The sequence below is a fragment of the Anabrus simplex genome, chromosome 3, assembly GCF_040414725.1.
Source record: "Anabrus simplex isolate iqAnaSimp1 chromosome 3, ASM4041472v1, whole genome shotgun sequence".
In the NCBI taxonomy this organism is placed as follows: domain Eukaryota; kingdom Metazoa; phylum Arthropoda; class Insecta; order Orthoptera; family Tettigoniidae; genus Anabrus; species Anabrus simplex.
Genome location: NC_090267.1, coordinates 245598199 through 246095128, shown reverse-complemented (window position 1 = coordinate 246095128; position 496930 = coordinate 245598199). Strand labels below are relative to the sequence as shown.

The 496930-nt window shown below is 40.7% G+C and overlaps 1 protein-coding gene and 1 pseudogene across 2 annotated transcripts; both read right to left on the bottom strand.

The window, feature by feature from the left end:
* Nucleotides 1-10376: 10376 nt before the first annotated feature.
* shd (cytochrome P450 family 24 subfamily A member shade) lies at nucleotides 10377-260596 on the bottom strand. Of its 2 annotated transcripts, none has more exons than XM_067142949.2 (11): nucleotides 260468-260596; nucleotides 115390-115529; nucleotides 69772-69900; nucleotides 51526-51724; nucleotides 43104-43297; nucleotides 40707-40902; nucleotides 35874-36036; nucleotides 35205-35371; nucleotides 32612-32690; nucleotides 27781-27987; nucleotides 10377-17312 (listed from the first exon to the last, which is right to left on the bottom strand). In XM_067142949.2, exons 2-11 carry the CDS (start codon nucleotides 115517-115519, stop codon nucleotides 17205-17207), a joined length of 1572 nt encoding a protein of 523 aa, XP_066999050.1. In that variant the 5' UTR covers nucleotides 115520-115529; nucleotides 260468-260596; the 3' UTR covers nucleotides 10377-17204. The 2 variants fall into 2 exon arrangements, with proteins under 2 accessions (XP_066999050.1, XP_066999051.1); XM_067142950.2 differs by lacking the exon at nucleotides 260468-260596 and adding an exon at nucleotides 124485-124540.
* Nucleotides 260597-388648: 128052 nt separating this feature from the next.
* On the bottom strand, nucleotides 388649-391207 carry LOC137499020 (uncharacterized; annotated as a pseudogene).
* Between the last annotated feature and the right edge of the window lie 105723 nt (nucleotides 391208-496930).

Here is a 496930-nt window from a genome sequence, read left to right as displayed (position 1 = left end):
GATTTCAGGAGAAAGAGTAGTGTATCAGAAATGTTAAAGGAACTTGGTTGGGAAACTTTAAGTAAGAGAAGGGAGAAAACTAGACTTATAGGATTATATAGAGCCTATACAGGAGAAGAAGCATGGAGAGATATCCGTGAGAGGCTTCAGTTGGAAAATAAATATATTGGTAGAACTGACCACAAGTACAAAATTAGAAGGAATTTTAGCAGAAGCGATTGGGGTAAATTTTCATTCCTTGGGAAGGGCGTGAAGGAGTGGAACAGTTTACCAGGGGTAGTGTTTGATCCTTTTCCAAAATCTGTACAGGTATTCAAGAAGAGAATAAACAACAACAGAGAAAATAAATGAAATGTTAGGGGGCATTCGACCAGTGCAGGATATTGTAAATAAAAAATGTGTGTGATTAAATTAATTCCATCCCCTGGTCTATGGAGTTTGGACAGCCCAAGTAGGGGACTGCCTGTAGGGGTGAAGTACAGTGGGGACTACGAGGGCCCTGGGACCGCTACGGTAGCTGTGAAGGCCCTTCAGGAACTCTGAAAAGTGGTGGCAGAAGGGGCTCTGGTTAAGACGCAGCAGGTCGGTATGCTACTTAGGTTCCAAAATGGGTAAAATATAAATATGTAAATAAATTCAATGTTAATTTTAATCTTATACCAGTTGTATATTATTATTAGAAGTAATTTCACATACTGTATATGAGTTGACTATGTTTGTAAGATATTATAAGTGGAATTTTGTAAACAATATAAATTTATTAAGGATGATGTGTGTGTTTAATAGAAGAAATTATTAGCGTAAATTGTATAATATTGTATTCTAGGAAAATTTTCTTCGTCTCTTGTTCATTTAAAATTTAGTGCTTGACAATAATGTATTTTAGTGTACCATTTGCCACCGAGGTAGACACCTCATTTGCAAATAAAGAGATTTTGATTTTGATTTGAACACAGTTTTTGTACATAGCTTTTATCACTTGCACTTCCACTCTGTTAACTTGTTTTTTTCCTTAATGTGTGCCATACCAACTGTCTGGGCACACTGATACAAGCTGTCTCAATATCAATAAATGTCATCACTATGTCTTTTCCAAACTCCGATTCTTTTCTCCATCATAAAATGTCTTAATGTAAAGATCAGGTCAAACATTGATCTGTCTTTCCTAAAACCATACTGTTCTTCTTCCATTTCTCCTTCTAGCTTCCTCCTCAGTCTTCCTTCCAATACTATCTCAAAGATCTTAGCTACATGGGCAATAAGGGTGATCCCTCTGTAGTTATTAGATTTTTTATCACCTTTTTAAAATATTGGGATAATTAAACCCTTTCCCCATGGGGCCTAAGACCATCAGTGGTAATGTGGATATATACAATGATCATTAGACTGTTGATGGCCTATGCTGGAATCATCTGGTGGCAGAAAGTAAGCCAAGGAAAAGTCAGTAGTAGATTGGAAAACCTACAGAGAATGGCATGCATAGCCATAACTGGGGCTATGAGAACTACGCCGACAGAAGCCTTGAATACTTTACTAGACCTTCCATCACTACGCAATTTCATAAAAGGACAGGTTAGAATGAGTTCATATAGAATGGTACAATCAGAGTGCTAGAATGCACAAAGACCCAGTCTAGGACACTGTAAAATGAACAGAGTAATAACAGATGAAGTTCTACATATGCCTTCTGATCATAACCAAAATACAACCTTGAAAAACTGTTTGAGGCCTAGGTAATAAAAAAAGAAGACTGTGATATCAACAAATGGAATACTGAAAAAGAAGACATAGTGTGGTGTACTGATGGCTCAAAGGCTGGGGATAGCACAGGAGGAGGGATCAACTGGGGAAGAACTGAGAGATCAATCCAGATGAGCCTGGGCAGACACACTACAGTCTTTCAAGCGGAAGTGATAGCTATCACAACATGTCTTGAAGAAAATCTGAAAATGAACTATAGGAATAAGAACATTTTCATTTTTACGGACAGCCAAGTGGCCATTAAGGCATGAGAAGCAGCCTGGATAATATCTAGAATTGTCTGGTATTGCTGTTCACTTCTCCTGAAGCTCTCAAAGTACAACATTGTCAAAATAATATGGGTACCAGGGTATCAGGTATAGAAGGAAATGAAAAGGCAGATAAACTGGCCAGGAAAGGGGCAGAAACACATTTTGTAAGCCCAGAAGCTGTATGCAGGATTTCCTATGGACAAGCTAAATACTACATAGGAAAATGGGTACAAAAGAAACAAATGGAGAACTGGAAAAATACTCCAGGATGCAGGCTTGCAAAGGAACTGATAAAAGGACCAAACAAGAAGCATACTAAAGATGGGTAGTAGGACTGTTGACAGGACACTGCCATCTGAAAAAACTCCTACATAGAATTGGAGTAATAAGAGACAACGTATGTAGGAAATGCGATGAAGCAGAAGAATCATCTGAACACATACTTTTTGAATGTGAGGCGCTGGGTAGAATCAGACTCTCCACTCTAGGACTACCAGGTGAAGAGAGAGAAAAAATCTAAGAAGAACCAATAAGAACAACCTGCAGCTTTGTGAAGGGAGTAGGTATATCTAGGTGGGAATAAAAGGAAAAACATGGTAGCAAAAGATCTTAGAGGTCGACGCTAATTAGGTACTAATATTTAGAGGCCCAGTGAAGAAGAAGAAGAAGAAGAAGAATCTCTTTTTCTTGTACTTCTTCTTTCCTCACTGTTTCTACTTGCTCCTTCTCATCTACCAGTTCACTATATTTTGTATTTAGCAATTCTGAGAAGTATTCTTCCCATCTTTTTAGTATGTCCTCTCTTTGCATCAATATCTGCCCTGTTTCAGTTTGTACAAATTTTGTATCTTCCCTATTAAACTCTTCTTCACCAAACCATACAAGACCTTTTTACTTCCCTTTATATCATCCTGTAAAGTTTATGTGAAACATTCCCAGCTCTTCCGTTTCCATTCTTGTACTATTTTCTTACATACCTTTTTGGCTTCTTTATATTTCTGCCAATTCTCTGTACTATTGCTGCCTATCCATTTCCTCCAAGCCATTTGTTTCCCTTTAACTGCTTCCTTTACCCTGCTGCTCCACTAAAGAGTCTCCTTTTCCTTTTTCCTCCCTGGTAGTCTTCCACAGGTGTTTACTGTACACTTTAAAAGAACATTTCTGAAACATATCCATTCCCCTTTCACACTCTTTACATCATCTTTGGGCATTTCTTTCTTCAGAGCCTCTTGAAACTTTCTTTCCCTTTTTTTATCAACTTCGTTATTTTACTAAGTCTTAATTTGGCTACCACCCCTTTATGGTCTCCTTTGAAATCTGCTCTTGGCATTGCTGTCACATCTTCCATTTGTCTATGTTACTCCTTCTCCACCAGAATAAGATCAATCTTTTTTTTTTTTGTCTTTCTATCTCCCCAACTATATCTAGTATTTTTTTCTTTTTTTAACAGTTCTTTTTTCTAAACCACGTATTGCCAACAATTAATCCATTCCTTCTACAAAAATCTATTACCAAATCTCCTTCTTCAACTTGGTTTCCATAACTATAGGGGCCAGTTACCTCTTCCTTTCCCTGTCTATCTGTTCCAACATGTGCATTCATGTCTCCCATTATTATAACCTCTTTGTCATCAATACAACTTTCCGGTTCTTTTAGACACTCTTCTAAAACGTTCATTTGCATCCCCCAATTAGGGTGCATAAACCTGTATAAAATTCTTGACTCCACTCTCCAGTCCAGGTCTAACATTAATTATCCTGTCACTGATCTGGTCAATCTTGTCCACATATTCCGCTAGGTCTTCTCTCATTATAACACCAACACCATTTGTTACCATCTTCCTCCACTCCAATATATTCTATACCTCTTTCTTCAAATTCTGTTTGACCTTTCCCCTTCCATTTTGTCTCACTCATTCCCATCATTGCTATGTCTTTCTTCTCTATATACTCTATCATTTCTTCTACCTTGCCATTCAAAGTCATGACGTTAATGATACCGATTCTGGTGATGTCTTGTAGCCCACTTCTCACAGTACCCCCAGAGCACCGGGAACTGCGCGTCACTTCAGGGGGACACTCTAGCATTTTCCAAGGCCTCGATTCACTGGCACTTATTTTATAGGCTGTGTATAAGATGGGTTCACCGCTCCCAAAGGCATTTTATTACCTTCTGCAGGGTTCAAATTAGGCCGCCCCTAACATGGAGTCAGACGCCTTTTATAGCCACTTCTCTGGAGTACAGACGCTACGGGTTTGCCCCTTCCACCATCTCCACTGTACCGAAGTCCATCTTCTCCACCGTAGATGCCATTGAGGTCTTCACCCATAACCCAGGGCAAGAGCCTTTCATATTTATGAACCCTGGAGAGAGGGTGTCCCAGTTAAAGCCCCCAGGAATTGGGCTACCTGTTGGTCCGCGGGTTGTATTGGGTATTTCAACCAGCCCTACATACTGTAGGGACCCCCTATCCCTCACCTGGGGACATGCTCTGTATGGGCCAGGTTCCCCTAGTTACTTATTGGAAGTTGATGATGCTTGTTGTTTTAAGGGGCCTAACATCGAAGGTCATCGGCCCTTATTGGAAGTTAACCCCATCCACAAAGACTGACGTTCTTCTTGTTTTCCTACTGCTTTTTTCCCACACCTGTGGGGTCGCGGGTGCGAACTGGGTCACACATGTGGATTTGGCCTGTTTTATGGCCGGATGCCGTTCGTGACGCCAACCCTATATGGAGGGATGTAATCACTATTGCATGTTTCTGTGGTGATTGGTAGTGTGGTATGTTGTCTGAATATGAAGAGGATAGTGTTGGGACAGGCACAAATACCCAGTCCCCAAGTCAGAAGAATTAATCAGAAGTGATTAAAATCCCCGACCCTGGCTGGGAATCAAACCCAGGACCCTCTGAACCGAAGGCCAGTATGGTGACCATTCAGCCAACGATTTGGACTCACAAAGGCTAAGGTTATTTGAAGAGATTTCACGTTGAATCTCTCCTATAAATTAGCTGAAATCTGACTGCTGCTCTTGCTCCCATTTGAAATGGATCTCCTTTCATAAAATTTCTTGTATCAGTTGACACTTCTCTGCTAAATTAGGCATTTCGTTAGTGCTTCAACTTGATCAGGATCTGGAAGAACATTATCCTGTTCAGTGATGTTACCCAAAAAACTTGACATGTTTAACTGAAAAGATGCATTTCTGTTCATTCAAAACAAGACCTGCTGACTTCAGTCTGTCTAGTACAGCTATGATGAATCCATCATGTTCACACTGATCACACCCATGGACCAAGATATTCATATGACACACAACTCCCTCAAGTTCCTGCAGCATGGTGTGCGTTCTAAGCTGGAAGTATTCTGGCACTGAAGAAATCCCAAAAGGCAATCTCCAAACAAAGTACCTTCCGAATGGTGTGATGAAGGTTGTTACCTGAACTGATTGGTTGTACAGTTTGATCCACTGGCTGTATTGAGTTTGCTGAAGACTTTTTATGTTCCAATATGACTTAAGGTATTCTCTACATCTAGTAAGATTAGACATGGATGATTAACATTCTTGTTCAGGTGAGAAAGTAAATACAGATTTGTACATCTCTGTTGGGTTTGTTGACTGGAAACATTAAAAAAAAAAAAATCAATCAATCAATACTGATCTGCATTTAGGGCAGTCGCCCAGGTGGCAGATTCCCTATCTGTTGCTTTCCTAGCCTTTTCCGAAATGATTTCAAAGAAATTGGAAATTTATTGAACATCTCCCTTGGTAAGTTATTCCAATCCCTAACTCCCCTTCCTATAAACGAATATTTGCCCCAGTTTGTCCTCTTGAATTCCAACTTTATCTTCATATTGTGATCTTTCCTACTTTTATAAACGCCACTCAAACTTATTCGTCTACTAATGTCATTCCATGCAATCTCTCCGCTGACAGCTCGAAACATACCACTTATGTATGTCATAGAAAGAAAGAGATCCACCTTATCAATACTAATTTTAATAATGTTATTTAAAACAGGACCAGTTTTGACTTATTACAAGTCATCTTCAGCTGTCATTTACATACACATTAGAATACATGTTCAAAACAGTTGTATCTTACAAATAAACATGTCGTGTTTGATAGACATTAGGTAGTATGTCTAGAAGTGAAATTCTGCTTCTTACATCTAAGTTTAAAGGACCAAGAATATTAAAAAGATATCTATCTTTAACACATTAAAAAATTACAACACATGATAAAATTTGTTGTTTACATCTGACCTTGAATATAGCATTATCGTTCAAGTTTTACTAATAATAGTTCTTTAAAAGGACTTTTATATTGCATTGTTTTTAGTCGACTAAATATGCTTAAATGTAGCCGCATGTGCTTATACAGATACTTCTTATTAGGCTTGGATTTTGTCAAAATGAGTAATGTGAATTCAAAGTTGAAATTACAATAACAAAGTGAAGTGCGTTTGAATTAATAGTGATCTAGGTAATTGTAACCTCTGTTGAATAACTCCTGCAATTATATGCTATTTAAAATTCATTTCATGCAAAGAAGACATTAGCACACTTCAATATATAAAAGTTGAAAGGTATAAAACAATCATATACGTTTTGTGAAATTCATATGAAGTATTATTCTTTCCTCATGCGTATGTGTCAATTTCAAATGGGGTAGTATACTTTATATAAACTTTGTCAAATTAAGTAATGTGAATCTGAATTTTGAGATTGCGTTGAGAAATGAAATGCCAGGTAATTAAAACCTGTATTGAATGACCTCTTCAAATATATACTGTGTAAAATACATTAAATTCAACATAAAACAATGGTACATTTCAATATGTAAGTTAAAAGGTAAGAGGCAGTCCTGCAAATTGGTAAAACTTCATATGAAGTACTGTTCTTCACGTGTACATGCCAAGTTCAAATGGGGCACTATTGGCCACTATTTGCTTAAAGTCCAATCACTATAAATTTATATTGTCTTGTTGAATATACAGATTGAAGATGAATGTGCTGCTGGGGTATGAAAGCTGTTGTTGTACGTGGTTCTTTTTCGGTCTATGATACTTGCTAACTATTGTCGTGAGATGGTTGGGAAGTGTATCGCTTGGCATAAAATTTATTAATCAAGACATACCACTTAGTCGAGCAGCTCTCCTTCTTTCTCTCAATTCTTCCCAGCCCAAACTTTGCAACAATTTTGTAACGCTGCTCTTTTGTCGGAAATCACCCAGAACAAATCGAGCTGATTTTTTTTTTTATTTGTTCCAGTTCTTGAATCAGGTAATCCTGGTGAGGGTCCCATACACTGGAACCATACTCTAGTTGGGGTCTTACCAGAGACTTATATGCCCCCTCTTTTACATCCTTACTACAACCCCTAAACACCCTCACAACCTTGTGCAGAGATCTGTATGCTTTATTTACAATCCCATTTATGTGATTACCCCAATGAAGATCTTTCCTTATATTAATACCTAGATACTCACAATGATCCCCAAAAGGAACTTTCACCCCATCAACGCAGTAATTAAACTGAGATGTCTTTTCCTATTTGTGAAACTCACAACCTGACTTTTAACCCCGTTTATCAACATACCATTGCCTGCTGTCCATTTCACAACATTTTCGAGGTCACGTTGCAGTTGCTCACAATCTTGTAACTTATTTATTACTCTATAGCGAATAACATCATCCGCAAAAAGCCTTGCCTCTGATTCCACTCCTTTACTCATATCATTTATATATATAAGAAAACATAAAGGTCCGATAATACTGCTTTGAGAAATTCCCCTCTTAATTATTACAGGGTCAGACAAAGCTTCACCTACTCTAATTCTCTGAGATCTATTTTCTAGAAATATAGCAACCCATTCAGTCACTCTTTTGTCTAGTCCAATTGCACTCGTTTTTGCCAGTAGTCTCCCATGATCCACCCTATCAAATGCTTTAGACAGGTCAATCGCGATACAGTCCATTTGAACTCCAAGAGAGAGCTAAATCAACAAGCTCGTACTTTTTTCCTACTTTGAAGGGAGCAACTTCTTCCAAAAGTTGAGCTTGAGTTTCTTGTTCACTAAAAGGTATGTTTCTCTTCAGCAACCACTGTTCAGTTTCTTTCTTCTTCCAGCTTTTATTGGGTACTTTTTCACATAAAGCTGAACGACATGGAGCATTGTCCATAACTATTATAGATGGTTCCTTAATAGCAGGTCTTTTACAAACCACTTTTTAAAAGATGCCTGGCTCATTTCTGAGTGGTAGTCCATCCATATCCATCGTTAGCCCTCTTGTATTTTTTTTTTTTTGCTAGGGGCTTTACGTCGCGCCGACACAGATAGGTCTTATGGCGACGATGGGATAGGAAAGGCCTAGGAGTTGGAAGGAAGCGGCTGTGGCCTTAATTAAGGTACAGCCCCAGCATTTGCCTGGTGTGAAAATGGGAAACCACGGAAAACCATTTTCAGGGCTGCCGATAGTGGGATTCGAACCTACTATCTCCCGGATGCAAGCTCACAGCCGCGCACCTCTACGCGCACGGCCAACTCGCCCGGTCCCTCTTGTATTCAAAGCCTAAGTTGTGCAGTACTCGTCACACTGAACATACACTTCCACTATATCGAATGTTCTCTCTTAGCTGTTTATGCACTTTTTTGCTGTAGGAAATTCCCCACGGTTGTAAAATTTGAGCACAGTTCGCCTAGCTACATCACAGTAAAAAAAATCACTAAGCACACTAAGCTTATCCTTCCTTATGTTGTTTTTCCTTGGAGATGAAAGTATTTCTCTATCTGTAGATCTTTTTTGCACTGGTGTCTGTGCATTTGCATGTATCTCTGACTGCAAAAGTCTTACAAAGCAAGATCTCTATATCTCTAGTAATGAAGAGAGGAAGTTTGAAAATTTGTTTGAACATGGAGCTGTCTGGCCCCTTGCTGAATGGTCAGCATACTGGGTGTTGTGTGTTCGTCTTAGTACACTTCTCTTCATTTACACACAACACACCACATTACTAATCACCAGAGAAATGTGCAATAGTGAATAGGGAAGGTATCAAGAAGGGCACACAGCAGTAAAACTGGGCCGAATCCACATCGAGTACTGACCCCAATGAATTGGGAAAAAGGCCTAGTAGTAGTAGTAGTAGTTTCTATATAGTGGCTAATCTCTGGAACCACTCAATTTCAGTACCAACCTCCTCCTCCTCCTCCTCCTCCTCCTCCTCCTCCTCCTCCTCCTTCTTCTTCTTCTTCTTCTTCTTCCTTTATGGCCACATAGGATCACTTTAGTCAGTCCATCATTGAGGTCTCTTTGAAGGGATTGTTCGGGCTTTGCAGTCCTCCCAGTACTTCTTCAGACGCTCCGATCTTCATGCCCTTTCCTCGGTTGAAAATATGCGTGTTGTTGGTTCGTTTCATGTAAGGGTAAAGCGAAGGTTTGTATTCTCAAGTTTTGTATTAAATTTTATCTTATTTGTGGTGTCTTCTGTTGTAAAGCCTATTTACTTCAGATCCTCTCTTACTTATCTTTTACCATTAGAAAGTTTCTTTCTTTCAACTAATTATAGGCTCTCTATAATTATACTAACTTACAAGAGAAACAGGTAGACCCTTAAAAGTGAATACGACACCTGAACTGTAAGTCCTATTAAAAATAATAGAACCCATGAAGTATACTAAGAATTCAATATACTACCAAAAGAAAAGGAGAATGTGGAACAAGCCAAAGAAAAGGTTTATCTGGGTCCCTTAATGCCTAATGTTCCGTGGTTAATTGATGTAGAGACTGAATAGAGAGATGAATAATTTTTTGTTATTTGTTGAGAAGAAACATGGCAAGAACATTCTTACAGAGCTAGTTGGCTATGTGGTTCAGTTCATGTAGCCGAGAACTTGCATTCGAGAAAGAGAGTGGGTTTGAAATACACAATAGGCAGCCCTGAAGGAGGTTTCTCATGGTTTTGCCATTTTCACACCAGTCAAATACTGGGGCTGTACCTTAAAGCCAGAGCCTTCCCTTCCCAGCTCTAGGCATCTTCTATCCCATTGTTGCCAAAAGACCTATTTGAGTTGGTACAACATTAAAACACTTGCAAAGAAAAACAGAGTTTGATCCGAGTTATTATTGGACTGTTTACTGTTGTTACTGGTAGTGTTCAAATCAGATTTCAAATTCAGACTTCAGTGCAGATGGAGCTGCATGTAGGCCTACTGCTAGTTTTCAATATTTTGCAAAGAATTTGGCTTTGTATTATATGAACAGACAACTGACTCTTGGTCTCATTTCGTGTGGTATAAACCTAGCGGGTTGTTATGTCAGATTAATCTGGAAATTAAAACATGAATCAAAAGTCCTTGTGAATAAATATAATAGTACTATTTATTAGTTTTACTACCATGCCTAATGAAGTGATATAAATACATATATGATATCTTATATGAAAATAAATTGGAAAACATTTACATATGACCTTTATGAATGGTAATACATGACATGTTCAGAAAACTCAAATGTGAACACATAAATCTGAGTATTTGACTAACAACAAACTACTGTACTTTCAATAGTTTCCCTGATCAACATATATCACCAAATTATAGTAAATCATTGTCAGTACTTACGACTGAAGGTAAACTTACTACTAGTGATAACGAACATTTATAATTCTTTTAAATGATGGGTAATATGCATCAAAGTAATGAATCAGTTGGGTTTATATATTAATTTTCACACCAAAATTGCATAGGGAATTTGATAAAAGATGTATGCAATAATGTTAAGTGAACACAAGTAAGACCTACAATAGTAAGAATGATTCATTATTCCTGAGTCCTACTTTCAGCACTTTGGTTTTGCATAGCAAAACACTAAACAAGTGTGCAATCAGTGATAACAAAGAACTTGCATTTCAATTTAGATGTACAAGAGCAGAACACTAAATTTTGACAATTACCTAAAAAGCATACTGTAATATATTAAACCAGGTCCTCTACTAGAAGAAATAGGTACGGTAATTATTATTTATCTTATATGGATAATTACATATAGAACACTTGTTTAGCTAAGTTGTTGGTGTTGAGAGTAAGACTACAGGAATGAATTGTATGGATAATAATCAGGTACACATTGTAGATTGACTATTTACAACTTTCTGCAACAGTAAAAAGTACAGTTAGAAGAGCCATTTCCATTAATTGAAACCAGTGTCATTTACAAAAAGAAGAAAAATGTTCCAAAAGAGGAACAAACTTCAATAGTTTTGCATCAAACTCAGCACCATAGTATTCATGTTACTTTGTTAAGGAGAAATGGAACATTTCTGGTAGTTTACAAGGATTTCTTTCAGTCTTTGTAAAAGAGTAACTCAGCTAGCTATGCTCTCAACATATGCTGCAGGCTTTATCAAGTCCCCAGAGTTATTTGGTATAACATCAGCATATTCATATTTTAACCTGTCTGGTTATATATCAAACATCAAGACAGGTTTGGGTTTTTACCAGCTTTTAAATAATTGGACTTTAAATGAAATAAAGTTGATAGTAGGAATAGCACTGTAGCATAGTTAACTTCCACATGATTGAGTATGAAACAGAATTACCCTCACATGACACCAAACTTTTAGTTCAGGAATGTGATATGTAAGAGTAATCAATATCATTTTTAAGAGGAATACTTCTTAAGTAACAATTAAGAAATGTAAGAAAAAGAAATAAAAACTAACTTCCACAAATCTTTAAAATCATTTCAAATCACATTAAAATAAAAATACGAAGAAGCAGAAGAAGAAAATCTGAATAAGATTAGCCTACATATTATCTTGGAAATGGCTGAATAATGTTTGGCAGGTCCAAATGCATATAAATAGCACTAATTCATATAAAAGAATCACATTGATTCTTCATCAATGAAGTCTACATACAGTCAATATTGTGAACATTATGATACTTTGTCATAATATAGAAAACTGAACATTTTCCAAGGTACAGTATAAAGTCATTTGTCACATTTTTTAGCATTGTCTACATTTCATCTATAATTCAGTACGTCTTCTAAAAATCCTTTGCTGGATTGACTGTGCAGGTAATATTGTACAAAGTGTGGAACTGTACTTGAGCTCCTGCATAAATTTTTCGAGAACTGGAAGTATTGTACTTCAATCAAGTCATGATCTCAATACTCAAACCAGCAACTAGTTCTGTTGTCACAATTATTCTATTTCCACAAGATAGACTGCAGTCCTTTTAAGCAGGAAAGGTCAATCCAGCCTGTCTTGAGTAATTCTTTTGTATTGTAGGTGAATTTTAGACATTCTTCAAATATGTAACCACAGCCTAACAGCTGAGGAAGTGACATTCTTTTTATTCAATACCAGCAATTAAAATCTACAGTAGTAGTTACTATGCTATTTAGTATTGTTGCCTACTGCAGCTGTATGAAAAGAGTTTACATCAAGCTTATCCCAGACATGTGGGAACAAGAGGACTCTGTAAGATGAGAGGTAGGGGGCAGTTAGTTAAACCAGTGCTATGTCTGACAATTTAACATTTATGCTGTCTTTAATTTGTAGAATTATGGATTTGGCAGGTTGGTAGTTCTTGCCTCCATAGAGGACTGTCAAGCCTCATTTCCATTTTCTGTTTATCTAACACTATTATAATACCCGTACTATGTAAGGTGAGAGAATATTCACTCTGACATTATGAATCTCAGATTCTTCCCTGAAAATATACTTGTAGTGTCACTGGTCACATGATGTTGCTACAAGCATTAGGACTAAGTACTGTTGTCAAAATCAATTCATACAATATTAAATATATTCAAAATATAGGATATATGAATATGCTGTGTAACTTAGACATCTCCTGGGGAGAGATCATATCCCGCAATAATCCTCCAACTTCTAAAGAGTCACATATTGCAAAGGTTAAAGATTTACTTACTAGGTGACAACAAATTTTACATGTACCAGTACAGTTTAAACTAGGTACAGTAAATTCTGGACATTGACAAAATTCTGTCCGAAATCCCTCTAGAGAATATAAGACTATTTCACATGTAGTGTGTAATAATTTTGTTGTGATACTTGAGATTAAAAATAACAGGAATAGAAACATCTTTTAAAATGTACTACAGACATTAATTACCTTGGCGAACTAAAAGTACTGAGGTGATTGGGAATTAAACTTCAGCCTCTTATGTTCTGATGCAGCATATTTACATCCTGAAATTTGTTGATAGGGAGGAGAGTGGGTGAAAGGTGAGACATTCTACATCACATGAGACTGTTAAATTCCATTTTTTGGACAAGATTCTCTCACTAGCTCTTTTAGCTCAGTTTCTGTCTAAAATTTATATGGTGTATACTGTAAGCAAAACTTGCTGGATTACAGTGGATAAGAATTACATGAACACAGCCAGTCAAAGATGCAAACAAGGAATAATATCCCAAAATCTACACACAACATATCAGGAATTATAATAAATTACGAGATTAGGTCTTGGTGTAGTATCATGAATTATTATTATTACTATTATTAACATACAGCATAAGGATTTTAACAAGCTGGTTGGAGGGGAATAGTAGTCCCTATAGTTAAACCGATAACTTGTTAAGTGACTGCTGTCCATGTCCTCTCTAATTCATATTATTATGTGACAATTCAACCCCCATAAAACAATCACTTCTTACCAGAAGAATATTAAGTTATCACATAAATGATCTGGTTTCAACTTAGCAAGATTACAGATGGCTCCTCTAACAGTGCTATACACAGGTACAAAATATATAAATTACTTCATGGCAATGGTCCATAGTTTATAAGTGTAACACACCTAACTCCATCACTTGATAAAGCGTATAAAATTAACATTCACTGACGTCTGAAATTAAGAATATACCATTCTTTCATTGCAGCTTGAATGACCTCTCAAATCAGATAATTTTCTTCAAAAATATTATATAAAATTGAAAACTGACATAGGGGCACCCCATGTCAGTAACTAAATTAATAAATAAATAAATATTACAATTGGACAAGGAAACTTACTTCTTCTGCTGTGGTATTTTAAGTCAAGTTTTATAGAAACAAAAGGACTTGCCTCAGCCAATATCAGATTAAGTTTTTCAAATAAATGGTATAACTTTAATACATGCTTCTAGTATACTACAGTCTTACATTAATAATTTGGTATGAATTCTGCTAACTTGCATTTTTATATTCTCCAAATATAAAAACTGCTTCAAGAGGAAATATTTCAAAGAACCACCATAGAAAGAACATATAGAAGGAAAACTGCTGTCAGGGAACTGCATCAGGGAATGTAGCAGAGATAATGCAGCGAGTTCAAGTCTGTATGGCAAAAGATAAAAATATCCTTGCTCTGTTTTCAGTAGGTTCAGTGTTAAGATTCGTGTTCTGATGCCATTTCCAACTTGTGTACCTCAGGTTAAATCCTGTTGGACTTATAATTCAAGTGCAAGTGCTCTTATCCCAGCAATCAATAGTATGATGACCATGCTTGTGATGAAAAGAACTTCAATCAGAGAATTCATTTACCTGAACTAGTAAAATCTATATATTTTATTGTTTCTTGTTATCACTACAGTAAGTATAATTCAAGAATCTACTTCTTTTTAATAAAATACCATCTTGAACATATTACATTAACTAAATCTCAAAATTTGTTCCTAAGGAATACACTTTCTCTCACTTCCATTTATTCTCTATATGGTGGTTCAAGGTGAAGCTTCCATTACCTATGGAAGGTTGTCACTCATGCTGATGCATTTAGAAGAATATCCATTCATTAACAATAATATTTCTCTTCTATTCTTTACCTAAGTAATTTCTGAATGCTACAATGGGAAAGAATGGCAACAACTTAGCATTTGACCAAACTTTGGTCAATTTTCCAACTTCCACTGCTCCACAGAAAAACAACCCTTCAGCTCTTCATTTAACCTCTAATACTCTCGATTAGACAACACAAGATGTAACAAAATTATAGTATATATGTTGTGATCTTTCAAAAATTCATCCCAGTTAAAATCCACATCGTTGATTTCTTTACAGAGGACAGAGTTTGAGAGGAAAGGTACAGAAGCCATACTTCCAAAAAGCAATAAAGTTATTACACAGTTATTACAGTTTATGTCTGGTCATAAATTAATGATAGAAACATCACAAATACTTTGTTTTCCATTGAACTACCAAATAAATTAAAGAAAGGATATAAAAATGATTTACTAGAGCAACTGTGTACGCTAGGAATAGATTTGCATTCAGATAATTATGAGAGCTGGATAAGCATGTGTGTTTAAATTGAATTTGAATGTCATGTTGTTCAATTCTCTCCAATATCTATACCACTGTTATTTTGTAAGCATAAAATATTTATGTTTCCTACATTATTTTATGTTTTAATTGAATAATACTTATGGCCTATTTAGGAAATGAATGAACAAAGGCAGAATACAGACAACCTAAGCAAGTTGGAAATAGGAAATATAAGACAAAGAATGATTTTACTTTGTAATAAGGATTTGCTGTGGAACTGCATAGTTTGCAATTACATGTGGAGAACAGAATTTGTAGAAGATTTAGGTACGTAAAAACAGCATACAAACAAATAACTATTTTATTGTAATGGTTCTTAGGCTTGCTGTAAGCAGAGGGAAGTTCTAATGAACTTGACTGCTCACCGAATGTATCGCCCACCTCCGTAGTGTATCGGTTAACACCATTAGCTGCTCTCCTCTGAGGCCCGGGTTTGACTCCCAGTACTGCCAGAGATTAAGAATGGCAGGAGGGCTGGTGTATGGTTAAAATGGTTCATGCAGCTCACCTACATTAGCAGTGTGCCTGAAAAGAGCTGCACTACTTCGGTATGAGGACGCAAGTTTACTTTACCGTCCAGGCTGGACTGTCAGGCATTTAGCAGATTTCCTCTGTTGAGTGGAGTATATGGCACACTGTTACTACCCGTATGTTAAAGTTTCAAAATACTTAGTCAACGAATATAAAAATTATTACTTCTTAAAAATATGTAATACTGTATGCAACTAAAGTAGCACACTCATTTAATTTACAATTGGAAATGTTAACATTGTATGCCTAATTGACACCAATTCAAAATTTTAATTTATATGGTATTTTTCAGTTATATAAAACAAAGTTCCATATACTGGAATAACTAAAAGGCAATACCGGTATTAAATGTCATACGCCAAGTATTGGTTTATTTGTTTGAGATGTCCAGGATATGTATGGGTATGCCTGTAAACTGGGTGAGTTTTGTGCTTAATTAATCATGAGTAATTATACATATTATATATAGGATGTTAACATTTCTGTTCAATTTATTTATTTATTTATTTTTCTCTACCTTAATGCTCTATAATATGTGCCATAGCCACAATCCGTAACTCGACAAAGAAAGGAGAGATTGATAAAAATATTGGCGAATACATTAGACACGTGTCTTAATGAAGGAAAAATAAGAAAAGAAAGAAAATAATATTCTTCAACAGCCATTAGATGATTTTTCATCCTCAGGAACAGTTTACTTCAGTTGAAATATGTAAATGAATACAATGAATATTTAGCATGGCAATGTAGCAGATGTTCCATATAATTTGGTATTCTTTTTGCTTTTGGTCCAAATGCTCTCCCCTGCCAACTGTTCAAAGATCACAACATATACCATCCTACCTTATGCAAAGAACTAAACATGTAATTTCCTGGCTTCCCCAATTTATGGGTTTATCGGTACATTTGATAGGAACTTTCATTAAAATATGCAAAATGGTCATTTGTGACAATGACCATTTTAATTTGTAAATTGACAGATGTACAGAAGGCAATTCAGGGCCAAGGTCAATAGATTCAAAACAATCTAATAAATAAAATATAAATTCTTGAATGAATCTTGTTAAAAAAAAAAATCAGTGGTCTCTTCATACAGTGGAACAGCCAAGTAAAGATACATAAAACAAAAGGTGCCTGCTACTCAACAAGGCATTTCTAAGGATTGATGGATGTTCTTCCATCATTTTGTCTTCTGTTAAACGTTTCTTCATAAAAATATGAATAGATATTTAGCACCAAAGTGCCATGAGATGGACTGGTTCATGAGAAGTTCATGACAGAATCGTTGCTTGCTACGTAAAAAAGTCGCATGATGAAGTTCTTATTGCCTGTCTCGAAGAATTAAGTTCACCGGACTGGCTGGAACCATAAGGAACTCAAACTGCATTTCCATCTCACCTTCGTATTCTATGTGGAACTCGCACACCATCTGAAAGAAAGATAAAAATACTTGTCAAATACATGCGCCAGTTCTGTTCATCATCATCATCATCATCATCATTTATAACTTCTTTGTAACATGATGGCAAACATAATTGGCAGTCATATGAATTTTAGGGAGAATTGGAGGGATATGTATAGGTACTTTAAGGCACAAAGAGGCTACAGAAAAGCCCTTCTAGAGATCATTAAGGACAAAGAGAGTGAGGACTTAGAGAAGGCAGCAGTATTCAGTCAGCAGTATGTAATGGTAGCTATATATAAGGAAAATATCCAGGTAGAGGATGTTACAAATACTGAAATTTACGAGGTGTATGACTAAGTCTTCTCCAGTTTCTCTAAGTGAACAGTACACAGTGTATGAATTTGATACATATGTCAGTTTGTTCGTCGTTTCGGCAGCCCTGAAAATGGTTTTCCGTGGTTTTCCATTTTTCACACCAGGCAAATGCTGGGGCTGTACCTTAATTAAGGCCACGGCCGCTTCCTTCCCACTCCTAGCCCTTTCCTGTCCCATTGTCGCCGTAAGACCTATCTGTGTCGGTGCAATGTAAAACAACTGGCAAAGTTTGTTCGTCTGACATTCCTACCAACACACACAAGTTGAGTCCTCCAATCATTAGTGTCTGTATTGTATCGTTCAGTAATCATGTCAACGTTTGTGCCTGCAAAAAGAACATTTGCGGCATGCATTGCTTTTCTTATTTAATCAAAAGAAATAAGCTGCAGAAAGTCGTAATTTGCTGGTCGAAACATATGGTGAACATGCTCCATCGATTAGAACATGTGAGACATGGTTTCAACAGTTTAAACGTGATGATTTCAATGTGAAAGGTAGTGCGCATTCTGGTAGACTACAAAAGTGCAAAGACGAGCAATTGCAGGCGTTACTGGATGATGACCCAACTCAAACTCAACAGCAATTGGCACAAGCATTAAATGTTTTAAATGTTGTCACAAGAAACAATCATCAGATGTTTACAAGCTATGGGAAAGATCAGTAAACTCGGTAAATGGGTCCCACATGATTTGAATGAATGGCAAATGGAAAATTGCATAGTTTCTTGTGAAATGCTGCTTCAATGCCATGAAAGAAAATCATTTCTGTACCGAATTGTGTCGGGTGACGAAAAATGGATTTATTTTGGAAACCCAAAGCGGAGAAAAGTGGCTATCACCAAGGCCAAATCACTTCGGCAAGAAGACCATGCTTTGTGTCTGGTGGGACCAGAGCAGTATTGTGTATTATGAACTCTTGAAGCCCGGAAAAACCATTAATGCACAACGCTATCACTAACAAATGATTAATTTAAATCACGCATTGATCGAAAGACGGCTGGAATGGGCCAGAAGACATGGCAAAGTGATTTTGTTACACAACAATGCACAGTCTCACATGGCAAAACCAGTTCTTGAAATTGCTTGGATGGGACATCCTTCTGTACCCACCGTACTCCCCCAACCTAGCGCCATTTGACTATCACCTCTTCACATCCCTCGAGGAAGTTGGAAAATGGCTTGACTAATGGTTTGCTGCAAAAGATAAGCAGTCTTTCTGGCAGGGTATTCATAACTTCCCTGAAAGATGAGTGAACAATGTGTAAGCCAATGGCCAATATTTTGAATAAACAAAAAATTAATTTCCCTTGAAATTGTGTTTTCTTTACCACAAAAAAAAATGGCAAAAATGTATTTATACACCTGGTACCTATGATGATAAGGTTATTTACAAAGAGGTACAAAATTTGAAAGCTAGAAAAGCAGCTGGGATTGACAAAATTTCTGGGAATATACTAAAGGCAACGGTTTTGGATAGTACCATACCTGAAATATTTATTTGATTACCATTTGTATGAATGATCTATACCAAATGAATTGAGAGTTCCAGCATACAAATCGAAGAGTGATAAACATTAACTAAATAATTATAGGCCAGTCAGCTTGGCAAGTGTTACATGCAAGTCTAAAAAAAAATTATTTCTGATTATATTAGACATGTTTGCAAAATTACTAATTAGCAAGCAAGTTGGCCATGCGGTTAGGGGCGTGCAGCTGTGAGGTTACTTTCAGGAGATAGTGAGCTCAAACCCCATTGTCAGCAGCCTTGAAGATGGTTTTCTGTGGTTTCCCCATTTTCACACCAGACAAAATCTGAGGCTGCACCTTAATTAAGGTCACAGCTGCTTCCTTCACACTCCTAGCCCTTCCCCATCCCATCATTGCCATAAGACCTATCTGTGTCAGTGCGACGTAAAGCAACTTGTAAGAAAAGAAAAAAAATGGTTTGATAGAAGGCAATTTGGGTTTTGGAAAGTTATTCCAGTGATGCTCAACTTGTAAAATCCCAGCAAGATATAGCAGATATGTTATATTCAGGTGGTCAAATGGATTGTATCGCTATTAACCTATCCACGACTTTTGATAGGGTAGATCATGGAAGACTAATGTTGAAAATGAGGGCTACAGGACTAGACAAAAGAGTAGATGAATCTTTGGCTAAATTTCTAGAAAACGGAACTCCGGGAATTAATTGTAGGTGAATCATTATCCAATCCTGTAATGATTAAGAGGGGTGTCCCGCAGGGCAGTATTATTGAACCTTTATGTGTTCTTATGTAAATAAATTATATGAGTAAAGAACTAGAATCAAAGATAGGCTGTTTCCAGATGATGTTATACTGTATAGATAATAAATAAGTTACAGTACAGTATTGTGAACAACTGGAAAAGGACCTCAATAATGTTGCGAGATGTACAGCAGACATTGGTATGATGGTAAACTGGCTGAAAAGTCAGGTGACATGTTTCACCAAGAGGAAAGCCCTCTCACTTTAATTACTATGTTGAAGGGGTGAAAATGTCTCATGGGGATCACTAAGTATTTAGGTGTTAATCGAGGAAAGATCCTCATTGGGGTAATCACAGGGTATGTGAATGAATCATATCCATAAAATTTCATTATAACATTTGCCCTAAATGGAATATAATAATTGCTTTTATGCAAATTAAGAGTAAAATAAGCAGTAAATTAATAAATACAGTTATTACTAGAAAAAGAGAATTAGAGTTGGCGAAGCTTTATCTGACCCTGTAATAATTAAGAGGGGAATTCCTCAAGGCAGTATTATTGGACCTTTATGTTTTCTTATATATATCAATGATCTGTGTAAAGAAGTGGAATCAGAGATAAGGCTCTTTGCAGATGATGTTATTCTGTACAGAGTAATAAATAAGTTACAAGATTGTGAGCGGCTGCAGGGTGACCTCGATAGTGTTGTGAGATGGACGGTGGACAATGGTATGATGATAATAAACGGGGTTAAAAGGTTGTGAGTTTCACAAATAGGAAAAGTCCTCTCAGTTTTAATTACTGCATTGATGGGGTGAAAATTCCTTTTGGGGATCATTGTAAGCACCTAGGCGTTAATATAAGAAAAGATCTTCATTAGGGTAATCACATAAATATGATTGTTAATAAAGGGTACAGATCTCTGCACATGGTTATGAGGGTATTTAGGGGTTGTAGTAAGGATGTAAAGGAGAGGGCATATAAGTCTCTGGTAAGACCCCAACTAGAGTATGGTTCCAGTGTATGGGACCCTCACCAGGATTACTTGATTCAAGAACTGGAAAAAATCCAAAGAAAAGCAGCTCGATTTGTTCTGGGTGATTTCTGACAAAAGAGTAGCGTTACAAAAATGTTGCAAAGTTTGGGCTGGGAAGATTTGGGAGAAAGGAGACGAGCTGCTTGATTAAATGGTATGTATACCAATATAAATGGTCCGTTATTGGACATTATAAATTTTCCAGCTAGTAACTCATTCCTGGTTGCCAGAGTTTCGCCCTTCTGCCACCTGGGCGACTGCCCTAAATGCAGATCAGTAGTGACTGATTGATTGATTGATAGATAATATACATACATACTTTGCTATATTACGAGTATGAATTCTAATACGTCATAGTGCTTGAGTATATCTTTTGTTCACCTAACACTTTGCTCATTTAACTTTTTTGAACTGCTTTGTTTTGCTTTGCTTTAATGTTAGTGGGGCAAGTTGTTGACTTGTACCCATTACTCATTAACCCATTGGCGCAGAGTCGCAGAATGTTCTGTGCTACTATGGATGTAAGGCAGAACCATGGAACTGTTCCATGTTCACGCATTTTGATGCAATTTAACCAATTCCACAATAGATGGAGATAGTTGTGACTCTGTAAATGTGTAAGTGATATCTCTTTTTATATTCTTTGTATACATATATCGATAATCGATGCTGGTTTGGTGCTATTTGATATTTTCAAGTGGTTAGTCTTTGACACAAGTAAACGAACATGGCAGCTCGTCGTCAGCTGAAAGAAAAATAAAATCTTTGCTTGAAATTGATGATAATTATAATTATTTCAATGAAAGTAACAGTGAAGTAAGTAGTACCAGTTCTAGTTCTGATGATGTCGAATTGGATAGTGCCATAAATGAAGAGGAGGAGGAGGAGCAAAGAGAAGATAAATATGACATACATGTGCCATGGGTACAAGACAATAACAAAATAAAACATATTTCATGTTCTGCAGTTTGTGGGTGAATGCTAGTGTGTTACGGAGGCTAGGAAATAATTCTACTGTTATTGACATTGTATCAGAATTTCAAGGTGATGAGAGTTTTTACATGATCACCATAGTAATCAACAACAATGCAAAGCATTTATTGGGTGATCATAACAGAAATAGACTGAAATCAGATACATTATGCCGTGACTGTACTGTTGACAAAATGAACGCCTATATTGCATTGTATATCCTTATGGGACAAGTAAAGAAACCGAATGTCAGGTCATACTGGAGTAAAGTGTAGGTTATTGAAACCCCAATTTTCAGTGCAACAACGTCCGACTCGTTGGCTGAACGGTCAGCATACTGGCCTTTGGTTCAGAGGGTTCCGGGTTTGATTCCCGGCCGGGTTGGGGATTTTAACCTTAATTGGTTAATTCCTATGGCACAGAGGCTGGGTGTATGTGTTGTCTTCATCATCATTTCATACTCATCACAACACGCAGGTCGCCTACGGGGAGTCAAATAAGAAAGACCTGCACCTTGGCGAGCCAAAACCGTCCTGGGATATCCCGGCACTAAAAGCCATACGACATTTCATTTCTTTTATTACATACTATCCACTTCATTCCATATTGATATTGTAATCAAGTTAACTGATGAAGAAGGTTCCACCTGATCGATACTTTCCTTTTTTATTATTTAACTTTTGGCTAAATTTTTGTCATTAAAACTTACAGTACATGTTTCGATTGCTTAGCAATCATCATCAGCTGGTTCACATAATGATTAGGTAAAAATAGCATAAAACAATTCCATAATTAAGATTAAAAATTATATTAGTAAGGAAGAATTTGAGCTTGCATCCAGGAGATAGTAGGTTCGAATCCCACTATCGGCAGCCCTGAAGATGGTTTTCCGTGGTTTCCCATTTTCACACCAGGCAAATGCTGGGGCTGTACCTTAATTAAGGCCATGGCTGCTTCCTTCCAACTCCTAGGCCTTTCCTATCCCATCGTCGCCATAAGACCTATCTGTGTCGGTGTGACGTAAATCCCCTAGCAAAAAAAAAAAAAAAGTAAGGAAGAATTAGGTGGTGGGGGAGGGGGGAATACATGAAGGGGTGGGGGGGGCAGTTGTTAGTTAAAGATTAAAAACTTATGCAAATTAAAAAACTATTTTTTTGAATTAAAAAGTCTTTGGTTTCATTCTATGTCACTGAACTGGTTATTTATTAAATTCGACGGTTTTTAGCATGATGCTCTTGCAAACTTGTCTTGGTTGTATAATGTTCCTTCTTTTGCTAGACCTCTCTTGTTTGTATCTCGTTACTGTCCGGTGGAGAAGATTATGTTTATTTTGGTTGAATTATTCTGGTTTCGTTAAGTTGGATAGTTTGGAGTACGACCCCTATCTAATTATTCGGTTATACAAATTCTATTCGGAAATCATTAAGTTGGGATGTTTGGTGTACAACCTGTAACCCTGTCCAATTTGTTCTAGTGCTAGTACACAAGGTTGAGGACGGCATGAAAACTTTTATTTGGAATCTCCTTTTAAAAATAAAGACCAGAACTGACAAAGAGGGTAAATTTTTAAAATAAAAGTTTCCATGACTGTAACATCTTCAGTTTTTGAGATATATGAATCCTCAAAAAGTTATTGAACCCTTTTCTCACCTTTCTTCACCCGCTTCAGAGGATTTTTCCAAAAGCAAAGATATACGTGTTTCCTTATTTTTAAAGGAGATTCCAAATGTCAATTTTTAAGTTTGTAACATCTTCAATATTTGATGTATAATTATCCACAAAAAGAAATTCAAGTTTACTTCTCTTCACCCAATTTTTGGATTTTTCTAAAACAAAAAAAATGTGTATTTTTAAAGGAGATTCCAAATACCAATTTTCATGTCTGTATCATCTTCAGTTTTTTATATACAAGTATCCATATAAAAATAATTTAACCCCTTTTTCAGTCCTTTTTACACCCCTGCACCCCCCCCCCCCCCACTGAAGTTTTTTCCAAAAACAAATATGTGTTACTTGTATTTTTAAGAGATATTAAAAATATCTATTTTCACATCATTAGCGTGTTAAGTTTTTGTTATATACTGTGTATATGCTCATTTCAGACATTCACTCCCATTTAGTTCAAATAGTGGACAAAAGCCACCACAAAAAGACACACATAAGCGATGGGTAACACAAATTCCTAGAGGTCGTAAAAAGAAAAAATATCCTATACGCAAAATTTATAGCTATAGATCCGTCAACTGAAACAATCTAAGAGTACACAAGATGTTGCAAGGATGTAATTAAAGTGAAAAGATTGCTAAAATGGTCATATTGTAATCATGTAAATTGAAAAGGGGATACTATTAAAGAAATGTGGAAGGCAGTAAACCAGATACTTGGTAGAGCTAATAACAAAAAATTCTTTTGTTTTCAGAAAATCCAATTAAGGGTGGGTAAATGAATTGAAAAATGAGTTTAATTCTTTGTATGATGATACTTATATCACAGAAACAAAGGATGTTATGGATGTGAAAATTTGTATTTGGATTCTCCTTTAAAAATAAACACGCATTTTTTGTTGGGTGGTGGAGGGAATCAACTTAAGGGGGGTCTAAAAGAAGTTGAATTCTTTTTATGAGCATACAAATAAGAAGTGGACTTAAAACAATACACCCCTAAGGGATTTTGACTGGGGGATGAAGAATGACAAAAATATACGTTTGTATGAAACTGTTTGAATTGATGAAATTAAAATGTCAAATGATATCCTAGGCATTAAATAACAGAAGGTTTGAAACAAATTTAACCCCTCAGAGAGTTAAATGGAGGTTAAGATCTGAAAAAACTATATATGTAGGTCGAGTCATAAGTCATGGCAACTATTGAGGACATTAGGAGTAGGCGGATGGAGTGTAGCGTGAATCGGTGACTTGGAAGTGGCTACTATTGCGGTAGGGAAGTTGTTAACGTGTTTATAATTAAATATTTTCATGAAATTTCTGGTATTTATATTAAAGGCAGTTAGAAAATTAGGGATTTGTTCAATTAATGGACTATTTATGTCGAGAACATTGTTTAGATTACTATTAACACGTTGGGTGCCACATGCCACCATATGGCGTCACGTTTGTCTTCAAATTTGAGATGGCACGATGCCATATGGAAGCACACCATTTTTGAAATCAGAGTTGGCGTAACGCCATATGGCGGCACAGTAAAGTTTCAGGCGATGCGCCGTAGATCATCAGCTGTTACATCTATGCATGTAAAATTGGTACTACGTGAAGAGCGAACTTCAGGGTCTATTCCAGCTATGTATTTTTACTGTATGCTACCATGTGGCGCCACAGTATTCTTCCGAAGTCACTGACGGGCCACGGGTCACTGGTGGAAGCGCACCAGGCATTGTTTATTTCTCGTTTACATACGTATTATCACTTAGTTTGTATAGTTGTGTAAAGTATAAAAAATGGAAGATATTGGTAATAATCTTACAAGGGGGCATTCCCTACTCGTCACCACCGATTTCACTCAAATTTATAGAACATGCAGGGCTTGGGGTTTCCCATGATTTTGGCATTTTGATTTTGTTTTCAACAGCCATTTCATAAGCTAACTTTCGACATTCGATTATTGGCAAACCATAAAACATTTTAGAGCATGTTATTAAATAAGATGAAAGACTAGCCTCTTCATTATCAGTGAAAATTTGATTGATTCTGTAATTTGGGGTCATACGAATAATTTCCCCAGGGTTATCTTTCCTTTTCTTGGCATATCTAGTCAGTGTCTGGAATGAAATTGTATTCTTTTGCAACAGATCTCAAACTCCTCCCTGCTGTAACTTGCTCAACAGCTGTGCTTATCGTCTCATTTGAAAATGTTCCTATCTGAGTCTTTCTCTTTGGATTTCACGGCATGTTGTTGAGATCTGCAACAATAGAAGCCGTTCAGAATACCTATTCTTGCCTACAGATTATTTAAGAAGCGACATTCAATAATAGTTGCATTACAATTTAACTCCTCTGTTTATGGGGAACAGTGAGACACCCGCTAATACTTGTCTCACTGTTCCCCATCAGCCATCGTCATATGTATTCCTAATTCCACCATAATCTACCTGCATGAACAGATTTAATGTTTCATGAAACCAAAGCTATAGATGGCCCTTTCTATTTGGAAAATTATTTCCAATATATTCTCGTCAGGAATAGAGATATGTACTACAGAAGACACCACGGAAAATATACTTTGCTCACCCCAAGAACACAGTGGATCACAAAAGCAAACTTGCAAGAAAGGCAGCCATTTGCAAACAGGATTATGGGTATGGGGTGTGTTTCAAAATGCTACCACAAAAACATCACTTCATAATTATTCTCTGGAAGCAGTTAATTTGAAATGTCTCACTGTTCCTCAGCCATATACCCTGGGCTCCACATAAGGGGCAGGTGCCAATTGGAAGGCTTGGTAGACTAGCAAAAAATAACTTTGATGAAATAATTAATCATTTTGCTACAGCAAAATCAAGAAAACTAGCAGCATTAATGAAAACTGAAGTACTGTATTTAAGATGTGTAGTTATGAAAGTTACCTTTGCTGGCTAGATGTAGTGTTTACATTGCACTATGTCTTCTGGTGTGGGCTAGAGCAATTTTCTTACTTTCATTGACCTGTCTCAGTCTCATCCTTGGCTTTGACAACACGAAAGTGACCGAGGTGTGAGCGATGCTAGTAATACCATTCTTTATGCAGCCAGTCCCTGTTATGAATGGTGTGAAAATGTCGCTCATAGGGTGGGTTGGTTGGTGCATACATTTCAGTGGACTTGGCAGACTGATGTGTGATGGCAACTTCTGGCTCAGCGAGGAAAGCAACGGGAAACTACCTCACTCCTCACTTCCCTAGTATGCCTCTTCAGTGATACCTAGGCTAAAGCTGTTGAGGATCAAGCCAGCCTTCGGGCTGAATACCAAATATACATACTTATAAAAGGTGTGTTGTAAAGTTTGAAATTTATAAGAATTTGTATTTTAAAATCAAATGCTATGCATTGTTTATATTACTTTACTACCAAACTCTAGATTTACATTTTTAAGCTACATCCTAATATTTTGAGGGGGTTGCCGAATCACACCTTGCACTGGGCACTATGTTCACTTAGTTATATCTGCTCACTCACCAATTTTCTCAAGACCAGTTAGAATTATGTTGCCTTGTTGAGAGTGAGCAGTACAAAAGAGCTTTCTGTTTCTGCTCCTGAAAATACAACTAAGAATGCTATATCCCTTTCAGACCGAGTACGCACAATTGTGCGGGTTCGTATTTTAGTTATCCCTGACCGTATTTGATGTTTTTTCGGCGCTACACCGGACTGCAGTGATTGTGCAGGACACGTGGCGTGTATTTCAATTGATTTTAGTATGCGCTTGACCGCCAGGGCGAAGGAAGAAGAGTTTAAAAAGCACAGTTGATCGGCGAGATGGCAGGAAGCAGTAGTGCCGAAAGTAAGTATTTATTTACTGCGTTTATATTAATCTAGAAGCTTTACTGAATACCGGAATATATTCAATGAAGTGTGTACTTTGGTTAGTGAACGTAAATTTTGAAGCTACACCATCGTACGTGATACGAGGTTTTGAATTTTGTTACGCACAATTGTGTGGGTCCTGTTTTTCGGATGTTAGTTTTTATTTTGTAAAATAAACTATTAATATGTATATTGAGGAGCATTTTAGTCAGTTCTTGACGTACAAACAAAAATTCACACCTCCAGTTTTCTTTCAGGTCTGAAAGGGATATCGTGAGGCACCTAAATTATTTCAAATACCGAGATGACACTGCTGATCATTTCTGTTTATATAAATCTGAAGTTTAGAAAAGAACTGTGCTCACCTTGGCAAGTATTGTATGCAGCATCTGGTCCACAAACCTCTTGCCTGGACAAACACGGCGTCCAAAGCCAAAGGGTTTCACGAGGGATGGGCTGAAATTTTTATAGCTGATCTCTCCAGGCATCCATCGCTCTGGGCAGAACTTCTTCGCATTGGTGAAGTTAGCTTCGTCCAAGCAAGCTAACCAGTTCTGGCACAACACTGGAGTCTGAAACATACATCACAATAGATTATAATTATGTTAATTAGTTGCTTTACCGAATGCTTTTCTTTTGGATTTGAAAATATAAAGTAATAAACTGGAGATATCAAAACAGTAACAAACCAAGGAGCAGGTTTCATAGTTCCTACCTAATTATTGATGTCCTTTCCAGGATGGAATTGCATGATACCATTATAAACACAAGAGAACAAGAAAATGGATGCAGAGCTCAAGAAATCCATTCCATTCATCAAGAATGCTAGTTTTCATTTTATGTTCCATACAAGGTCCTTCTTTAGAGTAACTAAAATTTTATATCTGAATTAATCAACTTAAAAATTAAATTAGGAAGAAACATTATGGATAGATGGAGGTAAAACAGCTCCGCTTGTTCGTTCATGTTAGAAGAATAAGTGAACACTACCTCGTACAGAGAGCTCTTGCCATCAAAGAGCCAAAGAGAGGAAGAGGGCGACCTAAGGCAACTGGAAACTAACTGCTGAGGCTACCTTAAGGAAAAGTGAAGTGCCATTAGATTTGGTGCAAGATTGTCGGGCATACTCTCTCCAAGTCAGACGAGCCGACCCTGAGTGAGCTCAGGAGTGCTTGTTTTATAGGTACATATATGGCCAGGAAAGAAGTATAAGCATTATGGAATTTTAAAAAATTCAGTTCAAATCCGAATTATGTTCAGTGCAAGATTTTGGTAGGATGAAGTTTTTCTAATTTTGGAATTACTGTACTCTGGGATGACCAAGATGTTATTGTGGTAACTTAGATTATGTCTCCACATCATAACTGCCAAATGGTTGTCTTGGGATCTCTCGTAAGAATGGGCTGACGTGATGTATACATCAAAGATAGGAACTAGTGAATTTGGATGGGAATGTACCCAAAGTATAAACACAATGACAGGTCTGTGTAGGAAGAGTGAACAACAAGACTCCTACCACCCATGTCATGCTTACTTGACTTCCAGCTCCCTGTACTGCGATCACCATTCCCTAGCTCACCCTGTTTCCTTGAATGCATCTCCCTACAACCCTTCTAAACATACCTCTTAATTTATACATACCCTTTGGGTTCGTGAAGGTCATCTGCATGCAGATCCCAGATCCCTATCTCGCTTCCATTCATTAGAATCTACAAATCACACTCCCAGTTTCCCCCACATACCCACTTCACAGTCTCATTTAAATCCCCAATCACCTTCAGTCAGTATCCCTCCTAGACAGTATCCTGCAATCTCCACTCAATCCTACACTGTCATAACCAGATCCCACACGTCCCAATTATGTTGATACCTATTCCCGCTTGTCTTATGTTGGTACCAAACATGAAAAACTACTAACTTCTCCTTCCCTTCTACTTTCCTCAACATCTGCCTTAACCTAATTCCTGGATAACACTACCCCCGTTCCCTTTCTGCACGCTCAGAGAGAGAGAGAGAGATATGGGGGGGAGGTGCGTACACGCTTGGAAGATAGTAGGCTCGAACCCCATTGTCAGCAGCTCTGAAGATGGTTTTCCATGGTTTCCCATTTTCATGCCAGACATTTAACAGAAATGAAAACTGCTGTTAAGTGCTGGAATTTCAAAAGCATTACACAACAAGGAAGCAAGCAACATACTATCTAACAAAATTACTGTACTTTATTCTAAACTATACTTGGATAATCCTAAACAACACTAACAGTAGAATTGTAGTTAAAACTAAATGAAGAGGGGTACTTTTTCTATTACTTGCTAACAGAAATTAAAAGTATGGTACCCTTAAATGCTGAAATATCAAAAGTAAAAGGAAAGATGCCTAAAATAAAGACTCAGTAACTTCTCTCAAAGTATAATACAGTGAAACTCTGTTAAGAAGTTTTTCAAGGGACTGCAAAAAAAAAAAAAACTTCTTAAGCAGGAAACTTCTTAAAAGGGGTAATGCCCAAAAACTTATTCTGTACTTTGAAATACATGTGAAACACACGCCAACAGATTTCCTTGTTTGTGAACAATACCGAAATAGGCTGATATATAAGAGCTGCTAACAGAAAGCCACAATATAAAAATTTGATTATCATGATAATATTTTTAGTGATAAAGTAAAATAATTGAACATACCGTATTGTAAATATATTTGATAAGAGAAGGGAACATATATAAAAACGTTGCAAGGTTTGCTTATTTTAGCAGGCAGAACCATTTCCTTCCACACTTCCCTTTCCTCCGCTCTTAGACTCTCTGCTTCGCCACAAATTGTTTTGTAAACGATGCTGGCTCAATTTTTAAAGCGGTCCAGCCACCCGTTCGACGCAGTAAAAGGTACCCTTAATTTGCATGCGGCTTTCTCCTGCACAGTAGTCCCACTGAAAGGTATGTTTAAACTTTGCTGCTGTTTAAACCATATGAACAGAGCTTATTCTATTTCATTGTACTTTTCAGATTTAACTTACTTGCAATTTGCTGAAGTATTCCCTGCAGAAGCAAAGATCTCTTATTTCTTCGCTCTAATGCCGTTCAAAGTAGACAGTGGCATCCCCAGCTCCTTTGCCAAAGCAACACGGGAAAGTGTAGATGACTCCACTTTCCTTATAATCTCTACTTTGTCTTTTATTGTTAGTGCCTTTCGCTTGATCTCTTTCCTCTGAGTTCCGCTCATTTTCACTTAAAAGGTTTGTATGATATTACAAGTACAACCAACCTCACCGACTCCTATTCATACTAATTACGATGCTACACTATGCTTGGCAATCCATAGATTAGGCTTACAAGACGCAAAGACAAGGTATGTACTACAGTTTGTTAGCATGTGCGTTCTATCTTCCTCACATCCCCAACAACTGCTTCATGGATAACGGCAGCAAATGAGAAATGTGGCAACTTATTCTTAGAGATTGTTAGAACCTAGGTCTAAATTGCCCCTGCATTCCTACTGGTTGTCACGGCAACGGACGTAGTTTCTGGCTGTTTCGTAAGTATCGCATGGCCAAGCCAGTATTCAGTTTATTTTCCCGCTTCAATCCTCTTCATGCTATAAGTAATGAAGGAAAGAAACACAGGTTCGAACTTGCAGAAATGAGTGCATAGAAAAGTATCTGGGGTATTACATGGGAGTGATAAAGGCGCAGTAGCAAACGCCAGCACATCTAAACGTAAACAGTTTCTTTCCCCGCGAGAATTTTATTTCATGTCTCCTCATCCTTGTGCTACATTCTAATAATGCGATGTAATAATTACGAGTGACTCTATAATACAATGTTTAGCTCGTATAAATGTAAAATTAAAAATAACTTTCAATTTTATGCCAACATGTGGTATTGCAAAGCCTCTGTGTGCCTCCCACCAACACCCAGTTGGCTATCAACATTCATTCAACTTCGTAGACGATCGTGATCTTTTGGCCGGCTGTTTGGCGGCATGTGTATCAACTGGCAAGTCGGCTGTTTCCTGGACAGAGTCGGGAAGTTTTTTTTGTTCACTTTACCAATAATGGTCACGGAAAATCTTATCAGTTTAGTTCAAAAATGTAATCTCCTCTACGACAAGACCCATAACTATTATTGCAATGTAAGAGAGAATGCCTGGAAGGAAACAAGCAAGGGAATGAAAAATCAAACAGGTTAGAATATTCAATTTTGTGGTAGATTAACAGTAATGTTGTAAACAAATACACTTTACGGTTTTTAATTAATGTTTAGGCCACCTCGATTAATGATTTCTCCCTGTTGCGGCCCGCAAATTACTGCATTAAAGTTGCATCAAACCATCCATTGCGTGCTTTATGTTTCCCATGTAGAATCCCGTTCGATTCTATTCCGCTAGATGGAACGGTGGAGTGGAAATTTCAACTGATGGGTTCGATTCGATTCCACAAGGTGAGAGTGAGCATTTGGTGTCCGTGTTGTCATAGCGTGACGTCGTACGGCCTTGGCAAGCCCGCACAGGTTGTATGACACCAGAGACACACCACAAGCGCGCAAACGGTCTAACACAGGGTGCAACTTGCGCAGAGACTGGAGGGTTCTAACGATGGGCTGCTTTGAGCGGACGTTTTCTATCTCAAGGGGCTCTAAAATCTGAACTGTTTAACCGAGAAATATAATATTTACAACAGAACACTTTAGACGGGAAAAATATACATATATCTTAATGCAACTGATCAAGGGACCAAGAATCACACTTCTTAGGCGGGAAAACTTCTTATGCGGGAACTTCTTAACAGAGTTTCACTGTAGTTTTGTGTGGCTATTTCTAGCCGAGTGCAGCCCTTGTAAGGCAGACCCTCCGATGAGGGTGGGCGGCATCTGACATGCGTAGATAACTGCGTGTTATTGTGGTGGAGGATAGTGTTATGTGTGGTGTGTGAGTTGCAGGGATGTTGGGGACAGCACAAACACCCAGTCCCCGAGCCATTGGAATTAACCAATGAAGGTTAAAATCCCCGACCCGGACGGAAATCGAACCAGGGACCCTTTGAACTGAAGGCCAATATGCTGACCATTCAGCCAACGAGTCGGACATTCTCTCAAAGTAACAACAATGGGACAATATTTCTCTTTACCAACCACCTCATGTTCATGTAATTGTTTAATTATTTCAAAAGAATTATTCCCTCACTTGACTGAGAAAGATACTTTACCCCTGCTGGTAAGTCGTAACCACTCAGTTCCATGTCCTCCTCCAATATCCTTGCCACGCAGATGGCAGTGGGCCGAATCCTGTAACAGCGATAATAAACATCTCAGTCTAAGGAAGCACTTCAATAAACAGACACCATCTTATCATCATACACAGTTAAGGAAATTAATATACCACTATAAATAATTTCCATCCATGGATTCACCTTGAGCCAACTGGTTTGATAGAAGGCAGTTTGGGTTTAGGAAATGTTATTTCTGTGAGACTCAACTTTTAGGATTCCAGTAAGTTAAAACAGATATTTTAGATTCAGGAGGTCAAATGGACAATATCACTATAGACCTATCCAAGGCCTTTGACAGAGTAGATAACAGAAGATTATTGAAAACAATGAGTGCTATTGGACTAGATAAAATTATGACTGAATGGGTGGGTAAATTTCTAGCAGACAGAACTCAGAATTAGGTGAAGAATGATCTGATCCATTAATGATTAAGAGACAAACTAGAGGAAACTATACTTTGCAATGATCTGTACCAAGAGACTGATTCAGAAAAGGACTTAGTATAGATATATGATGAGGATGAGCATTGGTTGCCTGGTTACCATGGTGTCTGTCTTCTCTGGTGGTGGTGGTGGTGATTATTGTTTTAAGAGGAAGTAACTAGGTAACCATCCTCTATATAACACTAATCAGAGAGGAAAAATGGAAGGGGTCCGACACTTCAAAAAATGAAGGTATCGCCCAAAGAAAGGCAAGGGCCACGAAAGGCGGGAAAATGAAAGACTCCCTAGCCCTCGCAAACCTAACAGCGTCGGGGTCGGAAAAGAACAAGAGTTGACCAAGGGGGTCGGATAGGATAGATGAAAGTGAGGAGCCTGGCACAAGTAAGTGGAAGCAATGTCAGGACTCAATTGAGGGCCCCGTGGTTGCCAGCCCACGCTTCAAAGTTCAGAGCCCCTGGGGCCTCTTTTACTCACCTCTTACGACAGGCAGGGGATACTGTGGGTGTTATTCTACCACCCCCACCCACAGGGGGGCTGTCTTCTCTCCACACAAAACTGTCTACACTAAATTGATGACACTAATTCCAGATAGACCTCCATCCCAAAAACTGCATCCATCAAGATATAGCCACAGCCAGGAAACATTGCCATTCTTATCTAACACAAATTTAATTGTAAATATTCCACAAAGGTATGATCTAAGGCAGAAATCTTGTGTAAATTTAGAAATAGAGTCTACCAATGTAAAAATTTCAAGACTTTGTACACATTTCAATAAATTAGGCAGGGAATTGCACACTAGACAGGGTCTTCATTTAAATAAGTTGAGAAGAGAATTCTCAAGTAATGAAATTTGTAACATTTTAAATTATATATATTTGAAAGTATTAATTCTTAAAAAGAATTTAATGAATAAAGACAGTTCCCCCAAAATGCATAGTGGTATTCATGACCATAACACAAGGGTCTGACGAAACATTCATATCTTACACACAAATACAGGTATATATCAAAAAGGAACATTTCACATAGGGATCAAATTATATAATAAACTACCACAGTACATCAAATCCCCCCCCCCAAATAAAAACATTTGAACCACTGTTTTTATTCTGATAGGTCAAAATTGATTAAATACGGTAATTATAAGATTTAAATATAAAATGTACATGTTTTTTAATATATATTATATAGCTTTAAGGCACATCCAAAATTTTTTTTCTTAAAAAAGAGCTTTCAGTCGCACGGACACAGAGAGGTCTTATGGTGATGATGGGACAGGAAAGGGCTAGGAGTGGGAAGGAAGTGGCCATTGGCTTAAATTAAGGTACAGCCCCAGCATTTGCCTGGTGTGAAAATGGGAAACCACGGAAAACCATCTTCTGTGCTTCCGACAGTGGGGTTCGAATCCATTATCTTCCGAATACTGGGTACTGGCCGCACTTATGCGACTGCAGCTATCGTGCTCGTATATCCACTTTCAAAATGTACTTCATATACATGTTGAACATCCTGCATAAGCAGAAACACATCAGGAAGGAAAAGAAGACTTTGTATACATGTATTTGATTTGATGGCTGAATAAATATGCTGTGCTATACTACATCTGGGAGATTTCTTTGTTCTGTGTAAAGAATTACTGGGCAAGTTGGCCGTGCGGTTAGGGCCGCGCAGCTGTGAGCTTGCATCTGAGAGATAGTGGGTCCGAACCCCACTGTCGGCAGCCCTGAAGATGATTTTCCGTGGCTTCCCATTTTCACACCAGTCAAATGTACCTTACCTTAATTGAGGCCACGGCCGCTTTCCCTTTCCTATGCCATCATCATCGTAAGACCTATCTGTGTCAATGCAACCTAAAGCAAATTGCAAATGTGTAAAGAATTGCTTTGTCATCCCATTTCATTAAAAATATTACTGTATACTTGACTCATGCAGCAAGTATTCAATAAATAGCAACTCATAGATAACAATTAACAATTTATGATAAAGTGAGTAATAATAATAATAATAATAATAATAATAATAATAATAATAATAATAATCCCACATCACAAAAAAAAGTCTTAAGCTGATATTGGTAGCCTCACCTATAGCATTCCTGTACAACAGCATGAAGGTACGGAACATTACGAAGTTCCTGCCCACTCAGCCTCTCCGCAGACTCTGAAGCAGCCGTTAGTTCCTCATACAGACGCTGCTGAACGTTTGGGTGTGTGGCCACCAAATGTAACAGGAACACGAGGGTGTTGCCAAGCTACGAATGAAGAAAACAAAGTATTTCAATAAAGCAATTTAAGAAGCTTGAAAATTATAAGAGCTATCAATCAATCACTACAATTTAAGACTTCAGAACTGTAATACATTAGTAGCACTTTACTTTCTTGTAGCACTAAAGAGTAATACTACCCTATTTAACACAATGGTATCATCTTAGATGGTTGATATTTTTATATTTGCATATTCTATTTTATAAGAGAAACATATAGACTTAGAAGATAAACATTTTCGTGCTGGGAGAGACTGATTGGGAAAGTTTTATAAAACATATTAGTAGGCTTTGTATATTTATGGGGTTAACACATATTTCAATTATATGTTCATATTTTGCATATTTTACTATTTCCTTTTAGTCATTGTTGATATGCCATTTTCAGGTGGAATGTTTTATATAAGTTCTCAAGGGACTAAAACAAAGTAATTTTGTCTTGTATTGAAGCAATAGCTAACAAAGGTTCCCATCTGGTTTCTTAACTTACTGTTACGATTCCAGCAGCAATGAAGTCCACGATGGCTGCCTTCTTTTCTCGAATATCAAGATTATGAGCTCGTAAGATGGACATGAAAATGTGTCGTACAGATTCTGTTGCACATGTTTCGTTCTCTTCTTTGAGGGCTTCTTCTACCAGCTCTGAGATGATACTGGACAACATACACAAAATTAATTTATTATTTTGATGAGATAATTTGAAAAAATTTAAAGTAAATTTTAGCATAATGTGTAAAAGCATCAAGAAACAAAATTCTGTATCCCAGCATCACAGATTCAAACCTAACAGAGGTAGTTGGATTTTGGAGAAAGTCCATTCATGTCATAGAATGTTGGTATGTGAAAGATCTCTGGCGACATATTGGTGTTTTTCCAACAAAATGAATTAAAACTCAGCCTTAGATCGTCCATTAAAAATGTGTTTCTTTGGCATTTGGTGGAGAAAAATGAAACACAGAAACTGACATGCAAGCAGCCTAGATGTCAACAAATCAAAATGCCTGCATACAGTAGCCGAGGCATTATTATTATTATTATTATTATTATTATTATTATTATTATTATTATTATTATTATTATTATTATTATTATTATTATTATTATTATTATTATTAATTTATTGAACAGAATGTACCATATACAAGTTGTGAGATTCCAAGTGAGTGAATGAAAATTTATTTTCCTGTACTAGGTGATGGAGAAACTGGAAATCCAATGGGAGACCTATGGCTAAGTTTTAATTATGTTCTTAGGTTAAACACAGAATGTAACACTCGAGATCTTTTACATGCTGGCAATGTATGACATGGAATGCTGAATGGGCTTTTATTCCTTCCTTCAATCATTCAAGTACCTCTGACGGGTTGGAGTTCATGATCTTGGCATCTGAAAGCCAGCACTCTACCATTGATCCAAAAAAGGCAGGAAAAATATATGAAACAGGCCATAATACCAAGCAGTAAATTCCAGTTGTTTTAATTCATTAAAGGGGCCTGGAATATTTTAGTAACTGGAAACTGTCCTTTATCATGATATGTTTAGAAGTATGCATTATTCTCATTATTTGGTTCTGCTTGGTAATACCTTTAAGTTTTCAGTAAATAATGTAAATGCTATAAACACATATTTGTATAAATGACAGTGTTCATTTATCAAAGCAAGATTTAACAGTAATTTTTAACTTATGAATTGAAACAGTAAAACAGGACTGGTAGGGAAAACATTAAGTTAATCAACTTTGCAAAAATAGGAAACTTTGCTGAAGTATGAATTTCTATTAGAAATCTATCCAAAGTGGAAATGAAAGATTTTTGGTTTAGGACTGTCTAAACCAAAAACATGTCCTCTATAATTATTAGTAATATCTGCCAAAGAGACAGGTTTTCTGTAAATAGTAGCAAGTACCAGACAGAAGCCTCCCTTTAGTGCAGTCGTAATAATTCCACTTTAGACACTTTATGATGTAATTAGTATAGAAAAGTCAAGTATACATCTCTCTAATGCAACCAAATGGATCCTCCATAAAAAAGAATGGAATATTTCTTATGTACAAAGATTCCCCTCAAATTAGTTGTGTTGTGTTTCAACATCTTTATGTGGATAATAAGAAGGAAATGAAACCAGGTTGAATCAAGGTCCAAAAAAGTATATTGTAAGTATATCATAAAAAAAGTGAAAAAATCCAACATTAAAAAGATTCACAAAGTGTGTTTAAGACTGAATGGTTGTCCTGAAAGTGATGAATCATGGAACACATTTTACACATGTTAGCAAGTGTTGAGTGAAAACCTCTCTAAAGCAGAATCTGTCATATCCTGAAATTCTGGTTTAAAAAGGTTTAACTCTGTATGATTACTACTCCCAAATGGAGCTTCCATAAAAAGGAATGGAATCTTTCCTATTTACACAGGTTCCTCTTATGGGTAATAGGGTAGAACCCCAGTAACCTGAAGCTGGCAAATCCAAAATTTTGGATAATCCAAAAAAGAATGCATGATAGAGGAAAAAGTATTAGATCTTACTTTTAATTTAAAGTAAATATTTGATCACAGTACAATACTTAGAAATTATTATAAGGTTGAATTTAATGGAATGGAATTCAAATGGTGTACAGTACACTGTTAATTAAATTTTAGTGTACTGTAGCTCTACTAGAAGTCAAGCTATAAAACAGAAATGACAAATGCCAGGCTGAGTGGCTCAGATGGTTGAGATGCTGGCCATCTGACCCCAACATGGCAGGTTCGATCCTGGCTCAGTCGGGCGGTATTTGAAGGTGCTCAGATACGTCAGCCTCGAGTCGGTAGATTTACTGGCACGTAAAAGAACTCCTGCGGGACTAAATTCCGGCACCTCGGCGTCATCGAAAACCGTAAAAGTAGTTAGTGGGACATAAAGCCAGTAAAATTACTATTATTATTAGAAATGACAAACATTGTGAGTAATTTCATATTGTATTCTGCAGTGGCATAACATCAAGGGAGAGTGAAACTGAGTCTACCAAAATAAAATAAAGAATTAAAAACCAGCATAGACTCTACTACTACTATTACTACTACTACTACTACTACTACTAGTAGTAGTAGTAGTAGTAGTAGTAGTAGTTTAGGCAACCTTGAATTGCAGTGCAGATGAGTTGAGATTGGAAAAGTCACAGTCTCAAATAAGTGAGAATGATATAGCTTTTCCACCAAATTTCTACCCGCTCAGTGAGGAAAGGCAAGTTTATTTATTGTGCATAAGTGGCACAAGGCTCAGCATCTGTACGGGGTTCAAAACTGACTGTAAGAGATGGGGACGGGCATCAGAATGAATCAGTCACTTCTTTGACTTTTATAATGTCGTCGTGATCGCATTTCAGTGGTGGAAGTGTTAACTAAGTGTTTTAATTATTTAGGAAATATGGATGACTCAACTAATTTTCTAGCACATTATCTCAAATTCAAGATTTTATCTATCGGCATTTTCAAAAATAATGATCAGCTTGTTCTGTTAATATTATATTTGAAAATCTAAGTTCAAGCTGTTGTTGAATTATATTTTTATTTTTTACTTTCTTGCTGGTAGTTTCAGCCATCTTTGTTCAGGTCGATAGGTGATGGGACAGATTCAGACTGATAAATGATGCTTGTTTAAAGGGGCCTAACATCTAGGTCATTGGCCTGCCAACAGATGGGACAGGGGAAATATTTTATTGGTTTGGACTTGTATTGGCAACAATTTTACTTGTGTATTTAATATTTTAATTTGTGTGTGTTTAACAGTTTTCTTCCCCCTTCCCCTCCCCTGGATAATAAGAAGGCTAGCAATGTTGTGTGTCAACATCTTTATGTGGATAATAAGAAGGAAATGAAACCAGGTTGAATCAAGGTCCAAAAAAGTATACTGTAAGCATATCATGAAAAAAATGAAAAAATCCAACATTAAAAAGATTCACAAAGTGTGTTTAAGACTGAATGGTTGTCCTGAAAGTGATGAATCATGGAACACATTTTACACACGTTAGCAAAATTAAAAAAGTAAAAAATAAATAAATAAATAAATAAATAAATAAATAAATAAAAATGAAATAATAAGTACCAGTAACAAATAGCACAAGTACAATGAATAGTATAGTAATAGACTAACATGTGTCATTTGCATTTAATAAAGATTGCTAGCAGGGAAGTGCCACTAGGGGTGTACATCTTCCTTCGTCATTCACTGAAGCAAGACATTGAATAAGTCATCAGGAGCAATGTGAGCCAAAGAGCTACATTGAGTGAATATGCAGCTAGCTCCAACAGCTCATTTGGCATGCCTTAGACCAGCTAGACCGAGCTCGATAGCTGCAGTCGCTTAAGTGCGGTCAGTATCCAGTATTCGGGAGATAGTAGGTTCGAACCCCACTGTCGGCAGCCCTGAAAATGGTTTTCCGTGGTTTCCCATTTTCACACCAGGCAAATGCTGGGGCTGTACCTTAATTAAGGCCACGGCCGCTTCCTTCCCACTCCTAGCCCTTTCCTGTCCCATCGTCGCCATAAGACCCATCTGTGTCGGTGCGACGTAAAGCAACTAGCAAAAAAAAAAAAAGACCAGCTAGACAAGTTTGATGAGAGGCCGCATTGTCAGACTAAAATATGCAGGACGAATGTTCCAGCACATTGTTTGCCACTTGAACCATTCTGACTACACTGTGTGGATCCAGTGGAAAAGGGAGAGGGCACACACGTCAATAAGGCTCGGCTCGACCTAAGCGGACTACCAGCTGGGATAATTGTTTCGTCACATGAAAGGCTGTAAGCACTTCAGAGGCAACACTGAGCACCACCAGACATGTCACGGTAGCTGGGGGTAAGCCTTTGTCCCCCAGTATCATATTGAGGCAGCTAGCAGAGCAGAATCTGTTGTTTCAGCATACCTTACAATGTCTACCATTACAACGTAGCACCGCCAAGCAATGGAGCGAGATATCGGCGTATTTTTTCAAATTACTCATGGGTATGAACAACGTTCTAATGCTCATATACCCAGTTCAAGTTGTTTCCGACCACCCTGTATACAATATTAGACGTTTTTTCGGATTATTTGAATATTTCCGAATCCAAACAGATCACAGTCCCGATTAGTTCCTATACCGGGGTTCTACTGTGACAGCCTAGTGTAGACCTCTCTCAAGTGGAACAAAGCTACCGTGGAATTCTATTTTAGACAGCAATTAATCACAACTACCGAATAAAAAACCCTCTAAAGTGGAACTATGCTTTTTTTTCTGGTAATTCCAGTTTAGACAGATTTTACTGTAATATTTAGTTATAACTACTAAATGTGGTAAAATAGTTACTCATAATACTGTTCTTCTGCCGCCTTGTATAGATCGTACGCACTGGAAGGGAAGATCTTCCACAAGGGTAGGCCATAGTAGGTGTCCCTACAAGCTCTGAAGTGGCCAGTCACGGCCTGGGCCAAGCGAACACAGCGTGAGTCGGGTTCGCTGTCCAGGAACCCCATCCGTCGGCCGAGGATGAGTGTGCAGGTACCTGGGGGGAGACAGACAACAATCAGTGGACTCGCAACTCTCAAAGAAAGCAATTTTCAAAACTGATGGAAATACAAATACAAAATAGCCGAATTATCAAAATCTATATAGACCATTAAATGATTATAGTTAGTGGCGAGATGAGAGCTCAAAAACAAGGAACGCTCTGTTGTAAAAGAAGATATTTCTATGACATCATGAATAAAAATGGACGTGGCTATATAGGGTGTAAAACATATGTGCACATTCAGAAAACGTGATATACAGAGTGGTCGTAAACAACGTGAACCGAGTATATGAGCGTTAGAATTTTAGTCATACTGATGGGTAATTTGAAAACAAAATTACGTCGATAACGCGCGCCGTTATTATTTTATCAGCTGCTGAAGTTAGCCAATCACATCGATTCGTGGACGAATTCAAACGGACTGCGAGGCGATGTTCTTAAATATGCACGTAGCTTGGTCGAGCTAGAGAGCCATGCCGAGAAATGACCATCAAACACTTAGACACCGTGAGTTTCAGCCAATGCCAGCGTAGCGTGCTTGCTATGGGCCGAGCCTGTCAGCAGGGAGGTCCTTGTCCAAGTCCCTTTACTGGAGAAGTTTATGTTTTCTATTGGCGCTCTCAAGATTTAGTAACACCGCCTCGCAAAGCCCATCTCAAGTCGATCGCGAAACGATCAGATTGGCAGACTTCATCGGCGCGAGATATCTAATCATTTGTTCCAATTAATTATCAGTATGGCCAACCCTCTTATGCTCATATACCCGGTTCACATTATTTCCGACCATCCTTTATAGAGATAATTACAAACATTTCGAAGATAGAATCCCTCCATCTTGCAGTTTTCATAACAGTCAAATGAAGCACGAATACAATTGATATAACAATTCATAGTTTTTGCAATTTTCAGTGAGAAAACACCACAATCTAGGAATATTTCAATAAATGATATCAGTCCCTTAAAACCTAACTCCATTTGTAAATAGTACTAGACATCAGTTCATTTAATTTTGCTTAGCTGCATCATTGCTCACTTTATATCAAGTGTTGAAGATTCGTTATGTGCATTAATTCGATATCATTAACAATGTGTTGAGCTGGTATCTCCAAAATTGTATTTATCTTGCCATACTTACGAAAGACCTGCTTACAAGTACAGATTAAAATGTCTATCAATAAATAGCGACAAATCTGCATATAGGTGCAAAGAAGTCAATTTCGATGTGTATGAAGAAAGTGCCGCTAGTGTTTTAACGGATCGGAGATGGTTCGTAAAGTTCAAAGTCGTTTCATACAAACTTCTGGCATAAATGTTTGACTGTATGTCACATAGTTTTAAGGGAAGGTGTAAAAGATATAACCGAGAATACATGACTAGATTTTAAAATGCACAGAACCCACAATTTGAGGCTAGAAAATAAACTTCACACAGTTATTAATTTAAGTTTTGCATTTTACACGATAGAGTACAGTGATCTCAGTTAACTAACCAAGGGACAAATATTCAGACGAACTCTGTTTTATGTCCTCGGTTGAGAGGCATTTGGGTTGTTTTCCTGTAATGTTACAGCTCGGGGATAATATACTAACTCCCGACATTGACAAGGTCATTTGCGCTGAATTGTCAGAATAAGGTAATGACACAGACCTTTAGCTTTGTTAAAATTCACGTGGGGGGGGGGGGTCTCTGAAATAGTGGTCGCCTTGTGTGAAAGACTAACGGTGTTCACAACGGTGATCATGCGTTTTGATCAACGAAACGTTCATAGGAGCGATAGGTCTTCTGATCGGCGTTAGAAGTCTATCCATCAGGGGGTCTTCAATAATCCTGCTGTTTCCCCACTTGAGCATCTACGCGGCATGCTCTAAATTTATATTTTGTAATTTTCAGCTGTGTTTTCTCATCAGTGATGGGTAGCTCAGCTAGTTTATATTAACGTTCTTGTTCTTACGTTACATCAAATCAAATATTTCTCTCCTAATCCCCTTAGTGCAGGTAGGCCTATATGAACTCTCCTCCTACCTAAAACTTCAGTTTTGGAGGTGGCATTATTATATTCCTTCCCTAGAATTAAACATCAAATTTCCCTCTACATCTCCCCTGCCTTTTGTGCTTTGTTCGTAGAATCAGAATTTGTTTCTGAACAATCTGACATCAATGACAAGTTTCCAAGCATATTGGTAACATGAACTCACTTTCCAATCCCATATACTTGGCGAAATCCTCGAAGTTAGCCACTCTATTGCTGGAACGATCACGTTGTGAACGGAGCGACACCAAGAAGTCTTCAGCAACACGGTCAAGCTCTGGTTGGAACCGTGATATGACTCTTGAACTCACCAGGTCTGGAGTCAGGCTGTTGCGTAGAGTCTGCCACCGCTCGCCTTGTCTAGAAGAATAAAGATATTACATAAACAAAGACTTTTTACAAAGTGAAATGAATATTCATACCATATGCAGTCAAATCTAATACAAATTATTATTATTATTATTATTATTATTATTATTATTATTATTATTATTATTATTTCTTGCTAAAGATAAGAATATTTCTACGTCTTCAAGCTTAAAAAAATTCCTGACGGAAAGAATGTATGGAAATTTGAATTTAATGAAGAAGGAAATATGGGGAAACTTCGTCCCTCGAAAATAAGCCTGGTTCTCTATGAAATCGAAGTTATCGATTAAGTGTACGGCTTTGGAATGACTTAACTTTTGCAAAAGAATTTACTTTAAAGGATGCCAATGCATGCTAAGAAGAGCTTATCAAACCTAGAAAATGATCTTGGGGGAAATACATAAAATTTTGACCACTCAGGAATAGTACCAGGCGAGCCGAAACCTCTGGAGCGAATAATCCGAACAATTATTTTCTAATTCTTCCTTAAAGGGGGAAGAAAAGCCATTACTCGGAAGAAGCATTATGGTAATGTTAAGGAGGTAGACTGAAATAGCACAAAGAAAGAATTGAGGATGACGTGTAAACTATGCAAGCATTCCTCGCGCCTTACATACACACTCCTCTTTGTGAATGGCACTGAAGTCGCAATGATTGCCTATTCTACAGGCGCTCTTCATACGTCAGACTATGCAGACCGTCAGATGTTAAACATGTGACAGTAAAGTTGTAGATGTACTATGCTACCGAGCCAAAAAAAAGATTGTATCGAAATACTCATACGCTCTCAAGAAAAAAAAGGTCCATGTATCATACTTTGCACCCAATTTTGATCTCATAGTTCCACATCTTTTTGTTATGGGGCTAAATAAAGAGAGATACAGTACTTGTCCCCTTGAATTACTACTCTACTTAATCAATCAAGCACCGAGCTCGATAGCTGCAGTCGCTTAAGTGCGGTGAGTATCCAGTATTCGGGAGATAGCAGGTTCGAACCCCACTGTCGGCAGCCCTGAAAATGGTTTTCCGTGGTTTCCCATTTTCACACCAGGCAAATGCTGGGGCTGTACCTTCATTAAGGCCACGGCCGTTTCCTTCTTACTCCTAGCCCTTTCCTGTCCCATCGTCGCCATAAGACCTATCTGTGTCGGTGCGACGTAAAGCAACTAGCAAAAAAAAAATCAAGCAATATAACTAGTTTCAACAGACAGACAGACAGAGAGAGAGAGAGAGAGAGAGAGAGAGAGAGAGAGAGAGAGAGAGATCTAGAAAATGAGCGTGTGAATGTCATTATTTTTCTTCAGCTTATCCCAGTTTTCCTGGGGTCGCTGGATTTGGCCGGAGGTTTAAGGCCGGATGCCCTTCCTAACGCCACGCGATTCTTGAGATGAAAATCTCAACCCAGGAATCGAACAGGATTCGAACCTCAGCCTTCTGGGTGGAAAACCAGCAGCTAAGTCACTGAGCTAAACAAGCGAATTAATATAAATCTTGGATGAGAGAGGAGATATCTAGAAAGCTGGATTATATCATTTCAAGTTATTATTTAATAATAATAATAATAATAATAATAATAATAATAATAATAATAATAATAATAATAATAATAATATGCGCTTCTGTGGTGTAGTGGTTAGTGTGATTATCTGTCACCCCCGGAAGCCCGGGTTCGATTCCCGGCTCTGTCACGAAATTTGAAAAGTCGTACGAGGGTTGGAACGGAGGCCACTCAGCCTCAGGAGGTCAAATGAGTAGCGGTGGGTTCGACTCCCACCTCAGCCATCCTGGAAGTGTTTTTCCGTAGTTTCCCACTTCTCCTCCAAGCAAATACCGGGATGATACTACCTTAAGGCCACGGCCGCTTCTTTCCCTCTTCCTTGTCTCTCCCTTCAAATCTTCCCATCTCCCCGCCAGGCCCCTGTTCAGCATAGCAGGTGAGGCCGCCTGAGCGAGGTAGTGGTCATCCTCCCCAGTTGTATACCCCGACCCAGAGTCTGAAGCTCCAGGACACTGCCCTTGAGGCGGTAGAGATGGGGTCCCTCGCTGAGTCCGAAGGAAAAACCAACCCTGAAGGCTAAGCAGATTAAGAAAGAAAGAAAGAAAGAAAGAAAGAAAGAAAGAAAGAAAGAAAGATAGAAATAAATAAATAAATAAATAAATAAATAAATAAATAAATAAATAAATAAATAAATAAATAAATAAATAATAATAATAATAATAACATTAATAATAACAAATAATAATAAATGTCCGCCTCTGTGGTGTAGTGGTTAGTGTGATTAGCTGCCTACCTTGGAGGTCCAGGTTCGATTCCCGGCTCTGCCACGAAATTTGTAAAGTGCTACGAGGGCTGGGACTGGGTCCATTCAGCCTCGGGAGGTCAACTGAGTAGAGGTGGGTTCGATTCCCACCTCAGCCATCCTTGAAGTGGTTTTCCGTGGTTTCCCACTTCTCCTCCAGGCAAATGCCGGGATGGTACCTAACTTAAGGCCACGGCCGCTCCTTCCCTCTTCCTTGTCTATCCCTTCTAATCTTCTCATCCCCCTGCGAGGCCCTTGTTCAGCATAGCAGGTGAGGCCGCCTGGGTGAGGTACTGGTCATCCTCCCCAGTTTTGTCCTCCGACCTAGAGTCTGAAGCTCCTGGACACTGCCCTTGAGGCGGTAGAGGTGGGATCCCTCGCTGAGTCCGAGGGAAAAACCGAACCTGGAGGGTAAGCAGATTAAGAAATAATAATAATAATAATGATGATAATAATAATAATAATACCATCATTTCGTTAGCTACCCCCACCCCCAATGGCGCAACAGCACAGAAGGAGGGCCATGGCCAACAAAGTGACCGCTGCTCAGCCAGAAGGCCCGCAGATTACGAGGTGTCGTGTGGTCAGCAGGACGAATCCTCTCGGCCGTTATTTTTTGCTTTCTAGACCTGGACCGCCACTTCACGGTCAGATAACTCCTCAATTGTAATCACGTAGGCTGAGTGGACCTCGAAACCGCCCTCAAATGCAGGTAGAAGTCGCTGACCTGGCAGGGAATCGAACCTGGGCCGCGGGGTAAGAGGCAGTCACGTTACCCCTACACTGGCATTTCGATAGCTTAGCTACAGATTCCTTAAAAACATCAAATCATGCAAGCTTTATGTCTTGTAATTTTTTTCAATTGATCACAAACCGTTGTGGATAGTCTTACATGAAAATCAAACTGATATGCTAGCAGCTTTTTTATTTAGAAAATATTGACAGAGATTTAAACAGTAGCTGGTTAGGTGGCATGATTTCGACGCTATGGCTGAGTTAAAGTCATGTTACAAATTATTATTATTATTATTATTATTATTATTATTATTATTATTATTATTATTATTATTATTATTATGAAAACAGAAACATTGCAACAAGTATCTATGTACGTCAGTGATCAGTAACCTGGTGTTCGCAGGTATTTTGGAAAGGAGGGTACGATCAATGGTGATGAGTAATTTGGATGAAAATCTGTGTGGTTTCAGACCATAGAGGGGCTGTCGGGACCCGATTTGCAGTATGCAAGTAAATGAAAAATGCTACGAAAGGAATAGACAGCTATATTTATGTTTCGTAGATCTAGAGAAGGCATATGATAAAAAGTACCCAGAAGAATGCTGGCCTTACAGGGGCATTATAGGATTAGAGGTATGTTATTACAGACAATCAAAAAGGCATTAATGTCGGCAATAGGACCGTAGCGGAAATTTCTTGTAGAATGAGTTCTTGGTTCAAAGAAATTACATAAGTTAGATAAGGTTGTAATATTTCACATTTGTTGTTCATAGTATAAATGGATCATTGAGTGAACGGTATAAAATTTCAGGGAGGGGCTCAGTTGAATGGAAATGTAATAACCAGTTAGAGCTATGCCGACGACTAGGTGTTAATGGCGGACTGTACTGAAAGCCCACCCGGAGCTTGAAAATAATTGCAGCGATTATGATATGAAAATAGCATTTCCTAGACTAAGGAACTAAAGAAGTAATCTAGGACAATGAAATATCAGGTAGGTAATACGAAACTGGAGCAGGTGGATCATTTCACGTACTCTGCTTGTGTATTCTCCCATCATAATGAGTGAAACTGAATCAATGTGCAAGAAAACTAATGCAGTGAGCACGGAGTTACGATCAAAGGCAATATGTAAGAACGAATTTAGTTCCCGGACGAAACTATACCGGTGAGTCCGCTGCGCCTGACGTTTCTGCCTTTGGACACCTCAACAAACGTCAGTGGGGTGATGGCTGATTTTCCTTTGCCGCAAACCAAGCTACAGTCGCCTTTAAAGCACTTACTGCGTCATCACACTATGATTTTTGCAAAAACATGAATGCGACAGGCATTTACACGATACATCAAACTGTCATACGATTATGAAAAATGAAAATCCACAGCCTGTTTCCAGTCATCCGACCGGATCAGGAATGGAATGAATGAAGCCCCATTCTAGCGGCGAGGATAGGAATTGTGCCGGCTGCCGAAACCTGTCACACTCTTCTGGGCAATGATTAATGAATGATAGATGAAATGATATTGGAGAGTACTGCTGGAATGAAATATGACAGGGAAAACCGGAGTACCCGGATAAAAACCTGTCCCGCCTCCACCTTGTCCAGCACAAATCTCACGTGGAGTGACCGGGATTTGAACCACGGAACCCAGCGGTGAGAGGCCGGCGCGCTGCCGCCTGAATCACGGAAGCTCTCATTATGTAAAACGTACGTGCCAATTATAAGCTTTCGATTGGTTATGAAATTACCGCTAAAAGCGATGGCATACTGATAGAGAACACTACACGTGTGTGCAGTTTTACACCAAGTAAGCTTTCTGATAAACTGGAGGCAACAGTCACAGTGGTGTAAAGGACTAACCACAGACGTGTTGACGCATATCGCGTTGGTAGGTGGGTTCAAATCCCACTAGCGATAAATATTTTGGTTCACATTTTAAAACTTGAGCATCAAATAAGAGGCCATTCATGCCACATTCGACCAATAGCATGCATGTTGAATGTGTAGTGGCCTGACACTCGGTGTAGCCTAGCAGTCCTGGTCATTTCTTCGCTATGTATTCAACAGATGAGTATGTTGACATGCTCCTCATGTACGGTGACGCAAGACAGAACGCACAGGAAACACAGCGCTTGCACCAGGAAAAATTTCCACACAGACAACAACCAAACGCAAATATGTTTAGGAGGGTGGAGCGACGTTTGCGTGTAACTTCGTCACTTTCCCGCATAGGTCCTGTTAGAGAGGCACCAGTTACGTCCGGTGAAACTGCTGAGAGTGTTTCGGACATTTTCCCGGAGAATCCTCACACGAGTACCCGGGCAGTAGCATAACAGGCCAACATCAACCAGTCGTCTGTTGTAAGGATATTGCATTCCAGTTTTCGTCGTCCGTATCACCTGCAACTACATGAGAACTCTACGGACGAGTTTTCGAAACTCGTGTTGATGTCTGCGCGTGGATGCTGACGCAAGTTGCAGATGATACAGCGTTTGTATCTCACATTTTTTTGGACTAGGCACGATTTCATAATAATGGCTCTGTGAATCGTCGCAATATGCACTACTGAAGTATTGAAAATCCCCACTGGGTAAGGCAGGCGGCATTTCAGGCACGATGGGGAGTAAATGTCTTGTGGTATACTGGGTGATCACCTAATTCGACCATATTTCTTTGAGAATCATTTGACAGGAGCACGGTACCTACAGTTTCTTCAAGACCAACTACCATTGCTGCTAGAAGATGTGCCCCTGGGTGATCGTGTAACCATGTGGTATCAACACGACGGAGCTCCCCCCCTCACATGTCAGCAGATGTTCGCAACTACCTGAACGTTACACATCCCGGTCGATGCATAGGAAGGGGAGGACCTGTCACTTGGCCTGCTAGATCGCCCGATTTGAAGCCACTGGACTACTTTTTATGAGGTTATTTGAAGGATGTAGTGTACGCTCAACAGCCGGAAAGTCCTGAAAGCCTTCGAAACCTTATTACGGAAGCCTGTGAATCCGTAACACCTATAATGCTACAATGACCCCGGATGACAGTTCAACGGCGTGCTGAAAAGTTCATTACTGCAGAAGGCCATCTATTCGAACACTTACTGCGCTAACAGTCTATTGCTCAGTCAAGCGGATTCAAACCCCCAACCATTCTATCCTCGTCCAGCCCTGCTTATAAAACATCCACATAAGAAGCCCTAATGTCCTAGAAAAACAAAACAAAACAAAACAAAACAAAAAACAAAAAACACAAAACAAAACAAAACAAAAACAAAATAAAATAAATATAGTCCGCCTCTATGGTGTAGTGGTTAGCGTGATTAGCTGCCACCCCCGGAGGCTCGGGTTCTATTCCCGGCTCTGCCACGAAATTTGAAAAGCGGTACGAGGGCTGGAACATGGTCCGCTCGGCTTCGGAAGGTCAACTGAGTAGAGGTGGGTTCGATTCCCACCTCAGTCATTCTCAAGTGGTTTTCCGTGGTTTCCCCACTTCTCCTCCAGGAAAATGCCGAGATGGTACCTAACGGCCGCTTCCTTCCGTTTTCCTTGTCCATCCCTTCCACTGCTCCCATCACCCCCACGAGGCCCCTGTTCAGCTTAGCAGGTGAAGCCTCCTGGGCGATGTACTGGTCCTCTTCCCCAGTTTCATCCCCGACCCGATGTCTGACCCTCCAGGATATTGCCCTTAAGGCGGTAGAGGTGAGATCCCTCGTTGAGTTCGAGGGAAGAACCAACTCTGGAGGGTAAACAGATTAAGAAAGAGAAATTATTAATTAAATAATTAAATAACCCACGACGTGAGGGCATTCGGATGCATTGACTCTGTGGATGATTCTCGAAGTAAAAAATGAGAATAAAATTTACAGGCTCAAGTGGGATTCGAACCCACCTACCAAACGCAGCTGTGTTAACAGCCCCGCACTGAATCTATGACACCACGGCGACTCCAGCGAGTAGGTTTCCAGTAAGCCTACTAGATGGACTGCTACTTCCGCTTCACAAATGACCACACGTTTTCTGTCAGTATGCCATCGCTTTTAGCGTTCATTACATACCCTACTGAAACCTCATAATTGGCACGTACTTTTTACATAACCGTATGACAGTTTGATGCATTGTGTAAATGCCTGTCGCATACGGTACATGTTTTTGTTTTTGTTTTTTTTTTTTTTTTTTTGCTAGGGGCTTTACGTCGCACCGACACAGATAGGTCTTATGGCGACGATGGGATAGGAAAGGCCTAGGAGTTGGAAGGAAGCGACCGTGGCCTTAATTAAGGTACAGCCCCAGCATTTGCCTGGTGTGAAAATGGGAAACCACGGAAAACCATCTTCAGGGCTGCCGATAGTGGGATTCGAACCTACTATCTCCCGGATGCAAGCTCACAGCCGCGCGCCTCTACGCGCACGGCCAACTCACCCGGTGTACATGTTTTTGCAAAGGTAATGGTGCAGTGAGTGATTAAAGGTGATTGTTGCTTGGCATACGACAAATGAGAATAGACCGTAACAACACCAGTGACGTTCGGTGGGATGCCTAGTAGCATAAAATATCAGGCGCGACTGACTCACCCGGTATTTATATCGGTGTGGTTTCTGACAGGCTTTACTTTGAAGGAGTAAAAGCTTGGTGCACTCATATGTAGGAAGTAATGGACATGAAAATAGCTAGAATAGCTGGTACAACCAGGTGGGAACAATTACAGAAGGATACTCGGAATGAGGAGATAAATACTAAGGTAGAAATAAAATCGATGGATGAAATAGTATGCATAAACTTTCTTCGCATGTGGGGTCATGTGAGGCACATAGGATGATCGGTTTCCTAGGAGAATGGGGAATAAAAGAAATAAGGAAGACCAAGGGGACGACAGTCACACTGTATTCTAACGATTTAATTTTAGGTCTGGAACTAGATGATATCACAGAGCTAGTAGCAAATGGAGATTTGTGGAGGTGCTTAGTTAATCACAAAGGCTCGCAGACTGAACATTGAAAAGCACAACAGACTATTTTCTCAATAATTTCGGATCGGCACTCTAGAATAACAGAGTTGGTGGTGCAACTAGGATGATTTTCGGTACAGGGAAGAGTTTTGTCAAACAAATCCTTAAAAACTTTTAAAATATTGAAGTGATAAAGTGACGGCGGCTCGCCATCGAGGTTGTTCTGTACACTCACTCGTTTACGAGTCCTGCCGAGGCGTAGCGCTCAGGAACGGTGGCCCTGTAGAACACTGTGATTAACGTGGGTGGACGGACCGGCGCTTTAGATGGGTAGTGGGCCACACGCTCGATGGCCTCCTTCTCAAATAGGCTAATCACAGGGATGTTCCACGTAGCTTCTTCTCGCACGATTCGGCCGTATTTGTGTTTCAGCTCTGGAACATTAAAAAAACACTCATTATATTATTAACTTTGCTAAAGGAGCCAGACTAAGAATGGCGCAAACATAGCATTGACAAAATAGAACGTTCACAAGGACCTCATCTCATCAGTGCACTGCAAAAGTGCAGAAATGTACCCTCACTCCACATCCGCGTAGAGAAAGGAAAAGTATTTAAACAGTCATAATGACAATTTTGTTTCCAATTTTCCCTTCAACCATCGTCGGATTTAATCCTAGTAGGCCGCTCATACGTTTATTCCCACTTATTCCTTGTTCATATAAAGGATATTCTGGTTCACGTTTCCTTTTTCTTCTTTTTTATACATTTGTTTACGTTGTGAATTTCTTCCTATTAAATATCTTTGTATTTGGTATCATATTTATTTGATGGTACTCGTGATATAAGCATTTTGCTCATTTTAAAAGAACATTTTTAGTGTGTTAATTATTTACTGTTTCCTTTTCTGAAATTTGTGTTTGACATTGCAAAATTTGAATTCCCATAGAGATATGTCAAGGGGGCCCTTTATAGACTTCCTCGACCCGTGAACATTAAATAAATAAATAAATAAATAAATAAATAAATAAATAAATAAATAAATAAATAAATAAATAAATAAATAAATAAATAAATAAACAGTAGTACATTTGGTCTACATGAACATTGATCCATAGAGAAATAATCATCACTTTTAAATTATACTGACAAAGGAGGTCTTCGAGGTGTTACAGACCGATTCTGTTCAAAGTTTTCATGCAGGCAGTTGAGTTAGAGTACGCCTACATTTCAAAATTAAAAACTGTACGTGTCCAGATTAATATTTAATGCAGTCGCTTATTATCCAGTATTCGGGAGATAGTAGGTCTGAACCCCACTGTCGGCAGCTCTGAAGATGGTTTTCCGTGGTTTCACATGGTTTCCCATTTTCACACCAGGCAAGTGCTGGGACTGTACCTTAATGCCACGGCCGCTTCCTTCCCACACCTAACCCTTTCCGATCCCATCGTCTCCATACGACCTATCTGTGTCGGTGCGACTTAAAGCAACTTGTAAATATATATATATATTAAAAAAATGCTCTTCTTAACCTTAGAAGTGGAGAAAATGCGCACGGACATGCGCCGTGGGATAGCTCGTGACTGACAATGCGTTAAGGGTGAGTTGACTCTCGGCTGACCGCGACGGACTGATATTTTTTAGGAATCGTCTGAAAGACACGACGTAAACAAAAGCATCCACTGGTACGATATGGTGACTGAAAATGAATAATACGAATTGTGCTATATTTGACAACACAGCACACGTGGTATTGTTTACAAACACTACGTTTTCAACTATGAACTAGGTCACGAAACCTGGACATAAGGCAGTATGTTTTCAATCTTCGTTGGGTTAATACATCAGTGTACGATGTTGCTGTCGTCACTCGTAACACTCAACTGTCCATCCGGACGGATGAATAACGTTAGGTAGTCCACAATCGACACAGTCGCGAGTCAAATCGTATCGCAGCAGTGGATGCTTTTGGTTAATATTGTGTCTTCCGTGCTTTTCCTAAACTATCAGTCCATCGTGGTCAGCCAATTGTGTGACTGTGGCTCGACCCTCTCAACCTTACCTCAGTCACGAGCTTCCCCACGGTGCTTCTCCGTGCGTAATTTCACCACTTTCAACGCTGAAAAATAGCGGTAAATATTAAACTGTGCACATAATGTTTCCACTTTTGGAATGTACACAAGCTCAGCTTTCAGAATGCAAACTTTGAACGAAGTCTGAATATCACACCTCGAAGACTTCCCTCGTGAATATCAGGTAGAAAATACCCGGAATAGGTAGATTATTGCTAGTAGTTAGGATGTGTATTAACCCAGGATGATAATATATTAGTATAATCGAATTGATAAGTAACAATGCTAATGCTCCGAGTTCCTAATTGCGATTAACATTGTTCTGTATGAAATGAATGCCTACGTAGAAGAAATTATACACGCCGCTTTTACTGGAATAAAAGCTAGATATTCAGGATGAAAATGAAAATACACAGCCTGTTTCCAGTCATTCAACCGGGTGGAATTAAGCCCCCATCTAGCGGCGAAGATAGGAACCGTACCGGCTGCTGAAGCCTGTTGCACTCCTCTGAGGCAATGGTTAATGCCTGACAGATGAAATGAAATGACATGATATTGGTGTGTATTCCTGGAATGAAAGATGACAGTGTAAACCGAAGTACGCGGAGAAACACCTGTCCGTTTCCACTATTCCCAGCACAAGTCTCACATGAAGTGACCGGAATTTGACATACGGAACCCAGCGGTGAGAGGCCGGGGCGCTGCCGCCTGAGCCACGGAGGCTCTATGGGTGCTCAGAATATTTTAATTAATAAGCTGAAGGTAGCAGAAATTAATGTAACGAGAATGATTGCCGATACAAATAACGGGATAAGGTTAAAATAGGAATGAACTCGAACGATGAACCGGTATGAGTAAACCAGCTTCGGTGGTAGGGTCATGCGAAGGAGGTCAGGTTAACTAGAAGGATTTGCTAGGTGTTTTACGTCGCACAGACACAGCCAGGTCAACAGGGTTAGGATTGGGAAAGTAACCACCGTGGCCTTAAATAAAATAAGCATTTGCCTGCTGTGAGAATGGGAAACCAAGGAAAACCATCCTCAAGACTGACGACAATGGGGTTCGAACTCTATCTCCCGAACGCAAGCTCACAGCTACGTGACCCAAATCGCGAAGCCAACTCGCTCGGTACCAAGAAGAATAATGTCTGAGTTTTAGGGTAAGAGAAGCAGGGGTAGAACTAGGAGACGAAAATAGACAGTTCCCAATTATTTCAAGGTGTAAGGCGAAGGATTAGGAAATGTCACGGTACTTAGCTCCTTCACAGATTAAGTGCTGCACATCATAATGAATATAGACCTACGTGTGTGTGTATGAGCACGCGCGTGCATTTTTTTTTTTTTTTTTGCTAGGTGCTTTACGTCGCACCGACACAGATAGGTCTTATGGCCTAGGAGTTGGAAGGAAGCGGCCGTGGCCTTAATTAAGGTACAGCCCCAGCATTTGCTGGGTGTGAAAATGGGAAACCACGGAAAACCATTTTCAGGGCTGCCGATAGTGGGATTCGAACCTACTATCTCCCGGACGCGTGCATTTTAACAGAGCATGCTCTTCATGGCATTGTCCTTCCCTGGTAAGTGAGCGCCCTGAAGAGGAGGTATGATATGCCAAAGGAGAATAAATTGAATCTAGTAGTCTTCTTTTTCTTATTTTCTTCATGGGGCCTCTAAATATTAGTTCCTTATTAGCGTTGACCTCTAAGATCTTTTGCTACCATCTTTTTCCTTCATTCCCACCTAGATATACCTGCTCCCTTCACAAAGCTGCAGGTTGTTCTTATTGGGTCTTCTTGGATTTTCTCTCTCTCTTCACCTGGTAGTCCTAGAGTGGAGAGTCTGATTCTACCCAGCGTCTCACATTCGAAAAGTATGTGTTCAGCTGATTCCTCTGCTTCATCGTATTTCCTACATATGTTGTCTCTTATTACTCCAATTCTATGTAGGATTTTTTTTTCAGATGGCAGTGTCCTGTCAACAGTCCTACTACCCATCTTGTATTTTCTCTGCTGAGTTTCAACAGTTCTTTAGTATGCTTCTTGTTTGGTCCTTTTATCAGTTACTTTGCAAGCCTGCATCCTGCAGTATTTATCCAGTTTTCCATTTGTTTCTTTTCTTCCCATTTTCCTATGTAGTGTCGGACTTGTCCATAGGAAATTCCACATACAGGTTCTGGACCTAGAAAATGTGTTTCTGCCCCTTTCCTGGCCAGTTTATCTGCCTGAATCTAGTAGTAATAACAGTAGTACAATTGCATGCATATAAAATACTAGGAGTACTATTTTTATTTATCGTGTGGCTTTTAGTGCCGGGTGCATGACTATTTGACAACCATGGGCGACCTGTGCGTCTGGATGTGGAATGATATGATGATGGATGAGGAGGTAGGAAGAAGTTTAAGCCCGCTGTCAGCACATAGCCTACTCCTGTCGTATAACACCACGGGATCTGCTCAAGGCTTAACGTCCCCATGCGACGACTGAATCACAATCAACAGCGTCATACAAACACTGCGGTGAGGTTTTGAACTGAATCCAGGCTTTTGAAACACACTATATTTATTAGAAATTATCTCTCCCATCCTGCTGGCCAACATTCCGATGGTGAACACTTTTTCCATTGAACCGACCAATCACGGTGTCAGACCAAATAGACTTGACGTCTTACGATCATAATACATATACTACTACAGTAACATTTTGAAGATAATTTGTATAACGCTACTGCTGTATGTCTAATGTCTCCTAAACTTTTCTATTGCCGGATTTATGTAACACCGCATTGCGGGGATTTTGCCTTGAAGTTGCATACCAGTCAATCTATGCACAAGGGCCCCTCACATTTAAGCAGTGTTAAATCCAAACTGGCTCCGCTGATATTCAATCCCGCAACTCTGATCATAAAAGGCTAGCAGTCCATGAACATGTTATGCCGTGCAATCGCGCCCCTCTTCTGGAACATAAAATTTCTTGCGCCTTTTTTGTTCCTCCCTTCTTTCCTCCTTCGAACTATTCGTACTGTCCAGCGGTGTAACGAAGGCCGATCTGTTGTGTCTCCTCCACTTGCCCAGCACTTGTCTAGTAGTTGTGCACAATCGCGTCTACTGCCTGCTGCAAAAATGTATACTTGCCGGTTTTAACAGAAATTATAATAAATAATGATATTTGCTTTACGTCCCACTAACTACTTTTACGGTTTGTCGGAGACACCGAGGTGCCGGAATTTTGTCCCGCAGGAGTTCTTTTACGCGCAGGTAAATCTACAGACACGAGGCTGACGTATTTGAGCACCTTAAAATACCACCGGACTGAGCCAGAATCGAACCTGCTAAGTTGGGGTCAGAAAGCCAGCGCCTCAACCGTCTGAGCCACTCAGCCCTGCTTTAGAAGATGAATCTCGCGCTTATTATTATTATTATTATTATTATTATTATTATTATTATTATTATTATTATTATTATTATTATTATTGACAGTTATTTTCATCACTGGTGGCCGCATGGATAATACGACTTTCCAACGCATATTCCTGTAGTCCATCCCAATACTAGTAATTTTCTTCCAACTGCCTAACGTGATTGTAATAACCCCTCCAATCTTCCCACGTGATTTGATTTATGCAATCTAAGAATATTTCATGAAGTTTCATTGGTATATCAGGGGCCTAATAACGCCCGCTTCGTTCCTGAATCGACGAGTTTTTCAATTTACACCTACCTATCCCATGCCAACTCCGTGGCACATGAATGATGGATGTCTTATGCTCATGTGCATTAAACACCTGGTCGATTTTGAACACATTTTTCCTGGCTCTCCAAAGTTCAATGTTGAAAAGGACGGTTTTATGCACGGACGTAGGCTATCAACAGGGAACCCATTTAACTTTAGCCACTCTAGTATTATTTCTTTGTTAGCTCTTCTTCCTGGAACTTTGTTGTGTTCCTTGCAATGATAGGGCACCTTGTCCATTGTGATTACATTGGTTTGGTGATAAATTAGTAACCTATTTAGTAAAGATCTTGTAGTTCATCTGGCCGTGACAATCGCCAATCGCGCTCCCTGCCTTGTAAATGAGCTTGCGGCGGGTGAAAGCCCGCCCGTTGATCCGATGTTAACTACTATTAGGTACTACTATTAATTCCACTTATGGTATCCTTTACACCATGTATGCCAGGGCCTTGCCAACATTTGCGAAACGTGAGGTGGCGTTTCATGGAGGGAAAACACGGGCTTCCCGTTTACCCTGAACGCGCATTTTCATTAAATAGAGACTCCCCAATCTATAACATCGCGTCTCTCTACTGATACTTTCCTCTTCCTCACAGAACGCTTGTAAACGAATGCATGTCAATTCCTGAGAACATTCTTTCGCCAAGGGAAACTGATGTTTTCCTTGATCTCAGAGAATAACTTTCCAGCACCTGGTAAGGCTTTTTGGTTGTTTCAAAAGTCCTCCACAGTCCGGCGAATCACACGTCCACTTTGTCTTAATTGGTTGCTTATTCTTCACATGGGATACTGAAGTACCTTCGGGCTTGTCTGGTAACTGATTTCATATTCGTCCAATTGTTGTGAGACTTGCACCTTTGTAAATAGATATCCTAATATTAGAGCATGTTGTAGGTGCTAACAGCATGCACTCACACACACAACTCTGTATCACATTGTTAATAACTGTTCTTCCTTTACTCGGAATTAAATGACGTGATGATTCGCCTCGTGAATATCCAGCAACTTCTTTCATTGTGACAACGTAAAAATAGAGATGGACACTGGATGACAGCGGGTACACGTATAAAACTAAATAAAATACCACTTCATGTAATTAAAACTTCTACATACGCATGCGTTAGGATAGCTATGCTCACAAACTACACGCTCCTACTGAACACGTGGTTATACTATGTTTGCTGCGTTTAAGTATTAACGCACTTTCTCTCTATCGTTGTCTTTCCTCGCCAAATGAAGAGCTCGGCCTTCGCTACGCCACGCCGTCGGACTGTACTTGCATAAAAACCGGCTCACGAGATCTTCTGTTGAGCCTATCCATCTAGACTGTATTGAGAATCTGAGAATGGCGATATAAGTTCACAAAAGATGGAATTTCTTTCTATGAACTTTCGATCTTAGTCACCTCGCTCCCTCCTCATTGCAGGTCACTGGTCTAGGTTACGCAGTCGATCACAATTATGTACATAAGAAAGCATACGAGAGGTCTTCAGCCTATTAAACAGCAACAGATTCAACATTCCTCACGTACCAAAATGTAGAGCAGATCACGGTACATTTCCCTCAATACTCTTGACTATATTATGCATGAATGGTCCCAAGAGACAGGCCACAAAATAATATTATCAGAGCATGTCGACTTTCTGTCCACTTTCGACTCGAAGTAAAAACTGATGTAAGGAAACAGTAATACGCATTATATTAATCACACGCATGCTACAGTTCTAGTGGCATTTCGTGTGTGTTTATGCTGCTTCCATTTATCTCTTGTCACTCAATGTCTTATACTGTAGGACATTTCAGATGCGCCATCACCACTGCGATATTATTAATTTGTAAAAAATTAGCTTCGGCAACCCTGGAGATGGTTTTCCATGATTTCCCATTTTTACACCAGGCAAATGCCGGGGCTATATCTTAATTAAGGCCAAGGCCGCTTCTTTCCCACTCCTAGGCCTTTCCTATCCCATCGTCGCCATAAGACCTATCTGTGTCGGTGCGACGTAAAGCCAATTCAGACTTCAAAGAATTACTGAGGAACACAAAGAGGAAGTGAAAACGCGCTTGCCTTAAGTACAAAGGAGGGCGTCGTTTTGGACGTCCCAAATCTGGACGTTTGTCAAGCCCGGTACTCCTCCGACCCCTATGGAATTGGATTTGCGAGGTTTGTGGGATCTTCCATTTATTTATTTATTTATTTATTTACTAGGTGTAGTACCCGGCGTTGCTCGGATAGTTTTTGAATGTTTACCGTAAATGTGTATTACCTGTTAGTTATATGTGAAGTGAATTATTGTAGAATTCCTTATTGAGACATTGATATTCTACAATATATTATGTCGTTTTGAAGTTGTTTGTGTGTTTAATTTCAAGTTTTAGATTACATTTCGAGTAAAACTTGTCCATGTGGAAGCCTGAATTGACTGGGAAGTATTTGATCCTTTCCAAATTATGTATATTTACACGTCGCGCTCTTGATATATGGTGTACATAATTCCAACTGCCATTAAGGCTGTCACCAATCAGTCTTGCGAACCCAAAATCTGTGGATTCAACACAAATCTTGGTCATGTTAGACTATTTACTTTCCAACTTGGCAGGTTCGATCCTGACTCAGTTCGGTGTTATTTGAAGGTGCTCAAGTACGTCAGCCTCGTGTCGGTAGATTTACTGGTACGTAAAGGAACTCCTGCGGGACTAAATTCTGGGCGTCTACGAAAACCGTAAAAGTGGTTAGTGGGACGTAAAGCCAGTAACATTATTAAGTACTAACCAGCAGAGGAAAGGAAGAGATGACTCTTTGAAGACTGAAAGTAAAAATAAATAAATAAATAAATAAATAAATAAATAAATAAATAAATAAATAAATAAATAAATAAATAAATAAATACTAATATTATAAAGAGGAAAAATTTGTATATTTGTTTGTAACGGATAAACTCAAAAACTACCGAAATGATTTTAAAAGTTACTTCATCTATAGAAAGCTACACTGGCAGTGAGTAACAAGGGCTGTATTTTATTTTCAAAACAATTCGAGGTGGAGGGCACCGATGGACTGAGCCAAGATCGAACCTGCCAAGTTGGGGTCAGAAGGCCAGCGCCTCAACCGTCTGAGCCAGTCAGCCCGGCGGTTAGTATTTAGAGGGGCTTTCGGGACTCGAGGTCCTGGGTACGATTCCAAGGTGGGTCTTGGGATTTTATTCGTGGGGAGTTAATCCCTTTGCCAGGGAACTGAGTATGTTTTGGAGAGCTGTGCAAAATGAAGTGGAGACTCATTCAAACTCAGTTATAGGAGATGGGTCTGGCTCAGACTAGACTCGTTCAGAGCTTCCTGCTCAAGCATTCTGCTCAATGAGTGTTTGAAAGAACCAGGCTCGAAAAGACGCTCAAGTTTACTGAACTAACTAATCTACCGAACTGTCCATACTGTCTGAACACAGTGAGCAGAAACGAGCCTGGACAGATCGAGCAGCTCGGAAACGTGTTAGTTCAAGTGACTCACTCATTGGTACACTGTTGCAACATTGGCACATCATTATTGTAAAAATACTCTTCTGACCTATAACATTCGCAAAAAACACACACACACACACATCAAGGAGAAAAAAAGGCAACACCTCGCAGTTTGATCACCCACTGAGCAACGGAACAATTGAGTGGACTGATATTCCAAGCCTGTGATCGTATAACTCACTGTCCAAATATCGCCCAGTTTGATCGAGCAGCAGTAAGTCTGGTTCGAGTCTGTCCAGACTGTTTATTGACACTCTTGCATTTGTCATTCCATAACTGAATGCGACAGGATCTTGTTAGGGCTGTGATTGTTTCTTTCAACAAATGGTTACGGCGAAAGTTACTCTGCTCTAAAGTACAGAGCGGATCAGTTTATGGACTGATTAAGTAGCTTACTGGGGAGGTTCAGACTAGGACAGTTCACCCTCTGATAAATTGGGGAATTTCAGATTTTACGGCTGAATTTTAAAAATCATACGGGAAGGTATGTTGTTAGTTAGGGTCAGCCAGGACTGCATGCTCTTCGACACCTCAATTGTTATGTGGTACACCCATCATGAAATTTCGCATGACTCTTCACGATAGGAAGTTTAAAAATGGATCCGGACATATAACCATACTCGATCTTAACTTCCAGCCTAGTCCAATAAGCAGATTTTTAATTCCTTTGCCATTTGTTTCACTTTTTAGTTGTTAATTAAATCCTTAGACACTGAACAAAAGAAATTGTTTATCAAAACAGTAATTTGGAGTGTGCTGCTATATGGCTGTGAAGGAAGGACTCTCTTGAAGGAGGACGTGAAACGACTAAAGGCAGTGGATATGTGGCTATGGAGGAAGATGACAAGAAATAGCTGGATTGAGAAGAAAACTAATGAAGCAGTGCTCAGAGAAATAAACACCCCGAGACATTTGATAACAACAATAAAAAGGAGAAAAGCATCAGTTTTTGGCCATATTATCCGGCATAATGACTTCATAAAGAAATTTTTCGAAGACAAGGTGATGGGAAAGAAAGGCAGAGGGAAACCACGGAAGAAGATCATTGAAGAGGTAGTTGAGAGGTTGGGATGCCAAGGTTATGGAGAGATGAAAAGGATCGCAGAGAGAAGAGATCAATCGTTGCAGCGACAAGGCAAAGCCTTTAGATAATGATGACTTAATTATTTTTTGCATCTTTTCGTGATAAATACGAAGATGTACACTCTACTTACTATTCACGGCGTTGCCTATAGGTCACAGAACCTGTCCATACCGTCAGCCATCTTTATTTGCACGGTCATGAACCTCCTAGCGAGAAACTTACTTTATAAATCATGGCGGCGTATTGCCATTCTCCTATATACAGCATTTCTTACCTATCAAGTTGCAGAGTAAGTTGCTATCGCCTATTCAAAGGACCATCTTCCCGTTAAATAACTGGCCAATGGCACAAATCCACACATACGTATCTCTTTTTGACATACTGTAGATCAATTCCCAAAGTTTGAACGAAATTTGTTACCCCATATCAGTGGCCTCTTCTTGTAGTGGAGGGTAGTGCGTAGGCTAGGCATTCTTGGAAGAAACCTTCATCATGTGATTACTTTTTAAGGGGAAGTACAACGCTAGTCAGATGATTAAAAAGAAGAGATTGGACCTTTCGAAGAAAAAGGGTAACGATACCACTGCTGTTTTAATCCCCACATTTTAGTAACAGTTTTTTTTGAAAACTAATCCTCCTCAGAAACAAATATTCATCCCCATTTCGTCGTCGATGTTGTAATAGATTTCCTTTCCTTTTATAATCCTTTAACGAAGACAAACACCCCCCACCCCTCCGACGCAGAGGTTGACCAACCTATGAATTACCGATATTTCTCCCCTGGGACAAACCCAAGAATGATTTATTGTTGACCGTTCAATGTGCCATTTTTTACTTGATCGTTCCATGTACTGATCGGTGTAAGCACCGTACCGCTAGTGACATTTCAAGTATTCCGTTTGACAGTTTTGATTGCCGATAAAATTCGCGTATTAACTAACGCTCTGATGTTACTAGCTATGTTTCAAGCCCCAAAGTTAAACAAAAATATCATCTTGCTATAACTGTGACCTTGATGGAGGAGGAGTGTTGTCGCCTTGAGCTGATACGTCTGTACTTTCCTAGTGAGTATTTGCTCCGTATTATCAAATGTGTGAGCCTTACGTAACATAAGTTACAAGGCTGAGAGAGTTCGGCGACCTCTGCTTTCTCTGAATGACGCCACTTACAAGACACTAGTGAACGGGACCAGTGGCTTCTCGTGCCAAGTTGGATGACACGGTTCAGTGGGTTGGGAGAGAAATCCAAGAACAACGTTGTGCCGAAAATAACTTCTTACGGAACTGAATATGGAACAAAGATTGATTAAAATTCAAAAATATAATTGTTAAAATATGAAAATATTCATTACCTTTTCGTTGCACCTGAACATGTTTACTACTATCATAGGTTATAGGTTAATTCGTCATCCTCCCCCCCACCCCCCCCCCCCTCCCGGCGCCAACTTCCCGTAAACTTTTTCGGCGACAATGAAAAGGAAAAAGAACCTCGGATTCTGTACTTCACCCGTCTGTTTCCTCTCTCTCTCTCTCTCTCTCTCTCTCTCTCTCTAGATTCTAGATGCAGATATCCATTACAGTGACACCGTTAACAATCTAGGACTAATTTTCGACAGAAACCTATCCTCGTCTGATCATACGTCAAATGTGATCAGAAAAGTTGTGTCATCCATGCATATTTTGAAACGTAACGTGTCATGTACACCACCTTTCATGCGAAAACTACTTTTCATAGTCTCATATTCCCCATAATTGACTATGGATCAGTCGTATACAACGACTTATTTGAAACTTTGAATATACAACTACAGAGGTTACAAAACGCATGTGTTCGTTACGTGACAAACGCCAGGAGTGATGAACAGATAACACCTTATTACATACAGCTGCAATGGTTGAAACTCCATGAACGACGGGAAATCTCAGTAGCCGTTGCTACGCACAAAATTCTCAAACTGAAGACCCCACCCTACCTTTATAATGCATTTAAATGTATGGACTCAGTACATAACAGAGATAATAGGTTTACAAAAACTACTCTTCAAATTCCCCTTCATCGTATTTAACAATTTAACAAATCTTTTGTTTTCACTGCATCCCGTATCTTTAATGTCTTTAATCTTCACCGTTTTGCAAATGACAGTAACTGTACCCAACTAAAGCAGTCCTTAACATCTATCTTCCTGGAGGAGTACGCAATGGGCTGAGAACAGGCATTCCTGTGTCTAACAATCAGAAATATGTATATTTCTACGAAAATTATTTCTGTTTTCTAAATTCGTTAGATTCTTGTAGTCTAAAATATGAAATAAGTTTAATGGTGTACTTTATTACTTCTTATTTAATTTTATCAGAATTGGTATCTGTATTTTATTTTTTTAAGTTTAATGTTTAATATTTTAATGTTATAAAATGTAATTAGTATGTTCATAAACCTGTATTGTGTTATACGGAGAGGCTACATGAAGGGGCTTTGCAGTCTCAGTGGCATGTAAATCATCAAATAATTCAAATATTTTCTCTCTCTCTCTCTCTCTCTCTCTGCTATTTGCGAGTAGCTGCCTTGCGTGAAAACGATCAACATAGTTCTTAACATAACTGCAGCAGTTGTTTAAATAAACAGAAATAACAAGTGGCATGGCGGAAAGATAGTGAACGAGGTTATGATACAGTTTATATTTAATCTACACATTTCCTAGTCCGCCTGAACAAATAAGAAATACAGAAATAAAGGAAAGGAAGTGAGACGCACGTCCAACCCGAGATGCCCGTGTGGAAATTAGGGACGCTGACCACTAGACCAGTAGTGCTATGTCGGCACGCAAATCACCAAGAGGTATGAAATGGCTGTTAGATTTAAAGAGCCATCTTACCGTTAAATAAAGGGCCAATGGCACAAACCCACACTTACTGTACATCATTATTTTTGACGTAGCAGATCAACTCCCAACGTTTGAGCGAAGTCCGTTACCCCCATAGCAGTAGCCTATCCTTGTAGTGGACAGAGTGGTTAGCTGTATGCCTGGCAACCTTTGCCCCCCAGGAATTAACCTGATACTCATTTTATGCGTAGGCTGAGGGAACCTCGGGGTAATGTGCCTCTTTTTTTTTGCTTTACGTCGCACCGACACAGATAGGTTTTATGGCGACGATGGGACGGGGAAGGGCTAGGAAAGGGAAGGAAGCGGCCGTGGCTTTAATTAAGGTACAGCCCCACCAATTGCCTGGTGCGAAAATGGGAAACCACGGAAAACCATTTTCAGGGCAATGTGTCTCTTCAGAAATGGAATCTCGTTACTTAAATGTTTCTACTTCCTGAAGGGGAATCTAACGTAGGCTACTCTGGGTGAACCGAGCACACATTTTCCGCCTAGGCTAGGCATCCTCTGAAGGAACCTTCATCATATGTTTACTTTTTCAGGGGAAGTAAAAAGAAGAGATCGGACCTTTCGAAGAAAAAGGGTACTTGCAGAAGTGTGTAAAAATTAGTCTCCCAAGCTCTCGCACATCTGCAGTAACACACTCCCCCGGTGGTATCTTTACTCGTTTCTCACTAAGGCGAGCCTGCCCCTCACCCGGAGGTCCCGAGTTTGATCCTCGGCCATGTCATATGGATATGAGGGCTAGTTCAAGGTCCACTCAGGTTACGGGAGAACAGATGAAGAGTTGTCTAACAGATAGCGGCTCCGGTCTAGAAAGCCAAGGATTCGTTGCGCTGACCACGCATCACTTCGTGAAACTGCAGACCTTTGGGATGAGCAGCGTTACTTGGTCGCTCAAGGTCCATCAGAGATGTGCCTTGTGAAAACGGAAACCCACTGAAAACCACCTCGAAGATGCCGATGGTGAGGTTCAAACCAGTCACTTCCTGAGTGCAAGCTAACAGCTAAAGCCTAGCAAACTCACTGGAGTGTGTTATTCACTCCCTTGTCAGGAACTGTGCTTATTAATACGCCTATAGTGATTCTTCCTTTTAGTGAATCTGGTGCTCTTGCATCAGCCAGGCAAGGAAATAATAAACATAACGTGAAGTGCTGAAAAGACACTGATTGATTGTTGGATACCACACAGCTGCTACTATAAAAAGACAAGAGTAGAAGCCCAAGAGGTTAGAAGATCTGCAGTATAACTGTGAGGTTCTTCAATATGGCGAAAATAATCAAATAAAATTCGGAAATACCTCGAAGATGAATAACAGATTATACCTGAAAAAGATAACATTTAATTAAAAACAGAATGACACTTTCATTCTTCATAGAACTTCGCCAATCGAGCTCGATAGCTGCAGTCGCTTAAGTGCGGCCAGTATCCAGTATTCGGGAGATAGTAGGTTCGAACTCCACTGTCGGCAGCTCCGAAAATGGTTTTCCGTGGTTTCCCATTTTCACACCTTAATTAAGGCCACGACCGCTTCCTTCCCACTCCTAGCCCTTTCCTGTCCCATCGTCGCCGTAAGACCTATCTGTGTCGGTGCGACGTAAAACAACTAACAAAAAAAAACTTCGTACTATCAGATACTATCAAATCAAACATTTTTAAATTACGAATTTATGAATATTATCAACAAAGTGTAAAAACGATGTATGTTAGAATTCTGTGTACATCTTTCTAATAATTGTTGAAGTGTTTGAAGTACTCCTGTGCTTCCTTCCTCTGTGCTCGCTAGTCCATCTAGGACTGGTACTTGGAAACAAGATTAGCGCCCAGCTCCAGTGTTTTCACCGAGCGATTGGCCGCGTGGTTCGGGTCACGTAGGTATCAGCTTGCATTTGGGAGATAGTAGGTCCGAACCCCATTGACTGTAGCCCTGAAAATGGTTTTCCGTGGTTTCCTATTTTCACACGAGGCAAATGCTGGGGCTGTACCTTAAGGCCACAGCCGCTTCCTTCCCACTCCTAGCCCTTTCCTATCCCACCGTCGCCGTAAAGAAAGTAGTGAAAAAAGTTCACTGTTGCCAGATCCTACTTCTTTTCGGAAGTTAGGTCTCGAAAATTTCCGAAGATTTGTCACAATTTCGGAAAATGTCGATAAACATATAATATTGATGTTGCTTAAAATTAAATTTGTTAAGATGAAGTCATGCTTTCCAGTGTCCATAGCCTGTTTCCAGTCATTCGACGGCGTCAGGAATGGAATGAATGAAACCCCCATCTAGCGGCGAGGATAGGAATTGTACCGGCTGCCGAAGCCTGTCACACTCCTCTGGGACAATGGTTAATGACTGACATATGAAATGAAATGATACTTGAGTGTTTCTGGAATTAAAGATGACATGGAAAACCGCCGCTTTGCCCAGCACAAATCTCACATGGAGTGACCGGAATTTGAACTATGGAACCAAGCGGTCAGAGGCCGGCGCACTGCCGTCTGAGCCATGGAGACTTAGTGTGGACATAACTTAGTTAAAATAATCTTCAAGATTTTTTTTTTGCGTCGCACCGACACACATAGGTCTTATGGCGACGATGGGGCAGTAAAGACCTAGGAATGGGAGGGAAGCGGCCATGGTCTTAATTAAGGTACAGCCCCAGCATTTGCCTGGTGTGAAAATGGGAAACCACGGAAAACCATCTTCAGGGCTGCCGACAGTGGGATTCGAACCCACTATCTCCCGGATGCGAGCTCACACCTGCGCGGCCCTAACCGCACGGCCAACTCGCCCGGTCCTTCAAGATTCTCAGTCTGTCGGACACAAGATACAAATTTATAAAACACTGGTGCATACCTGACTGTCTTACTTCTAGGTACCTTAATTAAGGCATAGTCGCTTCCTTCCCACTCCTAGCCCTTCCCTGCCCCATCGTCGCCATAAGACCTATCTGTGTCGGTGCGACGTAAAGCAATTAGCAAAAAAACTTATATCGATGAAAGGAGGACGGAAGATAATTCGAAAGATTTCCACTTAAATGAGTGTTTTCTAGAATCTTTTTTAAAAAGCGGAAGATCTTCCGAAAATTCGGAGACCCTGGCAACACTGCCGTGCTTCACAGATATTCTCAGCTAACAATGATTTTAATATGCCTCTGCCCGACAGCGCACTGCTGGAAAACGAACTGTATAGCAAAATTCGTCCACCATTTTTAGGTAGTGGTAATTTCATGAGGAGTGTCTGGCTCATTTGCTCACCTGTAGACTGGGACGAGATCCAAATTACGTAACAGGTGGTTGGCTAGGCAGGTCAGTGTCCTACACCGGTACAAGGTCGTCGCGGTTCATAGACCCAGCTGTTCAGCGCGAGGTTAGCAAGAATATTGATCTCATTGTGCGACCTCTTGGGAGATGAGTATTTCGTCCATGACCTCATTCCTGCCACACGCATGTGCGTATGACGTCACTCCAGTCCACACGTGCTCCCGCACTAGCATGCTACACGACCAAGAGGGAAGCTGATACGAAATGTGCATTATTGTAGTTGGGCAATGGACCAGGATTTTGTTTCATTTCGTCATCTGCAACATCCACCAATTCCATCAGACGTTCAGATCTATTTGATTACTTAGTAGAACTTGACATTGTGGGATACAAAAGTTGTTGTTGGTAAGACTGAAGTTTACTCTGCTCAACATTGCGGATTTGGATCTTGGCGCAGACTGTTAGCATTAAATAATGTGTAGATAGGAATATTTCATAGCAGTAGAGCTCAGATATGCAGATCCATTTCTGGTGACAACATAGTGTTTACAGTGCACTATGTCCGCTGATGTGAATTTTCGTTGACCAGCCTCAATCTCATTATTGGCTTTGACAATGTGAAAGTGACTGAGGTATGAGCTAATATTATCATTCCTTATGCAGCCAGTCCCCGTTATGAATGAGTGTGAAAGTGTCACCTCACAGGGTCGGTTGGTGTGTGCATTTCAGTGGGCTTGACGGACTGATATAATAGTAACATCTATCTCAGTGAGAAAAGTTTTTGTTTTTTGCTATTTGCTTTACGTCGCATCGACACAGATAGGTCTTATGGCGACGATGGGATAGGAAAGGCTTAGGAATTGGAAGGAAGCGGCCGTGGCCTTAATTAAGGTACAGCCCCGGCATTTCCTGGTGTGAAAATGGGAAACCACGGAAAACCATCTTCAGGGCTGCCGACAGGTGGGCTCCAACCCACTAACTCCCGATTACTGGATACTGGCCAGTGAGAAAAGTTAATGTTATTTGCTTTACGTCCCACTAACTACTTTTTAAAGTCTTCGGAGACGCCGAGGTGCCGGAATTTAGTCCCGCATGAGTTCTTTTACGTGCCAGTAAATCTACCGACACGGGGCTGTCGTATTTGAGCACCTTCAAATACCACCGGACTGAGAGTGAGAAAAGCAACGGGAAACTACCTCACTCATAATTCCCCCAGAATGCCTCTTCGGTGATGGCTAGAGTTGATTGTCGAGCTGTTGAAGATTCAACCAGCCTTCCGGCCGAAGAAAAACACACACACCTCAAACTTCCGCAGCTAGAGCTTTTAAAAATGCAGCACTGATTTTCGCATCGCTTCTAAATTAACTGTACCGGAATTTAGTGTGTAGTATGTTTCGAGTAACATTTATCATTTCTTTTAAAGCTAGTTTTAAAGGAACAAGAATTATGGAAGTCTCTCGTTCAGACAATGAGAATCATTTTGCTACGATGTCTTTTCGGTGGTTTTCCCTAATTGTTTTAAGAAGTTGCTGAAGATTTAAATAGTGTCCATTCACTAGTTTGACAGATAAGGGTTCATACGAGTATTACATTGAAATTGCAAGCTACGAAGAAGCTACGATCAAAGTAATTCATTCTGTTTACTCATAAAATGAAACACTGAAGTGTTAAGTCATCCTGGTTATCACAATAATATCAACGTTAAGAATTACTACTTCTCTTCAAATTCGTGAAAACCAAAGCCTTCTGTATAAATGTGTTTAGGAAATGGAGAGCTTTCAACAGAATCACGAAAGTATGCAGAGTGGTGAACGTCAGAGACTTTTTAGAATCAGTGTCAACAAACGAGACATCATCACAATTATTTTCTAGGACGAAAATCTAAAACTGTCCAAGTTTTCTATTCTTAAGATTTCACTCTCCTTACGGTAACGGATAGGAATTCAATGACTTACCTTGGTATGCCTCGTGCATTTTACTCAGTTTATACGGCCCGAAGGCTGAGAAGAGCCATTGAGTGCCCAGCAAAGGTAGCGCGGTAGGCCCGGGGACATCTCTCACAGTCTTTCTTCGTACACATGATTCTGGAACAAGAAAACGCACGTTAATCGCTATAGAAACAGAATGATAAAATGTGGGCCTAATAAGTGCAGAGACTTAGGCAAAGGATTTGCATTTCTGCGAAAACAAACAGGCTTGTAGTTTTACATGACAGTGGGTATTGCGACCATAGCCATGGAACCTCCGATTTTACGTACACACCGAACCTCAGGGAGGTGACAAAATATTTAAAAAATTCCACACATATTGGCCAGGGTTCGAAGCGCGACCGCCTTGGAGGATAGTTTACCTAGAATGAACGGGGTCTTGGAGGGTAAGAGGAGGGAGATCAAGACAACGATGGTTAGACTCCATTATTAATGATTGTATCTTAAGAGGTGTTCATGTGTTAAATTCGAGCCTCACCTTCGGCAGCCCACAAACTTGTTGATTGTGGTTTCCCACCAGGCAAATTCATTATATTAAACGTCCGGCTCCATGGCTAAATGGTTAGCGTGCTGGCCTTTGGTCAAAGGGGTCCCAGGTTCGATTCCCCGCAGGGTCGTGAATTTTAACTATGAGTGGTTAATTCCCCTGGCGCGGGGACTGCATGTGTGTATCGTCTTCATCATTATTTCATCGTCATCACGACGCACAGGTCGCCTACGGGCGTCAAAGCCGAAGTCCTCGGACACATCCCGTCACTAAAAACCATACGCCATTTCATTTCATTATACTAAGCTATTCATTCTAATTCAGACTATACCCGATGTTTTTCCGGTTCTATCCCCTTCTTAACTGTGGCTTTTGTTCTCACCTTACGTGGTTTTCATTTACGATTTATCACTCTGTGTTCCTTTTACTGTTCATGTGTTATCATTCTCGTTCGAGGAAAATCTTGTGTTAATGCAACGTTATTCTACTAAGAAATTTTTTTCGTACAATGAACGTTTAATTAACGTCGAAAATGTGTGTAGTTAGCTTCCTCTGCGGACCTGTGGTGGTAGATCCCAAGAACGCGACTTCAAACCCAGCAGACGTCAGATTTTTGAAGGGCGGAAAGAAGTCCATTTGGCACTCTTCTACATGCAGACATCGTACGACGTGGAGTGTCAGTGCCCCCTCCGGCTTGACGAAATTCTGAATACATCACTGCTGTGAAGAAACTAGCACGATGAAAGATACACGGACGCCAGCATAGGCATATATGATAAAATACTCGGGTTAAGCAGACTTAAAACTGTATGTTGACTGTGTCCGCGTCGTGATCAAATCTTTGTTTGACATCGTGGTTAGCTGGTTCGAGTCCCGTTGACCAGTAGGGTACGAGAGGTGGTCGTACACAGTTTCTAATCACTAGATTGCGTGTGAGAAGCCTATATTAATAGGGTGCGAGGGCAAATGATTCTGTTGATGGTGATCCGCCCGTCGGATGGAGACGATAAGCCTTGAGCAGACCCCTTGGTGCTATTCGACAGACACAGGTTTCATCCTCTCCCTTCCTTCTATAGAAACTAAGCTACACAATTAGCCAGCATGTTATTTCCACCCCAGCATCAGTTAACTAAACATATTATGCTTGAAGTGCGTAATATCACACGTGTTTGTCGAGCTGCTGGTAGCATCAGTGAAGAAATTGTTTGTATAAATGGTGACTGGCGATATTACCAAGTTTACGCCTCTTGTCGCCTTGTCAGCGCTCCCGAGTGCACTGCACACCTGCGTGTTTATCGTTTGACAGCTTGGCACACGCAGCACCATTCTCAGGACTGTTTATCAGAGAGAACTAGATTAATGCGAGACGTCAATGAATCATGGATCTTGCAGATAGGAATGGTTTTCAGTACGTCAAACCGACGATGACGACGATGATGATGATAGTTGTTTAAAGGGGCCTAACAGCTAGGCCATCGGCCCCTAATGGTACGAGGTGCAACGAAATGCCACGATAAGTAGAACTTCAAACTCTATCCACTGACTAGGATCTAAAACTAATAATAAGGTTTTAAAAAAAGACCATGAATCCAAAACAATCAGTGGATCCAATTCACAGTTTCTTATGTTTAGAGATTATGATTGTTGTCCACAGAGATCCAAAATACAGGTCACCGGTCCCTCAATAGTAATTACTGGTAAAGTAGAACCATGGTGTACTTGTTATAGTGGTACTAATCACAGGTAACGTAGAATCATGTTTCTCGCATCGTGATACTAATCACAGGCAATGTAGCCCCATGGTATGTCACACCCAATGTCACCACTCACAGGTAACACAAACCTATGGTGTTTCGCACTTAAGGGTACTATTCACAACCAACGCAGACCCATGGTGTTCCTCACACAGTAGAAATAATCACAGAGCACGTATACTCATGGTGTTGCTCATATAGTGGTACTAACCACGGGCGCCGGTATTCCCGTGATGTTCCTTACTTAGTGGAACTAATGACAGGCCATGTAGACTCATCGAGTTGCTCACATAGTGCTACTAATCATAGGCAATGTAGACCCACGGCGTATCACCCATTACTGTAACACCCACAGGCAACGTAGACCTATGGTTATCCTCACATAGTGGTACTAATCACGGGTGACAACCAAACCCGTGGTGTTTCTCACATAATGGTACTAATCACAGGTGACAGCCAAACCCGTGGTGTTTCTCACATAGTGGTACTAATCACAGGCAACGTAGACCCATGGTTATCCTCACATAGTGGTACTAATCACGGGTGACAACCAAACCCGTGGTGTTTCTCACATAATGGTACTAATCACAGGTGACAGCCAAACCCGTGGTGTTTCTCACATAGTGGTACTAATCACAGGCAACGTAGACCCATGGTTATCCTCACATAGTGGTACTAATCACGGGTGACAACCAAACCCGTGGTGTTTCTCGCATAGTGGTACTAATCACAGGCAACGTAGACCCATGGTTATCCTCACATAGTGGTACTAATCACGGGTGACAACCAAACCCGTGGTGTTTCTCACATAATGGTACTAATCACAGGTGACAGCCAAACCCGTGGTGTTTCTCACATAATGGTACTAATCACAGGTGACAGCCAAACCCGTGGTGTTTCTCACATAGTGGTACTAATCACAGGCAACGTAGACCCATGGTGTTTCTCATAAAGTAGCACTACTAATAGATAAAGCAGACCCATTCTGAACACAGTGGAACCGACCGGTGGAATGCACCCGAATCTCGAATTCAAACAGATCCCTTACTTTTCCATTGGTTTATCGAGTTGTAAATGATAGTAGAATATAGTGAAAAAAAATAAAATTGTACGGTACATGGCATTTCACCATTAAAATACTTCAAAAATAAAATAAAAATAAATATACGTAAATAAAAATGCACATCAATCATGTCACTTTTTCTTTTTGCTAGTGGCTTAACGTTGCCGTAACACATCGAAGGTTTGCGGCTACGCAAGGATGGGAAGGTAGCGACCGTGGCCCAGCATTTGTTTGGTGTGAAAATTGAAAACCACGGAAAACCACTCACAGGGCTTCCGACGGTGGGATTTGAACCCACCATCTCTCGAATTCAAACTCACAGCCACCCGACCCTAACCGCAGGGTCTGCTCGCTCGGTAATCGCGTCACTACAAACATTATTAATCCTCCATATCTTGTTCAGAAAGTGCTTTGTTTCTTTGAATTCATTTGCGTGAAAAGTGCAAACTCCTGCAGTTTATTGATTTAAAATAGATAGTCACCTCAATATTTTAATTCCTCCGTAGCAAAGCTTTGACATGAAAATATTAAAATAATCCTTAAGTAGGAACTTTAACTAGGCGTGAATTGGTTTACTGACTGGAAATAAATAAATAAATAAATAAATAAATAAATAGGGCATTAATTTTTTCCATGGATGTTAAGTTAGTCACGTTAAGTACGACGGTAACAACAACATAAGAACTTTCTTCAAGGACTATAATGATTTTCGTACTAAATTTCGCATACTAGTTGCAATATGGGTTAATTCGATTTTTTCTGGGCCTTTCGGATCGAATTAATATTTATCATTATGTTCAAATTAACTAATTCTTACTGTATATATGAGAGACAACTACCATGTTTCTGAGAATCAAGTGTGATTGTTCGCCCTTTCACCGTCTGACTTGGGCAAACATTGGATATTTCTAGTCTTGTTCCCTCATTGTGAAAATGAGAGGTCACCGATATCGTCCCGTTATAAAGAAAGAATGCGGCTATGATGACTCCCTTCCCTTCAGAAGAAGGGTTGACAGGGGTGAGGATAATGAGGTAGGCCCACAGTTCTAATTTCATAGCACGATAGCGATCAGGGAAGACAAGCTGGCGTCCCTTTTATGTAACGAAAACATTGCTCGTGAGACTGACTCCTGAGTAGGACTGCGGAATAATGGGATTGGGAGCAAGTGGCAATTACGTGCTCGTATAGCACACTCAGTCCTGCGCCTTAAGTTCGAAGGATGATGTTTGACCGAAATACTAACCAAAAAGGAAGTCTGGCTCCTTAGCTGAATGGTCAGTGTAGTGGTCTTCGGTTCGAGGGTCTTCGGTTCGATTCCCAGCCAAGCCGGAGATTTTAGCCATTCCCCGTCGCTACATTAGTTTTAATATACAGGGTGGTCGAAAACAACGTAAATCGGGTATATGAGCGCTAGAGGGTTGGTCATACTGATAACTAATTTGAAAAACGGAATTCGATATTCTCGCGCCTTTGTCATTCTATTAGCAGATGAAAATAATCAATCGGATCGTTTCACAGGCGAATTCAAATGGGCTTTGCAAGGCGGTGTTGCTAAATTTGTACGTGGCTAAAGAGCCATACCAAGAAATCAGCATCACCACAAACACACCGTCGCTTTCAGCCGGTGTCATCGCAGCGCCATGTCTGTCAACTCGGAGGTCCCTGTTCAAGTCAATCCCCTGCCGAAGTTCTTTTCCTTCGATGGGTATTCTCAAGCCGGTCTTAAGCCCCGTACAGATTTAATAACACCACCTCACAAAACCCATTTGAATTCGACCGCGAAGCGATCTGATGAGCTAAGTTCAGCAGGTGATAAAATGCCAAAGGCGCGAGATATCGAATTCCTTTTTTTTTTTCCAAATTATTTATGAGAACGCTCTAACACTCATATACCCTGCTCACGTTACTTCAGACCATCCTTTATATTTTCATTTGCACACAACACAACACAACACACTACCACAAAAACACTCAATAGTGGTCGCGTCACTCCACGTAGGTTTGGCGTCAGGAAGGGCATCCGGTCGTAAAACTTGTCTTAATTGCCATTAGTCCTGAGCCAAAATAATTGGGATAAGGCCAAGAAGAAGATGAAGGAGAGATTAACTAAAAGATAAATCAGGGAAATAATTTGGTTTGTGAAGATATTAACTTTTAAGAATAAATCAGGAAATGCATTTATGCAATAAAGATGGGGAAGTGGTAAAATCGATTAAAATACTGTGAAGAAATCAAAGAAAACACACGAAAATATATATATGGGAAAGATAAAATAGAACTGAAAATGAACTTGAACTTGACACTTTTGTAAAGAATATATAGAGGATGGTTGCCCAGTTGTACTTCCTCTTAAAACAATAATCACCACCACCACCATATTGTGAAGAAATTAAGGAAAGAATGGAAAAAACAGGGGGAAGATCAAAACTATGTACAGTAATAAATACAACCTTGAACATACTGAGGTGATTGGATTGATGGCGGGTGCTGATGGAACGATACCAAGCTTTTTTTGAAACGACCAACAACATGCTAGGCATCCCAAATAATGCCATCGAATAAACTGTAATCTCAGCTGTTACGGGATCTGTAGCGATTTTACGAAATCATTTATATGCTATGTATATGCTATCTCTTCTACTATGTTCCTATCTTTTATCCGCTGTTGTCTAACCATATTATTTATATTTGTATCTTTTGTCCTTTTGACAGCCTTGACAATTTTCAGGAAGCTAATGAAATACAGTAAAATAATCAGAGGAATATAGGAAAGGAATCGAAGAGAAACTATAACTGTAGCATGAGACGGAAGCCGAAATGCATCACGACTCATCAAATACCACAATTTCGGTATCCAAAAGCGATCAAGTCGTCGCTTTCAGCTGTGAAAGTACTTAAATAATTTAAGTGAGTACCAGTGGTTTAGGGAAAACTGAAAGCTTCACTAGAGCTTAAGTTACACCACTGACTGATCTATATTTTTGTGAAACTAAATTGTAGGTAACATTTCTGTCGACCAGAATATACCGTTACTCAAGATTTATTGCCCTAAGTAGAGCAGGTAGAAAATGAATGAGAGGTATTCTTTTCTTTAGTATAGTAGATTGCTACGGTTTTTTCCGACTGCGGAAGACAGAGTGGTCAGACCTCTTTTTTGTTCCGGCAACACCTCCATGGCAGATCATGCAAGTGCTGAACATGGCCCTTCTTCCATTCGTAATATAATATATCCTCTCTGGGGTTTCATAATACAGCTGTTTGTTAGGTCACCTAGCGGGATCCGAGCGATTACATTTCGCTATGGAATGTGGCTCAATAAGCTATTCTAAATATTAGCTCTGAAGGATAATAGATAGACGACCGCCTAATTGACTGAATGGTCAGCATACTGGCCTTCGATTCAAAGGCTTCCACGTTCGATTCCTAGTCGTTTCGGGAATTTTAACTGAGTATGGTTAATTCCTCTGACTCGGGGACTGTGTATTTGTGTTCGTCATAATACAAATCTCTTCATGGACATCACATCACACTGTTAACTACGGTGCTGCATAAACACGGTAATACTGAATATATCCCTCCACATAGGGTTGGTTGTATGAAATACATTGAAAATAACAGCGGTCACTTTGAACATCTCTAGTAGAAACTGATTTTTGGGACACTATAAATTATATGCCCACCTCCATTGTACAGCTGGTCTAGTTCTAATGCAGCTTTATCAGTCACATGTGCAAATTTTGGGTTATACCATTTTTATCGAGCACATTTTTAGGCTCTATTGAGTGATCGTAATACCACGTATGAAAAATAAGTATGCTTGTAAATACAGGTTTCTAAAAATACTAGCAGAATCGTTAAATATTATGAGCGAATACCACGCATAGAACTTACAACATATATTAGAATAGTAATGGAACTTTACAAGATGTTACTTCTTGGATCACCGAGTGAGTGGCTGCGTGGTTTGGGTCACGTAGCATTCAGGAGATAATGGGTTCGAACCCCACTGTCGATAGTCCTGAAGATGGTTTTCCGTGGTTTCTCATTTCCCAATTTCTGCGGCTATACCTTAAGGCCACAGTCGCTTCCATCCCATTTCAAGCTCTTCATTATCCCATCATCGCTGTAAGATCTATCTATGTCAGTGCTACGAAAAACAGATTGTTTGTTGTTTTTGGATCATATATGGGGCGTTGTTGAATACTAAGGGCGAACTCAGCAAATGCATGTTTTGAGGAAAAAACTATCTCATTCAGACGAACTGGACAATAGAGGATCTACAAGTGTTATGTACTTTTTTCAGACAAAAACATTAACTCAGAAAACGCACAGCTGAATCATGTTCTAGTTTCGGTATTCTATATTTTTTAATATTTTCAAGGACTGGATATCTCTAGTGAACAAAGTTGGAAGCGGCAACACAGATTTTTCTCCAACCTAACATTCCACTGCTACAAAAAATGAAATTACAGTCCCTATGTTACTCGCACTTTTGCATCTATCTCTTGACACAGGCCAGAGTAAAGTGTAGCTTCCACCGAAGTCCCAGTCTCATCCATGACTGTGACAATATGGAAGTTGCTGGGGTATGGGTAGTGCTGAGTAATGACATTCAGAGCACGACTAGTGCATCTGAGTGTTATGAAAGGTGCTGCTCATAGGGTCAGTCGTGCTGCAATAGTACTTCTGACCCAGTGAGGAAAGCAATGGCAAACTACCTCACTCCTCATCTTGCCTAGTATGCCTCATTTTGGTGCTGCCATTGGTTTTTGGGGTTTCCTTATAACCGCATAACCTTTGGTGGTGCTATTTGAGGATCCAACCAGCCTCTGGGCTGATGACCTAACAGACAGACATGTTACTCGCTGTCAGTCATGTAGGCCTAGTAGTGACAGTTACCATTCTCATGTTCTTATTTCTGTGTTACCAGGGTTTTGGACGTCGACGATGTTGAATAAATACTTGCTCCGCGGTAAAGTATGTAGCTCACATAATATGTCCTTTAGTTTTACGGAAGGTATGACGATTGGATTATTGGATTATTTTCATTTGCAAGGCAATTTTTCAAGGCTGCAATTTTCGGCCAAGGCATGCCCTATCAGCCGTAAAGGACATTCAGTCTTCTTCGCTTGCGAAAAAGGACGCGAAATTGTTCAACATTATTTGCCATGCCCATATTTTAATTGAGAACCGTGCTGCCAAGGATAGTTGCGTCCAGCGTACAAATTTGGATTGCTGGTAGAAGTAAATGGCAGTACTATACAGTATTACTATTGGTGTTATTTCTATAAAACATGCAATGTGTATTAAATAAGTGTATATACTGTACTACTGTGAGGAGGTTCTAACAAGAACAGATTTGTGTTAGTGCTGATAAACTAGTGTAGCCTATATAACTGTGTGATTAGTGTAATTATATTGTATCTACTACCGCCCATACCAAACCAAACCCGATGGCGCAACAGCCCCGAAGGGCCATGGCCTACCAAACAACCGCTGTTCAGCCCGAAGGCCTGAATATTATGAGATGTCGTGTGGTCAACACGACGAATCCCCTCGGCCGTTATTCTTGGCTTTCTAGACTGGGCCCGCCATCTCACCGTCAGATAGCTCCTCAATTGTAATCACGTAGGCTGAGTGGACCTCGAATCAGCCCTCAGATCCAGGTTAAAATCCTTGACCTGACCGGGAATCGAACCCGGGACCTCCGGGTAAGAGGCAGGTACGCTAACCCTGCCGCCCAGAATCATATGAATCTACTGCTGTCTTATCTAACGGAGGTACATAGGCCTACATATGATTTTTATTTTTTTTAACCACTTTTATGAAACGGAGTCCTGCATACAGCGGAAATAATTTCCGGTGTCTTGGGCTTCCGCTGAGTAAAGGTTTTACTGTACCAAATGTTAAACATAAAATATTCATCACGTGGAAAGGGAGCGTTTGAGATGGTTACATCATCGATGCAACGAATATGCAGCGTCATCACGCAAACAAGAAGCGAGTTACTTTATTGTTGTTTGTTCAACGCTTGTGAAATGTTGGCCATGTATCATATGCACGGCAAATCAAGTATCTTATTAAACACACATTTTGCAATATCGTCAATCATTATTATAGGCCTACAGTCCAACATGAGGAACAATTCATTATGCAGGACGAAAACAATGAGGAAAATCTACACGATATAGAGAATATCTGTGCTACATTTAATGTCATTATGTCGGGTTCTGAGTTGATCAAGTAGTAAGTGTAACAACTTGTTTCAGTCAAACTTATATGAAACGTGTAAGAATGCTGGGATACCCTTCATATAGATTCTGTTGTTTTCTTTTCACTAAAGATGAAAATGTGTTCTAATGCACCTCCTACGAACGATAGCAAGAACGACACCTTTATATGGATACGTCGTATCACAAAACTTAATTAATGTGTCATGAAGCTCATTTGTTATTGGTTTAATGCCCACTAATTACTTTTACGGGTTTTGGAGGCGCTGAGGTGCTTCAGGAGTTCTTTCTCGAGCTGGCAAATCTACCGACACGAGGCTGACTTATTTGAGTACCTTCAAATACCACCGGACATAGCCGGGATCGAACCCACCAACTTGAGCTCAGAAGGCCAGCGCTCTACCGTCTGAGCCACTCAGCCCAACCACTTCTAAGAAATATTATTTTGTAAGCTCATCATGTAACTGTGTCCACCTCCGTAGTTAACTGTTAGCACTATAAGCTTCGGAGGCCCAGCTTCGATTCCCGGTACTGTTAGAACTTTAAGACTGTCAGGAAGGCTGGTATGTGGTTTAAAAAGCAGGTGCATACAGCTTACCTCCATTGGGGGTGTATCTCAAACGAACGCGCACGTCGGGACGAAGACACGAACTTTCCTCTTTTTATCCAATAAAGACAATTTTAGAAGAATACTTCCAGCCTATAGCCGACGATCTTCCCTTTCTACCGAGCGAACTAGTTACGCGGTTCGAGTAATGTAGCTCTGAGCTTGCATTCGGGAGAGGGTGGGTTCAAATCCTACCGGCGGCAGCTCTGAATATAGTTTCCCGTGGTTTCCCATTGTCACACTACCTTATTAAGGCCAAGGCAGCTACCTTCTTAATCCTAATCCTTTCCCATCCTTGCATCACCGAAAACCTATGTATTAGTGCGACGTTAACCACTAACTAAATTATCTTCCTTTTCCTGGAAAACATTAACTCTGCCGTGTTCTGCAGTGGCAGATGATCAGTTACGGGAGGTAACAGCTCATCTTTCTTTAGTACGTTCTACCACAAGTCCTAAATATTAGAAAACGTTACATTTCGATTCAATAGTAGATGAAAACTCAAACTTAGTCGATGATCCTAATCGTATGCCAGATAAGAAATAAGAACCACGAACTTCAAAGTCGTAGTAAAAGTGTCGGACATACAGTATTTTGTAATACGACATCTGGCTAGCTTTCTGAAGAGAGTCTGGTCTTTATAGTCAAAGGCGACAAATATACCGTAACCAGTCTTGTGACTGCACTCAGCAAAGAGTTTTATGTTCGACGTGGGTGGGCGTTCGCTCACTTGTTACAGACTGTTGCTGCTGTGCCTACAAAGTTTACCAGCTTCCAAGAGTAAATTTCCGAGGCATCAGATTTTTTTTTCCATGTAGGAACAGACTGTCAAGGAAGAGGAATGGGAGCATCGTACCATCGTCGTACCAATGGCACATGGTATGTCGACTTACAGCTGGTGAATTCCCATGTTTACGGAGTGAGCTCGGTTGATCACTACCTACCAGTTGGGAATTCTATTAATGAAGATAGATTGGTAGTGTGGAAATATTGGATATCAAGCTCAGCTATTCAATAAATAATGCAAACATGATGAGCAACTGGAAGAGACCAAATGCATCAGGGTCGGCGGTTTCAGAGTAGCCTTCGGCCAACAAGTGACCACGGCTGATCCGTGGTCCGACAGTTCTGCACTCCGCCCGACCAACCGAGCAGAGGAGAGGGTGACTGCGGCTCTGCTGTGGCTCTACGCCTCCGCATTCGGGAGACTGAGTGGAGGCTGGTCCCACCGTCGGCTGTCCTGAGAATGGTTTTCCGTGATTTTCCATTCTCCTGCACTAAGGCGAATGCTGGGACAGTTCCTGGTATAGGTCACGGCCGTCAACACACTCACCGTCCCCGTATCACATTTCTCTGGCCTGAGGGCGGCGTTACCGTTTAGGAGGCCCTGAAGAGGACGGAATGAAAACGTTTCAGTAGTAGTAGTAGTAGTAGTAGTAGTAGTAATGCAAATGGTTTTCCATTCACCTCACTAACGCGAATGCCGGAACAATTCCCTTTATTGGCCACGCACCCCTCCCCCCCCCCCCTTCTGCGCACCTCAAATCTCAACACATCCTCTGGCCTGAGAGACGCTGTCATCCTCTAGGAGGCCATGCCTCTTCAGGGTACGGAATTAAAGCTTAAAGAAAAAAGAAAAACCTACAGTGTCCATTTAACGTAAGTTACAGAATACATCTATGTGAGTAAAACATTATTTTGTATTTTGCCTCATTCTTCTCGGATTAGGCACACAGAAGTCAATAACAGGTTCAGTTATATGTTTGTCTCTATTACTAAATAACGGGAAAACGGCTGAACAGAATTCTCGAAACTCTGTATTTAAGATTAGGGACATCCAGGTTGTGGACTAGTTAATGTATTATTTGGTAACCGTAGCAATATTAGGGGGACCAAAACAGGATATGTCAAATTTCTCCGTTCACATGATCACAAAACTCTACTCTAAGCAATATGTCAAATATAGTTTTGAATTTTGTTTCTAAAATGTTCGATCTTTTTGTTTCATGTGCTTTTACCATTCACGGATAATAATGGGCCAGCCCCGCGGTGCCTCTTACCCCGAAGGACCTGGGTTCGATTCCCGGTCAGGTCAGTGACTGTTACCTGGATCCGATGGTTGGTTCGAGGTCCACTCAGGCTATGTGATTACTAGAGAGTGGATTCATATGCACTAAAAACAGCAATATATGCACTATTGTCTACTAGGCAAAAACTTTTTTTCTTCTATGTAGGTCCTGTAAGGTTGGTTCTCCATATATCAACTGCCGGAGCAGAATACTTTTAGCTGATTTTTCTTTCGGCACGATTTCGAGTGCTTACTGATCTTCATACAATATGAACGTGTAGGTTATGGATCCAAGATTGCGGCGGCTCCGGCGAGCTCGCAATGCACTAAACAGGCTTGCCAACGTCGGCACATTATCCACAGATACTAAATAACACGAAAGATGAACGATAACAATAGGTTAGTACGACAAGACAATTCATCTGGAATGGTTAGTTCCTGCTAGTGACAAGATCATAGGAACACATAAAAAGGTGACATTATTTACACTCGTGTCCAAAAGTTAAGCATAATCACTAAACGAGGCCATACCGCCTGACAGGAATGCCAGACGATTGCTAAACAAACGGAAGCTGACTCGCACACCATACGTCGCACAACTTGTCCAAAAAAACAGTGTCAGATAGATTCTGATAGCTAAGGTACACCTTTGCCAACAACTAACAAAAGTTGGCAATGTCTTCCACAACAAAATATGCTGTTAATAGGGTGTATGGTTTCCCCTAACGGCCACACATGCTTCGCAGCGACGTGGCATGCTCTCTATCAGATGGTCCCAGAGCTCTTGTGGCAGTCGATCCCATTCCTCCGAAAGGGCAATGCGAAGGTCTTGGAGGGTCCTTGGTGGAGGCTGACGGGATGCACTTCGCCTCTCCAATTCATCCCAGGCATGTTCTATAGGAATCAGATCCGCAGACCTCGCTGGCCAGTCCATGTGATGAATGTCGTGCCCAGCCAGAAATTCATCCACCAGAGCAGCGCGGCGCGGTCGGGAATTATTGTTCATTAAGAGGAGGTCCGGACCAACCGCACCTCTGAAGAGTCGAACATGTGATCTCAGTACCTCATCCCTGTATATCCAAGCGTTAACAGTGTTCCTCGAATCACCCATGAAGATGTGCAGGTCCGTAAGGCCAATCAACATGATGACACCACCACCACCACCACCACCACCATACTGGTCCCGTTCCACGATGTTCCTGTGGTTCTATCGGATACCCGGTTCTCTCCATATTAATGTGCGACGGGAATCGTTCTGCAAACCGAAGCGGGAATCATCTGTGAAGAGCACATGCCTCCATTCATTCATGGTCCAGTTTCGATGTTGACGACTCCACAGTAAGCGGGTCCGTCTCTGCGCTGGAGTGAGCGGGACGCACACCGCTGGACGTCGGACAAACAACCCTGCTGTTCTGAACCTCCGGACGCACACAGCTGGACGTCGAACAAACAACCTTGCTGTTCTGAACCTCCGGTACACAGTTTTCCGGGAAACGGCAACCCCTGAGACGGATGCAAGCTCCGCCGACAATTGTCTTGCAGGTGCACTCCGATTTTGTCGGTCGGTTAAGGCCAGATATCGGTCCTGCTGTGGGGTGGTTACCCTTGGCCGACCTGGTACTGGCTACGACTAACATCTCCTGTGTCTCAAAATCGTCTCCAAAGCCTGGAAATGACACTTTGTGGCACATTCAAGGATACGGCGACTTCGGTCTGTGTCTGGCCTGCTTCCAGGCGGCCGAGTATTCTACCCTGCAAAATGGGATCCAAATGGCGTCGTTGTGCCATTTTGTTGTCACGTTCACCACAAGGCTACACTGCGCACACTATAGCAGGGCAAACAGGACTGAGGGAATATGGGGCGCAGTCACTGGCTGTGTTTACCTTGCGGTTAGTCAAAGCAGGGAACACTACTTTCCTATACAGAGCGAACATGTAAGGTTGGTAGGTGCATATGTCGTGCGATTTGCGGTCTATTTCCTGTTGCCCTGCTTACTCGTAGTTTATGCGTAACTTTTGGACACTAGAGTAGTTTCAGGCTGGTTATGTTTTAATTATTCTATGTACAGTATGTATGTTCAGTCCTCAGCCCGAAGGCTGGTTGAATCCACAACAGCTCTGCTATCAACTGTCATAGATGGCCTAGGCATAATTGAAGAGGCGTACTAGGGAAATGAGGAGTGATATAGTTTCCCATTGCTTTCCTCGCCGACACAGAAGTTGCTATTACATATCAGTCTGCCAAGCTCACTAAAATGCATGAACCAGCCGACCCTATGAGCAACATTTTCACACCATTCATAGCAGGTACTGGCTGCATAAGGAATGGCACTACTAGTATCGCTCATACCTCAGTCACTTTCATGTTGTCTTTTTTTTTTTTACTAGTGGCTTTACGTCGCACCGGTACAGGTAGGTCTTGTGGCGACGATGGGATAGAAAAGGCCTAGGAGATAGAAGGAAGCGGCCGTGGCCTTAGGTACAGCCCCAGCATTTTCCTGGTGTGAAAAATGGGAAACCACGGAAAACTATGTTCAGGGCTGCCGACAGTAGGATTCGAACCACTATCTCCCGGATGCAAGCTCACAGCCGCGCACCCCCGACCACACGGCCAACTCGCCCGATTTTCATGTTGTCAAAACCAAGGTTAAGAAAGAGACAGATCCATGAAAATAACAAAATTGCTCTAGCCTACCCTATACCAGGAGACATAGTGCACTGTAAACACTAGGTCCCGCCAGCAAAGGCATAAATTCTTCTATATAAGTAAGAATACATTTTGGGGCGGGTAGACTGGTCCCCGTCAAGTATCGAGCAAGGATCTCTTCGCTTTGCTACTTCTGGTCTCGTAAAATATTGTTTTTCTATAATCCAACATCCGAACCGAATACCAAAACACCACCGGAAAAAAGAAACTACTTTTACTTTGTCAAGCTCTTGTTAATACTGACGACTGTCAACAATATCATCAATCAAACAATGAAACACTACTGATCTATATTTAGGGCAGTCGCCCAGGTGGCAGATTCCCAATCTGTTGTTTCCCTACCCTTTTCTTAAATGATTGCAAAGAAATTGGAAATTTATTGAACATCTCCCTTGGTAAGTTATTCTAATCCCTAACTCCCCTTCCTACAAACGAAAATGCATTGTAAATGCTTTCGGCGGCGAACGGAATGTTTACATATTCATTTCTTTGCATTATGCATGTATATGCACGTATGTTTTATTTATTTATTTATTATGGCTTCTTTCATGTGGCGAAGTTAGGGCACACGGCCCTCTCTTACACTTAACCACAATAGAATAAATAATATTAAGGTTGCCTATTACTAATTATACTAATTACACTCCTTATACTATTTCCTAAATTAAACTTAAGTTACATATCCACACAATATGCAGCTTATTAGCTTATTAGCTCGTTACTTCAGTCCTCTTTTCTATCTCACACAGACACTTGCACATACACTTACAATGTACACACTTATCAACTACCCTTACGTTTATATTATATAAAACTAACAGAAACAATTTTTAATTTTACAATTACCAATCACACGCACACAATACACACCAATACACACTTCGATCGGTATCTCTCAACAGGAATTCTCGGCAAGATATTTTAAATTTGGGGAAAGAGTCAATCCCCCTGACACTTGCTGGCAGGGAATTCCAAAGCCTCGAGAATATGCTCTTATTCCGACGATATGCATTTATATACACTACAAAACGTAGCCAATCGATTTCAAATGATATCAGTCGCCTTTATTTCTTATGAGCATACTATGTCTTGAAACAAACAAAACATGCAAATATGCCAAAACGCTCTCTCTAGTGATTACAAATGAGTGGTCTGACTGTGATATAGCGGCCCCCGGTCTAGGAAACCAAAAATATCGGCCTTGAGGATACGTCGTGCCAACCACACGATACCGCACAATCTACGGTCGCTTGATAGGACAAGGCCCTTCTCGGCTGTTACGCCATGGTCTTTTTAATAATAATAATAATTGTACCGGGAGGTACACCTCAACTCCGCGCATTCAAATGAAGCGCCTTAATGAAATCTATCCAACAAAACGTGAAACTGCTTCTGCAGGAAGTTGGGACAGTAATCAGAAGATGTCACTACTGAATAATTGAGAAGTTTGTCATTTCTAAGTTTCCTAAACTGATTGGGTTTATTTTGTTTTGTTTCGGTGTACTTCAAGAAGTTTAAATTTTCCTGCATGGATGTCATTACAAAAACTCTGGATATGCACTCTGGCGCAAGGTGGAAGAACTTACAATTTAAAGAAGTTTTGAGTTTCTAGGTTTTCATAACTGTATCAATGCTCATTTATTTGTGGGTTGGCAACACTTCTTTTTCATTCCGCTAGTTTTGAATCTGGCCAATTAGGAATTTCTGTAATTATTTTTCAGCCTATCACAGGCTTCTTGTCGCTTTTTTGAATTGTCCAATAAAAATTGAGAGGGTGTGTCCGGATTAGTCCGCAGTCCTCTCGAACCTTCCCTTCGGGTATGTAAGGCTGCGGCTTTTCTGGCTACCTTGTCTCTTGATCGCCATATTTCGGAGTGAGTGACTTACTCCTCGCCAGGCAGACTAGCAGCCAAGGTAATGTCCACCAGACTTATTTTTCTGTAGCTACCTCCGCAGACTTACACGAGGGGAGGCCCTAATTTCTAACTATGTAACCTGTTTTCTAAAATGTAAACCTTCTTTCGGCTAATGTGAAATTTCATAAATTCCTAAAATTGTAAATCGGGGATAGAGAGTGCATTACCCTCTCGAGCTCCCCTTCTACTTGGTTTGAAGTGACTAGGATTTGTAACCTTTCCTCTATTCTGTAAAGTGTTAGATTAATCTCCATTCTAGTCACCTCAATAGCTTGGGATTAGCCCCTGCATCATCGGGCCGAGAGCCTAATTAGGGTTTAAAAAGTTCTATGAGTGCAAGTGTACGCCTCCATTCATTTTGTGTTCGGGCCAGTAATCTAACCTGTTCTTTTTCCATGAAGGCCCAGTAGGTTGGGTAATAGATACCCCTGTGTAAAAGAAATTTTAATTGTAAATTGTCCCTAAACAGGCTAGATATCGTAAGATTTTGTGTAATGTTGCCTTGAGCGGGCTGTCAAAAATCTGTTAATGTTAGAGAGCATGTAAGCTCTTTTCTAAGTTTTCCATAATTTTGAGAGGTGCCTTGGGAAGGCCGTAAATTGTTACTGTTGGAGCCTAGTGCTCGTGAACACTGTGTACTGGGAGATATCTCTCCTTATTTGACTAACGCAACATTTGCGGAAATTGTAAATTTGGAGCCTGAAGCTCAAAACATTCTAAATTACCGATTCTTGGAGTTTCCAATTTTTGTTTCAAGATTGCTATTTGTACCTGCCATGTTGTTATGTTCGATCAGTGAAAAAATTTGTTCTTTGAAATTCTGAAAGAAATATAACCTTTAGGCCTATTTAAATTCAATTTCTGATATCGTAGTTAAACCCATTCAATACCCGCACCTTTTCTCACCTCTTTCTGCTCCACGGATATCTCCGTAATAATAATAATAATAATAATAATAATAATAATAATAATAATAATAATAATAATACTGTAACTGAGATATTCGCAAATATGACATTTTTCACAAATTCCAATTATCTCTGAAAGTATTACCTCTATCTAAAAGTTACGAATAACAAAACTGACAGGAAAACCTATTTTCAATCTTTTGTATCCAATTTATTTTTGTCTTACGAGCTAAAATTTTTTTATCAATGTGATTGTACCATTATACAGTACTGTTAGTAAGGTGAGTTCTGTCTCTCTTCAAATTCGGTAGATAATAGTCCTGGTGCAATTACAACGACGTACCCTACACAACAGTTAGTCATCTTAGGTCCGGCTCCATGACTGAACGATCAAAGTCTTTATTAAGTTATATTGAGTTTATCAGATTCACGTTTAAGAATTAATTCGGCAAGAGGTGTTAACTTCCTCCAGCTCGATGATGAATCTATTGGTGAGATTTGGAAGCGTTTCATTTTTCCTACAGACACCCAGCCGGGTCAAGAAATTGAAATCGTAAAGTAATTCCCCTGGCTTGGGGATTGGATGTTTGTGCTCTTCCCAGCTTCCATGAAATTAATACACCACACACAACGCTATCCTCCACCACACTAACACACTATTTTCTATACATCGCAGACGCCGTCCACCATCCCCGGAGGGTCTGCTTTAAGACTCCACCAGGCTATCAAAAGCCGCACGAAACTATTATAATTATAGCCATCTATTTAATAAAATTGTATGAAAATGCGATAGTATTTGTAGTCTACTTTATTTTGTATAATGTGTACAGTTCTTTCGAATGTGTCCGCCATGATAATTATAGCCGGGCTGAGTGGCTCAGACGGTTGAGGCGCGACCTTCTGACCCCAACAGTGCAGGTTCGATCCTTGCTCAGTCCGGTGGTATTTAAAGGTGCTCAAATACGTTAGTTTCGTGTCGGCAGGTTTACTGACAGGTAAAGGAGCTCCTGTGGGGTTAAATTCCGGCACCTCGGCATCTCCGAAAACCGTCAAAGTAGTTAGTGGGACGTAAAAACATTATTATTATTATTATTATTATTATTATTATTATTAAAGTTATATTGAGTTCATCAGATTCACGTTTAAGAATTAATTTGGCAAGACGTGTAATCTTCCTCCAGCTCGATGATGAACCCATTGGTGAGATTTGGAAGAGTTTCATTTAATTCTTACAGAGACAAAATTAGCCTCGCTGGTCCCTCAACTGTTCTGGTTAACATACCTCTGTGAAGACGGACCGCAGAAAAATTAGAAGTCAGCTCACTGGACTGACGCCAGTTCACCCCTACTGGTCTGGAGTAAACGCGGCTCTAACGTAACCGGAGAAGCAGGGCTTGTTACAGGCTGTAGATCTTTCACTGGATTATGATGTATTACAGGATGGCATAAAACATTAAGATCCTTCAACAAAGAGCCCTAGTAAACTGTAAGAGCTGAGATAAGAGGCAATGTAAACGACCTTACTTAAGTCCCAAATAAAGTTCATTCTTACGGAAGGGCTATTTATATCCTGCAAGAAAAGGGTCCGGATATCGGCAAGCAATTACTTTATGAACAAACAGCAAGGTATGAGGATCCAATAACCCATTCAGACATGAGCCGACAAGGAGGTTCATTTTACAAGCGGGTCCATGTAATTCTGTGTAATAAACAGGTAAAGCCTCTCTTTGTCGACTCACTTTACTGCGTGGCCTTGGTTATGCCTCCTAACCTGACCATCTTCCGTCTCTCTACCTGAAACACCATCGTGGTACCTTTTCATTTCGGGTCTTATTGGACAAGAAAATAAAAAGTTCGCATTCTAGTAAAAGGCTTGACTTTTATTAGTCCTACGCGCAGCCGATAAGCCATTTTAGCCATTCTTTGGGGCTAACTTCGGATGTAAAGCCCTTTTTTTTTACATTTATTTATTCTACGTACCCAAAAGAATCAATGCTCAATTTACTTCAATTACTTCCTTCCATAGGATGGAAGATCTCCACACCTCTCGCATTCGTGCACCACCAAGCGTGAACTGAAACCCCTCCTTGTTTGACATTAGCAGTAAAGAGCCTAATTCTATCTCACTGTTTCTTCTACTGCACACTGTCATTCTCCCATCCGACTTGAAAATGCTAAATTCAGTTTAATATGCGAGGGTCATCCTTTTCCAAAAAAAAAAAAAAAAAAACACTAAGTCATTATTTCTGCTGGTTATGCATATGTAAGTCAATTTCTCCAATGCACTTTATTTATATACGGCATTCCACGAACTGTTCATTCATGAAATCTGTGGCATTCCTTACTGTATTCTCTGAATCTATCTCGCCTAATTCATTCATGACCTCCACTTGATTTTCATTGTACGTACAGTAGTTTTAAATATTTCGTAACTAATAAACACTCCCTTTTATTCTCAGCCAAGAACGGTGGACTTTCATTTCTTGAACTATTTTGGACATGTTTGTATCACTGAAGCTGTATGTAATTCTTTACGCCATTGTGAAAAGCCTGCAGATAATTTCACATATTTCTTTATAACATTCACCTGCTGTAAATTGATGTACAGTACTACAATCCACATTTCCTTCTCTCTTATTTCCTTGCTTTTCTGTCCAGTTCTTACTACACTTTGAATTACCAGCAACACTGAGTTTGCATTCGGGAGATAGTGAGTTCGAACCCCACTGTCAGCAGCTCTGAGATGGCTTTCCGTGGTTTAAGGCCGATTCCTTCCCTAGCCCTTTCGTACCCTATCGTCGCCGTAAGACCTAGCTGTGTCGGTGCGACGTAAAGCAACTTGTAAACAGTTACAGTAAGTATACAAGTACTGTATCTGCGCTGGCTGAACTGCTGGTTAGCCAACAGTGTGTTTAACTGCGTGTGGACGAAAGCATATCGGAAGACGGACGTTGCATATTATATCTGCTGTCATTAACTAATTTGAGGACCGGCTCCATGGCTAAATGGTTAGCGTGCTGGCCTTTGGTCACAGGGGTTCCAGGTTCGATTCCCGGCAGTGTCGGTAATTTTAACAAGCATTGGTTAATTTCGCTGGCACGGGGGCAAGGTGTATGTGTCGTCTTCATCATTTCATCCTCATCACGACGCGCAGGTCGCCTACAGGAGTCAAATCAAAAGACCTGCACCTGGCGAGCCGAAATTGTCCTCGGACATTCCCGGCACTAAAAGTCATACGCCATTTCATTTCAACTAATTTGAGGAAAAGTGACATAAAATGGAGTTTTTCGTAAATACCATGACGTTTTTACATCAACTTCTTCTTCTTCTTTACCTTGTAGTATGTGAATTGAGATGTGTAATGAGACTAACACAAACACTCAGCCCTGAGCTAGAAGAATTAACCAAAGTTAAGATACCCGACTCGGAGGGAAATCGAATTCGAAGCCCTCTGAACCGAAGGCCACAACGCTGACCATTCAGCCAAGAAACCGAACTTTTTACATCCACTATAGGATTGAATTTAGGTCGCTGTATATTATTAAATATCATGACGTCTTATTTAAGCTGAAAACTTGGTAGGTCCACTCAGTAGCGTAGCCAGGATCGCCCAATGGGGGGGGGGTTACAGTTACAAAATTAAGATATAACATAATGAAACTGCTTGTGCGTGTCTGGTACGCGCATGTATGACTGTCATAAGGATACGCCCCAAGGGCTCTGAACTTTGGAGCGTGGGTTGGCGACCACGGGGCCCTTAGCTGAGTCCTGGCATTGCTTCCACTTACTTGTGCCAGGCTTCTCACTTTCATCTATCCTATCCGACCTCTCTTGGTCAACTCTTGTTCTTTTCCGACCCCAACGCTGTTAGGTTTGCGAGGGCTAGGGAGTCTTTCATTTTCACGCCCTTCGTGGCCCTTGTGTTCCTTTGGCCGATACCTTCATTACCTTTGGCGCTTTGCTATACGAGGAATGGTAATTTGTGTGTCCAATTGAGAAGCTTTCTTGCTTGCTTGCATAAATATGTTTATGAACTCCTCTTCTGAGTTTCCTCTGATCTTTATAATTCTGTCCTCCACAACATTAGCACATGAAAATGCTTTTGCAATGTCCAACTCTTCACTTTGAAAAAATCTGCTAAGAAGAGCACTTACATTAAATACTTGATTTAGTATATGTAGAGCATTAGTGCAGGCTTCTTTATTATTCCATTGTACTATATTTTCAAGAACTGCAACGACGGCATCAAACAGTTCTAGAAATACTGCAATTGAGTCATGGCGCTCCACCCATCTTGTTAGACACAATGCTTTAAGCCTCGTTTTATCACTTTCAGGAATAGTGGCATCTATCGATTCTTTAAATGCATTTAACCTTTTAGGAAAACTAAGAAATGAACAAATATTTCCCACAATACCCAAACAGTTTGATTCCTTGGATTGAGCATGCATGGGTTATAGCAAGATTGAGAACATGTGAACTGCAGTGCACGTACAAAGCCAACGGGTAGGTCTCCCTTATTATCGCTTGGACGCCATTAAACTGCCTACTCATAGCGTTAGTTCCATCATATCCTTGTCCTCTTATATAATTTAAGTTGACTCCTATCTTCTGAAGCACATCAGTTATTTTGGCAGCCAAACACCTTCCAGTGGCGTCAGTGATCGGTACAAACTGGAGGAAGTCCTCCCTCAGTGCCTGACATACCGAACACAACGTGACATTTGTTCCATTCCAGAAATGTCACTTGTCTCATCGGCCATTATAGTGAAACACTGTGATCTGTTCACTCTGCGCACGATGTTTTCAACAATAAAGTAATTGCATACGTGAATGATCTTGTTTTGAGTTTGTGGGCTAATGTACATAGCATTGCGGCTGCTTGTAAGCAAATGAGTTTTTAAATCCTCATCCCCATTTCTTGCACAAAAATGAAGGAAAGTACTAAAATTTCTATCATTTTCAGTAGGTTCTTCATCATTCAATATAATGGGTCCATCGTCTCTATGTCCTCTAAGGGGTAAACCTTGGCGTCCACACAAAATGATAGTTTCGATAATATGAATAATCTTCTTTCTGTTGTCTTCAATTTCCTTTTTCATGTTCTTCTTACAATTTACTTTTCGTCGCACCGACGTAGATAGGTAGATACGTAGATGGGACAGGGAAACAACCATGGCCTTAATTAAGGTACAGCCTCAGTATTTGCCTGGTGTGAAAATGGGAAACCACGGAAAACCATTTTCAGAGCTGCCGACAGTGGGGTTCAAACCCACTATCTCCCGAATGCAAGATCACAGCTAACTGTACGGTCAACTCGCTCGGTTTTACGTACATGTAACCATGTAGTTACGAAAGCATGGTAAGATAGTTAACTAAGTGAACTAATTTGAATGATTATAAAATGAGTAATTCATCTAAGAAGAGTCGAATATCGGTATTATTTTTATTTTATTTTCAAAATCCACTTGGTGGCTGCGTAAAGACAAAGAATACACTATAACAACTTCGTTAAATATAAGGATTATTTTTTGTAAATGATAAATCCATGATCTTTGTCTGGCGAATATAAGTGGTGTCTGAATGAGTGTCAGAAGAGAATCCCTGAGCGCTTTGAGGTCCTTGGTACTGATGTTGAAACTCGTCTTCTTAGGGATTGTCCCTCTTGCACCGATCATGAGACCCCTCACTTCTACGTCGTCAAGCTCGTATTTATTGTTGTTATATGGCTCTGTAGGCAGGTAGATATACTTCTTTTCTCTGTCTACTTCATCTGGTTGGACGTACAGTAACAGATTTGGCCTAATCCAGCATTAAAATCTAGTTCAATTTGAAGTTTAAAAACATAATTTTCGAAACGTTTGCACTTGACAAATAGGAGCATAGTATGACCCTGCTTTGAGAACAATAATGTCCTTTTTCTATGTACAACAAATACCTTACAATGCGGAGTACATTGTTCTTTTAGTAACTTGACTTGCGGTGCGGAATATGAAGCGTCTATTAACGAGTGTCAGTTCAACTTCAGGACAATGTCAATCGGAGTGTTTCTATTGAGGCGAGAAAATAAACAAACCACCGTCACCGTTGCAAAAATCTTTTGTTTCAAAGCATCGATGTAGCTGACATGTACGGAAGGACTGAGCTTCTGTTCACGCAACACACGGTACACGAAACGTTGTAGTGTCGAGGCATCGAGACAGGTGATTGAGCCGGCGGTGTTTCGAGAAACACACACACACACACACACACACACACACACACACACACACACACACACACACACACACACACACACACACACACACTACGACCAAAGAGCCGGCGCGGCAGTCATACAAACACCTCCATACTGACTTTGCATATTCCAACAGTTAATAGACATTATCTATTATCTATTATCTATCTATTTTAAGCAATGTTTATTTAGTTTATTGTTAACTGTCAGTTTATATTTATTTTCTTTTTGTGAAAGTTCCATGGGGGGGGTTCTAACCCCCAGTAACCCACCCCCCCCCCTGGCTACGCCCCTGGGTCCACTTATTGGAGTCACTGTATGCATTTTCCAATACAGAACTTGCCACTAAACTTCCATAGTTCTATTATGTTAGGTCCGTACCTGCGAGAGAAGAGCATTCATTCATTCATTCATTCATTCACTCATTCATTCATTCATTCATATTATATGAGGAAAGTGACAAACAGCACTTTGGAGAATTTGTAGTAACATGTACAGTACGCCTATGGAACCTTTAAATCACTAATCACTAGAGCCCGTATTTCCATGCAAATGCATGTTTTTAAATAAGCTAGCTACACTTCTCAAACTTGGCAAATATTCGTTTTGCGGCTTAACAATTCCAAATAACCGTTCTTTTTCCGTGCATATTTGCATGTTTTGGCCTTCTTGGGAGAAAATTCATGCATAATGCATATTTGGAAGATCTTGGATTCAATAGCGAATATTTGGACGTTTAATAGTGCATAATATGACTTATTCTGACTTTGACGCATATATATTGTTAACTTGCATGATAGTGCCTTTTCTCCGTGTTAGTTTGCAGAATTTGGAACATTTTTTCCACGTTATAGGCTACAGTATGTCTATTGCTGAGAGACGGAGACAATCCATTCCTGGCATCCTATATGACAACCAAAGTAGCCTACATACGGTACAGGTCCTATAATCCAATTAACCAAACACTTTCTTATCTGTTGCTTGAGTAAACAATGACGTAAGGCGGAAGGCCCCACGTCGATCTCTAATTCTTAGGAATAAGGTGTTAAAGTTTTACAGTTGTATATTGCTATATATTGTGCATTAATCATTGACGGCTCATTTTTCGTCTATGTTAGGCGAACAAAAGAAAACTTGTATCGCACCTCTGTGGCGCGTTACAAAGTCTGGTTTTGCATTGAGCTCTCTTCTGTTGTTATCCTGGAATTTCCTACCCGGAACTCTCACACGTTACACATCATTGTTATCGCAGCAGGCAATCGTTACCAGTTATTGAGGACATTCAAATGTGTCTGCAATCATCGCATGGAGAAGTAGCTACCGCAACTAGAGATAAGTTGAACAAATTAATTCGTTCAAATCCTGATTTTGAATTCGTCAAGCTTATAAAAAACGTATTGCGGTGAAAATGCAAAAGACGTACAATTTGACCTCACTTTGTCCAAATGTCTTCATTGAAGTATGCATCTATTACTTCTTGTGACTTAAAAAGATCATTTTCTGTGCTTAAGAATGTGCTGACATAAACGGATGAGCTTAAATCAAGACAATTTGGAGAAATTAGGGTATTTTTTGTACAATGTTTCAAAAGGAACTGAATTTTGATAGTGCATATTTTCCAGTTTATTGAGCATGTTTTGCCATATGATAGTGCATAAATGTATGCATATTTTGAGATTTGATAGTGCATGGAAATCCGGGCTCTACTAATCACCATCAGACAGAAACAGACAAAAAATTAAATGAAGCTATTTTCGACTAGGTTTGTTTAACGTGAGATGAAGTAGTACCGGTATAGGACAAAAAATCAAAGCTTAACACACACAGGACGCCAGGGGCGTAGCCAAGGGTGTTTACAGGGGTTTATCCCCCCTACCTGCATGGACGTTTTACAAAAGGAAGTAAACAGTTTGGCAATAAACAACAAACTAAATAAACATTCAGAGACATAACTGTAGGATCAACAGATCTGTTGAATATATTTTCGAAGAAGCCTCGAAAGCTGGATTTTACATTGTAAACTGGACATACCATTCGCTGTAAAACTGTTGACCTTGATCGTAGTGTTCTTGTTCTGTATTTTAATGTAAGATTGTGTAGTGTACTGCGGTCTGAATATCAACATATATTTCACTTATATCCGTGTCCTTATGACAAGTCTTGCACGCGCTCATCACTCCTTCACTGTGTTCTAGAATCGGCCGATTTTGGCTACGCTAATGCAGCACGCATATCATAATAGCACTAAAGCAATTGCGCGTGCTTTACAATAGCAGAGTAACATCATGGAGCAAACCTGAGAAACTCTTCCGTGTTTGCTTCGGACACCAGTCGATCTGTTCTACGACCCTGTTAATGAACCATAACTTGCACGCAAACAAAGTGTTTCCACATCTTTTATGTGGCGTCTTACCACAGTTCGTACAATGGACTTTATGGCAGCTTAAGAGTAACAATGCACTGTTTAGATCATAAATTAAGTTGCGTTCAAGGAAGTGGTAACAAGATGTAGCATCAGGTGTAAGAGTTGCAGAGCACAATAAGAACCGCACTCTCCCTGGTGATATATTGCATCCATCAGACGTGGTTACGGTCTCCCATTAGTAGCGGTTCTCAGCGAGACTCAGATGACGTCATAGGCGGAGAATGAGAGAACGCTGAAGATGATCTTTTGCGTTGGTAGAAGTTGATCGAATTAGGTTTCTTTCTATTCTCTATTCTGGTTCGTGGTGCGAGTTCCAACAGTCACGTTCTAGTTCACTTGCCGTTGACAACGGCTGAGTGGTTTGGACAGCTCACAGTTGGGAAAGGCCACTCGCAATTGAAGACTTCAGGCAGCTGGGGCCCAGTAGTTATCCCTTAAGCGTTCCAAGTTGAGAGACCGCAACGATTATGTGCAAACCCAAATAATAATAATAATAATAATAATAATAATAATAATAATAATAATAATAATATTGTGTTTAACCGGGCTTGTGGGCCCCTATACAAATCTGGCACTGGATAAGATAAATTTCTGAAGATGAAATACAGATTGAAATTTAATTGGGCACTGTGTTTTACGGAAAGCCTCGGACCTATGAGAATTGATGAATGCTGTTTTACTTTTCGATACGATAAGGATTCATTGAAAATAGCCTACCATAAACGACGCTGGGATGGTGGATACATTCTGCTGATCAGCTAATGAAATTCGTACACATCTTATTGAAGTCACATCTTCCTGATTTGCCGGGCTGAGTGGCTCAGACGGTTGAGGCACTGACCTTCTGACCCCAACTTGGCAGGTTCCATCGTGGCTCAGTCCGGTGGTATTTGAAGTTGCTCAAATACGCCAGCCTCGTATCGGTAAATTTACTGGCACGTAAAAGAAATCCTGCGGGACTAAATTCCGGCACCTCGGTGTCTCCGGAAACTGAAAAAGTAGTTAGTAGGACGTAAAGCCAATAATATTATTATTCTTCCTGATTTCCGTGGAATATATTTAAAATGGTGATTACATTTCTTCTTTTATTTGTCCGACTCCTTGGCCGAATGAAAATGATATTTTGTGTTGGTTATGTTTATCGAATTACGTTCCATTCTATTCCCTATCTCTGTTCGTGGCGTGAGTTCAAACAGTTGTGTTAGCGGCTTTCGGTTCGGAGAGCCCCGTCGTTCGATTACCGACTGGGCCAGAGATGGTATGGTTATTTCTTATGTCTGGAGATAAGGTGTTTTTCTTCGTCTTAATACACACTCCTTCATTTACGCACAGAAAACCCCACTATCAACTATAACAGAAACATGCAAGAATGAATACATCCCTACCCTTAGGGTTGGCACCAGGAAGGAGACACTAAGACCGTGAATCTGGAATAGATTCACATCTAGAGCCAACCCCAATTAATTAGAAATAAGGCCAAGAAAGAAAATGATTTCCTTCGTCAGTCTTCTTAGATTTCTTTGTGTTTTCTGTCTTCTACTGACCTATGGCTTCTACGTCGCACCGACACGGATGGGTCTTATGGCGACGATGGGATAGGAAAGGGCTAGGAGTTGGCAAGAAGCGGCCGTGGTCTTAATTAAGGTACAGTCCCAGCATTTTCAGGTGTGAAAATGGGAAACCACGGAAAACTATTTTCAAGGCTGCCGACAGTGGGCTTCGAACCCACTATCTTCGGAATGCAAGTTCACACCTGCACGCCCCTAACAGCACGGCCAACTCTCTCGGTTCCTGTCTTCCATATGTGTTTTATAAATGTAGGTTAAATCCATGCTTTATTATTATTATTATTATTATTATTATTATTATTATTATTATTATTATTATTAAGTGAAAATGATGAGCCTCCATAGCTCAAGTGGCAGCGCACCGGCCTCTCACCGCTGGGTTCCGTGGTTCAAATCCCGATCACTCCATGTGAGATTTGTGCTGGACAAAGGGGAGGCGGGACAGGTTTTTCTCCGGGAACTGCTGTTTTCTGTCATCTTTCATTCGAGCAACACTCTCCAATACCATTTCATTTCATCTGTCAGTCATTAATCATTGCCCCAGAGGAAAGCGACAGCCTTCGGCAGCCGATACAGTTCCTATTCTCGCCGCTAGATGGGGCTTCATTCATTCCATTCCTGACCCGGTCGAATGACTGGAAACAGGCTGTGGATTTTCATTTCCATTTTTAAGTGAAAATGAATAAAGGTCCAGCAAAGGCTAGTGCAGTAGCAAAAGCTACTCTAATGCAGTGAGCTCGGAGTTGCGATCAACGGTATTCCATAGAAAAAGAAGTTTTCAGACAGACTTTGCTGTACGGAAGTGAAATCTGGGTGGACTCCGGGTACCTTATTTGAAACAGCAATGATGCCAAACAGAAAATAACAAATGTCCTTGCAAAAAAAATAATAGTCTTAAAAAGCTAAACGAAATTAGTGAAGTCCTTCAAGGTTATGATGGTCATGTGGACCATAACCTAAAATTATCACCCGATTTTAAATTTTGTCTCTTACTTCTTGTGATGTTGAAAGGATATTTTCTGACCTAAGTAAAATTTTATGAACAGAAGGAATAAGATGGAACCAGAAAACGTGGAGAAAATTATAGTATCTCAAAAGTTTTACAAAATTAGTTTTGGTTGAATAATAATCATTTGTGTGTATCTTCATGATTAAAAGATTGAAACCTGTATTTAATGTTATGTCACTGCCTTGCTCCTTCACGTATCCTATACAACAGTAAGCTTGTAGACTCAAAGTATTTATTACATAGTAAGTGCGCACTTGGGCAAATTATAGTGCATATTTGGGTATTTTATAGCGCATATCTGCCTGCATACGTATTTTGGAATGTACAATACATATACTTCTTAACATTAGTGATCGCTTTTAAACCTTTTGATTTGGTAAGTTAACCAGATATCTGCCTACCTGTGCAACAGATAAACAAAAATACCACATGTGATACGTTTCAGGGTCACCAAAGCGCGAGTAATGTGAACTGACCAGGTCCTTACAGTTCCATCAACCCGACAGCAAGCAACGGGAACTCGCACAACGCTAGCATTTTCAGATATTGAGTCAAGGCCATCTGGCTCATCTTTATCTTGTTGAATGTGTGGGATGGTCCTCTTGTCATCACGAATACAAGCGTCTTATATGAGTTCCCACAATGTTAAGCTTCATCACCTAATGAAAATTCACAGCTATATGTACCGAACTATTTAAAGTTTATGTGAATTTCTGGGTGACCGCGCTGTAGTTATGTTACGCTAATTGTAAGGGATTATTTTTTAAGTGATTTCCTTTAAAATTCATGAGAATTGCGATTGCTTGTAATCATTTCGTTACACAACTTGTGAGAAGTGTTTACATTTTTATTTATAGTTTTATTTGTCTTTTCCCGTTATCATATAATTTATTGTTTTCTTCTCATTTTTTGTAAAATATCGTGTGTTGTAATCGGGCTCCTTGTCTCAATGATCATCATGCTAACCGTGTAGCCACATGCAGCCGGACATTGTGAATGATACAGCACTGCCTTAGAATAGTAGTATAGAATAAAAATAACAAAATGAAAAAACGAGGAATACGTTTGAACGAAATCAGATGATGCAAGACGACGACGACGACGATGATGATGATGATGATGATTGTTGTTTAAAGGGAACTAACAGCAAGGCCATGGGCTCCTAATGTTACGAGGTGAACGAAATGAAAATGAAAACCTCAAAATAATAATAATAATAATAATAATAATGTTATTTCCTTTACGTCCCACTAACTACTTTTACGGTCTTCGGAGACGCCGAGGTGCCGGAATTTAGTCCCGCGGGAGTTCTTTTACGTGCCAGTAAATCTACCGACACGAGGCTGACGTCTTTGAGCACCTTCAAATACCACCGGATTGAGCCAGGATCGAACCTGCCAAGTTGGGGTCAGAAGGCCAGCGCCTTAACCGTCTGAGCCACTCAGCCCGGCAACCTCAAAATATACCCACTGACTAGAATCTAAAACCAAGCATGATGAAAAATGATCGTGAAACAAAAACAATCAGTGGATCCAAAACACAATGCCTTAATTACTGGGATGATGCTTATTATCTAAAGGGGTCCACAATCCAGGTTACCGACCCCTCATAGTGGTACTAATCACAGGTAAGGTAGACTCGTGGTGTTTCTCTCGCATGATGGTGCTAATCACAGGTGTTTCTCATAAAGTGGTACTACTCATAGTTAACGCAGACCCATTCTCAACGCAGTGGAACCGACCAGTAGAACACACATAATGACACTTATCACAAACAACGCCCCGACCCGTAGTGTTTCTCGCACAATGGTTCTGCTCCTATGTAATGTAGACCCATGGTTTTCCTCCCAATGTGGTATTGGTCGCAAGTAACGTCGACCCGTGGTGTTCCACACGTAATGGTACTAATCACAAGTAGTCTCATAGTTCTGATGTTATCATCCCTTGGTCTCCCCTTTTAGTCTCCTCTTACGGCAGGGAGAGGATACCGTTGGTGTATTATTCGTCTGCGTCCCCATTCCACAAGGGGTGATAATGTAAGAAATATGAGATTAGGAAAAATTGAAATCTTGATGAAAGTAGATCATCATCTTGTACTTCTGCCCCTTTTTTTTTTCACACCCTGATGAGGTCGCCGATGTGATGTGTATCGCGCATGTGGACTTAGTTCATTCTTACGGCTGAATGTCTTTCCCTGCGTTGTATACTCTGCGTGTTAGACACATACCCAGAACCCGAATCTGAGAAATTCAGATATGGTTATAATCATCCGTCCGGCCGGGCGCAATACGATTAGCAGAACAAGTGATAATGGAAAAGAAGTCATACAGAAACATTGCAGACCAGCGCAAATAAGGAAGTCCTTTCTTAAGAAATAACATTTGGTCGCTTCAGATACACTGTAGCTAAATTTATGCGTATTAGAACAATGCTTCTGAAGACTGGGGTGTGGAACAGAGTGAATCGTGAACAGTAATTAATGCAGTGAGAAAGAGAACAGGAGCCTTATGATGTTATAGAAGAATACTGAAGATGAGATTAGTAGACCGGATCGCACATGAAGAGACACTTAATCAAGTTAGTGAAAAGGAAGATTTAGTGAAATTTGACCAGAATGAGAGAAACTGATAGGTCACATATTGAGATTATCAGAACTTTTTTGATTTGATATGAGTGAGGAAAAGAAGTAGAAAGTCTATGACGTGAATATGATGGACAATTTAGAGTGTAAGAAAGATGAAGTTACATATGTAGAAAAAAATATTTTTATGGACTGATGACTCAAATTTCGTCATTTCCTTTTAAAACAACAATCTTCATCACCAGCAAAATAATGTTCGATGGTTTCATTATGAATACTGAATGCCCTACAAGGACATAGTTTCACACTTCTCCCGAGTTCCGCTCGCGCGTCCGTATTACATCACAGCTGCACCGTCTGACAACTGAGGGAGCATGCGTAACAGGACAGATTGCTCTTGTTTTGCTGCGGGAACGCAAACCTGATGATCACAGAAAGTCGGTCACTGTACCACGAGTGTCATCTGTCCTCATGTTATTGTGATCTCCGCCGGCCCCAGATGTGTGCTGCACTCCAGGTGTGAGGTAAGAGTTGTTATTGCAGCACTACTCCCTCACAGCCGAGCACGTGCGAACCGTCTCCAGGTGGTTCTTCACAATGTGCTCTTTTCTGCCAGCTACATAATATACAGTATCACAACCCATGACGACCTAATGAAACTATAGGTCAGCTTCCTTTCCCCAAGCTTGCATACGGTACTGTACGTTCCGTCAACCACGTCTTACGCAGATTGAAATGTAAACACTTTACATAGGAGTGAGAGTTGCTTCATTGGAGTAGCAAGGGAAATATGTACAATTATATCTTTCCGGAAAGAAGTGAGGCAGCGTTGCTGGCCTTTGGTCCAAGGGGTCCCTGGTTTGATTCCCGGCTGGGTCGGGGATTTTAACTTTCATTACTTAATTCAATTCCTATGGCTCGGTAGCTGAGTGTTTGTGCCATCTTCAGCATTAGAATTCATTTTAGGTATGGCCCCATCCTCACAGACGCCCGGTTAGTGGCATCAACTCTAAAGACCTACACCAGGCCTCTCAGGAGGCCAGATACCATTAAAAATAGAAATAAATCGTGGACTATATACAGGGTGAAGCGAAATTCGCGCACTCGGGCATCGCAGCGCGAATCCTCACATGCCAGCAATAAAAAAATGTATCTCACAAAATTTCGTCCTGCGAGTATATCCGGCAGAAAAAGGATGTTGAGGAGTGGCAATCTGGCAACACTGTAACCACATGTAGTGTAACTATCTCTGTCAGCACATATTAGTCGTGCTGTACAGTTGGTGCAGTGGATAGAGTTTTGGGATAGCATGCAGGAGGTCGAAGGTTTGATCCTGGGTTGAGGCGTATGTTTTTTATTTCGTAAATGTAGTCCAGGTAGATGGTATCTGGCATCTTAATTGTCAAGATCGATTGCTGCGGGTCCTCTAGAACCCATTTGAACTTACATGCTACGATCCTAGAAATGGACGAACAATCGTTTTCATTGGTCAGCTTTGAAAGACGCCCTTTCCACGTTGTGGGCGTGAATTTATTCGCTGTTGACGATTAAGATGCCAGATACCATATCACCTGGAGTACATTTACGAAATAAAAAACATACGCCTCAACCCAGGATCGACCCATCGACCTCTTGCATGCTAACCCAAAACTCTATCCACTGCACCAACAGTACAGCACGACTGGTATGTGCTGACAGAGGTAGTTACTCTATATGTGGTTACAGTGTTGCCAGATTGTCACACCTCAACGTCCTTTTTCTGCCGGATATACTCGCAGGGCGAACTTTTGTGAGAGACATTTTTTTATCGCTGGCATGTGAGAAGCCGCGCTGCGACGCCCGAGTGCGCGAATTTCGCTTCACCCTGTATAATTAAATGCAATATATCACACTACCAACCACCACAGAAACATGCATTGGGTTGGTGTCAGAAAATAAATAAGTAAATATGAAACAAAAATAATGGAATGCAGTTGATGGACGTCATGTAGTCTGTGAATTAATTGATTATGAATGCAGACCTTCTTTGCGAAAAGAAATGTACGCATTGTGGTTCTGAATATATTTATGCTGAGTTTGGCTTTGTATGGAAGTGAAACAATAACTGGAACAGTAAGGAAGAGAACAGAATTCTTTCGAATATGGTGTTACATAAGAATGTTGAGACGAAAAGGGGCATATCGGATCACAGATAAGAGAGTTACTGAATCAAAGTTGATATTTGATTTTCACGATCACATTCCGTTTGAAATTCAGAATAGTTGGTCGTGTCAATTACATATAGTACAGTACATGTCTAAGAGATAAGTTAAATATGTAAGCAGGTATGTACATTTTCGCGTTCAGTATTGCTTTAGGGGGGGAATAATCATGGCCATATTTTAAATAAATCCAGTTTTAAAACCATTTTTTTTTAATTCTGCACATTTATTCTGATAATTGTGTTATCAAAAACAGTGTGGGAACGCGAAGAGCCAGCATGACCTTGCGGAAATGTGAAATCAATTGCAGTCGCTGACCCTGTGTTCTAAAGCTGTCACGAGAATTACCATGTAAAAGTGGCGACAAAATACTTCTCCGTATTTAGTGACGTATAGTGAACCAACAAATTATGAACGAGGGCTAAAGCAATCTTGTAGTTTTACGTGACTATTGAGATTTTAAGTGACTATTGAGATTGTGATCATAACTTTGAGACTTCCAGTTTTCAGTCTGAAAAGCACTTAATTAACTAAATAACTAATTATGTTCATAATTGGATCTATTCACTATCCTCGAAATAGGATGCTGGTTTCTGAAGTGTTAGCCAGCAGTCATCTTGAACACCGAGAGTACCTAATCAGGGATACAAATGGTGATTAGATCACACATACCTTACTCTTTTAATTGTTAAGATGGATATGTTTTAGGCTGTGGGGGGGGGGGGGGTTGCTGTCTCAAATTAGATTCATCAACTTCCCGATCCATTGTAACCATAGCAACCAGTATTCGTCATCTATATAAGTCCCTGTCATGTAATCTTATACAGCACTAAAGGTACAACCTTACTCTTTCTCCCCTATTAATACTGAAGGAACTGAGGTCGATAGCTGCAGTCGCTTAAGTGCGGCCACTATCCAGTATTCGGGAGATGGTGGGTTCGAACTCCAGTGTCGGCAGCTCTGAAGATGGTTTTCCGTGGTTCACCATTTTCACACCAGGCAAATGCTGGGGTCGTACTTTAATTAAGGCCACGGCCGCTTCCTTCCCACTAATAGCCCTTTCTTGTCCCATTGTCGCCATAAGACCTATCTGTGTCGGAGCGACGTAAAGAATTTTGTAAAAAAAAAAAAAAAAAAAAAATACTGAAGGTAGTGATTTATAGCTGTCTTCTAACTGTTGGGTTCGATTCAATGTCGCTATCCATACATTTTCGGGACCCTACTTGTCGATATGATGTCTTGCAGTTACTATTGTTCCTGCAGGTTGACACTATGTAGTCACGATTTTTTCGTGACTTGTGAGATGCAAGAAAGAAGAAATGCTAACTCGTGTCCTCATCCCGAGGTGGTACAGCTCTTTCCGGGCACAACCCCATTGGAGTTGTGCTGCATGTACCATTTCAATCACATACCAGCCCTCCTGCCACTCTTAAATTTCTGGCAGTACCGGGAATCGAACCCGGGCCCATGAGGGCGGCAGCTAATAACACTAATCGTCACGCTACGGAGGCGGACACTGTGAGATTATACGTAGCGATACGTACTGCCACTGCCGTATTGAGAAAATCACTAGGCTTACATTTGCGGGAGTAAGTAAAGAAAATTTTATTTTTTCTGTAGAATTTTAAATCTGTTCGGCTAATACTAGGTAAAGTCGCCTCTGTGGTGTAGTGGTTAGCGTGATTAGCTGCCACCCCCGGAGGTCCGGGTTCGATTCCCGGCTCTGCCACGAAATTTGAAAAGTGGTATGAGGGCTGGAACGGGGTCCACTCAGCCTCGGGAGGTCAACTGAGTAGAGGTGGGTTCGATTCCCACCTCAGCCATCCTGGAAGTGGTTTTCCATGGTTTCCCACTTCTCCTCCAGGCAAATGCCGGCTGCTTCCTTCCCTCCTCCTTGCATGTCCCTTCCAATCTCCCCATCCCTCTACAAGGCCCCTGTTCAGCATAGCAGGTGAGGCCGCCTGGGCGAGGTACTGGTCATTCTCCCCAGTTGTATCCCCCGACCCAAAGTCTGAATCTCCAGGACATTGCCCTTGAGGTGGTAGAGATGGGATCCCCCGCTGAATCCGAGGGAAAAGCCAACCCTGGAGGGTAAACAGATTAAGATAAGATAATACTAGGTAAGCAGAATTGTGACATGTTCGATTAATTCATTTAACAACGTAGTTGGCGTTAAATGACGAACGCAGTATTTTATTAATTCGGTCATATTTCGACCATTTCGTATGTACAGAATTCATCTAAGATGTATAAGAAACAAGAAAAATCTGCAAGAACTCCTCCGAAAAGCAAAACAATATTATCTACTCTATAAAGATCAGTTCACTTGAAATAGAAGGAAATATCGTTATCAACCTAACCTTGTTATGACTTCGGTACGGTTTGCAATCTTATCCTTTGTGTATTCTTATTGACTTACGACATATGTACATGTAATATATTTGCTTGTGTGTATTATTACAGCGCGGTTTGTGGCAGTCCGACAAGCAATAGCAAATATCAATAAGGGAGCTGAATTATTTACAGAAGGCAAACATCAAAGAACACTGTTATCGTAATGCGTATATCAAAATAAAGGCATAACATTAAATTGAGTGAGGGTGAAAGTGTGTTTATTTCCCTAATTCCTCATTGATCTTGAAAATAGACTTAATTATGAATATATTGATTGATCTCGTGATTTCAGTACATAACTAGTGAAGTTGGCATCAGTGATTAGCCATTAAAACAAGAGAATAGGGCGGCGATGTTTGCTTGTTTAGTGTATAGCCCTAAGTGCCGTGTACTGTATACTAGGCTAGTGGCGTCATCTATATGTTGCTGTAAGAACGTAAGCTCTTAGTTACATGTTCTTCTAACTCAAAATCATATCCATGATTCTATGTTTATCCGTACAGCGGAGAAAAATCTACCGAGTGCTTCTTTTCACACAGTCCGAGACTACAGTGAATGTATTCAGACTCCCACTCACAGAGGTATTCTCCAACAATGAAGCAACGAAGACCATTTCCGTTCCTCGAGGCAGACCGATTGCGCTTCACGCTGAAATTTGACATATTTTGTCTCGACAGAAAGCTGACCGTTTGTTGACAAGCATAGCTAGGTAATGACCAAAGGTGATGTTACTGGTTACGGTATAACCACGCCGCACAAGTTTTTGTTAAGAATTGCTCTAAAATTGAGTGGAACCGCCAGGTAGGGTTTATTGACGGGTGAGGTCAGTGATCCAGGCAAGGCCACTAGAACCTCGCCCAGAGCGAGGTAGCCAGCGATACCTTGCGGTAAATGATCGTGGACCGAGCAAGTGGATGCGCGGTTTGAGTCACATAGCTATCAGTTTGCATTCGGGGGATAGCGGGTTCGAACCCCACTGTCTGCAGCCTTGAAGATAGTTTTCCGGGGTTTTCACTTCCTTCTCACTCCTACCATCGTCGCCATAAGACGATCGTCACGTCACCATCGTCACGTAGGTGTGACGTAAAGCGAATTGGAAAAAAAAATCGTGAATTTGGTGACAAACAGTAATGTAATCAATTAGCAATAACAACGAGGCACTTCACTCATCAATTTTAGTCTATTATTATTATTATTATTATTATTATTATTATTTGATATTTATTTTCAACTATTAGTCATTACCAGAGCCTGGATTCTGACGACTTATCTTTTTAACTCGTGCATCATAGATAATGCTATTATTAATCCTGATCATGGTCCTAAGATTACATGTTATTTTTAGATCTTATTGTTCAATTATGCAACATTATGTTGTCATGTTCTGCAATTCAATTATTTTCTTATTATGAAGTTCGTTTTCTTTTTGCTACGTTATTGTGTAGTCATTTTCATAAATTTACATAATCAACATATTTGAACATCATCGCAACTTTGAATACACATCAGAAATTTCGGTATTCACTTCGGAGATTTTTTTTTTTTTTTTTTTTTTTTTTTTTTGCAAGTTGCTTTATATCGCACCGTCACAAATAGGTCTTATGGCGACGATGGGACGGGAAAGGGCTAGGGATGGGAAGGAAGCGGCCGTGGCTTTAATTATGGTACAGCCCCAGCATTTGCCTGGCGTGAAAATGGGAAACCACGAAAAACCATCTTCAGGGCTGCTGACATTGGGGTTCGAACCCACTATCTCCCGAAAACTGGATACTGGCCGCACTTAAGCAACTGCAGCTATCGAGCTCGGTCGGAGCTTTTTAGTGTATGAACAATAACGTTCTGGCGGACAATCGAGCATTCGAGAAGTTACGAATGATCCCTGCAACGCCGAATTGGTTAGTTTTGATATTTTCATAGAGGTAAAATTATCTGTAGTAATAAGGAGAAATACAGAATTAATCTATAGTCAGTCTCGAGCTCGACTTGTATTTATTTTGACTATTTAGTGAATTAAATAAGGAATGATAATAAAAGTGCATAATACATAAACGGTATTCATAGAGAATAAAACCTTGAGCACAGAATTAACTTTATTTTGCTATCAAATTCTTTGGGCAGCAGTCTCCCAATGCGTCGGTGTCGGCTTCGTCAGATTAACACGTTACGTCTTGATTGTGTGCTTTGCGGTCATGTGTGTTATTGAAGATGTTTCAGAGCGCTATTCTGGGGAATTTATATAGAAGCAAGTGCACTTAGGAGCGATCAAATGAAAGTGATAACACAAAAACGATAAAACTGTGGCGATAGATGGCTGCTGATTGGTTGAAATTCCTGATATTCTTATACCGGTTTGGTCGTTGGAGCCATGAGCTAAATCTTTGCAATGTTCTTGTCCAATAACACAATGATTAGCCAATAGCCAAGTTCATTGCATTTCCATATATTCGCCATTAGGGATTGTTCAATATCCTATTAATGAAGGCATATTATATACGCAGTTATTTTTCTCGTAAGAAGAAGTGCATATAAAAAACAGGACTGAAATAATATTCTCAAAGGTTCTTATATTTATTATTATTATTATTATTATTATTATTATTATTATTAATATCTGATACTTATAAAACGCGTTCATTCTGCTATGAATTTAATGTAATGTGAACGGTACTCGAGTGCTTAAACATTTTCCTTCTTATTTTATGTCATTGTGCTAATTTTAAGTCACTTTTGAGGACCTTTTTTCTCAGTGTATAGGTAATTTTGTGGCATTTATTAGGTCATTAGAATTCGGACCCTAGTCATTTCATTATTTATTAGAAGAACGTGACATAACCGAAAAACTGTTCATCGGTGTTTCGTTAACTAAAAAACAGAAATGTCTAAATATAGTCTAGCAAAACTTACATCAGGTCAGTTTATGTCGTATAAAAAGACGCTGTAATTGAGATATGACCTGTCAGTGTTGGTTGGGGAGAAACATTGTACAGAGGAGGGGCTGCTTTGACACAGCGTATCTCACCAGTGGGTCGCGCGGTGGAGTGGTAAGATGACCCAACCCCCTATTCTAGAGGCTTTGGCGGGCGGAAGGTGTCATTCCTGCACCTAGGCTTTTATGGAACGCGAAGGTAAGGGTTATTTACAAGTCATATCTTCCAGTGTTCTCATAACCAAATCTTTAAGACATTTTAACAGCCAGCACATTAATTACGGTGCTAAATACCACGGCAGGTTATTCACAAATATAAAATAACAAAAGCAGTCATAAAAGATTAGTATGTTTTCATTGAAACGATGTGTATCTTTTTTCTACCACTTTTCCTCACATATGTGGGGTAGCAGGTACCAACTGTGTCGCACATGTGGTTTTGGCCCTGTTTTACGACCGGACGCCCTTCCTGACGCCAACCGCATATGTAAGGATGCAATCACTATTGCGAGTTTCTGTGGTGGTTGGTAGTGTAGTGTATTGTCTGAATATGATGAAAGTGTTGGGACAAACACAAACACCCAGTCCCCGGGTCATAAGAATTAATCAGAGGCGATTAAAACCCAAAGACTTTAATATTACTTATCTAGACTCACAGAGCGCGCTGATGCTATGCGGAATATTGAACACTTTCGCGCATCACCATGTTGCGGGCGCTTCAGCTTCTAATGCATGGGTAGCACGTGATAATGCTTACAGTCAAAGAAAGTTGAATAGAAATACACAATAGAGGCAGACTAGCGCCACTGTAATGAATGTCAGGCAGCATTTACCTAAGTCCAAATCACATAGAAAGGACAATTTAACTTCTACTAATCCAATTACGTTATTTCATATCCGAACCAAACCCCGTGGCCTACGAAGCGACCGCTGCTCAGCCTAAAAGCCTGCACGAGGTGTCGTGTGGTGAGCACGATGAATCATCTCGTCCGTTATCTCACCGTCAGAGTTCCGCAATTGTAATAATGTAGGTTGAGTGGAATTCGAACCAGCTCTCAGATCCAGGTAAAAATCTCTGACCTGACCGGAGATTGAACCCCGGGCCACGGGTAAGAGGTAGACACGCTACGCCAACACAGCGAAGCGGGCATTTAATATTCAGAAAATGACAAGAAATTTATCTGATCGTTTTAGAAAGATTTCTGCAGTCATATACTTTTTAAGCAATATGTTCAGAGAATTGAGTAAAATTTGCTGTAATGACTTATAAAAGAGGGATCATAAGCTATGTACCTTTCATAGAAAGATTTTATTTCACAGATTTCCTTTTTGTTGATATTGAAGATTACAGCTATAGGTACAGGAGTTTTTAAATATTTAATGTACCATCTAGTCTGCTAAAAGACAGGCAATTTTTATCTCATGTTATGTAATCGTACTTAAGTTGTAGACTGCTGACATTTGAACATGTCTTCGTATTTTCAATAAATCAAAAGTGTATTTTTTTTTTTTTTTTTTGCTAGGGGCTTTACGTCGCACCGACACAGATGGGTCTTATGGCGACGATGGGATAGGAAAGGCCTAGGAGTTGGAAGGAAGCGGCCGTGGCCTTAATTAAGGTACAGCCCCAGCATGTGCCTGGTGTGAAAATGGGAAACCACGGAAAACCATTTTCAGGGCTGCCGATAGTGGGATTCGAACCTACTATCTCCCGGATGCAAGCTCACAGCCGCGCGCCTCTACACGCACGGCCAACTCGCCCGGTTCAAAAGTGTAGAGCCTAGGTTTCAATTACATGTATCGGTTCCGAATGTTCAAACAAAACAGTAATTACAACATGCCCCTTTTATTAAAATGAGCGACATTATCATATATGAGGTACCCGTAGGCCTGTATGCGGTTTTATCTGTTTTCCGGGACTGAAATTCAAATACGTATTTATTCATATATATTTATTTTTTTAGTAGAGTATTTTTCAGTCTTCTTATTCAGTCTCCTAAAGGTTTTTTTTTTTTTTAATTTTTCATGTGCGCCACCTATGGGCTATCCAAAGGATTTGTGTAGATTGTTCAGTTTTTTTAATACAGAAGTACCTTTTAATAATACCGCAGTCTTGATATTATGTATATTTATTGCGTGTGTACACGGTAGTCGGTATAGGCTGTCATTAATTTACTAGGGCGGGTGTTTTCATATGTGCGAAATGTAAGTTCATGCATGAATTCCATACAATCTCTTCGTCAAGCTGAGGAGCGCCCGCAACATGGCGATACGCGCATGGACATGACTTCCCCCGTCACACGCTTCTGCGCAGCCAGCGGTGTGGGGCCTTGTTAAAACCCCCGACCCAGCCGGGAATCGAACCCGGAACCTTCTGAACCGAAGGCCTCAACGCTGACCATTCAGCCAATGAGTCGGACCATTGAAACGATGTTTATAATATGTTTTAACGTTGAAAATATTTCTCAACAGACAAAGTAGGTGTACCTATAGGTCTACTACGAAAAGCCGAAAGCTTCAGGGCTAAAGGGCCCGATTTGGTTTCAAATTGTGAGTCTTGGATAGCTTTATCAAACTTTAAAAAAGAAATTGCGGAAGTCACTTGCGGTCTAAATGCAGTTCCGGGAAGAAACTAGTTTCTTTACTCGTTTTCTTTTTATTAGTCAAATGCTAGCCAAATTAACTTATTTGCATAATTCTTTCTGTAATATGTTCCTTGGTTCAATACCCTAAAACATTTTTTGATTTTTGATATTTTTGAAAAATGTCCACACCGAATGTAGTTATAAGGGCTGCATTGACTCACATTAGTGCTCGTAGTGGTAAAAAAAAGGGCAACTGCTTATCTAAGCGATCGGATAATGATGATTAAGAAAAGGATTGCAATTGTTAGGAATAAATAAAGAATATATTCTCATATTTTATTACATTTTATTTACCTAAAATTCGTAGTTCATATCACTAGGTTGTTTTCAACATTGAGTTGCTTGCCTGAAGAGATTTTTATATCAATGGAACGACACAACCATGGAAATGAAAAAAAAAAAAATCCAAATGTATTCACACCTTTTTAAAGATGCTTTCACTTACCCAAGTATCTGCCACCAAGCTCAGACTTTTTTTCATGTTCTTTGTTCTGGGCGTCGACCCATGTGGATCTTTTGCCCCTACTGGCACCATATTGTATAAAACTGCGTGTTATTGGAATGGCGGTAGTGTGAAATGTTGTGTGTAAGGATAGGAAGATATTTTTTTGCCAGTTGCTTTACGTCGCACCGACACAGATAGGTCTTATGGCGACGATGGGACAGGGAAGGGCTAGGAGTGGGAAGGAAGCGGCCGTGGCCTTAATTAAGGTACATCCCCAGCATTAGCCTGGTATGAAAATGGAAACCACGGAAAACCATTTTCAGGGCTGCCGACAGTGGATAGGAAGATTAAGGACGTCACAGACACCCAGTCCCCAGGCCAGGGATATTAATCGTTACAATTAAAAAACCCTGACCCGGCCGGGAATCTAACCCGGGGCCGCCGGGTGACAGGCGGACGCGTTGCCCCCTACACCCCGGGACCGGACAAGTTCGGACGTTACTGGTCTTATTAATTTTACATACCTATTTGCAATGTGTTTATAATTATTATTACCACTATTAATATTTTATTCTAATAGAAAAAAATACAATTTTCCATAACAATTAATTCTTAATATGCACAAATAGATAAACGTAGCTTGTAATTATATACTTAGGCGTAAGTTGGTATTTTTTCACCCTCTGAAGTTAGGCAATGGTTTGTTGTAAGTATGACAAAGGCAGAGAACACACATACGGACGGATGTTGATAACGATGTTCCCGAGTCGATTTTTAAGCGGTGATGGTGGTGATTATTTTGTTTTAAGAGAAAGTAAAACTAGGCAACCATCCTCTAATAACGCTAATCAGAGGGAAGAATAGATCCGACATTTCAAAAAATGAAGGTATGAGCCAAAGAAAGACAAGAACCACTAAGGGCGTGAAAACGAAAAGACTCCCTAGGCCTCGAATGCTCTAATATCATCGGGGTCGGAAAAGAGCAAGAGTTGACCAAGGGAGGTTAGATAGGTTAGATGAAAGTGAGGAGCCTGGCACAAGCAATTGGAAGCAATGCCAGGACTCAGCTCAGGGCCGTGCCGCCGCCAACCCACACTCGCACTCCCAAGTTAAGAGCCCTAGGGTCCCTTTCAGTTGCCCTTTACGGCAGGTAGGTGATACCGTGGATGTTTTACCTCTTCCACCCACGGGGGAAAGTCGCTTTTGACCAAGGAAGTCCTAGGAAGAAACTCTACGAAGCGTAAGTTTTATATCTACTAAGGATATCGGACTAACCGTAGCAGTTTTACCCGATGTTACGCAGTCGACGTCTTACGACGTAAACGAAAAGTCTATTTGACAAATACAGTATTTTGAAAGTGATCCGACTCATTAATAGTGGAGAAGTGTTCTTTTTACTATAAACATAATTATTGACTCTCCAGTCTCCTTAAACCACAAATCAATAAGTTCTGTTCTAAATATAGCCCTGTTCTAAGATCGTTGAAAGAGTACCCTTCCATACACAGTAATTTTGCAGATTTTTGTACGGAAAAGTTGGCATCGTCCCTGGCTTTCGTTTTTCGTAACAAAATGTTTATTGTCTGTCTTTTTAATATACAGTTGTCCAATACGTACTTTGTCAATGAACTTGCCTAGTTATATCACAGTAGTATTGTAACAAGCTGTATTTAAGGTCATTTGTAACGATATTAGCACATATGATAGAATTGCATCTTTTTATGGACAAACTGTAGATAAATCTTTGTGTATTAACTAGCCAATAAATGTGCTACTTCCTTTCGGCCGTGCTTGTACTCTGAGTTCAGCAATTTTTAGAGGATTATGTCTTGTGGTGGGAACCGCACAAAAATTGGCCGTCGCAGATGGCTTTCTTACATAATCCTCTTGTTTGAAATAGGATACACATATTGGGCAGGTGGTAGGATTCTAATATCATCTCCTCGGCCACCGGCTATCCACACTTTACGAATACACCCGCGTTTCGATGATGTGTAAAATTAAGTATTATCTTTTTTCCCCGGACAGTATGTGTATGTGTGCATCGCACGAATATGTAGCACAGTAGGCCTATATAATTTCACTCAGCCTTGCTGAATAATTTTCTGTTTTGAGTTCAATAATCACTCTGTGGATTCGTGTTAGCAAATTAGCTCCCAACCCAAATGGTCTTGGTTCGATCTCCATGAGGAACTTCAGTTCTCGTAGGGTCTAGTAGTAGAGCGCATTCAGTTTCTTCAGGCTGCCTGAGAAGGGATTGGATTCAGATATCACTCTGCTGGCCATCTAAGTTATGATCTTAACCTTGCCGAGCTCGCGCTTGGCTACGGGTTCGATTCCAGCTCAGGGTTAGTGAGCTAAAATGTTCACCACAAATAACTTATAAGCCGTTAAATATATCGAAAATGTTTTCACTTTTAGTAATGTTACTGAAGGGCTAATAACAGAATTTGCAGTACATTTCCCAGTATTACTGAGATCCTTATAAACTTGTCCGTTAAAATAACTAGCTGGCTGAGAGAATTTCAACCAGATTGTCAAAATTACGAGATGTACTGTAGATGTTATTGCATAAGTCTGGACCTTGGATGAATAGTCAGCGCACTGGCCTTCTGTTCAGAGGATCCCGCGTTCAATTCCAGGCCAGTTCTGGGATTCTAACTACGTATGGTTAATTTCTAATAGCCTGGGGGTTAGGTGTTTGTGATTGTCGTGATACGCATCTTCGTTTATATGCAACACATAACAATACAAACCCACCATAGAAACACGCAATAGTCAATGCATTCCCCCACCCCCACATGGGTTTGGCGTCAGGAAAGGCATCCAGCCATAAAATTGGGACCGGGCGAGTTAGCGGTGCGGTTAGGGGCGCGCAGCTGTGAGCTTTCATCCGCGAGAGAGTGAGTTCGAACCCCACTGTCGGCAACCCTGAATACGGTTTTCCATGGTTTCCCATTTTCACACCAGGCAAATGCTGGGGCTGTACCTTAATTAAGGTCACGGCCGCTTTCTTCCCACTCCTATCCCATCGTCACCATAAGACCTATCTTTGTCGGTGCGACGTATAACAAATGGAAAAAGAAGGGGGGCGTCTAAATCCATACACGTGTTCCTCCGTGGTTTCCCCTCTTAATTATACGGAAATGCTGGGGTGGAAAAAGCTTCCTTCCAAATTATTTCCCCCTATTACTTGCAAATAAGCCTACGCTGCAATCGGACTTTACATGCACTCGAGGATGTTGACCACAAATTCACAAAACCCCTCAAATGAAGCACTGACTGGCGAGTCATACATAATAAGGTAAAGTAAATTCAGTTCGAATCAGTCAACAAATCAATCAATAGATCAATCAATCAATCAATCAATCATAAAGGATCTATTTCTAAAATTACTGTCGTATCTTACGCACCAGGAGCTGTTACTTTGTGTGGTATCCTCAACCATGAACGGCGAAACTCTGAGAAGACCAGAACCAGCGCAAACAACACGAGCGCGACCAGGTCCAGCGTGCTCAATTGAAACCTTAGAAGGGACAGCATCTTGCTGGTACTGAAACCAAGAAAAATAAAACTTTTAGATAAATTTGGATAATATTTAATAATTTCATTTAGTACACAATACATACACATCCAGACAGAGAATTTCACTCACACCCTCTTGCGGGTGCTGCGTTTGCAATATACATATTCATTCAAGTCAATTTGTAGCGATCTGGAATGGGTGTGTCTGCCACTATTATTAATACTTTACAAATTGATAGTGACTGTTAGTAAGAGGGCGTCTGCTATTGTAATCAACATTAACAACATATATTTTGACTGGTAGTAAGAATGCGGTCCTTCTCCAACTTCTGTGTAAACTGGCATTAGTAAGTTGGGCATATTATTGTAATGAATAATCCTCTTCTAGACTTGACTGGCAGAAGGCAAGGGAGCATGCAATTTTGTTCAAAACTCCCCTACCCGATTGTGTCTGACAGTAGGCAAGGATGCCCGCCACTATAATCGAAATTCATCAATTGGAGTGTGACTGGTAGTAAACTGACTGGCAGTAGGAAAAATGACGTCATTATAATGATAACAGCGAAACTCAATTTTGACTGGCAGTAGCAAAGGTGCCTGCCATTGTAACGAAAACTCCCCAAATCGATGACCGACAGTAGGCAAGGGGTCCTGTCATTATCATGAAACTTCCCAACTCGATTGTGAATGGTAGTAGGCAAGTGAACCTGCCGTTATCATCACAACTCTACAACTCGCACCTTACACGGGAAAGAACGTATGGGGACCTACCCATGGCGTTTCTTCGATAACGCTAAGAGACATGCAATGTAATAAAATCTCACTCACCGCATGTACTGTAATTTTACGTAGAAATCCGGATACAATTTAGAATATCGTACCGAAGCACGGGTACATTTGCTAGCCATTAATACATTTACCACACAGATCACGTTGGCTACGTGGTAAGCGTCGTGCAACTGCAATCTTATATTCGGAATCCTACTGTCGGTACCGCTGAAATAATTCTCCGCGTTTCACGTTTCCTTACCAGGCAAATGCTCAGTTTAATTAAGGCCACGACTACTGTCTAGAATTTTATATTGCAAAATACAATCTGTTATAGAATGTACGGTATAAGATTTACGGGAAAGAAGCGAACCGTTGCCAATTTACTTACAGACGCTCTTAAATGTTGTTAGATAGATATATACATTACGGTGCGAGGAACAAGAACTGCGTTCTTGTACAATTACCTGATATATAAAACATTGAATAGTGTACTACACACGACTACGAGACCTCAATATTATCAACCGTGTTAACACTGCGATTGAGCAGTGATTACGTCATATCTAACGTCATAAGTGTATTAGAGAGAGACAGAGAATTAATATCCAAAAATGGAGTAGGAATTTTTGCATGCGCGATGATATTTATTATAAATAACTCACTACGAGCAAAAAAAAGGTTTTGACGTTATGCTTATGGTGTCACAGGCATTTTATAAATATTTCTAATAAATTCAGCAGTTGGCAATTTATATTTATTTGAGTTATAAACAAGGTCGCCTACATGCACTTTGCTAAAATGACTGTAACCGGTGGTGTGTTGTCGAATACTGTTGGTACAACTGTCGATGCCGTTTTAAGCGTGTCCGTTTGTCACTTCGTCAAATGTTGAAGCTTTGACAGTTCGAACAAGCAGTCAGTATGCGGTGTTACAAGTGAAATGTTGTGGAAATGTCGTGAAAATACGTAACTTTTTGTGGTGTAATTCATTTAGAGTGCATATGAAATAAATGAGTGCTACCGGTGTAATTTTCCACTGGGGACGAAAATAGGGCAATTATATTTTCAACAACAAATATACAAGAACTCTAACGTCCAGTGTATTGTGAGTACTGTAATACAATTTAATTCGTTTTCCCAGGTATTTTATAAGCGCTGTTCTTGATCTCTAGTCGTTTTTGACAGTGGTACGTACGATTGTGAATGGCAGTAGACAAGTGAGCCTGCCGTTATCATCACAACTCCACAATAATGCTCCCAGTATTCAGGCGTTAAAAATTGATGCCAGTAGGTAAGAGATCCAAGAATTGAATGTCTGATTGTGGATACAAAGCTGGAATAGGTAGATAGTTTCAAGTATTTAGCATTGTGTTCTCCCAGGATGGTAGTAAAGTAAGTGACATTGAATTAAGGTGCAGTAAAGCTAATACAGTGAGCTTGCAGTTGCGATCAACAATATTCTGTAAGAAGGAAGTCAGCTCCCGGACGAAACTATCAAAACATTGGCCCGTTTTCAACGAACTTTACGGGAATGAAACCTGGGTGGACTCAGGATATCTTATTCATAAGTTAGAAGTAATAGACGTGAAAGTAGTGAGAATGATTGCTGGTACAACCAGATGGGAACAATGACAGGAGGGTATTCGGAATGTGTACCGTAACCGGCTAAGTTAGGAATGTACTATACGGATAGCCTAAAGCTGTACGCATAAACCGGCTTCGACGGTGGGATTGTATGAGGCGAATAGAAGAGGAGGATAGGTTACCTAGGAGAGTAGTGGACTCTTATGGAGGGTAAGACAAAAAATAGAGAGGGGGGTGGGGGGACGATGCTTAGACTAGTGATAGGATAATCGAATACTGTTAACAATCTAATAACCTCCATCTGATTATTCAAATAATCGAATAAATAACCGAATAAAATAATCGAATGAGTTTCAAATATCATTCAGTCTTAATGATGGCATAATCATTTTTATATTCGAATAACCTCCATCCGATTATCGAATGGGTTTCAAATAGCATTCAACTGTATCGCATAGAATATTAGGATGCGTCATGAATCCATTTTTCGATTTAAGTGTGTCGGATGGATAATCGATTGAAATAAGTGAATAGATGAACTATGGAAAATAAAAATACTCCTCTGTCCAAACTTATCTCCAAATGTTGAACTTAAATGAGTGAATTAACTGTCTTAATAACACCACTTTTCACTCGATTGTTTTGAATGCATTCACTATTCAATTGTTTCATTCATTCATTCATTCGAATACAGTTCCAGATAAATAATAGAAAATCGAATGGAAAAATTCACTATTCAATTGCCTCATTCATTCCAATAAATAATCGAAAAATAATTGAATGGGAAATATAATCTAATAAAATGAAATAATGGAATGCGCGATTATTTTGTATTCGATTTTTTTTTTCTATTTGCTTTACGTCACACCGACACAGATAGGTCTTATGGCGACGATGGGACAGGAAAGGCCTAGGAATGAGAAGGAAGCGGCCGTGGCCTTAAGGTACAGCCCCAGCATTTGCCTGGTGTGAAAAATGGGAAACTACGGGAAACCATCTTCAGGGCTGGTGACAGTGGGATTCGAACCCACTATCTCCCGGATGCGAGATCACAGCTGTGCGCCCCTAACCGCACGGCCAACTCGGCCGGTTTGTATTCGATTATCCAATCACTAGGTTAGACTCAGTTTCTAACGATTTAAAGATAAGAGGTATAGAACTAAACGAGGCCACAGAATTAGTTACAAACAGAGGAATGTATGTTTGTAAAATTGGACTGTTCTGATCAGTATTTCTACAAGACTTTCTATATCCATGAATTTATTTTGTTATTCTTACATTGGCTGCCTTTAAAAATGGTGTTTCTCACGATAATTATTTTCGAAGATTATGTGCCAGATTTAATTATTTTAAAACGCTTTTACCCTGTTTTATATGCAATACTTAGACATTTTGCTTATTTTTGTGTGACATCATACAACATGTCAGTCTTTCTTTCATGAAGGTATGTTAAGCGTGTGATGTGTGACGTCATAAATATAGCTAACATGCCTAACATACCATTCCCTTTGCCACGCTTCGAAAATGTGATAAATTGTTATTCCACAACAATTCATGATGTTCTCATTTAAGTTTAAGTTTGTTCTTTGTACATTGTAAAATTCTCCAATATGTTGAAAAAAATATATAGAACCTGTTCTGGCTATGCGTCCGCTTCTTTACTGAACCCACGGGGAGTGGTCCGCAAGGTGCCTGATTCTCACACTGCCGACATGGGATTTGAGCGGATACTTTATTTCACTGCCTACTGTCATTTCTTGATAGGTACAGTACTTTTGCATTCATCTCTTGGCACAGGCCAGAGTAAAGTAGCTTCCACCGAAGTCCCAGTCAACAATATGGAAGTTGCTGGGATATGGGTAGTGCTGAGTAATGACATTCAGAGCATGAGTAGTGTATCTGAGTGTTATGAAAGGTGCTGCTCATAGGGTCAGTCGTGCTGCAATAGTACTTTCTGACCCACTGAGGAAAGCAATGGCAAACTACCTCACTCCTCACCTTGCCTAGTACGCCTCATTTTGGTGTTGCCATTGGTTTTTGTGGTTTCCTTATAACCGCATAACCTTTGATGGTACTATTTGAGGATCCAACCAGCCTCTGGGCTGATGACCTGACCTAAGAGACAGACTTTATTTCAACTGTAATGATTATAATAATAATAATTGTTGCATATCAACTGTTATTTAAATACGATTATAATATATTATTATTATTATTATTATTATTATTATTATTATTAGTAGTAGTAGTAGTAGTAGTAGTAGTAGTAGTAGTAGTAGTAGTAGTAGTAGTAGTATTGGTTTCTTACAACACACCGACTCCCTCGACAGGCAGAATATACCGTTGATGCAATCAATCCAGGGGCGGTTCACACGAACTGAAGTAAAATTTAAAGTTAAAATTATCGTTATGCAAGTTGATCTTGTCATACTTTTAATCCCCTACTCTTTGAGTAGACCTAAATGAATATGGATAATTACGATTTTATTTAAAGCCTTCGGTGAAGAGCTATTTCGCCTCTTCACACCTCCGGCTGCCTATTATTCTATCCTCAATATCGTATTCTTGGTAACCTACAACTTGTTTTCCAGTCAGCGACCGGGTCAGAGATGGAAAGAACGAAGCCCCCATCTTGCGGCGAGAATAGGAATTGTGCTGGCTGACGAAGCCTGCCGCACTCGTCTGGGGCAATGATTAATGAGAGACAGATGAAATGAAATGATAGTGGAGAGTGTTGCTGAAATGAAAGATGACAGGGAAAACCGGAGTACCCAGATAAAAACCTGTCCCGCCTCCGCTTTGTCCAGCACAAATCTCACATGGAGTGACCAGGATTTGAAGAATGGAAACCATCGGTGACAGGCCAACGCGCTGCCGCCTGATCCACGGAGGCTTCCTCAATTTCTTATTCTTATTCTGCTCTGCTTCAAGTAATCAGTCCAGAGACTGGATTGATGCAGCCCTCCATGCCACCCTATCATGTGCTAATCTTTTCGTTTATACGTAACTACTACATCCTACATCTGCTCTAACCTGCTTGTCATATTTATGCCTTGATCTACCCCTAGTGTTTCTACCACCTACAGTTCCTTCAAAATCCAACTGAACAAGCCCATCCTCAATATATATATGGAAATGCAGTCGATAAACAATGGGCGAATATGAGTTTTTAACCTATTTTTCTCTTCAGTTGTGTTTCCTAGGCTGAGTGAACTTTCCTTCATACATCCAAACCAGTCAAAATAGTGGCAGAACCGGGAAACGAACCCAGTCAAACCGGCCGGAAAGCTATTGTGTTTACCACTACAGCACATTAGGGTTATATAGTGCATTTGAACTCCTTACATTCCTCTCTCATTTTCGAAAACATAAAGAGTCTAGCAACATATAAACATTAAATCCAAATACTAAAATAATAAGTATTTTTCGATTTCCTATTAGGAGCTTTAAATTATTAAATCTATATTTTTCATCCAGTTTGGAAGTGTCTGAGATTTGAATTTTCAGGGCTGCCGACAGTGGGGTTCGAACCCACTATATCCCGGATGCTGGCCGCACTTAAGCGACTGCAGCTATCGAGCTCGGTATTATTATTATTATTATTGTTATTATTATTATTATTATTATTATTATTATTATTAGGCTATGTGTTTAACGTCTATTTACTTGCTACAGATTTTAATACAGACAGGATGTCGGGATTTTAAAACGTTCCTGAAATTGTTTTACTGGGTTTCCCCATTTTCTAACAAGTTGCTTTACGTCGCACCGACACAAATAGGTCTTATGGCGACGATGGGATAGAAAACTCCTAAGAATGGGAAGGAAGCGGCCGTGGCCTTAATTAAGGTACAGCCCCAGCATTTTCCTCGTGTGCAAATGCAAATCCACGAAAAACCATCTTCAGGGCTGCCAACAGTGGGGTTCGAACCCACTTCCCAAAATTAGCATTTAATGGTAACGATGACAAATAAAGAAGTAAAAGTACAAATATTCCCGGTAAAAAAATTACGAAAAACAAAGAGTAATCTTCTTTGGAGTCAGTCGCCTAACCCTGCTATTGTTATGCGACTGTTAATAGTTACGTTAGCGTGTTTGCCAATATGATATATGATGAAAATGAGCGATTTGCGGATGATTGCCGGTAAATAAAACAGTTATACAGCTGGTTTTAAAGTAGCCTATACGTAATTCTGTATTGGGAAGAAACAGCGTAGCGACCTGCAGATAAAGAATTTGGTATTTCAGAAGCACATGTTCTGTATTGGCGAAAACAAAAGGAATTATTAATAGCCGCGAACTGCTTTCGCCGCCAAAATGTGGAAATGTTCCGGACGACGCCCCTTTTTTCTAACGAAGTCACCGCTGCCACTGACGACGCAAGAAACAGAGGAATCCCGAGCCGGAGACCAGCGATGAAATCTAACATAAGCGTTCTTATAATCTACTTAAATTACAACTTTTAAAATGTGAGCAAAATTGTGGTAAAACTAGGGTTAATGGTACGGTATTCGTATTCCTTTCAGGTGAGCGAGTGCCGATGATTCTTTTCAGTTAGAATCATTTTTCAAAGTATACAGCAATGCTAGTAATGCCATTCCTTATGCAGACAGTCCCTGTTAAGAATGGTGTGAACATGTAGCTCATAGAGTCGGTTTTTAGTTGCACTTCAGTAGGATTGGCAAACTTATGTGATAGAAACGCCTGGTTCGATGAGGAAAGCAACGGGAAACTACTCGCTCTTCATTTTCCCCACTAGTATTTATACATTCTCGAAACGCGAGGATATTAGTAAACTGTAGATAGCCGGTGGCCGAAGAGGTAATTGTGCCACCTGCACAATATGTTCATCCTGAGATGATTTTCAAAGAAAGTCATCACCTGCAACGGCCAATTTTCGTGCAGATGAGTGTACAATAAAACAACAACAACAACAACAACAACAACAACAACAACGAGTCTCAACGCGAGTTAAGAGTGGAAGTTTCTTACTAAACACTTGAACATTGCCGGCAGTCCTGAAGATAGTTTTCCGTGTTTTCCAATTTTCACACAAGAAAAATGCTGAGGCTGAATCTTAAATTAAGGAGACCATCACATGAACACACATGGTTGGCGAAGAGATGAATGAAAATCCACAGCGTGTTTCCAGTCATTCGACCGAGTCAGGAATGGAATGGATGAAGCCCCCATCTAGCAGCGAGGATAGGAATTGTGCCGGCTGCCGAAGCCTGTCGCATACTTCTGGGGCAATGATTGACTGACAGATGAAATGAAATGATAGTGGAGTGTGTTGCTGGAATGAAAGATGACAGGGAAAACCGGAGTACCCGGAGAAAAACCTGTCCCGCCTCCGCTTTGTCCAGCACAAATCTCACATGGAGTGACCGGGATTTGAACCACGGAACTCAGAGGTGACAGGCGGGCGCGCTGCCGCCTGAGCCTCGGAAGCTCTGGCAAAGAGATGTTAACTACAAAACAAAACTGGGCCAATGGGTGCAACATATTACGTGCCCATTTCACGTCAAATGCTCTGATTGAACTACGATGGCCCTGATCATACTGTACTTGCTATTCTAGTTAGCTGGGATCAAGAACAATGCAGTCGTAAAAGTTAAATAAATATAAACTTCATTACGAGGGTTGATGAAAGAATATTGGTTATTGAATGCGGCAGCACCGAAAGAAATATGTCTTAACAACAAAAAATGTTGCGTTACACTGAAAGCGTAATCAATTAGCATTAAAAGCTTATACTCACTGTCAGTGCCGGCTAGATTAACTGGCATGGGACACAATTTTGGCACAGCAGTGTAGCTCGAAACAGTCATATTAGACAGGGGATGTAAAACCATGTACATTGTTAATACTATTGTTCACCGTTACTTTGGTAACTCCCGCTGTGGATCTGTGGTAGAGGATCGGCCTTCAAATCCCAAGATCGCAGGTTCAAACCCGGCAGAGGAACGTGGATTTTCAAAGGGCAGATGAATCCACTCGGCACTCCATGTCGTATGACGTAGACATAAGAGATCTCTGGTGACACATTTGGTGTCCAACCGATAACATTAATTTTAAAGAAATCATCCATAGATCGCCCAACAGAAATCTGCTTCTGTGTCACCTGGTGGAGTAAAATGGAACTTCGAAATTGGTACTAGGCAGACTAAAATGACCTAAATGGTGTCAAATCAAACTACATGCACAAGGTAGCCGAAGGATTATTATTATTATTATTATTATTATTATTATTATTATTATTATTATTATTATTATATAATTTGAAGTTTCAATTTCATTGCTGTTAACCGTAAGTCAACACGTATCTCAGGAAGACACTTGTTTCAGTTCCCAAATAATCACAGTTTCACACACTCCAGCTGACATCACTATAACTCGACTTAATTGACACTTTTCTGTATTCGCATGGCTTCGCCTATCAATGATGTCCGAGGCCCGAATGCAATATTCTACAACAACGGATCAACATAACAAATATTCCTAAATAAGGGAAAATGTGTAAAATTTGAACGGTCCCTATGGTCCTTGCGTCACTGGCGAGGGGGTTAGGGTTGGTCTTCATACTATTTTAAATGGGCGTGAAAGTAAGAAATGTATCGCACACTTACGTGGAAGCAGACGGAGAGCGGCCTTGAAGGGAGCTGATGTTGAACGCTCAGTGGAGGTTCACCTACTGTCTGCCCTCTCCCCCTGATCCACCAGAGCTGTGCAGTGTGACGTCATGCCCGCTAATATTTAGCGGAACAGAACTTACTTCTTCCCGCGCTTCTTTCTTTCAATTTTACATTCAGCAAAATCTGACCCTCTCAGATTTTTTTATTTTTTTTTAAGATGCTCCCATTTGACAATTACCCTTATTCCCATTTCTCAACAATGTATATTCTAATTTCAGAAGACACGGCTATCAGCTGGATATCCAGCATTTTTGCTGAATCGTCATCGTCAACGTAGTGGCCCTCAGTTCAGAGGGTCTCAGATTCGATTTACGGCTTGGCAGGAGATTTTAGTCGTGTCTGGATAATCCCTCTAGCTTGAGCCTGAATATTTTTACACACTTCTAGATTTGCATGCAATACATCACCACAACAGAAACACGAAATAGCAGAATACATTCCCCCACAGAGCGTTAGCGTCCTGAAGAACGCGTAGTCGTAAAACTGAGTCAAGTTCTTCTATATACAACACATCGCACCAACGATTCCTTCATAGTGTAGGACAAGTGGAAGAAGACTAGCTACTGGGTTCACATTTTTGTGATATGTGAGTAGTGACCACGGGGCTCCTGACATTGTTCCCTCTTACTTGTGCTAGATTTCTCTATTTCACTATATCCTGAAAATTAAAAAGAAAAATGTTCGTAGGTTTATGTGACTGTTGATACCGTGATCATAGGCATGCGAGTTCTTTTTACGCGGATCAGAATAGATATTGAAAGAGAGATTTCATGAATAATCTCCGAAATCTAGTTTGTTAGAATTTTATCACAGTCGAGCAGTACATTCTTATTTTATGGTAATTAATGTGGAAGCTTATCTGCAGAGAGTAAACGATTACCTTGAAGAAGTGAGAAAAGTAGATAATTTTGAAGTAAGTTTATTTAAGGTCGGCCCAACAAGTTCTTCATTTATTAAGATTTAAACTCTAAATATGTACTCTTGAATGTGAGATCAAGGAATCGTTCAATTTCCATCTTTCTATGATCATTCTCCCTTTTCAGCTTTTACCCTCATTCGTCAAGAATTAGAAAGCTGTCCGCTTCATCTTTCAGTTAATGTTACGAGGGACTGGTGATTTTACTGATATTCACCTAAAAATAATACCTGATAACTCCTACAAAAGGGCCAAACGAAGAAGATGTGGAATATAAGAATAAACGTCTCTCGATAGTATTTTTGTCGGTGTTATTATTATTATTATTATTATTATTTACAATTTACTTTTCGTCGCAACGATACTGATAGGTCTTATGGCGACGATGGGATAGGAAAGGCATAGGAATGGCCTTAAATTACAACCCCAGCATTTGCCCAAAGTGAAAATGAGGAACCACGGTAAACCATCCTCAGGGCTGCCGACAGTGGGGTTCGAACCCACTATCTCCCGAATGAAAGCTGATAGCTACGAGACCCAAACCACTCAGACACTTGCTCGGTATTATTATTCTTCTTATTTTTCTTCTTCTTCTTCTTCTTCTTAATTAATTTATTTACTTATTTATTTATTTATTTTATTTAGTTCGCAACTATGAAGCATACCAATAATTTTCTTCCTTCCCTGCTGATGTACAGTAGCCTACGTAAATACTTATCATTCTGAAATAGCATCATCACAAGGTCAGCAACTTCCTCCCTGCTGAGTTTTCCAATTTACCGCACGGCAGGTTACAACAGTTCATTCATGCAATTGCCTTCCACTGTAATGTTACAGACATGCCTATATCGAAATGATTTTTTTTTAGGAAGAAAGTTGTAGATGGTAGCCTATACAGACTTCAGAAGTTAGTACTGTACATACTGTAATTTAATTTCTCCTTTCACCACAGTGGCCGCCATAAATGTATCTATATCTTATCTTTTTAGCTATCATTTAATTTAATTCATTCTCCGTGACGGTTAGCACTATTAGCTGCCATCGTCGGAGACACGGGTTCGATACCCGGTTAGCCAGAAATTTAAGAATGGCAAGAGGGCTGGTATGGGGTTAAAATGGTACATGCAGCTCACCTTCAATGGGGGATGTTCTTGAAGAGAGCTGCACCCCCTCGGGACGAGGACGCGAGTTTACTTTACTTTAATTCATGTAGATAAAGAACATTCTGAGGTCATACAATGCAGTATGTATAATACTGTTTTAGCATACAGCAAACTTCATAACCTGGCGCACATCATGGAATATAAGTTAATATCAACAAAAATATAGAGGCCTACCGTACGTAAATTTGGCACCTGATGCTGCACACAACATTCCCATACCATATCACAAGATATCAAGATCTACGTCCAACAAAATGGCCGCTGGGCCTCTGATTTAGCACACAATTTTATGGCCATAAATATTCACAAGATACGTATTATGAGAAAAATTCTGCTCTCTTCAATGACGTTCCCGTGTGCAAGGTGCTTTGCTGTGACCTAGAAGAAACGCCAGTCAAAGACAGTGGAAAGTCGTTTAAAAACACGGCGCCGTTTGTACCTACTGTGTCAATCAATCAATCAATCAATCAATCAATCAATCAATCAATCAATCAATCAATCAATCAATCAATCAATCAATCAATCAATCAATCAATCAATCAATCAATCAATCAATCAATCAATCAATCAATCAACCAATCAATCAATCAACCAATCAATCAATCAATCAATCATCTGCATTTAGGGCTGTCGCCCAGCTGGAAGATTTCCAGTCAATCGTTTACCTAGCTTTTTATTACCTAAAGGATTTCAAAGAACTTGCAAATTTATCACTAAATTATAAATTGATAAATTATTCCAATCCCTTATTCATCGACCTATAAATGAATATTTACCCCAATTTGTCTTCTTGATCCCGACTTTATCTTCATATTATGACGTTTCCTGACTTTTAAAACTTCACTCGAGCTTATTCGTCTACTAAAATGTTATTCTACGCTATCTCTCCACTGACAGTTCGGAACATACCACTTAGTCGAGCATCTCGTCTCCTTATTTCCAAGTCTTCCTAGGTCAAAGTTTGCAACATTTTCGTAACACTACTCCTTTGTCCTGCGGGTCTATGAGGATGGGGTCCTATCTGAGATGAAATCCAATGCTGAAAACGTCACAAAAACCCAGTCCTCGAGCCATAGGAATGAACTAGTGACGCACGCTAATAACGTGAAGAAGGAGATTATGACTGGTTACCACTGTGTCGGTTGATTGCGTTTAATCCGGACTAGCTGGTGTGCCCGTGCTTCGTTACGGAATTCTACATAGTATACAGAATTTTTAGATGAAGTCATGTATACGTTCTGAATAAGATGTTATTAAATTGCATAATAACATAGGTATTTAAATATTAAATGTTAGGCGCCTTCCTCTAAACTACCATTTCATCCAGTGTGAACAAAGTTATTTATAGCCGAGACTGTAGTACTTGATTCCTCGACTTTACATACAGATTTTCATTAAATTCTGCTGCCTGGCCGAGGCGGTAAAGGCGTGTTCGGTTCACCCGGAAGGACGTGGGTTCGAATCCCCATCACGAAGTCGTAAAATTTAAGAAACAAGATTTCCACTTCCGGAGGTGCATATGGCCTTGAGGTTCACTCATCCTACACCAAAAATGAGTACCAGGTTAATTCCTGGGGGCAAAGGCAGCCGGGCGTATAGCTAACCACTCTACCCCATCACGTGCCGAGGTTACGAATAGTGGAAGCCTTTACCTTCCACCCCTCCAAGTGCCTTTGTGGCCTGTACGGAGATGCTTTTGTCATAGCCGGGTAACATCGTAACTAGCTTCTCGCCAAGGCGGCCGCAGTAGAATTCCTACTCATTGAATGTAGGATTTTTTAATTGAAAGGTCACGTGCCAGTGGTTCGGATTTCATGTAATACTGGAGGTCCAGTTGCTATGATCACGTAAAACTACACGCTTGCTTGCTTTCGTTTTTCTTAAATGGTCAGTGGCCGGCGAGAATACAAACTGAAGGAGAGAGTTCGAACGAGAAAGATGAAAGTGGGGGAGATTTGGTAGAGGGAGGTTAGAAACTAGGTACGAGATGATGATTACAAAAAGCATGTTTCACTGTGGATGTTTTGCCTTTTAGAGTTTGACTCCAGAAATATTTCTAGTGCTTATAGACCTAATGAATTTTAGCCGGCGTATAAAGAGTTTGTGTGTTTACTGTGCCAACCTCCAAGGCCCAAGAAGTTAAGTTAGTTTCCAGCAAAGATCAGTAGATGCTTGAAGACAAGAAAATCCATGGTATCATATCGTTCATGTCTGCATGTAGAAGAACACCGATGAACAATTTAGATGTTAAAGTCAGTAAAATTCTACCGCTGTTCTAATAATACATCTACCAGAGATGACGGTTTCACTGCCAAGAACGTTGACTGAAATCATTTCTTTGTCAAGGGCGGAAATAAAGGCAATTGTGTACCCTATGCCGTACCATGTCGACATGTAAAATATCACTGGTGACAGACACATTCGGTGTTTCCCCGACAAAATTAACTATAACTCAGAAAAAGGTCACTTATCACAATCGCAGTTCACTCTGCCATTTATTCCTTGGCATTTGGATTTTGCCCAGCTTTATGACCGGATACCCTTGCTGACGCAAGCGGAGTGATATATTGTGTTTCTGTGGTGGTTGGTAGCGTTGTTTGTATGTAGATGAATATGCGTGTTTCAAAACGAACACAAATACTCAGTCTCCGAAAGATGGGAATTACCCGCGCACCGTTTAAATTCTCGACTCGGTCGGGATCGAAACCGGTGCCCCCTGAACCGACGGCTACTACACTGACCATTTAGCCGAGGGGTCAGACTAGTTTCTCTGCCATCTGGTAGAGAAAACTAGAAGAAAGAAATCGACACACAGGCGGTCTAAATGACATAAGATCAAAATGCCTGGTGATGGTTACCGTGACCACACGATTATTATTATTATTATTATTATTATTATTATTATTATTATTATTATTATTATTATTATTATTATTATTATTATTATTATTATTACTTCCCCGATATCTTGCTTTTTGATTAGGCCTACAGATAATATTTTCACAAAAAAAAAATGGCCATACAGATACAGCACACTTCAGTTCTTAAAATAGGAATCAAGGTTTCCCTGACTGGATTACAAGCTGGCCGGCTGGCCAGTTAAGTTCGATGTACCTGGCCGCTTCTCAGCTGTTCGTTCCCACCTCCCTTGTGCAACTCGCCACCTGGGGCGCTCCACTGATCCATCCCACCCCACTTCTTCAAGCAATTCTCTGATTCTCTTCCTGTGTTTTACCTCAGTTCCTGCTCTTTTTACTATTTTTTTACCGAGACCTTTTTAAGGAACGGAAAAAAACCTTGCGCAGAATTCCCAGGCCTAGAACCATTGTTCACTAAAAGAAGAAATAAAAGACAGACGATGAGATTTCCGTTTCGTTTTGTTGCAAGAGTATAGATTATCTTGATTTTACAGAGCAGCCACTTGAATCAATAGGAAATGGATGTTTTCGGTTCTTTATGTAACTAGTGTCTGATCACATTTCCTAAATAACGGAGAACAGTCAACATTATCGTACAGGCAGAATCGGATTTCATACCGCCATCTCATATTCACAATTAGAGCAACCAAGAGGTAAACCAGACTTAATGATAATAATAATAATAATAATAATAATAATAATAATAATAATAATAATAATAATAATAATAATAATAATAATACTAAAACCCCCATGGCACTACAACCCTTGAAGGGCCTTGGCCTACCAAGCGACCACTGCTTAGCCCGAAAGCCTGCAAATTACGAGGTGTCATGTGGTCAGCACGACGAATCCTCTCGGCCGTTATTCTTGGCTTTCTAGACCGGGGCCGCCATCTCGCCTTCAGATAGCTCCTCAGTTCTAACCACGTAGGCTGAGTGGACCTCGAACCAGCCCTCAGGTCCAGGTAAAAATCGCTGACGTGCCCGGAAATCGAATCCGGGGCCTCCGGGTAAGACGCAGGCACGCTACCCCCACACCACGGGGCCGGCAATAATAATAATAATAATAATAATAATAATAATAATAATAATAATAATAATAATAATAATAATAATAATAATAATTTAATTCCACATTTAATTACTTATTTAGGTACAGTTACTCGTGTACAGAAAATAGTTTTGCCCTGCAAAACGTGAAGAAATGTAACTGAAACAATAACGTCACGTCACAAAAGTATTCGTACGCACCACAAAAGTATTCGTACATAGCTCTGAAACATCGGTTTGGTTTGGTCCTGAACGGAAACGAAGTCGAAGATGCACTCAAGATAAATCGCAAAAAGAGATTGCCGTTTGCTATCGAATATGCAATGAAAACAGATGACTTTTGGAAGGACACTATATTTACTGATGCAAGTAAATTTAACATTTTTGGGTCAGATGGTAGGGAAATAGCATGGAGAAAGGCAAATGACGAACTAAATATAAAACATTTTAGTTCCACTGTTAAGTACGGGGGTGGTTCAGTCCTAGTATCGGGTTGTATGTCTTCCAGTGGTGTTGGAAATCTAGCCTTCATTGAAGGCACGATGGACCAATACAAGTGCGTAGACATACTGAAGAATAATTTAAAAGAGAGTGTTATAAAATGGACATAGAGAATAGTTTCAAATTCTACCAAAACAATGACCTGAAGCACAAATTACTTGCACATAATTGGTTGTTATATGATTGCCCTAAAGTACTGAAAACACCTCCCCAATCGCCGCATATTAATCCTGTAGAAAATGTGTGGTCTCACTTTGGAAAACAACTTTGAGAACATGACATTTGAAATGGTACAGATCTTCAAAGAAAAACTTCAAGAAGAATGGCATACTATTTCACCATCAATAACAAGCAACTTGATGAAATCAATGCCTGAACAGCCACAAAGTATAGTACAACAGAAAGGTTATCTTACCATGTACTAATTTGTAGAATATTCGTATTGTATGCATACTTTTGTGATGAGTATGAATACGTTTGTGGCAATGTATTGTTATGATGTGGTGATATTCCTTACCATTGTCCTATCTAAAGATCAGAAATGATGTAAGTTCATATGTACAATCTGTATTCACTTTTATAAATAACACTGCAATTCAAACATTAAATCTCTTTCATTTATAAATACCTCTAGTGTACGAATACTTTTGTGAGTAACTGTATATATTTTTTGCCAGTGGTTCAACGTCGCACTAACACATCGAAGGTTTTCGGCCACGCAAGGATGGGAAAGGACTGGAATTGGGAAGGTAGCGGCCGTGGCCTTAATTAAGGCACAGTCGCAGCATTTGCCTGGTGTGATAATGGGAAACCACGGAAAAGCACTGGGATTCAATTCACCATCTCCCAAATGCAAGCTCACGGGCGCGCGACCCTACCCGTGCGACCAACTCGCTCGGTGATGTAGACTGACTGCTGACAGATAACTTGTAAGATTGTAGCACATGTAACCTGCTGTACATGAACTCTGGCTCCAATGTAATTAGGCCTAGATGTTTTACGTCGCACTGGATAATTAGAATGCCATTAAAGTGAATCCAGAAGAGCTTCAAATACAGTAAACTACGTTTATTAGAAGATGGGAAGGAAATGGGCCAGAAATACATGATATGTTACATCATTACTCATTAAGCTTATGTGTTTATATCAATGAAAGTAGTTTACATACTTATAGGCTACTTTAAGGTTTCTGTCACTTCCTGTCATCTGTTCATTCTCACTAACAAGTAGACGCAACATACAGGTATCTAATTAAGGGGTCTACAATATATTCTTCAGCATCTGAACGCTGACGAGACAAGAACCGAAAATGACCCTCTGTAGCATTTTATTCACGCAGTACACTGGAGTGCCATCAGTGAAAGGACACAGTACGGCCGGGCGAACATTAGGACAGGGCGAAGCAGCTAACGCAGCGGAGCACAGAGCAGATTTTTGTGATCGACGCAATTTATTGTATTATTGCACGTTGAGAGGCAGGTCAGGACAGAGCATGACAGGAAATTTCTGCACCTACTTCCGCCTACCACACGCAGTGTTCGGAACACAGTTTCCTGCGCACGTGTCACGTGGTCTGTTGAGAAATGGAGGAGTAAATTACCACAGCCGTTCGGTCTCACCATGTTTCGTACTATGTGAACCTTGTGGACTACAAGGCAATTTTTAATGTTAATTTTCCATTTATGTATGTATGTATGTATGTATGTATGTATGTATGTATGTATGTATGTATGTATATACATAATTTTCTTTACGCTGGGTAAACAGTAGTTTAGGGGAAAGACTAAAATTTAATTCTCAAGTATCTACTGTATGTATCAATCGTGGCCATAGTTTCCGCAACATTGGGTATTTCACGCCAAGATCTAATATTGATTACGGAGAGCATCATCGCCGACTCAGTGGCCGTCATCCACCATCACATTTTTGTGAAGAAATGAATAGGGAAAATAATTTACTATCTCTTATCAGATATAAATGAAAATATGTTCGCAATAGATGTCAATGTTGATTGATTCTAGTATATTGTGGCTTGTGGCAACTAGATGAAAATCTAGCAGTTAATTTGTAAATAAATGTTTTCTCCCTGTCCCTCTCTCTGAACATATTAATCAGTTAAAGAGAATACAATTCCCGATCATTTATGTCTTCTACGGTTTTACCTTACCAGCTATGATAACAAAAAAGAAATGAAATGGAATATGACTTTTAGTGCCGGGATTGTCCGACGACAAGTTCGGCTCGCCAGGTGCAGGTCCTTTGATTTGACGGCCGTAGGCGATCTGCGCGTCGTGATGAGGATGAAATGATGATGAAGACGACACATACACCCAGCCCCCGTGTCAGCAAAATTAACCAATTGTAATTAAAATTATCGACCCTGCCGGGAATCGACCCCGGAACCCCTGTGACCAAAGGCTAGCACGCTAACCACTTAGCCATGGAACCGGACAAGGGTTAAGAAATACTTAATGTTCAACGAGGACTGATCAAGAAGATTGAGACTGTTTTTCTTTTTCCGTAGCTTCCTTGATAGTTATATGTCTGTATCGTGAAGTTTTGGGAAAAAATATCGGTGTTTTGTGTAATGTCCATCGGTGGCAGCGCTGTCGTACTGGTCGGTTGGTAGTAATGCCCGTTGTGGTAGCTTTGCCTTCGAGATATACAAGGCCGGGAAAGGGCTGCTTCAAACGCGAGACATGGTAATTCTCAAAGTCTCCGCCAGATTGCAGTCGTTTGAGCTTTTCATGGATTTTGTTTCACTTGGAAGTATGTACAAAGTGTTTACATAGCTAGAGATTCCCAACGACTAATGTCGTTTTGAGTTAAGAACAAAAAATAAATGTATTGAAATAACATTTCCCTTTAAACGAAACCTTCCCATAACTTTAATTACTTTTACTGACTACACCCTCGCAACAGCTTAAAACTCCTGGCGACGAATGTTTGCAACGTTATGTTCCAGCGTTCTGCATGCCCGTATAGTCATCTCTTCCCGGCCTTGTATATCTCGTAGGCAACGGTTGTGGACCTGCTTGCATTTCGCATAACACAAAACGGAGGTAACTCGAGAAGAGCAGGAGGCTACTGTCACAGGAGCATTCTACATATCAGTATTGGCAACACTCAGGAAGCACATTGCAAAGAAACGACCACAACTTCATCGGGATGGGTGGAGACTTCATCATGATATCGCAATGCCTCACGGCGCGAATGAAGTCATGCAATTTTTGGGTAAATTCAACGTAACCTCTGTACCACATCTGCGTTATATCCTCGGTCTCGCTCGCTGTGACTTAATTTGTATTAGCGTCACTAAAGACATTCGATTTGAAACCTCTGAAGCAGTACTCAAAAATGTGAGCCGATTCTCAAGTAAATGACAAAGAATGGTTTGCACCATGTGTTCGCAAACTAGCAGAAATACTATAAGAAGCTACTCAAGTAGAAGAGGCCTTCTTTGTCAAATCTTTTTCCCGCCACAAAATCTTAAAGCTTCGTAAAGAGATGAAAATCCGCAGGGGCCAAGTCCGGGCTATACGGGGGATGGTCGAAGGTTTCCCACTTGAATTGCTGCAAAAGTTGTGTTATCGTAGCTGCATGAGGCCTGGCATTGTCATGAAGGAGAACGATGCCTGTAGGCAATAGACCCCGCCGTCGATTTTGTATTGCCCGCCGTAATTTCTTTAATGTTTCACAATACGCATTAACATTAATTGCCTCCACGGGCCATAAAATCAATGAGCAGTACACGGGCCATAAAATCAATGAGCAGTACACCTCGGCGATCCCAGAAAACGGTTGCCATGAGTTTCCTGGTGGACAGAACTGTCTTGATTTTTTTGTTTGTTTGGTTGGTGAATAAGCATGATGCCACTCCATTGACTGTCGTTTACTCTCAGGTGATGCATAACAAACCCATATTTCGTCCCCAGTAATGTTGCGAGTCAGGAAAGAGTCTCCTTCATCGGAATAACGTCCCAGAGACGTCAGTGCTGCAGTCATACGCTTGGTTTGTGCTCCTCTGTAAGCATGCGAGGGACCCACCTTGCACAGATTTTTGAATAATGCTGATGATCTTTGACAATTTCATGAACAATTGTTCGAGACACATTAGGAAAATATTCACAGAGTTCATCAATTGTGACGCACCGATCGTTCCTCACGCATTCGTCTACTGCGCTCAGCAGTTGGTCTGTAATGACAGGTGGTTTCCCTGAACGCTCCTCGTCGTGTGGAATTCCCCTCCCCAGGTTGAAGTTGCGACACCAGCGCCGAACAGACGACTCGTCCATCACATTGTCTCCATACACCTCCGTTAATTGGCGATGAACATCACAAGATCGAACGTTTCGTGCATTAAGAAATTTAATCACGGCCCTCACTCGCACAGAGCAGCCAGACAAGCCACTGACGCGGTCTGACCTAGCCCAGCGGCTACCCGAGTCGTCAGCGCTTCATACGGCGCTAACGGGTACTACTTTCCGCATGGCCCTCGTACTTTGAAGACTACGATGAAACTGATTTTGAAACACATTTTAGCTTATCTAAAGTTTTGACACTATCAGTGTTATCCATGAATGAATATGTTTTCTTTTGCTAGTGGCTTTACGTCGCACCGACACAGATAGGTCTTATGGCGACGATGGGACAGGAAAGGCCTAGGAGTTGGAAGGAAGCGGCCGTGGCCTTAATTAAGGTATAGCCCCAGCATTTGTCTGGTGTGAAAATGGGAAACCACGGAAAACCATCTTCAGGGCTGCCGACAGTGGGATTCGAACCCATTATCTCCTGGATGCAAGCTCACAGCCGCGCGCCCCTAACCGCACGGCCAACTCGCCCGGTCGATGAATGAACACAACCTGGAATTCCCAACGCATACATTAGGTAGGCCTAAGGTGACTTTTCTCATTATGACTTATATTATCCTGTATGGCTCACGACTGGATGACTTTTTAATTACGAATTAAGGAATACTGTCTTAAGTTTTGAGTGAAATATAGAATTTGTACGCTATAATTTGTTTTCTTATTCTATATTATGGTAATGTTTTCTTCCACCAAATTGAATAACAATTCATTTTCTTGGAAAGTCATATTAGGCTTCTTTCTTCGTTTCTGGTCAACAGCGGACTTAATTTATGATAAATTACTTGCAAACCAAACCCCGAATGGAATCGAACACTTGCTTACATTTCGATAATGGCGGCAACACGTAGTCATTTGTTTTCCGCGCGTCAATATGAAAAATTTACGGTTCAAATTCAGATTGAAACGAAAACTTCGTTTTGGAAAACGAGATAGTAAAATCTGTGGTAAATACAGAAGTGAACGTTACCCGAGATAATAACATTATCCGAGTTTTGGAAATCTAACAGCAAATGTAACTGACGTTGGTGAAAAAGGGCCTAAAGGCGAACAATCTGTTAAACTCTTAGTTTAATTGCCCAGCTTCAAGCAGTTAATCCTGTTTGTTAGTTCAACAATAGGCCTATTTGATATGGCACGTGCATTAGATGCAGAACTTCTGTACCTTGAATATTTGAAAGAGAGAGGCTTTTTAAAGAAAGAGTTAGAGACAGAAGAGATAATTTTAATGATTTGACAGAACAACAGCTCATACAACGTCGCCGGGCTGAGTGGCTCAAACAGCCGATTCGCTGGCCTTCTGACCCCAACTAGATAGGTTCCATCCTGGCTCAGTCCGGTGGTATTTGAATGTTTCAGATACGTCAGCCTCGTGCCGGTAGATTTAATGGCACGTAAACGAACTCATGCGGTACTAAATTCTGGTTCTTCGGCGTCTCCGAAAGTCGTAGAAGTAGTTAGTAGCCATTATTATTATTATTATTATTATTATTATTATTATTATTATTATTATTATTATTATTATTATTATTATTATTATTAAGTCTCTTCCATATACCATGCATCCTTTCTACACAGTTTCTAGTTCTGATGTGAGCTCTGTTGTACCTTATTTCTGCTTTCTGCTCTTGTTAAAGGATTTAATGCTGGAATTAACAGATGCTTTCTCAAGGGATAACAAACGGTCACCCAGTAAAATACCTTACATGATTTCTCCAGTTTCAAATTGTGCTCTAACCTCGCGGTTATTGAAAATAGTGCTGCCATGCACAGAATCGTGGCAGTCTGAAATAGAATCACAAATAATTTGCATATTCTATCGACTTTTCCGTTAATTTAGCCTGGTATGTTCACCCTGCGCGATGTCGTCCCCCCACTCTTTATTTATTTATTAATTTATTTATTTATTTGCGTTCCTTTTCATGTTTTCGTATAGGCCTAGTTGTTTTATTGCTTAATTGCACATTGGTTAACCTTGGAATGCACGTTCAAATTTCTGCCAAGCTTCACTTTCAGCACAGAACGATTGCTTTAGGCCTACTTATTTTCAAAAAGAAGAGAAATTTGAATCACGTATTCTCTTTATCCCGGCTTTTTCCATACCATATTGTATTGGTCTGTTCAGCAAGAGTAAATTCACAGTAAGAAAACCTCCTTATGTCAACTTCACGCGCCATGGTTTACAGCTGTATTCACACATAAGCGCATCGGAGCGCCCTCAACAACCACAAGGTTCTACCACTGCTTTCTTGATTCGCACTGACCGTGCCTCTCTTAAAGAGTTAACAGCGTGTTAGCTACCACTTTCCAGGAAACGTCCGGATAAACGCACGAATCTTAAATTTTAACACGGTGTTAACAAACAGCTTGTTAGCGTTATTTTAACTGAGTTTGAATAAACTGGGCACTAGTATTTAAGATATTTCCTGATTTAAGGAAGGTAATATTGGTGACTTACCAACGTGTCAAGATTTCCTTCCCCGTAAAGAGACTCTCCTAGGCTAATCGACGGTGTAAGCTGAAACTTATAATAACTAAGGATCTCTAATGGACAGTAATTAACCAAACAGAACCGATGGCATCGACGAACATACCTGTTACTAAAGCTATAAAGATATTATCCAGTGTCTTAACATTTAAAAAAAAGATAAGATATGATAATACCCGTCTCTCACAATCTCGGGAACCATTGACCACCGAGTGAGTAGCTGCGTGGTTTGAGTCACGTAGCTGTCAGCATTGCAATCGGGAAATAGTAGAAACAGTATGTTCGAACCCTACTGTCGGCATTCCTCAGATGGTTTCCCGTGATTTCGAATTTTCACACCACCAGACTGTACCTTAATAAGGCCACGGTCGTTTCCTTGCCTGTCCTAGCATTTTCGTACCCAATTGTTACCATAAGACCTATCTGTGTCGGTGCGATGTAAAGCAAAGTGTAAAAGAAAAAAAAAACACAGATCCGAGAGAGGGTATTGTTTGTTGTAACCTTTCCTTGTGTTTTGATATACGCAGATTACAAAAAGTTGATATCTTACAGTATAATTGAAAAACATGCAGTAAAAGCACAAATGTCCGCCTCTGTGGTGTAGTGGTTAGTGTGATTAGCTGCCACCCCGGGAGACCCGGGTTCGATTCCCGGTTCTGCCACGAAATTTGAAAAGTGGTACGAGGGCTGGAACGGGGTCCATTCAGCCTCGGAAGGTCAACTGAGTACAAGTGGATTCGATTCCCACCTCAGCCATCCAGGAAGTGGTTTTCCGTCGCTTCTCACTTCTCCTCCAGGCAAATGCCGGGATGGTACCTAACTTAAGGCTACGGCCGCTTCCTTCCCTCTTCCTTGTCTATCGCTTCCATTCTTCCCAACCCCCGCAAGGCCCCTGTTCAGCATAGCAGGTGAAGCCGCCTGGGCGAGGTACTGGGCATCCTCCCCAGTTGTATTCCCCGACCCAGATTCTGAAGCTCCCGGAGACTGCCCTTTTAGGTGGGATCCCTCGATGAGTTCGAGGGAAAAACCGACCCTGGAAGGTAAACAGACAAAGAAGAAGACTAAGAGGAAGCACAAATAAAGAAGAAAGTGTCCGGAAAAATCATTAACCAAAATGTAACACTTATAAGCGATTTAGATATTGAACAGAGAAAGAATGGCTTGAAAGGAGTGTTAGGAACATTACTGTAAGAAATGAAAATTCTCGGACAAGCGACAGAGTTCCATTAGATACCCCGGAAACGTGACACCCACCCCTGCTCCAAACATAAGCTCACCACAATAGTCACCCTCAGTCTCTCTATACTACATTCGAAACCTAAAATTAATATTAGTATTAACTATTAAAAAGCATGCAGACTAATTAGACTACGACGGTCAATCAATTACATGCTATAACTACAGTATATACCTTTGCTGGCAGGACCTAGTGTTTACAGTGCACTATGTCTTCTGGTATAGGCTAGAACAATTTTGTTACTTTCATTGATTTGTCTCTGTCTTATCCTTGGCTTTGACAATATGAAAGTGACGGAGGTATGAGCGATGTTAGTAATGCCATTCATTGTGCAGCCAGTCCCTGCTATGAATTGTGTGAAAACGTTGCTCATAGGGTCAGTTGGTGCATGCATTTCAGTGGGCTTGGCAGACTGATATGTAATATCAACTTCTGGCTCGGTGAGGAAAGCAACGGGAAACTACCTCACTCCTCATTTCCCTAGTACGCCTCTTCAGTGATGCCTAGGCCATCTATGACAGCTGATGGTGGAGCTGTTGAGGATCCAACCAGCCTTAGGGCTGAAGACTGAACATGCATGCATACATACATACATACATACATACATACATACATACATACATACATACATACATACATACATACATACATACATACTACAGTATAGTATCCTCCCCCGTAGTGTAACGGTTAGCGCTAGTAGCTGCCGTCGTCGGAGGCCTGGGTTCGATTTCCAGTATTGACAGAAACTTAGAATGTCAGGAGGACTGGTGTGTCGTAAGAATGGTACATGCAGCTCACCTCCATTGGCGGTGTGCCTTAAAAGAATGAGGACGTGAGTTTACTTTTACTACAGTATAGTCTACGTACCTAATTACTCTAGAGGGCCGATGACCTAGATGTTAGGCCCTTTAAACAACAAGCATCATCAGGTAATTGCTCTAGACTTCAACAAAGTTGTATTGTCTAGGTTGCCTCAGGCACAATTGTCTTTAACTAGCTTGTGTTAATTCTTTTCCTTCCATTAATTTAACTTAAAAACGATGCTGAATAATTTTGCAATTCTTCCCGAGTGCATCCACTCTCTGTTCAATAAATTTACAACCGTATACAGCTGGGTTTCGTTATCAATTTTTCTCCTATCCTCCTTATCTATAAATTTCTGTCTTGCTTTCCTTGTCTCTAAACACTGCCAACCCAATTTCATTAGAGCATAGTAAACGTTTATTTTAATAATGTTATTGTTTTTACGTACGTTTTTACGTACCTTTTTGACGGTGTTTGCGGACGCCGAGGTGCCAGAATGTTACCCTGCAGGAATATTTTTACCTGCCAAGTTAGGGTCAGAAGACCATTACTTTCATCTCTATTTTGTCTGTATGCTATATTTTTGTCCGGGCGAGTTGGTTGCGAGGGGCGCGCAGCTGTGAGCTTGCATCCGGAAGGTAGTGGGTTCGAACTCCACTGTCAGCAGCCCTTAAGATGGTTTTCCGTTGTGTCCCATTTTCACACCAGGCAAATGCTGGAGCTGTGCCTTAATTAAGGTCACGGCCGCTTCCTTCACAGTTCCAGGACTTTCCTAATCCCATCGTCGCCATAAGACCTGTGTCGGTGCGACATAAAGAACATTGTACAAAAAAAAAAAAAAAAACCACTTATGTATGTGCACTCCCATTAACCACCATATTATTCCCCTCAGTTCCCTTTTTATAATATTGTCTACATTTGTCCTTATTCTCCCAATTACACTGCAAAATTCTCCTAGTGACCTCTTATTTTTACACTGTGAAGCAATTTGTTGCTTTTCAATATCCCTGACTTTTATAACTACCTTTAACAAGTTATTTGCTGTTCTATGCAATCCCTTTCCCGGTAATATGTCATCCATACCGTTCCAGAACGTTCCGTACCCCTTCCACCCAATACCCTTCATCTTGATATTCCATTTGGTGTTGGAAAGCTACCTTCAAGACTTAGCCACCTCATCCCACTTCAGTCTTGGCCAATACCTAATTATCTTTTTAACAATATCTCCCTGTAGACTTGCATCATTGCACATTATTGTCTTATCATTGGACTGAGATAAGGAAGCAGGCCATTATGTTTTGTACGAAATTACGAGGGTGGATCAAAAAGTAACGTACAACTTCTTTTTTCCTCTAGTGATGTCATTGTGGTTGAGACGATGAAATTTTACTTTCGCGTAGTTTGAAGTTAGTGATAGAGACGTCATACATTCGATCAGGTATAGCTCTTACGACAGTAGCATGAGCTGTTTGCGAAAGATAGCGTGCATGTTATTGTCCTCAATTTGTGAAGAACAAGAAAAGAAAAAGAAAGTGGGATAGTACACTTTTGTGGATGGAAAGAACAAACCCTAGTAAAATACAGAGGGAAATATTGGGCGTCTCCAGGTAGTGCACACCCTTTTGAGGAGGCTGTATGAACCTTGCTGACTCGCTATGCTCCAGACGACCAGTAACTGCTGTAACGTCACGGAATGTCACAGTAGGCAACTGGTAACGAACGGCGGATCCATCTGTCAACCGTGTCAGAGCGCTTCGACATTTCTGACGCCACGGTGTTTTACAGCGTGCATGACAAACTGAATTTTCGTAGCCTATGTATCTTGATTTCGATAAGACTCTGAATCGATCATTACTTTTCAAGATCATCGCCGCTGCAGAATCTTCAGGAATTACCACTTTGGGAGTAACAGAGAATGCATGTTCTTTAATTTTTCCCTTGTCCTTTCGAAATAGTGAGTACATTGAATACAACACTGCGCTGTTGCCGATTGTTTATCTTGCAAGGTGCAATTATCGGATGACTGTCATCCCGTGTTTCTCTATTGATGTTTCATCATCGCACTAATAATAATAATAATAATAATAATAATAATAATAATAATAATAATATGAAGATTACGTAAACTACAAGAAGAGTTCATGAGGGAAATTCAAATATGAACCTTATCGATATAAAAGTGCATGTGTGTTTTGCAATTATCAAGATCTGACAGATCGAGATTGGATCGAGATTGACTTTCATTAAAATGTTAAGGTTACAAGATGAGTATCTCCTAATGTTTCCATGATTCCTTTGGATTTCAGGGGCCCATAATCGAGCTGTTAAGCCCCTTTAAATAACAAACATCATCATTCTTATGGATTTACTGCTAAACCAACAGAAAGGTTTTGGAATTCTGCTGATGTAAATATTATGAATGTAGCTGTCCTCGTTATTCTGTTATTATTCTACTCTGTGTTTAGGCTACGTATTTGTTCTGGTCCATATTTTAGTATTTATTGCTTTTATTTAGCAGCAGTAAATTCTAAAACAGCAGTTTTAAAGGGAGGAGATAGTGATTTGTTTTAAATGAAACATTTAAGCACGACTGTATTAAACATTATGTATATTCTCCATCAAGGATCTATGTGGTACTGAAAAACGTTTTGAACGAAAACAATGCGCGAAGAATAATTGAGAAATCTTTAAGTGTGTGAAGTCAATCATCCTACGATTACTGCACTGTAAGCATACACAAGCATAAGTATATACTGCACGTACGTTCATGAACACTCTTAAAACTGAATGAAGGCTTTGGTATCATAATTCGTTATCAGTATAGTAGGATGGTACGGTAATAGCACGAATTAAGTCAGTCCAGAAAGCATGTGCCTGGCTTACCGAAGTAGTGTTGGCTACTGAATGCATGATTCGAAGCAGTGTATCGATTCATTCAAGTGTCCGAGTGAATCGATTCACAGGAACGGCGAGCTCACGGCACACGATTCAGCTTACTCCCAGTGGACAGTGCTGAGTGGCGCACACACTGGACGTTGACGGGAAGCCGAGCTTCCGCTGCAGCGAGACATACAGTGAGCCATGGCACACCGAAAGAATCGTGAACGAGCCGGCTCAGTGAGACACAAGATACACACGGCTCCTTATCGGCTCACTGCAGCGAGACATACAGTGAGCCATGCTACACTGAAAGAATCGTATGCTATAATGGACTCTCGAGCTCAACTCATTTGAAAATAATACCCATTTGCATTCACTGTCCTCTTCTTACAGGGAGGTTTAAATAATAGATGGATTTATTTGCAGTGTTAAAAAGGTAGTCACAACATAATTCTGAAGTAGCTAGTAAGTAGGTAGGCTATTAGGCTATACTATTTATTAGTTTAATGAATCTTAGTATTATAACTTAGTTGACATTTTACAATTAAACTCGACTCTAGCCTGCCCTATGACTATGATTCATGCTCATGACCACTCAAAAGTACCTGTTTTATATTGGGAAGAACGGCTCAGTATTCTCTCAGTTCATATGTCACATCGTTGCACAAGACTTCAATCATATGTGGACAGACGCAATACCAGTATGTTGAATCAGAAAACCAGCGGGCTACTGTACATCTCGGGTAGCCTATACAAAATATGACGATTAAAAAAATCCTCAGCTGATAGAAAAATACATATTTTCAAAAATGACTGAGCGAGTTGTCGTGCGGTGAATATCGCGTGGCTATGCGCTTGCATTCGGGGGATGGTAGGTTCGAATCCCACCGTCGGCAGCCGTTAAGATGGTTTTCCGTAGTTTCCCCATTTTCACACCAGGAAATGCTGGGACTGTACCTTAATTCAGGCCATGGCTGTTACCTACCTAATCCTAACCTTTCCCACCCTGCGTCGCCGGAAACCTTCGATGTATTAGAGTAACTAGCATTTTTCCTAAGAAAGGAGTTCATAGTATGAAGACCAGATGGCAGCTGCGAGCAGTGAATGCTGTTGCTGCTCTCTTACCAGCACATACTACACAGATGCAGTAGGAGCCGTGAATCGGATCACTGTATCGATTCAGTAACGTGAACGGAATCAAATGAATCGATTCAGTAAAATGAATCGAATGTCCCAGCACTATACCGAAGCGTAGCCCAGTGCTGTCAGGCTGATGACGTCACGCATCGCTTCAACCAGGCCGCAGCGGTCCTGGCTTGTAGTGGAAGCTTCTGCTCATCAATTCTTACATAATTCACGGCCCTATAAATCTAAGAACGCAGATTTATTCAACTGAAGAATCTTAAAGCACTGGTGCATTCAAATATGTTTTTCCATTATGAATTTAAAAGAAAAATAGCATTTTAATCATTATATCAAGAACATAGTTATAAACACAAAATTGTTTACATATCAAAAAAGACTAGCATTATATGTATGAGAATAAACATTCAGTTTTCTGTCTCTATTGTTAACTGTGTGGGTCTTGGAATTCACGAGAAATAACATTACACGACACATTTTACAACTTTTTCTGTGAATATTATTACAGTTAGGAAAATGCTTTTCTACATAACAAATATTTTGAAGTTTTTCTAAATCTATTTTTAAATTTCTGTGATTAAAAAGTCAGGTCCTTTGTAGCTTAGACTCGACGTGGAAATGTCCCGCAAAATCTATCAAGTCTCACCCCCTCTCCCACTTACCCCACCCAAACTGGGTCTATATCATAGATACTGTTGACTGATGTGCATTTTAACATCTCTCCCACAAACAAGCTCCATTTTACAGAAATCACACTACATCGAGTGTGTTGCGTGTCCTATTAGAATTTGACCAACACGCACCAAGTTACGCAACGCAGCTGCGTAGTTACAGCCTCCATAAAAAGCACGTTGAGGACCGATAGAACAACTTCTCACAATTAAAAAATTGACCTCAATTTCTTTATTGACATTCATGTTCTGTTACAACGTACGTATACGATCAGACAAGTATCTGGCGCCTAATTCCGTAATAGTGCTGAAGTACACAATTAGACTGCAGGCCAGCAAACAGACAGAACTTATAAGTAGAGGTTGGTATCGAGATTACACAATATTTTTAATCTTTTTTTTTTTTGCTAGGGGCTTTACGTCGCACCAACACAGAGACACAGATAGGTCTTATGGCGACGATGGGATAGGAAAGGCCTAGAAGTTGGAAGGAAGCGGCCGTGGCCTTAATTAAGGTACAGCCCCAGCATTTTCCTGGTGTGAAAATGGGAAACCACGGAAAACCATCTTCAGGGCCGCCGATAGTGGGATTCGAACCTACTATCTTCCGGATGCAAGCTCACAGCCGCGCGCCTCTACGCGCACGGCCAACTCGCCCGGTTTTTTAATCTTAGCGACCGGAGTTTTCAATATAGTGGTGGTGGGTTCAAGTTTTCATTCCATACCCGGGCAGGGTATGACGGGCCTCCTAGACGGTAACGCCGTCTCTCAGCCCTGGGAAATTTGTATCGGTGATTTCTATTACTCCGCCAGGTTGTTTCACTTGGTCGTTAATCTGTCACAACCTATCATCTCTGGACAGTTCCAGACCATCCACTTAAGACTGTCCACAGAGCAGGGTTTATCACGATCGTTGTCAACAAACTCCAAACAAGACGAAGAAGCAGAAGAAGACGAAATAATGTATTAAAAGGCAATTCAGTAACGTTGACTAGGTACCCTAGTAATTCTTACTGAAATACGAGCAAATTGCCAGTGCTTGGCTCCGGTATTCTACATTGTATACGCATTTCTACGTAAATTACTGTACACTCGGCGACTGAGCTTTTAATAAATTGCATGTCTCCTAGCAAATTTACTCGTTGGCTGTATGGTCAGCGTACCGGCCTTCGGTTCAGAGGGTCCAGTGTTCGATTCCCGGCCGAGTCGGAAATTTTAACCTTCATTGGTTAATTCCAATGGCCCGGGGGCTGGGTGTTTGTGCTGTCCCCAACATCCCTGCAACTCTCACACCACACATAACACTATCCTCCACCACAATAACACACAGTTACCTACACATGGCAGATGCCGCCCACCCTCATCGGAGGGTCCGCCTTACAAGGGCTGCGCTCGGCTAGAAATAGCCACACGAAATTATATATATATATACACCGAAGAAGCTCCATGGGGAGGTCCCCATTCGTTCTTTCCCGTTTAAGGTGCTAGTTGTGAAGATGTGATGATAACGGCAGGCTCACTTGCCGACTGCCATTCACAATCGAATTGGGAAGTTTCATTATAATAGCAGGCCCCCTTGCCTACTGCCGGTCACAATGGATTTGGGAAATTTTCGTTACAATGGCAGGCCCCCTTTCCTACTTCCAGACACATTCCAGTTGAGAAGCTTTCATTAATATGGCAGGCACCTTCCTTACTGTCAGTTAAAACTGAGTTATGCTATTATCTTTTCCTAATGCCAGTCAGCTTACTGCCAGTTACACTCGATTGGTGAGTTTCGATTATAATAGCAGGCCACTTTGCCTAATGTCAGTCACAGTTTAGATGGGTACATTTGTTTACAATAGCGGGCACCCTTGCCTACTGCCAGGCACAATCGGGTAGGGAAGATTTGAACAAATTTGCATGCTCCCTTGCCTTCTGCTAGTCAAACCGAGAACAGTGTTGCCAACTTAGCGGATTTTCCGCTAAATTTGACGGAATTAGAAGACTGTCGGCGGAGAAATATATAATTTAGCGGACAGCGGAATGTTTGGCGGAATTCTAGATATATTATAGCGGAATTTAGTGTTCCATTCATTTTACATTCTTTTTTAATTTGTACCTCAGTCTGTCTCCGAGCTATTCCGTATTCAGGAGCTAGCAGTCACATGAGGAAAACATGTTATTTGGATCTGATGTTATGAGATCATGGTATCATAAATTTCTAATGCGTGGGGAAAGGGTAGCTATCTCTTAGTTGACGAATGACGACAGGTAATGAAACCGTGAGAGAGTAGCATTTATATTTATGCTATAAAGGAAGATCGTGTAATTGAACTGGCCTGTTCTGTGTGTGGCCCTTGATGTAGGGGATTCACCTAGTTTGCACCCGGCACTAAAACGCCTGCAAGTTTTAGTTCGCCGGCTCGCAGGCAGGGGTTTAATCCCAGTGAAACTCACAGATCAGGTGAGTGCAGACATTTACTTATTATTATTATTATTATTATTATTATTATTATTATTATTATATTTTTTTCTTTATTGCCCATTATTTGATATCGGATTTCTTGGCGGAAATTTAGTGGATTTTTAGTAGTATTTAGAGGATCTTGAAAATATAAGTTGGCAATCCGAGAAGAGAATTATTCATTAAATTTGTAAAGTAATAATAATGACAGACACAACCGTTCTAGATCGCTACAAATCGACTTCAATGAATATACATCGATTACGAAGGTATATGCACGTTTACAATAGAGCAGACATTCATTTACAGATTAACTGCAGCTTAACGGTACGTCATATTGACAAACGCATTGCAATACAGACGCCCTTTTTAGCGATGTATATGGTAGATCCTATGAAAACCGAGCTCGATAGCTGCAGCCACTTAAGTGCGGCCAGTATCCAGTATTCGGGAGATAGTAGGTTCGAACCCCACTGTCGGCAGACCTGAAAATGGTTTTCCGTGGTTTCCCATTTTCACGCCAGGAAAATGCTGGGGCTGTACCTTAATTAAGGCCACGGCCGCTTCCTTCCCACTCCTAGCCCTTCCCCGTCCCATCGTCGCCATAAGACCTAACTGTGTCGGTGCGACGTAAAGCAACTAGCAAAAAAAAGAAAAAAGATCCTATGAAATGTTCTCCTATCTCCTCTATTGATGGATTAGATTGAGTTAGAAGCGTTGAACAGGGCGAAATTTGGGTACAGTTTTCACACACTGCATTAACTTTCGTATACTTATGTGACAGCTAGAAACATACAATTCGGTTCACATATTGCCACTATCTGCCTACTGTAATTTCTTGATGGTTACAGTACATTTGCATCCATCTCTTGGCACAGGCCAGAGCAAAGTGTAGCTTCCACTGAAGTCCCAGTCTCATCCATGGCTGTGACAATATGGAAGCTGCTGGGGTATGGGTGGTGCTGATTAATGACATTCAGAGCACAACCAGTGTGTCTGAGTGTCATGAAAGGTGTTGCTCATAAGGTTAGTTGTGCTACAATAACACTGTCTGGCCCAGTGAGGAAAGTAATGGCAAACTACCTCACTCCTCATCTTGCCTGGTACGCCTCATTTTGGTACTGCCATTGGTTTTTGTGGTTTCTCTATAACTGAATAGCCTTTGGTGATGCTATGTGAGGATCCAACCAGCCTCTGGGCTGATGATCTAACAGACAGACATTGCCACTATGTGGGCATTTGATCGTGCCGAATTTTTTGATTCTGTCTTTCCTAGAAGTGTGTCAAAGTATGATATATGCGTGTAAAAATCACAAAATGCACGTACAATCGAGTAACAGAGCCAACGCAAACGTATAAGGGAGAGAGATACGATAATAATTAATAGGAGCAAAGTTGTAGATCACTCCACATTGAACCGAGATTTGCCATACGTTTTGTGATACGACTTACCATTTAGCCACCAAATACCTCGAAAGGAAGGTCTGCACCGTCATTAAAATTGCCTCAATATTTCGATATTTTTCGGGGGTAAAAAGTGAAAAATTTTAACATCTTGGTATCTTTCTGTTTGCTACAGGTTAAAAGCTATATTTTCGCCAAATTTCAGTTTTCTAGTTCGTTTGGCAGAATGTGCCGCCATCTTGATTGGGAGGAGGGCAAAATTAGGAATATCCTGAAAGTTTTGAAGCCCACGAAGCGTATAGGTTATCGCTTTGGATAAATATATACGACTGCGTTCTTATGCTGAGCCAAACATTTGAAGTCCCTAGCGTGCCCGCCCACCCCCCTCCTCATGGAATTTTGAGAATTTTATATTTTTCTAGAGATTCTGAGATCATCAGCTTCTTTGGTACCAAGTTGTAAGTTTCTGAGATGCTTGGAAGTGCCTCATTAATTCACGTCTATTTTCGTTTTTATACCTCTGTATATAGATCGCTCCAAACCGACTTGTCAACATGTAACGGTTAGCGCTATTAGATGTCTTCGCAGGCCGAGATTCGATTTCCGATACTGCTATAGATTTAAGATTGGCAAGAAGTTGAAAAACATTTAACTCACCTCCACTATGGGTGTGCTTGAAACGAGCTGCACGATCTCGAGGAGTATGACGTCGGTACTTTTTGAATAACGTATACAGTTCATAATTGCATCATACAATGTTTCCGTCTTTCATTTTTTTTCAACCTATTTGGTCGGCAGTTAACTGTACCCGTTGGCAACACTGTATTCCAGCAACTGACAACGTGCATTCACAACTAATTGTACTCAGAATACAAGAAAGGTCCGCCTCTGTGGTGTAATGGTTAGCGTGATTAGCTGCCACCCTCGGAGGCCCGGCTTCGATTCCCGGCTCTGCCACGAAATTTGAAAAGTCGCACGAGGGCTGGAACGGAGTCTACTCAGCCTCGAGAGGTCAACTGAGTAGAGGGGGTTTCGATTTCCACCTCAGCCATCCTCGAAGTAGTTTCCCACTTCTCCTTCAGGCAAATGCCGGGGTGTTGCCTACTTTAAGGCCGCGACCGCTCCTTCCCTCTTCTTTGTCTATCACTTCCAATCGTCCTATCCTCTCCCACAAGGCTCCTGTTTAGCATAGTAGGTGATACCACCTGTGCGGTACTGGTCATCCTCGTCAGTTGAATCTCCCCGACCCAAAGTCTCACATTCCAGGACACTGCCCTTGAGGCGGTAGAGGTGGGATCCCTCGCTGGGTCCGAGAGAAAAACCAACCCTGGAGGGTAAGCGGATTAAGAGAGAGAGAGAGAATTGAATTGAATTTATTGATCATGATTTACATGCCACTGAGGCTGAAAAGCCCCTTTATGTAGCGTCTTCTTATAATACAATACAGATTTATGATCACAGTAACTACATTTGTATAATATTAAAGTATTAAACTAAACATGAAAATAAAAAAAATGAAAATACAGATACCAAATCCAGTAAGGTTAAGACATACAATATATAATAAGTAAGAAATGAAGTCATTAAGCCCTTCTGGTATTTTGGACTACATGGATTTAAAGAATATAAACCTAAGGCAGAGAAACAATTTTCTTCGAAATTTACATATTTCTGATTGTTCGACACAAGAATGCCTGATCTCAGCCTCTTGCGTACTCCTCCAGAAAGATAGATGTTAAGAACTGCTTTAGTTGTGTACAGTTAGTGTTATTTGCGAAACGGTGAAGATTAAAGACGTTAAAGATACGTGATGCAGTACAAACAAAGGATTTGTTAAATCTAGTGGTACGATGAAGGGGAATTTGAAGGGTGGTTTTTGTAAACCTATTATCTCTGTTATGTACCGACTCCATAGGTTTAAATGCATTATAAAGGTAGGATGGTGTCTTCAGCTTGAGAATTTTCTGCGTGGCAACAGCTACTGAGATTTCTCGACGTTCATGGAGTTTCAACCATTGTAGCTGTATGTAATAGTGTTATGTGTTCATCACGCCTGGCATTTGTAACGTAACGAACACATGCGTTTTGTACCCTCTGTAGTTTTATGTTCAAAGTTTCAGATAAGTCGTTGTATACGACTGCACCATAGTCAATTATTGGAAATATAAGACTTTGAACAAGTAGTTTTCTCATGAAAGGTGGTGTACATGACACGTTACGTTTCAAAATATGCATGGATGACACAACTTTTCGGATTACATTTGACGTATGATCAGACCAGGATAAGGTTCTGTCGAAACTTAGACCTATATTGTTAACGGTGTCACTATAATGAATATCTGTCTCTAGAATTTTTATTGCTGGGAGGGAGAAAGAAAGAAAGAATGAAAGACTTTGCAAATAAATTAATTGAGTCTTAAGATTGTTATCGCTAAGCCTCGACATCCTTGGGAGAAATTACATCTTTTTCATTTCCTGTAAAGACAGCCTACAGAGCACGTGAAAGAATACCTGTGTTTAATTTTAAGATGTCTTTGGAAGTACTGGAGAGGTAAGAGTTTACTTGTGCTATAATAGAACTAAAAAAACTTTTTTTTTCATTTGTTCTTCCGTGCGATGTTTATCAGTTACTAGAATGTAAGAATTACTATACTAGACTTAACTAAAGTTGGCATCTGACAGGTAAGGTTGGAGGGAGGAGCACTGCACGTGCCATTTCACGATGTTGCCACATTCCAGCATTCCTTTCTACATACTCTTACCCCTCGCTTCCAGCTCACTTGTTCCCTCCTTCATTCTGACCGCTGTGATCTGTTGTAGATTACCTGGCCAGGCGGTGTCGTCCCATTTGCGATCACTCTTATACAAACAATCAGGTTCTTATCAGTGACTGACAGGTTTGGCAACTCCCAGCAAGACGAGCTGCCCTGAAGTTTTATCTCCATGGCAACCGCAGTCGCCCCACCCTAGTTTTCATGGCGACCACACAGCCACTCCCTTTATGCCGCCTCGGCAGGCAGTAAACGGACCTCCCTCTAAGAAATGTCAGACACCAACTCTTATTATTAGCAGTATAGAGAGTAACAATTGCAATTTTATTTCAAGAAGTAAATTACAGTCCGCCTCTGTAGTGTAGTGGTTAGCGTGATTAGCCGCCACCCCTTGAGGCCCAGGTTCGATTCCCGGCTCTGCCACCAGAATGTGAAAAGTGGTACGAGGACTGAAACGGGGTTCACTCAGCCTCGGGATGTCAAATGAGTAGAGGAGGGTTGGATTTCCACCTCAGCCATCCTCGAAGTGGTTTTCCGTGGTTTCCCACTTCTCCTCCTGGCCACGGCCGCTTCCTTCCCTCTTCCTAGTCTATCTCTTCCAATCTTCCCATATCCCAACAAGGCCGCTGTTCAGCATAGCAGGTGAGGCCGACTAGGCGAGGTACTTGTCATTCTCCTCAGTTGTATCCCCCGATCCAGAATCTGAAACTCCAAGACACTGCCCTTGAGACAGTAGAGGTGGGATTCCTCGCTGAGTCCGAGGGGAAAACCGACCCTGGAGGGTAAGCAGATGATGATGATGATGAAGAAGTAAATCACAAGCGAAAATTACATTTTGTAAAAATGTAACAATTACAAGTAAAAGTTACAAGTAATTCGATTATTTCACTCAATTACTTCCCAACCCTGACCTTACTAATTTACCGTCAGTGAGTAAGAACGTAGCCGTATGTGTTGGAAGCAAATAGCTCGAGGTAAGCAGAGTAGTCTATTAAACTGTGACGGTAGGCGGAGCTCAGATTTGGTCCAACCAGGCGTATGTGGGGCCGTGGTGTGGGCCGGGAAAAGACGAGGTGACTCCTACCAAACAAGGAAGTGCTCTCAGACTGTGGCACCCACTAAAACTGGACGTCGACCTTGACAGTTCTTCCGTGGCAGTAAGGGGGGAAACAATAACATCTTAGCTAAGATGACACGACGTAGAGTGTGGCTTGGCTTCAGAGTCACAAAAATCATTTGCTACTAATGCTAATTATTTGTATAGGAATCTGTCAAATTTGAAAGCAGTATATTTATATGTTCATACATGTTTGTTATAATATAGACGTAGGTTGCCCAGTGTAGGCGATAAGGAGGCGGCTTGGTTAACACAAGAGGGCATAGTTTCCATTTTCCGTCAGAAAGCAGACACATTTAGAAATGAGAGTTCTCTCGAGAGACACACGGTCTACGACAGAAGTCAGTAACCGGTTAATTCGTGGATATAGAAAAAGAAAAAAAGAAACCTTTCTTTGCTAGTGATTTAACGTCGCACTAACACATGGAAGGTTTTCGGCGACACAAGGATGGAAAAGGGGCTAAAATGGGAAAAGTAGTGTCCATGGCCTTGTGGCTTGGTGTGAAAATGGGAAACCACCGAAAACCATCTTCAGGGGATGCTCGCAGTGGGGTTCGAACCCACTATCTCCCGGGTGCGAGCTCTCAGCTGCGCGCTCCCATAACATAACCCAGAGTTCTATTTAAACACCCTTAAATACTACAGAATGTAATATGTACTGTGTAATGTCATGGCCTCAGTTACCATGAGCAGGCATTTTGGTTTTATGTAATTTAGGCTGCCTGCTTGTCTATTTAGACGTTCTGTTTTACGATCCCAGACTGTAAAGAAATCAGCATTCTATCAGGCGATTTATGGCAGAGTTAACACTAAATGGGCCACTATAGCTCTTTTACATATCAACATTGTACGACTTAAAAATACGGAACGGACTTTTCCCCCTTCAGAAATATTACTTTCTCTGCTGAGTTTTATATTGCACACTTGGGGATCCGGTGGCTGGACACTCTACCAGTTAGATAGAGAGGACATTCTTTTTCTTTTTTTGCTGGTGGTTTAACGATACACTAACACACAGAAGGGGTGTTACCACAATGTGTGATACACCGCGGGTCTACATTGCCTATGACTCGTACCACTATTTCAGCATCACCATGAGTATACGTGGCCTGCGATTAGTTCCATTTTGTGAGGAACACCACAGGAATACCGGCGCCCATGTTTAGTTCCACTATGTGAGGAACACCATGGGAGTCTGTGTTTCCTGTGAGTGGTACCATGACATACCATGGGGCTACAATGCCTGTGATTAGTACCACCATGCGATAAACATCACGGTTCTGCTTTACCAATGATTACTATTGTGAGGCGCCGGTGACCTGGATTTTGGATCTCTTTGGACAACAAGCATCATCTTTGAAAATAAGAAATTGTTAACTGGATCCACTCACTGTTTTGGATTAATGGTCTCTTTTTCGTCATCATTCGTTTTAGTCAGTGGATACATTTTGAAGTTTTAATTATCGTGTCATTTCGTTGGACCCCGTACCATTAGGGGCCGATGACTTAGCTATTAGGTTCGTTTAAACAACAAACATCATAATCATCATCATCAACAACACACAGAAGGTTTTCGGTTGAGGCAAAGATGAGAAAGGGTAGGATTGGGAAAGTAACAGCCATGACCTTTAAGAAGCGAAACATTGTATTGTACAAGTAACATGCTGAATGAGAATTTACATGTCCGAATCTGCAAGCACGCTTGTGTGAGTGATCATGTATTTATGTACTGTACAATTATTCCTGCTATTATTGTAAACTGTATTCATTTGATAAACATTTTAAAACGATGAACGATAATAATTTCGTGTGGCTACTTCTAGCCGAGTGCAGCCCTTGTAAGGCAGACCCTCCGATGAGGGTGGGCGGCATCTGCCATGTGTAGGTAACTGCGTGTTATTGTGGTGGAGGATAGCGTTGTGTGTGGTGTGTGAGTTGCAGGGATGTTGGGGACAGCACAAACACCCAGCCCCCGGGCCACTGGAATTAAAGAATTAAGGTTAAAATCCCCGACCCGGCCGGGAATCGAACCCGGGACCCTCTGAACCGAAGGCCAGAACGCTGACCATTCAGCCAACGAGTCGGACAACAATGAACGATGTGATATAATGAAACACATCTCCTATATGCCATTTAAAAACCTTCTGACAAAATTATATTAATTTTGCAGCGAATATAACATTCTGCGGATATTTAAACATCAAATGGGGGCTGAGGGGTAATTATAAGCAATAATTGTTTATAATTTTGGTTTTTTTAACTACATCTCTTAAAAATGAAAGAGTTTTTGTTTCTTTTGTTTCTTCCCGGCAGCGACGCTATGCCCTGCTGCTTTCTGTAAAACGACAACGTGGTTCTAGATCTTGTATTTGATGCGAAACCTAGCTTCAAACCCTTTGGTTTAAATCATTGAACACTTAATATTTTTGAAGAGATTTTGCTCTTAAAAACTTATGTTCAGTACATCAACATATTGCGTTATTTTTATTATTATTATTATTATTATTATTATTATTATTATTATTATTATTATTATTATTATTATTATTATTATTATTATTATTATTCATCTTTCCTACCCGACGTCCCAATTTCGAACCGACGTTATTGGATTACAAGCACGTTTACAGAACTAATTATACTCTCAATCCAAGGCTTTTTTTCAATTCTTATTTTTCTCATTCTTTCCTATTTCTCATTCTTTATTTTCTGCTTAAGGAGGACACACACACACACACACACACACACACACACACACACACACACACACACACACACACACACACACACACACACACACTCGGTTCCCGAGCCAGTGGAAATAACCACTTGAGGTAAAGTTCCCCGACCCGGCCGGGAGTCGAACGCGGGGCCCCTTGAACCAAAGGCCAGGACGCTAACCATTTAGAAATTGATCCAGACAGGCTTTACTTATTAGTAAACCTGCCAACCCGCTGGACCGACGTCGTAGAAACGCTGCTCAATAGGAACCTGAAGCGAGCGACCCGACTGTAAACTCCGTAGCCTAATGCCTATGGTGAGAGGAAGCGTGCCAACGTACCATTATCACTACACTGTAGCCATCACACGCGTGTAAAGTCGTTCAGAATACAGAAGCGAAGATTTGAAATAGCAAAGGTAGCAATGATCCGTCTGCGGAAGATCTGGAAAGATAATAACATCACCATCAATACAAAAAGGAAGCTCGTTGAATCTCTAGTCTTCTCAGGCTTCTTGTATGGCGCAGAGACGTGGACCATCCTCAAACATGATCGTGAACGGATAGAAAGCCTTGAAATGTGGTGCAGGAGGAAAATATTAAGGATTCCTTGGACAGCTCATCGCACGAATACATCAATCCTGAACCAACTTCAGATAAAAGTTCGTCTATAGTGTAAGGTCTCTCAGCGGATAGTACGCTACTTTGGACATATAATGCGCCGAGATGGTGGTCTTCAAAAGCTAGTTGAGGGCAAAGTTGAGGGAATCAGACAACGAGGACGAGTACCAACGCGATGGATTGACATGGTGAACGGCCCCCTACAGAGTTCTCTCAGAGCAACCACATTGAAAGCTTTAGATAGGGAAGAATGGCGGAGTATGGTTCATCGGCTAGAGGGCTGAATATTATGATAGTCACGACGCCTCAGTCATGAGGCAAAATGAAGAAGAAGAAGAAGAAGAAGAAGAAGAAGAAGAAGAATGTACTTACACAATGTCATTATTACATGGAATTTGAGACGCTTAGCAGAGTCCTCGGGTGAAAATAGGAAACCACGAAAAATCATCTTCGGGGCTGCCGATGGTGGGGATCGAACTTTCCACTTTCCGAATGCAAGCTCACAGCTAAATAAATAACGCCTCGATCGATTAGTGAGAACTATCTCCGGTAACTTGTGTAGCTGTGGTATCTAATCATTTTCTGCTAATTTTAAGTCATATTTGAGCATTCTTACGTCGTTTTATATGTTCGGGCATTTGTTAGAACATCAACATCTAAGTCCTTCTCACGATCATCACTCGAGGTCTGAGCCTCCGGGATTTTTGAACCAAACATGATGGTATTCGAAACCATTTTTGAACGAAATGGACTTCATATTCCATTAGTATCTTGGAAGTTAATGTCGATAGAACCCTAAGCTATCCTGCGAGCATCTTGTTCCATAAATAAAACACACGGATTGTTGATTCTTGACCGGTGACATTGGGAATTGCTAACTAAAGAAGCAGACAGGCTTTTTATGAGCCCCACCAGACTAGACTGTCTGGAGAGTGGGCATAAAGCAGGAACTTTGGATGGACCCCGTCTCGTGTCAAGGTCGTACCCACTGTTATGTCTACCGACTTTAAATACTTTTCAGTTGACACAATAAATAGGCAGGCCAGCTTCATGTTTGGAATGCAGACGTAGTGGAACTAACTAACGCTGCAATTCACACGCCATAACGCTGCAGACATAAAGGAAACAAATATCATTTTATAGCCTGTATTACATACAGTTACTGCGAAACCCACAGCACGATGTCAGACGATAAAGAGGTTTTTGGTTTATAAAATAATTATATTACGTAATCAAAGTCTTTGTTTAGTAAACGTTTGGAAGGAGTAGTGTTGTAAATACTAGCCAACGATAGACGCTGGTGTACTTGAGAGATCAGAATGGAGTTCTACAATATGAAAAACTGATCTCGCACATGCTGGACAATGCTAAGCAGAAGAAGAAGAAGAAGAAGAAGATCAGGATTCAGTTATAGTACGCGAACCTTTTCTTGAGCCCTGAACTCCATAGTGCTGAATGGGAACTAGGGCTCAAGAAAAAGTTCGCGTACTATACACAGTACATGGTAAATTCGAAAAAATATACGTTTCAAAATATGTGGAAAAGAGAATTGAATACTCTGCTCTCCCAGTCATAAATACAAAACATATTCCAAGCAATGAAACATGAAGCGTTGCAGATATAAAGTGCGATCTCAACAAACAGAAAAGGTGTTACGTACCGTTTCCAAATTTAAAAAGTTCTTCGGAAAACGTACAAGTGAGTTATTTTATATTTTCCAGTATTTTCAAGGACTGAATCTCTCATTGGAAGTTTAGTTATTTTTGTCAGTTGCTTTACGTCTTGCCGACACAGATAGGTCTTATGGCGACGATGGGACAGGGAAGGGCTGGGAGTGGGAAGGAAGTGGCCGTGGCCTTAATTAAGGTAAAGCCCCAGCATTTGCCTGGTGTGAAAATGGGAAACCACGGAAAACCATCTTCAGGGCTGCCGACAGTGGGGTTCGAACCTACTATCTCCCGAATACTGGATACTGGCCGCACTTAAGCGACTGCAGCTATCGAGCTCGGTGGAATTAGGAAGTTGCAACACATATGTTCTCCAACCAAATCACAAAAGAAACCAAAATATATCACTTATTCATTGTCAAATCATGCGTTCACTGTTGTCATTCTCTTGTTCTTGTCCTGTATCACCTGAGTTTGGGCACCGATGATGTCGACAAAATACTTGCTCCACGAGAAAGGGAGGTATGATAATTGGATAGTCGTACAATGTTTGCAGATTATTTTCATTTGCAACAAAGAATTCTTCAGGATTGTAATTTTTTAAACTTTCCTTTTACAAGTTTAACGGGTTCTTTTAATTCCAGATTGTATTTCTTGGACATGTAGAACCCTTGTTCATAATCCTGTGTGAGTGGAAGATTTTTCTATCTTTGAATTTCTCTCACATCAACTGAGATTTAGCAACTAGTTGCTGAAGGACAGTGAAGTTCATGACCAAATCCGGTAAGACGAGAACGTCTAGAAAATATCCTTTCGTATTCAGTGAAGTACACATAGTGGGCTATAGAATACAGGAATGGGTGCAAGAAACTCACAGATCCTTGAGATGACAAGGCGAATATATATTGAGTTCGCCCTTCGTACTCCCGGACACACAGCTCAAAATCCTTGCTTAGTTTTCGTCAGTACTTATAGTCAAAGTCCGCCTGTGTGGTGTAATGGTTAGCGCGATTATCTACCACCCCTGGAGGCCCGAGTTCGATTCCCGGCTCTGTCATGAAAATTTTAAAAGTGGTACGAGGGCTGGAACGGGGTCCACTCAGCCTCGGGAGGTCAAGTGATAGAGGTGGGTTCGATTCCCACCTCAACCATCCTAGAAGTGGTTTTCTGTGGTATCCTACTTCTTCTCCAGGCAAATGCCGGGATGGTACCTAAATTAAGGCCATGGCAGCTTCCTTCCCTCTTCTTTGTCTATCTCTTCCAATCTTCCCATCCCCCCAACAAGGTCCCTGTTCAGCATAGCAGCTGAGGCTGCCTGGGTGAGGTACTGGTCCTCCTCTCCAGTTGTATACCCCAACCCAATGTCTCACGTTTCAGGACACTGCCTTTGAGGCCGTAGAGGTAGGATCCCTCGCCGAGTCCGAGGGATAAACCAACCCTGGAGGGTAAGCAGATTAAGAAAGAAAGAAAAAAAAAAGAAAAATTTTGAATTCAATAAAGATAACTTACTGTTCTCCGTAGATCATAATTCAGAAAATGAAATAAGGAAATTTTCGTTCCAAGTTGAGTTTGCCCTTAATTTCCGTAACGCTTCATACAAACAGTGCAAATGTAATTCAAATTTAATTTACTTGTAGGCCTATATACTTGTATATGCCGGCCCCATGGCGTAGAGGTAGCGTGTCTACCCCTTACCCGGAAGCCGCGGGTTCGAATTCCGGCCAGGTCAGGAATTTTTACCTTGATCTGAGGACTGGCCGGTTCACTCAGAATACATAATTATATTTGAGGAGCTATCTGACGGTGAGATAGCGGCCCCGGTCTAGAAAGCCAAGAATAACGGCCGAGAGGATTCGTCGTGACATCTCGTAATCTGTAGGCCTTCGGGCTGAGCAGCGGTCGCTTGGTACGCCATGGCCCTTCGGGGCTGTTTGCCATGGAGTTTGGGTTTTATACTTGTATATCCCACGAATATTTCCTAGAAGCATTTTGTAATAGTTAACCGTAGATTTTTAGAAGCATTTCCTACATTCACTGCATTCCAGTGATCGGCTCCATGGCTAAATGGTTAGCGTGCTGGCCGTTGGCCACAGGAGTCCCGGGTTGGATTCCCGGCAGGGTCGGGAATTTTAACCATCATTGGTTAATTTCCCTGGCACGGGGGCTGGGTGTATGTGTTGTCTTCATCATCATTTCATCCTAATCACGACGCGCAGGTTGCCTACTGGTGTCAAATCAAAAGACCTGCACCTGGTAAGCCGAACCCCTCCTGGGATCTCCCGGCACTAAAAGTCATATGCCATTTCATTTCATTACTGCATTCCAGTTTATTTACCCCATCAATTTACAGAAAAGTAGGCATGCAGGAGAAAATTTAAGTACCGATAGCGTATTCATCCTGCACGAAAGAGCAAGGTTTGGTTTCCACCTCAATGTGTGATAACTGAGCAAAGTAAATTCGTGTCCTCGTCCTGTGGTGGTGCAGCTCTTTTCAGGTACATCCCCAATGAAAATAAGCTGCTTGTACCATTTTAGCCACATACCAGACCTCCTGCTGTTCTTAAATCTTTGGCAGTACCGAGAATCGACCTATGGCCTCCGAAGAGGGCAGCGAATAGAGGTAACAGTTATGCTACGGAGTCAGGCGCGATAACCGAGTGACATAGTAATTGGCTTCTCACCAAAGCAGCGGTTAGAATCTCGGCTAATGCATGTGGAATTTTTGGAATGAAAATTCACGTACCTTGGGTTCCGATTACACTTAGAGTTGGAGGCCTCGTGGCCATAATCAATATAATTGTCGCGTGGCGTCGGTTGGTTGGTTGCTTGGTTTCCACTCCCTAACACATTCCTGGGAACTACCGAGTATTCAAATTAATCGGTCCCTCGTCACTGTACGTAAAGCGAGAAATATTCGTTGAGAATAGGAATATTGTTTTTTGTTTACGTCGCACTGATAGAGATAGGTCTTATGGTGACGATAGGAATGGGAAGGAAGCGATCGTGACCTTAAGGTATAGCCGCAGCTTTTGCCTAGTGTGAAAATAGAAAACCACGGAAAAGCATCTTCAGGGCTGCCGACAGTGGGATTCGAACCCACTGTCTCCCGGATTGCAAGCTCACAGCTGCGTACCCGTAACCGCACGGCTAACTCGCCCGGCAATATTGTAAAAAATATATTCTGATATTCATTTTCATAATACTATACTAACATCGCGTAGATTACATAGCCAGCTTTCGGACATAATGTTCTAAATACTGCAATATATTGTCTAGTTCTATTGTAAATGACAGCAACATCTCCCTCTTTAAATCAAAATTGAAAACACTGCTCCTTGGAAAACGTAATATATTATATAAAAGAATTTGATGAATCTTCAAAATCACAAGTGGAAAAAAGAAAATATTAATGGAATATTGAAAGTAATTTCTAAACTTTGAATTATTGGTTATTTTTATATTAAAACTATATTCTGTAATGTATTTTGTTGTATTATACCTAAGTTACGCCTACCTAATATTCTACATAGTGCCAACAATTCATTTAATTGTAAATACTATTTACTTTTATGATCACAGATGTACACACTGTAATGCAAAATGAAGAAATAAATAATGCATATGCATTTACTTACAATGCGTAGCGTTTACAGTGCGCTTTGTCTTCTGGTATGGGGTACATAAAATTTATTATTTTCATTGACCTGACTCAGTCTCGTCATTAGCTTTGTAAAAAAAAAAAAAAAAAAAAAAAAAAAAATGGAGAGTAAAATGTGCATTTAATATTGCTGTAGCTGGACAACGTTTTAAAACCAAGGCTTTCATCTTCGCCGACTCTGAAGTCTACGAGTAACGAACCTGCCTCTTATGCGGAGGCCCCGGGTGCGATACCAGGCCAGGTCAGGAATTTGTATGTGGATCATGATTCGAGGTCCACTCAACCTACGCAAGAACAAGTGAACTATCTCACGGTGAGATTGCGGCTTCGGTCAACGAAACCAAGAATAACGGCCGTGAGGATTCGTCGCGCTGACCATGCGTCACTTCACAATCTGCAGGTATTCAGGCTAAGCCATGACTTGTATGTTTCGCACATTCATGACATTCGTTTTGGATTGAGACCAGGGAGGAGATTCATTATTCTTTGCTCCACGGAGTAAACCCTCTTTTCTGGCGTGTGATTCCCATACGTCGTTCTCTAGTCACGAACATGGAAAACACTTGAACATTACAGAGAGCTAGGGTAACGCGTGCTCTGTTGCGCAGCCGTCTCAGCTACCTAATCTTCAAAGATAGATGGGACACTTATCTCGCAGGCCAGCTGTATGTTGGGATGCTTATTTAATTACAAATTCACACGTTAAATGCAGTTTTCACATTTAAATGCAGAATTCGAGCAGCTATCGCAAATGCTACATTTGCAATGCAACAAAACACATGGAGAGAGGTGGAATACAGTTTCGACGTCTGCCGCGCCATTAATTGTGCGCATATCGAGGCGTATTCGATATGTAAAATAATAATAATAATAATAATAATAATAATAATAATAATAATAATAATAATAATAATAATAATTTGAGTTTTTCTACTTGTAGAACCAAATCACCAATGATGATCTCTGTTACTTCTCAATATATTAATTTCTATGTTATTATACATTCAAACCGGACACTCTGTATATACACAATTCACGAACAAATACAGATATTGAAAATAATTTTTAAAAATATGTAATACGATGGATAGGGAGGGTTATCAATGCATCAGAATACGATTTTTAAGGGTTTCGAAATATTTGACTTTCGTGAAACTGGCTGGCGTTAATGTCTATGAGAAGGGCATTGAACAGTTGTCTAGACATCGACAAAGGTAGCTGAGGCTACCAAATTTAATAATAATAATAATAATAATAATAATAATAATAATAATAATAATAATAATAATAATAATAATAATAATGTTACTTGCTTTACGTATCTATAACTAGTTTTTCGGTTTTCGGAGACGACGAGGTGCCGAAATGTAGTCCCGCAGAAGTTTTTTTACCGTACCAGTAAACCTACCGACACGAGGCTGAAGTTTTTGAGCACCTTCAAATACCACCGGACTGAGCCAGGATCGAGCTTGCCAAGTTGGGATTAGAAGCCCAGCGCCTCAGCCACCTGAGCCACTCACCCCGGCTACCAAATTCTAAGCCAGGAGGAGAATGTTAAAGATGTTCTATCGGGCGATCAGAAAGCTAACGGTGATGAAGAGGCAGTTCTAACTGGTCAGAAACAATCGTTTATTAGAGAACACATGGATGACATTATCTCGTTCATGAGTGCCTCGTCAGACCCAAAAGGAAAAGAACTGTAACTTGATACATCTTTTCAATCCGAAACCACTCTAAAATTATATGTATATACAACAGTTCTTATTAAAGTACAGTAAAACCTCGATAAGACTCTCCCGTATAACACGCTATTTCCCAGTAATTTGTTATCACCCGATCCCTAAACATGTCTCGTAGATAGTAATTATAAAATACCCCGTATGTCGCGCTATGCTCCCTCTTTTCCGAGGGAATATTCTTCGGTTAATTGTTAACATGTTCATAAGAAATAGAACATTTTACTCCCTCGTCGCAAGTGTACCTACAGATCTGAAGAAAACTGTAAACTTTACCTCGACTTAGACTGTGTAGACTACTGTATGTTGACATTTAGTCCTCACAATCAGAGATCAGTGTACTAAAGTTTGTCTGCATTTGACGTTATTACATAAAATACTGCAATGTCTTTGAAATTATGTAATACATTATGATGTATTGTACCGTATTTTATTTAACACTCAAGAAGTCGCAACACCCCATGTGCAGTTTTTCAGCTGTCGTTAGCGATCATTGTTGGCTTGCCTGCTGTAGTAAGGATGTAAAGTAGAGGGCATATAAGTCTCCGGTAAGATCCCAACTACAGCATGGTTCCAGTGTATGGGACCCTCACCAGCATTACTTGATTCAAGAACTGGAACAAATCCAAAGAAAAGCAGCTCGATTTGTCCTGGGTGATTTCGGACAAAAGAGTAGCGTTACAAAAATGTTGCAAAGTTTGGGCTGGAAGACTTGGGAGAAACGAGACGAGCTGCTCGACTAAGTGGTATGTTCCGAACTGTCAGTGGAGAGATGGCGTAGAATGAGTGGTGTCTTTAAAAGTAGGAAAGATTACAATATGAAGATAAAGTTGGAATTCAAGAGGACAAATTGGGGCAAATATTCGTTTATAGGAAGGGGAGTTAGGGATTGGAATAACTTACCAAGGGAGATGTTCAATAAATTTCCAATTTCTTTGGAATCATTTAAGAAAAGGCTAGGAAAACAACAAATAGTGAATCTGCCACCTGGGCGACTGCCCTAAATGCAGATCAGTAGTGATTTGATTGATTGATTGATTGATTGATTGATTGATTGATTGATTGATTGATTGATTGATTGATTGATTGATGCAACCTTCAATACATTTTAGAGAGACGTTGATCTAGCAGTGTGTGCAACTGTGCTTGAATATATATGTTCTTGATGCTAACAAAGAGCTTTCTTGACGTCTGAGATGTTGTCATACACACAGGCGACTAACGCAGTTTGATTACACTACTTGGTTCTCGAAAGTAGCGAGTTTTTCTCTGCTGGTTGACTCTTGTGCACGGCATCCGTCATTGACGTGTAAAGTTGTAGACATTTCTATCTTTTCATGTTTATTTATTGTCTGTTAAATCAAGAGTTTAATAAACATTAATTCCTGGAAAGGTAGGATTTATTTTATTTTCAACTGTAATTTCTGCTAGGAGGATCTGTGCCTTGTTGTAGTGGCAATATAATAATAATAATAATAATAATAATAATAATAATAATAATAATAATAATAATAATAATAATAATAATAATAATAATAATAATAATAATAATAATAATAATAATTGTAATGTCTGAGCTAGCAAGTTAGAGACCTTCTGATGTGGCCAAGTAGGTGGCGTGTCTACCAGTTTCGGCATTCCGATTGTGCTGCTCAGAATTCTGCTGGACGCTTCGTACGGCCGATGTTATTTTGTCGGGTTGTACTCATAGACTATCTTTAACATGCCAACGGTAATGATATGGAATGCCACGATTTTTGATAACGCTAAAGTAAACGAATCACTAACTATTATAACTATAATATGCTTAAAGATCAACCATTGAATCATCATTGATCTGCTGTTAGGGCTGTCGCCCAGTGGCAGATTACCTATCTGTTGTATACCTAGTCTTTTTTAAATGATTTCAAAGAACTTGGAAATTTATCGAACATTTTAATAAATAAATAAACAAATAAATAAATAAATAAATAAATAAATAAATAAATAAATAAATAAATAAATAAATAAATAAATAAATAATTTCATTCCCTAATTCCAATTCCTATAAATGAATTTGTCCTCTTGAATTCCAACTTTATCTTCTTCCCTAATTTCAAAAGCTCCACTCAGGTTTATTCGTCTACTAATGTCCCTCCACGCCATTTCTCCACTGACAGCTCTGAACATACCGCTTAGTCGAGCAGCTCGTCTCCTTACTCCCAAGTCTTCCGAGCCCAAAGATTGCAACATTTCGTAATACTACTCTTTTGTTGGAAATCACCCAGAAAAAAATCGTGCTGCTTTCCTTTGGATCTTTTCCAGTTCTAGTATCAAATAATCCTGGTATGGGTTCCATACACTGAAATGGGGTCTTACCAAAGACATACGCCCTCTCCTTTACATCCTTACTACAACCTCTAAATACCCTCAAAACTATATGAAGAGATCTGTTACAACCTCATTAATGTAATTACCCCAGTACGGATCTTTCTTTATATTAACACCTAAGTACTTACAGTGTTCTCCATCAACACAGTAATTAAAACAGTGGTGGAATTTTTCATCCTGTCAACCACTATAGCATTGTGTCCATCTCACAATATTGGCGAGAAATGTTTGCAATAGCTCACATTCCTGTAACTTACTTATTACTCAATACAGTAGAACATTATTCCCAAAAAGCCCTGCCTGTGATTCCATTTCTTTACTCATATGTACAGTACATATGAAAACACAAAGGTTTAACAATAGAGCCTACTGCCCTGGTGAACACCCCCCCCCCCTCTCTCTCTCTTTATCGTTACTGGAAGAGTTAATGAATGCTTCACCTATAATTCTGAGAGTTGTATTTTCTAGAAAGTTAGCCACCCATTTGACTAATCTTTTGTCAGAATCAATTGTCTCAATTGCAATCGAACCCGAGAACTTAGGATCATGAGGCAGATATTTTCCCACTCAGCCACCAAGGCAGCTATTGCCTTGTTTCACTTCTTCTTTAAAACAGTAATCACCCCTCTCGGCACCAAACATATAAAAAGTACTCGACTTATTGAACTAAATGCAGTACTTGATGTTCACATGTTAGTTTATAAATAAAAATACTCAGTTGTAATTTAAAGTTTTAAAATTTGGCTACATTTGTTCTAGAATCTAGATTCCCACACAGATTGCCCGAAGATAGGGAGCGGTAGATGGAGTTATATAAAAATAGCCATGGCCAAAAAGTCGTTTTGTGCCCCAAAAGATTCCTCGCACTTTGCGCTGCAAGAAGCTTGTTAATTTTGTTACACTGTGCCATTTTTAAATGTTTGGGGGCATATTTTCTAAGGGGCCACGCGTGGATGACTAACGGTTATGTGAGGGTTTTTTTAAATTCCTATTTGTTCGTGGCGTCGACCTACTTGCACCATATGATATGAACCTGCGTGTAACTGAAATTGCGGAAGTGTAGAGTGTTGAATGTGAGGAAAGAAACGTTAAGGACGACACAAGCACCCAGTCCCCAGGCCAGGGATATTAATAATTTACAATGAAAAACCCCTGTCTCGGCCGGGAATCGAACCCGGGGCCGCCGGGTGAGAGGCGGACGCGTTGCCTCCTACATCGCGGGGCCGGACTTGTGTGAGGTTACGTTGAGTTCTGTAATGTGGTGGATTTCTTGAATTTTTAAATATTATTTTATTTCAATCACTGTGCAGGTTCGTGTGGATATTTATCGCAACTAAAAAAGTGAAACTGTCAACAAAAATAATGAGGCACAAAGTATAAAAATGTTAATCCACAAAACTACATTTGTTTATGCTTCTTTTCCTTCAAAATGTGCTTGAGACAGAGGTTTAGTATTATGGGGTTGAAACTTTGCGCAGATGTTCACCAATGAAGAAAATAAGTTGCCATGGATCTGTGTGTCATTTGCATAAGGTTATGTTTCGATTTGTGTAAAAAAAAACAGTTGCTACCTTGTATGAAAGGGGAAACAAAATCTATAAGTCAAAATAGCAATAGTAATCAGGGCACTTAAAAGTGAAATGCAAATTATAAATGGCATGTAATGTTGACTGTTGCACAAGGAATAATGTTAATATCGCAGCCATACATTTAATAAAATATTCAATAATATAGGAAATATAAAATAAATTTACTTGACAATTTTGAAGGTAGGCTTATACAATTTGTAGAAATCAGTGGCAAAAATTTCGCAGTGATAAGTTTCTTACATGCCTTTGCTGGCGGGACCTAGTGTTTACAGTGCACTATGTCTTCTGGTATGGGCTAGAGCAACCTTGTTACTTTCATTGATCTGTCTCAGCTTTATTCTTGGCTTTGACAAAATGAAAGTGACTGAGGTATGAGCGATGCTAGTAATGCCATTCCTTCTGCAGCCAGTCCCTGCTATGAATGGTGTGAAAATATTGCTGATAGGGTCAGTTGGTGCATGCATTTCAGTGGGCTTGGCAGACTGATATGTAATAGCAACTTCTGGCTCGGTGAGGAAAGCAACGGGAAACTACCTCACTCCTCCTTTCCCTAGTACCCCTCTTCAGTGATGCCTAGGCCATCTATGACAGCTGATGGCGGAGCTGTTGAGGATCCAACCAGCCTTCGGGCTGAGGACTAAACATACATACATACAAGTTTCTTACTTTCAGATTTCAATCGTACCGAATGTTCCAGGGAGAGCATTAGGAAAGGGTAGTTTCTAAATTTGTGCGTCCTTCCTACTAAGCTTATGAAAGCCACCGACAGTTGTGGGAATGTGTTGCATACTTGTTCCTAACCTGTTCACTCTTGTTCCGGATGCAGCACATGTGTTTCTCAGAAGTGCAGTACAAATAGCTGCAGTGAGTCGGTCAACAACTCCGAGCCATAACGGGACTGGGGTCGCGCCTGTCCTTCTCAATGGAACAGCTCCATGAAGCCATTCCCGTTTCCAACCACAATCACGAGTTCGGCAGTACCATAATTACACATAACGTTTACAACATGCAACATACCTCAGAGAATTTGGCAGGATGGTTATCTTATATGGCCACGGAAACGTACTGGAGACTACCGATACCCGATCGCTTTGCTACACATAAAATCGCAGAGTTTAATCCTTTCAAACATTAATTGACCGGCTCCATGGCTAAATGGTTAGCGTGCTGGCATTTGGTCCAGGTGATCCCGGGTTCTATTCCCGACCGAGTCGGGGATTTTAACTTTCGTTGGCTAACTCGGATGGCTCGGGGGCTGGGAATGTGTGACATCATATAGTAATTAGAAATCATCATAGATAAAGCCTCATCCCCGTAGCCGCGCAGGTCGCCTATACGGCGTCAACTCGAAACACCTGCACCAGGCCTCTTCGGAGACCACACACCATTATTATTAATTAGACATGAATTAGAAAAAATCACCGAGCTCGATAGCTGCAGTCGCTTAAGTGCGGCCAGTATCCAGTAATCGGGAGATAGTGGGTTCGAGCCCCACTGTTGGCAGCCATGAAGATGGTTTTCCGTTGTTTCCCATTTTCACACCAGGCAAATGTCGGGGCTGTACCTTAATTAAGGCCACGGCCGCTACCTTCCACTTCCTAGGCCTTTCCTATCCCATCGTCGCCATAAGACACATCTGTGTCGGTGCAAAAAATCATTTCTTTTTAAATATGTGCATGTAATTATCCTTTCCAATAAATATCGGTGTCATCGGTCTTTCGGTAAGCAAGATATTTAATTTCCCTTTTCAAGAACAAAATTAATTTTAGTTTAATTTTATTATTTCCAAGATCCCGTGAGCTAATGCTCGTATTGAGACACTACATTAAAAAGCTGGCACAGTTACAATACTAAAGACAAGTTAAATTATTGATAATACAAAGTTGATAAAAATGTGTAATAATTTAAATAAGTTTTCATAGTATGAAATACAATTATTTTACGGTAGGCTATTTGTTGAGAAGAATGTGCAATTTTTTTTGCTATTTGCTTTACGTCGCACCGACACGTCACAGATAGGTCTTGTGGCGACGATGGGATAGGAAAGGCCTGGGAATTGGAAGGAAGCGGCCGTGGCCTTAATTAAGGTACAGCCCCAGCATTTGCCCGGTGTTAAATGCGAAACCACGAAAAACCATTTTCAGGGCTACTGACAGTTGGGTTCAATCCCATTATCTTCCGGATGCAAGCTCACAGCTGCGCGCCCCTAACAGCTCGGGCAAATTGCGCGGTGGTGAAAGTTCCTCTAGAAAGGAGTATGTATGTATGTAATGTATGTATGTATGTATGTATGTATGTATGTATGTATGCCTATATCCAACCCTTGTCCCATTTCTCTACAGGGTCGGGTTTGAAGTGAGATTAATCTTCGCGGTGAGTTTTTACGACCGGATGCCCCTGCTGCCTCATCAGAGGAGATAATGAGATGAAACGATTAATGCCATATGACAGAAGGAATGGAGAGGGTGAGACCCGGTTTTGGGATTTAGCCTACTCCTGTGGAATAGCACCAAGGGGTCTGATCAAGGCTTATCGTCTCCATCCAACGGACGAATCACCATCAACAGGGTCATGTGTCCTCACTCCATGTGATTAGTGCGAATGGTTTGGAACACTTTCAATCAATCAATCAATCAATCAATCAATCAATCAATCAATCAATCAATCAATCAATCAATCAATCAATCAATCAATCAATCAATCAATCAATCAATCAATCAATCAATCAAAACACCACTGATCTGCATTTAGGGCAGTCGCCCAGGTGGTAGATTCTCTGTCAGTTGTTTACGTAGTACTTTTTTAAACAGTTTCAAAAAAGTAACTTTTCGGACATACCCCTTAGTAAATTATTCCAATTCCTAACTCCTTCTATAAAGGAATATTTGGTCCGATTTGTCGTCTACAATTTCAACTTTATATTGTGATCCGTCCTATTTTTAAAAACACCACTCATACTTATTCATCTACTAATTCGCCGTGCGGTTAGGGGCACGCGGCTGTAAGCTTGCATTCGGGAGATGGTGGGTTCGAATCCCACTGTCGGCAGTCCTGAAGATGGTTTTCCGTCATTTCCCCTTTTTCACACCAGGAAAATGCTGGGGCTGTACCTTAATTAAGGCCACGGCCGCTTCCTTCCAACTCCTAGGCCTTTCCTATTCCATCGTCGCCATAAAACCTATCTGTGTCGGTGCGACGTAAAGCCACTAGCATCTACTAATGTCATTCCACGCCATGTCCCCACTGACAGCTCGAACATACCGCTTAGTCGAGCATCTAGTCTCATTTCTCTGCAGTCTTTCTGGCCCGCGGCTTACAACATTTTCTTAACACTACTCTTTTGTCAGAAATCACCCATAACAAATCGTGCTGCTTGTCATTCGATATATATATATTTTCAGTTCTAGAATCAACCCTCATAACCATATGAAACCTGGTAAGGTATTTTCTCTCGAGAATTTTAAACCAGCACTGGTCTCAATGCACAATAGAGAGTTGCTTGGTCGAAATGATAAAGCTGTACTGTACTCATCTTATCCGGGAGGTCGTAGGTTTGCTCCCCGTCTGAAAGCTGAGACATTAAAAAGGGATCTTTCACTCCTGGAGAAAAACTTGACGGTGAGTTTCACTCAGCTTTCGTTATATTACTACAGAATGTAGTGTTCGCCGAATTGTGGCCTGGCCTGGATCAGATGACGGCGTATTCGGTGAAGAAACTTAGCTGTTCTAGATTCGTGTCATGCCTGTTATAATGTCTGTTTAAAAATGTGTGCTCTAGTAAGCCGGTGGGAAAAAATCTAATGTAGTTTTGAAATGAAATGTTGGGATAAATTGACAGAGCAAAGTAATTGAGAATTTATAGTAATAAATATATCGAAAATAATTGTCAAACACTGAAGACAGATTATGGGTTAATACTAACCGACACTTATCTCTTACCTCGAAGAAAGTCCTCTGCACAGAAATCAGGTACCCCCTGTGAAGGAGATAATGTCCGTGACCAGATACGAATCGGCACCACGCGAGCAGGAACAAGAGGAGGCAGGTCCCGTTACAACGGCCTGCGCGAACTCGAGTAGTGAAAGCAGCTGACGGCACGATAATCACCAACTTTATAGTCTGCTGACTCTCCTCTGTACTTCCTTCTCAATGGATATTTCAAAATATGCACTATTTCCACTGAAAAGCTTTATAGGTGGCACAGCGTAATGTGCTTTAAACCTCGCGCGTCGTCATCATATTACGGGTATTTGGGAAATAAATAAGTAAATAACCAACCAGTGAAACATGCAGGCTATTAATATGATAACAATGTTATGTGTTGTTTAATGTTCCTCCACTTGATATACGTTTTAAGAAATACAGCAGTTTCTGAATCTTCTCCCGCACGAGTTCTTCAATGCACTGGATGCCAATGACAACACTCACGTTTAAACTGTAACTGCTATGGATTGCAGTCAAGATGGAACCCATTATCATGGTAACAGGACAACGATAAAACGATTGTGTCATTGACGTCCGTGCAGCTTATTAAGGGCTATGGTCTGCCAATACCACTGATGCCCAGTCAGATTGCTTACAGGTATTGGAGTGTCTATTGGTTGGCGTGACAAGATTCTCAGCTGTATTGCTCTGTATCCCATGCATGTCTTGAGGGCTACTAAGACGGGTGAGCCACCTCGGGCTGTCAATTTGGAAATGTGTGCTGGCGACCACGAGGCCCCTTTTTAAGACTGGTGTTACTTCTATTTACTTGTGCCATGCACTTCTCTTTCATTCTTCGAGCCTGATCTCCATTGTTAATTCTTTTACGACTCTCTAACTAGGTACTTTCATGGTTTTCCGAGTCGCCGAGGCATTTAGATCCATTTTTATGTTCAGGTTCTGGCGTATTTGAGCACCTTCAGATACCACCGAACTGTGATGGGATTGAATCCACCAGCTTGTGCTCAGAAGGCCAGCGCTATACCATCTGAGTCACTCAGCTCGACTATCTAATGGTCAACTTTTGCTCTCTTCCAATCTTAACGGGATTAGGTTTGCGAAGTCTAAGGTGATGGTCATTTTCATATCCTCATTGTCTTTCCCCTTCTTTTTCTGATACCTTCATTCAACTAATAATTGAACTTCTTCTTTCACCATTATCTAGCTGTATATATCATTAAAACAGTAGTCAGACAGGTCGACAGTTGGTCTCACATGGCTGAGTGAACTCTGTTCTACCACTCAGACCAGAATCAAAATCCTTGGAAGGATTGGGAATTGAACCCAACACATCCGAGCAAAATGCAGATACGTTGCTCCTACGTTACGGGACTGGTGTTTTATTTTATTATATGCTCACTGGACATTTGTCATGCATAAAGAGGCTAATACATTTTATTAGCCGTATTGCCTGATACAATTCTTTTATGCATGCTAATTTTGTGCCGTTAGGAGTTTATCAACTTGAATCTTATAACATTGTCAGGAGGATCAAAGACATCACATTCAACTGGAAATGTATCTTTCTTCCAGGCATGTTTAATCATGCTGTTAAATATGGGGGCGTTGAACTGATTATAGGTAAGCGCATGAATATTAATGTTGTCGAGTGAAAATCGCTCACAAAAACGTTTGGTGAATTTCTTTCACTGACGAAATAAGTATGCATCCAAAGGATGAACAAGAAAATTGCACCACGTGAAAGGGGTGTCACCTGTATGTGTTTTTCTTGAATTAAGGACAGATTTTGTTGATGGGGTGAAAATGAACGGGTCAGTATGGGCAGCTAAACCTTGCGTCAAAGCCTGAGTTTCCTGTCGTATTCACGTATGATTACCGCCATGGACAGCTGAAATTGGTTCAATAATCATTGATTACATCTGAACTTCCCACCGTATTTGATTTTATACCGTTATTAGTCAGGCACTTCGCAAATGTTGCTTGTGAGGGTCCCTCAGGGATCGGTTCTCAGTTTCACTCTGTTTGCGATTGCCACAAACGGCATAGTCGCTGCTGCGGGCTCAGAAGTAGTACCGTCACTATATGGTGAAGATTTTGCTCTGGATTATAGCTCATAAAATATGGCAGTCGCAGAACAACAATTACAGCAAGTTATTAGGAGAGTGGAACAGTGGACCTTAGAGCATGGCTCTAGGTTTTCAACGGATAAGACCTTTGTTATTCACTTCCGCTGAAAGTGCACTCTTCATCCCCATCCTGAGTGAGGAGTCGCTTTCCCAGTAGTAGACACGTACCGATTTCTTGCGCTCCTTTCCGATAGTAAGTTATCGCGGGAGCCACACGTGCGTCAGTTAAAAGCAAAATGCTCCAAGAAACTCAATGTTCTGAGGTTTCTTAGCGCCACTACATGGGGGGATGATCACACGGTTTCTTACGCTTTTATAGGGGCACATATTTTATCTAGATTTGACTACGGCGGTACAGCATATAAATCAGCAAGGTAAACGCTTCTTAATAAACTGAATTGCGTCCCCCACAGCGGAGTTAGGCTGGCAACGGGAGCTTTTCGCACTAGTTCTATAGCCAGTCTCCTCACTGAATCTGATGTACATATACCCAATTTACACATGAGACGGAAGCAGGTGTTGTCTGCAAATCTACGGCAGATGCCACTTCACCCAAGCTATCCTTGCGTATTCCAAAAACAAAATCTCTAGCTGTGTGCTGCTTATCCACGGGCAACGCAACCGGTTGGAATAAGCTTGGATGGCAATACACAACGTTGTAAGTACCTTCGGTTCCTTGTCTAGTCAGAGCGCCTGGTAAGGTGCCTTCGTGGACTGTACGCCGACCTGACATTATCATGGAATTACATACCGGCCCAAAATACAACAAGGACGCCTCCATACATCGGAGGGTTTTCAGGTCTGTTATGAGCCAATATCCAGGATCAAGTGTATTATGTACAGATGGCTCGAAGATTGCAGGAAGAGTGGGTTGTTCTTTATGCCATCTTGGAAGCTCTGCGATACTCGCTGTCCAATAGACGTCAGCAATGCCGAGCTCATTGCAGTCTATCGACAAGTGCTTCCTGCAGTGCCCTCTGGTGCAACATATACACTATCTGCTGGCCAGATTGTGGGAAGTTAAACATCAGAATTACATGTGTGTCTTCCAAGCCATGTGAATATAGCGGGAAATAAGTTAACTGATCAGGCTGGCAAGGAGGCAGTTAAATTACCCACGTGCCAGGGATGAACGTTCTCAGCTGAGACATCTGTTAATATTCCACTGGGAGGAGGCGTGGCAGGCCGTACATGCTGTCCAATGACGTTAGCATTACCAATCTCATCCCCATGATTAAAGAATCAACGAAGGGTCTTCCGGAAAGAAGTGGTACTGTCGTCTAAGGATCGGCCATTGTATAGCAACGCACTCGTACCTACTGAAGGAGGAAGATCCCCGGTGTGTACTAGTTTCTTTTTTTTGCTAGTTGTTTTACGTCGCACCGACACAGATAGGTCTTACGGCGACGATGGAACAGGAAAGGGCTAGGAGTGGGAAGGAAGCGGCCGTGGCCTTAATTAAGGTACAGCCCCAGCATTTGCCTGGTGTGAAAATGGGAAACCACGGAAAACCATTTTCAGGGCTGCCGACAGTGGGGTTCGAACCTACTATCTCCCGAATATTGGATACTGGCCGCACTTAAACGACTGCAGCTATCGAGCTCGGTGTGTGTACTTGTGACGGCCATCTAACCGTAGTACACATCTTTACGGAGGGCGAGGACCTGGGCGATCTGCGCCGTAGTTTAAAACTTCCGATAACTCATTCTATGAAATGAAGCAGTCAGTAGACATCATTCATTTAATGAGGGATAGTGGCCTGTTTTATCGCTTTTAAGAAGTTACATTTTATTTTAGTTATTTGTTTTTAACTTTCCTTTATTGTGCACTATACTTTCATTCTTTTGCCTATGTTTATTTGAATTTTTTAGTTTTTATAGTTGAATAATATATAGGTGATTTTTCTTTGAAGTAAATTTCTTATTTTACTACATTGTAATATATGTTTTAATAAGTTTATAAAAATAAGGCATTGTGAAATATATCCACTGACTACTTTTACATTAGTCACCCCTGTGGGTTGGGGACGCAGACGAAACATACACCCACAGTATCCTCTGCCTGTCGTAAGAGGCGACTAAAAGGGGCGACCAAAGGATGATCCAATTAGAACCATTAAACTACTTGTAGTTAGTACCACCACGCGGGGAACACAATGGGTCGCTATTACTTGCGCGTAGTACCACTATGTTAGGTAGCAAATAGGTTTGTGATTACTGATTAGTAGCACGCAGGAGCACCGCGCGGTCAGGCTTTTACAGTACCTGTGATTAGTAGCACTATATGAGCGACACCAGGGTTCTGGCTTGCCTATGATTAGTACCCACTATATAAGGAACACCACGGGATAGTACGAGTCCCTATGGTTAGTATACTTATGTGATGAAAACCATAGGTTTGCGTTGCCTGTAAATAGCGCCGCTATGTGTGAAACACCATAGGTCTGTATTACATGTGCGAATTTCATTACCTGTGAGTAGTACCATAATGTGTGGAATACCGCGAGTCTACGATACTTTTGATTAGTACCGCACCATGTCAAATACCATGGTTCTACTTTCCAAGCGGTAAGTACCATTATGAGAGGCCGATGACCTATATTTTGGACCCCTTTAGCTTGCAAGCATCATCGATTCAGTATTGAGCTGTAGAAGCAGTCCCTTGGTCAGTATTACTATTGTTTTCGTGAGTTTCTGAGACTGAGGCATTGCGGGTCGGCTCCATTGATTGTTTTAACTTCATATCCATCCGTTCATTTTTCGTCCTCACGCTTTGAATTCTGGTCAGTGGAGAATTTTGGATTTTTATTTTGTCATTGCATTTAGTCTCATTTCGTACCATCAGGGGCCGATGACCTAGATGTTAGGCCCTTAAAACAACAAGCATCATCATCATCATCATCATCATTTACATTAGTCATTCTCTTCATCATGATCCTTTTTTAAATCTTAGCAAGTGGGTACATTTTAATCTATCGTTTCATTCCGCCTCATCACCTAGAATTAGGGGCCGATGACCCATATGTTAGGCCCTTTAAAGCAACAGTGAACATCGTCATCACATCCTTATAAGGGGTAGAACAGAGTTCGCTCAGCCGTGCGAAATCAGCTGAGGAACTGTCTGATATCAGAAGTAGGGGAATATCAGCCTTCAGCTTTGCATTCCAACGCTTCCCAGCTACAGTTTCCATGTCCTTCGCTCAATCCGTGGCTGAAAAACCGAAATGAAGCTTTCAAGATGTGCTTATACAGAAGAATGTCTGGAATACCCTGAATAGAAAAGTACATTAATAAGGAAGCACACAGATGCTATTCAGCGGGTAATCATAATCAGCTGGATCACCAATTGTGAGAGGGAAATTAAATTTATTTATGTATTTATTTATGCTACTTTAATTAAGTAATTTAGCGTTTGGCTTTTAGTGCCCAGAGAATCCGAGGACATGCTCGGCTCGTCTGGTGCAGGTATTTATATTTGACGCCAATGGTGACCTGAGCATCTGCGTGTGAGATGATGATGATGATGATGATGATGATGAAGTAAGAAGAGGGTGAAACCCGGTGTCGGCACATAGCCTACTCCTGTCAAATAACACCAAGGGGTCTGCTCGTCTCCATTCGACGGACGAATACGACGTCATACGCCCTCACTCCATATGAACACTGCGGAGAGGTTTGGAATTGAATCCAGACTTTTGGCACGCAATCTAGTGATCCCACCCTGCAGGCCAAAATTTTTATAGTGATTTTTTTTCCAACCATGGACCTTGAACTCACTAACCACGGTGTCTTAACGATCATGACCACTGATTCTCATCACCTTGGTTTACTTTAGTACAAAGAAACCTCATCATTGTTCCTAGAGTAAATCATTCATTTTCTTGTTTATAACGGCAACTAATTAATGTTGTTTATCTTATTCACAATCATTTCTTTCCTTTTTAGTTAATGGATATGAGAAGCTGCTTCGTAGAATCGACTGTAAACAAGATTGTGTTTATCCCAAGCGACCTGTCGATTGAAACCCTTATATTGCATTTTAATCAAACCGTTATTGACAGGAGCTATTTGAAGTTTAACCCTCAATAATAATAATAATAATAATAATAATAATAATAATAATAATAATAATAATAATAATAATAATAATAATAATAATAATAATAATAATAATGTCAGCTCATAAAATTTTCTATTGCAGCTCTCCACGCCCCTCCTTCAAAACTAAGTATTTCATCTTTAAGTCAACACGGCAGGCTAAATCTCCTCAAATATATTTGGCATATTCATGTCTTAACCTTCTTTATTATTACATTATTATTATTATTATTATTATTATTATTATTATTATTTTTTTTTTTTGCTAGGGGCTTTACGTCGCGCCGACACAGATAGGTCTTATGGCGACGATGGGATAGGAAAGGCCTAGGAGTTGGAAGGAAGCGGCCGTGGCCTTCATTAAGGTACAGCCCCAGCATTTGCCTGGTGTGAAAATGGGAAACCACGGAAAAACATCTTCAATTATTATTATTATTATTATTATTATTATTATTATTATTATTATTATTATTATTATTATTATTATTATTATTATTATTATTGAATGAAAACCAACAACCTGTTCCAGCCACAGACCGGGTCAGGGATGTAATGAATGAATCATAAATGTAGGCTATTAGTACGATGGGGCCACCACTCACAAAGTGATTTATTAATGACTGATAGTTGCTACGAAATGAGAATGGAGAGTGTTGCTGGAATGAAAAATGACAGGGAAAACCGGAGTACCCGGAGAAAAACCTGTCCCGCCTCCGCTTTGTACAGCACAAATCTCACAGGCCTATGTCCTATCAGTTAATATTTTCTGTTTGGAAAATTAAGCGAGCCTGGGTAGCTCCAGTGACCCCAGAAATAACTGGGATAAACTGAATAAAGTCTAACGAGCGGGGTAGTCGCGCTGCGGATATGGAGCCAAGCTCTGCATTTGGGTGACGAGTAAGTTCGAACCTCACCGTCGGCATTCCTAAGAATAGTTTTTGTAGTTTTGCCCTTTTCACTTTCACACAAATGCCGGTACAGTTCCTATTTACATGCCACAGCCGATTCCTTCTATCTCTTTGTTTGTTTGTTTGTTTGTCTGAAAAAGTATGAAATGAACCTTAGAGCAAGATCATCACGCCAGTCTCTCCCCCCCCCCCCCCTACGCCCTCCCAAAAGGAGTTTATATATGTTTCTGAAATGTTTAACCTGTTGGTAGAACTTCATAAGTTAAAATAAGAAGAAATGAGACCGCCTCTGTGGTGTAGTGCTTAATGTGATTAGCTGCCAGCCCCAGAGGCCTGAGTTCGATTCGCGGCTCTGCCATGAAATTTGAAAAAGTGGTACGAGGGCTGGAACGAGGTCCACTCAGCCTCGGGAAGTCAACTGAGTAGAGGGGGGTTCGATTACCTCCTCAGCCATCCTCGAAGTGGTTTTCCGTCGTTTTCCACTTCTCCTCCAGAAAAATGCCGCGATGGTACCTAACTTAAGGCCACAGCCGCTATCTTCCATCTTCCTTGTCTTTCCCTTCCAATCTTCCCACCCTCTCCGCAAGGCTCCTGTTCAGCATAGCAGGTGAGGCCGCCTGGGCGAGGTAGTGGTCCTCCTTCCCAGTTGTATCCCCGACCCAAAGTCTCATTCTCCAGGACACTGCCTTTGAGGCGGTAGAGGTGGGCCTCTTCGCTGAATCCGAGGGAAAACGGATCAAGAAAGAAAGAAAGAAAGAAAGAAAGAAAGAAAGAAAGTAAGAAAGAAATGAGAAGATAGTGTTGTAATAGAAATTTCATGAACATATTATTTCATTGTACTGTATTACTGTGTAAAATATATAACATGAAATGAAAATAAATAAAAATTATTATTATTATTATTATTATTATTATTATTATTATTATTATTATTATTATTATTATTATTGTCTGTCAGAGTTAATTTAGAAAAATAAAGTTAGTGTTGTCCGGCACCGCAGTGTAGGGGGCAACGCATCCGCCTATCACCCGGCGGCCCCGGGTTCGATTCCCGGCCGGGTCAGGGGTTTTTAATTGTAAATGATTAATATCCCTGGCCTGAGGAATGGGTGTTTGTGTTGTCCTTAACATTCCTTGCCTCACATTCAACACTCTACACTTTCGCAATTCCACTTATACGCAGATTCCTATCTTATGGTAAAAGTAGTGGCAAAACATTTAGAGAGGTCGACGCCACGAACAAATATAATTTCTTTTTTTTAAGTTAGTGTTCGGGATACAGGAAGGCCATTCAAAATGTTCGGCCGCGTTCCTAGGATTAGGTACCCCTGTCCTAGACTATTCAACAACTTCCACATATCCTCACCAGACTTCAATCAAACGGCATTTTCATTAGGAAATTTCAAGAATATTAATTTCTGTTATTTTCACAATTTCTCTTTGGTTTCATTTACCGCGTGTTCTTTACATCAATGAGAAGAGATAGGCCACTACTCGGTCTCGCGTCTTTCTAGCGACTTGCTTCTCCTTCAGATACCTCGAATCTTATCAGTGTGGTTTGAATCCAGTATAAATGCTGTACATAACAGGTTCTCGTTCACAGAATATAGGCCTAGGCCTCTCGTTTTTTTTCTCACAGTCTTAAATATTCATCCATGCAAACTAAACTCGACGTATCAAAGAAAAAAAAATCCAAATATCGAACCAATTAGTACGACGTTTCTATCACCGACTGGTGGGGCCACGGTCACGAACTGTATCACACATGTGGACTTGGTCTGGTTTTACAACCAGATGCCCTTCGTGAAGCCAACTCTATGTGGAGGGATGTATTCACTATTCTGTGGTGATCGGCAGTGTGGAGTGTTGTCTGAATCTAAAGAGTAATGTGTTGGGACAAATACAAATACCCAGTCCTCGAGCCGTAGGAATTAACCATACGAGCGATCCAGCTGGGAATTGAACCCGGGTCTCTCTCAACTGAAGGGCAATACGCCTACCATTCATCCAAGAAGCCGGACAGATTCTTTTTCAGAGTTTATGTAAATTACATAGAAAAGAGCGCGCAGTTGTATAATAAGCATGCAAGACTTGAAATTCAGCGTGGCCTTGGCCTTTGCAGAAAACGTGGCCGAAATTCAGATGCATAAATTTTTCCATGATTGACGCACGGAAGCCAAATATCCTACTTTATTGTTTTGTCACGCACATGCTTGTCGCTCGGGTCTTCTTTGTTCTCCTGCACACGTAGCTTGGAGGCTATATTTTAACGAATAAACTGTACTGTCAGACAGCCAAAACTAACTCTAGCTCTCTCCTCCCAGTTAGACAGTGGTTTAAAGCAGTTTTCTAGGGTACCAGAGGGGGTGTAACATAGGAACGATTAGTCGGACTGTTTCTTAACAATTTGTCCGGTTTCGCAGTAAGGTAACTGTCTCTGCTGGACAAATTAATGTAGTAGGGAACATTACCCAAGGTGTGTCTTAATCTGCCAATATCGCAATGGAAACTTGTGGTAACACTGCGAGCATGAACTGTATATATGAATAGAGACATCTAGAGAAGAGCCACGTAGCGATGAACACGCGGAGTTGAACCAGGTTAGTCTCCAGTCGAACCCGAACGTAGTGCATGTGAAGATTCGTGTCATAGTGCAAGGGAGCAACGCATTAACACCAATTGGGAAAAACGGCGGCGGATGATGGTGCAAATGTGCCTTAAACAGAAAATGTGTTTATGACTGGTTCAGACGCTTTCGGGATAGACTGCAAACCGTTGATGATGCGCCACGTCCGTTCTGCTACCAGCTGCGTACTCCATAATTATACTGTATGTGTTAGTAAAATAGGTTTATACAGCCTGACATTCTGTTCGCGTTGTCAAACTCTGATTTTCAGTACGAAGAGTTTTATCTAATTTTAAAACAGAACTATCGATATATTTCTACAGTTTCTGACGGACAATTATTATTTGTTCCAACAGTGTTTAAAAAGCACGTCATCGTGAACTAACTGCTCTGAACACAAGCACAAACAGCTCATACTACGTCATTATCAGTTAACTGCTCCCAGCACAAACACAAACAGCTCAAACTACGTCATTATTATTTAACTGTTCCGAGCAAAGTACAAACAGGTCATACTACATCATTATCAGCTAACTGTTCCCAGCAAAGCACAAATAGCTCATACTACGTCATTATCAGTTAACTGCTCCCAGCACAAATACAAACAGCTCAAACTACGTCATTATTATTTAACTGTTCCGAGCAAAGTACAAACAGGTCATACTACATCATTATCAGCTAACTGTTCCGAGCAAAGCACAAATAGCTCATACTACGTCATTATCAGTTAACTGCTCCGAGCTCAAATACAAACAGGTCATACTACGTCATTATCAGTTAACTGCCCCGAGCACAAGCACAAACATGTCATACTACGTCATTATCAGTTAACTGCTCCCAGCACAAATACAAACAGCTCAAACTACGTCATTATTATTTAACTGTTCCGAGCAAAGCACAAATAGCTCATACTACGTCATTATCAGTTAACTGCTCCGAGCACAAGCACAAACATATCATACTACGTCATTATCAGTTAACTACTCCGAAAATAAGCACAAGCGAGTCATACTGCGCCATTATCAGTTAACTGCTCCGAGCACAAGCACAAGCGAGTCATACTGCGCCATTATCAGTTAACTGCTCCGAGCACAAGCACAAGCGAGTCATACTGCGCCATTATCAGTTAACTGCTCCGAGCACAAGCACAAGCGAGTCATACTGCGCCATTATCAGTTAACTACTCCGAAAACAAGCACAAGCGAGTCATACTGCGCCATTATCAGTTAACTGCTCCGAGCACAAGCACAAACATGTCATACTACGTCATTGTCAGTTAACTGCTCCGAGCTCAAACACAAACATGTCATACTACGTCATTATCAGTTAACTGCTCCGAGCACAAGCACAAACATGTCATACTGCGCCATTATCAGTTAACTGTTCCGAGCAAATCACGAACAGCTCATACTACGTCATTATCAGTTAACTGCTCTGAGCACAAGCACAAACAGGTCACACTACGTCATTATCAATTAACTGCTCCGAGCACAAGCACAAACCAGTCATACTACGTCATTATCAATTAACTGCTCCGAGCAAATCACGAACAGCTCACACTACGTCATTACCAGTTAACTCTTCCGAGAACTAGCATAAAAGAGTCATATATTGTGTAATACTGGGATCGGTTATGACTTAGTAGAGGTAATTTGTTTCAATAATAAGGGATGTCTGTGAGCAAAGCTCATCTGTAAGTGGTTGATGCTGCCTACTAGTAGAAACAGACAGCGCTGCAATAAAATGGAATGGCGTATGGCGTTTAGTGTCAGGTGTGTCCCAGGACAAGTTCGGCTCGCCAGATGCAGGTCTTTTGATTTTTTACGCCCGCAGGCGACCCACGCGTCGTGATGAGGATGAAATGATGAAGACGACACATACACCACCTTGCCAGTGAAATTAACCAATTATGGTTTAAAATTCCCAACCCTGTCGGGGATCGTACCCGGGACCCCTGTGACTAAAGGCCAGAACGCTAACCATTTAGCCATGGAGCCGGACAGCGCTCTAGTACTTATGTGATATGGTAAGAGAAAGAAGACGCCAGTCCTGCAAGCCCTTACCTGGCTACCATGTTAAGAGCTGTACTTTCTGTGGCCTCCCACTTCCCCTCCAGGCGAATGCTGGGATGATACCTAACTTAAGGCCACGGCCGCTTACTTCCTCTGCCTTGTCTATCCCATCCACACAAGGTCTCTGTTCAGCATAAAAGGTGAGGCCACCTGGGCGAGGTACTGGTCCTCTTTTTCAGTTGTATTCCCCGACACAAAGTCTCACACTTCAGGATACTGCCCTTGAGGATGTAGAGGTGATATCCCTCTCTGAGTCCGAAGAAAAAAAAACAACTCTGGAGGGTAAACGGATTAAGGAAAGAAAGAAATATTATTTGATTGCCGGGAACATGCAAGAGGATTACTGATTTTATTCTTTGAATTAAATTGAATCTAATAATCCACTCAAAATCTAGCCTAGTGGTTGTAACCTTGCCTCTCACGAGGAGGCCCTAGGTTCAACTCTCGGCCTGGTCAGGTTTCTTACCCGGATCTGAGGGCTGGTTCGATGTTCACTTAGCCTACGTGAGAACAATTTCTAACAGTCTAGAAGAGCCAAGAATAACGACCAAGAGGATTAATTATGCTGAGCGCATGTCACCCCCGTAATCTGCAGGCCATCGGGCTGAGCAGCGGTCGGTTGGTAGAGCTGTAGCACTATGGGGTTTATTTGCTCGTTTTAAACTTACAAGTGTTGTTCTCTCAGTCAGTTAAGTTTATTAAAATTAGTCAACATATATTGTCCTCCGAATCCATCAATGGTATAATAATAATAATAATAATAATAATAATAATAATAATAATAATAATAATAATAATAATAATAACGGTTCGATCCCCACTGTCGGGAGCCCTGAAGATGGTTTTCCGTCGTTTCCCATTTTCACACCAGGCATATGCTGGGGCTGTACCTTAAGGCCACGGCCGCTTCTTTCCCATTCCTGGACCTTTTCCTATCCCATCGTCGCCATAAGACCTATCTGTGTCGGTGCGACGTAAAGTGAATAGCAATAATAATAATAATAATAATAATAATAATAATAATAATAATAATAATAATAATAATAATAATAATAATAATAATTTGTCGTAAAGTGTTGCTTTGTGTGTCGTAAAACTACCGTCCTGAAGTTAGCGTATTTGACCACCGGACTGATCCGGGATCGAACGGGAAGACAGAACTACTCAGCCCAGCCCACCATTGGTAGGTATGTATGAATCAGATTCACACACGAAAGTACGATTTAGATGTAAATAGTTTTTTAAGAGTATGGAAAGCAACATTAAAAAATTGTTCGTATTGATTCAATGAGACTTGAAGATATTATCATACCAGGGATTGCGAATCTATGACACGCGTACCGGTAGGTGACACGCAAACACGGCTTCCGTGGCACGTCAGACAACATACTAACATAATTATTTTAATGTTTTTAACGTGTAATAAATAGGCATAAAATCTAGCAACATTGCATTTTTAACATAACGTTTTAATAAAGAAGTATGTCTCAGTTAATTCCATGGCCATATATTTTAAAAATTTCATCAGGTTAAAGAAAAAATGTATCTTATTCTTAAAATTCACCTGTTTAAAAAAGTATAATTATCAGTGATGATTGCAATATAAAGTCATGAAATATTCAGTCGAATGGATTTATATGTAATGCAATCTAATACCTAAAAGAAATCAAATGTGGGGTTTCATGATAATTTTAAAGGGAACGGGCGAGTTGATCGTGCGGAAAGGGGCACGCGGCTGTGAACTTGCATCCGGGAGATAGTGGGTTCGAATCCCACTGTCGCCAGCCCTGAAGATGGTTTTCCGTTGTTTCCCGTTTTCACACCAGTCAAATGCTGGGGCTGTACCTCAATTAAGGCCACGGTCGCTTCCTTCCAACTCCTAGGCCTTTCCTATCCCATCGTCGCCAAAATACCTATCTGTGTCGGTGCGACGTAAAAGCAACTAGCAAAACAGAAAAAAATAAAGGAAAATAACCGCTGACACGCTAGTTGTTAAAGGTTTGCCATTCTTATACATATTCACTTCACATATTCTATGAAAGGGGATGTTTATGCCTATTTTACAGTTCATTTTGCACCCTATAGCCTACGCATTATGTTGAGGAGGCTATGGCTTTTAGTGCCGGGAGTGACCGAGTGACCGGCTCGCCAGGTACAGCTCTTTTGATTTGACTCCCGTAAGAGACCTGCGCATCGTGATGAGGATGAAATGAAGGCGACACAGGTACCCAGCCCCCGAGCCAGCGGAATTAACCAATGATGGCTAGAATCTTCGACCCTGCTGGAAATCGAATCCGGGACCCGTGTGACCAAAGGCCAGCACGCTAACCATTTAGCCATGGAGCCAGAGTATGTTGAGGAAATAAGTCCTTATTAATAAGCTTTGACTATCCCTAAAATCTAACAGAAAATGTGTTGACGGATGTTGTCAAGTATTTACAAGGCTGGGGTCATTAATCGTAACGTTCAATTGAACCCAGTTTATTTTTAATAGCGCCGGTTGGGTGGCATTTGTATGCAGGGAACGTAAGCACATCTCGTTCGTCTTATTACGGTACAGAACAGGCTGGCTTCTCTTCTGGATTCCGGGCCGGGCTTTCACCTTGTCGCACGGCCAGAAACAGTTACGTTACTGCTACCTACCGACAGAAGTCACACAATAATTAGAGCTAGGATTTTGATGAAATGTCATCTTTTCTCTGATGACACAGAAACATGTGAGTCTTAGTAGTTATGTTTTATGATAAAACTAACAGTTACCTGTGAACTTCGCCCGCAGTGTAACACGTTGTTCATTTTGCAAAGTTGCGAAGTTTCGAGGTAATGGAATAATACGCAAGATCTCTTGTGGTATATGTTGGGTATTCAGCCCGAAGGCTGGTTTGATCCTCCACAGTTCCGCCAACAGCTGTCATAGATAGCCTAGGCATCACTGAAGGGGCATACTAGGGAAATGAGGAGTGAGGTAGTTTCCCGTTGCTTTCTTTACTGAGCCAGAAGTTTCTATTACATATCAGTCTGCCAAGCCCACTGAAATGCATGGTTGTGGTAATAGAATATAATATTATATCAACAAACACTTGAAGACACATCACAAATAGAAATTGAATTACACTTTTTTTTCCTGCAGTTTGGCAACTTTTTGAAATTATTACTAAGTACTGATATCGATTAATAAATCTGTTTAAAATAATTGTTCGCAACCCAAACATCAAAGAAAGCATTTGAATATTTTTGTTCTGTGCACCGTTTAAAGTGTAAGACTACCGGCCAGGTCAGCGAATTTTACCCGGATCTGAGGGCTGGTTCGAAGTCGACTCAGCCTACGTGATTACAATTGAGAAGCTATCTGATGGTGAGGTGGAGGCCCCGGTCTAGAAAGCCAAGAATAACGGTCGAGAGGATTCGTCGTGCTGATCACACGACAACTCATAATCTGCAGGCATTTGGGCTGAGCAGCGGTCGCTTGGTAGGCCATGGCCATCGGGGCTGTTGCGTTATGGGGTTTGGTTTAAAAGTGTATTCCATCGTGCCTCCGTACATCATAGAGTTCAATTTAAAATTTGACAATATAACTACCTGTACGACCGTTCCGAGTGCCCCTTGTAGCTTCTGGTAAACATTTGGTAGTGTTTACTGGAAACGTGTAGATTTGATAGGTAGAAAATCAGACAAACGTAGAATCAGAAGTTGGTATGATGAAGTTCTTTCCTCAATTGGCGTGATTAATTGGACACCTGACTCCTTTAAAGAAGAGTTAATGTGTTCGATTAACGTCACACAACCAAGTACCGGTAAGAAGAACTTTCGTTACGCTGTAATTGTAACAGTTTTTACTGCTAAACATGTAGTTATGATTTCCTCTAATGGTGAAGTTCGGGTGAAGAATCAGAGCAGGCTTTCCAATTGCTGCAATGTACGGCTGGGGTAAAGATATTCTGGAGAGTAAAGAATTGTAGGAATGCTTTGAAAGTTACTTACATGTGTTCAGTATTGACTTTTGAAGGTGATCTGTTTGCAATCGGTTGATTTATTCATTTACAAATGGCATAAATTGCGAGTAGTGATGAATAAATACCACATGCCCTTCACCAACAAACAGTTTAGCCCAGTACCTCTGTAATCTCTATGCAGTTTGTTCACGGCGCTTGAGTGTCAAAGTTGATATACGAAGACGTATTATCTATTTACCACAATGATGTGCAAAAATACGGAAGGTCTAGGTAAAAGGGTGATCCAGTGCCTTATTTAATGGCTATTTTTTGACAATGTATAGGCCACCAAATCTTGCCCTATTAATAATATAATATAATATAATATAATATAATATAATATAATATAATATAATATAATATAATATAATATAATATAATATAATATAATAATGGTTTTACGTACCATCTACATTTACTATTTCCGGAGACGCTGAGGTGCCAGAAGTTTGTCCAGCAGGAATTCTTTCAGGTGCCTGTAAGTGTACCGACACGAGGTTAGCTTATCTGAGCATCTTCAAATACCCCCGGACTGAGCCGAGGCCGCGCTAGACAATTTATCTAGTTGACCTTGACTGAGCTGGCATCGAACCTCTATTACGGCTAGTTACAGTCTTTGCCCTACTCATACGTTGCGCATTCTGTGCTCGCGATCACGATTCCAAGCTTTATTATTACACCAACACGGTGCCTGTCATCTCTACTACGCAGCAATCGCTGTCTAGACAGCGTGGAAGACACTTAGCAGTAAGTAATTCATAGCACTTTATGATGACCTAACTCAGAGGGGAGACAACATACCTCCACAACACCAACAAAGAAACTGTTCTTCGAAATGGATTGGCGTCTTCTCTGGTCAGAAGCATCAATTGAGGCTTAGCAACAAGAATAAAAAAAAAGAGAATTTGCGTTTACATCTCGCCATAATCAGTGTGTTGGTCTTTTAGTGTACTATAGCATAAGTAACTGCCGCACGAAGCTTATAGAATGGACCGCATGACATTTTAAGAATTGTTCTAACGGGAAACCCTTCCCATTTCGAGGTCGGGGAGAATATTGATGTTGACATCGTTAAGAGCGCCACGCAGCATCTAATTCACACGAGCAATATTAACTGCTCATGGAAAACTTTTTTTGGCTTTCTGACCCCAAGTTGGCGGCTTGATTATCGACTCAGTTCAGTAGTGTTTTAAGGGGCTCGAATACTACAGGCGGTAAATTGCCTCCTGTTTACGTAAGCGACGGTACATACGTTACCTTATGTTTGCTTAAGCGACGGTCCGTAAATTACCTTGTGTTTGCGTAAGCGACGGTTCGTAAATTACCTTGTGTTTACTTAAGCGACGGTTCGTAAATTACCTTATGTTTGCGTAAGCGACGGTCCGTAAATTGCATTCTGTTTACGTAAGCGACGGTCCGTAAATTGCATTCTGTTTACGTAAGCGACGGTTCGTAAATTACCTTGTGTTTACTTAAGCGACGGGTTCGTAAATTACCTTCTGTTTGCGTAAGCGACGGGCCGTATATTGCATCCTGTTTACGTAAGAGACGGTACGAAAACTGCATCATGTTTGCCCGAGAAAGCGAACGTACTTATCGTTTTTAAATACGCCACTGTAACCACAGTTTCCTTCCCATTTACAGACTTAGGACTCTCAGTAATATAGGATTAGAAAAAACTTCGTGTTAAACTTAGTGTGTTTAACGCATTAAGTATTGACTTCTTTAAACAGGCAGCCCTTACAGACTTAAGTTGAGTAATCTATTCTTACAGAAGTGCAAGTATTTTATTTTGTAAAAATAATTATTGTCCGCCCCTGTGGTATAGTAGTTAGCGTGATTAGCTGCCATCCCCGGACGCCCGGGTTCGATTCCCGGCTCTGCCACGAAATTTGAGAAGTGGTACGAGGGCTGGAACGGGCTCCAATCAGCCTCGGGAGGTCAACTTAGTAGAGGAGGTTCGATTCCCACCTCAGCCATCCTCGATGTGGTTGTCCGTGGTTTCCCACAAGCAAATGCCGGGATGATATCCAATTGAAGGCCTCGGTCTCTTCCTTCCCTCTTTCTTGTCTATCCCTTCCGAACTCCCCCCCCCCATAAGGCCCCTGCTCAGCATAACAGGTGAGGCCGCCTGGGTGAGGTACTGGTCCTCCTTTCCAGTCGTATCCCCGACCCAAAGTCTCGCAATTCACGTCCGTCATCCTTAGCAAACACGAGGCAATTTACGTATTTACAAAAATGAAATAGTCCCCTTCAAGGCAATCTTCATCAATCGAATACGCCAGCCTCGTGCCGGTAGATTTACCGTCACATAGAAGAACTGCGGGATAAAATTACGGCATCTCGACGTCTCCAAAACCGTAAAAGTACAATAGTTTGTGGGTACAAAAAACAATATGAATATTATAATTAACTTACAGTTTTTGCATTCTTTCAACCGATGGAACCGTTGTTTAACCATTTCTAAGATGTCGCCGGTTTCTTAATACATGTTGGCCAGTGGTAGGGTAATGCTTTCCGCATTGTTTCTTCACCTAATCTTAGGGCCGGTTTCATCAAACTCCGTTAAGGATCTAACGTCACGTTAAACTGCTTTAACGGGATAGTTAACAGAATGACTGTCTCATCAACCTTCGTTAACGCTAACGCGCCGTTAACATTTCTGTTAATTAACGTAGGCTAGCACTCTCGTCCCGTTAAGCTGCTTAATGTCGTGTTAAAATAAAAATGGCTGGAAGAGATTTTGTGTTTGGTGCTCAGGTGCTCTATGTAGATTACCTTCAAAATGCTGAGAGACAGGAAGTTTCACGGAGAAGAAATGGTATACTTGAACTAAAAGAAATGCAGTTTTTCGAGCGATATATGTTATCTAAGCGTGTCGCGAGGAAAGTACGCAAAGAGATAGAAGAGAGGTTAGAATACCGTAGGCCTACAGGACAAAATTCACCCCTGTTTCCAGTGCAGCAATTGCTGATTGCTCTGAGATATTATGCAACGGGGTCATTCAGGTCGTTACGGGAGATATGAGCATTGTAAATTATTGAAGACTGATAGGTAGGCCTACTTAAGTTTTCCATTAACTTACTCATATGTATGAAACATTGAGTTGAAATATAAATTCAAAGGAAGGGAGATCATCCACAAATGTAGCCTACACATATATAACCTGGGAGGCCTACTTTCTAATATGATTGTGCTACTGTAGTTGTTAATGATGTATCCAGTTAATAAAATTCTGATATTGTGATATTCTGCATCACAAGTCATTATGAAGAGGCTCAACTTCGTCAGCGATTAATGAAATAATCTTCGAAGTCATCTATTTAAATGCTGGAATAAATATACCATCTCCGGTCTTGGACCGCTCCAACTTGTTCTTCGAATAATCTTTCTTTTCCCTTCTTTTTTAGGTTATCGTGCAGGTATTTAAAATGATATCTCTTTTTTCCGGGCAAAAAGAGTACAGGAGAAAGGTGACAAATGAATAATATTATAAATGCACCGTTCAGAAGAGCGAAATAATGTTAATACTACACACTGCTGAACTGATCGTTAACGTCAACGCCACGTTAGTTAATGACCTTGTTATAGTGTTCTGTGAAACGCGATTTCCATAACGCCACGTTAAAATCTTAACAAGGTATTAACTAACGCCCCTTTAGCAGATTTTTAACAGTGGTTGGTGAATCTGGCCCTTATTGTTGTAAGGTTCTGGTTATGGTGTAGCGGGTCCTTCACAATTTGTCATTGTACAGAACTTAGTTCGCTACGGGCTACAGTTTCTTTTACCCCACCTGTTAATATTTATTAGTGGATGCAGTATTATTGTACCTATCTCTTGGCACAGGCCAGACGAAATGTAACTTCTCGGTCTTATTTATGGCTGAGACGGTAGGGTAGCTGCTGAGGTATAAGAGGTGCTCCTCATGGGGCGGTAGTGATGTAATGACACTTTCTGACTGAGTGAAGAAAGTACTCATTTCTTCATCATACCTTGTATGCCTCAATTATCATGTCACCATCGGAACTTATGGTTTCCCTATAACCACCTTTGGCAATACTGTTTGAGGATCCAACCAGCCTCCGAGCTGAATACTTAACAGACACAGTTTTTATAGGGTTATCTTGGAAGTTACGTGTTTTCGAGAAATAAGCGGCACATTGAAATTAACCTTGGCGAGACCTGGTGTTTACAGTACACTGTGTCTTCTGGTATGGGCTAGACCTTTTTTTAAAAACTTCCATTCACCTATCTCAGTCCCTTGGCTCTGACAGTGTGAAAGTGACTGAGGTATGAGCGACGCTAGTAGTGCCATTCTTTATGCAGCCAGTCGTAAGTACTTTACGTGCATTGCGACACGTTTGAACTGTCGTGTAGCGAATACAAGAAAGCTTGTGATAGTACATATATCACACCCCCGAATTATATGTAGAAGGTAGAGATATTATTGTCAGTATTTGATTTATTATTATTATTATTATTATTATTATTATTATTATTATTATTATTATTATTATTATTATTATTATTATTATTATTATTATTATTATTATTAGTATTTCATTTGTATATTTTGACATTTATATTGGTAAGCTGGAAGATATCCACATATGTAGGTATGAGTAATTTGTTTTGCACGAGTGGGAAAACATTGCTTTAGTAACTCTGGTAATTTGAATGAGTCATCTGGTTACCCCAGTGTCTGTTGTGATGTACTTGTGTCAGGAAATTCCATTACTCGTGTATATATCCCAGCCTGATTAGATAAGCTTGTTGTTGTACCAGGAAAGTTTGGTGATTCATGAAAACTCCCCAGAGTTTGTTATTGTCTTGGGAGGAAGAAGTAGTTCAGGGCTTGGTCTTGGTTTGAGATCACTCATGATTGGCTGGCAAGCACCAATCCAGACGTCTCATCTGAGAGGAGGGGGATGTTGATGTCTATAAAGGTTGGTCATACGGCGGCAACCAGATGATTGTATGAGAAACATTGTGAGGATGATTGTATTAGGACATTGTAAGAGAGTATTGTAAGAAACATTGTAAGGGTGATTGTAGAGGTGATTGTAAAGGAACGAGAAGGAAGATAACTACAACTACAACTGACGCACTGTACGGGAAGGAAGTGGTGCTGATACACGGTACTGGAGTGACACGGCAGCAATGGACTGGACTTCAAACGTTCGTGGAGCGTAGTCGTGTTATGTTTGTGGAGAGTGCTTGCGCATTAAGTATTGTAGCACTTGTGGCGGCCTACCATTATATGTTGGTGAAAGCTATCTCAGACTTTCCATAAATTTATATGTTGAGGATCGACAGACGTGTGTATATATCTTTACAAGTGTTAAAATATGTGAACACAGTAGTACAAGGTACAGTATCTGTGTGAAGTGATAACTGCCGATTATGAGAATCGGTAAGTCGAATTGATATAGACTGTGAAGGGTATTTATCTTCATACATGTACATTGTTCATCGGACTATTTACAAATGGTAACCTAGTTCTCGCTTTCGTTTTCCCACGGTTTTCATTATTGTTGTGTTGTAAATATGGAGTCTTCCAGCAATATTTTATGTGTGTATTATATGTATAATGTTGTATGTTGATGAGGTGCTCATGCACGGAATTTGTTCAGAATATAGTTAGCTATTTTAGAATCAGTGTTATGGATAAACCTAGGTGCAGTTCCTACCTAATTAGTCGTTTTCAGGAGGTTGGGTAAGGCCTGCAGCAGATGTACCAGTACGCAGCATTATGTACACGCCCTGGGATATAAAGTTTATCATGCTCTTATCTAAATTCGAGGGATCCATTCTGGTGAACTCTGGCGCCCATACTACGGACATTTCGGTTAATTATGCTTATTAATTTTATTAAGTTTTTGAGTAATTTTATTAATATATTTTATTTTATTTATTTATCAGTAGTCATCAACTAGTTACAATTGGCTCCCCAACGTGTGGCTGAATGATTGGTACATCTGTTAGGCTTATAAGCGTAGGTGCACTTGTCAGGTGTGGTTGGAATTCTGCGAACTATGTCAGTGAAGTGTTTTATATGTACGTGATATGTATGTTGGAGTATGAAGAAATGTTGTAGCGAGTCGAGTATTATAAGACTGAGAAGTAGAGAGGTTGTTAAAGTTGTTGGTACTATGAATCAGGATAAGAGAAATCAAAAGAATTCCACCACATTGAGTTTATCTAATTTAAGTGAGAATAGCGAAATGGCTGAAAGTAGGAAAGATCAATCGGCAACGATAGGTGAGGAACCGAGTAACCCGTCTCAAACTCAGAATGTAGGGGATCAAGGGGCGACCTTAACTCTTAGTATGCTTCAATCACTATTTAATCAGTTCAGTAAAGAGTTGAAGGGTGAATTTAACAGTAAGAGTGACGTATTGTCCAGTAAAATCGATAATAATAATGTTGAATTGTCCAGTAAAATCGATAATAATAATGTTGAATTGTCCAGTAAAATCGATAATAATAATGTTGAATTGTCTAGTAAAATCGATAATAATAATGTTGAACTGTCCAGTAAAATCGATAATAATAATATTGAATTGTCCAGTAAGATTGATAGTCAGAGTAAAGAGTTGAAGAGTGAACTGAGTTTTTTAAGTAATGAAATATACAGTATTAATAGTGAATTAAATTCAGTTAGTACGGAATTGTCCAGTAAGATTGAGAATCAAAGTAAGGAGTTAAATTTAGTGAGTGTTGAATTGTCTAGTAAAATTGATAGTTTAAGTAGTGCTGTGAATGGTAGAATAGATGAATTGAACCAGAAGTTTGACCATCAAAGCAGAGAAATTCAGGAAGTCAATAATAAGGTTGAATCTCAATGCTTGGAATTGACTGAGAAAATTGAATGCCGATTTAATGTAGTTAGGAAAGAATTTGTTGAAAACAGCAAGGAATGTGATAAGAGAATAAAAATAGTGGAAGATAAAGTCGAGGAAATAGATAGAATTAAATCCAATCAGAACGTTTTAGCGAAGCGTATAGATGAGAAGGATGAGAAATTGGAGAAAGACCTGAAGTCGGTAAAAGATGACCTCAAGTCAGTAGAAGGAAATGCCAGAATGGTAGTTGAAGAAGGAATTAAAGCATGTCATGTAAAGTTAAGGAAGGAGATCAGTCAAATCCAAGTAGGTAGCAGCATATGTAATAGGTACGTATCTTGTACGAAGGACTCTGAATTACCCAAGTTTAATGGTCGGCAGTTTAATCCGATGGAATTCTTGAAAACGGTGGAGAAACGGTTTTCTAAGAATCTTGACGATGGTTTGATCGAGTGGAGTATGGTTGATGAGATGTTGGATATTGCATTTGTTGGAGAAGCGAGATCCTGGTTTCAAGTTTATAGACAGGGTATTTCGAGTTTGGAGGAATTTAGGGAGAAATTTAGTTCTAAATTTTGGAGTGAAGCTATTCAGGGAAGGGAAAGAGATCGCGTGCTATTTGGCAAGTATAAACCTCAGGAAGGTGTATCTATGACGGAATATTTCTTGGCGCATGTTCTGATCAGCCAGAATATTGAAGGTCTAGCATCGGAGAGAGATACAGTACGCCAGATGTTGAGGCATTTTCCTGAGAAGGTCGGATTAGCTGCATGTATGCAGAATATTGTTACGATTAAAGAATTAGAGCAGCTGTTAGAGAGGTTTGATGCTTTGGAAGGGCAGGGGAGGACCAGGCAAAGTGAAGGTAGGAATTACGGGGATAATGGGAGACAAGGTAATCAGCTAGGGGGAGATAGGAATAATCAGAATTTCAGTCATTCTAGGCAAGGGAATCAGGGTGGTAATTCCGGAAGGGGAAACAGACAGTCTAATCAGGGAGTTAATCACCAGGAATATTATGGCAGAAGACCTAATCAAGGGGAATCAGAAAGTAGGGGGCGTACGGATCAGAGACCTCCAGATCAAGTGCCGAGAAATGATAACAGTGAACAGTCCACGTCAAGTAATTTAAACCGGAATCGGACTTCTTAGTTGGGTCAGATAGGCAGTCCGATACCGAAATTCCTATTCACGCGATGAAACAGGTAAGTTACGAGGTAGACGTGAAAGAGGAATTATTGTATGACCATGTGTTTTGTGTTCAGGGAGATTTTGAGAATAGGGGGCGTGATGAAGGTAAGAAAGCTGTGTCGGATGACTTACTTTGTACTAGTGGTGATTTTAATAGCGATGTTGCGATCGATAATCTTGTGGAAGTTTCTGAAATTGAAAGTGAAGTTTTTTGTGAAGTTGATGAAGGTTGTTTTGTGAGTGAAGAGTGTTCACGGAGTATACATCATGAGGATGTTTTTGTTGATTTAAGTATATGTGAGGAGAGTAAAGTTAGGTCCATTATGTGTGAAAATGGTGACTTTGAGATTAATGAAACTTCTGATAAGAGAGGCGAAAGTAGCAGTGTTGTTGGCATGAAGGTGGTGCAAGTGGGAGCTGATATGAAATGTGGTGAAGATGGTTTAATTGTTGGGTCATTAAGTAGTAATGGCAGCAATTTCAAAGTGTATTATGGTAAGAATTTCAATAATAGAGTGAGCGTGTGTGAGAATGGAAGTGTGCGTGAGATGAAAGAAAGTCTTTTCAAGCGAGTGCGTAATGTTTTATTTAAGACTGAGAGTTGTGTGAATGATTTGAATGACGTGCTGAGTGATAGCGATGTGGAATGTGTGAAAAAGTATGTGATCTGTTTGCTTGCATTAATTATGGTTTTGTGGAAGAGTAAACATAGTAAGATTCCCGAATATTTCAGAAAGAGGGATTTCTTGGTTATGAATGTTCCGAATGAAAGCTTGTATGATTCTTGTGTGACTGAATGGTACGAATCTTTGTGTGTGAGATAGTGTATTCTAGACGTAGTTAGATTTTATTGCGGTACGCATTCCTCGTCTATCGATGCCAATGTTAAGTTTATGTATAGTTTTTTTATTTATATCAGGGTCCGTATACTGTGGACAGTAGAATAGGCAAGTGTGCTTATAGGCTCCTAACCGCTGAAAATAAGGTCCTTGGGACATTTAATATCTATAGCCTTCGCAGATATAAGAGATAGGATCTGCACCTTGGATGTATATATTATCAATATTAATGTATGTGTACAGTAGCAAGTAGGGATTGTGTTCAATGGTATATGAAAAAATCAGAGTTGTGTGTATATAGCCATATTATTATTATTATTATTGTTTGGACAAATTGTATTTCGTGTATGCGAATACAATGCAATAGACGCAATGTATATATCATTATTACAGTAAATTATGTGTTCAGTTATGCCATTATAAGGTTATGTATGAAGTTCTGTTTTATGGTGAATCATAATATATGATATCATCGATTCACCAAGGGGGCGTTATGTGATAGTACATATATCACACCCCCGAATTATATGTAGAAGGTAGAGATATTATTGTCAGTATTTGATTTATTATTATTATTATTATTATTATCATTATTATTATTATTATTATTATTATTAGTATTTCATTTGTATATTTTGACATTTATATTGGTAAGCTGGAAGATATCCACATATGTAGGTATGAGTAATTTGGTTTGCACGAGTGGGAAAACATTGCTTTAGTAACTCTGGGAATTTGAATGAGTCATCTGGTTACCCCAGTGTCTGTTGTGATGTACTTGTGTCAGGAAATTCCATTACTCGTGTATATATCCCAGCCTGATTAGATAAGCTTGTTGTTGTACCAGGAAAGTTTGGTGATTCATGAAAACTCCCCAGAGTTTGTTATTGTCTTGGGAGGAAGAAGTAGTTCAGGGCTTGGTCTTGGTTTGCGATCACTCATGATTGGCTGGCAAGCACCAATCCAGACGTCTCATCTGAGAGGAGGGGGATGTTGATGTCTATAAAGGTTGGTCATACGGCGGCAACCAGATGATTGTATGAGAAACATTGTGAGGATGATTGTATTAGGACATTGTAAGAGAGTATTGTAAGAAACATTGTAAGGGTGATTGTAGAGGTGATTGTAAAGGAACGAGAAGGAAGATAACTACAACTACAACTGACGCACTGTACGGGAAGGAAGTGGTGCTGATACACGGTACTGGAGTGACACGGCAGCAATGGACTGGACTTCAAACGTTCGTGGAGCGTAGTCGTGTTATGTTTGTGGAGAGTGCTTGCGCATTAAGTATTGTAGCACTTGTGGCGGCCTACCATTATATGTTGGTGAAAGCTATCTCAGACTTTCCATAAATTTATATGTTGAGGATCGACAGACGTGTGTATATATCTTTACAAGTGTTAAAATATGTGAACACAGTAGTACAAGGTACAGTATCTGTGTGAAGTGATAACTGCCGATTATGAGAATCGGTAAGTCGAATTGATATAGACTGTGAAGGGTATTTATCTTCATACATGTACATTGTTCATCGGACTATTTACAAATGGTAACCTAGTTCTCGCTTTCGTTTTCCCACGGTTTTCATTATTGTTGTGTTGTAAATATGGAGTCTTCCAGCAATATTTTATGTGTGTATTATATGTATAATGTTGTATGTTGATGAGGTGCTCATGCACGGAATTTGTTCAGAATATAGTTAGCTATTTTAGAATCAGTGTTATTGATAAACCTAGGTGCAGTTCCTACCTAATTAGTCGTTTTCAGGAGGTTGGGTAAGGCCTGCAGCAGATGTACCAGTACGCAGCATTATGTACACGCCCTGGGATATAAAGTTTATCATGCTCTTATCTAAATTCGAGGGATCCATTCTGGTGAACTCTGGCGCCCATACTACGGACATTTTGGTTAATTATGCTTATTAATTTTATTAAGTTTTTGAGTAATTTTATTAATATATTTTATTTTATTTATTTATCAGTAGTCATCAAATTATTACAAGCTGCACTTCTCGGGATATCGAGCAGAACATCTACCTGTGCTCTCACCGTTATCAACTGTCCCGCTCCTTGGCTAAATGGTGTTCTTTGGTTGAAGGGGTCCTGGTTCGACTCATGGCTGGGTCAGGGATTTTAACCTTCATTGGTTAATTCAGATGGTTCGGGAGCTGGTGTGTGTGTGTGTGTGTGTGTGTGTGTGTGTGTGTGTGTGTGTGTGTGTGTGTGTGTGTGTGTGTGTGTGTGTGTGTGTGTGTGTGTGTGTGTGCGCGTCATCCTTAGCATTAGAATTCATCATAGGCAGGGTCCCACCCGCAGGTCGCCTGTAGATGTCAGTCCTCTAAGGTCACACGCCCACCTCACCAGAATTTGAACGAGACTGGTAATCTGTATCCTCTCGGCACTCCCTGCATTTTATTTGTACTGTACCGTGCCGATGGCCGCGTGGTTTCAGCTTGCGTTCGGGAGATAGTGGGTTCGAATCCCACTGTCGGAAGCCTTGAACATGGTTATTCGTGGTTTCCCATTTTCACACCAGGCAAATGCTGGGGCTGTATCTTAATAAAGGATACGAATGTTCCTTCCCACTCCTAGCACTTTCCTCTCCCATCGCCGCCAAGAGACCTATCTATGTCGGTGCGACGTAAAGCAAATTGTAAGAAAAGAGCTTTTTAAATGCAATTATATTTTTTCCTTACAATTCAAATGTTTGCTACATTGCTTTTATCTCGTAATAGGTGGGTACTGTAGGCTTAAGTCGAAAGTACAAAGGTTCAGTTCAAATTTTGCCTATGTTACGGCGTAACGAGTAAACCACTAAAAATAATTTCTCGAACTTTGTATTAAAGTTCAGGAATAGCCGGGTGTTCAAAACGTGATATATTATTTGATTAGAATGAAGTGGCATTAAAGCCCCGAAACAGAGATAAGTCGAAATTCTCCGTCAATATTAGTTTTTTTAATAAAAAAGTACACAATAAAAGATGCGCAAAATATTTCCAATCTTTTCTATTGCACATGTCCTTTTTTCACCAATACGAGCAGTAATAACGGAGACATTCGCGATTATTTTATTATTTCCCAAACTTCCAAGTATCTCAGCATATAATAGGTAGGCCTATATCTAAAATCTGTACATGAAAAACGGTGTCTTTTATGCCACATCCATTTTTACCATACGAGTTAAGAGAGAGACCGAGCTCGATAGCTGCAGTCGCTTAACTGCGGGCAGTATCCAGTATTCGAGAGATAGTAGGTTCGAACCCCACTGTCGGCAGCCCTGAAAATGGTTTTCCGTGATTTCCCATTTTCACACTAGGCAAATGCTGGGGCTGTACCTTATTTAAGGCCACGGCCGCTTCCTTCCCACGCCCTTTCCTTCCCATCGTCGCCATAAGACCTATCTGTGTCGGTGCGACGTAAAGCAACTAGCAAAAGACAAGAGAGATTCGCCAATTTAGATTTTTATTTTTAAGTTCATCGGAGAACACCGCTGACTTGGAAATCGTTTTCAGTCATGGTACCGAACTAACTGGCGATGGTGGTGGTCATTGACCAGAAAAATGATGAAGATGACGATCAAAATGAGAATTGAAACAGGAGGGAGCGATCAATCGAAGAACGAGGAAAAAGAGCATAAAAGGAGGCTAAATGCCTAGACCTCGAATACTCTAATATCGTTGACCCGAAGAAAATAAGACGTGATTATCTGCAATGTCCTACGCACTTAAAACTGATTAAAAAAACACATTATACTGATTGACTATTATTGGCTGAGGTGTGCTTTGTCTCTTCTGCTACCACTCACCTCCGCTTGAGGGCACTACTGCCACAATGAGAAAAACCAACTCGTCAACGACGGGTACACAAAAGCTAGTTATTACATAAATCACTATTTAACAACACAATATCCTGTTTTGTCGCTTTTTTAGTCTCAGGGTATAAATACAGTACCCTAAATGTCACGAGTTATATTTCAGTCTCTGCCAGAGATTTACAGTCTGACCCGAGCGCTAAATCGGGGCTACACTCCATCTCGTGAGAACGATTGAGTAAAGGTAGGCTGAGATCCCAGTCGTTGGTCATTCTCCAAGTGGTTTACGGTGGTTCTCACTCCTAATTCTGCGTAAGTGCCGGGATGGTTTCTAAATTACGACACAGTCCTGGCCTTTCAAATCCCAACCATTTCCTTTTCAAATCCTAAACGTAATAAGAAAGAGAGCCGCAAAAATCCCCACCACCTCCACTGGTTAATCTGACGTCTTAAGGAAGGAAAATTCGTTCCTCGAATCCTATGGAATCGACCGAATCCGAAGGGTAGACGAACACGAGAAAATAATAATTTAAACTATATAATTACAATTTAGTATTATTTACGATCAAGTGAGCGAGTGAACCCGAGTCAGCAGGGCGAGGCACTTAAAGCAGTTGCGTAGGAAACTTTCTTAATCTGTTTTCCCTCCAGGGTCGGTTTTTCCCTCGGACTCAGCGAGGGATCCCACCTCTACCGCCTCAAGGGCAGTGTCCTGGAGCTTCAGACTTTGGGTCGGGCATACAACTGGGGGGAATGACCAGTACCTGGCCCAGGTGGCCTCACCTGCTATGCTGAGCAGGGACCTTGTGGAGGCATGGGGAGTTTGGATGGGACAGGCAAGGAAGAGGGAAGGAAGCGGCCGTGGCCTTAAGTTAGGTACCATCCCGGCATTTGCCTGGAGGAGAAGTGGGAAACCACGCAAAACTACTTCCAGGATGGCTGAGGTGGGAATCGAACCCACCTCTACTCAGTTGACCTCCCGAGGCTTAGTGGACACCGTTCCAGCCCTCGTACCACTTTTCAAATTTCGTGGCAGAGCCGGGAATTGAACCTGGACCTCCGGGGGTGGCAGCTAATCACGCTAACCACTACACCACAGAGGCGGACGCCTAGGAAACTTTACTCTCGATTATCTCGGTAAGAAAGTCTCGTCACATAAAATCCAGAAAGCAGGCTTGTAGTTTTACGTGACTGTTTATATCTCAGTGAAATGAAATGGCGTATGGCTTTTAGTGCCGGGAGTGTCCGAGGACAATTTCGGCTCGCCAGATGCAGGTCTTTTGATTTGACTCCCGTAGGCGACCTGCGCGTCGTGATGAGGATGAAATGATAATGAAGACGACACATACACCCAGCCCCCTTGCCAGCGAAATTAACCAATGATGGTTAAAATTCCCAACCCTGCCGGGAATTGAACCCGGGACCCCTGTGGCCAAAGGCCAGCACGCTAACCATATAGCCATGGAGCCGGACATATATCATAGCCACAACACCTCCAGTTTGACGGGGTATCTCAATCGCAAGGGGCCTGAAATTTAATTTCAAAAATGCCCCATGCACTGCTCGTGGAGAGAAGCCAGCTACGATGCCTCCAAATTACACTCCATGCAACCTGATAATGGCAACTGTTCCTTATAACATGAACATTGATCCGAATCAATGATTTCCATGTTTATTAGTTCCCATTGTGAGTGTGCTTGCTGATAAACTCAAGTTCAAATGGCACAGTGGTCCAGTTAGTGAAGGATAAGAAGGAGTACATCAATACATATCACTGTAATACTGTAGTTTGTAATCTCCGAAGTGGCAGTCTGGTGCCTTGTATGAGTAATACTGGTATCCCGCCACCAAGGACATGTGAGACATTTTCACGGTCAGCTGCGGCGCGCGGCTAACTATGTCGGATTGAACTTGACCTTAATATCTGAGCACTACGAGGTCTTCCCAGATGTTACATGCAGCAGCGGTATTAAACATACTGGTCACATTAACATACAGTGGCCACAGAAAGTATTCGTACACCAACATGTTAACGTATATCTTGTATATTAAGCACCATGAACTAATATAAACACATCCCGTGAGACATATGTATAAAGAAAAGACAATACCTTGCAGTACAATTGCTATGAGATTTACAGCGCTCAACATAAACAAATAAACCCGTCTTTTAACACAAAAAAGTATTCGTACACTAATAGATGATTCAAAACTTGTCGAAGTTTTTGTTCAAACACGGTCTTAATATTGTGTATACATGCCTTTAGCTTTGATGACTTGTTTCACACGTCTTGGTATTGACCTAACTCTTCAGATATGTTGGACTTTGTATCCGAGAACATCTTTTTAAGATGTTCGTTACTATAAGGATGGCGTACTTGCACTTCTTTGCCTAGATGATCACACAGGTTCTCTATGGGATTGAGATCTGGACTCTGCGGTGGAGTGAGAAGTCTTCTTGGGGCATTGTACAACAACAATTCACAGGTTATCATGGCACAATGCTTAGGATCATTCCACTGTTGAAAGTGGAAGACTCCTTCCAGATGAGGCTTGTGTGCACTGCTGCTTAAATTATGGCGCAACACATCTATGTTCTTCCTGGCATCCGTAATACCGTCAATAAATGCCAGATTTCCCACTCCATTTGCAACCATACACCTCCAAACCATCACACTCGTTCCTCCGTGTTTTACCTACGTGTTGAGGTTCAAGTTGGGTGTTTGACTTCCGCCAAAACCTTGCTGCTCCTACCAGTTCCAAACGGTGTAAATTTCGCTTCACCAGAAAAAATAACGGTGTTCCAAATGTCCATTTCATTTTCACAATACTCTTTTGTGAACTGTAGGTGCTTCTGCCTATTTCTTTCACTTATAAGTGGCTTCTTTCGTGGACATCTACTACGCAGGTTTGTGCAATACATTCCTTATGGTTTGCACACTCACCGTTTTGTTGGACCTTGAAGCGAGGCCTCCACGATGGATGCAGCACTTCGAAACGGTTCCTTTTGTGCCGAATGCACAATATTGCGTCACTCCCGTACTGTCAGCACTTTTGGACGACCAGATCTGGGTTTGTTTTCTGTTTTTCCGCTGTGTTTGTACTGTATTTACTAACCATTGAACTCACCGTAGTAAAGCTAATGTCCAGCTGTTTTCCAATCTGACGATAACTTTTACCTTGTTTATACAATTAACACCATATACTCTCGTTGACTCAACGAAAGTTCCGTTTTCTTTTGCCCCATACTAAATAATCTTACGGCAACGATAGAACAGTGATGACTGAAGAGATAACAACCCCTTCTGCAGACACAGCGGCGAAAACCATCACATTCCATCGGTGTACGAATACTTTCTGTGGCCACTGTAGGCACGTAGACGGCACCTCTCAGGATGACTTGTATCAAAAGAGAGGCAAGTATATATACGGATAACCATGTGAGTGCGGACATTCCCAGTATCATATTGTACTCCTCTAAAATTTACCTATGAACGTCCTTATTTCTTTACATAACTACAACTACGATCAACTATAACAGAAATAAACAGAGCAAAATAATAAATTGTTGTTTACAATTAATTTTCTTGGTATATGGTTTTATAATAGCGTACAATTGTCTTACTATGGGTTGCTAGTAGAGTGTAGACACTGCTCGCGAATTGCTCTAATTTTCGTTCGTTCGCAATCTGGTTACTCTCCAGGGTCGGATTTTCCCTCACATTTAGCGAGGGATCCCACCTCTACCGCCTCAAGGGCAGTGACCTGGAGCTTCAGACTCTGGGTCTGGGGATACAACTGGGGAGGATGACCAGTACCTCGCCCAGGTGGCCTCACCTGCTATGCTGAACAGGGGCCTTGTGGGGGGATGGGAAGATTGGAAGGGATAGACAAGGAAGAAGGAAAGGAAGCGGCCGTGGCCTTAAGTTAGGTACCATCCCGGCATTTGCCTGGAGGAGAAGTGGGAAACCACGGAAAACCACTTCCAGGATGGCTGAGGAGGGAATCGAACCTCCCCTATACTCAGTTGACCTCCCGAGGCTGAGTGGACCCCGTTCCAGCCCTCGTACCACTTTTGAAATTTCGTGGCAGAGCCGGGAATCGAACCCGGGCCTCTGGGGGTGGCAGCTAATCACACTAACCACTACACCACAGAGGCGGACTGCTCTCTAATTTAACTAGTTAAAAAAAGATAATTTTGATAATGCTTAAAATTTGAGCAACTGAAAACAATAGTATCTGTAAATATTGAATAAATGCCCATCACATCCACTATGATTGGACTTCTAATCCATACTAAGCAGACAAGGAAGCCCACTCCCCGTTAAAAGATTACTACCACTCTTATGGTATATTACGATTAACTTCTAATTACATCAAACAATTATTAACTGTTATGTCATCAATAGGGATCGGGAGTTTATGACCTAAAGAAGTACAAAATATGCAAGCAAAAGAAGTTTAACATGAGTTTGGGATAGAAAAAATGTAAAGAAGACGGGAGAAAAATAAAAATCTGTGTGTGGTCGGAAACAATGTGAACCGAGTATATGAGCGTTGGTCATACTGAAAAGTAATTTGAAGAAATAAATGAAAAAATAATGTCGATATCCCTCGCCGTTGTAATTTTATCAGCTGCTGAACTTAGCCAATCAGATCGCTTCGCGGGCGAATTCAAATGGGGTTTACAAGGCGGTGTTGCTAAATCTGCAAGTGGCTTGCTCGGGCTTGAAAGACATGCCGATAAATGAGCATCAAACACCAACACACAGTGAGTTTCAGCCAGTGCCACCATAGCGTGCTTGCTATGGGCCGAGACTATCACCAGGGAGGTCCTTGTTCAAGTTCCGCCCGTGGAGAAGTTTATTTCTTCTATTGGAGCTCTCAAGCCGGTCATAAGACACGTGCATATTCAGCAACACCGCCTCGCGAAGCCCATCTGAAATCGCCCGCGAAGCGACGTGATTGGCTAATTTCAGCAGCTGATAAAATGCCAACGGGACGAGATATCGACGTTTTTTTATCAAATTATCAGTATGACCAACTCTCTCTCTGCCTGGCCGAGGCGGTAAAGGCGTTCTCGGTTCGCCCGGAAGGACGTGGGTTCAAATCCCCGTCAGGAAGTCGTAAAATTTAAGAAACGATATTTCCACTTCCGAAGGTGCATATGGCCCTGAGGTTCACTCAGCCTACACCAAAAATGAGTACCAGGTTAATTCCTGGGGACAAAGGCGGCCGGGCGTAGAGCTAACCACTCTACCCCATCACGTGCCAAGGTTAACAATGGTGGAAGCCTTTACCTTCCACTCCTCCAAGGGCCTTCATGGCTTTGCTTTGCTATGACCAACTCGCTAATGCTCATATACTCCGTTCACGTTGTTTCCGACCACCCTGTATACAGGTAATGAACATACGACACTGAGTGAACCGTCTAGTAATGTAGCCGGAGGCGTGATTTAAAGATAGGCGCAAAATAAAAAAAAAGAAAGAAGTAAAACCATCTCCGTACAGGTCATGAAGGTCCTTGGAAAAGTGGAAGTAAAGGCTTCCACTATACGTAACTGAGCATTAATTGTGATTGCGGTTTGCTCTATGTCAGACCGCCCTTGCTCCCAGAAATTAACCCCATTTTTGGTGCAAACTGAGTTAAACCCAGGACCATGTGCCTCTCCAGAATTGGAAATCTCGTATTTCTTAATTAGACGACCTGACGGGGAATCCAACTGACGTTCTTCCCTGTGTAACGAGCACTACCACCCCGGATAGGCAACCCCTTTCACGTGGACCCGACGCACTCGTATCTCATCCACGCGTAGAGATTGCCTCCGTCTCCACAAATCAATCAGTGCTAGGACGATTATAGTTACTCACAAGACAACAACGCATAAACCTAAATTCCCATATTTCAGATAATATATATGAATAGTGATTCATGTGATTCATATCCCATATAATTTACAGAATCTTGAAGTAAGAAATCAAATTATAATATTTGTAAAAAGAGGTCTGGAACTTATCCAACAAAATATTTTGCAAGTTTTATTTTGGGATCCTATAAATAAGTGTGCTAAAGTCACTTCGGAAAACATCCACCGAAAACTGTGCGTTATGTTTCGAAGGTCCTTTAAAAACAAACTAATTAATTTGTCTAGCAATGAGTTTCTCGACGCAGAAAGTGACAGGTTAAATCGTATTTATTATAACATCTACAGCAAATAATATTGGCGAAACGAGAGGTCTTAGATAATTGAGTAGTTTCACTGTACAATGACTCGCTTACTATCTTTAGAACGAGTAGCCTGGCCCACTTCAAGTTGTGCATCGCAAATGAGGGCGTTCACTCAACCATGGCTCGACTGCGATAGATTTCTGAACAAACTGCAGTCACGATGAGAGGTAAACGAGTGAAAGGATTTCTAGTTTGACTTCAATCTCTCGTGTTCAAACTTTCACGAAGTCTAGATATCTCACTTTCATTTACGAATAGGGTGTGTCGATTTGAGAACTGCAGTTTCAACAAGTCTGAGTTTCTCATCTCAGAGGTGACAGTGAATATACTTCATCAGCAAGACAGTCCACTATCCCCACTATTGTTTATCATCACGGATGACATAATGAAGAACATCAAGAAAAGCTCTGATGAACTAAATGCAATGGCTTTCACTGATGACTTTATGATCTGGGGAGAAATTGAGGAACAAGTCCAGTTAAGACTCAATGAATGGAAGATTAAGTTCCAGGAATTCAATCTTAAGGTCAGCGAAACCAAAACAGTAGTGATGGCAATAAACAGCGAGGGACTACCAGCGAACATCATGCCAGGAAACCATCCACTGGAAAGCGCGAAAAACTTTACATACCTCGGCAATGTAATTTCTCAAGATACACTGGGCACAAAGGAGGTGGCAAATAGAGTGCAGAAGAGCTCTCACTTTTACCAGCAAATACTGTACGAGCAATCCTCTGAGATCCCAAAAAGTACCAACAAAATCAACTCTGGTGATGATTTCTTTTTTACTATTTGCTTTACGTCGCACCGACACAGATTGGTCTTACGGCGACGATGGGGTAGGAAATGGGGAAAGAGCTAGGAGCGGGAAGGTAGCGTGACCTTAGTTAAGGTACAGCCCCAGCATTTGCCTGGTGTGAAAATGGGAAACTTGGGAAAACAATCTTCATGGCTGCCGACAGTAGGGTTCGAACCCACTATCTCCCAAATACCAGCTCACATCTGCGAGCCCCTAACTGCACGGCCAACTCGCTCGGTTGGTGATCTTCAGTCAGTACTTCATACTGATCTTAACCTATGGTATCGAAACCTGCATCCTCACTAAGAAAGACTCATCACGCTGAGATGAAGTTTCTGAGATCCTCAATTCAAAAAACAAAACTGGACAAGTTAAGGAATGATACAGTTAGAAAGAAAATTGGGATTGAGAAATCATTGTTAGATCGGGTCAGCATGTCCAGACACAGGTGGTTCGGGCATGAGGATGAAGCCAACAAGGACAGCTTACGTTATCTTGGAGAGACATGCGGCAGGAAAATGAATGGTGGGAAGACCAAGAACATCATAAGGATGGACATTGCAGGTCGGGAAAAGACACTGGAGGACATCATTAACAACAGGACGTAACTCAGTAAGACAAAGTGGAAGAGGCTCGCCAACTACAGTACCCAGGAAAATGGAAATGTAAAATTATGTAAAAGTATTTTCCGTAATAATATTTAACCGTTTACAGACCGAGGAACATTTAACGATGATATTCATTGAATTGAGCAGTTCCAACCGCACTAGTATGTACCATGATCCTAATTTCTTAAATAAAGTTATTTATAGTAGGCTATTTTAAAAACATCACTACCCATAGATTTCGGATGTATTCCTTGCTGAGATATCAATATTCGTAATAATAATGTTATTGGCTTTACATCCCACCAACTAATTTTACGCTTTTCGGAAACGCCAAGGTGCCGGAATTTAGTCCCACATGAATTCTTTTACGTACCAGTAAATTTACCGACACGAGGCTGACGTAATTGAGCACCTTCAAATACCACCGGACTGGGCCAGGATCGAAACTGCCAAAATGGGGTCAGAACACCAGCGCCTCAACCGTCTGAGCCTCTCAGTTCGGCATGAATATTCGTGATCATAGGCTTGTAAATTATGTCTGGTTCCTTGGCTGTGTGGTCAGAATTGTGGCCTTCGATTCAGAAGGTACCAGTTTCGATTCCCTGTCAGTGCGGAAATTTTATCAGTGTCCGGTTAATTCCTCTGGCTCGGGGACTGAGTGTTCGTGTTCGTCTTAACACACTCCCGTTCATTCACACACAACACAGAACCACCACCGAAACATGCAGTAGTGGATAACATCCCTCCACAAAGAGTTGACATCAGGAAGGGTGCAGTCGTAACAACCAAGCTACTGTAGGTCCATCTGTGCGACACACATACACCTACTATCCCACCAGGGTGTGGAAGATGAAAAATAAGAAGAATGTTACAAAATTTTACAAACCAAACATAGTTCCAAGAATGGAGATGACGGGCGAGTTGGCCGTGCGGTTGGGGCACGTGCCTGTGAATTTGCATCTGGGAGATAGTGGGTTCGAATCCCACTGTCGGCAGCCCTGCAGATGGTTTTCCGTGGTTTCCATTTTCACACCAGGCAAATGCTGGGGCTGTACCTTAACTAAGTCCACGGCCGCTTCCTTCCAACTCCTAGGCCTTTCCTATCCCATCGACGCCCTAAGACCTATCTGTGTCGGTACGACGTAAAGCAACTAGCAAAATAAAAAAATAAAAAAAACTAAAGATGATAATGTAAGGATTTCTTCGAATGCGTTACAATTTTTTCTTCCTGCGGTTAAAGTTGATACATTCTTCCCTAGTGTGGCTGCCTATTTGCCTGATAATTGCCTTTCTCTTTATACAGTAGTCTCTTTTCTCTAACGTCTTGCAGCTCGTCCTGTTCAATGCAGAAATTCTCACCTTTTCTCTAACTGGCAGCACTGATGCATCACTATACAGCTATTTCAAGAGTCATCTGCGTGTTGCTGAAGTGGAAACGTGCAGCTGCATCGCACCTCGCTGCTTGGCACTGATTCAAATGGCTGGCTCTAGTACATATAACCTAGGACAACACGAGAATTGGTAGGCTAGAGCAAGGCCAACCTAGAGCCTGACCTACACAAGCCTGTGAGGCTAGTGCAAGGTAATCACTTGGCTGAATACAATTGAATAGGCTCTGATTATTATTTATGTACTGTTCGGCTCCATGGCTGAATGGTTAGCGTGCTGGCCTTTGGTCCAGAGGGTCCCGGGTTCGACTCCCGGCCGGGTCGGCGATTTTAACCCTCATTGGTTAATTCCGATGGCTTGGGGGCTAGGTGTGTCTACCGTCTTCAGCATTAGAATTCATGACAGGTAGGTTCCCATCGTCACAGACGTGCAAGTCGCTTATATGGCGTCAACTCGTAAGAACTGCACTAGGCCTCTTCGGAGGCCACACGTTATTATTATTATGTTAGTGATCTAACGTCGTATTAACACATAGGTTTTCGGCGACGCAAGGTTGGGAAAGGACTAGGAGTGTGAAGGAAGCGGCCGTGGCCTTAATTGAGGTACAGTCCCAGTATTTGCCTGGCGCGAAAAAGAGGAAACCACCGAAAACCATCTTCAGGGCTGCTGGCGATGGGTTTCGAATCCACCATCTCCCGAATGCAAACTCACAGCTACGCCGGCAGCTCGCTCGGTAATTTTAGATCCTTCAGATGAGTCAAAATACATTTCACTGCTTCATTTGATTCAGAAAGATAGGGAACAAACCTGGCAAATCGTAAACCACATCGCAGTTTGTGGTGGTGGTGGTGGTGATTATTGTTGGAAGTGCAGATGTGCATCTATCCTCTCTTTTAACACTAATCGAATGTAAAATGGAATAAGTCCGGCAATTTGAAGAATTAATATTTCAGAAAAAGAAACGGAAGGGCCGCGAATGCAATGTAAAATCCTCCCTAGATCTCAAAAACCTAATAACCATCGGGGTCGGAAGAGAACAAAAGTTGACCAAGATGGTTGGATACCGGGCGAGTTGGCCGTGCGCGTAGAGGCGCGCGGCTGTGAGCTTGCATCCGGGAGATTGGGGTTCGAATCCCACTGTCGGCAGCCCTGAAGATGGTTTTCCGTGGTTTCCCATTTTCACATCAGGCAAATGCTGAGGCTGTACCTTAATTAAGGCCACGGCCTCTTCCTTCCAACTCCTAGGCCATTCCTATCCCAACGTCGCCATAAGACCTATCTGTGTCGGTGAGACGTAAAGCCCCTAGCAAAAAAAAAAAAAAAAAAAGGGTTGGATAGCAAAGGAGCCCGTCACAAGTACTGCAAGTGGAAGCAGTGTCAGACTCGTCTAAGGGTCGCCAACACAAGCTCCGAAGTTGATTACCCCTGGTCCCCCTTTTAGTCACATCTTACGAGATGTACGAGATTCTGGGGATGTATTCTACCACACCTCACCCACTAACAGGGGGTTGCTGTTAATATAATCCTCTATTTATGTACAGTATATGCAGGAAGGAGAAATAATCGTAATTCAGAACAGTTCGATTCACAATCGGAGCATCAGTCATGCTGGAATCTTTTGATGTATTTGGGTCGCTGATCCCTTTTATCAAGGGCTGTTATTATTGGATGGCAATTTTCGTACACCCAGTATAGTAATGTTGAGTGTTTACCATCACAATCTCAGTGGCTCAGTTATAGAGACTCTATCAGATGGCGAAACATATTACGGCGTAGAGGAGATTAAATCGGTCAAACAAGTCGCGGTTATGGATCATCTGCTACTAATGGTTTACTTGCACGCGGAAGAAACCGTACTTTTTGGTTTGTTTTTAATTGTGGATTAACCGCGAAAACTAAACGGAAGAGTCCATTACCTCTCACCACCGGTATTATTTTTAACGATTTTCTGAAACTCTGCGGTGCCCGGAATTTTGCCCCACATGTGTTACTTTGTGTGCTAGTTATTTGGGCACCATCAAGTACCACCGGAACGAACCTATCAACTTGAGCTTAGAAAGCTAGAGTTCGTCCGTTCTGGACCACTTCAAACTGGCACAACAAAACTCAGACTTAACGTGTTCTTCCTGCCCTTCATGTGCAAAGTGTGTTCATAAATCTGTATTGTATTATGTGAAGACGCTACATAAAGGGACTTTTCAGCCTCAGTGGCATGTAAATCATCAATAAATTCAAATTAAAAATTCAAGATAAAGCTGGGATGGTACCCGATATATGTACTACCACCGCGTTTTGTTCAATTGTAGTACCAAGTAGGCGAAGTTCCTGATGTAAGCACAAAGAACACAACTAAAGATGTTATCACATCGACTTCAGAAACACTAACTGCGTTACCTATTTACCAAGTTGTGTCTCTGTATGCGAATGTGTGTGGGCGGTTGGGTAATGGTAATGATTATTGTTTAAAGAGGAAGTGTAACTCAACCGTCTTCTCTTAACGCTAATCAGAGGAAGAAATGGAAGAGGGTTGACTCTTCGAGGAATGAATATACCATAAAAAAGGAAGAGAAGAGCCACGAAGCCGTGAAGATGGACTCCCTAGACCTCGCTAACCTTCGGGTTCTAAAGAAGGTCCGACATGATAGACGAACGTGTGGAGTCTGGCACTAGAATGGGAAAACAATACTAGACTCAGCTCAGAGTCCATGGTCGCAGGATGGGGGGGGGTTAGGGTGTTCCCTTTCAGTCGAGTCTTACGACAGGTGGGGGTAATGTGGATGTATTGTACCGCCCCTCACAGGGCGACTTTAAGCTTCTGCAATGAATAACCATCTTCAACATCATATCTGTAAGAGAATTTTGGTTCTGGACGATGAGAAAACGAAAGTGGAAACTAGGCTAGGTTCAGTGAAAAGTAATCTACACACAGTTTATTATTTACAAATTTCTACTTCATTAGTCCACTGGTTGGGGTGGTAAAATGGAGAAGTGCAATATAACAAGAAGACATTCTGGATACTCTGCAAAATAGGTGTGTGTGAAATTGACCTCCACGTGTTCCAAAGTCTCAAAGAAAGAGCGTGTTGCTCTGTTTTGTACTACAGCAAGGCTAATTCGTCACATCGTGCAAATCTCAACTTCTCGTCTACTGTTTTTAACTTCCGTGCAACGAATGTCATTTCTTACACGATACTGTACAATTGCTACTGCCCAGTAATGTTGGTTGCCTACTTGCAGGCGATATTTACATAGCTTCCTTGGTCATATTTTTTGATCACATTATCTTGCTACTGTCCTTGTTTGCTCTTTCTACTCCTTCCTCTTCCCGCACTGACGTGGTATTGTGTTCATAATGTTAAGCGTTCTCTTTAATGTTCCTTTCTTTCTCTACAGGGTGTAGGAAAAGTGCCTCCAAATAATTATTGACGATGATTAAGAGCGATATAAACCAGCCCTCTGCCTCACAATTGTCATAGGGAGTCAACTGGGAAAAATTAATATAGTTTTATTGCCATAACTTACCAGGTGGGAGTCTCCATGATCATCCTGCTTGGTTGCACTTAGATGTTTTTTTCTTCCGAATGACGGTGTGAGTGAAGAGAGTAGGAATATTGTATTCGTGCAAAAATTCGACATCCAGGCTTAGATGGATCTTGACGTTTCATGACCGCTAGACATCGAAGAAAGTGAATTTCACAACATGTGATTTAAGGCGAGGCATTTGGCCCACATATTTCCTCTAAAACAACATTACTTATCCTATTTGAATCTGTCCTGATCCTCTATTACTATTGGACGACCTTTTTCCTGAACTCTCTATGTGACTTGATTTGGAAACTGTTTGTTCGTTTGCCGGGCTGAGTGGCTCAGACGGTTGAGACGCTGTTATTCTGACTACAACTAGGCAGGTTCGATTCTGGCTCAGTCCGGTGGTATTTGAAGGTGCAAAAATACTTCAACCTCGTGTCGGTAGATTTACTGGCACGTAAAAGAACTCCTGTGGGACAAAATCTTGGTACCTCGGTATTTCCGAAAACCGTGCAAAATTTATTATTATGTTCGTTCCTTTCCACAACGTATATTGATCTGTAGTGATCCCTTTCTGCTTTTGTATTTGTATTGTGTTTTGTCACCAGTATTTATTTTTATCTTCCCTTCCCTTTTCCCTTTCCCTGTGTTTATCAACATTTCTTCTTACCCTCCACTCCCTGCATCAAACCAGATCTGTCAAGATAGCCCATCAATGAGTGTTGTTGCCCGAACTCCTGGTGAAGTTGGGAAGTAAAAACGAGCTTGTCAGGGGTTGAGAAGAAATGAATGTAGAAGACAGGATTGGTGAGGAGAGAACCAATCAGCAGTGTATAAATATGTTAAGATTGTCCTTCTCTTTCGTGTTTCCTTGTTTTTCCTTGTCTGCTCTTTCTATTGCTCCCTCTTCCCACACTGTCCAAGCATTGCTTTGTCCTACTATGTGTTCCTTTTTATGTCCCTGTCTTTGTATATAAGACCTGATCATACCACCATTTGTAAACTACAGCACAAACTGGCAACATTGAGGTAGAGTCGGGCTTAAGGATAACATGGTTAATTTTCTATCACTATTGATAGTTTTTCTGAGTTTGCAATTCTTATGCGATGTCCTCGGAATCATCTGGAGAAGGAAGGGCAATTCGTTAGAATTTCAGGCAACTAAACATTTCAACTGAAAAGAGATAAAATACTGTAAGGCAAAGCACTCATACAGTAGGTATTATTGACCCGATGATTATAATGCCCAAATAAAAAAAGTAAGGCTTCAGGAACAGACCGTTTCTTCTTATCATCCTTAGTGCCAGATTGTGTATAATAATAATAATAATAATAATAATAATAATAATAATAATAATAATAATAATAATAATAATAATAATAATAATATTTTAATGGCGTGTGGCCGTCTTTTGAGTTGATTCCCCTTAAGCGACCTGCGCGTCTGGGAGGATGCGGTCATACCTACTGAATTTTAACGATGAAGGTGGCTCAAACACCCAGCCCCCGAGCCAGAGGAATTAACCAATGAAGGTTAAAATCCTTGACCTGGCCGCGAATCGAAACCGGGATCCCTTAAACCGAAGGCCGGCATGCTAACCATTTAACCATCGAGAATAATAATACTAAAAATATAATTGATACTACACTGCTTAAAAGTGTAAGTTTTGTTATTTTGGAAGGTTCGAGTTAAATTTTAATATCACTTTTTGAGGCCGTTACCCAGTAAATATCTGCATCTTGTAAACAGTAACACATGAACACTCACAAGATCTGTGATGAAGTAAAGTCTTCGAGATACAGTTTCTAGGATTCAAGAACGATGTGATGTATATCCTTAACTAGATGTAAGGATGACTCTTATTTTGTTGAGAATCGTCGGGAATGGTCCTAGTTATTGTTGTGTTTCGTATTCTTCTTCTTCTTCTTATTATTATTATTATTGACACTAAACTCTAAGGAAATGTAGTTGATGTTCTTTTTTTTGAGAATTTAGGGAAGTAATCTATACTAATAAACGGACTGCGAAGTGTATCTATCTATAAGGTTAGGTATAAAAACGAAAACAGGCATGAATTAACGAGGCACTTCTACGCACCTTAAAAACTTAAAACTTAGTTCCAGAGAACCTGGTATTTCTTCAAACCCTAGAAAAATAGAAAATTTCCGAAATACCCCGAGCGAGCTGAGTTGGGAGGTTCGAAATTGGGGCTCAGAAGCAGTACAGCATGAGTGTGCAAGGGAAGGAACTTTTTAATCCAGTGGGAAACTTCTTAACAATAATCAAAGTACTATTGGTTTTACCTCCCACTAACTACTTTTACGATTTTCGGAGACGTCAAGGTGCCGGAGTTAGCCCCGCAGGAGTTCTTTTACGTGCCAGTCAATCTACCGACACGAGGCTGGCGTGTTTGAGCACCTTCAAATACCATTGGACTGAGCCAGGATCGAACCTGAGCCACTCAGACCGGCGGGAACTTCTTTCCCAGGGGTATAAGTACATAGAAATCATGTGCTTAGAAACAAAACACATGTTTTAAGATTTAATGTATATACATATGTTACCGAGCTGGAGAGTCCACGGACAAATAACTGCAGAAATGAACTTGGATTTTTAAATTACGAAAATTTTAAAATAGGTGTAGAAAAATGCCAACATCAAGATTAGGTAAATAATATTTTTCTGGCGCTTATAGAAAAGCCGTTTAAAAATGTAGCCTATTTTTAATTTGGGGAAGTCGGTAAAATTTAATAAATATGCTTTCAGAACATTTTAATAAATAAGCAACATTTAATATATCGAAGATTTTTGAACAGAAGAAGCTGCAATTGCATAGAAATGAATATATCTGAGTACTTTATTTTTCTTAGTCTTCAAAATTTGTAAAAACCTTTTTCTTTTTTGCTGTCCGATTTCACATGGAATGGCCAGAAATTTTAAATAACATTTTTTGAGGTCATTCCCCAGTAAATATCTACATATCCCTTAAATACAAAGAACGCGACGAACCTGGTAACCGGGACGCCGCCTGCATTGAGATCAGAATTAGAGATCGGATTTGAACACGCTGCGAATTTCCCGTCAAAGTTTAAAAATTTAAGAAACGAAATTTCCTCTTTTGAAGCGGGACATGGCCTTGAGGTTTACTCAGCTTGCACCAAAAGTAAGTGGTTAATTCCTGGGAGCAAAGGCGGCCGGGCGTAGAGTTAACCACTCTACACCATTAAGTGCCGAAGTTATGGTAGTGGAGCCATTACCTTCGATTCCTCCAAGGGGCTTCATGACCTGTACGGAGATGACCTTATTTTGCTTTGATAACAATAATGGATAGTACAATATAACAAATTAACTCCGAACAACCTCCCTGTCTTGTTTCATCTCTCTGATCAGCCTCTGCATAAATTAGCGTGCGAGATGGAAGTGAGGAGCCTGACATAAATCAGTGGAAGCAATGTCGCACAGAATAGTGGATAAATTCCTACACGTAGGATTGGCTTCAGGAAATGCATCTGGCCGAAAAACTGGGCTGAATCCATACAAAGAGCCGACCACAGGTAACTGGGCAAAGGCCAAGAAGAAGAAGAAGAAGAAGAAGAAGAACAGACTTGGCTATGGGCTCCATGGTCACCAACCAACCAACCAACACTCCCAGGCTTTAGAACTGCTAAATCCGTCATCAAAGCTGTAGAGGCTCTTGTGATTGAGGTAATACAGGTTTTTGAGTGTCACCATATAACATGTGATACATTGTTAGACCTCAGTAAAGCTTTTGTTTCTGAACCACGTGATATACTAAAAAGAAAGTTCAACTATTACTGGGTTAAAGATTTAGAGTAGTTATTAATTACATCCTACCTTAACGATAAGCGTCAAATTGTGCAAGTTCAAAAAAAATAATTGTAGCACTCAAAGTAAAAACAGGTGTAGTTCAGGGTTCTGTGTAGATGATATCACTATCACAACAAATACAGAAGAGATAAGGGCATCGATTCTGCTGGAATCGTCTACTTGATTGCACGCTAATAAGATACAGTATTTGTAAATAGTAACAAGACAGAAGTTATTTATTTTCACTTAAATTTTTTAACTTTGGGAAAGAATGAGCATAGTTCTGTCAAATGATTGGGTTTACATTTGGATTCTAAGTTAACCTGGTATATTCATACACAAAATTTGCGTTAAAAAACTATCTATAGGGATATTTTACTTCGCAGACTGAAGGAGTCGGTTAATAGTCAGCTGTTGTCTTCATACTATGCCTTCTTTCACCATGCAGACCGATGTTTCAAGAAGTTGTAATAATTATGACTCTCCTGTCATTATACATATTCAATATTCAAGAAAATTTCGATGATCTGAAATCTCGTAGAAATGTACACTCATAAGGTACATAGAAAAGGGATGATTTAGATTTACCATATGTTAGATTATACCGGCCACGCGGTGTAGGAGTAGTGTGCCTGCCTCTTTTCCGGAGGCCCTGGATTCGATTCCCGGCCAGGTCAAGGAATGTTACGTGATCTTAGGGCTGGTTCGAGGTCCACTCAGCCTACCTGATTAAAATTGAGGAGCTATTTGACGGTGAGATGGCGGCCCCGGTCTAGAAAGCCAAGAATAACGGCCGAGAGGATTCGTCGTGCTGACCACACGACAGGCCTTTGGGCTGAGCAGCGGTCACTTGGTAGGCCATGGCCCTTTGGGGCTGTTGCGTCATGGGGGCGGGGGTACGTTAGATTGAGAAAATACATAAGAAAACTATAGATGTAATGGGATTAAATTATTCAATAAGCTACTTACTCAATGGGACAATGAACCCAATGTATCTTACTGTACCATACTGTAAGAATGTATATTTGCATGACGAATGTTAAACAATGCTATTCGATTCCATGCTATTCGCAAACTGAGTGTTACGTGTGGGTTATGATCACCATTTTAAAAAGGTTGAGAACACTTGGAAAATAAATGACTTTACCTTACATCTGCAGCACTAGAAATGGGATCCAGCTTGTTGGAGAGAGACTATCTAAAGTCTAGACGTGTCTTACGTAACATTTCACTATGCGACCTCTGACTAACGAACAAGTCGTTTAGGACTGAATATAATCTCAACAGAGATCAAGACGTGACCTGACTCATATTTATTGGCACATTTCATTTCCTTTTTGCTAAGCACAATTGAGTAATGGTTTGTTTAGGTTCGAACACACGTTCAAAAACACGGAGATCTGCTACGTGACCCAATTGCTATTTCAGCTAACAACGACGTCTCTGCATTAGGAAGTGTGACAAAGAAGTACAGAGAAGTAATCAGCGGTTTTACACTACTGATGTAATCTGTCACTCTGCTACCACATGCCTCCACTGTTCTGACAACAAAATAGCAGCACTGAGCTATATTTTTACGATTTCAACCAAAACGGCTGTCGTTACTTATGTCATACTGTATATCGATGTCAATATTAAACCAAACTTTCTTATTAGACTCGATGGTTCCTTTCCAAAGTCGCACAAATCACTGCAGAAGTATCGTGACTGAAACTCTTCCTCGTTTATTGAGCTGTTCTGTGGAGAAGTTTGGGTTGGGAAGAATTGAGAGAAAGAAGAAGAGCTGCTCGACTAAGTGGGATGTTCCGAGCTGTCAGCGGAGAGATGGCGTGGAATGACATTAGTAGACGAATAAGTTTGAGTGACGTTTATAAAATTAGGAAAGATCACAATATGAAGATAAAGTTGGAATTCAAGAGGACAAACTGGGGCAAATATTCATTTATAGGAAGGGGAGTTAGGGATTGGAATAACTTACCAAGGGAGACGTTCAATAAATTTCCAATTTCTTTGAAATCATTTAGGAACAGGCTAGGAAAACAACAGATAGGGAATCTGCCACCTGGGCGACTGTCCTAAATGCAGATCAGTATTGATTGATTGATTGATTGGTGAGAATTAATTCGCAACACCATACGCGAGTTACCGACCTATGGTCTCCGAAGCAAGTGATCTATGAATAAGAACACGTCCTGACACAAGCAGTGATTAACTGAAAATTTCTGAAGTCCCCGAATACCAGAGATTTCTGGGTTAGTTAGCATAGGAACGCTTATCTACTTTTTTCGTATAACTTAATAATAATAATAATAATAATAATAATAATAATAATAATAATAATAATAATAATATACCCCATTGTCGGCAGCCTTGAAGATGGTTTTCGTGGTTTCCCATTTTCACATTTCACATCACTTCCTTCCCACTCCTAGCCCTTTCCTGTCCCATCGTCGCCATGTCCCACTAACTACTTTTACCGGTTACGGAAACACCGAGGTGCCGAGATTTTTTTCGCGGGAGTTTTTTCTTTTTGTGCGTAGTAGTACCTATCGACACGAGGCTGGCGTATTCGAGTACCTTCAAATATCCTCGGATTTAGTCAAAGAGGATACACCTCTATACTTTTAGGACGAATTTAAAAAAACATTCTCTACAGATTGCCTTGAACGCTGCTTATCACTTGCCTAACATAACAGAACTACGCAAATATATTGGTAAAGTGTGTATTGAACAAAAGTATATTCAAATGTAAGACAAGAAAAGTTTTATTATGAGACCTTAGCATAAGCCTAACGTTTTCCCCGGATTTTTTGGAATTCTCTCGAATTTCCCAAAGGAAACACTTCGAGATGCCAAATTGTAACGTTTTTTAGTGTTATTTTTTTGGAACCTTTTGTGGTACTGGTGTTATTTAAAATATGTGCTATTATCTGCACATTTTTGTATATATTAGTATGATATTGACCATAGTCCATTATATTGATGAATGGATTTGAAGCATCAATATAGAGCGAAACATTATCGTGTATCCAGTCGGTCGTGAATCTAGCGCCTAGTATGTTGTGGTGACCTTGTCCTTTACTGTTCGTTTCTAACTTTATGAGTGTTTTTGAATCTCAGTACATAAATTTGCTCATGTGTAAATACTTGTTCACTCCACCGTTACATCAAAGGTACACGTTTTTTGAACTGGGGAGGGATGAGGCGAGACCTTTTCCTAATAATGTCCTCCAATTTTCCTTAAAAAGTGAATAGGTTTACTACAGCTTGGGATAAGGTAAACAAAGTTTGACGCTTATTATTAACTGCATATGGGATTTTTGAAACCGGAAGTTACGTCTCTGTAGTCCGGATTCCACGCAAAGTTGGAGGTACTGTGGCTTACGATCACGAAATCCACAGTCTTGGAAAACAACAAGCTTTCTGTTTTTTCTTTTCCTCTTTGTTTATTCTTCCGTACAGAACACCACTCAGTTTTTGTCAGGTAATGTACACTGTCTGTCTGGAAATGAAAGCAACATCCCAATAGGCCTATACATACTTGTTAGATAAATTCCTGATCAACAATGAAAAGGTGACTGGTCTACTTTCTGGCTCCGGAGGAACTATTTCCTTCTTAACTAGAGAACATTGAATAAATGGGAAAAGTGTTGATATAAAATATTCAGTAGCCAATCGCAGGATTCTTTTGTACGGATTCCATGACAATTATTAACATTTTATTAGCATAATCTGTAGGCTACTGGTGATTTCTAGCATGCACAGTACAACAGATATTTTCCGGGAAGGGATGAGACAGCCGAGTGATATCGTCGCTGGCTTCTCACTAACGCGGCTGCGGGTCGAAACCCACTCAATACATGTGGAATTTTAAAATTAAAATTCAATGTCCTTGTGTTATGAATTCCACGTATAAAAATTGATGTCCCGAGGCTATGATCGTTATGTCAACAGTCTCGTAAAACTAAAGGCTTACTTGTGCGCATTTAGTCACGTCACCTGCAAACGTAGATCTAAACACTTCTGATGTATAGAAGTTCCCATTCCGACAGATTAGATAATGGTCAGCGTAGCGGCCTTCGGTTCAGAGGATCCTGGGTTTTATTCCCCGTTGGGGCGGGTAGTTTAGCTACACCTGATTACTTCCTCTGGCTCGGGGATTGGGAATTTTTGTGTTCGCACTAACACACACACACACACACACACACACACACACACGCACACGAACACGCACACACAAATACACTACCAATCACAGAGACAAGTAATAATGAACAAATCCTTTCACATAGAGTTGGCGTCAGGAGGGACATCCAGCCCTAAATCTGGGCCAAATCTACACTTAATGCCGATCCCATATAATTTGGAAATAACTATGTACAACAAGAAAAGAAAATAATCCACCAGTATGATAACTTAATATTTACACTGTAAATAAATTCAAAATTAGGACGAAAATAAGTTTTTGGCACTGCAACTCAGATATTATTATTATTATTATTATTATTATTATTATTATTATTATTATTATTATTATTAGCAAATGTACCTGCGTTTCTCTACGGTATTCTACCTTGTATACGGAGTTCTACGTAAGTTACTGCACACGCAGGGAGTAGATTATATTGAATTGCATGTCTCTTAGTGCTATCCGAGGAACAAAACTGGGAGGACCCCATACGTTGTCTCTGAAGTAAGGTGCACGTTCGGAAAATTTAGATGATAATGGCAGGCCACATTTCCTACTGCTATTCACACTCGAGTTCGGGAGGCTCACTTGCCAACTGCCATTCGCAATAGAGACGGATAGTTTTAATTATGACAGGCCCCCTCTCCTCATGCCAGTCAAAATCGAGTGGGAGAGGTTTGATTATAATCGAGAAATGCTGCGCTATCTAAAGTATGAAGAATCGAGATACGACAATAAGGCATAGGACAAATATGTAAATACAAAGTGGATGTATTGTAAAATGGAATGTCTCTCACTAAACTGTGATGATATGAGTTACGGATATAATAAGGCAGTGAGAGAGGGGAAATTTAGGAGCAGGGATTCTTAGGTAAACAGATAAGAAGATGGTTTATGATGTTATAACTTAGCCTAAACAGGCAAGTCAGAGGCAAGGAATTAAAGCGGAAAACAGAAGTAGAAGAAAAATACAGTAAAATTTATAGCAAATGCCAGAAAATACCATACGGTGTGAAATAATGTGCCACACTCCAGGGTACTGTTCAAATATTAACAGCCCCTTTAGAGCTATTCGAAGACGATTGTAACCTCCGACGGTATTCCGCTAATATCTCGCAGAATGGCAGTATGTCGTCTCTCTCGCCTTCCACGCAAGGAACAACCACGAGTTTACAGGAATGTTGACGAAAATGACATAAGCCTATGTCCGACTCGTTGGCTGAACGGTCAGCGTACTGACCTTCGGTTCAGAGGGTCCCGGGTTCGATTCCCGGCCGGGCCAGGGATTTTAACCTTAATTGGTTAATTCCAATGGCACGGGGGCTGGGTGTATGTGTTGTCTTCATCATCATTTCATCCTCATCACGACGCGCAGGTCGCCTACGGGAGTCAAATAGAAAGACCTGCACCTGGCGAGCCGAACTCTTCCTGGGATATCCCGGCACTAAAAGCCATACGACATTTCATTTTACATAAGCCTATGTTACTTTCCTGCTGACAAGCAGCAAGACACGTTGCCATGGTGACCGGTAGGTTCGTTGTCGGTCTGTCGGCCACTCAATGCAGAGCATGAAACCCGCAGAAAATAGTAATTTTCTTCGTCATTTGAAGAGTAAGCGAAATTATATTGAAACAAAAGTTGTTTAAAATGAAGGGAGGTTTCACATGTAGTCCAATGATTTTACAGAAAATCAATAGTATAAGAGAATATGGAAGAAAACTGCTGTGGTTTCCCTACAAACTCTCATTGCATTCAGTGATTTTTAAATTTTATTCATGTCCAAACCTTCCACTGAATGAATATACTCTATAAGTTATGTGAAGTTTGGTCGAGATATTTCTAGCCGTTTCGCCGTGATGGTGGAACAGACGGACATACAGACAAACACACGAAAGCTAAAAACCACTGATACGGTCTTGAGTTGACCTAAATCGGATAACTATCTGAAAAATTGGCAAAACAAACGAAATTACAGACAGCGGACCCCTTACAATTATTTGTATATATTATTATTATTATTATTATTATTATTATTATTATTATTATTATTATTATTATTAATTTTCATTAATTCACAGACTGAAATGTATGTCCCGTTAATTTTGACTACTTCTTCTTTCCTGGCCGTATATGCACCCACAAAACGGGTATTCCCGAGCTCACTCAGGGTCAGCTTGTCTAACTCGGAGAGAGTATGTCCGACGTTCTTGCACCAAATCTAATGGCACCGAGCTCGATAGCTGCAGTCGCTTAAGTGCGGCCAGTATCCAGAATTCGGGAGATCGTGGGTTCGAGCCCCACTGTCGGCAGCCCTGAAGATGGTTTTCCGTGGTTTCCCATTTTCACACCAGGCAAATGCTGGGGCTGTACCTTAATTAAGGCCACGGCCGCTTCCTTACCACTCCTAGCCCTTTCCTGTCCCATCGTCGCCATAAGACCTATCTGTGTCGGTGCGACGTAAAGCAACTAGCAAAAAAAATCTAATGGCAGCCTCAGCAGTTAGTTTCCATGTTGCGTTAGGACGCGGTCTTCCTCTCTTCAGCTCTTCGATGGCAAGAACTTTCTGTACTAGATAGTGTTGGTCACGTCTTCTGACGCGGCCGCGCGAGCAGAGATGTTTTCCTTCCATCTTGTTACTGATACTTTTAATAATATTGGAATCAGCTGTAGCCATCATTCAATCATATGTATTTGCTACATTAGCCACCCTTTATTCTAGAGAAGTAAACTATGGTAACACATTCAAACCACCCTTATCATTTAGTTAACCCAAGACCTTGACCCCTAACCGGTGCTATTGGAGCTATAACAACTACTATAGGAATAATTAAATGATTCCATCAATACGACAATTCCCTCTTATTCCTAGGTTTAACTTTAATTACTCTAACTATAATTCAATGGTGACGTGATATTACACGAGAAGGAACCTATCAGGGCCTTCACACTTGCTATTTTTGATAATAGTACCACACTAACCAACATAACAAATTAGCTCTTTTTAATTCGGGAAAAATAAATCTCTATTCCAATTTTAATAAACCCTGATACACAAGGTACAATATTAATTTACTTTTCCAAAAATTTATTTTCAACTTTTTCAATTTCCCTTCACAGTACTACTCCACTATAAATAAATAAATTTGTTCTATTTCTATACTAAAACATACATAATTAATGTTATTTCAATTAAATCAAAATTCCCTATTCATCAAATTTTAAATTGATATTTTCAAAATAATTCGAATCGCACGAACATCCTCTCAGTGTAAATGAAATGCTTCACTTTAAGCTTTATTTTGGAAAATGCTCGCACGTACTCATTGCGCACTTGGTCAGGCAGAGTGACCATTGCAACATTCGCATCTCTGTGACGTGCATTCGCGGGTCATGCTTCTTCTGTTTTGCCCAACGTTCGGAGCCATACATTTAAAAAAAAAAGTTTTTACTATTTTTACGTCGCACCGACACAGATAGGTCTTATGGCGACGATAGGATAGGGAATGCCTACGAGTGAGAAGGAAGCGTCCGTGGCCTTAATTAAGGTACAGCGACAGCATTTGTCTGTTGTGAAAATGGGAACCCACGAAAAACTATCTTCAGGACTGCCAATAGTGGGGTTCGAACCCGCTATCTCCCGGATACAAGCTCACACATGCGCGGCCCTAACCACACGCCCGTTAAAATAAATAAATAAATAAATAAATAAATAAATAAATAAATAAATAAATAAATAAATAAATAAATAAATAAATAAATAAATAAATAAATAAATAAATAAATAAAACATAAATAAATAAATAAATTCATTTGAGACTTATGGACGAGTGGTTTGCTAGCCTATTTTTAAATCTTACGTTGACTTACTGGAAAAAAGAACAAATTATTATATTAACTCAAACTAGGCAACAAAATTATGGTTTCTAAATAAAGCACTTTCGCTTAATCCTATCCGCGAGTATTTTGGAAAATAAATAAATACATTTATCGTGTGGATTACTAAGGTTAAATTACAAGGAGATTAAGCTAAATTTCTAAGCTGGATTATGTCAGGTAAACAATAAAACTATTATAAGAAATTGACAAGTATTGGAAGGTGGGAATCTTCTTATAACTTAATCTTAGTTGTGTTGAGCCAATACGGGGGAAAAATATGAGATTTATAAGCCGTGTGGGTTACTGTAGTCACTGTAGTCACCATGGGCAACGGCTGATTGGCCTAGTAAGTGGTCCTGAGAATCGGGATACCAGGTGCTGTGGAATTATAGTGAGCATCTCGAACATATTTCGAGTCATGGCCCTCCTTGTGATCTGGCGGATGGGACTGTAAAAATCCATCGTGGTCCCTAACACGTAACACGAGAGATCTTCAGTGGGACTTTGTGTAAGTAGGGTACCATCCTGCTTCACAGAATTTATCGAGCTCAGAACGTTTTCAGCAAGCCCCGGACCTATGGAAATAACGGTCACACTTCCATTTGACAGGCGAGGTACTTCTTGGAAAACAACTTGGTGAACGAAATGGAATTTGATGGGAAACATTAATATTAATGGGGCTTATGGAAGAAAGAAAGTAGAATTGGTTGATTCAGCAAAGATAATGTATCTGGATGTCTTAGGAATTTATAATAATGTTATTTGGTTTAGGTCCAACTAACTACTCTTGCGGTTTTCGGAGACGCCGAGGTGCCGGAATTTAGTCCCGCAGGAGTTCTTTTACGTGCCAGTAAATCTACCGACAAAAGGCTGACGTATTTGAACACCTTCAAATACCACCGGACTGAAACAGGATGGAAACTGTCAAGTTGGGGTCAGAAGGCCAGCGCCTCAACCGTCTGAGCCACTCAACCCGGTGTGTTAGGAATTAATGACATTCAGGTAAGCGGAGATGAGAAGGAAGAGAGGAGATTATAAAGTTTTCTTGACAGGTGTTAAAGGGGGAAGAGCAGTGTTTGGGATGGAACTGTCCATCAGTTTCTGTTAGACACAGCAATGAGCGAATGATTTTGAAGTTGGAGGAATCGGACGAAAGCTGTAATTGCACCCTGAGGAAGTGGAAAGGATGGTAAATAAATTCCATTGTCATAAACCAACAGGAATAGATGCAATTAGACCTGAAATGGTAAAATATAGTGGGAAGGAAGGGATGAACTAGTTTAATAATGTAATAAGATTAGCAGGGAATGTTAGTAAAGTACCTTCTGATTGGACGAAGGCAGAAATTGCACCCACCTATAAGCAAGGGAGCAGGATAGATTGCAACAACTATCGGGGTATTTAATAGATCAGTATACCAGGCAAGGTGTTCATTGGCATTTTGGAAAGGGGAGTGCGATCAGTGGTTGAGAGTAAGTTGCATGAAAACCAGTGTGATTTCAGACCACAGAGGGGCTGTCAGGATCAGGTTTTTAGTATGCGCCAGGCAGTTTAAAAATGCTATGAGAAGAAGACAGTTGTGGTTATGTTTCGTAGATCTATAAAAATGAAATGGCGTATGGCTTTTAGTGCCGGGAGTGTCCGAGGACAAGTTCGGCTCGCCAGATTCAGGTCTTCTGATTTGACACCCGCAGGCGACCTGCGTATCGTGATGAGGATGAAATGGTGATGAAGACGACACACATACCCAGCCTCCGTGCCAGCGAAATTAACCAATTATGGTTAAAATTCCCAACCCTGTCGGGAATCGAACCCGGGACTCCAGCACGCTAACCATTTAGCCATGGAGCCAGACGTAGATCTAGAGAAGGCATATGACAGAGTACCGAGGGAAAAGATGTTCGCCGTACTGGGGGACTATGGGATTAAGGGTAGAGTATTAAAATCATGAAGGCATTTATGTTGACAATTTGGCTGCAGGGAGAATTGATCGTAGAATGAGTTCTTGGTTCAATGTACTTCACCTTTGTTGTTCATAGTTTGCATGGACCTTCTACTGAAAGGCATGAAGTGGCGGGGAAGGATTCAATCAGGTGGAAATATAATAAGCAGTTTAGTCCACGCCGACGATTTGGCCTTAATGACAGATTGTGATGAAAGTCCGCAGTATAATATCTTAGAACTTTAAAATAAGTGCAATGCGTATGATAAAAATGAGCCTTTCAAAAACGAATGTGATATCAGTAGGTAAGAAACCTGGAACAGGTAGATAATTTCAAGTTTTTAGGATCTATGTTCTCTCAGGATGGTAATATAGTAAGTGAGAATGAATCACGGTGCTGCAAAGCTAATGCGTGAGCACGCAGTTGTGATCAACAGTATTCTGTAAGGAGGAAGTCAGCTCCCGGACGAAACTATCTTTAGACTGAACTGTTTTCAGACCAACTTTGCTTTTCGGGGGTGAAATCTTGGTGGACTCAGGGTATCTTATTTATTAGTTAGAACTAACATACCTGAAAACAGTGAGCATGATCGCTCGTACAAACTGTTGGGAACAATGGCAGGAGGGTTCTCGGAATGAGGAAATAAAGGCTAAGTTAGGAATGAACTTAATTGATGAAGCTGAACGAATAAACCGGCCTCGGTGGCGGGGTAATATGAGGCGAATGGAGGAAAATAAGTTACGTAGGAGAATAATGGACTCTGCCACGGAGGATAAGAGATTTAGAGAGAGACCAAGGCGACGATGGTTAGACTCAGTTTCTAATGATTTAAAGATAGGTATAGAACAAACAGGATTGTTTCGCCTTTTAATCAATTGACAGAGGTTTGTAGACTGAACGCTGACTGGCATAACAGTCTATAATATGGAGATGTATGCAATAAATCAATATTTATTGTCCTTACATACTACCTACCTGCACTACCCGTTATTAGGCACACAGAACAAGCATGTGTCAGGTCAGACGACTTACAGAGACCAGTTTATTCTTTCCTGGTCAATAGATTTGTCACGCTAACAACTTCCGGATACTTGGCTACATCCTAACTTACCTCAAGATAGATGCAATCAGAATAGAACTGGCCCGAACACAGAACAGGTATCTTCTTACCTCATTGTAGTTTCCAGAGTTGTATTGAAACGCGAGCGTTGGTTACTCATGAAGTATATTAATACGTACTTCCTACAGAATGAACTCCACCTACTGGAGAAAGCCGGAACGGTGGACTGACTCGTGTGTTCTACTTTATTCCGTAGTGAGGGGAGTTAACCTATGACTGTTAATGTGGCGTAATGGAGATTTAACTTTGTCAGGTCAGACGATGACATATTATCATCTTATACGATCATTACCCCTCTTCCATTAGTGGTAGGGATGAAACCAGCCGTTCTTAATGAGGTTGCACCTGCACACACCCTGTAGTAATAGCGGACATCTTTTTTCATGTTGTTCCAATACTGTGTATAATAGTCGAGTCTGTATAATTGCGAAACTCTATGATTGTTGTGTGGTGTTATTTTCTTAAGTTTTTAACGTCGAACTAACACATTGAAGATTTATGGCGACGCAAGAAGGACAAAGGTAACGGTCATGGCCTTAATTAAGATATGCCTCGTCACTTGACTGGTGTGAAAAATAGGAAACCATGGAAAACTGCAGTTGTGACACTTACACGGAGATGGAATGTGTTGACATTTGCACGGAACGCCAAACATTCCAGGAAATTACTAAGCATGAGTAAGTCAAACAGTGACACTTGCACGGAGGACCAAGGAGGGTTGGAATTCAGGAGCAGAGTAGAAGGTCCACCCAGTAAAACGATAGATAGATAGATAGATAGATAGACAGATAGATAGATAGATAGATGCCTTCAGAGTTCACTGGTACAGTTGATACCTGGTAACAACTAGTGTTCCGTGTTGAACTGGTGATAATTGTTCTGCAGCTACGGAGTTCACTAAAACTACGAAGAGGATCCTTTGTTGATTTACAACGGACATCAGTACATTGTGAACTACACCAATAAAGATCAACTGACTTATTGGTGGCGGTGCGTAGATAGTGAAAGAAGAATAACAAGAAAAAATGAATATAGTTTTAGATAAGGCAAGTTGTGTTTGCATTCCGGATGAAGCGGCGAATGAAGTGAGAAAAAGTGTAGTAAATACAAACAAATCTGCGAGGGAAACAGAGAGTATGATTTAAACAATTTACACCGAAGAGTTAAGCCAAGCTCTTCAATCGAGGCTATGAGAAGTACTGTACGTGTCTGTTAATACCGGCGTATATGAAAATCGGGCTCCATGCAAGTGTTCCAACCCCACCTTCCGGTTGCAAGCTCATACCTATGCGACTCGAAACGTGCGTCCGTCTTCTATAGAAGCAGCGACAATCGTAGTAACATCTAGGCTTTGATTTACGAGAACAGTGGGGTGTCTGGATTATTGTCGTAAAACGAAGTACAACTTGACAACCATCCTCTCTTAATAGTTTCAGAAAATAACTACCACCATACTAAAGGTAGAATGGAAGAGGTCCGACAATTGGAAGGACAAAGGTATTGTTCAAAAAAGGAAAATTTTCTTTATGGTAATGCCCATTATAATTGGAGGATTTGGAAATTGATTAGTCCCTCTAGAAGGGCTTGACTTCCTACGTTTCGAGAACCACATCAGGACCAGAAAAAAGCAAGAGTTGAACAAGTCTGATCAGATAGTATCTAAGGAAGTGAGGACCCTGAAACTAATATTTTGCCTGGTAATCACCAAATGCGACACCAGAGATCTTTAATATGTCGACATTCCGCGATCTTGTGATCCCGAGCCGACATTACAGCAGGAATGATCACGGTGAAATTACATTAGAGATAATGATATACCTTGCCTGTACCGGGCGAGTTGGCCGTGCGGTTAGGAGCGCGCAGCTGTGAGCTCGCATTCGGGAGATAGTGGGTTCGAATCCCACTGTCGGCAGCCCTGGAGATGGTTTTCCGTGGTTTCCCATTTTCACACCAGGCAAATGCTGGGGCTGTACCTTAATTAAGGCCATGGCCGGTTCCTTCCCTTTCCTAGACCTTTCCTGTCGCATCGTCGCCATAAGACCTATCTGTGTCGGTGCGACGTAAAGCAACTAGCAAAAAAAAAAAATAATAAATAAATAAATAAATAAACCTTACCTGTTAGAAAACCGAGCGAGCTGACCGTACGATTAGGATCGCGCATGTGTGAGTTTGCATTCGGGAGGTAGTGGGTTCGAATCTCACCTTCGACCGCCCTGAAGATAGTTCTCCGTGGTTTCCCTTTGTCACATCAGGTTATGCCATATCTAAGGTCACGGCTGCTTCCTTCCCAGATCTTGTTCTTTCCCATCCTTGCGTCGCTGACAACCTTCAACGATACTATAACGTTAAACCACTAGAAAAAAAGCCCTTTTCGAAAGTATCCAGACACCTCTCTGTACGCGTAAACCAGAGCGTAGATGTCACTACGATTGCCACTGTTGCTGGTTTGTTGTTGTTCAATGCTACGAGATAACTGCAGAACGTGTGGTGTAAAGGAGCTTAGTGGCTTCGAACGTAGAATGGTTATTGGTTGCCGCATCAGTAAGAGAACAAGAGTTGACCAATAAAACGATGATCCCACTGTCGGCAGCCCTGAAGATGGTTTTCCGTGGTTTCCCATTTTCACACCAGGCAAATGCTGGGGCTGTACCTTAATTAAGGCCACGGCCGCTTCCTTCCAACTCCTAGGCCATTCCTATCCCATCGTCGCCATAAGACCTATCTGTGTCGGTGCGACGTAAAGCCCCTAGCAAAAATAATAATAATAATAATAATAATAATAATAATAATAATAATAATAATAATAACGATGAATGTGTGGAGGCTGGTATTAGTATTTCACTAGATAAATCATCAAATGTGCACCAGAGATCATCAACATTTTTGCCCTTCTCAATTTACCCAAGTCGACTGTCCGGGACATGATTATCAGATGGAAACGGGAAGATATATTCGGAACAAAACCGTGGCCAGGTATTATAACACGTGTGTTGACCGATGTAGTCAGTCAAGCATTGAAGAAGGTGGTAATGGGAAATTGCATGACATCGTGTGATACCATCACCCGTGAATTCCGCAGTGCCACTAAATTGTGCAACTAGCACCATGAACTGTGCGCCGGGAGATATGGGGACTTATATTAAAGGCTCAGGCATCCGCATAAAAACCGGTGAAAGCTAAGCGCCGCCTCTGATCCGTGGACGACTGTGACGTGTGTTTTGGTGCTATGTAGCAGTCAAATGGGAACGTTTGGGTGTGGTGAATGCCAGGCAAATATGACGGCCGTGTAATGATCATGTGAGGATCTTTCTTGTGGAAGGAACTTGGTCTTCTGGTAACACTATACAGCACGTTAAAGTTGAAAGGATGTAAGGACATTCTGATCGGCTACACGTCGTCTGCGTTAGAAGTCCAGTTCGGTGATATCATAATCATGGTGTGATTAAGCATGATAATGCTCCCCGCCATAGTGAGAGGTTCGAGATTTGTGGATAATAAGGTTCCGGAATTGGACTGGCAACCCCATAAACCCGACCTCACCCCTGTCGAACACGTCTGGGATGAACGAGAACGGAGACATCATTACAGACTCCAACCTACTTCACTATGCTTGCTACAGCGCTGCAGGAAGAATAGTCTACCATTCCCCTGGAGACGTTTCGACACCTCCGTAGAGTTCACCTGGGCAGTATACCCCAGGAATACTTAGAGGGCAGTTTCGAGTATGAGATCGGTAGCATTTGGGAGTATTTAAATGTGACGACCCTTGAGTCGGTTGCTTCCGGCATGTTAGAGAACTTCTGCAAGAGAAAATTCTGACATCCTAAAATCTATAGCAATTCAGTATAACTTACGTCAATACCTACAATGTGGTTGCCACCTATGGGTTATATTTAATTTGATCATGCCTTTTTGAGCAACCTGTGATATAAGAGTTTGTTCGCATCCATCGTGAATGCGAAAATTTAACAACTCTATTCAGTTTCTCATACACACACTGGTACACAGCCCATTAAATAAGCAATCGGACATTCAGAGTAATACAGGGAATAGACTGCACAACATGGTGACATCCTGGAGAACTAGGTCACGAACGCATTGACTTTTCATGTTCGTCGTATATAAGTGACCTTATTTACATAACCCCTCTGGGTGGGGTGGCTTCTTCTGGCGCGCAACGATACATAACTTGACCTGATAAACTAGAGACGGAGTAGTTTCATTTGATAACAGAGCCATGGTTTCCAACGTAGAAATACGCTGAGAGGTGGGAATTTCTTTCGTAAGATCGTCATGACATCTAATACTAGACGTATCCTTAGATGTCGAGTGATATCAATGAGATGGCAATCTTAGTGTCAATAAATTGATTCTCTCAGGAATTCAAAACTGTTAGCGTCAATCGTTTTATGAAGAGAATTTTTTTCATACCGGTTTTAATAAAATCCCGTTAAGTACACCCATTAAAGTCAATTCAACAGTCCAATTGTAAATTCGAAAGTGGTTCTGATGAACTCATAGCTACTGGTAATACTTTAAGGAACTTACAAATGTTCTTAGTTCCTGGGCCAGACGGTTATTCGCAGTTATCTCAGTCAGGGTTGACTCTATTAAGAAAAAAAACCCGGTTGAAATGTCTAGATTTAATTTAAAGTAGAAATGTTCGTTTGAGACTTTTATAAATAATGACGACCGATTTCAAAATATGAGCAAAACATCGTTTCAGCCCTCTGTTTTAGGTCCCTTTCTCTCGGTAGCCCTGAATATGGTTTCCCATTTCTCCACCAGGCAAATGCTGGAGAGTGGGGATGTACCTCAATTAAGGCCACGGCCGCTTCCGTTCCACTCCCAGCCCTTTCCTATCCAATCGTTGCCGTAAGACCTACCTGTGTCGGTGCGACATAAACCCAATTGTAAAAAAAGTTTTAATATGGAAACACCAATCAGCACAGTGTATAAGTTAGCCAGGTCAAGTGGCTGAGGTGGTAGAGCAAGCTGACGAGTTCGATCATGGCTCAGGCCGGTGGTATTTAAAGAACCGAAATCCGTAAGCCTGGTAAAAGTAGATTTTTTGACAGGTAAAATAACTCTTACAGGACTAAACTCTGGCACCTCAGCGTCTACGAAAACAATAGTAATTAGGAATTTTCCGACAAGGAACTATCCTGTTGCTTACCGAACGAGTTGGCTTGGGCCGTATAACAGTAAGATTGTATTCGTGAGTTGGTGAGCTTAAACCCCACGGTCGTCAGCCCTGAAGATAGTTATCCGTGGTATCTTACTTCACACCAGGAAAATAGCTGCCTCTACGGCTCAGTGGTAGAGTGTCGGCCTCCGGATCCCTAGATAGCGGGTTCAAACATAACAGAGGTAGTCGGATTTTTGAAGGGTGGAAAAAGATCATTCGACTCTCCATGGTCGTGTGTGGTCGGCATGTAAAATATTTCTGGTGACACATTTGGTGTTTACCCGACAAAATTAATTAAAACTCAGCCATAGACGCCCAAGAGAGATTCGGTTTACTTGGTCTGCCATCTAGTAAGCTTAGAGTAAAACGGAACGTCAAAATTGACGAGCAGACAGCCAGATGGCTTCAAACTGACATGTCTGCACACGGTAACTGAGGCCTTACGATTATTATTATTATTATTATTATTATTATTACGAGGAAATTTGGGGGCTGTACTCTTATAAAGTTCAGCATTCCTATGTTTTCAGCGCAAGCCCTTTCCTATCCCGTCGTCAACAAGAACCTACGTGAGTTAACGTGACGTTTAGCAACAAAAATATCATTCTGTCGCTAAAAGTTAAGAATTTATTTTATGAGCTTACAGCGAAATTAACACTCTACCAGGCTAGTTCTTGGAGATAAAGACGACTGGACATAGAGCTAACCACTCTATATCCCCTTTAGTGCCGAGGTCACTGCTAGTGTAAACCTTTTCTCATGGTTCTCCATGGCTAATATGAAAATGCTTTCATGCTCCAGTAAATAACTATATGAATATCAATGTTATGCTAAGCTTACTTTGTTCAAGCGAACCTGCGATGAAGTGGTGTCGGTTTCGAGGTCCGATGAATTTGATATCTTAAATTCAATAAGTATATTGGAAAAACTTCTCCTACTCCCACTCCGTAAAACGAAACATTTATTCATACTGAAAGTTAAAATTCTCATGATACATCTCTGGCATTCAAAGGATACTGAGCCTTTAAAGGGCTTAATGCCGAATGGATTGATAATGGCATCTTGGATACGATGTATTAAATGCACTTCGGATCTTCTAAATGACATTTTTATAAGGCCCTGATATGAACGTTATGTTCTATTGGGAGGTGGTTCTGCGATCTAGGGCGATAGTAACAGATGTTGCTCAGAACACTGTCCAAGTGTCTTGTCCGATGATATGAATGGATCATTGTCGAACAAGCTTCTCGCCAATAGGACAGTGCACAGTGCTCAGTTTGCCGAAATTTTAAGTCTCTTTCAGCATCAATTTATTCGAAGTGGGTTTTATTTATCACCCGAAGAGTTGATCTTGTTCATGACAACACCCACCCTCTACACTATACGATACCTTGCTTTTCATAATCCAACTTCAGCATCCCGAATTCATCTCAGATTTGTCTCGCAGTGATTTTAATGGAGCTGAACTAATCTGCAGATTGCAATTTTGATTCTAAAGATGAGGTTGGAGACTGTATTTGGGATGATCCAGCATTCCACAACCTTCTACTCAGAATGAATAGATCAGAGGGTTACAAGGTGTGTTATGTTTGTACTAATAAACTCTCTGCCTCACCCATTTGAATGATATGTTGGAAAAATTTGACATATCAAATACATATTGATCTTGAGAGCAATGAGACCTTTCCCTGGTGTCTGATGTAACTAGTGAGTATCACTCAGTCCAATGTGCTCTTTGCTCATTAACTTAGGTTGATATTTTGGTGAAAGGCGAGTCGTGACGGAAGATGTGTAACATTCTTGTAGTATAAATATACACAAGGTTGTGTAATTTCCATGCAGGAAGAATCGTCGGACGACAGAACAATTTATGACTATAAGGAAGTACCAAGGGAAACGAAACAATTTCAAGGTAATGACTTAAAGTAACAACTTGCACACACACGAAATTTACCCTACAAAAACGAAAAGAAAAAACAACACGCACGCGTGCACCTTTATATCACACCATTTGCAAATAATTACGGATTTTACGATGAATTTCTACAGCTGACGTAGTCATTCCAAAAATAACTCATTCATTTCAAAGTGTTGTAATCACTTGTGATTCAGTGTTGAAACGAAAATGCTGATTATGGTAGTGGTGATGGCGACTAAAATTTTAAGAGAAAGGCAGTTGACTTGCATTAGGTCAGACTATTATTATTATTATTATTATTATTATTATTATTATTATTATTATTATTATTATTATTATTATTATTATTATTATTATTATTATTATTATTGCTAGGATTCTGATGACATGTCATCTTTTAATTGGTTCAAAACAAACATTACTAACATGTATAGAACTCCTGATCATAGTTCCCACATTCTAGAAATGGTAATTTATTAGGTCATTTTTGTCAGTTTTTGCCATTTTATATTTTTAGATAGTTTCCTAAAATTGTCATTATTTGGTCAATTCTGTGGAATTTATAAGATTATTTTATACTTTTTGAGTCATTTTCTTGCATGGTATTTTCTTGTGTGGTATTGGATACTATCGCAACTTTAAGTGATGATGAATACGGAGACTTGAGAATCTTCACAACGCTTTGTCAATCTAGAAACTAAAGAAAATTTGTTCTCCGCTTATTTCTTGGGAATATACACATTCCATGAGAGACACTTCCAACTGGAGAAGTCTTCCACGTGAAAAGTCGGGATTTTCTTCTGAAGGCGCGGACCAAAGTTCTCTGCGCAAAGTAAAACTTTTCACCTCGTTTTCTTGACATGGCAAACGCCCAAAAGCTTATTATAATATCTATAATATAAGTATATGCTATACCAACTCGATTAGTATATTGTTTGTAAAATTTCATTTGAAATTTATATCAATTTTTAAAAGTTTTCGGATTATTTTATAGATCATTTTTTAACATTTTAGAACATTACTATTGATTACTATTGTTATTATTTTATTTTGCTTTATGTCCCACTAACTACTTTTACGGTTTTCGGAGACGCCGAGGTGCCGAAATTTAGTCCCACAGGAGTTCTTTAACGTACCAATAAATCTACTGACACGAGGCTGACGTATATGAGCATCTTCAAATACCACCGGACTGAGCCAGAATCGAACGAACCTGCCAAGTTAGGGTCAGAAGGCCCTCGCCTCAACCGTCTGAGCCACTCAGCCCTACCTAATAATAATAATAATAATAATAATAATAATAATAATAATAATAATAATAAATAATAATAATAATAATAATAATCTTCAGCCGACAGTTAAGCCACAGCGTTGAACCTTAGAATACTTTCCTACATCCTTGTATCACACTGTATCATTTAATAAGTAGTTTAAACTTCGCCTTCCTTTACGTAATCCCAAGTATCCTCATACAAGGCGTCACGCGGGCCACGTAATTTTCGTATTTACATACGGAAATGAGCTGTCGGCCGCCTGAGGTCATGCTGTTCGAAGGCCATGGTCACGTAACAGTGATTCCTTGTTTATCACGGACCCTTTCAGCAAAATAAGGTGATTAACGCTGTCTGTTTTCGAGAACCCACTGATACTTTCTTCAAACACAAACATTCGTTCCGTCTATGGCGCAGGTAAATGAAATGAAATGGCGTATGGTTTTTAGTGCCGCGAGTGTCCGAAGACATGTTCGGCTCGCCAGTTGCAGGTCTTTCGATTTGACGTCCTTAGGCGACCTGCGCGTCATGATGAGGATGAAATGATGATGAAGACGACACATACACCCAGCCCCCGTGCCAGAGAAATTAACCAATGATGGTTAAAATTCCCGACCCTGCCGGGAATCGAACCCGGGACCCCTGTGACCAAAGGCCAGCACGCTAACCATTTAGCCATGGAGCCGAACTATTGGACAGGTGACAGTGGCAGTATTTATAAGAATGAGATTTCAAGCTTAATATTTCGGAAAGCGAATGTGAAAATCCGGATCTATAAACCGTTATGAGCAGTGAATTTGTAATGAATTCATATCTTTTAAGAGATGATTAGAGATAGTATTTATCTTAGAAAATGTCAGAATTTCATCAATGGTGCTGCAGAAAAGGATCATTTATATGTGGCTTTGAGCCAACCTAGGAGGAAAATGGTGTGTTCTGTCATACTTCTCTTTGAGAAAATTTAAATAACTAAAAAACTATCCAGCGAAGTTGCTAGAATAGTGAAATTTGAATAACTCAAATGTTTCGTATGCTGTTCTTAATAAAATGAAATGTAAAATACCTAACGCAATATCCTCATAAGAAGTCCTCCCCAGAGTGAAATTGATATATCGAATGCAAGGTTCTTGACAACGTGAAGTTAAACTGATAAAATGATATTCTCATTTGAAATTCTTGATGACGCGAATTTAAATAGTTAATGCAAAATTCTGTCCGCCTCTGTGGTGTAGTGGTTAGCGTGATTAGCTGCTATCCCCGGAGGCCCGGGTTCGATTCGCGGCTCTGCCACGAAATTTGAAAAGTGGTACGAGGGCTGGAACGGGGTATACTCAGCCTCGGGAGGTCAACTGAGTAGAGGTGGGTTCGATTCCCACCTCAGCCATCCTGGAAGTGGTTTTCCGTGGTTTCCCACTTCTCCTCCAGGTGAATGCCGGGATGGTACCTAACTTAAGGTCACGGCCGCTTCCTTCCCTCTTCCTTGCCTATCCCTTCCAATCTCCCCATCCCTCCACAAGGCCCCTGTTCAGCATAGCAGGTGAGGCCGCCTGGGCGAGGTACTGGTCATACTCCCCAGTTGTATCCCCCGACCAAGAGTCTGAAGCTCCAGGACACTGCCCTTGAGGCGGTAGAGGTGGGATCCCTCGCTAAGTCCGAGGGAAAAACCGAACCTGGAGGATAAACAGATGATGATGATGAAAATACCTAACGCAATATCCTCATAAGAAGTCCTCCCCAGAGTGAAATTGATATATCGAATGCAATATTTTCATAAGGTTCTTGACAACGTGAAGTTAAACTGATAAAATGATATTCTCATTTGAAATTCTTGATGACGCGAATTTAAATAGTTAATGCAAAATTCTTATGTGACTTTAAATACAATAAAATATTCTCGTATGATTTTGTTGAGGATGTTGGCAAAACAGACAGTTTTTTAACAAATAGTGACAAATGATGCCGCATGGACATATTTTTTTTTTGCTAGTTGCTTTACGTCGTACCGACACAGATAGGTCTTAAGGCGACGATGGGACAAGGAAGGGCTAGGAGTGGGAAGGAAGCGACCGTGGCCTTAATTAAGGTACAGCCCCAGCATTTGCCTGGTGTGAAAATGGGAAACCACGGAAAAAATTTTCAGGGCTGCCGATAGTGGGGTTCGAACCTACTATCTCCCGAATACTCGATACTGGCCGCACTTAAGCGACTGCGGCTATCCAGCTCGGTACACGGACATTTGTGATGTGTTTTATATATTCTCGACGTCTTTCAATTCAATTCTTAAGAAAAACAATTTGTTTTACCAAGTATTCCGCAACACAATTTCATGAGCTAATCAAATTGTGTGCAGTTACACGAAGAGAAGTCCGGTTGATCCAACAATATTCGTAATAAGACATTTCAAATGTAAGACACATTTTGTTTTGACATAAATCTGTCTTATGGTTGGGGGTCATCTGAAAATTTGCGTTACGGAAGTTTGCGTCACAAAATGTGTGACGGAAGTGTAACCCTAGCAGCCGTGCAGGCTCGGATGAGAGGTATGAATGGATGGCCAGACAATATAACCTGACAACCGTGCAGGGTATGTCTTATAGCTGGCAGTCATATGAAACTAGCATCCGTTGATTGACGGCCATGGCCTAGAGACATATTTATGATCACTTGGTTTCCGGAGAATGAAAAATGGTTACTTTCATTTTTCCAAAAAATTATTGCTCAAATTGCTTTCTAAACGGAATAGCACCTCCAGTCACCTCCAAAATGGCTTGTACTTACTTGTGGCAGGCTTCTCGTGTTCACCTATCCTATCCTACCTCTCTTGGTCAACTCTTCTCCTTTTCCGATGGCGACGGTAATAGGTTCGCGAGGCCTAAGGAGTCTCCACCATTGTTGCCAACTCAGCGGATTTTCCGCTAAATTTGGTGGATTTTTAAATGGAACAGCGGAAACAATTTCCATTTAGTGGACAGTGAATTTTTTAACGGATTTTCAAACTTCTGTTAACGATTTTCAGCGGTAACAATATCGTCTTTCATTACGATGAGAAATAATATAGAATTTACTACGATACCATAGTCTAGTTAATACCGTTGTATTGAACTTATGCTGCATACTATCACTCGTTTTCTAGACCAGCTCTGGTCCACAGCCTCACTCAGAATTTGTTGCAATCGTTACTGTACTCTTGATGAGCCGGGTAGTGTCGTGTTTGATATCGGTTTCTTTTGACATTAGGTTCTTTTCGGTATGGTACATAAATATGTCGAAAGAGAAGGTTGAAAATTACAGTGAGATATTTCGTAAAGAGTGATTAAATAATTAAACTAGAAAAGACTAGTTGGTTGAGTTTCCCAGTGATCCTAACCACGGACCCGGACGGTGCATATCCTTTGGCAGTGCAATATAACCACGAAATTGTTTGACATTATTTCTTTCCCCACTTATCACAAACAATGAAAACAGTAATGAAAGTGAAAATAACTTTCGAAATAGATTTGAAAATGTCCATATGTGCTTTTGAACTGCCAGCATTTATTTTGAAAAAGAACAGGACCACGTGTTTTCATGTGAAACAACAGGATCTCAACCCAGCACATCTGCTTAAGACAATACAGTGCTGGGAGGCGAGTATTGAGATAATCTCCTCTATTAAAACAGCTGGTGTAAATATGCTATTTTAGTTCAGTTCGAAATTTAGCGGAATTTAGCGGATTTTCATCTAAAATTTAGCAGACAAAAGATTTGTGGTATGGCAACACTGGTCTCCACGCCCTTCGAGCCCCTTGTCTTTCCTTGGCCGATATCTTTATTTTCCGAAGTGTCTTACCACTTCCATTTTCCCCCTCTGATTAGTGTTAATAGGGGATGGTCGCCCAGTCGTACTTCCTCTTAAAATGGTGTCAATTTTCCCTGTGAAAGAATCAAATGATCGTTTATATATCTTGAACGTCTCTCGGTCATGGCCATCCATCGACGGTTGCTGCTTCCAGATGAACGCCAGACATAAGACCTAGCCAGCACGGTTGCTAGGTAACACTGTCTGGCCATCCATCCATACTTAACATCACAACCTGCACGGTTGCTAGATTAAACTTCCGTCAAGCATTTTGTTACATATACTATTTCGTTACACATATTTCCGGATGATCCCCCAGCTCTAAGACATATTTATGTCAACAGTAATCACCATCACCATTGTTAGAGCTGGTCGTGTGAAAGCTCAAGTGCCAATAGCCGGTAACGAAGTCTTTGAAACGTTGCTATGGAAATCATCCTGGCGATGTTTAAAGGCTTCGTACATATGAATGGATGAAAACCTTAACGGTATAAGTAGCATTTTGGTCATTCAGAGAAAAAGGCATTTAAACATCTTACCACTCATATAAAGCATGGTATTTGTAGTTATACAACCCATCACTAGAGTGCAGAATATTACCGCTATCACTTGTATCTCTTTCCTGGTGAAAATATACATCCTCCCTGAGTTACATCCTGCACTTAACTCATTTTTTTTAAAAAAAATGTCACTTATACCGTTATGCTTTTCATCAATTCATATGTCTGTCCAGTAGGCCTAGGTGGTGTTAATGAATCTGATTATCTTGGCTCCTTGCTGAGCAATACTGGCAGCTGCGAGCAAGACGTCAGAAGAAGAACTAATTGCTCTTGGAAAAGTTGCTATGGGCAAGCTCCGAACGATCTGGCTTGAACGAGCTGTCAGTAGGAAAACGAAGGAATGTCTGGTCTGTATCTTAATATTTCAGTATTCTTCTATGGCTGTGAACATGGACAATGGCCAAGGACAAAAAACGCAATGATGCACTGGGAATGTGGTGTTGGTGGAGGATATTACGAATACCTTGGATGGAGAGAAGATCTAACTCCTCCATAATAAAATATCTTGGTATTCCGAAAAGAATTTCACCTACTGTTATAGAACCCTGCAGTTCATTGAATATGTTGTAAGGAGAGAAAAATAGCGTTGAAAAAATAGTTGTCCAAGAAAGAGTAAATGGAATCAGGTCGCATGTACGAGTTCCCAGCAGACAGATAGACTAGATCAAGACGCAACTCACGCACCTCTTTGAGTGACAATCCGGAAAGCAGAAGAGGGTATAGGCCTATACTGGCGGCTGCTGGTGAACTCTATTGAATAGTAAAATAAACATGAGATCACGATACTCAGACGTGAGTTATGCGACTGAGGAAGAACATGTGTCAGCAGTCTACTTTTTGAATATTAACCTGATCCTTGGATTTTATACAAGAAGGAAGAGTAGCAATAATGTAAAAAAATAAAAAAAATGGAACTGACAAGGACCACAGAGAGCCAGCAAGCGAGTACGCCACGACAAGCCGCTGACATCCGCATGTCCATCTGCGTACCTCAGAGTCTCAGGAGCAACTCTAGGGGTCGACAAGAATGTAATCACGCACATTTTTTTCAAAAAAGGCTTTTCACGAGAGTTTAATCCTAATGTAAACAAATAAGCGGAACACCTTGCCTTTGCACGTGGACATAGACGTAGTTGATTGGAGAAGGAACCGTTGCACTCACTCGACTGTATGGGAGCTCGAAGAAAAGTAGTACGTCACATTAATTTTATTTTATTTCAGTTTGTTACATTTAGAGAGTTTGGAAGAATACGTAATCAAATTAAAATATGGTTGTCATGTATACCGGTACAAATATATGCTTTTTAAAATATAAAATAGTGATTAAATAACGAGAAATGAAGGCACAAGGCGTGGTATAATACAGGAAGTCTTCTTGTAGTGGGGGAAAGTCCCAAGCTGTACAGAGTGGAGATAAGGTGTTGCATCTTACAGCAGCAGTCAGCGAGTATTCATAGTGAGAGATATGGTGCAAGAGGTAGGGCCATCGCGTGTAGTGAAGCACAAAAGAGGAAAACTGCTCAGAAGTGACCATAGGCAGTGCATTGTGAATGTGTTCAATAAAGTAAGTGAACAGTATCCAGGTTTAGTTGTTTATTCAGAAGTTCAGATCTTCGCACTGTTGTCGTATGCGATGCGTAGCCCTGTACGTCCGAACACCAGACGTTGACGGGGTGGAGATCGGTACTACACGCTCAGCGAATCACAGCTCTTTCTTTGGCGGAGTTGTGAACATACCATGTTTACATCAGGATTAAACTCTCGTGAAAAGACATAATAAATGAACATCATTCTCTTCTAAATTTAGCCGTTAAGTGTTGTTAGTGGTAGGATACCCCAAAAGACCTGTGACACGAAATTAAGCATTAAATATGCTAAGGAAAGGGAAGATACATGTTGTCCTAGACACTATAACATTGTTAAAGTCTAGGACAAAATTATATTTAATGTAGTAATAGTCAAATAGTTATAAGAGGACAACGTAATGTATGTGTCAAAATTAATTGCTATAAAAGAGTGCTGCTTCTCCAGTTTCTGGCGATTCGGAACTAGAGGATGGGAGTATTCTAAATAAATGTCTCGTCAACGACAGGTACAACAGCTAATAGTCTTCAAGACAAGGAATGGATCTTACCGGGAAAGATATCGTAATTATTTTGTTTTTATAAAAATAAGTGGCAAAGGAAAAAAAAACACCACAAAGGAAGCACGAATGTAAATAACAAAGGGGAGGAGACATACTTATCCTAGAATGTATATCATGGTTAACAATGGTGTATGTATGATCTCCGGAGAGGCCTGGTGCAGGTCTTTCGTTTCGACTCCCAAGGGCGATCAGCGCATCTGTGAGGATGGGGCCCTACCTAGGTTGAAATCGTGTGTTCAAAACCCAGTCCCCGAGCCAGTGGAATTGACTCATGAATGTTTAAATCCCATAAAGGCTGGAAATCGAACCCAAGACCCCTTGGACCAGTCAGTCACGAAGCCAGAAAATGAAAATCCACAGTCTGTTTCCAGACATTCAACCTGGAACATCTGATTAACGTATTCTCGATTATCAAATGAAAAGTGGGCTGTGGATGCATGTGTTGAACACACATGCGTTGACAAAAATTCAACATACGAGAAACGACGTTGGCGTGTAAGGTGCGACTGAGGCGTTTCCGGGCAGGTGTTCCCTATCTCAAATTGATGCATGTGCCCTTCTTCAGTATCTCTGAAAGTCTGTACCAACATCACGGAAATACCCTCTGTAACCCCTCATCATTCCTTTGCCCCTGACTCCGCATGGCGGCGTTCATGCTTGTGCTGTCCGGATTTGCTAGCTGAAAGTCTGGTGGTGGTCAGTCAGGAAGGACTTCCATCCAGGGCTTGCAGCTGGTACACACATCTGATTGGGTGTCTTCCTTGGAGTCGCTTACCATCAACCTTCCCGTCCACCACAGGATTCTCCAGGGTGCGTGCTCTTCTGGTGATGTGATGTGTTCGAGGTACCAGAGGTAAGTCTGGCTGATCTGATCAATTTTCCCAGCTATGGCGTATAGTCCAAAAAATGTGGAGAATGCGTCGATAAATGCACACCTTAAAAATCTCTATTTCTTTCCCGGCTCTGTCGTGGCTGCTCTGGCCATGGCTGTTCTCCTGATTTCGTCAGAACATTCTCCTGCATTAGACATGATGGACCCCAAGTAGACAAATACCTATTTACCTAACGGTATAGATCCACATCTACAAGAACCAGACCACACAGCAATTAAAGTGTAAAAATATAATGGTGTTGTAGCGTTTAACTGTCTAATTTCAGATAACAATGAAATAAAAGCAGTTATCTTCGCTAATTTTCTTGTAGTTCCAATTTTCAATTTCCAAATAGTGAACAGCATAGAGTTACAGGTTCGAGTGTTGCGTGGTATTAGTTATTTTACTAAATTAGAAAATACAATATATGATAACTATCGCTAAATTATTTATTAGACTCGTATCCTAGTGTCAGACTCGCTGGCTGAATGATCAGCGTTCTGGCCTTCGGTTCAGAGGGTCCCGGGTTCGATTCCCGGCCGGTTCGGGGATTTTAATCGCTTCTGATTAATTCTCGTGGCTCGGGGACTGGTTGTATGTGTCCGTTTCAACACTCTCCTCATCATATTCAGACAACATACCACACTACCAACCACCACAGAAACACGCAATAGTGACTGCATCCCTCCATACAGACTTGGCGTCAGGAAGGGCATCCGGCCGTAAAACAGGGCCAAATCCACATGTTCGACGCAGTTCGCATCCGCGACCCCATAGGCGTGGGAAAAGCGGTAGAAAAAGAAGACGACTCGTATCCTAGTAGAATATAGCAGTTATAAATTTGACTACATGTAAACTTATAAGGGTAAAGAAGTACCTGTTCTAAGTTCTTTATTCTAGAATTCTGCTCTTTTTAAAGATGTACAACGAGTGAAAAACATTTTTATATAGACTAGAGTAAGATGGAAATTCTTTCTAGAATTCGGGAATATATTAAATGTTTGAAGCAGGGGCGTAACCATGGTGGGGGGGGGGGTACTGGGGGTTAGAACCCCCCATGGAAATTTTACAAAAATAAAATAAACAGAAACTCACAATAAACATTCAGAGACATAATTGTAGAACCACCAGATCTGTTGTATCTATTTTCTAAGAAGCCTCGGAAGTTGGATGTTAGATTGTAAACTGAACATGGCATTCGCTGTAAAACTGTTGACCTTGATCGTATTGTTCTTGTTCTGTATTTTAATGTGAGATTTTGTAGTGTACTGCAATCTGAATATCAACATAGTTCACTTGTATCAATGTTCTTACGCTTGCGCGCACCACACAATCACCATCAACGTCTTGTAACTATAACCCCCCGCCTAATCAGCCGATTGTGGCTACGCTACTGGTTTGGAGGGACCTGGAAACGCAGGGCTATACCACCCCGATAACTGTCTGTAGTTGTGCTGTGAGGAATCACGTAGAACGAGTTCTTGAGAGTGATATTACTTATCCCACATTTTCTTCAGTGTGTTTCCAAGTCTAAGTGAGTTCTATTCTATTCCCACAAACCAGTCTTAAAATTCGTGACAGAGCCAGAAATCGAACCCAGACCAGGTGGATGGGAAGTCACTTTGCAGTACCGGCTGGCTGGAAGTGCCCGGGGACTAGGAGTACGGGGAATATCACTTCAAGTGTCTACGTACCAGTTCTTCCTTGTATACTGAACCCATAATTCTACGATGAAAAATAATTCCAGATATTTATTTCAGCTACAAATAACTTTTCTGAGAGTAGCCATGTTTTTATTTCAAGACCCTCGCTCTCTCGTGGGAACAGAACTCACCGTGCCAAGCGAGCGTCCATCTCGTGAAATGCCGGGATACTTCGGTTGATATCGAGTACTGACTAATTTATCAATTTCGGAAAATCCTTCATAACGAGAGATTTTGGCGACATGGTAAATCCATGAATAAAGAATCTAAATTATAAATAAACCTTACATGAAGATAGAATACCCAGGGTAAACATATATGCAGTTAAGCCTGGAGGAAAGTTGGCGCCCTACTCGCGGATTTGCGACACGTGTCGAGGTCATTTTCTGAAGAAAGACCGCGAAATTACATGTCAGAAATAAATTCATTACGCCCGTTGCAAGTATGGGTAAAATATAAAATGAACACCATAAAGAATTATAAGTCTGTCAGAATTTATGGAATAAATTTCAAGAAAATTGGTACAGTGGATGTGGAATTAGCAGATTGCACCACCAAGCTTTATGGTGAGGGTGGCGTCCTCTGAGGGTATAAAAGAAATCTCTTCCCTCTATTTTTATTCATTCCATCTGAAGGTCTGGATGGTGAAACCCACGTCGCTCGTCTGCAAGAAAGTGCGGGGTTTAGTTCTCAAAATAACTTGTTATATATTCGTGTCAATGGTTCAAGTAGAGTGTTAAATGGAAAGTGATAGGAATTTTCCTGAGCTTCCACCGACGAAAACTGTGAAGGCATAGATATCTGTTTAAAATACGTAGCTGGTTTCCTCTCTGCATTATATTGTGTGTGTTTGATATTGTCAAAGGGAGTCCGGAGGCTAGCCAGTGAGGTCTGATTTTTGTTATTTATTGAAACACCTGGCCAGTATAAGGGTGGACGAAAGTAGAGTCCTGGGAAAACAGTGGCAGTCTCCAGTAGAGAAGAATGCTCGTCGCATGTTAACACGCGAAGAAAGTACATTTGCGGTGTTAATCGATAACGAGTGTAAAATCTGTGTACTTATATATATATATATCTTAAAGAAGATGCTGTCTATTGTAGCCATGAACGGCTAAATACGAGGGCAGCTAGCTAAATGTGGCCAGAATCTCCAAGATGACTACTATTACAGGTCTTTGTCTATATTTTGTATTAATGTTGTAGAATATAATTTGTTTGTCCCAATAAAATTTTTCAGTGCGTGTGCGAATTAATATTTAATAATGATCAGGCAAATGTGTTATATTTCTGGTCGTCGTGTGAAACTCTTCAGGGCAGTAAAATTCACGTCAAGAAACTGTAAAAATTGGAAGTTTAAATAATGTATTAACATTCTTTGAGATATTGTTCAAACTGAGTAAAGTTAGGAAGGTGATAGCGACAATGTAGTCGTGGTGAATGCAATAATTTCGAATATCCTATGAGTTCAGAATTTTTTTGTCGAAATGATAATGATAATAATAATAATAATAATAATAATAATAATAATAATAATAATAATAATAATAATAATAATAATAATATTTACAGCAGGATAAAAAATTTCAATTTTAAAAGTGTATTTAACAGATATGATCAGTAAGATTTGCGTTCGTGTCGAAATTCAGTGAAGTCTGATAAAGTTATATTTATTCGTGAGAAGGTAATTTTTGTGACATTGTGCATGTCGGTGACATAGGAAATCACGGTGTTATTGTGTTCTTGAGATCCGAAAGTTGTAGTAAAAATGAATGAAAAGGATTCTTATAAAATTGTTCGTCACGGGATTATTGATGTTTGAAAAGTTTTGAAACGGGAAGAAATGGATTCTGCCGGAATGGTATGTTGAGAGAATAGCTGTGTAGATGTTGAAGGTATAGGAAGCCTGTATTTCATGAGTGATGCCGCCGTGATAGGCGATGGAGATGAGTTTTTGATACAGGCTATATTTGTCGATGGCGAAGAATTTTTAGGACAGGCTGTATATTAAATGTGACATTTCTGAGGCAGGCTGTAGTGAGATTCCGCTAACAATCCGGAACAGCTGACTGGGTGAAGGTTGGCTCGAAATGAGTGCTTTGTGACGCACATTATGATTTCAAGTCAAGATCTCCCAGTGAAAAACAATTTCTGTAGAAGATTGTAGCTCTTGGCGGTTAAGTCCAAATGACGATTTATGTGAAGTCAGCATAATGAATATTATAGTACGCGATCTCAAGAATAAATGGGCATTCTGAATACACGGTTGGTGTCATTTGACTGTTATAACAAATTTCCACTCAGTAAATTTCATATATTACGAGACGATAAATTATCATTAATTCGGAAGAGTTGTGGGATGGGATATTGGACATTATTAATATGATGGTTTGGCTGTGTAGATTCATTGAATTTCGCTTCACAGGTTAGTTTATGGATATGAATGTTTGGAATAGTGAGATGGTAGGCGATTTTGGGGCCTCACCCTAGAATTATAGTGTGGATTTTTGCGAGGGTGATTACGAGAATATCGCCAAAACAGTAATAAAGTTAGACGTGTGCTGAAATTCATTATTATTTTTCCAAACTTCACTGCGTATGTCAAGATCGTGTTTGAGTTGTGGATTGTTTGCCACGCGTTATTTATTTTCAATTTCACGTTTTATTGACAAGATAGGGACTTAGTTGTATTTTCTAACTTGCGTTCATTCAGTAGCAAGATTCGTTTCATTGTGTGCTATAGTTTCGACAAGGTTTCCAGCTAAATATCAAAGAATATGTTTGAAGTTACGATTTCGCCTGACCTTCTGGAGGATGCGTAAACAACCCAGTTTCCGCTCGACGATAGATTTAGGACATTACGCGTATCATAGGAGTATACTGATGAGCAGACGTCCCAGTTTACGCTCGACAATAGGTTTCGGAAGGTGTGTGTACATAGTTGTTAATGTTAGGGTGTGTAGACATTATGTAGGCTTGGCGATAGATTTAGGGTGTCGTCTGTATATATTCAAGCCTTAGGTTAGGTGTTTTTACGAAGTGACTTGAACGATGGTAGTGTTTGCTGTAGGATATGCAATGCGAAGAGTGTTAGCTAAGTAATATTGAGGCCATGTTTCGACAAAACCCTTACAAGCCGGAAGATGTTTACATAAGATTATGGAGCCACTAGTGGCATGAACGTGAGGGTTGTCCAACATTGGATACTTAGCTAATGGTGATTATTACTGCTGTTTGCCACGCGGGTTTGAGTTCATTGAACTGTAGTATTTTAATTTATTTACGGATTTAATTGTTTTGTCGTTCGGACGTCGGATTGCTTTGTTAGTGTGCGTGTTGACACTTAGCTTATTTATGTGAGACTTGAGTTACGAATGCGGGTTCGATTCGTCAGTTGGCAATAGATTTCATTTTCAATTTTTCGTTCTTTAATTTTTATAATAGTTGATTGTGGTCGATCAATAACTTTGTAGTTAGTTTGTTGGGACAAGCAATAAGTAGATGGATCTGTTATGGTAGCCGCAGTTGTAAAGGAAAGAATTCCCTAGACTGTTTTGGTATTTTTATTTTATTTTAGCATGTGGACTTGTAATTTTATTAAACTTAACGTAACCGTTTATAACCTGAAAGTTGGTTTTATAAGAATATTTTTCAAGTGTTTTACCACTTTTTCTTTAACTTCAGTGTTTGTTATTCCTTCTAAATGTATGATGAATAAGTGTCTCCTGCTTTTCGCAGTTTTGGTCCTTCAGAACGACGTAACGTAAGATCCTCTCGGATCGAGTTGTTGTTGGTTCTTTCTGACCAGCTGTTTGGGTGATGCACGTTTTAGCATCGGGATTATTCTATAACTTAAGGGTGTCACGAGATGGCAATACATGGTGGAATTTTATTTTTAATTATGACTGCTGCTGTTAACTTGTAGTGAACACCATGCGTTCCAGTAGTATATCGCAACCTATCCAAAGGAACTGATAGTCAATTTGGTTCGATTAAGGGTCCATTTGGCGGGTGTTCCCATATCCGACAGGGTATTTGACTGGTGGATAACCTTAATTAAATGTACATCTGGAACTCTATTTGCTGAAGGTCAGATTTTCCACGGATCGTGTGGATTAATTCTCAGTTATCGTTTGGATTAATAGGTGCCAGATTTTCAGGTTTTATTTTAGTTTTTCGAGTTTTCGCTGTCCATTAATTTGTGATATTTTCTAATTTCCTCCGAAGAAAGTTCTTCGACAAATGTAACTCATCAAAATCATGCAATACAATGTGACTGCATAAAAACGTTAAATGAGTAAAATTTTCTTGATGGATAATTTTATAACACAATATATATATATATATATATATATATATATATATATATATATATATATTTGCATTTTGATAATTCACTAAAAGTTAGTAAGCACATGTTTGCTCCTCATTTCAAGTAGTTAGGCTCTCTTCTGAACCCCATCGTTTGGTTAAGATCGTGACCGAAATATTCCCGCTACGACCCCAAGATTTAAGAGTTCGATATGGCTCTACTGCAGCGGTTGTGGCCGACCAACCATGGAATGGTAAGTTCAAGGGTTCAGTACCATCTCTATAATGTGTGCTGAATTAATATGTATCTGACAGCAAATTTGTTTATTCATCTATGACCTTCCTGTTGTACCATATATTGTAATGTCATGGGTCATTAGTTCCCTCAACATGGTAAGATGTTCAGCATACAAGGAGATCACAATGGTGATGAGGACCAGCGCCGAATATACAAGTCATGGTGAGCCGCGTGGACCTCCTACAGAATAGGCGTCCTGCTATACGCGAGGAATATCTGAATTAACACTCAGGGACACACGTTCGTCTGGAGGAGGGAGAAGAAGCCTGCGTTCTCTGCAAGTCCTATCATTAAATTACAATAATATTGTGGTCATAATACAGAGCAAAGCCTTGTTCTGATTTTATATCGGCCATGGACATCACTATATAATTAACAGTACTGTTGAGAATTATATGTGGCGAACTCGCAGTGTACCGGTTCGGTTCCCGGCCAGGTCAAGGATTTTTACCTGAATCGGAGGGCTCGTTATCGAGGTCCACTCAGCCTACTTGATTACAATTGAGGAGCTATCTGAAGGTGAAATAGCGGCCCCGGTCTAGAAAGCCAAGAATATCGGCCGAGAGGATACGTCGTACCAACCACACGGCACCTCGTAATCTGCAGGCCTTCGGGCTGAACGGCGTTCGCTTGGTATGAAGTCTTGGTTGAGTGGTCAGCGTTCAGGCCTTCGGGTCAGAGGGTCCGGGTTCGATTCCCGGCTGGGTCGGAGATTTTACAATTTGCTTTTACGTCACACCGACATAGATAGGTTTTATAGTGACGATGGAATAGGAAAGGCATAAGCGTGGAAAGGAAGCGGCCGTGGCCTTAATTAAGGTATATCCCCAGCATTTGACTGGTGTGAAAATGGGAAACCACGGAAAACCATCTTGCGATGGTGGCGATTGTTGTTGAAGAGAAAATTCAACTAAACAACCATTATCTCCTAACTCTAATCCGAAGAGAACAATAAAGAAGAGGTCCGACCAGTCAAGAAATGAAGGTATCGGCAAAATAAAAGTGAAGGGCAATGAAGCACGTGAAATGACTCTCTAGGTCTCGCATACCGCGAGGGTCGGAAGGGAACGAGAGTTGGCCGAGGGAGGTCGGATAGGAAATACGAAAGTAAGGAGCCTAGCGCAAATAGGGGGACTCACTCAGCTAGGGGCCCCGTATTGATCAGCCCACGCTCACAAGTCGAGAGCCCTTGAGGTTCCCTTTTAGTCGCCTCTTACGACAGGCAGGGGAACTGAGGATGTGTTCTACGGCTCCCACCCACAAGAGACCCTACGACCAGAGCATGTCAGGTTGTTGAGAATCACTTCCGACTCAGACTCTTTCTCAGTGGTCCAAAGAAATGGAAATCGGATGACAGATCATTGATGTGGGGAAAATGCCCAAGTATCTCCCCATAGTGGCGTGTGGCCGAACACGGACGCGTTATGGTGTGACGGTACGTTTGTATTTGTAGCAATCTGGGTCGTTCTGACGAATTTTAGCTTATGATGTGCCGTTTAAATATGTCTGAGTATTTGACCATATTTTCCCTATTTAAAAAACCGATGAAGGTACATTATGACTATACCAGGGAATTTGAAGCATTACACAATGGAATTCGGAAACAAAGCAAAGGTTTTGCTGCACTGTACTCGTCGCCTGTGTGGAAACAGAAGTACAGTATCTGTGCTGTGTAAGAACAAGTGAAGTGAGTCAAGGAAAATTTTAGCCGGGTTGAGCTCAAGCTCTCGATACCGCTCAATACACACACCACGTACTTCCGACACGTAAAGAAACTCCGGCACCTCGGCGCCTTCGAGTTAGTGGGACGTAAAACTAATAATTCATCAGCCCACGCTCCCAAGTCGAGAGCCGCTGGGGTTCCCTTTTAGTCGCTTCTTACGACAGGCAGGGGAAAATGAGGATGTGCCCTTTTATGGCAGACCCTCCGATGAGAGTGGATGGCATTAGCCGTGTACGAGAAATGTGTGATTGAGGTGGAGGATAGTGTTCTGTGTGAGTGTGTGTGAGTTTGAGGAATGTTGGGGACAGCAATAACACCGTCGCCGAGCCAAGGAAATTAACAATATAAGATTAAAATTCCCGACCCGACCGGGAATCGAACCCGGGTTCCTCTGAACCGAATGCCACTACACAGACCAGCCAAAGAGCTAGACAAACTGTTCCTCATCTCGAGGTCTTACAGTTACTGTATTTTCAGGTGAGCTGCATGTACCATTTTTAATCAACATTCTTAAATCTCTGGCAGTACCGAGAATCGAACCCGGGCCTTGAAGGACGTCAGCTAATAGCGCTGACCGTTACACTACCTAGGCGGACGTAAAACCAATAACATCAATATTATTGCCAACGCTCGTCGTTGCATGTCACCACACATATGCCTCCAGATGAATATCACTCAAACTGCGCGGGAAGCTGATGTGGTAAACATTGACATATCTCCTGCCCACCAGTTATGGTGACGAAATAACTTGCGTCTTTATATACGCGCAGGCTAGAAAGTACAGCGTAGCTCCAAGAATGTTTTGTACGCAAGACCACTTCCCTGATGTTATCTGACTCCTTAATGACTACACGGTTTTGCTAAGCCCTACTGCAGTGTTTAAGTTTTTAGCATACATTTAAATGGCTTAACAGAACGGCTAGAGATAGGGCCAGTAGCTATAATAATAATAATAATAATGGTAATAATAATAATAATAATAATAATAATAATAATAATAATAATAATAATAATAATAATAATAATAATAATAACCGGGCGAGTTGGCCGTGCGGGTAGGGGCGCGCAGCTGTGAGCTTGCATCCGGGAGGTAGTGGGTTCGAACCTCACTGACGGCAGCCCTGAAAATGGTTTTCCGTGGTTTCCCCATTTTCACACCAGGCAAATTACCTCAATTAAGGCCACGGCCGCTTCCTTCCCACTCCTAGTTCTTTCATATCCCATCGTCACCGCAAGTCCTATCTGTGTCGGTGCGACGTAAAGCAAATTCTAAAAACAAATAAACAATAATAATAATAATAATAATAATAATAATAATAATAATAATAATAATAATAATAATGTTTTAATGTCCCACTAGCTACTTTTGACGGTTTTCTGAGACGCCGAGGTGCGGAATTTTGTCCCGATGGAGTTCTTTTACGTGCCAGTAAATGTACAGACACGAAGCTGAGGTTTTTGAGCACTTTCAAATATCACCGGACTGCGCCAGGATCGAACCTGCCAAGTTGGGGTCAGAAGACCAGCGTCTCAACCGTCTGAGCCACTCAGCCCAGCACAATTAAGTAAATAAGAACAATGAACGTGCATAAATATAAAACGAATCCAATACATATAGTGAACCTCCGTGGTTCAGGCGGCAGCGCGCCAGTCTCTCATCGCTGGATTCCGTGGTTCAAATCCCTGTCACTCCATGTGAGATCTGTGCTGGACAAGGCGGAGGCGGGACAGGTTTTTCTCCGGGTACTCCGGGTACTTCATTCCAGCTACACTCTCCAATATAATTTTATTCCATCTGTCAGTCATTAATCATTGTCCCAGAGGAGTGCGACAGGGTTCAGCAGCCGGCACAGTTCCTATCCTCGCCGCTAGATGAGGCTTCATTATTTGCATTCCTCACCCGGTCGAATGACTGGAAACAGGCTGTGGATTTTCCAAATACATTAAGTAGGTATTCATAAATTTACAAAGTGTAGAATAAATTTGCTTTGTAAATCAAAGGAGTGTTAGGTGGCACAAATACAAGTGTTTTGAACATAGGAATCACAAGTCTGCGGTGATTAGTTTCGACGCTATGCGTACTTAAAGATCTCAGTTCGGCTGAGCATAAACGTGACACAGTTTGCTCTTAGTTTACATTTTAGCCGCAGGTGAAAATTAACAAACGTACAGTACTTCAGAATAGATGTTAGAAATGTTTCCCTCCAATTTGGCGGCGTGATTCACATCGACAAATCACTAATTTGCGTATTCTTTGGGAAAGTCCCAGCGCTTCTCGGACATGATGTTCGGGAGTGGCGAAGGATAGGCGGAAGGACACACTGACAGCGCCTCAGCACAAACAACCCTCAACCGTCTGTGAGATAGGCAGACCTATGGTACCTATATTCACACTACTTGTATTTGCACCATCTAACACTCCCTTAGTTCATGGAACATAGTTTTTCTCCACGCTGTGTACAGAGAAGAAAACATTCAGTACGGAAATATACTGGTCTATTTTTGCATTTAAACTCTTTGGGCCGCCTTTACTTTCTTACGTTTAGTCTGATGTCAGGTGTATTATTGAAGGTGTTTCAGTGCGCTATTCCGATGATTTTATTTAGAAACAAGTGCACGTAGGTGCGATAAAATGGAAGTGGTAACTTGAAAACGATAAAATTGTGGCGACAGACAGCTGTCGATTGGTTGAAATTCGTGATATTCGTATACCGAATTGGTCGTTGGAGCCATGAACTAAATAGTCTACTAGAGATAGTCAAATAAAGCTGTCATTTGGTAAACTTAACCTGAACACTACGGAATGCGACCTCGAATTAACCTTCTCCAACACAATGCTGCATTATCTCACTTAAGAAGGGGTAATACAAAATATTTACTCGTGACAGCGCCTTAATCTAAGAGGATCCGCAAGTCATTACAGAAGAATTAAGTACCTACTTTCATGATCGTATATTTCATGGCAATTTCATGCAACGTACTGCAGCGAGCCTCTTACACTTTCTCGACCACCCCCAGGAAGACTAACAGGAATGCAAAATGTGCGTCAACCGAGCAAGTAGTCGAGCGGTTTTAGTCACGTGACTCTCAACTTGAATTCGAGAGATAGTGAGTTCGAGCCCCACTATCGACAGCCCTGAACATGGTTTTGCGTGGTTCCCAGGCAAATGCTGGGGCTGTACCTTAATTAAGGTCACGGTCGCTTCTTTCCCACTCCTAGCCGATTTCGATTCCATCTTCGCCATAAGAGCTACCTGTGTCGGTGCGACGTAAAGCAAATTGTAACTAATAAAGTGCGTCGGTATCCCGTTACCTTTCTGAGCTACGAAAGAAATGGAAAGTACACTTCCTCGCACAAAAACTGCTCCCAGTCTGCAGGCCTCTGTGAATAAACTGATCGTCTTCACGATACTGTATTGCAAATTGCAACCCTTTTAAAATGTAATCGGAAGAAAAAGAGGAAGTGGTGGTGATGCTGGTTATTATTTTAAGAAGAAGTACAACTGTGCAATCATCCTCTCTTAACAATAATCAGAGGGAAAATGGAGGAGGTTCGACCCTTGGAAGAAGGAATGTAAATCTCTCACAGTGTAGAATATAATGTAATGTTTAGAATCTATATATATATTACAAGCTGTTTTACGTCGCATCGACACAGATACGTCTTATGACGACGATGGGACAAGAAAGGGCTAGGAGTGGGAAGGAAACGGCCGTGGCCTTAATTAAGGTACAGCCCCAGCATTTGCCTGGTGTGAAAATGGCAAATCACGGCAAAACCATCTTCAGGGCTGCCGACAGTGGGGTTCGAACCCACTATCTCCCGAATACTGGATACTGGCCGCACTTAAGCGACTGCAGCTATCGAGCTCGGTAGAGTCAAAATAATGCGAAAATCAGCCCCATTGTAGAATCTATGAGGTCATTTATTTTTCACTACACTATACTGCTAATAATAAGAGTTGGTGTCTGACATTTCTTAGAGGGAGGTCCGTTTACTGCCTGTCGAGGCGGGATAAAGGGAGTGGCTGTGTGGTTGCCATGGAAACGAGGGTGGGGCGACTGCGGTTGCCATGGAGATAAAACTTCAGGGTAGCTCGTCTTTCTGGTAGTTGCCAAACCTCTCACTGTCACTGATAAGAACCTGATTGTTTGTATAAGAGTGATCGCAAATGGGACGACACCGCCTGGCCAGGTAGTCTACAACAGATCACAGCGGTCAGAATGAAGGAGGGAACAAGTGAGCCGGAAGCGAGGGGTAAGAGCATGTAGAAAGGAATGCTGGAATGTGGCAACATCGTGAAATGGCACGTACAGTGCTCCTCCCTCCAATCTTACCTGTCAGACGCCAACTTTAGTTAAGTCTAGTATAGTCGTTTCTGTTGTTGAAGGGTGTTTCTGTACAACTGCTTAAAACACTTGTCATACCTTCAGTACAAGCGCCAGCTAGCAACCAATAGAACATGCCAAGTAACAATAATCAGTCATTGTAATATTATTGATTATCATCGCTAGTTAACTTGGAGTTACAAAATCCCTTATGCGGGAAATCGCATGCAGTTATATTTTGCACGACATTTATTATGTACAGTTTTTCGATAAAGCTAGGGAATTGTAAACTACATATTCCTGTTTGAACCACACCACATGGTACACCACCGATTACTAGGACCCGAATTGTTAGGTTTTTATAAAAAGGAATTTCAGCCGTTTGCTATCACAAATGAGCCTTTATAGGTTTAAAAAATATCGTATACTTTTCTATAAATTTTATGACAAATTTATAATTGAGACATACCCATATAAAATAGACAAGGAGGATCTGAATCTTGATCAAATAATTCTAGTCTTTTATTGCATATTATAACAATTTATACTCCTACAGTGGTATTATCACAACACTTGCCAACCTGCCTGGTGGCCATGGTGGTTAAGGCGTCAAGTCTCTATGTTCTGACATCGTGGTTAGCCGGTTCGAGTCCCATTGGTCGAAACAATTTTCATCATGAGAATGTTGGCCGGGAGGGTAGAAGTGGTGGTGTACAATTTCTAATCACTAGATTGCGTGCCAAAAATCTGGATTCAATTCTGACCCTCTCCGCAGTGTTCACATCGAGTGAGGGCATATGACGCTGTTAATGGTTATTCGTCTGTCAAATGCCGACGTTAAGCCTTGGTGTTATTCGACAGGAGTAGGCTATGTGCCGACACCGGGTTTCACCCTCTCCCTACATTATCATCATCCCACATTCAGACGCGCAAGTCTCCTAGAAACGTCTAATAGAAAGACTTGCACCGGTTAAACCGAAAATGTCCTCCGACATTCCCGGTACTAAAACGATCAGATAAATAAATAAATAAATAAATAAATAAATGTCTTGCCAAGACACAGTTAGGAGCCCCGTGGCCCCCAGAACAACGCTCATTAGTTAAAAGCCTCTGGGGTTCCCCTGTTAGTCGCCTCTTACGACAGGCAGAGAATACCGTGGATATATGCTACCGCCCACAGGGGATAGCTTCTTCTTGGCCGAATGATCAGGGTCAGCCTTCGGTTCAGAGGGTTCAGAGTTTGACAACCGACCGGATCAATCAATCAATCAATCAATCAATCAATCAATCAATCAATCAATCAATCATCCCTGATCTGCATTCAGGGTAGTCGCCCAAATTGTAGATCCCTTATCAGATGTTTACCTAGCCTCCTCTTACATAATTTCAAACAAGTAACTGATTTCACCCAGGTACTCGAGGACTGTCCGCCCGTGTTTATCCCAATATATTCTTCTTCATATACACACGGGTAGTAAATGCATCCCTCCACTTGGGGTTGACTTCCACTTGAGGTTAGCATAGGGAAGGACATCCTGACCGTAAAACAGCCAAGTCCACATGCGTGACATAGCTTGGGCCCGCGACCCTACTAGGGTGTGGAAGAAGAGGAAGTGCGAAATGGAATAGTTTACGTAGAGACCACTTACAGCAAACAATATTTCAAGCATTGTTTCTACACTAAAAAGCAAAGCAAAGTCACCTCCGTACAGGCCATGAAGGCCCTTGGAGGAGTGGAAGATAAAGGATTCCACCACTGTTAACCTCGGCACGTGATGGGGTAGAGTGGTTAGCTTTACACCCGGCCGCCTTTGCCCCCAGGAATTAACCTGGTACTCATTTTCGGTGTAGGCTGAGTGAACCTCAGGTCCATATGCACCTCCAGAAGTGGAAATCTTGTTCCTTAAATTTTACGACTTCCTGACGGGGATTCGAACCCACGTCCTTCCGGGCGAACCGAGCACGCCTTTACCGCCTCAGCCAGGCAGCCCCTTTTTTCTACACTAGGAGCGCGATAATCCGCCATGCTTGGGGATCTGCCGACGCCGGATTACCAAATATGCCGGAATATCTTTTTTTCCAATTGTCTTAACGTCGCACCGACACAGGTAGGTCTTACGGCGACAATGAGACAGAAAAGGGCTAGGAGTATGAAGGAAGCGACCGTGGCCTTAATTAAGGTACAGCCCCAGCATTTTCCTGGTGTGAAAATGGGAAACCACGGAAAACCATCTTCAGGGCTGCCGACAGTGGGGCTCGAACCCATTATCTCTCGGATGCAAGCTCACAGCTGTGCGTCCGTAACCGCACGGCCAACTCGCCCGGTACCGGAATATCAAAGTCATTTAAAAGAACTGCTTTAAACAACGGGATATAAATAAAACTACAATTTTAACGCATAAAAACGCAGAATTAATATTCACTTAACAGAACAGAAGATATTAGAGTATAGTATTTAAAAAATAAAATAAAATAAATACAAACTGAGTATAAATAAAACTGAGTTAAAAATCAAATGCTGCCTTGAAGTGTTAAATCATTTAAGGCTTAAAGTTTTAGCACAGTTTAATATAAATACTTTTTGTAGGCCTATTATGAAATGAAGAAAGCGCCATGGCTTTGAAAACCAAGAACAAAACTGTAATCAAATAAAAAGAGTTAAATACCAAGAACGTGGTACAGTTCAATCTGAATCACTGTTTGTAGCCCTTAAAAACATAGGTGTCCGATAATGTACACATCGTGGAACATGTCGAACTGGTTTCTTGGATTGAGGTCTTGTTCGACAAAACATATTTTGTGTAATGAGGAGATTCGTAACTTCAGCAACGTCGCATTGTTGGCTCCTCTCTGCGAATTTCATAAAGGTTTTCAAGGTTTGCGAAGCGTCAGCCCATGAGATGTGAGCTGTACGGGAAGATTACGGTGGAAAATCAATTTCTGATGCATGCCGGACTATCGGGTCTGTCGGACTATCAAATGTCGGATTATCACGGTCCTACTATACATTGCACTTGATTTAATAAATAGGACAACCAATGACAGGTCTACTGTACCAAAATACACACCTATGGACACTGCATATTAGATTCTGGACTGCATTCAACACACTAAGATCTTTAGATTTGCTAATCTGTCCCTCCCCTCCATAAAAATATGGATACTCAATACACAATACATATATCAGCTTGTGGTTAGCGTTCAAGACCACTCTGATCTTTGGAATTGCTAATCTATCTGTCCTCTCCATCAACAAATAGATCCTTCCACATATCTTCAACTTAACGTGATAAATCTAGTTTCCTTCTGTGTCATGAAATGCGAAGAGGAGGGTTTTGTCGAACCCACAACATCAACTAATCTTAAAGAAGGAAAGAGAACATTTTATTATTTCCTTATGCATTTAATGTAGAGTTTATGATCTTTGGAAATCTTCGTGGTATACAGTACAACTATTTTAATTAGTGTGAAATATTTTTTTAAAAAACTGGGAATAATTAATGGAAAATGAGTAAATTTTGCAACGTGCTACTTTGAAATTATTCTGAAGAATCAATTTCAAGGCAACTAACACATTTTACAAGTTTTTCTGAGTGTGTGTTTACATACATGTCTGTGACACAACGCACAGTATTACTGCGGTTCGGTGTAGGGGGCAACGCGTCCGCCTGTCGTCCGGCGGGCCCGGGTTCGATTCCCGGCCAGGTCAGGGTGTTTCAATTGTAATGATTAATATCTCAGTCGTGGGGACTGAGTGTTTGTGTCGTCCTTAACGTTCCTCACACGCAGGTTCCTCACATATGGTGCAAGTAGGGGCAAAGGACCTTTCTAGATCGACGCCCCGAGCAAATAGCATTTTAAAAAAATACTGCGGGTGGCTTAAATTGTTGCGCACTTTTGCTTTCTGGTCTTGGTATATCCCATTTCCACTAAACAATTAATTCCCTGAAGGTGATTCTTCATCTGATACTTCATCTAAACCTCTTTCAATTGACAATTCTCGAAGCCCTTTTGACATTTTCTTGTTTTTATGAAAAAAAAAACACAACTGATTGAAAAAACCGAATACTACTGTAAAAGTACTTTGAAAAGGCAAAAGTCATCGTTGAGAATGTTATTGTTGGCTATATCAGGTATACCAACAAAGAAACAATTGACCTGCATTGTTGCAAATGCGACAAACGTGGAACGAAAATATAAGTTATAGCATGGACTTGAAGAACCCACCGCTAACAATACGTCAGCTCTATGAGAACAAGAACACAACTGGCTGAAAAAAAATACTAGAAAGAGAAAAGTTGAGAATGTGACGCCCCGAGCAAATAGCATTAAAAGCTCTATAAGTTATATCAGCAGAGAAATAATTTCCCTGCATTGTTGTAAATGCATTGTCAGCCTCCAATGGAGGGAGATTGATTTCTTTGCATTTGTACTTGTGAAATCAGTTCCAAGATAACGTCTCAATGGATTCGTGAAGCATCAGTTTAAAGAGGTTTAGATGTTGTAAATGTAAACCCATACTAATTTTTGTTTGTTTATATAATGTCCCTACAACGTTACAAACAAAATTAGAATACAGTATTACCATCTTATAAAGGGGCTGCCTAGACGAGGTTGTAAGGGTGAGCTCGGTTCACACAGAAGGATGAGAGTTCGATTCCCCGTGAGGAAGTCGAAAAATATAGAAGAGATTTCCACTTCTGGAGAGGCACATTACCTTAAGATTTCTTGGAACTGAGTTATTTTCATGAAAAACAAAAATAAAACATTGTAAAAAGCTAATACTACTGTAGAAGTACTTTGGAAAGGAAACAAAAAGACATCGTTGAGAATGTGATTGTTGGCTTTATCAGGTATACCAACTGAGAAACAATTGTCCTGCATTGTTTTGATTTCACGAAAATAACTCAGTTCGAAGAAAATATCAAAAAAGGCTTCGCGAATTGTCAATTGAAACAGGTTTAGATGAAGAATCACCTTCAGATAATTAATTGTATAGTGGAAATGAAAATAAAGATGGTGTAGAGTGGGATATACTAAAACCGGAAGGCAAAAGTGCACAAACAATTGAAGCAAACCGCAGTAACACTGTGTAACAGACATGTATGTAAACACACACTCAGAAAACTTGTAAAATGTGTCAGTTGCCTTGAAACTGAGATTGAGAAAGAGTATCAGGTCAATTCCTAGAAACAAAGGGGGCTGAGCTAAGAGCTAGCCACTCTATTTTCCTCGGTGATTGGGTTACGAACAGTGGAAGCCCCGAAAAGCATTCATCGCCAATGTCTTTTCCCTGTTTGGCTTACCATCTTGTACACTAGTCAAGAGGCAATAACTCATTTTTTCCACGGAAAATTAGTGACTGTGGATTCTAAGAACCCCTTCTTCTGATTCCCAGGGTTAAAACACTTCACTTACTTAGAAAAACGAAATATAAATTACTGTAAAAATGTACGTGTTACTGATAAAAACATTGAAATGCGTATAGCGGTCTTATTCTCTGAATATCAGAGATGGGGTGGAAGAGAGGTTGTTAATGGTGTTTTGACTTACGGTTGCCCACGTGCTGTAGAGCGTGAAGCGCCGCTTAAGTTCCCTGCCTCCCTGACTGGCCTGTGCTGGCACACTGACTATGCTCTTTCCGTCTGCCGACCTCTCCACAACACACACTGTCTGATTGGCTCCTCGTCCGCCTAGTTAGACGCAGACACAAGCAAGTACTGAACAGATTTTCGCGAAGGTACTTCATCGACAGCCAGGTACAGAACTTCCGCCCCTACCGTCTTCTCAACTCCGCCCACGATTATAACACGATCTGCCAGAAATTAAGGACACAGAGAAGTGTACTCCGCACGCTTTTAGACTCTAAGAGCCTACTAATATCAAGAGACTACTACACATTGCTCACCTCTAAAAATCAACTAGAGCAAAATACTCCTCGTTTAGTCCATCAATAGGGATGCAAAAAGCAAAAAATATCACATTTCTGCCACAATTTTAGGTACAATTTTCACAGAATATATTAATAAACGGGTCACAATTCTTTTTTGTGACACTTTATGACACTAGCACATACAAAAAAGCTTCACGAATGTATCGAAAAGTCTTTTACCTTCTTAAAATAGGCTCTAAAATGAAAATATTTTCCTCGCAAAAGTTTGAGGATAGTTAATGCCAGACTGGCAGCGTGCGTGCCTCTTAACCGGAGGCCCCGGGTTCGATTACCGGCCAGGTCAGGAATTTTTACCTAGAACTGAGGGCTGTTTCGAGGTCCACTCAGCCTTCGTGATTACAATGCAGGAGCTAGGCCTATTTGTGAGATAGCGGTCCCGGTCTAGAAAGCCTAGAATAACGGCCGAGAGGATTTGTCGTGCCTACCACGTGACACCTCGTAATGAGCAGCAGTTGCTTGGTAGGCCAAGTCCCTTCAGGACTGTTGCACCATGAAGTTTGGTTACTGTGACATACCAATATTTTAGGGAAATACGGCGTACAGTATACCTTTTACAAGTCTTTTGACTGGCTCTTATGCAGTTAATGAGGTGTACTGAGTTCGATTACTCTAGCTTTTATGGTTCCTGAGTAAAGCTTACCTTAAGATTTCAAAATTTCACTCTCCAAATTTGAATGTTAGCTGGCAGCTGAGGAGGGGGGGGGGGGGTTGGCAGTAGTGCCATCGTATTTAAATCTGTCTTTGTGTCAGGTCATCAGCCAAGAGGTTGGTTGGATCCACAAATAGTTGTGCGGTTATAGAGAAACAGAAAAAAAACGATGGTGGTGTCAAAATGAGGCATGCTAGGCAAGATTAAGAGTGAGGTAGTTTGCCATTGCTTTCCTCGCTAGGCCAGAAAGTGCTATTGCAGCACGTCTGACCCTATGAGCAATTCCTTTTGTAACAATCAGACGCACTGGTCATTAATCAGCTTCACACATACACCAGCTGCTTCCACATTTTCACAGCCATGGATGAGACTTGGACATTGTTCTGTGGCCTGTACCAACAGACAGATAAAAAAGTACGGTAGCCTACTGCATACAGCAAGAAAATATTTTAAGTAATTTAAAATACACTTTCGTTGCAGGACCATACACAACTTTTCTTTTTGCATTGAGGAAAGCCCACTCTATTCAAAGAAGTAAAAAAAATGTGAAATTTTGATTTTACATCGAAGTGCCCCTAAAAGTGTTTCATATACTATCGACCGTACATTTCAGAACTATTTAATACCACTGCAATTCTTTGAGGGATTTTCTTGAAGTAAGGCCCCTACTTTTATTCTTCTTCTTCTTCTTATTCTTCTTCTTGTTCTTCTTCTTATTATTATTATTATTATATTATTGAAATGTGTGAAAATTAACTTTGTATGCTATGATTGGCTATACATGACATTTCAAAATTTTGTTCCCATATTTTTTCAAAATACACAATATCCCCAAAAGTAAAACTAAAAACGGTAAATTTTTCACTCCTTTTGAAGGCAGATATTTTCTTCTTTAGAATGAACCACCTTGGGATAAATAAGTGAATTAATACTGAAAGATTCCCATTTTAATTTTAGGAAGGATAGAATTGTTAGGGTAGATTTTCGTCTGTAAGCACTTCAGTTTTTCAATTAAATATAAGCATTTGAAGAATTCTGCAATGTATTACGTGTAACGTCTAATTAAGTTACGAAATAATCAGTAAAGGGATTGCTAGACTTTTTGTTTATTCTTTGACTAAGAGAATAAATCATGCAACTCAAACAAACGTCAACCGAGGTACAGTGCAATGCTATGCTCATATGTCACATCCACGATAACTGGAGCATACTAAACTACAAATATCTAATAACAAACTACGACGTAGCCATGTTCAAACAAAGGATCACGTGATATCTTCGAAGTTAAACCACTTGGACGATATCCTACGTGCCATGGGTTAGAGGAAGAGGAGATAGGAACTGGTCACCCTACTGTGAGTGAACTCCGGCTCAGGATGCCTGGCCAGAGCCCCCGTGCCTAGCTGGTGGTAATGACTATATAGGTCACCAGATTTGGATAAGACAGTTAAATTTGCTTTGAAAAACAAATTAATAAGAATTTTTAGACAAAAATTGGTACAGGGGCGAAGGAATATGTAATCTATCAGACGAACATTAAAACTTAAAATGTGAGGACATTTTCAGTATTTAAAATCCCTTAATCTACCCTTCTCTGGTAAGTAGCTTACCCTAGGGCCAGTCTCGTGTTATCCGTAAATTTCGTAAATACAACATACGTGTGCGTTAACATGGGTTAATCATTCGGCTACTATCCAGTGTGTGCTGGGTTCGAATCCTAACTAAAACGCCCGATAGAGTGGTGCTGATTACTGCTTATAACGAATCCCTTAACAATACTCAGAGGAAAGCATGGAAGAGTCCAGACCCTTACAAGAATGAAGGTATCAACAAAAGAAAGGGAAGGTTGACAAGGTAAGGGTGGAAATGGTGCACCTGTAAGGGAACGTACAGCTAGGTGACCATCTCCTCTTAAAACTTATCCGAATAAAGAATGGAAGGGCAAAATGGCAATAAAATGAACAGGAGACTGGGATTTTAAGATCGTATTTGAAGAGTTGTCTAGAAAAGAATATTTTTTTGCTAGGTCTCATGGCGACGATGGGACAGGAAAGGCCTAGGAATGGGAAGGAAGCGGCCGTGGCCTTAATTAAGGTACAGCCCTAGAATTTGCCTGGTGTGAAAATGGGAAACCACGGAAAACCATCTTCAGGGCTGCCGATAGTGGGGTTCGAACCCACTATCTCCCGGATGCGAGCTCACAGTTGCGCGCCCCTAACCGCACGGCCAACTCACCCAGTCAGAAAAGAATAGAAAGTAAAATCCTCACATTCCAGCAGAATAGAAAACCTCAAGTCGTATGGGTGAAAGAAGTCCATGAAGGCTTAAAAAAATATGGGATAGAAGCAGAAAACATGGAACTGTTGATGAAAAAGGTAAGAAAGCGAAGGATCTCTTCGAGGAGATATCGAGGAAAACAGCAAGACTGTTCTCAGTATAGGGAGGAGCAAGGCCGAGCCATGGAATGAGGAAGGAAAAAGAAAACTACATAAAGTGATGGGAGTTGCGCGTAATTGTAGCCCAAAGGTGGCTCAAACGAATAATAATAATAATAATACGTCCCATAAAATATTTTTCTACGGTTTTCAAAGAGGCTGAGGTGTCGGAACTTTGTCCTGGAGGAGTTCTTTTACGTGCCGTTTAATGTACCGGCGTCGTGGTGGTGGTTTTTCTCTATGGGGAAGTACAACTGGGCAACCGTATTCTCTTAACACCAATCAAAATGAAAAAAATGGAAAAAAAAAGGAAAAGAAGAGGTCCAAACCTTTCGACTTCCTTGTAAATGATGGCATCCATCTGAGGAAGCTTGCTTGGGTTACTTATATAATTGATGCGGAGTGTTTAATGGCCTATTCCTTTTGGCTAATAATGCTCCCACCGGGCGAGTTGGCCGTGCGGTTAGGGGCGCGCGGCTGTGAGCTTGCATCCGGGACATAGTGGGTTCGAATCCCACTGTCGCCAGCCCTGAAGATGGTTTACCGTGGTTTCCCATTTTCACACCAGACAAATGCTGGGGCTGTACCTTAATTAAGGCCACGGCCGCTTCCTTCCAACTCGTAGGCCTTTATCGTCGCCATAAGAGCTCTCTGTGTCACTGCGACGTTAAGCCACTAGCAAAATAAATAAATAAATAAATAATGCTCCTAATCACTGTACTATTTGTACAGTTTAGTATACTTCTTCTTAAAGGTAGTCTGTATACTTCAATGTTGTGTATTTGTGTAAAACGTACAGTTAATGATCGACAAAAGTGTAATCCCGTCAACGGCGAAGACATCTTCTTCTTCTTCTTCTTCTTCTTCTTCTTCTTCTTCTTCTTCTTCTTCTTCCAGGTTTCCCACACCCTGGTGAAGTCACAGGAAGCGAATCGTTGCACATATGGACTTGACTAGGTTTTACGGTTGGTTGTCCTTTCTGACGCTAACCTTAAGTGTACGATTTTATTCACTATTGCGTGTTTCTTTGGTGGTTGGTATTGTTCTGTGTATATGAACATTCGTAAACTGAGACAAACACCTAGTCCCCGAGTCCATGCCTCACAGGAATTAATCAGTTGGGAATAATATCTCCAACCTAGTCGGGAATCGAACTCGGGACCCTCAGAATCGAAGGCCACAACGCTGAGCATTCAATCAAAGAACCAGACGGACGGCAGATGGGTTCAACAGTTAGTTTCTACTAAAACCAAGCTTTCCGTCCTCCGAAGAAATGTGAAATATCTGTTTTTATATTCGAACGAGACACGGAAAGTTACAAAAAATATTACCTCCAAATTGCAAACCTTCATCAACCGCTCTTTACGAGGAATTTTGAACACTCACAGGCCAGAAGTGGTATGTCTATCCAACCGCAATCTCACGAAAAGGATTCGAGAAACCGAGATGCTATTTTAGATATATGCGATGGAAGCGGAAACGGGTAGAACATGCCCCGAGGAAGGGAAGTGAAGCCTTTCAGAGATAGATATTCACTGGAATGCACACGGTAAGAGGAAGTGGGACAGACTGAAACAAGTGCGACTACTGTACTACTCTGAGGCACTGGGAGGAGAGAAGACCTGGAATGAAGTAAATAGTTTGGTTTCAGGAAAGGCTCACTAACTATCAATGCTATAGTAGATTTTTTATCTGCGAAACAGTTGTTTTTATGTGTGTTTGTGGATATCTAGAAAGCTTTGATCCCGCAGAACACAGTACATTGCCAGATAAGATAGAAACTTATATCATCAGAGGGATAACAATCTTCTGATTCTTCTTCTATCGCTTTTCCCACATCTGGGGGCTGCGCTTGCGAACTGTGTCGTACATGTGGATTTGGCCCTGTGTGATGGACGAATGCCCTTCCTGACGCCAATTCTATTTGGCAGGGCCTCTCAAAGTGCATGCACCGGTGCATTGCGCGGAGCAAGATGCAGAAGACGACTTGGCTAGGTTGACCAGAGTGCATACCCCCAATCTCGATAGCTTTGTCTCTCTCTTTCCCTACGCCTGTCTCTCTCGCTCCGCCTATTTGCCCTTTCTTCACTAGCTCTGCAGCGCTCCACCATCCGAGCAGAGTTTAGCCGAGTCACCCCGAGACAAACCGCTGGTCCGAACCGAGCCGAGTGGGACCGGTGCACGGCGCGCAGAACCTCTGCGCCTTGTTTTGCACGCGTGAGATTTTGGGCGTTTGAGAGGCCCTGCTATATGGAGAGATGCAATCACTATTGTGTGTTCCTGTGGTGGTTAGTAGTGTAGTGTGTTGTCTGAATATGAATAAGAAACTGTTGGGACAAACACAAACACCCAGTTCCTGAGCCAGAATAATTAATAAAACGAAATTAAAATCCCTGATCCTGCCGGGAATGGAACGCGGGACCCTCTGAACCGAAGATCTCAACGCTGACCATTTATCCAAGGAGTCGGACATCAGAGGGATAACAATAATTTATTAAAATTTGATCTAAACTGTTATAACTTTCTTTTTTTGCTAGTTGCTTTACGTCGCACCGACACAGATAGGTCTTATGGCGACGATGGGACAGGAAAGGGCTAGGAGTGGGAAGGAAGCGGCCGTGGCCTTAATTAAGGTACAGCCCCAGCATTTGCCTGGTGTGAAAATGGGAAACCACAGACCATTTTCAGGGCTGCCGACAGTGGGGTTCGAACCTACTATCTCCTGAATACTGGATACTGGCCGCACTTAAGCGACTGCAGCTCTCGAGCTCGGTGTTATAACTTTCAGCGTTCAGTCTATAAGAATGCGTGAATTAACTACGCGTCCCTAAAATCTTATATTTTCAACTAGCTCTGTAGCGCCGTTGGCTTTCTCGCATCTTACCATCAAATCATTAAAAATTGACTCTAATCATCGTTGCCTCCAACGCCGAGTCATTTATTCTCCTTGGTAACCATCTCCTCCATTCGCCTCACATGACCCACCACCGAAGCCGGTTAATAAGCACCGCTTCTATCCATAGAGTTCGTTCCAAACTTAGTTTTTATCTCCTCGTTTCGAGTGTTCGCCTGCCATTCTTCCCACCTGTTTGTACCCGCAATCATTGTGGCTGGCACCGGGCGAGTTGGCCGTGCGGTTAGGAGCGCGCAGCTGTGAGCTCACATTCGAGAGATAATGGGTTAGAACCCCACTGTCGGCAACCCTGAAGATGGTTTTCCGTGGTTTCCCATTTTCACACCCGGCAAATGCTGGGGCTGTACCTTAATTAAGGCCACGGCCGCTTCCTACCCATTCCTAAGCCTTCCCTGTCCCATCGTCGCCATAAGACCTATCTGTGTCGGTGCGACGTAAAGCAACTAACAAAAAAAAAATCATTATGGCTAATTTCATGTTTGTTATTTCTAAATATGAGTATCCTGCATCCACCCAGCATACATTCCTGTACAGTGTGTATGTTGGGTATTCAGCCCGAAGGCTGGTTTGATCCTCTGCAGCTTCGCCAACAGCTGTCAGAAATTGCCTAGGCGTCACTGAAGAGGCGTACTAGGGAATTGAGGAGTGAGGTAGTTTCCCGTTGCTTTCCTCACCGAGCCAGCCGTTGCTATTACATATCAGTCTGCCAAGCCCACTGAAATGCATACACCAACCAATCCTATGAGCGATATGTTCACACCATTCATAACAGGGACTGGCTGCATAAGCAATGGTATTACTAGCATCACTCATACCTCAGTCACTTTCATATTGTCAAAGCCAAGGATGAGACTGTGACAGGTCAATGAAAGTAACAAATTTGATATAACCCATACCAGGAGACATAGTGCACTGTAAACACTACAACTCGCCAGCAAGGGCGATCCTGTACAGTAAAGTCATAAAAAAAAAAAAAAAAAAGCGATGTAGAGACAGTTTCGTCCGGGAGCTGACCTCTTTGTTATAAAACACCGTTGATCGCAACTGGTGAGCTCACTGCATTAGTTTTAATGCACTTTGATTCATTTTTGTGTAGAATGCTATCATCTTGGGAGAACACACATTTTAAATGCCTACTTGCAATGATCTACCTGTTCCGGTTTCGTATTTCCTACCTGGCATTCATTCCTCTTAGGTTTCTTCACTACCAGCATCATTTTTGTCTTGGAAATGCTAATTATCATATACTCACCGCAGCTATTTTCAAGTTCCAAGATATTACACAAATAATAATAATAATAATAATAATAATAATAATAATAATAATAATAATAATAATAATAATAATAATAATAATAATAATCATAATAATAATCATAATAATAATAATGGCTTTACGTCCCACTAATTACCTTTCCATGGTTTTCAGAGACGCCGTGGGGCCGGAATTTAGTCCCGCAGGAGTTCATTTACGTGTCAGTAAATCTACCGATACGAAGGTGACATATTTGAGCACCTTCAAATACCACCGGACTGAGCCAGGATCGAACCTTCCAGCTAAGATGGGATCAGAAGGCCAGCGCCTTAATCGTCTGAGCCACTCAGCCCGGCTTAGACAAAATAATATCAAGAGCTGTTACATGAATGAACATTAAAGAGGACGGAAATTTGGAGTGACTTTTATACCATAAAGGATGCAATGACAACAGACATCTTTGATAACTACAATAAAGCAAAGAGATTCCTGTTCTGTGTTCGGGCCAGTTCCATTCTGATTGCATCTATCTTGAGGTACGTTAGGATGTAGCCAAGTATCCGGAAGTTGTTAGCATGACGTAATCTATCGACCAGGAAAGAAGAAACTGGTCCCTGGAAGTCGTTTGACCTGGTACTTGCTTGTTCTATGTCTCTGATAATTGATAGTTCAGTCCGGTAATATGTAAGGACGGAATAAATACATACCTGTTTATTTATTTATTTATTTATTTATTTATTTATTTATGACATACATCTTATATTATAGACTGTTATGCTTTTCAGCGTTCAGTCTGCAAGTCTCTGACAATTTACTTAAGGCCGTCACAATCCTCCATTTGTAAACTAACTCTGTGGCCTCGTTTAGTTCTGAATCTCTAATCTTAAAATCATTAGAAGTTGAGTCATAATCATTATAAAAATTAAAGCCATAGTAAACAGTGCTGATGGCTTGACACACCTACTAAAATTAAAACAGTCTATATCAACACAAACATGTGTCACTGTTTTAATGTTATTATATGAATTAGAACCCGAGTCCAACCATAGTCATCTGGGTCTCCCTTTACTTCTCTTATCCTCCATGACCGAGTCCATTGTTCTCCTACGTAACGTAACCTCCTCCATTCGCCTACATGACCCCAACACCGAGACCAGTTTATTCGTACAGCTTCATCTATAGAGTTCATTCCTAACTTAGCCTTTATCTTCTCATTCCGAACACCCTCTTGCCATTGCTACCACCGATAATTCTCACTACTTTCATGTCTGCTACTTTTAATTTATGAATAAGATATCCTGAGTCTAGCCAGCTTTCACTCCCGTAAAGCAAAGTTCGTCTGAAAACAGACCGATGTAAAGAGTTTTGTACGGGAGCTTACTTCCATCTAACAGAATACAGTTGACTGCAGCTACGAACTTACTGCATTAGCTTTACTGCATCTTGATTCAATCTGATTACACTACCGTCCTAAATACTTGAAATGATCTACCTATTCCAGCTTTTTATTCCCAATCAGACATTCAGTTCTTTTAGTTTTCTTACCTACTGACATCACTTTAGCCCTTTCATATCATATTCATTGCACCTATTTTCGTCCTCCTTGGTTGAATGGCCAGCGCTGAGGCCTTCAGTTCAGATGGTCCCTGGTTCGATCCCCAGTTTTCTAGGGGATTTTAATCGCATCTTCTGGCTCGGGGACTGGGTGTTTCTGTTTGTCCCAACATTCTCCCCTTCATATACAGACAATTCACCACACTACCGAATACTATAGAAACACGCAATAGTGATTACATCCCTCCACAAAGGGTTGTCGCCAGGAAGGACATCCGGTCGTAAACCGGGGTCAAATCTACATATGTGTGACACAGTCGCAGCCGCAACCCCACAGGTGGGAAAAAGGCAGAAGAAAAAGATGATAATTCATTGAACCTATTTTCAAGTTCCAAGAGGCTTTCAGTACAATATGCCATAAAGACCAAGTCGTCGGCATAGGCGAAACTGTTTGGTAGGCTACATTTCCACCTAACCTAATCCCTCCCCGTCATTCCTTAGGCTATCTTTCAGTAACTGATCCATGTAAACTATGATTAAGGTGAAAGATTGCTGACTTTTCTAAACCCTGTAACTACCTTGAACCAAAAAAATCATTCTACCACCAATTCTCACCACGGCCCAATTATATATTTAATTGCTTATAATAACTTAACCTTAATCCTATAATCCGGAGCCTCCGTGGCTCAGGCGGCAGCGCGCCGGCCTTTCACCGCTGGGTTCCGTGGTTCAGATCCCGGTCACTCCACGTGAGATTTGTACTGGACGAAGCGGAGGTGGGATAGGTTTTCTCCAGATACTCCGGTTTACCCTGTCATCTTTCATTACAGCAACACTCTACAATATTATTTCATTCCATCTGTCAATCATTGCCCCAGAGGAGTGCGACAGGTTTCGGCAGCCGGCACAATTCCTGTCCTTGCCGCTAGATGAAGGCTTCATTCGTTCCATTCCTGACCCTGTCGAATGACTGGTAACAGGCTTTGGATTTTCATTTTCAATCCCATAATCCCTAAGATCGGCTAACGCATAGTGAAAATTCAGTCCTGACAGCCCCTCTGTGGTCTGAAACAACACTGGTTTTCATGCAACTTTTACTCTCCTCCACTGATTGTACCCTTCTTTACAAAATGCCTGTGAACTCATTTCCTGGTACACTTATCAATGAAATATATCAAAAGTTCTTACTACTCTTTCTGTTCTGTTATAAAAGTAATAATAATTTCGTGTGGCTATGTCTAGCTGAGTGCAGCCCTTGTAAGGCAGACCCTCCGATGAGGGTGGGTGGCATGTGCTATGTGTAAATAACTGCGTGTTAATGTGGTGGAGGATAGTGTTATGTGTGGTGTGTGAGTTGCAGGGATGTTGGGGACAGCACAAACACCCGGCCCCCGGGCCACTGGAATTAACGAATGAATGTTAAAATCCCCGACCCGGCCGGCAATCGAACCTGGGACCCTCTGAACCGGAGGCCAGTACGCTGACCATTCAGCCAACGAGTCGGACGTTATAAAAGTGAAAAGTAATGTTATAATTTCGATCAACTCCATGTCTAGATTTTTTTTAAATACAGCGTACCGACAGTTTGCTTTGCGTCGCACCGACACAGATAGGTTTTATGGCGACTATGGGATAGGAAAGACCTAAGAGTGGGAAGGAAGTGAGCGTGGCCTTAATTAAGGTACAGCCACACCATTTGCCTGGTGTGAAAATGGGAAACTACGGAAAACCATCTTCAGGGCTGCCGAATGCAACAGGCAAATGTTGGGACTGTACCTTAATTAAGGCCACGGTCGCTTTCGTCCCGCTCCTAGCCCTTTTCTATCCCATCGTCGCCACACGACCTGTGTCGGTGCGACGTAAAGGAAAATTGTAAAATAAACACACACACACACACACAAAAACGAAATAAGTATCATTGGAGGATGTTATTAGAGATCCAAGGTATTTGAACTCCATGGTTCTCTTCTAATCCTGGTCGTCGATTCTGATCGAAACAATGGTTTGAGGACCACTTTGCAGATGTACTGTCTTTTGGTTATTGAGACGCATTGCATTCTCTCTTCACCTGTCTCTCTCTGTTTGCATCCGATTATGGAGTGAGAGACGGGTGTCGTCAGCGAATAAGCTATCAAAGGGGTTTCCAATTTGTAAGGGCTCGAGGGCCATTTTGGAAACCTTAGTCATGTTCGCGGGCCGCACTTGAATAGGCCAATACCGAGCTCGATAGCTGCAGTCGCTTAAGTGCGGGCAGTATCCAGTATTCGGGAGATAGTAGGTTCGAACCCCACTGTCGGCAGCCCTGAAAATGGTTTTCCGTGGTTTCCCATTTTCACACCAGGCAAATGCTGGGGCTGTACCTTAATTAAGGCCACGGCCGCTTCCTTCCCACTCCTAGCCCTTTCCCGTCCCATCGTCGCCATAAGACCTATCTGTGTCGGGGCGACGTAAAGCAAAATAGCAAAAAAAATAGAATAGGCCAATTTTCATATAATTCTGCAAATTGTACAGGAGCACCATTATGAAACAATATGCATAGTTCAATTGAAATGAGGGTTTGATCATTTTAATTGCTTAAAACATTATTTTAAAATTACACAAAAGAGTGAAATTTGAGTGGCTGAGACGGTTGAGGGGTCATGATGGCCAACATGCTCTCAATCCCCTGGCTAAGGGACCTGGCTAATGCGATCTCTGACCTCCTGACCCGAGATGTCTGAGCAACAAGACGACGACAACAATAATAACAACAATAACACGCAGGAGCTTCGAGTTCTAATATGGAACTGTGAGGGCGTCAGGTCTAGAAAATATGAACTCCAAGCCTTCCTAGCCACGAACACCATACACGTAGCTCTCCTAAGAGAAACCTTCCTCCCACCGGGGAAGAAGTTCACCATAAGAGGCTACAAACTACACAGAAGCGACAAGGCTAATAGAGTCGGAAGAGTGGCAGTTCTGGTAAGGAAGGACATTAAACACATGGAAATAGACTTACCAGAACTGGTCGAGCTGGAGGCATGCGGAATTGCCATGCCAGTGCGAGGAACATTCGTCAATATCATATCGGCATACTCCAGACCTAAAAACCTTAACACACTGCGCCATCCTATAACAGAGTATGCCTGTGACGTCACATATTTAGCACAAAATTTGCCTTACTTTGAAGCGCTATTTCATGAAAACTACATTTCAGATTTTTTTTTGAAACGGGTTTCCTCCTCTTTTACCTGTCAATTGAGACAATACACATAATGGTAAGTTAAGTACTCTCGGTGATACCAACAGTAAAAGAGTCTCAAAGTTTTCTTTCCATGTACCTGTTGTCGAAGAAAGTAAGTCCACGTTAAAATAACTTCTTCTTCTCCTTCTTAATCTGTTTACCCTCCAGGGTCGGCTTTCCCTCGGACTCAGCGAGGCATCCCACCTCTACCGCCTCAAGGGCAGTCGAAGAAAGTAAGTCCACGTTAAAATAACTTCTTCTTCTTCTTCTTCTTAATCTGTTTACCCTCCAGGGTCGGCTTTCCCTCGGACTCAGCGAGGCATCCCACCTCTACCTCCTCAAGAGCAGTCGAAGAAAGTAAGTCCACGTTAAAATAACTTCTTCTTCTTCTTCTTAATCTGTTTACCCTCCAGGGTCTGTTTTTCCCTCGGACTCAGCGAGGCATCCCACCTCTACCACCTCAAGGGCAGTGTCCTGGAGCTTCAGATTCTGGGTCGGGGATACAACTGGGGAGGATGACCAGTATCTCGCCCAGGTGGCCTCGCCTGCTATGCTGAATAGGGGCCTTGGTGGGGGATGGGAAGATAAGAAGGGATAGACAAGGAAGAGGTTAAGTTAGGTACCATCCCGGTATTTGCCTGGAGGAGAAGTGGGAAACCACGGAAAACCACTTCCAGGATGGGTGAGGAGGAAATCGAACCCTCCACTACTCAGTTGACCTCCCGAGGCTGAGTGGACCCGCTCCAGCCCTCGTACCACTTTTCCAAATTTCGTGGCAGAGCCGGGAATCGAACCCGGGCCTCCGGGGTGGCAGCTAATCACAGTAATCACTACACCACACAGGCGGACGTTAAAATAACTATAAATCATTACCTTCAGTAGTACTGGGAGAGAGAGAGAGAGAGAGAGACATGCTGAGATTCCCCCTCAGGGACCAAAATTACGTGGCAAGGCCTATAGAAGCGCCTAGAGATGATGGGGCTGTATACTGGCCGTTGCTGTGAGCATGCAAAGAATGAACAGTTGTGGTGAGAAAGATGAACCCTGTTAGTGATTTTGAAAGGTACTCTGGTACTCCGTAAGCTCGCCAGATCAGATCATGTGGGACTCTTGTATCATTTAGTGATATCCGGCTCCGTGACTAAATGGTTAGCGTGCTGGTCTTTGATCACAGGGGTCCCGGGTTCGATTCCCGGCAGGGTCGGAAATTTTAACTTTAATTGGTTAATTTCGCTGGCACGGAGGCCTAATGTACGTGTCGTCGTCATCATCATCATTTCATCCTCATCACGACGCGAAGGTCGCTTACGGGTGTCAAGTCAAAAGCCCTCCATCTGGCGAGCAGAACTTGTCCTCGGACACTCCCTGCACTAAAAGCCATAAACTTACGCCGTTTGATTTTTTTTCATTTAGTGATCAAATTACATATTTAATTATTGTTTTATATGGTTTGCCTGCAATGGTTTGACATTTATCTCGACATGGCTGGTTGGTCAGTTGTTTATGATATTTTGAAGTGCACTGTTCTAGCACGTCACGTACTATCAATGATGTATCGTGAATACTACCCGCTCGACACAGAGTGAAGGCTGGAGGTGGGGTTCGTCACAGTGGACGAAATCGCAGAGGTGGACTTTGACCACCTTTTCTACCGTTAGTGTTCACAACAAAGAAATAACGAGCGGAAGACGGATTTAATATCTGCTCAGCATCAGGCCTATATATTCGTTTAGCCTGTATTAAATTATTTTGTTGTCTCTTCGTTAATTGAAGGTCCCCCCGGAATAAGGGTCTATGCCACAAATCTAAAATGTTCAGGAAACAAACAAAAAAAAAACTTCTGAATAATGAGAAAATGAAAAAATATATATTTTGAAATAAATCAGAACGATTAACGGCCACTTGAAAACCGAATTATCACAAATTAACCTTATTAATGTAGTAAAAAAGTATTTTCTCATTTTGAAATCATGGAATAAGGGTCTAAACCACATTTTTACAGTTCAATACAGTGTTACTTATTGCCAGATGAATCTTTTCAAATCACTATAAAATCCCTTGAATTCTTGTGACATATAGTCACACATCTTCAGTAGGTCATTCTTTTTTCCTTTCTTAATGGGCAGTGTTGAGCCGTAGAGTTCAGGCAATTCTTGAGGCAGGAGGATTGGCTGATTCCATCTGTTCTTGGCACATTTAACTAAGGTATATCTCTACAGAGGAGCAATCAAATTGTGGGATCTTCTGATAAAAACAGATGTGGGATCATTTTCAGAAAACTTCAGTCACATTGCTTCAGTAACCTTAAATTTAGGGTTTTTGACCAACATTCTGCATCTTGGGAGTCAGAACTCTGGGCAGACAGACTAAACATGTCTGAAAAAGTTCTTTCACAAACCTGCAGTGAACTACTGTCACTACCTTTTGCTGGAATGTGGTATTCAAAAGAATAGTTCGGACGTAAAGTGGCATATGTTCTCTGATTTCACCTCCTTTTCGGTTCAGATATTTTGAGGCACTTATTCACAAGAAACGAAGACTGCTAATTAAGGTCCATGGCATAGTATTCCGTACACCACTCCTCTTCACAGTCAGTGAGCTGAATACACCCATTCTTGTTACAGAACTCTGGATCATACACACTGCCCCTAAACAACGAAGAAGCAGAAAATTATTATATTGTTATACCCTATACCATTTTACCGTAATAATAATTAAATTAATGGTTTGTATAATGCATTATCTATTAAACAATGACCAAATTTATTCTAAGGAACTTCCTTAGCACAACATAACCCATTTATTATAGACCCTTATTCCACTCGCCTGTTGTGGCCTCGTTTTTGCTTCTTTTATAATGCCTTTCGTTGCTGTACAAGCCTCACCCCTATTTCGTTCATTATCCCTATAGTTATTCATATTCATCTTCTTGTTTTATTCCGGTTTTTTTATTTCGTTGGACGAAACATTCAACACACTGGCAGCCATCTTGAATGAGTGGTATAAACCCTTCTTCCAGGCAAAGAAGTATTTTAACAAACAGATGACCTATTTCTATTAAAGATATGACTATCATCGTATGCAATAACCTGAGATGATATAGGCCCTTATTCCGCAAAAAACTCAACTTACTGGAAAATGTGGTTTAGACCCTTCTTCCGGGGGCGGGGGCTTCAATTGTCTATTTTAGTCATTGTCACAGTGGAACATGCATCTCAGCTCACTGTTAGGAGTTACCTCACTCACAAGTAGCCACTGTTAATTTTGCATGAAGAATGACATCTGTTAAGCGGGATCTCCTTCGTCATTTCAGGACGATCATTAAAAAAAACACTGCTCGCAAATCTAGAAAGACCAAACATAGCTGCAATCTAGAGATGTAGAAATAGGAGTATTTAGAGAGGTTAGTAATTTTTAAAATGTCTTAATCAATTCAATTTCTATACTTGCTTTATGTGAAGGTGTCATTTTGCAGGTGAACAACTACCAATTTTAAGTCTAGTCTTACTTTCATTTGAAATCATTTCAGAAGATAGTGTAATCTCTACACAGCACGCAAGATCTTCGAACAGCGCTGGAAAACAGAATGAATCTGGAGCTGATAAAGTATCTCCTTTAAGCTAAGCGAAGGCGAGAGTGTTTTGACGTCTATGTTCAGGGGCATGAACACAGTGGGATTTATTCAAAGTCGTATACGTAAACAGTTATGTAAAAAAAAATATTTATAGTCTTCGTCTTCAGGATATACGTACACAGTTGATATTATTATACAACGTATACTCTCAGTGATCAACAGGAACTAACACCTCAAATATCCATTAGATCTAACTACAAACTGGACAGAACACACCCCACGCTTATCAACACGCCATGACACATACCTATCCGCCACGTCCTCCTGCTGCTGAAAAAACATCTAGCCTAGGGACAACATTTACGAGGATCTGACGCGAAATCAGAAGGTTGCGTATTTGAATCCCACTGGTGTCCGGTTGGCCATTTGTGTTCCGTACTTAACTTCTCTTCAATATGTACTCTATGTAAGCTCACCGGACTAGTGTGCACGCACAGATGGACTGTACAGATGGCGCAGCGAGTGAGTCCCACGCTCGGCCGCATACGCACTGCCTCTGCATAAGGGAGTAGCGTCCAGTCCAGTGAGACATAGATGCTTCAAACGGATGGTGTACGTCAACATGGATAGATGTAAGGATGTGACAGAGCGGCAAAAAGGGGCGATCGAGTTTGGCGTAAAAGTTGCTGGATTTGTTGATGTTTCGCATCTTGTACATAAATAGTGGTGTATTACACGTGGCCACGAAACACGTCGTCAGAATTTTGGTCAGAGAAAGATCCCGACTGAGAGGGACCGGAGAAGTGGTTCACGGTTCGTGAATCAAAATCGCTTCCAAACCCCAAAGGAATTGCTGCAGTCAATGAATGAAAGCTCATCCCAGCCTGCCAGCGAGAGAACATTGCGACGAGAACTGCATGCAATGAACATTTTGAGTCTGTCACCGCGCAAGAGGCCATTGCTCACAGAGCACACAAAGCTTCAATGGGCTTGAAATAATTTAACGTGGACAGTAGCTGACTGGCGGGTGTAATGTGGTCTGACGAATCACCTTCTTACCTGTATTCCAATGACGCACGTCGTTGAGTGCACCGAAGACCAACTGAAGCATTTCATCCTGGGTGTGTGCAAGGTCAGGTGCAAGCCAGAGGCGAGTCTGTGATGTGTTGGGCGTGTTTTTCGTATCATGGATTGGGCCCGTACATGAGGTGACCACTAACATGAACCAGCATGATTATTTAAACATTCTGGATAATCAGGTGTTGCCTTTCAGTCAACATCTGCATGATAAGTATGCTATTGATAGTCCGATTTTTCAAGATAACAACAGCAAAGTTCATCGGGCTGGACGCACATGACTGGTTTTATGAACAAGACTCCCCCACCCTATTACATCTCGACTGACCTGCAAAGTCACCTGACATGAGCCCCATTGAAAATCTTTGGGACATGCTGGAACAGCGGGTAAAACGCCGACATCATCATCCCCGCTTTTGGTGGAAATGTGCGATCAAATCCTCAGCGAGTGGTTTAACAACCTTGTAGACTCACTTCCTAACCGAATCCAGGCGGTTATCAAGTCCAGAGGCAGAGTTACACGGTGTTAAATGATGCATGTAATGATTTCTCCAGGGGTGACTACATTTTTGTCCCGTGAGCTTCCATACGTTGAAAGTTTATTTGAAATATAATAGTCTTCTTCTTGCCAGGTTGAGTAGCTCGGACGGCGAATTGCTGGCCTTAAAATTAGTACAGTAATTATTTTGCCAACATTCAATATTCCAAACTTTACTCTTTGAAACGTGGCGCGTTTCTTGGATGTTACTCGGACGTGGGGCCTCCTTTAACCTCGTTGTACACTATGGGATTTATTCCACATCGCAGTAGCATTTTGACTGTTTATGTTAACAGAATCTCTTTAGCATTTAGCACAGTAGGCCTAAACTGGAAATTCAGTATCGTTAGCCAGTAGAGTGATAAAGTGAATGAGTCAACAGGAATTTTAGAGGTTAAAATGATGTAGACTTGTAGAAAGGATGAAGAGGTTTAAATCAGGAAGATGCACAAGATGGAGAATTGTGGAGGAAGAAAGTATATGGCCATATAGATAAAGAAAATGACTAAAAGAAAATATTGTTTGTTAACACTAATTAGAGGGAACAAAAGCGTCCAATTCTTCGAAGAATGAAGGTGTCGACAAAAGAAAGGGAAAGGTCATGAAGGACATGGAAATGAGACTCCCTACGCCTCGCAAACCTAGTACCGCCGGGGTTGGAAGAGATCTAGAGTTGATCAGGGGATGTCGGATAAGAAAGATCAAAGCCAAGAGATTCGCTTAAGGGTAAGCAATACCCGGCTCAGCTAGGGAACTTCTGGTTGCCAACCCACACTCCAATTTCGAGCCACTGAGATTACCCCTTTTAGTCGGCTCTTACGACAGGCAGGGGTACCGGGGATTTATTCTACCCCGCCCCCACTCATGGTGTGTGTGTGTGTGTGTGTGTGTGTGTGTGTGTGTGTGAGAGTTGAATGTTTAATTTGTGAATGAGGTTTGGTAAAGTACTACTATTACTAATACTAATCATCATCATCATCATCATCATCATCATCATCATCATCATCATCATCATACAAAAGCAGTCGATCCGTGTAGCTGTTTCTTTTCTCATGAATGAGTTCAATCAGCTCTGGAGTGGCAGGCGTCATCTCGACAACGTTACGTAAGTTGGCACAGTTTTGCAGCGTGGTTTAAAATAGTCAATGACCTCAATAGAAAGTTCAGTCACCTCTTGACTGGTTTGTTACTAACTAGTCTTATCACTTACGTTACTCGTATTTGCTAACTGTGTCATTCGTACAGCGCAAGGTTAAACTTTATATGACGGCTTAACGAAGATGCTTGGTAACTCGATTCTTTCTCGCTCGCTCCACGTTTTTGCAATATACTCAGAGGTCAACGCTCTCACTTAAGACACGAAAGTATTCCACGTTCCTTCGCCGCAGGGATCCCGAGTTCAACACTATACAGCAGGAAATCTCCCTCTCTCTCTCTCTCTCGTTCTCTCAGACTAAGGCAATTTAAATAATCCAGTTTGGGACAGAGCCAGGATTATAAAGACATGATTACAGGCAAAGTGAATTGCACGCGAGATCATAGTAAGTTCCAAAGAGGTGTGAAGTGGATGGGGGGGGGGGGGATTAATGCATTCTAATATGAGTAAAGCGATTCCAACATATATTAATTGCCTATTTCTGAGTGGAAAAGGGATTATAATTATAAGGACTTAATTACTGTTTTAGATAGTACATAAATACAAACGTACCGATGTACAACCGTGAACAAAGAATAACTATTTTCTAGTGTTTTAAATTCACACTAACACACCGAAGGTTTCCGACGACGCAAGGATGGAAAAGGGCTAGGATTGGGAAGGTACCGGCCATGACCTTAAAAAATAGTCTCAGCATTTGCTTGGGAAACCACGAAAAACCATTGTTAAAGGCTACCGACGGCGGGATTCGAACTCACCATCTACCGAATGCAACCTCACAGCTACGTGACCCTCACTGCATGGCGAACTAGCTCGGTAAAGAAAAACTTACTCGTCTATCCTCAGCATAAGAATTTCTGGTCGTTTAACATGGAATTTCCAACCCTCTCCCACCTCCTAGGGCGAACGAATGTCCGAGGTTAAGAACGCAATATTAACTTGGATCGAGGCCATACTTCAACTGTTTTATCTAAAAGTTACAGATTTTGAATAGAACTTCGTATAAGTGAAAGTTATTTTGGCAGTGCCATTTGCTAATCAACAGCAGATTATATTTACATTTTTTTAAATTTTTGAACAGAATTGCATCCGAGCGAAAATATTTCGGCAATTATTGCTATCGCATGCACATTCACCAAGCAATAAAAATAAGATCTAATCGTTCAGTATAAAATACTGTCTCGTCCAAGGATTCGATTTCGCCTACCTATCACCTTTATCCATCTCCATGTAACCTCCCCCGGGTGCAACAGCCCCGAAGAGCCATGGCCTACCAAGCGACCGCTGTTCAGCCCGAAGGCTTGCAGATTACGAGGTGTCGTGTGGTCAGCACGACGAATTCTTAGCTTTCTAGACCGAGGCTGCCATCTCAGTCAGATAGCTCCTCAATTGTAATCACATAGGCTGTGTGGACCTTGAACCAGCTCTCAAATCCAGGTAAAATCTCTGGCCTGGCCGGAAATTGAACCCGGGGCCTCCGGATAAGAGGCAGGTAGTCCTATGCTACCCCTACACCGCAGGTCTGGCTATACCCATACACGCTAAACCAATTTACATTTTTCTTCACATCTATATAAATAACAATATAATTTTGTCTGTATACTTAAAATTTTTACGTCGTACTTCGTGTTTATTTCTCACTAGCAAAAGTACCCGTGCTCGCTACGGTATTCTATCGTGTATGCGGATTCCTGCGTAAATTACTGAAACAATTTTGATGGTAATGGCAGGCCACATTTCCTACAGCCATTCACAATCGAGTTCGGGATTTCATACTATAACGGCAGGCCCATTTCCCAACTGTCATTCGCAATAGAGATAGAGAGTTTTCACTACAAATAAAGACCACTTTCCTAATGAGAATCACAATCGAGTTAGAGAGATTTGATTATATTCGAGAAATGTAACGCTGTCTACCGTATAAAGAATCGAGACACAACAAAAAGTCATAAACCTGAAGGTGTTCTCTAAAAATTGAGCAGCGATTGTGTCATCTGTGATACGACTTACTATTTAGCTAGCAGTTGCCCTGGAACGAAGCTCTGCAAACGTCATTAAAATTGCCTCCACATTTCAATATTTCCCGGAGCCAGAAAGTTATAGCCTACATTTGAACAGCTTGGAATTTTTCCTCAAAGGAAAGAGTATCCAGGTTTCGGGATTAGCACTCGCATACATACGGAGTTTGTCCAACCCTTGTCCCGTTTCCCTACGGGGTCGGGTATGAGGTGAGATGAATTTGTCGTGGCGGTTTTTTTATGACCGGATGCCCTTCCTGACGTCAACCTCATCAGAGGAGTTAATGGGAGATGAAATGAATGACGTGATATATGATAGTAGGGAGAGGGTGAAACCCGGTGCCGGCACATAGCCTACTCCTGTCGAATAGCACCAAGGGGTCTGCTCAAGGCTTAACGTCCCCATCCGACGGACGAATCACCATCAACAGCGTCATATGCCCTCACTCCATATGAGCACTGCGGAGAGGTTTGGAATTTAATCCAGGCTTTTTGGCACGCAATCTAGTGATTAGAAATTGTATACCACCACCTCCCCTACCCTGCCGGCCAACATTCAGATGGTGAAAATTTTTTCGACCAACGGGACTCGAACCGGCTAACCTCGGTGTTAGACCGTTTTAGACTTCAGCGCCTTAACGATCATGGCCACCAGGCGGGCTACTCGCATACATACGGAGTAATTAAGCAAAAAAGTAACACAGTTAAGAAAGCTGAAAATATTAGAAAATGTAAATACCAACTGGATGTCCGTCATTACATGCTGAAGCCATGAGTTACGGTAAGCGGCAACGAGGAGACATTTGGGCGCAGTGATTCCTAGATAAACAGATAAGAAGATGACTTATAGTGTTATTACTTAAGCCTAAAGAGGCAAGAAAGAGGCGAGAAATTAAAGCAGAAAACAAAGTAGAAGATAAATGCTGTAAAAATTATACCAAATGCCAGAAAACACCTTACGGTGTGAAATAATGGGCTACACTCCGCGATACTGTTCAAATATTAATAGCTACCCTTAGTGCTATTCGAGGACAGTGACGAGGCGTGAGGAAAATAAGGGGGTAGACAGATATTTTTAAAGCTATTTAATCATATTATCAATATTATATTAATGTCTCTGAAACTAAGAAAAATCCGATAACAACCGACTGTATAACCCTACGTGCACTCCTTTTATTTCTGTGTCAGTTATGCATAGTGTTCTACGGAGCAAAATACCGATTTGAGAGATGACCTTCAGTACCTCTCATCCAGAAATAATTACCAAACAAGGTCATTAACTAATTCCTTGCTAAGTTTCCGTGCCCATCACACTACTTCAACTCGGAATAATATTTTTTCACGGTCATAACAGCCCGAGAATGATAATTCCATCGGGTAGGAGAAGGATGAGGAAGCTGAAAACCTTGCTCTCTCAGCAATTCTGCACGACGTGAAGAACGAGAGAAGAATGTGTGGAAGACATAAATTGCATATGAACAATTTCATCTCTTTTGTAGATTTCGCAACATGAAGAAGAACCAAATTGAGTTGATTGGCGTAACAATGTACGAAGATGGCATGAGGATAAGACTGTCTGACAATTGCCTGGACACCTCCTTTATGACCAGACATTACTGTACATCCGTCATACATCTGACATACGAGTCTGGTATCATCAATGTTCCATTCTTTCAGAACTGAGATTATGACATCAGCTAAACTACTAGCAGTCTTATCAGCAAACACGTCATAAAAGCCTAGAAACCACTCTTCGACTTTACCATTAACATAATACCTCACAATAATACTTACAGTAATTGTGATTTAACGGAGACATCTGCAGTTTCGTCAGCTAGGACAGAAATGAATTCAGCTAATTCTATCTCTTTTCGAATACGTTCCTGAACGGCAACAGTAACAGCTTTAATCAAATCATTTTGTATGTCACTAGAAGTACCTTTGAAGACATTTTCTGAGTCTAAATGGTCTTTCATGAAAGACTCCTCCGAAGCCAGTAAGTCAAGAGTAGCCAAGTCATTCCCTTTATTAAATGAACATAAAGAAGAACATTGACTTTCGCCATGACTCCTGAACGGCAATTCCTGAATACTTAAGTGGCAAACAACGTCTACTAATCTGCTGACAATTTTCCTATTTTTGAAACAATTTCATTGTGTTTAATGGCTTGTAGTCTTTGCCCCTCTGAAACGGCATGATCAATACAGCACCGCCCCAACATGTGAAATTTCTCGGCGCACTTTATATGAATCTCAGATGCCGCGTGCTTTTCAGCTTTTTACTCGAAATTGTTTATGGAGTTTACATCCATTCTGCGCCAAGAATCTTCCCCGTCAACGCCAAACATCAAGCAATAAAAACACAATAGCTTTTGTTCACGACCTTTTCCAGTTCCACACAACCATTGATATTTATCATACCAGCTTTTCTGAAATTTTCGAACACATTTTCCGTCCTGTTGTGATAATGTTAGGTCAGGCCGTTTCTGTAAAGTTTTTATCATTATCTTTTGTTCTAAGGACAAGGAGGAAATACTATTGTTAAGTAAGTACACAACTGAATCGAAGTCAGGACTGTTCAATTCAGAAGCCATGATAGGCCCATCATCAATAAACACAAACTGCCACACCATAAAAACAAGAATTGCACTTTATATTTTATCACCAGTAACTATTCACCATTCCTTTACTGTATAATAAAAAATTAACACTTAGGCCTATCACTTTATTATAAGACACTAGCACACGCATACCCTATTAGCCACTTTGCTCTCACGTCTCACACCGCATTCGTAACCGTAACAAATATTGGTGGGCAAGAAAATGCATGTACTTGAAGGATTTTGGTGCTATCACTCATTTATTAGGTGTAAGTTTGCTATGTTTCGTATTTGAATATTATTATATCAGTATTTTATTTTTAGACGTGTCTTATAATAAAGTGAAGTCAAATTAATTACATTTAAAGCATGCCTGAGATGGTAGCCAATAAAGAGCATCTTTATAACTGAAGTCCAAATACTAGCCAATGAGAGCAAGAAGAGACGCTGGTAAGTCTGTCTACTGGGCGGAGCAATCTCGCTATAGGAAAGTAATAGTTCCACAGTCACCACCTACAGATAGCGTTAGTGTTACTCTATCTGAAAGCTTTGAAAATCAAAGGGAAAATACACAGAATGGACAGCGTCTACTATCGTCTACGTACTTCATGTAACTGACGCGAGCCCGAGCATTGCCGAAGTGAGTCGAAAATAAGTAAAGCGGGGAATACAATAATATCTTGTATTTGGAAATAATTAATGTTCTATAAAAAGAATTGAATTTACTAGACAGTCTCTCGTTCACGAAACTTTAAGGGTACACGCTGTCTACCCTGTCTCCCCTGACGCTTCGCCCCTGTTCGAGGATGATTGTAACCTCCAACCGTATTCCGCAAACATCCCGCAGAATGGCAGCTTGACGTTTGTCTCGCTTTCTACCCAAGGAACAACCACGAGTTTATTTGGAATATTGGCGAAAATGGCATTACGTTACTTCCCTGCCGGCAAGCAGCTATACACGTTGCCATGGTGAACTTTAGGTTCGTTGTTGGTCTGTCGGTCACTCAATGCAGAACATGAAAGCCGCAGAAAATAGTAATGTTCTCCGTCATTTGAAGAATAAGGGAAATTATGTACATAACAAGAATTGTTTAAAATAAAGGGGCGTTTCAAATATAGTCCACGGATTTCAAAGAAAATCAGTAGTAAAAGAGAAAATGGAAGAAAACTGTTCTGGTTTTCCTATAAGCCTCCAGTCTATTTAGCGATTTTTAAATCATATGCATATTTGAACCTTCCCCTGGATGAGTATACGGTACTCTAAATATGAAGTTTGGTCGAGATCTATCCAGCCGTTTCGCCGTGATTGTGGAACAAACAGACAAATAAATAAATAAATAAATAAATAAATAAATAAATAAATAAATAAATAAATAAATAAATAAAAACCACTGATGCGGTCTTGAGTTGACCTAAAACGGATAACTATCTGAAAAATTGTCAAAACAAGCCAAATTACAGACAGCGGACCCTTACAACTTTATTTATATAGATTAGGTACCGGTAAACAAAAGTCGAGAACTGGTTTGTTTAAATTTTAATCTGTCTTCCTGGATGTTTGTCTCAACATCACGGGAAAAATGACAGCATTTCTTAAACCTCAGTATTTAAGTTCAGGGACATTTGTAAAGTGCTCTAGGCTTAAACGGTGGCAATGTGGCATAACAGTATGAAAGGGACCAAAACGAGAAATGTTATATTAATGTAGCTGTTAATACAAGTGGAAATGAAAATCCACAGCCTGTTTCCAGTCATTCGACCGGGTTAGGAAAGGAAAGAATGAAGCCCTCATCTAGCGACGAGGACTGGAATTGTGCCGGTCGCCGAAGCCCGTCGCACTCCTCTGGGACAATGATTAATGACTTACAGATGGAATGAATTGTTAATGGAACCACGATTATGTCATCGTCGGCCTACTGTTCTAATGATGTATAGTGAATTCCAAGACAGGCCGACTACATAAAGATACTCTCATGCGTTTGGTTGTGGTTATAGGCAACAATTTGTGTCCTGTGACAAACAAAAGTTTTTCAATATCTCCTCTTGAACAAATATTAATAACAATACGCCTTTATGCTACTGGCTTTTATCAGATTCTTATCGGCGACTGCATTCATTATCATAACAGCACAGTTTGCAGAGTATTTAAGAAGGTGACTCACGAGATTTCCAGTTTGCTAGTGGCTTTACGTCGCACCGACACAGATAGGTCTTATGGCGACGATGCGATAGGAAAGGCCTAGGAGTGAGAAGGAAGTGGCCGTGGCCTTAATTAATGTACAGCCCCAGCATTTTCCTGGTGTGAAAATGGGAAACCACGGAAAACCATCCTCAGGGCTGCCGACAGTGGGATTCGAACCCGCTATTTCTCGGATGCAAGCTCACAGCCGCGCGCCCCTAACCGCACGGCCAACTCGCCCGATATTTCCAGTTTGAGGTCTACTTACATAATAATGCCAGAATCAAGGAACGAACTGTTGAAGCGTAAAGGAAAGTTCCTTTTCTGAGAGTTGATTCCGTAATGTATTAGACTGTGTTGGTGGAAGTCACCTTCCAGTTCAGTCACCGTGCAAAGAAATTTATAGAAACAGAAAGGGATTCTTTCCCATTTATGTTCAAGTTGTCTGACCATTTATTGAACATTAGGGATACTGTCGCACGATTTAATGGGTCTGTTCTTGACAGTGCAATCTTCAACAGTTCCCGTATCAGGGTTAGGTTTGAAGCTCAGGAATTTGACAGCACTTGTCGTTCATATCTCATGACTCCATTTTTCAGTCCTTATACTGAAGGTGAAGTGAGATACAATCATGCTCATATTTGAACAAGAGTATCAGCGGAACATACATTTGGTGTGTGGAAAAGTTCCTTGTTTATCTTTAGGCCTGAGGATTTAATTGGAAACAGTACTTGCTGTAATTGTGGGTATTGCTGTTTTACATAACATAGCAATAGAGTTTGATGTTGAAGATATTCCTGAAGAAAATAACGTTGTCCCAGCTCTGCCTGACAATCAGTCTGGAAATGCTGTGAGAAGAACGCCGGTTACCAGCTTCTTCAGGTAAGAATTAAATATTGTTAAAATATAAAATTATACAACACCACATTTCAATGAAAAATATAACACAGTGTAGTAGACAAAATAATCTATTAAACATCGTTGTTGCCATTTAATTGCTGATACTGTGCTTGCTTTATTTTAAGATCGAAGGTTTTAAGTTCATTTTCAATCTTAATATTCTCTAACTGGTTCAATTTTACTAGTTCTTCCAAACATGCACTCTCCAGTTACTTGTCGAATTTACGTTCAAATAGCTTATGACATCTTTCCACATGATCCAACACTAAAATACTAGTTTCCTCCTCCCTCATGAATTTCATGGTCATATTTGTCTTTGGTATTTTTTTATGTTTATTACTTTGTCTGCTACACACTCAGCTGCTCTCCTCCTTCTCATAGCATTACCAGAAGTTTGGTAACTGTTTATTGCAGCTGATCTACTGCTCGTGGGCGTCTGGTTGACCACTTCTGGCACCTTATGGACTACAGGGGCTGTTTGGGGGGCGACTTCTGGTGACTTTTGAATTTGAATTTCAGGGGCTGTTTGGGTGACGGCTTCTGGTGCCTTTTGCAAATGACTATCAGATGGATTAATCACATCCAGTACATCTGAAAAGAAAAAAAACATTTTATTTATTAATCAAATTTTAAAAAATCTGCCATTTTCGATTGATAGTACTTATTCCAACAAAATATTTAATTAATAAATTATATAGCATAAAGGATGATAAGAGATGAAGATTAAATTAGAATACCTCCAAGATATTCATCAAATGAATAATAATAATTAGACAGACGCTCAAGCTGAGGTTTTAACATTGCTATGAATCTCTCATCTATGTTGTCTGTTTTGGGAGTAAACGTTCCACCTCGTGTTTTGTAATGCTCCACCTGAAGTAATAAATGCATGCATGTCCACCAATAATCATGAAGCAATAAATCAGAATGAATCCTAATTGAATACACATAATAGCTAAACAAACCAGCAAACCTTGAATCCAACAGACAGACCACTAAGGATAAAACTAGAGGAGATATATTGTTAGAGGAGATTGAATCAAAACACGCTCAGTCCATCATTGGATGATACGGATTGATACGGATTTCCCCTATTTAGGTAGCGCTGAACCGATCTATTCATTCAGTTTCTTTCATAAATCACTCGTTCCTAGCGTAAAATACCTCTGAAATACAGCGTTTGGTTCAAAAAGCGCTGAGTCCTCTGAGACGATTGGAACAAAATGCACTTCGTCACATAAAATAAAAATCCACTCACTTATTGTCTTTGCCTTGAATGTTTTGACAGCTGTGCGGTGGTAACAATACAGACTTGAGAGCTTGTTGCAGCTCGTGGGATCGACACCTATTATCTTACCGCGCGTTTTTTACTGTCAACCATTAGGCTACAGTAAAATGAAATGGCGTATGGCTTTTAGTGCCGGGAGTGTCCGAGGACAAGCTCGGCTCGCTAGATGCAGATCTTTTGATTTGAGCCCGTAGGCGACCTACGCGTCGTGATAAGGATGAAATGATGATGAAGACGACACATACACACAGCCCCCGTGCCAGCGAAATTAACCAATTATGGTTAAAATTCCCGACCCTGCCGGGAATCGAACCCGGGACCCTGTGACCAAAGTCAGCACGCTTACCATTTAGCCATAGAGCCGAATATTAGGCTACAGTCAAGAATGAATTGAAAACAATCTGTTCAGTTGGGGATTTCATACGTAGTGCGATAGAGGAAGAGTTGCTAGACTGATAACTAGATTAATATGGAAAATGAAGTACCTATTGCAGGCAACAGTAGTGGGATGAGAAAGAGATTAAAATTGAAAGAAACGAAGAGGCGTAAAGAGGTTCAAATAAGGTATTTTGAAAATGAAAATCAACAGCCTGTTTCCAGTCATTCGACCGGGTGTGGAATGGAATGAATGAAGCCCCATCTAGCGGCGAGGATAGAAAATATGCCGGCTGCCGAAGCCTGTCGCACTCCTCTGGGGCAGATAAATGCCCGACACATGAAATTAAATGAAATTAAATTTTAATGGGGAGTGTTGCTGGAATGAAAGATGACAGGAAAACCGGAGTACCGGGGGAAAAACCTGTCCCGCCTCCGCTTTGTTCAGCACAAATCTCACATGGAGTGATCGGGATTTGAATCTCGGTATCCAGCGGTGAGAGGCTGGCGCGCTGCCGCCTGAGCCGCGGAGACTCCCTTAATCTATTTTATTCATTTCAAATAATATGCCTACAGACTAGGTTAACAAAGTAATTTGCTATTTATTTTTCCTTGGACTGCAGCACAGATATTTTACTCCATTCCTGTGTTTTCTTTATTATGCAGGTAGAGATTCAAACCGTATGTACTTCAATCCACATTGTCAACATAAAGGAGGGAGATTTAAATGTGGAAGGAAACCAGCTTTCTACTTCCAGCAAGCAAAGAAACGGATCTATAATAAACCAAATAAAACGGAACATGATAGACTATTGCCATCCTTAATGATTATCTGCACACCAAAGAGACGTGGAAGGAGTTCAAATGAGAATGGACGGAGCTCAAATAACCACACGGTTAATTACGTCGTAAGGGTTCTAGGAGTTGACTGGCACCTGGAAGACGTCAAACAGTTGGGTAATTGGCTAAAGAAAGTTACAGGCATAAGTGAAATGAAACGTATCTTTTTGAGAAAAGCCATGAAAACAGGCAGGTCTGTTGTCGGTATTAAAATGGAATCACCTTAGAATTTTGATGATCCCTCAAACCTGTTTATGTCTCCGTTGACACGGGGGAGTAAGTCTGAAAGCACAGCGGAGCTCCTGTCCTTACCTTTGGAAAGTAGAGTCAGTGATGCAAAGAAAGCGGATATTGATAGTTTACTAAGGAAGAGGTTTCAGGTTAACTAGAGAAGTGAGGCTCAGCTGCCATTCTATGTTAAAGTCTTAGATGAAGAACCTGGATTCGACAATGAATACGGTATAGAATGCGACTGTTTGGAAGACGAAGTTGGTACTGTTTAAAATATACAAAAAAAAAAAAAAAAAAAAAAGACTTGATTCAATGTTCATATAAATGTGAAGTGTTATAAATCGATTCAACTTCTAATGCGTGATTTTAATCTCAAATAATTTACACTTTGATAAAATTCACCTTTTTCAGATTAGAAGTGACAAATGAAAAATTTGGAAACTAAATTTGTTTTTAGATACCGTACCTCAAATGATCTATTTAATCGTATTGCATTGAAATTTTCAAATAAAGTATAGTGGAAATATTTTTTCTTTTTGCACAAAATAATTTAAAATGTCAAGTGTGAATGGTTCAAAATGCACTGAGTCCAAAACATTACCTCCAATAATCACGGTGTTACGCAAAAGTGATTTTCTGATCTCCGTTATATAGGTGTATACTACAACTAGGTATTTCAAATTTGAAAAATCCGACAAGTTAGGGAGATGTTCGTTTTTTACCTCCCCAGAAAAGTTATTTATTATGGACTAAGTGCATTTTGATTCAATTTGATAGCCTTGTATATAGCCTAACCTAGTCGTAATTATGTAATATTTACAATATTCATCCACATGTTGCATTATTATTTCAATTACTGGCATTGTAAAAATAACTAAGATTAAAGATTCTTAATTGTTAATTATTGTATTATTCAATTACTAGCTACCATAAAACATGATCATACTTTAATGTCAATAAAAACATAGGACTACTATTACATTTCTTGAACAGTTGCCTAAAATTGGACAAAATGAGGCCTAGTTTTCATTCAAATGTAACCACTGCACTCGCATTTCACTGGCTTCCTGTCATTCTACTGTTTTTAACAATATTGATAGCACTGTATGATTAGATTAGGCCTATCGTCATTATTATTTCCTCCAGGCCCAATTTAATGTTTTAATAAGTAGTATTTTTCTTTCAAAACAAAGAAGAAGTCTGGAAACAACGAGCAGATAGTTTCAACGAGCCTCAAGAAACGTATACTCCCAAGAAACGTAAAACATCTGGGCTTTTTTAATTAAAAATCTTGTTGGGAGCTGTTGTTTATGTTACCTTCTTATCTGTGTCAACTCTCTTCACACCCTTCAGGAATATTGAAATTCTCAAGTGGACTGCCAGACCTCATGTCGCCAGTTAAGAGATGAATTGGAAGGTGTTAAAGAGTAAATATGAAAACATAAACAAGATATGGAAAAAAAAAAATCTAGGGAGGATTTAATAACAATAACAGATATTAACATAAAGTATTCTTGGCACAGTGCAAATTAAGGACCTAGTTAAGTACGTGACAGTTTCCAATGGCCAGCAATTGTTAATCTCACCAATGGATCACCCTCTGTTAACACTTGAGAAGTACAATTTTCTCCCCACATCCAACCAATACAAAATTCCACTAAAACTCAATTTCCGCCTCTAAATTTAAATTGTACTTTCAGACCTAAAATGTGTAATGCTTGTGGTGTCACCTGGCTAATTATCAATGAATTTAAGTTATATAATTTATTCTAAAATACGCAAGCTTAACATGAGAAATATGTCTGTCTGTTAGGTAATCAGCCCAGAGGCTGGTTGGATCCTCAAAAAGCACCACCAAAGGTTATGCGGTTATAAGAAAACCCCAAAAACCAATGGCAGCACCAAAATGAGGCGTACTAGGCAAGATGAGGAGTGAGGTAGTTTGCCATTGCTTTCCTCACTGGGTCAGAAAGTACTATTGCAGCACGACTGAGCCTATGAGCAGCACCTTTCATAACACTCAGATGCACTACTCATGCTCTGAATGTCATTACTCAGCACTACCCATACCCCAGCAACTTCCATATTGTCACAGCCATGGATGTTGACTGGGACTTCGGTGGAAGCTACACTTTACTCTGGCCTGTGCCAAGAGATGGATGCAAAAGTACTGATTCCATCAAGAAATGACAGCAGGCAGCATGACAAATAAACAATATTAAACGTTCAGAAATGACTGATCCTTATTTTATGTTAACTTTAATCCCTTCTTTCATTGGTTCACCAACAAATTATAAACATACTGATGGATAAGATGGTTTGCCTGATATTATTTTCCGCTCCACTTGGGTGGTTGTTAATATTTATTGAGGGAAATTGTGTAGTGTGTTCATAGCTTCAAACCGGTCATCAGTAACAGGAAATATGCTTTCTTAACCTCAGGTGTACATTAAATCATTTGCCTATCTTCTATTTCATTAAGAATTTCAATTATTTCTTCCGTTTTCTAGGGGGTGCCTGACCGAGGTGGTAAATGCGTGCTTGGTTCACCCGGAAGTTAGTGGGTTCGATTCCCCGTCAGGAAGTCGAACATTTTAAGAAACGAGATTTCCACTTCCGAGGTGCATATGGTCCTGAGGTTCACTCAGGCTACTCCAAAAATGAGTACCAGGTTAATTCCTGGGAGAAAAGGCGGCCGGGCGTAGAGCTAACCACTCTAGCCCACTAAGTGCCGAGATTACGGATAGTGGAAGCCTTTACCCCTCTAAGGGTCTTCATGCCCAATACGGAGATGACTGACTTGACTGACTTCCGTTTTCTAATGCCAATAAGCCTACTATTTTCCAATTGTATTAGAAATGTTAGTATGCGAGTAAATAGTGTAGCAGCTTAGTCAATACTATGACATTATTTTTACTAGGAAATTCCCAGATACATTAATACAGTGACGAAAAGGTTTAACTGCAGTAGTTTCAAATACATCCAAGTTTTTAATCTTATTTTTTACGTCACACCAACACATACAGTATAGGTTTTATGGCGACGATGGGATAGGAAAGCGCAAAGAGTGGGAAGGAAGTGGCCTTGGTCTTAATTGAGGTACAGTCCCAGCATTTACTATGTGTGAAAATGGGAAACCACGGAAAACCATCTTTAGGGCTGCCGACAGTGGGGTTCGAACCCACTATCACCCGAATGCAAGCTCACAGCTGTAAATCCAAGGTTAAACTCATTTGGAGGAACTGGCCATAAGCCTAGGAATCTCTTTCTTTCTTCATTTTCCTCTTTTGCTGTTTGTTTTACAACACACTGACACAGATAGTTTTTATGCCATTGATGGGATACGAAAGGGCTAAGACAGGAAAGGAAGCAACTATGGCCTTAATTGAGGTACAAACCAAGCATTTACATGACGTGAAAATGGGAAACTATCATCAGGGCTGCTGACAACGGGGTTCGAACCCACTATCTTCCTAATGCAAGGTGGTAGCTACGTGACACAAACCGCGTAGCGAATTCACTAGTTCTAGGAATTTCTACTGTAAGATTTATATGGATAGCCTAGCCTATATTATAGTAGGCATAGTCATAAATGCTGGTAGCAAAGCACCGTGACCAACACAATATATTTGCCCTCTATCTTACGCGGAGATATCGGCCGATTTTCCCATTCTGACGCCGAGGACACTACTAACAGCAACCCTGTAGACCTGCTACCGCCATGCCAGGTTTTACTTCCCCTCTTCAGGAGCGCTAAATATTTTCGGGCCGGAGTGGTCATTATGCAGTGACTCATCAATGTAAGAAGCGTATAATAATAATTGAAAAGAAGTGAGCTTTCTAACGGTGAAAGAATTGCTGAAGTCAGTTGAGTCGTTCCCGAGATTAGTCTCCATATACAAACAAACTCACAAACTTCGTATCTTTATAATATTAGTATAGATTAGCACTCGCGTCCATTTCGTTTCGTGATATTACACAACAAGTAATACTGAGAAGTATACACGTATTATGGCAATAGTACCATAGTCTCATCCTCCTTATTCTACTGTTTACATGCTCAGGCGGCAGAGCGCTGGCCTTCTGAGCTCAAGTTGGCGGGTTCGATCCCGATTCAGTCCGGTGTTATTTTTTTTTGCTAGGGGCTTTACGTCGCACCGACACAGATAGGTCTTATGGCGACGATGGGATAGGAAAGGCCTAGGAGTTGGAAGGAAGCGGCCGTGGCCTTAATTAAGGTACAGCCCCAGCATTTGCCTGGTGTGAAAATGGGAAACCACGGAAAACCATCTTCAGGGCTGCCGATAGTGGGATTCGAACCTACTATCTCCCGGATGCAAGCTCACAGCCACGCGCCTCTACGCGCACGGCCAACTCGCCCGGTCGGTGTTATTTTAAGGTGCTCATAAAAGTCATCCTCGTGTCGATAGATTTACTGGTACCTAAAAGGGGGATGTTGAGATGGGCCCACGGTAAATGATGTCCAAAAAAAGGCCCATGGTCAATTCGGAGTGAGAGTCGAATTTTCGCAAATTTTGGAAACCAGACAAAATGTTTTAAATGCGGTGTAAAGTCCGTGGATGTGTGAAGGGTATTATAGTAATTTGAGCTATTATTTTGGTTGTGATATTTTGTATTATGGGCTTATTTTAACCGAAAACGTTAAAAAGATCATACTAGAGAAAAGCTCATAATCAAATAAATTTAAATACATAAAAACAAAACAAATAAACTCAACACAATACATTCCAAAACTAGGTTAGGTTTAGTGATTAAATAATGATTTAATCTTTAATAAATTTTTTCATGTTTGTTTTTTCATGTTTAAGAAAAATACGTTTTAATTAAGACGTTATTATAGTAATAATTAAATGAGGATATTATAATTTCAATCTGTCTTTAATTGATATTAAATGTAATATTGATACTTGTTAATATTAAGAAGGATATTCAAATCGAAACGAGCGGCTGAGCATTAACAAATGGAGAAACCTACCTCATTGAACAGGGGCGCAATTAGACCTCGACTATTCGACGGTAATCCGTAGGGGAATGTTTTTACCGTGGTCCCAACTCGAACGTGGCCAAGAACTTCTGCGGGAAAAAATTCCAGCACTTTGGCGTCTCCAAAAACTGTGAAAGTTGTTAGAAAGACATAAAACCAATAATTTTATTGTTCTTCTTTTATCGATTTTGGCCATCTTAGGACGATGTAAATTATCCCTTCTTCTTCTTCTTTATCTGTTTACCCTCCAGGGTCAGTTTTTCCCTCGGACTTAGCGAGTGGTCCCAACTCTACCGCCTCAAGGGCAGTGTCCTGGAGCTTCAGACTCTGGGTCCGGGGATACAACTGGGGAGGATGACCAGTACCTCGCCCAGGAGGCCTCACCTGCTATGCTGAACATGGGCCTTGCGGGGGGATTGGAAGATTGGAGGGGATAGACAAGGAAGAGAGAAGGAAGCGGCCGTGGCCTTAAGCATTCACCTGGAGGAGAAGTGGGAAACCACGGAAAACCACTTCGAGGATGGCTGAGGTGGGAATCGAACCCAGCTCTACTCAGTTGACCTCACGAGGCTGAGTGGACCCCATTCCAGCCCTCGTACCACATTCAAAATTTCGTGGCAGAGCCAGGATTCGAACCAGGGCCTCCGGGGGGTGGCAGCTAATCACACTAACCACTACACCACTGAGGCGGACGTAAATTAACCCACTGCATTCATTTCGGTTTGTTTCCTGTTTCCTTTCTTGCTCTCCAGTGGTTCTTCATTATTTCACTGTTTTTTTTTCCTCCTCTCTTCTATCCAGATGTGATTCCGTTCCTTCTTTTCTCATATATTATTATTATTATTATTATTAGCATGTCCTCCCTGTTGTGTTATTCATCTACTATCCTGCACACTAATTCCTGGATGACTGGTAGGTCAATTTTTTACTGAGCTAATTAATGAATATGGCAATACGCCATCACTTTCCATGTCAAGTGCAGAGTGAAACCGTACCTCCAGAACGGCGCATAGAGTTGTACTGCGAGTCTTGAAGGACATGGCAGCTACGACCCGGTTGTGTTACGCACTGCGATGAAGAACCACTGTATGTAGATCTCATACCGCACTCGTATCACCTACATCCACAGATAGCAAGAAATAAAAGAAATAATATCGCCCATTGTGTACAAACACAATGGGAGCAGCTGAGAATTCAGGGTCAACTGCTGTGAATCACGATCAACAGGTGGAGACGATCCCAGACAGAAATTCCCGCTGGTATTCACAACTTGCACGTCACTTCCTGCAATACAGCGTTATTATTATTATTATTATTATTATTATTATTATTATTATTATTATTATTATTATTATTATTATACATACATACATACATTATCATTATAGACTGTTATGCCTTTCAGCGTTCAGTCTGCAAGCCTCTGAGAAGTTACTAAACGTCGCCACAATCCTCGATTTGCAACTAGTGTTGTGGCCTCATTTAGTTCTATACCTCTTATATTTAAATCGTTAGAAACAGAGTCTAACCATCGTCGTCTTGGTCTCCCTCTACTTCTCTTACCCTCCATAGCAGAGTCCATTAGTCTCCTAGGTAACCTATCCTCCTCCATTCGCCTCACATGACCCCACCACCGAAGCCGGTTTATGCGTACAGCTTCATCCATCGAGTTCATTCCTAAATTAGCCTTTATCTCCTCATTCCGACTACCCTCCTGCCATTGTTCCCACCTGTTTGTACCAGCAATCATTCTTGCTACTTTCATGTCTGTTACTTCTAACTTATGAATAAGATATCCTGAGTCCACCCAGCTTTCGCTCCCATAAAGCAAAGTTGGTCTGAAAACAGACCGATGTAAAGATAGTTTCGTCTGGGAGCTGACTTCCTTCTTACAGAATACTGCTGATCGCAACTGCGAGCTCACTGCATTAGCTTTACTACACCTTGATTCAATCTCACTTACTATATTACCATCCTGGGAAAACACACAACCTAAATACTTGAAATTATCGACCTGTTCTAGCTTTGTATCACCAATCTGACATTCAATTCTGTTGGATTTCTTACCTACTGACATCAATTTAGTCTTCGAGAGGCTAATTTTCATACCATACTCATTGCACCTATTTTCAAGTTCCAAAATATTAGACTGCAGACTTTCGGCACAGTCTGCCATTAAGACCAAGTCGTCAGCATAGGCCAGGCTGCTTACTACATTTCCACCTAACTGAATCCCTCCCTGCCATTTTATACCTTTCAGCATATGATCCATGTAAACTACAAACAGCAAAGGTGAAAGATTACAGCCTTGTCTAACTCCTGTAAGTACCCTGAACCAAGAACTCATTCTACCATCAATTCTCACTGAAGCCCAATTGTCAACATAAATGCCTTTGATTGATTTTAATAATCTACCTTTAATTCCATAGTCCCCCAGTATAGCGAACATCTTTTCCCTCGGTACCCTGTCATATGCTTTCTCTAGATCTACGAAACATAAACACAACTGCCTATTCCTTCGTAGCATTTTTCAATTACCTGGCGCATACTGAAAATCTGATCCTGACAGCCTCTCTGTGGTCTGAAACCACACTGGTCTTCATCCAACTTCCTCTCAACGACTGATCGCACCCTCCCTTCCAAGATGCCTGTGAATACTTTGCCTGGTATACTAATCAATGAGATACCTCGATAGTTGTTGCAATCCTTCCTGTTCCCTTGCTTATAGATAGGTGCAATTACTGCTTTTGTCCAATCTGAAGGTACCTTACCAACACTCCACGCTAATTTGACTACTCTATGAAGCCATTTCATCCCTGCCTTCCCACTATACTTCACCATTTCAGGTCTAATTTCATCTATTCCTGCTGCCTTATGACAATGGAGTTTATTTACTATCCTTTCCACTTCCTCAAGCATAATTTCACCAACATCATTTTCCTCCTCCCCATGAGCTTGACTGTTTGCAACACCACCATGATGATTTCCTTTTACATTGAGAAGATGTTCAAAATATTCCCTCCACCTCTCCAGTGATTCCCTGGGATCTGTTATGAGTTCACCTGAATTACTCAAAACACTGTTCATTTCCTTTTTCCCTCCCTTCCTAAGATTCTTTATTACTGTCCAGAAAGGTTTCCCTGCTGCTTGACCTAGCCTTTCCAGGTTATTACCAAAATCTTCCCATGACTTCTTTTTGGATTCAACAACTATTTGTTTCGCTCTGTTTCTTTCATCTACGTACATATCCCTGTCTGCCTCGGCCCTTGTTTGGAGCCATTTCTGATAAGCCTTCTTTTTACGTTTACAGGCTGCTCTCACTTCATCATTCCACCAAGATGTTCGCCTTTTCCCATCTTTACACACAGTTGTTCCTAGGCATTCCCTTGCAGTTTCTACTACAGCATCCCTGTATGCCACCCATTCACTTTCTATATCCTGAACCTGCTTACTGTCTACTGTTCGAAACTTCTCACTAATCATATCCATGTACTTCTGTCTAATTTCCTCATCCTGGAGATTTTCTACCCTTATTCGTTTGCAGACAGATTTCACTTTCTCTACCCTAGGCCTAGAGATACTTAGTTCACTACAGATCAGATAATGGTCTGTATCATCAAAAAATCCCCGAAAAACTCGTACATTCCTAAAAGATTTCCTGAATTCAAAGTCTGTTAAGATATAGTCTATTATGGATCTGGTACCCCTAGCCTCCCATGTGTAGCGGTGAATAGCCTTATGCTTGAAGAATGTATTCGTAACAGCTAAACCCATACTAGCACAGAAGTCCAGCAAACGCTTCCCATTCCCATTAGCTTCCATATCTTCCCCACATTTACCAATCACCCTTTCGTATCCTTCAGTTCTATTCCCAACTCTCGCATTGAAATCGCCCATCAGCACTATTCTATCCTTGCTGTTGACCCTGACCACGATGTCACTCAATGCTTCATAAAACTTGTCAACTTCATCCTCATCTGCACCCTCACATGGTGAATACACGGACACAATTCTTGTCCTAATTCCTCCCAATGACAAATCTACCCACATCATTCGCTCACTTACGTGCCTAACAGAAACTATGTTGCGTGCAATGGTATTCCTGATAAAGAGCCCTACCCCAGACTCTGCCCTTCCCTTTCTAACACCCGTCAAGTACACTTTATAATCTCCTATCTCTTCCTCCTTATCTCCCCTTACCCGAATATCACTTACTCCTAGCACATCCAGATGCATCCTCTTTGCTGACTCAGCAAGTTCTACCTTCTTTCTTCCATAAGCCCCATTAATATTGATAGCTCCCCATCGAATTCCATTTCGTTCGCCAAGTTGTTTCCAAGGAGTCCCTCGCCTGTCAAATGGGAGTGGGACTCCATTACTCCCATAGGTCCGAGGCTTGCTTAAAGTGTTCTGAGCTCGGTAAATTCATGAAGCAGGATGCTGCCCTACTTGCACATAGTCCAAGTGAGGATCTCTCCTCTAACGGGTTATGGACCACCGGTGAATTGTATAGTCCTGGCCGCCTGAGCACAAGAAGGGCCACGACTCAGAATATGTCCGAGATGCCCACTCCCATTCCATAGCAACTGGTATCCCGACTCTCAGGACCACTTACTAGGCCACTCAGCCGTTGCCCATGGTTCACGAACTAGGACGTGACTACAGTAACCCACAAACATGAACCATATTATTATTATTATTATTATTATTATTATTATTATTATTATTATTATTATTATTATTATTATTATTATTTGGAGCTTGAAATTAGATGCAGAGAGTGTGGTACGTAAATAAGCATTTCCAAAACTGAAGTGATGTCCGTTGAGAAGAAAGTAGTGATTAGTGGTGGTGATTATTGTGTTGAGGGGAAGTACAACTGAGCATCCATCCTCTATTAGCACTAATCGAAGGAAAGTGGAATAAGTCCGAAACCTCGAAGAATGAAAGCACCGGCGAAGAAAATAAAGAAAACAAGGGAAAGACCGCGAAGTGCGTAGAAGTGAAATATACTATAGACCTCGAAAACCGATTACCGTCCGGGTCGGAAAAGAACAAGAGTTGTTTTTTTTTTTTGTTTTTTTTTTTTTGCAATTTTCTTTACGCCGCACTGACACAGATAGGTCTTATGGCGACGATGGGACAGGAAGGGGCTAGGAGTGGGAAGGAAGCGGCCGTAACCTTAATTAAGGTACAGCCTGGTGTGAAAATGGGACGCCACGGAAACCATCTTCAGGGCTGCCGACAGTGGGGTTCGAACCCACTATCTTCCGAATACTGGATAATGGCCGCACTTAAGCGACTGCAGCTATCGAGCTCGGTAGAACAAGAGTTGACCAAGGGAAGTCGGAAAGGAAAGATGAAGGCGAGGAGTCTTTCACAAGTATGTGGACACAATGTCAGACTCAGCAATGGAAACCGTGGTCGCCAACCCATGCTCCCAATTTGGAAGACCCCAAGGTCCCATTTTAGTCGCCTGTTTTGACAAGCGGAGGATACTGTAGATATATTCTATCGCCCCCTCCCGTAGGGGGATGATTGGGGAAGACTAAACTTCCACACGCGTACACACACCCATTCACAAGCACACTACCCGAGGCAGACTGGCTGGCTAAATATAAAGAGATTCAAAATTAAAATGGTTACGATAGGAATGGAAGGAAGAAAGAAAAGAGCAGAGAGACTTCTCAAACAATTCGGGAGACACCTTGTCAGTCTGGCTCTACTCCGAGGTAAATCCAGCATGGGTAAAGATGAGCTGGCACAAGCCTGGGGGTCATCGAGTGCTGAAGCCCGTACCAACTTTAAGACCATAGTGTCCGTAGGGAAGACACTAATCAAATGGAAAAACGAAGACGGACGACCCTTCGAACAATGAAGGTATCGGCCAAAGAAATAAAAGGATCACTAAGATGTGAAATGAAGAACTGTCTAGACCTCGTAAACCTTATGCAGTGGGGGTAGGAAGATAAGTAGAGTTTGGATAAGAAAGCCGAAAATGAGGAGCCTAGAATAAGTGGAAGCAATGGGTCGCCAACTCACGCTCCCAAGTTCAGAGCCCCTGGTCCACCCTTCCAGTAGCCTCTTACGACAAGCAGAGGCTAGGCCTAGCGTGAATGTATTCTACGGCCCCACAGGGGAAAGAGAGAGAGGAAGGCGCATGAATAAACAGAAAATGTGGTCTCGTATACTCATTTCCTAATTGGTAGAACGTGTGTATGATCAGAACAGGCATACTTTATTATTATTATTATTATTATTATTATTATTATTATTATTATTATTATTATTATTATCTCACATTTTAAGCAAGCCTCGGACCTATGGCAATAACGGAGTGCCGCTGCATTTGACAGACGAAGGATACCTTGGAAACAACTTGGCGAATTAAATTGAATTCAATGGGAAGCTATCAATATTAATGGGGGTTATGGAGGAAAGAAAGTAGAACTGGCTGAGTCAGCAAAGAGGATGCGTCTGGATGTGTTTTATTCGGGTAAGGGGAGATAACGAGGAAGAGATAGGAGATTATAAAGTGTAAGTTACTTGATGGGTGTTAAAAAGGGAAGGACAGAGTGTGGGGTAGGAACGTTGATCAGGAATACTATTGCACGCAACATAGTGCAGATCAGGACGAAGTTGACAAGTTTTATGAAGCATTGAGTGACATCGTAGTCAGGGTCAACACAAGGATAGGACATTGCTAATCGGCGATTTCAATGCGGGAGTTGGTTTGTTATAATTTATTTCAATTTGCTTTACGTCGCACCGACACAGTTGGTTCTTATGGCGACGATGGGATAGCAAAGGGCCAGGAGTTGGAAGGAAGCAACTGTGGACTTAATTAAGGTACAGCCACAGCATTTCCCTGGTGTGAAAATGGGAAACCACGGAAAGCCATCTTCAGAGATGCCGATATCGGGTTCGAACCCGCTATCTCCCGAATGCAAGCTCACAGTTGCGCGACCCTAACCGCACGGCCAGCTCACTCGGTAGAGTTGGAAATAGAACTGAAGAGTACGAAAAGGTGATTTGGTAAATGTGGTGAAGATATGGAAGCTGATAGAAATTGGAAGCGTTTGCTGGACTTCTATGCTACTATGGGATTATAGCAGTTTCAAACACATTCTTCAAACATAAGGTTATTTACCGCTGCGCGTGGGAGGGTAGGGACACCAGAATCCATAATATACTATAATTATCTTAACTGACTTCGAATTCAGAAAATATGTTAGGATTGTGCGAGTTTATCGATGATACGGACCACTATCTGATTTGTAGTAAACTAATGCCTAAGATTTAAAAAAAAAGCGGCATCTGTCTGCAGACATGTACCAATGAGAAGTTCTGTGCAGTAACCAGGTTCAGGATATAGAAAGTGAATGGGTGGCACATAGGGATGCTGCAGTAGAAACAGCAAGCGTATGCCTAGTAATAACTGCATGTAAAGATGGGAAAAAGCGAACATCTTGGTGGAATGATGATGTGAGAGTAACTTGTAAACGTAAAAGGAAGGCGTATCAGAAATGGATCCAAGTAAGGATTGATGTAGGTATTTTGGAGGAAGAAGCAAATGAATAGTGTTTTGGGTAAATCGCGCGAATTCATAATGGATCACAGGGTATCACTGGACAGGCGGAAGGAATATTTTGCAAACAACCGAGCTGATGGGAAGGATGACAATGATATTGGTGAAATTACGCTTGAGGAAGTGGAAATAATGTTAGATGAAATCCATTGCCCTAAAACAGCAGGAACAGATGAAATTAGACCTGAAATGGTAAAGATGATATGGTTTTATAGAGTAATAAGATTAGCGTGTAATGTTAGTAAGGTACCTTCTAATTGGACAAAAGCAGTAATTGCACCTATCTATAAGCAAGGGAACGGGAAGGATTGCAACAACTATCAAGGGATTTCAATGATCACCAGGCAAGGTGTTCACGGGCATTTTGGACAGGAGGGTGCGATCAGTGGTTGAGAGTAAGTTGGATGAAATCTAGTGTGGTTTCAGACCACAGAGGGGCTGTCAGGTTTAGATTTTCAGTATACACCAGGTAACCTAAAAATGCTTGGAGAGGCATAGACAGTTATATTTATGTTTCGTAGATGTAGAGAAGGCATATGACAGAGTACCGATGAAAAGATGAAAAAGATGTTCGCTGTACTCGGAGACTATGGAATTAAGGGTAGATTATCAAAATCAATTAAAGGCATTTATGATGACATTTGGGCTGCAGTGAGAATTGATGGTAGAATGAATTGTTGGTTCTAGGTACTTGGGGTAGACAAGACTATAATCTCTCACCTTTGTTATTCATAGTTTAAATGCATCACCTGCTGAAAGGTATTACGTGGCAGGGAGGGATTCAAGTAGGTGACAATTTAGTGAGCAGTCTGGCCTATGCTGACGACTTGCTCTTAATGGCAGGTTGTGCCGAAAGCTTGCGGTCTAATATCTGGGATTTTGAAAAGAGGTGCAATGAGTATAGCATGAAAATTAGTTTTTCCAAGGCTAAATTGATATCGGTAGGTAAGAAATCCAAGATAATTGAATGTTAGATTGGGGATACAAAGCTGGAATAGGTAGAGAATTTCAAGTATTGTAATATGTGTTCTCCCAGAATGGTTGTATAGTGAGATTTAATCAATGTACAGTAAAGCTAATGCAGTGAGCTCGCAGTTGCGATGAACAGTGTTCTGTAAGAAGGAAGTCAGCACTCGGGCGAAACTATCTTTACATCGGCCTGTTTTCAGACGAACTTTGGTTTACGGGATTGAAAGCTGCTTGGACTCAGGATATCTTATTCATAAGTTAGAAGTAACAGACTTGAAAATAGTGAGAATGGTTATTGGCACAAACAAGTGGGAAGGGTTCTCGGAATGAGGATATAAATACTAAGGAATGAAAACAATGGAGAAGCTGTTCGCATAAACCTGCTTTGATGGTGGGGTCACGTGAGGCGAATGGAGGAGGGTAGGTTATTTAGGAGAATAATGGACTCTGTTATGGAGTGTAAGAGAAGTAGAGAGAGACCAAGACGACGATGGTTAGACTCAGTTTCTAACGTTTTAAAGATAAGAGGTATAGAACTAAACGTGGTACAGAACTGGTTACAAATAGAGGTTTGTGGCGGCGGATGGTAAATTCACAGAGGCTTGCAGACTGAATGCTGGAAAGCATAAGTCTATAAAGAAGATGCATGTATGTTTTGTTTTGTTTTGTTTTTGCTATTTGCTTTACGTCGCACCGACACAGATAGGTCTTTCGGCGACGATGCGATAGGAAAGGCCTAGGAATGGGAAGGAAGTGGCCGTGGCCTTAATGAAGGTACAGCCCCAGCATTTGCCTGGTGTGAAAATGAGAAACCACGGAAAACCATCTTCAGGGCTGCCGACAGTGGGGTTCTAACCCACGATCTCCCGAATACTGGATACTGGCCGCACTTAAGCGACTGCAGCTATCGAGCTCGGTGCATGTATATTAAATGATACACATGGATGAATGTCTCTGTTAGGGTCAAGTGAGTTCGTGACTGCATACCGCTAGCTGGACTCCCTCCAGATTCCAGTGAACTGTTGATTACTACGGATCTCAGGAAAGAGAACTGGTTTAATATGAGTCAGTGACGGGATTTTGAACTTCAAACATTCCAAGAAGGTCGACCAGACACGTAGGTAATTTACCGAGAACCGGATATTAAGTATGTCAGCTTAAAATAGATTTTTATAATATCGGCACCTGAGTTATCCCAAATACTTTACTATAACAATACCGAACAGTTGTATGACATGCGCACCGAGTGGAGTGCGAACAGCTACGGCGGTGACATCTAGTGGTTCGGTGTGGCAAACTAGGCTTCGCTACAGTTAAAATAAATCGTCCCTACTCATCTTTAAAATAATTGAACAACCTAAATAATTAAGAATTACAATTTAAAATATACAATACCTCCTTCCTAAACCTCCAAACCAGCATCATACTAGTCATGACTTTCACTATGTCTTAAAAATTAAAAGCAAAATGCGTTTGAGTATCCGGGCGGAATACTTAACAACTTCTCCTTCCTTTCCTTTCTGGCCTTTTCCCAGTAGGCACTTTTAGTGGGCTTAGCCTAGTTTCACGGCCGGATGATTTTTCTGAATGGAGGTATAGATTCATTATTGCGTGTTTGTGCGGTGGTTTGTAATGTGATGTACGTAAATGAAGATGTGTATTAAGATATTAAGACGAACACAGACATCCAGTCCCCAAGATACACGAATTAACGGACGCGATTAAAATCCTCGGCTCAGGCGGGATTCGTAGTCAGGGTTCTCTGAAGGGAAGGTCAGTACGCTGACCATTCAGCCAAAGCGCCGGGTGGAGATGATAACTTAAAGTAATACATATTTTATTAAGGTTCCGTAAAGGAGAATCTGTAATTCAGGAATAGGAGCTTTGGTCCATTATTTTGTTCACTTCTTCTTCCTAATTTATCCTTCGGTACGGTCGATCCCCCCCCCCCCTCAGCCTCTACAGGGGAATTCACCTCTCTTTGCTATCTCGCTTTTGCTGTAATTTGAATTTTCTGTATTACCTCTGAAGTCATAAGTACATAGTATTGTATGTACGTAACAGATATTGGTGTTATGTGAGGATCATCAAGTGAGCTATCATGTTCCTGACAAGGATTTCGTAAGGTGCCTTTCACAACTTTATGCTTAAAGAATTCTCGTACTTACGAATTAACTCTTTTGGAATGTTGTTCAGTCCTATTGCCAATAATACATTGAAATTATTTTCTTACAGTTAAAGAAAAAATAATTGAAGCCGAATACATTCGAACCTCATTTTCAACTTCATGGCCACAGCGATAACCCTTTCAATTAAGGCCCACAGTCCCTAGTCCGTAAAATTTGTCACAGTACTTAACATGCAAGACAATCAAGTTGAATGCATTTAGAGTTTAATAATATTAGTTAATTTATTGGTTTTACGATCAGCTAACAGCTCAGTATTTGATTGGCATCTTAACATAACGGGCATAATCAGGAGGTAAGTTCAACACAGATGTGAAGTCATGATTTTTAATACATCCGGTCCTTAGCCTATCTGTTCCCATGCCATTATCATGTTGGGTAATTTGTTCAGTGATGTCGCTGCCATCTAAGTCTGCTTAGTGACAAAAAAAAACCCATGGTGCAACAGCCCCGAAGGGCCTTGGCCTACCAAGCGACCGCTGCTCAGCCTGAAGGACTGCAGGTTATGAGGTGACGTGTGGCCAGCATGACGGCCGTTAATCTTAGTTTTCTTGACCGGGGCCGCCATCACGCCGTCAGATAGCCTACGTGATTACAATTGAGAAGCTGAGTGGACCTCGAACCAGCCCTAAGATCGAGGTAAAAATCCTTGACTTGGCCGGGAATCGAGCCCTGGGCCTCCAGATAAGAGGCAGGCACGCTACCCCTACACCACGCGGCCGGCTGTTTAGTGACACACATTGTATAATTATAAACAACACGCCAATGAGCCAGGAATCATACAAGTGGCAATCTGTTACCGTAGAGTTCGTCACTCTGATCAGAAGTTTATGCAAACTGGAACCATTTTCTCTAATTTACTATTCTGAGAATGACAGTTTCCGGCAAGAAGAATTGCTATGATCGGAGTATTGCTTATACTGCATACTTTGCGGGGTCTTCAATTTAAGTAGTGGTTGTGATTAGTATCTATCAAGACTGGTAGGAGGATAGAAAAATTACGGGCCGGTGACCTTAGATGTTAGGCCCCTTTAAACAACAAGCATCATCAGCATCAGGAAATATCACGAACTGCCTACAAAGCAAGCCATTTCAGTCACAAAGAGAATATACAAAACAAAACAAAACAAGAGGAGGGCTGCTGTAGGCCTACTTCATATTGATCAATTAATGTGCAGGAAAAGTTGTGTAAAAAACAGCTGTTTAATAAATCCACCTATGCCCGGCGCTTCCATTGGGCACGTGAGCTTGAGCAATAAGAATTGGATCTTGGATCAGTGGAAATAGGACGTGTGGACTGATGAATGCAGTTTTCTCCTGGACAAATTGAATGCTGGAGTGTCGAAGACAGTACGATACTCTGAGTAACAACTGTCTAGCTGTGCAGCATAGATTGAAAAAAAAAACGTGTAGAGCCTACATTTATTTCAGTGAAAGACGCTTTACATTCTTGGTCATGAACGATGATGAATCTTACTCTGCATAGATGGTTCGTCAGTGATTTCAAAAAATGATGGGAGACTGCACAGTGAAGTTTTTCTTAGTAGTGATACTCATTAATGGTTTCCACATTTTACATCGAGAATAAAGTAAGAATATGAAGTAAATTTAGAAAATAGGTCTAAAAGAATACTTGAAAACTTTTTCTTGCACAGTTTTATTTTTACGTATACATATTTCATTATGTGATCGTCCGACTCGTTGGCTGAATGGTCAGCGTACTTGCCTTCGGTTCAGAGGGTCCTGGGTTCGATTCCCGGCCGGGTCGAGGAATTTAACCTTCATTGGTTAATTCCAATGGGCCGGGGGCTGGGTGTTTGTGCTGTCCCCAACATCCCTGCAACTCACATACCACACATGACACTATCCGCCACCACAACAACACGCAGTTACCTACACATGGCAGATGCCGTCCACCCTCATCGGAGGGTCTGCCTCACAAGGGCTGCACTCGGCTAGAAATAGCGACACGAAATCAAAAAAAAATGTGATCTACAGAGTATACAGAATATCTATATAAATAAAATCATAATGACCATTTATCTGCACATTGACTATTTTGGCGAAATTTTCATTCAGTTATCCGTTTCAGGTGTAATAATGACCATCTGCATATATTTTAGCTTTGGTGTCTGTGTTCCTATAATTTGAAAACTACTGAATATATTTCTATCAAACTTCATATTTAGAATCCACCTGTCCTTGGGTAGATTTTGTGACCAACAATGTTTCTAAATCCCTGAACTTTCTGGGGGTTTATACGAAACCGAAACCGTGATTTTGCACTCCCACAAAATATACACAACCAAACTGAATGGAAATCTACCTGCCTTAATGAAAACCAATTTCTATAACTTTTTCTAATGTGAATCATTTCGATACGAGGATTAATTGGGGAGATATCATTAACAAACCGTTTTTCAGTCTATGTTCGAGCGGAGTTTTTTTTAAATAGCTTTTCTGTCAATTTTATCTGTTCATCCCTTGACTGAGTTCTTATAACTGGGATACTACTCTATATATTTCTACCAAACTTTGTCTGTCTTTGGATAGGTATTAGGGTCAATATTATTTCTAAAGCCCGGCTTGGTTTGGGGATTTATAGGAAGTCGAAACAGTGATTTCACCCTTTAAAAAAATATACATGACCAACCTTAATGGAAAACTACCAGCTTTAATGGAAATTATTTCCAAAAAAAATATTTTTCTCATGTGCACGTTTTCGATAGGAGGATAACAAGGGAGTTATCATTAATGGACTCTTTTACAGGCTGCCATGCCATTTCAAGTTGGGTTAAATGGTTTAACTAAAGAGCCACTTTACTCTTTTAGACAGAACAGATAATAAGAGATTGGTTTCATGAGTGTCCAGCTACAGTGCCACTCCCGGTTTCAGAGGAACAACAATATGTAATCGAGAAATAGGGAGAATTACGCACAATTTCGGACTACGAACTGTACCGTTCAATAGACTCTTGTGATCTACCCCATTCTCTCTCCACTTTGTTCAGCTTTATCGTACTTTACGTTACTGCCACGTGCTTTCGTAGAAAATAGAAAATAGAAATATATTTATTTAAAGTTAATTACAAGTAGGACCAGAGGTCCCTTTGGCTGTAACTAACTGCTACTTTAACTTAAATGTATCACCTAACATACAAAATCTAATAAAAGAATACATAATAAGCGTAAGATACATTTTACTACTGAGGATATAAGAATAAGATTAAAAACTAAATATCTAGGAGATTACAATAATACTTTTAACATTTCATAAACATACACTATACTAACAAGGAAGAGAAGACAAAGAGAAACCTAAGAATTTTAAAGCCGAGGATGAATTTTTTTTTTTTTTGCTAGCTGTTTTACGTCACATCGACACAGATAGGTCTTACGGCGACGATTGGACAGGAAAGGGCTAGGAGTGGGAAGGAAGCGGCCGTGGCCTTAATTAATGTACAGCCCCAGCATTTGCCTGGTGTGAAAATGGGAAACCACGGAAAACCATTTTCAGGGCTGCCGACAGTGGGGTTCGAACCTACTATCTCCCGAATACTGGATACTGGCCGCACTTAAGCGACTGCAGCTATCGAGCTCGGTGAGGATGAATTAAGAGTAAAACTGAGCATCTAAAATGTATCTAGGGGATTATGATATTTCGTACTATTTAATTAATTTGGTAAAAATTAATTTACATGGCTTAATAAGTGGAAAGGTAGCGGTATTTGAGATATTTTTTCTGAGTTCCAACATTACTTTGCTGTATTTCATATAGTTTAAGATCGTTAATTGAGAGGCAGTGACAATGAACGACTTACTGCACTTTACCCTACGATGCTGTGTAACCTGAAGGGTGTTAGCTGTAAACCTATTGTGCCGATCATGCACTTGACTCATCTGAACAAAGGACTTGGTCAAATATGAGGGAGCTTTAGATTTTAAAATTCTCAGAAGTAAACAAGCAGCTGAGTATGATCGTCTATCCCTGAGTTTCAACCACTCTGCGGCTTTGTAGTAAGATGTTACGTGGAAGTCTTTATGAATATTGAAGACGAATCGAACACAGGCATTCTGAGTAAGCTGGACTTTGCTATTATATTTCTCGGAGATATCGCTGTAAATTACAGCGCCGTAATCTAAAATAGGAAATACCATAGTTTGGGTCAACATCTTTCTCACCGAGAAAGGAAGATACGGCAAGTTTCGTCGAAACTGATGCAATATGCCAGACACTTGCTTGACCAAGTGCTTGGCATGTAAGGTCCAGGACAGAGAGTTATCCATTAGAATACCTAAATTCTTTATACATTCCTGATACTTGACTACAGAACCGTTTACAATTACTGGAGGAATATCCCTGTTGAAAAGATTTGATAAGTTTCTTCGATATCCTAGAAAAATAGCTAAGGTTTTGTTTTCATTTAATAGTAAATTATGACTTAGTGTATATTGATGTAGTCTTTCTATATCTAGATTTATTTTACTAATACTTTCGACAACAGTTTAACATGCCGTATGAAACGTTTCAATACCGACATGTAATTTCGCATAAATTCCATCTATTCTGACCATAGTTGAATAGGCTCTGTTGTTGTTTTTGTGTAAATACCATCATCAATAGGAGAGGAAAGGGCTAGGACTGGGGAGGAACTCACCGTAGCATTTGCCTGGTGTGAAAATGGGAAACTATGAATGGCCATCTTTAGGGCTGCCCAACAGTGGGGTTCAAACCCACTTTCTCTGAAATGCAAGCTCCAAGCTCCACAGCTAAATAATCCAAACTGCATAGACCCTTGCTTGGTAAATCACTTTCTATTACTACGTCTGTGTAACAAATAACATTCACCAAAGCCAAGTAGACCAGCTTTTTGTAAAAACACCAGACAAGTGACAAAATGCAGTTCATGATCAATTGGGCTCTCAAAATTAGACCAGAAATCTGCTTCCATAATTTGGTAATTCCACCAAATAGGCATATTTTAAAATACCTGCAACTGTCAGCAGAATAAATAAATATGTCAGTAGGAGGCCATGCTATTTTGGTACTGGCCTATACAATATGACAACTATCCACATAAAAATGTGTTACTTGGCATGATTCTTGGCAATGCTATTGTGTACTCTACGGCATCCTTAAAAAATGGCTCTATAAACTTCATACGTTGAACTCTGAACAATATTTCATGGCTTAAAAATAAACAAAACACCTCATATTTCAATAGAGCCTTTTCTTGTTCAAATATAACTGAACAGCAATAAGAACAGTCTCTTAAAAGAGGAGAAATAAACCCTGAAAACTTAAACTCATTTCTAAAGTCTTCAAATATATTTCTGCTGAAACATCCTCTAATATCAATGGATTGAATACAAATATTGGTAAATATTTTGTACAGCTGAATAAAGGGTTACAAAATGCAACATTTCTTCTTATTCTTCTTGTAGTTGGGTTTTAAAGGTGGCCTTTCAGAGAGCTGAAACTTTCTTACTATCCGTACCAATTCGTGGAAGGCCTGGTCCACATTTGTCCGTAGCTTAGCGCTGCACTCAATATATGGAATCTTAAGCTGCCGTGACAGATTTTGAATTTCCAAGGTTGAAACCTGTAAAATGGGGATGGACATTATTTAATATAACAGTACAGAGAATGCAAATATATAAAAAACATTAAATATATGAGGCACAAATATATTATATGGTTTTTAAGTTGCATATTATGCAAAAATGATGTCCAACTCGTTGGCTGAATGGTCAGCGTTGAGGCCTTTGGTTCAGAGGGTCCCGGGTTCGATTCCCTTCATGGTTGGGGATTTTAAACGCCTTTGACTAATCCTTCTGGCCCGGGGACTGGGTGTTTGTGTTTGCCCCAACATTTTCCTCTTCATATTCAGACAACACACTACACTACCAACCACCACAGAAACACGCAATAGTGATTACATCCCTCCAAATAGGGTTGGCGTCAGGAAGGGCATCTGGTCGTAAAACAGGGCCAGAGCCACATGTGTGACACAGTTCACACCCGCGATCCCACAAGTGTGGGAAAAGCGGCAGAAGAAGAAGAATTTCGCATAAATTCATAAAGGAATCATGAAATCGATTACCAATTCCTGTGCGAAGAACGGGTACATATGCTAGTGTATTAATAAATCTATGGAATTACGGGCATGTTATACTTTTAACATATAAAATCCATATTGAATTCCTGAGATAGGGAATAATAACTTTAGCCTGAATTTCTTTCTTTAATATCTCATATTAAGTTTTAAATCCACCGCAATCCCACTGAAAGAGGGATTTTGTGGTGGTGATGGAAAATACAATAAGGCAAACATCTCCTATCAGAAGAGAAAAGGCGAAGCGGCCGACACCTAGAAGAAATTACGTTATCGGCAAAAGAAAAGGAAGAGACATGAGGAAATGAATAGAAAGACCCTCTAGGCCACCCAAACCGAATACCTCTGGGCTCGGAGGAGAAGAATGTTCATCAAGGAACGTTGTACAGAAGGTGGCGTGCCAGATGCGACCGTGCCGCATGCGACCCGTGCCACTAGCGACCGCATAATCTGTAACCGTGCTGGATGCGACCGGCGTTGACAAGCAAATTGTCATTTGATAAGTTATGTCATCACCCAAGATAAGGTAATCTAAACGAAGTGCAATGCCATTTCAATAAGTCCTATAAACAGCTACTGCCCCTACTTTACATAACACTTCTGGGGGAAACTCGTTTTACAACACGAAACATGGTGATGCGTTTACGTTTATACCGGGCGAGTTGGCCATGCGGTTAGAGGCGCGCGGCCCTGAGCTTGCATCCGGGAGATAGTGGGTTCGAATCCCACTGTCGGCAGCCCTGAATATGGTTTTCCGTGGTTTCCCGTTTTCACACCAGGCAAATGCTGGGGCTGTACTTAAATTAAGACCAGGGCCACTTCCTTCCCATTCCTAGCCCTTTTCTATCCCATAGTCGCCTTAAGACCTGTCTGTGTCGGTATGACGTAATGCCACTAGCAATAAGAAAGATCCTAATTCTCTGAAATTATTTACAACTTAGGCCTACTTATTTATCGTGTCCTATTAATACCAAGAGTGTCCGAAGACGTGTTCGGCTTGCCTGGTGGCAGGTCTTTCTACCTGACTCCCTTGGGCGGCCTGCGCGTCTGGATGTGGGATTATGATAATGAAGTAGGGAGAGATAAAACCAGGTTTCGGCACGTAGCCTACTCCTCTCGAATAATACCAAGGGCTATGCTCAATGCTTTACGTCTCCATCCGACGGCCGAATCACCATCAACAGCATCATATCCCCTCACTCCATTTGAACACTGCGAAAAGGTTTGGATTTGAATCCCGGCTTTTGGCATGCAATCTAGTGATTAGAAACTGTCTACCACCAATTTCCTACCCTGCCGGCCAACATTCTGATGGTGATTTTTTTTTCATCCAGACTAAGTGGCTCAGACGGTTCAGACGGTTGAGATGCTGGTCTTCCGACTCCAACTTGGCAGGTTCGATCCTGGCTCAGTCCGGTGGTATTTGAACGTGCTCAAATACGTCAGCTTTGTGTCGGTGGATTTACTGGCACGTAAAACAAGTCCTGCGGGACTACATTCCGGCACGCCGGCGTCTCCTTAAACCATACAAGTAGTTACTGGGACGTAAAGCCAGCAACATTATTATATTTTTCTTTCGACCAATGGCACTCGAACCTGCTAACAACGGTGTCAGACCTTTATTTTAGAGAAGACCAAGTTAGCTGCTTATAAGCAATCTGCCACTTGGTGACAGCCCTTAATGCAGATCAATTGTAAGTGATTGATGGGTCGCATGCGGCACGGTGCTTATCCGCTCGGTCGCTATTGGCACGATAATGGCCGGGTCGCATCCGGCACGGACGCATCTGGCACGTAACTGTACAGAAAAGAATGAACGCGAGAAGCCTGGCACAAGTAAGTGGATGTAATGCTATAAGCTCTGCTAAGGGCCTCCTAATGAGACACCCCCGCTTCTGGTTTGAGATCTCCTATAAGATAGAGATGTCGTATAGGTAACATGAAAGAGAGGAGCTTGGTACAAGTAAGTGGAAGCATGTCAGACTCATCTGCGACTTTCAAATCTAAGGACGCTCCATTCATCACTCTGGTACACTTACTGGTGTCGATAACCTGTGTTTATATTCATATCTGTGTTTGTACATAACCGGAAGTTTAGTTTTGAAATATACGACTTGATCCGTGAAAAGGGTGCTATCGTAGCATTTCCATGAAACTGACCATAGAGCTACCGAAATCCATTTCAAGAGGCCCCCTCGATACATTTGGAACACATCTGTCTCCCGAGCACTCGAACAGGCTAGAGCTTTAATACACTGAACTAATATACACTGACTGACAGAGCAAATGCAACACAAAGAAGGAGTGGTCAGAACTTTATGCCAATTGCAGGGTAGACTGACGTCACTGAGGTATGCTCATGATGTGAAATGCGCCGCTGTGCTGCGCACGTAGCGAACGATAAATGGGAAACGGCGTTGGCGAATGGCCCACTTCGTACCGTGATTTCTCAGCCGACAGTCATTGTAGAACGTGTTGTCGTGTGCCACAGGACACGTGTATAGCTAAGAATGCCAGGCCGCCGTCAACGGAGGCATTTCCAGCAGACAGACGACTTCACGAGGGGTATGGTGATCGGGCTGAGAAGGGCAGGTTGGTCGCTTCGTCAAATCGCAGCCGATACCCATAGGGATGTGTCCACGGTGCAGCGCCTGTGGCGAAGATGGTTGGCGCAGGGACATGTGGCACGTGCGAGGGGTCCAGGCGCAGCCCGAGTGACGTCAGCACGCGAGGATCGGCGCATCCGCCGCCAAGCGGTGGCAGCCCCGCACGCCACGTCAACCGCCATTCTTCAGCATGTGCAAGACACCCTGGCTGTTCCAATATCGACCAGAACAATTTCCCGTCGATTGATTGAAGGAGGCCTGCACTCCCGGCGTCCGCTCAGAAGACTACCATTGACTCCACAGCATAGACGTGCACGCCTGGCATGGTGCCGGGCTAGAGCGACATGGATGAGGGAATGGCGGAACGTCGTGTTCTCCGATGAGTCACGCTTCTGTTCTGTCAGTGATAGTCACCGCAGACGAGTGTGGCGTCCGGCAGTAACTGTGGAGCGCCCTACCGCTAGACAACGCGGCATCATGGTTTGGGGCGCTATTGCGTATGATTCCACGTCACCTCTAGTGCGTATTCAAGGCACGTTAAATGCCCACCGCTACGTGCAGCATGTGCTGCGGCCGGTGGCACTCCCGTACCTTCAGGGGCTGCCCAATGCTCTGTTTCAGCAGGATAATGCCCGCCCACACACTGCTCGCATCTCCCAACAGGCTCTACGAGGTGTACAGATGCTTCCGTGGCCAGCGTACTCTCCGGATCTCTCACCAATCGGACACGTGTGGGATCTCATTGGACGCCGTTTGCAAACTCTGCCTCAGCCTCGTATGGACGACCAACTGTGGCAAATGGTTGACAGAGAATGGAGAACCATCCCTCAGGACACCATCCGCACTCTTATTGACTCTGTACCTCGACGTGTTTCTGCGTGCATCGCCGCTCGCGGTGGTCCTACATCCTACTGAGTCGATGCCGTGCGCATTGTGTAACCTGCATATCGGTTTGAAATAAACATCAATTATTCGTCCGTGCCGTCTCTGTTTTTTCCCAACTTCCATCCCTTTCGAACCACTCCTCCTTGGTGTTGCATTTGCTCTGTCAGTCAGTGTAGCTAATTTACTAAATTCCGTCTCGTGTATTATGTGGTGGCAGGGGACTTCGTAATACTGTATTTCATCGTCTGTCCGTTACAAGTCTTATGTAACTCGGCATAAACAAAGGTTAAGAAAGAAAAAATAGATATTACTAAGACTGGCCTGGCCTGGCAGGAAATTCCAACGCCAAGGTCTCGAACCAAGTGTCCTCTTTATTTCACCTTGCAAGTGGAAGCCATTCTTTGTAATATAGTTTTCTTTACATTTGTAGTCTCCTTCAACTCATGCTCTTTTCTCATTTAATGTACTCAGTGATACCGGAAACATTCTATTTCTAGTAGGCCTTGTGCCCATATGCATGCATGCGAGATGAGAGCAGAAAAATACTACGTGTGCATGCATTTGTAATTCACTTAACTCAGTTTCAGTCATATGCATTAAAGCGTGTACGTGGTTATCATAGTTTTAAAGGGAAGTCCAGTTAGGCACCCATACTAGTGGCATGGCGGTGGTGATTACTGTTTACAGAAGTAAAACTAGGCTCCTATACCAGTTGTTCGATGGTGGTTATTATTATTATTATTATTGTTATTATTATTATTATTACTATTATTATTATTTAAAAGCGAAATACAGCTAGCTATTCATCGATCCCATTGTTCTGATTGTGGTGATTACTGTTTTAAAGGGAATTACAACGAGGCAAATATCCTCTCGTAACATTAATCGGAGGAAACATGGAAGAGGTTTGACCCTTCAAAGAAAGAAGGTGTCGGCAAAAGAAAGGACTCCCCAGGTGTCACAAACTGAATATCGTCGTGTTCGTAAAGGAACTGGAATTGGCCAAGGTGGGTCGGATAGGAAAGATGAATGTAATGAGCCTGGCATCAATACATTAGGTGGAATAGTGTCTGGCTCAGTTAGAGCCCTGTGATCACCAATCCACTGTCCCAGGTTTAGAGCCACTGGGATCTATATTATCACATTTACGACAGGCTCAGCTAGGGGCCTCATGATCCCAACCCGTATTACCAAGTTGAGAGCTCCTGGAGGGGTAACCCCTTTTAGTTACTTCTCAGTACAGGCAGATGACGCCTCGGATGTATTATACGTCTCCATATGCAGAAGAGAATCATAGAGATATCTTGACTTATTAATCCACAGAGTTTTATCTATACTTGGCAAAAGATTGGTTCATATCTTTGCTTTGGAGCGAATTCAAATTTATTTATTTGTTTATTCCTTAACATAATAGAACTATGAAAGTATATTGGCAAAGTAGTTATTAAGAAAATGTACCTTATACCGAAGATTAAGATAAATATTTTATTACCAAATACATTGTCATGGATGAGACGTATATCTTTCAAACCCGAGAGAACTATTTTTACAAAATAGTGTATCATTTCCATATTTTCATACTGGAAAAGAACGACGAACCATAGTGAAAAGTATTGTTATATTTATTTACATAAATTTACGACTTACACATGTGATTTAGGTCATTAGCGTCCAATTTCTTCAGTTTCTTTGCCCTTATAACAGGTTAATTTTAACTTTATTGCACAATAATTTAAGAATTAACTAGCTGAATGAAAGTCCTTTCCACAGGATAATGCATTATCTTCCATTTCTTAATCACAAACTATCGGAATAAACCGTCCTTAGCTTTCTTAATTAGCTAGTGCCAAATTTTGAGTCCTCTACCTTTGTGGAAAGTGTGCAATTTGGTGATATTATGTCTAGAGAAGTTCCGCAAATTTCACCAAGTTTATCATAAAACAGAAATAATACATCCTTAGTTTTCCTAACTAGCTTATAAGGAATACGTGTACCAAATTTCAGCCCTCTAGCTTCGTGTGTAGTGAGAAAATGAATTATATTGGTCAAAAATGAAAATCTACAGACTGTTTCCAGTCATTTGACCGGGTCGGGAATAAAATTATAGGATAGGAACTTTGCCGGCTGCCGAAGCCTGTCGCACTTTCCTGAGGCAATGTTTAATGACTGACTGATTAAATGAAATGATATTGGAGAGTGTCGCTGAAAGGAAAGATGATAGAGTAAACCAGAGTATCCAGAGAAAAACCTGTCCGGCCTCCGCTTTGTCCAGCATATATCTCTCATGGAGTGACCGAGATTTGAACCACGGAACCCAGCGGTGAGAGGCCGGCGCGCTGTCACCTGAGCCACGGAGGCTGTTACCCCATTTTTATCCCTTTAATCACAATGCATCGGAATGAAACACTTTCACGTTTCCTAATTAGCTTATGATAAAAATGTGTGCCAAATTGCAGCAATCTAGCTTCGCGGGAAGTATGAGAATTAAATAATGTAATTACGGTGTTTACCATATTTCATACCCTTAAAAACAAAATATCGAGGAAAACATCCCTACTTTCCTTAATTAGCTTATAAGAAACATGTTTCCCATCCGTCTAGCAATGCAGGAAGTGTGCATTTAGTGATATTATGTTTAGGGTAGGTAATTCGTTTATAACGAACACTTGCGTAAAATTTCAGACGTCTAGCTTCGTTGAAAGTGTGAAAATAAATTATATTGTAATTAGGCTACTTACCGAATTTCAAACATTTAATCACAAAACATCAGAATTTTTTTTTTTTTTTTTTTTGCTAGGGGCTTTACGTCGCACCGACACAGATTGGTCTTATGGCGACGATGGGATGGGAAAGGCCTAGGAGTTGGAAGGAAGCGGCCGTGGCCTTAATTAAGGTACAGCCCCAGCATTTGCCTGGTGTGAAAATGGGAAACCACGGAAAACCATCTTCAGGGCTGCCGATAGTGGGATTCGAACCTACTATCTCCCGGATGCAAGCTCACAGCCGCGCGCCTCTACGCGCACGGCCAACTCGCCTGGTAACATCAGAATTAAGCATCTTCACTTTTCCTAACTAGCTTATGAGAAACATATGTGCAAATTGCAGCTGTCTAGCTACATGGGAAATGTGAGAATCAAATATTGGATTTAGGGGAGTTAACCCTATTTCTCCCTATTAATCAAAATAAAAAAAAATCAGAATATTGTTTTGTTTACAATTTGCTTTAGGTCCCACTGACACAAGTAGGACTTACGGCGACGATGGGATAGGAAAGGGCTAGGAGTGGGAAGGAAGCGCCGGTGGCCTTAATAAAGGTACAGCCCCAGCCTTTGCCTGGTGTGAAAAGTGGAAACCACGGAAAACCATTTTCAGAGGTACCGACAGTGGGTTTTCGAACTCACTGTCTCCCGAACGCAAGCCACAGCCGTGCGATCCTAACTGCACGGCCAGCTCGCTCGATAAAATAGGAAAATATCATCTTTACTTTCCTTAATAAAGTTGTTCCAAATCTCAGCCCTTTATCTTCCTGGGAAGTGAGTTGTTTGGTGATAATTTGTTCGGGTAGTTACTCCATTTTCACCCCGTTATCAATGGTAGAGTGTCGGCCTCCGGATCCCAAGATAGCAGGTTCAAACCCGGCAGAGGTAGTCGGATTTTTGAAGGGCGGAAAAAAGTCCATTCGACACTCCATGTCGTACGATGTCGGCATGTAAAAGATCTCTGGTGACACATTTGGTGTTTACCCGACAAAATTAATTAAATCTCAGCCATAGACGCCCAAGAGAGTTTCAGTTTACTCTGTCTGCCATCTAGTGGGCCTAGAATAAAACGGAACGTCGAAATTGACGAGCAGACAGCCAGATGGCGTCAAATTGAAATGTCTGCACACGGTAGCTGAGGCCATACAATTATTATTATTATTATTATTATTATTATTATTATTATTATTATTATTATTATTATTATTATCGGAATAAAACATCTTTAGTTTCCCTAAATAGCAACAATGGCACAAATTTACGTGGAACGGAGAATTTACTCAAGACCTGAAGAAGATAACTGAAGAAACAGCAGTTTTAAAACTTGAATGGAGATTCAACCCACCCACTGCAGCCTGGTGGGGTGGGTGATGGAAACAAATCGTTCAGATGGACAAAAGGTTGTTGCGACGGGTACTGGGTCATGCTTTTTTAAACTATGAAGAAATGATGACTATTCTTATTGACTGTGAAGCGGTTGTAAATTCCAGATCATCGAACTACATATCAGATGACCAGAATGACCTGGTGGCTCTGACACCTTCAATGTACACACAAGATATCAAAAGGGTGGGAGTGCAAGATCTGTATTCCATTGATAACATTAATTGATCAAAAATGCTGCAATACCAACAACGTTTGAGAGAAGAGGAAGAGATTCAGACTGGAGAATCTAGGTGAACTCGTTCACAAGAAAGGAGACATCAAGGGGAAGAGAAAAGAGATAAATTGTGGAGATGTTGTGCTGATCGGCAATGACAAGATGAAGAAAATGGACTGGCCCTTAACGAGAGTGACAGAGGTGTTCCCAGGGAAATACAATGTAATACGGGCAGTGAACGTGAAAACTGCTGCTGGAGAATTCATGCGGCCAAAGCAACACTTCTATCCCTTGTATACCACGGTAGATGTTCCAAGGTCTCTAGCTCCTCGTCCCCCGTTGCAAGGTAGCAAACTTACCAGGATAGGCAAGAAAGTGAACATCCCTGCACTTGAGTGAAAGAACTTAAACTCTGTTTGAAATGTTGTTTAATATATCTTGTTAATGAGTAAATAAATTTGATTTTACAGTTTAAAATCAAAGGACGAGCAATGTTGTTGTGAATCGAGAAGGCAGTGAACATTTAAGTTATCTTTTAAAAACGAAGACGAATGTTCCTTGTTGTCCTATGTGATTGATGTGAAAGTTGGCTGAATCTCTAAATATACGGTTGAGAATTTGGGGAAGGAGTGAAACGGGTAATTTCATTGCTGTTCCCACATATAGATAGATAGATAGATAGATAAATAGATAAATGTCCTTACTGGCGTAGTTAAGGCCATTGGGCCTTCTCTTACACTAAACCAATTAGTATACATTAAAGTCATAAGTAATACTACCGTAATTAATACTAGAAGACACAATTTAAACACAATCAAAATATAACTGAAATAAAATTCCACCACAGAGAGACGTACATACAACAGCAGCAATAATAATAATAATAATAATAATAATAATAATAATAATAATAATAATAATAATAATAATAATAATAATAATAATATTGTAGTAGCACCACGATCACTGAAGGGCCAGAAATGCACATGTCACTCCCATCTTGCTGTACTTCTTAACGCTCTTTTAAATGACAGAAATAGCTGTGCGAAATTATATCCGTTTAACTTTGCGGGAAGTGTGTGATTTAGTGAAATTCGTGATCTCATCCCTTTATCAGAGAACATCGGAGTGAAACACTTTTCCCAAGAACCTTACAAGGAAGAGCTGTGTCAAATTTCAGCCCTCTAGCTTCAAGGGAAGTGTGAGAATTAGTGATGAGCAGGCTTTTGATTGAAAACCTACAACCTGTTTTCCAGTCTTTGACCGGGTCAGGGATGTAATGAATGAATCATATATAGGCTATTAGTACGATGGGGTCGCCACTCCCAAAGTGATTAATTAATGACTGATAGATCCTATGAAATGATAATGGAGAGTGTTGCTGGAATGAAAGATGACAGGGAAAACCGGAGTACCCGGAGAAAAACCTGTCCCGCCACCGCTTTGTCCAGCACAAATCTCACATGGAGTGACCGGGATTTGAACCACGGTATCCAGCGGTGAGAGGCCGACGCGCTGCCGTCTGAGCCACGGAGGCTCCACCAGGCTTCTGATTATTGTGCATTTAAAAATGCAAAAATTCAAAAATATGCACTAAATACTGTATGTCGAAGTATACACTAAAATGTTTAAATACGCATTACAAACATAAATTAGCGATACACTTAATCACAGCATGATGCAACCTGAAGCTCTAACACAAACTTGTCCCTATTTTCACTTAAAACGGTTTTGTACTCAGAACAATTTCTGCATATCACATGCCACAATTGGAACATACTCCAACTTAACGAAATCAAGACACTTCCAGTATTGATGCACCGTCATTTTTTTCCTTTCCTTGGAGAACACCAGAAATATTTTTACGTTTGGAGAGACCGGATTTTCATAAGCGTTAAACTCTTCATTTTTCCGAGAAAACTTGATTTATTAGGCCTCGAATGTGTATTTTTAGGACTTGTATATCTGTTAATTATGTGTCAAGCGAATTTTTGTAGACTTCTTCATTGTGACGTTGATTGATATTTCACGAACTATTTTGTAGTTTTAGAGTTATTGTTGTGTGCTTAATTTAAGTTTTAGTTTCAGATTATTTTATTTCGCAAGGGAGTTTGTCCTTGATGCAGCCGATATTGTTTGGGAAGTAGTTGAGGTCCGCCTCTGTGGTGTAGTGGTTAGTGTGATTAGCTGCCACCCCCGGAGGCCCGGGTTCGATTCCCGGCTCTGCCACGAAATTTGAAAAGTGGTATGAGGGCTGGAACCGGGTCCACTCAGCCTCGGGAGGTCAACTGAGTAGAGGTGGGTTCGATTCCCACCTCAGCCATCTTGGAAGTGGTTTTCCGTGGTTTCCCACTTCTCCTCCAGGCGAATGCCGGGATGGTACCTAACTTAAGGCCACGGCCGCTTCCTTCCCTCTTCCTTGCCTATCCCTTCCAATCTTCCCATCCCCCCACAAGGCCCCTGTTCAGCATAGCAGGTGAGGCCGCCTGGGCGAGGTACTGGTCATACTCCCCAGTTGTATCCACCGACCAAGAGTCTGAAGCTCCAGGACACTGCCCTTGAGGCGGTAGAGGTGGGATCCCTCGCCGAGTCCGAGGGAAAAGCCGAACCTGGAGGGTAAACAGATGATGATGATGAAGTAGTTGAGCCTTTCAAATAAATAATAAAACTAAATGATAATTTTATATTTACGCGTCGCGCTGTAGATGTGATGTACACGGTTCCAATTGTCATTGAAACTCTCGCCAATTATCCTGTTGTTGTTCGAGTCATCAGTCCATAGACTGGTTTGAAACAGCCCTCCGTGCCACCCTATCCTTTGCTAACCGTTTCATTTCTACAAAACTACTGCATCCTACATCTGCTCTAATCTGCTTGTTATATTCAAACCTTGCTCTACCCTTACCGTTCTTACCGTCTACAATTACAATTTATTTGCTGAACATAACAGACTTCTGCCCAAATGCATGTTCCCATTCAAACCAAATATTAAATTAAAATGAAATAAAATAAAATTCTAAATCTACTATGTGGGTACTCACATGGGCGGGAGACCGAGTCACATGTAAGTGCCACCCCTATACTATGTGGACACTCACATGGACTAAAAATCGTGCCTAATGTGAGCTCCACCTCTATAACTCTAAAGATCTTAACTTAATCTTGTGACCCCTCACACAGGCGGTAACCAATCCACATAAGAGGCGCCACACCTATAGCTACTGACCGACCATGCTGTTCCACCCCGGTGAGGAAAAAAATCTTACCGTCTACAATTCCTTCAAAATCCAACTGAACAAGTCCTGGGTGTCTTAAGATGTGTCCTATCATTCTATCTCTTCCTCTCATTAAATTTAGCCAAATCGATCTCCTCTCACCAATTCGGTTCGGTACCTCTTCATTCGATTCGATTCTGATTCGATCTATCCATCTCACCTGCAGCATGCCCGCCTCCGTAGCGTAACGGTTAGTGTTATTAACTGCCGTTCTCGGGGGCCCGGGGTCGATTCCCAGTACTGCCAGAAATTTAAGAATGGCAGGAGGGCTGGTATGTGGTTGAAATGGTACATGCAGATCACCTCCATTGGGGGTGTGCCTGTAGGGCTGCACCTCCTTGGGATGAGGACACGAGTTCACCTTTGTACCTACAGCATTCTTCTGTAACACCACATTTCAAAAGCTTCTATTCTTTTTCTTCGTGAGCTAGTTATCGTCCATGTTTCACTTCCATTCAGTGGCACGCTCCATACGAAAGTCATCTTTTTAATTTCTACATCAATGTTCGAAGTGAGCAAACTTCTTTTCTTAAGAAAGGCCTTCCTTACTCATTTTAGTCAGAGTTTTATGTCCTCCTTACATCTGTCACCGTTACTTATTTTACTACCCTAGTAACAATATTCATCTGCGTCTCTTAAGACTTAATTTCCTAATCTAATATTTCCTATATCACCTGACTTCGTTCGACTTGACTCCATTACTTTTGTTTGTGATTTCTTTATTTTCATCCTATACTCCTTCCCCAGGACTCTGTCTATACCATTCAGCAATTTCTCCAGATCCTCTGCAGACTCAGATAAAATAACCATATCATGGGCAAAATTCAGTGTTTTGATTTCCTCTCCTTGGATTGTGATTACCGTTCCAAATTCTCTATGATTTCCTTTACTGCCTGTTCTTTATAAACATTGAAAATGAGTGGGAACAAACTGCAGCCTTATCTCGCTCCTTCTCAGTTAGTTGCTTCTTTATCAAAGCCCTCGAATCTTATCACTGCAGACTGATTTTTTTTTGCAGATTTTAAATAATTCTTATTTTTCGTTCTCTGGTCCCGACCATCTTCAGAATCTTAAACAGGTTGGTCCCAACAATATTATCGAATGCCTTTTCTAGATCTATCAACGCCATATACGTGGGCTTGTCCTTCTTAATTCGGTAAAGTTAGGATTGCGTCACGTGTTCCTACATTTCTTTTGAAGCCAAATTAATCTTCTCCTAACTCAGTTTCAACTTCTCTTTATATTGTCATCTAAATAAGACGTGTTAAAATTAAGCAGGCGTGAGACACTAAAATAATGGTGCCGTAGTTTTCACACCTGTCAGCACCGGGTTTCTTGGGAATAGGTATAACAACATTCTGCCGAAAATCAGATGGCACTTCTCCTGTATCATACACCTTACACCTCACCATGCTGGTTTCTTCTAAGGCAGTCGGTAATTCTGAGCTTACGGTGTGTCATCAATTACAGGTACCTTGTTCCTAGGTAGGTTTCTCAAAGCTCTATCGAATTCTGAACTCAAAATTGGGTCTCCCATTTCATCAGCATCAACAGCTTCTTCTTGTTCCAGAACCGTATTATCTACTTCTTTACCTTGATACAACTGTTGGATATATTCCTGTGTTACGAGATCTTTTTCTCTTACCTGATGATATTTTCTCCGCTCCGATTTGGTGCTCCTTATACTGCGCGGCGATACGAACTGTCTGCTTGCCAACATGTCTTACTACTGCTTAGACTCTAGCCTTTCCTTGCGCATCCACCGCGACGTCATCGGCCTCTAGTAAGTTCTAGATAGCGCTCCCCTGCCATATATATACTCCTCGTTTACTTCTTTCGTCGATGAGCTGTGATTCAACTTTGTAATAGGCAGTGGGAGCTGGACCTCTGGACACGGCTGGACCGTGTCGATTTTAACTTACTTCGTGCATCAAAACTGACTGGGTGAGTAGATACCTTTTATTTCTCTCTCCTTTTCATAAAAGGCCTTTTTTTTGGGCTTGTGCCTTGCCACGTGGTGTGGATTCGAACATTAGTCCCTTCAGGACTTATCATAGCCTTGGTGCACTTAACTTTGCAATTAAGACATTATTATTTGGAATGTGGTGGCCAAAGTACTCTCGACTGGCAATGTATAGTGCTCTCTGAACTTCACGTGTGGTGTGGTGAACTTTGTTTCGCGTCATTTCGTGCTGGGGACTCGGCAGCCTGATCCCTGTTCGATTTCCCATCCCTTTGTTGTTATTTCCTTATTTTTTCTTTTCCCGCTTTCCTCTCCCCCCCCCTCACCTTTCCCTTTCCCTTGTTAGTACAACTTAATCAGATTGTATGAGAAACACTGGTATATTTCTGGTCTGCTAAAACTGTTGTATGTCTCTTGTTTACATTTCGAACTTTCTAGTAATTGCCCCTTCCCAGTGTGTGTGCTAATGCTTTGCAGGACAAAATGTTATGCTACCTGTTCGCTCGTTAGTCTAGGGAATGTTTCGTACTACTTATAAGAGATTGTTTATCTATTTTGAAAATTTTTCTAGGTGTGTTGAGGTTGTAAATTTCTTGTCCAAGTCCATTACAACAACAATAATAATAATAATAATAATAATAATAATAATAATAATAATAATAATAATAATTCGCGTGGTTCTTCCTTTCACGAGCTGTGCTTACCAAAGATAAGGGTAATACCAAGAGTAGTTCCTCCTTTGTTGTATCTGTAAACATCTTGTGTCAAGAAAAGAGAGAAAAAAGATATCTAACTGTGACTTCCATGGTTCCCTTTGTTCTCGTTTTGATGTATGATGTTGATAGACATTAGATGCTTACTCCAAAGATAATAAGAAGCAACTGTGTAATTCTGCTTTTTCTCGTACCTGGATGTATCTGCGATAGATATATTTGCTTGAATGATTTGCATTAAACCTCAGCAGGTTTTATTTATCCATTTTATGTAAATATTTGTCATCTCCTTTGAATTGTTACATATCTGTTATTGAAACCTGTTCTTTGAGCAGTTTTCTATATATGTTCTCTTCCTTATCGTATTCTTTCTGTACCTACCGCAGTATTCTCTTGGGTTATGGCCCGAAACTTATTTGTACGATGCATCGCTAGTGTTTAGGGAACTGGTTTTGCGCTGCTTGTGGAAACTTGAACTGAGCAGAATTCTTATACTTCACGCTTCCCTGCGTTCTGCTGCTCGATGCTCCATCAAGGTTGAGTCATTTGCTTCCTGCTTGTTGAAGTGTTGTTGTTTATCTTTCGCCAAGGATAGGTAGCACTTGACAATAACACTATCCCATCGAACTCTGATTATTGAGACTTTAACTAATACCTTTCGACCGCCACACCTGTCATCGTTCTGTCTTGTCTTCTTTTCCTAGAAGTGGTTTTCTATCTGAGTTCTCAATATCCAAACACTCATACACCCAGTTTTCCTTTCTCCAAAGGTTTCCTTGATATTCCTGTACGCAGCATCTATCTTTTCTACAAAAATACAACCTTCAACATCCTTGCACTTCTCTTTAAGTCATTCTTCCTTACCTGTCCTGCACCTTCTATCTACTTCATTATTTAATCGCCTGTATTCTTCTCTGCGCTCCACATTTTTTGTCATTCTTGTACTTTTGTCGTTCGTCAATCAGGTCTATTATCCCCTGAGTTATCAATTTAGTTGACTTTTCCTTTCTTCCTAACCTTTCGTCAGCAGCCCTACGGATCTCATTCTTCACAATGTCCATTCTTCCTCCATTGTGTTTCCTTCAGTCTTGTCATTTAGGCCTTGTGCAACATGTTCCTTGAAATAATCCCTCACACTATTTTCTTTCGACTTGTCTTTCATCTTGCGTTCCTTCCTTTGTTCAACTTCAGATGGAATTTGTGATCAGAGTCCACGTCTGCTCCTGGGAAAGTCTTGCAATCCAACACCTCGTTTCTGAATCTCTGCCTAATCATAATGAAGTCAGTTTGATACCTCCCAGTATCTACAAACCTTGTCCAAGTATACATCCATCGTTTGTGGTGTTTGAACCAAGTATTAGTAAGGACTGAAGTATGATCGGTGCAGAATTCAACCAGCCGGCTTGCTCTTCCATTTCTTTGTCCCACTCCAAATTCTCCTCCTCCAATATCTTCTTTTTCTTGGCCTACCACTGCATTCCAGTCCCCCATTCCAATTAGATTGTCGTCACCTTTACATATTGTATTAAATCTATCTTTTCATATATTATTTCGATTTCTTTACCATCCACTGAACTAGTAGGCATATAGACCTGCACTATTGTGGTGGGTATTGATTTGGTGTCTATATTGACAACAATAATCCTTTCACTCCGCTGGTCGTAGTCCTTTATCCACTGCCCTATTTTCTTATCCATTACTAAACCAACTCTTGAAATTCCCCTGTTTGCTTTTGCGTTGATAATTATGTAGTCACCTGACCAAAAATCCTACTCTTCCTGCCAACGTACTTCACATATACCAACTGCATCTTTTCGTGTATCCATTTCCCTTTTCAGGTTCTCTAACCTACTACAACGATTCGACGTTCTAATATTCCACGCCCCGACTGGCAGAATGCCAATATTCATCTTCCTGACGATCGCCCTCTCTCGTGTAGTCCCTACCCAAAGATCCTAATGGGGGACTATGTTACCTCCGGAATATTTTACCCGGGAGGAAGCCATCAGCGGTACATCATTCACACAGAGAGACCAGCATGTCCTCGGGAGTTAGTTACGGCTGTAGTTTCCCATTGCTTTCGCGTATCAACAGAGCTAAACCATGTTAAGTATTATCACAAGGCCATATCAGTCAATCATATAGACTGCCACCCTTGCAACGTCCGTAAATCTGCAACCCCACTTTCGCTAGTCTGGTCCGGTCTCTCGACAGATGCCCATCCGATACGGTTGCACCAATGGCTCGGCTATCTACTCACTGGAACGCACAAGACTCCCCACCGCGGCAAGATCACATGGTTCACAAGGGAGGCCAGTTAGCCTAGCGAACCCAAAAACTGTGGTTTCAGCACTAATCTGGGTGATTTTGGACATTTTCGTTTATGAACCCTTCTGATCACCATGCCGATGGAGGCTAAACTTGGACTTAAACGGCATACAGAGTGTCACAATTAATTTCAGCGACACCGAAAAATATGGATTCGATACTAATATTGGTTGTCTTCGATGATTTTTACATGTCACTCTTTCCTAACTCCGAACCGTAGGGGTGCTGGGGGTGTCTTACTCACACAGTATTATTCTCCAGCTAGTAAGACATACGTGTACCGAGTTTAGTTGAGAGCTATGCCAGAACATACATACATACATACATACATACATACATACATACATACATACTTAATGAACCCTTTAGGTCCATATTGAGGGATACCTACCTTCCTTACCTATCAGCAAAGCTCATGAGATCTGTCTCTTGGGTCGTTTCGGGTTCTTCGTCACTTGCTGAGGTAAAGGTAGGGTTCATTAATTCTAATCTATCTACTGGAATGAAAGGTCTATTTAAAAGATTCCTATTTATTCAGGGAAATGAAGTAATTTACTATGTCAACGATGTCATAGTCAATTGTGTCCACTGGACACCACAATCATTTTTACATAAATGTCAGAACACTGGTGTGAGACTTTAACGTACCGGTAACTGCCTGATGGGCAATCTTACTAGAAACCATTATCTCAATTATTAATCATTTAAGAAAGGAAAGTCTGGAAATCCTTAAATTCGGCTTCCATGTGAGACCACATGTACCATCATAGTGATTCGTTATGGTCCAGCCATCGTAACACGAACTCTGGACTCTGAGTATAATTAAGGCCGTCCAATCGGTGTGTGCCACACAGTGGTTCTACGGCATGGACCCTTAATTGAATCGATGTGACCTGCGTCTATGTCATGGACCGACATCTAATCTTCTAAGTTACTTTAAAGTCATTGTGGATGATGACCGCAAGGAAATGATGCTACAATGGCATATGGCCCTAATCTAAGTCACTGAGGTTGATGACCCCCTGACCATCCAAGTTCTAGGCTGAAGGCTAAACACAATTAAGTTACATCGGTTGATGACCAAAGTTTCCACTTTACTATCCCCAGCACATTCACTGCTCAATCAATCAAAGTTCAATAATTACAACAATAGCAATGCTCACAAACTTTGTGGCAGTAAAATCCATTTTCTTCGGATATGTCCCTTTAATCTTTACTTTATTTTTAATATTCCCCAGACAACAAACTAAAATTTCCAGAATGCATCTCCAAGTTATTCGCTTGATTAAAGTTATTTCAAAATGCGGTTTCACTGAATTTTATAATTTAATAAATTTAAATGATTTAACGAAATATTAACAAACAACAAATTTCATCTCCGCGGACTCTGGTTTCCTCACAAATTTCTACGCAGCTGTGATGTGAATTCAATATTGCGATGTTTATCTGGCTGGAAAAGAATTTGTTACATCATTCATGTCCAGCTATATATCTCATCTCGTGATATCACACTTTAAAATTCAATATAATCCTAACCGTTATTAACACTTGGATATCCTAATAATCTGCGTACAAACCAAACAACTCGCCATATAATTACGATGTCATATCTCGTCATTACCATTATGAAATTTTGCACACCCCTCACAGACAAATCGATCATCACGACCATCGCTCTATATTTTGGACAACCCTGAAATTGGGTTACTCTGTTCCTTATACTCAAAGTTCATGGTTTCCAATGTTCATTACGTCCTCAATTACAGTATTACACAATACTTAGATCATTACCGGCTATGAATTTTCAACTAAATCCAGCATTTTAACGTTTTCCCTGGCCGAGAATTGCAGTACAATCTCGACTCCACTCCTATTCCCGTTATTATCCCCGCTGTCCGCTTAGGTCTCTCACCCCAAGCTCGCTTGGCAGTTACAGGAACCACCTGGTTTATTCACAGATGACTGACTTCTCAAAATGCTCCCTTTAAACTCTGCCGACATGATTAAACAAATACGATATTCTAACCATCAAAATGCACAGATATGCTTCAAGATGCCCACACTAATTATACGCGTCGCCAATTATACCGCTATGGATTTCTATGAATTTCTTTCCATTCTCAACATTATAAAATATTCCTCGGGCTATCATATCCCGGCTTCAATGACAGGACTCTAACCTGATTCGCACATCTCATCTCAACTCATATAAAACATTCCTCGGGCTTCAGTATCCCGGCTTCAATGACAGGTCCAACCTGATTCACAAAACTAACCTCTGTTTCCCAGCTCCACAATTATTTTTACATAAAGAACTGGAATAAAATCCTCACTAGAAATACCGACGTCTAATATCGCACAATGCATTAATCATGAATAACTTCGCATAAATGATATCGTATTTAATAACTTGATTTTTACGAGAAATGACTGAAACATTCTACTAGATCCTTTTATTGTCAGTCAGACACAGTTTAAAATGGGCATTAAAAAAAGAACGTTTCTCTCCGTGACCAAATTCATCTCCCTATGTCCTCGCCGGACAGCACGCTTCCACTCGATTGAAAATGAGTAACCAGGGATTATTATTATTAACGTCAAATTGCAGACAGAAGAATTTTACATCGAATGAACATCTTACATTGACATCACAAAATACAGGCAGTACACTCACACGGATGACGATCTACATTGGACGTGATATCACTTCGGAACCCTATTCAATAACTTTTTACAACATTATACGGCCCTCGCAAGACTTCAAAATTTTATCCAAGTGGAAAATAAAACAAATGACTCTTTTAGTAGTACTCTCACACTTACAAAACTTAGTAGGGCGACCACTGCGTCGTATATCCCCATTCAAATACACCTTTAGAAATCACGAGACGAGATATAAGAGGTAGTAAGATGGAAAGCCACCTACCTCATGTCGTCACGCCAGTATTCGTCTTAGGGCTCACCTGTGACCCTGGCATTTTATTTAGCCATTTTTACATTCATGGCTTCACAATTTATAATTATTTCTTCAGGATTCCTGGAATAAAGCATAAAAAAAAGAAAATACCCTTCACTTGTTTGCTTGAACGCACACGATGGACTATAATTATTCCCGCACACGAATTACTTAATCACATTAGAATATTTCAGTACTTTGACCGTCCTATCTGATACACTTATTTCTCTCAAGAAAACTATCTCCCCATGGAGTCAAGACTTAGCCGCAATGGCTAAAATCTGCAGTCGAACTCAGTCTACTTTTGTTGGTTTGATTTCGCAGAGCAGCTCAACAAATTTTCGTCCGCTTTGTATCACAAATGCCGGAGAAGGAAACTTCGTCATGGCGTCCCTTCGGATCTCTCCCTTTGCCGCCAAGAAAATTTCTCTAAATTTTCTGACTTACCTAAACTGTAATTTCAAGAGTTTTGAAAGTGACTACATGCTTGCTACATTTCTGACGGTAGTGTTCATGGACATTTAAAAATTTTACGGGTTCGATTTGTGAGATGATTGACCTCCTTTGATAGGCACTATATTTTTTTGACTTGGCGTGGTCACGCCGGGTACACGCGCTTTGAAATAGTTCATAAGAATGACTTGAGATTCTTCCGCCGTCGACACGTGTGGTTGACGTCACATACCCCAGAGCGTGGGACCGAAGGTAATCACCCCCTCGTCACGTGTCAAATCCATGCTATCAAGAATCCAACTTTCAATTATTTTGTTACATTATGCATAATGTTCTTAGGGCACAAAGGTCATGGGTTCAATACATACATACATACATACATACATACATACATACATACATACATACATACATATCAATTATCCATTATCCATTATCTCGGGCATTTTGGACATTTTATTTTTCACCTCTTCGCATCCCTTCTCACCCCTAATGCTGATGGTAGCTGAACTTGGTTTCTTGTCACCCGGAGTGTCACTATCCATCTCAGGGACCCCGAAAACCAATAAAGGTCATTTTTTATTATTTCTGTATGTCATTCCTTCCCCAGTCCACCCCTAGGGATGGTAGGGGTTTCTTATTCCCACAGCATACCTCTTCAGATAGTATTAAGTCATATGTGGTTGAAATTGCAGGTTTGACTATGATCGCAGGTCATTTTTAGTAGCCTAGCGTCGTCGATATCTTTACGTAAAGATATTGTTCCTTAACTGTATGCAACCCGCTAAGTACAGAATGTTTTTTTCGGGCTAGGGCAAGCCTTCGCCTGCAATTTATTGGAATGATCATTTAGTGATTCGATTTTAGGATTACTGAATGCTGACATAACTTACAGACCCTTCAATGTTCGATGATTCAAGGGCAGGTAATTCTGGATAGAATTAAAAAAGAATGTAGCATATCGGTCCAGGAGAATGACCCGATGGCCTGGACAAAGCGGTTTTTAGTAATTTTTTAAAATGTATAGATCCCTTATGTCCGCCTCTGTGGTGTAGTGGTTAGCGTGATTAGCTGCCACCCCCGGAGGCCCGGGTTCGATTCCCGGCTCTGCCACGAAATTTGAAAAGTGGTACGAGGGCTGGCACGGGGTCCACTCAGCCTCGGGAGGTCAACTGAGTAGAGGTGGGTTCGATTCCCACCTCAGCCATCCTGGAAGTGGTTTTCCGTGGTTTACCACTTCTCCTCCAGGCGAATGCCGGGATGGTACCTAATTTGAGGTCACGGCCGCTTCCTTCCCTCTTCCTTGTCTATCCCTTCCAATCTTCCCATCCCTCCACAAGGCCCCTGTTCAGCATAGCAGGTGAGGCCGCCTGGGCGAGGTACTGGTCATTCTCCCCAGTTGTATCCCCCGACCAAGAGTCTGAAGCTCCAGGACACTGCCCTTGAGGCGGTAGAGGTGGGATCCCTCGCTGAGTCCGAGGGAAAAACCGAACCGGGAGGGTAAACAAATGATGATGATGATAGATCCCTTATTTTTGATCATGTTCACCCTTTCTTGTTATCTATTGCTCTGCTTTGTTACGACATTACCTGACATGTAGCGGGTCGTGGGTTCGCGTTGTTGTGTGTTCTCATTGATTAATTTTTCGTGTAATCGTAACTTGGTTCGTTTCGTTCGTTTCGTTTCGTAACTCATCTTTCATTCTTCGGATTCAGGGGTAAATTTTCCTTTAAATTTTTTGTTTGAGTATCTTTGCTTATTTTGAGGTCTATATTACCATACATTTTCGTGAATCTCCAAAGTGTTCTAAAAGACACGATTCATTATTATTAAAAGTAATGAAGTCTTTGAATAAGACATTATCAAATATTACGTATTAAGGTGGAAGTTGAAACCTGAGCAATTCATTTCTTTGGTTCATATTTTTCTTTAACTCTAACCTCGCTTATTGTTGTCAGTATTTTGTTTGGAGACCACCCCCTTTTTTTTTGAGGTTCGGTTTTGTTTCAATGGAGATTTTATGTGGGCTTTGCCTTGATATGACATGGATGCTGATTTCTGCTCTCAATCTAAATTATATTTAAGTTTTATGCGGAATTGCCGGCCCCGTGGTGTAGGGGTAGCGTGCCTGCCTCTTACTCGGAGGCCCCGGGTTCGATTCCCGGCCAGGTCAGGGATTTTTACCTGGACCTGAGGGCTGGTTCGAGGTCCACTCAGCCTACGTGATTAGAATTGAGGAGCTATCTGACAGTGAGGTAGCGGCCCCGGTCTTGAAAGCCAAGAATAACGGCCGAGAGGATTCGTCGTGCTAACCACACGACACCTCGTAATCTGCAGGCCTTCGGGCTGAGCAGCGGTCGCTTGGTAGGCCAAGGCCCTTCAAGGGCTGTAGTGCCAAAGGGTTTGGTTTGGTTTTATGCGAAATTAGTATTATTCCTTTCTTGAATTAAGCTTGAATTTGATTGGAAGTGTAATACATATTTAGCTTTAATTAATTATTGATTTCATTCCAGAAATTCATCTGGACATTGGTGTTCAATTTTTACACATTGCCTAATTAATATTTCTATTATTTGTAATTTAACTTTAAAAGATCATGATCTTACCTTATTTAATTTCAATTCAATTATTTGTGTCACTTAATAATCTTGGTACATTTTAACTATTGACAAGGAAAAACTTAATCAATTATTTCTGTACTAACACTTCAATTTTATTTTATTGTTAAGAGGTCTTATTTATTTCTCAGTCGAAGTATTTTTAATGTTGCGTATTCATAGTGTGTTCATACTTCTTGGGCCACTTCCACGGTTATTCTGGTCTAATTTATTGGGATCGGTAGATGCAGGGTGGGTCTCGGCCCGTAAGTGACCGCGGCTGGTCCGTGCTCCGACGGCTCTGCACTCTGACCAGCCAACCGAGCAGAGGAGGGGTGGCTACGGCTCTACCGTGGATCTCCGCATCTGCATTCGGAAGACGGGACAGGACTGGACCTCACGGCTGGCCCCAACCGTCGGCTGTCCTAAAAATGGTTTTCCATGGTTTTCCGTTCTCTTTCACTAAGACGAATGCTGCGACAGTTCCTAGTATAGGCCACGGCCGCCAACCCCTTCACTTTCTCTGAGCATCTCCTTCACCGTAATAAATCTCATGGCCAGAGAGACGGGGTCACCGTCTAAGAGGCCCGCCTCCCCCTTCCGGGGAGGAATTAAAACATTTTAGTATTAGTAGTCTAATGTATATACAGGGACGAACGTAAGTTTTAACATTACACTTTTGGCATGTTGTGTTTTCTGGTGGGTTCTCCTCCGTGATAGTAAGTTGTGTTGGTGATATGTGGTAACTTACCTTGATTTCCGAATTCCGTCTCACTGTCAGTACATAACTAACATTCCTCTTCTCCTTAGGCATTATAAATTAAGTAACAACAACACAGTCCTTTAAATGTACTGTGAATCACAATCTGTTTCAACACTACCGAAGCACGACTGATAAGAACTAATTGCGCATGAAAGGATATTGTACTTAACTATTTACGAAGTGGGGAGAAGACAGTCCTGACGTAAGTGAAATTCCAGGAATCAGTAGCCTACTTGCCTAATTGGGACCGGCTGAGGTGGCCGTGCGGTTAGGGGCGCGCGGCTGTGAACTTGCACCCCACTGTCGGTAGCCCCGAAAATGGTTTTCCGTGGTTTCCCATTTTCACACTAGGCAAATGTTGGGGCTGTACCTTAAGTAAGGCCAAGATCTATCAGTGTCGGTGCGACGTGAAACAAGTAGCAAAAAAAAAAAAAAAGCCTAATTGAGTTGTAGGTAGACAAAGCCATGGCCGGATGTAGAGCTGGTGTTGCTAATTTTAAACGCGCTACCCACCTGGCGATAACCAACATAGCTCAATTTTTTGAATATCGCATGAGTCATGCACACGTTTCCTGTACATATGTTGTCTCCAATATATGCCAAATTTTCCAATATTGTCCTGCAGAAGCTGATGTCCACATTCGAGATGCAAAATACTTTCGAAATATGCCCTAACAGGAGGAAAACACAAAATATGCACTAGTAAGATAAAACTACTCCAAATATGCAATGACATGTGCAAAATGCAAGATGCATAATTATTTATTATTTATTACATATCCTATGGTTCATGTTTGTGGGTTACTGTAGTAACGTCCTAGTTCGTGAACCATGGGCAACGGCTGAGTGGCCTAGTAAGTGGTCCTGAGAGTCGGGATACCAGTTGCTATGGAATGGGAGTGGGCATCTCGGACATATTCTGAGTCGTCGCCCTCCTTGTGCTCAGGCGGCTACGACTATACAATTCACCGGTGGTCCATAACCTGTTAGAGGAGAGATCCTCACTTGGACTATGTGCAAGTAGGGCAGCATCCTGCTTCATGAATTTACCGAGCTCAGAACACTTTAAGCAAGCCTCGGACCTATGGGAGTAATGGAGTCCCACTCCCATTTGACAGGCGAGGGACTCCTTGGAAACAACTTGGCGAACGAAATGGAATTCGATGGGGAGCTATCAATATTAATGGGGCTTATGGAAGAAAGAAGGTAGAACTGGCTGAGTCAGCAAAGAGGATGCATCTGGATGTGCTAGGAGTAAGTGATATTCGGGTAAGGGGAGATAACGAGGAAGAGATAGGAGATTATAAAGTGTACTTGACGGGTGTTAGAAAGGGAAGGGCAGAGTCTGGGGTAGGGCTCTTTATCAGGAATACCATTGCACTCAACATAGTTTCTGTTAGGCACGTAAATGAGTGAATGATGTGGGTAGATTTGTCAGTGGGAGGAATTAGGACAATAATTGTGTCCGTGTATTCACCATGTTAGGGTGCAGATGAGGATGAAGTTGACAAGTTTTATGAAGCATTGAGTGACATCGTGGTCAGGGTCAACAGCAAGGATAGAATAGTGCTAATGGGCGACTTCAATGCAAGAGTTGGGAATAGAACTGAAGGATACGAAAGGGTGATTGGTAAATGTGGGGAAGATATGGAACCTAATGGGAATGGGAAGCGTTTGCTGGACTTTTGTGCTAGTATGGGTTTAGCTGTTACGAATACATTCTTCAAGCATAAGGCTATTCACCGCTACACATGGGAGGCTAGGGGTACCAGATCCATAATAGACTATATCTTAACAGACTTTGAATTCAGGAAATCTGTTAGGAATGTACGAGTTTTTCGCGGATTTTTCGATGATACAGACCACTATCTGATCTGTAGTGAACTAAGTAACTTTAGGCCTAGGGTAGAGAAAGTGAAATCTGTCTGCAAACGAATAAGGGTAGAAAATCTCCAGGACGAGGAAATTAGACAGAAGTACATGGATATGATTAGTGAGAAGTTTCGAACAGTAGACAGTAAGCAGGTTCAGGATATAGAAAGTGAATGGGTGGCATACAGGGATGCTGTAGTAGAAACAGCAAGGGAATGCCTAGGAACAACTGTGTGTAAAGATGGGAAAAGGCGGAACATCTTGGTGGAATGATGAAGTGAGAGCAGCCTGTAAACGTAAAAAGAAGGCTTACCAGAAATGGCTCCAAACATTGCCGAGGTAGACAGGGATTGGTACGCAGACGAAAGAAACAGAGCGAAACAAATAGTTGTTGAATCCAGAAAGAAGTCATGGGAAGATTTTGGTATTAACCTGGAAAGGCTAGGTCAAGCAGCAGGTAAACCTTTCTGGACAGTAATAAAGAATCTTAGGAAGGGAGGGAAAAAGAAAATGAACAGTGTTTTGAGTAATTCAGGTGAACTCATAATAGATCCCAGGGAATCACTGGAGAGGAGGAGGGAATATTTTGAACATCTTCTCAATGTAAAAGGAAATCATCGTGGTGGTGTTGCGAACAGCCAAGCTCATTGGGAGGAGGAAAACGATGTTGGTGAAATTATGCTTGAGGAAGTGGAAAGGACAGTAAATAAATTCCATTGTCATAAGGCAGCAGGAATAGATGAAATTAGACCTGAAATAGTGAAGTATGATGCAGGGATGAAATGGCTTCATAGTGTAGTAAAATTAGCGTGGAGTGTTGGTAAGGTACCTTCAGATTGGACAAAAGCAGTAATTGCACCTATCTATAAGCAAGGGAACAGGAAGGATTGCAACAACTATCGAGGTATCTCATTGATTAGTATACCAGGCAAAGTATTCACTGGCATCTTGGAAGGGAGGGTGCGATCAGTCGTTGAGAGGAAGTTGGATGAAAACCAGTGTGGTTTCAGACCACAGAGGGGCTGTCAGGATCAGATTTTCAGTATGCGCCAGGTAATTGAAAAATGCTACGAGAGGAATAGGCAGTTGTGTTTGTTTCGTAGATGTAGAGAAAGCATATGACAGGGTACCGAGGGAAAAGATGTTCGCTATACTGGGGGACTATGGAATTAAAGGTAGATTATTAAAATCAATCAAAGGCATTTATGTTGACAATTGGGCTTCAGTGAGAATTGATGGTAGAATGAGTTCTTGGTTCAGGGTACTTACAGGAGTTAGACAAGGCTGTAATCTTTCACCTTTGCTGTTCGTAGTTTACATGGATCATCTGCTGAAAGGTATAAAATGGCAGGGAGGGATTCAGTTAGGTGGAAATGTAGTAAGCAGTTTGGCCTATGCTGACGACTTGGTCTTAATGGCAGACTGTGCCGAAAGCCTGCAGTCTAATATCTTGGAACTTGAAAATAGGTGCAATGAGTATGGTATGAAAATTTGCCTCTCGAAGACTAAATTGATGTCAGTAGGTAAGAAATTCAACAGAATTGAATGTCAGACTAGTGATACAAAGCTAGAACAGGTCCATAATTTCAAGTATTTAGGTTGTGTGTTCTCCCAGGATGGTAATATAGTAAGTGAGATTGAATCAAGGTGTAGTAAAGCTAATGCAGTGAGCTCGCAGTTGCGATCAGCAGTATTCTGTAAGAAGGAATTCAGCTCCCGGACGAAACTATCTTTACATCAGTCTGTTTTCAGACCAACTTTGCTTTACGGAAGCGAAAGCTGGGTAGACTTAGGATATCTTATTCATAAGTTAGAAGTAACAGACATTAAAGTACCAAGAATGATTGTTGGTACAAACAAGTGGGAACAATGGCAGGAGGGTACTCGGAATGAGGAGATAAAGGCTAATTTAGGAATGAACTCGATGGATGAAGCTGTACGCATAAACCGGCTTCGGTGGTGGGGTCATGTGAGGCGAATGGAGGAGGATAGGTTACCTAGGAGAATAATGGACTCTGTTATGGAGGGTAAGAGAAGTAGAGGGAGACCAAGGCGACGATGGTTAGACTCGGTTTCTAACGATTTAAATATAAGAGGTATAGAAATAAATGAGGCCACAACACTTGTTACAAATCGAGGATGATGGTGACGTTTAGTAAATTCACAGAGGCTTGCAGACTGAACGCTGAAAGGCATAACAGTCTATGATAATGTATGTATGTTACATATCCTGACAGTTTAAACCCTATTGTACATGAACATGAGTATATTAGGGTTATAGTTTTGATCAGATATTTTAATTATTGGTCCTTGGCACAATACAAAAAAAAAATTATTGAAGATATGGTGAATGAGCTTAAGGAACTGTTTATAGCAGCAGGATTTTCTAAACAGATGGTCTAATGGCTTTGAAAGTTCCACATTACGATTGTTTAGGTTACACTCAAGTTTGAATCTTGTCCTTCCAAACACGGCACAGTTGAACAGTAAATGGCCCACCGTTTTTTAAGATCAACAAAATCACAAGTAATCGCCTGTAATGTTAATTTTGAAGCGTTCAAAGCAGCACTTAAACTTTCCATGGCCCGAGAGAAAGTGAATGAGTATGAATTCGGCCACTGATGTTTTGGATTGGAGTCGGCTATGTATGTCGGGAAATAATAATTCTTATGATAGACCCTTTTGTACTGGATGTCCAGAGGTTGCTCCACTGTCTTATTAGATGTGTTTTGATTTGGGCTTTTGCATAGCTTCAGGGTGATTTGTTGTAGGCGATTTCTATGTTGGATGAGGAGGCTGTTTCTGCGAGGATATCTGCCTTTTCATTTCCAAGAGAACCGGTGTGTCCTCGGATCCAGGAAAGACAGACTTGTGGGCACTGCTGTGCTCTAGATCTAGTAGTATTTTGCTTGTCGTATCCGAAGCCTGGTGATGAGTGAATGAATCAGCTTGCTTTTGTACTGTACCTATATACAGGTGGCACACTGCTTATGTTCCTCAGTTTCAAGCGTGACACACGACTTAATTTTTATGAGATTTTCTTAAGAGCCTTAAGCCCTCTGTCACACAGGGCATCGAACGATCAAGAGCGACCAACTGACATCGAGTACTAACGACTAAATTCATTTACCTTGTCACACTGCTCATCGATCGAGAGGGATCGACTGCACGGAAACAGCTGATACTCCCGCCCAGTACCGTACAGGCTACATATGTATTCATATTTACGAGAGAAAAAGAATGTTGTGAAAGCGATAATTCGGGTGGAAATAGGATTCTAACCTATGAATATATTAGGAAAAAGGAAAGAACCAGACGATCGCAGTGGACAAGGTAAAGAGCCATGGAGAATTCCACCAAAGTGTGCCTTCGTTGTGGAATGACGAAGAAAAATTCAGGAACTAGTACCGAATGCCCATCAATAATTACGGTATAAGGAATTAGAGGAAAAAATGAAGTCAATAATAAACATCATGCAAACAAATTACAGGAAAAGTATAAGTTCTGAGGAAAGGCTGACACTATCGTTAAATTCAATATTCACAACGATTTTTTTTAGGTTTAAAGTCAGAAGTGATGTTCACCTCCGAAACAACTACTGTATGTCCGTGGCAAAATATATCAAATAAAAGATTAGTGGCAGGTACATTTCTTTGCATTCTACAGGATTCTAATAAAGTATTGATAAAAAGGACTGAAAACTGTTATGTACTGTGACCGTACCGGCACAATTAGTATTTATTTCAAGTGATATGCTTGGTAAGGAAGCTGGCAGCAAGCTTTCTTTGTGTGGATGCTGGGGGTATCGTCAGGTTGCGCAATACAAAGCCCGCCAGAGAGGCGCCTTCACCCGCCCACTGGGTGGCTTAAGGAATCCCCGAGCTAGGCACACGTCATAGAAGAAGCAGGAGAAGAACACTATTTAGCGACTCCATATTGGAAAACATATGCCAGCGTACAGCGATGCCAAAGCAATCGGGCAAATTTTAATGCATTTTCGGCATAAATAAGGCTTAATTAACAATACTGCACCCGTTAGAGTAATGTGCTGAATTTTGGTGGAATTATAAAGTCAGGAGTTCTGGTAGAAAAATACTCTCCAAGCGAAAGGCGTTGGTAAACAACTTACATAAGACCCATAGCGTACGGACGCGATGGCTGAAGCCAGATGCCTTTGGGGATTCACCACCTCCCCTCCGATGTTATTAATTAATTACGGCAGATCCGCCGAACATATTCAACTCCGCATATCATAGCGTACTTGTGCATAACTAAGTCACACAGTCTAGCGTATTGCTAATTTCGACAGGCTGGTTTATCCAGGAAAGGCCAGAATCAGAGTGGGGGAAGGACACGCTAGCCACCCCTATTCCCGGTTTGGCTATAAGTGGTTGCAGTTTCTCGAGGAGAGACTAGTCAGAAACGAGCTTCAGAAGGTGGAACTACGTGCGGTCCGCGAGCAAGGTCTACCTCTTCTTTGTCTGAATAACTGACACAAATAAACGGGAGTGAAGTTTTAAAAGTGTTTTCCAGTGTGCAGTGATAGTAGGAAATGTAACTATATGACAAAGGTATTTGTGCGACATCCGATCGCGAAGTAAACTCTGAATATTTGTCAGTAGGTCGTAGGTAGTGTCTGCGAAAGGGTGAGTACGTCGTGGGGGAACGAACTCTAGACGGAGAACGCTCATCGCGAGGTTGATGACTATAGCAGTAAAGGGGCTCATTTTTCGAGCAGTCTAACTTTGGGATTTGGTAAACTTTGTTTCCAAAAGAAAATCAGATCGTGTGAAGAAATACTATCAGTTTAAATCCATGTGACATTTAGAGCAGGATTTTCCGGAACAGATTATAACACCAAGTAAAGGGGAATGATAAGTACAGGATCTGATTTAATCGAGACAAGAAAGTAAGAAAAGGACGGTTGATATAAGTCACGGACGTAGGAGGCGATAGACTTGGGAAAGAGGAAACCATGAGTTTACAGTTCGCCTGATTTAACGAAATAGACTAGCTGAGATATCCATAATAATTTGCATCACGTAACTGGCATCGGTCTAGAACGATAGGGGGGAAGTTGGATGGTGTCGAGTGATCAACAAGTGTGCAAGATTGTGTAAATATAATTGCAGTGATTTGTTTACCAGGAAGATGGATTACTCCAGCAAGGTCATCACACTCCTAGAACCAAGGACTGTACGAGCCAGCGACATGGAGTGAGCACCGATGGCAGGCCCCTGAAAACTTCGGGCGGGGGCCAGAAAACATCATAAACTGTTGAGTATTGAGCTATTTTCTTCCAATGTTAGTATTTCCCCTTGTAAATAAAGTTACTGTAAGGATAGGCTTAATGATGAGGTAATTGATAGGTTAATTACCTGGAGTGGTCGGATGACCCTTGTTTAATTTGTTTTTTGTAAGTAGATATGGGAAGGAAATGAACCAGGAAGGATGTATAGAGTTTGGGACCCCTTTTAGAAGCTGCATGTGCATGCTATATTATATATTTTGTCATGAGTGCTGAGAAAGATTTGAGGGGGGAAAATGAATAGAAATTTGGCCAGGTTAATGCCATAATTTCATCTGCGTGACTGCATAATACGAGCAGGGATTAGTAGGTGTCAGTATCATTAACATGTGCCTATACAGAAGTTAATGTGGGATAGTGACAGCACTCAATTCATAAAAGTAGAGACAGTAGTTAGTTTTTGCATGCTAGTGTATAAGTTTGGCTGTAACTGAAGACGTTCGAGAAAATACGTGCGGAGGTTCAAACCTGGCCCACCCTACACATTAGCTAGGCTAACAAAGTAGAGATTTTTCTAGTTGATTTTGATCATGTCTGAATATTATTATTATTATTATTATTATTATTATTATTATTATTTTCTTAATGTAACTTGACCTGTGTTTGATACCGATACATTTTAAGCAACAGATTAATGGATTATTATTATTATTATTATTTTTATTACTATTATTAATTTCTTAAAGTATGTTGATCGGTGATTTGATACCGATAGATCTTGAACAATAGGGTAGTATCTGACAGGTACACAATCTCGCCTCTAAGGGGAGAGATTAGGAGACATCGCTTTTTGGTAAAGGCTGACGAATGTACGATAAGGCTACGGGAAGAAATGTGTGGTTGAACTCCAGACTCCTGGCAAAATTAGGGAATTTTGCGATAATATGGCTGCTTAATTTGAAAGGTGTATTGTTGGATCATAAGGATAGTATGAGTTGATTTGAGCAGGTGTACCCTGCATTAGCTCAATTGTATGGGTTTATCGAGCCCGTGACTGCCGCTATTTGTGCGTGCTAAATGTCCTTTCGCCCGTGTTGTGGAAGGGAGCTTTGACAAGCAGTAAGTTATTGCCCGAGGAGGCAGGTCAGAGAGGGAAGCAGCTTAGAGAACTTGCCTCGCCAGAGAATGTGTCTTTTAAAACGTTGCAGTTTTCTGTGAGAAGAGGGACAGAATATTGATGTAACCACCACACCCAGTCCGTGAGCCATGACCCGAAGGCAATGTAGAATATTATTACGACTGTCAATGACATGATTAGGTTAATTAGGGTTTTTATTTCAGTGTCCCTGATGGAGACGACCAGAGTCTCAGGTTCGAACCTCAATAGAGCACAGAAGAGACCGATAGCTTGCTCAAGTAGCGGGCGCTACGAGATGAAATACAGCCATTTATACTTTGTGTTGTTGTATAATGTGTGTTCCTTTTCAGAGTGTGATCTTGTTTTATGTTATGTGCTGTTCTGGGCGAGTTTAGACTTCGTGAAGTTTCACTGGTAGTTGTTGGAAGTGACGGGTTCGTTGTCGAGCCTGTGTTCGTGTGATTTTTATTTCATTTGTCTTCCAATTGGTGGAGACGCGCAATATTATTGTCTTTTCCATGGTTTACGTAAACATATGTTTATTCCTCCAGTATACTTTTATTTACGTATAGATAATTGGTGGCGGTAGATATAAGATAAAATGACCACTCCGGGGTAGTTGAATTAGTGTAAGTAAATTTTAACTTCATGATATGGGATTCGGTCCCAGGGAATACTGATATTTGGAGGAAAATGGTTCAAATTGTAACTGTAAATAGGTAATCTGTGTTATATTTTGTTTGTGTAACACTCAACAGTTTTGATATCCAACGGGAGATAGACAGACAAAACCGATGGTATGAACGTAGTATGTCAACGAGATTGGTCATCCCTCGGGGATGTATATTTTTCTGTGTATGTCAAATCAGGTATCCATCAGCTTGTTAGTTCGGATGGAAGTATTCTTGCATTTGAAGTATCCTTAGGAACTGTGGTCATCCACATAAATATTCTTATGGAATGTGGATGAAGTTTAACTGATGGATGGTAGCACGGATTTTACCGTTGCTAAGTATTTGTATTCTTCTTGTCAATTTATATTAATTTTCCAAGGATGTCATAGTGTATGTGTATATTTCAACGAGCGCCTTAGTAAATTTGGAAAACTTATTTGTGCTTATTCTTTGCCGAAAAACGAGCATCCAAAAATCCTCTTCCGTTCATTGTAGGCCTTTAAGGTAGTATATGTTTGATAGCCTCTATTTGCCGCGAACGTTCTTCGGCCCTGAGGAGTCCGTGTTCAGACCTCAGGAACGGGAGAGTAGCTCTGATCTAGCTGAGTCGAATGGTCGATAACTCTTCATGTGAGTGGATTAGGTATACAATCCCAATGAGGAGAAATCGGCGCAGACCAAAAAGATCCCTTGACTATCGACTTCCGTGGAGCATGGTCCCATGTGTTCGTGACCCGAAAGGGTTGGTTTGTTGTCACATGGTCCCATGAGTCATGGGGGACGGTGGGAAAGGTCCCAGTACATCAATTTGAATTCATAGTTTGAAGGTGCTACAATCAACAGTGGAAATATATTTATTTATATTTATTTAGGCCTGCAGGTTTCTGGACATTTGTGACTCATACAGATTTAGGATTGCTCACAATACATCAGTGGATTTGTTCCTATTATATGTGATGCCATTCATAGAGCACTACAGCCAGAATTCTTGACAGGGTGAAAATTCCAACAAAAGCCTCTCAACAGTGGCTCATTGTACTTCAAATATAAGACTAATACCATTTATGCTTATTTGTTTTAATTATGCTGGATCTTGGGGCGTAATTACTGTCTTTTCAAATGATATTTTGAGGTGTTTATTAGATGGAGGTTAACAGCTTTTTTTTCATTTTTTTTTCATACCACTTAGTGAGATCCCACCTACCGAAATAATACACATATCAAGAAATGCTTCCAGTCAAAATTTACATTACCTAATGTAGAAATAGTGTGTCAAGTTTCATTACAATCCTGTAAATAATTTTGAAAGAAAGAAAAATGCACATATGCTCTGAATATTGTGAAAATGAGAAAAGCAATGGAGTTCCTTACACTGTTTCTCTCCCTCATGATCCTCTGCAAATCTCTTGTTGCCTCTCCTCTTCTTTGTTATTGTGCCATGTTCAGAATAGTATCATATTGCTTTCATGACAAGCATGTTGCTGAATTTCTGTAGGCCTACTGTGTTTTGTGCAAAGAATCCAGGTCCATATCCAAACTTTGCAAGAATGACAATTTATATCATTGAAGACTACAACAGCTTCAAAAGCAGCTAATTTTACCAAATGGCTGTGAAGAAAGGTTGTCTCTTTAGGGTTCTGTGTATTCACATATGTGTACATTTCTTGAGGAGTTCAGGTAAGGCTAGTGCTCTGTACACTAGCTTAATAACTATAGGAAAAGCTTCTGGAATATTGTTCTAATAAGTACGTTGGCAGTGTAATAGACTGATACTTGTCACAACTACATGTAAATTACACACAAGGTCTTGTTTATTACCCTCATCACTAAGCATAAAGTACTGTCTCCCCAAACTTTGCACTGGCAAGCTGATCTAATTGCTCACTTGGCAATAATAAACCAATTAATATAAATCCTGCACTTCCATCCAAGTTACTGGTAAACTCCTTGGTACAGAGTAACAACTTTTTCTGCAAAGGTCTGGTAGGACTCTCTTTCTTACCTCAATGTTGATTTTGCCTTTCTGTGTATTGTTCATATGTAACTTCTTTACTGATATGAACACGACCAAGCCTATCTATCCATCCTGAAATACTTTCCTTATGAATCAGTTCAAGGAAAATGAAAACTTTGCCTTCAATTTCACCAAAAATGAGAACCAAACACTGCAAAAAATAATAGGTGCTAATAACAAGCACCTTGCCTTCTAGTTTTAGAAGTGAAGAGTATGCTTTCTAACAACTAAATACTATTGCCATCTGCAGTAAAATGTTATTTAGGCCTGTTGCTCAGGTGGTAAATGATTTAATTTTGCTATATCTTACATTGCCTGTCAAAACTGTTTGTAAATACCGATTATATAAATTAATGTTTGACAGAGTAGGGTGTATGGGTCTTGTAAGATCTTGGATTGACTTACAGGGTAATTAATCTACTCAACCTTTTATTACAAGCATGTAACTGTCATATGAATATATTTTTTATAAATAATGTACACTGACTGACAGAGCAAATGCAACACCAAGAAGGAGTGGTCAGAACTTTATGCCAATTGCAGGGTAGACTGACGTCACTGAGGTATGCTCATGATGTGAAATGCGCCGCTGTGCTGCGCACGTAGCGAACGATAAATGGCACACGGCGTTGGCGAATGGCACACTTCGTACCGTGATTTCTCAGCCGACAGTCATTGTAGAACGTGTTGTCGTGTGCCACAGGACACGTGTATAGCTAAGAATGCCAGGCCGCCGTCAACGGAGGCATTTCCAGCAGACAGACGACTTTACGAGGGGTATGGTGATCGGGCTGAGAAGGGCAGGTTGGTCGCTTCGTCAAATCGCAGCCGATACCCATAGGGATGTGTCCACGGTGCAGCGCCTGTGGCGAAGATGGTTGGCGCAGGGACATGTGGCACGTGCGAGGGGTCCAGGCGCAGCCCGAGTGACGTCAGCACGCGAGGATCGGCGCATCCGCCGCCAAGCGGTGGCAGCCCCGCACGCCACGTCAACCGCCATTCTTCAGCATGTGCAAGACACCCTGGCTGTTCCAATATCGACCAGAACAATTTCCCGTCGATTGGTTGAAGGAGGCCTGCACTCCCGGCGTCCGCTCAGAAGACTACCATTGACTCCACAGCATAGACGTGCACGCCTAGCATGGTGCCGGGCTAGAGCGACTTGGATGAGGGAATGGCGGAACGTCGTGTTCTCCGATGAGTCACGCTTCTGTTCTGTCAGTGATAGTCACCGCAGACGAGTGTGGCGTCGGCGTGGAGAAAGGTCAAATCCGGCAGTAACTGTGGAGCGCCCTAGCGCTAGACAACGCGGCATCATGGTTTGGGGCGCTATTGCGTATGATTCCACGTCACCTCTAGTGCGTAATCAAGGCACGTTAAATGCCCACCGCTACGTGCAGCATGTGCTCCCGTACCTTCAGGGGCTGCCCAGTGCTCTGTTTCAGCAGGATAATGCCCGCCCACACACTGCTCGCATCTCCCAACAGGCTCTACGAGGTGTACAGATGCTTCCGTGGCCAGCGTACTCTCCGGATCTCTCACCAATCGAACACGTGTGGGATCTCATTGGACGCCGTTTGCAAACTCTGCCCCAGCCTCGTACGGACGACCAACTGTGGCAAATGGTTGACAGAGAATGGAGAACCATCCTTCAGGACACCATCCGCACTCTTATTGACTCTGTACCTCGACGTGTTTCTGCGTGCATCGCCGCTCGCGGTGGTCCTACATCCTACTGAGTCGATGCCGTGCGCATTGTGTAACCTGCATATCGGTTTGAAATAAACATCAATTATTCTTCCGTGCCGACTCTGTTTTTTCCCCAACTTTCATCCCTTTCGAACCACTCCTCTTTAGTGTTGCATTTGCTCTGTCAGTCAGTGTACATGTTCTGCCATCATATCCCCTTAATATCACATCACACAAAATACAGTATGTTGTAGATTAAAATCTACAGAACTTTGGTAGAAACACCTGTCAAAATAGTTACAAATGAATTTTTCATCTTTGTTTTTCATTGTTTATATGGATCTACAGCACAAGAAATAAAATAATCGGTCTACCTTGATGCCCTCTGTAGGCCTATATGTTATTAATAAATTATAAGTACGGTAACAGACATGAAAGTAGTGATTGCTGGTGCAGACAGGTATTTATAAAAAAATATATTCATGTGACAGTACTTGGAATGAGGAGATAAAGGCTACCTAAGTTACAAAGGTATAAGGTGGCAGGGAGGGATTCTGTCAGGTATAACTGTAGTAAGAATTTTGTCCTATGCAAACAACTTGGTCTATTGAAACTGTGCAATCTAATATCTTGCAACTTCAAAAAGGATGCAATGAATATGACATGAAACTAAAGTGATGGCAGTAGGGAAGACACCTAAAAATAGAACTGAATGTCAGGTTGAGAATACAAAACTGGAACAGGTAGATAATTTCAAATAGGTATTTAGGATGTGTATTCTCCTAGGATGGCAGTATAGTAAGCAACATTGAATACAGATGCAGTAAACCCAATGCAATGAGCTTGCAGTTGTGATCAACAGTATTCTGTAAGAAGGCAGTCAGCTCCTGGACAAAACTACTCATGTCTTTACACTGGTCTGCTTTCAGACCATCTGTGCTGTACAAACCTAGTGCAATGAGTTTGCAGTTGCGATCAACAGTATACCGTATGAAGGAAGTGAGCTCTTGGACAGAACTATCAATACGCTGGTCTGGTTTCAGACCACCTGTGCTGTACAACTGCTTACTACATACACACAGAAAGGACCTACTACATGTATTTCAAAATACTCCTTCCTTGTAAACCATACATGTTCTACTACATAAAATATACAAATTAAGATGTTATAATAATGCTAATAATTAATAAAAATTGGAGTTAAGGTTCTTTCCCATCAGGTGCTAATACACATAACTCACTGAGGATTCCAATAAATATTGATAGATAAGTATAACAAAAACTGATTTAATTTAAAAAGTAGAACATTTCTCAAGAACATACATTTTATTAGATTCTTTCTTGGTCTAACACTGTATACAACAGTTCCTGAATTTTAACTTTGAAAACCCTTCGACCTAGTACACTCATTCTTTCCATGTCATCATGAAGACACTAAAAATAACATTGATTACATTTTCTTTTCAGTTTTCAGTATCTTTTCTAAATATTCACTTAACACATCACTGTCACTTTCACATTTCTGTTTCTTTTATTTTTAACTGCTGGCAGAGCTGTTTGTAGAAGCAGAAGCCACCGGACTGGAAGTTGAAGTCCCTTCAGTAATTTCTGAACTGTAGGAGTTTGACCCATCCAACACAAATTATTTCTGCTTCCTCCTCCTCTATTTCAGCTTGGTGAAAAGGCTCTCATACACCAGGTGCCACTTCCATAGATGTGTTTGTTATAGAACTGAAAAAATGAACAACATATTAATGCAATTCTTCTAAATTGGAGCTACATTTTAGTCTGGACACAAGCCTTCTGTTTAAGAAATTGTTACTTTCAATAATTATTTTAGTAAGATGATTGTTAGGTTAGATTATATTATATTACTTTCAGGTATATCTGATAAATTAATGAACAGATGGGTGGAACTTATGGCCTACAGACTGAATCTTCCCCTCACTCTTTCACAACTAGAACACTGGTCTGTAGTGTAGGCCTACTTTTAAAAATAAATATTACAGAATTGTACCTTCTTCCAGCAATGAAGAGTTCCAGAAAGTTGAGGGCATTGAAGTAGACCCATTTTATGTTTTCTGTACAGCAGAACCTGGGAGGAGAGGGAGGATGTTATCTCTCCAAGTTCGATATCCAGCCCTCAGAATTTGCCATGTTTTGGCACAACCTTTTCCTGAAACAATCAATCAGAATATTGTGACAAAGAAAATATACATGTAGTAGGCCTACTTATGGCATACGCCTACACTTATTTGTCATTATAGCAAACAATGGTAGGCCTATTCATTTCATTAGGTACGAGATGGAGGTTAGGAAAGCACTGCTTATGTTTTCCAAACATTTCTTCAATTAAGTTACAAGAATGATAATTACTACTTCACCGGGCGAGTTAGCCGTGCGCGTAGAGGCGCGCGGCTGTTAGCTTGCATCCGGGAGATAGTAGGTTCGAATCCCACTATCGGCAGCCCTGAAGATGGTTTTCCGTGGTTTCCCATTTTCACACCAGGCAAATGCTGGGGCTGTACCTTAATTAAGGCCACGGCCGCTTCCTTCCAACTCCTAGGCCTTTCCTATCCCATCGTCGCCATAAGACCTATCTGTGTCGGTGTGACGTAAAGCCCGTAGCAAAAAAAAAAATTACTACTTCTCCTAGTGTAACCCTTTTTACCAATCTATTCCGTATACTATATGTTATCAATAAATAATCTAAGATAACACTATTCATAAGATCATCGTAATAAATCTAATTACTTACCAGTTTTTGTCCCAATTCTCCACGCTATAGAATGCCATACAAAATTCACGGTATCCCTATTACTATATCCAGGGAGTATAGGATTATACACCACTTTGATTTCATACACTAAGCAAATTAATATTTCAATTTCATCAACAGATGACTATGTTGCGTCCGCCATTATCGAACGACTGCGACTGAAAAACGGACACGTTTGTTTTTACAAACCAGTCGATCTTCATCGCTCGTAGTTGATCGCTGACGATCGATGCTGTGTGACTGGTGCCACTGCCCTCTGTAGGTTTGTTTTCTTAGTCGGTTGATCGCAGTCGTTCGATCGAGCCTGTGGGACAGCCCCCTTTAAGTCTGCGTTCATTTTAAGAATGGAATACACGTTAACTACATTTTAACAGGTAAATGACATATTGCAAACTCTACTTCACAAACATTTCTGAACCGTTTGCATTCTTTGCTAGTGAGAGATGCACATCAGCATTTGACATCCAAGCACAGCAGCACTTTGGCGATTTATTGGAACATAGCCCAGCAGTGGCGGTTCGTGACATTTTACTCTGGCAGGGCTGTGCCGCCAACTCTTTCCCCTCCCCAATCGCTCGAGTTTCCGGTTACGTCTCAAAACTCACGGGCTAAAATTAGTTACAAATAGTATCAAAACTCACGACTACAAAATGGTTGCTAAAGTAAACATTCTAATGAGTCTCAAAATTCACGACTCCGGACAGCAGGTGCGTGCGATGACCGCAGGAGGGACGAGGTGCCTGGTGACTCACGCTTTCCTTACCACAGGCAGGGCATACTGTGGATGTTGTTCTGCCACCTCAACCCATGGGGGAAAAATAATGGCTGGTGAATGAAAGAGACCGAGGTATATTATTATTATTATTATTATTATTATTATTATTATTATTATTATTATTATTATTATTATTATTATTATTATTAAAATAGTTTGTTGTTGTCTTAAAGCTAATATAATGCATTAGCTTACCTTTCACTTAAATTTATAATCATCACGTTTGGCCTCCGGGGAGGTCTGGTGCAGGTCACTGGAGTTGACGCCGTATAGGTGACCTGTACGTCTGTGGCCGTTCATAAGATGAAGGCTAATGCTGAAGACGGCACGAACACCCAGTCCCCGAGCCATAGGAATTAACTAATGAAAGTTAAAATCTCCGACCCGACCGGAAATCGAACCCGGGACCCCCTGGACCCCTTGGACCAAAGGCCAGCATGCTAACAATTTATGCATGCAGACGGACGACATAAAATCAAACTAGGTATATTACCCATTGCTAGTTAAAACAAACTGTCAGTTAGTAGTACTGGGACTTAGTTCCATTATGCAGCCAGAAGGCGGCATTTACTTGAAGAAGGAATTTTATTTAGAGATATGAAAGGTCAAAACAGTTCATTCACTCATTTAGTTTCAACACTTGCAGATTCATTCGGGAAAGAGGCGTATTTCTATTTTTAGTAAGAGTTCATCTATTCGCTTATTTCAGTAGATTGTCTACCCGACACACGTAAACCGAAAAAAATTACTCATTACGCATTCGACTATTCTGTGCGATATAACTGAATGATATTTGAAACTCATTCCATTATTTAAATAATCGGATGGAAGTTATTCGATTATTAAAAGTATTCCATTATCCCATGACTAATAGGGTGGACATTTATCCATTCAAAGAAGAACTGGCCCTGTTCGTGAGTTTTGAGACTGGTCCTCTTCCTGGAATTCGTGAGTTTTGGGACTCATGAGTGTTTTTTTTTTCCTAGTTGCTTTACGTCGCACCGACACAGATAGGTCTTATGGTGACGATGGGACAGGAAAGGTCTAGGAGTGGGAAGGAAACGGCCGTGGCCTTAATTAAGATACAGCCCCAGCATTTGCCTGGTGTGAAAATGGGAAACCACGGAAAACCATTTTCAGGGCTGCCGACAGTGGGGTTCGAACCTACTATCTCCCGAATACTGGATACTGGCCGCACTTAAGCGACTGCAGCTATCGAGCTCGGTACTCGTGAGTTTTGAGATGACATGTGAGTTTCCACTGACCAGCACCGCAATACTTTTAGATGAATAAAATAATAATAATAATAATAATAATAATAATAATAATAATAATAATAAAATGGCGAATGGCTTTTAGTGCCGGGAGTGTCCGAGAACAATTTCGGCTCGCCAGATGCAGGTCTTTTGATTTGACGCCCGTAGGCAACCTGCACGTCGTGTTGAGGATGAAATGATGATGAAGACGACACATACACCCAGCCCCCGTGCCAGCGAAATTAACCAATTAAGGTTAAAATTCCCGACCCTGCCCGAATCGAACCCGGGACTCCTGTGACCAAAGGCCAGTACGCTAATCATTTAGCCATGGAGATAATAATAATAATAATAATAATAATAATAATAATAATAATAATAATAATAATAATAATAATAATAATACAATCCGATCTGCTTGCATTACAACATTAATTAATGAATTAACTACACTACAATGGCATTTATGCACACACATTAACAGGCTAACAGCTAATGCAATCCCGACTATTATGGAACTGCACTGTTTCAGTGATCACAATCACAAGTGATAATAACAACATTCATGAAAACAAACAGTGCACTCCAGAATTTATCTCTCCTTGCTCAAATTTCAAAGCATGACAACGCATCTAACAATTTGATCACACTACAAACAGTGCCGTCACATTATGGTTACATTTTGTATCTTTATTTTAGTTTGTTTATAAAGCTGAATTGTTTAAATAGTCACTACAATTAAATTCATTTATTTTTGTAAAATGTTTTGGAATTAATCTCTAAGAACAGTTAATATAAGACGTGGGTGGAAAAGCCTAGGCACATTGCAAAGTGTTGGCGATGTGCTGAGGGCTCCACCGATCAGCACTTACACCCGCCTGCGTTCTTCCTTCCCCTGACAAGCCGATGCCATCCTTCCAGGCACCTCCCCCTCCCGCAACCCGCACCCTTGCTAAACTCTAGGAACCTACTGTGGGCTCTGCCGGACAGACCATACACCCGCCTGCACTCTTCCTTCCTCTGACAAGCCTACATTGTTCTTCCAGGCTCTTCCCACACCTCGCACAATTGCAAAGTGTGGGACCTGCTCAGGGCTCTGCTGCCACAGTCCGAACGCCTCACGACTAAAGAGAAAACATCGAGCGTGCTAGACAGCAGCCACGGTCTGAAAGCCATTGCCATTTTTATGAAAATAGAAAAGCAAAATGTTTACAGCCGAAATAATAAAGATAACGTTGTATAACTGAACAGCACACCACTATAAGTTCGACTTCGCTACATTTGCTCATCTCTTCATGTAATCATTTAGAGTACAATAACGTTAAATGTTTTTGAAAAGGCGCCCAAAAGCCCTTCATGCACGAACCACCACTGTTGCTCAGTTGAAAGAGGGAGAGTAAAGGCCACCACACACAAAAGGCTACTCTGAGTTACGCTATGCTAAACAATGCCAAGCTATGTTGTGCTGTGTCACGAATAAAAAGCCAAGTTAAACTATGCTAGGCAGCAGTTTTAAGATGGCGGATTAATTGAAGATGAGGCTTTTTTATTGGCCGCTGTCGTGGAAAATGAAGAAAAATAACGAAACAGAGAGACGAGAAGATTCTGAATACATAAAAATGGAAAGAGAATAATTCATGGTGAATTCCATCAAGGGTTGCATGGAAATGATGAATTAAAAATTACTTTCGTCTAGTCAGGACCAGTTTCATGAACTCTCTATTACTGAGGAGATTATTTTAATAATGCTATTTTATTTACGTCCCACTAACTATATTTTAACGTTTTCGGAGAAGGATGATATTAAGAAAAACTGCATATGAAGTACCCAAATTATGGAAAGTAGGGTAAAAATGTATGTGAAAGTAACAAATTATAAGTAGAATCAATTTCCAATGTTCCATTTGTTTCTTGCCAATATTTGCCTCCATGGTTATCTTTAATTATTTGACAGGCAAGTATATTTTAATGTCACTTCAATCAGTCTTTGTTCCTTTCGTCTGCCCTCCGTGATAATTAACAAACACAGGAACAGTTAAGCAATAAAATTGAGGTAATTCACGAAAGCCACACACTTGCTAGATGCCGGGCAAAAGCTGACTGTGCGCATGTGGGAAGCCAGCTACAGGTGAGAAAATCGCCTCTTTGGCGATCTGTAAAATTTAGGTTGGCGTCGTTTAGGTTAGTGTATCTTATCGTAGCAGTCTGTGTGTGCCATCCATGTGACTTCATTGGAGTGATTTTTTCGTTGTGTTGCGTAGCGTAGCTTAGCTTTCTGTGTGTGGAGGCCTTAAGGCCTAGAGAAATGTGTCGTACAGGTTGAAGCTATGTAGTGGAAATTATAAAACCGGAAGGAAATATGTTCTTGTCCTACACACATATGTGAGTTGGGTCAGAAAGGGACATAAAGTTGTTACGAAGAAGATTCCGTTATGGTTTTGTGTCAGGATGTGCACAAGTCTTACGGTGGAGATCCCCGTCCGTAGTACATTTCTGAAAGCCTACTGTATGTTCTGCCAGGGTAAATAATATTCTGGGCCGATGACCTAGATGTTAGGCCCCTTCAAACACAACCACCATCATCAATAATATTCTGTCGTAGGAACTTACAACATTAACTGCCTTGTGGTTGGCTGTCCTGATATCTGTGGACGATTCTCAAGGAGGCAAATATATTTCAAATGATATACTGATGATTATTGTTTTAAGATGAAGTTCATCTAGGTAATCATCCCCTCTCCCCTTCTCACTTCAATCAGAAACGAAAAATGAAGATATCCGACCGGTGGTGATTGTGACTATTGCTTTACAGGAAGTACACCTGGGGAACCATCATCTATTAACACTTATCCTTATCAGAGAGGAAAAAGAAAGGGGTCCAATCCTTCGAAAAATGAAGGTACCGGTATCAGAAAAATAAATGGAAGGGACACAAAGGGTGTGAAAATGAAAGACTCTCCAGGATTCACAACCCTAATACCATCGGAGTCGGAAGAGAACAAGAGTTCACCAGGGGTGGTCGGATAGGAAAGACAAAAGTGAGGAGATTGACGCAAGTAAATGGAAATATTGCCAGACTCAGCTAGGGCCCCATGGTTGCCATCCACGCTGCCAAGTTGAGAGTCTCTCGGGCCCCTTTTAGTCGCCTCTTACGACAGGAGGAGAGATGATGGTGGTGGTGATTAATGTTTTAGGTGGAACTACAACTGGGCAACCATCCTCTGTTAACAATAATCGGTGGGGAAACCATAGAATGGATCCAACACTTCGAAAAATAAACGCATCGGCCAAAGAAAGACATGGCCACGTTGAGCATTAAAATGAAATACTCCCTAGGCCTCGGTACCTAATAACCGCCAGGTTCGGAAAAGGACAAGAGCCACCAAAGGAGGTCGGATAAGAAAGATGTGAGAAGTCTGGCACAAGTAAGTGGAAGCAATGCCAGACTCAGCTAAGGGAACCGTGGTTCCTAAGCCGTGCTTCAAGCTGAGAGCACCTGGTCCCTCTTTTGGGCTTCTCTTACGACAGGCAGAGGATGCCGCGGATCCATCCTAATCAATTCCTCATCCAGAGGGGACGATCAAAGAGAGATCAATGCAGGAATATGTTTGTCAACACGCGCTGCAGATTCTAGGTTAACTTGACACTGCCAAGATACGATTTTCTTCAACTTACGTCAGCGCCTCATTTCCAGCCAAACTATGCACAAAGGAAGAACACTTCACAGGCAAACTAATTTTAAACCTATCAATAATACTACCAACATAAAGCTGTAGATGAGGTTTTTTGAACGCGCTGGAAGCTATCACTACTACTTACCATTAGTCGACCAAAATATTACGTGTAGTCGAGTTCGGAGATTATGAAATAACCAACAGGCCTACAGAAAATCCAATGACACCATCGTTTCACTGGTTCCATTTCACGTTAGTTCACATAGGTTTCGAATTTTAATTCATATTTTAATATGTTTTATTGCAGGTAGAACGCAAAAAATACCCGTTTCTAAGCGTGTTTCAACCACGTGTCAAATTTAAGACCCTGTTTCTCATAAACCTGTATTTGTTGTAATTTTTATCATCGTTTTATTATTAATACCATCTTCATCATTATTGATACTCCAAATGTTATCACTACTACTTTCGACATAGTATTATTATTATTATTAATAATAATGACACCACCACCACCACCACCACTTCCGGCAATTCTATGGCTCACAGAGGAATAGGAAGTGGATGGGTTGAATAGTTGGACAGGGGATCATTTAGAGCAACTTCTAGTATAACAAATTTGGAAATTTTATATCTTTCCTTTCTTAAAATTGAGAGAGAGAAATTTAATAGTATAACAAAGAACAGTTGAAAATATTAACAACGAGCTCGTCAGCTCTAACAGTGCCTTGGACTTAGAAGTCCTAAATCAGGTACAAAATATCTTGGGAGAAACTTCCAGTCGTTAAATAACATACGAAAGAGCATAATGGCTCCTGACAGGTACAATATTATGAAAGAGCATAATTGCTCCGAACAGGTACACTTTATAGGTGTCTCGGCTCCAAAATACAAGAGTCTAGCCTCGAACAGGAAACCAGTTGCTTTTGACAGTCTTAATTACATTAGGTAACCCATAGGGTTCAAAGTGTTCATACGCGGTTGCCCCAGAGGGAACCAAAGCGAAGACACAGTTACCCTAAGAATTATACAGAATAAACAGGGGCAAAATTCCCCATACTACAAGGCTCTAAGAATAAAAAGAATAGGTTACACATAACAGGCCGTTAACAAAAGGCATGGAGGCCAAACGCCAGCACTCCTTATAGACATTTCTAGAAAGACGAGAACCTAAGTGGGCCTAAGGCCCAATGATACAGAGGCTAATCCCATACTAAAAAGGGTCACTAAAAGTGGAAAAAGCCGAGACAAGATTTTCAAAATTTAGAAGTTGAAAACTTTAGTCACCCAGGTCAAAAGTTGAAGGGGAGACAACTGAGGGTTGCCACTCGTGCTCCCTTACATTAAGTATTTCCCAATAGGGGATAGAAATAGAGTCAGAATACTGCGCAGAAGTTCCTATATTTCAACCAACGAAATTACATTAAAAAAACAACTGAAACCATCCCCTCAAACTACCCGCAGGCACGATCACATGTTTAGATACATTCTGCCACTACCTTGTAGCGCTGGATCTGCTTCAAGCCGGCTGAGCCCCTGACTCCCTAGCCCTCTTTGGCCTCCATCAAGTCGCACTCTCAAGAACTGGAGCAATTCATAAGACGCCCCTAAAGTGCCCTCCTTATATAGTTCCGTAGAGGAAAGTTCCAGACTAAATTAAAATACAATATGCTGATAGGATGAATTTCCATACACACCCCCGGGTTTGATTAGCTAGAGAACATAGTTACAAGCATGTGATAGGTAAATTACAATAGAGGAGGAACCAGCTCAAGTGTTAACATCTTTGGTACATTAAAAAACAATCCTCAGGAAAAGGTTTACCAATAACAACAACAAAATTTCCTAAGTTATTAGTTTGTGTCTAGCCATAAGATGTCCCTAACACATAGATGATAGAGCCATCTAACCATCGAAGAGAAAGTTTTTGAAAGTTTCTAAAAGTTTATGTCCGCTGGTATAGATGGCCGTAGAGAAGGCACACAGTTCAATTAGCTGGGGAAGGTGTAACCCCGGTATAATAATAATAATAATAATAATAATAATAATAATTGTACCGGGAGGTACAACTCAACGCCGCGCATTCAAAGTTAGCGCCTTAATGAACTCCTCTATCGAACTAATGTGGAAACTACTACAACTGGAAATTGGAACTTTAATAAGAAGATGTCACCAGCGAAATATTATGTAATTTTGTTATTGATGATGATGATGATGATGATGATGCTTGTTGTTTTAAGGGGCCTAACATCGAAGGTCATCGGCCCCTAATTTTGTTATTGTACAGTTTCCTAAACTGAGTGAATTTCTCCTTGTTTTGTTTTTCGTTCATCAAGAAGTTTGGACATTCTTCCATAGATGACACTACCAAAAAAACTATGATCCTGCACCCTGGTGCGAGGTGTAAGAACCTATAATTTAAAGAAGTTTTGTATTTCTGGGTTTTTGTAACTGATTGATGTTCATTTATTTTTGGGTTGGCAATATTTCCTTTTTCTTTCCGCCAGTTATGAATCTGGCCAATGAAAAATTTCTGTAATTAGTTTTCAACCTTCACAGGCTTCTTGTTCGATTCTGAGTGTAACTTTGAGGTTAACCAATTAAATTGAGAGGGTGTGGCTAGTTTAGTCTTGAATGATCTCGAACCTTCCATGAGGGTTTATAAACTGCGGCTTTTTACGTTTCTTAGCCAATTGATCGTCGTCTATCTGAGTGTGTGTGCTTAACCAGGAGGCGGGCGGCCTCTTTCGTCGGCAGCTAGAACATCAACAAGGTAATGGCACCATAACTTTATTCTTTCTTGCTACCTCCGCAGTTTAATCCGAGGGAAAGGTCCGAATCTTTAACTATGTAACCTTTCTAAAATGTAAATCATATTTCGGCTAATGTAAAAACTTCGTAAAGCCTTTAAGTGTAAATCGGGGATAGAGAGTGAATTACCCTCTCGAGCTCCCCTTCATCTTGGTTTGAGGTGACTACGTTTTATAAGTTTTTCATTCCGTAATGTGGTAAAGTAATTTCTGTACGAGTCACCTCAGTAGTTTGGGAATAGCCCCTGTTTCATCGGCCTAGTGCCCTTTAGATTTTTAAGTGTTCATTATCTTGGAGCGCAGTGTGCGCCTCCATGCAGTTTGTGTTTGGGCCAGTTACCTAACCTGTTCTGTTCTGTTTTCATGAAGGCCCCGTAGGTTGGGTATTACATACCCTTGTATAAATCATTTTCAAATTGTAAGTTTTGCCTTCAGAGGCCAGTGATTGTAAGTTGATGTTGCCTTGAGTAGGCTTGGAGACCTGAGAGCCTCTAAGCTCTTTTTCAAGATTTGTAATTGTAAAGAGTGCCTCTAGAAGGCCAGAAATTGTATTTTGGGGAGCAAGTGCTCCATGAATTACGGGAATTTCTGTCCTTAACTAAACAATTCTTCTTCCATTTGTAAAATTGTAAAACTAGGGGCTTAGAGCCCAAAGTGTTAAGGGTCTGAATATTGCATTTTTCCTAATCTGGTTTCTAGATTGGCATTGTACCTGATTGTTATTTTCCCCTTGTGAAAATTTGTTAAGTTTGTTTTTTATAATGAAAGAAATATAACCTTTGTTAAAGATTTAATCCAATTCTTGACATTGTAGTTGGACCCATTCAAGCCCGCACATGGCACTACAGCCCTTGAAGGGTCTTGGCCTACCAAGCGACAGGCTGCTCAGTACGAAGGCCTGCAGATTGTGAGGTGTCGTGTGGTCAGCACGACGAATCCTCTCGGCCGTTATTCTTGGCTTTCGAGACCGGGGCCGCTATCTCACCGTCAGATAGCTCCTCAATTCTAATCACGTAGGCTGAGTGGACCTCGAACCAACCCTCAGGTCCAGGTAAAAATTTCTGACCTGGCCGGGAATCAAACCCGGAGCCTCCGGGTAAGAGGCAGGCACGCTACCTCTACACCACGGGGCCTGCTAATAATAATAATAATAATTATAATAATAATAATAATAATAATAATAATAATAATAATACTGAAATGGCGTATGGCTTTTACTGCCGGCAGTGTCCGAGGACATGTTCGGCTCGCCAAGTGCAGGTCTTTTGATTTGACTCCCGCAGGTGACCTGCGTGTCGTTATGAGGATGAAATGATGTAGACGACACATACACTCAGCCCCCGTGCCAGCGAAATTAACCAATTATTGTTAAAATTCCCGACCCTGATGAGAATCGAACCCGGGAGCCCTGTGACAAAAGCCCAGCACACTGACCATTTAGCCATGGAGCCGGACAATAATAATAATAATAATAATAATAATAATAATAATAATAATAATAATAATAATAATAATAATAATAATAATTTTACCGGGAGGTACACCTCTACGCCGCACTTTTAAATCTTGCGCCAATAAAACCTCCTCCTACAGGAGAAAAAAGGAACTTAAAACTGGACCAACTTATACATTTTCTCAGAAGATGTCTACCGTTTTTTTTTTTTTTTGTGAAGTTTCCTGAACTGTGTGAAATTCTACTTGTTTTGTTTTCCATTCAGCAAGAAGTTTGGACATTCTCTCATATAGGTCACTACAAAACTATGATCATGCACCTCGGTGCGAAGTGAAAGAACCTTTCAGAAGAAATTTTGTTTTCATAAGTTTTTCCTTTACTAAATTTCGTTCATTCATTTTTGTGTTGGCAATATTTATCCTGTCTTTCCACCTGTTTTGATTTTAACCAGTCAAGAATTTCTGTAATTAATTTCCTACCAATCACAGGTTTCTTCTTCGATTTGATGCGTAAATTTAAGCGACCCAATAAACGTGAGAGGGTGTGGCTGTTTTATTCATGAAAGGTCTCGAACTTTCCCCGAGGGTTTATAAACTGCTGATTTTCGCGTCTCTTAGCCACTTGATCAACATCTGTCCTAGTGTGTGGACGTGTAGCAGGAGGTGCCTCTTTCATCAGGCAGCAGGTCTTCAGTAAGGTAATGGCCGTTTAACACCTTTATTTCTTGGTAGCTCAGCAGTTTAACCCGCGGGAAAGGTCCGAAACCTTTACAATGTAACCTACCTTTCAAACATGTAATTTTCTGCCGTTTGATGTAAAAACTTCATAAAATCTGTAAGTGTAATTCGGGGATAGAGAGGGATTTACCCTCTCGAGCTCCCCTTCATTTTGGTTTGAGGTGACTACGTTTTGGTAACTGGTTCTCTTCCTTAATGTTTTACAGCCCCAGCATTTGCCTGGTGTGAAAATAGGAAACCACCTCCATAGTTTGGAAATAGCCCCTGTGTCATCGGCCTAGTGCCTTTTTAGGTTTTAAAAATGGATGTGTAGGAGCGCAAATACACGCCTCCATCCCTTTTGGTATTTAGGGCCATTTAATTAACCTTTTTTTTTCTGCTAAGGCCCAGTAGGTTGGGTACAAGATACCCCCGTTTCATTTTGTAAGTGGTGCCTTAATGGCAAGTAAGTGTAAAGTCTACTATTGCCTGGAGGAGGCTTGAAAAACTGAGAGCGTGTCAGCTCTTTTCTTGTGTTGTAAAAGTGCCTCTGGGAGGTCTGATATAGTAATTGGGAGCAAGTGCTCCATGTATCAGGGGTTTTCTGCCCTTTTGTACAAATTGTTACTTAGTTAAAGTTGAACTAGGAGCTCAAAAATTGTAAAGCTAGGGGCTTGTAGCCCAAGTGTATCTAGAATTTGAAATCTTGGATTTTTCTAAGCCTTTTTTAAATTGCTATATCGTTGTTATACCACCTAGGGAAAACTTGTTAAATTTTGTTATTCTTGCTTGTTAAAACTCAGAAAATATAACCTTTGTTAAAGGTTTAATTTAACTTTGATTTGGTAGTTAGACCCATTCACCCCGGCACCTTCTTTCACCTCTGCTGATCCACCAAACCACGATAATAATAATAATAATAATAATAATAATAATAATACAAAATGGTTTAGTTATACATATTACGATTATTTGTATCACGGTTATTACTTTAACTGAGTTTTCATTGCAGTTATTTATTCTACAGTAGCTGCCTCTGTGGATCAGCGGTAGAGTGTCGGCCTCCGGATCCCAAGATAGCGGGTTCAAACCCGGCAGAGGTAGTCGGATTTTTGAAGGGCGGAAAAAAGTCCATTCGACACTCCATGTCGTACAATGTCGGCATGTAAAAGATCTCTGGTGACACATTTGGTGTTTACCCGACAAAATTCATTAAATCTCAGCCATAGACGCCCAAGAGAGTTTCGGTTTACTCGGTCTGCCATCTAGTGGGGGCCTAGAGTAAAACGGAACGTCGAAATTGACGAGCAGACAGCCAGATGGCGTCAAATTGAAATGTCTGCACACGGTAGCTGAGGCCATACGATTATTATTATTATTATTATTATTCTACAGTAAGTATATAACCATGTTTTTCGTTTTTTGCTAGTGGCTTTACGTCGCACCAACACAGATAGGTCTTATGGCGATGATGGGATAGGAAAGGGCTAGGAATTGGAAGGAAGCGGCCGTGGCCTTGATTAAGGTACAGCCCCAGCATTTGCCTGGTGTGAAAATAGGAAACCACGGAAAACTATCTTCAGGGCTGCCGACAGTGGGATTCGAACCCACTATCTCCCGGATGCAAGCTCACAGCTGCGCGCTCCTAACCGCACGGCCAACTCGCCCGGTGAAAGGAAGTGTGCCGGCTGCCGAAGCCTGTCGCACTGACAGGGAAAACCGGAGTACCCGGAGAAAAACCTGTCCCGCCTCCACTTTGTCCAGCACAAATCTCACATGGAGTGACCAGGATTTGAACCACGGAAGCCAGCGGTGAGAGACCGGCGCGCTGCCGCCTGAGCCATGGAGTCTCTTGCAACGTAAAGCAAAAATTGTAAATTAAAAAAAAATTGTAATGAAGTTACTTTTGTGAGAGGAGAGAAAGTAGGAATGAAGTAATCTCCGCAGAGAGGCGTAAGCTAACGGGGAGATTTGGAACTGTTTCTCGATAGGGGACTTGCTAGTTGTGCTATACGGCCTTAGGCTCGTCCCTGCTGAGGTACATTGCGCCGGGCTGTTCGGTAGGGAGTTCCCTAGGAAAGCAAACCCCCTGAGTTTGATTCGAAGCCGGCAGCGTTTATTGGTCCGCTACGAAGCATTAGTACAGCGAACGACCAAAGGTGGTTGACTTTAACATTTCTTGAATACATGTTAGATTTTAAAACATTAGCAGAAAAGACGACAAATTCAGTGCAAAATTATCCGAAGTTGTGCAGCACTGCAACAATACCACGCAACGCCCCTGATTATTATTATTATTATTATTATTATTATTATTATCATCATCATCACATTCCAACGGAAAAACCCATGTTTGACGATCGGATCTAGCTTCTACATTGTTTCGTTCCAGAAAAGAGTTGTTCACACAGGTACGTAGTACCTTATTGAAAATTTTAGCAGCCAGCCCTTCCAAGCGCGGAAACCCTTCACTAGAAACGTTTTTGCACAAATAGAAAATATTTTCGTAAAATCGACGACATATTTTTAAAGATTTGCTCGCTGGAACACACATATTTAAAATACCCTTTAAGTTTACTGAGCACTTCGCTTGTAAAACTGCATGATATATGGCATGTAGTTCTATAGTGCGAATGGAATTTCCACTAGTATCTTTACCTTCCTCGCTACATAAATATTTTTTAGGAATTGACAAGGTTTCGGGCGATATGTTAAAGACAATGGGTTGGGATATAGTAGCATATCTGAAGTACTTCTTTGATTATTGTTTGCATGAAGGAACATTACAAAATGAATAGAGAGTTGCTATAGTAGCCCCTGTATATAAAGGAAAGGGTGATAGACATAGAGCTGAAAACTACAGGCCAGTCAGTTTGACACGCATTGCATTTAAGCTTTGGGAAAGCATTCTTTCTGATTATATACGACATGTTAGCGAAATTGGTTTGATAGAAGGCACTTTGGGTTTAGGAAAGGTTATTCCGCTGAAGCCCAACTTGTAGGATTCCAGCAAGATATAGCAGATATCCTGGATTCAGGAGGTCAATTGGACTGCATCGCGATTGATCTATCTAAAGCATTTGATAGGGTAGATCATGGGTGACTACTGGTAAAAATGAGTGCAATTGGACTTGACAAAAGAGTGACTGAATGGGTGGCTCTGTTTCTAGAAAATAGAACTCAGAGCATTAGAGTAGGTGAAGCGTTATCTGTCCCTGTAATAATTAAGAGGGGAATTCCTCAAGGTAGTATTACTGGGCCTTTATGTTTTCTTATAAGTTATATATCAGTGATATGTGTAAAGAGGTGGAATCGGAGATAGGGCTTTTTGCAGATGATGTTATTCTGTTCAGAGTGGTAAATGAGTTACAAGATTGTGAGCAGCTGCAAGGTGACCTCGATAATGGACGGTGGGCAATGGTATGATGATGAACGGGGATAAAAGGTTGTGAGTTTCACAAATGGGAAAGGTCCTCTTGGTTTTGACTGCTGCGTTTTTGGGGTGAAGGTCCCCTTTGGGGATCATTGTGGATACCTAGGTGTTGGTATGGGGAAGGATGTTCATTGGGGTAATCACATAAATGTGATTGTAAATAAAGGGTACAGATCTCTGCACATGGTTATGAGGGTATTTGTGGGTCGTGGTGGGGATGTGGGGGGTGGGGGAAGGCATGTTTGTCTCTGGTGAGACCCCAACTGGAGTATGGTTCCAGTGTGTGGGACCCTCGCCAGGATTTCTTGATTCGGGAACTGGAGGGAATCCAAAGAAAAGCAGCTCGATTTGTTCTGAGCGATTTCCGACAGGAGAGTGGCGTTGCAAGGGTGTTGCAGGGTTCGTGCTGGGGGGACTTGGAAGGGGGGAGGCGAGCTGCTCGACTAAGTGGTATGTTCCGAGCTGTCAGTGGATAAATGGCGTGGGAGGACATCAGTAGACGAATAAGTTCGAGTGGTATCTTTAAAAGTAGGAAATATCACAATATGAAGATAGTTGGAATTCAAGGGGACAAACTGGGGCAACTATTCGTTTATAGGAAGGGGAGTTAGGGATTGGAATAACTTACCAAGAGAGATGTTCAACAAATTTCCAATTTCTTTCCAATCATTTAAGAAAAGGCTAGGAAAACAACAGATAGGGAATCTGCCACATGGGCGACTGCCGTAAATGCAGATCAATAGTGATTGATTGATTGATTGATTGATTGATTGATTGATTGATTGATTGATTAAAAATCCTTTGTATTACTTGGCGCCAAAATGACATGTTTCTGTACCATTTCGAGTTCTTAATCCAGCGTACCATGTAAACACGACTGCTCGTACACAAGACAGAAATGAAATGTGTTTTTTGGCTTTTCGTGTGTGTTATTTTCTTCACTCATATGTTTTCATTCACACTAACAATCTATTCAAACGTGTTGTTCAAGCGACAGTTCCATCCAAGGATACATCGAGATTCGGACTCCGATCTTACTCGAAGTAGTGCCAATTACAGTGAGTTACGTGTCTATTTGGATGTGCGTCGTCTGCGAGACGTTCTTCTCCTGTTCACATGATTATGAAATAGAATCCTGGCACAGACGATGGTCGACCATTATAGCAAGTCTGTTTAATTCGAGGGACCCATTCTATTCATTCTCTGATGTATTTGTTATGACTGCTTAATTTATTTCAGAATTTAATAGTCTATTATCGACAATGAATAGAACATTATTAATAAAATAGTTTTCTTAACACTGTAATAACACAACCATTCAGGGCATCGAAACAATCTGACCGAGTAAAGCAATTGCTTCACAAAGTCAAATAATAGGTAGATATTATACAATCATATTACTACATTTCAAAATATAATACCAGACTGCATTGTTGTAAGAAATTGCTAATTCTATCTTTGGTTAGAGACAACGAATAATTCATTTTTCATGAAGAAAACGTGCTAAAATATATCGAAAATAGTATTTTCCTCCACTTACAACTCGACGTTCTGTGGCTACCTGTACCAGAATGTTAACTAAGGAATTATATCAAGTTCGTGGATCATCTGAATTACTCCTCCCTAAAAGAGTGTACACTGGTTAGTTCTGCCTTCATATTTATCTGTTATATTAAAAAATTCCATGAAAATGTAAGAAAAACATAATTTTGCATTAATATCAGTGTTTAGTCTGGGTGTAATTATCTTTTAGGTGAGCTGAAATTTTCACGGGAGAAGTAGGCTATCGAGACCTTGAACTTTCAAAACAATTTAATGGAGAGGTAGCAAGGAAATTCCTCAACGGTTACAAATTTGAATTCTAAATAATTGAGTTTAGAAACGTTCAGTTATTGGAAAAATAATAATTCTTATTTAACAGTGATATTTATGTAATGTTTTTTCAAGGATTCTTTAAAGGTATGAAAGGATATAGCACAGTTTTGAAAGGACAGATCTCGTTCTTTCTTTGCAAAACCACGATCTCAACAGAATATAGTGTTTATATAGAGGAGAGTCGTATAATATGGAATACCATTTACTTTTGGCAGTATAACTTCTTGACGAAACCAGTTATGAAATATTTAAAAAATATGGTTTGAAAATTCAAATAATTAGCCAAGATTCTTTGTATTTTTAAATTGTAAATTTTTAATGTCTTGACGTCAAAATTATTTCTTTCAAAAAGTTGCACTTGGTGGGTAATACGGAATAGTCGGCTAATATGGAATAGTAGGGTAAATAATATGTAAATTAAAATACAACTTCAGTAAATTCATTCAGTTATATTTAAGGAACGTTCTTACAGGTGGACGAACAGACATTTTAAAAATCGAAAGAATAAAATTGGTAATTAACTTAAATGATAATCTGTATACACTAATTATTCAGTGTTTTCTCTTTACAGTCACTTGTTCATTCAGTGACAAAAGTCAGAGATGCAGAAACTGAGGTCTATACGTAATTAAATGTTTTTATATACCAGGATTAATGCAATTAATTTTAATTAATTTTAAACGTCATTTTACTTTGAAACTAAAACAGTCCATATATCCCGACACACCATGTTTGAATTAAAGGATTCGTCATGCCCTAAACTTTTGCACAACAAGGAAGTTACACTGGTGTAGCAAAATAAGCAACTCTTGTACAATATGTAACATTGGATTTCCCAGGACTAAACTCAGTTTTGTAATTAATACAAGCTTTAAAAGAATTACCTGCAAATGCTTTTCAAATATGAAAAACAAATATTCTTGCTCCACGCACTAACCTCACTCACGAGCATGTCGAAACTTGTGATCTTCAGACACATTACAAGGATAAATAAGTCCAGAACGTGTACAAGTGATTTGAAAATATAGAAATTGCACTATCAGTATAAGGTTTCATCTTTAGCATAATGAGAGAAAGGTAGTGTTCTTTGTGTGCAGTCGAACAGGTGGTATAGTGAACATTGTGAGCTGTAACTTTCACAAACACAGTCACTGGATATCTGGTGAAAACCTTTCTTATTAAAAATACGGTGATGAAAGCCGTGACTTGCTTCTCCCGTGTAGAGGTGACGTAGCTCAAAATTACCTGCTTTCCATTCATCATTGTTCATGGCGGGAGTATTAAAGAATTCTGGGTCTATTTCTGCAGTTTTCTGGAGTCGTTCGTCAAGAAACCTTTTTGTAACTGAGGTTGGTGTCAGATTATAAGTTGTCATCAGGTATTCTATAAAGGAAGACGCTCCTGCTAGCTGGTATACAAGTCGATTTGGTGAAAACTTTGCAGAGTGCTGTTTTCATGTATCTGACGTTAGTTCTGTCTTAAAGTTTTCAGATTTCGGTACTGGTGCAACTTTCAGCTTAAATAATGACATTGCTGTTCTTATTAGGGGCGTACGCAGAGGAGGAGGATAGGGGGGATAATCCCACCAAATTATTTTGAAGTTCAGAACTTGTGGTTAATTGTGGCATCCATGTAAATTAAGATTGTAGGTTTTGTTTTATTTTGAACTACGTATTTGCCAGCAATGTGTTGATGCTTCCATAAATAAATAAATATATGTTTTTCTTCTAAAAACAATCGTCCTAAACCAGTGGACTTTATTTCTGGACTTAATATTTTGCGACAGTGATATGTTCCCAACAATACATCATCCCGTAATTAAGGCCACGGCCGATTCCTTCTCACTCCTAGGCCTTCCCCATCCCATCGTCACCATAAGACCTATCTGTGTCGGTGCGACGTAACGCAAAGTAGCCTATTCGGTGAGACATGAAGTAATTTGTAAACATATATAGTACACACCGATATTTATAATATGTGCTTAATCATTAATATAGCAGATTATTTATTAGTATTGAAACATGAAATGAAATGGCGTATGGCTTTTGGTGCCGGGAGTGTCCGAGGACAAGTTCGGCTCGCCAGATGCAGGTCATTTGATCTGACACCAATAGGTGACCTGCGCGTCATGAGGATGAAATGATAATGAAGACGACACATACACCCAGCCCCCGTGCCAGCGGAATTAACCAATTATGGTTAAAATTTCCGACCCTGCCGGGAATCTAACCCGGGACCCCTGTGACCGAAGGTCAGAACGCTAACCATTTGGCCATGGAGCCGGACAGTTATTATTAATACAACATTATAGCACTGAGATCAAGTAGGAGTGACGCTCTGTAAGTGGGATAAAGAAATCCTGCCTTCTTTCCTGGCCTCAGGCCTCAGGCGGTTATCACTAACGTAGAATCAGGCCAGTTTTACGACCGGATGCCCTTCCTGACGCCAAACATATGTGGAGGGATGTATTTACTACTGCGTGTTTCTGTGACGGTTAGAACTGCGATGTGCTGAATGTAAATGAAGATGTGTTTTATGTAGAGTGCAAATACTCAGTCCCCGAGCTAAGATCCCCGGCCCAACCAGGAATTGAAACGGGGGCCCTTAGAACCAACAGCCACTACGATGACCAAGGAACCGAACAAAGAAACCCTATTGTGTGCAATAAATAAATACATACATAAATAAATAAATAAATAAATAAATAAATAAATAAATAAATAAATAAATAAATAAATAAATAGGCCTACATCGAAAAATGATTGTCAACCATTAGTTTGTCAGTTTATATTTAATGTTCGAGGTTTGTAATCCTTATGTCCAAGAAATGTGCGATGACATACTTGTACGCTCTTAGCAACTAGGCCTACAACCTTGGTCACCTTTCATGGTTAGCAGCAGAGCAGGTGCACCCCAAACTGAGGATAGAGATGCTTTGGGGTTAAGATTGTTACATGGCGGGTCAGGGTGGTTCTGATTTTGTGTGGCATTGAAACGTCGGCCATATCTCGTCTTATTTCCGCAATGAATCCGGTCAAGGGTTAATAATGACCACTTAGGAGGGTACCCAATCATTTTATATGAAGTCTCGAGGGCTTCATTTTAGGTCACTAGAACACATTAGGAGTCTCTTATTAAAAGGGTTGACGGATCAATAATTTTTAAATTTACTCACAGGGTGTACCGCAAATAGAGTATTAAGACCACTCTAATAACAGATATAGAAAAGGCGTGTAGAGAAACGTTAGTTCGTTATTGTATTGGGGGTTATTTTAAGGTCCAAAACGATTAGATTATCTGCCACCAAAATCTGTTATCGAGAAGATTATTTTTGTTGTCCAAAGAGTAACAACTCTTTTTAACACTTAACTGTACCAGAAGAGTGGTAGTGATTGTTGTTTTAAGAGGAAAAACAACTACGTAGGTAAACGTCCCCACTTCGGAGGAAAAATGGAGGAGGCCCGAACCTTCGAAGAATGAAGTTATCGGCAAAAGGAGTTGAAGGGCCACGATGGGCTTGAAAATGGAAGACTTCATAGGCCTCACAAATTATACTGTCGGGGTCAGAAGAGAACACGAGTTGGCCAAGCGAGATCGAATATAAAAGATGAGAGGTGGTGGTGAATATTGTTTTAAGAGGAAGTGCATCTAGGAAACCATCCTCTCTTAACAATAAATAGAAAGGAAAAGGAACCATTTCGAAGAATGAAAGCATCGGAAAAAAGAGAAGGACCTCGAAGAGTGTGAAAATGGAAAATTCCTAGGTTTTGTAAACCGAATACCATCGGGGTCGGACGATAAGAAAAAGTTGACCAAGGGAGGTCTGATAGGAACGTTCAAAGTGACGAAACTGGAAGTAATGTCAGATTTAGGTTGGGTCCCCAAGATCGTCAACCCATTCTCCCAAGTTGAGAGCCCCTGAGGCTCACCTCATTTAGTCGTCTCTCACGACAGTCAGGAGGGACCGTGGATGTATTCCACTATCCCCACCCACAGGGGTTGTCAACCTAATATATTACAAATAAAAAATAAGTCGGGCAATTCTCGATTATTTTCAGCATTTTTGTCATTTCCTACATTCATTCACTCCACAAATTTTCAGTTCCGAAATTTGTGCCAACGATGTCGTCTTCAGATTTATTTTTAGAACTAAACAATTGTAAAAAGAGGTTGTAAACGCTGCCAAGTAATTTGTGTAATTCCACCACACTTCCCGAGATGTATTGAGAAGCATTATTTTGTGTAAAATCTCTTAGGACATATTTGTAGTTAAAATGATTAAGGCAAAATTGTCTTCTTTATTAAATTATTATAATTAACTTATTTGGGTCGCTTCTTTATCAGCAGTCGTACTTTCTTGAAGTGTATTAAATTTCACTAACCTGCCTTTGACAGGATCAAGTGACAAGGAACATTTTCGCAAACAAATCCACGTGTTCCAGTTTGATTTTGCTGCCACAAGTCTGATATTGATTCCTTGTTGAATTCACAGTTTCCCGCATGAAATCAAAACACTTAAACCTTAAAACGGGTCAAAATCAGCTTCATGGAGATTTCCCAAAGAAATGCAATGCAAAGTTATGTTTTATTTTCCCATCGATGTACTTCATTTTTGGGCCCTTTACCTGTTGGTTTTAATTCAAATAACACGATGGGGTTTGTAATGTTAACGTATTTAACGTATTTAGTCGTAATAATAATAATAATAATAATAATAATAATAATATAATAATAATAATAATAATAATAATAATAACTGAACCATGAGTTAGGCCGCTCCGGCTATTCAAATCGTCCGCCGGCTCTACTGTAGAGTTCCCTACTTCTAAATTCATGAACTACCGGTCGGAAGGAGTTTCAACTTTTAGGAAGAGATATCTCTACGGGTGCTGCACGAACGCCGTCTAGTATACTAGAGAAGGAAAAGAAAGGGAAGACTTTATTTAACATGAAGAAATGTTGTTTTTGTGAGTTTGATCATGTAGTATATACGCCTTGTGTATGTTGGTACCCCTGCTAGTAAAGTGTTCTCCAATCATATTGCTCCTCTCCTAAAAACCTACTCCAATCATCGTCTTCTCTTTTCCTTCTCGTATATTCGACTCTTAAGCTATTGAAGGGCGGATTTTTGCTGTATTCTGGGTCTTGTCTGGCAGCGGTGTAACTTGTGCTTAGCATCCGAGAGGGGGATTCGGCTAAAGTAAGAATGGAGGGACAAGGTAGGCAGAATACCAAATACGTGATTTACCTGTGTGTGTGAGTTTCCGTTCATCTTTAAATTTTTATATATATGATCTTTTCAGGTAACTTTAACTTCTATGTAGGCTTCCATTCTACGTCTTTGGACTTCGAATTTTACCCTGATAGGTCTTTGAAAAATACAAGGAAGCACGAGTGATGAACCCTCGTTAAACTTCCTCTCAGCTTAAAATTGGGTGACTTTTCTAACCGTTAAAATGAATTTTCTTCTTTTTTTTACAATTTGCTTTTCGTCAACGGACACAGATAGGTGCTATGGGAACGATGAGATAGGGAAGGGCCACGAGTGGGAAGGAAGCGGCCGTAGCCTGGTGTGAAAATGGGAAACCACGCAATTTCCTCATTTCGGATTTAATTTTTCCATAATTTCGTCATCTAGTAGTATGGAATTGCCTCTGCTTCGTGGGGCCTTATGCCCAATTACGTAACTGCGAATGTTTTCTGGAGTGCCCGTGTTTTGTCTCCATTCATTTTGGTTTTCGGTCCTATGTGCATTTAACCTTGATTGTTCTCATTTCACTTTAGTGGCCGTGTAGCGTGGGCCTTCTGCTCCTGTTCCCTACTGATCTGTATCCCCCTGTAGTGTATTAACGAGTGTATTATTGCTTTTCAAGCAACGTGCGTTGTTTTTTCACTTGGTACTGTAATCTCTTGGCCCATTTGAGGGCATTATGCAAATTGAATTCCTGGCTTCGCGACCCTTATAAAATTTTGTTAAATCGACTTCTGGGTTTGAGACCCTTGCCTTGTAAATTTAGTAAATGAAATTACTGGGTCCGAGACCCACCTGGTAAAGTGTATCAGAAGCAACGGCTTCCTTGTTGACGGGTATTTAACATGCCCTTTTGTAAACTGTACTTGTAAGTCAACCTCTTATGTAATAGTATGTAAGATTTATTTTCCTGTAAGTGTATGAGCTTCTGTGTTAGTGTGGTGTAGATAATTCTGAGCTGTTGAGCTCTTTCATGTAACTGTTCTCAGAGCATTCGAGCTCTCTTTGAGATAGAGTTGACGAGCTCTTATTTGATGTTTGAATACTCACCTTGTAATGTTACTGAGCCTTGCGCTGTTGTTGTTGTTTCCTGAGCTTCCAGCTCAATTCGATATTGTCTTTTAAATCCTTATAGCGTTATTTAAAAGTTATTCTGTTGGAGAGAAAGAAACTATAAATATCTCAGATTTTAACAGGTTTTCTTGAACTATAATGTTGCTTTGTCCTCCCGTTCACCTCTCACGCTTCATTCCACCTGCAAACTACGGAAAATTCCGTATTATGAGGATGATTATTATTATTGTTACAGTGATACCGTGGTGGTCAGAGATGAAAGAAGGTGCGAGCATGAATGGGCGGATAGAGAGAAGATCGAATTTTAATTAAAAAATTTAAAATTAGTAATTTTATTTCTTCCTTTTTCCATTTTTTTCAAATTTTAAACGTTTCTAAGCTATAAAAATATTCAGGTACAGAAGTCTAGTTCGTGAGCTTGAGAAACAATGTTAGAAACTCCTAGAACAACATTAAACAACAAATTGAGCTTGAAGCTCCCCAGTTACAAATTTTACAAGAGCACTACTGCTCCCCTCAATCAATACCCAAGGTGACTGAGTTCCAGAATTTACAATAGTTGAAAAAGAGCGTCTTTGCTCCACACAATCACACTCTGGGAGACTATTCTCCAACATTTACAAGTTCCAAGCCTATTAAAGGCACAACCTACATTGAACAAAAACCAAAAGTAGACACTGTCTTATTTGCTCAACAGTCAAATTACATAGGAAAATAGAATGAAAATAGTGAACTTTAACAGGGGCAATAAGTGCCCATTCTACCTGGCCTTAGTTAAAAAGTAAAGGTTAAAGTTACTGGACGAAAATCAAAATGTTAAAAGGCGAACATTTGCACTCCTTTGGAATTCACCAGAACATCATTGAAACCATATGTGGTCTTAGGGCCCGAAGTTACAGAGGCTAAGCCTATACTACGGAGGTGACTAGATGGAGAGAGAGTTTTAATTTACAAAATTAAGAGGTAGATTTTAAATATTACAAAATCATAGTCACCTCAATATCAAGTTGAAAGGGAATACAAGAGGGTTCTCACTCTTTATTCCCTAAGTTCGGTTAAGTTCTTTAGACTGGTTTGAAAGGTTACATCTAGAAATGGAAGTTTGCATTGCTAAAGAATTTTGAAACCTTCTCCTCGAACTCGCTTTCTGAGACTATTACATGCTTACAAAATATCTGCCATTACCTTGAGCTGGCGGACCTTTCGGAGATGGCCGAGGCAAGCCCTCCCCTGCCTCCTGTACTAACACACTCTACTGCTGGACTGGAGCGATCAAAGACAATATGGCCTGAACGGTCCCAGCTTTCATAGCGGAGAGGATTGTTCCAGATTTCTCTGGGCCGAAGCCCAGATACACCCAATATTTCTATTGGTTAACTTAATGAACATAAAAATTTTCTCATTGCTGAATTAAATGAATGTACCAAATTCCCTATTGGCTACAATTAAGTTGGCGGGAAGAGAGAGAAATATTGATAACTTTAGAACACCAAAAACAATCGTCGACAAACAATACAGTATTACCAACTAATGACGACCAAATTTCTTCCAAAATTTAATTGTCCATTCTCTCATAAGAGGGAGCACCTAGTATGACATTAGAGACCTCTGTCGAAGAAAGTTCACAGTTCTTCTACCACATAGTTTGAAGTACAAGTTACAGATGGTCTTCTAAAAGGCGCTTATTTTAAATGCACGGGGCAGGTGTACCTCAGATACAGACCTCCATCCCCTAAGGTTCTTCCACGGTTGACACAGTTTTGAAATTGTACGTTTCAAAAAATTTTGAATTTGAAGAGTGAAGTCAGAAAGTTTCTTGATGGAGAGTTCATTTGTAGGTTATTACACCGCAAATAAGTCTTGAAGTGTTTATGAAGTCGTAGAAGTCCGGTAATTACTGTCTGTTGAAGCTTGACGGCAAGAGCAGCCGCCACTGCCAATGTCAGGGTGGGGCCCCCGGGCCCCTCAAGTGCCCTCAGATACTTTTCTCTCGCTACCTTGAGAGGGGTAGCCATGATGATGGTCGCCACGGACCAAGTATTGAAAAATGGCCCCATGATGAAGAAGGCGGTTGGGGCACCGCACCTCAGCCCGTAACACTAATGATGGTCCTCCAGTTTGCCGTCGTGCAGGAGACTGGACCAGAGCGGGGTGGGCCCTTACCCCGCGCCAGCATCACTTGCCAGTTGTTGTAACACGGCCTCAGATGACAATTAGGCACTGGCGGAATAATTTTCTGGGCGACAGTGACTGTTTTTATGGAGAGAGTTGTTTTATATTTGGCGATGGTGGTGCAGATAAGGCGGGCGGCATTGAGGGTGAGTGTGTGGAATGCAGGCTCGGTTTTGGAGGTAGGGGAAAGCTAATGGCAGACCGGAAACGGAAGAAAAAACAAAATATTTCTAAAGGGGAAGGTTCGTACAAAGGTTCGTACAAAGGTGGTACCTACATAAAAAAGGAATACCATAGATGGATATTAACAGGGCAGAAGGCCTTAACATTCAACTTATATATATGAAAGTTTAAAATTCTGAGCTCTTTAGTAAGAAATATGATTACATTTGCAATGCCTTGACTTGGTGGCCTACTCTGAACAATGGATCTGTCATACAGGTTTTTCTTGTGACGAATGAATCCTAAAATTTTTTTCGGTGTCTGGATTGCTCACCAGAAGGGTGATCGGCTTTAAGAGATCCAAAATATTGCACGGTCTATGAAATATGGGGCAAGCTTGCCTGCAGGAACGAAACTTTTCACCATGACCTGATCTCCAACCTTTAAAATGGTAGGTCTCCGTCCACGATCATATCACTCTTTAACTTTCTCATGAAAGGCCTTCAAGTTACTCTTGGCCTTCTTCCACAGGTCCCTGATATTATCGAGATCTATTGTCTCTGGCAAAATCTCGTTTATGGGCCATAGATTAAACAACGGCGTATTAGGAACAAACTTGAACATGAGAGAGGCAGGCGTAAACTTGTGTGATTCGTGAACAGCCGCATTTAGCGGAAAGGATAAATATGCAGAGAAGTATTCCACCTAGAATGGTCTTCATGATGAAAAGCGATCAAAGCCGATCGAAAATTACGTTAACCCGCTCAGAAAGAGTTGGTTGTGGGTAGTAAGCAGATGTGACATGTGAGATAGATAAGTCAATACAAAATTTTGGGAAGAAATTGGAGGTGAATGACTTGGCATTATCGGAGACTATGTATTGACAAGGACCAAAAGAAGCGAAAATAATATTAAGAAAGAAACGGTAGACTGAGCGGTGGCTAGCTCTGGTGAAACTTTCTACACACACGAGGATGCATTTGTTCCCGTTCCCCTTAGATTGAGGGAAGGGTCCGACGTAATCTATATACAAGCGCTCAATAGGCCAAGATGTTCGATGAGATGACAATATAAGCAAGCAAGATTTACAGGCTTTAACCATTTCTCTGATTTCGCAGTCCATACTCATCCAGATGAACATTTCTTTGATTTTTTCTCTGGTTTTGATGATGCCTAAATGTCCCCCCTAAAGGGGTCTCACAATAATATTTGAAGATCATAGGCGCAAGGACGACTGGAACTTCTACTTTCATCGTCTGATCATGCATCGAAGGGCAACACAGAACCCCATTCCATCAGAATATAAGGGACAACATGTTCCCCAGAAAAAGGGTTTCCATAATATGGAGCCAGCACTGGATCTTTCCGTTGATATTTCTCGATATCACGGAATAACATAGGGGCATCAGTCAAAATTGCACCAACACAAGAAGGTATGGACATAGAAGGAGACGAACGTTCCTCCTGATAATGGACTCAACGTCACCAAAATACATGCGCTTAACCCATCCGCGACCACATTCTCTGATCCCATAATGTGTCGCACGTCAAATTGAAAAGCCGCAATACGGATAGTCCAACGGGCGATACATCCTGTACGACGGGACCTAGCTAAAATCCAACTTAGAGCCCGATTGTCCGTTACTAGCTCAAATTTAACACGTTCCAGATACAGACGGAACTTCTCCAAGCAAACAGGACTGCGAGTACTTCTAATTCATAGATTGAGTACTTAGCTTCTTAAGCCGATAAGGTTCTAGACGCATAGGCGATAGGCCGCTTTCCGAGTTCTCTTTCTTGAAGAAGGACAGAAGCAACTGCAGATGAAGAGGCATCGGTTTGAACTATGAATCATACATACATACATACATACATACATACATACATACATACATTATCATTATAGACTGTTATGCCTTTCAGCGTTCAGTCTGCAAGCCTCTGTGAATTTAATAAACGTCGCCACAATCCTCGATTTGCAACTAGTGTTGTGGCCTCATTTAGTTCTATACCTCTTATCTTTAAATCGTTAGAAACCGAGTCTAACCATCGTCGTCTTGGTCTCCCTCTACTTCTCTTACCCTCCATAGCAGAGTCCATTATTCTCCTAGGTAACCTATCCTCCTCCATTCGCCTCACATGACTCCACCACCGAAGCCGGTTTATGCGTACAGCTTCATCCATCGAGTTCATTCCTAAATTACCCTTTATCTCCTCATTCCGAGTACCCTCCTGCCATTGTTCCCACCTGTTTGTACAAGCAATCATTCTTGCTACTTTCATGTCTGTTACTTCTAACTTATGAATAAGATATCCCGAGTCCACCCAGATTTCGCTCCCGTAAAGCAAAGTTGGTCTGAAAACAGACCGATGTAAAGATAGTTTCGTCTCGGAGCTGACTTCCTTCTTACAGAATACTGTTGATCGTAACTGCGAGCTCACTGCATTAGCTTTACGACACCTTGATTCAATCTCACTTAGTATATTACCATCCTGGGAGAACACACAACCTAAATACTTGAAATTATCGACCTGTTCTAGCCTTGTATCACCAGTCTGACATTTAATTCTGTTGAATTTCTTACCTACTGACATCAATTTAGACTTCGAGAGGCTAATTTTCATACCATTCTCATTCCACCTATTTTCAAGTTCCACGATAGTATACTGTAGGCTTTCGGCACAATCTGCCATTAAGACCAAGTCGTCAGCATAGGCCAGACTGCTTACTACATTTCCACCTAACTGAATCCCTCCTTGCCATTTTATACCTTTCAGCAGAAGTTCCATGTAAACTACAAACAGCAAAGGTGAATGATTACAGCCTTGTCTAACCCCTGTAAGTACCCTGAACCAAGAACTCATTCTACCATCAATTCTCACCGAAGCCCAATTGTCAACATAAATGCCTTCGATTGCTTTTAATATTCTGCCTTTAATTCCATAGTCCCCCAGTATGGCGAACATCTTTTCCCTCGGTACCCTGTCATATGCTTTCTCTAGATCTACGAAACATAAACATAACTGCCTATTCCTCTCGTAGCATTTTTCAATTACCTGGCGCATGCTAAAAATCTGATCCTGACAGCCTCTCTGTGGCCTGAAACCACACTGGTTTTCATCCAGCTTCCTCTCAACGACTGCTCGCACCCTCCCTTCCAGGATGCCAGTGAATACTTTGCCTGGTATACTAATCAATGAGATACCTCGATAGTTGTTGCAATCCTTCCTGTTCCCTTGCTTATAGATAGGTGCGATTACTGCTTTTGCCCGATCTGAAGGTACCTTACCAACACTCCATGCTAATTTTACCACTCTATGAAGCCATTTCATCCCTGCCTTCCCACTATACTTCACCATTTCAGGTCTAATTTCATCTATTCCTGCTGCCTTATGACAATGGAGTTTATTTACCATCCTTTCCACTTCCTCAAGCATAATTTCACCATCATCATTTTCCTCCTCCCCATGAGCTTGGCTGTTTGCAACACCACCAGGATGATTTCCTTTTACATTGAGAAGATGTTCAAAATATTCCCTCCACCTCTCCAGTGATTCCCTGGGATCTATTATGAGTTCACCTGAATTACTCAAAACACTGTTCATTTCCTTTTTCCCTCCCTTCCTAGGATTCTTTATTACTGTCCAGAAAGTTTTCCCTGCTGCTTGACCTAGCCTTTCCAGGTTGTTACCAAAATCTTCCCACGACTTCCTTTTGGATTCAACAACTATTTGTTTCGCTCTGTTTCTTTCATCTACATACAACTCCCTGTCTGCCTCGGCCCTTGTTTCGAGCCATTTCTGATAAGCCTTCTTTTTACGTTTACAAGCTGCTCTCACTTCATCATTCCACCAAGATGTTCGCCTTTTCCCATCTTTACACACAGTTGTTCCTAGGCATTCCCTTGCTGTTTCTACTACAACATCCCTGTATGCCACCCATTCACTTTCTATATCCTGAACCTGCTCACTGTCTACTGTTCGAAACTTCTCACTAATCATATCCATGTACTTCTGTCTAATTTCCTCATCCTGGAGATTTTCTACCCTTATTCGTTTGCAGACAGATTTCACTTTCTCTACCTTAGGCCTAGAGATACTTAGTTCACTACAGATCAGATAGTGGTCTGTATCATCGAAAAATCCCCGGAAAACTCGTACATTCCTAACAGATTTCTTGAATTCGAAGTCTGTTAAGATAAAGTCTATTATGGATCTGGTACCCCTAGCCTCCCATGTGTAGCGGTGAATAGCCTTATGCTTGAAGAATGTATTCGTAATAGCTAAACCCATACTAGCACAGAAGTCCAGCAAACGCTTCCCATTCCCATTAGCTTCCATATCTTCCCCACATTTGCCAATCACCCTTTCGTATCCTTCAGTTCTATTCCCAACTCTCGCATTGAAATCGCCCATTAGCACTATTCTATCCTTGCTGTTGACCCTGACCATGATGTCACTCAATGCTTCATAAAACTTGTCAACTTCATCCTCATCTGCACCCTCACATGGTGAATACACGGACACAATTCTAGTCCTAATTCCTCCAACAGACAAATCTACCCACATCATTCACTCATCTACGTGCCTAACAGAAACTATGTTCCGTGCAATGGTATTCCTGATAAAGAGCCCTACCCCAGACTCTGCCCTTCCCTTTCTAACACCCGTCAAGTACACTTTATAATCTCCTATCTCTTCCTCGTTATCTCCCCTTACCCGAGTATCACTTACTCCTAGCACATCTAGATGCATCCTCTTTGCTGACTCAGCCAGTTCTACTTTCTTTCTTCCATAAGCCCCATTAATATTGATAGCTCCTCATCGAATTCCATTTCGTTCGCCAAGTTGTTTCCAAGGAGTCCCTCGCCTGTCAAATGGGAGTGGGACTCCATTACTCCCATAGGTCCGAGGCTTGCTTAAAATGTTCTGAGCTCGGTCGATTCATGAAGCAGGATGCTACCCTACTTGCACATAGTCCAAGTGAGGATCTCTCCTATAACGGGTTATGGACCACCGGTGGATTGTATAGTCCTAGCCGCCTGAGCACAAGGAAGGCCAGGACTCAGAATATGTCCGAGACGCCCACTCCCATTCCATAGCAACTGGTATCCCGACTCTCAGGACCACTTACTAGGCCACTCAGCCGTTGCCCATGGTTCACGAACTAGGACGTGACTACAGTAACCCACAAACATGAACCTTTGAACTATGAATTTCTTAGAGAAATCTGGCATAGCTAAGGTTGGGGCGTTACAGAAAGCTAATTTAAAATCTTCTAACGCAGCTTGCTGTGATGGCCCCCATTCAAACTTGACATCTTTCCTACGAAGTAGGTTTAGGTGCACCGCCCTGTTAGTGATGTTGGGAATAAATTTCCGGAAGAAATTCACCATGCCAATGAATCTAGCTATTCCTTTAACGCCCTTAGGAGGCTTGAAGTTACAAATAGCCTGCGTTCTAGAATGGTCGAGAGAAATTCCATCGGTCGACACAATATACGCTAAGAAAGTCATAGAAGGCTTAGCAAAAGCTACCTTGGATAATTTAACTGTCAGCCCAGCCTTACGAAAGCAATTTAGGACTTCCCTAAGATGATCTAAGTATTCTTCAAAGGTTTCAGAAAACACCACGACATCGTCAAGGTAATTGTAAAGATATTCAAATTTGATGGTAAGAACAGCCGCGCCCGTGGGAAGCACGAAAGGAACGCGCTTGTATTCGTACAAGTTCCAGCCGGTAGCGAAAGCCGTCAGATGTTTGGATTCTTCCACCAGAAGTATCTGATTATACGCTTCATTAAGATCTAGGATGGTGAAGAACTTTATAAAACCTTGAAAAACATCAATGAAGATCAGTAAGGGGCACTGATTGTAATACGATCTTACAGTTTAACACCCAGTAATCAATGGCAGGCCTGAAACCACCTTGGGATTTTGGTATGAGAAAAATGGGAGATGAAGATGCCGACTTTGAAGGTCGAATAATGCCATCCTTCAACATTTGATCGATGATCTCCTTAAGAGCCTTCATCTTAGGTGGGGATGGTCAATATGGAGGAAACCTTACAGGGATTGAACCAGTTACCTCAATCTTATATTCAGTTAGGTCAGTGACGCCAAGGGTTTCCGAAAATATATCTGGAAAAGACTGACATAACGTTCGAATACTATCAGCCTGATCCTCAGGTAGATGTCTAAGATCTAACGACATCTCAGTCTGGGTAGGCGAAATAGAGGAAGACGAAGCGCAATTAAATTTTAAAAGAGGAATTTTTAAGGTAGTATTAAATTTGAATGTGCAAGTGATAAAGCAGGAGACCAGAATGCAACATAAAGTCTGCCCCAATATTACACGGCAGTTTTACAATTTGCTTTAATTCACACCGAAACAGATGGGTGTTATGGCTGCGATGGGATCGGGAAGGCCTAGGAGAGGGAAGGAAACGGCTGTGACCTTAAATAAGGTACAGCCCCAGTATTTGGCTGGTGTGAAAATGTGGTGTTACGGGTAAGCATCTTCAGGGCTGCCGACAGTGGGGTTCGTACCCACTATCTCCCAGATGCAATCTCAGAGCTGTGCGCCCCTAACCGCACGGCCTACTCGCCCGGTGTACGAAAATTGGAAGATAAGTAAGTAGGAGAGTTCGTCGAGAGCACTTGGTAAACAAGTGTCATTAGGTGAAAATTCCTTTGTTCATTTATGCGTAGCCATCTCAATATTTTGAAATATGGTGTAACATGAGCGTCATGTCGCGGTTTGAATGCTTTTCATATGCATGAGTTTTGTGCTCGTTGGAGTTTCAAAGGTTGTTCAGCATTTAGATTGACTAGTATCGTGTCACAGTAGTCTGAAATTGGGAATAGTAGTGCTTGGATTAATTTTAATGTAAGGTTTAGAGGAAAAGCATTCTTGTGACATTTCAGAGGATATTGATGATGATTGGAGGAGGGTTATTAGTGTAATGATTTAGAGTTTCCTTTGATAATAATTTGTGTTTTACGAGGCTTTAGGATTAAGTGGTTGTTTTTAGAATAGAGGTAAGCCTTTCAGTATCTGAATTAGTGTGCTGAACTGTTTCATTTCCTGTAAATTGTTCATAGTGGTGTGTTTGTATATCTGCAGATCATCACAATATAACCGGTAGTTACAATACAGAAGTGTGGAGAATATTTCATTAATATGCAAGGCGAACAGTAGGGGCTCTAGAACAGACCCTTGAGAGATACCGGAAGATTTTACAGCCCATTGCGATATTTGTTTACCACTACGCGCTGGCGATGATTTGTAAGGTACGACTTGAAAAATTTAGGACTATCGAGCGGATGTGCAGAGAGTGGAATTTGGATGGCAGTATATCTATATTTACCGTGTCAAACGCACTACTAATGCCAAGGAGTGTCAGTATCGTCACCTGCCGTTTGTCCATTGCTAGTCTTATGTCATCTGTTACCCGAAGAAGGGCAGTCGTTGTACTGTGTCCCTTTCTGAAGCCGGATTGCAATGGGTCAAAAATAAAATGACTTTTTAAGAATTCTACTAGCTGCCCGTGTACAACTCGTTCAACAACTTTCGAGAGAAGGGGGTAGAATCGAAATAGGTCGGTAATCAGATGGCGCATTTGCCGTGGTTTGCTTTAATATTGGGCTTACTATTATAGAGCATCCTTCCATGCAGTTGGATACGTCCCTGTGGTGAGACAGTAGTTTACAATGTGGGTAATAATTGGTAGAACAGCGCCAATAACGTTTTTTACAAAGGCTATTGATATGTTATCTGCTCCTTTAGCATGTGACTTAACCGAATTAAAAATACGCTTTACACCATTTACACTGACAGGGTGAAAAGAGAAATTATGTTCGTTTTTGTAGGGTCACTGATTCTTTTATTTAGATGGATATGATTTTGAGGTTGAGATTCCTTTATTGGGTTACGAAGTGAGAGTTAAGTGTATCGAGAGATACAGTATATTTGGCACATGAGGCTTTTGGCATTTTCCAACTCCCATAGCTAGAAGTCATTTACTTACACTTACCAGAGGAAAAGTGTTAGAGCGTGAACGGAATAGTCTATTTTAGCTTTGTTGAAATTTAGGAAACACAACGTACAATGTATTTTGCATTGAGCGCATATCTTCGATATTTGGCCTCAAAATTTCGCCATGCAGTGACAACTATCCTTATTCGTGCGAATTTTATCAGATAAAATGCTTTCTCTTGTTTTGAAGTCACCGTCTTGTAAACAAAGGGTTATTAGCGTCAATACAGGTGGCCACAGATCTCATGTTCAAGAAAGAATTTAACGGTGTTCTCCTTTGCTTCATTCCATAAGACTGCTCCGTTAGTCTCGATATTACTCTGTTTGGACCATTTATTTTTAATAGCCCGTGCAGCTACGTTCCAACAAGTTAAATGCATAATAAAACCATTTTCCATTCCTTTTCCATCTATATTATTGCTAACGTCGTTTCTCTTGTTGTAATATTTGCTGTATGTATGGAGCTTGGTACTTCGTGTGTGTCCTACGTCCTGTACGACTATGTTTTCTGTACTGATGATGCATTTTTTGTAATTCAACTGAGGGAAAAGACGGGAAAAGAGTGCTCGTGGCCTAGACAAAATATAGAGGTGGATATCCACGGAATTTGGCCTAGATTGAACTATTTTTCAGCGTATCCTGACAACTATATAGCCTGAATACGAGTTTACCATCTTGTTGTTGGTGATTGTGATTGTTGCTTTGTGAGGAAGTACAACAAGACAACGATCCCTTGTTATCCCTAGAGCCCTGCGCGGATATACAAAATAGTATCTGCATGCGCACTTCCTTCATCCACACCCGCATCCGCGAATGGTTATCATCGGATGTTGTAAATATTTAACTAACCCAAGATATTGAAACGGATAGATCTGTTAACATAACACAATAGGCCCGATACGTGGCACCAGAACCCCTTCAGTCACAGGTTTATGAGCGAATTTCTCTTGCTACACCTACCGACGTATTGACCTTTGCTCCTTCCTTTCATTAATTGAGGGTAGGAGGCACTTAGGCTTAGGCTAGATTTACAGCTTTATGGTCTCAAGGCTCTTTCATGGTTTAATTTCAAGGTTTATTCATATGTTTTAGAATTTAGAAAAGTCTGAAAGAATTTATTTTCCTACTTAAAACGGGTCGTAAGTGAGCCAAGGGCCACGATGTTTGAATCGTGTGTTCGGCTTCTTGGTCCTTGCGACCGATTTAAGAGTAGGATGCCAGTGTCGGTTGAGTGTCTAAGGAGGATTCTAGATTTGGTGATCTTTACTATTTTGTTTACGTGAGATCTAATAAGCGGAATACAAAGTTTGGTTCACCCAGCTTACTTCCTCTTAAAAACGCAATCACTAACACGTCTCGCTAATTTGTACATAAATTAATGCGAATAAATAATGTCGTGGTCCTTGTTGATCTATAGTGGAAATATGTATTGCATCACTGCTCATTATTTCATACTTTTCTCTTTGACAACAAATGGCTTAAGGTACTAACTGCTGTATGTAAGTATTGTGCTTTATTATTTAGGTATTCTTGGCTTTGCTGTTTGATTCCCGTCTCTTATTTTTCAATTATACATTACTTTTCTTTATTGCCAAAGTTTTCACTTTACAGTGGATCGGTACAAAAAATTCATTTCTGGCAATGGGTTTCCTGGTCTCGCGCATCCGTGTTCTGATGCAGATCCATCAAATTTGTTTAAATATGCGTTCATAATTTTTCATTGTTCAATGTATTATTTAGCTCCCTCTATTTATTTATTTATTTATTTATTTATTCACGAAGCACAAGATACAGCTACACTGAGCAAATTTCACTTGCACTGTCAACAGACTATTTAACAAACGTAAAATTTTATAATAAAACATAAGAAACATAACAAAATATAACAAGATCAGGTACACAACCTACTAATAACGACTGTCCAAGTCGAAAACCGTGAGAATGTCCATGTTCATAGCCAAGTCGTCGTGGGTCAAGATGGCGGTATAATCCCTTCGCATCAACTTATCTTTAAGATATTATTTACACACCTCTCGAATACACTTTTATTTGATGCTAGATCAAGCTCTTGTCTCTTATTAATATTGTTAAAGAGTGTTGGGAGGCGGATTAGGAAAGATCGTTGAAGTATTGAGTGCTGAGTGTGGGGAATGTGGAGAAGGTCTTTGGTTCTGGTGGAGCGGGAGGGAACACGGATAGAGAAGAGTGAGACAAGATGTTCCGAGCGGTAATGTCCATTTAAGATCCCGTGAAGGAATCTCAGGTCAGCTACCTGTCGCCTGATGTGCAGCGGTGACATATTAATCGCCATTAATACCTGCTGCGTAGACAGATTTCTGAGCTTGGGGTTTCTGTTCCTTACAATTGCAGCAAAGAAGGACACTGCTCTGTCTAACTGCTTGGTATTGGAGGGGGAGGCTGTTGTCCAAATCGGAGAGCAGTAGTTTAAGAGAGGTTGAATGATCATGAGGAAGAAGTGACGAAGAGCAATGGGGTCAGAAATTTCTGTGAAGCGCTAGAGAATGCCTAGTAATTTCATAGCTTTGGTTGTATCAGTGGTAGATTGTTGGCTACGGATACCAAGATCGCGGGTTCAAATACGGCAGAGATTGTCGGATTTCTGAACAGTAGAAAAAATTCATTCCAGAGGTTGTCTGATTTCTGAAGGATAGAAAAGGAATCCAGTTCACACTCCATGTCGTGCGGCGTTGATATGTAAAGATCTCTCGTGACACATTTGGTGTTTACCCGACAAAATTAATTTAAACTCGGCCACAAAGGCCCTAGAGAGAGCCGGTTTACTCTGCTATCTATTAAGCCTAAATTAAAACGCCATACGATTATTATTATTATTATTATTATTATTATTATTATTATTGCCCGACTCGTTGGCTGAATGGTCAGCGTACTGGCCTTCGGTTCAGAGGGTCCCGGGTTCGATTCCCGGCCGGGTCGGGGATTTTAATCGCTTCTGATTAATTCTTCTGGCTCGGGGACTGGGTGTATATGTCCGTCCCAACACTTTCCTCATCATATTCAGACAACATACTACACTACCAACCACCACAGAAACACGCAATAGTGCTTACATCCCTCCATAGAGGGTTGGCGTCAGAAAGGGCATCCGGCCATAAAACAAGGCCAAATCCACATGTGCGACGCTGTTCGCACCCGCGACCCCACAGGTGTGGGAAAAGCGGCAGGAAAATAAGAAAGATTATTATTATTATTATTATTATTATTATTATTATTATTATTATTATTATTATTATTATTATTATTATTATTATTATTATTATTATTATACAATTCACTTTACGTCGCACCGACACAGATAGGTCTTATGGCGACGATGGGATAGGAAAAGGCTAGGAGTGGGAAGGAATTGGCCATGGTTTTAATTAAGGTACAGTCCTAGCTTTTGCCTGGTTGGTAAGGGCCACACCGTCAGTGTCCACCACTACTACGCAGAAATGTCTAGTGTTGCTGGATTAACGGCATTGGCCGGTTACACTGGGAGGATTTTGCCGCGGCGGCATATTTATCGTCGTCGACCCAGTAGTGGCAAATAGAGGTGAGTGGTAGCTTGCACACTGGGCGGAAGGAAAATTGTGCGGTAGATTTGCCCCTGGTGCTAGATGTGCAACCGCCTGTTGCTACTACTACGCGCGGTAGTTTTAACACCCATGTCCCGGTTGTGGCCCACGTGATCAAATGGGTGCTTGCTTGTTCAGCGGATTTTCAGCCACCTTGGATTGCAGTCTGCTTGGCCGATTGACGTGGTGTAGTTTAGAACTGTCTCGCTATCGCAACATGAGTGAAGTGATGATACACAATGAGTTCTTTATATCTTTGGTTGAACCAAGACCAGTCCTATGGGATAAAACATTGGACATTTACGTGGATCAAAAGGCTCTCAGGAATGCTTGGCGGGAAGCGTGCCTGGAAATTCGAAGGGACTCCGATGATAGACGATGAAGGAGAATTACGCTGTCGGTTATTGAAGCTATTTTAATATTAGACGATACCGTACTGTAGATACGTCATTTCCGATTTAATAGTAAATGGCCTCTGTCCACTTGTCTGTCCGTATAAAAGCGTAGGAGTGAAAAATGTATTTTGGCAAATAATTGATTAATAATCTGTACATTACTGTTTGCAATAGCCTACGTTTTAAATGGCGTGAAATATGTACTAATATATTAGAAACCGAGCTCGATAGCTGCAGTCGCTTAAGTGCGGCCAGTATCCAGTATTCGGGAGATAGTAGGTTCGAATCCCACTGTCGGCAGCCCTGAAGATGGTTTTCCGTGGTTTCCCATTTTCACACCAGGCAAATGCTGGGGCTGTTCCTTAATTAAGGCCACGGCCGCTTCCTTCCCACTCCTAGCCCTTTCCTGTCCCATCGTCGCCATAAGACCTATCCGTGTCGGTGCGACGTAAAGCAACTAGCACAATATATTAGAAAATACAAATTATAGCAAACAGAAATATAACGTCGGAATATATTTCAAAAGAAGCACACTTCTTATATCCAACTACTTGCAACGGAAATGAAAAGCAGCGGCGATTTTGCCGCTCAGTGTGCAAGCACGCCAGTTTCTTAGAGCGGCGACCGCGGCAAAATCCGCCCAGTGTGTAACCGGCCATACACTCCTCCATAATTATGCTAGAGCCCACACTGCGACTTCCGTCAGGGACCTTGTACAACCGCAGGGGTGGGAAATCTTCGAACACCTTCCTTATTTACCAAAGCCTCTGAGTGTGAAGGACTTTGCAGATAGGGTGGTCATTGTACATATTGACGCAACACCGCCGATGGCATTCAACGCCCTCCGCATCGTTGACAACGACGTGATGACTCCATCTAGGGATGCTATCAGTATAGAATACAAGTTTGTGTCAAGTTGGTGCCTAATACAATACAGCAGGCGCTCTTCCAACCGGCTCGTTCGGGGCCACTGCCGGATTAGCGATTTTTCCAGATTTTCAAACGTCAGGACTGTAGTTTTAATTTTGTCATGATAGCAACTGCGGTTTCTAAAGGGAAAACATAGAATAATACAAAGATAAATTTAAACATTGAATTTTTATTTAACTGAGCATTCTTGCATTAAAGAAGACCACACTAAAAAGAAACAAGTAATACAGTGCAGTGATATTTAAAAGAAGTTGTAATCAGCTGCTCTATGACAAGAAGAAATACACATAAGCGTTAGGCCGGTTACACACCGGCGGATTTTTTTCGAGCGGATAAATGAACGTCGCTGCCGTTCCAACAGTAGCCCATTGAAGTACATTACATAAAGCTTACACATTAGACGGGTGCCACTGGAGTCGACGGAAGTTTTACCGCCAGCCTTGAACTAGTGGCCTGCGTGACCAAATGTGCGTTTACTCACACAGCGGATTGTCTACCACCGTAGCTGCTAGCAGTGCGATTTGAATTTCACATTGGCAGAAATATATAGCGTGAACATCGTTTATATATCGTGAATATCGTACTCTATCATTTCGTAAAGATGAGTGACATTATTGATAATGAAAATCTCATTTCATTAATTGAAGCAAGACCTGTTCTATGGGATAAAATACTGGACAGTTTCAACGACCGAAATGCTACGAGAAACGCTTGGCATGAAGTGTGCGTTGAATTTCGAAGCGACTTCGACTAGATGGAAGAAAATGAAAGGAACAATTTTGGTGAGTCCATATTCCTCTGATTATTCAAATAGTTCAAATGAAAACTTATTTCTGAGCACGCCGTTATTATTATTATTATTATTATTATTATTATTATTATTATTATTATTATTATTATTATTATTATTATTCAAAATTGGGAAATTGTCAAGTCAAAAATAGGATTTATAAATAAATAAATAAATAAATAAATAAATAAATAAATAAATAAATAAATAAATAAATAAATAAATAAATAAATAAATTTTGCTCATTGCAAATTGGAAGAAGAGGTTTATTTAAATATATAATTATATGCCAGGGTATTTTTATTGGGATTGTATCTTGTTGCTAGCGCTACGACAATAGTTTCCAATTAGTTTACAATTAGATAGGAATTATGACAATGAAAAACTTTCAAAAATATCCTTACACCTTGGACATCTGCCAGGAAACCCTTCCTACACTTGAAACAAAATATCTACATAGAATGTTTCTCACATCGTTTGCTTTGAGGCATTCTCTTGTAGTGTTCTCTCCTGGTAAATCTTCCATTCCTACAATTAATGTTGTATTCTCAAAAATGTAACCATCTCTATCCCTGACATAATTATGAAGAATAATGCAGGCTTTAATAATATCATTAGCAAATTGTGGTTGAACATTGAAGGGTCGATGGAATATTCTCCATTTGTTGCTGAGGATACCGAAAGCACATTCTATGTATCTTCTTGCTCGGCACAACCGATAGTTGAAGATTCTCTTTTCGTCTGTTAAATGTTTCCCAGAATAAGGCCTTAGGAAATGTTTGTGTAGCCCAAATGCTGCATCAAAAACAAAAACGTATGCCACTTTCGGACTTCCTGTGCCTGGTAGACACTTTTAATCAGGTAGAGTTTTTGAACTACTTTCTATTGATTTCCACAGCTGAGTCTGTTTAAAGATCGATGAGTCACAGTCCTTACCTTAACTACCAACATGCACGAAACAAATCGGTACTTACTATCTGCAATGCCCATTAACACAATTGAATGGTAGTCTTAATAATTAAAATACATAGATCCACTTTTTATTGGACTCACGATGCGGGCGTGTTTCCCATCTACTGCCCCTACACAATGGGGAAAGTTTTCTTTGTGTTCAAATCCATTTGCTACTGATTCCCACGTTTCTTTTGTAAGGAGAGGTATGCACTCACTTCTCATAACCTCCCACACTGCTTGACAAACATCTTTAACTAACACCCTTGCTGTTGAGACTCCCACTCTGTTGGACTAATGAAGGTCGGTGAAAGTGCATCCACTTGCTAGGTAACTGAAAATTAAAAAAAACAATTACAGTGTCAGTTAGAGGGTAGGCTACATTTTTTTTTTTTTGCATGTAAGGAAGTTATGAAACGTTGGAGACATCTAGGTGATGCCTTCGCCAAGGCTGAATGAAAAGCATACTAGAGGCAAGAAAATTACTGGCCCACAAGCTACCAAGATACGAAAATACATATTCATTGACGAACAGCAGTTCTTAAAGAAAATATTCTAAGACGCAGACAGCACAGAGAGTTTCATTGTAGAAGAAGAGAACAATGACGGCACGTCGGAACAAGCAGATAACACAGTACAAGAAGAAGACCTAAGTAATGCAACAAAGGAAACAGCACTTCCTAGTGAACCACGGAGGAAACACAAGAAAAAGGATGAAGTAGATTTGGAAATTTTAAAGGCGTTAGACAAAAAATTTTCACCGTACCACCAAATGTCCTCCTTTAACAGTCTACTTCACCATACAGAGAAGTTTAACAGCGATGAGTGGCTTCAATTCCAAGTGGAGGTTCTTCGCGTAGTTTCCAATAACAAGAATCAAGATAAGAATCAAAACATTGCAGCTCATCACTATCAAGAATAAAGTAAAGAATCGTCTTGCAGCAACATATCCAACCAACGTATTGCAATCCCCAACCACAGACCTTTCCACAACCACTTCAACCACCTTTCCCTATGGCTCCCTATGGTCCTTACGACCCACCATTAATTCCCTCTGTTTCCACACAGAACGAACTACCTACTCTACCATGCCAACCAAGAGAAACTTCTCGAACTCTGGCTCCACACCCATCACAAGAGCACAACCCACAAACCACAGTAGCTGGACATTTTGCCCAGTTCGTTGGCGAAGAAGAAAGTGAAAGATGTTCTACACCAAGTTCCCTCAATTCGTAAAGTACAACGGATGTACATTTCTAGTTGTAAAAATATGGAGTGTATTATTGTATTGTATTATTGTAGTTCATATATTCTTGAGAATGTTTCTTAATACAGATTTTTACAAAATGATTATCCCTGCTTCTTGTATTATCCTATATTATTTTCCACTTTATAAGTTATTTTCACTTACCTCAGTGTTATTGCCAAAATTTCTACTGGTTGAATACAGTTCCTGATTTTGGTATATTTGCGACTCGTTGGATGAATGGTCAGCGTACTGGCCTTCGGTTCAGAGGGTCCCGGGTTCGATTCCCGGCCGGGTCGGGGATTTTAACCTTCATTGGTTAATTCCAATGGCCCGGGGCTGGGTGTTTGTGCTGTCCCCAACATCCTTGCAACTCACACACCACACACCACACACCACACACCACACTATCCTCCATCACAATAACACGCAGTTACTTACACATGGCAGATGCCGCCCACCCTCATCGGAGAGTCTGCCTTACAAGGGCTGCACTCGGCTAGAAATAGCCACACGAAATTAAAAACATTACTGAATGGTATCTTTCAACCGGCCATGCAATTCGTCAAAGGACGTCATCGACATTCTGAAATAATTGAAAAATTTCGTGTCATCCTGCCTCACCTCTTCAAATAACGTGTAGAAAGTGCCAAACTCATATCTCCTTTCATTATTTGGATGAACCCAAATCAGTCGATTTTTTCTTCTCCGTTTTATTCGACGACGGAATAACAATAACGCTAGAAACTGCTCTCTGTTCATTTCAAATTACACAAGCAATCAATAATTTGAACATCTGATGAGGATGGTTTCAGAAACTACACTGCACCCACTCGTACGACGGAAATTTTTCCGCCCAGCGGCTACGGTTAAATCTCCGACCAAAATAATCCGCTCGGAAAAATCCGCCGTGTGTGTAACCGGCCTTACTGTTTAAAAAAAGTATCTGATATCACGTTGCTTCCGTATTTCGGAGATGCAATTGAAATCACGCATTATGAAGTTAATTTTTCGTCTCTTTCAAGACGATTAGTTATAATTATATAGTTTTTGCTGTATAGTGAGAGTCTCATGCTTACGCTTAATTTTATTAGCACTTGAAGAAATCGTGCTGGGCTTCGAGAACATCTTACAGTACAGTTCACTAGTTGTAATAATGTGCAAACGTGATATGTAACCCGCTAGAAAACAAGGAACACTGTGCTGAAATGAAAACTGACAGTCACGATAAACACTTAGGGAACTTACAACACGTGTGCAAGTGTCCTAGACAGTGTTGTGTAACTGTGTAGAACACAGAAGAACAACCAGTGACAAAAGAAAATGGCGGGCACACCCAGCGCAGTGGCGCGACGTGGCGGTCAAAGTCAAGAACGAATGCACGAATCCACCGGAAAAATTCGAATGCGAGCGGCTCGATCGGTGCCAGATTCCAGAATGTGCCAACTCGTAGAATGCCGGTTTAAAGAACGCCTGCTGTACACGCATGCACAGAAATAGTGTCGCGACATAAGCAATCGACACAGCGCCACTCAAAAACTGAAAAGGAGGCGAGGGAGTGAACTGGTAGTACTGAAGACACAGTGTGTGTATTGCTTTACATCCACCACAGTGCCCATTTCAATCACAACTAAGTCTTGTAGCTGGTTGTCTACCTGCAGCAATGCGTTAAGCGAGGGGGTGAGGGTACGGCACGCTTTATTTATATCGGGACATCATTTCTGTGTACTATGGCACTGCGTTCTATGTGGGTATCATTCGATTGTCCCTGTATCCCGACGCTCATTGGCCTTCCAATGCAGATCATCCCTTAATACCGCAGAGGTCCGAATATCCAACGTTTGGGAAGGTAATATGAAAGCCGGAAATCAGAAGCTGTCATAAATGAAAGAAATGTTAGACTCATCTAAAGAGCTCCGTGCTAACAAACGGCGACCTTCTGGAGGGCACGAGGATATTAGTAGATACGCATGTATTAAATCAACTCGGTTAAAGTACAGAATATGAGCACGTGTCTGTTATAAACTCCGTACAGAAAACATGATAGTAAAGCTCTTACAATCAATTGTTCCTCATTGATTGCTGGCCTTGTCAGATAGCATTGACCTTGTGGTTATAAAAGCCGCTCTTGATCGCCAAGGCCGAGACGACCAGATTCCGGAAATAAAAGCTCCAGCTTGGAAGTCAAGGCCGGCAGCTTCGCGGTAAGCTTGTCATTAGTTAATTATTGCGCTTTTGTTTGTGGCTAAGAATAACACATGAAGTGCTCAGAAAATGTAGGAACTGAGTAATTCACTTCACATCGAGCAGTCCGTACACGGAGGACAGTCTCTTCCAGATACTGTACATTCAAATAAACTCTTCTTCTCCAAGTCGTGGAGTAAAGCAACCGGATTAATTTATTAGGAAATTTTGAAATTAACCTGAGGAGAAAGAAGAAGGGTTTCGAAGCTTCGAACATTATTGATGGTGGTGGTTTATTGTTTTGAGGGAACGAAAAACTTTTTTTGCTATTTGCTTTACGTCGCACCGACACAGATAGGTCTTATGGCGACGATAGGAGATGAAAGGCTTAAGAATGGGAAGGAAGCGGCCGTGGCCTTAATTAAGGTACAGCCTCAGCATTTGCCTGGTGTGAAAATCGGAAACCACGGAAAACCATCTTCAGGGCTGCCAAGAGTGAGATTCGAACCCACTATCTCCCGGATGCAAGCTCACAGCTGCGCGTCCCTAACCGCACGGCCAACTCGCCCGGTGAACCTAAAACTAGATACTCATTCACTCGTGGCCATAAACAAAAGTGCAAAAGGAACTGGTCCGACCTTTTGAAAGATGAGGGAATCTATATAAATAGTTGTAGGGGGTCCACTGTCTATAATTTCATTTATCTTGCCAATGTTTCAGATATTTATCCGTTTTGGGTCAACTCAATACCGTATCAGTGTTTTTTTATCTTTCGTGTCTGTTTGTCAGTTCCACCATCGCGGCGAAACGACTTGATATAATGTATATCAACCAAACTTCATATTTAGAGTATACTCATCCAGGAGCAGGTTTAGATATGCTTATGATTTAAAAATCACTGAAACGAATGGGGTTTAATGGGAAGACCAGGACAGGTTTTATCAATGTTATCTTATACTATTGTTTTTATGTAAAGTCTGTAGACTATATGTGAATCGTCCCTTCATTTAAAACAATTTTTGTACTGTACATAATTTCGCTTACTCTTCAAATGACTGAGAAAATTACTATTTTCTGCAGGTTTCATACACTACATTGAGTGACATACACCGGCGTAGACCGACAACTAACCTACCAGTTACCATGGCAACGTCTCTGCCAGCTTGCCCGCTTGTCGGCTGCTTAAAACAATAACCATCACCACCACCACCACCACCACCTGTAAAAGCGTGGTTGCTCGTTGGGTAGAAGGCGAGAGAGACGCCAAGCTGCCATTCTGCAGGAGATTTGCGGCCTTCGAATACCACTAAGGGTGGCTGCTAATATTTCAAGAGTACCGCGTAGTGTAGCCCATCACTTCACACCGTAAGGTGTTTTCTGGCATTTGCTATAATTTTTAACGTATTTCACTTCTACTTCCGTTTTCTGCTTTAATTTATTGCCTCTGCCTTGTCACTTTACACAGCTGAAACTCATATCGTATCAATTTAGTGGGGGACATTACATTTTTCTAATACATCCACTTGGTATTTAAATATTTATCCTGTATGGTTGTCCTTAGTTATCCTATCTTCAATTAATGTCAACTCTCTTAACTGTATTACTTTCTTCCCTTATTTTCTCCTTATGTTCCGGGTGCTAATTCCGAAAACTGGACTATCAATCAATCAATCAATCAATCAATCAATCAATCAATCAATCAATCAATCAATCAATCAATCAATCAATCAATCAATCAATCAATCAATCAATCAATCAATCAATCAATCAATCAATCAATCAATCAATCCTGACCTGCATTTAAGGCAGTCGCCCAGATGGCAGATTACGTATCTGTAGTTTTCCTAGCCTTTTCTTAAATTATTGCAAATCGATACCCCCTTTCCTTAAACGAATATTTGCCCCAATTTGTCCTCTTGAATTCCAAATTTATCTTCATATTGTGATCTTTCCTACTTTTAAAAACACCACTCAAACTTATTCGTCTACTGATGTCATTCCACGCCATCTCTCCACTGACAGCTCGGAACATACCACTTAGTCGAGCAGCTCGTCTCCTTTCTTCCAAGTTTTCCCAGCCCAAACATTGTAACATTTTTGTAACGCTACTCTTTTGTCGGAAATTACCCAGAACAAATCGAGCTGCTTTTCTTTCGACTTTTTCCAGTTCTTGAATCAAGTAATCCTGGCTAGGGTCCCATACACTGGAATCATACTCTAGTTGGGGTTTTACCGGAGACTTATATGCCCTCTCCTTTACATCCTTCCTACAACCTTTAAATACCCTCATAACCATGTGCAGAGATCGGTACCCTTTATTTACAATCATATTTATGTGATTACCCCAATGAAGATCTTTTTCTATATTAAGACCTAGGTACTTGCAATGATCCCCAAAGGGAACTTTCACCCCATCAACGCGGTAATTGAAACTGAGAGGACTTTTCCTATTTGTGAAACTCACAACTTGACTTTTAACTCCTTTTCCTTTCCTTTCGAGGGAAAGTGTAAAGTTTTTTTTTTTTTCGAGCCCTTCGCGACGGTGTAAGTTCTTTTGAGTCAGAAAATATGACATTTTTTGACTGTGTTGTGATGGGTGTTTCGGGCAAAATTAAAATTTAGCTATAGTTGGCATACCCCTAAAATGGTTTTGGGCATTCATTCTGCCCTCACCCAGTGTTTAGAGGAATTAAACGCAAATAAACCATAATCACGACACAAGAATATGAAAAACAAATGGGTTTGGAATTAGATCTATCGTTTAAGTGTGGATGCACCAGTTTATAACTGAAAATATTTCTCACTAAATGTGATATGGAGAATGTTTTGGTGGAGGGTGAAAAGTATTATAACTGTGGCATTTGTGTGGGGAAACCTGTTCGGAAACGAGGGAAGTGTATATCTATCGAAAATATTGCCCCAGAGAGGCTTGTAATGTAGCTTCACCAAGATTAAGAATGTAGACAAACATTTTAGCAAGGAATGGAGAGGTATTGAGAAATGATGATACAATAAGCTAGTCCTGTATGATGATTCGGAAGTAGTGGAAGAAGAAGAAGAAGCCTAAGAGAGTGTCTTCGAATTGTGCAATTCAGTCATACAGCAGTTTTTGATACCATTAAATTCTGCTTTCATTTCTTCCTCAGGATAACTTGCGTGTTTATTTTTTGCAAATGAACTTTTTTTTTGTAAACTTTCTGAACATTGATCTTTCAATTGAGGAGTGTCTGTGCATAAGGCGCTATTTCCTCCCTACAAGGCACATGCAACATACCCATGATCGGGTATGGTAATCCATTTAAAAATATGTTTTTCCGTGGTTTCCCATTTTCAAACCAGGCAAATGCCGGGTCTGTACCTTAATTAAGGCCAGAGCCGCTTCCTTCCAATTCCTAGGCCTTCCCTATCCCATCGTCGCCATAAGACATATCTGTGTCGGTGCGACGTAAAGCAAATAGCAAAACAAAAAACACATTTAAACAATTACATCTCTCTGGTCTGGATTGCACATGGCATTCGATACTATTCAGCTACTTTAATGCATGTGGACGAAATAATATTAAAAAGAACTGAAGTGGAAACGGCACCTTTTTGATTAGACACTCCTCAATTATGGAATATTATCTATCATTTTTAAACGATAAATGTCTGTGTTATTAAACATGCTATCTATTCTAAACTATTTTTGCTTCAGAACTATCCTTATCCGAAGTGTTTGGATTTTTTTTTCGTGTGGCTATTTCTAGCCGAGTGCAGCCCTTGTAAGGCAGACCCTCCGATGAGGGTGGGCGGCATCTGCCATGTGTAGGTAACTGCGTGTTATTGTGGTGGAGGGTAGTGTTGTGTGTGGTGTGTGAGTTGCAGGGATGTTGGGGACAGCACAAACACCCAGCCCCCGGGCCATTGGAATTAACCAATGAAGATTAAATTCCCCGACCCGGCCGGGAATCGAACCCGGGACCCTCTGAACCGAAGGCCAGTACGCTGACCATTCAGTCAACGAGTCGGACAGTGTTAGGATGCAAAACTATTCTTAGACAAACTTTTAAAAAATAATTTATGTGCCAATTTACTTTTCCTTTTATAATATGAGTTTAATCTACCTCAATTTTCACTATAAGTTTAGTTTTTCAGTAACCTTCCACAAATAAAAAATCAGTATTTCTTGATTCACACCCCCCCTCCCCCCATCACTTATGGAGGGTTTTGCTTCTTACCGCCTCATTTAGTAGACTACAATTCTCTCTTAACACTAATCAAGGAAATAATGGAATAAGTTCGACCCGTCGTAGAATGAGGGTAACGGCTAAAGAAAGGGAAGGGCCGCGTAGGACTGAACCTCGAAACCTCGCGAACAGGGGGAGGGGGTCAGAAAGGAACAAGGGAGATCGGATAGGACAGATCAATGTGGGGGGCCTGGCACTAGTAAATGCAAGCAATGCCTCTCTTGGGTAGGGTACCTGTGGCAGTCAAACTACGCTCTCAAGTTAAGAACGCGTATGTTTCACAAAACTGAAGCTCTTAAACCAGAGGGAGTTAAAAGGTGCGGTTTGTACCAAAATCTTCCAAACCGTCTCAGTGTTACAGGAAGAATCTTGCATTTCTTGAAAAGTCTACGCAAATACATGTATTTATTAATTAATACATTCAGCCAGTTTGTTTGTCATCACTACTATGGAAACCACGAAGATGATGAGCATTCTACTTTATATTCACGGCGTTGACTAGGTCGCAGAGCCTGTCCTTACCAACTCTAGACCTGAGCGTTGAATGTTTTTCTCATGGTAAACTCTGTGGCCCTGTCACGTGTTATCTCCAAACAAAATGTATTTGTATTGGCCACAGATAGTCACGTAACATAGTATATACGAGAGATATTTAATACTAGCTCATGGACCCGTGCTTCGCTACGGGATTCTCAGAAAGACTGACTTTGTGGTTTTCCTAACCGAATTGAACATACCCTAGGTCATTACAAAAACGTCAGTAGGAATGTAGCGATTGAAAGCAATGTTATCATATAAAATACTCGATCAAATGAAAAACCGCACACTTTCAACGAACAGTACTACGGTGACGATCTAACAGTCCAAAGTTCCAGAGCTGGATTGACCAGGTCGCAGACTGCCGGGAACACTCCTCTGCCATTATTCCGTTAAATTTGCACACTGCTCATTCCAATCAGTGCCTCAGAGTAGAGACTGAATAGCTCGAATGCTATGATGAACCAGTGTATTACGTACCAGTAGTATCAGACAATTTATGAATCAGAGGAATGGCTTGCTAAAGAAGAAAGTTATCTAACTCCCCAGTTACTTCCCGCCAATATTCAGGCAGGCTGTTCCACTCGGTACGACCGGGCGAGTTGGCAGTGTGGTTAGAGCCGCGCAGCTGTGAGCTTGCATCCGGGATATAGTGGATTCGAACCCCACTGCCGGCCGCCCTGAAGTTGGTATTCAGTGGTTTCCCACAGGGTAAGTGCTGGGGTTGTACCTTAATTAAGGCAAAGGCCCCTTACTTCACACCCCTAGCCCTGTCCTATCCTATCGTCGCCATAAGATCTACCTGTGTCTGTGCGACGTAAAGCAAATGAAAAAAAATACTCGGTACGCAGCAGTAATCCTATCTATCGGAGATGAGTGGAAACAGAAGACACAAAGCACAAACAAACAATGGTCAATGTAATGTTATTGTTGATTAATTTTATGAGCTTTCTATACTGTAGGCCTTCACATTAGTTTTCTTTGGGCTTTGTAATATTAGGGCGTCTTATAAAATTATTTATATCGTAGACTGTAGTTCCTTATTCTCAGACTTTGCACACCGATTTTCATTAAATTCTGTTTACCCATTTTCTCGTGACTCAGCGCTGATGTGGACTTGGTAACAAAAATCCAAATTCATGAATATCTCTGTGATTATAGGCGGTACGGTAACAATGTATAAGACATAATTGATCGGAAATGTAATAACTTACTACGTAACTACTACTAACTTACTATATAACTAAAGTTATGTTAATTATGTAGTATTTATCTATACGACCACTAATAACAAATATTTGAGAATTACATTTTAGGCCTTCCCCTAAACTACCATTTCACTCAGCGTGAATAAAATTATTGATGGCCTAGATTATAGCGACTTATTCCCCGACTTTGCATACCAATGTTCATTACGATACGACCACTAATAACAAATATTTGAGAATTAAATTTTAGGCCTTCCCCTAAACTACAATTTTTCTCCGCGCGAATACAATTATTTATAGCCTAGATTGTAGCGACTCATTCTCCGTCTTTGTATACCGATTTCCATTAAGATACGAACACTAATAACATAAATATTTGAGAATAAAATTTCAGGCCTTCCCCTAAACTACCATTTCACTCGGCGCGAATAAAATAAATTATAGGCTAGATAGTAGCGGTTCATCACCCGACTTTACATACCGATTTTCATTAAATTCGCTTTAGCCGTTTTCTTGTGATGCGCGTACAGACAGACAAACAGACAGACAGACAGACAGACAGACAGACAGACAGACAGACAGACAGACAGACAGACAGACAGACAGACAGAAATTACGGAAAAGTAAAATGTGCATTTCCTTGTTACTGTGGACAAGACCGATACGGAAATACCATTCTTTTCAAATTCTGAGCAATGTACAGACAAAACTGTTATTTTATATACACTGACTGACAGAGCAAATGCAACACCAAGAAGGAGTGGTCAGAACTTTATGCCAATTGCAGGGTAGACTGACGTCACTGAGGTATGCTCATGATGTGAAATGCGCCGCTGTGCTGCGCACGTAGCGAACGATAAATGGGACACGGCGTTGGCGAATGGCCCACTTCGTACCGTGATTTCTCAGCCGACAGTCATTGTAGAACGTGTTGTCGTGTGCCACAGGACACGTGTATAGCTAAGAATGCCAGGCCGCTGTCAACGGAGGCATTTCCAGCAGACAGACGACTTTACGAGGGGTATGGTGATCGGGCTGAGAAGGGCAGGTTGGTCGCTTCGTCAAATCGCAGCCGATACCCATAGGGATGTGTCCACGGTGCAGCGCCTGTGGCGAAGATGGTTGGCGCAGGGACATGTGGCACGTGCGAGGGGTCCAGGCGCAGCCCGAGTGACGTCAGCACGCGAGGATCGGCGCATCCGCCGCCAAGCGGTGGCAGCCCCGCACGCCACGTCAACCGCCATTCTTCAGCATGTGCAAGACACCCTGGCTGTTCCAATATCGACCAGAACAATTTCCCGTCGATTGGTTGAAGGAGTCCTGCACTCCCGGCGTCCGCTCAGAAGACTACCATTGACTCCACAGCATAGACGTGCACGCCTGGCATGGTGCCGGGCTAGAGCGACTTGGATGAGGGAATGGCGGAACGTCGTGTTCTCCGATGAGTCACGCTTCTGTTCTGTCAGTGATAGTCACCGCAGACGAGTGTGGCGTCGGCGTGGAGAAAGGTCAAATCCGGCAGTAACTGTGGAGCGCCCTACCGCTAGACAACGCGGCATCATGGTTTAGGGCGCTATTGCGTATGATTCCACGTCACCTCTAGTGCGTATTCAAGGCACGTTAAATGCCCACCGCTACGTGCAGCATGTGCTGCGGCCGGTGGCACTCCCGTACATTCAGGGGCTGCCCAATACTCTGTTTCAGCAGGATAATGCCCGCCCACACACTGCTCGCATCTCCCAACAGGCTCTACGAGGTGTACAGATGCTTCCGTGGCCAGCGTACTCTCCGGATCTCTCACCAATCGAACACGTGTGGGATCTCATTGGACGCCGTTTGCAAACTCTGCCCCAGCCTCGTACGGACGACCAACTGTGGCAAATGGTTGACAGAGAATGGAGAACCATCCCTCAGGACACCATCCGCACTCTTATTGACTCTGTACCTCGACGTGTTTCTGCGTGCATCGCCGCTCGCGGTGGTCCTACATCCTACTGAGTCGATGCCGTGCGTATTGTGTAACCTGCATATCGGTTTGAAATAAACATCAATTATTCGTCCGTGCCGTCTCTGTTTTTTCCCCAACTTTCATCCCTTTCGAACCACTCCTTCTTGGTGTTGCATTTGCTCTGTCAGTCAGTGTATATAGATGTAAGGCCACCCGTGCGAAGCCGGGGCGGATCAGCTAGATATTATTATTATTATTATTATTATTATTATTATTATTATTATTATTATTATTATTATTATTATTATTATTATTATTATTAATTATTGTACCGGAGGTACACCTACTCCGTACATCTAAACCGAGTGCCTTTTAGAAGGCCATTTGTAATACGAACAGTGAACTGTCTATCAAAAGAAGTTTCAATCTTTATCTTCAGGTGTCTTTACTGTCGACTTATGTGCCCCTCTGGTGGGAAGATGGACAATTAATCTTCAAAGAAATTTGTAGTTTATAGGTTTAGAAAACTATAATGTTTGTAGATTCTTTTTGTGTTCTTAGGTTACTAGCACTGCTATCCCTTCCTTCTTCATGAACATTATTAAACAATCATAAATTTTGGATATTCATTAACCCTCTCGTGCGCACAAGCCTCATATGAGGTCCCAAAATTATGTTTCGTTTAGTGCGCTGTTCATTTAATATTGTTATGAATTTGTGGAAAATTATGACTCTGTTCTTCACTTTAGACCTCATGTGAGGTGTGATATTAGTTACCACTATATCTATGAGATGACAGCACTTCCTTGCAGCTGCGAAGTTGTAGGCAGTTGTGGCGCTCTTGTTATTTGTGTGTTTCATATGGAGACAAAATTATTGAAATTGATACATCCTTTACAAATATATGCAACTGATAAGTAAAAATGTTTTATATAGCAGAAAAGCATAATCTTTCCAATGGTATTGGTATTTTTATTGTACATGCAATTTATTACCATTAGTTTGTGTAATAATATAGGGGCCTCATATGAGGTCTAAATGTACGAGAGGTTATGGTTCACAGTCATAACCTCAATTAGAACTACACCATATTGTAGTGTTTTGGTGGAATTGTTTATGCAAACCAAGACAGACTACTGATGTTTCATGGCACATTTGTTATATATTATCATTTCTATGCACTTAGAACTAGTGATGGGACATTCGATTCATTTTACTGAATCGATTCACTTGATTCCGTTCACGTTACTGAATCGATACAGTGATCCGATTCACGGCTCATTGGTCACCGCTCCTACTGCATCTGTGTAGTATGTGCTGGTAAGACAGCAGCAACAGCATTCAGTGTTCGCAGCTGCCATCTGGTCTTCATACTATGAACTCCTTTCTTAGAAAAAAATGTTAGTTACTCCAATATAAAACAGGTACTTTTGAGTGGTCATGAGCATGACTCATAGTCATAGGGCAGGCTAGAGTCGAGTTTAATTGTCAAATGTCAACTAAGTTATAATACTAAGATTCATTAAACTAATAAATAGTATAACCTAATAGCCTACCTACTTACTAGCTACTTCAGAATTATGTTGTGACTACCTTTTTAACACTGCAAATAAATCCATCTATTATTTAAACCTCCCTGTAAGAAGAGGACAGTGAATGAAAATGGGTATTATTTTCAAATGAGCTGAGCTCGAGAGTCCATTATAGCATACGATTCTTTCAGTGTAGCATGGCTCACTGTATGTCTCGCTGCAGCGAGCCGATAAGGAGCCGTGCGTATCTTGCGTCTCACTGAGCCGGCTCGTTCACGATTCTTTCCGTGTGCCATGGCTCACTGTATGTCTCGCTGCAGCGGAAGCTCGGCTCTCCGCGTGTCCAGTGAGCCGATAAGGAGCCGTGTGTATCATGTGTCTCACTGAGCCGCGCTCGTTCACGATTCTTTCGATGTGCCATGATTCACTGTCCCGCTGCAGCGGAAGCTCGGCTCTCTGCGTGTCCAGTGAGCCGATAAGGAGCCGTGTGTATCATGTGTCTCACTGAGCCGCGTTCGTTCACGATTCTTTCGATGTGTCATAATTCACTGTCTCGCTGCAGCGGAAGCTCGGCTTCCCGTCAACGTCCAGTGAGTGCTCAACTCAGCACTGTCCGCTGGGAGTAAGCTGAATCGTATGCCGTGAGCTCGCCGTTCCTGTGAATCGATTCACTCGGACACTTGAATGAATCGATACACTGCTTCGAATCATGCATTCAGTAGCCAACACTACTTAGAACAAAATGGATTAAGAACCAGGGCCGTGTGTAGAAAATGTAGTCTTCACAGCAAATGTCACAATATACTCTGCGACCTGTCAGTAATACCTGACAATATGATATACAATCGCTTTTGCGAGATACGGAAGTGTTTGCACTTCATTGACAATCAGAACATTCCAGCAGACATCAATGATCGGCTTATACATTTACGTCCTATGATTAACCATTTCAAGCACATCTTTAGATGTTCTTCCCAGACAGAAGAATTTTCATCAGGTAATGAGATGGTTCCTTTCAAAGGCCGATCAAATCTGAAACAATGTATGAAGAGTAAACCCTAAAAATGGGGCTTCAAAATTTGGGTCTCAACCAGTTCCTCAGGATAAATCCATAGCTTTGAGATCTATCAAGGAAAAGTGCAAAATAGTGAAGGTCATTCTGAATTTGGAGCTGTTGGTGATGATGTTCTTAGGCTGTGTGAAGACGTGAAGTTCAAAAGCCATAAGCTTTTGATAATCTGTTTACGTCGATTAATTTTCTCTAGAAACTTCTTGAAGATGGCATTTATGCTTCCAGGACTATCAGAGCTAACAGGCTTTGTGATGCTGAACTCAAGCTGCGGTCTGTGAAAACCTTGAAGAAGGAATCGAGAGAGTTGTACTCTGTTACGTCGCAGTCCAACATCACAATAACCTGCTGGCATGATAATTCATTTTCACACGTAGCATCTACATTTGCTGGAGCAGAACCTGTAGGTGTTGCTAAGAGATGGTGTCTAAAACTGCGCGCAATCATTGAAATTCCACAACCATATTCCATCAGCATTTACAATTCCCACATGGGAGGCGTACATCTAATGGACTCGCTCGTAGGTCTTTATCGGCACAACATAAGGCACAAAAGGGAGTACTTCAGAGTATTCCATTATCTACTGAATGTGACCACTGTAAACTGTTGGATCCTCTGGAGAATGAACCCAGATTGTGAGAAGCTGGATCTGTTAGAATTCAAGTCCTCAGTAACTACTTCTCTCATTTACATGGGAAGCAATCATGAACCCAAAAAAGGAAGACCCGCTCACAGATGCCACCAGCAACCAAAAAATGGTTGAAAGTGAAGGCTACCTATAAGCTGGGAAAGAATAAAAGTGCCATCTTCACGGTTGTTCAAGAAAAACCAGGTGTGTCCGCCTTCGCCGCTAATATGCCCTTTGTCCATAGTGTTTTGAGGAATTCCATAGCAGGAAATGACAACAACAGCCACTCCTTAATACAAAATTTAGTTTTGTAAGACGTGCACGTAAAACTGACATACAGCGCACGGCATCTTCCAAGAAATTTATTCCTCAGTTCAGTTGTGTTGTGGTGTGTGTGGACTCCCTTCATGCACATATGCCTCGTATGAGGTACGTGGAATTTTCAAAGAAAATGAACTAAGTTATTATTTATTTTTCTTTAACATGATTGTGTTTTGTAACCTTCCAATGAATAAAATATCAAGACAATATTTTTTTCACTTCAAACTGAAAATGCGTGCACGATAGGGTTAAATTAGCCAATCAGAATTGAGGGTCTGTACAGGGCTTCGGCCCAGAGAGTTCTGGAACCTTCCTCTCCGCTATAAAAGCTGGGATCTTTTGGGCCATGTTGTCTTTTCCATCGCTCCACTCAAAAGGTTTAGTGTGTGTTCGTAGTGGAGGCAGCGGGCAAGCCTTGCCCGTCGTCGGAAGGCCCAGCAGCTCAAGGTAATGGCAGACATCTTTTAATCATGTGATAGTCTCAGAAAGCTGTCTTGAGGGGAAGGTTTCAAAGTTATTTCTTAGTGTAAATCTATCATATTTTCAATGTAAATTTTCCAGTAAGTCTAACTTAGGGAGTAAAGAGTGTTCACCTTCTTTTAATTCCCATTCAGCTTGGTATTGGGATGACTACGAATTGTAAAATTTAAATTTAAACTCTTCTTTTGGAACTTAACTTTTTCCATCTAGTCACCTCTGTAGTATAGGCTTAGCCTCTGTAACTTCGGGCCATAAGCCCACATAGGGTTTCAAGTGTTTCAGAGTGTATTTTGAAATGACTGCAAGTGTGAAGTGTTCGCCTCCTAGCATTTTGGTTTACGGCCGATATCTTAAACCTTTCCTTTTTTCACTACGGCCATGTAGAATGGACACTTATTGCCTCTGTTAAATATTAAGTATTCATATTCAAGTGTAAATCAGACTGTCGATCGGGGAAGACAGTAAATCTGTTGGGTAATGACCTAGCGTAAAATTTGGATTGTGCCTTGGAGAGGCTTGATTGTAATAAGTTTTGGCGAGCAGTCACTTATAGAGTTAATTGAATAGAGAAGTGGTGCTCTTTCAAATTATGTAACTTTGGAGCTACAAGCTCTTTCTCCAAATAATTGTGTACCTCATTGTTTTACGGATTAAAATAATTATTGTTACAACAGCTGACGAGCTCACCATATCTGTCCAACTGTTATTTAGTGTTCACCTAAGGGTTAATTTCAGAAAAGAAAAAAGGAAATAAATAAAATTTCAAATTTTAGAGTTTCAAATCATACTTTGATCTTTTCTCTGTGCACCCATTCACGCCCACACCTTCACGGTATCGCCGTAACAATTATTATTGTTATTGTTATTTCTTTCTTTCTTTCTTTCTTTCTTTCTTCGATATGTCCAATTAAAGAGCGCGTTTGAACATGTTTGATGGCTTATTCTATTATTCTTATTGAAAATGAAAACCTAGAACCTTTTTTCCAGTCAATGACTGGGTCAGGGATGGGATGAGTGAATTTCCCAACTTGCGGCGAGGATAGGAATTGTGCCAGCTGCCGAGGCCTGTCGCACTCCTCTGAAGCAATGATTAATGGCTGACAGATGAAATGAAATGATACGGTAGTGGAGAGTGTTGCTGAAATGGAAGATGACAGGGAAAACCGGGTTATCCGGAGAAAAACCTATCTCACCTACGCTTTGTCCAGCACAAATCTCACATGGACTGACTGGGATTTGAACCACGGTATCCAGAGGTGAGAGGCCGGCGCGCTGCCGCCTGAACCACGGGGGCTCTTCTTATTCTTCTTCTTATTCTCCCAAAAATCTTCATGAAAATGCTGTGTTGCTTCTTGCGTTTTCTCTGTCCACTGTTTTGCTGTGGTCTTTTTAGCTTTCACCAAGAAATGTGAGATTTTCAACCAGAGTTCCAAAGGCTTTACGATTTTTGATGGTATCATCTGTAGCGTTTATATTTTTTATAAATCCCGCTTCATTTTTCTAAAAAGTTGATCTTGACCTTCTTTGAATTGATTATATTAAATACTAGCTGCAGTAACCGTCGTTGACGGGACAGTCATATAGAATTTGCAAAGTTACCTAACTCCCCAGCTACTTTCCGCCAATATTCAGGCAGGCTGTTTCACTCGGGAGGCAGCAGTAGTCCCATCTATCGGAAATCAGTGGCAGCAGAAGAGACAAGGCACATCACAACAATGGTCAGTGTAACGCTATTGTTGATCAGTTTGATGAACTTTCGATATTGTAGGCCTTCATATTTAGTTTTTTCGACTCTGGAATATTAGGGCATCTAATGGAAAGGCAGCCCCTCCTCCTTTCGCGGCTCCCTCTTGTCTTATACTTCAAGTAATCGTTCCTTTGCGGTGTTTTTTCTCATTTTTCCTAGGGGCTGCCTGGCCGAGGCGGTAAAGGCGTGCTCGGTTCGCCCGAACGACGTGGGTTCAAATATCCGTCAGGAAGTCGTAAAATTTAAGAAACGAGATTTCCACTTCCGGAGGTGCATATGGCCCTGAGGTTCACTCAGCGTACACCAAAATGAGTACCAGGTTAATTCCTGGGGGCAAAAGCGGCCGGGCGTAGGTAGAGCTAACCACTCTGCCCCATCACATGCCGCGGTTAACAATGGTGGAAGCCTTTACCTTCCACTCCTCCAAGGGCCTTCATGGCCTGTACGGAGGTGTCTTTGTCTTTGTATCACAGTTTTTCTTGCCGATACAGACTGACGACCACGCAGTTTTACACCTTAAGACTATGATGACAAAAACTGTCGCCAGTTAACACGATTAAACAATATTTTCATGTTAACACTGCTTGGCGTTGGCATGGACTAAGCAAAAAGTCTAAATTCATTATTCTCTTATCAAAATCGGTAGAGTAATCCTGTATAAGACATAAATGATTGGAAATTGTATTCTCTATAACTTTCGTTATGGTGTGTAATACTTTTTGATGGGACCAGTAACATAGGTATTTACAAAATTTAATTTTAGCCACCTTCCCTTAAACTAATATTTCATCCAGCGCGAATAAAAATGATTTATAACCTAGACTGTAACACCTTGTTCCCAGACCTTACATTCCTATTTTCATTAAATTCTGTTCACCCATTTTCTCGTGGTTCGGCGTTGATGTGGACTTAGCAACAACAATCGAAATCACGAATATCTCTGTTATAGTAATCGGTACGGTAAAAGTGTATAAGGCATAAATGATCTCAAATTTAATTCTATATAACTTTAATTATGTAGTATTTATCGATAGGAATATTAATGACATAAATATTTGAGAATTAAATTTGTAGGCCTTCCCCTAAACGACTATTTCACTCAGCAAGAATAAAATTATTTATAGTCTAGATTGTAGTGCATTATTTTCCGACTTTATATTGAACCATTCTGTTCATGGAGCACTAGTATAGATTTTAGTATTACATATTGGGATTACCTGAGACCACCCATGGAGTCATTGTCTTATAGTTTATTTCATAAAAGATTCCATAAGAAGCGTTCTCGTGTGAAGAGAGCTAGAGCGTCATTATGAAAATATCCAGAACCTCATTATAGGGATTTATGTTCCAAGCCAAGCCTCTTAATGAAAATTGGGGACGCTTCCCGGATCTCGGCAACACTAACCTTCGGAGGGAAGAAGGAATTAAATTAATATCTTTGGTTACGAAAGAGATGCATTGGATCTGATACAAGAATTGCAACCTGCATAATTTATGCTTAATTTTGATATGCATTAGGGCTGCAATCATAAATGCATTCGTTAAGTAGGGTACTTGACGTGCTTTATGCGGGAAAACTTCGAGTCGCGGGCGCGCGTATCCTGCACACGATCAAGCGGCGTGGCTACGCCAACCTGATTATAAATGCAAGGCCGCCTGGCACATCAGCCTCATTCTCTGACCGTAAGGCTGCTTGAACGAAGTCGTCATGCTACAAGTCGGCACCGAGAACAATGTTTTATCTTCGAGCTGCACATACAACTAGTACTACTGAATCTGCGAGGAATTACCCCTGCATCAAGCCAGAACGAGCTTCTACATCATCATTGCGAGGAAGCCACAACGGGAGCTGAAGTCGGCACGACATCGGGAATCGATCCAGGAACGTTGGGCGTACCTGATCAGCGCGACGTCGAAGGGGACATCTTCCAACCATCTAAGGAGCTGTACGAAGGACTCACGCAAGATAGAATGTCTCCAATTGTTCATCAGTATCTGCTGCAAGCGTCGCAGTTTGTCATGATGTGGTAAATTCAGTGGTCCACAGGAAGGGCCGCTCCGTCATGTCATCAATCATATAAGGTCAAAGCTTTCCAATTCTGTTTCAAGCATGTCATTTAAATTTAGATAGGAATAGGGGGGCCGTCAGCCAACAGGTTAGTTTATAGTAGGAAAATTCTTGGTAATATAGAGCTAGGCCTCAAGCTCGAACCCCGTACATTAGGGTAGATGATAGTTTGTAGATTCCTTGTTGGTGTGTTTATATCACATTTCGGTAGTATTATATTAGCGTACGTGTTATCTTCATGGGTCAGGTCGAACTCCCTTGGTCATGGTAGGTTAGTCTGTCAGGCAGGCACTGTTTATTGTGTCGCGTTTAGGCATTTGTCTCTGCAGACGTAGGCTGTATAGTTGAGACCAGGATTTACCCCGTAATTCACCTAGCTTTACTGACAGGGCGAGCTAGTCCGAATGTTTGAGAGATGTGGGTATTATGCATGTAGCTGACTGTATGAATTGATATGAGAGAGCCCCAGCACCGTTTGAGAGTGTATTGGATGCATTTGAGATGCCTTATTATGGCCATGTGACTATAGCTTACTGTATTGTGCCTTTGTATTATCAAGGTTGAGCCAATGGGAGGCGGAAATAAGATTTGTTATATTGCTGGTGATATTGAGATGAGGGCGGATAGCTCGTGTGTATTTAAAAGAGTGCTTTTAGCGGCCAGATTATGTGAAGTACTTTGAAAGGCGAGGTTTCTTAGCACGTAGTCAGCTGGGCTCATAAATTGTGTGGTCTGCAGCTTGTCGAGTGCTTGGCTGGTGAGGGTTATTGTGCCTGACGTCACAGTCTTGAAACTTGGTTATATGGCTGTCTGCAGCTTGTCGAGTGTGTAAGGGGGAGAAGACGACCTTGATGTTTGAACGCAGGGAGAGATTTTTGTTCTGTTTGTTCTACTTTAATTTTAACACTGGCCCGTTTGATATTGACCCCTTGGACGTGTTGGTTGTGTTCCTTTTATATAGTTTGTAAATGAATATTCAACGCCTTGCTTTTCATGGGACCAGGGTTCGAGACCGGGTCAGGGCACTGTACATTATGTGTTTATATTTGTTTGCACCGGGGTTCGATGGTACGAGGCATAGTAAAGTTTATGGAAATTACTGTTAGATGTGTATTTCAGCAGATATCCATTTTCTATCGATTCCATTACTTACACAATTGTAACATGCTTGTTACAGCAGAGCTGTTTCGTGAAGGCAGTGAACTGGTTGTCATCGGCTCAACATTATCTTTACCCCAATCATATTTGAAAGCTCTTATGTTTGTAAATAGTATATTTTTATGTAATAAATCCCTGATTGTAAAACTTTGAATGCAGCGATGTTTTCTGTTAGATATTTTTTTATTTTATTTTAGCTTATTCTTACCTGATTAGTCACATATCCTAGTGTTTTATCTTAATATTGCCCTTTGTTCTCCATTGTTATCCCTGAGAAATGTGCGACTGTGCGTGGATATGTGTTCAGGTAAGACTATGTGCACAAGCTCACGTTTGTGAGAGTTTTTTCACTACTCTACTCTGGGTTCGAGACCGGCATTCGCCTGGCCGGAACCATAGGGTCCTGTAGGGCACAATATACCGATTTTCATTAAATTCTCTTCAGCCATTTTCTCATGGTGCCCGTACAGACAGACAGACAGACATGACGGAAAATTAAAAAGTGCATTTCCTTGTTGCTGCGAACACGACCGATAAAAAATACAGTTCTTTTTAAATTCTGAGCAATGTACAGACAAAAATCTTATTTTATACTGTGCCATTACGTTACAGTCGAGGCGATCCTACTCGGAGAGATGTAGCGGACAAAATGACGTGCGCCGGCTTCACGCAACGCGGACACATATGAACTATCACCAAGAGGCAAGTTAATCACAGTTTAGAAGGCGGAGACTTATGAAAGACGATCGGAAAAGAGTTTCATATTGGAATAACTATTGTCTTGAGAAATAATTGAATTTAATTAATTCTTACTACTTTGAGAGGAAGAAGATCGGATTTGAAAAAAAGTAATCTACTTGAAACTAAGAAAAGGCTGATCAACAAAAAAAGAAGAGAACTGTATTTTTAAATATAAATATTGGTGAAGAATTCGATTATTCACAGCTAAAGAATTAGTCAAGCCAAGGGGAACGTATATATTTCAATTTCACATATTGGAAGAAAAGGAATATACGGACCGGTGCAAGACCGAAGAGAAAGGGCAAATTCTAGCACTATAAGTGGCTGAATATGATCAGAAATAAAGGAAATAATATCTAGAAGCACTAGCCAACGTGAAGAAAAAGACCTATTTGATGAGAAAAGGCCGCATTAAAATTCATATAAGAGCGCAATTTCAAGATATAGGAGAAATAATAGCATTTATTCACGCCTGCTAATGTTCAGAATGAATGAACTAGATAATTATTCTACTAGTATAATATTGTTTTCTTCTTGCATGGACACCGCTAACATGATGAGAATCGCTTAAGCTGATGGAGGAGGACTGCCCAGGCTACTATGACAGAAACCAAGACCTCGATGCCCAGTAACCAGCTGTGACGTGACCGGAGATGGAATATATTTTCTCAGAGATAGCATAGCATACAACCAGGAGCCAGCAGCTGACCAAATCGAGTCGAGATATAAGTTTCCGATATATACACTGACTGACAGAGCAAATGCAACACCAAGAAGGAGTGGTCAGAACTTTATGCCAATTGCAGGGTAGACTGACGTCACTGAGGTATGCTCATGATGTGAAATGCGCCGCTGTGCTGCGCACGTAGCGAACGATAAATGGGACACGGCGCTGGCGAATGGCCCACTTCGTACCGTGATTTCTCAGCCGACAGTCATTGTAGAACGTGTTGTCGTGTGCCACAGGACACGTGTATAGCTACGAATGCCAGGCCGCCGTCAACGGAGGCATTTCCAGCAGACAGACGACTTTACGAGGGGTATGGTGATCGGGCTGAGAAGGGCAGGTTGGTCGCTTCGTCAAATCGCAGCCGATACCCATAGGGATGTGTCCACGGTGCAGCGCCTGTGGCGAAGATGGTTGGCGCAGGGACATGTGGCACGTGCGAGGGGTCCAGGCGCAGCCCGAGTGACGTCAGCACGCGAGGATCGGCGCATCCGCCGCCAAGCGGTGGCAGCCCCGCACGCCACGTCAACCGCCATTCTTCAGCATGTGCAGGACACCCTGGCTGTTCCAATATCGACCAGAACAATTTCCCGTCGATTGGTTGAAGGAGGCCTGCACTCCCGGCGTCCGCTCAGAAGACTACCATTGACTCCACAGCATAGACGTGCACGCCTGGCATGGTGCCGGGCTAGAGCGACTTGGATGAGGGAATGGCGGAACGTCGTGTTCTCCGATGAGTCACGCTTCTGTTCTGTCAGTGATAGTCACCGCAGACGAGTGTGGCGTCGACGTGGAGAAAGGTCAAATCCGGCAGTAACTGTGGAGCGCCCTACCGCTAGACAACGCGGCATCATGGTTTGGGGCGCTATTGCGTATGATTCTACGTCACCTCTAGTGCGTATTCAAGGCACGTTAAATGCCCACCGCTACGTGCAGCATGTGCTGCGGCCGGTGGCACTCCCGTACCTTCAGGGGCTGCCCAATGCTCTGTTTCAGCAGTATAATGCCCGCCCACACACTGCTCGCATCTCCCAACAGGCTCTACGAGGTGTACAGATGCTTCCGTGGCCAGCGTACTCTCCGGATCTCTCACCAATCGAACACGTGTGAGATCTCATTGGACGCCGTTTACAAACTCTGCCCCAGCCTCGTACGGACGACCAACTGTGGCAAATGGTTGGCAGAGAATGGAGAACCATCCCTCAGGACACCATCCGCACTCTTATTGACTCTGTACCTCGACGTGTTTCTGTGTGCATCGCCGCTCGCGGTGGTCCTACATCCTACTGAGTCAATGCCGTGCGCATTGTGTAACCTGCATATCGGTTTGAAATAAACATCAATTATTCGTCCGTGCCGTCTCTGTTTTTTCCCCAACTTTCATCCCTTTCGAACCACTCCTTCTTGGTGTTGCATTTGCTCTGTCAGTCAGTGTATATATAATTAATAGTAGTTGTTTTATTAAATTAAAAGTAACCTAGTGTTACTTATAGATGAATAATATGTGCCAAATTGTGAATGTCAGTATTAGATCTTAAACTCTTAACCGCGAGTGAGTGCCAAATTAAGTAGCAGATATAACCTGAATGCATTTATAGGTTACTGTCAACATACGTGGAGTGTGTATATTGATCTTAACATTCCAATCTGCAGGGAAAGTTTATTTTACTATGAAATGAGGGAAGATTGAAAAGAGTGCACATGGATCGCTGAGCATAACCTAATCTTTGAGTAAACCAAATCGACTGACATGTCTGTAATTATGCGAAGAGATGGATTATATTAGGAATCTGCGTTTTATAAGAAGAATATATCGTCGAGGTAGTGTCAGACCAGAACAGAAATATTATTTAGTCTACGCGAAATGAGAATATATATATTGTGCCCTTTTAAAGGCACCCAACTGCGGTGGTCGTCTTTCTTGATATGTGCGCCGGCTGCTCCTGAAAATAATGACATTTAAAAAAAATACCCACCGCCGCATGTAGACTCTTCTTCCTCAGAGGTGGTGCGTCCTTCGATCCCTCGGGTTGATGGGCCACACGTCGATCGGGGGGTGAGGAAATGAAATATGGTGTAAACTAAACTATCAAATAACGGTACCCAAAGACTGAATTAAAATTGAAATAAATAAAATGGTTTATTTAACAAAATTTGCAAAATGAAAGATTGAAAGTAAACTGGTGTAAAATGAAATAATGTGAAATGAAACTCAAACTTTAAAACAATTGAAAGATCTGCATTACAATAAATTAATTATCTGCCTTAATAAAATCTCGACTGAATGTCGATTAAATTTTAGTGTTCTGAATTACATCGAACCACTGTCTCCATGACGATGACGTGACCACGTTTAAACACTGGTCAGAAATATAGTCTCATTTGAATGAATGATTTATAATACCTTGAAAATGTCATCTCACAATAAATTCAGTAATTAATTAATTGATTTATTAGTCCATCCAATTGACATTGACGTTAAGGTGTCTGTCAAATATTTAACTCATGTTTAAATTCATTTGGGAAGCACCCCACTCTAAAATAATAACAAAATACACTGACCATGTATAATAATAACGAAAAGAGAGAAAAGGAAAACAACCATGAACATTGTACTTCTCTGTTATATAATCTTTGCCACATGTTTAAACTGCTTGTGGCTGAAAACAAGGAAATTTTTACTGAACTGAACACCTGAGTGCTACCACCACTCGTTTAATTTGTTAAACCTTATTTACTTGGCTGTGATAGTCTGGACGCTTAAAATTACTTAAATTAATTAGGCCAAGTGCCTCAGGTTTACATCTGAAATGAAAGCGATCCCTTTACATCATTAACTTTACCTCGTTTGCCGCTGTCTGCATTTTCTTTGTACACGCATATTTGTGTGGTACCAACTCTAGATGGAGGCAAATCCCATCTAATTTATGACACTCATTTACGGCACTTGTGATACAACTGCTTATTAAAGATCGCTTCATTTGCCTAACTGAAATGTAGTGGATTTCTAAGACTTGGTGATTACTGACTGCCTTTTATATGAGCATCCCACTACTATATTTTTGACTATGAACTAGTAGATGATCTCTTACCCTAACACATGAAATCTTATTTACATAAATGAACATGTCAATGGAGAAACACTGCTCCTAAGAAATACTGAAATTAAAATAATCTGACTACGCCTATTCTATTCTATTTACAGACATTAAATCAAACACAATTCACGTATCAGATTTAAAATAATACGGTGACAAAATATATACAAAGAAATGATATCATAATAAAAATCTAGATCCAAAAAATCGCTGCCAAATACAATTTAACAAAAATAAATATGCGCAATTAAGAACCATAAAATGTTACCCTGATCCAAGTAGCAAAAATTATGTGAATTTGATGGCAACCTTCTAACCTCAGACTAAAATGTCTGAACATGACCTTATTCAATCTTTACGGACAATAATTATTCGCATTACATGTCATCAATGATTAGACTTGACTGTCGAAACACGCATTGATCAGTCGCTCTGTTCACAACTTATCTCGGGCTCTCGATTGCATATTTTCCGAGCATTTATTTTCCCTGGAAACTATTTGAAGCACTACAGGCTTTCCGCCTACAACCATAACACATGTCGTCATATATTTAACACTCTCGGTCAAATAATTCATCTCACAATTCTATTTATTCATCAATATTCTCGACGTAGTAACTCATAATACGGCCTCGCTCGTATCCGGCGGGCGGAATAACTGTGTCGTTCACGCATCCATTTATACGACACTATTAATAACGTGGTCCAAATATCACATTTTCCATTTCTCACCACAGAACATCAGGGATATTACTATTACTTTGCTCGTTACTTTGATCATCCACCGTTTCACATCTTATGAAATATCAAAGCTAACTTATCAATGGCTTCCTGTCACTAATTAAATAACTGAAATAACGAGATTGCCTCTCAAAAACGAGGCTATCGAACTGTGCAACCACGTTACATAAAGAAATTAATCTTCGCGTACCAACCATCGTCGCGAAATACAAATTATAAGAGCTACCGGAAATGGTCATCTGAATAATGATTACAGAACATGAAATAATAAACCTAATGCGCCAATAGCAAAAATAAACATTTAAACTAACATGGCAGCATCCACAAAATCAATATGTCAACAAAAATACCGCTCATTACCACAACTATTATTATTATCATCACTTTAAAAATCTGCACTACACCGTATGTAAATTTCTTAGTAAAATAGGATTCTCACGTGTCAAAATGACTTACATTAAAAGAAAACTGCGCAAGTAACACACACTAACACTTATTTATTATTATTATTATTATTATTATTATTATTATTATTATCCTAATTTTATAATTACTATCCGATCCGTGAATTATTTACAGTCCTATCTAAAATTCTAAACTACATTTTTGATCATCGACTGTTCATAGCCCTACTTGTTTACATGTTTATATTTTGCTCATTTACCTTATTTGTGCTGGAGGCAGGTCAGATCTTCCTCCGGACCCCGTCATGACGAATTAGTATTTCATCTTCAAGCTGATGTTATCCAAGAGGTCACACACGCAAACTTGATGCATTTTTACAATATCGTTGCACACGTCCATATTTATATTAACACTCGCATTTTAACACTCCTACGAAGAATATTCAATGACACTGCATTGATCACCTGACGTGAAGTCGGAAGTCTGGACTCCGCTACCTGCCTGCTGTTGCCTCTCTCTCACCCCTCTCAGATTGTTTGTGTAAAGGATAATTGGTTATTCACCTTCTCTGACCATGACACTGGACTCAAGGTCTTACTGCGGCAGCATTCCAATTATGAAAACAAAGTTTTTCTCCCTGTAACTGGCTGAACTAATTCTGCTCCCAAATATCTCACTTGCAATAATAGTTCTATGAGAGTGTGGAAAAATTACATGTAATGTTCCCAATGATGTGTAGAATTTTATAATAATCGTTCTCCAACATATGACTTTTCCACGAAATATACAAGCTACACGTGAAATAGGGAAAATGTTATGCAGCTATGTGTTACGACGAGATTCAATGTTCACCTCGGTCCTAGCACCTTAAGTTCATTCATGGCAAGTGTTGAGAATATAACTACCATTGTCATTTGTTAATTTAACTGCCTGATTATATCTGCATAATCTAAAGTTGAATAAAAGTTTGTCAAAGTGTTCACTTCGGCTAAGATATTACTCTCACAAATAAATACATTACTCACTCGGATGTCAACTACTGTATAAGACACTGAAGATTCTTACAAGACTGCGAATTCTCACAAGACTGAGAATTCCGACGAGATTGAAGATTTCCTACGAGACTGAAGTTTACCACGAGACTGAGGTTCACCACGAGACTGAGATTCACCACCCTGGTGTCTTTGCTTTTGTAAACAGTCCTCCCCCACTTCGAAAATAGTCCTGTGGAAGGGATGTGGCGTAATAATCCTGCACTTGGGACCGATTTATCATGTGTCCGTAGGTTAGAATTTTAGAAAATGTGTTCAAAATCTTCCTAATTCTGGTCCGACTTATGTGTTACATTGCGTTATGAGAAACGATCACAGGCTAATTCCTACGACGGCGCGCGTCAGTGGCTCTATTTTCTGTCAGAGTATGGCGCCTTCCCGCCATGACGGTTCACTTCCTAAGCGATACCACTCTTCCATGAAAAGTTGAAAATTTCTTATTTAACCACTGATTAACCACACACTTGCACTGATAAATCCTTAAATATTACTTGGAAGTCAGGACACAATATTTTACAGCTACTTCGGTCACCGAATCGCGAAATACTAGCTGTAGATTCCCGCTATGACAAGACATTAAAATTTGCAATTTTGTGATTGGCTGAGACGTTCGCGCTCTTGGTAGTTTGGGTTCTTCCATTTTCTGCTAAGGGATGACGGGTATTATTCGTGTCTCACTCATTCTTCTGGGTAGAGTGCATTCCAACGCGCGGATTCACGTGGGAACTGGATAGAAAGCTTTCACTTCCCGTCGGCATCATAAAACATAATTGGACGTACCACTCAGGCTAGCTACATCCTGTCCGTGCCTTAAAACGTATTCTATGGATTTATTTTCAGTCTGAACGGCGCCTGGCAGTTGCTTTGTGGGACTGCAATCTTTTCCCAGCCTACTGCTGTATTCTCATATGCGAAAAATTGAACATTTAATTTATGCATTAATTACGCACATTCGCTTATGGGTGCAATATATATATATTCAGGTAGATTAATAAGATGAGGTACATGAGAAATGTGTAATAATAAGAGTATTGTGGTATAATGTTTGTTTTCGTCGGAAGGTTATAGGAAGAAAGATGTAATGGATTCGTATGGCAGATAATAATAATCCATGATAAATAAAATGAAAGATACGAGGTTAAGTCATGTTGATGTGTATATTGAGTTACAGAATAGCTGATTTGATGTCGATTGGTGATATAACGTGATAGATTATGCATGGTTATTGAGTTTTAGGATACTTATTGGTGTATATTTAGGGACATTAATAATTATCGCCCTACAGAACGAAAATGTCTCCCAGAATAAAATGTAGATTGAGGAATTATATTATGTCGAAGTATTGGCACAGCGGTAGATAAAATAAGAATACACATCTTTAATAGTAGCACATACATAAATGAGTGGCACAATTTCAGAGTCAATAATGATAAGCTATTTCATTAGAGACACTTATTAATTACATATATGAGTTACGTGAATGATGTTGATCCACGAAATATCACTGTAATATTTGTAACAAGTGGAAGATAGTAATTGCTTTTACTCAAATAAAGTCTCAAATCCCAGGTTGATTAAGAAATAATACGAAATATTTTATTTGAGAGAATATGTACTTTACTGCCTTACAGCAACTATTTCTGCTACGTCGCAGCGCTTCCGTAAGTGTTTTGTTTGTCCAAAACTGTCGTCTGTGATGTCTTTGCTCACTGAAGTTCTTTGGTGTCTTTTTACTGACTTTTCTCATTCGATGTAATTTGGTGGGCTGTCACTTCATGTGCATTAACTGATTCATTAAACGATTTATTGTTCCAGGGATAATGCTATTTTTCAACAAAATACTCGCACTCCCATTCGCTAGAAAGATAGCTCGTTGGTGCCAGCCCTGGACCTCAAGAAAAAAAAAACGACCGTGCGAGCAGCGGACTGCAAGACATCTGGCTAACGATAACCAAAATCGCAGACATAGCACTCCTATTCATCGGTGCCAGCCCTAGACCTCTAGAAAGAAACAAAAGACGGCGCAAGCAGCGGAATGCAACACTATGGACTCCTATTTACAGCCAGTAAATACGTATACATATTTCTTGCTAGTAACGATGGTATTTCTTAATCAACCTGGGATTTGAGACTTTATTTGAGTAAATCAACGATTACCTTTCGTTTGTGACAAATATTACAGTGATATTTCTTGGATCAACATCGTTCACGTAACCCATATATGATTTCCAATGTCATAAACGAATTGATATAGCATTGCCTAGTAGTATTTCTAATTATGATAATATTTTAAAATGTGGTGTCAGTTTAAAGCCACAATGAGGAAACTTATTAATTATCTCGTATCTCGCAGAATGAACGTGAAAACCCAAATAACAAGTATCAAATATCAAATATTAAATATCGAATATCAAATATGAAAAGTCCTTAACATCCCACCATGAATAAAGAATATGACCTTGTAGGATAATTACCCTATGAACTTTACTTATGCCAAATAATGGATTTAAATAGTTCAGCAAAGCATTAATGGCAAAGTGATAAATGTTAGAATGCAAAAGACCCAAATCCAACTATGTTCACAAAAGGAATCAGTCTCTATGAGATCGTTAATTATTGTATTTATATTTTTTTTTCTCTACAACATAGATCTCATTTTTATTTTCTTTCATATGAAATTAGCATGTTAATAAACTAGTATAAGGAGTATTTCTGAGTTTTATTAAGGAATATAGGTAATGATATGTAGCTGTAAGGTATATCTATATATATAAAATAAGAGTTTTGTCTGTACATTGCTCAGAATTTGAAAAGCATGGTATTTCTGTATTGGTCATGACCACAGTAACAAGGAAATTTCTGTCTGTCTGTCTGTCTGTCTGTCTGTCTGTCTGTCTGTCTGTCTGTCTGTCTGTCTGTCTGTCTGTCTGTCTGTCTGTCTGTCTGTCTGTCTGTCTGTCTGTCTGTCTGTATGTATGTATGTACACGCATCACGAGAAAACGGCTGAAGAGAATTTAATGAAAATTGGAATGTAAAGTCGGGTGATGAACCGATACAATCTAGGCTATAAATTATTTTAATCACGCTGAATGAAATGGTAGTTTAGGGGAAGCCCTGAAATTTAATTCTGAAATATTTATGTTATTAGTGGTCGTGTCTTAATGAAAATCGCTAGACAAAGATGGGAAATAAGTCGCTACAATATAGGCTATAGACGCTGAGAAAAATGGTAGTTTAGGGGAAGGCCTAAAATGTAATTGTCAAATATTTATTTTATTAGTGGTCGTATCTTCACACGAAAATTGGTATGCAAAGTCAGGGAATAGGTCGCTATAATCTACACTATCAATAATGTTATTCGCACTGAGTGAAATGGTAGTTTAGGGGAAGGCGTGAAATGTAATCTATATATATAAAATAAGAGTTTTGTCTGTACATTGCTCAGAATTTGAAAAGAATTGTATTTCTATATCGGTCATGTCCTCAGTAACAAGAAAATGCATTTTTTACTTTTCCGTAATGTCTGTCTGTCTGTCTGTCTGTCTGTCTGTCTGTCTGTCTGTCTGTCTGTCTGTCTGTCTGTCTGTCTGTCTGTCTGTCTGTCTGTCTGTCTGTCTGTATGTACACGCATCACGAGAAAACGGCTGAAGAGAATTTAATGAAAATTGGAATGTAAAGTTGGGTGATGAACCGCTACAATCTAGGCTATAAATTATTTTAATCACGCTGAGTGAAATGGTAGTTTGGGGAAGGCCTGCAATTTAATTCTGAAATATTTATGTTATTAGTGGCCGTGTCCTAATGAAAATCGCTAGACAAAGATGGGAAATAAGTCGCTACAACATAGGCTATAGACGCTGAGAAAAATGGTAGTTTAGGGGAAGGCCTAAAATTTAATTGTCAAATATTTATTTTATTAGTGGTCGTATCTTCACGAAAATTGGTATGCAAAGTCGGGGAATAGGTCGCTATAATCTAGGCTATCAATAATGTCATTCACACTGAGTGAAATGGTAGTTTGGAGGAAGGCCTGAAATGTAATCTATATACATACAATAAGAGTTTTGTCTGTACATTGCTCAGAATTTGAAAAGAATGGTATTTCTATATCGCTCATGACCACAGTAACAAGAAAATGCATTTTTTACTTTTCCGTAATTTCTGTCTGTCTGTCTGTCTGTTTGTCTGTCTGTCTGTATGTATGTATGTATGTATGTATGTATGTACACGCATCACGAGAAAACGGCTGAAGAGAATTTAATGAAAATCGGAATGTAAAGTCGGGCGATGAACTGCTACAATCTAGGCTATAAATTATTTTAATCACGCTGAGTGAAATGGTAGTTTAGGGGAAGGCCTGCAATTTAATTCTGAAATATTTATGTTATTAGTGGTCGTGTCTTAATGAAAATCGCTAGACAAAGATGGGAAATAAGTCGCTACAACATAGGCTATAGACGCTGAGAAAAATGGTAGTTTAGGGGAAGGCCTAAAATGTAATTGTCAAATATTTATTTTATTAGTGGTCGTATCTTCACGAAAATTGATATGCAAAGTCGGGGAATAAGTCGCTATAATATAGACTATCAATAATGTTTTCCGCACTGAGTGAAATGGTAGTTTAGGGGAAGGCGTGAAATGTAATCTATATATAAAATAAGTGCCTGCGCATTGCTCAGAATTTGAAATGAATGATATTTCTGCATCTGTCATGTCGACAGTAATAAGGAAATGCATTTTTTACTTTTCCGTAATTTCTGTCTGTCTGTCTGTCTGTCTGTCTGTCTGTCTGTCTGTCTGTCTGTCTGTCTGTCTGTCTGTCTGTCTGTCTGTCTGTCTGTCTGTCTGTCTGTCTGTCTGTCTGTCTGTCTGTCTGTCTGTCTGTATGTATGTATGTACTCGCATCAATAGAAAACGGCTAAAGAGAATTTAATGAAAATCGGAATGTAAATTCGGGTGATGAACCACTGCAATCTAGGCTACAAATTATTTTCTTCACGTTGAGTGAAATGGTAATTTAGGGGAAGGCCTGAAATGTAATTCTCCAATAAGTTATTTATGTTATTAGTGGTTGTATCGATAAATACTACATAACTAACTACATAACTACTTTAGTTATGTCGTAAGTTAGTAGTAGTTATGTAAGAAGTTATTAAATTTCCGATCACTTATGTCTTATACATTGTTACCGTACCGCATATAATCAGAGATATTCATGAATTTGGATTTTTGTTACTAAGTCCATATCAGCGCCGAGTCACGAGAAAATGGGTAAACAGAATTTAGTGAAAATCGGTATGTAAAGTCTGAGAATAAGGAACTGCAGTCTACGATATCAATACTTTTGTAAGACACCCTAATATCACATAGTCGAAAGAAAACAATTGTGAAGGCCTGCAATATTGAAAGCTCATAAACTTTATCAACAATAACATTACATTGACCATTGTTTGTTGTGATGATCTTTTTGTCTTCTGTTTTCTCTCATCCCCGATAGATAGGATTACTTCAGCGTACCGAGGTTTTTTTAATTTGCTTGACGTCGCACCGACACAGGTAGGTCTTATGGCGACGATGGGATAGGGAATGAATAGTGGTGTGAAGGAAGCGGCCTTGGCTTTAAGGTTCAGCCTGGTGTGACTGGTGTGAAAATGGGAAACCACGGAATACCATCTTCAGCGTTGCCGGCAGTGGTGCTCGATTCCACTATCTCCCGGATGCAAGCTCACAGCTGCGCGCCCCTAACCACACGGGCAACTCGCCTGGTCGTACCGACTGTAACTGCCTGCCTGTATATTGGCGGGAAGTAGCTGGGGAGTAAGATAACTTTCTTCTTTAGCATGTCATTCCTCTGGTTCATACATTTTCTGATATATCTGGTACGTAACACACTGGTTCATCATAGTATTCGAGCTATTCAAACCCTACTCTGAGGCACCGATTGGAATGAGTAGTGTGCATATTTAACGGAATAATGACAGAGGAGTGTTCACGGCAGTCTGCGACCTTGTTATTCCAGCTCTGGAACTTTGGACTCTTAGATCGGCACCGAAGTACTGTTCGTTGAAAGTGAGAAAGTGTGCGGTTTTTCATTTGATCGAGTATTTTATATGATAACATTGCTTTCAATCGCTACATTCCTACTGACGTTTTTGTAATGACCTATGTTGAATTCAGTTAGGAAAACCACCAAGTCAGTCTTTCTGAGAATCCCGTAGCGAAGCACGGGTACATCAGCTAGTATATATATATATAACTATTAATGACTAGAATTATTGAGATGATATGACGAATGATGAAATGTTTTGGTAGAATTAGGGGGTTAAATAATGATTTATGCACATGGCCTTACTCTTCAACGGAACCTACGATAATATTATCTTATTTTAAGGACGAAGTTAATATTTTACACTGAGGCGCTGACGGGAACAAACACCCCAACCGATAATAAGGTGTAATACATATAGAAAATCTATTATTATCTATTCTTCAGATGTGACCATAGAATTTCAAGCGAAATTTCGCATTTGCGGTATCACTCTTTTATTGTAGTGGTTCCATTTTATTCTATACGCTTTCTGGAGTTTGGTGGCTATTACTGTTATTATTTTGTAAATTTCTTTTTTTTTTTTTTTTGCTAGTGGCGTTACGTCGCACCGGCATAGATAGGTCTTATGGCGACGATGTGAAAGGAAAGGTCTAGGAGTTGGAAGGAAGCGGACGTGGCCTTAATTAAGGTACAGCCCCAGCATTTGCCTGGTGTGAAAATGGGAAACCACGGAAAACCATCTTCAGGGCTGCCGACAGTGGGATTCGAACCCACTATCTCCCAGATGCAAGCTCACAGCACTGTTATTATTGTTGTTGTTGTTGTTGTTTGTAGAACTATCTATTAATATGCTCTTGTACAGTAAATGTAAATACATTCGTGTGCTCGTTTGGAGGTGGTGCAGCTATTTCCTGGAACGTCCCCAATGGCCCTCCTGCCAATCTCTTTTCTGGCAGTGCAGAGAATCGAACTCGAGCCTCCAAGAGTGGCAGCTCATAGCGCTATCAGTTACACTACGGAGGTAGAGTCATATCATCATCATCATCATCTGTTTACCCTCCAGGGTCGGCTTTTCCCTCGGACACAGCGAGGGATCCCACCTCTACCGCCTCAAGGGCAGTGTCCTGGAGCTTCAGTCTCTTGGTCGGGGATACAACTGGGGAGAATGACCAGTACCTCGCCCAGGCGGCCTCACCTGCTATGCTGAACAGGGGCCTTGTGGAGGGACGGGAAGATTGGAAGGGATAGGCAAGGAAGAGGGAAGGAAGCGGCCGTGGCCTTATGATAGGTACCATCCCGGCATTCGCCTGGAGGAGAAGTGGGAAACCACGGAAAACCACTTCCAGGATGGCTGAGGTGGGAATCGAACCCACCTCTACTCAGTTGACCTCCCGAGGCTGAGTGGACCCCGTTCCAGCCCTCATACCACTTTTCAAATTTCGTGGCAGAGCCGGGAATCGAACCCGGGCCTCCGGGGGTGGCAGCTAATCACGCTAACCACTACACCACAGAGGCGGACGGAAGAGTCATATACAGAGTAAAATTTGACTTAAATTCTCTGCCATATCGGGATGAGATCCCTTGCATTAGCATTGCTGTATAGTGTTGCATAAAGCGGTGTGACACTGGGGTCTACGACCGATATGGCCATTGACAAACAGTGTGCAAGCTTTAGCACGACACTGACCTTCAGTTAGACATATACTCAAGTTTATGATTATGTTTTGATGACAGAAGTCATTGCTCCGACGAATATTGATATGGCTCGTAACAGGCCTTGCACTTTTGGCTCAATTTTCTAACACGTTCCACGGGCGAGAGTCCGGGCACACTTTTTTTTTTCTATTTGCTTTACATCGCACTGACACAGATAGGTCTTATGGCGACGATGGAATAGGAAAGGCCTACGAGTTGGGAGGAAGCGGCCGTGGCCTTAATTATGGTACAGCCCCGGCATTTGCCTGGTGTGAAAATAGGAAACCACGGAAAACCATCTTCAAGGCTGTCCGGGCACACTATGTAGATATCTAACCAGTAGCATAGCCAGGATTGGCCGATGAGGGAAGGGAGGAGAGGGGGTTATAGTTACAAAATTATGATCGAACATAATGAAGGTGCGTGTGTGGTGCGCGCATGCACGACTGTCATTATAAGGACACTGATACAAATGAATTATGTTGATATTCAGATGGCAGTACACTACACAATCTTACATTAAAATACAGAACAAGAACAATATGTTCAAGGTCAACAGTTTTACAGCGAATGGTGTGTTCAGTTTACAATCTAAAATCCAACTTTTGAGACTGCTTAGAAAATAGATTCAGCAGGTCTGTTGATTTTACAATTATGTCTCTGTGAATGTTTATTTAGTTTTATTATTTATTGTCAGTTTCTGTTTATTTTATGTAATTAAAAGTTCCATGGTTGGGGGGAGGGGTATTTTTTCCCCAGTGGCTTTACATCGCACCGACACAGTTAGGTCTTATGGCGACGATGGGATAAGAAAGGCCTACGAGTTGGAAGGAAACGGCCGTGGCCTTAATTAAGGTACAGCCCCAGCATTTTCCTGCTGTGAAAATGAGAAACCACGGAAAACCATCTTCAGGGCTGCCGGCAGTGGGATTCGAACCCACTATTTCCCGGATGCAAGCTCACAGCCGCGCGCCGCTAACCGCACGGCCAACTCGCCCTGTAGAGGGGGGGGGGGGATCTAACCAACTGTAACACCCCACCCCCTGACTATTAGAGGTGGGCTGAACTGCTATTTGCATGAAACAGTTCCAACTGTTCCTGTTTCGAGCTCGAAACAGTTTCAAGATAACCGTCTCGAACAGCAGTTTTTCTTCTCCTTCCAAATAGCGACATGACACAATTGCTGCAGTGTTGTCGCACATTGCTATTAATAGGTGATGCTGTGTGTTTCGGCTACAGTATGCGTTTTATTAAGGGAAACATTGGCATTTTCCCATTCAGTTCGTTATTGTACGATACCTGTTGATTTATAGTAATCGGGAGATAGTGGGTTTGAGCCCCACTGTCGGCAGCCCTGAAGATGGTTTTCCGTGGTTTCCCATTTTCACACCAGGCAAATGCCGGGGCTGTACCTTAATTAAGGCCATGGCCGCTTCTTTCCAATTCCTAGGCCTTTCCTATCCCATCGTCGCCATAAGACATATCTGTGTCGGTGCGACGTAAAGCAAATAGCAAAAAAAATAAATAAAATTGTGACTTTAAGACTGCTTTACAGGAGGAGTTAACGCAAAAATAAATTAAGCAGTACAGTTGCAGGAGCAGTGGTCGAAACAGGGTGTTTTGTGAAACAGCTACATTCTGAAACGGTTTCGATACTAAAACGGTTTCAAAATGGCTGTTGTTTTTTCTCTCCCATCTCTACTGACTACGCCTCGGTATCTAACTCAGAAAATTTCCACTTCTACTGTTACGGAAGTACATGCACTTTTTTTGTTTTCGTTTCCTCTGAGTATGCATGATTTCCGAGAGCCCAATGTACGTCCAAGGCCTCGTCCACAACGAACGTCGTACCTCGCACCGTCCTTGCCATCGACCCGGGCTGCCTAGTCCTTCGCATCGAAGTGGCCTCAATGAAACATTGACCTTAGCCTACATGTTGTTCCAGTTGAGTTTCGGCGGTCAAGGCGTGGACCTTATCATCACCTGACGAATAATTTATGTACATTAATTCCAGTTTTTGTTCGTGGTAAAAGGAATCCACCGAACCCAAAACGACAGCAATACGGAGAATTGTATGATATGTACCGTCGCTCATGAAAATAGTTCTTTTTTTGCTAGTTGCTTTACGTCGCACCGACACAGAGAGGTCTTATGGCGACGATGGGACAGGGAAGGGCTAGGAGTTCGAAGGAAGCGGCCGTGGCCTTAAGTAAGGTACAGCCCCAGCATTTGCCTGGTGTAAAAATGGGAAACCACGGAAAACCATTTTCAGGGCTGCCGACAGTGGGGTTCGAACCTACTATCTCCCGAATACTGGTTACTGGCCGCACTTAAGCGACTGCAGCTATCGAGCTCGGTCATGAAAAGAGTGGGCGCATGGTATTGCATAATTGCATAATTTCTCAGAAACAATTGATCGTGTAAATATAATATTTGTTGTAGGTATCCACAGGATTTTTAACTAAATGGCAGGTGAGTTAAATTTTGATAATTATTGAAATGAAGTCTGATAACGTATTAAATGCGAGAAACATTCAATATCATACGCTCATTCTTTATCGAACTTCTACACATAATGAACACAACATCCAAATATCCTTTTGACTACACGAGAATCACAATTACTACACTCATGTTTATAAATTAAGAATAATTTCGGATTGTGGTGCCACACCACGGTATTGGTGATAAGTTGAGAAAACCGTCCCAAACCACATGTGCTACAAAACGCCACTGTTTCCTGCGCATGTACCCCGACATCAATATGGGATATGACCACCATGCACACGTAGACAGGCCGCAAAACGGGTTGGCATACTCTGGATCAGGTGGTCGAGCAGCTGCCCATTCTTGCACCAGTGCCTGTGAGAGCTCCTGAAGTGTCCTAGGGGTTTGAAGACGTGCAGCGACACGTCGACCGAGAAAATCCCAGACGTGCTCGATGGGGTTTAGGTCTGGAGAACAGGCAGGCCACTCCATGCGCGTGATGTCGTCTGTTTCACGGTACTCCTCCACGATGGCAGCTCGGTGGGGCCGTGCGTTATCATCCATCAGGAGGAAGGTGGGACCCACTGCACCCCTGAAAAGGCGGACAAACTGGTGCAAAATGACGTCCCGATACACCTGACCTGTTACACTTCCTCTGTCAAAGACATGCAGGGGTGTACTTGCACCAATCATAATCACACCCCACACCATCAAACCACTACCTCCATACAGGTCCCTTTCAAGGACATTACGGGGTTGGCATCTGGTTCCTGGTTCACGCCAGATGAGAATTTGGCGAGAATCACTGTCAGACTATACCTGGACTCGTCCGTGAACATAACCTGGTACCACTGTTCCAATGACCATGCACTGTGTTTTTGACACCAAGCTTTACGGGCTCTCCTGTGAACAGGGGTCAGTGGAATGCACCTCGCAGGATTCCGGGCGAATAAACCATAGACGGTGTGTCTGGAGACAACTGTTCCAGTGGCTGTGGCAAGGTCCCGAGCAAGGCTACCTGCAGTACTCCGTGGCCGTCTGCGGGCATTGATGGTGAGATATCGGTCTTCTTGTGGTGTTGTACACTACGGACGTCCCGTACTGTAGCGCCTGGACATGTTTCCTGTTTGCTGGAATCGTTGCCATAATCTTGAGATCACACTTTGTGGAACACGGAGGGCCCGTGCTACGACCTGCTGTGTTTGACCAGCCTCCAGTCACCCTATTATTCTACCCCTCATAACGTCATCAATATGTGTTCGTTGAGCCATTTTCACCACACAGTCACATCTGAAAACATCTGTACACTTACTCGCTGCACCGTACTCTGACGTGCACCAACACACCTCTGCGTATTTGGACTGCAGTCAGCGAGCGCCACCGTGCGACGACCGCAGGTCAAATGCACCACATGGTCATACCCCGAGGTGATTTAAAACCGCGAACCGCCCACCATAGCGTTGTTTCACCATGTATCAGCATTATCCTTAATTTCTGAACAAGAGTGTATATTCGAATGTATTTTTCTTCTTCCTCCTCGGCGTACCTCAATTACCTGGTGTCGGCATCTTGTATAGATTGAGCCTAGTTTTATGGCCGGATGCCCTTCCTGACGCCAACCATATGTAGGGGAATGTATTTGCTATTGTGTGTTTCTATGCTGGTTGGTAATGTGATGCGTTGTGTGTACATGAAGATGCATACGTGAACACGCTCGTCCCACAAGCTAAAGGAATTAAGTAGGTACGGTTAAAATTCCCGGCCCTGGTGGGAATCGTACCCCGAGCTCTCTGAACCGAAGGCCACTACGCTGACCATTCTACAAAGAGCCGGGCTACTACATTCGATTATCTGGTTTCGGTCATCAGGCCATAGACTGGTGTGAAGCAGTTCTTCATGCCACTCTATCCTGTGCTCTACGTAACTACTTCATCTACTCAATCTGTTTGTCATATTCATATATTGGTCTACCCCTGACGTTCTTACCGGCTACACTTCTCTCAAAAACCAACTGAACAAGTCCTGGTGTCTTAAGATGTGTTCTATCATTCTACCTTTTCTTCTGGTCAGATTTCACCAAGCAGCTCGCTTTCACCATTTCGGTTCAGTATCTCTGCATATCACTTTCAGAATCCTTCTGTAATACCACATTTCAGAAGCTTCTATTCCTCTTATTTCTGAGCTAGTTTCACTTCCATACAATGCTATGCTCCAGAAGAATCCTAGTAAAAATTAATTTATATATATTGTTATTCAGAAACTTGAACAAGACTAAAAAAAATGAGGTGTTAGGTTAAGCAAATGGAGGATCAATTTTTCAGGTGCGATGCTAGGGTTGCTGTGTAGCTTGGTATCGAGGTCAGTGCGAAGTGCGGTGTTCTGTTAAGGCCACTTCCATTTAACAATACAACTCATTTTTTTCAGTTCAGTGCGGTACTAAGGGTGGTGCAAGGTGCGGACGAGACTTTAGTTGTGAGTCCACAGTCATGATACTGACATGCCTCACGAAGTCCACTATCATGTTAAATTATTTAACTGAGTGTGCTCTTTATTTTTATGTCCTAGGATTGAACAAACTACATTAATTAAAAGTAATTCCCCGTTGTCGAGGCTCCACCCCACCAAACTCTCCCGAACACAGGAAGACAGAGAATAGGGCAGGCAGGAAGCAACCCAATCACTTTCCTACAGCAACAAAGAGGGATTTTAAAATAGTTCACCAATAGTACAGTGGGAATTCGGGAGTGGTGATGGCCTTAAAACCCAGAGAGGTAGTGCGTTCGAACCCCACTATCGGCAACCCTGAAAATTGTATCCCGTGGTTTCTCATTTTCACACAAAGCAAATATCAAATGTGAAAAGCAAAATTGTAAAAACATTCCAGGGAAATGAACGATTCTCTAAGCCTTAAAACATAGTCTACAGTCGGGAATAGAAAACAAGAGTAGTAGTTGATTAAGCTAAGCTGGATAAGAAAATGAAAGTCAGAAGCCTAGCACTTATAAGATGAAGAATACCAGACTCAGATTGTAGTAATTTTTTAAGAGTTAGTACATCCTCTCTAACACTAGTATAGGAGAGTTCCGACCCTTCGAAGAGTTAGAGTATCGGGGAAGGAAAGGGAAGGGCCGGGCCACGAGGGGTACGAAAATAATTTCTATGCGCGACGATGACCTAGATGTTATGTCCCTTAAACAACGATTATCATTACTTCATGTTCCTCGTAAATCTAATACCGTTGAGATAGGAAGAAAACAATAGTTGCCCGACTGTGTAGCTCAGACGGGTAAGGTGCTGACTTTCTGAGCCCAAGCTGGCAGGTTCGATCCTGGCTCAGTCCGCTGATATTTGAAGGTGCTCAAATACGTCACCCCCTTGTCCATATATTTACCGGCCTGTAAAAGAAATCCTGATGGGCAAAGATCCGGCATCTTGGCGTTTCCGAAAACCGTAAAAGTAGTTAGTGGGACGTAAAACCATTATTACTTTTATTATTAGTATTCCGGTCTAGAAAGCCAAGAATACCGGCCGAGAGGATTCGTCGTGCTGACCACACGACACCTCGTAATCTGCAGGCCTTTGGGCTGAGCAGCGGTCACTCGGTAGGCCAAGGCCCTTCAAGGGCTGTAGTGCTATGGGGTTTGGTTTATTAGTATTATTAAAACAAGAATTGTCAAATGGAGGTCGGATAGGAGATATGAAAGCAAGGCGGTTCGCACAACGCCGGGCTGAGTGGCTCAGACGGTTAAGGCGCTGGCCTTCTAACACCAACTTGGCAGGTTCGATCCTGGCTCAGTCCGGTGGTATTTGAAGGTGATCAAATACGACAGCCCCGTGTCGGTAGATTTACGGGCACGTAAAAGAACTCCTGCGGTACTAAATTCCGGCACTTCGGCGTCTCTGAAGACCGTAAAAGTAGTTAGTGGGACGTAAAGCAAGTAACATTATTATTATTATTATTATTATTATTATTATTATTATTATTATTATTGGTCGCACAACTACGTAAATACAATGGCAAACACGAATAGGGACCCTATGGTCGGCAAGCCACACGTCCAAATTGAGAGCCCCTGAGAATCACCCATTTTTGTCAAATCTTACGAGAAGCATTAATGTATTATATGCCCCAAGACGAAGAAGGTTGCTATGTAGAAATGTTTTTATGCTCGTATTAAAAAGTCGACTGCATATAGAAAAGTCTCTTGGTTTCTTGATGGTTAATATTTTATGACGAAGTACAACTGGACAACCATCCTCTTTAAATCCTGATCAGAAGGGAAAGAACTGGAATATGTCCAACACCTCGGAGAATAAGGGTATCGTTAAAAGAAAGGGACCGGGCAAGTTGGCCGTGCGGTTAAGGGCGCGCAACTGTGAGCTAGCATCCGGGAGATAGTGGCTTCGAACCCCACTGTCGGCAGCCCTAAAGATGGTTTTTCGTGGTTTCCTATTTTCACACCAGTATCTAAGGTTATATAGAATTAAATTTCCGATCATTTTTGTATTAGACCTTTTTACCGTATCGGCTTTCATAACAGAGATATTCATGAATTTGGGTTTTTGTTGGCAAGGCCATATCAGCGCCAAGTCACGAGAAAATGGGTAAACAGATTTTAATGAACAACAACCTTACAACAACGCTCTATCTTCCACCGTACCCCTACCCTTGGTAACTCACTACCCGATGTTGACATATTTACACCTTTCGCATACCTTTGAAGTCATCTCCAGATTTCTATTTTCTTCAGTCCATCGAACCCACGACCTTTCTTCTTCCTAACTCTGTAATCGACCCTTGCCAGTTATCGTTGTCATTGTTGTTACATCGTTATTGTTAATAAATGTTAATAATTTACTGTTGATATTTGATATCGTTGTTTACCTTCTTCTTTCTTCTTTATCTGTTTACCCTCCAGGTTCGGTTTTTTCTTCGGACTCAGCGAGGGATCCCACCTCTACCGCCTCAAGGGCAGTGTCCTGGAGCTTCAGACTCTGGGTCGGGGGATACAACTGGGGAGTATGACCAGTACCTCGCCCAGGCGGCCTCACCTGCTATGCTGAACAGGGGCCTTGCGGGGGGATGGAAAGATTGGACGGGATAGACAAGGAAGAGGGAAGGAAGCGGCCGTGGCCTTAAGTTAGGTACCATCCCGGCATTTGCCTGGAGGAGAAATGGGAAACTACGGAAAAACACTTCCATGATGGCCGAGGTGGGAATCGAACCCACCTCTACTCAGTTGACCTCCCGAGGCTGAGTGGACCCCGTTCCAGCCCTCGTACCACTTTTCAAATTTCGTGGTAGAGCCGGGTATCGAGCCCGGACCTCCGGGGGTGGCAGCTAATCACACTAACCACTACACCACAGAGGCGGACCTATTGTTGTTTATACCAACTGCTATCTTTCATATATATATATATTGTGCCATTTCACTGCAATGTAAAGTTACGGACGGAACAAAAATGGAGTCTAAACCTCCGAGAATAACGAATATAAACGTCTGAAGTAAGATGACAATATCTTCATCAGACGCTTGTAAAAGGACTGAGGTGTAGAAGGCAGTGAAAAGGAACAAAGGGAGAGGATTGTTACGAACAATTATTGACAAAAAAAAAGTTGGGAGAGAACTACATTTCATCTCAATCGCATACGAGAAGCAATATCGTCGACCGTATAAAAGAAGATATCAGTATTAGATTTCTCCACTGGAAACAAGGAGTATAGGTGGGCCGGCGTAAGGTTGCACATGACAGCTGCGCACAATATTGGTCACACTGCAGTGGCGCACGAAGCGATGTTGCCGCTGTAACAACAGCTGATTGCACGACACATGTGTTTTTAAAAACATGGGAGAAATGTTTTTAATGTCATCGCGATGATACACAATACAAATGAAATCTGCCGACAAAAATTGAACTTTCAACTCGCCGATTATTCATCACACAAAATTATACGAGATAAATATACTACGAAGTTCTTATTGTTGCGATGTTAGAAAACACGGAAGAAATCGGCCGACAAGGATCTCACTTCATATACACCTTCACCAATAAATGTTAGAATAATATACACCGGTGCTAACACAAAATGTTTCAAGTAAATTCTATAAAATTTACGAAATTTCAGAAACCTTATTTTCATACCTGATTCACAAAGGCAGAGGCTCGATACCCTCCAGTTCACTGCCATCACTACCGTCGCCTTCGTTGTCACTGTCATCATCGTCTAGGCAGATCATCAACTCCTGAGAGTCACTGATGATGCCATGTATTGCCATTGCCGAATTAATGAATGCTGCGACATGGCTAAATTTCTTCCTGCACAAAGCCGCATCCATTGGAGCAATACTCTCCCGGAACAGTCCTTCCACTTCAGTAACTGTGAAGGACGTGTTATAAGTGCGTACGTAATGTTTTACTTCACCCCATACCGTACCAACTCAATGAGGTTGAAGTGACATTGGTACGGCGGCAACCTAATAACCTCGTGCCCTTGTTCCTTCGCTACCTCGTCGACTATTTTTTTTTTTTTTTTTTTTTTTTTTGCTATTTGCTTTACATCGCACCGACACAGATAGGTTTTATAGCGACGATGGGACAGGAAAGGCCTAGGAATGGGAAGGAAGCGACCGTTGTCTTAATTAAGGTACACCCCCAGCATTTTCCTGGAGTGAAAATGGGAAACCACGGAAAACCATCTTCAGGGCTGTCGACAGTGGAATTCGAACCATCTATCTCCCGGATGCGAGCTCACAGCTGCGCGCCCCTAACCGCACGGCCAACTCGCCCGGTGTCGACTAATTTAGTCGTACACATATGCGCTGGGATGTTTCTTTACTGCAGCCATTCCACTTACAGTTCTTTACGGGCGCTCGAAGAAGGGGTCTTGTCCATTATTACGGAGTGGTAACGTGCATTGTCCATAACAATGACAGATGGGACTTTGAGCTGTAAAAATCGTACTCGTGTCTTCGTATTGCATCAGCCTGGAAAGAATTCCTATTACAGGAGATAGCTTAATTCGTTTCTTTCCCGGAGTGCTGTGAAACAAGTCCCTACTATCAGCCCCGTTTTCGCTATTGCTATGTACCCCAGTCACTTTTTCCTTCTGTTCTTGGAGGCGAACACCTGTTTGAATGACAGTACGCTTTGAAAGCCCTAATGTTTGAGATATGCGATCCACAGATGCCATACGAGTAACACGCGTGTGTTTAAGCTCGTGGAATTTAAGTGTTTTGGCAGGTGTAAACAATTGCGACAGTGCTGTAATTTGCCACAGTGCATCTATTTGTATCGTGGAATCAAGTACTATCAACAATTAGTTCGTTCTTTGTTCGAGTGCCGTGCAATTAGTGTAATAGTGAAATGGCGCCAGGAACGAAGAAGAATCAACAGCAGGCCGAGTGCAGGAGTGCCAACCCAACAGAAGACACCGTGAGGAAAATAATAGAAGAGACACTTCAGTCTAAGGTATTCGTGGAATTAATTGTGAGTACCATAGTGGACAAAATTACGGAGTGTGTGTTAAAGAGACTAGAGGAATCTGTTCAGTTCAATATAAATGCATGTGAGGACCTAAAGAATCAGATTGCCAAGAGAGACAAGGAACTCGCAGAACTTAAAGCGGAAGTGAAGTCAAATTATGATAATTTGGAACAATATCAGCGTAGAAATAACCTCCGCATATTTGGCATTCCGGAAGAGTCGAATGAGGACACGGACAATTTAGTATTAAATGTTGCACGTGACATTGGTGCCGACATAAAATTGACTGATATCGACAGGAGCCACAGAGTCGGGCTTAAAATCGGTAATAAACCCCGGCCTATTATCGTGAAGATGACAAGTTATCGCAGCAGGAAGGAGATATTCGCAAAGAAAAGGCATTTAAAAGGATCTCGTGTCACGATCCGGGAGGACCTTACGTCTGCCAGACTGACGGTTCTGAAGGCGGCTATCTCCAAGTTCGGCGTCAGAAATGTCTGGACCAGTGATGGAGTTATCCTGTTTAAGACCGCTGATGGCAGCATGCACCGCGCTACGCAGATGAGTGACATTCCATGAGCTTACTCATATCTAACCTGTGTTTAGTTTACTAACCCATAAGTTGGTAACCCTTTGTATTAAGTTTTGTTTCCTCTTCTAGGACACATCTCTCTCTCTCTCTCTCTCTCTCTCTCTCTCTCTCTCTCTCTCTCTCTCTCTCCTCTCTCCCTCTCTCTCCCTCTCTCTCTCTCTCTCTCCTTCACTGCTCTTGCATTCCACCCTGCTTGGCTGAACGGCTATAGTCTACCTGCTTGACCTTCACTAGCTCGTTAATTACGGTTCTCCACTGGACACTGACCTTGTCCCAACCCTCTGTACAAACTCCGTACTTACAGTAACTTCCTTCTTAGTAATAACTAACAGCTGACTTTAACCTTTTCCTGTAAATAGTCAGAATAGATCTAGAAGATGATTATGTAACATACCAACCTCTTTCAGAGACGAGAAGGGGCATCAAAGATTGCACGAGTAGATTGCAGAAGCATGCGGAAGGGAAAAGTACATTACAAATTTTTCATACTAATATTAGAAGCATAAGGAAAAATAAGAACATTTTAGACGTTGTTTTGAAAGCATATGATCATAGGTTTGATGTCGTAATTTTATCAGAAAGTTGGTCACTGAGTAATGTAAATATAAGCAACCATGCCTTGTATAAATCTTATTACAATGAGGGTTCAGTTAACAAATGTGATGGTGTTGTATTAATGGTCAAAAATGGTTTGGAGCACGAAATGGAAATTATTGAGTACGATGACTTTAAATTTCTCAGAGTAGTAATTAACTATGACAACAAGAAAGTAGCTATTACAGGAGTATATCGGTCACATGAATATCACAAACAGCGGTTTCTCAGTGCGTTAGATCATTATATCCAAGATAGATGCCATGTTGAAACCGAACTGATAATAGGGGACACTAATATAGACCTTTTAAATGAACACGACTGTGACGAATATCTCAACATGGTACAAGAAAGAAATTTTCAGTCCTTAATAAACAATCCTACTAGAGTATCTGGTACAAGTAAATCCTGTATTGATCATGCTTTGATTAAAAGTAGGTTGAGAAATGACGACATTCTGTCTATCATCTCTCAAAGTAAAATTTCAGATCATTATCCTATAATAGTAAGTCTCAACATTCAAAATGCTTCAGTCCCTAGTAATATACCAAATTTTCGACGTAACTGTTTTAAAATAGATCATTTTGAGCTTAAAAATCATTTAAGTAAAATAAATTGGGGAGACATCTTAAACAGCAGTGATTTAGATATCAAACTTGATAAATTCGTGAATACAATTAAAAGCTGCATGAGCCTGTCCACTGTTAAATTGAAATCAAAGGAAGTCAAAAGAACAGAATGGATTTCTTACGGTTTGGTAAAATCTATTCACACAAGAGACCGACTTTATCAACAATATTTAAAAAATAAGGATAACTTGGAAATTAAAGAACAGTACAGGAAATATAGGAACAAACTAAATGATCTAATTATGAAAACGAAAACTGAGTACTATAGGAATCTGATCAATCGCAATTCAAATAACCGGGGTAAGGTCTGGGGCATAGTCAATGAAATAACACAAAGGTCAGTTAGAAAAGAAGAGATCAAGGAAATCAGATATAAAGGTGAAATCTGGAAAGATGACATAAATATTTCTAATAAATTTAACAATTATTTCATTAACGAAACCACTGAGAAAGCAAAGCATCACAGACAGATTTCCGACTCCACATTAAATATCGCTCGCAACCCTCATACTTGCTTCCTTGCACCGGTAACAGAATACGATCTGAAGAGATGTTTGAGTGAAGTACATGAAAACAAAGCTGTAGGAATAGACAATATTTCGGCTCGAATTATTAAAGAAAATATAGAGTCATTAAAGGAACCGTTGCTGAATATTATCAATGATTCCTTCACCTTAGGTTACTTTCCAAAACAGCTTAAAACAACAATAGTAAAACCTCTTCACAAGTCTGGAAATATTTGTGACATTAGAAATTACAGACCCATTTCGATAACTACAACAATATCAAAAATATTCGAGAAATGCTTAAAGAACAATATTTACCAATTTTTAGAAAAACACCAAATACTTTCGCCCAGACAGTTTGGATTCATTAAAAATCTCGGAACGACTGATGCTATATCCGCCTTAACAAAGAGAATATACGAAAATCTTAATTCTTCTCTGCTCTCCACAGGGATATTTCTCGACCTTGAAAAGGCATTCGATAGTGTGTCACACCGATTGCTCCTCCAGAAATTGGAAAAATACGGCTTTAGGGGTAATGTGCTGGATTTGCTTGAGAGTTACTTGACAGATCGAGTACAGTATGTCAAAATTAATCAACATCTAAGCACACCAATGAGGATAATAAAGGGTGTCCCACAAGGCACAGTATTAGGTCCTTTATTGTTTATTATATTTATTAATGATCTAGAGAAAACAATAGCAAATGCCGAACATACGCACGTCGTAACATATGCAGATGATACAGTCATTTATGTTGAGGGTGATAGCTGGAATCTCGTCAGACAGAGAGCAACTCGAGCACTGCTTAAAGTTCAAGCATGGTTAGATAATAATGAATTATTTCTAAACATTAAAAAGACAAAATTTATGAATTTTTCTGTAACAGATACACGAAACGATTTTAATGAATTAATTGTACACAACATCAACTGTAAATTTAATTGTAACTGCTACAAAATTTATAAAGTAAATAATGTTAAGTATTTGGGATTATTAATTGATTCGAACATGAAATGGAAAAGTCACATTACCGATTTAAGAAAGAAAATCAGAAGAACTGTTTATATATTTCATAACTTAAAATACATATCCAGTATAAAATTGTTAAGAGAGGTTTATTACGCTTTAGTTCAGTCTATTCTTAGCTACGGAATTTTGGCATGGGGAGGAGCCTACAAAAATGTAATCAATAAAATACAGGTTGTTCAAAACCTTATATTACGAATAATGTACCAGAAAGGAAGATTATACCCAAGTAGTCAATTATATGCTGAAGCAAATATATTTAATGTAAAACAGCTCTATGCCCTTGAAATATACAAATATATTAACAAAAACAAAAATATAATTGAGAACATTAAACATGAATATTCAACACGCAGTAAGATGAACCACCGTTGTATGTTATACAAACCCAAACTTAGCATAACAAAGCGCAATTTCTTGTACTTCATTCCAAAATTCTTTAATGTCCTTCCCGGTTCTTTACAAACTACTTTATTAGGTCAGAAAATGAGTCTGAAGTGTCTTAAATCCTTTGTCAGGGATAATAAAACTGTTATGGAAGAAATAACTAAATGAGAATATCACGTCACCATATCCAATTTCTATTCAATGCTCCACCATGTGCTGTTGATCATATCCGTCATTCACTCATACCCATACTCGTATTTCAGGCATCATTTAAAATATATTTCTCACTATGTAATTAATATTCTAAATTACCACACACAAGGTTTCACCTTACGTGGTATTTTACTGATATCTACTCGACTCTGTTGAGGTTGGTGTGATTTTGTATAATAATAATAATAATAATAATAATAATAATAATAATAATAATAATAATAATAATAATAATAATAATAATAATAATAATAATAATAATAATAATAATATATTTAATGTGTGCAAGAGATAGTTAGAAGTTCAATTTATTTTAAGTATTAATATGTTGATAATAATACTACTACTTCTGTAATATATGTGGTTTAGTTATAAGATTAATATTTCTCAAGTAATAATGTTATTAGAAGAGTTATGTATATATAAAACAGAGTCCTGTAAATATGTAAACGACATGATAAATGAATAAATACTACTACTACTACTACTACTACAACATGATCTACAGGAACGGAGAGACGGCTATACAAGCGTACGAATTTCGTCTCCCTCTCGTAAAACTCAAGAGTTCTCCGCACTAATTATAATGCCTGACTATTAAGGGACACTCCGCGGCTCAAAGGATTATCACTTCGCGCTTCATGACTATGTTGTCATTTCCGAGACATCGCACTGCATTCGTTAAAATAAAATTTCACAATTATCTCAAAATGAAAACAAAACTTTCATAAACGCGCGAACCACACCCGACCACGTGCTAGCGGCGACAGACAAAACGGCAACACTTCAATACAGTAGTCAAGTTACTTATAGATGGCACCACTATACTACCTATATTGCCAACAACAATCAACTGAAAATAGTTCGTATTTGTTTTGTAGCTCGTTTAAACCTTATAATATATTTTAAATGCTCATATTTGTGTAGGCAAATAAAATATTATGAACACTATTCGGAATTAAATACGAATTAACATGAATAAAATGCGCAACTGTATCTGACATAAAAAGTTGTGGATTGGTGATTCTGACTGACGGGTGACGTTCTTCATTTCACTTTTGTAGTGCTGCCAACATGACTTAAAACTGTCAAGTGCAACCTTATGCCGGCCCACCTATAGACTTTGTTGACGGCTGCATTGTAGATTACTGGCAGAAGATATTATTTCGCTCCGCGAAATTTAAATACACCAAAAACCCAAAGATAGAAGTTACAGCAAGCTGTAACGGTTCAAATCCCGTTACAAGGTAATATCTGTATTTTCTTCTTATTATTGTATTATTATTATTATTATTATTATTATTATTATTGTTATGTCAGTATTATTATTATTTTATCTGTGAGATTGTTATAATTATTATTCAATTCCCTTATGCAATGCTTGTCGCTTGCGTATTTGTAATTGAGTGTATGCATATATACGTATATGTACAGTAGATTAACATTAAATACCTGTACAGTGAGAGTTTCGATATATCAGATGTGGATGTGACGTTGTTATAATTTGCACTACTGGCGATTCTGCCAAGTCATCGCCACGTCATGGCTACGTCATCGTGCTCACTTAGCACTGAGCTCTGGTCCTTTGAGTTTCTTAGGGAGCCCCAGGGGATTTCACCAGTACATGCAACAGTTTGAGACGTTGTGGGAGTATGTCATTGTTATTTCTGGAGATTACGTAGCTGTGTCAACCAACGTGTATGAAAGGTGGTTGCATATTGTAGCTTCAGTCATTAGTTAAACGGAAGCTGAACAGTGAAGAAGTCTACGAGATGAAGAGGCCTCAGTCGGTCAGTCAACGAGTGTGAACGAGAGATGGAGAAGACTCAGTGAGCCATTAATTATTGGTTATTGAGAGAGTGAGGCCAAAGTAGGTCCGTCACTTAGTTGAAGACACGGACGCAAGGGCTTACCATGGAGTCAGAGATGGATACCACCTGCTATGAGGTAATACCATATTGACTTACAAAGAAGTCAGATGATATGGAGAAGAAGCAGTCACAAGGATGTATCACCAAGTTAGGCGTGACACATCTACAGTAAACACCAGATCAAAGGAATACGTCGTAATTACACTAAAAGTGTTGAAGGTACAGTCAAGTGAATCAGTGAGGGAAATATTTCGTATAAATTGTTAAATGTCCGGTCAAGAAGAATTCAAATTCATGCCTAGTTTCTTTCAGTTGCAACGTCATAATTTCATATTCTCATCTGTTTTATCGCAACAAGACTCACTATTTTTTATATATTATTTAAAGAATATATTTTGTTCTATCAAACGAATTCATAGTTTTATTTCAATGACAGTAAAATATCTTAACCTCAAAACTAATGGGGAAACCGACCGCCAATCTCCTTTTCCCAGAACTTATATGGTATGTTGTTAAAAGTAAGCTTATTACCCCACACCCTAGAAATAGTCAAGATTCTCATTCTATTATTGCTGCACTGAGTGGTAGCTGGCGCCCTTCAAATAACGTATGTGTAAGTAAGCAGGTAAGAAGTAAGTGTGAGTCCACGGTTCGACGATTGTGTATTTTATTTAATGAATGTTAATTTTCATAATTTCCATTTTAAATGCAGATATCATATTTTCAAGTTAAAAGCAGTTTTATATGTTTGTAAATTCAGTAAAGGAGTTAGGAAAATGATTACAAAGCATACGTCACGACAATCTTTTGCTGACGTATTACCCGATACCAACAGTCTTAAATAACCGAAGGAGTAGAACTTCGATCATAAACTTCAGAAGGGATATATAGACACAATTTGTTCATTTCGAGCATTTCAATCAATTACATTATCCCAGATTACCAGTTGTCTATAACATCAACTCTTCCAAGAAGAACGACCATTCTATATAAGCAAACTATAACCAAACCTAATTCTAAGATGATGATACCAATTAATACTGCATATTATTTTGTTCCAACTACTCAAGCTATGCACAAGATGTTCTAAGAAGATGGAAGGCGAAACTACCCAAATGAGCTCCGTAGGATGACGTCGCCAGCCATAAGATGACTAAAGCCCAGCTGAGAGGTGTCCGAGCATTCCCAAATACATAGGGAAATGAGAGGAGGCGTGTCTGCATGTCCAGTCACCCGGACATAAACCAACTACAGGAGCTGCTGAATGAGATACGTCCATTTTTTTAAACTAATGTTTGAATAAGTAATATTTATTTCCGTTGTTATTAAAGTACGGAGTTATTCCGTATGAAAGTAGTGAAAGGATGCAACTAGTGGATTACGAGTTAGGTTAAAGGTGGTCAGGTAATCTTCACATCCTAAACGTCAAATCCATATGTAGGAAGTCAATCAGTGATAGAAAGCCTACGTTCAAAATACTGTCAATGTAGTGTGAGAAAGGATTGTTTTCTTTAAGGTGTTGGTAAATTGTATACGACGTCAGAGTTGAACTTAGATATGTGTGCGTGATCGTTATGATCAAAGAATGGTGAGATAGAGGCCATCCGTAGGAAGTGCTTGCCAGATGAATACAGGTGATTACGTTAATTTGGAGGTATGACAGAACCGAAGCTATAATACAATGAGTAAGTCCACAAGCCATGGTAGAAGTGAGAAATACGTCGCGTGAGAGTAGGATGATATACATAAGGTAATTGAAATGTGATATTTTGCTTACAGTATGAGATAGTAATTGATTAAAGAAAGTGATGATATGGGATTGATAATTAAGGATGGTAGTAGTTATTGTTTCTTCGTGAGTACAATCATGGTTATGTTGTGGTGGACATAATGTGTTTCTTTTTTCAAGTTGAGCTTTACGGAGTGTTAGTGAATTCAGTGATTCATTTAATCATTCACCTACGAGTAAGCACAGATTAGGTTTGTATATGATCGGAATGACACCTGTTTGTTGATAATTATACCTAAAAGCACCAATAGGTTCCCAACTAGGAGGATAAGTTTTGAATGTGCTCACACCTTCACGGACACTTTCCAATTCTAAGATTATCCTCATGTGAAATGAACTGTAGGGTTACTTCTTAGGCAGTATCTAATATCACTAATGACTGACTGTAGGCATGTGAGTTATGAACTCGCAGTAGAATCTTCACACATAGTAGACCACGCAAGCCAAATATGTTTTTGATGAAATTAGGGTAGATCCACTGGGAAATATAATGCAATCACATGAGCATTCATTTAGAGTCATGAATAAGCTTAAGAGTAGTATACTTAAGATTACAAATACAATGTTGAACCATTCATGTGAAAGCATGCATTAATTTAAGAAAAAGGGACTTATGATTATTCATGCAGGGAGATCAAGAAGCATAAGCATAAACATAAGCATTACGTACCATATAATGTCTATCACCTGTTACTACACCATGAAGACATTTCTTCCCAAGTTAATCTAATTGTGTATTTCTAACACTATGAACTAAAAAGGAAGAGAATTATCTCATTTATATGAACTGAAATAGAACAATTGATTTAAAGGTTTCATAAGGTCGAGTAGGAAGACTTTTATTCCAATCCATAAGATTTAATTCCAGATACAGAGATTATGTCCTGAATATTTTCGAAACTACCCTCAATCTGCAAGTTTGTATATAGTGTAATATACTGTGAATATTGTTTTCCTTGTTAGATGCATCTAATAATTCTATTCTTATAATTCTAATCTAATGATAATAATTTAGTAATTCTAATTCAATAATCCTAATTTAACAATATCCAGTTGAACAATTTTATCTTTTTACTTATTTTAAGGATCTTATGCCAAATTTAATTCTTCACCCAATCTATTTTTCGATCATTCAATGATTAATTATTCAATGTACTACTGATTCAATACTCTCATCAACGAGTATTTTAATTTGAACGACAATTTTATTCATTGGACATTACTAATGTCAAACGTACTAATTATTTAAGTACTTGTGGTAAACATCACCTAACATTTTTGGCCGATACCGGCATTTGTTAAATTGTTTTCTGACCAGAAAGAAAGATATTATAGGTCAATTGCTGCGATAGAGGAGTTTTAAGATGGCAAATAGGCAAAGCATCAGATATTCTGATAGGAGATCAGGTATTTCAAGAGTTAAAACCTAATCCCGTCGAGAATGAACCTTATACTTAGGTGGAGCCTACAATTTTTCGATTATCACTCAAAGGTGAAAGATATGATGTTTATATTATGGAATAAGTTGAGTATATATGTATGTATGTATGTATGTATGTATGTGGTACATTAAAGCAACAATCCTTCTATTAATTTCTTTTTAGGATAGTGATTTAGACTTAAGTACTTATTTCAGGTTAACATGGTAAGCCATAAGGAATTCTAGTCAGTAGCGTGTAGGAGACGTCCTTCGACGTAGATTAGAGGTTCCTTAAACATAATTTGACGTGCTTTCCTTGTCATTCGGAACTCATAGCCCATATAGATGTGTATAATAATCTAATAATCACGAATTAAGCTAGCCTGAATCTTGTGTGTCCTCTCCTGGACGCAGGGACGGCGCAATATATATATATTTTGCGCCGTTCCCGCGTCCAGGCATGGACACAAGAGATCCTGACTAGCTCTAAATTCAATTAATCCGGTGACTGAGTTCTACGGGTGTGAGTTCCGTAATAGAAGAACGTCCAGGTCGATTAATGGAAGTTTCTAACTAACGCAGAAAGACGTCTCTTACTCGTATCTAGTTAGATACCATACTCTTATTAGCTCTTAGAGAAATTGTCGTCGCTTGAAACTACTACAGTCTTACGACTAATTCTTATTCTAAGAACACAGAGAAAGAGTGTTTAGGTTTCACTATTCCATATTTATTTTAAATATTAAGTCAAATATTCATGAAAATTATCTCAAATTTTTACCAACGAAATAGTTCTTGAAATGAGTGACTCACTGTCAACCCTATAGTCCATATCCGTCAACAACATTTCAGAAAAATTACATCTTCCGAATTCATCCTAAATAAATGACTTCTCGGATCATATTATTTCCTTTCCTAAACCCATTGATCTCCAAAATCATGAATTATTAGAATAAATTCTATGTAACATCTGGGAAACTTTTGAAAAAGACATGTTTTCCTTCGTATACAACTCACTTACAAAGTTGGGCGATAATAAAATAAATTAATGTGAATACAGATAATGATATTTACATGTGCCATACTGGCAAGAAAATAAACATTAAAATCAAGTATACTAAGAATATAGGATGCATCCTCAAAGAAGAAAAATAAAAATTGTATTAACTACTATTTACAGTATTTCTAGTGATACTCTATTGAGAAAATAAAGAAACGCTAGTAGAATTGCCGAGTTAATGTTCAGTCAAGAAATGGAGTTCAAGTCGTCTGAATCAATTATTCTTGGGATAAGCATTAGATTCTGTTAGTTACCACCTATTCCTTACTCTATAAACTGTCACATTACTTAATTTTCACTGACTGTTTGTCTAGATGCAGGTTTAGAATTCTCAATAAGGCTATCACAAAGCTCTTCTTCCTTTGATTTGACAAGTACTCTCTTGTATGTTTTACATTTTAAACATTCACTTCTGCCTACTTAGTTGCCTCTTAGACGCCCATATTTCCTTGTGTCACACATCATAAGCTAAGCTACGTCCATTGTAAGTCGTAATCACCCTACAAGTAACGTTATCGCAAGATTTAATTTATGAACTTAAGGTAAAATGACCTTAGCTTATTGATTATCAGACTACGTGCGTACATGGTTGCAAAAAAAAACAAAAAAGACGTCACCACACATATCATATGTAGCTATCATAACACATACTATCAACGGAAAATCTACTTGGTCAGATGACACTATCTCCGACTAAAAAAAAACAATAATTCTCCCTTGAAAATCTATGTCACCAGTGATCCGCCTATTAGGTTGAAATTTGTCCAGAAATAAAGTTATATATCGCGAGAGTTTTCAAGATCATCCTAAGTAAATCAGTGAAGGTTCAAATCTTATCTTGAGTACATATATGATTCTCTAGGTAATCCTAACATGGATAAAAAAAAACTCTGCACTACTCGTCTCGAGATCATATCCTAAGCTATGTACAATGCGTATGATCCAGAATTATTACATGGAATTGGCGAGAATTCAGTGACACTCTCCGAAACATCATTTGAAATGACTAGATCTCACTTCGCACAACTATGACTACTTCTCTCTCGAAGAAAACAATAAATACCGCCATCATAAATCATTAACATCCTTATATCATATCTATGACGCACTAATTAATACTCATATTTCATATATAACAACTCTTTCACTTCATCATATGTAAATCACTACCTTAAACTTGCACATCAACGTGCCATGACATTCATAAAATGCCTACTTTACTTACTACTGTCATAGTGCCAAATTTAACATGAACTTGGAGTAGTCTACTGCCATATTCCTTCATAAAACACATCCTATATACGATCTCGAACTGATTGACATTGATTAAATTAGGACACACAGGTATTAATGCCAACTTCACTCTTTACTCAACACTGGTAATAATAATAACTCTCGCTATCTCTCCTCACATATCACTGGAAAACATTACGATCGGAAAATCACTTGGTGACCACGCCTACAAGTGGAATTGACATACCATATGGATGAATACCTACTTCCAATCACATCAGCAAGACGTTTATCTACGCACTGTCTTCGCACAAAACAAACATCAACATGCAATAAAAGAAATAATATGCTCTTACTTACGAAAACGACTTAGGTAATGGACTTAGCTTTGCTCAAGATGGTCTCGATGTTTCCTCATCTCCGGTCATCTGAGATTAGGATCTCGTCATCTGGTTCCTCCACAAGTGGTTGGGTACATCGCAGCTTCTCAACACTGATCACTGGTCATCCGGGACAGCTAACATCGTATCGCCTTGTCAGGATCCAAGCAGCATTGCCTTGCTTCCTTACAGACCCATGGTGGAGACTCATGCGTATGAAACAGAACAATAATAGAATATTTGATTCATTGCTGACATCTTCCAATTAATATATCTCTTGCGTTGCTCAGATTGCATAGATTTCGTTAGGGTACAGTTGATCCAATAAACTAGTTCAAAATCGACTAAGACAGATGTTCTGTATATATTCCAATTTGAAAATAAATTTCATTCCGCTATCTTTTTGTTGGCGTAAATGCACTCAACAACTGATCAGTAGGTGTCCTTCAACATTAAACAGTATCGGGAAAATTTTATTGGAGCCCTGCGCCACTTCGTGACGTAGTTCTACTGTAGTCTATTTATCTCCTTTTTTTACGTATTTAATCTTCCGCGCAACGATTTAATCTTGATATTAGCTGATTGGCGTGTAGTCGCGAATTATCTTTCGTTTCCAACTTATAATCTTTAGCTCCGCTGGATAATCCCTTTCAATCTAGTCTTGAGTCTTCTTACAGCTTCGAGTTCAGATTATATTATATTTTCTTGAATAATGGTTTTAAATAATGTCCATTTGTCATTTTTTTCAGCGCCTTCAATACGCGGTTATTTCCGTAATCGACCGACGAAAGGACTTACATTTCGGCCCGTACTGACGTTAAATGCATTTTATTTGACATTTTGATCGCAGAGACTCCATCTTTGTTCCTACAGCTCTTATGAAGAACTGTGAAACGGCACAATATATATATATATATTGTTCCAGTAAAAGAGCCCGACTCTCAGATTAAATTTGATAGGGGCATGAAATAGAGATCTCAGGGCAAAAAAACTGGATTAATCGTAGCTAGGGCTCGGTACATGAGGTAGGGTCCTATCTACAGAAAAACTTTGACTCTGATTGTATAAGAGTTTATTCAAATAAGTCATGACTTTGCACATCACCTCTAAGTAGAAATGGACTGTCTTCCTCGTATTCCAATAGTATGGCTTGGGTTCTCCAGCTCACCAAGCCAAGCTGGTTGAAGCACGTTCCAGAGGACTCCAGGGATTCCAGGGACTCCAGATACTCCAGACAGAGGCAGCTGGACTGTCTGGATTGACGGCGAGTAGAGATGTCTCGAACTCTGAGGCCCGGGTTGAACCCCGATGATCCAGGCGATGTTGTAGATAGTCATGTACTACCTCAGCCCAATGAGACTGAGAGGATTGATGTTCCCAAGGTCACTAGTAGCACTGAGTCCATGAACACCTTGGATGATCAACTTATAAGCAGAGATCTTGATAATTGTACATCAAGACTTCCAACACTCCTAAAATGATATGAGTGGTATTAATAATTTTAGAGTTCATCACTAGGAAGATCCCCTACCCTGTATGACTTTTGGCAATGAAAAAACACAAGTCCCTTCTTGTGAAATTATAGTTAAACTCAAAGTTCATTACTGGCGAAGGTGCAAGTCTTTGCCTAAACTCGAACGAAAAAACACAAGTCCATTCACTTGGAAGTCTGAATATATTCAAAGTTAATCACTGGTGAAATTCATAAAGTCTTTGAGTGACCACTGACGAAAACACAAGTCCATTCACATAAATAAATTCACTGACAAAATTTATAAGTCTTTTAAACCAACACTGGCAAATGTACAAGTCTTTGAGTAAATGCAAGTGAAATCCTAACTCTGTTCAAAGCCGTTGGAAAGTTAAAGCAATGTTAATCAATCACTGTCTATTAGAAGAATGAGTTCCTCAACAGTTGCAAATATTCCACGTAAAAAATACAAGTCCATTTTACGAACACTTAGAAAAGTTCCAATCTCGTTTACGCGTAAATAATACAAGTCCGTTCAGTGAACACTTAGAAAAATTCCAGCTTCGAAGACGCGTAAATAATACAAGTCCATTCAGTTAACACTTAGAAAAATTCCAAATTCGAAGACACGTAAATAATGTTCAGTGAACACATAGAAGAATTCGGGTCTCGAACCCATGGAAATAATACAAGTCCATTTAGTTAACACTTAGAAAAATTCCAACTTCGATGACACGTAAATAATACAAGTCCATTCAATGAACACTTGTAAATATTCCAAGTTCAATTACGAAGACTCAGAAAAATTTCTACCACACTCGAAGTCTTATGAGTCCACTTTATAAAACTTGGAAGAATCGTCTTCCCACACTTGTATAATGACAGAGTTCCACGATGATAGTAGCAGCAAGAGTGTCCTCGCTGACTACTCAGCTGAGACTGTGTGAATAGGCTACAGTAGGTCCCCTTTTATTCAATCCGGGATGTCTACGTCATAATACGGTTTGATTGAATATCTCCCGAATCCCTCGATGGATTTGCTTGAAACTCGAGCATTGGGACGTTTAGGTGATCCCAAACAAGATGACATATCGCTCGACTCGCTAGCATCATTATTATAGAAATTTCCCAATTTTCTCCATCGAACTCACTAGAACAAGTGACGTGGAATCCAGAAAATACCAGTCAAGGCTGGCAACACGTGTTGAGACGAGCGGGCGGCCTAGCTAGCCCCTGTGGCTACGTCACAGCTCACAGTCGCCATACACTTCGCTAGCTGGTCCTCGCTGTTGGTAGACAAACCATCCGCGCTCGGAACATTACGCGTGGTAAATAAACGTAACTTATGCTCAAAAAATACTTATGTACAGGTCGTAACCGGTACAATATATAAATAAAATCGTAACGACCGTGTGTCTGTACATTGATTATTTTGGCGAAATTTCCGTACAGTTATCCGTTTCAGGTGTAATAATGACCATCTGCATAATTTTTACCTTTGGTGTCTGTTTGCCTGTTTGTTTGTCTGTCCTTCTATAACTTGAAAACTTCTGGATATATTTCCACCAAACTTCATATTTAGAAGTTGGGTAGGTTTTAGCGCAAATATCGTTTCTAAATCCCTGAACTGAGTGGGGATTTTTACGAAACCGAAACCGTGCTTTTGCACTCCCTCAAAGTATACACAACCGAACTTAATGGAAATCTACCTGCCTTAATGAAAATTAATATCTAAACCTTTTTTTTCTCATGTGCATCATTTCGATAACAGGATTTAATTAGGGAGATATCATTAACGGACCGTTTTTCGGTACAAATCCCAGCGGACTTAACGCAAGAACGTGTGCGTGTAAAGCGTGTTTCTTACAACTTGAAAACTACTGAAGATATTTGAACCAAACTTTATATAGCATCCATCTGTCCAAGGGTAGGTTTTCCTGGTGTTTGTTTGTTTGTGTGTTTGTTTGTCTGTTTGTCTTTCTATAACTTTAAAACTACTGGATATATTTCTACCAAACTTCATATTTAGAATCCACCTGTCCTTGGGTAGGTTTTAGGGCAAATATTGTTTCTAAATCCCTGAACTAATTGGGGGTTTATACGAAACCGAAACCGTGATTTTGCACTCCCTCAAATTGTACACAACCAAACTTAATGGAAATCTACCTGCCTTAATGGAAATTAATTTCTAAACTTTTTTTCTCATGTGCATCATTTCGATACCAGGATTAATAACGGAGATATCATTAACGGCCCGTTTTTTCGGTACAAGTCCCACTGGACTAAACGCAAGAGTGGGTGCGCGTAAAGCGTATTTCTTACAACTTGAAAACTACTGAGATATTTGAACCAAACTTTATATTTAGCATCCACCCCTCCAAGGGTAGGTTTTAAGGTTTATACCATTTCAAATTCCCGGAATGACCTGAGGTTTTATAGGGGACCGAAATTGTAATTTTTACTCTCCCACTATATATAAAGTACAAGCCCAACCTGACTGGAAATCGATCAAACTGTTTGGAAATCCAGTTCTAATTTCTTTTTCTCATGTGGATTTTTCAACGGGAGGATTAATAAGGGAGATAACATGAAAGGTCGGTTTTCAGGCTAAGTCTAGCGGACATAGCCAAAAAGGTGTTATACGTGGAGCAGATTCCTTATCTATTTAGATAAATCATATCGTAACGACCGTGTGTCTGTGCATTGACTATTTCGGCGAAATTTTCGTACAGCTTTCCGTTTAAGGGGTAATAATGACCACCTGCATATTTTTTAGCTATAGTTTCCTGGAAGTCCTAAATTTTACCCCCCCTCGCCCAAAATCAAGATTGCCTCACAATCTGCCACACGAGCTGAATAATTGAAATTAAGCAAATTTATACGTTTTAGCAGGTAACCTACGGAAAACTTCCAAGATCTTTAAATATTTCACATATTATGCCGAATAATATCGAAATGTAGGCAATTTAATGACGGTGTAGACCTTCGTTTCGAGGTATTTCGCAGCTAAACGGTAAGTCCTATCACAAAACGGATGGCACGATCTCCGTTCAATTTTGAGTGATCTACAACTTTGGTACTGTGATATTTTGTCGTTTCTCTCTCTCTCTCCCTTATAGGGTAGATTTGGCTGTATATTTCGATGGTTCGTAAATTTTATGCTTTTTACACGTGTATTACTTAGTTTGACACACTTATAGGAAAGGTAGATTAATCGAATTTGGCAAGCACATTGACAGGACCAATGGCTATATGCGAACCCAATTTCATGATTCTAGCTTCCATATATGTATGTGAAAAATAATGTAAAATGATGAAAATGTACCCAAATGTCACCCCATTCAAATATCGTAACTCAATCGAACCCATAATATGTGAGATACGAGAAAATGTTTTAACACCAAACATGTAGAGCGATAAAAGGGACGTATGAGGGTACAAACCGTTTGTTGGTATGATGTACCGTTTAGGAGCAGTAAATCTCGAAATGAAGGTTTGCACTTTCAAACGTGCCCTTGCTTATATAAATATAATCATAACGACCGTCTGTCTATACATTGGCTATTTTGGCGGAATTTCCGTACAGTTACGCGTTTCAGTTGTAATAATGACCATCTGCATATTTCTTAACTTTGGTGTCTGTTTGTCGGTTTGATTGTATGAGTGTTTATAACTTGAAAACTACTGAATATATTTCTACCAAGCTTGATATTTAGAATCCACCTGTCCTTGTGTAGGTTTTAGGGCCAATATTATTTCTGAATACCTAAATTTACTTGGGGTTTATCCGAAACCGGAACCATGATTTTGCATTTCCTCAAAATATGCATATCCGAAATTAATCGAAATCTACAATCCTTAATGGAAATCCATTTCTAAAACTTTTGTTCTCGTGTGAATTTTTCGACAGGAGGATTAATAAGTGAGATATCATGAACGGTTGGGTTTGCAGGTTAAGTCCAGTGGACGTAGCCAGAATGTGTTGTACGTGGAGCAGATTCCTTATCTATCTATATAAATAAAATCGTAACGACTGTGTGTGCCTGTACATTGACTATTGTGGTGAAATTTTCGTACAGATACCCGTTTGAGGGGTAATAATGATCGTCTGCATATTTTTTTGGTTTAATTTCCTGAAAGTCATAATTTTTACCTCCTCACCCGAAATCCAGATTGCAGCATAATCGGCCAGACAAGCAAGAAAATTGAAATTTGGCAAAATTATACGTTTCAGCCCGTAACGAACGAAAAACTTCACAGATCTTAAATTTTTTCATTTCTTTATCCCCCGAAGAATATCGAAATATGGAAGCAATTTTAATGATGGTGCAGACCTTCGTTTCGATGTATTTCGTGGGATAAACGGGAAGTCCTATCACATAACGGATGGCACAATCTTCGTTGAATTAGGAGTGATCTTCAACCTTGATCTTATGACTTTTTGTCGTATCATATCGCTTATACTTTAGATGCGTCTCTATTTCTCGATTTTAAGTACATTTGGACTCTTTACCTATATAATTCATACTTTCAATCACTTACAGGAAAGATAGTATGATCAAACTCTACAAGAACATTGGCCCACCCAGTACCCATATGTGAGCCAAATGCTATCTCACATAATTGTCCGAAAAGTAATGCAATGTAAGATAATCATACACAAATTTCAACCTATTCAACGTTTCTGACTCAATGTGACCCATGCATAGATGAGGTGTGAGAAAATATCATAGGACCAGCCATTTAGATCGCTAAATACTGCGCCTTACGGTACAATCCTTTGTCAATATGACGTACCGTTTAGTAGCAGTTAATCTGTAAATGGATGTCTGCAATATTGTAAACATGCATATACTTTCGTATGTCCACCTATATATATTAATTGATGTCGATTTGTAGCGATCGAGAAAGGGTGTGTCTGCTATTGTAATCAGTACTCCCTACACCGACTTTGACTGCTGGCAGTAGGAATGGGCTCCTTCTCCAACTCCTGTGTAACTGGCATTAGTAAGGAGGGCCTACCATTTTAATGAATAATTCACTTCTCGATTTGTCTTGCAGAAGGCAAGGGATCATGCAGTTTTGTTTGAAAATCCCCTACTCTATTGTGTTTGGCTCTAGGCCAGGGTGCCCGCCATTATAAGCAAATGTTCCAATCTAAAATTTGACTAGCATTAGGCATAGTGGCCTGCTATTTTCATGGAAACACATTAATTCTGTGTGACTGGCAGTAAGCTGGCTGGCAGCAGTAAAAAGGGCCTGTCATTATAATGATAACTGCCTAACTCAATTTTGACTGGTGGTAGGGAAGTTGCCTGCTATTATAATAAAAACTCCTCAACTGTAATCTGTCTGATAGTCTGCCATTATAACTAAAACTCCCCTAATCGATTGTGACCGCGCAGTAGGCAATGGGGTCTGCAATTATAATGTAAACTTGGCAACTCGATTGTGAATGGCAGTAGGCAAGTGAGTCTGCCGTTATCATCACAACTCCGCAACACTCACTTTACATTGGAAACAACGTATGGGGACCTCCCCATGCTATTTCTCGGATAAGGCTAAGAGACATACAATTTTAAAACAATCTCATTTACTGCACGCACAGTCTTTACGTCGATATCCGTATACAATGTAGAATACCGTAGCGAAGCACGGGTACATTTGCTAGTCTATCTATATAAATAAAATCGTAACGACTGTGTGTGCCTGTACATTGACTATTTTGGTGAAATTTTCGTACAGATACCCATTTTAGGGGTAATAATGGTCGTCTGCAAATTTTTTGGTTTAATTTCCTGAAAGTCGTAATTTTACCCCCTCACCCAAAATCCACATTGCAACATAATCTGCCAGACAAGCAAGAAAATTGAAATTTTTGGCAAAATTATACGTTTCAGCCTGTAACAAACGAAATACTTCACAGATCTTTAATTTTTTCATTTTTATCCCCGAAGAATATCGAAATATGGAAGCAATTTTAAGGATGGTGCAGACCTTCGTTTCGAGGTATTTCGTGGGATAAACGGGAAGTCCTCTCACATAACGGATGGCACAATCTTCGTTGAATTAGGAGTGATCTTCAACCTTGGTCTTATGACTTTTTGTCGTATCTGTATCGCTTATACGTTAGATTCGTCTCTATTTCTAGATTTTAAGTAAATTTGGACTCTTTACCTATATAATTCATACTTTCAATCACTTACAGGAAAGATAGTATGATCAAACTCTACACGAACATTGGCCCACCCAGCACCCATATGTGAGCCAAATGCTATGTCACATAATTATCCGAAAAGTAATGCAATGTAAGGTAATCTTACACAAATTTCAACCTATTCATCGTTTCTGACTCAATCTGATCCATGAATAGATGAGATGCGAGAAAATATCATAGGACCAGCCATTTAGATCGCTAAATACTGTGACTTACGGTACAATCCTTTGTCAATATGACGTACCGTTTAGCAGCAGTTAATCTTTAAATGAATGTCTGCAATATTGTAAACATGCATATACTTTCGTATGTCCATCTGTATATATTCATTGATGTCGATTTGTAGCGATCGAGAAAGGGTGCGTCTGCTGCTGTAATCAGTACTCCCTACACCGACTTTGACTGCTGGCAGTAGGAATGGGGTCCTTCTGCAGCTCCTGTGTAAATGGTATTAGTAAGGAGGGGCTACCATTTTAATGAATAATTCACTTCTCGATTTGTCTTGCAGAAGGCAAGGGATCATGCAGTTTTGTTCGAAAGTCCCCTACCCTATTGTATTTGGCTCTAGGCCAGGGTGCCCGCCATTATAAACAAATGTTCCAGTCTAAAATTTGACTATCGTTAGGCATAGTGGCCTGCTATTTTCGTGGAAACTCACTAATTCTGTGTGACTGGCAGTAAGCTGGCTGGCAGCAGTAAAAAGGGCCTGTCATTATAATGATAACTGCACAACTCAATTTTGACTGGTGGTAGGGAAGTTGCCTGCTATTATAATAAAAAATCCTCAACTGTAATCTGTCTGAAAGTAGGAAATGGGTCTGCCATTGTAACTAAAACTCCCCAAATCGATTGTGACCGCTCAGTAGGCAATGGGGCCTGCAATTATAATGTAAACTTGCCAACTCGATTGTGAATGGCAGTAGGCAAGTGAGCCTGCCGTTATCATCACAACTCCGCAAAACTCACTTTACATTGGAAACAACGTATGGGGACCTCCCCATGCTATTTCTCAGATAAGGATAAGAGACATACAATTTTTAAACAATCTCATTTATTGCACGCACAGTTTTTACGTCGATATCCGTATACAATGTAGAATACCGTAGCGAAGCACGGGTACATTTGCTAGTATATATATATAATAAGTTTTTTTGTACATTGCTCAGAATTTAAAAAAATATTCTCCTGTATCGGTCGTGTCTACAGTAACAAGGACATGCATCTCTTCAATTTTTCCGTAATTTCTATCTGTCTGTCTGTCTGTCTGTCTGTCTGTCTGTCTGTCTGTCTGTCTGTCTGTCTGTCTGTCTGTCTGTCTGTCTGTCTGTCTGTCTGTCTGTCTGTCTGTCTGTCTGTATGTATGTATGTATGTATGTATGTATGTATGTATGTATGTATGTATGTACGCGCATCATGAGAAGACGGCTGAAAATAATTTAATGGAAATCTCTGTATAAAGTCGGGGAAATCGTAATCTTGACTTTAGAGAGTGTATTGGGGCTACGATTGTTTATATTTATAAAACCTTTTTTGCTGCTGGGGTAATGAATATGTTCACCGCACGCCACTGCCTATGACGACCACTACCTATCGATAGTAGCATTAAGGTCTGAGATATTGTAATTCGTCTTGCCTTCACATTTAGTTTTCTTCATTTCTGCCTGTGCCTGGCTGAGTGGCGCAGACGTTTGAGGCGCTGGCCTTCTGACCCCAACTTGGCAGGTTCGATTTTGGCTCAGGCCGGTGATATTTGAAGGTGCTCAAATAGGTCAGCCTCGTATCTGTAGATTTACTGGCATGTAAAAGGGCTCCTGCAGGATTAAATTCCGGCATGTCAGCGTCTCCGAAACCCGTAAAAGTAATTAGTGGGACGTAAAGCAATTATTATTATTATTATTATTATTATTATTATTATTATTATTATTATTATTATTATTATTATTATTATTATTATTATTATTATTATTATTATTACTCGGTCTTGTCTTATTCTTCAAGATTGTTCTTCAAGATTTTTCTCATGTTAACAGTCATCTTCATAATTTTTCTTGTCGATTAGGCTGATGTCCATGTGATTTTCCCCTTAAGACAATCATGACAAAAACCGTCACAATTGCCAGTTAACACAATTGAATAAAAATGAAATGTCGTATGGCTTTTAGTGCCGGGATATCCCAGGACGGGTTCGGCTCGCCAAGTGCAGGTCTTTCTATTTGACGCCCGTAGGCGACCTGCACGTCGTGATGAGGATGGAGTGATGATGAAGACAACACATACACCCAGCCCCCGTGCCATAGGAATTAACCAATTAAGGCTAAAATCCTCGACCCGGCCGGGAATCGAACCTGGGACCCTCTGAACCGAAGGCCAGTACGCTGACCGTTCAGCCAACGAGTTTCATGTTAGCGATGCTCAGCGTTGATATAGACTATGCAATACAAGTCTAAATTCATGAATATCTCCGCTATCATAGCCGGTACGGTAAAATTGTATAAGACATAAGGATGGGAAATTGTATTATCTACAACTTTCGTTATGTAGTAATTATCGATAGGACCGCTAATAGCATAGATATTTGAGAATTAAATTTTAGGCCGTCCCCTACCCACCGCGAATAAGATTATTTACATCATAGAATGTAGTGCCTTATTCCCAGACTTTACATAACCATTTCCATTCTATTCTGTTCAGGCTTCCCTTCACCCACCGTGAATGAAATTACGTACAGCCTAAACTGTAGTGCCTTATTCCTAGCCTTTACATACCCATTTTCATTAAATTCTGTTTAGCCATTTCCTCATGGCTCAGCGTTGGTTTGGATTAAGCAAGAGAAGTCTAAATTCATCAATTTCTCTGTTGTTATTGACGATACAGTAAATGCTTGGATGTTGTATTTTCTATAATTTTTGCTTCGTAGTATTTATCGATAGGACCACTTGTAACGTACATGTTTGAGAATTACATTTTAGGCCTTCCCCTAAAGTACCATTTCACCCGCTGTGAATACAATTATATCCTATTCGACCCTACATGCATAACCAACATGATCGTTCGTTGTAAGACTAACGTAGACCCGTGATCTGTCAGTTTATTTCATTCTGGGAAGAGTTGCTCCATGGCTAAATGGTTAGCGTGCTGGTCTTTGGTCACAGGGGTCCCGGGTTCGATTCCTGGCAGGGTCGGGAATTTTAACCTTAATTGGTTAATTTCGCTGGCACGGGGGCTGGGTGTATGTGTCGTCTTCATCATCATTTCATCCTCATCACGACGCGCAGGTTGCCTACGGGTGTCAAATCAAAAGACCTGCATCTGGCGAGCCGAACTTGTCCTCGGACACTCCCGGCACTGAAAGCCATACGCAATTTCATTTGGGAAGAGTTAAAGCTCTCAAACCTTTCCCCTCATATAACAATTACGTACTATGCTGTGAAAAGTGTGTTTATGCGTGTTGGCAGGCAATTCATCGGTGGATTTCTTATTAAAATAAATATATGTAAGACGTTTCCCAGATTTAATCCGTCTGTAAGTGGTGACTGAAAATAGTAAACTTAGCCGCCTTAAAATAAAATAAGCCTCGGCTATAAACAAGCAACCTCAGCTGAAAATCTGCTATATAAAAAACACCTGAGTAAAGATACAAGGACGATCAACTGACAACTTTATATAACGTTTAGACAGACATAGGGTGGTTCCGTCTAGAAACCCCTTATTGCCAAATACAGACACGCAAGATTGAAACTGCAACAGGGTTTATCAGACGATAGTCTGACAAATCACCGAGGTTCACATTCGAGCCACTCAACGACGATATATGTATTAATCGACCCATTCCTTAGGGCCTAGACTGTAGTGCATTATTCCTCGATTTTGGAAACCGATTTGGGCATAAATATGCTTTAGAACTGGGGATCATCCGAAAATTTGTGTAGTGAAATAGTGTCACGTTACAAAATGTGTGACGGAGATGTAACCTAGCAACCGTGCAGGCTGTGTCGTATGGCTCGTGGACATCTGAAATGAGGAACCTCTGATAGATGGCCATGGCCGAGAGACTTATATCATTTGATTTTCCCAAGGGAAATTTGACATCATTTTTACAGAATTCTGTTCTACCATTTGCTCGTGGCTCAGCGTTGCTATGGATTAAGCAACAGAAGTCTAAATTCATGAATATATCTATTATCATAGCCAGTACGATAACATTGTATGAGAGATAAATGATCGGAAATTGTATTCTGTATAACTTTTGTTATGTAGTATTTATCGATAGGACCACTATTAATATATAATAGATATTAGAGAATTACATTTTAGGTCTTCCCCTGAACTACCATTCCACCCAGATTGAATAAAATTATTTACAGCCTAGACTGTGGTGTCTTATTCTCCGACTTTACATACCGATTTTCATTAAATTCTGTTCAGCCATTTTCTCGTGATACGCGTACGTACATGACAGAAAATTAAAAAATTGCATTTCCTTCTTAATTTGGACAAGACTGATTCATAAATACCAATTTTTACAACTTTTTATTATAATTTTGGGTCCACCTTATCCAATACATAAAAAATTGTTGCGTAGATATAATTACAACATATATTTTTCAATCAGTACTAGTTTCGACGCCCTACTGCGTCACCTACGTAACAATTTTTATATATTGAATAAGGTGGACCCAAAATTATAATTTAAAAAGTTGTAATCTTGGTTCAATATGGACAAACAATGAAGTTTATTAATTTAAATAGATACAATTCTCTTTTAATTCTGAGCATTAGACAGATAAGACTCTTATTTTACATATATGTAGATTTTATTCCATCACTACTTTCTCAACAGAATCAACCCTGACCGTGACAAATAATCTATCCAGGAAAGAGAAATGGCTGTTCAACGAATGCGGCTGATGTTTCTATGCAAGTTATTTACATTTCAACCTGGGAATGTTGCGTACAAGAGTAAAGATGAAATAGATGCCTTGTATCTATAACTATTTTCGTCCATGCTATCGTACAGCACAGTACTAGTGTAGAGAAATAGAACGATATATGCCCGCAGTTAGTTATAAATGAGGACGCAGACTTGCTGGTGGTCCAGAATTCTAGGCCGCCGTAAATCTCAGTCCGCGACAACTTAAGAACATGTTGCAGAAGGCCGGTATATTTAGTGTGCTCAAGTACTTAGACAAACAATAAAAGTTAAGTTTTTCTTAACACTCTTCTTAGTAGGTCCTTGCGTTATTTCAGTGCTGCAATAGACTGCAGAAAGAGACTGCAAGGTTTAGAGTTAAATATAAACTAAGAAGGCATCTATTAGACTCAATAAGAGACAAGATCGGCTTCAAATTACTGTACTTCCTCTGTTATTTATTTCGGGGATAGTATCCCAGTTAAAATAGAGAATTTAAATATTAAGATTAGTGTAACAAAACAAGTCAGTAGTATTAAAATTATATAGCAAGTTAATACAACTGTTTCATGAAAATATACCTTCTCGATCAATAAACATAACAAACTAAATAACACAAATACAAACCAAAACCAAATCAAACCCATGGCCCACTTTTACACCAGGCAAATGCTGGGGTTGTACCTTCATTATTATTATTATTATTATTATTATTATTATTAATAATAATAATAATAATAATAATAATAATAATAATAATAATAATTGTACCGGGCGGTACACCTCCATGCCGCTCATTCAAATATTGCGCCAATTTAAACTCCTCTACAGGAGAAGTTTGGAACCTTGAAAACTGAACTAATTCTACTATTTCTTAAAAGATGTCTCTACTGTAAATTTTGAAGTGTTCTGAACGATGTCTATTTCGATTTGTATTTGTTTGCTCTGTAGCAAGAAGTGTGAACATTCTCTTCTAGATGGCACTACTTAAGAACTATAATTGTGCACCCTAGTTCGAAGTGAAGGAACTGGGTTTTTTTTGAAGAAATTTGGTATTCATAAGTTTGTTCTTTGTTAAATTTCATTCAGTCGTTTTTTTGGGTTGGCAGTATAACCCTTCTCTTTCCGCTTGTTTTGAATTTAGCCAATCCCGAATTTCTCTAATTAATTTTTGACCAATAACGTATGTCTTCTCCGATATGGAGATGTTGCTTTCAGCTATCCAATAAAGTTGAGGGGGGTGTGTGTACTCATTCTTGAAAGGTCTTGAATGTTCCACGAGGGTATATAAACTGCTGATTTTCTTGTCTCGGTGCCACTTCATCGACATCTTGCTTAGTGTGTGATTATGTAGCAGGGGGCGGGAAGCGCCTCTTTCTTCGGGCAGCAGTTCATCCACAAGGTAATGGCCGTTTAATAACTTTATTTCTTGCTAGCTCAGCAGTTTGACCCTCGGGGCAGGTTCGAAACTTTTCTCATGTAACCTATCTTTAAAATGTAATAGACATTTGGTAAAAAATTCCGTCTCTTTAACTACAAATTGGGATAGAGAGTGCCTAACCATCTCGAGCTCCCACTCATATTGTTTTGAGGCGACTACGTTTTCATAACCGTTTTTCTTCTCTTCGTAATGTAATGAAGTTTTCTTATCGTGTCACCTCCTTAGTATGGGATTAGCCCTTGCGTAAGCGGCCTAGTGCCAAGTAGGTTTCAAAAGTGTATTAGGAGTGCAAGCTTCGCCTCCATTCTATTTTGTATTATGGGCCAGTAACTTAACCTAATGTTTTATTTTCCTCATGTAAAGGCCCTGTAGGTTGGGTATCAAATACCCCTGTTTCTTGGTGTGCCTTAAGGGCAGATAGAAATGAAGTTTGTTGTAGCCTTTGATAGGCTTGTCAAATTGAGAGCGGGTCTGCTCTTTTTCTTAACATTGTAATTAGGAGCAAGTGCTCCTTGTACTTAGGGGTTTTATGCCCTTCAGCAATGGTAGTTGTGAGCTGAGAGCTCAGGAATTATACTTGGGGCTTGAAGCCCAAATCTTGTAACAATTGTAATTTCTTAAATTGTTTTCCTGCTACTTGGTACCTGTTACTATGTTGTTGTTAATTTTGAAAAGAAAATATAACCTTTATTAAAGTTTTAAATTAACTTTAATTTCGTAAGTTGAGACCTATTCCAGCCAGCACCTTCTTTCTCTGCAAATCCACAAAACATCGTAACAATAATAATAAAAATAATGTTAATTGCTTTACGTCCCACTAACTACTTTTACAGTTTTCGGAGACGCTGTACCTTTATTAAGGCCATGGTTTCTTCCTTGCAGATCCTAACCCTTTTCTATTCCAGTTAGGGCCGTGATGGGCCTTGGCCAAACACGCTATCTCTGCTAAGCCAGGATGTCTGTAGATTATGAGGTGAAGCTTGGTCAACACGACGAATCCTTTTGGCCGTCAGCTAGCAACTTACCTGCAGTTTTTCTAATGTAGGCTGAATTGACCTCGAACCAGTCCTCAGACGCAGGTAAAAATTCCTGACCTGTCCGAGAATCGAACACGCGGGCTCGCTATCCCAAGACCACGAGGTCGGCTAGTAAACATACTTAAATCAAATTCATAATTATAGCCACAGTGTATCTATCGCTTTTTACTGTTTACGAATATGGGTTCGGGGATGAGATGAAATGACATACTTTAACGGTCGGATGCCCTTCCTGACGCCAACCTCAGTTGAGAAGCTAAGAATGATAAATGAGTTATGGTGAATGTAATTGGATAAGAAGGTGGAAGGAATCGACTGTGGCCTATGAATAGGAACTGTCTCGTCATTTGTCTGGAAGTGAAAATAGGAAACTACAGAAAACCATTCTCAGGACAGCCGACGATGAGGTTCGAACCCTCTTGTTCCCCAAATGCAGAGCTTAGCTCCATAACCGTAGCGAGTTAACACGTGCGGCCATTCCACTCGGTCATAATTATATCCACTTTACCACTGAATAATCACAATAATTCAATGCATACCAAATTTGAACCTTTTTGACTATAATTTATTCAAGAAATATTTGTTTAACTGGTTAAATACTCGTATTTTCCGAAAGGTACTACAAAGTCCAAGAATTTATCAATCATCCCCATTCTGTTCATTTCAACACAAGTTCTAATTTAAAATCTTTATGCAACAATAATTTAGCAAGATTGCTATAACATGACAAATATGAGCACAATTTTATATTTTTTTTACGCTAAAATTTACATTTTGAAGGACTTTACATTGTCTATTAATACATTTACTACCGGGCGAGTTGGCCGTGCGCGTAGAGGCGTGCGGCTGTGAGCTTGCATCCGGGAGATAGTAGGTTCGAATCCAACTATCGGCAGCCCTGAAGATGGTTTTCCGTGGTTTCCCATTTTCACACCAGGCAAATGCTGGGGCTGTACCTTAATTAACGCCACGGCCGCTTCCTTCCAACTCCTAGGCCTTTCCTATCTCATCGTCGCCATAAGACCTATCTGTGTCGGTACGACGTAAAGCCCCTAGCAAAAAAAAATACATTTACTGCCTTATAAGGGTGCATCAGAACCATACCGACAGAAAAATCAAGGTTGTTCTTCATGTTTTGTTAAGAAAGATTGGCGGAGAACATTTTCTTTTCGAGAAAATGAGGTTACAATATTTCATCCGAGCGCGCGATTCAAATTGCCGAAATGGACCGGGCGAGTTGGCCGTGCGGTTAGAGGCACGCGGCTGTGAGCTTGCATCCGGGAGATAGTAGGTTCGAATCCCACTGTCGGCAGCCCTGAAGATGGTTTTCCGTGGTTTTCCATTTTCTCACCAGGAAAATCCTGGGGCTGTACCTTATTTAAGGCCACGGCTGCTTCTTTTCAACTCCTAGGCCTTTCCTATCCCATCGTCGCCATAAGACCTATCTGGGTCAGTGCGACGTAAATCCACTAGCAAATTGCCGAAATATCTACTGAATAATTCCTCTACAGTTGATAAGGGATAACTAATGGAATTCCCTCATTAGATATCTACCTACTAATACTAAAATGTTTTCATTCCTCCCTTGAAGGGGGAGGCGGGCCTCTTAGACGGTAACGCCGTCTCTCAGGTCGAGAGATTTGTTACGGTGAAGGGGATGCTCGGAGAAGGTGAGGTGGTTGGCGGTCGTGTCCCGACATTCGCCTTAGTGCAGGAGAATTTAAAGCAACGGGAAACCATTCTCAGGATAGCCGACGGTTGGGGCCAGCTGTGAGGTCCAGCCCTGTACCGTCTCCCGAATGCAGAGGCATAGAGCTACGGTCGATCCGTGGCCACTTAGGGCCGAGGCCCACTCTGCATCCACCGACCTAGTTATCTATATGAGACTCTCGCTATGTATCACGAACGTTCATATTTCTTACAGTACAGACTTTTTAATGAAAGTTTTATTTCTACATTCGATTGAAGAATACAAAAATTGGAATCCAGATAATAATAGCATACTGAAATCCACTTCTAATAAGACAATTAAATAACACCTTCAAATAATATAAAGTATGTCATTAAGATCTTTAGAGTTTCGAATAATAAATCCTAACAACTTATAATCCACATTAACTTCTATTTGTGTTTTAAATATGAATGTTAAGAGATAACTTAGCATCACAAATGGCACCAGTATCCTACACTACAATACATTAAGTCTTTGTAAGACTTCCCCATTTATTGTATGATTGTTATAGAAAACGTCTTTATTCCTGAAAAATGTGGTTTTTGTTTCACAAGTTCATTACGTCGCACCGACACAGATAGGTCTTATGACGACAATGTGATAGGGAAGGGCTAGGAGTGAGAAGGAAGTGGCCGTGGCCTCGATTAAGGCACAGCTCCAGCATTTGCCTGCGTGGCCTTAATTAAGGTACAGTCCCGGCATTTGCCTGGTGTGAAAATGGGAAACCACGGAAAACCATCTTCAGGGCTGCCAACAGTGGGACTCGAACCCACTATTTCCCGATTACTGGATACTGGCCGCACTTAAGCGACTGCAGCTATCGAGCTCGGTGATATCAATTATCTAGGTCAGGTTAAAACTATTTTTAATGCCATTATGGTCCCAGTTAAAAAAAAATCAGCTCATCGGCAAATAACAGAAATCGTGAGTATTCCACAATATTATGAGGCAAGTCATTAGTGAACATCAGGAAGAACAAAGGTCCTTCGTGCCATATGTAGTAGGCCTATCTCGGATACTTAGGCAAAGTAAAGTTAAGGTGAAAACAAAGACATTAGCAGGTTCTCGTAACTTGTATTAAAGGGTTAACGTACAGATCCATCGAGCACACACTGAAAGAAAGGAAACGACCGTAAGAGAGTTGGTGATGATAATTGTTTTACAACGAGGTAACCATGCCATCATAAGTCTAATCAGAGAAGAACAATAAATGAGGTCGATACAGTCCTCACTCCCAGGAAGGCGGTATTGTGGGGAGGTTTCCTTAACATGCATTTTTACACATGATTTTCGTCACAATTCAAAAACGTTTCATGATACATGCTTGGAATTTTGCATGGTATTGTAATATAAAGAACATACTCTAGGTTCTTTTCGCCGAGTCAAGTAACTTTAAAAAATAGTAGTGTCAAATAAGAAAACGTTATGTGAAAGGTGAGAATTAAGTTGAGTATCCTATTGATTTCAATCTTTAAATCATTTCAGCGTACGAATAATGTATTGTGTTTATAGTGCAAAAATTAATAAATATGATTTTTTTTTGCTATTTGCTTTACGTCGCACCGACACAGATATGTCTTACGGCGACGATGGGATAGGAAAGGCCTAGGAACTGGAAGGAAGCGGCCGTGACCTGAATTAAGGTACAGCCCCAGCATTTGCTTAGTGTGAAAATGGGAAACCACGGAAACCATCTTCAGGGCTGCCGACAGTGGGGCTCGAACCCACTATCTCCCGGTCACAGGATACTGGTCGCACTTAAGCGACTGCAGCTATCGAGCTCGTTTAAATATGATTTAAAAATACGGATAAATACTAGTATGTAATGAATGAATATATGTTAAGATTGTAAATATTTGTTTATATGGCATTTGTATTTGCTTATCTATATAAACAAATGTATTTTTGATTAAATTTACTCTGGCGAATGGTGTGTCTCTCCTCTTAAGAGAAGTACTGGGTGGGCAAAATAATACTGGCCCGGAAAATATTTACAAAAGGACTGATGCAGAATTGACCCTTGTTGGGGAACATCACAGAAGATGCTGGAAATGGCTTTATCTGAAGAAATGAAAACTTAGGATCCAAAAGTCCTGACTTCACTTCACTCAGAAACCACCGGCAAAACTCAACATGCGAAGGTTCGTGTGGCCGTTTTAACGCATGCACAACAGCAAATATTTGTAAGGATACAGATAATGTTTAAACTCTGATAATGTTTCGACACGACGATCTCTTAATTCCTACTTGCACAAATAAACAGCGTTAAGATTTCGTCGGACATCGTTCTAAGTTTTCCTTCACTCGAGCGATGATTTTTGATGTTCGAACTCTTTTCGATTATAATCACAGGAATAGAACCAGCTTTTGGGTGGTTAGGCCGTGTGCATAATGCAGAGTTTCGTCCAGACGTGCCATTTGGACTCATCAGCTGGAATGGCACGCCCCTCCAGGACTCTGCTTAGCAGTGGCAGACCAAACTGTGTGGCCCCGCCGTGTTAGCAAATCAAGTTTGCTAACCTGCTAAAGGAGAAAAGATTTCTCCGTTCAAAAAATGCTCCCCCATTGGAGATACATTGGCTGGTTCTATTCCTGTGATTATAAGATCTGCGGCCGTGAAAGCCTTTTTTGATGTCTTTTCGATTAGTTATGGCTTTTATTCGCTACAGAGCCTGTTTAACGTTATTTTGCTTCTAAGTTTTGCATTGCAGATTTTACTGGAGATTTTGACAAAACTCTTCCATTCTTAAACTCTTGCGCAAACAGCTCCGCACAGTTTCTTCATGAATCGCGCTTCGCATAACACTCGACAATGAACACGCGCTGTTTTAGTATGAGCGCCATTTTGTGTTGCATTGTTGCTCCTCTCACTCACTCACACGTAATGACACAGTGACGTACTCAGGAGATGCGCATGCGTAGACATGTGTCAGCAACCGATTATGTGCATCGAAATCACGGTTTCCAGAATTTCCTGTGATGGGCAGTTCTCCTGTTCATTAACAGGTGTTAATTGAGCGTCGGTCTTATAAATATTTTCCGGGCCAGTTTTATTTTTCCCACCCTGTATAAGAAAATAACAATCCTCCATTAATTTGAACCAGAAAGAAAGCCGGGATAAGTGGTTCAGACTATAGAGTGCTGACATCCTCATTGAAATTGGTGGGTTTCATCCCGGCTCAGAACCTCTGGTATTTGAAGGTGTTCAAATACACCTGACTCGTGTTAGTACACTTACCTACGCATAAATGAGCTGCGAGAGGAGTTCTCCGGCAAATAGGCCTCACCGTAAGTCATAAAAGTAGGTAGGTTACAGGTAGTAAAACCAATAACATTATTATTCTAATCGGAAAGGAAACTTAAAGATAATAATGTTATTGGTTTTTCCGTCCCACAAACAACTTTTACGATTTTTTGGAGACACCGAGGTACCGAGAGTTTGTCCCGCAGGAGTTCATTTACCTGCCAGTAAATCTACCGACACGAGGCTGACGTATCTGAGCACCTTCAGATACTACCGGACTGAGCCAGGATCGAACCTACCAAGTTGGGCTCAGAAGGCCAGCGCTCTACCGTCAAAGCTACTGAGCCGGGTGCACATAGTTAATTCACCGAGGTTTGAAGACTGATCATTGCAAGACAATTGTCTTCTCTTATCACTGATTGGAAGGAAAGGAAAAAGGAAGAGGTATTCTACGTCATCATCACTATCTGCTCCGAGCCGCCCAGCTATACAAAACTATCGTTGGTTTTACGGTAAAATAAATTTTGCCATTAAATTTAGGTTACGTTACTGTTGATTCATCAAAGTTTCATTGAATCTGCCTTGTTCAACCCAAATAGTTACCTTTTTAGCTGGGAGCCCATTGTTCGCGGCCCTGTGGTTAGCTTCATAGTACCGACGACATATTGCATTAAGTGAAAAAAACATAGCATCACATTATTTACTACCTAATTTTAGCAGTTTATTAAAATATTCTTCACCGGGCGAGTTGGCCGTGCGGTTATAGGCGTGCATCTGCGAGCTCGCATCCGGGAGATAGTGGGTTCGACCCCCACTGTCGGCAGCCCTGAAGATGGTTTTTCCGTGGTTTCTCATTTCCACACCAGTCAAATGCTGGCGCTGTATCTTAATTAAGGCCACAACTACTTCCTTCCCATTTCTAGGCCTTTCCTGTCCCATCGTCGCCATAAGACCTAACTGTGTCGGTGCGACGTAAAGCAAATAGCAAAATAGAAAGATATTTTTTTCCTGTCTTAATCCTTATACCCTCCAGGGTTGGTTTTCCCTCGGACTCAGCGAGGGGTCCCACCTCCACCGCCTCAAGGACAGTACCCTGGAGCGTGTGATTTTGGGTCGAGGGAAATAACTGGGGAGGAGGACCAGTACCTCACCCAGGCGGCGTCACCTACTATGCTGAACAGGGGCCTTGTAAGGGTACGGGGAGGTTGGAGGGCACTGATAAGGAAGAGGGAAGGAAGTGGCCGTAGCCTTAAGTTTGGGCACCATCCCAGCATTTGCCTGGAGGAGAAGTGGGACATCACGGAAAACCACTTCGAGGATGGCTGAGTTGGGAATGGAACCCTCTCTACTCAAATGACCTCCCGAAAATGAGTGGATCCCGTTCTAGCGCTCTTACCACTTTTCGAATTTCGTTGCAGAGCTGGGAAACGAATCCGGGACTCCGGGGATGGTAGCTAATCACATTAACCACAGACGCAAACTTCTTAAAATACGCTGAATAGAAATAGTGTGAAAATCTCTAGAAACTCTACTTGATTTTAGCCATAATAGTATTGCTTCATTAAGCACGTACCGAACGAATCACTTCATTTCAAGACATTTTTCTGGTCCATGGATGTTATCTTTATTTGGTTCATTATTGCTTTGTTGCTTTTATATACTTACATACATACATACATACATACATACAAGCATATTGCTTACCTACAAAACGCTTTCTTGAAGAAGTAACTCTACCTTCTTTCAGTCCTTTCCCCTGAAATCTCTGCTGTTAGAAATTCGACAATTTCATTCAGAAGTCTCAAAAATATCTTCCTTAGCTTTAAATCTATTTCCTTCCATTCGCTCTCCGATTTCCGCTTATGAACGCGCGTAAACACCCATAATTACAGCAATCTAAACCTACTGCCAACTTAAAAAATTAAATTTCTTTTTCGGTTTACTTAGGCCTACAAGTTTCATTCACATCAATTTTTTAGCAAGCACTAGTGCCCCGGCGAACCTTAGCATGAACTGAGTCTACTATCAGTTGTTAGCAAGTTTTGTCCCCTTCAAAATCGAGCAAATTCTTGAAAACAGGTTAAAATACGCTAACTTATTCAATCGACCCATTGAGTGGGGTCTAATAATCGGTCATCCTCATGTTCGTTCGGCCTAGTATTTAGCTGAGCTCATGGTAATCTGTGTACTAATTCTCTGATGTAAACAACACCCACGAGTGACAGAAATTGCCTCTGTGCGGTGCATTCTCTTATTGTGTACCGTCAGGGTTTAGATCAGCGATGTAATGAGGTGTACATCACAAGGTTGTACATGTCACGCCTGCTAAGAGTGGCGACTCCGTCTATGTCATAGCTTCACGTCATAGCAGGCGGTGGAGGTAATGGTGTACGAGTGAGTATTTTGTTTTAAGGTGCAAATGGATCATTATCAGCCTCGTTTAACTAATGAACTGACAAACAAAATATAAAACTGAAAAATGAAAATCCACAGCCTGTTTCCAGTTTCAAGCGAATCAGAGATGGAACGAATGAAGCCCCATATAGCGACGACTGCCGGCTACTGAAGCCTGTCGCACTCCTCTGGGACAATGTTTATTGACTGACAGATGAAATGGAATAATATTAGAATAATATAGGAAAGTGTTGCTGGAATGAAAGGCGGCAGATAGAACCGGAGTGTACGGAGGACAACCTGTCCCGCCTCTGCATGTTCCAGCACAAATCTCACATGGAGTGACTGCGATTTGAATCACGAAACCCAGAGTTGAGAGGCCGGTGCGCTGCCGCCTGAGCCACGGAGGCTTGAAAAATATAAAACTAATACGGTTGTTTACTAAAATAGAAATATTGGTGGTGGTAGTGATTATTGTTTTAAGAGAAAATACGACTGGGTAACCAACCTGTCTTAACACTAAAAAGACATCTGTCCTTCGAAGAATGACGGCATCGGCAAAAGAAAATGAAGGGCCACATAGGGTGTGAAAGTGAAAGACGCCGTAGGCTTCTCATTCCTAATACACTCGGTCCGCAAAGAACGAGATTTGACTAAGGAAGTCGGATACGAAAGATGAAAGTGACGAGCCTGACAAATAAATAGAAGCAATGTCAGACTTAGCTACTGGACTCCTGACCACCTAACCACCCTCCCAAGTCCAGAGCCTCTGGGGATTACTCCTTTTAGTCGTCTCTTACGACAGTCAAGAGATACCGGTACCGTGGATCTGTTCCACTGTCCCCGTCCAAACAGGGTGACCTATCGTGGTCAAATAGGAAGGATAAAAATGAAGAGCCTGGGAAAAGTAAGTAGGGGCAACGTCAGGCTCAGTCACAGGCCCCGCTTTAACCACCCCTTCGTTCCCTATTTAAGAGCCCGTGGGGAACCAAAATAAAAAAGGAACACATGAAAAGGGATCAATCAATCAATCAATCAATCAATCAATCAATCAATCAATCAATCAATCAATCAATCAATCAATCAATCAATCAATCAATCAATCAATCAATCAATCAATCATCCTAGCGAATTTCCGCAACTGCAACTGTTCTTTGGCTTTCTGAACGCCATTTTGTTCGATCATATGCATCTTTAGCCGCCGCGGTGTAGGGGTAGCGTGCCTGCCTCTTACCCGAAGGACCCGGGTTCGATTCTCGGTCAGGTCAGGGATTTATACTTGGATCTGAGGTTGGTTAGAGGTCCACTAAGCCTACGTGCTTACAGTTGAAGAGCTGTCTGACGGTGAGATGGCGGCCCCGGTCTAGAGAGCCATGAATCACGGCCGAGAGGATTCGTCGCGCTGACCATACGACACCTCGTAATCTGCAGGCCTTCGGGCTGAGCAGCGGTCGCTTGGTAGCCCAAGGCCCTTCGGGGCTGTTGCACCATAGCGGAGGGGGGGGGGGGGAGCGTATGCATCTTCAGGTCTATATGCAAATCCTTATTAATGGTGTCCTCCTACCTCTACTTTGGCCACCCACGTGGTCACTGGCCTTCCATTTCCAGGTGGTAAGTGGTTCCGGCAACTGTGGAGGATACCGCCTTCAGGACATGTCTAAACCAGCGAAGCCGGATTTCTCTGTAAGTTTTTCTATAATTATTGTTGACGTACTAAATTGCTTCCTTGGTTGCAAGGTCACGACGAGGGACACCCAGTGTCTATCGGAGTACAGTGCAACAAGGCAGATGCCCGACCTGTATATCATCGATATGAGCCGGAATGGCATTCGTCAGAGCAGGCTACATCACTGTATTACCACCAGTGCATCCAGGCCGCATTAACTCCTGCTTGCACGTCACCACTGATGCTACAATACCTGGGAGACGGGTGGCATTTTATTGGAAAATGTTCACTTTTTCTGGGTGTTGTCCATCGATTTGAAGGGTGCCACGAGTTATAACAGTCTCCATATATTTAGTTTTCTGGATGCTCAGGAGGAGTCCGAAATAGTTGAGGTGGCCATTCCAAGACTGGACACATTTGAAATTTAGAACGCCGAACGTCTCATAGAAATCAGTCTTGCTCATAAAGGATCAGCGGTAGTCTTACCATTAGCCAGTAAAAGTTGAAGGTAAGAGAGAGATCAACGACATGGAAGATACAGATTGCTAACCAGACAACCATCTTTAAATCTACTTGAACCAATGATAGCCATGACACTTCAAGGCAAAATAAACTAATATTTTATCTAAATCTTCTTCTTCTTAATCTGTTTACCCTCCAGGGTCGGTTTTTCCCTCGGACTCAGCGAGGGATCCCACCTCTACCTCCTCAAGGGCAGTGTCCTGGAGCTTCAGACTCTAGGTCTGGAGATACAACACTGGGGAGAATGACCAGTAACTCGCCCAGGCGGCCTCTCCTGCTAATCTGAACAGGGGCCTAGGTGGGAGATGGGAAGATGGGAAGGGATAGACAATGAAGAGGGAAGGAAGCGGCCGTGGCCTTAAGTTAGGTACCATCCCGGCATTTGCCTGCAGGAGAAGTGGGAAACCACGGAAAACCACTTCCAGGATGGCCGAGGTGGGAATCGAACCCCATCTACTCAGTTGACCTCCCGAAGTTGAGTGGACCCCGTTCCAGCCCTCCTAGCACATTTCAAATGTTGTGGCAGAGCCGGGAATCGAACCCGGACCTCCGGGGGTGGCAGCTAATCACACTAACCACTACACCACAGAGGCGGACCTATCTAAATCTACCGTAGAGAAAATTTGGAGAAGTTGCGTGATGGAACACAGTCTTGGTGAAAGAGTATAACATTAAATGTAAATATTTAAAACTCCTAAAAGAAATTTAATGGAATTCAGCAGACTGAAGTAACGTGATTCCGGATAAATAACATTGAAAAGATGTGCAGTGGTTGAGAATACAAGAGGAGAACCAAAACATGAATATCGCAAAATAGGGTAGATGTAGGATGCAATAGATACGTAGTGATGGACCGTGGATGGTTGTTCGGCTGAACAAATCAGTGTAGTGATCTTCAGTTGCGTGTCAGGTTCTGTAGCACAGACGGTGGAAGGGCCTGCTAAGATCACGTTGCCGGGTTCGATTCCGGCTCAGTCCAGTGGTATCCGATGATGCTCAAGTACGCCAGCCTTGAGTCGGTAGATTTAGTGGCACATAAAATAACTATTGAGGGACACACATCACACATCTCCTCGTCATCTCAAAGGAACTTCGCATAAATCTCATTTGCGATGTCTGTGTTCCATATCAGTCAACGACATGGAAGATAAACGACATGGATCATGACTGAAGTTACCACCACGATTAGGCGAATGGCTAAGACGCCTGCTTCCCACTAAGCGGGCCCAGGTTGGATCTGCGCTAGGGTCTAGTTACCAGGTTTAGGTTCTATCGAAGATTTCCCTTAACCCTTGTGGACAAATCTCAGGTAACTAATAGGTGAACTGTCTTCTGAACTCATATCCCCATTAAATTTTTCATTTCATTACAACTAGAGAAGCAGAATACTAAAATTATTCCACCTATTCAATATTTTTGTAATATAAGGATTACATTAATTCGGGACTACTTTCGATCTCGCAAGACCATCTTCAGCCAAACGTTATTATATACACTTGACAAGTCATGATATGTAAACAATGTTAAAAATAGGTGTATACAAAGTTAAAATGAACAATCTTAGTTTGCATAATCAAAAATTAAAATTACGTAAACAGTCCTGCTGAAATTTGAAGTGACACTTCCTGAACATGTGGTGCAGGTTCACGTAACAGTTCTACTTCCTAATGCATATCTTCTTATTTAAAATGGACCAACTGACCCCAACTTGGTAGATTCGATCCTGGCTCAGTACGGTGGTATTTGGAGGTGCTCAAATATCAGCTTCAATCAATCAATACTGATCTGAATTTAAGGCAGTCGCCCAGGTGGCAGATTCCCTGTTTTCCTAGCTTTTTCCTAAATGATTTCAAAGAAATTGGAAATTTATTGAACATCTCCCTTGGTAAGTTATTACAATCCCTAACTCTCCTTCCTATAAATGAATATTTGCCCCAGTTTGTCCTCTTGAAGTCCAACTTTATCTTCATATTGTGATCTTTCCTACTTTTATAAACGCCACTCAAACTTATTCGTCTACTAATGTCATTCCATGCCATCTCTCCGCTGACAGCTCGAAACATACCACTTAGTCGAGCAGCTCTCCTTCTTTCTCTCAATTCTTCCCAGCCCAAACTTTGCAACAATTTTGTAACGCTGCTCTTTTGTCGGAAATCGCCCAGAACAAATAGAGCTGCTTTTTTTTTTTTTTTTTTTTTTTTTTTTTTGTTCCAGTTCTTGAATTAGGTAATCCAGGTGAGGGTCCCATACACTGGAACCATACTCTAGTTGGGGTCTTACCAGAGACTTATATGCCCCCTCTTTTACATCCTTACTACAACCCCTAAACACCCTCACAACCTTGTGCAGAGATCTGTATCCTTTATTTACAACCCCATTTATGTGATTACCCCAATGAAGATCTTTCCTTATATTAACACCTAGATACTCACAATGATCCCCAAAAGGAACTTTCACCCCATCAACGCAGTAATTAAACTGAGAGGTCTTTTCCTATTTGTGAAACTCACAACCTGACTTTTAACCCCGTTTATCAACATACCATTGCCTGCTGTCCATTTCACAACATTTTCGAGGTCACGTTGCAGTTGCTCACAATCTTGTAACTTATTTATTACTCTATAGCGAATAACATCATCCGCAAAAAGCCTTACCTCTGATTCCACTCCTTTACTCATATCATTTATATATATATATATATATATATATATATATATATATATATATAAGAAAACATAAAGGTCCGATAATACTGCTTTGAGAAATTCCCCTCTTAATTATTACAGGGTCAGATAAAGCTTCACCTACTCTAATTCTCTGAGATCTATTTTCTAGAAATATAGCAACCCATTCAGTCACTCTTTTGTCTAGTCCAATTGCTCTCATTTTTGCCAGTAGTCTTCCATGATCCACCCTATCAAATGCTTTAGACAGGTCAATCGCGATACAGTCCATTTGACGTCCAGAATCCAAGATATCTGCTATATCTCGCTGGAATCCTACCAGTTGGGCTTCAGTGGAATAACCTTTCCTAAAACCGAACTGCCTTCTATCGAACCAGTTATTAGTTTCACAAACATGGCTAATATATTCAGAAAGAATGCCTTCCCACAGCTTACATACAATGCATGTCAAACTGGCCTGTAATTTTCAGCTTTATGTCTATCACCCTTTCCTTTATACACAGGGGCTACTATAGCAACTCTTCATTCATCTGGTATAGCTCCTCCGGCCAAACAATAATCAAATAAGTACTTCAGATATAGTACTATATTCCAACCCATTGCCTTTAGTATATCCCCAGAAATCTTATCAATTCCAGCCGCTTTTTTAGTTTTCAACTTTTGTATCTTATTGTAAATGTCATTGTTATCATATGTAAATTTTAATACTTCTTTAGTATACGTCAGACTCGTGTAGGTAGATTTACTGGCACGTAAAAGAACTCCTGTGGTACTAAATTCTTAATTCGGCATCCCCTAAAACCGTAAATGTTGTTAGTGGGACGTAAAGCCAACAACATTAATTAATTATTGTTTAAAACGGAAACAAATTTACGTCACAGTTCTAGCAAAACATTAAAAAAGGAGTATGCTTCCTGAAGCTTGTGGTTATAAAATTAAAATAGAGGCACACGGATGGTTCATCATAAACATACTTGAAACCGAGCTCGATAGCTGCAGTCGCTTAAGTGCGGCCAGTATCCAGTATTCGGGCGAGAGTACGTTCGAACCCCATTATCGGCAGCCCTGAAGGTGGTTTTCCGTGTTTTACCATTTTCACACCAGGAAAATGCTGGGGCTGTACCTTAATTAAGGCCACGGCCGCTTCCTTCCCCCTCCTAGCCCTTTCCTGTCCCATCGTCGCCATAAGACCTATCTGTGTTGGTGCGACGTAAAGCAACTAACAAAAAAAATTTGAAAAATAGTATGTTGTGCTTAATTAAGAGTAAAATAGAAATATATGGCGTTCCACTGGGTACATCTTATGCATATAATATACTACGGGTGTTTGTTTGGTCCGCCCTGTCAATATATTATCAGTTTCTACCGTATTTTTGTACAATGTTTCACTCGTACATGTAGGAGTAGGCTTCCTCCGCTTCAACATTTTACAATAAGAAGAGCAAATACAAGCCACTATTTCAAGGACATGACGGGAGGTTTGATCCGCTCTGTCGAAAGCCCACACAAATAAAGTACGATTTCACCTGACCTCATACAATCAATTACACTTTTAGAGTTTAAGGAGTCAATAATTTAATGATAAACCAGTTTAGCCAAGAAAGGTTTCTAACAATATCAAGGTGATTTTAGCTCCTGTAATATAATAGTTGATTTTTAATAGGCCTACGCTTAAGTGGGCTACAACAGAACAAACAGTAGCAAGAAACATTTTATCTTTCGCCGATCTTCTAAGGAAACCATCTGACGTGTTAATGCGTATTTTAAAGTGTTATACAACATAACAATAAGCAGTTGAACTTTTTATAAGTGTTTTAAAGTGTTCCATTATGTTTTAAAGTGTTCCACTGCAACAACGATTATCAATAAATGCTCATTTTGTGTGTATGAGTGAAAAACAATGTTATATATTGACACTGTATCATATAAAACTGAATAATGTTAGATCTTAAGATACGGGGAATATTTATGAATGATGTAGAAATCGGTGATTCAGGGAGTTGGGGCTCGTGAGGCATGTGCGAGAGAAACATTGTACAAAAATAAAAACTGATAATATATTGACAGGGCGGACCAAACACCCATACTATATTATATGAACCTAGTCAATACGGACCAATTAAGGGACCGAAAATGGTCAAATTTGTCGAACATCTTCTGTAGAAATACAATTCCAAGTGAGATTTTGCTTCCCCATTTTTATCACAGTTGTGGATTTATCCGTAGTTATAGAGCCTGAAGTATGTAGCCATTGTCGTGTTTGAAACCACGATTGTGGAAATTTAGAGTTGATGTGCTATTTGTTTTCACGTGAGATGCTGAAATTCCCCTACGCAACCATCCTCTCTCAACACTAATCATAACGGAAAAGGAAGAGATCCGATCCTTCGAAGAATGAAGGTTTCGGCAAAGAGAAGGGAAGGGAAGGGCGTTGGAATGAGACTCCCTATCAATCGCAAATCTAATACCATCGAGGTAGGAAGAGAACAATAAATAACCGAGGACGGTCGGACAGGAAAGATGAAAACGAGGAGATTGACACTAATAAGTCCAAACTATGCCAGACTCAGCTAGGAAACCCATGGTCGCCAACCATATTCTGAAGTCGAGAGCACCTGGGATTTACCCCCTTTAGTCGCGTCTTGCGACAGGATATGAATATTACGGGTGCATTGTACCACACCCTACCAACAGGGGGAATGGAACAATCTCACCTAACATACATTCAGCAAACTCAATAAGAGACCCACACGTGAAGCAAACGTGTCTGAAGTCTCGGGGCATTGGCCGGGACCAATGACCATGGAACATTGCAAGACCTACACGTCAGCCTCCGTAACAGCCACTGACCTCTTGATGTACGGGTGTGATAGCAAGTTCGTAACAGCCAGCTGATATTAAACACATTTCACATCAATCTACCTGTGAAACAAGCATTGGCCAGACATTCATAATTTTGAATTGGAGATTTGCAGTTATTTTGAATTACTGTGAATAGATTACTGTGGGTCGAGAGAATAATACCAAAGATGGAATTGTATGGAATATTGCGCATTGCCTACTACTGTAGTTAACCGTTAGACTAGTATTGAGGAACGATTCACCACTATCAATGCACATGTTGACATGAATATGCTTTGTGTATGGACGTCATCCGAAAATTTGTGTAACGTAACGCGAAAAAAATGTGTGATGAAAATACCGTTACATTAGTCTTTGGTCGCCAAAGATGCTGCGGATTTGTGTAAATAGTGTGTTGAAATAGAAATGTACCGTCAGATATATCACATTAGTCGTTAACGTAGGCCTCGTTCGCGAAAGGTGCTCCGGCTACAAGTTAAGTTCCTTTGACGCAGAGTTCCAGTTCCCTTTATATAACATTCATTTATTGAAAGACATGGTCATTAGCTTTTCACAAAGGGAAATGTTTCTTTCTTAATTTTTTAGTTATTGCTGGTTGCGGTGATGTTAAGACGAAGCCTCAAATAGGCACCTTGTGACAATTTTTAGAACTGAACATATTCCAGTTATCTTTCTGCGTCGGAATGGCTGGAAGCTAAGTTTACCTTTGTTCCACTGATATACTGTAATATTTCAGTTACACTCGGAAACACACTACTGTCACTTCACGTGAGGTCGCGCGTATCGTGACGTAATCGAACCTGTCAAGAAAGATGTGCTATGGCTTTTCTACACTGTACGAATAATGTACAGTGATCACATTGCACTCATGTCATTACCAATTCAATTAACATTTCTTCCATATCGCTAAAAGAACTGCTTCTATTCACACTTTACGTCGCCAGATATGTGCTAGAGCAGAAAATTGTGCTCTGGTGGAAGAAATGTTAATTGAATTGGTGCGGGTGCATGAGAATCTGTATGACATAAGTTCGATTAACTATAGAAATCAGCAAATGTGGCACGAGACATGGTACAAAATAGGAAAAGAATTAATACAGATCACACGTACAGTACTAATTTTAATAGGCATTGTTGTTGAAAACGGTCCACAATTTTACTTATGATTCGTATCCCAATAATAACAATAATAATAATAATAATAATAATAATAATTATTATTATTATTATTATTATTATTATTATTATTAGAAGAAGAAGAAGAAGAAGAAGAAGAAATGAAATGCAGTATGGCTGTTAGTGCCGGGACCGGGCGAGTTGGCCGTGCGATTAGGGGCGCGCAGCTGTGAGTTCGCATCCGGGAGATAGTGGGTTCGAACCCCACCGTCGGCAGCCCTGAAGATGGTTTTCTGTGGTTTCCCTTTTTCACACCAGGCAAATGCTGGGGCTGTACCTTAATTAAGGCCACGGCCGCTTCCTTCCCATTTCTAGGCCTTTCCTGTCCCATCGTCGCCATAAGACCTATCTGTGCGGTGCGACGTCAAGCAAATAGCAAAAAAGTTAGTGCCGGGAGTCCCCGAGGACAAGTTCGGCTCGCCAGGTGCAGGTCTTTTGATTTAACTTCCGTAGGCGACCTGCGCGTAGTGATGAGGATGAAATGACGATGAAGACGACACATACACCCAGCCCCCGTGCCAGCGAAATTAACCAATGATGGTTAAAATTCCTGAACCTGCCGGGAATCGAACGCGGGACCCCTGTGACCAAAGGCTAGCACCACGCTAACCATTTAGCCATGCAGCTGGACATAATAATAATAATAATAATAATAATAATAATAATAATCATAATAATAATCATAATAACAATAATAATAATAAATTAAATACTACAGAAATTAAAAAACAAATTATCCTGTTGAATTAGAAATCGTTGAATAGATGTGTGTTGTATGATCCATTCACTGCCGCACAGTTCTTTTCTTCTTTGTTCAGTTTACTCTTCCACGTCGAACTGTTGGTAACTGAGATGGCACAGAGCCTTCAAGCGAGTTGAAGTAATTCTTGAAATGTTCTCATATCTGAAAAGGCTGTATAGGATTCGTCCGAATCAGTTGCAAACACAGAGCGTACTTCGGCCAACAATTTCATCCTTGATGAGATTATGTAAGAAGTTGAATTAATCTTTGTTCAGCCTGAAGTACGTCTGGAATCTTTCTGGATGCCCATTTAGCTCCCTTACTAAATTGTGGTATTCACCGCAAATTACTTTCATGTACCCACAGTCGTTTGCGACAGACAGTACTCATGGCAACAGAAACAGCACAGGCCATTAAAAGATCATCAGAATCCGATGAACTGGATGTACTATCGTAGCTTGCCATCGGACGAAGTATAATGTGATCTGTGAACGAGAAGACAGTGTGTTTCCTGTCTTCACGCCACATGCAGTGACATCAGCTTTGTTCGTAGTACAGTCAGAAACGGTTGCCATCTATCAGACGCATGCGCACATTCAAATTCACGTTCGTAGTAGCGATCATCAGAGTTGCTGACTACTAATGTGTTGTTCGTACAAACTTTTCAAACTGTTGGAAGCCATCAGCAAACCGTTGGAACAGTTTCTGTTCCTGGACGAAAACTCTTTCAGTCAGCGAGTCAGAATATGAGCGCGCATACCCGCTGCCATCTATGTTCGTTTCATAACTGACCTGAGAATTACTTCACGGCCGTGATTAGTTGCTGAAGTAACCTTACAAAATAAGTAAAATTTACCAAATATGAAAATATAAATATAACCCACTTCTGTATTTATGTCTAAGTATAGCCTATATATTCAGACTTTAAACTAATACTATGTAGTCATTCACGTTGTTATCTTACCGTGTTTATCAATTTTAATACCTGAAGTTTCGAAAAAAATCCTAATTCATTTCTGAAGCTTACAGAATACAAAACACGTTGGTTCAAAACAGCAGATCTTTCCAACCACTTCCGTTCGTAGTGGAAATAAGCTCGTCATATTTCAAACTAGTTGCCAACCACGCACGCGCATATGGACGATAAATCGAACTATCACGGATTCGTTCTGCGAACAAACCTATCATCAACCTTCCCCCCCACGCTGACTCAGCTCGGAGAGAGTTCACGTGAAGCGACAATAGTGTGTTTCCGCCTTAACCCGCGAGTGGTCGCTATATGAGATTTTCTCTCACATTATTTTTTATTGTGATATTACTTCACAGTGATGAAAAGGAGGTCACTGTTCCGTCTTCTAGCTGAGTTTATAACTGTCGTGAGTAGAGCGATTCACATTTGAAGGGTAAGCACCCACTCCCCTAGTCAGAACAAAGTTTCCTATATGACCGTGCACGCTGCGTGAGAGTTTCTCTCATCGCGCGACTAATGGCGTTGGTGATATGTTGAAGTGGAGCGGGAACTTACTCCGGTTGTACGCATTAGTATTTGACTTACGTCGTCCGCGGAACGTTCTCCATTTGCAGTTACTGATAAATGTGTCTTCAAAAATGTTGAGTCGAGGAAGAACGCTAGTTGAATTAGCGCTGTTACAAAATCCAGGTAACTCACATGTTGAGAGAAGACCTAATGTACTTCATTCTTGTTTCTATATTGCGACTGTCATAAAGTCTTATATTTTCAATATTACGAATGTTGCGTACTGACATGTGATTGAATTTAAGTCTAATTTCCAATATTGTTATTTTCAGAAATTAATGCAGGGCGACAGGAATCCTGTCCTGACTGCGTGGAAAGTGCTCAAGCGTAAAACCACAGGTGTCATTACGCAACGAGACCCTGTATTATGAGCACTTACTGTTTTTGAAAATGTTATTGTGTTCAAAAACCTTGCTTTGTACGTAAATATTACTAGATATAATGCATGTGTGAGATTTGTTTTTCAACTTTAGGACGGAAGTTATTTTTATGTAGGCCTACATTGCGTATCTTATTTTAAGTAGTAATTTATGTCTTTAACAAACAGCTAATCATTTCATTTTTTCTAAAATATATAAGGTAGAACTTGCGTTTCATTTCAGTAGTAAATCTCAGCCTTACACCCCACAAAACTGTGAAAAATGTCATATTTATTTTAATGTGAGAGAAAGTCTCACGCATGACCCCTCACGTTACGTTTCGGCTAGCGACCATTCACGGGTTAAGAATGGCTTGAGAGATACACTGTTGGCTCCAGGTGGTGTCACCGTAGCATACTTGCTATGGAGTGATCCTGTCATCTCATAGGTCTGTATTCAACCCCTCCCCTGGGGAAATTTTATTCTTCGACCGGTACTCTTATGCCGCTCTTAAGCCACATGCAGATTTAGCAACACCGCTGCTCAAAGCCCATTTGAATTCGTCCGTGAAGTGATAATATGATTGGCTAACTTCAGCAGATGATAAAATGGTGTGAGATATAGAACTATTTGTTTTTAAATTATTCATCAGCATGACCAACCCTCTAACGCTCACACACCCTAATAATGCTTTGTGAAAAATAATCACTTTCTGCATTACATGAAAAGCGTCACATCGATTTATCATCAGAGAACCCTGACCCAAATTTGAATGAGAACGGGCGAGGCTTAGGCTGGAGAAGAATCTCTTGTCTGGAGAGCATCACAGAATGGACTAACACTGAACGAGCGAGTGACCACTTCAGAACAGCTGAAGAGTAGTACCTTCTCTCCATTATATACAGCCAAAGCTCGAAAGAACCTGCACGACTCAAGATGATAAAAACGAAGTAGTTCTATTCCTTCGAAGAATGAAGACGTCATTGAAACAAAGGTAAGGGTCATGAAAGACGTGGTGATTATTGTATCAGTGGAAAATAGATTTATTTTACAATTGGCTTTACGTCGCACCGACACAAATAGGTCTTATGGCGACGATGGGATAGGAAAGGCCTAGGAGTGGGAAGGAAGTGGCCGTGGTCTTAATTAAGGTACATCCCAAGCATTTGCCTGGTGTGAAATTGGTAAACCACGGAAAACCATTTTCAGGGCTGCCGACAGTGGGGTTCAAACCCACAATCTTTCGGATGCAAGATCACAGCTACGCGCCCCTAACCGCACGGTTAACTCGCGCCGCATAGGGAATAGAACGAGGTAGCATCTTCTCTTAATACTAAAAGGATGGGAGAGGGGGAAATAATATCAGCCCTTCAAGATGAGGGTATCGGTATAAGGAAAGGTAAGGTCACCCTATGCCAACAATGCAGTCGAGGTCGAAAATAAACAATAGTTGTTCAAGGGAGGTCGATAGAAAATACGAAAGCGAGGAAGCTGTTACAAGTAAGTGGAAGCAATACCAGACTTAGCAAAGGGATTTGTGGTCTCCAATTCGCCATTCCAAGTTGAGAGCCCCTGAGGATTACCACATTTAGTCCTCTCTTATTACATCCGGGAGATAGTGGTTTCGAATTGCACTGTTGGCAGCCCTGAAGATGGTTTTCCGTGGTTTCCCATTTTCACACCAGGCAAATGCTGGGGCTGTACCTTAATTAACGCCACGGCCGCTTCCTTCCAACTCCTAGGCCTTTCCTATCCCATTGTCGCAATAAGACCTATCTGTGTCGGTGGAGAAGTAAAGCCACTAGCCAAAAAAAGTCCTCTCTTACGACAAATAGAACATACGGTGAATGCATTCTACGGCGTCAACTACAGGGAGATATGGTAGTAATGATTATTGTTTTAAGGCGAGGTACAACTGGGTAACCATGCGCTCTTAACAATAATTATAAAGGGAAAAGGAACAGGTCCGTCCTTTCGAAGAGTGACTGCACCACATGAAGAAGAGAAGGATCATTAAGGGCGTAAAAATGAAAGACTTCCTAGGCCCCACAAACCTAATACCTGCGGGGTTGGTGGGAAATAAGTGTTACCATGGGAGACCGCATAGGTAAGATGAAAGAGAAGAGGCCGGCAAAGAAAGCGGAAGAAAGTCCAGACTCACCTAGGGGCCCTGTGGTCGATATGCACGCTCCAAAGTTGAGAGTTGCTGGGATTTATCCGTTTTAGTTGTATCTAACGACGAATAGGGATGTTCCCATAACTCCACCCGCAGGGTTACTTGAATAGCATTGCGAATACAAGTAGAGTATAAGCCTATGTAGATATATCTTTAAAGGTCATGATCTCCTGAAAGAAAACCTCTCAACGCCATATTGATGAACCATCAAGATTTATTGCTGTGAAAGGTTAAGTACAGTATTTCTCTAATGGGTGCCCGACTTGTTAGTAAGAAATGTTCGTGTATCAAACTTCTGGCGCCAATTACATCACAAATACATGTCTTCTACGATCGAGCGATAGGTCGTGGTGTAATTAGAAGTATGCTACATGAGCTCGTTTAAACATTCATCATCTTTGTAATTACAATAATATACCTGAGTTATGAAACTATTCGAAAATAATTCGCTTCATTTGGTTTATATTATATGAATGGTTCGCATTTAATTCGATATAATTTTATATGCCCTTCCTCCTTCGATTGGCTCACAAATTGGGCGCACCAATATGAGTTAGCACTGCTTAATTAAGCCCAACTCATCTCTTCCATATTTCAGGATGGATATTCCTAAGCCAACTCTCGCACTCTACTCCAGTACACATCTCAGTTACGTACTCTTCATGAAAAACTATGGTATGTTGGTGATAGTACTGGGGATTTGGCGCCGAGACAGAGAGAACTGAGAATCAAATTGACTTTACATAACTCTATAGCTTTCTCTTACATTCCACTTCAAGTCGGACAAAAAATGCAGAAAATTAACTTGAGTTATTTTATTATAAAAATTTCGAAATAGATGTAGAAAAGTTTCAAAATTGAGATTATGTAAATAATAATCATTTCATACTATGACGTAATTGCCGTCTTTCTGTACTCGAGAGAATGGAAAATGACACTTTACCGTACTGTAATTACTTCCTGCAATGTTTTATCAGAAATCGTCTCTGATTGGTTGAATTCCGCTTCACAGTAAAGTAAACACGGACAGGCACAAGAGATTATGAATCAGCGAATATCAAACTTAAACTTGTTGAATTGTTCCTCCGCCTGATTGCCGCACTATGGTACTATACCTATCTACACCAAACAACGGTGTGTCTGAGTTCATTTGCCGCCATCACCATGTATACCAGGGCCTCTCAAACGCTCAAAATCTCACGCGTGCATATCGAGGCGCAGAGACTCCGTGCACTGTGCATCGTTCCGACTCGACTCGACTCGGCTTGACTCGGATGGTGTAGTGCGCTGAGAGCGACGAAGCGTTCGGTGATAGACGGCATGTTTATCAGTGAAATAGATAAGCGCAAGACAATATAATAATGGAGCAACCTGTTTCAAAGAAAGCAAAGACGTCCGAAAGTCCATTTCAATCAAAATGGGAACTTTCGTATTTCTTAGTCAGTCGCAACGATAAAGCCAAATGCTTAATCCGTGGGACAATAATTATTTGATAAGTTAATCAAAAAGATCTATTTTCCAATACAAAGGCTTTGCTCAAATTCTACGAGAATTTTTCGACGGAAGATTTTCCTAAGCTGCATCGAGAAGCAGCTAAGATTATTTCTATGTTTGGTTCCACATGCATATGTGAAAGGTATTTTTTTCCTCCTTTGACTTGTACGAAAACTAGATTGCGTGCGAGTAGGCCTATTTCTGATTGTAATTTAAAGAAGGCTCTCAAATTGCTGTCGGTCGGCCCCTTGTTGCAGGCATAACTGGTATTATTGCAAAGATAAAGGCAAAGAAGAGCTAGAGAAGATAAATTGTTTGCTCAAACCAAATTGAAAGAAGAGTGTTTTAACACCGGTAACGTTGCCCCATACAACAGTGTCACCGCTCACCCCACATAAACATTTCGCAGTGAGGGGAGGATCAGCGGGGAAGGTGGAGAAGGCGAAGACAGGCCGAACGGGTGAGACAGGTGTAGGGGAAGTGGAGTGGGGGTTTGCACTCTGGTCAACCTAGTGAAGTCGTCTCCTGCACCTTGCGCCCGTGCACTGCACGGCGCATGCACCCTGAGAGGCCCTGATGTATACTAATACATAGGTTAATGCATTTCCGAAGATAAATATCGCATATATCACATAAGTTCATAATGCCTTCAATAATCCAGAACCGGAGGATCATGTTTATGACTTTAGTAGCTTAGTAGACAATTCACTGCTTCAAATTACATTACCTAATTCTGATATTTTATCACCACATAATTCCATAACCTCTTATATCTTCCATAACAACACATACTCACAACTAAACCAAAATATAATTGCATGAGTCAAACATGGATGATTCGCGTTGCGAAGTATCAAAATAATTTATAATTAGACATTTAATTTAGAATAAGTGAATTCACCATAGTACAAAATAAAATATGGTATGCAACAGCCACTAAAATGATAAGTTTACATTATTCGTTTCGAAATTCCATAAATATCTTACTCGTAACGTAAAATATCACTTTCTCTTGCTGTTGAGCAAATAACTATTTCCTAACTGTAACAGTGCTCGCAGAAAAAGTCGTGAAATTCATCGTATAATATTATAAGTATTTCATGACTACCGAGGCCCCCATTTCAGTTATCCTTAGGGACAGAAAATTGAATGAGCTGGTATTTTCATATATATAAGAATTTTAATTACTGTATATGTAAAACATGTGTGTTGTACACGATATTATTGAGACATTCAATAGAAAGTTAATTTTATTTTTATTCCACAATGCTAGTTTTTTCAATTTGCTTTACATCCCACCGACACAGCCTTAGAGCTACGATGAGATAGGAGAATGCTAGGAGTGGAAAGGAAGCGGCCGTGGCCTTAATTAAGGTACAGTCCTAGCATTTGCCTGGTATGAAAATGGAAACCACAGAAAACCATCTTCAGGGCTGCCACCAGTGGGCACTAACCCCACGGTCACTTGCTCGGTTGAAAAATCATCTGAATATATCAGTGATTTCAGTTTCAGCAGTGACCGAGCGAGACGGCCGTGCGATTAGGAGCGCGCAGCTGTGAGCTACCATTCGGGAGATCTTGGGTTCGAACCCCAATGTCGGCAGCCTTGAAGATGGTTTTCCGTGGTTTCCCATTTTACACTAGGCAAATGCTGGGGCTGTAACTTGATTAAGGCAACGGCCGCTTCCTCCCCAATCCTAATCCATCCATCCAATCCAATCCATTCCAATCCAATCCAATCCCATCCCCTTTTAAGTGTCCTCTTACGACATTTTTTACAACTTGCTTTACGGGGCATCGACACACATAGTACTTATGGTGACGATGGGATAAGAAAGGCCTAGAAGTGGGAAGGAAGCGACCGTGGGCTCAATTAAGGTACAGCCCCACCATGTGTCTTGTGTGCAAATGGGAAACCACGAAAAACCATGTTCAGGACTGTCGACTGTGGGGTTTGAACCCACTGTCTCCCGAATGCATAACCTCAGCTGTGCGACCATAAACGCATCGCCAACGTGCTCTGTCATCTTACAATAAGCAGGTGGTTATATTCTTTCGCCACCACAAGGATGGAGCAGGATGAGATCTACCCTGTGGAACAGTGCCAATTACGGCTTCCCATCCTTGCAAAGTAGTCAGTCCCTCCATTTACATTGAGTAAAAACATGGAGGTGAGGAGCTGCGTACTCAAAATACTGGTGTTACTTTTCTCTGTACTATAAATAGGAGAAAATAATATTGTCAGAATGATGTATCAGCGTGTAACAGCATGTGCTTACTGTAAGACCACTTCTAACAATGAAGGTTATCTTGGGGCAGATAAAAATAACGACATTGCATAATCAACTCAATACATGCCACATCTTCACTTGGGGATGGCATGACATTGACTCATAAGTAAGTTTCGAAATTAGCTGGAACGCTGGGGGCGTTAATCCCTAATATTGTAATGAAATCAACTAAGATAATTACCCAGCTGGCATTTTGTATTGTAGGATTATATAGTAAGATTTTATGAACACATCTTGAAGAATTTACGAGTGTTGATAAAGTGGTGATTTTTATTGATATCGAGAAAACAACCAAGGGACCTCCAGTCATACGTGGAATCCGAACTACAGGGAGTAGTATTCATTAATTTTAAAGGGAAGTACATCTGGGCAACCATCATTTCTTAAAATTAATTAGAGGAAGATTGTTGGTGGTGATTACAGTTTTAAGAGAAAGTACGACTGGGTAACCAGGCTCTATTAACACTAATCAGAGGAAAAAAATGGAAGGGACCCGACACTCCGAAAAATGAATTTATCGGCCAAAGAAAGGCAAGGAGCACGAAGAGCGTAAAGATGAAAGACTCCCTAGGCCATAGGAGTCGGAAAATAACAAGAGTTGGCCAAGGGAGGTTAGATAGGATAGAGGAAAGTGATGAGCCTAGCACAAGTGAGTAGAAACCGTGCCATGACGCAACTGAAGGCCCCGTGGTTGCCTACCCACACCTTCATAAATCTTGCAAGACGGGCATAGTAGCTCAGGTAGTAGAGCCCTGAATTTCTGAGTCCATATTGGCGGGTTCGACCCTCCATCCATTCGGTGGTATTTAAAGATGCTCGCCAGCCTCGTTTCAGTAGATTAGCCAACACGTAAGAAAATTCATGCACTTCGGCGTCTCCCAAGACAGTAAAAGTAGTTATTTGGGTATGAAACCAATTATTATGATGATGATTATTATTAGTAGTAGTAATGTTGTTGGCCTTACGTCTCACTAACGTCTTTGACGGTTTTCAGAGGTGCCGGAATTTAGTCCCACAGTAGTTCTTTTACGTGCCAGTAAATCTGCCGACACGAAGCTGATGTATTTGACCATCTTCAAACACCACCGTACTGAGCCAGGATCGAACCTACCAAGTGGGGGTCAGAAGGCCAGCGCCTCAACCGTCTGGGCTACTCAGCCCGGCAGCAGCAGCAGCAGCAGTAGTAGTAGTAGTAGTAGTAGTAGTAGTAGTAGTTGTTGTTATTATTAATATTATTTTGAGAGATTATGTCTTCTCTTATTGTTTCTTCACATCTTTGAATCGAATTTCCTTACAACCGTACCCACAGTAAGTCTAGTAGCATGATATTTTAACTAAAGGTTAGAGATCTCTTCATATGGTTATGAGGATATTTAGGGGTTGTGGTAAGGATGTAAAGGAGAGGACGTATAAGTCACTGGTGAGACCCCAATTAGAGTATTAAGAGTGTGGTTGAAGTATATGCGACGTTAACCAGGATTATTTGATTCGAGAACTGGGAAAAGATCCAAAGGAAAGCAGCACGATTTGTTCTGGATGATTTCCGACGAAAGAGGTGTGTTACTTAAATGTTACAAACTTCGGGCTGGGAAGTCTTTGGAGTTAGGAGCCGAGCTATCGACTAAACTGTATGTTCCGAGCTGTCAGTGCAGAGATGGCGTGAAATAATATTAGTATACGAATAAGGTTAAGTGGTGATTTTAAAAAATAGGAAATATCGTAATGTGAAGAGGACAAATTGGGGCAACTATTCTTTTATAGGAATATGAACTTAGGGATTCGAATATTTTTACCAAGGTGGTGGTGGTGGTGATTATTGTTTTAAGAGGAAGTACAACTGGCAACCATCCATTTCTTAACACTAATCAGGGGAAAGAAATGGAAGGGATCCGACAGTTCGAAAAATGAGGGTATCGGCCAAGGAAAGACAAGGGCCATGAAGGGCGTGAAAATGAAATATTCCCTAGGCCTCGGAAACCTTACACCGTCGCGGTCGGAAAAGAACAAGTGTTGACCAATGGAAGTCAGGTAGGAAATGTGAAAGTGAGGATCCTGGCACAAGTAAGTGGAAGCAATGCCAGGACACAGCTAAGGACCTCGTGGTGGCCAACCCACGCTCCGGAGTTAAGAGCCTCTGGGGTCCCTTTTAGGCGCCTCTTTCGACAAGCAGAGAATACCGTGGATGTATTCTGCTGCCTCTACCCACAGGGACTTTTTTACCAATAAATTGATAGGGAATCTCCTACTTGGGCGACATCCCTAAATGCAGATCAGTGGTGAATGATGATGATAACGAAATGTAGGCATTCTCGACTTCATCTGTAAATTCTGCGTAGAATCTAAAGCCATCCTATGCACTGTACCTAATTCTATCAACAAGCATTGTTTTGAATTCCCAGTTTTAGTAGTGTCCTACTTGGAGGTTCTAGTGCTACAATTTCTTGCCAATCGTAGAGTTAAATGCCAACTTTCAGTGATTTTCTGTGGGTTCACTGTTTCTCTACACCCCTACCCTCTTCCTTTTGAAAATAACCAACTTCTATCAACAAATAAGCGAACATACTCTTTCTTCTTCTTTTCCTGCCGCTTTTTCCCACACCTGTGGGGTCGCGGGTGCGAACTGCGTCGCACATGTGGATTTGGCCCAGTTTTTACGGCCGGATGCCCTTCCTGACGCCAACTCTCTATGGAGGGATGTAAGCACTATTGCGTGTTTCTGTGGTGGTTGGTAGTGTAGTGTGTTGTCTGAATATGATGAGGAGAGTGTTGGGACGGACATATACACCCAGTCCCCGAGCCAGAAGAATTAATCAGAAGCGATTAAAATCCCCGACCCGGCCGGGAATCGAACCCGGGACCCTCTGAACCGAAGGCCAGTACGCTGACCATTCAGCCAACGAGTCGGACAAGCGAACATACTCTAACTTTACTAAAAAATACTTAAAGCATTTTGATACATTGTCCAGTATTCATCAGTTCTATAAATGGCTTCAAAATTAATTACCACGCGTGCAAAGCCACGTAAAAACGTTAGTTTCTGAAAAACTCCATTCGTGGTTCAATGTTGAAGTGTGGGTTTCCTGATCTCAAGAATGCGGGTTCAAACCCGGTTGAGGTAGTAAAATATCTGAAGGGTGGAAAACACGCCCACTCGGCATTCCATGTTGTACGATGGTGGTGATTATTGTCTTAACAGAAGGTACAATTGGGGCGACCATGCTCTTTAACACTAATCAGAAAAAAAAAACCTTCGAAAAATGAAGATATCGCCAAAAGAAAAAGAAACTAAATGACCGCAATGTGTTCATAAATCTAGTACCTTCGGGGTCGGAAGAGAATAACAGTTGAACAAGAGTTTAGACTGAAGTCGAGAGTACTGCCACAAGTAACAGGAAGCAGTTCTATACTCAGCTACGAGCACTGTGTTCGTCTCAACATACAGTACTTCGGGGGATTTGGTGTCGCAGTGTTTCCTATCCGTCGTGTACAGGGAGATGAACATTTTCATTAAATACCTATTGTCACTCCATTTTTCCATTCACATATTTGATGGCATTCCTATCAGAGTAACATTAGAGGCCAATTCTATATCTGGACGTGAGTGGTAAACGATCGTAAATTAAAAAAGAAAGAGATTTTGTGGTTTTATCATATGTGGGTTGTTTTGCTCGTTCTTCTTCTAGGTACATTATTGTATGTTTCGCAGGAATGAAGATACTCTATGTGTTATTATCGTATGTGTAAGGAGAACCCAACGATAAACAACAGTATGTGGTCATACAACAGTTCAACCTTATGCTGTCCGCCACACTTCTTATCGTACTGGCTCTTACAGTAATATATCAGGGGCAGAACTATTGATTCGACCTGTTTTAAGGGGACTCATGACTGAACTGTTGCAATTTTTGACCAAAAAATCGAAGTTTCAATTTTAACCTTGAAAATCCCCGAATTCTTCCTCTTTCAAACCCCGTTACCAACTTTGGCCTATCGCTATTTTAAAAGTTAAATGCCGGTTTTAAAGTGTAGTCCGACTCGTTGGCTGAACGGTCAGCGTTGAAGCCTTCAGTTCAGAAGGTCTCGGGTTCAATTCCCGGCCGGGTTGAGGATTTTAATCACCTCGGATTCATTCCTCTGGCCCGGGGACTGGGTGTTTGTGTTTGTACCAACAATTTCCTCTTCATATTCACACAACACACTACACTACCAACCACCACAGAAACATGCAATAGTGATTACATTCCTCCATACAGTATTGACGTCAAGAAGGGCATCCGGCCGTAAAACAGGCCCAAATCCACATGTTCGACACAGTTCGCACCCGCGACCCCACGGGTGTGGGAAAAGCGGTAGAATAATAATTAAAAATAATAATAATTGTTACGGGGGTTACCCGTGGACCAGCAAAGGTGAAAGAAGGTGCCGGGATGAATGGGTCTAACTACAAAGTCAAAGTTAATTTAAAAATTTAACAAAGGTTATATTTTTCGAAAAATAACAAAACTTTAACAACTTTTCATTTAGTGAAATAACAATGACATGGCAAATTAGAAACAAGATTTAGAAGGATCCAAGATTTCCGAACTTGAATATTCTTGGGCTACATGCCCCTAGTTTTACAATTTTTGGGTTCCCAGCTCGATTTTACAAAGAATATGCTTTTACCCAAAGGGCAGAAATCCCCTAATACCTAGAGCACTTGCTCCCTAAATTGCAACATCAGGCCTCCCAGAGGCAATTTTACAACACTTGAAAAATAGCTCACACGCTCTCAGTTCCAGGCAACACAATATGAAAATCTAATAATCACTGGCCTTACAAGGCACTATTTACAAATAGCCATCTTATTACACAGAGGTATCTAGTACCCAACCTACGGGGCCTTAGTGAAAAAGAACAGGTTCAATAAACGGCCCGAGTACAACCGGAATGGAGTCAAAGCTTGAGCTCCCCAAAAAATTTAAAAACCTATAGGGCACTTGGCCAACGAAACAGGGGCTAATCCCAAACTACTGAGGTAGCGCGAATGGAGATCAATACATTGCAGAAACAAATGCGGTACCTCAAACCAAGATGAAGGGGAGCTCGAGAGGGTATATCACTCTCTATCCCCGGTTTACAGTTAAAGATTTATGAAATTTTACATGAGCCGACAGGAGATTTACATTTTAGAGAAGTTAGTTACATATTTAAGGTTTCGGACCTTTCCCTCAGGTTAAACTGCGGGGCAGAGAAATAAAGATGTTAACTGGCCATTACCTTACTGAAAAACTGCTGCCTGATGAAAGAGGCGCCTCCCGCCCCCTGCTTGACACACACACTCAGTTAGACGACGATCAAATGACCAGGAGACGAGAAAATCTGCAGTTTACAAACCCTCGGGGAAAGTTCGAGACTTTCACGAATAAAACAGCCACACCCTCACAATTTTATTGGTGAATGAAAAAGTTACACTCAAAATCGAAGAAGAAATACGGGATTGGTTGAAAATTAATTCCAGAAGTTCTTGATTGGCTAAATTCAAAACTGGCGGAAAGAAAAGATAAATATTTTCAACCTAAAGATGAATGAACAAAATTTAGTAAGGAAAAATCTTATGAATACAAAATTTCTTCAAAAAAGTTATTTCACTTCGCACCAGGGTGACCTGCGGTGACATCTATGAGAGAATGTCCAAACTTCTTGATAAATGGAAAACAAAACAAGTTGAAATTCACACAGTACTGGAAACTTCACAATAACAAAATTTTAGTGGTGCCATCTTCAGAGAAAATTTATAAGTTGGTCCAGTTTCAAGTTCACTGTTTCTCCTGTAGAGGAGTTCTTTAAGGCGCAAGATTTAAATGTGCGGCGTAGAGGTGTACCTCCCGGTACAATAATAATAATAATAATAATAATAATAATAATAATAATAATAATAATAATAATAATAATAATAATAATAATAATAATAATAATAATTACACCTGAAGACATCCAAAGCCGGGTTATCTTCAGAACCAGAGTTCATAAGTGGCAAGTTGACCAAGAGGAAAAACCAAAGAAGAAGACCGGAACAACATGCTCTCAAGAGAGAAAAGAAGCACACAGCAAACGAATGAAGGAAGTGTGGGCACAAAGAAAGGCAAATGCCTGTCTCTAAGTACTTTGCGTAGTCCTAATGGGCTCATTCGCAAAATATATAAATATATAATAATAATAATAATAATAATAATAATAATAAGAAGAAGAAGAAGAAGAAGAAGAAGAAGAAGAAGAAGAAGAAGAAGAAGCCGGTTTTAAAGTGTAGCGGCACGGCTTGTATGGGGCAACAATACGCCCCTTTCACTCAGGTTGTCAGACAATATTGGCTTCCAACTTCTTTCGGATCACCATTTCAATAATGCCACTGGAAGTACGCCTAGCCTGTGCATAAGAGACAGAAGTCTGTGAGAGTAACTTAACACACCAGAACAGTTTTCATGCAAGTAAGTTTCTTAAAACTTTTCAGTTGCATTTTTTAGCTTAAAATATTATCAGCTCATTACCATGTATGCCGGCTCCGCGGTGTAGGGGTAGCGTGCCTGCCTCTTACCCGGAGGCTCCGGGTTCGACTCCCGGCCAGGTCAGGGTTTTTGACTGGATCTGAGGGCTCGTTCGAGGTCCACTCAGCCTACGTAATTACAATTGAGGAGCTATCTGACGGTGAGATGGCGGCCCCGGTTAAAAAATCCAAGAATAGCGGCTGAGAGGATTCGTAGTGTTGACCACACAACACCTCATAATCTGCAGGCCTTCGGGCTGAGCAACGGTCGCTTGGTAGGCCAAGGTCCTTCGGGGCTGTTGCGCCATGGGTTTTTGTGTGTGTGTTTTTCATTACTATGTATGAAATGCTGCTTGCGTCAGAATTATCAGATTTACCTGAAATTTTCTGGTAAAGTTTTAATATGTACAGGAATTAGAATTAGTTCTGCATTTTAATATCAGTTGGATATTACCTTCATATTCTTATTCCTAAAATAGCAGCAAACTAGATTTTGCCTCTTTATGAATAATGAAAATTGGAAATAGTTTATACCTGACTGCGAAACCCAGAGTTATTATTAGGTGTACGAGTACTTTTGACAAGCCTGTCAAATTAGAGTCCAAAAATAATGAAAACTGTGCTGCAAGGAGCACTTTCCACGCAACATATAAAAATAAGTATTATTTTTAGTAGCTTTGCAACAAATTAACGAATTAACTTCAAATTTTGTATGGTGATCTATCTTATTAACATACCCCTGTGTTTTAAATTTGGTTGCGATAAGTGGCAAAGTGTGAAAGTTCCATATTTCTGTCATGACTCCCCTTAACGGCAGCAAAATATGCGAGCTTCTTTCTATTTGTTAGAATTGTCTTTACGTCACCGTGTCCTTCATTAAGGTACACCCCCACCTTTTTCCTGGTGTAAAAATGGGAAACCACGGAAAATCATCTTCAGGGCTGCCGACAGTGGTATTCGAACCCTGTATCTCCCGAATGCAAGCTGACAACTACGTGTCCCAAACCACGCGGCCATTTACGATAGTTTACTTCTAACGTCCAAATATAGCCTTTTTGTTGGAAGTAATATTGCCCTCTAAAATATAGAAGTATCACATAAAATATGGATGCCTTAATCCTTTCTTTAAATTATATTGTTTTTTCCTATTTATTTTACGTCCTACCAACACAGGCAGGTCTTATGGTGACGATGAAATAGGACAGTGTTAGGAATGGGAAGGAAGTGACCGTGGGCCTTAATTAAGGTGCCTCATGTAAAAATGCGAAAATGCGGAACCGCGGAAAATCATCTTCAATCCTGCCGACAGTGAGATTCGAACCCAATATCTCCCCAATGCAAGCTAACTTGCTCGGTTTTATTGATTTCCTGGGTTCATTTAGCACCCTACTGTTTACAGAATGGAAAGCAATTACCCAGCACTACATTTTTGCACTGTAATGCATTTCAAGGAATGTCTTGATGGCTGGGAACGAAAGAACAGCTCACATTACGACAATGCCAATTAAAATGGCATTTTGGCCGCTGAGTGTCAAGAATTTTACAGCTACAATTAACTCAATGATGACAAATACCGCCTAAAAGTGCTTCTTTCATCTTAAGGTTCTGAGGACAGAATACAAGTCGTCTAGACAGTCACGTGTGGTATGTCTCCTTCCATCAGAGTGTTGGGTCTTATTTCACACTGTGATCCACATTCATCAAATTTCACTGATGTCGGAACACTGATATTTGGCTCTTAAAACAAGTAGTCTGATAGACCCTCTTAATTGGGGAGGTACTCCTTTAGGGGCAAAAGAATTGCAGTTTTCAATTTACATTTTTCTGTATAAAAATACGGGTGGGGACAGGTGATGGACTGTCTCGCTGGGTTTTCGTGCCAGCATCACCTAGCGTAAGTCTGACTGGGTGAAATACTCTAATCATTTCGTACGGCTATTACTAGCCTGGTGCAGCCCTTGTAAGGCAGACCCTCCGACAAGGGTGGGCGGTAATTTATCTGCTGTATATGGGAAACTGTGTGTTTTTGTAGTGGAGGATAATGTTGTGGATGGTATGTGAGTTGCAGCGATGTTGGGGGCAGTACAAACATCCAACCCGCGAGCCGTAGGAATTAACCATTTAAGGTTTAAATCTCCGACCCTTCTTCTTCTTCTTCTTCTTCTTCTTCTTCTTCTTCGTCGTCGTCGTATTCTTCTTATTATTCTTATTCTTATTCTTCCTCTTCCTCTTCTTGTATCATACCTCATTGGATATCGGCTGTCATCAGAATGATCTGGTTCTTGATCTCAGCAACTCGGAAAAGACTGGGGGTACTGAACCCATACATTGTCGTTGATTTCTTAGCCAAGATATTCTCCTTCTTCTCCTACTTCTCCTTTCCACCTTGTAAGCTGAAGGAGTCTCTATTTATCATTTCAAATGATATAGCCAAAGTACTCAAGTTCCTTCGTTTTGGTGTTGTGGATGACCTCTTGCTCTTAATTTAGGCGTTGGAGTACGTCAGTGTTACGTATTTTGTCAACCCATGATATTCTGAATAGGCGCTGGTAGCACCACATCTCAAAGGATCGAAGATGTTTGGTGGTGTTCTCTGTTAGAATCCAATTCTCAGCACCATAAAAGTAAGATAGAAAATACGAAAGTGGAGTCATAAGTCATGGCAACTATTTTTTTTCTCGCGAACAGGGAGGCAACACGGAAAGATATGCATTTGGACACGTACGGCATGTACTTGCGTATGATGCCACGAGATTGTGTATGTAAACGACAGTGCGGGTCTAAGCATGCCCCCAAATTCAGTGCATGAGTGAAAATGTCACAAAATGAAAGTCAACAAGCAGGAGCAATGATCGTATATTAAAATAGCAGTTCTCCGCGGCAGAAATGCACGCCAATGCCATGCAGAGCTGCGGGAAGCAAAGTCAAGAAGCCATTACGCGGCCAACTGTTTGCTAACAAAGGGGACATCATAACACCATTTCGGAGAGAGGTGTCACACGTTAGCAATACACATGCAGTGAATGGTATTCAGCGCCTGCCCCACCGCTGGCAACGCACAGTGGAAATCTTGGGTGATTATTTCGAAGGTCTGTAACCAGTGGAGACCTGTCCTTTGTACGCAGTCTTGTGTACTTGCTGTCTATACCATAAGAAAACAATGTTTACCAATGGCCTATCTTCTGTCACTTTCCTAAGAGAATCTCCTGAAGTCAGGCACTATGCATAACTACATGCACTATATTTCGAAATGCATATGTTACATTTTCCGTGTTGTCTCCTGTTCGCGAGGAAAAGAATAGTTGCCATGACTGATGACTCGACCCACGTACATAACACCGAAGTAGACGGAGACTGAGATTGATCTTGAAGTCCCTGTTAAAGAGAAGTTTGCTCATTCTCTTGAATGCAGTCTTTGCTTGTTCAGTCCAGGACCTAATTTCAACAGTATTGATGAAATACGTTGCCGAGATACTTAGAGCCACCCGGTCGGAAATATTAACTAAATTGAAGGCAACTACACTGACCATTCAGCCAAGGAAGGAACCGGACAGTGGGTGAAATGAAGTACAGTTACTTCAACACAATTTCATTTAAAAGTGGCTGATGATAAGTGCAGTAAGAGACGAATGGCATCGTAGTGGGCAACTGATTTACTGATTTTCTCTTCACGGCAGGTATGTTATTGATATTATTTATTGTGAACTAACTTATTTGGTTGGTCGTCTAGCGAAATGGATGGCTAAATATATTTCCCAAGCATGTATGTCAGTATATTTGGTAATTTTCATTCACGATGTACCGAGCAAGTTAGCATCGCGGTATGAGTCACGTAGTTGCGAGCTTGCATTCAGGAGATGGTGGGTTGAACCCCACTATCGGCAGTCTTCAGTATGGTTTACCATAGTTTCTCATTTTTCACACCAGAAAATGCCGGGGATGTACCTTAATTAAGACCACTGCCGGTTCCTTCGCGTCCTAACTCTTTCCTATCCCATAAGAACTATCTATGTCGGTGCTACGTACAACAAATAGCGTAGAACATGTAGCTTTTACTGCAGTTGTCCTAAATCTACCTCAATGCTACCGTTATGTCGGGTGTAACAGTGATGCACAAAACATCGGTCGGAATTTACATTCAAAACTCGATATGAAACAAGTTAAAAATTTGTCACAAATTTCGCTCCAAATAACTTTATCCCTAAGTGTCATAGGGCAACTGTTGTTTTACTATCATCCCGGGTTTAAAGGGAGCTTTCTAACTGTATACTACGCGTGGATTTGGAACTGGTGTTTAGACAGCCAAATTGTCGATTATTCAAACATTTTATTGCAAATATTCTACACTGCCGAACATAAAAATATGCAACATCCTCTGGGATTGTGTTCAGCGGCACCAGTGTGTATAATATGTTCATACTGAGGGGTTGTTGTGTTAGTGATTCATTTGTCACGGACATCGGCGATCAGATGGTAGGGATGGGCTACGAACGGAGTCGCGAAGAGTCGAGACTGCTACCTCTGGAACCGACACTCTTGACTCCAGTGTCGACTCCACTGATGTACTAACGCCATCTAACAACTGTTGTCGGAACTGCTTGGAATTATAGTTCCACGTTCCTCCCTTGGTAACTTGTGATACGATGAATACAAGGTGATTATTAGCCAGCAAACGTTATGTATTGTTTCAGGATTTTATCATCGTTAGTGTTAATGTT

What these genes read in the sequence shown, in the direction of transcription:
- shd (XM_067142949.2), bottom strand. Translation starts at nt 115,519, where the DNA reads ATGCTGTCCCTTCTAAGGTTTCAATTGAGCACGCTGGACCTGGTCGCG. An exon ending in TTGCTGCTGGAATCGTAACA is followed by an intron (nt 35,372 to 35,873) that starts GTAAGTTAAGAA and finishes CTTCATTCGTAG; the next exon opens with CTTGGCAACACCCTCGTGTT. An exon ending in GTTACGACTTACCAGCAGGG is followed by an intron (nt 27,988 to 32,611) that starts GTAAAGTATCTT and finishes TGTATGTTTCAG; the next exon opens with ACTCCAGTGTTGTGCCAGAA.